Source organism: Schistocerca cancellata, chromosome 8 (assembly GCF_023864275.1).
Source record: "Schistocerca cancellata isolate TAMUIC-IGC-003103 chromosome 8, iqSchCanc2.1, whole genome shotgun sequence".
Taxonomy (NCBI): Eukaryota; Metazoa; Arthropoda; class Insecta; order Orthoptera; family Acrididae; genus Schistocerca; species Schistocerca cancellata.
The window spans coordinates 375793490-376370205 of NC_064633.1; the positions used below are offsets into that span (position 1 = coordinate 375793490).

The following is a 576716-nucleotide window of genomic DNA, read 5'->3' on the forward strand; positions in this document are numbered from 1 at the left end:
CTTAATCACCGGAAACCGCCAGAATACAAATATTTTTTTGCTGTACACTGAATAGTCTTAACAAATGTGTCAAGTTCAGAATCGAAGTAGTCTAAGTCACTTCTTTTATGGAAATTACTTAACTCCATACATGGACATATGATCAGGTTTTCTGATATGTGAAAAAGTGATCCAAATCAAACTTTGATTTTAGATCAACAGATGGCAGCATTATCTGCCTTGCTGAATGAAACCTAGAAATAGTTGACGTTAAAGTGGTCTAAGTCAGACATAGTCTAATGTATTGTAAAAATCCAGTCTCAACAATCATGTCTAAAGAAAGACGTGTATCCCGTGATGAATTATTGTACAAGAAGAAGCAGCAGTACCAGTACCAGTACCAGTGAAGAGTGCTGTGACAGCGACAAATATCGAGAGTATCACTCTCATGAAATCAACTCAGGAGGTAAGCTAATTTAAGCAATAGCATACTAAAGGAGTTTACAGTCTAATAAATTTGTACAAAGTAAACTACTTTCTTCTTATTGATTGAACGTTATTTACTCTTCTGCTTTAGATTTGTGCCTGTGTTAATGTTCTCATGCTTTGCTGTATGTGGCATACACATTTTGGACTGTTATCAAAATTACTTGGACCAGTTAGCTGTCTAGTTTTTTGGCATGGGTGAAATTGAGGGATAATAGAACTGTATACTTTTTTTTACGTTTTTTAGCTGATTTGTATGATGATCGCTTTTATGTTAAATGGATGACTAGTTACAACTTCGCTGTTCACCAAGACCTACAGACATTGTATACTTATTTTTTATTGGTCCTGTGAATCATACACTGTACAGGGGTAAATAATGATATAAGACAAGTCAAATAATTTGCAATAAAGTTTAACAGAAAAACTGTTGTATGGTTTTCAGTATATAGCAATATAACTAACTCTAACATATGAGAATAACATTTCACAAATACACAAATAAATTTTACACGCACACATTTCATACTTTTGGCCTTGATTATACAGATGCACACATATATGTAATAGACCACAGACAAATCTATATGTACACATTTCTTATTTTGGCCTTAATTGTATAAACTATTTAAATTTTTCACATATTTACATTGTAGAGCAATCTTGCTATTTACATCGACGATTTTCCTTATAAACATTATTGTTTCTAGGGTATATAGGCATGGTAATGAAAGAATATGAAGCTTTTTAAATGAGGGTTTGCATGAAGATCGATTGTATTGTATTGTATTCGACACTGCTTTGTGTTTTGTGGCCTTTGAGACATTTTGTGCACAATTATGCAATTTTTTTAAATGAAGAGAGGTGAAAATAATTGAAAACATGTCTAGATACTTCTTTTCAGTATAATAATATATATTTTGCCGCAAAATATATTTTTCTCTAGCTTAAAATAGTTCAGGCTCAAATGGCTCTGAGCACTATGGTTCGTAATGTCTGTGGTCGTCAGTCCCCTAGAACTTAGAACTACTTAAACCTAACTAACCTAAGGCCATCACACAACACCCAGTCATCACGAGGCAGAGAAAATCCCTGACCCCGCCGGGAATCGAACCTGGGCGCGGGAAGCGAGAACACTACTACACGACCACGAGCTGCGGACAAAATAGTTCAGGTCTGAAGGGGTTAAGAAGAGGCTGATTTTTCTTTTGAGTGATAATATTCCCTTTGTGTCTTTCTAATTGTAAATGTTAAACAATGTTGGGAGCTCTCCCTGCAGTACATTCTACATTTTCATTACCCTCCTGGCCTCAAGCTAAGTTACCCAACTAGCCCCTAACTCTGCTTCCATTCCAGCACTACACAGCCCTCTATTTGGCCAGCACACCCTCAGTTTTTTTTACTTCTCTCCTTTTTCACTACGCCCACTCCCCCTCTCTCTTACTCTCCATCTAATTTCCCGACTGCACCTAGCTGGCCAACCCTCTCTCCACCTCATTCCTGTAAACTCTCACAAGCAGCACTTTAGCATCCCCCACCCTTACCCTGTTATCCTTCCCCCTTCCTGCCCCAACCTCCCCCTTTCCCATATGACGTGGTTGCCTCTCCCATCACACACTGCTGCTCGCAGTCTGATTTCAGCAGCCAAAGACTGTGGTCACGTATGTGTGAATCACATTTGCTTTAGTATGCATGTGTATGTAGTTTATTTTCGGTGAAATTCTTGTTGGCCAAAAGCTCACTTTCTGACAGTCTTTTTTTTTGTGCCTATCTGCGACTCAGCATCTCTGCTGTATGGTGATTGGCAACTGTTCTTTTCATAATATTGTTAATTGTAAATGTTTATTCACAGCCTTAGCATCATCATATTTAAAAGTAAATGAGATAAAGCATATTCTGACTTACGTACAAGCACATCACTGTCAACTTTTTGTTACCACTCTTCACAATTTTCATTCTGCAACCACTCTTCATGGAACGAACTTAGATATTGTCTCTTAATTTCACTGTTATTAGTCACTATTCTCAATTATGGAAGCTAGTCTATTCATGCATGATCCAAGCATTCCAACAGTTGCTGTAAACAGATAAGTTACAATGAATGAACAAACACAAAAAATAAACATTGTCAGTTGACATGTTGCTGCGACTTAACAGCATTTCTTTAATATGTTAGTCGAATATTATAGACATAAGAATGAAAAGTTATCAGAATAAGAATAGAAAAGTAGCGTTTTTTACAATAAGAAATTAACATTCAAACAAAATTATTTGTAATTATTAGAGAGTAAAGTCACCTTCAAGCCTGCAGATTTAAGTCATGGTGTATACATGGAGAATTCATTCCAAGCCTGAGCACTTCTGATAGCACCCAAAGATCTGGTAATCCCATCACTTTTAGTGCAAACAGCACATTTGATCCTTGAATTTCAGATGGTGCACCCAGATCCACTTTGTCTTCACTGGTTTCTGAATTGTAAATCCTCTTGAAGTCTGTCTACTTGCACTGAGTCATCATATGCTTCCCATGTTCCACCTATCATTGCCAAGTTGTTACAGTTTGGAGCAGCCAATGGCAACGGTGATAGTACAGGCCCTGCTAACTTTATGTAGTGGTTGTGCAATGTTGTATATCAAGGTGAAGAAGTGTGCAAGTCATACAGTGATTACACTATGATGTAATCTTTTTGACATTGTCTATTTCTAGTTTTATGTAATTATTCTGTTATTACTTTTTCATGTTGATGTATTTTCAGACTGCATTGTATCAATGTGCAAAGCAATAAATTTTGCCTTAAAGTTAAGTTCTCATGAGTCGCATCATTTTTGGTGGCCCCGACATAATCATAGGTGAGAGTCAAAGTCAACTAACATAGTATCCATGTCATGTTGTTCTGAACATCAAGCACAAATTAACCATGTGTCATCCCCATACTGCATCGCTGACATAGTTTGAAAGTCAAGAAGCAATCTACTGCATCAGCCATGCCGTGCACCATCCACGTACTGAGATATAGCAATGTCAGACCTGGCACCATCTGTCAATGTGCCCCTGAATGCTTCAGTTAATCAAGTCACTGTGAAACCCCGTTGAATGGTTTGCACAAATCGAGAGTCAATACATGCTCACCAACCTAAGAGCTGATGAAACTAAGTACTGTTATGTCGTCGCCGCTCTTAATGAAGGCATTGCTAATTAAGTGTACAATATTTTGGCCTTAACACTGATCTCTGACTGATACAGGACTTTGAAGAATGCTATGGTCACGTGTCTGTCCCAGTCTGAGGCAAAACAACTTGAGTAGTTGCTGCTAACACATGAATTAGGAGATTGCATTGCCTCGCAGGAGATTCAAATCTCTCACAGCTACTGCACCTGTTATTAACAATAGCGAGCAATGCTGTCAATGAAGACATTCTAAGGAACATCTAGCTTCCACATCTACAAGTCACACAATAGATCCTTACAGTATGCACCAGAGACCTTGACACATTGGCACAGACTGCTGCCTGTATCATTGAGACAGGCCCATTGGCAACAGTAGCAATTGTTAACCCATCACCTGATTCTGTTAAAGTATCACTACAGATACAGATCGTGGAGGTCACTGTACTAGACTCTGCACTATGAACATGACATTCAAGTAGTCAATCACAGGGTGAACCCAGCTGATCACCTTCATCACAGAAGATCTGCTGGTACCACAGAAGGTTTGGACCTCAAAGACAAGAGAAACATTACGCCATGTGAGACGGGAACATGACAGGAAATCAGTGATGATGGCGACTAGCCATCTGAAGAGCAGCTCCAGTCTCTACACCAATCTCCAGTTCCTGGTGGATACCGGTGCAGAAATGTCTGTTTATGCATCTACTCCTCTGTCTCATCATAAATGTGATGGTTGTCACCTGTTTGCTGCCAATGGATCTACAATAAAATCATATGGGCATGTGACACGTGCACTAAATGTAGGCCTATGTCATAAGTTCGAGTGGCAATTTATAGTAGTGAATGTGACACATCCCATAATAGCAGCAGACTCTCTTGTCATTTTATCACTTGCTACATAACCTCAGACATTGTTGACTGCTAGATACCAGCACTAATCTGGCCACTCAAGTAAGTGTACATTGTCTGGATGGTCCTGCCATTAGGATGATCATGACTGACTCTCCCTACTTGGAACTTCTTAAACAGTTCCCGAAGATCATCAAATAGTGACCAACACTAGCATCAGTATGCCATTTGACAGTGTATTACATCATCACAACACCCAGACTGCCAATCCATGCTTGACTGCACCACCTGACAACCAAGAAGCTGAAAGTAACTAAGTAATAATTCTCTTTCATGCTTGCACAGGACATATTCCGACCATTAAGCAGAAACTGGGCCTCACTGCTACACACAGTGCCTAAGAACAACAATGGATGGTGTCTTGGCAATGAGAATCAACAGCTAATTGCAAGGACAATACCAGACCACTACCCCATACTGCACATTGAGGATTTTACATTTACTATCTATGGTAAGCACGTATTCTCCACCTTAGACTTCATGTGTGCATATTATAAAGTACCAGTAGTGCTAGAAGAGATTGCTAAAACTGCTCGCACCACTCCATTTTGCCTCTTTGAGTTTACAAGAATGCCTTTTGGATCAGACAATGCCTCACAAACATTCCAACATTTCACGGATGAAGGTTCAGAATTCCACTTCCTTGGCTACACAGTCAATGCCCTCACAATTCAACCACCGCAAGACAAGGTAGACCCAATGGTTAATTATCCACGACCATTGACTGTTTGTAAATTGTGGTGATTTCTAGGTGTCATCAATTTCTACCATTATTGTGTGTGGAACCATGCATTGTTAGCTGCTCCTCTGAAGGATCTTCTATGTGTTTTGCTCAGTTAAGCGCCAGACTGCTGTGGAGTAGTGAAGCTGAGACAGCTTTCAGCAATGTAAAGATGGCTATTGCTGAGGCCGCTCTGTTGGTGCACCCTGTTCCGCAAGCACTGTTGGTGTTAACAGTTGATCTGTCAGCAACAGTAATAGATGCTGCACTAAAACAGCAAACAGACATTCAGTGGCAGCCTTTAGCATTCTACAGAAAAAAGCTATCTCCTTCATAGCAGAACTAGTCTACCTATGACCATGAACTGTATGCAGAATATTTTTTCCATCAAGAAATTCAGACACGTGCTGACAGGTAGACAATTCATTCTCATTGCAGATCACAAACCGATGACATACATTTCGTCAGTCACCAGACAAAGCATCACCATGCCAGCTTTGTCAGTTAGACTTCATAGACAGTTTACAACCAAGGGTGCCAACTTTCCAAAATTTTTGTTGGTGCATATCAATGGCTGAATGATTAATATGTTTTCTTGGGAGTATTGGTATTTTTAAATTGATTACCTCACTTCACACATCCCTTCAGTAGACCCTCTTTTTGTACTAGCTATTAATGCGGTAACACCCCTTCACCGTACAATACAAGCTCCTGCATCCTTCAATGCCATTGTCTCAACAAACAAAACGATAACAATCCAGATTACATAAAAGCAATTACACTGAAATCTTATACTACACTGCTGTTACATTTAAAAAGAATAACTAATGAGGGAGTCGGTAACAATTGGCTTCCTTGTATCTCTCATTATTCTTTATTACTGATCAATATTGGCAAGCAGATATTTAGAACCAATTGTTGACAAATGGAGTGGGTGTATTGTAGCATGTCACTTGTAAGAAAACATGGCAGAAGTAAAGCTGTGAGTACCGGGCGTGAGTCGTGCTTCGGTAGCTCAGTTGGTAGAGCACTTGCCCGCGAAAGGCAAAGGTCCCGAGTTCGAATCTCGGTCGGGCACACAGTTTTAATCTGCCAGGATGTTTCATATCAGCGCACACTCCACTGCAGAGTGAAAATCTCATTCTGGAAACATGAAAACAAGCTTGAAAAGTACAACTGCTATTCTGGGGAGTGCCTCTGGCTTGACCAGAGAAAGGCAAGGAATGGGGGGAGTGTCTTGCTTGGTTGCGTTTGCACAAAGACATCTGAAACAAACATGTTTTAGAGGTCAGAAATTTTAACTTCCATCTCAGGTCTCAATAGTATTACGTTTTGATAAAGCCAAGTGAGAAAGTGAGGTATATTTATTTTATTTTGTCTTTATCAAACTAAAAATTCTGTGGATGCGGCACATCCACGAGATTATGTATGATGATGCTCGAGCCCCGGTGCACCCACAGTCAGTGCACATGTTTATGACCAGTGTTGTCCATGTTTTGAGACAACTTAATGTCCCGGCAGACACTCGCTCTCTTGTGTTGAGTGATCTCGAGTGCAATTGATTATGAGGAATTAGCCTTTATACAACAGCCCAATGTTGAACTGCAATGGTGAAGCCACAACCCTTTGTCTCTCATGGTTTCGACAGCAAGCAATCACGTTGCTGTACGACCTGTCGCATCCTGGTGTCCATGTTACAACACAGTTGGTGAAATGAACTTTTGTGTGGCCTAACATTGACAAAGACTGTAAGGCATTTGTCCACCACTGCATGGCATGTCAGTATAACAAAGTAACTCAGCACGTTCATTCGCCATAATCAATGATTTGAACACATCCACACAGACATATGGACTGTTGTTGCTACCAGAGGGATGTACTTACTGTCTTACCCCCACAGACCGTAGGTATTCTCCACGTCCAATATCACTGCTGAGGCCATCGCAACTACATTCTTCCAGGGATGGATTGCCTGGTTCAGTGTATCATTGTGCGTTACCACTGAGAAAGGGAGACAGTTTGAATCATACCTGTTCAAGGCATTTGCCGTCACTTTAGGCACAAATCTCATACAGACAACTACTTATCACCTCGCAGCAAATGGTTTGGTAGAATGCTTACACATTTAGCTCTAAGTCTTCTCCATCCCTTCAGTGTCACAAGTCACAGTGTTGGACTGAGATACTACCAAACTTGCTACTGGGCCTCCACACAGCCATCAAGGGCGATCTGAAAACAAATACAGCTGATTTGGCCTATGGTCAACCAATTAGGCTACTGGGTGAGTTCTTCTGCAGTATGCCAGACATTATTGCCGATGCGTCGGACATTGTCAGCAAGCTACATTCGCAGATATGAAAACTTTGGCCTATTGCAGCAAGGGAACAAGAGACTCAAGAAAACAAGAGTCTCGCCACCCATTAGTCTTTGACAATTTGTCAAAATGAAAACAAGATAACGGTATATAAACCTCTGCAACAACTGTATGATGGGCCATATACGAGGGTAATCCCAAAAGTAAGGTCTCCTATTTTATTATAATTACATAGATCTGTTTATTTCTACAGTGGTTTACATCAGTTTATAGCTTGAACATTTAGATATTTTTCGACATAATCACCATTTCTGTCGATGCATTTCTGTAGACGCTGTGGCAGTTTTTGTATGCCCATGTCATACCAGCTCGCCGCCATGCTGTTCACAAAGTTATGAACCTGTTCTTTCACCTCGTCGTCGGAACTGAATCGCGTTCCGGACAAATGTTCTTTTAACCTGGGGAACAGGTGATAGTCGCTGGGCGCCAAGTCAGGACTATAGGGTGGGTGGGTGGGTGGGTGATTATTTTCTACTGAAACTGTTGCAGGAGAGCAAAGGTTTGGCTAGCGATGTGTGGGCGATCGTGGTCATGGTGAATGTGCACGCCCTTGCTCAACATTCCTCTTCTCCGGTTCTGAATTGCCCGTTTGAGTCTTTTCAGAGTCTCACAGTACCTGTCGGCGTTAATTGTGGTCCCAGTGGTCGTAAAGTCGACTAACAATACCCCTTTCCGATCCCAAAAAACCGTTGTCATGATTTTACCGGCAGACTATTTGTTTGAATTTCCACGGCTTTGGCGAAGAAGGATGCCGCCACTGGCGTGATTGTTGCTTGGTCTCAGTTGTAAAGTGGTATGCCCAGGTTTCGTCATCCGTGACAATTGAGTCCAGAAAGTTGTCCTGTTCAGCTGCAAGGCAGTGAAGAAATGCGCTGGAAGCATCAAGTCGTTGCCGCATGTGGTCCTCAGTCAGCATGCGTGGCACCCATCTTGTCCACACCTTCCGGTAGATCAATGTTTACGTTAAAATTCTGTAAGCGGTGCTTCGGGAAACCTCAGGAACCAACGTGCAGAGATCATCCAATGCGATCCGCCGATCTTCGCGCAAGCTTTCCTCAACCTTCAACACTGTCTCCTCAGAAACCGACTGTCTCCCGCTCCTTTGTTCGTCGTGAATTTCGGTCCGACCAGTTGCAAACTCTCTACACCACTTACGAACATTTTTGACATCTATGCACGACTCACCATACACTTCCGTCAATTGGCGATAGATTTCAATCGGCGCAGTGCCCTTTGCGTTCAAAAACCGAATAACTGCTTGCGCGCAGTTCGCACTTGGCGGTAACATCCAACGTGAGCTCCATTCTCAACGGCTGCCAAGCCAAGTCTGAGCGCCTCAGCACGGTGTTGCATGTTTACACCAGTGTGTGAAGCACTCTTCATAACAGTGTGACCAACTGCCACACAAACAGAGTTCTGTACTTATAAAAAAACAGGAGACCTTACTTTTGGGGTTACCCTCGTACAATGCTTAGCAGAGAAAGTACAGCATTCAGTGTCGATGTTATGGGAATACCAACAACAATATTTATTGACCTCCTATAACCTGCCTTCAGCGCTGCTTCCACTTCGGCACAAAATGGTTCAAATGGCTCTGAGCACTATGGGACTTAACATCTGTGGTCATCAGTCCCCTAGAACTTAGAACTACTTAAACCTTACTAACCTAAGGACATCACAAACATCCATACCCGAGGCAGGATTCGAACCTGCGACCGTAGCAGTCGCTCGGTTCCGGACTGATCGCCTAGAACCGCGAGACCACCGCGGCCGGCTCCAATTCGGCACACAAGACGCCTATCGCACCATCTACCGACACGAGAGAACCATCTGTTACGTCGCCACCCATCATCGATAACCTGCCACAAACATCAGCAGTTACCCCCGATGGTTCCACATCAACAAAACCAGTCGTCACGCAATCTGCATTTCACGACAGGATTAATCGCAAAATCCTTTAATATGATCCCCACAATACACTCTCCAACAAGATCAACAGAGCATACTGATCCAATAATTGATCAAATCTTCATAACTGATACTTGTTACAAATTCACTGGCGAAGTACTGAGCATGGGATACAGTGACCATGATGCTCAGCTCCTGAGCGTTGACATGGAAAATAGTAAAATCAGCCCCAAAAAAGTATTTCAAAGAAGAAACTTTTCAGATGGCAATATTAGGATTTTTAACTTCCTATTAGCTAAGGAAAATTGGGACAGTGTTTACATGCAAACAACTGTTGTAATATGTTCTTAAACTTCCATAACACCTTCCTTTATTACTTTAATACAGCATTTCCTTTTGAAACAAAAACTTCAAGCAATCAAAATAGAAAGTCGTGGGTAACAAAAGGAATCAAAATTTCTAGTGAGAGAAACAGATTTCTCCAATATTGCTCCAAAAAATACATATTCACTGAAGAATTTTCTGACTATTGTAAAGCCTACAAAAAAACTTATCTTAGAGTGATTAGACAGGCAAAACTTTTATGGAATGACAATTTCATAAGAAACTCTTCAAACAAAATGAAAGCTATGTGGAAAGGTATTAAAAAAGAAACTTTTAGTTCAACACCTAAAAAGGAAAACATTTCTCTAACACTTAATGACTCTAAGGTCACAGATCCATACACAGTTGTAAACAAGTTCAATGAATATTTCACCTCACTAGCAGAAGATCTCATTCAGGCAAACTGCAAGGTATCGTTCTTCAATTCCACCAATACGTCAAACAGCACTAATGCTACAATGTTTGTTTATGAAACAAACCCTAATGAAATTATGAACATAATGAAATAGTTACGCAATAAAATCTCTAGTGGCTATGATGAAGTACCTGACCTCATATTAAAGGTGTGTGCTCCCCATATAGTAAAGCCATTATCAACCATCTACAACCAATCATTAAAAACTGGCATTTTTCCAGATGCTCTCAAAATAGCTAAAGTCTCACCATTATTAAATAAAGGTTCCCCTGATTTACTATCCAATTATAGACCATTATCCATATTAAGCATTTTTTCAAAAATCCTGGAAAAACTTTTTTATGACAGGCTTATAAATTTCATAAAAAACCATGCACCAATCAGCATTCAACAACATGGTTTTAGTAAATCTTTATCCACCCAGACAGCAATTTTTGAACTGTTGGACCACATACTGAAATCAATTGACCAACATAATATAGCTGCAGGTATCTTCTTAGATCTCTCTAAAGCCTTTGACGTACTAGATCATAAAATACTGCTTGCTTAATTGGAAAGAAGAGGAATAAGAGGTGTGGCTCACAACTGGCTATGCTCTTACCTACAAAACCGCAGACAGAAGGTATCACTTCAATTCGATATTAATGTACAGAATAAAATAAATAACACAGTTTTCCTCTCGGAGGAAAGAACAATAAGATATGGTGTTCCCCAGGGTTCTGTTCTAGGGTCATTAATTTTCCTCATTTACATAGATGATCTTGTTGAACGTATGAGCCCACAAAAAACTATCCTGTTTGCTGATGATACAAGCATAGTGTTGACTGGATCTAGCCTGAATCCCTTCAGACAATATCTGATAACTCTATGAAAAAACTTTCTGAGTGGTTTAACAAAAATGGCCTAATTGTTAATAGTGGGAAAACTGTATGTATCAACTTCCATCTAATTCCCACATCCAGTCAAAAAACTATCAAAGTAAAGTTAAATAATGATAAAATTGAAAATGTAAATGCAACAAAATTTTTGGGTCTATGGGTCCAACAAAATTTAAAATGGGACACACATATAAACAACTTATCAAAGAAACTCTCATCATTGTGCTATGGACTAAGAATACTAAAATCTATTACAAGTAAATCCACACTAATGCAAGTATACCATACGCAGTTCCACTCATTGCTCCGCTATGGAATCATCTTTTGGGGAAATTCAACTCACAGCACAAATATATTTAAACTACAAAAAAGAGCACTGAGGATAATCTGTGGCCTCAAAAAGCTGGAATACTGTAAATGTGAATTTATAAAACTAAATGTTCTAAGCGTCCCATCCCTATTCATTCAAGAAACAATCCTATTCACCAGGGAATACCTCTCAAGAACAGGCAAATTAATCCAAAACAATGATATACACGCTCATTATACCAGAGGGCAATCTAATATCCATCAATTTTTTTCAAGGACATCATCATACCAAAAATATATAACTCATCTGGGTGTCGTATTACACAATAAAATTCCAGAACAAATAAAAACTGCTCCAGATCCAATATTTAAAAATAAACTAAAGGCATTTCTGACAAAGCACTGTTTCTATTCAGTACAAGAATTCCTGGAAATGAAAAATTATAAAGTTCCTTTGTAAAATACTGTGATTAGAGTAAAACATTCTGTAGGCAAAATGATAACCTAATTTCTACTATACACAACTGTGTTTCAGTTTCACTTCCCAAAATTTTTCAACTCGCTTTTTGAATGTACGAGTACACATTCTATTAGTATTAAAACTTAATTGTCTGTGAAATCTCAATGTTTATTTCATGTGTAATGTAGTTTTTAAATGACATTGTCCTTCTGTTGTGTTTCCAGTTGACATTTTCACTATTCTGTAATCTCAGCGATTATTTGTGTAAATTTAAAGTAGCACTACATTGCCTACATGTTTCTTAGTTCCCCATGTAAATTGTTTGTATTCTCTGTATGTGAAGTTACTATATTCATCAATGAACAATTTTGTGTACATTTTTTTAAATGATATTTGTTAAGAAAAATGACTTGTCCTATATCATGTGTACTTTGTACAATATGTGATCGACAGGATAAATAAATAAATACAAATACAAATACATCATTAGCACTTGAGTGGTTGGGTGGGTGATGCAGAGGTCGTTCAGTGGTTGTGCATTACGGCTATTAGATGATGATTTCACTTCGACGTAGTATCTTTGAAATCGTTTATTCCTTCTTTTATATAATTATTCTATTATTGATTTTTCAAAAATGGTTCAAATGGCTATGAGCACTATGGGACTTAACATCTATGGTCATCAGTCCACCATATTGATTTTTCATATTGATGTATTCTTGGATTATGTTGCATGAAAACGCTATGCAATGAATGTTGCCTTAAGGTTCATTTCGCGCGAAGCGCAACATGTCGATTGGCCGACACCGAAGCAATCAGGCCGGCTGCATCAGTATTTCATTATCGGTAGCTAGATTCCCTCCTCCCCTTTGCTCTCGTAATCAAAACGCTTCTGTAATTTCTCAGTTCGATATCTGAATATGTGTTGCGATTACTAAATCGATTTTCACTGAAAGTTTGGTTCTTTACAAACGAAGATCATTGATCGACTGAATCGAGCAAATGCAGTAGGGCGTCAGGTGGTGTGACAGAAGTCAGGTGTTGTGGTGGAAAGTTTTGTTTCTTGTTCGTAACGTATGTCGTTTGTACAAATACTTAAGAACATGGGATGTTGTTATAGTTGTAAAGAGGATAATTCGGTACAGGTGATGTAAAAGTCATTCGCATTTAGAAATGAGAAATTTATGTGATAAGACGATTGTACCCATGGATTCCTTTGCTTTAATTTGGATTACGAAGTGTGATATGCAATAACACTATGGTTGATGCGTTTCATCATGAAACCTAATTCTCCATGTTTGTTTCCATAGTGCAAAATATATATACTCAACAAAAAATATGCTTTTAGGGCGGGGAAGCAAACGAAAGGACACATCTTCTAGTGGATCCAGTGAGCAATAGTGCTGCAATCCAGAGAGTTCATAGGTCAGTATTTCTTGTATTTTTATTCCGTGTCGTTAGCAAGGCACAGTACGGCAAAGTCTCTTCTCTTCACCAGTCGGGCATTGTTCTGGTATCACTGATAAACATGTTTGCTGCCTTGCGTTTGTTTACAAAGGGAAGAATGTGTAATTGACAGCACTGTTTGCTTTATGCAAGAGGGATAAGGTGTCGAAGATAGGGCCCTAATATCTCCTGCGAAGTATTGAAATACCCCACAATTGGAAGCAAATACAATATCTTAAAATACTTGCACGCAGAAGAAATTACCCATCCAGTGGAATACTTCAAGAACTAGACTTCTGCAGTTAGAATTTTGTAACCAAACGCAAACTGTCGCAATACACAACAAATAATGAACACCTATCGAACGCATTTTTAAGCTGATGCATAACATGCTTGAATAATGTTTATGTTGCTCTTTCAGTGGCTGCTTTTTGGCATGTACATTTTGTTTTAGTTTCGTTGATTTGCAGTTATTTCGGCACTATCTGTGGATCGTTTTATTTGTGTTGCGTAACCTTAGAGGTGTCAGTGTACTCTCAAAGTACAGAATACCGCATTAGGGAACCAAGAGGACATCTTAATCATAATTTTGATGTTTTATTTGTGTTTATTTTATTTCTGAATTTCCACAAAGCAGGAAAAGGTTACTTAATGTGCGAATTGTTTTGGTTTTACTCAGAGTTGCATTACTTTACAAATGAAAACTCATGTGTAGTAATACCATTTGGAGTTTTATTATAACTTGGGGCAGTTACCACAAATGTATTTCGTGAGCTGATATTGGTACATTAAATCCGCTGAGAGTTACCACCATCCTGCTGGAATCGCTGATATTATTTCAGATAACGATTTGTCATAAATACTTTACAAAGGCATTTGTTTGGAGATATAGGGTGGGGAGTTAATGTTATTGGGTTAAAAAGTGTGTATGAGATTTTCAGTGGCAACAGTTGACATTAAACTTCATTTTCTCAAAGTATACTCATCAGTCATACATTGTTCTCTTATCCGGTTTCAGTGACGAATTCTTAACTCGGTACCCTAACTCTTTGCCCAAGAAGACAGATGAACAGTCAGCCCTGAACAGAATACTGCAAGAGACAGCCACGTATGTAAAAGAGCTTTTTTCTCTTTTATTTAATTTATTTTTATTTGCAGTATTTATTATTTTCATAGCAAGTAGCTTTTGATTAGTGCAGAACATTAGAATGAACTCAGTTCTGTTGCAATAGATGCAGCAGAATCTTCTCATATTATAAAAAAAAAGCTTGCAAGCGACTACCTGTATTCAAAGCATAAACTGTTGTTACACCTTTTACATGTATTGGCAGTTTTGTTGTCATTTGTGTCAATAAAGTTTGTGATGCAGGTATTAATCATATCACGATCTTGATTCTTTTTCCCCCTAACATATGATATACCCTATTTACTTTAAAAATGTTTTATTTCTATTGACTAGAATGATGAGCCTGTAAGAAGGCTCATGTGTCACATGAATATTTGCCAGAAACAGATTCCAAATACATTGCCTGTGTTGTGAAATTAATTTTTCAGCATTGAAATTGTATTTTTATTACTAAAAAATTTTGTAGTAACGAAACTATGTAGCTTAAGTGATTAAATTGGTTTTACATTATATTAATCTTATTCCGAGGATCCCACAGAGAAGTGGTCTCTGGGCTAGACATATTGGAACAGGTTTGGTCAACATCCACATATGATCTGAAAGTATAAGAAGAAGTTGTACTTCATATGTATGAGTAAAGTGGATTGATGATATCGTATCTGTGGGTGAAATAAATAATTAACCAAATTAACACAATCTGTTAAAATTGAGTGGTTGGTGATATTTACTTCCAGGAGGCAAAGTAGCTAGTACCAATGATAACACCTGATGTCAAAATAGTAGTCTTATGTTTTAAACTTAATATTCTTTTTTCATGGAGGCAAGGGCTGATTAGGATTTGGGAAGAGGGGGGAGATCAGTCAAACTCTAGGTTGTAGGAGACTCAAGTGTTACAGGGATAAAGGGAGAAGGAGAACACCACCTGTTTCCCTCTCGGCTTACAGTCTGAGTAACCTGATCCCTCTTTCTAAGTCCTAACCATACTGTCATTCCTTGCTGAAGAAGGAACAATATGTTCTCGAAGTTACAATTATATTATGAAGAGGACAGATTGCTGCTCACCACATAGAGAGGCATTGAGCTGCAGACAGGCTTAATGAAAAGACTACTACACGTTTAAGATATCGGCCAAAAGGCCATCTTCAGAAAGTGAAACTGTTGCAGTCTGACTTGTCAGGCTTCCATAAATGCGGTGCAGGTTTCCTACTTCCAAAGCAGGCCTTTTGTTACCCTTAATCATTTCATTGTTTGTATTCCATAAAGGATTTTCCATTAATAAATAACAAGCTATGGATAGATAAAAAGAATGTACTCACCAAGCGGTGGCAGAAGAAATCGCATTTAAGAATTGTGGAAATGTGCTAGCTTTCAGAGCAAGTGGCTCCTCCTTCTGGCAAAAGGTTGAAGGGAAAGGAAAAGCGATGAAGGAAAAGGGACTGGCAAAGTTTAGGAAATGGGGGGGTGATCATGTTTTATAAGTGGCTTAGAACATTCGTGCTACATTTCATTGCCTATAATAATGCTGCTTACTTGACAGATGTGCAGTCTAGGAATATTTTGCTTATTTGTCAAGAAATTTGATACTAAGAACAAAGTTTCCACTCTTTAAAATGCTGTAAATCTATATACTGCAAATCAGTATGATGATTATACTCTCATTAATAAGTGTGATACTGGATCAGACGGCTTTTTAGAAGTCAAGTAGTACTGCACCTACTGACTGCCTTGTTCCATGACTTGTAAGGTGTAATGTGAGAAAAGTGAGAGTTGGGTTTCGCCTGACTGATGTTTTTGTAATCTGCGTTGGTTGATATGGAGGAGATCATTCTGTTAGAGGTATCCCATTATGTTTTAGTTCAGATAATGTTCAAAGATTATACAGCAGATGAATGTTCAAGATATTGGACATTAGTTTTGCATATCACTTTTTGGGTCAACAGAAACATCCGATCTCACGCGTCGGCTTTAACCCGTGACGTAAGGGTGTTGTATGTGACGTCATTACGGCACGGAGTTTGGCTTGTGAGTGTGGCGTGTTTGTAGATGTTGCCTCGTTGACGTTACCTTAGTAGGAGTTTTAGGGCCTGTAATATATAGTTTACCTTTTTACTGTACTTTTTGTTTTAACGTCGTCTATGAGGCTTTTATCAGTTTGCCATTAGATTGTTCAATCTTTATGGTCTATATGTTTTGTCGCTACTCGTTATGTCTAATGAATCAATATTGTTTTTTTCTTTTTTTTTATTTGTTTCTTTTTTTTATCTTTTGATTGACCTACACATTGATCTGTAGCGTAGCCCTGAATACGAGGTTAGGTTGGGAGTTTTTTTTATTTGTGGGGGGGGGTCAGGGGGGGGCGCAGCCCCCCCTCCCTGCCTGGCCTTGAGTACCACTTGTTTATTATTATCTTTGTTTGCTATCAATGTTGGCAGATTGTTCTTGTGAAACCTTTGTGTGTGTTGTTTTTCTATGTGTTTTCGTCTTTGTGATACGTATGCAACGTTTTTATATCCGCCATATTGGAATTGTCGTTTATGGTCGTTTCCGCCATATTTGTGACGTCATGGGTCAAAGCCGACGGGTTGGATCGGACGCTTCCGTATTTCCCACTTTTTCTATACTTCTTGTAGATTGCTGTGACCAATGCTTTGTTCCAACTAATGGCCACAGTTTTCTGCTATGTGGATCTATGGTATATTATGGTTAAGAATAGTAAATGCAGCTGCAAATTCTGTTTAAAATGTGACAGGGTTACCATGGGCCCCAAAGATTTTTTTTTTTTTTTTTCCTCCCTTCAGTTTGAGTGATTTCAGCAGTTTCTTGCTGCCACCACTGACACTAATACCTGTATCACTCATGTCTGCAGTAGTGTGAAAATTCAACTGGGCCAGTATGCCTGGATTTTCCTTTGCAAAGCAACTTTTGAAAGCATAGCCTTACCATCTTCAGTTAGTGTCATCCATGCATGTCTGACACTAATCTTGGTGCCACTGACAACCATTGCATATGACAATTTCTTTGGGTTTTGTGAGATGTCTGTCAATAAGATTCTGCTTCAATAATCATTAAAAGTTTCATGTGTTGCCATTTTGACAGCCATATGTTTTTGTTTGGAATTTATCTATCTACAAAACTTTGTGCTTTGTTTTGTGTTCAGTGTGTAGTATTCACTGGATCTCCTGAAATGACTGTATGCAATGGAGTGTATCTCCTAGCTTGCACTTTTTGCTAGGTGCTGCATATCCAACATTTTCATCACCGCATGATTATGATACAGCTGTGTGGATAGTCCTCTTTAATCTCTGGATATGCATTTTCTAGAAGAACAATGTAAACCAGATAGCATCTCAGCTCTTGTCTCCATTGCATAGCATCTAAGCTCTTGTCTCCATTGCATAGCATCTCAGCTCTTGTCTCCATTGCTTATATAGTCATATATAACAAGGGGGCTTTGGACTGGCCTTCTTTCATATCCTTAACTCTTATGGCACATGAAGGTCAATGTCTGGACATAAATTTGTTAATGCAGTGCAACACAATTCAAAAGAGAGAGAGAGATGAGACAAGACAGGACATAGAAAAAATTGCCTTTGAAAATTAGATGTTCTGAGGGTTGGTAAGTACAAAACATTATGGCTTATTAACGTATTTAAATTAAAATTTTAAAAAAATTGTTACAAGTGAGACCTGAAAAAGCAACTTTATGTTAAAGGCCTGTTATGCAATTGATTTACCTAGTGATGAATACATTGTTGTTGTTGTTGTTGTTGTGGTCGTCAGTCCTGACACTGCCTTGATGCAGATCTCCATATCACTCTATCCTGTGCAAGCTTCATCTCCCAGTACCTACTGCAACCTACATCCTTCTGAATCTGCTTAGTGTATTCATCTCTTGGTCTCCCTCTTCGATTTTTACCTCCACGCTGCTCTCCAATACTAAATGATCCCTTGATTTCTCAGAACATGTCCTACCGACTGATCCCTTCTTCTAGTCAAGTTGTGCCACAAGCTCCTCTTCTCCCCAATTCTGTTCAATACCTCCTCATTAGTTATGTGATCTACCCATCTAATCTTCAGCATTCTTCTGTAGCACCACATTTCAAAAGCGTCTATTCTCTTCTTTTCCAAACTATTTATTGTCCATGTTTCACTTCCATACGTGGCTACACTCCATACAAATACTTTCAGAAACGATTTCCTGACATTTAAATCTATACTCGATGTTAACAAATTTTTCTTCTTCAGAAACGCTTTCCTTGCCATTGCCAGTCTACATTTTATATCCTCTCTACTTCGACCATCATCAGTTATTTTGCCCCCCAATAGCAAAGCTCCTTTACTACTTTAAGTGTCTCATTTCCTAATCTAATCCTTCAGCATCTCCGACTTAATTCGACTACATTCCATTATCCTCGTTTTGCTTTTGTTGATGTTCATCTTATATCCTCCTTTCAAGACACTGTCCATTCCGTTCAACTGCTCTTCCAAGTCCTTTGCTGTCTCTGACAGAATTACAATGTCATTGGCGAACTTCAAAGTTTTTATTTCTTCTCCATGGATTTTAATCCCAACTCCGAATTTTTCTTTTGTTTCCTTTACTGCTTCCTCAATATACAGATTGAATAACATCGGGGATTGGCTAAAACCCTGTCTCACTCCCTTCCCAACCACTGCTTCCCTTTCATACCCCTCAACTCTTATAACTGCCATCTGCTTTCTGTACAAATTGTAAATAGCCTTTCGCTCCTTGTATTTTACCCCTGCCACCTTCAGAATTTGAAAGAGAGTATTCCAATCTACATTGTCAAAAGCTTTCTCTAAGTCTACAAATGCTAGAAACGTAGGTTTGCCTTTCCTTAATCTTTCTTCAAAGATAAGCCGTAGGGTCAGTATTGCCTCACGTGTTCCAACATTTCTACAGAATCCAAACGGATCTTCCCCGAGGTCGGCTTCTATCAGTTTTTCCATTCGTCTGTAAAGAATTCGTGTTAATATTTTGCAGCTGTGACTTATTAAACTGATTGTTCGGTATTTTTCACACCTGTCAACACCTGCTTTCTTTGGGATTGGAATTATAATATTCTTCTTGAAGTCTGAGGGAATTTCACCTGTCTCATACATCTTGCTCACCAGATGGTAGAGTTTTGTCAGGACTGGCTCTCCCAAGGCCGTCAGTAGTTCCAATGGAATGTTGTCTACTCCGAGGGCCTTGTTTTGACTCAGGTCTTTCAGTGCTCTGTCAAACTCTTCACGCAGTAACTTATCTCCCATTTCATTTTCATCTACACCCTCTTCCATTTCCATAATATTGTCCTCAAGTACGTCGCCCTTGTGTAGACCCTCTATATACTCCTTCCACCTTTCTGCTTTCCCTTTTTTGCTTAGAGCTGGGTTTCCATCTGAGCTCTTGATATTCATACAAGTGGTTCTCCTTTCTCCAAAGGTCTCTATAATTTTCCTGTAGGCAGTATCTATCTTACCCCTAGTGAGATAAGCCTCTACATCCTTACATTTGTCCTCTAGCCATCCCTGCTTAGCCGTTTTGCACTTCCTGTCGATCTCATTTTTGAGACAAATTAAAATTTTTACTAACAACAAATGGTCCAGGTTTTTTTTCAAAAAGTAATGCTGTTGTATTTAGTTATGTTATATGAAAATCAACTAAAATTTGACACAGAGATGTGAAATGTCTTTGTTAAATGAAAAGCATTGCTGTTCAGTTCTTGAAAATAATGTTTTTATTTTCTACTTGATGTTTTTGTAACAAATTTTACTTTATTGTTAAATGGCTGCATTTTGATGCCAGTAGTAATTAAAAATAAAGATGTTGCTTTTATATAAAAATTGTGATTTAATATTTGTTAATATAAAGGGGTTCACATGAAAGTAAAAAAGTCTGCTGCTAGAAGGATTCAGATTCATTCTAGCAACTTCACGATTTTAGTTCTTACGCTGTGTATTCATCTACTAGCAAATATGTTTTGTACTTACCAGTGCTTGCTAATCTGCAGAGGCAATTTTTTTGAGTTTTTTGGATTTGTGTGTTACTGATGTACGGTATTAATGTACAGACACTGACCTTAACATTCTGCAAATGCGAGAAAGCTGAAGGAGGCCAGTCCATAAGATCCACTTGTAAATGTGTTCTGAAGTAGATAGTGACTTTTCCGTGTAAAGCCTCTCATTGCAAAAATCTAGATAATCTTCGTAAAACCCGTCTGTGGGACGTGCGTCACCAGTAGCTGGGGCTTGCTGTTTGTCTTTCATTTTCATTGTTAGAATGATCTTTTAATCATTTCTTACTCAGTTGTTGTTCCAAAAAGAAACATGTTGCAGAGGTGCCATTGTGAATAGATTATCACACAATCAATATTAAAATTACAAAGAATGTGAAATTTTATCACACGGTTATATATTTTTATACAAATTTATCAATGAATGTATTTGTGTAGGCATGTGAAAAAGCTGTGAAAGGTTTTCAGTCAGATGTTGAGTCTTAGTCACATGTACACAAGCCCCTCAAATAATGCTAACAGTCAGTGGTACATCTCTTGTCAACATGTCCATATTTTATTAGTCTCTAGCATCCCGTTTGGACTGAAAATGCAACTGGTAACTATAAGTTACATAGAAATTGCGGGTAAAAATGGTTTAATACCTCATTCAAACATTATAGACACAGGGTGTATACGACCTGGGAGATCCGGGAAAAACCCGGGAATTTTTTAGAATTCCGGGAATTTTTCATTATTTTACGTTTCAGTTAAATTTTTGCAATATTGACTGGTAAGAATCGATGCTCTAACAAAGGATATTACTCTATCCCGCTACTGCAGAATAATACTCGTGAACGAGAAAAAAATATGAAAATAAAACATAAATTGCAAAGGAAATGTGCCATATACAACAACAAAACACAGTGCTCATACAAACGTTTGCCAACAACAAAATGTGTCAAAGGTGTTAGGAAGACTATGCAATGCTTTATAATAACAAAATGTCTCCGATGAGAGTGACGTCACAACGGTTTAACTAGATTCGTTATGAGTTACGAGCGGGCTCATGTGCATGCGCAGTTGAGTGGCGGGGCAAACCGATGTATCTGACCCGAATGACAATTACGGGGGTGGAGGGGGGGCCAGATTCATATTCTTGAGAAGAAAAAAATCATGTTTCGCAAAGAGCCTAGCATCCAGCGCACGTTGGTCTACCGATTACTCATGATTTTGAAACGCATCCCTCTTGGTTTTTGAATGCACTCTGTAAGTTGATTTCTGAATGAATCATAAGTTAATTTTTGAATGCGTGCCTAGTGTAGGTGATGTCTGTCAGGGGAATCCTCGTCTCATCTAGAAATAAACTTTCCTGCAAGCAAAAGGGGACCGGGTTATATGAGCTGAGCAGAGTAAAGCCGAACGCGTGAACGCCAACCGCTGTCTGATTATGTGGTTGATTGGGCTTGGAATGATCAGCTGTGCTATAATTACTAGCGAAATCCATAGTCAGACTACCAGAGTGGAAATAAACGACTAACAGGAATAACAGGTAAGAAAGATTACGTATTATCTTCTCGGTGTATCCAAGAAATGAAATTTTGTCAGAAAATTTTTAGCCAGATCGCTCCGCTTGTAAGGGCCAGTTGTACAGCTCCCTTCTAGTAGCCGATTAACTTCTATTCTGGAAGTAGGGCGGAAAGTGTTTTGTACGAACATAACAACGCCTAACCGGGGAATAATCAGGGATAACTAAACCGGTGATTCTGGCAGGGTTAGTGAAGTTAACCAGCGACTAAATTTTGGCAAAGGCAGGAATAGTTCCAGAGTTAGTCATGACAAGATTGTTTGTTAGAACGAGGAACGGGGACATCACACCATTTAGGGAAGAATATGATGATTCCAAATTTAAGTAAAAATCTCGTACTACTACTATTCGATCTCATGCTCGAGAAACTGGGGCGTATGAATGAAATGTGAAACTATTTTCTAACATTAAACTATTTGCTTGTAGTAGGCCTAATAGGCATTTTATGTTGGTCTTCGTGAATTATATTCTGTCGTGTTATAAAAATGACCATTTGTGCAAAAACAGTCTCGTTTATTTGGTATGTGTTACAATTTCTGCAGTGTTAGAAAGACCTATTTTGTTTTATCTAGCAGACAGTGACAAAATAAACGTAATCAGATTTGAGACACCACACCAGTCATGGGTAGTATTTGTATTAACAACTTACGCAGCATTAGACAACGATATTTTGGCCTCTTTTCTTTTATGACATAACGTAAGATCTTTTAATGTTTTACACATACGAACATACGGGCTTCCTGCGTCATCGTAGCTGCCAAAGCGCGGTGGCGCCTCTTACCTGGCGCTCTCTGACGACTGCTAACAGGTCGCGGGAAAATATTGCGAATGGCGGTTTGAAAAACGTTACTTTCAAAGCAAATTTCCTCTTTCGCAAGTGGAACTATGTGTGAGAATGTGCGATGAATTCCTTCAATTACAGAGCGTTTGATGACGAGCGATTAGAAGTATTTAGAGCCCAGATCAGACAATCGTGTCGTTATTATGAGCAAATTGATGTAGTGCTACGGGAAGCTCTCGCTCCTCTGCGGTAGCTAATTTATTTTGTGGAAAACTTTGAGAACAAGTCACTGGACTCAGCTAAAAATTTTACTGGCACATTTGTGTGATGTATCTTAAAGTGTAACACGGGCAAGAAAAATCAACATTATATGTGAAAGCTTAGCGTCTGTTGCAGCTTATTAACCTTAGAGACCAATGTTGTATGTGAAAACTTTGCTTTTCTTGTAGCAACACTATGTATATTAATTTAAAACATTAACTTTTCCTGTTTGTGTATCCACGCTACTTAACAGTGATGTTGCTATTAGCGGACTACATCACGTGTCCTACGCTCTGAATATCCGCTATCATCGGCTGGCGGGATCACGTGACATGAGCAATGACGCTTACAAAAGCGTATCGTAATCTCGATTACATGGTTCGGAAAGTAACATGCGGTGTTGGGTGGGATTCGAATTTATACTTTCGTGATACGAAAATATACAGCGTACTTATTGATAAAAAAAAAAAAGAGAGAAAAAAAAAGAAAAAAAACCTGTCACTTAATAGCATGGAAAAAGTGTGTTTTCATCCAGGAGAAAGTGTATTTTTAACCGGGAAATCCGGGAATTTTTTTCCTTGTCCACGTATACACCCTGTAGACAGTTTTGCTTTGTAGTATGCTATTAAAGCATGCTTAAAATACGCTGCTGTCCAGAATTAGAGCAAGAAGGGCAAATTTTGCAAGGTTGCATTTATTTTGCCACAAAACAGTACAAACAGGTATGGTAGAAACAATGCAAACAATACAGAACATAATCAACTGCAAAATGCATAACGGTATACAAAAATGTTCTTCAGTTTGTTCCAATGTAATGGATTTGCACACACATTTTGACATCTGGTTAGTGTGCTCAGGGTGTGACGAGCTATGGCACCAATACAGGCCTGACAGTGGCGGGGCATATTGTGAATGATGTCATCAGTGTCATGTTGAGACAATAACGTCCATTATTCCTGCAAAGCTGTTCACAAGTCTTGAAGAATGGTTGGTGGATGCTGACGTGATGCAACCCATCTCCCTAGTGCATCTCAGACATGCTCTATGTAATTCAAATTACAATGAGCAGGCCACACCATGCATGAAATATCTTCTGTTTCCAAAAAACCTCAACCACCTGTGCTCTATGAGGTCGAGCATTATCGTCTATCAGTACAAAGTTTGGGCCCACAACACCTCACAACCACCATGCATGAGATCCCAGATCTTCTCACAGTACCTGACAGCAGTTGAATCTTGCTGATTTGCCCGTATAATTTCATGAAGAATGTTAGAGTGGTCAACATAATCCCTGGCCACACCATTAGGAATCCACCTTGATATCGGTCTTTTTCCACAGTGTCTGGGTCCCAAATCATGTTCCATGTGCCCTCCAGATGCGAATACATTGAGAATCACTCTCCAGACCAAATTGGGACTCATCTGTGAAAAGAACATTGGCCCTCCATTTGATCGTCCAGGTGGTATGTTGATGGCTCCACTCTAGACCTTTCCTTCTGTGAAGACATGCCAGAGGCAAACAGACAACAGGTCTCCAACAATAAAGGCCGCTCTGTTGAAGCCTTCCCTGCACTGTTTGCCTCAATATAACACGTCCAGGGGATGCTGCAAGGTCAGATGCCAGTTGCAGTGCAGTAGTAAGCCAGTACCTTCGTGTCCTTACAGTCAAATAATGATCCACTCTTTCTGATGTCACACATGGTCAGTCTTGTTTTGGTCTCCGGGATGCAGTTGTGGTCTCTCTGAACTGTCGCCTCATCTGAGAAGCAACAGAACGATTCACATTAAGCTATCAGGCCAAATCAGTTTGCGATGCTTGTGCTTCCATCCTTCCTATGGCCCTCCACAGCAGAGAGTTGGTAGGCATCTTCTCTGTGCCATACTGCATCTTCTGCGACTGCGTACACAGCAATTGCAGGTGTGGGACTACACTGCTTGATAGGTGCCTTGATGTCTTTGCTGTGGTTGCCCATTGATCGGAATGCCATTTTGCGTGCAGGACACGGTCATAATGACATCTGTTGACACCGAGCAATGTGGCGCTGTGGTTAGCACACTGGACTCATATTTGGTGGGACGATGGTTCAAACTCGCATCTGGCCATCCTGATTTAGATTTCCGTGATTTCCCTATATCGCTTCGGGCAAATGCCGGGATGGTTCCTTTGAAAGGGCATGGCTGACTTCCTTCCCCATCCTTCGCTAACCTGATGGGACCTATGACCTCGCTGTTTGGTCCCCTCCCCCAAATCGACCAACCTACCATCTCTTGACAGTTCTTATGATTATATCATGAATTAAACTCTGGATGGGGAAATAGCAGTTTGTTGCATTAATTTTCGACACCAGTTTATTTTAGCACTTGCAAGTTGACAAATTTCACATTGTACACTATCTTCAGACAATCATCCTAATTTATTTGTATGGTGTTACTTTTCTGAAGTTTTTATGTAAGTGTTACATGTTATCATTTGCTGAGTTATGCACAGTTGTAAGCCACGTTATTTTAATTTTCTAGGAATGTGATTGACGTTTCTGCCCTGGGTCCACATGCTCTTGAACAGCACGAGTTCTTGGAACGTGTCAAACTATATGCCCAACGATTGCAGCAAGTGCAGCTTGGTTCAGCAGGCAGTGGACGGCGAGTGGTGGGTGCTGGGAGTATCCAACAGATAGCACAACCTATCTTAGCAGACGTGCCTGCTCCTGAAAGGTGGCTTGCTGCTCACCCACTTGACGCAAGGGACTTAGCGCTTGTGAGTGGCGTATTAATGTTGTATTATATTCAGTCATTAGAATAACATTTTCTCATTAAATACAGTGAATTACAGTCTAAATATAGTTTTTTGAGAAATGTAAGTGCTCTTCAGAATTTTTAAATTTTCAACAATATGGGATTGTGGGTCTGCCTTGATGCAAAACACTTTCGTTATTTATTTATCCTCCCAGACTAGTTTCTGTGACCAATATCACCGTCTGCAGTGTATTCTTTGATTGTGAAACCTGCAGAAATGTCATACTTATAAAGTGTTGTTAAAGGTTATTAAACGAGTACTGTTTTCATAAAATTATTTGAAAACAGTCTTAATCACAGCCGATGTTAACTTCTGACCAGTTTCGGCCTTTTAATTACGGGCCATCATTAGAGTTTGCACCATCTGGATGACGGCGATGGCCCCTGACCCACTGTAACTTAGGCCTCTGCAGTGGGTCATGCGCCATCGTCATCCAGATGGTGCAACTTTTGATGTTGGCCCATAATTAAAAGGCCGAAACCGGTCAGAAGTTAACATTGGCTGTGATTAAGACTGTTTTCAAATAATTTTATGAAAATAAAGATCACTGTTCTCCGGCAATGTTACATAGAATATGTTTACTGTTTTCTTCTAAATATTATTTCTGTGCATAATTTCATAATACCTTAATTATTATACATCACTGCATGATTTCCACAATTGTTGCTGCTCTTTCCAGCATATTTTCTGAGTTATTTTGTTGCCCCCACCTACCCCGTACATCATGTCATCTGCTAGCGTATGAGTGCCTGTCATTGTGGTGTGGATACAGTTTTCTTGTGTATTAGGTTGTCACATAATTTGTTATGAACTCAAGTTCATTGGGTGGATTGCAGCTACTTTTTGACACACAGAAACATAACTTTCTCACCTTGTTAGTGATGCAAAATATTTCGCCATTTTGCTGTTTGTATGTGTTGTGAGATATGTGTTACATAATTGGGGGAAGGTTATGAAAACTGTAGCGGGATTTTGATGACTTCTGTGTGTGTGTGTGTGTGTGTGTGTGTGTGTGTGTGTGTGTGTGTGTGTGTGTGTGTGTGTGTGTGTGTTAGTCTTAGAGCAGTAAAGTGTGTGTTGCTGCAAAGTGTTATGTTTTTGTCTTAGTCTTAGAGCAGTAAAGTGTGTGTTGCTGCAAAGTGTTATGTTTTCGTTTATTATGGTTTTTTTCTTCCACTGTAGCCCTTTTGTATGTAATAATTTTCTTCTATTCTTAGTTTTCGGGGTAAACTGTTGCTGTGTTTCAGGAGATGATCACTTTTGATATTTGTGGGGCTGTGATTTTTGTTCATTCTGTGAAAATGTAATGTGTACGTTCACTTGTTAGGGCTGTCATATGTTCTGTATACCTTGTTCGGAAATTTCTGCTTGTTTGTCGGAGATATTGGGCCTGACAGGACTTACATATGAGTTCGTATATTCCAACATTGCTGAATCTGTCAGAGGTTCTTTTGTCTGGTGTTAGCCTTTGTTGAACGTGTTGTTTGTTTGGAATGTTATTGGGATCCGTTGTGTTTTCAATATGTTTCCAGTTCTATGTGCTATTTTATTGTTGTATTTTAGTGTGCATCATCTGTTTCTGTTTCCTGAGATGATTTGGTGTGCTGTGTTGTCTTTGTGTTCTGCCTCAGGGTTTTCAGATCCTTTGGTTGTTCTCTTGAATGGGTGGCCGTTATTGTTGTTTCATTTTTACCTTGTTGTTGAACTTGTTTGTGATGTCTGTTTTTTAGTCATTTCCAATAGTAATTTCTTTGATTGCATTTAATCCCTGTGTGTAGTTTTCTGGTTTAAGAGGTGTTCTGTTTAACCTGTGAGCATGTTTGTGAAGCTGACATATTTATGCACCGTTGGAGCTATGGGTAACAGCGCTTGTGTACGTGGAGTTTCTGTAGATGGAAAATTCATGTTGGTTGTTTCTTATAATTGTAAGATCCAGGAAATTTGGTTTCTTGTTTTTTCTTTTCCATTGTGAAGTGGATTTGTGAGTGTACTGTGTTGATGTGAATGTATAGCTCTTATATCCTGTTTTTTGTTTCATCTTCAAGACAGATTATGTCATCCACATACCGGTACCAGTAAATTATTTTGTACCCTTCCTGTTTTACAATGATTTGGGGTGGGGGGGGGGGGGGGCAGAATGTGCAAAAAAGGGTTCTTTCCTAAAAGCTAACAAAATTTTCAGTCTTGTTATGTGCCTGTCACGACTTGACACCTGTACTATTTGGGGAGTTATCTCTACTCCTACCTTATTTGCGTTGTGTCAGAACTTAGCATTACCACAATGATGATTTAAAAAAAAAAAAAGTTAACAAATCTGAATCATTCTGTTGCTTCAGATTGTGAGGCTATGTTTTCAAGGTTGCCATAAGTTCTAGAAATCTGGCAAATATTAGAGAATTTCAAACATATCAGGGAAGTTTAACAAAAAAGACTGGAAAAATCTTGTTTTTGTCTCAGTAGATGAAATAGTTTGTTCACTGAGATGTCATGCATTGTCACTGTCTGGGCACAGCTGAGTACATGCGCTGCTTCCTATACCCTCATTCTTAGTGCTTCTCCCCTTCCTACCACTCCCCTCAATTCACAGTCAGTGCTGCCACCACTTCTTGCCATTAGCCTAGCAGCTGCCGGTGCGAGTGAGTGAGTGAGTGAGTGAGTGAGTGTGTGTGTGTGTGTGTGTGTGTGTGTGTGTGTGTGTTTTATACAGTGAGTTGCTACCTATGCTCATTAGTATTGATTCTCAGAGTATTTGCACAAGTTATCTGTTGCATGGGTTGATCACTGTGGTCTCATTTCATCAACATGGTGTCTGTCACACACAAATAGCTGGCCCCAAGTGGACTTCCACAATGGGCCAAAAGAGTGGGCCATTTCTGCAAGTATCTCTAACGGATTGGGCCTTCCGCTTGAGCGCGCCTGCGTGTGCGCGCACATGGTATCAGAATCGTATGCTATGTTGCCACAATCAGGCATAAGAGTTGTGACTTGGAAGGAACACAGAAATAATTTTACACAGACCATGATTCTGTTTTGTTGTATAAAAATCCGTTATTTTCAGTTTCAGACCTTGATTATATTTTGTCGTATAAAAATTCATTTGCCATCATTGAACCTCCAATGGCATGTTTAAAAATGATTTGCTTCCATTTACAAGTGTCATACTGTGCAACTTTAACAAGAGCTATTTACATATTTTTAAACTAACTGTATCTACCAATATTCTTCATCTGAACAATTGTAATGTTCTTATGAATCAGAAATGCTGTCATTCATGTTGATTCTGACTTCCTTGATATGAGGGACATTTTCAGATAGTTCATCTTTCTCCCAGTACTTTTCTTCAATTTTCCTGGCATGTTTAATACACTTTTTCCATAGTTCTGCTGTTATTGCACTTATATGCAATATGTGTACCCCACTGTCTGCATGTAGTGTCACTCATATGAAAATGATAGAAAGTTTTCCATATGATGGCAAATTGTGTAACTAAGGTGTAACTTGGGTACCAACTCATTATTCACCTTGTGGGATGTGGAGAACAGACTAAAAACCACATCCAGGCTGGCCGGCATGCTGACCTTTGATATTAATCCACTCAGTGGATTTGATCCAGTGCAGGTACACCTGCCTGTCCTGGAAGTAGCATGTAAACATGCATGTCTATCTGGGTGGGTTGAAAACTCACAGAGACAAGAAGCAAAAAGTCAGAAGATAAACCAAATTTGACTGCTCCAGTGGATCCAGCCCCCATCCTCCCAGAGGTCGAGCCTAGGAATACCAATGAAGAGTAACATTCAGATGGAACGCAACTCTGCAGCAAAGTTATTCGTACTTTCGTTTCTCCTTTGCCGCTTTCGCATATTCTAGTCTGACAGGTCCTTCAATGGAACCATAACGGCTACCATTGCCACCTGGCCCAACTCCATCAGTTAAAGGTTACTTACTTGATAGTTTCTTTGTAGCTATGGTTATTTACTTTATAGATGGCATGGCATGGTACTCAGAAACCCAACCCATTAGTCTTAAAAGCTACAAACCCTACTGTAATGGTGAGAGGGCCTCAGAAGTCCGCATGCTCATATTCTCTGATACCTTGGAAGCTGCAGGTATCAGTTAGGGTAACAATATGTAATATCATATCTACCTGCCCCCAGACAGATATATACTATTTCAAGAGCTTATGAAGCTAGTGGAACATCTGCTTCCACCTTCCTCCTACTGAGGGAGGGGGCCAATGCCCACAATCCTCTGTAGCACACTGAAAAAACATATGGCAGGGATTAAGCAGTAGAACAGCTACTTTCAGAACTTGAAGTATGCATTCTTAACACTAAGAGGTCTGTCTAAAAAGTATCCGACCTTTGATTTTCCCTCACAAAATAGATGACAGCGTGGTGCCACTGTACACCGTAAAGGATGAGACCTTTATGTGTATACATGAATTTTGTCCCCTCCTTCCAGCGCATCAGCTGCTACCTGTCTGTTGCTGAGTGAGGTGCTACGCAACATGTTCATGAGATTACCGATTCTCTCAAGATCACTGAACATGTTGAGAAAAGCTGCTGCATCAAATTTTGTCAAAATCTTGGTGATACTCAAAGCAAAACAGTTCATAAGATTCAGCATGTGTTTGGAGAAGATAAGATAGGTGTAACACAAATTAAGGAGTGGCTCAACCGATTCAAAAATGGCCACACGTCAGCGAAGAGTGACCAGCATTCTGGCAGGCCCCAAACTGCTCAGAGTGCAGCTGTTGTTGAGAGGGTGCAAAATTTGGCAATGGCAGATCGTTGTTTGACAATGTGGAAGATTGCTCAAGAGTGCGTAAAGAATCTGCACATGCAATTTTGCGTGATGATTCGAACATGCACCAAGTGGCTGCGAAATTTGTGCCTGAGTTGTTGTCGCCGTAACAAAAAGACCTCCATTTTGACACTTCACAGGAAATTCTGGACACCATCAACACTGATCCTGGGTTTCTGAACACTGTGATAACTGGAGCTGAATCATGGGTGTACGGGTACGATCCAGAAACAAAGACAGTCGTCGCAATGGAAGCATCCCAAGTCTCCAAGGCTGAAGAAAGTGTGGCAGGTGCGAAGCAAAATCAAGATGACGCTGACTACCTTCTTTGATGTCCGTGGAATTGTGCATCACGAATACACACCGGAAGTACAAACAGTGGAAAAGGAATACTATCAAGATATTCTCTGGCGACTCCATGACACAGTTCAGCGAAAAACTGGCAACTGCATCCTGACAATGCCCCTGCACATTCATCCCACTTGATCCAAAATTTCTTGGTCAAACATGGAATTACAGCCATTTGCCAACCTCCCACCTCTCCAGACATGGCACCTTGCGACTTCTGGTTGTTTCCAAAATTGAAGACATCACTGAAAGGATCCCATTTCGAGATTAGAGAAGAGATAATGTGAAACACGCCGATGGAGCTGAACACCATTCCAAAAGAAGACTTCCAAAGGTGTTTCCATTGGTAGAAGGATTGGTGGGCTAAGTGTGTGCAAGCACAAGGGGCCTAGTTTGAAGGGGATTAGGGTCCCAACCCCCATCAGGTATTGGAAATATTTTTTATGGCCAAAGGTTGGATACGTTTTAGACAGGCCTCATAAAGCTGTAACACATTTCAGTATGGGCCATGGAACATACTCAGCCATGTACCCTACTGTCTACAACCCAAGCATCTTGCCCTTGATCCGGTGGTTCATTCATAGCGACCTCTACAACAGTGACCACTTTCCTGTTAGTCTCTCCTTCTCAAACTGCTGACGAATGGAACATTTGTCACTGTCATAACTAAAGCAAAAAAAAAATTGAAACCAGTAAATAGAATGATATCAAAGGAGTGGTACAAGGCACTACTGACGTGATTGTACACATTGTGGGAGCAACAATACCCTATTCTTGGGCCCTTCTAGCTGGTAACCTATGGCGTAGTGGTCTGAAGAAATAGCTGCAGCTATTGGAGGGTTTCAAACGACTCAACAGCAATGTAGACACCATCCTTCTGCTGGCACTTAATAGCTTTCAAGAGACTTCAAGCAAAGGCATGGTTTTTTTATAAAAAGGAGCAAGCACATGTGTTGGAACAGTATGTATCAGTTTCAACATCTGTACTGATTCTTTAGTCATTGCTGAATGTTTCACGGCCCACTTTGCCAAAGTGTCTGCGTGCAATAACTGCGATTCTAATTTCCTGACCTGGAAATGCCTGGCGGAGTAAAAATACTTACCCTTCTCGCACAAGACATTGTGTCATACAGTGTTCCATTTAGTGAATGAGAATTTCACAGCACTTAAGCAGACTGGCACAACACAGCCACTGGATCTGATAAAATCTGTAATCAAATGCTTAACTGCTGTAGCAACAACAGCATAAAAAACATTCTTGGGTTTTTCGGTTGGATTTGGAGGGGATGGCGGAATTATTTCCCAGCCCCTAAGTGGCAGGAAAGTGTTGTTATTGCTATCCTTGACCAGGAAAAGATCCGCAGATTTTGACTAATTTTTGAATAATCTCTTTAACTAATGGGCTGTGTCCATTTTTAAGAAGAATGGTCAACAAACGACTATTGGTGCCTGGAAGTCAGAAGACATTTATCACAATTTCAAAGTACCTTTTGAGTGTTACAGCCCATCACAGACCAACTGATTCATCTGGAATCTGCAGTGTGCAATGCTTTTGCAGAATCACTGTGGACAAGATCCATTGATTACTGGGTATTAGTGTGTGCACTGCCTTCACCATAATGCATCAACACTTGAACTATCGAAAAATCTGTGTGCAGTGGGTTCCCCACCAGTTGACCGCCGAACAGCACAATACTTGAATGGTGCTGTCTTTGAATCATCTGCAACGTTATCATGAGGAGGAATACGGCTTTCTGTCGCATATTGTCACATGTGACGAAACATGGTGTCACCATTTTGAACCAGAAAGAAAGCATCAGAGAAAGCAGTGGAAACGTGCAACTTCACCACTTCCAAAGAAATTAAAGGCTGTGCTCACCAGTTCTGGTAAGGTCACGACGTCATTCTTTTTTGGGCACAAGGGCCCATTGCTTGTCGAGTTCCTGGAGGGGAATGACCATCAATGTCCAGCATTATCAAGCCACTTTACACAAGCTTAGACGAGCCATCAAGTCGAAACGCGAGACATCATGTCCAGTGGCATTATCCTCCTGCATGATAATACCCGCCCACACATGGTCAATGCGATGAAGATGACATTGCAGCAGTTTCGGTGGGAAACGCTGGAAGATCCACCTTACAGTCCCGACCTTTTACCATGTGACTTCCATGTGTTTAGACCTCTAAAGCAAGCTATTCATGGACATCGATTTGCAACGGACGACGAAATGTGTAACTGGGTCCAGGCCTGGATCCGACAGCAGCCTACGTAGCTTCTTCAAGGACAGAATCGACCAGCTAGTTTGACAGTGGGATAAATGTGCTAACAGTTTTGGTGACTATTTTTGAGTATGAGTACTGTATATAACTAAGTTTTTGAGTTCATAAAATCATTACCATCACTTTATGCTAGTGACCTGGTGTCATTTGAATGCCCCTTATACTGCCATAGTGGCCATCTGTCGGATTTATTTAGTATTTAACTCAAATAGACCTGCTTCGCCTGGTCTATATTTTCAAATGTTTTCTGAGATCATGCAATCACTTAAGAACATAGTAAAAATGAACATTTAAAAAAATATAAAAATATAATTTCACTCTCAAAATTACTTTCAAATGCCAAAAAATAAACAGTACTCTTAAATCCACTTCAGTATTCAACAGTATAAAAATTTGAAATAAAGTACTCTGTCCCTCATTTATTCATTTCTTTACAGACCACTGACAACATTCCAAATCATTAATAAATATCTGAGAACACTAAAGAAAACTCTGAAACTTTCTAGAACATTCCTGGTATTTGTCTGCTGAATTTCTTGGCATCACAAAACTGGCACATATGATCCCTGCTTTCTGAGTGAATTTCACACAGTCTAACCTGTCCCTGCCTCCTTTCCCCTCTGGGCCCAGGGATTAGAATAGGCTTGAGGTATTTCTGTCTGTTGTAAGAGGCGACTAAAAGGAGTCACACCTTTCAGCCATTATGTGATGGTCCCCTGTAGGGTTTGACCTCCATTTTTCAAAAATTTCCCAAAGAGCGAGCCTATTGGGGAAGGGCGCCTTACATGGTGCATCACGTCCATCGCTCATTGAGATCCTTAGCCCACTTTCTTGTGGTGGCATTGCAGTCCCACTCACCCTCCATCTCTTGGGTGAGGACACCTTCCTGGATTCGTTTTCCTCCACCCACAATGCAGTGTTGTTTTCTGCGCCAACGATGACCATGAAATTCTTTACATCTCATATCCAGCATGGTAGCCAGTCCGTTGTGGTGGGGCCGCCTGTTGGTTGTAGCCCCCTGGCTGCACAGGGATCGCTCTGTTGGTGCCTGTGCCCTTAACTCCCCATGTATGCCAAGGAGTAGATGCCCATCACCCAGGGGCTAAGTTATGGGGCTACCACTCGGGAAAGACGGTCTTATTGGAGACAGGGCTAAATGTGGGAGACTGTTTTCATTGATGACAGACGCCACTCCTTTCCCACCCATTACCTCAGCCAAACAAGCAGTTGCAGTGGAAGTTCTCACACCAGTTAGGATCACAATTCTTTATGTCTTCCACCTTATGAGCTGTGGATGCAAACACACCGACAGAGCTCTTCTGGTCATTTCCCCCACCTATTCCTCTGCATGGATGAGTTCAGTGTACACAGGGCTTGGCTACCACTTCCTCCAGGGGTCGAACTGTCAAGCACTTCATCCTTTTAGTGTGTATGTGCCTTTGGCACATTTTTTAAAACAAACGTCACACTTTTGTGCAGCTACAGAGTCATCTTCAGCCATTAACCTTGATTTTGCCCCCCGCCCCCCTCCCCCATGCTGTTGCTGATTCAGTTCAATGGAAAGTGACCACAGATTTTTATTCCAGTGTGGATATGCCTGCTGGTGCAAACAGTGGTATAGAGGAGACTATGGAGATGGGTGCTTCAAAGGGCATTGCTTGCTATCCAGGCAGCAGGCCATCTTCAAATAACAGGAATGTACTCAGGAGGTGGTGAACCATCTCACCTGTGTGTCCAACAATCTACTGCTGTTTCCTTTCCCCCGTCTAGTAACCACCTTAGATGACAGCCTGTCCCTTGGTGGAATGAATATTGCTTGGTAGTCAGAGCCAGGTGTACAGCTTTGTGGTGAGTTAAAACACCATCCAACTACAGAAAACCTTCATGTATTCAGGCTGCAGGAGCACAGGCAAGGCAAGTGATAAAAGAACAGAGGAGGAACTTCGGAAGAAATTCATGACTTCTGTTAATCAGTCTACTTCCACTGCAGAAATTTGGGGCATAGTAAGGTGAATTTCAGGAAAATTGTTAACACTGTATTGAATACAAATGTGAGTACTAATAATACAAACACAAGAAAAACACATGGACAGATTGTGTGTAAATCTCTGCACTCTGTTTTACATTGCTAATAATAAAAATGCAAGAAAAGTGTGTGGAAAGATTCTGTGTGATTCTCGGCATTCTGTTCCACACTGCTACTGGAGAAATTTAATCTTAGTCATCCAGTACGCGCAGAAGTAGTGTTCTTCAGGGAAAGGCAGCTTTTCCCATGATGATAATTGCTTGCATTTTAGTTTACAAATGGGCTATATCTCCCCAGCATTTCCTGTTGAGTAGGCAAAGTAATTTCATTGGGCTTGTGTTTATATGGTGGTGGTTTTTTTTTTCAGTTTGTTAGATGAGTACTTATTTGCAGTTGTGCCATCCCCTCACATGCTGTCATCTCATTATCTGAAAGAAGAATCATGTGTCAGTGGGAGACTGATTGGTTGGAGGTGGCAGACTGCAAACTATGTGAAATGTGTTCCAATAAATAAAGGCTGAAAAGTGCTTAATCTGTAAGTGATGATTTCAGTGACCTATGTAATATTGCCGGGAAAGGGACTGGATTGGTAAATATGGTATCTCACTGCTGTCTGTCATTGACAGCATATTGTAAAACTAGCAGCACTCTTGGAGGGGATGTTTCGTTTCCCAGAAGAACACTATAGCTACTGTACTAGATGACAATCAATTTCCCACAAGCATTATGGATTACACAGATTCTGTCCACATGTGTTTTGATGTTGGTATTATTAATAATTTGTATGTGTATCCATGTAGTCTTAATGCACTGGAAAATAAACAACCCCAGGCATGCCTGCATGCTGTGCCACCAGTAATTCATAAGGTGTGCTGTGGAAGGATCAGTCTAACTTTGTGAAACACCCTGTGTTTGATTTTTTGTGACATAGTGCGGAAAAAGAATGGGGAATTCTCTACTCACTCTTTGTTTTGCAGACTTATGAAAGCAGGAAGTACATGACCACAATCTAGTGGCCTAACTTCTCTCACACTTCTAACCTCCACTCCCTCCTTTACAATCTGTTACAACCACACAACAATATGGTTCTGGTGCAATTAGATGTGGTACAAACATTTAAATATTTGTTCTTAATCCAAGTTATTTAACAATATACGCTAGTTTTATACCGTTAAAACACTATTTTTAATAATGTGCAGCTTTTCCATCCCCTACAACAGGGAAATTATTAGTCCTAGACAATAAATGAATAGGGCCTTTTTTTAGGAAATTTAATGATTTTAATTTTGTTCAGGGAAACATTTTCCCTAGAAGCCATGATGTTAGATATATTAAAGAAAAAATTTGAAAAAGACCTGGAAATATCCCCCCCCCATGCTGATGACATTGATGACATCCCATCAGTTAGGATTTTTAATGTTACTTGTGACTAAATGAATTTTTTCCTCTAATTTTCCTTCATTGATTGGACTGTAACAGATCTGTGAACAAACAACTTCAAATTATTGAATATTTCGGAATGCCTCAGCAGAAAGACATAGGTAGCAGACAGGTCCTGCCTTCCCCAGTTTCATGGGGCAGTTGTCACATCATGGTTAGCCGATGGCATCATGGTTTGTAGACGAGCCCGTATATCTTACGTCAAGATGTTAGATGTTGTTAACCATGAGGACATTTGAATATCGACTGGGGTGTTTCAGACCAGCCCAGATCAGTTGACAGTCAGTGCAAAGGCTGGTGAATCACCACTCCAGATTCGGTAGCACCTCCTCCGTGCTTGACAGGCCCTGAAAATGTCAGTGTTGCGTCAGTGAGTGGCATTTGGTATGATGGTCCGCTCCAACTTTGTGCAACTGTTCAGAAATAGTCCCTATGTTACCAAGCCATTTGGAATATATGCTACCAGCTGTATCACAGATCTGTGTACATCAGACCTCCAAATACACAACTAGGGATGGAACAAATCACCTTCTTTGCATCTTCAGAGCCCAAAGCGATTTTAAGGCTGACAAAGTACAAAAAACCTTGTACTCCAGATTACATTTTCCCAACTATGTTTTCTTCAATTTTAAGTATATATCACAATTTTATCATTGTTAAACAGTTGTTCAGCTGTTTTTCTTTGTAGCATTTTCCAAATGCGCCTTCTGCAACAGTTTACAAATTATGGTACGAAATTATACGGCATTATGGCGGCTCTGGAATGGGTTAAGAGGCATCACAGTACAAGGTTTCATATCTGTTCTGACTCACTCAGTACACTACAGGCAGTCCACCAAATGTATCCATCCTGTAGACCAGGTAACCCAGTTCTCCATGGTACCTTACTGCAGCATCAACACTGGGGCCAGGAAACAGTCCTTTGATGAGTAACTGAAACGACTGGGATACTGAGAAATGATGAAGTCGACACGGCTAGCAGAGCAGCCAAAGCAGCGAATGGGATGGTGTTATACCTCGATTTGCCACCCCTGACATGCCGTCATCTCATTATCTGAAAGAATAATCATGTGTCAGTGGGAGACTGAATGGTTGGAGATGGCAGAATGCAAAATGTGTCAGTCAAATCCACTACACAGGCATGGCAACTTCATGCCAGGCACACTGGTGGAAGAAGGTGTTGCTCACCAGACTGCATATAAGACATAGCCCTTTTATAACACAGGGTTTCCGCCTGTGGCAGGGGACCCACCACTCTGTAATTTGTGTTGTACCACTTATAGTTTGGCATGTCTTGACAGTGTGTCTTTTATATACTTACATTTGTCCAGAGATCTGCCTATCATCCTCACCGACACTGACACCAGTCTCTCACTGGTTTTGAAATTTTGTGATCTGTCAGACCTCATCCCTAAAGTGCTGGAGAGGGGAGGTGGACTTTAATCCATTATAAAAAAACTCCGCTTGTTGGGACAGTCTTCGCCTCACACCCATCCCAAGAATGGCATGCTGGCTCTTTTTAAGGCTGCTGATGACCATGCTGTTGAGCAACCTATATCCACAAAAAGCATCATCATTATTAATGTTTTCATACTTAATGTACCATTTCAAAACTGCCTTCTTTTCATCAAATGCCTGTCCTGCACCAGCCATGCTTGCTCTCATAACTGAAAACAAAGCAAAAGAATGCTTATGTGCTGATTGTCAACTAACAAAACAATACTTATGTGGTGACTATCACGTAACAAAACAAAACAGTGCACCTCCTATGTGGCAGCTATAACATACCATAACAGAACAAAACACCATCTACGTATAACAAAACAAAAGAACACCTATATGACAAGAACCAGGTCATTAAATTGTTAAACTACCAAAAATGAGACAATTCTGTCAATTTGGGAATTACGGACACTTAAAAAGTGTGTACATTTTTTGCACCACTCTGTACATACCTCAGTACTGCTTACCATCTTAGAGTCATTGACTTTTCATGTTATGACACCTATTTCTTTCACTTGGGCATTAATTCCACTGACATTCTATTTTGCATTGTCCATGACAGTAGTGACTGCATTTCTGTCACTTTTCACTTCGTTGCCAAAGGGATTGTGAATCATATGTTTTCTTTGATATTTCACACACGTGTTCCACTCTCTTATTTTCAAGTGCACCTGTTTGTGTTGTGATAACTTCTGTAACATGCTAATCCACTCTCACATTGTAATCTTCCAGCTCCTCCTGAAAATCGTTGTGTACATTTTTGGTTTTTGCCTTTTTCCAAGTGGAGAATTTTTCTCTCATTCTCTGTGCCCTTACCTGAATACTGAATCATTCCATTTTCAAGAACAGCCTGTCATTTTTGTTCTGCACATGTCAGATTCATCTCTATTGCAGTTTGTTTTCTTAAATGTTTTATTTACTAAACTTTGTTCAAGCTCCTCATATTTTGATGATAGTATTTCCTCAATTGCTTTTATCTGTATATTCTGTTCTAAAGTGGGTCCTACGTTCACTGACAGTTCATTTTATGACTTCTATAGCTTCTTGGGTTTCACTCATGTTAACTACTTCCATTAGCAATACCTTTCACAGTCCTGCCAAATTTATCACAGTCGTATTGGTTAATGTTCTAATTACCTTACCTATCTGCTCAGCAGTATCCATATTGCATAATGTTATTATTTAATTTTACCAAAAGAAGTAATTTCCTTCACTAGAAAATAATCGAAAAGAATCAGCCTAACCAAATTTTCAACAAACAGTAAATTAGAATCAGTGGCTACAGCAATTCAAGTATCTTTGCTACAGCATAACACAGTTGCTGCTACTAGTGTCTCAAATAGCTCGGCATCCACCCTTATCTGAAATGCATAACCTAACTATGACTTTGCCATTAAGAAACACAACATTTATAAGGGACAGTCAAATGAAAACCAGACAGACTATATAACAACCATGGTGCAGACATAAGTAAAGTAGATAGGCGAGTTTATAGAAGTACCCTCTGTTGGAGATCAGGGTAGAACAGTGTGAACATTCATTGCTGTGCCATTTGTGTGTCAGATGTTTTGACATGATATCAACAAGTCGTGGGTGCGTCAGACTTCATTATGAAGGCTGGGTAAGAGAAATGGCAAGGTGTAATGCAGTTTCTGACTGCATAAGGATTGTCAAGAAGTAAACTTCATGCCTGAATGCCTGCTGTTTGGGGTGAACACAGTGTGTCACACACTGATGTCTTTGCATGGAATAAATTATTTTGAGAAAATCGGGTGTCATTTGAAAACAACATTCACCCAGGACAGGCTCGTGTCATTACCTCTTCTGTTATTTCTGTGCCAGATGGTGCTGTCAGAAATGGACGGCGGAAGACATTCAGCTCATGTTGGGCATCAGTCATGGTACAGCTCACACCATCATGTACAATGTAAAGCACATTATACAGGCATGTGTGATGATATGTCGCAGTTGAATTACAACCCCCCCCCCCCCCCCCCCCCTCTCTGCTCTCTTTCTGCCCCAGGAATCAGAATCGGGATTTGGTTGCTGAGTACGGACTTGGCAACCCCGTGTTCCTGAGCTGGGGAATGGTAAGTGCCATAAGTCCTCTGTTATCGTAAGCTCCAGGCAAGCTTCAGTGGCCACGTTGTGATGCGGCAGTGAAATGTAGTGTGGCTCAGAGAACAGGGGCCTTGGCTTCACCTCCTGGGCCGTGAGGTAGGTACATACCTCTATAAAAAGCCCTCAACCTCAAAGCATGCTACGTGGTGATGAGGTGAAGGCTGTTGAGGTAAAACAGTCTCTAGCCGGTAACCTTTGAGACATCTACTGCCCCTAGTTGTATAAGGTTTGCTGAGGCATACAGGGGTCTGCCTGGGCCAATGGTTGTTTCCATAGTTCACATGGGATCCTTACGGAACAGTCTCATTAAACTACTACTACTGATGGGATGGATGTACGGTCAGGTAGTACCTACTCCCACTCATCAGAGAGAGCTTGGTTGGTCAGTCCCCCTGAAAAGAAGTCTGAGTCATAGTAACAGGGCATTAGTGTGCCATAACACTTTCATTGTAATAAAGAGAACAGGGTTGGGGGGGGGGGGGGGGGGGACCTTTGAGAAAGTCTACCCCCTCTTTATTCACAAGGCACTGGAAGTTATTGCTGGGTCCCTAAAAAGTACCAAATGACTTTCCCAATGGATCACTTCTAGTTGAAACTGCTGATTCAAACCAAGTATCTAGGCTTCTAGGCTTAGGTGACCCAGTCGAGGCAGAGTTGCCTAGCACCCTTAACTTTAGTAAAGGCTTGGATACCTGCTCTGATATAATGGAGATAGGCCTTGTGGAATTACATGAAGAATGGAAAAATGTGGGCATCACAGAAGTACAGAATTATGTGAGGAGAGTCAATGGCAGATTGGAAAAATCTGTAACATTTATTCTAATTAGGGAAGATGAGCTCACAAACCTGGAAATTCTTGTAGAATTCCTCCTGAATTTTCCTTTTCTCATTGTTAACCTCACACTGGGTGAACCCAGTGTGGAGCAGAAAGTGTGAGGTTTACAATGAGAAAAGGAAAATTCAGCAGTTGACATTTAAGAGACGCATATCCTATAGTGAAGCTAAAAAAGCTTTAAAAGCTATGCAGCCTTCGGTTTTTGCTACTTCGTTCGCATCATTCCTTAAGAAGCCAGTTGCCAAGTGTGATGCCTCCACACGAACAGAGGCCACAGATTGAAGTAAGAGTACATGCACTTTTCAGTGTATCTATGGTTTCACACAATGTACTGTGAGGCTCGGCTATCACTTGCTCCAGGGGTCGAATGATCAAGCGACTTGTCCATTCTGAGAATATCTGCCTTCTGAACTCGTGTTAGATGTTACCCCTTTCCAAAGCTACAGGATCTTTTTCAGCCATTGACCTTTGTTTTTGTTCCCCAGCTATTGCAGACTTAGTTCAGTGGGAAGTGGCTACAGATTTACATTCTAGTGACCACTTCCCAGTGTGGATCTGTCTGCCGACTTGGATGGTGGCTGACAGGAGATCATGAAGATGGATGATACAAAGGCCATATTGGTTATAGTACAGTCAACAGGCTTGTATTGAATAAAAGAATTCTGCAAAGGAGACAGTGGCCCATATCACTTGTGAGATTCCGCAGGCTGCCACCAAGTCCATGCCCGGTGTATTGATCACCTCAGACAACAGTCTGTACCTTGATGGAATGACAACTGTCAGTTGGGAATCAGAGCTAGCTCTGTGGACCATCCAACTACAGAAAACCTTCATGTCTTCAGATCTGCGAGAGCACAAGCAAGGTGAGTGATAAAAGAACGGAAGAGGGAAGGAATTCACAACATCCGTTAATCGGTCCATTTCCACTGCACAAGTTTGGGAATCAATAAGGCGGATTTCAGGCAAGAACACTACATGTCCTCTTATGGCATTGTCAAGTAACGGGGTCTGCTTGGACGCACCAGAATATATGTCTCAGATTTAAGCTGAACACTTTTTTACTGTCTCTGCATCATCCAGACAAGTTCCACTTTCAGGTGTTCCATAGGACTGTGGAGATGAGGATGCTCCATTTCTTCTCACATAATGCGGAAGTCTACAACCTTCCATTCTCTGTGTGGGAACTGGTCCACCTCTGTCTGTGGCCAGACACTGCTCCAGGACCTGATGAGATCCCTTGTGCCATGCTTCATCATCTGTGCCCTGAAGTGAAAGGACAGCTCCTCTCTTGTTTCAATCTGATGTGGTTGATGAACAGTACTCCATGACTTGGACGGAGGCAATATTAATTCCATTATGGAAACTGGGCAAGGACCATAATTTCCCTAACAGTTACCAGAGTTTAGCCCTTACCATTGTAGGGTAAGACTCTTGAATGCATGGTCAACTGCCACCTCGTCTGGCTGCTTGAATCCCGAGGTCACTTGAGCTGCTCCCAGTGCAGTGTCAGGTGCTACCGTTCCACCCTTGACAACTTAATTCTGCTGGAGGCAGTGTGACAGGAGTCATCCTTACATTGTTACCATTTGGTTTGTGAGTTGTTTTTTTTTTTACCTCGAAGCAGCGTATGGCACTATTTGGAGGTCAACATCCTTCGCCATCTTCATGAATGGGGACTACGTGTACACCAGCCACTTCTTATCCAATCCTTTCTCAAGGACCGGCATTTTTGATATTGCATTGGCAGGGGGACAGTGTAGTCTGTGTCTCATTGTTTGCCACCACTATCAATAGACTTCCTCCGCGGTCCAGCCAGGAGGCCTGTCCAATGCTCTTTGTTGATGACATCGCAATCTTCTACTCTTATTCCAATCTTATAATGACGATAAGTAGGAGGCTGGAAATGTGGGACAGGACAACTGGTTTTCGGTTCTCACCTGAGAAGACTACATGTGTCAGTTTTAACCAACCAGTGCTCAGAGTGGGGGACAATATTTTACATTTTCAAGAAACTGTGCTCTTTTTGAGTTTATTATTTTGTTCGAAATTAACTTGGTTCCCACACCTCAAAGACCTACAAACAAAGGGCTTCCAGTCATTGAATATTTTGAAATGCCTTAGCGGAAATGTCTGGGGGTCTGACAGGTCCCACCTCATGCAGTTTTATAGGGCATTTGTTCGATCATGTTTATGTTATGGCAGCGTGGTGTGTGGATCAGCCCACATTTCCTACCTCAAGATTTTAGATGCTGTCCACCATGAGCGCATTGGGATATTGACTAGAGCCTTTTGGTCCAGCCCAATTCAGTCTCTGTGTGCAGAGGCTGATGAACCGCCACTGTGGATTTGGTGACAATCCTTGTGGCTCGACAGGCACTGAAAATCTCAGCGTCACCTCAATCATTCACATTTAGTGCAGTCATCCTTCCCAACTTTTAACGGCTGTTCAGGATTCAGCCCCATGCGACCAAGCCATTTGGGACACATGCTACTGACTGTCTCAAGGATCTGCATCTATCAGACCTCCAATACACAGCCAGGGATGGAATGCATTGACGCCTTGGTGTCTTCAGAGGCCCAAAGTGATTTTAAGCTTGATACAATATGTGAAAACTTGTACTCCAGATTAAGTTTTTAAAACTTCGTTTTCATCTATTTTAAGTATGTACTACAGTTTTATTGTTGTTTATACAGATGGATCACAGCAAGAGAGTGTCGTTGTTTGTTCTGCTGTTTTCCATGTTAGAGCTTTCAAAGTGTGTCTTCCGCAACAATTTACAAATTATAATGTGATGTGGTTCTATATGGCATTACATTGGCACTTGAAGAGAATTCACAGACATCACTGTACAATGTTTCTTGTCTGTTCTGACTCGCTTATTGCAGTGCAAGCATGTCACCCAATGTATGCAGTAGACCACTTGATTCAGCTCATCCATGACTCCTGATAGTGGCTCCAACACAGTAGGAAAGAGGTGATCTTCTGCTGGGTATCCACATCGGGATACAAGGAAACGACATGGCTGACAAAGCAGCCGAGGAAACATGTTGGGTTGGTGTTGTCTGTCGCTATCCCATCCCGTTTCACACCATCATCTCCTTTTCTAGTAGACACATCATGCTTCAGTGGGTGACTGGAATGATTGCAGGTGACAGAAAACAAATTGCGGTTGCTCAAATTGACCACACAGAAATGGCAGACTTCATGTCAGCCTCACTACTGGAAGGAGGTTCTGCTTACCAGGCTGCACATCAAACATAGCCCTTTCAACTCGTGGCTTCCTTGCCCGGTGGGAGATCCACCACTCTGTGAAGTTTGTGGTGTACCACTTTCAGTTCAGCATATTTTGGCAATGTGTTTCCTATATACTGATATTAGGGCAGCCTTCAGTCTCGATGGAGAGTTGCCCACCGTCCTCACCAATACTGATTCTAGTGCTACAAGAGTGGTGAAATTTTGTGAAGTGTCAGTCCTCGTCCCTAAATTGGTGGGGAATGGAGGCAGACTTTAGTATATTTTAAACTGCTCCACATGCAGAACAGCCTTGCCCCCACCCATGAATTGGCATGCTGGCTTTTTGTCAGGGCACTGATGACCATGATGTTGAGCGCCCCTCACTTCAAATCATCATCACATCATTAGCAGTCACATTAGATTTTTCACTCTTTCAATAAAAGTTTCTGTTAATAAATCTTGCATATATACATTTGCCTTTCTTGATTGTTTGTGTGGTCTGGCTAATGTGTGAGAACTGCTTCATATGCATTTCATTTTGTGGCAGGGTGGTGTTGTAACAGAGTATTAACTATTCTGATCTGCTAAATGAATTCATCTCTTCCATAAAAGCTCTTTGTATTTTAACTCTTCAACTCAGTACTTCACAAAAAGCTTTATAAATCAACATCAGATTAATATATAAACTGTGCAACTCTCAACTCATACACCATTTCCGTGATTCCATCCTTCATTTGTTCGTAGGTACCCACTGGCATTGTCAGTGGCCCTGTTAATCACAGTTCAGGACACCACCAAGTGTTTGCACCAAAGCACAAATGAACCTGTACAGCAAGTGACTCGTTCTACCTCACGTCACAGTTTGCCACTGCCCTTTGCAGTTACTGCTCATACTCCATCTGCACAAACCACAGACAGGAATGCATACAGTTGATGCTTCCCACTTACTACTCAATAAGTTATTAAACATCACAGTCATCTTTAGCCATCGTGAACACTCATAGTGGAGTGAGTATTCCTAAGAACGCCATGTTACACTACTGATCGCTGCGCTCAAGTTAAAGATGCCATGTACAATTGCTTGCTGTATACATGATTAATTCAGGCATTTGTAAAAGCACATAATTTATATTTGATCATGTTTTAAAAAATATTCCAGGTTTCCCATGTAGAGTCACATTATGATTCATCTATTTGCTTTATTATCATAATGAATAGTACGATTTTCTTGGATTTCTTTTGACTAATAGCTCTTTACACATATTCCAGTATGCTTGGCATAAAATAATAAATATATTTATGTATTATTCTTTCTGGGGAGACACATGCTATTATTTTATCACAGTACAGATCAAATTCTCAAATTTACCCACATCAGTACATATTGAGATGTAAAATTATCCACCCATTGTAGCTTGGTAAATACATCTTAGTTTGGAAACCCCATCCTCAGCGTGACCAGTTGTTACTATAACCATTTTCACCAGGTAAAAATGAACAAAATCTTTATCTTTTTTTGTGTGTAGATACTGTACAACCTTATTTAATAAGATGAATGTGCCTCATATGAATTCCGTACATTTATATGCTACAGGTTACTCCTTTTTCTGAAATCACCTGACCATGGATTGGACACCTTCACTCCCCATTCTGTATACTGTAATACCTTCCCCCAAATTCATATTCACATAAAAATTCAGGTCATTTCTCTCACAAACGTACCTGAACCACGTCATAGATCCGACTCTTAGGGGTCAGTCTGCCTGTCACCATTTCTTACCTTCTTCTAAGGCAGGTGATCTTCACCTTATAATCTAAATTAATCACACAGACCTACTCTCACTTATTTTCTTACATCAATTCGAAGAGATTCCTTTATGTAATGCTTGACTGTACCCAGTACTCCTGAGTTTCTACCCTATACTTTTCTTTTAACTATATCTGATTACCTATAACAAAACAAATCTGCCCAAACTCTTTGTCTTTAAATATGTCTGCTTGTGTCTGTATATGTGTGGATGGAGATATATATGTGTGTGTGCGTGCGTGCGTGCGTGAGTGCGCGCGCGCGCGCGCGCCTGTCCTTTTTTCCCCCTAAGGTAAGTCTTTCCGCTCCTGGGATTGGAATGACTCCTTACCCTCTCCCTTAAAACCCACATCCTTTCATCTTTCCCTCTCCTTCCCTCTTTCCTGACGAAGCAACTGGAGTTGCGAAAGCTCGAAATTTTGTGTGTGTGTTTGTGTGTTTTTTATTGTGCCTATCTACCAGTGCTTTCCCATTTGGTAAGTCATGGAATCTTTGTTTTTAATATATTTTTCCCATGTGGAGTGTTTCTTTCTATTTTATTTATGATATTCTTTATACAAAAAATTCTCGACTCAGTCTACACTGATCTGACTTATGGCTTCGTATAAAAGCTTTAATTTTATTTACAGTAGTTTCATCTTTACATTAACCTGAACATCGTTTTTGCCCACTTATTTTCACAGCGGTTACATAGTGCTCAATGTATCGACAGATTCCACTGAGTATAAATAAGGGAGGATTTTTCTTCTTTTTCACACTTTTACACATCCAGTTAATTATATATTGACTACAGTAACTACTCTAATGGTCGAGATAATATCATTTTGCACCCTTAATTAGGCCTTATTCATTAAAACATTTACAAGATATATTTTATTAATTTTCTGTTATTCCTTTTCTTTCTTACATACTTGCTGTTCTGAATCAATATAACTTAATTTTGATGGTGTTAAGACAGCAACCAGCCACAAATTTATTTTAAGTTCCTTTGTTCAAAAGGTACCATTACTGGTTTCGAATCGTTACAATTCGTCAGACGGCTTTCATGCTTTCATTAGAATGTGTGGTGAATTTTTTTATTGATTAGTTATCATGAAATGTCGGTCTGGAGTATTTGTTTTCATAGTTTTCGTCCAACAAATGATGGTCGTAGTTTTCACCACATTGCTGGTTGCTGTCTCAACACCAACAACATTTGTTTTCAAATAACAGCCATGGTCTCCAACCATGTCATCATATGACAAAATTGCATTAACTTAATTTTAATATATCAGTTTTAATTTTCCACATGTACCACTCTATTGTCAAAGAAAATGATCTTACTTTTATCAATTTTTGCACATCTACTGTTAAACATTTGAGCCATCATTTCACCAGACTCCTTCACTTGTTAGCATGTCACTTTCACTGTAACCGCTATGCTCAGCACTTGGGGACCAACTCCCAAGAATCTTTGACATGCCCAATACAATTAAATGTCAAAAGTAAATAAATAATAAGTAATTTATTCTCCTATCAGCAACTATGTAGTGCTTCTTCATGACCTACAAAATGCCAACAATATTATGCAATGTGCTCATTGAACAGTTAATCATTAACAATTGATAGTGCTGTTATGTTTACCATGTGCTGTACACCGTCCACCCTTTAGTGCAGTGATGTTCATATGGATTCCTGGTCGTATTGGCCTGATGGGAAATGAGGCTGCTGACACTGTTGCCAAGGTTGCAGTCCTCCTACCTCAGTCTGCCAGCTCTTCCATCTCTTCAAATGATCTGTGTTGCTGTCTGTCAGCAGGTGGTGTCAGTTTGGCACCACCACTGGTCTTCTCTTCATGGGAACAAGCCCCAGGGAATCAAACCTCTCCCACGGGCTTGGGCAACCTCGTCTTGGCCCTCTCGCCACGAGATCATTTTAGCTGGGCTGCATATTGGACATTACCATTTTAGCCATTGCCATTTGTCAAGTGGTGATCCCCTGCCAGTTTGTGTGCACTGTCGTCAACCTTTGACGGTTCACCATTTCCTGATTGAATGCCCTTTTTCTTACCTCTTATGTTCTTACATATGTTTGCCATCTGAGTTATCAGCTGTGTTAGCAAATGACATGCGGGCTGTTGATCGCATTTTACTTTTTTTCCATTGCAGCAATATGGTGAAGGACATTTAATCTTTGGTTCGGGACCTCTACTGTCTCAACAGCATATTTTGTGGACCATTATGCAAAAGAAAGTTCCTGTTCTTAGCGTGCTTTCCTTCTGTTGATTGGACTTAACATAGTCATTTTAAGTTCTTTTTTTTCTTGTTGATCCATGGTTATGACGTGTGTTTATGACCTTAATAGTTTTTGTGCCCTGAAACAAATAAACAAACTTTACAAAGTGGTTCATGTACATCTATGAAGTGCTCTCGAAACTCATTACATACTAATTCATTTACCTCAGATGGCATGTTGTCTGTTAGTTCCCTAACTTCATTTTCTAGATCTGCAGTTTTACTATCCTGTGCTGTTACCCTAACCATGAATTCCTCACTAATAGTTTCTTCTAATCTTTTAGTAATGGATTCCTCTAACTTTCGATTATTCTCTTTAGTACGATCCTCTAACTTTTTAATGCTATCAGTGGTGCACGTCCTAAACCACACAGGTACTTCAGATGCAATACCTGTGTCAATAGCCTTTGTCTCCATGGCACATGTGACAGACATAAAAGACCATCTTACTCATAGGAGCTTAGGACATCACCAAGTCTTTGCTCCAAAGCATAAATTGGGTCTATACAGAAAGTGACTCAGACTTCTAATTCACGTATTCGCGTCATTGTTTGCTACTGCCCTTTGCTGTTACTGCTCATGTGCCATCTGCACAAACTGCAGATCAAAGTGCACACAGTGGATGTTTCTCATTTGCGTACTGCATAGTAGGTTATTAGCATCATGATCGTCTTTAGCTGTCCTGAAGGCTCATAGTGGAACAGGGTATTCCTGAGAAAGTAAAACTTAAGTTGCAAAGGAAATGCACCATATACAAGAACAAAACACAGTGCTCATACAAGCGTCTGCCAATAGCAAAATGTGTCAAAGACTTTAGGAAGACTATGCAGTGTTTCATAACAACAGGTTGCCTCCAATGAACGTGACGTCACAACTGTTTACATTAGATTTGTTTGAGCGATGGCGAGCGAGCTTATGCGCATATGCAGTCGAGTCGCGTATGAGTAGTACCTTCTCCCGCTTCTGGCTACAGAAGTGTGGCAGTTAGCTGTATAAGCAATAGCAGCAAGCAGCCAGATTCACGTATGCCCAACAGGCGCGGAACTAGGGGGTCGGGGACAAACCGCTGTATCTGCCCCAGGCAGATACAAAGCACCTAGCATCCAACGCACGTTGGTCTATCGATTACTCATATGATTTTGAACGCGTCCCTGTTGGTTTTTGAACATTTTTGATCAAATTCTATATTGATTTATGAATGAATCGTAAGTTGATTTTTGAATGCATGCATAGTGTACGTGATGTCTCTGCCAGGGGAATCCCGTTGCATCTAGAAATAAACTTTCCTGCAAACAAAATGGGATGGGTCTACGTGACACGCTGTTGACTTCTTTGATGTTGCAGTGCAATTTCATTCACACGTAAGGGTGAATGACAATCGTTGTTTATGTGGTTGACTGGGTTTGCAAATGATCAGCGTTGTTATAATTACTAGCGAATTTCATAGATTCAGACTACCAGAGTGGAAATAAACGACTAACAGGATTAACAGGCAATGAAGATTACGTATTGTCTTCTCAGTAATCCAAGAAAATGAAATTTTGACAGAAAATTTTTGGCCAGACCGCTATACTACTAAGGCCAGTTTTACAGTCTCCGGCTAGCAGCCGCTAAAGTTCTATTCTGGAAGTAGTGCGGAAAATGCGTTGTACGAACACGTAATAATGCCTAACCGGAGAATAAATGCGGGATAACTAAACCGGTGATTGTGGCAGGATTTGTAAAGTTAACCAGAGAGTAAATTTTGACACTGGCAGGTATAGTTACAGAATTAGTGATGACAAGATTGTTTGTTAGAACGAGGTAGGAGAAGAAACGGGGACTCCCACAAATTACGGAAGAATATGACGATTCCAGATTTATATAAAAATTTCGTACTCTTACTTTTCGATCTCGTGCTTCAGAAGCTAGAGAGTATGAATGAAATGTTAAACTATTTCCTGACATAAAACTTTTTGCTTGTAGTAGGCCTAACAGGCATTCGCTATTGGTACTTCGTGAATTATATTCTGCCGTGTTATAAAAATGACCATTTGCACCAAAACAGTCTTGTTTATTTGGTGTGTGTAACAATTGCTGCAATATTAGGCAGGCCTATTTATTTTTATCTAGCAGACAGTGACAAAATACACGTAATCAGATGGAGAAGCCACACCATTCTTGGGTATTATTTGTATTAACAGCTTTTCTAGTATTAGACATCATCATTTAATTTTTTCCTGTAGCAAAACGTTGATGAACTTTGAGGTAATAGATCCTTTCCTAGAAAGGAAAGGGCGCCATGTAAAGTTGTAGCAACACTAGAGAGAGAAAAAAATGCTAGGACTTAAGGATTGAAGAAACGTGTACTGTCATGCTTGTCTCCTGTCTTGACTGGTTTTATGTATCCTATATTTAATTTTATGTCACATAAAACAGCAAGTTACCAGCAAATAGCCAATAAAGAGTGCAGATTTTCTAAAGAATTCTTGTTCTTCCGGTTACAAATAATCCCATCCAATATTAATGGTGAGTTTATTATTTTAAGAGGGCAGGAGGATCTGCAACGAATTGACACATGGTGCAGGGAATGACAATTGAATCGCAGTGTAGACAAGTGAATGTGCTGTGAATACATAAAAAGAAAGATCCTTTGTTATTTAGCGACAGGCCAGCCGGTGTGGTCGAGCAGTTCTAGTCGCTTCAGTCTGGAACCGCGCGACCGCTACGGTTGCAGGTTCAAATCCTGCCTCGGGCATGGATGTCTGTGATGTCCTAAGTTCTAGGGGACTGATAACCTCAGATCTTAACTCCCATAGTGCTCAGAGCCATATTTAGCTACAATATAGCAGGTCAGAAAGACCTAAGTCAAAACGAGGTCCCGGGAGTAGACAACATTCCATTAGAACAACTAACAGCCTTGGGAGAGCCAGTCGTGACAAAACTCTACCATCTGGTGAGCAAGATGTATGAGACAGGTGAAATTCCCTCAGACTTCAAGAAGAATATAATAATTCCAATCCCAAAGAAAGCAGGTGTTGACAGATGCGAAAATTACCGAACAATCAGTTTAATAAGTCACAGCTGCAAAATACTTACGCGAATTCTTTACAGACAAATGGAAAAACTGATAGAAGCCGACCTCGGGGAAGATCAGTTTGGATTCCGTAGAAATGTTGGAACACGTGAGGCAATACTGACCCTACGACTTATCTTACAAGAAAGATTAAGGAAAGGCAAACCTATGTTTGTAGCATTTGTAGATTTAGAGAAAGCTTTTGACAATGCAGATTGGAATACTCTCTCTCAAATTCTGAAGGTGGCAGGGGTAAAATACAAGGAGCGAAAGGCTATTTACAATTTGTACAGAAAGCAGATGGCAGTTATAAGAGTCGAGGGCTATGAAAGGCAAGCAGTCGTTGGGAAGGGAGTGAGACAGGCTTGTAGCCTCTTCCCGATGCTATTAAATATGTATATTGAGCAAGCAGTAAAGGAAACAAACGAAAAGTGCGGAGTAGGTATTAAAATCCATGGAGAAGAAATAAAAAATTTTGAGGTTCGCCGATGACATTGTAATTCTGTCAGAGACAGCAAAGGACTTGGAAGAGCAGTTGAATGGAATGGATAGTGTCTTGAAAGGAGGGTATAAGATGAACATCGACAAAAGCAAAACGAGGATAATGGAATGTAGTCGAATTAAGTCGGGTGATGCTGAGGGAATTAGATTAGGAAATGAGACACTTAAAGTAGTAAAGGAGTTTTGTTATTTGGGGAGCAAAATAACTGATGATGGTCAAAGTGGAGAGGATATAAAATGTGGACTGGCAATGGCAAGGAAAGTGTTTCTGAAGAAGAGACATTTGTTAACATTGAGTATAGATTTAAATGTCAGGAAGTAATTTCTGAAAGTATTTGTATGGAGTGTAGCCATGTATGGAAGTGAAACATGGACGATAAATAGTTTAGACAAGAAGAGAGTAGAAGCTTTCGAAATGTGGTGCTACAGAAGAATGCTTGAGATTAAATGGGTAGATCACATAACTAATGAGGAGGTAGTGAATAGAATTGGGGAGAAGAGGAGCTTGTGGTACAACTTGACTAGAAGAAGGGATCGGTTGGTAGGACATGTTCTGAGACATCGAAGAGGGAGACAGAGAGATGCATACACTAAGCAGATTCAGAAGGATGTAGGTTGCAGTAGGTACTGGGAGATGAAGAAGCTTGCACAGGATAGAGTAGCATGGAGAGCTGCATCAAACCAGTCTCAGGATTGAAGACCACAACAACAATAGCAGGTCAGCAACTGGAAGCAGTTAATTCCACAAATTATCTAGGAGTAGGCATTAGGATTGATTTAAAATGGAATGACCATATAAAATTAATCGTCGGTAAAGCAGATGCCAGACCGATTCATTGGAAGAATTCTAAGGAAATGCAGTCCGAAAACAAAGGAAGTAGGTTACAGTACATTTGTTCACCCCCTGCTTGAATACTACTCACCATTGTGGGATCAATACCAGATAGGGTTGATAGAAGAGATACAGAAGATCCAGCGGAGAGCAGTGTGTTTTGTTACAGGATCAATTAGTAATTGCGAAAGTGTTAAGGAGATGATGGATAAACTCCAGTGGAAGACTCTGCAAGAGAGACGCTCAATAGCTCAGTACGGACTTTTGTTGAAGTTTCGAGAACAGACCTTCACAGAGAAGTCAAGCATTATATTGCTCCCTCCTACATAAATCTCGCGAAGAGGCCACGAGGATAAAATCAGAGAGATTGGAGCCCACACAGAGGCATACCGACAATCTTTCTTTCCACAAACAATACAAGACTGGAATAGAAGGGAGAACCGATAGAGGTACTCAAAGTACCCTCCGCCATACACCGTCAGGTGGTTTGCAGAGTATGGATGTAGATGTAGATGTCAAACCAGCTGACTGGGACAAGAGAGGCACCACAGGACATTTTAATGTCCACTGGCCTGAATGTAGTGTGATGACACCTATTACAACATTACAAAATATTACACGTTTGAATTCCACAGAGCGAAATACAGACGTGCAATGGAAGAATGCTGTGTGAAGAGGCGTGGCACTGCACTTCGGCACACTTAAGACCAAATAACATGTCTTACGTTCCCTCAAACATATATGTTTCATGTATCAGACTCGTCAGAAAGATGTGCGCTACAAAATGAAGATTTTTTGGAAAGTCGATTTTTTAAATTTTTGTCATCCTGCCTCAGACGGTCGAGGGAAGGGGAGCGCCATTAACTAATATTTTCCTGGTTTGGAAATATCGTAGATCGAACATGATGTACAGAGCAGTGTCACACATCACAATTACACTCTGAAATGTAGTGCAAAATTTAGTATGCAGACTTACACGTAGCCCAGCTCATTGCCACCATATTAAAATAGCACTCTTGATATTCAGATGAGGGAAGCACTTTAATTACCACTGATACTGAGTGAGCAAAATATGCAGTTATCACAAGCTCCGACTATACTTTTAAAGTGGTAATAGTGATTTCTCAGTCATACCATCAGAGCAACTTAATAATTTTGGCCTCCACCACTCACAAATACAAAGACAAGTGAAACTAGAAAATTTCAATCACAGTTAACGAAAGTTCACATAACAACTTAGCTGCCCTGTATGATGAGAAACTCAAATTTGATATCATTGGGGATTGTTGCTTTAGAAAGTCCTTGAGTCTTTCGTTGCTGTAGTACTAATTTTTAAATCAAACACCGAGTTTAATACTTTTCTTGTCATATATTGTGATTGATTACCATGTACATAGGCAGAATATACATTGGCTGTCTGGCAGCCTTCAATAGACTGTCACACAGACAGCTTCCAAAAGATGATAATGCAGACAGACCAACCTTGTGGCTCATACATCACTTCCTTTTATATGCAACAAAATAATTGAATACATTAGTGAATTTGAGATTTACAAAATAACAATCAAGTCATGAGATAATTTTGGGTCAGATGTTGCACTAGGAGTCCTGATGCATAATGAGGAAAAGTTTACGTAGTTTCACATGTAATTCCAAAGAATATGAAGTACAATAATATAAATTTTGTTAATTACAACCCAATTAGTTTGAATAAAATATTACTAACATGGTTTGCTCTGAAGTATAGCTATCATTTTAGATGACCATAATGAATAAACATTGTAGCTTTTCTGAAATAGGTAGAGGAGAATTTTCAAGAATATGTGGTGCAACATGACTTCATAGTTCATATGACAAAACTTAAAAATTAGATTATTAACAAAAGGCTTATTCCCATAAGTTGCAAATATAAATCGGGTAGTATAATGTGAAATTTAATCTGAGATGATAAACTCCTCCCCCCATGAACCATGGACCTTGCCATTGGTAAGGAGGCTTGCGTGCTTCAACGATACAGGTAGCCGTATCATAGGTGCAACCACAATGGAGGGGTATCTGTTGAGAGGCCAGACAAACGTGTGGTTTCTGAAGAGGGGCAGCAGCCTTTTCAGTAGTTGCAGGGGCAACAGTCTGGATGATTGACTGATCTGGCCTTGTAACACTAACCAAAATGGCCTTGCTGTTCTGGTACTGCGAACGGCTGAAAGCAAGGGGAAACTACAGCCGTAATTTTTCCCGAGGGCATGCAGCTTTACTGTATGATTAAATGATGATGGCGTCCTCTTGGGTAAAATGTTCCGGAGGTAAAATAGTCCCCCATTCGGATCTCCGGGCGGGGACTACTCATGAGGACGTTGTTATCAGGAGAAAGAAAACTGGCGTTCTACAGATCGGAGCATGGTATGTCAGATCCCTTAATCGGGCGGGTAGGTTAGAAAATTTAAAAAGGGAAATGGATGGGTTAAAGTTAGATATAGTGGGAATTAGTGAAGTTCTGTGGCAGGAGGAACAAGACTTCTGGTCAGGTGAATACAGGGTTATAAATACAAAATCAAGTAGGGGTAATGCAGGAGTAGGTTTAATAATGAATAAAAAATAGGTGTACGGGTAAGCTACTACAAACAGCATAGTGAACGCATTATTGTGGCCAAGATAGATAGGAAGCCCACACCTACTACAGTAGTACAAGTTTATATGCCAACTAGCTCTGCAGATGACGAAGAAATTGATGAAATGTATGATGAGATAAAAGAAATTATTCAGGTAGCGAAGGGAGACGAAAATATAATAGTCATGGGTGACTGGAATTCGTCAGTAGGAAAAGGGAGAGAAGGAAACATAGTAGGTGAATATAGATTGGGGGAGAGAAATGAAAGAGGAAGCCGTCTGGTAGAATTTTGCACATAGCACAACTTAATCATAGCTAACACTTGGTTCAAGAATCATGAAAGAAGGTTGTATACATGGAAGAACCCTGGAGATAATAAACGGTATCAGATAGATTATATAATAGTAAGACAGAGATTTAGGAACCAGGTTTTAAATTGTAAGACATTTCCAGAGGCAGATGTGGAGTCTGACCACAAGCTATTGGTTATGAATTGTAGATTAAAACTGAAGAAACTGCAAAAAGGTGGGAATTTAAGGAGATGGGACCTGGATAAACTGAAAGAGTCAGAGGTTGTAGAGAGTTCCAGGGAGAGCATAAGGGAACAATTGACAGGAATGGGAGAAAGAAATTCAGTAGAAGAAGAATGGGTAGCTTTGAGGGATGAAATAGTGAAGGCAGCAGAGGATCAAATAGGTAAAAAGACGAGGGCTAGTAGAAACCCTTGGGTAACAGAAGAAATATTGAATTTAATTGATGAAAGGAGAAAATATAAAAATGCAGTAAATGAAGCAGGCAAAAAGGAATACAAACGTCTCAAAAATGAGATCGACAGGAAGTGCAAAATGACTAAGCAGGGATGGCTAGAGGACAAATGTAAGGATGTAGAGGCTTATCTCACTAGGAGTAAGATAGATACTGTCTACAGGAAAATTAAAGAGACCTTTGGGGATAAGAGGACCACTTGTATGAATATCAAGAGCTCTGATGGAAACCCAGTTGTAAGCAAAGAAGGGAAAGCAGAAAGGTGGAAGGAGTATATAGAGTGCCTATACAAGGGCGATGTACTTGAGGACAATATTATGGAAATGGAAGAGGATGTAGATGAAAATGAAATGGGAGATATGATACTGCGTGAAGAGTTTGACAGAGCAATGAAAGACCTGAGTTGAAACAAGCTCCCTGGAGTAGACAACATTCCATTAGAACTAGTAACGGCCTTGGGAGAGCCAGTCCTGACAAAACTCTACCATCTGGTGAGCAAGATGTACGAGACAGGCGAAATACCCTCCGACTTCAAGAAGAATATAATAATCCCAATCCCAAAGAAAGCAGGTGTTGACAGATGTGAAAATTACCGAACAATCAGTTTAATAAGCCACAGCTGCAAAATACTAACACGAATTCTTTACAGACGAATGGAAAAACTGGTAGAAGCCGACCTCGGGGAAGATCAGTTTGGATTCCGTAGAAATGTTGGACCACGTGAGGCAATACTGACCCTACGACTTATCTTAGAAGGAAGATTAAGTAATGGCAAACCTACGTTTCTAGCATTTGTAGACTTAGAGAAAGCTTTTGACAATGTAGATTGGAATACTCTCTTTCAAATTCTGAAGGTGGCAGGGGTAAAATACAGAGAGCGAAAGGCTATTTACAATTTGTACAGAAAGCAGATGGCATTTATAAGAGTCAAGGGCTACGAAAGGCAAGCAGTCGTTGGGAAGGGAGTGAGACAGGGTTGTAGCCTATCCCCGATGTTATTCAATCTGTATATTGAACAAGCAATAAAGGAAACAAAAGAAAAGTTTGGAGTAGGTATTAAAATCCATGGAGAAGAAATAAAAACTTTGAGGTTCGCCGATGACATTGTAATTCTGTCAGAGACAGCAAAGGACTTGGAAGAGCAGTTGAACGGAATGGATAGTGTCTTGAAAGGAGGATATAAGATGAACATCAACAAAAGCAAAACGAGGATAATGGAATGTAGTCGAATTAAGTCGGGTGATGTTCAGGGAATTAGATTAGGAAATGAGACACTTAAAGCAGTAAAGGAGTTTTGCTATTTGGGGAGCAAAATAACTGATGATGGTCGAAGCAGAGAGGATATAAAATGTAGACTGGCAATGGCAAGGAAAGCGTTTCTGAAGAAGAAAAATTTGTTAACATCGAGTATAGATTTAAATGTCAGGAAGTCGTTTCTGAAAGTATTTGTATGGATTGTAGCCATGTATGGAAGTGAAACGTGGACAATAAATAGCTTAGAGAAGAAGAGAATAGAAGCTTTTGAAATGTGGTGCTACAGAAGAATGCTGAAGATTAGATGGGTTGATCACATAACTAATGAGGAGGTACTGAATAGGATTGGGGAGAAGAGGAGTTTGTGGCACAACTTGACTAGAAGAAGGGATCGGTTGGTAGGACATGTTCTGGGACGTCAAGGGATCGCCAGTTTAGTATTGGAGGGCAGCGTGGAGGCTAAAAATCGTAGAGGGAGATCAAGAGATGAATACACTAAGCAGATTCAGAAGGATGTAGGCTGCAGTAGGTACTGGGAGATGAAGAAGCTTGCACAGAATAGAGTAGCACGGAGAGCTGCATCAAACCATTCTCAGGACTGAAGACCACAACAACAACAGTTGGCTACTAGAACTGGATATAGACATTACAGTATAAAGACAAGAAAGTTAAAATTAGAGCTAGGGATCTTTTCAGAGCACATTGACTTGAGGAAAGAATTTCAGCTAGGGATGGGAAGTTAGTTGCATTTCATGCTGCATAAGTGTCAGTGGGAGGCCCTTACATGTCATTCATGCAGTCCCGGTCTCTCCCCACTCCATTTTCATAAACTTTGAGTCCTGAAGAATGGCTGTCAATTTTCAGCGGACGTGGGTACAGTCATGGTTCTGTAGGCAAATGCCATAATTTTTCCATTAACATTGACCAGCTTGTCTCACAATGGTATAAATTTATTAAGTTACAGCAATTACTTTCGAAATAATAAAAAGTTTACTTACTTTTTTTCCATCTGTTATGTTTTCATTTGACTGCTCCTTATAGGAAAATGAAACATGTGCTACCATGATTAAATCTGTGACTTACTTGGTGCTAATTTTATAATAGACTAGAAGTGTAATGTGTGTTTTTATCTTGTTGACTGTTGTCTCTTTCCTGTAGGTCACTGCTTCCTTCTCTTTTATTTTGCCTTTGTAATAGACTCCCTGAATGTGCTCTATACGTAGTGATCTCTTCATTTTTTCATTGGTGGGACATTAAACCATTCATTTGTTCTGTGTATACTGATTGCAGTTAGAAATTTTCGCAGTTGATGAATGTAATTGACATAATTGTTGTATGAAGAATAAGTAAATAATCCGAATTTTTGTTATGTTTTTAGGTTGTGGGTGTAGCAGAACGTGCAGGAGCAGCTCTGGCTGACTTAAGAGTGGAACATCGTGAGGACCTTGTAGTGCCTTTTGTAATCCCTTGAAAATAGAGGAAGACTGAAAGAAAGGAAGGACAAAATGGATGATCCAGGATATGGAAGGATCTGATGAAGCCAATGACTGATAAAATTATAATCACATTTTAGCATTGGCTTGTGACTGATGTTATTTCTTTTATAATGTTTATATTAATCTCACCAAAGATATATTTTATTGCAAAAAAAAATCTATTGCCAATGGGAGCAATGACAGTTGGTGGAGTTCCATAATTCACTAAGAACACAGCTGTTATGAAACAGACAAGGATATAGAAACATTGATGTAATACTGTTGCATTTTAGTGCAGATATTCATATATTTTAAAAATGTAATTCTCACTCACTTTAATACCTTGAGATATCTTAACTGGTTTTTAGTAAATGTGCTATGAAATAACAAATCTTCAGGAAGGCAACATATTTTACAATTTGTTGAAACTGGTAAATCTGTATTTTTAATTTTGTAAATAATTAGTTATTTTGATAAAATTAACGTCAAAATTTAAGTAAATATTAGTTATACGTTTTATTTTGGTTGAATATGTGTGCTTGAATTGAAAGTTGAGTGTTCATTTTGTCATAAGTTAAAAGTAAATAAATAGTAAAAATGTATTTTGTAATAGCAGTACTTAAATGTTCTTGATATATCCTAACACAAGAAGGCACAAGAATATGACACATTTGTTTGTTAAATTGGCCTTGAAAGAAAATTTCATTGTAAACATTGTCTCATTTTACTCACCTGAAAAGTTTCATTGTTGGTTTCTGAGTCTTGCCACAACTGCTTTTTTTTTTTTTAATTCAAAGTAATAAGTTCATAATAAAAGTGTCTACTGGCATTCAGCATCCAGTTTTATTGAAATATAATTTTTTAGCAGCATTCTTTAATAACATGACAGCTTTGACCTACCATATTGTTATTCATTAGTTTCATTTATGACAGCAGCTTGTATTTTTCAATGTTAATATGGATTTATGTGTTAATGTTCCATCACAATTCCTTGCATGTGAATAGGTTACAGGAGTATAGCTCTAGTGCAGTCTCAGACTAAGAATCCTTGCAGGTTGTAGTGTGCCCAACCTCATCCTCTCATGGCACTTTGGGAAGTTCAGCTCAGGGAATATGTTTTATGCATAAAAAATAATGGAAAAATGTGGATGCAATACAAATAGTGGAAGGAGTAAGAGCAACAATTCATTGTATCATTGAGTTGTTGAGCATTAAGTTAATATATTCACTAATAGATAACCTTTGCAGTCTTGGAATTGTAGATCACTTTATCACAGTTATTTCTGGGCTGTTTTGCACCCAATGGATATTTAGTTGAGCAGTGAAATGGTATGTCAGCGCAGAATATTGCAAGGCCTCTCACAAGGGGGCAGTATTTAACTAATCACTATATACCATATTTATATACAATTTAACCAGTCACTATATACCGCAGCTATACATGTAGCCATAGGAACAACAATGATGCAGGGGTATCTTTTGAGGGGCCAAACAAACTTGTGGTTCCTGGGCCAAACAAACTTGTGGTTCCTGAAAAGGGACACCAGGCTTTTCAGTATCTGCAGATCAACAATCTGGATGATTGACTGATTTGGACTGGTAACATCAACCTATGCTGGTTCTGTGAACAGCTGAAAGCAAGGGGAAACTGCAGCTGTAACTTTTCCCGAGGGCATGCAGCTCTATAATAAGGGTAGATGATGATGACATCCTCTTGGGTAAAATATCCTGGAGGTAAAGTAGTCCCCCATTCAGATCTCTGGGGGACTACTCAGGAGGATGTCATCACAAAAACAAAACTGGCATTCATAGAATGAAGGCTTTCACAGGAGGTGTTGTCATCACTTAACACTTCCGCACTGAGATACCGTTGTCCATACATAAGACTCTCCCCTAACGTTTTGCCTTCCGCAGTCGAAGGTGAGACGTCTGGGGAGTTTCTTATATGGACCATGGCATCTCAGCCCGGAAGTGTTAAGTGATGAAAACTGGCATTGTAGGGATCGGGATTGAGGTGTGGAATGTTAGATCTCTTAATTGGGCAGTAGATTAGAAAATTTAAAAAGGGAAATGAATAGGATGAAGTTAGATAGTTAGATATACTGAGAATTAGTGAAGTTCGGTGGCAGGAGGAACAGGACTTCTGGTCAGGTGAATACGGGGTTATTAATACAAAATCAAGTAGGGATAATTCAGTTGTAGTTTAATAATGAATAAGAAAATAGGAATGCGGTAAGCTACTGTGAACAATATAGAGAACATATTATTGTAGTCAAGACAGACATAAAGCCCAAATCCACAACAGTTCTAAAAGTTTGTATTCTGACTAGTTCTGCAAATGATGAAGAGTTTGAAGAAATGTATGATGAGATAAAAGAAATTATTCAGATAGTGTAGGGAGATGAAAATTTAGTAGTGTTGGTGGACTGGAATTCGATAGTAGGAAAGGGAAACGAAGGAACGATAGTAGGTGTGTATGGATTAGGGGAAAGGAATGAACAAGAAAGCCATGTGGTAGAATTTTGTATAGAGCCTAATGTAATCACCGCTAACGTGAAAGAAGGTTGTGTATGTGGAAAAGACGCGTGCACACTGGAAAATTTCAGATTGATTATTTAATGGTAAGACAGATTTCAGGACCAGACTTTAAACTGACATTTCCAGGGGCAGATTTGGACTCTGACCAGAATTTATTGGTTGTGAACTGTAGATTAAAACTGAAGAAGTTGCAAAAAGGTAGGATATTAAAGAGAGAGGACCTGGATAAACTGAAAGAACCAAGGGTTTTTGAGAGTTTCGAAGGGAGCAATAGGGAATGATTGACACAAACAGGGGATAGGAATGCAGTAGAAGAAGAATGGGTAGCTTTGACAGATGAAATAGTAAAGGCAGCAGAGGATAAAATAGTTAAAAAGAGCAGGCTTAGTAGAAATCCTTGGATAACATGACAGATATTAAATTTAAATGCAGACAAAAGGGAATACAAACATCTAAAAATGAGATTGATAGGAAGTGCAAAATGGCTAACCAGGAATGTCTAGAGGAAAAATGTAAAGATTTAGAAGCTACTAAGAGACCGATACATAAAGCCTACAGGAAATTAAAGAGGCATTCGGAGAAAAGGAAAGCAGCTGTATGAATACTGAGAATTCAGATAGAAAACCAGTCCTAAGAGGAGAAGGGAAAACTGAACAGTGGAAGGAGTAAGTAGAGGGTCTTCACAAGGGGATGTATTTAAGGGCAAGATTATAGAAATGGAAAAGGATGTGACAAAACTCTTCCATCTGGTGAGCAAGGTGCATGAAACAGGCAAAAAGAAATGTAATAATTCCAATTCCAAAGAAAGCATGTGCTGACAGTGGGAATATTACTGAACTATTAGTTTACCAAGTTATGGCTGGAAACTACTAATATGTATTCTTTAGAAAAGACTGGAAAAACCAGTAGAAGCCAAACTTGGGAAGATCAGCTTGAATTGCGGAGAAATGTAGGAACACACAGCCAATACTGATGCTACAACTTATAGAAGATAGGTTAAGAAGGGCAAACCTATATTAACAAGGTGCGTTCCATAAGTAACGCGACCAAATTCATAAAAAATCATTTATTGAATATATTCGTACAAATAATCAAAAATTTTCAAAATAGCACCCTCTTGCATCGATACACTTCTGGAGGCGGTGTTTCCATGCCTGGAAGGCATCCTGGAATGCCTTTTCTGGAATGTCCTTTAGAGCTGATGTAACATGCACCTGGATGCTTTCAGCCTTGTCTCAATGTTTTCCTTTCATGACTCCTTTTAACCGAGGAAACAAGAAAAAGGTCAGCGGGAGCCAGCTCAGGACTGTAGGGAGAGGCTGGGGAACCAGTGGGGTCTTGGTCCTGGCCAGGAAGTCATTGACAATGAAGGCGCTGTGACTCGGCGCATTGTCGTGGTGAACTTTCCACATGTCCTTGATGTCGCTTTGGCAGCACGAGATCCTCCTTTTCAGTCTTTTGAGCACTTCCAAGTAGAGAGCTGAGTTCACTGTAGTCCCGGTAAGTATGAATTCGTGGTGGACAATGCGTCTGGCATCAAAGAAGACAATGAGCATGGTTTTGATCCTGGACTTGCCCATGCATGCCTTCTAGGGACGGGGCGACGATAGGGTGTGCCACTCTGAACTCTGCCTTTTTGTCTCAGAGTCATACTCAAAAATCCACGACTCATCACCAGTGATAACCGAGTTTAAAAAATGAGGATCATTTTCACACATTTCCAACATTTCTCGACACCGAAGCACTCGCATGTGCTTGTGTTTGTCGGTCAACGCTTTTGGGATGAGTTTGACACACACCTTTCTCACGTTCAAATCTTCGGTTACAATGCGGAAAACGGTTGTTTTTGACATGTTTAGAGTTTGTGCTATCAATTGTAGGCTCAGCCATCTGTCACAGTTAAAACAATCATGCACACACGTCACATTTTCGTCAACTCGTGCGGTTGGTGGCCGTCCACTGCAAGGTTCGTCGGTGATCTCCTCTCGGCCCTCTGTGAATAACTTGTGCCATCAGAAAACTTGTGATTTGGACAAGCAATCAGTCCCAAAGACATGCTGAAGTAATGGAAACGTTTTGGTGCAGACTTACCAAGTTTAACGCAAAATTTGATAGCGTATTATTGCCCTACATAATGATCCATTGTGCCGTGTTACATAAACTCAAAACGGGGTTGACGGAAACACACTTCCTGACTCTCCAGCAGCTGGCAGCCAAATGAGACAAAGAGCGTTTTGAAGCTAACATGCCCCTCCACTTAGCCCAGCCGTTTACAAAACACTGTGGTGTAACATTGCGTCAGAAAAAAAATTGGTCACATTACTTATGTAACGCACTCTGTATAGCATTTGTAGACTTGGAGAAAGTTTTTCACGGTGTTGGCTGGAATACCCTCTGAAATTCTGAAGGTCACAGGGGTAAAATACAGGAAGAAAATGGCTATTTACAACTTGTACAGAAACCAGATGGCAGTTATAAGAGTCGAAGAGCGTGATAGGGAAGCAGTAGTTGAGAAGGGAGTGAGGCAGGGTTATAACATATCCCCTATGTTATTCAGTCTGTACATTGAGCGAGCTGTAAAGGAAACAAAATAATCTGGAGTAGATATTAAAGTTCAGGAGAAGAAATAAAAACTTCGAGGTTTGGCAATGGCATTGTAATTCTGAGACAGCAGAGGACTTGGAAGGGCAATTCAGTGGAATGGCAGGATCTTAAAAGGATGATGTAAGATGAACATCAACAAAAGCAAAAAAAGGGGTAATGGAACATAGTCAAATTTAATCAGGTGATGCTGAGGGAATTAGATTAGTAAATAATGCACGAAAAGTAGTAGATGAGTTTTGCTATTTGGGCAACAAAATAACAGATGAGGGTCAAAGTAGAGAGGATATAAAATGTAGACTGGCAATAGCAAGAAAAACATTGCTGAAGGAGAAAAATTTGTTAATGTCAAGTATAGATTTAAGTGTCAGGATGTCTTTTTGGAAAGTATTTTTATGGCGTGTCACCATATGTGGAAATGAAACATCAAGGATAAACAGTTTAAACAAGAAGAGAATTGGAGCTTTTGAAATGTGGTACCACAGAAGAATGCTGAATGTTAGATGGGTAGATCACGTAACTAATGAGGAAGCACTGAATAGAATTGGGGAGCAAAGAAATTTGTGGCACAATGTGACTAGAAGAAGGGATCACCAGTTTAGTACTATGGGAATGTGTGAAGGGCAAAAACTATAGAGAGAGATGAATATAGGAAGCAGATTCAGAAGGATGTAGGTTGTTGTAGTAGTTAGTCAGAGTTGAAGAGACTTACACAGGATAGAGTAGCATGGGGAGCTGCATCAAACAAGTCTTCGGACTGAAAACAACAACAATATTACATACCATATATTATCCTTGCATCAATGCATCTCTTCCATGAACTGTTACAATATCTTAATAATATTCATGTCTGCTCAATGGCCACAAACTTACACAATATTCTTAATTGTATTTTGCCTTCATAGAATTTCTGTGGATGTTTTTGGAGAATTCACTTTAACTTTTTTAGTTAGTTTTCAGCATGTTCACAGGTGAAAAAATTAAACTCCATAAACATTGACAGAAATTCTGTGAAGGCAAAATGATAAATTACACAACTGCTGAAGATGGGAATGTAACGAAGAAATATTAATTGGCTATTTCAAGAAGGCTATGACTTTCTAAAGTTATGTTCTGAAATGAGGTCTATTCGTCTGACATTTTGCCCACCATACTAGAATAGCTTTTTGCCTCTCCCCCGCAATACCGTGGTCAAACCCTAAGCTCCTTCGGCACCCATTTTCCTACCCTATGGCTTCTGCCCCTGAAACTGTCCCCACTGTAAGACTTGTCCTATGCACCCTCCTACCACCTCATACAGGAGCCTTGTAACTGGCAAAACATACTATCAAAGGAAGAGACATCTGTGAATTGAGGTTTGTTGTGTATCACCCATTACGTTAACACTGTTTGGCCTTCTAGATAGGTATGACTGCCACCAACTTATCATTTAGGATGAATGGGCTCAGAAGATCTGTACTGACATCACACAATATCCTGTTGCGGAGCACATTCTATAATATGAGAATCATGACCTCGATGCCTGTTTCACCAAACATGCCATCTGGATTCTCCCCCTGACACCAGTTCCTCAAAACTATGCAGTTGGGAACTGGCATTGCCACATATACTTAGTTCTTCCCACCCACGCCAACTTAGTTTACATTAAATTCATCAGTCTCAACCTCTCCTTTCTTCACTCCCTTTTAGTTTCCTACATCTTTCATTTTCTGACATCTCTATCCCATCCACCACCTCTCATTATCCTATCTTCCAGCTTTAAGCTCTCAGGTTTTCAGATTTCATCAGGTACAATTCCAATAATCAGTTTTTCTTCTCACCCTGTCTGGGTTAAGTTTCCCCTGACCTTGGGTTCTGGGCAACATTTTTGTAACTCTCCTCATTTCCCGACCTAGCCAGTCATTTTCCTTCACCCCTCTTTTGGAGGGTTGTTGTCTTAAGATAAACCACTTCAGCCGTAAGTATTTATAAGCATGAGCAGTTTCACAGCATTTTTAGCTGCACCATCAGGTGTAATTTTGTTGCACCTGATGATTCAGCTAAAATGCTGTGAAACTGGTCATGCTTATAAATAAAGTACTTACATCTGCTGATTTTTATCTTCAAAATGAAAGTTTTAATCAAATTTGGTACACACACTATTTACTGTCAGGAAAGAGGTACTGAGGGGATACAAACCATGTAGATCTGAAATGTTTCCTATTGTGCTGGGATCAAATGCTTAACTTGAGTTATATGCTTCATAGAGTTCATTTATTGCTGTTGAAAAGAAATAAGTTGCAGTCATGGTTTAACAAAGACTGACCAAGTGTGGGTAGTAATGCCCACATTAATTTGTCAACCAATGGAAATTCCAGGATGGAATGTAACAGTATTACGAGAAGGAATCACCTAGCAGAGTTGCCGAGTTGCAGATAGGCACAACAAAAGGACTGTTAAAAATAAAGCTTTCAGCCAGCAACATGTATGTCAACAATACAACACACACACACACACACACACAAAAACTGCAGTTTCAGGCAACTGAGGCCACACTGCGAGCAGCAGCCCCAGTGCATGATGGGAGTGGCGACTGGGTGGGGGTAAGGAGGGGGCTGGGGAAGGGGTAGTAGGGTAAGTGTGCCAGACAGTGAAGTGCTGCAGGTTAGATGGAGGGCAGGTGATGTTGGGGGGGGGGGGGGGGTAGTGGAAAAGGAGGGAAGTAAAAAGACTAGGTGCAATAGTGGAATGAAGGCTGTGTAGTGCGGAAATGGGAACAGGACAATGACTAATGAAGGGTTAGGCCAGCAGGGTTACGGGAACGTAGGATATATTGCAGGTAAAGTCCCCACCTGTGCAATTCAGAAAAGCTGGTGTTGGTGGGAAGGATCCATATGGCCCTGGCCGTGAAGCAGTCACTGAAATGAAGGATGCCATGTTTTGCAGCATTCTCAGCAACAGGGTGGTCCACTTGTTTCTTGGCCACAGTTTGTCGGTGGCCTTTCATACAGACAGACAGCTTGTTAGTTGTCATGCCCACATGGAATGCAGCACAGCGTTTGCAGCTTAGCTTGTAAGTCACATGACTGGTTTCACAGGTAGCCCTGCCTTTGATGGGATAGGTGATTTGTGACTGGAGTGGAGTAGGTGGTGGTGGGAGGATGCATGGGACAGGTCTTGCATCCAGGTCTATTACAGGGGTATAAGCCATGAGGTAAGGGGCAGGGGTTGTGTAGGGATGGATGAGTATATTGTGTAGGTTCTGTGGACAGCAGGATACCACTGTGGTAGGGATGGGAAGGATAGTGGGCAGGACATTTCTAATTTCAGGGTACAACGAGAGGTAGTTGAAACCCTGGTAGAGAATCTAATTCAGTTGCTCCAGTCTTGGGTACTGAGTTGCAAGGAATGCTTTGTGGATGGAAATTTGGGAGGTGGAGGGAAACTGGAAAGATAAGGCATGGGAGATTTGTTTTTGTACAAGGGTGGGAGGATATTTACAGTCACTGAAGGCTTCAGTGAGATCCTCAGCATATTTCGAGAGGGACTGCTTGTCACTGCAGACGCGATGGCCATGAGTTGCTAGGCTGTATGGAAGGGACTTCTTGGTACGGAATGTGTGGCAGCTGTCTGAAGTAGAGGTATTGCTAGTGGTTAGTAGGTTTGATATGGACAGAGGTACTGATTTAGCCATCTTTGAAGTGGAGCTCAATATCTAGAAAGGTGGCTTGTTGGGTTGAGTAGGACCAGGTGAAGCAAATGAGAGAGAAGTTATTGAGGTTCTGGAGGAATGTGGATAGGGTGTCCTCACCCGCGATTCAGATTGCAAAGATGTCATCAATGAATCTGAATCATGTGAGGGGTTTAGGATTCTGGGTGTTTAGGAAGGATTCCTCTAGATAGACCATGGTTGGCATAGGATAGTGCCATGTGGGTGCCCTTAGCCATACCCAGAATTTGTTTGTACGTAATGCCTTCAAAGGAGAAGTAACTATAGGTGAGGATATACGAAGGGGGACCCAAAAGAAACCGGATTGTTTTCATAAAAAATTTATTGATGAACATTTTTACAAATTTACTTCAGTCACCTTCAAAATACTCTCCATTACATGCGATGCACTTGTCAAGTCTCTTTTCCCACTGTTGGAAGCATGTTTGGAACTCTTCAAGTTTGATATTGTCCAGTGCACTTTGCGAAGCTGTTTTTACCACCTCCACATCGTCATAACGCTCCCCTTTTAGCATTTTTTTCATTTGTGGAAATAGGAAAAAGTCGCTTGGGGCTAGGTCCAGCGAATTCGGAGCGGGGGAACGACAGACCACCTCTGAGATGCCAAATAGTGGGTCACTTGTAAGGCCGTGTGTGCTGGAGCGTTGTCGTGATGCAGAAACCAGTCACCTAATCGCCAAAGTTCTGGGCGTTTCCTCCTCACATCCTCTCGCAGACGCCTTAAAACATCCAAGTAAAAGTGCTAGTTAACTGTCTGGCCAGGGAGTATGAATTCCTGATGCACAATTCTATGAACATCAAAAAAGACAATGATCATCGTCTTCACATTTGACCTCACTTGCCTTGCTTTTTTTGGCCTGGGAGAGTTGGGAGTCCTCCACTGGCTTGACGCTTGCTTGGTTTCTGGGTCATACCAGTAACACCAACTCTCATCCCCTTAATGACTTTCTTCAAGAAGTTTGGATCATGTGCAATCTCTGTTTTCAAGTCCTGACACACGTTCATGCGATTAGTTTTTTGCTCCTGTGTGAGAAGGCGCGGAACAAATTTAGCAGCAACACGTCTCGTGCAAATCCTCACTCAAAATCTGCTAGCATGAGCTCCAACTGATTCCTGTCTCTGCAGAAATTTGGTCGATCATTTGGCGACGATCCTCGTTGATCTTTTGGCGGACCTTTTCAATGTTCTCCTCATTTCGCGATGTTGAAGGGTGTCCAGAACGAGCTTGGTCTTCAACACACATCTCACCACGTTTAAAGTACCCAAACCATGTGAAAACCTGTTTGCGGCTCATAGCGTCCTCCTGGAAAGCTTCCTGAAGCATTTGGTGTGTGTCCGTTGCAGTTTTTTTAAGCAGGAAACAAAATTTCACACACACTCTTTGTTCTTTTAAAGTTGCCATAACGACTTCACAGAGGTAACCCGCCAACAGTCAGAGAAACACAATACCACACTTGCATGTTCAGCTCTACACCGACGCCGTCTGCACAGCTGTTTCATGAAGGTCTCTACTTACACCATCTAGCGTGAGAACCCTGCACTACGTCTACGAGTGGTAGCGCCATCGGAGTATGTTTCTTTTGGGTCCCCCCTCATAGACAGTCATGACGACTAGGAAGGAGGTTGTTGGTTTGGAATCTGTCCAGCATTGAGAAAGGTAGTGTTCAATAGCGGTAAGGCCATGGGCATTAGGGATGTTAGTGTAAAGAGAGGTGGCGTCAATAGTGATTAGCAGGGCTCCATGTGGTAAAGAGACAGGAACTGTGGAGAGCCGGTGGAGGAAATGGTTGGTGTCTTTCATATAGGAGGGTAGATTCTGGGTAACAGGTTGAAGGTGTTGGTCTACAAAGAATTCAAAGTTCGACTGTTCATTTGTTTAACATATTTCATTATACACATGTTTTACTCTCATTTTTATTCTCTCATTTTTCCATTTCAAGTTTTTTACTTTATCAGGTGGCAGGTACAGTAGTCCTACTACAAGTATGTTACTCTTTGTATGTCATCTCGTTGTCTCTGTAGGCTTGTATCAAGAGAGCAAGGATAGGATGATATTTAGTGGCCAGTATCCTCTTTCTATAACACAAACTGCATGCATAGATTAACTGGGTTCTTTATTCCTGAGAATAAGAAATCTACTTAACTTAAGCTAGTTGTTGTGTGGAACAAACTCTCTGTAATAGTTCACATTAGCCTCACTGCTGGTGAAATACAAAGTTTGCTACGTACGCTCCTTTGTTCGCTGTGTGCTGCCTGATTCTGAGCTAGAGGCTGTGACTCTCACTCTGACTCAGTGTCTCGCTGAGTAACAGACTGGAACTCACTCGTGACAGACTGGCCCTCCAGTCCGCAGTGGCAATATAAGTACTGGCGACCAAGAGGGCATTGGTGGCGTCTTTCCTGCAAGTCTATCGTTGGCCTCCATCGATCTTCTCACAACCACTTTGCTACCTGGTGTGTTGGCATCAGCTTATGCCAGTACAATTCTCATCTACATTTTGCCAAGATTCACAGAACAGTGTATGGTAATAGTAATTTTCCATTATCTCAAGTAAGACACAACTTCAAAGATATTTTTTTATTACAATAATCAAGCATCTAGTTAATAAAGTGTCTAAATCATTACATATCTTTCATTTACAAAATATGGAGATTTCAAATTAAATCTTAATATTCCTTATTCAAAAGTATGCTGTTGCATAGTCTATTATATTTAAAATTTGAGCCAACTTTTGCTATCATGGGCAAAATTCAAATCTCTCCCTATTTCTACCATTACAATCATTGTTTTTTTCAATTTGTGTTCCTACACCTTCCTGATGCAATGAGAAATGTAGAAGTGGAATGAAATGTTTTAGTCAAGTTTGTGTTGTGCAATTAAATATCATCAATATTAGACATCAGTGTGTACATATAGTTCAGAGAAGAAATATTAATGTTATGGTGGTCCTACCGGTACTTCCATAAGTAAATGAATCTCTTCCCATGTATCACATCAAATTTCTCAATACAACATTGCAAATCATTTCTTATCAAAGTCCACATGGCTGCATAGTGAATCAATGCATGTGTGTGTATTGGTAATAATCGATCAATCTCTCATGACAATGTAATCATCCCAAGCTATACTGATTGAAGTATTGGCAAATATATATGCATGGCTCCATTTCTCTCGTCACATAATTATCATCATCATCATCATCATCATCATCATAGTGTAACAGAATGAAGTGTGTTGTCAGGGTTAAGTTCAAAGTAAGAACAATATTCTTCTTCTTGTCAAACAAATGTGCCTTAAAACTTACAAAATATATGGCATAGTGTAAGTAAAATCTCCTCACTTTAGGATATATTTGCTCTTAATTTTAGTATTAGGTCAACATAGTGTGTAAGGTATTATATTTCAGTGTATACAGAGTGTTTGGGGAGGAAAGCTCAATATTTTACACAGTGATGTACAAGTAATTCTGAACAAAAAATGTTATATGAACATAGTGCTGCAAATGCTTCATTAGGGAGGTACGGGTATTGAAAGGAACTTTAATTCTGCAAAAGCATTATAGCTAGGATACAGAGATACTGGAGTGGCATGTGGTTAGGCACTGAACTAATTTTAATATTTAAATACATTTATTAAACAACAACTGCTTACATCAGTACTTTAACAATATACAACTTCAACAATTAGTAAGCAACTCTTGCCATTTAAGCCCTTTAGAATGCTGGAAATTAATGCTCAAAGCCCCATTGCAGTTCATTTACTTAATTGACACAGGTGACAACTGTAAGATTATGTAAGACAAGTTACAACTATTAGTCTTTCCTTACATTGAAACTCAAAACAGGAAATGTTATCAATAAATATCAATAGATCTGAATAGTGTGAAAGTAAATGGACCCTAGCCCCCGTGAGGTGTGAAAGAAAATTTAAATGTAGATGTCGGGTGCTAGTCCCTTCAAATATTAAACCAATCCCAATATAGAAAAGATAAAGCAGGTGCTAGCCCTGTTAATGACTAGTGACTAAAAACAACTAATACAGAAAAATCAGCAAATAGAAGCCAGGCACTAAGTCCTTCAAATATTAGCTCTTATTTGATCTGACATGATTTTAAAACAATTAACAAGTCTGTAAACTGTAACTCATAATAAAATGGCCAGATGGCCAGCAAATATTTTCATCAGTTTCACCTTACCAACATGATGCTTGGTGGATTTTACTCAACAAAAACAGTTTGAAACTGCCTCAACTACAGTGCCAGAATTATCAAGCCTGGCATTGGAACAGTAGCTAGTGACCGCAGTAAAATACCACACAAATACAACTTGCTGTATATTTAACAGCCAAAAGCACACTACATAAGCAACCAGTCTGAGTTCTAATACAGACAAAATTTATGAGATTACACATTTCAAAGAAAAGAGGAAGCACAAAGCATGCTTAATGGACAATGATTTAACAAAGGGAAAACAAATATCTATTGACACTGCTTGGCACAGGCAGAAGTGTGAAACAAGAACAGTGCATGACCCAAACAGAATGAGGAGTGTTGGAACACATGGAAGTCCAAGAATAACAACACTCATCAAACAGTATTTGCATTTCTGAACGTAGCTTCAAGAACCATACTGTCACTTATTGTACACTATCACTTAATAGTGATTGAGCAAAGGAGTTTATCACAGGTATAAACTCACCGAATAATATGTTTCTCACTACAATTTCTCCCAGCACAGTCATTGGCAAGTTTCATGTGCCACAACTAATTGTTGTGTGTGGTGTCTTGCCATCTGGTCTCTCAGCCCAGCAGACTCTTCGGCTCCACTCTTGTCCATCCACTGTGATCTCTCTCCCAGACGCACTGTCAACCCAGACCTGCCTCCTCTGCTCTTGGCTTCCTCTAGCAAGCAACATCCTCATCCACAGGTGGACCACTTCCATTCCACTTTGAACTGCTTAAGAAGGGCTCCAACCTGCCTATGCTCCATGCAATTTTTGTTGACAACTGCACTGAATATCTATGCATTGTGCCAGATATGTCAAATAATTGTACAGTTATTCCTTATGAAGTCATTGGTATGGACGTGCCTATTTGCACATATTAACATGCTATGTGAGCAATACAATTTTCTGAGGGTGAGCATTGTTTCCAGACACTTGTTGGTTTGTGTAAGCAACACAATGCTGGCTGCAAGTTCTTCAGTGGAGTGACATGACTAGATTGTGACATCAGAAGTGGACTGAATCATCAGATGGTGGTTGTGCCATCAGATATGGGTTGCATGATTTCACCCATAGAGCCCAGTCTGATTTCCTCAGCGTGTTCGCAGTTCACGCACACAGTGTTGTCTTATTGGTTCTCTCCACAGTGTCTGCTTGCAGTGTGCAGCAGTGCTGAGGCTCTGTGATTCATGAAACACTTGTACTGTGACATCAGTCTTTTGAAAGACTGTGCTACTAGGGTACATACGGAGTTAAAATCCACAGATAAGTACAAATACAATGGATAAAAATTTGGATTCATTTCTTAGCAATAGATAACAACAGTAGCAACGTAAGGTCAGGAATTAGTTACTCATTTTTTCATCAGATTTTTGTCAATTGGAAATACCTAGACATTGTTCTATGCTTAAAAATAATGTAAATTCTGACAAAACTGAGGATTTCTTCTTTGTATGGATAGTAAATTAATTATTTTTGAGGGCCAAAAGCTGTTAAATTCACATGAATATCAACATATCCATAATTTTGTTTACTTGTACGTGCATTAGATTGTATATTTGAACACTCAATAATGTGCACTGCACTGATGTCTCACAATGCTAACATTTTACTTCTGGCATGTTCGTGGCTTAGTTCAGATGTGATAGTTGGATGCACCACATCATTTTTATATGTGATGTGAAGTTTTCTCATTAAGGTTTGGTGTTGGAGACATGTTTTGAATTCCTGTGCAGTGAAATTCGTGGGCACCGCCTTCAGTAACACACACTCTTGGATAAAATGGTTTCAGTTTTCTCATGAGGTAAGTGCACACTTCTTTATCCAGCAGAAATGCTCTTTACTTGTTCTAATGTTCATTTATCACTCCACCAGGGATCTGAATTATGCACAATGTCCTAATTCTCTACCATAACACACAACTGGTCACTACTAGTTTGTTTTTCACTATAGCAGAAGTATATGTACTTTTTTGTGTGTTTTCTTATTGACTATGGGCTTTTATATTTCCTCATTTTTCTGTCCAAGTCGTTTTATCTACTAAAATTTTTTTGCTAACTAGTTGCATGTTTTTACAAACTTCACTAAATTTATTTTCAGCCTTATTTTAAAATATGCTTCAGGATCTGGGTGTAGGACTCATACGTCATAAATTTAATATTTCAGGTACTAATATATGAGGTCTGTTCAAAAAATTCTGGCACTTTGTCCACAAAATTTTTCAACACTTACTTTTACTTATTGTCCATGGTCTCATTTGAAAAACTCTCCTCCGCAATTGATACAACATTCCCAATGTCTTTTCCACTTGTGGAAGCAGGTTTGGTATGGCTCTCGGTGGATTGCTTGACGTGCCATTGCAACTCTTCATCCATTCAATGGGCTTTTCAACGTTGGAAATAAGAAAATGGCTGCTGGGGACAGATCTGGAGAATACGGAGGATGAGGCAGCACAATGATTTCATTTTTTGTGCAGTAGCCACACATGAGGATGAATGTGCGGGTGCATTATCATGGTGCAAGAGTTTTGAAATGTGTCTCCACATTTCAGGCCATTTCCTTCTCACATTCTCTCACAGGCACCACAACACACCCCAATATTAGCATGATTAACAGTTTGTCCCTGTGGCACAAATTCATGTTGAACTAATACATCAGTCAAAGAAAACTATCAGCTTGGTTTTGATGTTTGACCTGACCTGATGAGCTTTTTTTGTTCTTGGAGAACCTTTACTGACCCACTATGAAGACTGAACCTTGGTCTCAACATCATAACCATAGACCCATGTCTTATCACCAGTTATGATTCTCTTAAGGAATGTCTCGTTCTCTTCTGTACAATCCATAAGCTCTTCACAAATGGCAAAGTGGAGGTCTTTCTGATCTTGGCTCATGAGCTGTGGGACAAACTTGGCAGCAACATTATGCCTCCCGAGAAGATGTGTCAGGATTTCATGACATGATCCAACTGAAAGGTTACATTCTTCTGCAGTGTATCAGACAGTCAAGTGAGCATTGCTGGTAGACACGGAAGAGCATCCTGAATGAGAGTCATCTTTAACTTTTGTCCAGCCATTTTTAAACCATGTGAACAATTTATAATACTCATCACCATAGGCTTCCTGCATAATTTGGTGTGTCTCCGTGAAGGTTTTCTTGAGTTTCATGAAAAATTTAATGCAGTTGTGTTGCTCCTTTGACTCTGCCATCTTGAAATTTGAAACTGTGTGACACAAAATTCCACTCAATACAGCACTGAACAATAACTAACAAACATACAACAGTGAAACTTTTGGCAGTTACACATTAAACACAGGTGTGTGCAGGGATGCCAACTGCATTTCGCTCCAACATACCATTGGTGCTTGGTGCAAAATTGTGAATGTTCTGGAATTTTTTGAATGCAGCTCATACATGTAAAAGTCAGGTCAGAGGAATGTCACTCACTCCCTCTTTCATAGTGTGGGCCAGCCTCCAATGGCTCTCTGGGACCAAGATCATTTCCCCAGTTTCCAGCCTGACAGTAGCAGATAATGTCATCGTGGACCCTATTGCTATCTCCAACACCTTGGGCTGCCATTTTGTGGAGATTTCGACCACCTCCCAGTATCACCCTGCCTTCCTCCATCGGAAACGAGCGAAGGAGGCATGGGTGATTCCTTTCTCTTCTCAGAATTGTGAGTGATACAATGCTGCCTTTACTATGAGGGTGCTAGATCATGCTCTCACTTCATGCTGATCCTCTGCCCGGATGTTCAAATTCAGATGTTGCAACACCTTTCTTTTGTGGGCAAGCAGTTTCTGCTTCATATGTGCAACTGCATCTTGGCAGAGGGCACGTTTCCCAGACACTGGTGTGAAGCCGTTATCATATGCATACTAAACCTGGTAAGGACAAGCAGCTTCCTTATAGCTACCACCACATTTCTCTGCCCAGCTGTGTTTTTGAGGTGATGGAATGTTTGATACAAGCCTGGTTGGTATGGTGGCTCGAGTCTCGCAATTTACTAACCACTGCACAGTGGGGATTTCGAGCGCGCTGTTCTGCAGTTGACTATCTTGTCACTTTGTCCAGCCATGTCACGAATGGTTTTCTGTGGAAATCCCAGACTGTGGCCATGTTTTTCTATATGGAGAAAGCCTACAACACCTGCTGGAGGAATTGTATCCTCCATACATTGTACATGTGGGGGCTTCAGTGGTCGCCTGCCCCTTTTCCTTCAACAATTTTTAACGGACCAGATTTTCAAGGTACATGTGGATTCTGCCTTGTCTGACACCTTTATTCAGGAAAACAGTGTGCCTCAGTGTTCCGTCCTCAGCATCATCCTCTTTGCTATCGCTATTAACCCTATAATAGCCTCTCTTCCACCAGGCATCTCCAGCTCCCTTTCCAGTGACGATTTTGCCAACTAATGCAGTTCTCCATGGGCCTGTTGCATTGAGTGGCATCTTCAGAAATTCTCGATCACCTTGACCCATGGAGCATCGACAGTGACTTTCGTTTTTCCAGTGGCAAAACCATTTGTATGAATTTCTGGTGGTGCAATTGGTTTCTTCCACCATCTTAACATCTTGGGCCTGTTGCTCTTCCATTCGTTGAAACTGCAAAATTCCTGGGGCTTGTGCTCATAGGAAACTTTCTTGGTCCTCCCACGTGTCCTATGTGGCAGCCCGCTGAATGCAGCCCCTCAATGTCCTATGTGTCCTCAGTAGTACTTCCAGGGGAGCAGATCGAACCACCCTCCTCTGTTTGTACCAGTCCCTTGTCCATTTGAAACTAGATTACGGGTGTTTCGTTTATGCATCTTCATGTCCTTCCCTCTTACAATATCTGAATACTGTCCACCATCGTGGCAGCCATTTGGCCAATGGCGCCTTTTACCCAAGCCCGGTTGATAGTCTGTATGTTGAAGCCACCGAACTACCACTGTCCTATTGCCGTGACTTTCTCCTCAGCAGATATGCATGCTATTTGTCTCTCAAGTATGGCCACCTGTCCTATACCTCCTCCTTCAATGACTCCTTTGATTGCCAGTATGGGGTGTGTCCCTCTCCTCTCCTCTGTTACCTCTTGGAGTTAACTTTTGGCTCTTGCTCCAGCAGCTTACTTCACACTACCTGCAACTTTTCAGGTAGGTGTAAACCCTTCACCACCTTGACTTCATGCTGTGGCCCTTTTTCACCTCGGCCTTCATTCGCTTCCTAAGGACACTATTACAGCCTCGCTTTATTACCTTCAGTTTCACGAACTTCGCGATAGTACCTTTGTATAACCTGACGGCTCTCCGACCGACCATGGTGTTGAGTGCGCCTTCATCATTGGCTCCAAGGTTTTTCCATACCATCTTCTGGAACACTGCTCAGTATTTACAGCAGAGCTCTTCATCTTGTATCAGGCCACGCAGTACATCTGGTGACAGGCTTTTCATTGCATCATCTGCTCCGACTATCTCAGTGTCCTACAAAGCCTCTGTGTGCTGTACACAGTCCATCCCTTAGTGCAACAGTTCCAGGAAAGCTGTCATTTGCTCACTCTTGATGGAGCCACTTTGATGTTTATGTGGGTTCCCGGTCACATCAGTCTGACACGAAAAGAGGCTGACACTACTGCCACAGCTGCAGTCCTTGTACCTCAACCTGCTAGTTCTTACATTCCCTCCAATGATCTCTGTGTTGCTGTCTGTCAGCAGATGGTGTTAGTTTGGCATCACCACTGGTCCTCACTTAATGGGAACAAGCTGCCTTATTAAGCCTCTCCCAGCGACTTGGACAATCTTCTCTCGCCGTGAGATCATTTTAGCTAGGTTGCATAGCGGGCACTGTCTTTTTAGTCATCGCCATTTGTTAAGTGGTGCTCCCCCATCAATTTGTACTCATTGAGCTCAGCCTTTGATGGTCCACCATTTCCTGATGGAATGCCCTTTTTTTAACCACTTACGTCCTCAATTGTGTTTGCCATTTAAGTTACCATATGATGATGATGATTGGCTCATTGCGAGAAAATCCCCTATGACTGCCAACGTCTCCAATGGCATGCACTTTCCAATGGGGACCGCCCTTCAGAAGGGGCTGCACCTGCCTAGGTGACTGTTCACACCTCAGGTCACACCTCCTGAACACCTGACAGGGGGATCAATCAGCAACTTGGGAAGGTAGCAGCTCTGGCAATCACCCATCCCTGGGCCTGGCCTGTACCAGGGAGTACATGCGAACCCTACCGGTCGATCTGGGGTTGGGAATTACAAGTTACCCAGTCAACTGTTACGCATCAGATGCATGGCAGCCAGCCCTCAGGAGTGCACAGGGAGGAAGAAGAAAAAGAGGAACAAGGATAAGAGACGGTGAAAAAAAAAAGGGAATGAAATTCTGGTATAGACTACCAAAAATGCAGAATACATTTCCAAAAACAGCCTACACATGTTCCCCAAGGGAGGGGAAGAAGAGGATAGACATGGAGCATGGAAGGGAAAAGATGTTGCAAAGGCTGGGGTCCAGCAGTAGCCAAGCACAAACCGGCCAAAGAGCGCCGAGCCCCCCTGGCGATTCCCAGCTGTCAGCACATCTGCGATTACTACCTCATGTCCAATGCAAGTGCAGGAGAATGTCTCCCATTGCATAATACTGCTCCCAGCAGACTGCCTCCGTGGTGCGCTGCACTTTTCGAGCTACCGTTCATCTCAATAATGGCGTTTGTGGAGACAACCACTAACCCAGTGTAGCAAAAATGTGATTCACACTAAGAGCCCAACATGTTTCCATTAAGCAACAGTTAATTCCTGATGGTTCTATGCTCACTGCAATCGTAAGTAACAACACTGTTGGGTCAACTTGTGAACACCTATGGATGATCTGCTGTGGAGCTCCATGCTCAACAATGTATGATGAACAAAGTTCTCCAAAACACTTGTGCGTGCACCAGCATTGTGCTATTTCAGCAGAGTTGTCACAGATCACCAACTACCCTGCTTTACAGAGCAGACAAGCCCACGAAACCCACATTCTGTGATTAGTTGTGGACATCCAACCATTTAGCGCCTGGTGGTAGTTTCACTGTCCTTTATCTCTCTTTCCATAGATGTTCACGACAGTAGTACATGAACATTCAATCAGCTTTGCACGTTTCTAGATACTTGTTCATAGGCTCTGCATAATATTAATCTGCCGTTTGTCAAAGTCGCTTATCTCAACGGATTTGCTCATTTGCAGCCTATATCTTCACTAGGGTGATCCCCCTTCTGTGTCTGCTCTGCTTACATACTTCTGTTACTGCAACTCTTTCCCACGACATCACCAGGTGGCATCCAATGTCGTAGAGGGCAGTGGCCATAATGTTTTGGCTTATCAGTGTGCACATTCTTGACAAAAAACTATCCTGAGTTACATTGTGAGGAAAATTGATTATCTTGTGGTAGTTGCATATAAAAGGTGAAACACAATCTACAGCTGAATTTTATAAACTTTATGTCTCAGCAGACCATCCCAACCCCAACCTATATCTTTCCTTGGCATTGTTAAAATAAGTCTTTATGAAGTCCTCATAGACTAACAGTATTGTGAGACATTCATGGGAATAGCAAATTCTTAAGAATATTCATAATATATTTTATTTTTATTTTTGGCAACTTTATTCACAATATTCAGTGCTTACAAAATAACAAATTTGTAGATCACAAATCTACTTGCTACTTTTCTTGTAATCATTTTCTGACAATGGATAATAAGTCTTCTTCCACTTAGTTTTCTTGTCCTCCTCTGGCCGCAGACTTTTTGGAATGTACTCTGGTACATGTTCATCATACTGACGTCTGAATGGATTGATGCCTAGCTCAAATGGGCGTCTGCGAGCATCCATAGGTCTAGTTTTATGGTCCACCTGCACAAATAGAACATGCTTTTATGTAAATTTAGGCATAGTGAGGTACTGAAGTAACTTACATTTGCAATGGCATATGGAAAAGAAGATATGCCATCTCATATTTGAAAATATTAATTATTAACAGATGTTTACTGTTTAGTAAATCCTATTTAAAAGCTGATGAACAGTGCATAAGAGGAAGCTAACATTTCAAGATTTTATTTATTTAATTTACAAACACAACACAAGAACATGTCCTCCAGAATTTCACAGCTGCATTGGACATGTAATTTCCTGATGACATAAATACTGAATACCACACCAAAAGAAATGCAGAAAAGTAGAACCAGAAATAATTTCATTTTAAAATAGAAATCACATCACATAATCACAGCTGTACTACAATATGCTGTGGGAAATCATAGGAGGCAAATGTGACGATATTTTTAATTGAGAATTTTAGCAACTGTTTGTTGCCAAAAAGAAAAGTCCACAGCAAGTAGATCAAATTTACCACAAAACAGAAATTTCTTACTGAGAATTTTTAATAAAAGTGAAGGAACAATTAATTTGGTAGCAGCTTTGTTTGCAATACAGTTTCTACTATAAAAAATATGTCTGGTAGAGCAAGACAAATTGAGACCTATGATGTATAAAATAATACAGACTTTACATTCTAAACTGTAAGAAGTGTTGAAGTTACTACAGAAAAAGGGAATAAAAGAAAAATGCACACAGAGAATATTTATTGCCATCTCTGCCTCAGTTCTTTGCATCATCTCCCCCACCCCCTGTCATTATGTGCTGAACTATGAATAGGGGGAGCTTAATTTAGTTCTAGCTTTTGTGAAGAGCTCTCTATTTAATATAGCATTTACATTCAACAACAATGATATTAAATTTTTGCAGAAAAAAGACCATCAACAGCTATTGCACACCTTGTATATCTTCTCCCAATGATATAATTCATATGGCAACCTCATTCGTGGTCTACAAGAATACATATGTTTGAACCTAGTTTCAAGCCATTCTCTTCGTTCTGGATCATCAATGAGTGCAACCAAATGTTTCCCCTCTTTCAGATATGGCCGCAGGTTCACTCCCACTCTCTCTTGTGGTGCAGTAGTGTACAACGCAATGATCATCTTCAGCAGCTTGTCATTAAAACCTAAAAACAAAACAAACATGTATGGAAATGAACATAATACACCGAAAAACTAATATAAATTTGCCTCTGCACATATATGAACACGCGAGCACACGCATGCGCACACAGAGTAACATATTGTCATGCAAGAAAATACACTGCAGGACTGAGCTGCACTTTGGTGGTCACTGTGAATAAGCAAGTTGGCCTGGGAGGACAAACAATTCAGTGTAGGAGAGGCTTAGTGTGGTAGACACTGAATTGTCATTTATTAGTCTCGTAATACATATAATCTAAATCATTTGATTAAGGTAAAAAAATCTAACACTATAGTAGTCATTGTTGAATGGCATGTTTCACTGACACGTAATTTAAAATGAGCAACATGATCATTGAAACATAATAACTGAACATATCACAATATACAGCAATTTTATTTTGAATTACAATTACATGATACATTTAAGCATACGAGGGCTATCTGAAAAGTACTCGGCCTCGCCCAGAGATCATAGCACTACTCACATGATGATTTCTTCTCACATTCAAATGTAAAAGAATGTTTAGAGAGAAATTCATTTGCAGATCGTATATGTGTAAGGTGGCTCTTCACCTTCAATTTCCACTGTCAATAAATGGGCAATCGAGTTTAAACATGGCCATGAAAGAATCTATGATGATCCAAGTAAAGGACATCCAAAAAGTGCAAGCACACCAGAAATAATTGACTAAGTACATGATATGATTTTGGGAGATCAACATATTGTGTGTGAAATTACTAAGGCTCTAGGGATATCAAAGGAACATGTTGGTCATATTTTGCACCAGCAATTGAACATAAGACAGCCTTTGCGTAAGTTTAATGGTGCATGTGCTCGCTGCAGACCACAAACGCATTTGCTTGATGCTTTCTGAAAAGTTCTTGGTGTGTTTGAATAAAAACTGACTTTTTGTGTCAATTTGTGACAGTGGATGAAACATGGATTCACCCTACTCATTCAAATCCAAACAGCAGTGTATGCAATGGGACAGAAGCCAGCCTTACAAATTCAAAGAAGGTGAGAACGGTGCCATCGACAGAAAAGATTTTGGCATCAGTGTTTTGGGATGCAAAAGAAATTTTGTTGACTATCTTGACAAATGTAAAACCATAACTAGAGAATACTATTCTCAACTTCTAATGAAACTGGATGCAAGCATTCAGCAAAACAATTAAAAAAGAAAAAAAATCGTATTTCGTCAGGACAATCCACCTGCCCACAAAAGTGTTTTGGCAATGGGGAAATTGAGAGATCTGCACTATGAAGTGCTGGAAAATCCACCTTATTCCCCAGATTTGGCTCCCTTGAATCTCTCAAACTTCCATCTATTCTCCAAACTGAAGAAATTTCTCACTGGTCAGCTCTTTTCAAGAAGCCGCCATGCTTGCTTCCGAAGTATGTGTGTCACACCTACTTGGGAAGTGAGCAAGATGAGTGCACGGCAGAGGATGACCCGAGGATGGTACTGTAACTGGTAGCCACTAGGCAAAATAAAAAATTGCAACTACAGATTAAAACATACATTATTTCTAAAGTGTACTGGTCACTGTTCCAACTGACAATATGTCAAGAATATGAAGAGAGCAGACTTCTTAGAATGGCAGAAAGCATTTTCGCCCAAAGTGGCCAGTAACAGTTAACTAGGCACTCGGTTGTGCCCACTAACACCATACTATTCAAACACTGCAAGTGAACTGACACTTTATTGTAGTGCACTGGCAACAGCAGACAGCTCAACTGTGATGTTAATAACTGTAGCTGTAGGAACTAATTCCAAGTTATTTTAACCAGACATTCATGATGTAGTTTGCCTTAAATGGCTTACGATTGTAAAGCATGACACTGCAGATGTTGTGAAAGTATTTATTTATTTTTAAGGGTTTCACATTGGCTTTACATTTTTGTATTTAGAACTTGTTAGTTAATTATATTATATTTAGTGGTGTAAGCTTGTAGTGTGGCAGAATTTTTGATCACACTGCCATCTTTGCCACCCGAGCGACTTAAGGTAAATATTTGTTTATAAACACACGATGTATATGTGGACAAGGAAAAAAAATTCCCAGGTTTCTCCCGGTTAAAAATACACTTTCTCCTGGGTGACAGTATATTTTCCCTTATCAATCCTTTGAATGGTTATGGTTTTATACACGGCGTACAATTTCCTCACACTTAGAAAATTAAACTCAGGGAAAAAGCCATGTTTTGGAAATATCTTTGATGTGCAGCAACATCTACGCTGTGTATTTTCGTATTACGAATGTATACATTAAAATTCCACCAAACACCACATGTTACTTTCCGAATAATTGAAATCGAGATTTCGATGCACTTTTGTAAGCTATTTGTAGCTCATGTCACATGGTCTCGCCAGCCGATGACAAAGGATATTCAGAGCATAGGTTGGTGTTGTCAACCAACAGCAACACCACTGTTAAGTAGCACGAACACAAAAACAAGGAAAGTTAATAATTTAAATTAATATACATCATGTTGCTACAAGAAAAGAAAAGCTTTCACATATAATACTGGTCTCAAGCTGCAAGAGAAGCTAAGCTTTCACATACACGGTTGATCTCTTCTACGCGTGTTACACTTTAAGATATATCACACAAATGTGCCAGTAAAGTTTTTAATAATGACATAAATGTCTGATCTTCAGGGTTCGAAATTCTTCTAAATGGCTCGTCATCAAAGAGTTGATTTTTAAATGAGAGTCAAATGCTCTGTGATTTAATCAATTAATGGTACATTCTTGCACATAGTTCAACTTATGTAAAAGGATATTTGCTTTGAAAGTAACGCTTTTCAAACCACTATTCGCAATATTTTCCCACGACCTGTTAAAAATAGGTTCGTTTCAGCAGTTGCCAGAGAGCGCAGATAACAGGCAACACAGCACTTGGGTAGCTATCATGACGTAGGAAGCTCATATATACGTACATGTAAAACAATGAAAGGTCATACATTATGTCATAAAAGAAACAAGACATCAGAGGATACTGCAAGAGCATCGGAATTTCGTGAACCATAATAAAATGTGCACATTTAAAGTGCATACTTAAAGGGCACATTCGTATGTCCAGATTCCCAATAAAGTAGACCACTACCTGATATTAAACTTTTCAGTGTGGTTTTTGGGACGTAAATTTTCTTGGAGCACCAAATTGTATTATATCATGTTTGGTTTTTTATTATGGCATAATGCTGTACGTTCTAGAAAATGAAAAGGTGCACTTGAAATGCAGCGAACAGTTGAAACTAGCCAGTACTGTGGAATTAAACATTTCATTTCAAATACATTGACTGTCTTTGTGGAAACGGTTAACAAAAGTAAAATTTATTTAGCAAACACACAAAAATAACTTCATTGTTCCGCAAGGCGATTAATGCTTGACTGTCAGAAAGATGGAAACAAAATAAAATCTGAAACTAGTGACATATTTCAGTCTTCTGTAATTATGTGAATGTGTTTTAATTCACCTGATAGCTCCTGGCCACAGATATCCGTTTTGTCTTCATTTGACATGAGAGTCAACAAAGGGGAAACAGCAAAATCACTAAATGTAAACACGGGCCACGTGGAGACTCCCCACTATAACTCAGACGGCTCTGCGCATCAACCCCGGATCTACGACATTTGCAAACCGGGTCAATACTACAAAAAAACGAAATTTCAAAATATGTTCATCTTGTAGCGCACATCTTTCTGAAAAGTCTGAAACACAAAACATATGTATTCATGTAAGACACATTATTTGGTCTTAAGTATGCCAAAGTGCAGTGCCACGCCTCTTCATAAAGCATTTTTCTACTGCATGTCCAAACTATACTCAGGAGAGTGGAAATTGAAATGTCCTGTGGTGCCTCTCCTGTTCCCGGTTGGCCGGTTTGACAGCATGCCCCTCTTTAAAAAAATCTCGCAATTAATAGCGGATGGGATTATCGAGAGAACAAGAACTCTTCAGAAAATCTGCCTATTGGTTAATAACTTGATGTTTTGTGTGACATAAAATTAAATATAGGATATATAAAACCAATACTGACAAGAGATAAGCAAGAAATCACACATTTCTTCAAACCTTAGGTCCCAGCATTTTTTTTTTCTCTAATCTTGCTACAGCTTTACATGGCGTGCTTTCCTTTCTGTGAAAGAATCTATTACCTCATCAAAGTTCGTCAAACGTTTTGCTACACGAAAAACTGAAATGTCATTATCTAATACTGAAAAAGCTGTTAATACAAATAATGCCCAGGACTGGTGTGGTTTCTCAATCTGATTACCTCTGTTTTGCCACTGTCTGCTAGATAAAACAAAATAGGCATTTCTAATATGGCAGCAGTTTTGTAACACACCAAATAAATGAGACTGTTTTGGCACAAATGGCCATTTTTATAACACGACAGAATATATTCCATGAAGTGCCAATATCAAATGCCTATTAGGCCTATCACAAGCAAAAAGCTTTACGTTAGGAAATAGTTTCACATTTCATTCATATGCACCAGCTTCTCAAGCATGAGATCGAAAAGTAGTATTACGAAATTTTTATATAAATTTGGATTCGTCTTATTCTTCCATAATTTGTGTGATCTCCCCGTTTCTTCTACTTCCTCGTTCCAACAAACAATCTTGTCATCACCAATTCTGTAGCTATTGCTGCCACTGTCAACCTTGCCAGAATCATAGGTTTAGTTATCCTGCGATTATTTTCCGGTTAGGCATTATTACGTTTTTGAACAACACGTTTTCCACATTACTTCCAGAATAGAACTTACATGGCTGCTAGCCGGGGACTGTACTACTGGTCCTTACTAGTGTAGCGATCTGGCCAAAAATTTTCTGTCAAAATTTCATTTTCTTGGACACATAGAGAAGATAATACGTAATCTTTCTCACCTGTTATTCCTGTCAGTCGTTTATTTCCATTCTGATAGTCTGAATCTATGGATTTCGCTAGTAATTATAACAATGCTGATCATTCGCAAACCCAAACAACCACATGATCAGACAGTGATTGGCAGTCATCCATTCCGCTTTACTCCGCTCAGCTCGTATAGCCCCATCCCCTTTTGTCTGCGGAAAGTTTATTTCTAGATGCGACGAGGATTATCCTGACAGAGACATCACATACACTATGCATGCATTCAAAAGTCAACTTATGATTCATTCAGAAATCAACTTAAAATGTGTTCAAAAATATTCAAAAACCAACAGGGAAGCGTTTCAAAATCATATGAATAATCGATAGACAAACATGCGCCAGATGCTAGGCGCTTTGTGAAACATGTTTTTTCCCATCAAGAATATGAATTTGGCAACCCTTTTCCCAGTAGCATCTAGCTGCTTGCACAGCCAACAGCCACATTCCTATAGCCAGAAGCGGGAGAATCTACTATTCAAACATGATTCAACTGCGCATGCGCATGAGCCCGCACGTAACTGCTAAAACAAATCGAATGTAAACAATTGTGACTTCACGCTCATTGGAGGCAATTTGTTGTTATGAAGCGCTGCATAGTCTTCCTAAAGCCTTTGACACATTTTCATTTGGCAGACGCTTGCATGAGCACTGTGTGTCGTCATTGTATATGGTGCATTTCCTTTGCAATTTAAGTTATTTTAATTTTTTTATCTCGTTTATGTTTTATTGTTGAAGTATTATTCCGCAGTAGCGGGATACAGTAATATTCTTTGTTAGAGTATCGGTTCTTACCAGTCAAAATTACAAAAATTTAACTGAAAGCTGAAACAATGAAAAATTCCCGGAATTCTAACAATATCTCGGGTTTTTCCCGGTTTTCTCCTGGAAGAAAAAATTCCCGGGTTTTTCCCGGATCTCCCGGTTGTCCCAAGTCGTATACACCCTGAAAAAAACCACACTTAATAAATATTTTGGAAATAATTACAAAATAGTTATTGTGTCTGCTTCATGTTGAAAAAGTGGAGATTGGAGCAACATAGCTTTGTATACTCTATTGGAAGTGCACCATTTCTGCACCAGCATTTAGCTGATAGCCAGTGACCACAAAAAGGTACTGTCATTTTGTTCTCATTCCCTGTGATCATAATTTAAGCACTGTAATTGTATAACAACAAAAGATTTTGTAAATGACTTATACTAAACGTGATGCAGTAATCAGTTGCTCTTTGAATTTCTTACCAAAAGACTGCCCGCATTTGATTTACTGTGACTCTGTGAAAATAAACTACATTGTCTGAAGAAATTATCTGTTGGATTAGCAAGTTTATTTTGAGATTTTTTTTTTTTTAAATGAACTAACTACGTTAAGAGAAACATTAAAATAAAAACTGTGTGTTGGAATTAGTCATCCTGTGTTATGGAAATATCTGCTACTAGAATACTGACAAGGTTTCAACTACTATAAATTTTAATGAAAAAGCAAAGAGAAGTGACATTCCAGTGCAGAACCAACTAAGGACTACAAAAGACAAATTTAATACATTTCTGAAGTTGAACAATATCTCAAGCACTGAATTTGAAGAACACTGCTATTAGCATTATAGCAAGAGCATAAACAAAAAATCAATACAAGTTGCCCTATGTAGCTGCATCAATTGCACTTTATCTGGATACTAACCAAGAAAATATTTTACATTAAATGAACGTGTACCGAAATTATAAAATACATAGTATGATGTTTGCATGATGCATCATGAAAAGCACTAGGCCTTAAAAAACTGATAAAAATAATGGAAACCAAACATACAAAGAAAATATAAAAAGTATATTACAAGTATCAAGTCTTATTTACCTACAACTTCTGTGTCTTTCACTTCTTCAAACAGTTTTAAGGGGGCTGTACCCCAGCAGAAATTGCATTCCTCATTCCTTAATGCATACTCAGAATGTACCAAGGTTGTGTTCAACTGATAGGTATAAAGTGACCACAGTTGACCATTTGTTACAACAGTTTGAGTGACAAACGGATAAGTCACATCATTGTATGTAGAGAAACCTAAAAGAAGTTAAAGCATTAGAAAAATGTTTTGGGAAACTCATCAGAATTTCCTGACTGCTACTATCACAGATAACAATTACAACCCTGCACTTACACATTTATTCTAAGGTATTTTGTATGTATCAGTGAATAGCACAAATGTGATATCAATCCTAAGCTTCAACAATTAAACTGGAATATAATTAATTGAAGGGGAAAAAGTATAAAAATTAGCACATTCACCAAAGTAAATGCACTAAAATTGAGTTCAACAAAAGTAACAAAATTACTAGGTTTAATAAACAACACAACTCATCACATTCTACAGCAAACAACAAATTAATATTCAACAGAATATTTGATCTGCTCTAACAACATAAACATTACATTTAGAACTGTACCTTTGTAACAGGCTTGTGCCAGAAGCCATGCATAGGAAGCCAAGATTGCTTGACTGTGTAAAGCTTCCTCCTCATCGTAAGTACTACAGAATTCTCGTCTGTGATACAAGTGTCCTCTTGTATGGAAAGACGTTAGACCAAATTCACAATCATCTCCTGGCCAAAAACCTGAAAAACACCTGTACAATGTACATATTACAAAGCAATAAAACTAGAAAAATTGATAGTACAAGGGAAGTTCAATAATTAATGCAACACACTTTTTTCTGAAAGCATGTTGGTTTTATTCAGAATTCCAACATAGAGTATTATTCCCAACTCTTCCAGCTATAAAACCCTACTTTTGTACATCATCTCCACTGAATGCAACAGCCTTACGCTACCTTACTGGGAGGGCCATTATGCCAGCATGGTATCACTCTACTGGTCAACACTGGAGTCAACATCTTGCTGCACCAATACCCTTCCCACTATCCATGTACTGCTTCCTGTGGAGTGAATCCTTCATTGGGCCAAACAGATGGAAGTAGAAAGGTGCATAACCTAGGCTGTAGGGGGGACGAGAAAAACAGTCCAATGAAGTTTTGTGAGCTCTTCTTGGGTGCGCAGATTTGTGTTAGTCCTTGAGTTGTCTTGAAGAAGGAGAAGTTCGTTTGCATTTTTGTGGCTACAAACACACAGATGTCATTCCTTTAATTTCATGAGGGTAGCACATAAACTTAAGAGATGATTGTTGCACAATGAGGGAGGACATCAAACAGAACAATCCATTCAGACTCCCAGAAGACCGTTGCCATGACTTTACCAGTTGAGGGTGCATCTTTTAATATTTTCTTCAGAGAAGAGGTGGTGTGGTGCTACTCCATGAATTACCATTTTGTTTCAGTTTGAAGTTATGAACCCACGTTTCATTACCTGTGACAACGTTTGACAAAAAATTTCATGATCAGCCTCGTAATGTGCAAGCAATTCTGCACAGATGGTTTTTTGGTGCTCTTATATCTTCTGTTGGGCAGCAAGAACCCAGCAGGTACACACCTCTGAGCATCCCAAATGGCAAACAAATGTGTCAGCACTACCAACAGAGGGCCAGTTAAGCAGCGAGGCATCCAATTGTGATCCATCGATCGCCTCTAATGAGTGTGCCTGTGTATCCAACACTGCAGGAGCACAGCTTTGTCGGCCAGTTAGCTTGCAGGAGAGTGGACAGGGTTGTGCAACTTTGTTGCAAGGATGACAGACGCCTCACCCAATGACTCACCATACTTTTGTTCACTGCCAGGTCTCCACAGACATTCTGCAAGCAGCTATAACTGTCTGCGATGCTCTGGTTTTCCGCCAAAAGAAACTCAATAACAGCTCTCTGCTTGGACTGCACCTCCATTACAGACACCATTTTGAAGACTATGTATTGCATCACCACCTATCAGAACTTCATGGAACTATAGGGTCTGAAGCGAGAATATTCCATGCTGTCCTACAGCAAATGCCACACGTTTTCAAGTGAAATTCACAGAGAAAAAAAAGTGTTACATTGCTGACTGGCCCCACATAGTAAATAACAGTCAGAAGCCATCACATCTTTTAAAATAAGTTTCAAAAAGAGGAAAAATCAGAACGACTCTTATGATGAATAATGGAGCAGTGGAATTATGACACAGGAAAACTTAATACTGAGTTGTACACTACCCAGTCACATAAATGTGACCACCTGTCAAAATCCTGAATAACACATTTTGCAGTGTGGACCACTGCAAAATGTGCAGGAAGAGAGTCAATGAGGTTCTGGCAGGTATCAACAGGAATGTAGAGCCATGCCAATTCCAGTGCCATGGCCAGCTACACCAGATTTCTCAGCTGAGGATCCATGGCGTGAACAGCCTGTTCAAGATGGTCCTGCAGATCCTTAATTCGGTTTAGATCCAGGGAGTTGGGTGGCCACACGAGTACAGTAAACTGATTCTGGTGTTCTTCAAACCATGCTTGTACACTGTGAGCTGTATGACATGTTGCATTGTTCTGCTGGTAGATCCAATCATACCAAGGAAAAACAAACAGCATGTGGAGGTGGACATGGTCCCCTATGATAGATGCATACTTGTGCTGATCCAGTGAGCCTTCCAGAATAACGAGATCACCCAGGAAATAGCATCTGGCCAGGACACTTCTGATGACTGTTGCAAAGTGTTTTCTTTCAGACGTCTCATGTTGTCCCCGCCAACCGCCAATGGGCATCTGACTGATGAAGCACTATGTGAGTCATGTGAAAGAGCATTTGTCACCTCTCAGTGAAAGTCCAGCAGCAGTACTGGCATGCACATTCTAGGCTTCACTGCCAATGAACAGCAGTCAGCATGGGTGCATGAATCAAGCACCTGTCACAGAGGCTCATAAGCTTCAATGTTCGCTGAGCGATCATTGAGGAGACACAACTGATAGCCCGTTGGTTCAGCTGTATGGTCAGTTGCTCAACAGTAGCATGTCTGTTCACCTGTACACATATCCGCACCCATCATTCACAAATGTCATCTATGGCCCGCAGTGCACCACAACTGCCTTAAACGTTGATTTTGGGTAGTGCCATTTTGCTATCTGCGACACACTTTAATCACATTGGCATGGAAACAGTTTACATATTTGGCCTCTCAGAAATGCTTCCACCCTTGCCCCAGAAGCCAATGATCATGCCCCTTTGAATGTCAGATAAATCACTCCATTTCTGCATTGTTTTCCATGTCCACCTGACATGCTTTATACACCCGCCACTGCTAGTGCTGCCGCTTGCCTTCTGTGAGTGGTTATTGTGCACTGATTTCAAATATTGGTGGTGGTCACATTAATGTGACTGAGCCATGTACTGCTTCAGGTGGTAAAGAACAGATGCATTCATCAAAGTAGAGTTACATGAAATGTGCACACAATGGGATACAAAGGCAGAGACATCCATTTGGAAAAATGAACTGACTTGTAGAAGAGTCATTCAACTGGGCAACAAGCACTGTGGTTGGTGCAACTGATGTGAATCTAATCAGATACAGGATAGTTGTTAGATACAATTAAATCTATCACAAGGCAATGAAGCAAAAGCAGCTAAATCTATTTTGTCTTTTAATAATAATTTATTATTATTATTATTATTATTATTATTATTATTCTTTCTTTCTTTTCTCAGACGTTATGTCTGGTCAAAAATGGAAAGTGACGTGGACCTTGATCAAGCGTGACTTCCTTTTAACTGTACGGTATATGTTATACTGCATTTAGGAACTTTCGGGTGATTGAACATGTATCAATAATTACGAATTTCTGTAATTGTATATATAAGTTTGGATGTAGCTGTATTGCATTGATGTACTGGTGGATATTGTGTGCTATGACTCCTTTAGTTGACAGTATAATTGGTATAATGTCAACTTTATCCTGATGCCACATGTCCTTGACTTCCTCAGCCAGTTGGATGTATTTTTCAATTTTTTCTCCTGTTTTCTTTTGTATATTTGTTGTATTGGGTATGGATATTTTGATTAGTTGTGTTAATTTCTTCTTTTTATTGGCGAGTATGATGTCAGGTTTGTTATGTGGTGTTGTTTTATCCGTTATAATGGTTCTGTTCCAGTATAATTTGTATTCATCATTCTCCACTACATTTTGTGGTGCATACTTGTATGTGGGAACGTGATGTTTTATAAGTTTATGTTGTAAGGCAAGCTGTTGATGTATTATTTTTGCCACATTGTCATGTCTTCTGGGGTATTCTGTATTTGCTAGTATTGTACATCCGCTTGTGATGTGATCTACTGTTTCTATTTGTTGTTGGCAAAGTCTGCATTTATCTGCTGTGGTATTGGGATCTCTAATAATATGCTTGCTGTAATATCTGGTGTTTATTGTTTGATCCTGTATTGCAATCATGAATCCTTCCGTCTCACTGTATATATTGCCTTTTCTTAGCCATGTGTTGGGTGCGTCTTGATCGATGTGTGGCTGTGTTACATGATACGGGTGCTTGCCATGTAGTGTTTTCTTTTTCCAATTTACTTTCTTCGTATCTGTTGATGTTATGTGATCTAAATGGTTGTAGAAGTGGTTATGAAATTGCAGTGGTGTAGCTCATGTATTTATATGAGTGATTGCTTTGTGTATTTTGCTAGTTTCTGCTCGTTCTAGAAAGAATTTTCTTAAATTGTCTACCTGTCCATAATGTAGGTTTTTTATATCGATGAATCCCCTTCCTCCTTCCTTTCTGCTTAATGTGAATCTTTCTGTTGCTGAATGTATGTGATGTATTCTATATTTGTGGCATTGTGATCGTGTAAGTGTATTGAGTGCTTCTAGGTCTGTGTTACTCCATTTCACTACTCCAAATGAGTAGGTAAATATTGGTATAGCATAAATATTTATAGCTTTTGTCTTGTTTCTTGCTGTAAATTCTGTTTTCAGTATTTTTGTTAGTCTTTGTCTATATTTTTCTTTTAGTTCTTCTTTAATATTTGTATTATCTATTCCTATTTTTTGTCTGTATCCTAGATATTTATAGGCATCTGTTTTTTCCATCACTTCTATGCAGTCGCTGTGGTTATCCAATATGTAATCTTCTCGTTTAGTGTGTTTTCCCTTGACTATGCTATTTTTCTTACATTTGTCTGTTCCTAAAGCCATATTTATATCATTGCTGAATACTTCTCTTATCTTCAGTAATTGGTTGAGTTGTTGATTTGTTGCTGCCAGTAGTTTTAGATCATCTATGTATAGCAAATGTGTGATTTTGTGTTGGTATGTTCCAGTAATATTGTATCCATAATTTGTATTAGTTAGCATGTTGGATAGTGGGTTCAGAGCAAGGCAGAACCAGAAAGGACTTAATGAGTCTCCTTGGTATATTCCACACTTAATCTGTATTGGCTGTGATGTGATATTATTTGAATTTGTTTGTATATTAAGTGTGGTTTTCCAATTTTTCATTACTATGTTTAGGAACTGTATCAATTTAGGACCTACTTTGTATATTTCCAATATTTGTAGTAACCATGAGTGGAGTACACTATCAAAAGCTTTTTGGTAATCAATGTATGCGTAGTGTAGTGACCTTTGTTTAGTTTTAGCTTGATATGTCAACTCTGCATCTATTATCAGTTGCTCTTTACATCCTCGTGCTCCTTTGGAACAGCCTTTTTGTTCTTCATTTATAATTTTGTTCTGTGTTGTACGTGTTATTAATTTCTGTGTAATGACTGAAGTTAATATTTTGTATATTGTTGGTAGGCATGTTATGGGGCGATATATAGCTGGGTTTGCTGTGTCTGCTTGATCTTTAGGTTTCAGATAAGTTATTCCATGTGTAAGTGTATCAGGGAATGTGTATGGGTCTGCAATGTAACTGTTAAATAATTTAGTTAGATGTGAATGTGTTGAGGTGAACTTCTTTAGCCAGAAATTTGCTATTTTATCTTTTCCAGGGGCTTTCCAATTGTGAGTAGAATTAATTGCTTGAGTGACTTCATGTTGCAAAATTATCACTTCAGGCATCTGCGGTATCATCTTGTATGTGTCTGTTTCTGCTTGTATCCACTGTGCATGCCTGTTATGTTGTACCGGGTTTGACCATATGTTGCTCCAGAAATGTTCCATGTCTGTTATGCTTGGTGGATTGTCTACTTTAATGTGAGTGTTATCTATTGTCTGGTAAAATTTCTTTTGGTTTGTGTTGAATGTTTGGTTTTGTTTCCTTCTATTTTCACTTTTTTTGTATCTTCTAAGTCATTTGGCCAATGCTTGTAATTTCTGCTTCTTTTCATCTAATTACTCTATCGCTTCTTGTTGTGAAATTTTACCTAACCTTTTTCATTTTTTTTTTCTGACATTTCATTTCTTATAAATTGTGTTAGCTGTCCGATGTCTTTTCTCAGTTTTCTATTCTGATCTGTAGCCTGTGTTGCCATGCTGGTTTTGTGGGTTTCTTCTGTGTGTTGGTTGGTTCTGATCTCTGCCTAGTATGTATATTTAGTGTAGTGAGTGCTCCTATATAAACCAGTAGTTGTAACTCTTCCATAGTTGTGTTTTCATTTATTTTGTTGTGTATGATTGTGTTGATAGTTTTTATTGTTGTTTCGACTTGTGGGTTATTTGGCGGTCTATGCAAGAATGGTCTAATGTCTGTATTTGTGTCTTTGTATTCTATATATGTCAGCTGAAATTTCTCTTCTATATCTAACATGTGTGTTACTTCGTATTCTATTTGTGCTTGTTCTGGTGGCTGCCTTAAGATTTTGTTTTCCTCCGATTGTTTAATTGACGCGTTTTGTTCTTTGTTTGTTTTCTCTGGGATGATTGAGTCCATTACTGTATTTTCTTCTTCTTCTGATTGCACATTATTTTGTTCCAGTATTTGTTGTACTTGTTGTTTGATGTTTTCTAATTCTGACTGGGGTATCCTGTTATTTTTTATTATTACACGGATCTGATCAGCTAGTCGTTGTTCTGTTAAAAATTTTAATTCTGGGTATCTGGTAATAGCTGTTGTGTATACTTGTGATCTGTATCCAGTTGTGTTGGTTCCTAGGTTTGTTGCTTGGTAATAACAGAACATGAGGTGTCGATTAACTTCATCTGACCATCTCATCCTCTGTCTTTGTTTTCCTTGAGGTGTCGATTAACTTCATCTGACCATCTCATCCTCTGTCTTTGTTTTCCTTCTAGGGTGGTTGCAGGAAGCATATCCTGCAAAACACCTGTATTTGGATTTAAAACATTTTCCAGTTGGCTAGCAGTGACGTTACCATTGTGGGCGGGCATAGGGTTCAAGCGTCGTCCCCGACCATGACGGCGCTTGTCCGAGGCTTCTTTAGTTCTGTCCTGAACCAAGTAATCACACTAAAAGGGGGGTTAGCCCTATTAGTGGTTTGTTCTTTTCGTCGCCTTTTACGACTGGCAGAACATACCGGAGGCCTATTCTTTTCCCGGGCCTCCATGGGGTTTATTATTATTATTATTATTATTATTATTATTATATCATCACCAGCCCTCTGACATCCTCCACACTTTTCCATGAATTAAGGTCTTCAGATACCTTCATCAATGTAACTCCTGCATGTTTCCTAATGACATTTTGGAAAATATCTTGCAAATTAAAAAGGAGGTATCGGACAGAACTGTTTAATAGTTACTCCCTCAAAACTGAAACAGCTCACACGAGTTCTTAATATCTCATATTTTGGACAGATATTGAGTAGTGTTAGGAGTATTTATTTATAATGTTTATACTAATTACTGCAGTCTGTAACTGTATTATAGTGTCTCACAGCAGTATGGAAAAACAGAATTGAGAGAAAAACAGAATGTAGGGTAAGTCTACATTATTAAGTCTGAGGCCCAACACTGTGTCGATAACCAAAAAACCACGATAAGCCTAAGTGCACAAGCTTTATTGGAAATTACTATTTATTATTTTTACAAAACATGGTACATGTTACATCAGAAAGTCCCCTGCATTACTTGCACAACCTTGCCAGAAACTGACAACTTGCCCTAAATTACACTTAAAACACATTGTATTTCATATCACTTGCTTTCAGTTCATTTTTTGGAAATAATAATTCTATTTTTTCTGTTTCTGTTATTCATTCACATCTTTCCTACTGACAGTCATCATTTTTTAAAGAGTGAAAAAATCAGTAGGTCAAACAAATTTTGTCCTAGTTACTCTAATAACAGATCAACACATTTCAGTGCCTTGGTGTGGGTGTGAGAGATAACAGGATCCTCTACTTCAATAGAAATAAGATGCGAAATGAATTGCGCAATTAAGACCAAGGGGAAAAATGTAAAAGGAGACAGGTAGAGCCAGAGAGAGAGAGAGAGAGAGAGAGAGAGAGATAGAGAGAGAGAGAGATATGAAAATAAAAAAGAAGAAATCCAGTAATTAACGAAATTCTATCAAAAATGGCCAAGAGAAATACAGAACATGGGGACTGTTAATGGACATTAAGTCCAGGAGGGTGATGAGATCCAACAGTATGTTAGAGTACAAATTTTCATCTCCGTGAGGCAACAGGCACTCTAGTTTATCAAGCAAACTGTAGGGTATGCTCAGAAAATATTATTAGACATCCCCCCACGTGGGCAATTCTTCTGTACCCATTCATGTGCTTAGCTAGGCTGACAAAGTAAAATGTCAAGGTGTGGTTAGGGAAAATGATTTAACAGTCACAGAGTTTGCTGTGTATTACAGTAAAACTGTTATGCTTATATTTCATTCTCTCATTCATACACCATAATTTGTAGACTCCATAACTAATATCTACCTCCAGAAATGAGAAATAACCCAAGTTATAGATTAAAAAAGAGAAACTGCATTAACTCCTGTTAAAATGCTATAAACTTTTAAACTTACACAGAATAAATTTCAAACACAGGAAATTCCATGTTGGAATATTAACAACTTAGAAAAAGATAGATTGCTGCTTACTGTAAAGATGACAGATTAAGCTGCAGACAAGCACAATTAAAAGTCACTTACACATAAGCTTTCAGCCATGTCCTTTGTCAGAAAAACTTGAAAGAAAGATAAACACACACCATTCATTCACACATGCAAGCACACATCATGCACACGTGACCACCAACTCTAGCAGCTCTGACAATCCTGATTCAGTTATAGAAACAGAAGCCAACTGACAGTGAAACTGCTGCTAAGTTGAGGTAACAGGAATTGCCAATTCTTTAATACCTATATAAACAAATATGTTGTAGATAGAGTAGCTAGTAAGACACGTTTATAAATCAGTAAATGCTCTTCGTACACTTTTCTTGTTAATTCCCTGTGAAAATCTGAGCTTGTGAAAATTTCTGCCACTGTCATAGTCAGGAATGAAACGACCTGTTGAGGAAATAATGTGTTGTTGTTGTTGTTGTGGTCTTCAGTCCTGAGACTGGTTTGATGCAGCTCTCCATGCTACTCTATCCTGTGCAAGCTTCTTCATCTCCCAGTACCTACTGCAGCCTACATCTTTCTGAAGCTGCTTAGTGTATTCATCTCTTGGTCTCCCTATATGATTTTTATCCTCCACGCTGCCCTCCAATACTAAATTGGTGATCCCTCGATGTCTCAGAACATGTCCTACCAACCGATCCCTTCTTCTAGTCAAGTTGTGCTACAAGCTCCTCTTTTCCCCAATTCTATTCAATACCTCCTCATTAGTTATGTGATCTACCCATCTAATCTTCAGCATTCTTCTGTAGCACCACATTTCGAAAACTTCTGTTCTCTTCTTGTCTAAACTATTTATCGTCCACGTTTCACTTCCATACATGGCTACACTCCATACAAATACTTTCAGAAACGACTTCCTGACATTTAAATCTATACTCGATGTTAACAAATTTTTCTTCTTCAGAAACGCTTTCCTTCCCATTGCCAGTCTACATTTTATATCCTCTCTACTTTGACCAACATCAGTTATTTAGCTCCCCAAATAGCAAAACTCCTTTACTACTTTAAGTGTCTCATTTCCTAATCTAATTCCCACAACATCACCCGACTTAATTCGATTACATTCCATTATCCTCGCTTTGCTTTTGTTGATGATCATCTTATACCCTCTTTTCAAGACACTGTCCATTCCATTCAACTGCTCTTCCAAGTCCTTTGCTGTCTCTGACAGAATTACAATGTCATCAGCGAACCTCAAAGTTTTTATTTCTTCTCCATGGATTTTAATACCTACTCCAAACTTTTCTTTTGTTTCCTTTATTGCTTGCTCAATATACAGATTGAATAACATCGGGGATAGGCTACAACCCTGTCTCACTCCCTTCCCAACGACTGCTTGCCTTTCATACCCCTCGACTCTTATAACTGCCATCTGTTTTCTGTACAAATTGTAAATAGCCTTTCGCTCCCTGTATTTTACCCCTGCCACCTTCAGAATTTGAAAGAGAGTATTCCAATCAACGTTGTCAAAAGCTTTCTTTAAGTCGACAAATGCTAGAAGCGTAGGTTTGTCTTTCCTTAATCTTTCTTCTAAGATAAGTCGTAGGTTCAGTATTCCCTCACGTGTTCCAACATTTCTACGGAATCCAAACTGATCTTCCCCGAGGTCGGCTTCTACCAGTTTTTCCATTCGTCTGTAAAGAATTCGCGTTAGTATTTTGCAGCTGTGACTTATTAAACTGATAGTTCAGTAATTTTCACATCTGTCAACACCTGCTTTCTTTGGGATTGGAATTATTATATTCTTCTTGAAGTCTGAGGGTATTTCGCCTGTCTCATACATCTTGCTCACCAGATGGTAGAGTTTTGTCAGGACTGGCTCTCCCACGGCTATCTGTAGTTCACTTTTGAGATGTTTGTATTCCTTTTTGCCTGCTTCATTTATTGCATTTTTATATTTTCTCCTTTCATCAATTAAATTCAATATTTCTTCTGTTACCCAAGGGTTTCTACCAGCCCTCGTCTTTTTACCTATTTGATCCTCCGCTGCCTTCACTATTTCATCCCTCAATGCTACCCATTCCTCTTCTACTGTATTTCTTTCCCCCATTCCTATCAATTGTTCCCTTATGCTCTCCCTGAAACTCTGTACAACCTCTGGTTCTTTCAGTTTATCCAGGTCCCATCTCCTTAAATTCCCACCTTTTTGCAGTTTCTTCAGTTTTAATCTACAGTTCATAACCAATAGATTGTGGTCAGAGTCCACATCTGCCCCTGGAAATGTCTTACAATTTAAAACCTGCTTCCTAAATCTCTGTCTTACCATTATATAATCAATCTGATACCTTTTAGTATCTCCAGGGTTCTTCCATGTATACAACCTTCTTTCATGATTCTTGAACCAAGTGTTAGCTATGATTAAGTTATGCTCTGCGCAAAATTCTACCAGACGGCTTCCTCTTTCATTTCTGTCCCCCAATCCATATTCACCTACTATGTTTCCTTATCTCCCTTTTCCTACTCTCGAATTCCAGTCACCCATGACTATTAAATTTTCGTCTCCCTTCACTACCTGAATAATTTCTTTTATCTCATCATACATTTCATCAATTTCTTCATCATCTGCAGTGCTAGTTGGCATATAAACTTTCACTACTGTAGTAGGCGTGGGCTTCATGTCTATCTTGGCCACAACAATGCGTTCACTATGCTGTTTGTAGTAGCTTACCCGTACTCCTATTTTTTTGTCCATTATTAAACCTACTCCTGCATTACCCCTATTTGATTTTGTATTTATAATCCTGTATTCACCTGACCAAAAGTCTTGTTCCTCCTGCCACCGAACTTCACTAATTCCCACTATATCTAACTTTAACCTAACCACTTCCCTTTTTAAATTTTCTAACCTACCTGCCCGATTAAGGGATCTAACATTCCACACTCCGACCCATAGAACACCAGTTTTCTTTCTCCTGATAACGACGTCCTCTTGAGTAGTCCCCGCCCGGAGATCCGAATGGGGGACTATTTTACCTACGGAATATTTTACCCAAGAGGACACCATCATCATTTAATCATACAGTAAAGCTGCATGCCCTCGGGAAAAATTACGGCTGTAGTTTCCCCTTGCTTTCAGCCATTCGCAGTACCAGAACAGCAAGGCCATTTTGGTTAGTGTTACAAGGGCAGATCAGTCAATCATCCAGACTGTTGCCCCTGCAACTACTGAAAAGGCTGCTGCCCCTCTTCAGGAACCACACATTTGTCTGGTCTCTCAACAGATACCCCTCCGTTGTGGTTGTACCTACAGTACGGCTATCTGTATCGTTGAGGCACGCAAGCCTCCCCACCAACGGCAAGGTCCATGGTTCATGGGGGTAGGAGAGAAAATAATGAAATTTCACATATGTAACTGATTTGTAGTACCCACTGCATCCAGAATGTACACTGGTGCCAATGATGAAATGTCCCTCATACAGCCTTTGTTTCCAGCACAATGTAGCTGTGTGTGTCTATTGGGAAATTTTCAGCTATTTTTGAAAAACTTGGATTATTTGTTGCGCTATGTGTTGGACAGAGAGAAGCAAAGTATTGTTTGTGGGGATTTCAATGTAGGTTTTCTGAAAGAGTATGATAGAAAGTGTAACCTTTAAGTATTACTTGGTTCTTTCAAATTGACATCAGTTATTCATGAACATTACTAGACTTGCTTACACAGATGATGTAGCATTAATAAGTAGTTCAAAAACATAATTAATCAAAATTATGCAAAATTATTACAAAATTGCTGAGAAAGTAGGATTACATGTTAATGAAGAAAAGACAGAATATCTGGTCATAAGTAAGAAAAACCAAAATGATGCACCTTCGGCTGCAGATGGAGGCACTTTCAAAACAGTTGACTGCTTCAAGTACTTAGGGTGTCTGTTTAGTAACAATAATGGAATGGATATAGAAGTAGATGCCTGTCTGTCAACAGTGAACAAAACGCTCTTTAGTTTTATCAAAATCTTACAGAAAAGATCACTTAGTACTAACTTCAAAATCCGCTTGTATTAGTCGACCATTATACTGGTAACATCATATGGATGTGAAAGCATTAAAATTTAGGAAGAAAGATGTAGAAAAACTGTTAATATTTGAAAGACAAATACTAAGGAAAATTTTTGGCCCAGTATATGATGAAGATAACAGAGACTGGAAGGTAAGAAAAAATGAAGAATCAAGAGAGCAATACAAACACCGTAACATTGTAGATGTGCTAAAGAAGAGAAAGGTGAACTGGACAGAAACACTGACAGAAAACAGACTACACAAAATAGCACTTGGAAGGACAATTAATGGAAGAAGAGGAAGAGGAACTCCCAGATGTAGGTGGAGAAGTAACATCCGGGAGGACACAACTAGAATGAACACGAACACTGAATGGACCAACAGTGCACTCAACAGAAGGAAATAGAAGAGGCTTATAGAGCAGGCATTTGGTTGATAAGGCCCTTGCCACTTGTAAGTAAAGAAATAAATAATATTTGATTTTCCTACTCGGGTAGTACAGGAAAGCAGCCCACTGATAGATAATGATTCTATAGACCAAGATAAAGTTAATCAAATAAAAACTTTTCATGTTAAGAATGGTCGGTCTTGATGAACAGATAGTTAGGGTATATGACATATCTCCATACAGTTAATGCAAAAAAGTCCTAAAAATTTTTTTAGAGGAAGCTTGCAACAATTAGGACTAGATGAGGTGTACAGGGATCCTCATGTTAATTTAAAATTTAACCTATTTCATGATACCTTTGTAAGTATATTTGAAAACAGTTTCCCTAAGAAACCAACCCAGATCACAGGAAGCCTGTATTTCTATCAAACTCAATGAAAAGTTTGTTAGCAAAAAGTCAGAAGTAGAAAATATTTTTAATAATAATTTTTCGCATGTTGTAGGGAAAATAGGATCCAGCTGTTCATTATAAAATGCAAGACTGTATGTGGAAGAGACAATACTTATGCAATTTGACAAAATTGAAATTCAATCCACCTCTCCTAATGAAATTAGGAAAAAAGTAAGTTCACTCAAAAGAAGAAACGCACACAGAATTGATGACTTCCAATGAAGTATTAAAGGCTTGTTACCAACAGATAAGTACGATTCTCAGACACATATGTAGTAGCTCACTGAAACAGGGCATTTTTCCAGATAGAATGAAATATGCTATTGTTAAACCATTGCACAAAAGGGGATAGGTCTAACAACTAGTGCCCAGTCTCACTTCTGACAGCTTTACCCAAAATTATTGAAAAGTAATGTATTCAAGGTTAGCTTCACATATTTGTAAAAATGAAGTACTAACAAAATGTCAATTTGGTTTTCAGAAAGACTTTTCAACAGAAAATTCTGTATATGCTTTCACTGATCAAGTATTAAATGCTCTGAATAAATTATCATCACTGGGATGTTTTGTGATCTCTCAAAGGCTTGTGACTGTGTGAATCATGAAATTCTTCTAGATAAGCTTAAGTATTGTAGTGTGAGTGGAGCAGTGCACAAATAGTTCAATTCACATTTAACTGGAAGAATGCAGAAGGTTGCAATTACAGATAGTCTGCAAAAATCAGCAGAGTTCTCCTAACTAGGGAGGTATCAAGAATGGTGTCCCACGGGATCCAGTCTTGGGTTTCTTATTGTCTTACTATATTAATGACTTGGCACTCTATATTCATGACGATGCCAAGCTAGTTCTTTTTGCTGATGATACAAGTATAGTAATCACACCCAACAAACAAGAATTAGCTGAGGATGTTGTAAATAATGTCTTTCAGAAAATTATTTAAGTGGTTACCAGCAAATGGACTCTTACTAAATTTTGAGAAAAAACAGTATATACAACTGTGTACAGTAAATGGCATAACACCATTGATAAATATAGACTTTGAACAGAAGTCTGTTGCTAAGGTTGAATATTCAAAATTTCTGGGTTTGTGCGCTGATGAGAAATTGGATTGGAGGAATCACATTGATGATTTGCTGGAATGGTTAGGTTCATCTACTTAAGCTATTTGGGTTATTGCAAATTTTGGTGATAAACATATCAGTAAATTAGTCTACTGTGCCTATTTTCATTCATTGCCTACATTTGGCATAATATTTTGGGGTAATTCATCATTAAGAGAAAAAATATTTATTGCACAAAAGTATGTAATCAGAACAATAGCTGGAGCCCAAGATCACCTTGCAGACATTTATTTAAGGACCTCGGGATATTCACAGTACCTTTGCAATACATATATTCACTTATGAAATCTTTTATAACAACACATCTCAATTCAAAAATAATAGCAAAGTGCATAGCTACAACACTAGAAGAAAGGATGATCTTCATTATTCTGGGTTAAATCTGACTTTGGCACAAAAAGGGGTGAATTATGCTGCCACAAAAATCTTTGGTAATCTGCCAAATGACATTCAAAGTCAGACAGATAGACAACCAACATTTAAAAACATATTAAAAGAATTTCTGAACGACAATTCCTTCTACTCAATAGACAATTTTTTTAGGTATGAAGTAGTAACTGAAGAAAGGTACAATAATTGTGTAAAGAAAACTTAAGTTAAATTGACACATACCACATCATTATGAAATATTGTACTCATGATCTATAAAACAAGTATTAAAGTAACGTACGGACCATACTCCTACACAGTATTTCAACATCAAATGCCCATTACATCACACTTCCGACTGCCAATTTCATACCTTTATTAAAGTTGTTCATACACTTCCCGATTTTCACAGCCTCTTTCATGATTGAATCTGAGTAGTTTGAAGTATGGGCTAGACTCCGTGTCTGCTTTAAAAGACTATGTGCTTAATTGTCAGGCTGTATTCAGCAACAGCAGATATCTCTTGATGCCTGTACTTCAAGTGATGCTGATCTTCAGTATATTTCTGAGAAATAATTTCAGTAGTCCGAACCACAGTAATTGCCACACTCGTACGGAATATTGTAAACACCTGGGCCTCTGAGGTCATGATGATACTATAAAAGGGCACAATATCTCTCTGATTTCCTTAGGAAAACAAAAATCCAGTTTTGAACCCATGCCTATTTAATTTAAACCCAACTTTACTTCATGTTGCTCCACAGAATGGAAGGAATTTCTTGTTGTGTTGCTTCAGAGGATTTGGATTTGCATTTTTGGGAGAGAGCTGAATTGATTTCGTGTCGCCAATATCCATTTTATCTGGTATGCTTTTAGCTCTGTGTATCAGAGTGTTCAACACAACTCTCTTTTGGGCAGGATGTTAGAAACTGTAGCCATAGAGATAACAGTCTATGTGGGTCAATTTACAGCACACTGATTGGCCAAGGTGGAGATTCTAGTTGAGTGGAAGTTAGATGTTTGTCTTGGCCACTCACTGGTTCATAAACCAACCCACACAGAATCTGAGGCTAGGATGAACAGCAGAGTATGATGATTTTGACTGACGCCATCCCTGCTGCTTTGGCTTCCCTAAGGGAAGAGGAAAGGGATTCATTGGAATAACATGTTCCACCTATATCCTCTTAGGCTGACAAAAGATCTTTGTTCTAACTGAAAAAGTAGTTTAGGTAGCTTACAAATGTTGGGACATACCACTGTGGGAAGCAGTGTCAACACACATACAGATGAAGTGGAAAAGCTGCCAAGTCTGGTCATCAACAAGGCACAACAGCCTTGAATGGGCAAATGGGCAAATCACAGATCAAAACAACGCTCATTTGCTTTTTTTGACAGTTGGAGTGTCGTACATAACGAATTTGATCCTCCAGGACAAACTGTCAACTGCATGTTTTACAAGTATTTCCTTGAATGGCTCGGGAAAAGGATGAATCAAGTGAAACTAGACATCGCAGACAAGTGGATGCTGCAACATGACAATGCCCCATGTCACAGGGCCGTTTCCATCACAGAATTTTTGACTTCAAAAGGCATTCCTGTTGTTCCACAGCACCCAATTCATCTTATCTGAATCCTTGTGACTCTTCTTTTCAGGAAGTTGAAAAATGTCTTAAAATGATGTCATTTTGGGATTCTGGAAAACATTCAAAAGAATATGACAGACAGGTTAAAGGCCCTACCAGTTGAAGCCTTTCAGCACTGCTACAAAGACTGGGAGTATAGCTGACAAAGGAAATTACTTTGAAGGGGACAATAGCATTGTTTGGAAAAGAAATTGGTAGATGAAAGTAATCAGTCTCATTACTTTTCTCACAAACCTCATATGCTGCAGTCTGTCATGAGCTACGAAGTAAGATTGCAATTAAAGTTGTACGAGAAAAACATTGCACATAAAAAACAGAAGAGTTGATGAAAAACTGTTTACATCATTTAGTAGCTTGGACAGATTGGAGCTCTCTTCCAGCACTCGCTGCTAGATGAACAATTCCAATGGGACAGTTCTGTGACACCGCATAGCAGGACCACGAATGCAATTAATGGCAATGAGAAATCATTAACAAGGTAAAGCTGACATACAGGGATCATTGTGACAGATTGTACACAGAGTGTAACCACACAACCAACCATCAACGGTAAGGCTTCAAAACATATTGTCCCAATTTCTCACTGGCCCCGATATTGAGTTTGACCCCCAAGAACAATCTGATTTCCACTCACCCAGCATCTGCAACTAACACTGAACAAGATCCCACTGAAAGTGACTGAGGTAGCCTGTTACCTGGTACTGCGAAAAGTTTTGTGAGTAGTGCAGTTAAAGAGGTCGGAGCAGTTAACAAAACAAACAGACCCAACATTTTACAATTATTTTGCAGTTTAGCACAGGCTAAATGCAATAAAAGGTGTTTTAAAATTAGTCTCAGATGACTGAAATCCGAGTCATTATTCTGCCTCATTCTGGTTTTGCAACCTCCAGTTACTTCAGGCTTCACACTGAGTGATGACATGCTTGAAGGTGTTAGCTTGACAACACATATACTGGCCCAGAATCAATGCCATAAGTGATCATGCATGCCACTCCTGTCATGACTGCTTCCTGAACCAGACGGCCCCACCACAGCATTTCTTTCCATGGCCAAACCCAGACTACCCACATGCAAACATGTGTGTTTATTTTACTAAAAGCTACACGGTTGCTTGCAATGGACGCTCTCTTCAACGTCTCTTAAAATGGCATTGATAATGTCATCAATGAACCATACCTCACACACTGGTGTCTCACAACAGTTCTCTGTCTGTTGCCTTAACAGCATTGAACACCTAACAACTGCTGACGTCCACCTGGCCTCCAGATACGACAGGATGTTCAAATCAGATATGCATAAGGTCTGGTTAATGACATTCACCACTGGTGACAAGAACAGTTTGGCTGAAATATTGTATGGGCACAGGCAATGAACCCTGTTAGACCTCCATCTTGCTTGACCCCCCAAAAGACAAAGACATTCAATACAATTTTGCACAGTCTTAATGAATGAAATACATGAATACAAAACATCAGACAAGTTTTGCTACTGGAATGGAGAGCTCTTAGCAAAGAGAACACAGCATGTCATTCAGAGCAGAGAAGTCTTCCAACATTAAAGTAATTTTGATCATACCCCAAGGGAATTATAGGAGCACTGTTTTTGACAATAAATTTAAATGACTTAGTAGATAATGGCAGAAGATCCACAAAGTAGTTTAAATAGGATGCTGTTGTATATAAAGATGTAACAACACTTGAAAATTGTAGCGTAAAGCAGGAAGATTGACATTTGGTGTAGGGATCAATAGTTGAGCTAAACATAACATAGTATAGTATGCGTAAGTAGGCAGAAAACCCATTATTGTATGATTAGACAATTGCCAAACAATCAATGGAAGCAGTCACACCCATTAAATACCTGGGAATACATGTACGAAGTGATGTATAGTGGAAAAATCACGTAAAATTAATTGCACGTGAGGCTCGTGGAAGACTTGAGATTCATTGGAAGAATTCTCAGGAAGTGTAGACCACTCATGAAGGATGTAGTTTACAGAACCCTTATCTGACCAAAACTTGAAATTGCTTATCAGTTCCGGACCCATAACAGATAGTACTGATAGAGGTTAATACACAAGATACAAAGAAAAACAGCACATTTCATCACAGGCTAATTTAGTAAATGCAAAAGTATTAGGAAGAAGCTCACTGATCTCCAGCCACAGGCACTAAAAGAGGCATTCTGTACATCACGGTGTGGTTTACCACTAACATTTCAAGAGTGTATGCTATCAGAAGAGTCAATCAATGTGTGTTTTGTGAGAAAACCACGGCAATAAAATAAGTCTGTTTTGAGGTCACACAGAGGCTTACCATCAATTGTTCTTCCTGTGGACCATTCATAAATGGTACCTTAGGGAGTTTAGTTGTGTTTGTAGATAACTGCAGATCTTGCATACGTCTCTTTCAGCAATAAATCATCTGATTGTCTCATTTAATGGATTTAAAAGTTCTGTTAGCTACAGGGCATGTAGCAGTGTTCACTGAAACCAACATCACAAGTAGTGCTATATTTTAAACAGGATTCTGTATTTTCAGATGTAGCTAACAATTTTCGCTAAGAAATATTGCTGTAATCAAGTACAAATCAATTTACCAATAAGAAATACACAGTGGCTATTTAATGTGATTAGGGAAGTAGCATCTTTTTTTCAGAGTAGTGATTGTCCATATACTTCAGTATGTTAAATTTAGCTAACATAAGCACAAACACTGTTTAGCACTACAGTGAAAGTATGTTGTTAAGGTAGTGCAGAAATTAAGTTAATATGGTTTGTTTGTTTCATGTTAATGATACCCTGACTTGTTCCACATTCCTTTAGATTCATTTAATTGGAGGGATGTATGCAGCTGTTAATCAACTTTCATTTTACATGTGCTGTAATCTTCTGTAGCAAGAATTACAGTAAGCTTTCACTTCAAAAATAAAAAAAGAAGAAATGATTGTCTTTGATCCTATAAATTTTGGCACAAGAGACTGACATGGTAAATTCTTTGTCATTCTGAACAGACTGTAGTTAGTTTCATGTTCCATGGATCATCCACAAGATAAATCGTATTGATGTGGAATGAGTCATTTTACATCCACAACTTAAGACCACAACTTAATTTTTAAATATGGCTACATGTAGAGCATTTATAAAGAGCTTTTTTCTAACGTATCTACAAATGTGAGTTAGTAATTCCCACTCACCATCTTTTTACACCATTACAGTAATAAAAATTCTTCTACAGAACAGCAGGAGTTGTCAAGGAGAGTTTTTTTTGTTTCTTTTCAAATTTTACTTTGCTAGCTGTCAGATATTTTATATCATTTCATAAATGATCAAAAATTTTTGTTGCAGCATTCTTCATCCCTTTCTATACTTAAGATACCCTTAATATGGATTTTTGCTTCTGATATGGTAATTACATACATCAATGTTCCTTTTGAACTGCAATGGATTATTTACAACAAACTTTGTTAGGGAAAAATTATACTGTGAACAGTAAACAGAATGCCCAACTTCTTCAACAGATTTCTACAACATGGTCATGGGTGTGCACCACATATTTCTCTTACGGTACGTTTTTGAGCAATGAAGACTATTTCTTAAAGATGAGTTACCCCAGAACATTATTCCATATGACATTACTGAATGCAAATATGAAAAATATGTCAACTTACTGACTTGTCTCTCCCCAAGATTTGCAATGATTTTAAGTCCCGACATGGCTGAACTAACTTGTTTTAGGAGTTCCAAAATGTGCTTTTTCCAGTTTAAATTCTCATCTACATGAACACTGAAGGCTTTTGAAGTTTCTGCCCCATTTATTATTTCCTCACCATGTGTTACACTGAATTGAATATGTTGTGTCTTTTTACAACTGAGAGAGTGAGAGTGAGAGTGTGAGAGAGAGAGAGAGAGAGAGAGAGAGAGAGAGAGCGCATTCCCAGGAAACCATTCAATTATACTTTTAAGAACATTGTTTATTGTTTCTTCTGTTTCTGCATGTATGCTTGCATTGATTACAATACTACTGTCATCTGCAAAAATAACTAATTCTGCTTGTTGTATATTATATAGAAGAGGAACAACAGCGGACCAGAAACTGACTCTTGTGGAACACCATGTGTGATTTCTTCCCAATAAGAATAATGTTTACAGACTACACTGATTACTAAGTACAACTTCTGCACTCTCATATCTTTTAAGTTGTGTCTTGAGAGCACTGACTTTGGCACCACACACTCTTTGTGGAGTGGTTTCCACCTTTCATGTAAAGAGCAGTGTTTCACTTACAGTTTGGCGAGTTAGTGATGTATGTCAGCCACCTATGGAAAAGCCACTGCACAAAAAATTTCACATGAATGATAATTTTTGTCTAATTTTCCCATTTCAAATACAGTTTGATTTCTTATGACAATTATTTTAATTGTTACACTTACCATGAGCTGCAAACAATGGCACAAAAAGGTGAGAATTTCCAATGTAGAAGAAACATATGAGTAATCCTACTAAAGCTTATTTTCTCTCCATATGTTTCAGTAATATAAATTCCACCAAAAGTACTGATATGTCACTTACCTGGTATAGTAGTACCATTCCGATGGGTGAAGCCATAACCTAAGACTCTAGGATCAAACTGAAAATGTTCTATAGATGAGACTCCTTCTGGTTGCAGCCTCTCAGTATTGATGACTGGCAGTGGAAGTTCATGCCTCAGTTGTAGCACTGGTGAGCCAAAATACTGTACCGGCCTATCAGCTGGCCTTTCCACATCTTCCTTAGTAAGAAATTTCATGCCTTCTCTTCCTTTACGTTGTCGTCTACTTGGTTCCATTCCTCCAACGAACCAAAATGCTTCTACACGAGGTTCAAAGTCAACCTGAAACATTTGAGTCTCTATAGTAGCCACAGGAAGTTCTGTCTGAAACAAGATTACATTTTCATTTAAAATAAAAGCATTAAACTCAAATAAATTTTTTTCAATTTAACTGTGGTGTAGTATATCATTATGTTACATCTGCAGTTAAGAGTACATATAGCTGGTCTTTAATAGGATTTTTGAGGATGATGGAAATCTTTAAACATATCCCTGATCACTTGCATTTATATGAGAAATGTAACTAATAATTAAAGTCAGTTACAAATGAGCTTTGATATACACATTGTGAAACAATATATGAAAATTATTCCACTCAGGCTTTGGATTCCTGTCAAAAGTTTAGAGTGCATTCCAGTCAGGTAATTAATAAACTGTACACAAACATAAAATAGTAAACTGGGAATTACAAAAAATGTATAATATAAGCCTTTCTCCTCATCCCTTAGCATTTGGCAGTAGGCATCACTTAGCATTGAGCGCTGTCTAGAAGGTACACATACAACCCATCATCCAAGTTGACATTGTAGCATGTCTGCCGGACAACATTTTCAATTTCTTTGTGATATGAAGGTAAAAGAGAGGTAGTGTTTACGTTTCATGACCTTTATTTGCAAACAGTTACAAAAACTGCTCAAAATTACACCCTCATTCTTGAATTCATGCTGTGCACCAGTGCCCAACTGACCGTTGCACCCTTTCGAACACCCCTGATAAAGTGGAGACTGCATCAGAGGCTGCCATAATTCATCCTATCAGTGTCTTTATCCATCTCAATAGGTATTTCGTAAACAACAGATTTCAGGTGCCCCAGGTGAAAAAATCAAGGGGCATCAAGTCAGGGAAATGTGGAAGCCATGCCCTATCCAGTTCTCACCAAAGGTCTCATCCAAATGATTTCGCACCGCATGCGGCAAGTACACAGATGCATAGTCATGTTGATACCACATGCACTATGTTGAGTGGAACACGTTCCAAAAGCTCTGGCAGTGTTTCCCTTACGAAGTTTAAGTACCTGTCCGTGTTCAGTCATCTGGAGAGCATATAAAGACCAATCAGATTATTGCCTACCAAACCTGTCCAAACGCTGATAGCAAAACACTCTTGGTGACCACAAACAAAAGCAGTATGAGGATTTTCCCAAACCCGTGTTTGTTGATTCTGGCTGTTGAACACAACTTCGTTTGTAAAGGATGCCTCATCTGTAAAAAGTACAAAGTATGGGAATTCAGGTTGAATCGCACACTTCTGCAAAAATCACTGTCAGAAGTCAATGCAATGTCGAACATCTTCTGGATTAAGGGTCTGAGCTTTCTGAAGGCAGTAAGAGTGAAACAGACCATGGAATGGCTTACACCCATTTCTCGAGAAACACTCTGTGAGTTTGTCGAGGGCACATTTTGCAGCAGCGCTAATGCATCCTCTTTGAGCTCTGATGCACAGTGTGTGTTAGTGACTGCGTAAAACCGGCCTTTGCACCTGTATCACAAAACAAATGTGTCAAGTTTCAATGTATGGCATAAATGCAACAGCACCATTCCAATAACCTGTCAGTGGACAACTCACCTCAAGTGCACCAGTCTCTCCTGGGGGTCTGTGGATGACAGTGAAATTGCATGGCTCTGGCACCCGAGGATTTAGGAACCACTGAATATATAACCATTGAGCTGTGAGAGCATTCCCACCCGCTGACGCGTAAGCGCAGTGGATGTCACCCTTTCCTCCCAAAGAAAGTGCTCCTTCCAATTTCATCTTTGGTGCTGTCAATTTCATCATTTACTACTGTACTTTAAACGTAAGTTTAAGTATTACAGTACAGCCAGTTTAACCTTTAGAGCTGTTTGCCAACTTTAAATGCAATATTCAATCCCGTCAGCCAACTTTAAACTGTGTATTCTGATGATGCTCTAGTTCATTTGAAGAGCGAAACAGGTAATGAAAAATACAGTGCTACTTGTGGCTGTTTTCTAAAACTTAGTTTTAACAGTCACTCCCTCTGCAGGCAATGTCTGCTCTTACTAAGGTATGTGGCCATGGGTTGCTATGTGAAAGTTGTTTGCTTGACCCAGTCTACCAGCCCTCACATTTTTATTTACACTCATTTTATAAACACCCTGTATAAGTAGTGACAGTTTAAATGTGAAGAGATTTTTTAACTTGGGGAATGTAAAACATTGTCTTTAGGAAAGAGTTAAAGCAACAGTTACCTGTTAGGTTTTGAAATTTATTTTATTATCGTTTACCAGTTTCAGGCTCTTTCATTTCCATTGTCAGAAAATGCACATATTTTCACAAATGATACCAATACCAAATCAAACTATAAAATAATTTGCTGTTGCTTTGTTTACAGTTTTATTTTGTTTCATCATTAACTGTAAAATTGTGCACCTGGTGAATAAAAACATTCAAAACCAATAACAGTGAAATAAAGCAAAAAGCTATTTTGTCAGTAGATAACATTTTGAGGTTATGACCACTGCATGATAACACATGTTTTGAAATTACCAACCACTAATTTGATGACATCTTTTAAAAACATTTAACTGTTTCTTGTCATTACCAATTTTAATCTTTTTTTTTTTTCATTAGATACCTGCAATACATTTACAGGGTGAACTAGTAATCATCTGTTGTTTGTTTTGAGTATTATGATAGCAATGGAAATTTTGTAACTTTTCCAGGTACCTTGTATTTTTTTGTTTAGTGCAAAACAAGGCACCAACACACTTTTCAGTGCATTACTGTTTCAAGCTAAAATATAGAGTGGGTCACCAACTGTACTCATGAAATGCTGAAAACCTTTATCGTGTCAGAGACAGTAAAGGACTTGGAAGAGCAGTTGAATGGAATGGACAGTATCTTGAAAGGAGGATACAAGACGAACATCAACAAAAGCAAAACGAGGATAATGGAATGTAGTCGAATTAAGTCGGTTGATGCTGAGGGAATTAGATTAGGAAACGACACACTTAAAGTAGTAAAGGAGTTTTGCTATTTGGGGAGCAACATAACTGATGATGGTCAAAGTAGAGAGGATATAAAATGTAGACTGGCAATGGGAAGGAAAGCATTTCTGAAGGAGAGAAATTTGTTAACAGCGAGTATAGATTTAAGTGTCTGGAAGCCGTTTCTAAAAGTATTTGTATGGAGTGTAGCCATGTATGGAAGTAAAATATGGATGATAAATAGTTTGGACAAGAAGAGAATTGAAGCTTTTGAAATATGGTGCTACAGAAGAATGCTGAAGATTAGATGGGTAGATCACATAACTAATGAGGAGGTATTGAATAGAATTGGGGAGGAGTTTGTGGCACAACTTGACTAGAAGAAGGGAGTTGGTAGGACATGTTCTGAGGCATCAAGGGAACACCAATTTAGTATTGGAGGGCAGCATGAAGGGTAAAAATCGTAGAGGGAGACCAAGAGATGAATACACTATGCAGATTCAGAAGGATGTAGGTTGCAATAGGTACTGGGAGATGAAGAAGTCTGCACAGGATAGAGTAGCATGGAGAGCTGCATCAAACCAGTCTCAGGACTGAAGACCACAACAACAACATTAACGCATTTTAACATGGGAAGGGGACTATAAGGACAGAAGAGATGCTGGAAGGATCATTCCCATCTACATTGTTCAGAGGACCTTGTGCTGGCAAGAAAGATTTCCCTCCACATTCCCTCCACTACTGCGAAACAATAAGTGTCACTATGGCTGCAGCTGGGTGCATTTAGGTGTGTGTGTGGGGAGAGGGGGGGGGGGGTTGCATGCGCACGCTGCCTTCAGTAGTAATTTGTTTTCGTTGCACCTGTGAGCCTATACTGCTTGAGACTGCTTCAGAGTTCTCTTTAAATCTCATGTAAGAAATTTTATATAGCCAGCACTATTTCACTGATAAGTAATAACATACTGCAATCAATACTGCAATCAGTTAAGTAGTTTACAACTTGTTACTAAATTCACAACAATGTAATGCTTCATTAACAAGTCTATAATATAGGTGGAGGTCTAAGATCACTAGAAACATGTATAAGTATATACCTTTTACTTCTTTTGCATAACAACATTGTTGAAGCCAGCTCATACTGAAGTATCAGCAGATCTAACAGTAGATTACGTAAGTTCAATGTAATGCACATATTTCTCAATTCAGCCATGACCGAAGCTAATCATGCAATGGTGGTTCTGAAGCCTCTTGAATACTAGCAACTGTAATAGCAGTGTTGTGTGGATGTGATGGATATATTTCGTGTAAGCTCTTTCCCCAATTCTGGAAGACTCCAGCCATTTTTTATTCTATTGTTCACTGCTGAATCTCTAGCTCTTCACAGGACATTGGTAGTGGGGATTTTACAATGACTAATTTCTGAATCATGAGTGGTTTACTTAGCCACATCTTAGTGTTGTAATATACCTTCATCCAGCAGCAGAGGCTGACACTGACGATTGTGGAATAAGGTTAGCAATTCCTGCTGTTGTTGTTGAGGTCTACAGTCCAAAGACTGGTTTGATGCAGCTCTCCACATACATCTATACTGTGCAAGCCTCTTCGTACCTGCATAATTGCTTCATCAAATTTGAATCTGTTTCCTGTAGTCAAGCATTGTTCTCTGGCCCCCATGCACATAAGTGCGTACGCCCGCGCGCGCGCGCCCACACACACACACACACACACACACACACACACTGACACACTTTTCTCTCTCTCTCTCTCTCTCTCTCTCTCTCTCTCTCTCCTTCCACTATTACAAAATCGATGACTCCTTGTTGCCTCAGGATTTGTACCATCAACCTATTTGTTGTTTTAGTCAAGTTGGGCAATAAATTCCTTCCTCCACCCCCCTCCCAATTTGATTCAGTACCTCCCTTTAAGAAGAGGCTTTTCTGGCTCTCACACATGTGGATAGCTTATAATGACCATTTTACCCAGCTTTTCTACAGAGGAGTTACAAAATATTTAATTAATATTAAATCCAAGCACAAATTCAAATTGTAGAAGAGATTACATACCAAATAACCATAATCACAGGCTGATTGCACGTATAATTAATGAGCTGGTAATTTTGATATGCAAATTTCCCCCACAAAAGTAGTTTTCCCACAATTCTGAACCAACTGACATGTTACCAAGGAAAAGGGCCTTAGGATGAGAATGTCCACAAACTTAGTAAAATAGTCCCAAGATGATATCTTCACAAAAAGGAAGACAGGAGCTATTGCATTCAAATTTGTTTCGCTGTCACTTTTCCGTGGAAGGAGAACCCGCCCACTCACCCCTTCTTTTTAAGCAAGGGGGTGCTGCACTTCTGTCTACATAGAATGAGCAACCTAAAAGTGAGAGAGTCTTTCCCGCCTCTCCACCTCAAACGCTGCAGGGGGGGATCAGTGCTGCCTCCCTGATGAAGGTGGCTGCATTGAACTAGTTTTTCAGGAAACAAAACAAAACATGCACACGTACACATACATGCACGCATGCACATGAACCCGCGCACGCGTGTGCGCGCACACACACACACACACACACACACACACACACACACACACGCACACGCACACACAAAACATGGGATTGTTGGCGAATGACAAAATAGTTGCCGAGATTCACCTGAGCTGTTAGAAGATGTGGAATAAAAGGTGATAAATTTGCCAGTAAAATTCTGTTTATTTGTTTTATTACAGAGGCTGCAACTGCATTTTCCATTTTACCCTCATCCAGATTATTTCTGCCATCCAGTTCTTCCTTCCTCCTGCAACAGACAATACATTTAGTCTTTCTTAGATTATGGTCCAACAATAATAAACTTTTTCTTTGTTTCCTGAGATCAGATGAGATTCGGAACAAATGAGAATGATAGTTACACAACTTTCTACATTCTTTACAACTCTTAGTTCAACAGCAAGGAGTAATTTTTTTTTACATCCTTTGTGATTCGAACATTTGTCTGAAAACAGCATTAAAGTCTCACCTAGCACTTGGTCAGTGATCGTAGATCACAACCAACACAAAATTCTTGTTGACTTTATCAAATGTCATGTTACATTCCTTGACTAATTATCTAACCACTTGTAATCCATATCTCTATCCATTCATCAAGATTTCATTTGAAATAATTCTTGTATCAAATATACGTAAAAAGTAATAATGACTAATTAATAAAAGGCATAAATCAAGAAGACAAACACCATATATAACTGAGCACTGAAGGGATGTACCAAACACCTGACACACACTACTATCAACTTTGAAACAGTATGGCTAGTCATTCAGAAAAAACACAATTTTTTGTCTTAACAGAGGGCAAATCACTGAGCCACAGCATTCATCTGCTGTCAGAATACAAATCACAATTTCATAATATGGGTGATGCTAATAATATCACAGCACAGACAACTCTTATCACGGGTTATCCCCAGCAAGAGAGAGAGCCCAGAGATATTGGGCAACGTCATATGCAAGACACGGTTAATGCTACTTCCTTGAATCTGCATGACTGAAAATATATTTCCTTTGGTCACTGTGTTTTACTTGACTGGGTTATGTAATTATTTTCCACATACAGACATTCACATTCAAAGCCATAGTTTGATATACATGCATTTTCTGCTGGTGAATTTGCTAAGTCATTTCTGTCATTTTTGTATTGGTACCCAATACGATTTTCCTTCGAATTGCAAGAGATCAAAACAGAATGAAGAATATAATGTAATGCCCCAATGGGGATGAGGTCATCAGCTACCTTGTAGTTGCAAACTGATCTGACCTTATCAACAGTGTCAGTAGAGAAACTGGGATTAGTTATCATGACATCACAGTGATGGTGGTTATTAAAATTCATAAATCAATCAAGAAGGCTAGGACAGTTTTGATGCTGGAAAGAACAGTTACACAGTTGTTAGCATCCTGCTTAGACAACAAATGGACATCATTTATTTCAAATGAATGGGCATAGAGGCCACTCCTTCAGCAGGGTCTGTGCAGGCAAGCACGGACAAGGGATGCTAGTTATTAGAAGCTCCAATATTAAATGCATTATGGAGCCCCTTAGGGAAATAACATCCAGGTCTGGAAAGAAATTCAATGTGTGCTCAGTAAGTCTGCTGGGAGGCATCATCCGAGATGTGGACACGGTCCTGCCTGTGGCTACTGAGGGTGCATCTTGCAGTCGTCTGCAAGTTGTCTCTTATGTTGTCACAAATAATGTCTGTCGTTTGGGTTCTGAGGTCATCCTCATCTCATACAGGTGACTGGCGAAAGAAGGGAAGACTGCTGGTCTTCCACAGGAGGAGCAAGTAGAGTTCACAATTTGCTATATCGTACCCAGAGTTGCTCAGGGCCCTTTAGTTTCAAGCCAAGTGCAGTTTGAGATCCTGTGATGAACACTCACCAGTCGACACACGGAGAGTGAAATCAGACTGTGTACAAAGTTCCTGGCTTTACAGCCCTCCAGGAAAGTTGTTGAGCTGAAATTATTCTAAAAACCGAGAGACGGCTGAAACAGAAATTGGAAAGTTCCAAAATACTTAGCAAGGCATGGACCATATATCACAAAGAGAGGTTAGTTGCAATAGGAGGGGAAGTGTCACTGCTGTCAACAGAAATATTGTGCGTATTGAGGTTGAAACTGAGTCTGACTGTGGGGTTATCTGGATGTATGTAACAGGTCTAAGTGAAGTGATGTTGATTATCAGATGCATTTACCAGCCACCCAATTCTGCCCTGACTGTTTCAGAATCACTCAAAGAAAGTCTACACTCCATAATGTCTAGCAGTTGTCACAGAGATTGGGTCTGCATAAGGCAAATAAACGAAACATGACCCTTTGTTTTCCACTCTTAACCGCTTCCACAAGTGTTGTTGATTTTGACAATGACCAATCAAATCTATCACTGAAGAAAGGTGGAGGGCCCTCTTGTTCAAGTTCCTTCATGAATTTTATATAAGAAAGGTTCTATAAACCTTTCAAGTTTTTTGTTCTACGAGGCCACACCAAAAATTTGATGTGTAAATGTCGATAGAAACACATTGGTTTGAAGCTGATGGACTCTAGTGCACTTGGTTCAAAGTGTTCCATGTAAAGATTTGTCACAACAAGCAATTGCCATGCCATCAGTTTGTTCCTAATACTTTTCAGCAAACAAGAAATACATGACATAAAAAAAGGTCTAAAGAGTGAAACAATCATTGAACTTTTGCAATCAGTTCCAAGGATTCAAAAACTGAGACTCAAGTTTAAGAGGTTACCACATTAAAACTGACCATAATACCCTTTTCCTTGAGCAAAAATTGACCAAGGCAGTGTAAAAAGTAAGTGGCTTTGCACATGTGGTGTTTGCACTTCCCCACATAATTGCTGAGAATATGTATTTTGCATGTAGGTGTGCCAATATTACTAACTACGATGTAAGCGTGTGGACAAAAAATCTACTCACGATGCAGCAGCCAGAGAATACACATACAAAAGGTATTATGTTCACAAACTTCTGGACTCAGAGGCTCTTTCCTTTGGCAGAAGGACTGAAGGGGAAGGAAGGGGTTGAAGAAAATGACTGGTGTTACGTAAACACTGTTCAGCCTTTTACACTGGCATGACTACTACCAAGTTATCAGTTAGGATGAATGGGGATGGGTATAGGGTGTGGCAACATGCAATATCCTGTTACAGAGCATGCACTACATCATGACGGTCGTGACCTTGGTGCCTGTTTCATTACATCCGCCATCTGCATTCTTCCCCCAGATGCAAGTTCGTCAGAGCTCCACAGTTGGTAGGAGCTACAATACGATGTTGGTTCTTGCCACCCATGTATGCTAATTCTTTCTAATTTTTCAGGTCTCGGCATTTCTTCACAGTAATCATTCCTTTCTTCACTCAATTTTACACATGTTTCATTTTCTGACCTCTCTATGTTTCACCATACCCCTCCCACCTCTATCACATATGACGCACTTAGCTTTTAGCTCTTATTAACTCATGCAGAACACTTTAGCAGTAATCTCTGTGGTGCGTATTACCCAATCTTCCACCTTTAAGCTCTCAGGTTTTGAAATATCTTCTGGTGCAGTCTCCAACAATCAGTCTTTCCTTCTCATCCCATTAGGTGAGTCTCCGCTGACCCAGGGTTCTGGTGAGTTTTCTGAACAGTAACACTTTTCCTAAACCTCACCAGTCCTTTTTCTTCACCCCTCTTCCTTCCCTTCAACATTTCTGCTAGAAGAAGAATCCACTGGCTTGAAAGCCTGTATATGTAATACCTTTCTTTGGTGTGTTCTCCATCTGCCACTTGGTGAGCAGATTTTTTATCTATCCAATTACATTATATTTCCAAAAAACTGATTTTTTTTCATTGAAATACTACTAATTATGGATCTTATCAACCAAAATAACCAATCTCTGAAAATATAATGTAACTGGACAGATAAAAAATCTACTCACCAAGCAGCAGCAGGAGAACACACGTATAAAAGATATTAGAATTTGCAAGCTTTCAGTGGCTCCTTCTTCTGGCAAAAGGGTTGAAGAGGAAGGAAGAGGGGTGAAGGACTGGTGAGGTTTAAGAAAATGATAGAGTTCAGAAAAGTTGCCCAGAGTCTTGGGTCAGGGGAGAATTACCTGATGGGATGAGAAGGAAAGACTAATTGTTGGGGTCTGCATCAGACGAGATTTATGCATACCTGTTCTCTTGCTGCCACTTGGTGAGTAGATTTTTTATGTATCCAATTACATTATAACCACGGATCTTGGAGGAATCCCTTCCTTGTGTGTGTTACAAAGATCATGTAGTCATGATCACACATTTACTCTTGTTCTAAGATCCTTAATTGTGTAACATAGGAAGCCTGACTCATTGAGGAGTTATGGTAATATCTTCTTCTCGGTTTTATTCTTAGGACTGACTGCTATGTATATGTAGGCAACATCTTTCAAAAGATAATAAATCTTGTTTTTGTAGACCACATGTGGTATTAGGAACACAGAACTACCCTTGACAGCTGGCACAACTACAGTTTCCCTATCCTCCCACAGTTTTTTATTGTTAATCTCTTTCTTGAAGATGTTGGATCTAAATACGGGTGCCTTTGTAAGTGATATGCAGGTCCACAATGAATGTATTGTGCTGCACTGAGAACACAGTTCCCAGTGCCTAAAAAAGACAGCTGGGTCAGTCATCAATATAATGAGTATAAAATGGAACCACTACTTGGCTAAACACTTGAAAACACAATGATAACCAATCACATTGACCAAACCTGAGAGATCATAGAACTTCACTCCATGTGGAAATGTTCCACAATGTGTACAATTTGAATGAGCTCTCCCAAGAGAAAATCATCCCATCAGTATGCAGACCTTCCTCACGGCAGGCACAAATCCAAAAACATTTCAGTAAAAGCATTTATGCTTTTCCATAGACAAATTTTCAATTTTTTCAACTAACTTTCAAAGAATAAAGTAGTACGAAAACTACAGTTCCAAAACTGGCAAGGAATCATAGAAAATTACATGATATGTTAAACACAGGAGACTTCTCAGTTTTTGGCCTCATGGATGGGCTCATATGCTGACAAACCACGAGGGACATCCAAGCTCATTCGTAGGCAGACTGGATCTGCCATCTATAAAAAATCTGGCACAGTTCAAGTGTCCTCAGGCAGGACCGTCAAACTATAGGAGGTTGAGTAAGTCAAGGCAGAATGGGAAAGGTCCACCTCCCGATGCACTAAGAAAAAATTAAAGAAAGCCTGATGTCCCAGAGACATAGACAGAAATGGTTGTATTCTTTTAAGTTATATTCTCACATAGCTATAGTCTGCAAGCTTGCATTCACAATCACAGTGCTAAGTGTAATACTATCACTGGTGAATGCACCCTCTGATTTTGTAAGTGCTGATGTCAAAGTTGAGCAACTTTGTTATTATTATAGCTCTTCAATCAATTCCATAACACACATACAAATGCTTCTCAAATGCTATATGTCTTTAAACTGCAGTATTTGGAAGTAAAGCGGTGTACTAAATGCTGATTTAAACAAGCTCTTATTATTATTATTATTATTATTATTCTAAGACCCTTGATACATGGCTAGCCTGACTCACTAAAGTAGTCACCTAACACATCATCATCATCATCATCATCATCATCATCATCATATCAATTTTATTCACAGAACCACTTTCTATCTATTACAGGCAATGCCTTCAAAAAGTCAAAAGTCTTAAGGTTAGACTAGCAGCAGGAATCATTCCTAATGCTTGGAAAGCAGTGAAGGTTGTTTTCATTCCAGGAAAAACTGACAATGTCAAGACTACGGATATGAGACCGATCAGTCTGTTGTATCTTTTAGAGATATTAGAAAAACTAGTTAATGTGCATGCTGGGGAAATAAGACTAACTGAGTTTCCTGTATGTGTAAACTAACATGTATATCAACCAGGAAAGTCATGTGAAACAGCACTTCACCAACTTGTTCGGAAGGCAGGAAACGCATATCTTCTTGGCTAATGAGGAGGCTTTTAGCAATATGACTTTTGAATCCATGATTAGAGCTAAAGAAGAGTATGGCACTGAAACCACTATATGTAGTTGAATTAAGACCATATTGAGCAGAAGAAAGGTAGAAGCCACCAGGACAAATAGAAAAATGCTGATCAACGCCGGAGTTTTGGTCCCCGCTACTGTAGAGAACCTAGTGATGAATAACTTTGTTGAAGGGCTATATACTACAGGCTACTCTTCTACATCTACCTATATATTCCACAAGCCACTATATGGTGTGTGGCAGAGGGTACCCTGTACCCCTACTTGTCATTTCCTTTCCTGTTCCATTTGCAAATAGAGCGAGAGAAAAACAACTATCTATATGCCTCCAAAAAATGAGCCCTAATTTCTCATATCTTATCTTTGTGGTCCTTAGGCACAATGTATGTTGGCAGCAGTAGAATCATTTGGCAGTCAGTTTCACATGCCGGTTCTCTAAATTTTCTCAATAGTATTTCTCAAAAAGTATATCACCTTCCCTCCAGGGATTCCTATTTGAGTTCCTGAAACATCTCTGTAACACTTACATGCTGTTCGAACCTCCCAACAACAAATCTCGTAGCCGGCCTCTGAACTGCTTCTATGTTTTCCTTCAATACGACCTGGTACAGATCCCCAACACTCAATCAGTACTCAAGAATAGGTTGCACTATCATCCTATATGTGGTCTCCCTTACAGGTGAACCACTCTTTCCTAAAATTCTCCCAATAAACTGAAGTGGACCATTCACTTTCCCTACAACAGTTATCCATGCTCGTTACACTTCATATCACTTTGCTATGTTACGACCAGATATTTAAATGACTTAACTGTCAAGCAGGGCACTAGTAATACTGTATCTGAACATTAAAGATTTCATATTCCTACTCATTCACATTAACTTATATTTTTCCACATTTAGCACTAGCTGCCATTCGTCATACCAACTGGAAATTTTGTCCAAACTGTCTTGTATCTTCCTACAGTCATTCAACTTTGACACCTTACTGTACACCATGTCGTCACCAGCAAACAACCATAGATTGCTGCCCACCCTGTCCGCCAAATCATTTATCTATACAGATAACAATAGTGATCCTATCACACTTCCATGGCACACTCCTGACGGTACCCTTCTCTCTGACAAACACTCACCGTCAAGGACAACATACTGGGTTCTAATATTTAAGAAGTCTTTGAGTCACTCACATATCTGGGAACTTATTCCATATGCCTGTACCTTCGTTAACAGCCTGCAATGGGACACCGTGTCAAATACTTTCCACAAATCTAGAAATATGGAATCTGCCTGTTGCTCTTCATCCATGCTTCTCAGCATATCGTGTGAGAAAAGGGCAAGCTGAGTTTTGCACAAGTGATGCTTTCTAAAACTACTTATGCTGATTCGTAAACATAAGTTTCTGTCTTGAGAAAGTCTATTATATTTGAACTGAGAATATGTTCAAGGATTCTACAGGATCCCAAAGGTAGGGATATTGGTCTGTAATTTTGTGGGTCTGTTTTTTTTACCCTTCTCATATACAGGAGTCACCCGCACTTTTTTCCAGTTGCTTAGGACTTTGTTCTGGGCGAAAGATTCATAAGAAATGCAAGGTAGGTAAGGCGCCAATTCCATAGAATACTTTTTGTAAAATCGAACTGGAATTCCATCCAGACCTGATGATTTATTTATTTTCGAATCATCCACTGAACCCTGAAAAGGCTCAGCTCAGCAACATTAGTCATTCGGATAATCGCCAAAATTGGAGACATCAATGTCTCAAAAACTGATTACTTTGGCTACTTTCATCCACTTATGTGTTATGGAATAATCTTCTGGGGCAATTCACCACTATCGAAAAAGGTTTTTACAAATCAGAAAAAGGTTGTCCAAATTTTGTGTGAAGTGCCTCCAAGAATCTCATGTCTCAATCTTTTTAAGCAAATAGGGATCCTAACCACTACTTCACAATATATCTTTTCACCCATGACATTCATGCTTCACAATCCTTCTCAATATGAAACAAATGAAATGTACCATCACCATAACACAAGGAGAAAATGTGACACATACTGTGACCTGAAAAATCTGTCCCTGGTGCAAAAAGGTGTGAATACACAAGCACAAAAAACTTCATTACACTTCCAAGTAATATAAACGTGTCTACAAGATAAAAAAGTACTTTTTAAAAATAAGCTAAAGGAGTTCTTGGTTGAAAAAAGCTTCTATTACCTAGAAGAATTCTACAGCAGAGATAGCTAATTCTATTTCCCAAATACTATTCTCTACTCCTGCCTCAATATATCTTGATGTGTTAATCAGAACACTGCTTGTGAGTGTAATTTTACCTTACCGATTGTGTTTCCAACTTGTACTATTAATCTTTGTTTATTGTCCTTATGGAAACTAATGTAATAATGAACTAAATATTTTTGACTCATTCCACATCCATGCTTTAACATGCAGAACTGGATCTATGCAATATATATTGCAATAAATAAGTAAAGAAATTTCAATTGTTTCTCTAAGCCGGGTATGTTTATTACTATGTCATGCATAAGGGAGTCTTTCCGATGGTCAAATAATGGTATGTTTGTACTATTCTCCTGTGTGAATGATTTCTTGATTTTGAAATTTAAAACTTTGGCTCTCATTTTGCTATCTTCAACTGCCACACCAGACTAGTCAACAAGGGACTGAATGGCAGTCTTATGATTTCACTTACAACCAGAATTTTCTCGGGTCCTGTGCCAGATCTTTTTACTATGGTGTGACGGTGGTAGCTGTTGTATGCTTCGCGCAAAGATCTTGTCACAGACACATGAATCTCTACTAACCTTTGCTTGTCATCATTTATGCATTCCCTTTTGAATATAGAATGCAGCAGCCTCTGCCTCCTCAGCATCCGCTGAATTTCATTATTAAACCGTGGTGGGTCTTTTCTATCCTTTATCCACTTACTAGGCATATAACTCTCCAGACCACGATTTACAATCTGCTTAAACTTTGCCCATAATTCCTCGAATCTGTCTTACTGGAACTTAGTGATGTCAATTCACAGTCTACTGCTTATCTGCTGTGTCTAGCAGAAACACGCTCCTCGACTGATTTATTAACTTTTGTAACAATAGTTACTATAATGACATCATGATCACTAATCACCATTTCTATACTGACATTGTCAATAAGGTCTGGACTATTTGTAGCTACAAAGTCTAAGACATTTCCATTGCGTGTGGGCTGCCAATCTAGCTGCTCAAGACAGTTTTCAGGAAAATGTTAAAAAGTATTTTGCATGACTGTCTGCCTGTTCACCCAGCAGTGAATCCATAGGCATCCCAGTCTATACTTGGCAGGTTAAAACCTGCCTCCAACTGGTATTGCGTGATATGGACATTTACACGCACATTTGAATGACTCTAGAACTGTCACAGCAGAATCAGATGGCCAGTAAAAACATCCTACAATTAACTTGTTTTACCTACAACTGTTATATGTGACCTGATGACTTCACTGTCGCACTCAACTTCAACCTCAATAGAAACAAGGGTACACACATGACTTAGTCATAATACTACTTGACAAATTTACTATAGGCCTACTGTAGTAACAAAGGCACAACGTGCACTGAACATAATGAAAAACTGGTGCAGGAAACAGGATCTAAGGGTCAGTCCCAAGAAAACAGTTGTAGTACCATTGGAAAGGAATCCTAGCCAAGAAAGACACATACTGGAACCTTAAGCTTCTCTGCGTTACTATGCTTGTAGAAGAGATAGTGAAGCATCCAGGTGTAATCATGGGTGTAAAGCTTTTATGGACCCCTCACATAAGTAATATGAGTTATAAGGTGAAAGGTATGCTTATGAGCACTAGAAGATCCTGTGAAAAAAACATGGATCTAAACACCAAGAGTACATATTGGATATACAACACTGTAACAAGGCCTATGACAATTTGTAGGGCCACAGTATGGCAGAACAAAGTATTAAGTATGTGCGTAAGCCTGTAACTTTTTTTTCATAAGTTTAATAAATACAACAGATACATATAACAGAGACATTAGATACCAATAATATATTTTTCTTCACAATTTACAAGTCTGCCAACATGGGGTAACTTTTCGATTTCGCGACAGTAGATATCATGTAGTTTTGAGGCAAAGAACTTTTAGAGCCATGTTCGGAGCATATTTTCATCTGGAAAGAAAGTTATTTAAAGGTTGCTCAATTGATAGTGGAAAACATGAAAATCTGAGGGTGCAAGATCACATGAATAAGATGGGTGTGGAATGACTTCCTAACATAACTCTTATATAATGTTTTGTCAGTCCAGCAGAACACAGGTGGGCATTATCATGGAGAAGCATCAGTTCACACAGTTTTCCTGGTCACTGTTCTTCAATTTCGTCTGCAAGGCATCTCGGTTGTTAACAGTAAGCATCAACAGTGATGGTTACACTTCGGGGAAGCAAGCATAATGTCACTGTTCCACCATATGTATAATATTATCTCTTGTTGATGGCTGCAGATCTTTGTATGGGGAGTTGCTGCTTTGGGCTCAACCATTACTTTCTTTTCCTTATGTTAGCATAAAGGCACCATTTCTCATCATTTGTAATGATCCAGGATAGGAACAGTCGGTGTTGTCCACAAATCAATTGATGATGAGCAAGCAGAGATCCACATATGGCCACCCAGCGCTTTTTGTGATTTTGGCTTAGAACATGCACTACCCCTACACATGACTTTTGAGCCTTCCCCATTGCACATAAATGTCACACAGTGGTGGAATGACCACAGTTCATCACAGTTGCAGATCACAAGTATAATGACGAGCATCACTGTGGATTAATTGATTTAAATGACCTTCATCAAACCCCGAAGATCTTCCTGAATGTGAAGTCATGAATGTCAAAATGATCCTCCTTAAAATAAGAAAACCATTTTCTTGCCATGCACTGTCCAGTGGCATTAACCCTACACAGCACAAATGTTTCTAGCTGCCTCCACTGCTGTTTTCCCTCAACTGAACTCACACAGAAGAATATGTCAGAAATGTTTTGATTTCTCAACTTTGCTCTTGCATTTTCTAGTGTCCACAGCTCCTCTCACTATCTCCAAATCACAAAATGATAATATACAAACACAAATGGTAACAGTGAACTATAAATAAAATATGACAATTGATAAATAAACACAGAGCAACAGGAATACCAACATGCAAAATGAAAATGCTATGACCTTCTACATGAACCTAATACAACAGAAGGTGGCTGCTAAGGATCTTGGCAAGGTCCAGAGGCTGGCCTTCTTAGCCATAATGGGGGGATTAGCAGCACACCCACTGCTGGGATGGAGACCATGATGGAAGTGTCCACATTACAACTTTGAGTTACAACTGAGGCAGCAGCAGGGACATATAGGCTGAAAACTGGAAATAACTGGATACCCTTAGGATAACCAGAACCCCACACCAATAGAGGAAATGTGGTAAATATAGGAATGGTCACGGGAATGCTGACTGACAATACAGGAACTTCCAGCAGCTTCAAAAAAGCTTTTAATGTAACAACTAGAAGTGGTGAGCAGTGGAAAAACGAACCATGAGATCGTGTAGGAGATGAAATCGTTGGGGCCAGGGTTTGCAGTGTACAGCCTAGAGTAGAGAGAGCAATCCCTCTAGGGAATCTAGTCACAGTATTCCAGGTAGATATTTCTAGGTAGATAAGTGTGCACACAGAGGAGAATTCGCCTAGGCACTTCAAAGAACATAGCATCTACATGCTATCAGACAGCCAAGTAGTTCTGAAATATCTATTAGCCCTTGCAATGGGATCAAGATCATTGCAGAATGACACAAAGCCATTGTGAGACTAGATGAAAACAACAAGGTTAACTTGATGCAGTCCCTGATCACTCAGGAATTAGTGGTAATGAACAAGTTGATAAGCTGACCAGGACAGGTGTAGTGCCTCGAGAATTTCAGAGTAAATTCTAGACACACTCGTATTTCACCATCTTGAACACACAATATTTTAAGGATGAGTATGTGAGAGTGGAAATGTGTCTACTGCACCACGGTTTATGTATGTGCAGGACGGGCGTGTGTTACGAGAAGACTAAAGTTGTGGTGATCTAACGCCACTGACAAGTGGTTGTTGCGCATGTCTTGGAAGCTGTATGTCTAGTACAAGGAGTAATCAAGCGCTACTCTTTGGCAGTGAAATAGTAGCGACTGTTGGGAACAAACGAAATATGTTTTATATAGAGACTCTTATTCTCTGTCATTTGGCTTGCTAGGAGCAAGAACTGTTTCGACAAGGGTTATTAAAACCAAAAGAGACTGTAATGATATATGTTAAGTAATAAGGCTTTCCAGACGGGGTTGATTTGCGAGAGCGCATGTGAAACTTGAGTCCTAACCAGCATGAAATTTTCGGAGAACAAGCATTGTGAAGATTGACGCAGCCGTCTGTCCTGAGAAGAAGATCGGCTGCACACAATACGTAAATCACCCACAAGAGACGTGTGAGTCTTGCACCTCTGTATCACACAGTCTCCGGTCATCAGGAAAACGTTAGAACATGGTGACCCAAGTGACAGGACCCAAAGGAAGTGGGAATTTTACGACAGAAATCGAGATAAGAAGATACTGAGTTGCCATAGCAACCGAGAGTAACAAGAAAAAGAAACTGGTATGCAGAATTGGATTCTGCCTAAAAGGGAAAAAGGGTGAAAAAGTTAGTAAGCACCAAACAAAGGAAGACGCAGAGAATAGTTCGACTAAGGAGATTTGGTATGGGGAAGTAAGCAGTCCTCACACACACGTCAATCCAGCCGACGCCGCAACCAGCGTTCGACACTGCCAGTGCCCGTGCTGCTCACCGGTGCTGATTCTACACCTGATCACCGACGCAGCCTAGACCTCTACAACAGGTGAGCAAAAACCAATAACTGTTTGGTAAAGTTGAAAGAACTGCAGGACAATAAACCATTGGTGTAGTTATTGCACACAATATTGTATTTTAGGTTAGACAATTACTATGTTGAAAAATAATAGAGAAATGGATAATATTCAGAAAGTTGGAGAAACTTCAGAACCAGCCATGGCCATGACAGTGAACAAGGAAATGTCAAACTTGTCTGAAGTAATAAATTTAATCAAAGCTCAGAGTATAAAATGAAATACTAGATTAGATGAACAGAGAGCAGATTCATCTTCTTTAAGTCAAGAACTAAATGCTCATAATGCTTTGTTGAGAGAGGAACTGAGTGTTTCTTTAAGAAAGAAATCGAATAAAACTTCAAGTGCTCAAAGTCTTAAGTTACAATCAGTAAATACACAATTGAACATCAAATTAGATACTCAGAGTGAGGTATTAAGTAGCCAAACTGAAATCTTGACTAAAACTTCAAGTGCTCCAAGTCTTAAGTTACATTCAGTCAATACACAATTGAACATCAAATTAGATGTTCAGAGTGAGGTATTAAGTAGCCAAACTGAAATCTTAAACAGTCAGGCAACAAATACAAGTTTGCTAAAGACTGAATTTGACATTCTGAATAACAAAGTTGAGAATCTGAAGTTAGATTTGAAGAGTGAACTAACAAGTTCTTTAAATACGTTAAACAACTACAGGGTTATTACAAATGATTGAAGCGATTTCGCAGCTCTACAATAACTTTATTATTTGAGATATTTTCACAATGCTTTGCACACACATACAAAAACTCAAAAAGTTTTTTTAGGCATTCACAAATGTTCGATATGTGCCCCTTTAGTGATTCGGCAGACATCAAGCCGATAATCAAGTTCCTCCCACACTCGGCGCAGCATGTCCCCATCAATGAGTTCGAAAGTATCGTTGATGCGAGCTCGCAGTTCTGGCACGTTTCTTGGTAGAGGAGGTTTAAACACTGAATCTTTCACATAACCCCACAGAAAGAAATCGCATGGGGTTAAGTCGGGAGAGCGTGGAGGCCATGACATGAATTGCTGATCATGATCTCCACCACGACCGATCCATCGGTTTTCCAATCTCCTGTTTAAGAAATGCCGAACATCATGATGGAAGTGCGGTGGATCACAATCCTGTTGAAAGATGAAGTCGGCGCTGTCGGTCTCCAGTTGTGGCATGAGCCAATTTTCCAGCATGTCCAGATACACGTGTCTTGTAACGTTTTTTTCGCAGAAGAAAAAGGGGCGTTAAACTTTAAACCGTGAGATTGCACAAAACACGTTAACTTTTGGTGAATTGCGAATTTGCTGCACGAATGCGTGAGGATTCTCTACCCCCCAGATTCACACATTGTGTCTGTTCAGTACGCGTGAAACTTGCCCACATGTGTTCAACCGTTTCTTCGCTCACTGCAGGCCGACCCGTTGATTTCCCCTTACAGAGGCATCCAGAAGCTTTAAACTGCGCATACCATTACCGAATGGAGTTAGCAGTTGGTGGTTCTTTGTTGAACTTCGTCCTGAAGTGTTGTTGCACTGTTATGACTGACTGATGTGAGTGCATTTCAAGCACGACATACGCTTTCTCGGCTCCTGTCGCCATTTTGTCTCACTGCACTCTCGAGCGCTCTGGCGGCAGAAACCTGAAGTGCGGCTTCAGCCGAACAAAACTTTATGAGTTTTTCTACATATCTCTAATGTGTCGTGACCATATGTCAATGAATGGAGCTACAGTGAATTTATGAAATCACTTCAATCATTTGTAATGACTTTGCATAATATATATATAAAGTACAATAGAATATACATCATGTACAACTAAGAAGGAAGTGTGAGTAATTAAGTAGAGCAAGCCAGAGGAGAATGGATTGTGATAATCATTCAAGGAATGTCGGTTGAACAACTATTCTGAAGAATTGTAGGATAATGGGACAAGTATAGCATAAGTAAGAGTATTATATATTAAAATCTACATATATATGTGTGGTGTCCATTGGAAGTGTAGGAATGGAAATATAATGGAGGACTCTAGGATATGAAGTGAAGTATTAAGAAGCACGAGTGGAGAGTGAGTGGATTTTAATATTTCCAAGTAGTTTTGAGTTATAGTATACAAAAAGACATATACTAGAGCAATGAACCATGAAGCCTACTCAGGAACGAGGAGGACGGTGTACCCAGCTTTTATTGAATGGAAAAGGGCAGGTAGGCAGACCCAAGAAGGGCTGACCTATACTGTGTGGGCAGGGGCAACAAGAAGGGGACTAACCTGTATGATAGTAGATTAAGAAGTTTAAAGGGGCATACCTACCAAAACAGAAGTAGGAAGAGCATTCATAGTATCAACCCATATGTAAGGTATAGGTACTGTGCCTAAAAGGAAAAGGGCAGTATCGTGACAAAGGTCACACATTTTGTAGAGATTATTCTGGCAAGTTTGAATTCTCTATTCCACTAGCATTGTCAGGTTTTATACAGAGGGGTCCACAAAAATGTATCCACTGTTTAAAAGTCCATAACTTGCAAACTAACTGACAGAGTTGTCTCACTTTTGGTGAAAGTGTAGCTTAAAGTCCAACTTAAAGATATCACTGTAGGTGTTTGAAATGGTCAACATTAACACTCGCACACAAATGATGCCGCCGAACTGCAGCACGAACTACTGACTGCAACGTGTTCAGTTGGATATTTGCACATGAATGTACGATGGATTCTAGAAGTTCATCCAATGTTCATGGCTTTTGTTGATTTGTGTGTGGATGTTAATGGTGACCATTTCGAACACCTACAGTGATATCTTTAAGTTGGACTTTAGGCAACACTTTCACCAAAAATGAGACAACTTCGTCAATTAGTTTCCAAGTTATGGACTTTTAAACAGTGGATACATTTTTTTGGACCCCTCTGTATTTATAAGTGTCAGAAAGAACCTTTTCATTTGCCCTGAGTTCATATATAAATATATATATAGTGACTGTTGGGAACAGACAAAATATGTTTTATCTAGAGACTCTTATTCTCTGTCGTTTGGCTTGCTAGGATCAAGAACTGTTTTGACAGGGGTTATTAAAACCAAAAGAGACCGTAATGATATACACTCCTGGAAATGGAAAAAAGAACACATTGACACCGGTGTGTCAGACCCACCATACTTGCTCCGGACACTGCGAGAGGGCTGTACAAGCAATGATCACACGCACGGCACAGCGGACACACCAGGAACCGCGGTGTTGGCCGTCGAATGGCGCTAGCTGCGCAGCATTTGTGCACCGCCGCCGTCAGTGTCAGCCAGTTTGCCGTGGCATACGGAGCTCCATCGCAGTCTTTAACACTGGTAGCATGCCGCGACAGCGTGGATGTGAACCGTATGTGCAGTTGACGGACTTTGAGCGAGGGCGTATAGTGGGCATGCGGGAGACCGGGTGGACGTACCGTCGAATTGCTCAACACGTGGGGTGTGAGGTCTCCACAGTACATCGATGTTGTCGCCAGTGGTCGGCGGAAGGTGCACGTGCCCGTCGACCTGGGACCGGACCGCAGCGACGCACGGATGCACGCCAAGACCGTAGGATCCTACGCAGTGCCGTAGGGGACCGCACCACCACTTCCCAGCAAATTAGGGACACTGTTGCTCCTGGGGTATCGGCGAGGACCATTCACAACCGTCTCCATGAAGCTGGGCTATGGTCCCGCACACCGTTAGGCCGTCTTCCGCTCACGCCCCAACATCGTGCAGCCCGCCTCCAGTGGTGTCACGACAGGCGTGAATGGAGGGACGAATGGAGACGTGTCGTCTTCAGCGATGAGAGTCGCTTCTGCCTTGGTGCCAATGATGGTCGTATGCGTGTTTGGCGCCATGCAGGTGAGCGCCACAATCAGGACTGCATACGACCGAGGCACACAGGGCCAACACCCGGCATCATGGTGTGGGGAGCGATCTCCTACACTGGCCGTACACCACTGGTGATCGTCGAGGGGACACTGAATAGTGCACGGTACATCCAAACCGTCATCGAACCCATCGTTCTACCATTCCTAGACCGGCAAGGGAACTTGCTGTTCCAACAGGACAATGCACGTCCGCATGTATCCCGTGCCACCCAACGTGCTCTAGAAGGTGTAAGTCAACTACCCTGGCCAGCAAGATCTCCGGATCTGTCCCCCACTGAGCATGTTTGGGACTGGATGAAGCGTCGTCTCACGTGGTCTGCACGTCCAGCACGAACGCTGGTCCAACTGAGGCGCCAGGTGGAAATGGCATGGCAAGCCGTTCCACAGGACTACATCCAGCATCTCTACGATCGTCTTCATGGGAGAATAGCAGCCTGCATTGCTGCGAAAGGTGGATATACACTGTACTAGTGCCGACATTGTGCATGCTCTGTTGCCTGTGTCTATGTGCCTGTGGTTCTGTCAGTGTGATCATGTGATGTATCTGACCCCAGGAATGTGTCACTAAAGTTTCCCCTTCCTGGGACAATGAATTCACAGTGTTCTTATTTCAATTTCCAGGAGTGTATGTTAAGTACTAAGGCTTTCCAGACGGGGTTGATTTGCGAGACTTGAAAGCGCATGTGAAACTTGAGTAGTTGTTTTATTGTGAATAAGAAGAAGAAAATACAGCAAAGTTGATATGAAAGTACTCTGAGAGTAAGAAATTATTTCAAAAGTAGAGAAGTAGTTCAGTATCATTTCCCTACCCTGCACAAAATCTCTGGAGAAGAAGCATTGTGAAGATCAACGCAGCCATCTTTCCTGAGAAGAAGATCAGCTGCACACAATACATAAATCACCCATGAGATATGTGTGAGTCTTTCACCCCAGTATCACACAGTCTCTGGTCATCAGGAAAATGTTAGACAGGTTGCGATGACTCCATTTACTGGACTGGAACCCATTCCTACTGTCACTAAGGCAATCATTACATCAAAGCTACAAAGCTGAATTAGAAGGCAGCATGCAGAATATTGGACTATGATTCAAAAACAAAAACATGGCAAGCTAACAACACCAAGATGTTTTAAGAGACGTTCTATAATCTTGGGCTTGAGCAGGAGACAAACTAAACTCATGGCAGGACTAATGAACTTTAAGAATCATCTAACATGATGGATATAAAGCATGAAGAAGCCCCTAAATGTAGGCTGTCTGGTGAGGGTGGTGAAACAGCACCACACCTAATCTTCCAATGGGAAGTGTTAAGAGACCAAATGACGCAGAAAATTGGGTTATCAAGTCCTGTAGAAACTGTATCTAATACAGACCTCCTCCTACTTTTTAAGGGTACTGGGTGGCCTTACTTGGCTCATAGGGAGTGAAACCCCACAATAAACCTAGTTTCAGTGTGGGCAATACTGGGTTGGGACCACTGTTGTTTTTGTCATCTCTGTTCCACTCAAAAAGCAAATTCTTGTTCCAGTGCTTCTACATACTGGTATTCTGTTACTAAAGAAGAAGTAGAAATTAGAATGTACATAAACAACTTCAACCAGGACAGGGGCTATAATTTGGGCAGTGTGTGGTAGTGAGCTCTTGAAGCTGAGAAGAGACAGAGAATTATATTGAACTGTTTACATTTCTTCGACAGCACTGGCACCATCGGTACAGGTGTGGAAAGTGTCTGGCAACACGACACACTGATGACATATGTTGACCAATCACGAGCCACCTATGATCTACAAGCGGTCACCACAACAGTAGCCCTTACAGTCAGTTGTTCCTGACAAAGACAATGAATGATTTTGTTGGAAGCTTGAGATTTTACCTATTACTGACATGGAATGTTAATCAAGAATGTTTGATTTTTTTTAGATGACTGTATTACCTGTTAGTAACTTAATTTATATAATCTCTCCTTTCAATAATTAAACTTAATATTTCATGTGTTATCCAAGGATTCATATTGAACCCCGTATTTTTGCATAATTGTGTTTTTTACGGTCTTCACTATTTCATATTTCAATGCTACCTCTTCATCTCCTACTTTATTTCTTTCACCTATTCACTCAGGTATTGTCTAATGTTCCATTTCAACGTCTCAGCAACCTATCGCTCTTCTCTCGCTCTTTCAACTTATTCATTCTCTATTTCCTTAATTTTGAAAGTTTCTACAATTTCTTCAGCTTTAATCTGGATATCACACTAATAAATGATAGTCAGAGACCACATTTGCTCCTGCAAATGTTCTGCAGTTTAAATCTGTTTTTGGAATGTCTGTTGTATGTTTATACACTGAGGTGACCAAAGTCATGTGATAGCAATATGCACATATACAGAAGGCGGTAGCATTGCACACACAAGGTATAAAAGGGCAGTGCACTGGCACAGTTGTCATTTGTACCCAGGTAATTCATGTGGAAAGGTTTCTGATAAGATTCTGGTTGCATGAGAGGAATTAGCAGACTTTGAATGTGGAATAGTAGTTGGAGCGAGGAGCAATTTGCACGAGACATTCCATTTCAGAAATCCTTATGGACTTCAATATTCTGAGAACCACACTGTCAAAAGTGTGCCGATAATACCAGATTTCAGGCAGTACCTCTCACCACGGACAATGCAGTGGCCAATGGCCTTCACTTAACAATTGAGAACAGCGGCATTCACATAGAGTTGTCAGTGTTTCACTGCACGAAATGAATACAGAGATCAATGTGGGATGTACAATGAACACATCTGTTGGGACAGTGTGCCAAAATTTGGTGATAATGGGCTATGGCAGCAGACAATGTGAAGCCTTTGCTAACAGCACAGTAGCACCTGCTGTGCCTCTCCTGAGCTTGGGACCTTATCGGTCGGAACCTAGATGGTTGGTTGGCTGGTTGGTTTGTGGGATTGAAAGGACCAGACTGCTACGGTCATCGGTCCCTTTTTCCAAAACTTAAAAACACCCACACAGAATAAAAACGACAGTGGAAAAGACAACAGATGACACAGGACAAGAAAGACTTAGACAGAGACCAGAAGACCAGAAAAAAAGGAATTAAAATCACAAAGAGTGTGACAGTGGTTGGCCGACCATAAAAAAAAAAAAAAAAAAAAAAAAAAAAAAAAAAAAAAAAAAAAAAAAAAAGCCAACCAACAAGAAACACAGTAAAAAATCAGACTACACTCGTAGGCCAAAGGCCAGAATCAATACAAAAAGGACAAACACTTAGATTGAGTGATAAAAGCCCCCTGCCCGAATAAAACGCAAAACTAAGCCTGCCATAGCAGTGTCATCTTTTAAAAGGGCAGGGAGCGTATCAGGCAGCACTAACGTCTGCCTGAGCACAGTTAAAAGGGGACAGGCCAACAAAATGTGGACCACTGTCAAAGCCGACCCGCAGCGACATAGAGGCGGGTCCTCATGGCGCAGTAAATGGCTGTGTGTCAAGCGGGTGTGGCCAATGTGGAGCCGACAAAGGAGTACTGAGTCCCTGCGAGTGGCTCGCATGGATGACCGCCACACATCCGTCGTCTCCTTGATAGGACGGAGTTTGTTTGGCGTGGTCAGGTTGCGCCATTCAGTGTCGCAAAGTTTGAAAACTTTGCGGTGTAAGATCACTCGCAAATCAGTCTCTGGGAGGCCAGTGTCCAGAGATGGTTTACTGGTGGCCTGTTTGGCCAGGCTGTCAACATGTTCATTGCCGGGTATCTCAACATGGCCTGGGGTCCACACAAAGGCCACAGAGCGGCCACAACGGGCAAGAGTATGGAGGGACTCCTGGATAGCCATCACCAGATGAGTGCGAGGGAAGCACTGGTCGATAGCTCGTAAACTGCTCAGGGAGCTGCTACAGATAACGAAGGACTCACCTGAGCGGGAGTGGATATATTCTAGGGCACGAAAGATGGCAACCAGCTCAGCAGTGAAAACGCTGCAGCCAGTCGACAATGAATATTGTTTGTAATGGTCCCCCAGAGTCAGAGCATAACTGACATGACCAGCAACCATCGAACCGTCAGTGTAAACAACGCCAGAGCCCTGATACGTGCAAGGATGGAAAGCAAGCGGCGGCGGAAGGCACCGGAGAGAATGAGTCCTTTGGGCCCTGTGCCAATTCGAGCTGAAGGGAAAGGCGGGGCATGCACCATGGGGGTGTACACAGAGGGGCCCGGAAAGGAGTTGGAAGAGGGAAAACCTCAAGCCCTGAGAGAAGCTCTCTGACTCGGACCGCTATCGTACAACCAGACCGGGGCCGATGTTCTGGGAGATGGACGACTGACTGAGGGAACAGGAGACGATAATTAGGATGCCAGGGCAAGCTAAAAACATGGGCAGCATAAGCGGCCAGTAAATGTTGGCACCGTAACTGAAGCGGAGGGACACCTGCCTCCACAAGTAAGCTGTTCACAGGGCTGGTCCGGAAAGCACCAGTGGCAAGGCGTATCCCACTGTGAAGGATTGGGTCCAGTACCCGCAACACAGAAGGGGATGCTGAACCATAAACCAGGCTCCCATAATCTAGACGGGACTGGATTAATGCCTGGTAGAGCCGGAAGAGGGTAGATCGGTCGGCACCCCAGCTGGTGTGGCTCGAGCATCGCAGAGCATTAAGATGCCGCCAACACATCTGTTTAAGCTGACGAATATGTGGGAGCCAAGTCAACCAGGCATCAAAACCCACACCCAAAAACCGATGTGTCTCCACCACAGCAAGATGTTCGCCGTCAAGATAAAGCCGTGGCTCAGGGTGAACAGTGCGTCACTGGCAGAAATGCATAATGCAGGTCTTGGCAGCCGAAAACTGGAAGCCATGCGCTACAGCCCATGACTGTGCCTGGCGGATAGCGCCCTGCAGCTGGCGTTCAGCAGCTGCAATGCCAATGCAGCTATAGTAGAGGCAGAAGTCGTCAGCATACAACGAAGCTGAGACAGACGTTCCCACCGCCACAGCGAGCCCGTTAATTGCAATTAAAAACAGGCAGACACTGAGGACAGACCCCCGTGGTACCCCATTCTCCTGAACTCGTGAGGAACTATGGGAGGCCGCGACTTGCATGTGAGAGGTACGATGCGACAGAAAATTTCGTATGAAAATTGCAGTGGATCCCGAAGACCCCAACCATGAAGCGCGTAGAGAGGATGTGATGGCGCCATGTCATATTGTACGCCTTCCGCATGTCGAAAAAGACGACGACGTGGAGCTGACGGTGGGCAAAGCCCATACGGATGACTGACTCCAGGCTCACCAGATTGTCGGCGGCAGAGCGGCCTTTACAAAACCCACCCTGAGACGGAGCCAGAAGGCCCCGAGACTCGAGAACCCAACTCAACTGCCGGCTCACCATATGTTCGAGCAACTCGCAAAGAACATTGGTGAGGCTCATGGGGCGGTAGCTGTCCACCTCCAATGGGTTCTTGCCAGGTTTCAAAATGGGGATAACAATGCTTTCCCGCCACTGCGACGGAAACTCACCCTCGACCCAAATACGGTTGTAAAGGTCGAGGAGGCGTCGCTGGCAGTCCACTGAAAGGTGTTTCAGCATCTGACAGTGGATGCGATCTGGTCCAGGAGCTGTATCAGGGCAAGTGGCTAGGGCACTGTGAAATTCTCACTCACTGAACGGAACATTGTAGGATTCAGGATGGCAGGTGTGAAATGAAAGGCTCCAACGTTCCACCCGCTCTTTAATGGAGTGGAAGGCCAGTGGGTAATTTGCAGAAGCAGAACTCCGAGCAAAATGCTCTGCCAAGCAGTTTGCAATTACGTCAGAGTCAGTACAAACTGCTTCATTCAGTAAGAGGGCAGGGACGCTGACAGGGGTCCCATAGCCATAGAGGCGCCTAATCTTGGCCCAAACCTGTGATGGAAAGATATCGAGCACAATGGTGGAGACATACTGTTCCCAGCACTCCTGCTTGTGTTGGTGGATAAGGCGGCGGGCCTGCGCACGCAGCCATTTAAAGGCAATGAGGTGTTCTATTGAGGGATGTCGCTTGTGACGCTGGAGCACCCACCAGCGATCTTTAATCGCCTCAGCGATCTCAGGCGACCACCAAGGCACAGTCCTCTGCCGAGGGGACCCAGAAGAATGGAGAATGGCAGATTCTGCGGCAGTAACAATACCGGTGGAGACCGAGTGAACAACCGCATCAATGGCTTCATTAGAAAGAGGCCATTGGGGAGAACAAGTCCCAGTCAGCCTTATTCATAGCCCATTGTAAGGGCGCCCAGAAGAGTGATGCTGTGGCAGTGACAGACAGATCGGAAAGTGGTAACTACCACACAAGTCGTCATGTACACTCCCTTCACTGGACAGATGGTAAGAGGCTAGGGCTGCAGATCGAAAGGTCAATGGCAGAGTACGTGCCATGCACCACACTGAAATGTGTTAAGGCACCATCATTTAAAATGGAAAGGTTGAGATGTGCCAATACATGCTCAACAGTGGTGCCTTGACCTGTTGCCACAGACCCACCCCACAGAGGGTTATGGGCGTTGAAGTCGCCCAGTAACAAGAAAGGTGGCGGCAATTGGGCTATCAGCGCAGCCAGGACATGCTGCGGGACATCACCATCCAGTGGAAGATACAGACAGCAGACAGTAACGGCCTGTGGCGTCCACACCCGAACAGCGACAGCTTCTAAAGGTGTTTGTAGAGGGACAGACTCGCTGTGAAGGGAGTGAAGGACATAGATGCAGACGCCACCAGATACCCTTTCATAAGCTGCCTGGTTCCTATCATAACCCCGATAGCCACGGAGGGCTGGGGTTCGCATTGCCAGAAACCAAGTTTCTTGAAGAGCAATGCAGAGGAAAGGGTGAAGGCTGATAAGTTGTCGGAGCTCAGCAAGATGGTGAAAGAAACCGCTGCAGTTCCACTGGAGGATGATATTCTCCATAGCTGAGAAAGGCGTGAAGGCACTGGGGAGGCAGATTACGCCGTTGGGTCACTTGCTGCCACCGGTTCAATACCCGCGCGAGCAACATCCATTGCGTCCTAGGATCCGGCGAGATCCAGGTCTTCAGCAGACGCCAGAATCTCAACCTTATCCTCAGATGCTGAGCTTGTAGGAAGTGGTGGGACAGGTGCCACTGCCATTTCGGGATTCTTGGGAACCTTTTTCTTCTACTGATTCTCGCATTGTGCCTTCAGTGGTTCAGGCTGGGAGGGCTTCACTGGGTCAGTCTCAGGGACGGATGATGACCATGAGGCCCTACGACCAGCGACTGGTGGTTGTTTCAGCTATTTGCGGGTGTCTGCTTTTCGGCCGGTCTGAACTTGCGAAGGGAGGTCCCCAAGGGACCCCTTCCTGGCGAGAGGAGCCGAAGAAGTCTTACGCTTCTCCAGCTGGGAAGTGGGAACTGATGTCCCCGATGGTTGGGGGGGGGTGTTGCTCCTGAAGTAGATGGAGCAGAAGCAACAGGGAGTGAAGTGCTCCCCACCATCAAGGGGGCAGGTGTGGTCCTTTGACGCTGACAGCTGACTGGAAGTGTTGCAGCTGATGGAACTGTAGTAGGATTGACAGTGGCGGCATAAGAAGACGTCATGCACACGGGATGAAGCCGTTCAAATTTTCGCTTAGCCTCCGTGTATGTCAGTCAGTCCAGGGTCTTGATTTCCATTATTTTCCTTTCCTTCTGCAGAATCGGACAGTCTGGCAAGCAAGGGGGATGGTGCTCTCCGCAGTTGACACAGATGGGAGGTGGGGCACATGGAGTATCAGGGTGGGATGGATGACCACAATCGCGACACATCAGGTTGGAAGCACAGCGTGAAGACATATGGCCGAACTTCCAACACTTGAAGCACCGCATCGCGGGAGGGATATATGGCTTGACATCACAACGGTATACCATCACCTTGACCTTCTCAGGTAATGTGTCACCCTCGAAGGCCAAGATGAAGGCACCAGTGGCAAATTGATGATCCCTTGGACCCCGACGGACGCGCTGGACGAAATGGACACCTCGTCTCTCTAAGTTGGCGCGCTGCTCGTCATCGGACTGTAAAAAGAGATCCCTGTGGAAAATAATACCCTGGACCATATTTAAGCTTTTATGGGGGGTAATAGTAACAAACATCCCCCAGCTTCGTACAAGCGAGCAAAGCTCGTGATTGGGCAGAGGATGCTGTTTTTATCAAGACTGAACTGGACCTCCCCGAACTTGTCCTCTAAATGCTCTACAAAGAACTGAGGCTTCACAGATACAAAGGATTCCCCATCAGCTTTGGTACAGACAAGATACCGGGGCGAATACGTTTCGCTGTTATTCATAGACTTTCGTTCCTCCCATGGTGTGGCGAGGGAGGGGAACAATTTGGGGTCATACACGTTAGCTTTAAAATGAGCCTTCAAATGCTTAGAGACTGCTGGTCGCTGGCCACCAGCAAGAGATGATGTGCCACGCTTCATTGCATGTCATCCACCCTGATGCCACCTACTCCGACGAAGGGCCCTCCCCACAGGCGCCACCCAGCCACAGCAAAGGCCACCTGGCAGGATGGCCATTGCCGGAAGTCCTGATGCCCCAACAGGGTGATGGGCATCTACTCCTTGGCATACGTGGGGAGTTAACGGTGCAAGCATCAGTAGAGCGATCCCTGTGTTGTCAGGGGGCTACAACCAACAGGGTACGTGGCGGCCCCACCACAACAGACTGGCTACCGTGCTGGATATTAGGTGCAATAAAGTCCATGGTAGTCGCCTCCGCAAAAAGCAACACTGCACAGTGCATGGTGGAAAAGGCACCAAGGGACGCATCCTCGCCCAAGAGATGAATAACGAGCGGGATGGCAATGCGACAATGGTAAAGCTGGCTAGAGGTCTCAATGCATGATGGACAAAATGCACCATGTAAGGTGCCCTTCCCCAAGTGGCTCGCTCTTTGGAAGAATTTAGAAAGATGGGTGTCAAACCCAAGAGGGGACCGTCACATAAGGCCGAAACTTTTGAGACCCCTTTTAGTCGTCTCTTATGACAGGCAGGAATACCGCGGGCCTATTCTTACCCCCGAACCCGCAGGGGGGGGAACCTAGATGACGGAAAAGTGTGTCATGTTAGATAAGACCCAATTTCAGTTGGTGAGAGCTCACGGCAGAGTTCGAGAGCACTGCAGACTCCACAAAGCCACAGATCCCAGTTGTCAATAAGGCACTGTACAAGCTGGTGGTAGTACCATAATGGTGTAGACTGTGTGTACAAGGAATGGACTGGGTCGCCTGGTCCAACTGAACTGCTCACCGACCAAAAATGGTTATGTTTGGCTTCTTGGAGATAATTTGCAGCCATTCATGGGCTTCACGTTCCCAAACAATGATGGACTTTTTATGGATGACAGTGCACCACTTCACTAGGTCACAATTCTTCATGACTGGTCTAAAGAACATTCTGGACAATTTGATGAATTATTTGGCCACCCAAATTGTCCAACATAAATCCCATCAAACATTTATGAGACATAATTGAGAGGTCACTACATCAGCAATACACTTGTAATAATGGATGGTTATAGAGGCAGCACAGGTCATTATTTCTGCAGGGGACTTCCATTAACTTGTTGAGTCCATGTCACATCAAGTTGCTGCACTACTCCAGGCAAAAAGACAAGACATCCAACACAATATTATGAGGTACCCATGACTTTTGTCATCTTTCATGATTCTTAAAAAATAGTTGTGATCACTGAACTGTACTCTGAGCTTAGTGGTATCAGGTGGCGTTCCCTTTCATTCCTTTCCCAATCGATGTTCTCCTACTTTTTTCCTTCTCTTCTTTTCCCCACTATTGATTTCCAGGACTCAATCACATTATTGGTCACAAGCCCGTGACCTCATCTTTCAAGTGATGCGGAAGGAAGACTGGGAGGAGAATAAACCTCATAAAAATAAAAAAAAGGATTCATCTAGATCCAGACCCTGTCATAGGGACCCTGCCAGGGTAACGGTAAAGATCTCAGTGGCACCTGTGGTGGAGAATGTGGGACTTCTCTATGGTGTAAGTGGTACATGAGGCAAACATGTAGCATCTGTGTTCCAGAGGAGCAGCTACAAAAGGTGTCCGACTCCATGTTAGGGACAGCCTAATGTAAACACTGAAAGGCAACGGGAAGCCACTATTGACATTTTCCCAAGACAACCCCATAGCTTAACACAGTCTTAAACTAGATTCCAGAGTAAGTCCCCCAGTCAGATCCCGGGGATGACAGGGTTGAGGTGGCCCTTGGAATGCACAGATCACTCTTGCAAATCATTACAAGGATAGCAACATAGAATGCGCGAGGTATTTTGCAGAGAGGAAAGCTTGCTATCTTGGAGAGAAAAATGGATCTTCATGATCTAGATGCACTTGGACTCAACAAGACACACTAGAAAAGATATGGCCATTTTGTGACTCTCAAGCATAAAATACAGAGAATTTTTCTTGATGTGAGTATAAATGGCATTTTTCCAGTGACTCCTAAGAGTCTCAGTACTGATGTAATGGTTTATAAGTCTGTTTGTGAAAGAATAATCTCCTTTGAAATTCAGCTTTACACTCCCACTGCAGCATCATTGGACATAGAAATTAATTTTGTGAGTTGCTAGAAAATATTATCAAGAAGATACCAATAAGGAAACATTAGTCATCCAGGGTGATTTTAATGGGAAGAAAGGCGAGAGTATAGGTGATGGGCACATGAGACCTGTGGTCGCGTTTTACAGCTTGGGAATGAGAACTGAATGTGAGGAGTGGTTATTGGAATTTTGTGTGAATAACAACTTATCTATCTGTAACACCATTTTCCAGCATCATACATGACATTGCCACAAATGAATTTCTCTTGAGGATAGGATTAGAAATCAGATTGATTTTATTTTGGTGAGGCAAAATTGGTGTAGGTCGGTTCTGGATTTCAAGACTTACACTAATGCAAACTGTGACAGTGACCATACTATGCTATCCAAGAAAAAGTGGATAAAACTAAAGTTGATCAAAAAGGCAAGAGTACGTGTCAGACAAAAATAGCCTCAAAGAGTTTGGAGAATGAACAAGACCCACAGCCCTGCAATTAATGGAGCAAGGAGTAACCACACCCTCCCTCCCCTCCTCCCCCCCTCCCCTCCAAAAAAAAGGGGACAAAATAAAGGAAATAATCAGTTTGTCTCTTCCTGAATAAGTTACTAAGATCCATCAAGTGAAGTATCCCTCTTGGGGGCTGATTTCCAACAAAGGAAAGTGTGATATGGAAATAAAATTGATAACCGTCCTAGGCCGAGCATAATGGCTAAACTCAGTAAGATCCAGTAGAACCAGGTAATATCCAAAACAATGAAGATGTATTTGGTGGAATCATGAAACCTAGTGACAAGAGCTGAGCTGATGTCTTAAAGATATGGTGCTGGTGGAAGATATTAAGTGTACCATGGACAGAAAGAAGAACCAATGCTTTCATTATACAACAACTTAGCATTACATGAGGTCTAGTGACAATTTTCTCAGGCTTCCAGCCGCATCAAGAGGTTGAAAATCCATGAGCTTTTCATCAAGTGCTCTTTGGCCATTATCAAACAGTGACTATCAAATGATTGCTGCTGCCATCCTTATATAGCCGCACTGCCTATAGTGAAATCACTGTTGCTTGCTCCAGTGCCATAAATAGTAATGTTTTCATTGCATCATTGACACGTCCACTCTAGCCTTCTGATGACCAGGTTCCAAGCTGTGCTTAGGTGCAAGCTGCTGTCTTTATTGAGGGTGTTGTCAATTTTTTTTTTATCTCAATAGCTTCTTTTATGATGCTGTCCCAGAAACTACTAGTCTATGCAATAACAGATGTAAGCATGTACGCATTCATATACAAGAAATCTACCTTCCTGAGGCAGACATAAATACTTCCAGTTCCTTGAGCACATTGTGAGAAGAGAAAGGGATAATTTAGATAATACCATCTTGCAAGGCAAAATAGGAGACAGAAGACCACAAGGAAGAACAGCAAGTACATGGCTGGATGAAGTGGAGATGTTTACCAGGCTACTTCTTCACATTATGTTAAGAAGAGCTGAAGATCGCCACAGATGGAAATGTCTACCGGAAGATTCAGTTATTTAAGAAATGAGGTCATGACACTGAGCAATGAATTAACTGACAACTGAGAATGATTTCGAAGTTGTTTTGTGTGAAGATAGAATTCTGAAGAAGGTGTGTTATTTTATGTGGCACTTTGGTGAATTCTGAAGTCAAGTAAGTTGTTATTTGTAAAGTGGATTTCAATGTCACCCTACTGCTTGTGCTGATGACACCTTTGATTCTTTGGTTAAATTTAATAGCAGAATGTTTTACAAAGAAGTGTGGAGCAAGTCATCCAAAATTTCTTTAGGCTACTACAAAAGTGTTATGTTTTTAGTGGTTATGTGAGATGCCACAGGTGTGGCAAAAATATGAGGTTAGTCCACATTGCTTCTTTCTGCCCCAGCTATGGCTTTATGTTGTGCAGTAGGGAAGACAATTTGTGAAGATCAATTTGGCTGTGTACCAGGACTGAAAAACTGAAACTTACGATACGTGATTTTTTAAATTTAATTTTATTTTTTCAGTAAATGTACTGTTGTTGATTGGTTTTCATTTTATCGGGAGATTTACTCTGAATTTATTATGTAACAGGGCAGATTGGGGGGGGGGGGGGGGGGGACAACGACTGAGATGATTGTGAAAATAGATGAGCCCTCATTTTGAAAGGTGAACCATGACAAGGGAAAGAAAGCAATGGGCATCTCGGTGTGATGAGCCATTGTTCTTGAGAGTGCATGTTCTGATGTAGTTTTGGCTAAAATAATTGAATGGCGCCTTGCTGGATTACTAGAAGAATATATCGAGGAGCGTTGCAATATTGTTTCTGATTCATTTTCATCATGTAGCTATTTCAACAAGTTGAGAAGTTGAAGAATCTAAAACTTGGACCAAATGACAACCTGGTCAGCTTTGATGTTGTTTCCTTGTTTACCAAAGTACTGCTCAGTGACTCTCTGGAGCACATTGGTTCAATTTTCCTGCAAGACATCACCAAGCTCTTTCACGCAAGTCTCACCATGAGCTATTTCACATGGAATGGCAATGTCTATGAACAGTTGGAAGGTGTTGCCATGGGTAGTCCTCTTAGTCCAGTGGTGGCCAACTTCTTCATTGAACATTTTGAAGCACATCACTGGACTTGGCACCTTGTAAACCTAAGGTGTGGTGTAGATATGTTGATGATACCTACGGCACAGTCCAAATCAATTCAGGCAGGCTAGGAAAAAATCTTACCTTCATAGTCATGGATGTTATTGAATTTAGCATATGTTAAAATGAGGGACTAAGTAAGGAACATATTTTTTCATTTTCTCCAAAAAAATTTCTGCTCCAAGGTACAGCCCTCCAAAGATGACACTGCGTGTATCATTTTGAAGATGCGAATTTTGGAAAAAACTTTAAAATGCTGTATCTCTGGAACAGTTCTAGATATCTTGTTGGTTTTTTGAAAGATAATTGTTTTATGACTGCAAAGAAATCCTCCATTTGGACTTATCTGTCAATCTGAACTTTTTTATAATTTACGAATTTTTTTTTTTTCAGGAATGCCAATCCATAAAATTTTGATTTTTTCTGCTGATTAGTACCACATAGTTTACAATCCCTGAAAAGGAGAGCTTCCACTTTTAGGTTGAACAGGTTTTATAAACAATTGAAATTTTTGGCACACATAAAACCTGTTCCATTATCACATAACAGGCTCATAAAATCAAAACCTAGCCTTATTTAACATAATTTTGGTTTTGAAAGATGTGTATTAGACTCATGTTTCAAGCATTTAAATGGTTCCAAAATGTATGCGAAAGGTCCAGAGATTTAAAGTTTTCAATTTATACAACTTCTGTGCACTCCGTTTTGTACTGAATTAGGCAGTCAATGAACTAAAAATGTGTTCCACTGCTCCAGTATCTTTCTTTCATACAGAGTGATGCCTTCCTGTTGAACCAATAGGAACTGGAGCACTTACAATCTTCAAAACATTGTGAACAGGAAGTGAGTACTGAAGATGATGTTGCTGTCCTTCAGCTGGAAACCTATATCCAGCAGCTGGTCCATGTGATAGCATAAAGTTCACTACAATTTCATTAACGTGTAATTGGTGTCTACACAATCCACCAGTCACAGTCAGTCATACACACACGCCACAAACATCCCCCTTCTGAGGTTGTGAACCTGAATATTCCTGCTGTTTCTGAGGTGTTGGCTGAACAAATGAAATTTCTTCTTCCTTGCCCTTTAAAGTGCAAGCAATATGAGTTCGCCCATCACTTTGAGTCCAAAAATGTGTCTTCTGAATTCCTTTCACAGGCGTAGTTTGTTTGGACCATTCTTCTTTTCTATGCTCACGGAATTCTTTGATTTCCTCTTTGGGCAAAAGAATGATGGCTGTGGATGTGTAAGATTTCATGACTCTCATAAAATCCTCAGCATTCTGAATCACAAGTGTATTTGTTCAGGAAAGTTTATGTTTTGTAGCATGGTGCTTCAGCAGGCCTCCTACACCATCAGAAGGCTCCTTTCCATGACCAGTAGCACTGTATACCCAGCCAATTCTACAAGCAATTTACTCAATTCAAACAGCTGGAAACGATTTTTAAAATGACTAGGAGCACCATCAGAAATAATGATGATCTCCACTGCCCCCTGTTTGCAGTTGAAGAATTTTGCACATTGCTAGCAAAGCAATGTATTGTTGTTGCAATTTCTTCATATGGTGGTGTGTTACTGCTTTCAGTGACTATTTACCAAGTTCATCAATGAAACTGTCAAAGGCAACCGTTTTCTTAATTAGTTGCTCCCATGTCACATATGTAATTTCTGCAGAGTTATCTGCTATGTCTTCCAGGCCAAGAGTTTGTAATGACAGTCCTCCCTTTCCAGGGCAGCCACCATATTCTTGAAACAAACAAGTCTCATGCTTTACGTCACAGATTACTAATGACTTCACACGTCCAACCAAGGTGTCATGTGTCATGTGCTCCAGTAAGTTCTTCAAAGTTACCACACAAAGTTCAAAATTCACACAGTACACACATAAACAGACATCTCCAGGTGGGTGTGGAACTACCCACTTAGGTCGTAGTGCATAAAATTTTGACCTTTCAACATGTGAAGTTGTATAGCTGGTCTTATAAATTGCAAAAGTTTCTTCAATACTGCAAGTTATGTACCTCTTCACTTTCACAACTTTTTTACCTTCAGCTGTTAAAGTTATAGTGTCTTTTTTGTTGGCACTCTGGCACCAACAGTCCCACTTAACTTCCAGATAAAATGACTGCACTATTTGAATTTGAGCTGCTTCTACAGGATGACCATAATAGGGATTTGGTCTTCCAAAGACTCCTTTTACAGACCTCACATTTCTTGATTTATACACCATGTACTTCGATACTGATGGGATGTGGTTCAAAATTGTTTTCTTTGAAAATGTCTGTGGAATAATAGTCAAAACTTGCACCTTTTCACTATGGGATGCACAATATTCAACAACTGAATTGATATTTGTGAAAAATTCCTGGCAAGAGGTGCAAGAGTGCTTTGGTTCATTTTCTTCTGAAGATGGAATTTCTACTTTGAAGAGTGTGATCAGTTTTGCTGTAGTGCATTCATCCATAACTTTAGTAATTTTCCTGCACTTTCTTGATGCATAGAGCTTATTATTCGACTTCACTGACCACGGTTTCTTAACAGGCTTAACATCTACCTCTGTTGTTGACTGATTCAAGGTATTTAATTCTTCCTCTATTGATGCAAAATCTACATCGTCTGCACTATGGGAGGCTTCACCTTGCTCAGATACTATCATTGTTGTTGTTCTGTCAAAACATTTAGAACACAAAAAGTCGTCACTGGAAACATCTTCACTTTGAAACACTCTTCAAATGAGAACACTTATTCCCAACCTGAAAAAAGTCATTTTTTTTTTTTTGTCTTATATACCACTTCACTCTCCCGTGGCCCCAGTCAGAAGACATTTCAAACAGTCCTTTTCTCAAAACACACTGCAACTGTGTCAACTGGCAAATTCCCCATGAAAACACAGAACTCAGATTTCTTAGAAGCTTCCTCAGTAAACAAATTAGCTCTGAACAACTACAATACAGAAACCTGCAATGAACAACTATGACAAAGAAACTGACAAGAAACTACAACAAAGTGTAAGAAATAGCTGCAACAATGAAAGTGAAAAGAAATAACTGCAACAAAGACAATACAAATGAACATATTAACAAAGACAATACAAATGAACATATTAACAAAGACAATACAAATGAACATATTAACAAAGACAATACAAATGAACATATTAACAAAGAAATTAGTACAAAACAATTTCAGTGAAGACATACATTACAATTGAACGTTAAAAAAAATGTTGTTCTAAAATGAAACCTGTCCAATTTAAAAGTGCGAGCTCTCCTTTACAGAGAATATAGTACTACATGGTACTAATCAACAGAAAAAAATCTAACTTTTCTGCATTGGCATTCTTGTAACAAAATTTTTTTTTTCTGTAAATTATAAAAAAAAAATCAAAAGGCGACAGTAAAGAACTTTGACAGATATGTCCAAATGGAGGATACCATTGTTATCATAAAACAGTTCTCTTTCAAACAAAAAAAAACTCTAACAAAATATCTAGAACTGTTACAGAGATAAAGCATTTTTTTTAAATTTCCGAAATTCGCATCTTCAAAGTGATGTTTGCAGTGTCATCTTTGGAGGCCCATATCTCGAGGCAGAAATTTTTTTGGAGAAAACAAAAAAAATGTGTGTTTCTTACTTATTCCTGAATTTTAACATATGCTAAATTCAATAACATCTGAGACTATGAAGGTAACCCCCCCCCCCCCCCCCCCCCCCAACCTGAAATGATACGGATTGTGCCCCTCGCTGTGTGAAGTCATTGTGAGCAACAGCTTGGTGAGTGGTTAAGACACTTGAACGGCCTCCATGCCAACATAAAATTTACCAGGGAAGTAGAAAAGGACAAAGAGTTACCCTTTCTAGTCGTGCTGGTCACAAAAGATGGTGAAAACCTGGGACACAGTGTGTTTCGAAAACTAATGAACACGGACCGATATCTGCACAAAGTGTCGAATCACTGCCCGAGCCAAAAAAAGAGACACGATTAATGTGCTTGTAACACAAGCAAGACTAATATGTAAGCTACAGCATCTCAGACGCAAGATGCAACATCTGGAAAGCATTCCAAAGAACAATGGGTACTCCACCAGTTACATAAGAACAGAGTCAACGACTCGGTGAGGTGACACATTGGAAAAAGAAATGTTGGGTATGGCCTTTCTGCCATAGGTTCCCAGTGTGACAGACAGAATCACCATGTATTGTGCAGACACAGCATAAAGAATATTTATAAACTGACGAAGAAGATCAAAGTGTGCCTCAAATCAGCAAAGCAGGAAAGGAACCCACTTGCAATGTTGGGAATGTACTGCATACCACGCACTTGCGAAAAAGTTTTTGTTTGAATGAATGGATGATCAATCAACACCAGAATCACAGAACATAAGCAGTATTGCAAGCTAGGGCAGTTGAAGAAATTGGCCATGGCAGAGCACACACTGTGTGAGGCTGCCCACTGCCCACACAATAAAATTTGATGACGTGGACTTTCTGGCTGAAGAGAAGATCTATGACACCCACTTGTTCTGAGATGCTATAGAAATACACAAACATGAGAACAGCTTCAACAAGAAAGAAGAAAGCCTCAAGACGAATGGTTCCTGAACTCTTGTGCTGTAGCGAACGTCCGTTGCAGACAGCAAGAGAAGAACGGCACCAGAAATGACCAGCCTTTTGGACGTTGGTGCGCAAGGTACATATAATCTGTGGCCATGAGCTCGACTCCACTCCACCACCAGCGATGGAGGATGAAGCTTTGACAATGCCAGCCACTCATGTTGGCGAAATGTCAGGAACATCATCAAACAAACGTGAGCTGAAGAACCCGAGACAGAAGCCAACAGGCAGTTTGTCATACAATAATGTCTTTTCAAATAATGGAAAATCCAGGATGGAATACTGACAGTATTATGAAAAGGATAGATTACAACTTGCCATATAGAGGATATGCTTGGTCGTAGATAAGCAAAACAAGAAGATGGCTATACATTTTTGAGCTTTCAACCAAAAGGCCATCTAAAATAGAAAGAACATACACAGTCACACAAGCACAACTCACTCACAACAAACCACAATCTCTGGCTACTGAGGCCTGAATGCGAGCAACTGTGCCTGATGGGAGAAGCAATCTATGGGTGGTGGGTGTAAGGAGGTAGCTGAGGCAGGAAAGGGGAGTGATAGCAGGGTAAGTCAGTAGGTTTGAGAGGGGGGGGGGGGGGGAGAGGTGGGAGCAGAAAAGGAGAGAACTAGGAACTAGAGGAGGAGAGAAAGACTAGTGGGTGCATTGGTGGAATAGAAGGCTGTGTAGTGCTGGAGTCTGGGTAGGGAAGGGAATAGGTGGGTGAAGGACAGGGACTAGTGAAGGTTGAGGCCAGAGGGGTGGGAGGATTATGGGAGTGTAGTATATATTGCAGGGAGAGTTCCCACCTGGGCAATTCATAACAGAGTATTGGTGTGTAGGGACCAGATGGCACAGGCTGTGAAGCAGTCACCAACGTGATGCACATTACGTTGGACAGCATGTTTAGCAACTGGTTGGTCCATCTCTCTTTCAGCCACAGTTTGTTGATGGCCATTCATGTGGACCAACAGCTTGCTGGCAGTCTTGCCCACATAATATGCAACACAGTGGTTGTGTCTTAGTTTGTATATTACAAGACTGCTTTCACAGGTAGCCCTGCCTTTGATGGGGTAGGTGATGCCTGTGGCCAGAATGGAGTATGTGGAGGTGGGAGAATGAATGGGATGGGTCTTGCATCTAGGTCTATTGCAGGGATATGTGCCATGACTTAAGGAGTTGGGAGCATAAGTGGAGTAGGGATGAACAAGGATAGTGCACAGGTTTGGTGGGCAGTGGAATACCACTGTGGGAGGAGTGGGAAGGAGAGTGTGTGGGATATTCCTCATTACAGGTCGTGAGGAGAGGTAGTCGAAACCCTGGCACAGAATGTGATTCATTTGCTTCGGTCCTGGGTCGCACTCTGTCAGGAGGGGAGTGCTCCTACGTGGCGAGACAATGGAAATGTGGGAGGTAGTAGATGACTAGAGACACATGAAATGGGAGATAGCTGTCCCACAGCATTACGAAATACATTTGGTGCCATGTATATTGCCAACATATGAAGTTAAGCAAAGTCCTACTTCTCAGAACAGCAATCTTGACATGCATTGCTGACATGTGGCAATCAGTACACAGAGGTATCTGGTTTGAGAATTCTGTAATGGCCATCTGACAGATTGTTTTGGTCACTTATTATGTATTTATTTTTTATTGGTCTTCCATTGATTTGTGCGTGTGCATAAGGCTTGACCGAATGACATTGTGTCTTAGACTGGTGTTCCTTTTTATGAGCAGTATGTTCTGCATTCATTAAGTAGAAGGCGAAGTTAGCAGCAGGGGTTGTAGTGGAAACAGAAAAATCTCAATTTGGTGAAAGGAAGATTATGACAAGCAGATCTCATGTAGGTTTGTGGCTGTGGGGGGCTGTTCTGTCGGGGGATGGGTTTTCAGTTGTTTTTTAGATGGTTGAGAACAGAACTAAATGGGTATCAGTGGGTCTGATTATGATTACATTCAGGAGAATGTGGTTGTAGTTTCCTTAGGGAAATGTAGGTATGAATATTTAGTTGCAAATCACAGTATTCAGTTTAAAGATTATGGAACTGGAGGGGTGTACGAATACAATAAAGGGCTATTGACAGAGCTGCTAAATTCATTATAAGGAGGAGGAAGAGGTGCTGTTCCACCTTGGAGTCTCATTTAGACGAGTACTGCTGGCAGAAGAGTGACCCGGCTAATTACTGCGTATTTTGTTGTTTTCTAGACAGTAGTAAAATGTATAGGCCTGGAATTGCCAGTTGAATAGTTGGAAGGGGGGAGAGGGGGGGGGGGTTGTTGTTATATATGGGGATAGTTTTGGGGATGAGGGGGAGGGGGAGGTGAGAAGTTATTCAAAGCTCTTTTCTAATGACTGGTTCAGTATGTCTGTTTAGGTTTATAGTTGTTTGTGCGGATTTTAGTTGGTAAAGTGAAATTTACAGTTCTGGGCTTTCAAGTTGTGTGTGGATTTCTTGGTCTTGAGGCCTTTGTTTAAAGGTAAAGCAAAATTTATGATTCCTTTGATTTTCTTCTTTGTACCATTGTGTGGAATGTTGAGCATGTTTTGTGCTTGGTTTTATGGCTAATATCTTTTTTGAAATAGTGCTGTTACCAGTATCATAGTATACTTAATTTGTCCCTGCCCTAAGCCTCTACTTACTCTAGTTATCCAGTTAGTTTCATTTTATTGTTGGAGTTAACTATTTTTCATAATTTTTATTTTTATTTGCAGGTATGTTTAGTGATGTTATGGTCTCCATATTATATATGTTTGAAATTGGGGTGTCTGCCCTCTTGATGACATCAATGGTCAAAGCTTGTGGTATGAAATAGGATCTTTCGGTGCAGACCATAAATGCTTCGTATAAATTACTAAATGAAAACAGAAGCTGAGTAGTGTAAGAGGAGAGGCAGAGACTTTTCAAAGTAGGTGCTCTTCTTCTACTGTTGTTGTTGTTGTTGTTGTTCCTTGTTGTGGTCTTCAGTCCAGAGACTGGTTTTTGCAGCTCTCCATGCTACTCTACCTGTGCGAGCTTCTTCATCTCTGAGTAACTACTGGAACCTACATCCTTCTGAATCTGTTTAGTGTATTCAAGCCTTGGTCTCCCTCTACAATTTTTACCCTCTGTGCTTCCCTCCAATACTAAATTGATGATCACTTGATGCCTCAGAACATGTTCTACAAACTGATCCCTTCTTCTAGACGAGTTGTGGCACAAATTTCACTTCTCCCCAATTCTATTCAGTACCTCCTCATTAGTTACGTGATCTACTCATCTTATCTTCAGCATTCTTCTGTAGCACCACATTTCAAAAGCTTCTATTCTCTTCTTGTCTAAACTATTTATCGTCCATGTTTCACTTCCATACATGGCTCCACTCCATACAAATACTTTCAGAAATGACTTCCTGACACTTAAATCAATACTCGATGTTAACAAATTTCTCTTCTTCAGAAACGATTTCCTTGCCATTGCCAGTCTATATTTTATATCCTCTCTACTTCAACCATCATCAGTTATTTTGCTCGCAAATAGCAAAACTACTTTAAGTGTCTCATTTCCTAATCTAATTCCCTCAGCATCACCTGATGACTACATTCCATTATCCTCATTTTGCTTTTGTTGATGTTCATCTTATATCCTCCTTTCAAGACACTGTCCATTCCGTTCAACTGCTCTCCCACATCCTTTGCTGTCTCTGACAGTATTACAATGTCGTCGGCAAACCTCAAAAGTTTTTATTTCTTCTCCATGGATTTTATTTCCTGCCCCAAATTTTTCTTTTGTTTCCTTTACTGGTGCTCAATATATAGACTAAATAACATCGGAGATACGGTACAACCCTGTCTCACTACGTTTTCAACCACTAATTACCTTTCGTGCCCCTCGACTCTTATAACTGACATCTGGTTTCTGTAAAAACTGTAAACAGACTTTCGCTCCCTGTATTTGACCTCTGCCACCTTCAGAATTTGAAGGACAGTTTTCCAGTCAACATTGTCAAAAGCTTTCTGTAAGTCTACAAATGCTAAAAACTTAGGTTTGTCTTTTCTTAATCTAAGATAAGTTGTAGGGTCAGTATTGACTCACATATTCCAACATTTCTATGGAATCCAAACTCTCACTAGTTTTTCCATTTGTATGTAAAGAATTTATGTCAGTATTCTGCAGCCGTGGCTTATTAAGCTGATAGTTTCACACCTGTCAACACCTGCTTTCTTTGGGACTGGTATTATTACATTCTTCTTGAAGTCTGAGGGTCTTTCACCTGTCTCATTTACAACATAGTAGAGTTTTGCCAGGACTGGCTCTCCCAAGGCTATCAGTAGCTCTAATGGAATGTTGTCTACTCCCGGAGCCTTGTTTTGACATAGATCTGTCAGTGTTCTTCACACAATATCATATCTCCCACTTCAATCTTCACCTACGTCCTCTTCCATTTCCATAATATTACTCAGAAGTTCATCACCCTTGTATAGACACTCTATATACTCCTTCCACCTTTCTCCCTACCCTGCTTTGCTTAGAACTGGCTTTCCATCTAAGCTCTTGATACCCATACAAGAGGTTCTCTTTTCTCCAAAGGTCTCTTTAATTTTCCTGTAGGCTGTATCTATTTTACCTCTAGTGATATGTGCCTCTACATACTTAATTTGTCCTCTAGCCATCCCTATTTAGCCATCTTGCACTTCCTGTCAATCTCATTTTTGACATGTTTGTATTCCTTTTTGCCTGCTTCATTTTCTGCATTTTTATGTTTACTCCTTTAAGCAATTATATTTAATACCTCTTCTGCTACCCAAGGATTTCTATTAATCATCTTCTTTTTACCTACTTGATCCTCCGCTGCCTTCACTATTTCATCTCTCAAAGCTACCCATTCTTCATCTACTGTATTTCTTTCCCCCCTTCTTGTCAATCGTTCCCTAATGCTCTCTCTGAAACTCTCTACAGTACCTGATTCTTTCAGTTTATCCAGGTTCCATCTCCTTAAATTCCCAGCTTTTTGCAGTTTCTTCAGTTTTAATCTACAGTTCATAACCAATAGAGTGTGGTCAGAGTCCGCATCTGCCCCTGGAAATGTCTTACAATTTAAAACCTGGTTCCTAAATCTCTGCCTTACCATTACATAATCTACTTGAAACCTTCCATAACTCTTAAACCAAGTGTTAGCTATGATCAACTTATGCTCTGTGCAAAATTCTACCAGACAGCTTCTTCTTTCATTCCTTGCCCCTTTCCATATTCAGCACCTACTTTTCCTACTACTGAATTCCAGTCCCCCCATGACTATTAAATTTTCATCTCCCCTCATTATCTGAATAATCTCTTATTTCATCATACATTTCTTCAATCTCTTGATCATCTGTGGAGCTGGTTGCCATATAAACTTGTACTACTGTGGTATGTGTGAGCTTTGTGTCTATCTTGGCTACATTAATGCATTCACTATGCTGTTCGTAGTAGCTTACCCACACTCCTAATTTTTTATTCATTATTAAACGTACTCCTGCATTACCCCTACTTGATTTTGTATTTATAATGCTGTATTCACCTGATCACAGGCCTACATACATTAAAGTAATCTAGAAGTAATTCTCATTATTAACAGTATGAGTAGATTAACAAGTCACAATTAGTAGAGGAAAACTGAGATATTGTAGTTGAAACCTTGGTCTATTAGTGTTATTGTGCTTTCGATCTCTGTTGCAATTTCAACGAAAATAAATGGGAAGTTTTACTTTTGTAATAACCCTTGTATCTTAATATGTGGAACCAGTAACTACAGACTACTTCTGAACATTAAACAGTAACAATTTCCAACTAGTGCTAATCTACTTACACTGACAATTCTGGGACTTATTTCCCATATTATTTTTTATATATGTACAGCAAGGGAGGAAAAAAATCACAGCACCTTCTCTTATATCACTTAGCTTCTATTGTTATCTAATAGGTTACTTCAAACAAAGACCACTGATTACTTATGACAGATGAATGTAATATGCATCAAACACTTAGTGAAGACTTTTCCACAATTTAATCTATGACCTCTGAATTTGCCTCGAAGCTTTAGTTTTGATGACAAAACGTGCATTATATATGGCAAAGAGTGTTAACTAATGGTGTGAATGCAAACACTAGGCTATGCTACGGAGATTTCAAATTTTGTATCAATGTCCACTAGCGGACATCCTGCCATGCTGATTTAGGTTTCCAAAATCTGCCTAAATTAGTTCAAGCAAATGCTCCAGTAGCCTATTTATGCAAATGGCTGTTATACGAATTGGGTATTTTTGTTACTCTTAAAATGGAATACTATGACATGTCCAACATGCTTGTAAAAGTGATTTATGAATGTATAAAACTGCTATTGCCTACTGGCATATAAACATTCTTGAAGAGGCCTTTGCAAGATGTTTGATTATCAACTGTACACAATATTCATATTGCACACTTCTATCAAATAGATTTAGCACAATGTTTAACATTTGCTGTAGATGAGGAATACTGTAAGAGTTTAAACATCCTGGCAGAGTAAAACTGTGCACCCGACAGAGACTCAAACTCGGGACCTTTGCTTTTCACAGGCAAGTGCTCTATTGACTGAGCTACCCACAAACATGGCCCACGACCTGTTATCATAAATTTACTTCTGCCAGTACCTTGTCTCCTGTAAAACTTGCAAGTCTAGCACTAGTGGCAGTTTTACGTCAGTGCACACTCCACTGGAAAGTGAAAAATTTCAGTCTGGAAACATCTGCCAAGCTGTGTCTAAGCCACGTCTCCACAATATCCTTTCTTCCAGGAGTACTAGTCTTGCAGTTTCGCAGGCGAGCTTCTGTGAAGTTTGCAAGGTAGCCGACGAGGTACTGGCAGAAATAAACCTGTGAGGACGGGTCGTGAGTCGTGCTTGGGTAGCTCATCTCTAGAGCACTGAGGCTTGGTCTGGCACACAGTTCTAATTTGCCAGGAAGTTTAAAATCAGAGTATACTCCGCTGCAGAGTGAAAAATTCCATTATAAGAGTTGCTCTACATCTTTCTAATAAGGACATTGAATACAATAAAAGAAATCCAACACAATTAAGTTACTACCTTCTGCATTTGTACTCGAATACCAGAGCGTCCTGGACATCATTCTTAATTTTGTTGAACAAATCATCTGATAAAGTGCCATTATTTTCAAAACTGAACGGCAGTTCTTCTACAGAAGAAAATTGTGTTCTCGTAATATACCGGAAAAATTTGAACGTATCGTACAGTAAATGACCCTCTGTTAGCAGTAATGACCTCCACCCATAATATCTTGGCAAGTTTAACGCGAAGAGCTTTTCTTCCACGGTTTCCAAAGACCTGATCTTTTCGTGCCACTCTCTTTCCTTACGTTCCCTAATGGCTCGCCGTGATAGGTCTAAAATAGGTGGATATTTTGGTCTTTCCGTATACTCAGCTTCATTTGCACTAACACTGAAATTATGTTTAACACTATTAAGAATTGCTGCAACGCACTGTTGTCTTAACTTTATCAAATGAACGACTTTCTCTCGCAACGCGCACACCACAGCCATCATTTGTCACCAACCTCACTGTTTACAAATACGAAAGTGCGTTATTCATTTAATAGGTTAACTCAGATAGTACTCTAACTGCAGTTTCGGCATTTCACGAAAGAGAAATTTTCCGAGTGACAATTTTCCTAATTTTCAGTCTTTCATTTCTTTATAACTCATAACACCCGTAAGCTCATCCATTACTATACATAAACATTTTTACTGGTGTTGTCTGCAACTAGAGATTAAAACTGCTGTGCAAAAAGGCGGAAGAATGCGCTACAAGTTTCCTACAACATGTTGGTATTGCAGGCATCGTATTTTTTTCAGAGTTATGCAGTTATTATACGGGTTCATATTGCGTGACGAGACAAATATAGGTGTTTTGTTTGGGAGACGTGCTTGTGAGGTGTATCTCGCGTTAGAAACATCGCACGCATTAATAGCGGGTAAATAAAGTAAGTTATATTGGTACTATAAACGCTTGTTTTGGCAGCTAGTCTATTTTAGCACCTGCAGTGTTGTTAACTATGATTCCGCTGCATCGAGACATTAAATTGAATTTAAACCGAAAGAAAGACTTGCAGAATTTTTTCTCGCAATACCACTTTTCAGACGAGCTAATAATTTACCTTTCGCAACGTAGTAATTTACTGGTACTGAACGAAATGACATATCAGTTATTTGAGGACAGTGACCAGTAGGTCCAAGTCACTGCAGTGAACCATACAGCGTGATTCAGCAAAAGTTTATCGAACTTAATCGTGAATTTAGTATGTGTCTTATATAAGGAGCTGATTTTTTTTCAGTCTGTAATAACGTTTTTAATAAGCTTTCTGTAATGAAGTATAAAGTACCCTTTAACAGACACATTAAGGCTTGAAAAACAGTTTCCTTAGTGGAAAGTAATATGTCACTCTGTACTGGTGAAAGATTTAGTAAGTTGCAGCCACAATATTAAGAAAGACGGTTCTGGGTACTGCACTTAACATCCACATAGAAAAATCAAACTAACTTTGAGTGAAATTAAAAACAAAGTGTCAGCATTATGAGTGCAAAAAGAATCGAAGTGTTGGATGCAGAGATGGGAGCAGATGGGAAGAAAGAGCACATTGGGGCCTATCCAGGGGCTGAGGAACTGTCTGCTGACATGATAGAAGAAATAGATGTCAATTTGGAAGACATCTGGGACCCAGTAGTATAGCCAGAGTTCAACAGAACTTTAGAAGACTAGTGATCAAATGAACCAGAAATGATAGACAGCATTCTTTCAAAATTTCTAAATTCATTGTAGATGTAGCAACTGAACAATTGTTCATTGAGTTTGTAGAATCTAGTAAACTGGAGACAAATCATCTGACCTTTGCAAGGTTGTAATTCAAACAGTCCCCAAGATAGCAAAGGCAGATAAATGTGAGAATTATTGTGCAGTGAGATTAATTGCTCATTCATTCAAGTTGCCAAGATTAATATACAGAAGAATAGAAAGTAAAATCGATGATCTGATTGGCTTTAGGATTGGTGGAAGCAACAGAGAGGTAGTTCTGATGTTGCACTTGCTAAGGAAAAAACCTTTCATCATAATCTTCTACATATTCCCAAGTTTCAACGTAAGAGTTTCTTCTTCTTCCTTCTTTTAATATATATATATAAAAAAGAAAGCACAGGTCACACCCGTTTACAAGAAATGTAGCAGAAGTGATCCATAAAACTACCACCCAGTATCTGTGACATAGATGTGTTGCAGAATCTTAGAACATAGTCTGAGGTAAAACATAATGAGGTATCTTGGACAAATGACCCCCTCCATGCCAGTCACTGAATGAGGTGGTGCAGTGGGTAGCACACTGGACTTGCATTTTGGAGGATGGCAGTTCAACCCATGTCTTGCCATATTGATTTGGGTTTTCCAAGATTTACTGAAATCACACCAAGTAAATGCCGGGGTGGTTCCTTTGAAAGAGCACAGCCGATTTCCTTCCCCATGCATGAAACAATTGGAGCTTGTTCTCTGTCTCTAATGACTTTGGTGTTGACAGGCCATTAAACCCTGCTAACCAGTATGGATTACAAAAACACTGATCATGCAAAACCCAACTCACACTTTTCGCCCACGAAATAATGAAAGCCTGTGATCAAGGTAGGTACATGAAGTATTTATTGATTTCAGAAAAGCATTTGACTTGACACCACATCTATGCTTATTGTCAAAAATTCAGTTGTATGGTGTATCAAGAAAAATTTGTGACTGGACTGAGGTTTTTTGGTAGGGAAAATGCAGCAGGTTATTGTGGATGGAGAGCCATCGTCAGATGTAGAAGTAACTTCAGGTGCGCCCCAGGGAAGTGTGTTAGGATCCTTGCTGTTCAGATTGTATATTAATTACCTTGCAGACAATATTAATGGTAACCTCATACTTTTTGCCATTATCTATAACAAAATACTGTCTGAAGTATTGTCTGAAAGAAGCTGCGTAAATATTCACAGATTTTCATTAGACTTCAAAGTGGTGTAAAGATTGACAACTTGCTTTAAATGTTCAGAAATGTGAAACTGTGCACTTAACAAAGCAGAAAAACATAGTATCCTATGTCTATAATATCAGTGAATCAAGGTTAGAATCGCCAAACTCGTACAAATACCTTGGTGTAACACTTTGTAGGGATATGAAATACAATGATATCATAGGTTCACACGTGGTAAAATGGGTGATAGACTTCAGTTTCTTGATTGAGTACTGGGGAAATGCTATCAGTCTACAGAGGAGATTGTTTGCAAATCACTTGTGTGATGGATTCTAGAATATTGCCAAAGTGTGTGGAATCTGTACCAAATAGGACCAGCCTGGGATATTGAACGTGTACAGAGAAATGCAGCACTAATTGTCACAATTTTGTTTGATCCATGGGACAGTGTTGCAGAGATGCTGAAGAAACTGAACTTGCACTCTCTTGAAGATAAGACGTAAACTATCCCAAGAAAGTCAGAAAGCCTATGTACAAAATTTCAGGAACTGGCATTCATTGACGACTGTAGTAATATATTACAACTGCCTATGTATCACTCACATTGGGATTGTGAGGACAAGATTAAATTAATTACAGCATGCACAGAGGCATTTAAACATAATTCTTCCCATGCTACATGTTGTTGTTGTTGTTGTGGTCTTCAGTCCTGAGACTGGTTTGATGCAGCTCTCCATGCTACTCTATCCTGTGCAAGCTTCTTCATCTCCCAATACCTACTGCAACTTACATCCTTCTGAATCTGCTTAGTGTATTCATCTCTTGGTCTCCCCCTACGATTTTTACCCTCCACGCTGCCCTCCAATACTAAATTGGTGATCCCTTGATGCCTCAGAACATGTCCTACCAACCGATCCCTTCTTCTGGTCAAATTGTGCCACAAACTTCTCTTCTCCCCAATCGTATTCAATACTTCCTCATTAGTTATGTGATCTACCCATCTAATCTTCAGCATTCTTCTGTAGCACCACATTTCGAAAGCTTCTATTCTCTTCTTGTCCAAACTATTTACCGTCCATGTTTCACTTCCATACATGGCTACACTCCATGCAATTACTTTCAGAAATGACTTCCTGACACTTAAATCTATACTCGATGTTAACAAATTTCTCTTCTTCAGAAACGCTTTCCTTGCCATTGCCAGTCTACATTTTATATCCTCTCTACTTCGACCATCATCAGTTATTTTGCTCCCCAAATAGCAAAACTCCTTTACTACTTTAAGTGCCTCATTTCCTAATCTAATTCCCTCAGCATCACCAGACTTAATTCGACTACATTCCATTATCCTTGTTTTCCTTTTGTTGATGTTCATCTTATATCCTCCTTTCAAGACACTGTCCATTCCGTTCAACTGCTCTTCCAAGTCCTTTGCTGTCTCTGACAGAATTACAATGTCATCGGCGAACCTCAAAGTTTTTATTTCTTCTCCATGGATTTTAATACCTACTCCAAATTTTTCTTTTGTTTCCTTTACTGCTTGCTCAATATACAGATTGAATAACATTGGGGAGAGGCTACAACCCTGTCTCACTCCCTTCCCAACCGCTGCTTCCCTTTCATGTCCCTCGACTCTTATAACTGCCATCTGGTTTCTGTACAAATTGTAAATAGCCTTTCGCTCCCTGTATTTTACCCCTGCCACCTTTAGAATTTGAAAGAGAGTATTCCAGTCAACATTGTCAAAAGCTTTCTGTAAGTCTACAAATGCTAGAAACGTAGGTTTGCCTTTCCTTAATCTTCCTCCTAAGAGAAGTCGTAAGGTCAGTATTGCCTCACGTGTTCCAGTATTTCTATGGAACCCAAACTGATCTTCCCCGAGGTCGGCTTCTACCAGTTTTTCCATTCGTCTGTAAAGAATTCGTGTTAGTATTTTGCAGCTGTGGCTTATTAAACCGATTGTTCGGTAATTTTCACATCTGTCAACGCCTGCTTTCTTTGGGATTGGAATTATTATATTCTTCTTGAAGTCTGAGGGTATTTCACCTGTTTCATACATCTTGCTCACCAGATGGTAGAGTTTTGTCAGGACTGGCTCTCCCAAGGCCGTCAGTAGTTCCAATGGAATGTTGTCTACTCCGAGGGCCTTGTTTTGACTCAGGTCTTTCAGTGCTCTGTCAAACTCTTCACGCAGTATCGTATCTCCCATTTCATTTTCATCTACATCCTCTTCCATTTCCATAATATTGTCCTCAAGTACATCGCCCTTGTATAGACCCTCTATATACTCCCTCCACCTTTCTGCTTTCCCTTTTTTGCTTAGAACTGGGTTTCCATCTGAGCTCTTGATATTCATACAAGTGGTTCTCTTATCTCCAAAGGTCTCTCTAATTTTCCTGTAGGCAGTATCTATCTTACTCCTAGTGTGATAAGCCTCTACATCCTTACATTTGTCCTGTAGCCATCCCTGCTTAGCCATTTTGCACTTCCTGTCGATCTCATTTTTGAGACGTTTGTATTCCTTTTTGCCTGCTTCATTTACTGCATTTTTATATTTTCTCCTTTCATCAATTAAATTCAATATTTCTTCTGTTACCCAAGGATTTCTACTAGCCCTCGTCTTTTTACCTACTTGATCCTGTGCTGCCTTTACTACTTCATCCCTCAAAGCTACCCATTCTTCTTCTACTGTATTTCTTTCCCCCATTCCTGTTAATTGTTCCCTTATGCTCTCCCTGAAACTCTGTACAACCTCTAGTTTAGTCAGTTTATCCAGGTCCCATCTCCTTAAATTCCCACCTTTTTGCAGTTTCTTCAGTTTTAATCTATAGTTCATAACCAATAGATTGTGGTCAGAGTCCACATCTGCCCCTGGAAATGTCTTACAATTTAAAACCTGGTTCCTAAATCTCTGTTCTACCATTATATAATCTATCTGATACCTTTTAGTATCTCCAGGGTTCTTCCATGTATACAACCTATCATGATTCTTAAACCAAGTGTTAGCTAGGATTAAGTTGTGCTCTGTGCAAAATTCTACCAGACGGCTTCCTCTTTCATTTCTGTCCTCCAATCCATATTCACCTACTATGTTTCCTTCTCTCCCTTTTCCTACTCTCGAATTCCAGTCACCCATGACTATTAAATTTTCATCTCCCTTCACTACCTGAATAATTTCTTTTATCTCATCATACATTTCTTCAATTTCTTCGTCTTCTGCAGAGCTAGTTGGCATATAAACTTGTACTACTGTAGTAGGTGTGGGCTTCATATCTATCTTGGCCACAATAATGCATTCACTATGCTGTTTGTAGTAGCTTACCCGCATTCCTATTTTCCTATTCATTATTAAACCTACTCCTGCATTACCCCTACTTGACTTTGTGTTTATAACCCTGTAGTCACCTGACCAGAAGTCTTGTTCCTCCTTCCACCAAACTTCACAAATTCCCACTATATCTAACTTTAACCCATCCATTTCCCTTTTTAAATTTTCTAACCTACCTGCCCGATTAAGGAATCTGACATTCCACGCTCCGATCCGTAGAACGCCAGTTTTCTTTCTCCTGATAGCAACATCCTCTTGAGTAGTCCCCGCCCGGAGATCCGAATGGGGGACTATTTTACCTCCGGAATATTTTACCCAAGAGGACGCCATCATCATTTAATCATACAGTAAAGCTGCATGCCCTCGGGAAAAATTACAGCTGTAGTTTCCCCTTGCTTTCAGCCGTTCGCAGTACCAGAACAGCAAGGCCGTTTTGGTTATTGTTAAATTACAATGGTTATTGTTACATTACATTGTTACAAGGCCAAATCAGTCAATCATCCAGACTGTTGCCCCTGCAACTACTGAAAAGGCTGCTGCCCCTCTTCAGGAACCACACGTTTGTCTGGCCTCTCAACAGATACCCCTCCGTTGTGGTTGTACCTACGGTACGACTATCTGTATCGCTGAGGCACGCAAGCCTCCCCACCAACGGCAAGGTCCATGGTTCATTGGTGGTGGGGGGGGGGGGGGTTATGCTACATATGTTAATGAAATCGGAATAAACCTCAATAACTGGTACAATGGGGCGTACCTCTGCCATGCACTTCAGAGGTGTGAAAAGTATGGTTGTAGATGTGGTGTAGAAGTGTAAACCTGTCAAGAAATCTACAAAACAGATGACTCGAAGTATAAATACCTTTTCCATGTTCTTAGATAGTTCTTTTCCATTAAAAAATTTCAGGTGGTAGTACACACTAATAAGTACCAGATTTGGCTAACTAATGGCGTTGTAATAACCTGTAGTAGTCAGAGCCCAGTTACAGAATTTCACTGCAGACAATACTATGAAATGCTGAGAAATATCATCAGACTGGCTAAAACAGTGCATTACACCAAGAGAATAAATACCTTTCAGAACAAAATTAAAATGATATGGTCAGTTGTGAAAGAAATATCAGGCAAAATGAGGGTGCTAAACATATTATACAGTCTCTCTTTGAGAATGAAAGTGTTAGTGATTCACCAGAGCTATGCAAAATATTTAATAAACACATTTTTTCTGTAGTCAGCAAGTTAAAATTTTATTGGTACAGGTAAAAATGCAGAGCATGTAAGCTGGTGCTAGGAAACAACTGCATCACATGCAGCTACAACAAGCAAGCAAAGATGAAACTGAGTCAGATATTACATCATTAAAGAATAACGATTTCCATGAAAAAAACAAAAAAAGCAAAGCTCTGCACTGTGGCCCTAATGAGCAAATTGGGAATGACTGACCACTTTGTCACCCCCTGCCAGTGATGTCATTGAATGGAGTATGAGAGGGCATGGGATCAGCACACTTCTCTCCTAGCTGTTATTTAGCATTCTTGTCCTTGGAGCCACTACTTCTCATTCAAATAGCTCCTCAAGTGGTCTCTGTAGGCTGATTGTACCATACCAGTCTCCCCACTGAGGAAAAATCCCTGGTGGTACCTGAAAACGAACCCAGACCATCCACAAAGCAACCAGACTTGCTGACCATTGAACTATGGAGACAGATGAGACTCCTGTGGATATGATGAAATTTCATGCAGGAGTATGATGATCAGTCCACCATACTTCAGTTCTGTACACAGGCATCTGTGTAAGGTGTGTGTCAAGAGTGGTCAGTTTCGTGATGGACCCAGATACTCATTAATGAAAACACTTTATAGAAAGATAGAGAGAGAGAGAGGGCTAAATGATAAATTGAAGGCAGTAGGTACTTTCTTTGATTTAACAAAAGCATTTGACTGTGTGGACCATACAACACTTTCCCATTATTTGAATATTATGGGATTAGGGAGAGAACTGAACAATTATTTACTTCACATCTGGAAAGAACAAAGCAGAAGGTTGTGTTACAGTGTAAGCAAACAGGGAAGAGATATTAATCTGACTCGGGTCAAATAAAGTGGGTGTACCACTAGGTTCTGTTCTGTGTCCGTTGCTTTTCTTGATATATTACTTGCCACTAAATGTGGCAGATTGCTCAAAAACATTAATGTGTGCAGATGACCTAATTATTATTGTGAAAGACATGGAATGAGGTAGAGATGATGTAACTAACAGAGTCGTCGGTGAGCTCAACATGTTACTCTCTGATAACAGGTTAATGCTTAATAGTAACAAAACGCAATGCATACAATTTCTAACATGGAACTCTGTAATAGCGAAAGTTTATTGTCTCAAGCATCTCAAATAGTCAGTAAAGTTGACCATTTTAAATACTTTGGCGTGAGTGTAGTTGGAAGTATCACATTCAAAATATTGTGTGGATACTGAATGCTTCTATTTTCACTTTAAGAATAATATCCACTGGATTATCTCACATGTGTTATATGTTGAGCAACTGTGTGTGCACTCACTAGAAATATTCTTAGGACAGAAAAGGGTTGTTCAACTGATCTGTTCTGTGACTTCATGTAAGCGTTGTTCAGGTGTCTTGCAATTGAAGGGGTCTATGGAAAAAAGTGCTAACCCAATTGAGGGTTTGTTGAGGTATTGCATGTTAGATGTTTGTTTGAATTTAAAGACTATGATATAAATATAATAAGAAAAAACAATTCAGTAGAAACAACTTTATTGCAGTACTGTGTAACTAGTATGTAGTGTATTCGAAAATACACGGATAAAGTGATTATTCTAATTGTAATGAAATGGAGGGTTAGCACTTTCTTCCTCTGGCTTCTTCAGTTCTGACTTGGCCATTGTGGTACATATATCTGTCATGTAATTTGGTGTTTACATTATTGACGCATTCAGAAGAAAATGCGAGATTCATTCAGTGAACAGACAAAAATATGATTTGCACTTGGATGACTCTTTCATAAGCATTTTACAGTAAAATGTGCACTATTCAGTAGGTTCTTTTTCAGTAGGGTTCTAGCATAACTGAAAAAAAGGGGGTGGGAGGGGGGGGGGGGGGGACCCCAAGTATTCAAATCCAAGTTGAAAAGCTTCCTTGTGACTGACTCATGTTCTGTACAGCAACTCATCGCAGTAGTTGAAAACTTTTTTTCTCTAATGTGTTATTTATTTATATTCTCTCCTACAATTTTTTGTATTGTATTAGTTTGTTAGTTTATAAATTTTCTGATCAGTATTCTGTAAACTACCGTATTTACTCGAATCTAAGCCGCACCTGAAAAATGAGACTCGAAATAAAGGAAAAAAAATATTTCCCGAATCTAAGCCGCACCTGAAATTTGAGACTCGAAATTCAAGGGGAGAGAAAAGTTTTAGGCCGCACCTCCAAATCGAAACAAAGTTGGTCCATTGTAATATGAGACACAATTTAGGTCGAATGAAAGACGATACAGCTACAGTAGTTTGGTTCGAGTCGTAAGGTTAGCAGTTAAGCTTTACCAGGTAGGCATTGCTATGCGTCAGGCGCTCCGTCCGTATTTATACGGGTACCCTTCCTTTTTCATGTGCTTCGTCTGGTTTGAATCGATTGCTTATTTTGCTTTGATCTGATAAGTGCCGTTTTTTAAATAGGTGTTTACGTCACTCTAAGCTGAAAATGCCATACTGTACTGTCATGCATTGTTTGTCGCATTCTGATAGCGCGTGTTTACGGCCTGTCGCCGCTTGCGGCATGACTTGTTTTTGTGCGCGCTACCGCCGCTTAAAAAAAAGGATCGTCTCATTAGCGAAACAATGACAAGAGACTGCTATTTGTTGTTACTTACACTGCTGCTTTCTTTGATAATGATCAACAAGAACCAAATAATAGACTGCGGATGATAGAACATGTTCTGAACGAGAGTAAGGCGCAAATTTTTCTCCGTTTGAAAATCTGTGCGGCCGCTTCTTTAGTACATCAAATTCTGCACAGAAATTAGTCATCTTACATTTAAAATCTAGTCAGTTGCCGTGCTTCATTTCTGACTATATCACTATTAGGCATAAGAATAATACGAATATAAGCATGACACGATACGTATATTCTTCCGTGTTTGCTGTTGTCTCACTCTAGTTTCGTAGTTTATTAGGCAGACAGGATTTAAATGAGATAGCAGCAAACACGAAAGAATACATGGCAAAATGTTTATATTCTTATTATTCTTATGGTGAAGGGAATACTGCATGTGATTCACACTTCATCAGGTTCCTATTAGCAACCATCTCTTCTCACAGGTAGGAAAAAACTCGGAACGTAGAGTTGGCCATATTGACAAACATCCCTAACAGTCTTGCCAGTCGGATTTTCGTAGTACATTGAAATTCTGCTACATTCGAAGATGGACAACACGGAATTTGTATTTACTTCGTTGGATAATGTATGAAAATGCAGTGGTCGAAACTCGGGGCGGGGAAAAAAAAGGTTTTGGCACCAGTGTTTATCTTTGTGCCCAAAAAGCATGCTTGTGTAGCGCTACATATATTCGACGGCAGAAGTTAGTTGTGGCGGCACCTATCAACATTTTTCAGAACTTCCACTTGCTTTGCACTCTATTTTAAGCCGCAGGCGGTTTTTTGGATTACAAAAACCGGAAAAAAAGTGCGGCTTAGATTCGAGTAACTACGGTATGTACTGACTCTTTCCATGGCCAGTTAGCTATGGCATGCATGGGCCCACAGAATCCAATGGATAAGCAGTAAAATAGATGGAAGTGATACACTTACAAAATAAAGACACTTTGATAGAAGTGTCAACCTAGAAAAAGTGTTTGACAATATAAAATCATTAAAGACATTCCAGATTCTCAGAAAAATATGCATAAACTTTAGGGAAAGTCCTGTAGTACACAGTATGTGCAAGAATCAATGGCGTGCAAGTGGGATCTGAGACAGAGAGAAGTGCTCAGACGAAAAAGCTAAGAAGTCAGGGATGCAATCTCGTCTCCGTCACTGTTCAACCTGTGGATCAAAAAAAGTAGTAATGGGATGATGGAAATAAATGGAGGGTTCATAGTAAAAGGATATCAATGATAAGATTCACTGATGACATTGCTGTCTTCAGTGAAAGTGAGTAAAGATTACAGGACCTGTTGAATGGAATGGACAGCTTACTGAACACAGATTATGGAAAAACCAAAGAGAGATGAAAGTAAGGAAGAGTAGTAAAATTTGAGATTAGCTTTCAACTTAACGTCATAAATGTAACAATATTATGAAAAAGACTATTGTGCCTTTCTGCGACTCAGTATCTCCACTATATGGTGAGTAGCAACTTTCCTTTCCATAATATTGTTACTTTCCATCCTGTATTTTCCATTGTTTGATTAACATCATAAATGACAGTATTGCGAAAACGATAGATTACTACTCACTGTCTAGCAGAGACATTGAGTCGCAGATAGGCACAGCAAAAAGATTGATTCCTCCCCACTCCAGCCTCCTCCTTACCCCACCACCCAGATTACTCCTCCCGTCGTGCCCAACTGCTCACATCCTGGTCTTGGCAGCCAGAGACATTGAAGACCTTTAGCCAAAATCTACCTGTCTGACAGTCATTATGTTGTCGTATCAGTGACTCAACATCTCTGCTATATGGTGAGTAGCAGTCTATCTTTTTCATAATACTGTCATTATTCCATCCTGGATTTTCCATTGTTTAACATTGTAAGTGGGTCCATATAGTAAACAAAGTGAGTGAATCCACTACCTTGAACAACTATGCATGTTGGAATAAGCAAGGAGGATATATGAAGCAGATTACTGCAGACAGTGAGAAGTTCCTCTAAAAGAAGTATAATAGTATCAAACCTGTAGACTCACCAAGGAAAGGAATATGTGTAAAACACTGACTGGAAGAGTGGACAGGATTCCAGAAAATGTGTAAGGCACAGGAAATAACTTCCATCGTAGAGGAAGTCATGGAGGGCTGGAAGACAGATATTGGAACTTATCCAAGTAGTAATTGAGTATATTAGGTGTGAGTGCTGCTAGGAGAGGATAGGAGCAGAAATGACAGACACTGATTGATGACAGAAACTGTAAGTGGCCCTCATGTTGTTGTTGTTGTTGTTGTTGTTGTTGTATACTAGTCTATCCTGTGCAAGCCTCTTCATCTCCAAATAACTACTGCAAACTACATCCATGTGAACCTGCTTGCTGTATGCATCTTTGCCCACTGTGTACAGTTTTTATCCCCCTGCATTTCCCTCCAATACTAAATTGACAATTCACTGATATTTTGATATGTGCCATACCAACCAATCCCTTCTTTCAGTCATGTTATGCCAAAAATCTCCCCCCCCCCCCCCCACACACACACAGTTCTATTCAGTACTTCCTCATTAGTTACATCAACTACCCAGGTAATATTCAGCATTCTTCTGTAGCACTTCATTTAAAATTGTACTATCTCTTCTCGCCTCAACTGCTTATTGTGTACATATCACTTCCATACAAGGCTACACTTCAGAGATATACCTTCAGGAAAAACTTCCTAACTCTTAAATCTGTGTTCAGTGTTAACAATTTTCTCATCTTCAGAAATGCTTTTCTTGCCATTGTCAGTCCACGTTTTACATCCTTCTTGCTTTGACCATCATTAGTTATTGTAATACTCAAATAGCAAAACTCATCTACTACTTTTAGTGTCTCTCCTCCTAATAAAATTCCCTTAGCAACGCTTGATTTAACTCGATGATATAGTACTATCTATGTTTTACTTTTGTTGATGCTCATCTTGCAATCTCTTTTCAAGACACCCCCCCCCCCCCCCCCCACACACACACACACACACCCAGGGGGCCCCAAGCTCTTTAGTGGGTATGTCTGTGGCGCGCACAGGTCCCCGAGCTATTGCAGTATTTCTTCTTTTCCAGGCTGCCTTACCATCCCCTTCTTTCACCATCCCTGCTGTTATTCATTTCCCTTTGCCCCTTCCTTTTCATCTCTTGGTTTTTTTTTATCCCCACTTGGCTATCCTCCTGACTTCATTTTGTCTTGTGGCTTTTGTTTGTTTGCTTGCTTTTCCTCCCCATTTTTCGCTTTTCTTTTTCTGTCGTCCTTATGCGTTTGACCTCCATCTCTAAATTTGACACATGTAGCATGAGCCAGATGGGGAAGAAGTCCCTCCCTAGTGTGTGGTTCCTCCCCCCTCTCCTCCCCCATAGCCCTTTTGCCTCCTTGCTACATCACCAGCTCAGTAGCCAGTCCATGTGGTGGGGCTGTTATGTATCTATCTAGCTGAGCCTCCTGACACCTCACGGATCACACTGCTGGTACCGGCGCTGTGAATGCCTTGTGAAAGTCTAGTAGTGGTAGCCTATCTTTTCAGGGCATCAGAACTCCCAGCAACGACCATCATGCCATGTGGCTGTGGCTGTGTGGCACCCACACACCCACACACCCACAAGGCAAGAACCTGATGGGAGTGGGTTGTACCAGGGCAGACGTTTGGCACATGAAACATGTTAATCTGTCTGGCCACTCTTTTGCATTCGCATGCCTCTCTAGGAATAGTTCTGTCTCGGTTGCTGTTTCTCTATTTCCAGCCTTCCTCTTCCCCCCCTCCCCCCCCCCCCACCCCTCCCACCTTTCAAGTTATCCGCTGGGAGGAGGGCTAATCCTGTTGGTTTGGGTCAAAACCCTTTCCGCAGTTCCCAGTCTGCACTAGGACTGACAGGGAGATTTTTGCCACCACCTGTTGGGCACAAGTTTGATAGGGTTGAATCTGTAAGTGAGATCTGGCTCCTCCTTTTAAAGACAACTTCTGCTAGCCAGTCGGCCTCCCTCTCCGCCTGCAACCATTTAGGCATTTAGGAGACATCCCAGTGGATATCACTCCTCACAAGTCTCTCAATATGACGTGGGGTGTAATTTTCCGTGGGGAACTTCTCCTCCAGTCTGATGATGAACTTAAGGCAAATCTGGAAAAACATGGCATTCACTTCATCCAGCATGTCCAGAGAGGCCCTAAGGACAATTGTGCAGACACTGACACTTTTGTCCTGTCCTTGGATGGGGATGCCCTGCTCTAGAAAGTTAAGGTGATGGTAAACAGATGTGACGTCAAACCATACATTCCACCTCCTATGCATTGCTTCTGTTGCCTCAAGTTCGGCCACATGTCCTCGTGATGCAATGCCATTCCTACATATACATCTACATGGTTATTCTGCAGCTCACACTCAAGTGCCTGGCAGAGGGTTCATCGAACCATTTTTGTACTACGTCTCTACCATTCCACTCTCGAATGGCACGTGGGAAAAAGGAACACCTAAATCTTTCCGTTCAAGCTCTGATTTCTCTTATTTTATTATGATGATCATTTCTCCTTACGTAGGTGGGTGTCAACAAAATAATTTCACATTTGGAACAGAAATTTGGTGAATGAAATTTTGAAAATAGATCACCCTGCAAAGAAAAACGCATTTGTTTCAGTGATTGCCACCCCAACTCGCATATCATATCAGTGACACCCACACCCCTATTGCACGATAACACAAAACGAGCTGCCCTTCTTTGGACTTTTTCAGTGTCCTCCATCAATCCTACCTGGTAAGGATCCCACACCATGCAACAATATTTCAGCAGAGGAAGGACAAGTGTAATGTAGGCTGTCTCTTTAGTGGGTTTGTTGCATCTTCGAAGTGTTCTGCCAACAAAGTGCAGTCTTTGCTTCGCCTTCCCCACAATATTATCTATGTGGTCTTTCCAATTTAAGTTGCTTGTAATTGTAATTCCTAGGTATTTAGTTGAATTGACAGCCCTTAGATTTGTATGATTGATCATATACCCAACATTTATCAGCTTTCTTTTAGTACGTATGTGAATGGCTTCACACTTTTCTTTGTTTAGTGCAAATTGACACTTTTCACACCATACAGAAATTCTCTCTAGATAATTTTGTAATTGAAATTGATCATCTGATGATTTTACTAGATGGTAAATTACAGAATCATCTGCAAACAGTCTAAAGGGGCTGCTCAGATTATCATCTAGATCGTTTATATAAATCAGGAACAGCAGAGGGCCTATGACGCTACCTTGCGAAATGCCAGATATCACTTCTGTTCTACTTGATGGTTTACCGTCTATCACTACGAACTGTGACCTCTCTGATAGGAAATCACGAATCCAGTCACACAACTGAGATGATACTCCATATGCGTGCAATTTGATTAATAGTCACTTGTGAGGAATGGTATCAAAAACCTTCTGGAAATCAAGGAATATGGAATCGATATGAGATCCCTTTTTGACAGCACTCATTACTTCATTGCACAAGAACGATATTTTCTGAATCCGTGTTGATTATGTATCAATAAGTCATTTTCTTCAAGGTAATTCATAATGTTAGAGCACAGTATATGCTCCAAAATCCTACTGTAAATTGAGGTCAGTGGTATAGGTCTGTAATTCAATGGGTTACTCATATTTCCCTTCTTGAATATTGGTGTGACCTGTGCTACTTTCCAGTCTTTAGGAACAGACCTTTCGTCAAGTGAACGGTTGTATATGATTGCTAAGAAAGGTGCTATTGTGTCTGCATACTCTGAAGGAACCTGATTGGTATACCATCTGGACTGGGAGACTTGCCTTTCTTAAGTTATTTGAACTGTTTTGCAACACCTAAGATATCTACTTTTACGTCACTCATGATAAGAGCTGTTCTGGTTTTGAATTCTGTAATATTTACTTCATCTTCTTTCGTGAAGGAATTATGGAAAACTGCATTTACTAACTCCGCTTTAGTGGCACCATCATCGGTAACATTTCCATCGCTAACACGTAGTGACGGTATTGACTGTTTTTTGCCACTGGTGTACTTTACATACGACTAGAATCTCTTTGGGTGTTCTAGCATATTGTGAGACAATGTTTCATTGTGGAAGCTATTAAAAGCATCTCGCATTTCTGTCTGTGGTGACTGTGGCTGCCCTCTTCATGTGGGGAGCTCTTGTACCCCGCCACATTATTGTGTAAACTCCTTTGGCCTACATTCTCCCTGCTCAGTAGAGTGCCCACTGTATACAAAGAAAAAAGAATCCAGGAAATAATGATATTTGACCGTCTCAGCTACTTTGAGGCCTGAAGAAGTTTGACAGACTTCACCCTGTGAATCTTTCATCTACCTTTGTCTCAGTTATGTCTCCCCCCCCCCCCCTCTTACTTACCCTCCATCCTGCCCTTTTTCTTTTCCTTTCCCCTCCTCTCTCCACCCCAGGCGGCTCCTGTCCCCCCCCCCCCCCCCCCGCCCCTCCCACCCCAAGAACTGCTCCGCCTCCTCCATGGCCAGAGAAGAAATCCTCTAATCCTCTTCTCTGGCTCCTGTTAGGGATGGGACTTTGGGACTTCCTCTCGGAACACTGCTCCCCAGCGTTCTCAAGACGGGAAGCCTGTTACCTTGAATCAGATGAGGGACCCACGCTCTGAGGGCTTTGAAGCCACTTGGTCTCTGTCCAATTTCTCTGCCACCTAATCCCATTCTGATAACACTTCCTCCCTCCTTCCCTCCAAGGGAGAAGAATAAGCAGCACAGGTCTAAGGACGAGGCTTCCCTGGCATCCCGATGGGGTTTGATCCCTCCTCCTCATTGCAAATCAGCCCCAGTTTTATGGATGTCACCCCATTCTTGTCGGTGACGACTACTGACCCAGTGACGTGACATCCCCTCAACTTCTTTATGCCTAGCCTGGACTCTTTCCACATGATAATCCAGTGGAATTGCAACTAATATTACAATCACTTACCAGAAATACAACAATTTGTTTCCTTTTATTCTTCAGTCTGTCTTGTTCTTCAAGAAATGCACTTCCGTGATGACCACACTCCAACATTCTGTCGGAAACTTGCTGGGCACAAGATAGCATCTGGAGGGATCTCCACTTTGATTCACACTGATGTCGTTAGTGACTTGAAACCGCTTCATACCAACCTGGAAGCAATAGTGATAAGAGTGCAAATGACCCGAGCAATCACCATTTGCAATTTCTGCCTCCCTCCAGGTATGTCACTTCCTTATTTTGAACTGTCTACCTTAATACAGCAACTCCTTCCCCCTTATCTCCTCCTCAGAGACCTTAATGCACATCACCCTCTGTGGGTGAGTGCCACTTTGTGATGTTTGTGGAAGTTCAACACTGACTACTGTAAATGATGCAGGCAACAGGTGCACAATTGCGTTTCACAGTTCTTTACTTTCAGTGTTCACAACCCCCCCCTCCCCCTCCAATATTACACAGTTATATGGCCAGTTCACTATTGGTAAATATTGATTGATAAGCCTCATTAATAGTTGCAGGCAACATCAGAATACTGCTACAATAGTTTGCTGTTTAATATCTGTGAGCAGTAAAATCATAACCAGACAGTTCACAGTTCTTGCAGAGTAATACGGTATGTGTGACACTATTCTTCAAATAAACTGAACAGATATTTTCATTAATTGTTCTAACACATGACCTATTTGTGTTACACTTATTCCACTGTTAAGTTGCTGCATTGTTGTTAATCTAACCAATACATGTTTCATGTCTGAAAATCAGCCGCAGACTGTCTTGTGTCGGGACCAAAAATCAGTCCTTCATATATCCCCACAATAATAGGCACTGAAACTATACATTGTTCGATGTTTAAGTTACAGAAATTACAGTTAAATATAACTCATTCAATTAACTGAATACATTGAAAAATTCCTTCTTTTTAACAGTTCCTCCTATCACAAAAGTTAGGCCAAATTATTTGTTAAAATAATGAAATAAACAGATATAGTTATACAGACAATACTTTTGACAAATCTGGTAATTATTTTGGAATTAATTAACGGCTGGTTTTGGTAATATGTTTTCGAGTAAAGCCAAGTAAATACTTTAAGAATCCTAGTAGTTCTTCTTCCAAATGTTTATAATAAGTGCACAATTTATATTTGTTTATAAGTCAACAATAGAATCTGTCACGAAACACCTACTGATTTTATCCCATAATAGACGTATTAACTAGGAATGGTTAAAATAAATTAGGAAATTAATTTCATACAGAAAACTAAACACAAAATTAGACCTGGTGCTATATTCTTTAAGACTGAGGGCCAACCTTTCTCTTTTATGGAAATGCAGATTCTACTCATGCATGTTAATGGTAATTAGGCAAAAATGGAAAAAAAATGAATTTAAGGAGGCAGGTGGCAAAACAAGTGAGGAAGTAAAGCGATCCCAGCTTACTTCATCACAACATCGACGGGTAGGGGCCTTCTAGTTGACCATGTTACTACAGACTTTGATTTGTCTCCCCTCAATAACAGTTCCCCTACCTGCTTCAGTGCCGATCATGGCACCTTTTCTGTTATCGATCTCATGATCGCCTCCCCTGCTCTTGTGACTACATTGATCACCCCATGATGACCTTCATGGCAGTGACCATTTTCTGGTGATTCTGTTGTTCCCTTGCAACTGCCAAGCAGACGGGCACCCAAATTAGACACTCCATAGAGCCAGTTGGTCTTTATATAGGTCTGCTGTGCACTTTGACACTTCTCTCTTGTATTGCATTGATGCTGTCATGCAAGATGTCTGACTCTATTCTTCAGGCCATTGGCTTCCACATGTCCCCTCCATTGTCCAGTACCTTGGTGGACCAAGAATGTAATAATCACTATTCAGGATCACCAACCGGCACTGCAATGATTTAAATGACACCCTTCACAGACCAGCCTTATTGTTTTTAAGCATCTCTGTGCTCGTCTCACTACCTTGTTAGGCAGAGTAAAGGGGATTGCTGGGACTACTATGTTTCCTCCATGGGGACATATGCTTCTTCATTTGCAGGTTTGGTCCAATCTCCATAGCCTTCTTAGCTGCCAGCAATAATCAACTGTCCAGGGTCTTATCCTGCATGGTGCTCTATGTACTGATCTATCAGTACTTGCAGAACAGCTGGCGACACCCTTTGTGACACTATCCTCCTACCTTTCTCCAGCAGAAACAATGAGTTGAAGAAACCCCCCTCTGTTTTAATCCCCCACCAAGCTGAAGCCTATAATGAACCCTTCACTGAATGGAAATCTTCCAGGCTATTACCTCTTCACATGACATGGCCCCAGGCCTGGATTCCATCCACAATCAAATGATCCAACATTTGTATGTTACCCAGAGGTAACACATACACAGGGTCTTCAACCGTACTTGGCTCACGGGTGCCTTCCCCTCGCGTGGTTATCATCATCTTTAAGCCCAATGTGTCTCAAGAGCTGCCGACTGATTAGACTGACCAACATACTTTGTAAACTGTTTGAGAGGGTGATTATCTTCAGATTATGTTGGGTACTCGAATCCCAGAGCCTTTTGTCATTGTATTAGTGTGGCTTCTGGGAAGGACAGTCTATAACTAACCATTTACTCATATTGGAAACAGCAATTTGACAGGCTTTTATGAGTAGTAACCACCACTACCTTGTTGCCATCTTGTTTGACATGCATAAGGCATACGACATGGCTTGGTGCCATCGCATTTTGGTTACCATCCATGACTGGGGCTTTCACAGCCCTCTTCAGATTTTTATCTGCAAGTTTTTATCCAACCGGCTCTTCCGGGCTAGAGTTGTCACTTCACTCAGCATCCCTTGGATCCAGCTGACCGGTGTCCCAAAGGGTTTTGTATTATGTGTCACACCTTTCCTCATGGGCATCAGTGGGCTGTTGGGCCTCCGGTTACCCTGACATTATATGTCAATGATTTTTGCATCTAATGCAGCTCCCACTCAGTAGCATCTGCTGAATGCCAGCTCCAGGGTGCCATCCAACTAGCCTCTGCGTGGGCCCTTTCCCATGTTTTACAGTTTTATGCTTTTTGGCTGTTGAGCCACAGTACACCCTGATCCAGAACTTTACTTATGCAAGCAGCACCTAGATGTTGTAGCACAGTCCTGTTTCTTGGGCCTTCCTTTTGATAAAAAGCTGACACAGCTGCCCCATATTCGCCACCTGAAGACTACCTACATGTGGAAGCTTAATGCTGTCCACCTCCTGGCCCACACATCTTGGGGTGCAGACTGTGTTACTCTTCTCCATATTTACTGGGCTCTAGTTTTTTCTAGATTACATTATGGTTGTCAGGTTTATGGCTCAGCGGCTCCTTCCATTCTGAAACTACTTGACCCTGTTCACCATTATGGGTTGCTTCTGGCTATCAGTGCCTTTTGCACTAGTCCCGTCGACAACCTTCTCTTGGAAACAGGGGTCCCCTCTTTACAAATATGATGGAGCCAACTCATGGTTTCTTATGCAATCAACATTTGATGATTCCCTGACCATCCCGTGTATCCCATCCTCATTGTAAATAAGGGATGTCTCCCTCCTGATACCTGTCCTTGGGTGTGATTGCCAGTTGGAATGTGTCTCACTTCCCTCTGTCAGGATTTACATCTCCATTCATTGGAAAGTGCCCCGTGGATTACCTGACCCCCACCCCCACCTGCCTGCCCATGGATGACGCCTTGACCACAGATTAAGATCGACCTATTCCAGGGTCCTAAAGTCTTTATCGCCCCTATGATATTCTGGCGCCTTGTACGTTCCATCCTTGAAGAGTTCAGGGATGCTGCCATCTTCCACATTGATTGTTCTAAAATGATAGATAAGGAGGGATAGACTTTTATGTCAGCTACAGGCATGGAACACTATTTACTGCCGGGATCATGAAGTGTTTTCACAGCAGAGCTGCTAGCCATTAACAGGGCCCTCCATTTTGTACTGAGGCCTCCCTCCACAGTGTTTCAATATGTACCAACTCAATAAGCAGCCTGCAGGCTATAGACAGATGCTACTCTCATCAATCTGTGGTCTCTGGTATCCATGACCTCTCTGCCCTTGGCTGTGTCGCCTGCTCACTTATCTTTCTCTGGTGGGGTCATCCCAATGAACTGACTGACCATTTGACTAGAGAGACAGATACCCCCCATTTCCCTTTCATGATTCAAGGTGCAGATATGTGGATACACACCAAATCTGTCTTCACCCAAGTGCATAGTGACATCTGGTGTGCTACTGCTTTCAATAATAAACACCACACAATCAAGCAGACTACTTCAGTTTGGCACTCTTCTGTCTGCTCCTCTCAGAAAGAGTCCACTGTCTTACGCCGTCCATGCATCGGTCATACTAGGCTCAGCCATTGTTTTCTCTTGTGTAACAAGCTACCCTCAAAATGTGGTTGTGGAGCCAGACTGACGGCATTCCACGTATTGGTGGAATGTCCCCTTCTTTTGGTCCTTCATAGTAAGTGTAGTCTTACAGATGCCCTGTCTTTAATATTAGCAGAGGATTCATGGATGGTTGAACTGGTCGTCAGTTTCTTTAATGAAATGTTTTTTATTTTCAGTTATAAGGTTTTGCTTTCCTCCTGGAGCAGGGGAACTGTGTGTTTTGGTTGGGCCCTCTCTTCTTATTTTCTGTATCTGAAACCAATGACCACTTCCCTGTGCAAAGACCACCCTTTTGTCCCTCTGTTTTTCCAGTTTTATGATTTGGCCTACCCTTTTAAGCTTTCTGCTGTGTGTGTTTTTAGCTTCCTCACTGATTGGTTCGCCCACTTATAGCAGGTGCCTCTTTATTTTGCATTTAAATTATGAATCATGGGATTGATGGCCTCACCATTTAGTCCCATAACCCCCCTCAATCAGTCATTTCAAAAAACTATCTGCTCTGTTCACCGCTCTTCCAAGACCTTTGTCGTGTCTAACAGAATTACGTTGTCACTGGCAAACTGCGAAGTGTATGTCAAACGCGCACACACACACTCTCTCTCTCTCTCTCTCTCTCTCTCTCTCTCTCTCTCTCTCTCTCTCTCTGCATTCAGCTCTTTATAACAAATAGTGATACTGACAATTGATTTTGCACTACCCAGAGTCAGTAAATATGGTAGAATGCTCCAAATTTTTGGGTGTACATATTGATGAAAACTTGAGCTGGAAGAAGCTTGTCACTGAGCTTTCAAACAACTAACTTAGCTTCTTTTGCTCATTGTATAATTCCTAATTTTACAAACAAATATATCAACCTCCTGACATATTTTTGCATATTTCCATTTAACAATGGCTTATGGAATAATTTTCTGGGATAAGTCGCCACTTAGAAAGAAAGTACTGATTGCACAAAAGTGACCAGTAAGTATAATATATGGTGTTCACTCAAAGATGTTATGTAAGTACCTCTTCAAGGATATATGCATTTTAACCGCGCCATCATGTTACGTATATTTGCTAATGAATTTCGTCATAAATAATCCATCACCATCTGACAATACCAGATTAGGAAAGTTGCTACCCATCATGCTGAGTCGCGATAGGCAAATTAAAAAGATTCACACAATTAATTTTTGGCCATTAAGGCCTTTGTCAGCAGTAGACACACACACACACACACACACACACACACACACACACACACACACACACACACACACACATATACTCTTACACTTACTTTCACAAAAGAAAGCACACCTCGCACACACATGACAGCCATCTCCAGCAGCTCAACAGTATTCCAACCTGGAGTTTCCATTGTTTTATTAAGTGTTCATCAATGTTAACACTAATCATATATATCCTGTAAACTGATAAACTGATTCATTCCCCATCATTTCAATAAAAGAATCATTCAATTGATATCAGGAACACGTATCTAAGTCTCGTCAAGTTTATTTCTGTTGTACAGCCCTTTTGTGTATTCCTTCTGCCTTTCATCTTTCTCTCAGCCTGCTTGCCATCTGAGCTCTTGATATCTAGGCAGTGTCTATCTTTCACCTAATTAAACAAGCTCCTAAGCATAGCATTTGCCCTTAAGCCTTTCCTACTTGCTAAGGAGAACATTTTGCACATTCTGCCAATCTCATTTTTTATGTGTCTGTATTCCCTTTTACCCTCTTTATTTGCTGCATTTTCATATTTTCTCGATTTTTCAGTTAAATTCAGTGTCTCCTGTGTTAGCCAAGTATTTCTATTAGATCTTGTCTTTTTACATATCTGTAATTCCTTCAATACTTTCAGTTGTAGTCTACTGTTAATAACCAATAAATTATGGTCAGAGTCCACTTATGCCACTGGAAACGTCTTGCAGTTTAAAATCTGATATTGAAATCTGTGCCACACCATTGTGTAATCAGTCTGAAATCTTCCAGTGTTTCCAGGTCTCCTCATGTATACAGTCTTCTTTCATGATTTTTAAACCAAGAGATAGGGATGGTTCAATTGTGCTATTTGCAAACTTATACTTTTTGCCTATCCGTATTCCTATAATACTTTTGCTTCTCTTCCTTTCTCTATTACTGAATTCCAGTCCTCCCATCACAACTAAATTTTTCTCTTCCGTAAATATTTGCATATTTTATTTTATGATCTCGTTATACAGTTTTTCAAGCTCTTCATCGTCTGCAGAGCTAGTTGGAATATACACTGTGGTGATAAGTTACGAGATACCTCCTAATATCATAACAGACCTCTCTGCCGTGCGTAGTGCTGCAGCGCAATGTGGCATGGACTCAACATGTCATTGGAAGTCCACTGCAGAAATATTGAGCCATCTATAGTCGTCCATAATCATGAAAATGTTGCCAGTGCAGAATTTTGCGCACAAACTGACCTCTTGATTATGTTCCACAAATGATTGATGGGATTCGTTTCAGGCAATCCGGGTGGCCAAATCATTCACTCGAATTGTTCAGAAAGTTCTTCAGACCAATTGTGGCCCGGTGGCATGGTGCATTGTCATCCATAAAAATTCCATAGTTGTTTGGGAACATAAAGTCCACGAATGGCTGCAAGTGATCTCCAAGTAGGAAACATAACCATTTCCAGTCAATGATCGCTTCAGTTGGACCAGAGGACCCAGTCCATTCTATGTAAACACAATCCACTGCATTATGGAGCCACCAACAGTGTGTCCAGTGCATTTTTGGCAACTTGGGCCCATGGCTTCATAGGTTCTGCACCAGGCTCAAACCCCACCATCAGCTCTTATCAACTGAAACTTGGACTCATCTGACCAAGCCACTGTTTCCAGTAATCTAGGGTCCAGCCAGTATGGTCACAAGCCCAGGAGAGGTGCTGCAGACAGTGCCGTGCTGTTAGTAAACACACTTGCATCGGTCACCTGCTGCCGTAGTCCATTAAGGCCATATTTCACCTCACTGTTGTAATGAATACATTCGTCATATGTCCCACAGTGATTTCTATGGATATTTGACACAGTGTTGCTTGTCTTTTAGAACTGACAACTCTGCAAATGCCGCTACTGTTAGTGATCAAGTGGAGGCCATTGGCCACTGTGTTTCCATTGTGAGGTCCACGGTTCATGCAAGGAGGGCGAAATGCTATACAGAATTCAGTCAAGTGAGTGTTTGGAGAAGAAAAAGAATTTGGCATTTGTTGTTGTTGTTGTTGTTGTTATTATTATTATTACTATTATTTTTTTTTAGTACCAGCACCTCAAAGTAAGAAAAAGGAAAACTGGCAAAGAGAGAGCTCCCCCCCCCCCCCCCCCCCCAGGGTTAACTAAGAGTTGAATACACCAACTCCGATTTTTTCTCTAGTATTTAGTAATGGTCTGACTTAAGTGATAATAAAATAGTAAGCAAAATCATGTACTAAACAAGTTAACCTTATTTCAGAGTATTTGGTGACTGAAATGCAAAATTGTGTTGTTAAATTATATTTGATTACTCCATGGCTTCTCTGAGCATCATGTGATGACTAGAATGGATGTGGTATATCTTATAAGCTGTAGGTTAGCTTCTTACTTCTGAGTGATATGTACTGAGGAATGTTCAAAAGTTATTAGTGGACCTCCTTGCACTTTTCATATGTTATGTACAATGTGGAACATAATATGAATCAAAATACCAGTTGGAGACCCTCTGCAGTGTTGCAGGCTAGAATTTACCCACAGTTATTCCTTGCTTTTGTAAGAGGTGACTAAAAGGAGTCTTACACCTGGTTAATCCTTCATGTTGACAACTCGGCGATTATTAAGACACCTGTCGGCTGTAGCTCATTCCACAACCTTTCCCTCAATATTTTTGCTGTAATTACTTATTGTACCCTTTGGAGTTTCATGTCCACTTTTCTAAATTTCAGTGAAGTGTGGGCCATTGGTGATGGGCACTTTACATGGTGTATAATCTAGCTACCTTGTGCTGCGAGCTTGAGCATCTACTGTTAGAGTGGATTTATGTCTACATCTAAAATCCAGTGAGGTAGCCAATCCATTGTGGAGGAGTTGTCGTGTACCCTCATGGTTGTAGGCACCTGACACTGCAGTGATTGCACTGCTGATGATTCGGCTGGAACCTCACAAAGTATGTCAAGGAGTAGGTGCCAGTTCAATCTGGACTACGAGGACTCCTGGCAACAGCTACGTTGGAGTGGTGCCGATGGAGACTTTCGGGGAGCCTCTGATGGGACTGGTGTCAAGGTGGACAATCTGCAGTGGAACAGATGAGACTCACCCATACCAGTGGCCTTGTCAGCACAGCTATCTATAGCAGATAGAAAACAAGATTTTAATGCAGAGGGTTACAATTCCATGGCATTTCCATCTTTGACCATACTGTGGGGTGAGAATAAAGCAAGACAAAATGGAGATGGACAGTTTGCTCAGTTATTGATATTTTCTACAACTGATAGAGAATATTCAGCAACAACAAAGCCATTGTTTTTCATTGCAAATATTGAAGGTAGATTCAGAGAAGTTGCTGCAATAGAGAAGATAAGAAATGGATCTTTGTCAATCAAAACTTCAGTCCAGTGACAAGCTTGGTGATATACCAGTTACCATTTCTCCTTGTAACAAACTCATTAGGATTCAAGGTGTCTTCTTCCACCAGGACCTGAAATTACAAACAGGTGAAGAACTGCTTGGTAACCTAGAGTGGTGTGGAGTCCAGGTTGATTGCAGTATCAAGAGAGGACCTAAGGATAAAGGGTGGAGACCAGCACTTTCATCGTAGCCTTTGATGAAAATATTTTAAATGAGAAAGTTAAGGTCATGGTTCATAGGTGTGATGTCAAGCCCAATTTTCCTCCTCCTATATGAGAGGTTTGGATATATATCCTTCTATACTAATGAGGCTACTTGTGGGTTGTGTGGAAGGACAATGCATGAGAACAGCTGTTGCAAACAACCCTGTACATTGTAAACTGCCCAGAAAACCACCCTGCTCATTCACTGACTTGTTCAATTTTCAGGAGGGAGAAGAAAATACAGGAATATAAAACATTTGATTATTGTGTTTTATCAGGATGCCAAGAAAAAGTTTTAATAACTCCATCCAATTGATATGAAGTCAAACATTGTCAATATCTACACCTAGCACTATGACAATGTCTCAAACAGCAATTCCTGGCCCTAGCCCCAAGTCAGTGCCTGTGTTTTGGTTGGGGGATGGGACATCAGCTCCCTTGATTCTCCCCTCCCTCCAAACCCACAGCACCTGTGGTAACCACTCCATTGGTGCAGTTGGAAATGCTTTGTCCTCCCCAGTATTATCAGGGAAGAGGACACCTGCCGAGGTGCTCTGGCCCCAACCCCTCCAAAGGTCGAGCCTATGAATACCGGTGAAGAATCGTGCATTGGAACATAAATCAGCAGCAAAGTAATTCATACTCCTGTTTCCCCTTTGCTGCTTTCTCAGATCTTAATCTGACATTCCTTCAATGGAACTGCAATGGCTACAATCTTCACATGGCAGAATACTACAGTTAATGGCTAGTTACTCCGCAGTTGGTTTGGCACTTTGGCAGAGACAGTTCTTAGGAACCAAATTGCCTATTATTAAAAAGAACAAATCCTTTTGCAAAAATTTTGTTGATGCCAAGAGCGTGTCTGGAGGAGTCTGAGGATGTTTGGAAGAGTTTGCATGCTTATATGCTGTGACACTTTCCACAATCCTCTGTGGGGCAGCAGAATCACATCTAGCAGGGCCAAGTAATAGGACAATTAGTTTTAGAATTGAAAATCTGCCTACATAACGCTGGAGCTGCAACACATTTCAATAAGGGCTATGGAACATGGTCAGCCATAGATCCTGCACTCTGCGGCCCAAGCGTCTTGCCCTTGATTCGGTTGTATGTCCATGGAGACCTCTGCAGTTGTAATCACTTTCCTATCAATCCCTGTTTCTCGAGCCACTGATCAATGGAACGGGCACCATGTTGGTCACATCAGAAAGCCAACTGGAAAGCTATCTCCAAAGTATCTTTCGAAATCACGCAAGGGAGGGATATCGAAGGAGTGGCACAAGATACTATTGACACCCTGTGGAAGCAGTGATATCCTATCCTACATCTACATCTACTTGCATACTCCAGAAGCCACTATATAGTGTGTTGCGGAGGGTAATTTGCACCACTACTAGTCGATTTCCTTTCCTCTTCCATTCACAAATAGTGTGTCTGCCTCTGCATGAGTGTTAATTTCTCTAACTTCTCTTCATTGTGCTTACATGAAATGTATGTTGGCAGCAGGAGAATTGTTCTGTGTTTTCTCTACAGTGCTCAATGAAAAGAACATTGTCTTCCATCTAGGGATTCCCACAGTTCATGAAACTTCTCCGTCATACTCGCGTGTTGACCGAACCTGCCGGTAACAAATCTAGCTGCTGGTCTCTGAATTGCTTCAATGCCTTACTTTAATCCAATGTGGTTGGGATCCCAAACACTTGAGCAACCCTCAAGAAGGGGTTCCGCCAGTGTTCTCCTTTACTGGTGAACCACACTTTCCCTAAATTCTCCCAGTAAACTGAAGTCGACCATTCGCCTTCCCTACTACCGTCCTTATGTATATGTTCTATTTCATATGGCTTTGCACATAGATGTACTCTACTAATGCTGTATTTGAACACTGTTGGATTGTTTTCCCCATCTGCATTAACTTGCATTTTTCTACAGTTAGAGCAAGCTTCTATTCATCACCCCAACAGAAATTTTGTTGAAGTCATCTTGTATCCTCCTACAGTCACTCAATGATGACACCTTTCCATACATTACACCAACATCATCAGTTACCATGACCCTCAACAGGCTAAGAACAAACAAGGGGACCACCAAGGAATGGCATATTTCATGCCAGGCCTCTTGGAAAGATGCCATCCTACTGTATTGGCTGCATATCAGCCACTTGAGATTTAACCATAAGTTCCTCTTGTGTATGCACTTGTGGTAGTCATCTCACAGTAGCTCATATTCTCACATAATGTGCCCTGCTTGCTGACGTGAGATGAGACATCAACCTGCCAGCTCCCTACCCTAGAGACTTGCAGATGGTATTATAGCAGCTAACGAAGTCATAAATTTGGTGAGAGAGAGTGGATTTTATAATGAAATTTAATGCATCTCAATGTTTCAGTGTTTGGTGGCAGGTAGATGGGAGAGGGGGTGGAGGAGTGGCAGGGGGCGGGGGAGACTATGGTATGTGCTCTAGAATGGCCTCCAGCTACTTTCTATCTCTGCACTTCATGCATTTTTAAAAATTGGTCTGTGTGTATTTTATCTATCTATCAGTTTAAACTAATTGGCTCACTAGCCTGTACAGTCTAATCCCATTTTAGTAATACTAACTATGATGACCTTCTTGGAGTATCTTTAAGTGACCAGTTACAGTTTTTAGCTGCCTGGGTTTTACCTAAGTTGTAATGATCTGACATAAGCTACTGTCACGTGAACTTTCTTTAACAACAATGAGGTCACAAATCCCGGTGCTGTCATTTATCCTTTTTCTCATTCCACATCATTTTATGTGAATTTCCAGTGCAATAAGAGGTTGATAACCATGATGTTTAGTCCCTTTAAATGCATAATCATCACAAGCAGAGACATGCCTATTATCTGTATAGGTATTCTAAATTTACCTTGCAGTTTTAGTTTTTATGGTGAAAAGTGCCTTAGGGTTCTCCAAAGTAGTTATTAATATTGGTAAGTATATAAAACCAGTTAAGTCGTAGCACACTGGAATAGCTGATAAGTCAGAAATTCATTATTTTTAACAGGCTAGTCAAAGACATTAACTGGAGAAATATTTATAATTTTCATGATGTGAATGACAAATAAGAGTGCCTACATTAATAAATATCTTACTTGTTAGAAAATCAGAAGTAACTCAGATTAAACAGAGAGCTAGTTTAAAACTTTATTATTCTTTGAATAGATAGGATGAAGCACAGGGGACAGAGCAACATGTTTGTAGCTGAGCATTAAACAATGGGTGTCCTTAGTTTGTGTGCAGTGTCACAGAATGTTAAAAGTTATCTGGTGAAAATTATGTATAATTAAGAGAAAATTATACAATAGGAGCCAACAGAATGAGGCAGTTCAGTTATTAAGACACTGGTCTCATATGAAATAGGGTTTGCTGTATTTGGTCATCTTGATTTAGGTTTCCTGTGACTTTCCTAAACCATTTAGGTAAATGTTTGGATAGTTCCTTCAGCGATACTTTGGCTGACCACCTGTCCTATTCTCATAAAACATAGTTATATATTCTGTGTATGTACATTTTGAGCTATTTATTTTCATTGTATTATGGATGATCCCTGGGTGAATGAATAAAGCAAATCAGATAATAAAAAAGGAACTTCATCTATCATCCAGGAACAGCTCTGGTGTTGATGATGTAGTTCATTATCATGAAAAGTGCAGCACTGGAAGGAGTAAATACTCACTGTACAGATGAGACTTTGAACAGTAGACAGGGGTGTAAGAGGGAACTGGCTGTGGAGGTCCAAAAGTGTGAATACTACTGTAAGGGACAGTGATGACTGTGTGTGGAGTTTTAGTGTTGTGTTTTTATTTTTGATACTGACAGAGAAGGGGGGAGAGAGGCAAACCTGGTGTCAACACATAGTCAACTATGAAAGAATGATAAGGAGGCCACTGAGCTTAATGTCCCCTTCCAATAGACAAATAACATCAACAGTGTCGTGTGCCTACACTCTGTCAGATGTTGTGTAGAGGTTTGAAATATAGTCTAGGACACTGAAGCAAAGTTCGGTTATCAGAAACTTCATGTCTTCTCTCCCATCAGTACTGGTGACAAACATTTCTTTCACTACTATGATTTGAATGGCTGCCTCAGCTTGGAGGACCACCAAACAAATGTGCTTTAGCAACTAATTAGGTGGTTACTATTATGGTTGAACCATGTGACCTATTATTGCTCATATATCTCGATTTCATTAATTTTGAATAGAATGTAATTTATTAACATAGTTTTGTTTTATTATCATTGTGTCATAATGTGAATGAGATGGATCTGTGTAGAGTTTGAAATGAATTTGAATGAAGTATTATAAAAGATACCTTTTGTCTTTACTATTAAGTCAGGCGAATGTAATTTAAAACATAGTTAAATTTTATATATAGAGAACCAATGGATGTGGATTCACTGAAAGGGAAAAAAACGCATGTACAACGTAAGCGAATTGTATACCCCTGAAAGGTGATTTGTAATGAATGAAGTGTTCCCTATGTCTGAAATAATGTGTATATGTTCAGATCGTGAACATCATTGCTATCACCACTGCAGCTGTTCTTGTGCCGGAATCTGGAAGTTTTAATCGGTTATCACTTTCTGCTAAATAAGAGAAAGTAATTCTTCTGGCAACAGTTACATTGTCTTGTATTACAATTGATGGTGTAAGAGAACATCTCATTTACAATGAATGTTTTTATGTTTGATCTGACGTTATGCAAACTCAATTTGTTAGACCTAATGACAGTTCTGTATGAATCGTCATATGTCCTCCGTGATGTCAGCACCGTTGTCGAGAAGCCCCCTTTATTTGATGGCTCACCCCACTTCTTCGGGCTGGGATGTTGTAGCACAGAATAACTGCCAAGCAGCAGGTACTGCAGTGCATAGCGAAACTGCCATCGTCATCCCGCCTTGGAGACAAGCGGCGGCCATCCGTCCCAGTGTATAGTCTTAGACACCCATCAGCCATTGCTGTCTAAATCAAGAGTCATCCACATAAAGTTGGTAATAAAACTGGCTGTCCCTCAGAATTCTAAGTGTGAATCTAGCAACACTGTAGGATGCAGAAGTGTATGAAAGTGCTGTCATTCTTCATGAGCTGTTACAGTGTTGTATCTGTTCATGTTTTAGTACCGAAGTTGTGCAATGTAGATATAAAGTCAAAAGTTTGAGTCCACGGGATCCATTATTTTTTAAAATTGTATTTTGGAGGTCTGCTAAACTTATCAGTCCGCTAGAAACTCAAAAGTAATTTGTTTCATTTTCTAACCCACCAGTAATAGCAAAAGCATCCAGAAACAATTCCACTGAACACTTTGTGGCTGCATCAAGATCAGAACAGTTTACATTCTAGAGTTGCATCGCTCTACAGTGGCCACCAGATACCGGCCATATGCCACCCACTGCTTAATATGAAGCACCAGCTGATTGGATGAACATGGTGCAGCTCTGAGTGTTTCTTATTTGAAGTTCTAGTATTTATTTGCAGTTATGCATTGGATTTTGCGTGCTTGAAACATTTGAACATCTTTCAAGAGTTGTAAAATAGCCTCAAGTGAAAAAAGTCTAATATTAGGTAGGTGATGGCAGCTCGGAACCTTTGTTTTGTGTGTGGGGTGAGTGCTTTTTGATAGAACACACCAGCAAAGGATTTTCTTGTTTCAAGGAAGATCGTTCTGCCATGAACAATATTCCACATTCAGGAAGTCCCCATAACAGGCATATGTGATGAACTGCAACGATTTATGCATTGTGCATCATTTGCATTCAATAGGCAATGTTCAGAAGGTGGGAATAGGAGTACCTCAGGCTCTAATTCAAAGCAACAACAGTCAAAGGTTTGACTATTACTGCATTTTTTGCTTAAATGTCATCATTTCACTCACTGAGAATTCTTGTGCAGTACGGTCAATGGTGATGAGTTATGATGTCTTCATGTTAACTTCTTAAGAGAAAATTAATGACTGAGCCATAACAGAAGACATATACAGGGTGTTTCAAAATGAATATATGGGTTTTAAGGCTTTGTAGCACGTATTTACAATTATAAATAATACACCAAATGAAAGAGAAACACAAACAGTTTTTCTTGCAATTATTCAGTGTGAACACCGATCACACATTGAGTTGAAAGGCGAGTTGTTCCGAAACCTTGATCAATGTGTCAGGAGTAACTGTTACATTAACACTGTTTCTAAAGTCTGATAGATCAGCTGGTATCGGAGGCACATACACATGATCGTGTCATATTGTGTGTGAACATAGGGGTCATGCATAAAATGCTGCGTCAACCGACCTCTTGTACTCAATCCACTGGTCGGATACAACGTCGTTGAACCAGTTGCATACTGAGTTATGCCAGTGAAGCGGCGCACCATCTTGCTCTCAAATAAAGATGTGTTGTTCAGGTTCTTCCCATTGAGGCATGGGCCATAGCTGTAGCTCATCAAGATAAGAAACATCAGCTACAGTTGATTCACCAAAAAAGAAAGACCCATAAACTTTCCGCGGGGATATTTCTTGGGGCTAAGCGTGAAAGATTCACACTCGTTCACCATGTTTTTCAGTCACTCGTCATCATTCCATACTCTTCCCATTGTGCACAGGTATACAAACAAAACTGTTTGAGTTGGTCTTTCATTTGGTGTATTATTTACAATTGTAAGTTGAACATAATAAATGCTACAACACCTTAAAACCAGTTTGTTCATTTTGAAACACTCTGTACTTGAGCAAAGAGCAGTCTAAACATATTATTTTGCATCTGGTGACCCAAAAAGGGTGTTGCAAATGACAAACTTCACCCCAAGGGTATCTGTCGCAGCTGGTATTTGTTGCCAACAACTAAGACACCTTTCAGCAGCAGTGTAAGGAAAATAACCTACACAACGGCATCACATGCTGCTACTGCGCAATAATTCATTCTGCTGATTTCAGAAACAAAACTGTTCGGACATGGACTCAATATACTACCTGAGATTGTCGGACTGTTTTAGATACGAGTGAATAAACTGTTGATCACTTTCTTTGATGTTTATTGTTCTATTCAATAAAATAATGGAAAGCGGTGATAAAATATGTGCTGTATTTATACAGAAGAAATACTGTTTAGCACGAAAACCTTACAACCAAAGTCTCTTTTAATAATACATAAGGTAACTTAACACAAATGTGCTTGTATCAGCACAAACTAGGAAGACATTACTCACTTGGGACTTTGAATTGGTTTGTTTTTACTTGCTGTCAGAATACACACCTCAACAAAAGTTTGGAATATCATAGAGTTTATTATAGTGAATTCTTACAGTACATCTATTGTGGCTTGTACAATATCTTATTGATAAAATAAAAATAATTCCTTCTGAAAACAAGGTCAATTTTGGTTCATTACAAAAAATCTTTATAAAACATTGGTTTGTTACAAAAAATCATTACAAAACAAAAGAGGCTCTCTCCTAAGAGTACATCTTGAAAACAAAATCAGTGAAAATCTTAATTTTGTGATGATGATTCTGTCTTTAGCAGTATGTCCTTTCCACATATGGATGAATTCTTCCACTTGGGCACGCTCTGGATGAGATGATCAAATTTATCTTTGGGCATTAGGTCCCACTCCTCATCGGCAGCTTCATTGAGGTCATGAAGATTGTCAGGTGGATTCGGATGCTGTCTAAAGGCCGCTTTCAACAGGTGCTCTGTTGCATTCATACCTGGAGAATGTGCTGGCCAGAGCATTAGTTGATGTTGCATCATTGAAGATACTGAGACACTGCTAGAGTATGGTGCAGTCTTTCATTGTCATTAACTAGGGTGAAGTTGTCACTGACTTCACATCCATACACCCTTACGGTTGTTTGTAGGACCTCTTTGAGGTAACAGAGACCAGTCAAATGGCCATAGATGGTACTCAGAGGGTTGCACCACCCCATCATTATTGTCATCCAGAATATTACACTTCCACCTGCAAATGGATGGTCTTCCTGAATTTATTGCATTCCTGGTGTTGTCTAGCGCTTCTCCAAACCCTAACACGTCTAATATCCAGTCGCAAACCAATCGTGGTCTCTTCAGCAAATCATTCTGCAATGGTCCAATGTTGATGTGCAAGAGCCCAGGTCCTTCGGTTGTATAAGTTCTGTTGGTTTAGTGCAAAACTTCTCATTGGTCTTCCGTAATGAAGCCTACTTTGATGCAATCTTCTATGCTGTATTTGGTCTGAGCTAAGAATCTCTGTTTCCGGAGAGACGTCATTTACAATATTTCTGGCAGTTGATATTGGGTGCCTGCGAGCCAACAGTTGGAGGAAATGATCTTGCATTGGTTTTGTTATATAAGGATGGTTGTCTCTCCATGCTGTCTCCACACCTTAGACACACCATTTAAGTGGTACCGTATAATTGATCAGCAATGTATTGCTGTGTAAGACCTGTTGAAAGTAAAAACACATCCTGACTCTGTCAAAGTGTTATATGCCTCTGCATGGCATTTTACTGCAGTGCTGAACACAAACTGAATCAAGCCATTGTTGGTAGTGGACTGCTCGTGGTGTGCCACTGCGACAGCAATATGCTTACATCACTGGGAAATGGCCATAAAGTGTGCCAGCATGCCAGTAGTAAACTCTGCCCAGTATATGGGCTATAACTGGATAACACATTAAATGCCTATGTCAGTGAGACTCTTAGTATCGTAGACTACATTTTGCAAGAGTATTCCAAACTTTTGTTGTGCAATGTATTCACCATTGTCAGATTTCCCTTATTTTTTCCCCAAAGTAAGTCAAGGTGATGCAAAAATTTATGCAACACACAAATAAGAATTAAGAAACTTTTCTGCACTTGATAGCAGTATAAAGTAAGTAATTTTTCTGAGAAGCATGTGGTTCATTTCCTCCTCTCATATAGCACTTCTTTTAATATGAAGCGAGGAAATGAATATTTTAGGGTTCGATGCATAATATGACACCAGATTCTTATTGAAGTCCTGATCAGAAACGTTGCAAAAAAGCAGGAAGCTCTCCATTCTTTCGTCCAACAGGCTGTTTCCTTCCATGCATTACTACTACCTGCATATTCTTAGTCAAGGACTTTGGACATAAAGTTTTTAAGCAGAATAAGCCTTATATTATGTCACTAGTTACATTATGGGCAATGAGCAGCAAAGGAGAGCACCCCTTACAGCAGTGGAGATCTTTATATTCAGCAGTAGCTGTCAATTGCCACAACTTCCCAGAATTAATGTGTTAGGCAACACAACTGTCGGAACAGTTTGATACGCAAGTCGCCGAAGTGGTGTCACCTAAAAAGACTTGCACCAGGCGACTGGTCTAGCCGACGGGAGGCCCTCACCACACGACATTTCATTTCATTTCAATTCAAATGTCATTCCTTAAGTCATCAGAAGATGGACTGAAAGTTAAATTAATGTCACCTTCCGAGTTGTATTCAACCAAAAATTGAGCAACCTTTCTGATTAAGCTGTACTTAGTCCAACCTGCTCCACAAGCTAGCGTACACTGCACTGAGGTGCGACTAGGAACACGTGCCCTGCTTCCCTCAACAAGCAGAGAACTGAACCAAAAACTCATAACGTGTGAACGGAAACACCCATTGATCTGAAACTTACTGGTAGATTAAATCTGTGTGCTGGACTGAGACTTGAACTCGTGACCTTTGTCTTTCATGGGCAAGTGCTCTGCTGACTGAGCTACCCAAGCATGACTCACAACCTGTCCTCACAGCCTTAATGCCACCAGTACCCCATCCCCTACCTTCCAAACTTCACAGAAGCTCTCCTGCGATGCTATAGAACTAGCACTCCTGGAAGAAAGGATATTGCGAAGACATCGCTTTGCCGTAGCTTTGGGGATGTTTCCAGAATGAAACTTTCACTCTGCAGCAGAATGTGCACTGATATGAAACTTCCTGGCAGATTAAAACTGTGTGCCAGACCAAGACTCGAACTCAGGACCTTTGCCTTTCGCGGGAAAGTCCTCTAGAGAAAAGGTTCCGAGTTTGAGTCTTGGTCCAGCACACGGTTTTAATCTGCCAGGAAGTTTCACGTCAGCGCACACTCCATTGCACAGTGAAAATTTCATTCTGGAAATGCCCCCCCCCCCCCCTCCCCCAACGCTGTGGCAAAGCCATGGCTATGCAGTATCCTTTCTTCCAGTAGTGCTAGTTATGCAGCATTGCAGGAGAGCTTCTGTGATGTTTGGAAGGTAGGAGATGAGGTACTGGCTGTGAGGACGGGTCACGAGTCGTGCTTTGGTAGCTCAGTCGGTAGAGCACTTGCCTGCGGTAGCCAAAGGACCAAAGTTCGAGTCTCGGTGCGGTGCACAGATTTAGCCTTCCAGGAAGTTTCATATCAGCACACACTCTGCTGCAGAGTGAAAATTTCATTCTGGACCCATCAATCTGCTCAATCTAATATATGAAGCACCTGTGTCTTATTAGCACTATGCAGACATAGATTTCATTTTTTTGATAATTACACGTATTCTGCAGATAATTTTGTAACAAATATTTCCACCTGCTAGTCAACTGAAATGACACTCACTACATGATTTGTAAGTTACAGTTAGTTAATTAACAAGCTCATTGCTATCCTGTTTCCACCATTGTGAAATAGGCTAACCATTAGTTGTTTGAATGTGTTGGCACTACATGTGTATTTGAAATGAATTAACACAATCACAAAACAGTGACTATGGAAAGGATGCTGTTGAAGTGTTATTACACCAACAGCAAGGGAAATGTTTGTAAATAACTATATTGTCTCAAAACACAATTATATATAAATTCCATCCAGAAAATGTTTGGTGACTTAGTGATAGTTGAAGGACTTGCAGGGCTGAAGCTGAATTATCCTACTACGTTCGCTAGATATTTGTGTATTTTTGATGAAATATTAGACACAAATTGTTCAGAATAAGTGATGGCTAGTTGGAAAAATTACATTTTCGACTGTAGAGTTATTTTACCAGTGAATTACCTAGTCTTTTATCATTTACGGTGTGGGAAACCTGTTTCTTTCTGTCGTAGCCTCTACTACAGCAACAAGGAAATGTTCACATTCTTGATGGCACATGAACTGTAGCCATAGACTGAAATCCCACTGGAAAAGTATACTTGAAGTCAGATGTTTTTTCTCCTTCTATATTTTAACTGAAAATGATCGCAGCGAAATTCAGTAACTAACAGGATCCTAGAAAACCCTTGAGTGCATACTGCTGCATAGGTCAAAAACGTAGTTTTGCACAATTCCCAGATGACTGGTTTAATTCCCAATGGTGTTTTGAGCCCATATTTAGTGTCATTTTGTGTGGTTTCCCACACAGTTGCAATTCATGATTTGGTACTTCGTATTGTTTGTAGCTTACAAAGTCTCCCTGTGGATAATGAAGTGTTTCAATCGATGCTATGTTGTTGTCTCTTCATTTGTGTGCCTCTCTTTTTGGGGTTGGGCCAATGGCAGTGACATCAAGAAAAATATTTTCTAAGTCTATAGTTTTCCAAAAATGTGCTGACTACTGTTTACAGTGTAACCACTGGAGATACTCCAAAAATGTGAATTGTATCTGATGATGAGCTATTCTGACACTGACATTTCATTGGTGAACGTTCCTTGCTTGGCATGTTGAGCAGCATAATCATACAAAATTCTGTTCCTTTGGGGAAGCAAAGAAAAGAACCTTACCTATGGGAATTGTCCTTGGATGATGTGGTGGTGATATTCTGTGTCTGCTGCGAGAAAATTATTCTTGCATCAAGTCAGGCCAATGTGTTGTTGGCGGGTGGTGTGGTTGGTGGCCTAGGCCACGGATGAGCTGGTTGTGGGATTGTCGCACCTTCTCATAGAAGGATCTTGTGATGATCCTGAATCTGTCCTGCAGGAGCAGGATGCCTGTGTCCTCGTGCTGCAACGAGTGGATTATTCCCTTGGAATACATAAAGTAGTCTTCAGAGCTCAATTCTGGATCCTTTGCTGCATTGCGATGAGTGAATCTGTGACCTTTCCCTACAACACAGCTGCGTATTCCAACACTGGTTAGACCAGAGTCAGGTACAGCTTGATTTCGTGTTGTGACGGCAGGCTCGACTGTGGGTTCAACAACTGGTAGAGAGCGGGAATGTGCCCTATGGCTCTGCTTCTGATGTCTTGGATATTAGGTGCCCAGGAGAGTCATTGGTCTAGGCTAACAACTACACTATGTAATTAAAAGTATCCATACACCCCAAAAACATAAGTTTTTCATATTAGGTGCATTGTGCTGCCACCTACTGCCAGGTACTCCATATCAGCAGCCTCAGTAGTTAGTAGACACCGTGAGAGAGTAGAACAGGGTGCTCCACGGAACTCACGGACTTTGAATGTGGTCATGTGATTGGGTATCACTTGTGTCATACATCTGTACGCGAGATTTCCACACTCCTGAACATCCCTAGGTCCACTGTTTCCGATGTGGTAGTGAAGTAGAAACGTGAAGGGACACATACAGCACAAAAACGTGCAGGCTGACTTCATCTGTTGACTGACAGAGACTGCAGACAGTTGAAGAGGGTTGTAATGTGTAATAGGCAGACATCTATCCAGACCATCATACAGGAATTCCAAACTGCATCAGGATCCACTGGAAGTACTATGACAGTTAGGTGGGAGGTGAGAAAACTTGGATTTCATGGTCGAGCGGCTGCTCATAAGCTCACGTCGTGCCGATAAATGCCAAATGATGCCTCGTGTGGTGTAAGGATCGTAAACATTGGGTGATGGAACGGTGGAAAAACTTTGTGTGGAGCGATGAATCATGGTACACAATGTGGCGATCTGATGGCAGGATGTGGGTATTGAGAATGCCCAGTGAACATCTGTCAGCCTGTATAGTGCCAACAGTAAAATTCAGAAGTGTTGGTGTTAAGGTGTGGTTGTGTTTTTCATGGAGGGGGTTTGCACCACTTGTTGTTTTGAGTGCCACTATCACAGCACAGGTCTGCATTGATGTTTTAAGCACCTTCTTACTTCCCACTGTTGAAGAGCAATTCAGGGATGGCGATTGCATCTTTCAACATGATCAAGCACCTGTTCATAATTCACGGCCTGTGGCGGAGTGGTTACACAGTAATAATATCCCTGTAGTGGACTGGCCTGCACAGAGTCCTGACCTGAATCCTATAGAACACCTTTGGTATTATTGGAACGCCGACTTCGTGCCAGACCTCACCGACTGACATTACCTCTCCTCAGTGCAGCACTCTGTGAAGACTAGGCTGCCATTCCCCAAGAAGCCTTCCAGCACCTGATTGAATATATGCCTGAAGAGTGGAAGCTGTCATCAAGGCTAAGGGTGGTCCAACACCATACTGAATTCCAGCATTACCGATTGAGGGCGCCACGAACTTGTAAGTCATTTTCAGGCAGGTGTCCAGGTACTTTTGATCATATAGTGTAAGTACTTCACTGTCTTACTCCATGCAGTAGGTGCTCCCAGGATTTCAACAGTCGGGAGATCTGAAGGGAGCATTCTTCGGGTGAAGAATATTGCTTGGCTCTTTGTTGCATTAAATTTCGGCTGCCATTTTGTGGCCCCCGAATCCAGACTGCAGCTGGAGACGGCATTGCATCGTGCACATTCATGCTGCGGATTTGCAGTGCTGTTTAATTGGCTTGGAGTGCAGTACAATGTGCACCACCCACAGTATGTTGGCAGTGTACAGTGAGTACAGCAAGGGGCCAAGCACCGACCCTAGTGGCACCATAGCACTTATCTGTCAGTCTGTGGACGTACCATCATCTACCCTGATGTGGAATGATCGCTCCACTAGATAGGATCTGAGGAGGACTGCATGTGAAGTTGGTATTCCAAGTACAAAGAGTTTGTACATGAGGCCGTCACGCCAGATGCAATCAAAGGCTCTGGACATATCGAGGAACATTGCTCCAAGTTATTCTCTTGTTTTTAGTGCCACTCTCAGAAGCTGGTGAGAGGTAAAATGACCGCTATGAAAAGCAAACTGCTCATCTGGAATGACACCCTCCTGGGTCATGTTTTCCATCAGCCTTTATGCGTGCAGCCTCTCAAAAGCTTTAGAGATGGATGGGAGCATGGTGATGGATCAGTAGCTAGTAACCTGGTATGGATCTTTGCCATCTTTGGGGTGTCCACAACTTCAACATGTTTCCACATTGCTGGGTAGCTGCATGTGTGAAGTATTTTGTTGAAGACATCAGGTAAATGCTAGTGTGTACCTGATGGGAGGTTCTTATGGGAGGTTCTTCAGAAGTTGGTTGTTAATTCCATCACCGACTCCTGCTGTTATGGTGTTCGGGAAATGAAGTTGTATGGTGACTTCTTCCTCCTTAATTGGCTCAATTATGTCTTCTTCATTCCTAGCTGCTAGGAAGATCAGAAGCTGCTTGTTGATACGATGGCTGTGTGCCTCGTCCATGACGTCAAGTTTGTGGCAAATGCTTTGGCCAGCATGCTGGCTTTTGCGTCTGGCTCACCGAAGTATACGTTGCTGACTTTTAGTGGTGGTAGATGCTGTCAGCACTGCAGGAGGTTCTTCACTATTTTCCAGGCACTGACATTGTCTGGGTTGAGTGTGGACATGTGGACACTGTCTGCCCATTGTCTGTTCCTGTGTTCTTTAACTACTGCCTTTATCTCCCATCGCATGTGGTTGATACAGCATTTGGTGTTGCATTGGTTAGTGAATTGCCATTCACGGAACAGTTGGTCCTTCTCAGTGGTAGTTGCCAGGGTGTGTGGTGGTAACTGCTGCGAGAAGTCTCTTGGTTGCTGCAGTCGTCTCGTGATGGCTGTGGTTGCTGTTCATAATATCCTTCCATTGAGGAAATTTAGGGATGCATCGGCTCCAACTACCTCGGGATTATCCATGCCTTCTAGAGACTCTGGAATTTCTGCTTGGAAATGCTCGCAGTCCAAGTTTCTGTAACTTAGGTGCTGGTCTGAAAGGGAGGTGCCGATCATGTCCATCTCATACATGTCTGGGACGTGGTCGGATGATAGGACATTTCGCATTTTGGCATACGTGAATTGTCCGATGCCCTTCAGGCAGGGAAATGCATGGGGTCAAATGTAGATGTAGATGTAGAATGGCCCCAGGCAGGCTGCGCTGTTTCAATGAACTCCACGAGAGAGTCAGCGCCCAGCAGTGTTGGTGAGGCGAGAGTTCAGTTCAGGGTTTTTGGAATTGAAATCCCCTGCAATGAAAAGTTGTCCTTCCAGTGAAAGCAGAGAATTGAAATCTGTCTTGTGTATCGGTTCACCGGGCTGCCAATACACTGACACCAAGAGGATCTTCCTGGCGGAGGTGTTGATGGCCACACCCGTGGCCTCCAACATGGCGAGTTCCATCAGGTGGACTCGATGATGTCACAGTGACCCCTTGACGTAGCTAGCAGCTGCCATCCTGGGTTTGAGGAATGTTTCTTGCACCAGACAGATGTCAACATCCTCATCCTATAGGAGTTCTGAAAATTCGCCATGCTGGGGAGACAGTCTGTTCGCATTGAACTTGCATATCGTCAAACCATGGATATGAGTGTTATCCTGATGTCCCTGGACTTTGATGGCATTGGACTGGAGGGCTACTGTTGCTGCTGCTTTGACGAGTGCTGGAATTTGGTGCATAAGCTGGCTCAGTGCCCACAGAACTGTACTTAGTTTGCTGGCATCTCTTCCAGTGTGTGTGACTTTCTTCATTGCTGGGATGCTGTCCACTGGCTGCTGTGTTTGTTCTGCACGCTATGAGGTGGTGCATTGCTCCGTCTGATGTCTACACTCTCCTCTTGTGGCCTGTGGCGCAGTTGACAGTGCAGCCACGTTATTTGCGGGTGGCACTTTCTCCCTGGTGGCATCCGTAAAGCTGCATCCCGGCTGGACGCATCTGATGGCTGTATTGTGGCAGAAGGCATTGCAGCCTCCTTAGCTTACTACATTTGCAACAAGTCAGCAGGTTTTCCTCGTTCTTGCTGCACTCCCTGGTTTGGTGTGGTACGACACATTTTGCACAGTAGGATGGCATGTGACAGTAACACACCATGCCTTGGTAGGGGTAGCACTGCGTACTCCTACCTTTTGCACAAATGGGCTCAACCTCCACCAAAAATTCTGCGAGATTTTCCACCTCAAAAATTTGATGATGTCGACCAGCACAATCAGGAACAGAGAGGCATGTTCATGTGTATGCTAGGTGACTTCATCGGGCTGGCAGAGCGGACTGGGAAGCCCTGAGCTGCGAGCTACTGCTTCAGGAACTGCAGTTCCTTCTTTATTGGAAGGTGGCGGGTGACCACATTCAACTGCTATGCGGCTCATTGTAAGTGAAGTAATGCCATTTTTTCTTCCACAAGCTACATGTGCTAGTGTAATTGCTGGTACTCTCCCGTTGGACCGTGTACAAGTCAAAGCCTACCTTTCAAACACCCCATGGGGTTTGGCATCAGTGTGTATCTTTATCTTCTCGTGGAAAGGCAAGTAGCCTCCTGATAGCTGGATGGTGATCGCTGGTGGGCGAGGTGGTTTCTTTAGCTGTGGCAGCATCGTCCCATCCTCTTCGGCTGCTTTCGGCATATTGACATAATGGTTTGCAGTCTCCACACCACCTGGTAGTACTTATTGGAGCTCAACGGCTCTGGCAGTGTGCTTCTGGTCAGGAACAATGAAGCAGTCTTCATCAGGTTGACGCAGGGATGCGCCACCTCTCCTTTTTGCCTTCTTCTTCTTCTTCTTCTTCTGCTGCTGCTGCTGCTGCTGCTGCTGCTGCTGCTGCTTCAGCTTGCTGGGCTGGTTGGGGGAGGATTCCTCTATGACTGCAGCATTGTGTGTGTGTGTGTGTGTGTGTGTGTGTGTGTGTGTGTGTGTGTGTGTGTGTGTGTGTGTGTGTTAGATTTAGGTCAGTTCCATGTCCTCGATGGGAGCAGGTGGGTTTGTCCCACCTTCCTTCAGTGTGGCTACTCTTGCTGTACTGGTCGCAGTCGTGGCCAGTGTGGCTGTCGCACCTACATTGGGTGCGGCTGCGGCCGGTGTCGCTGCTGTTGTTGCATCGGACGCAGTTGTGGCCCATGTCGCTGCTGCTGTTGCACTAGACATGGTTGCAGCCGTTGCAGCTGGCTCGTTGCCGACCACTCCACAGGCAACTATTTGCGGCCAAGTTGCGATGATAGTCAGCGTGCAGGTGGCACTGCTTGCTGTGTAGCTGGCCTTCACCATGATGAGATCTTCTTCCCCTGTGAAGCGGTACAGGTTACCTCTCATGCTGAGATGGTGCATTGGAACTTCACAACGTTCGGCATTGGCATCCATGGCCGTCCCAGTTGCTCAATTACTCAGAGTGGTCCTTGCCAGCTTGGTGGGATTTGGAAGCTGGGAGAGGGAAGCTGGTGCTGGCAGGAAATTTTGTGTTGTAAAAGCGACTTTCTCCTTCTGGCTTCTCGGCCATGGATTTGGGCCATCTCAGGAACACTACACTTTGCTTTCCATGGAAGCACAACACTTCTCTTTTATGAAAGGGAACAAGAAGTCAATGTCAATCAAACCATTCAGAGTCCTTAATCTTTCTGCTCTGTCTGTACGCAGAGGTGGTAGCCGGATCGAAATGTCTTCTTCCTGTAAAAGAGAGAATGCGGCTGCTGCCTAGACCCTGGGGAGTTTCCATGGAACAGCGACAAGCATTTGTAGTGCATCCAGCAGTTGCCCCTTTCGCAGTACAGCACTATGTGAATCGCAGCTTATTTGTGACTATCGCATTGTGATTATCCTCTGTAAGTTACCCCAATGTGATCGCAGTGCTAATGAGGAATGGAACATGTCTGATGAGCTATTCAGTTTTCAGTATGCTTAAGATAGAAGAATATAATAATTGAGACAGTTATGGTTGTGTAACAGTATTATGAAAAGGAAAGTTGCTACTCACCATATAGTGGAGATGAGTCACAGATAGGCACAACAATTTTGGCGACAAGAGAAACACAGGAAAAAAGAGAAAGGAGGATGGACATTGATTAAAGCGATGCATGTTGGGCCTATCTGCGACTCAGTGTCTGTGCTATATGGTGAGCAGCACCATCCGTTTTCATAGTATTGTTACATTCCATGCTGGATTTTCCATTGTTTAGTTATTGTTGTGTGGTGTCTAGTTTGCAGTCAATCCATCTGAATATTATTAGTAATTATGCTCTAGCCCCCAAACCTAGTTACCAAAATGCAAATAAGACTCATTGGCATGTACTTTGGAACTTTCAGTAATCTGGCTCTCGGGAGCTGCATCTTTGAGTCACAAGCTATAATGACTTCCTACCACGCTCAAGGAACACGTTGGCTAATCTTCTTTGTATTCTTTCTGCTATAAGTATAACTGAACCTTGGCAGCTGTGCAGGATGTGTTTGGCAACTTTATAACTGCCGAGTTACTTCCTGGGTGGCATATCATTATCTTGCTGAATTCATATGAAGATGGTACCTGTTGTTTTGGACATGTCTGAAAGAACAGATACCATTTGTGATCTTACAGATCTTGAAGAATGAAATTACAATGAAATCCAGACCATTAGCTGATTACAGGCATTGATAAATAGCAACGGGGACAGTTGAAAATGTGCGCCCTGACTGGGACTTGAACCCAGGATTTCCTGCTTACATGGCAGAACACTCTGTCCGACTGAGCCATCGAGGACACACAGGATAGTGCAACTGCAGGGACTTCTCTCTAGCACGCTCCCTGTGAGACCCACATTTCCAACTTACTGTCCACACACTACATTTGTAGTGCCCCTGCCCACTATATTCATTACTTGCAGCAGTCAATCTACCGATTCCTGTGAGGATTTGAGCAATGTGAGTGCACTTGCAGAGAAGATCATTGGCTGCTAAGCCTTATCTATATGAAGGTGGTATCTGTTCTTTCAGACATGTCTAAAAAACAGATACCACTGGTGATCTTGCAGCTCTTAAAGAGTGCGGGTGCACTCACATTGCTCAAACTCTTATGAGAATCGGTAGATTGACTCCTGCGAGTAATAAGTATAGTGGGCAGGGACACTACAAATTTAGTGTGTGGACAGTAAGTTGGAAATGTGGGTCTCATGGAGCGAGTGCCCAGAGATAAGTCCCTGCAGTCGCACTATCCTCTGTGTCCTCGATGGCTCAGTCGGATAGAGCGTCTGCCATGTAAGCAGAAGATCCCGGGTTCGAGTCCCAATCGGGGCACACATTTTCAACTGTCCCCGTTGCTATTTATCAATGCCTGTAATCAGCTAATGGTCTGGATTTCATTGTAATTTGCTGCTGAATTCAGTTGATATATTTCCATTGAATAACATGAGTGATTTTCACATAATGTGTGAAGTCTTGCTGAAGGCCAAATTTTTTCATTTGTTTTGTGACAGAGCTACAGGCAACCAGATTGAAAATCAGTAAAGGAATCCTACTTATTTTATCTATGAACTGCCACATTTATGTAGCACTTGAGAGTGATATATGACAGCAAGTAAACGTAGACTATTTCAAAGTCCAAAGTGAGTAATATCTTGCTAATTCATGCAGATATAGGCACCTTCGTGTGACAGATACCTCAAGTTTTTATTGCAAGAGACTTTAGTCTTAAGATTACTGTGGTAAGCAGTATTTCATTTGTATTAGTACAGTGCATATTTGAATAGTGTTTTCCATTATTTTATTGGACTCAACAGTAAACATCTGAAGTAATCAACAGAATATTATCTCTTATAATCTAAAACAGTCTGACAATTTCAGGTAGTTTACTGATTCCAGGCCTAAATAGTTTTGTCTGTGAAATCACCAGAGGGAATTACCGTGAAGTAGCAACACATGATGCAATTTTGTAGGTTGTTTTTCTTATGCTGAGACCAAAAGGTGTCTTATTTTTCATACAATACCTGCCTCAGTTGTTGGCAACAAATGCCAGCTGTGACAGACATGCCCCTGGAGAGAGAGTCATAGTGTAGAACGCCCGTTTTGAGCAACCAGATTATAGTCAGAATTCTCTTAGCTCGAGTATATGTGTTGTTTGGGCTCAGCCATTACCTAAGTTCTTCCTAAGAAGTTAATGTGAAGGCATCATAACTCATCATCAGAAACAAAATTGCATAGGAATTCTCATTGTGTAACTGAGGATGTTCAAGAAATGCTTCGACTTTAGTTGCTTTGACTTCTGAATCTTGTCTATTGAATGCAAATGTTGCACAATGCCTAAATGGTCACATTTAATCACATATGCCTATTATTGAGACTTCGTGAATATGGAATGTTGTTCATGCCAGAACAATCTTTCTTGAAATAAGAAAATCCTTTGCTGATACAATACAAAGGTTCTAGGCAGCCTTCACGCTTCTATTGAATCCAAAGTGAAGTAATGTTGCAAATGTTAGACCTTTTTTTATTTGAGGCTATTTTACAACTCTTGAGCAAAGTTAATAAGTTTTGAGCATGCGAAATGCAATATTAACTTCAAGGTAAATACTAGAACTTAAAATAAGAAAATGACAGTAGATAAAGCACCGCACTGTGTTCTTCCAATCAGATGGCGTCTGGCGTAAGCGGCGAGTGGCATTTGGCCGTTAGCCAGTTGGCCTCTGTAGGGCGAGAAAACTCTAGAGTGTAAACTGTTCAGATTGTGTGTAGCCGTGAGCTGTTTCACAGAATTGTCTTTGGAAGCTTTTGCTATTACTGGTGGATTAGAAAGGGAAGCGAATTGTCCTTGAGATTCTATCAGACCAATAACTTCAGCAGACTCCCGACATATGATTTAAAAAAATAATGGATTGAGTGGACTCCAACTCATGACTTTATATCCACATTGTACCATATTTACCACTGACCACAAACAGATACAGTACTGGAACAGCTCATGAGAAAGACCGCATTTCGTCCTTTGGTGTTGCTAGATCATGCATATGGGTGGGCTTAGAATTCTGAGGATGGCTGGTGTTGTTGATTGCCTTGAGTGAATGACTCTGACTAGCTCTGTGGCAGAAGATCAGCGGCCAGGAATTTTTGTCCAAGACTGCGTGTTCACAAACAGTAACAAACTTCCTAATAGTTTGCGATTCGAAACTAAGTAACTAATAACGAAAGTACCTTCCCTATGGAAACCATCATTTGTCGGAGAATTAGATAGTGGATAACATATCACTTTATTAAAACCGATATGTTACATCACATAGCCCTCCCTTAGATGAATTATGTCATAACAAGCTAGTAAATTAAGAATATTTGTAGTTATGAACACTCTTTAGAATTATATAAAATTACAACATGTCATTTACATTATCAACTTTAATCCAAATGAAATGGAAGCAGTTAATGCATAAGCTCTGTACATAGCACCAGATCATACAATCAAAACTTTAAATACTTTCGTATAAAACAAAAATAATCAATTATTGACAATTTAATGCAAATGAACAGATATAAAAATCACTAGAGGAAACACACACACAAAAAGGTATAACTTGTACAAGCTATCGGAGCCAGTGGCTCATTCTTCTGCCAGAAGAGTTGAAGGGGAAGGAAGAGGGGTGAAGGGAAAGCACTGGACAGGTTTAGGGAAAGGGGTACAGTTTAGAAAAGTCACCTGGAACCCCAGATCAGGGGAGACTTACCGGATGGGATAAGAAGGAAAAACTGATTGTTGGGGACTACACTGCATGAGATTTGAAAACCTGAGAGCTTAAAGGTGGTAGACAGGGTAATACGCAAGACCAACTCTTTTGTGGATATGTGTGTAGTGAGCACGGGACCCCGAGCTAATGTGGCCCTCCTTCCTTTCCGGGCTGCATGCCTTCCTTTTCGGCATCCTTCCCCATCCTCCATCTTCAACCCCCCCCCCCCCCCCCCCACCACCACCGCCTCTTTCCTTCCCTTTCTCCCCCTCTGGGAGTATGTTTTGTGCCTACATCCGGAGACGGACGCTCGAAAAAGTAACACATTCTTCGCTTTCTGTGCTTGTATGTCTTCGTCCTTCATTTGTTCTTCTCTTTTCCTTACCTCTTCTCTTTACCCTTTCTCCGCTGTGGCGTTTGAGGCCTCTCTTCTTTCCTTTCCCTTTCTTTGTTTTTCCCTTTCTCTTTTTTTCCTCCCGGTGCGTGTCTGAAGGCCGACCCACGCATTTCCATGCGTAGCCAGTGACGGGGTAATGCGTAATTCCTCGCCCTGGGTAGATAGGTAGGACACGTATGTACCCCCTGGTAACGGCCAGGCCCAGGGAGGGGTGATTACCCGAGCTGATACCTTTCAAAAGTGCTGATTGGTCCCTCAGTCCGTTTCTCAGGAGGTGTGACCTAAGGTGTGAACAATCACCTAAAGCGGGAGTGCCCTCAGAGAGGGTCCCCACAAGGGAGGAGCGCGCCATCAGAGACGCCGGTAATCATGGGGGATACTTCTGCAATGGTTTCCTCATCTTCTACTATGTCTGCTCACAAGCGTAAGTTCAAAGAGTCCCAGCCACAGGTAGTTCTTCCATCGTTGCCACAGTTCGTTACTGTTTCTCGGGCTGACGAAGGTCACAACTTCCTCCACGGTCAACCCTTTCATTATTCAGAAAGGTGTCAACGCAATTGTAGGTCCTGTAAAGTCTTGTTCCAGATTACAAAATGGCAGCTTGTTCTTAGAAACAGTCAGTGCCCTCCAGGCCCAAAAATTGCTGCGTACTTCACTGCTACAAACCTTCCCTGTCAGGGTGGAAACACACCGCACTTTAAATTCCTCACGTGGGGTCGTTTATACATGCTCCCTCGACGGATTGTCTGACGAGGAAATTCAACACTACCTGTCTGACCAGGGCGTAACGGCTGTTACCTGTCGTGAAAAGGGTTGACACGAACATCGTTCCAACTTGTACTATCTCCTTGACATTTGACAGAGTTCAACTCCCATCGAACATCAAAGCGGGCTATGAGATAATTTCCATTCGCCCTTACATCCCAAACCCTACGCGTTGCTATCAGTGTCAGCGGTTCAATCATACCAGCCAGTCCTGTTCCAATCCGGCCAAATGTGTTACGTGTGACAAGGATGCCCATGAGGGTGCTTGTCCACCTCCATCCCCTCGTTGCATCAACTGTGTGGGTCACCACGCTGCTTCCTCTCAAGATTGCCCCATTTTTAAAGACGAAAAGCTCATTCAGGAAATCAGAGTGAAGGAAAAGGTATCGACCTTTGCTGTTCGAAAATTATTCGCCAGTCAAAAGCCCACTGTGCCTCAGACAGGTAAATACAGCACTGTCCTTGCCTCTCCTCAGCCAACAAAGGAGGCGGCCACGCAGACTTGTGATCTCACCTTTAGTGCCACAGTCGTCAGATCGGCCAGCGCTAAGATCGCCTGTTCAACCTCCCCACTTTCGCCTGCTCACTCTATGGCTCACCCTTCATCGGATTCTGCTAAATCTCGAGCCCAAAAGTCAGACACCCGGACTTCCAAAAAAAGAGCCTACACGTGAAGATTTTTTATGTACCCCGAATTCACACCCATCAGTTCCTCCTTCATATAAACATCCTGTTTCCAAGAAGGCTAATAAGAAACCCAGTTCCTCTCTTTCTCCGCCACGGTGTGTCTCATCTACAGCACCACCTGGCGGTAGCCGCCCTCGGCAGTCTTCTGTGTCACCGAGGCGCACTGCTGGCTGCCGATCAACCGGCCAATCGCTGGTGGCAGGACCTGCTCCTGAACAACCTATGGATCAGGATCTTCTTCCTTCGGCTGACTACCATTCCACACTGTCAGTCACAAGCTCTGAGCTGTCGTTGAGTTGAGGGCAACCTTGGTCACATTCTTCCATTTTCTGTCCATCCTATGTCCATTATAAATAAGGAATATACACAGCATTCGAGCCAATCGGGATGAATTGTCGATCCTCTTATGATCCTACTCGCCGGTCATCTTCTGTCTTCAGGAAACAAAGCTGCGTCCCCATGACCGCTTTGTTTTCCCCCATTTTCAGTCAGTCCAATTTGCAATTTGATCTTCCCTCTGTTGAAGGCGCACCAGCACATGGAGGACTCATGATTCTTCTCCATGATTCTCTCCATTATCACCCAATCCCCTTAAACACTTCCTTCCAAGCTGTCGTTGTCAGTCTTTCCCTTTCTGGATACACCTTCTCTCTTTGTACTGTATACATTCCATCGTCCACACCAATGGCACGAGCTGATCTCCTTCATCTTCTTGGTCAGCTTCCACTCCCCCCCCCCTTATTTGCTGGTTGGGGACTTCAGTGCCCACCACCTGCTTTGGGGATCTCCACATCCTTGTCTGCGTGGTTCACTATTGATAGACGTCTTTCACCAAATGAATCTTGTTTTCCTCAACACTGGGGACCCTACATTTTTGTCTGCCTCCACGACAAATTTCTCTCATTTGGACCTTTCGGTTGGTACTGTTCCGCTAGCTCGGCGCTTCGAATGGCTCGCCCTTGCTGATACACACTTGAGAGACCACTTTCCATGTGTCCTTCGATTACAGCCACACCTGCCATATATGCGCCCGCAACACTGGAAGTTTGCCCAAGCCGATTGGACACTTTTTTCGTCTGTAGCGACATTCAATGACCGTCACTTTTCTACTGTTGACGATGAGGTCACTCATATTACAGACGTTATTCTTTCAGCTGCGGAACATTCAATACCTCGCACCTCCGAATTGCCCCAGTGCCCCCCAGTTCCTTGGTGGAACAAGGCATGCCGTGACGCAATACGTGAGCGGCGGCGTGCTCTTCGCGTTTTCAGACACCATCCTACATTGGCCAACTGTATCTGCTATAAGCAGTTTCGTACGCGATGCTGTCGTGTCATCCGCGAAAGCAAGAAGGCAAGCTGGGACTTCTTTACTAGCTCATTTAACACCTTCACTCCCTCCTTGGAAGTTTGGAGTTGGATTCGACGGTTATCTGGCGTGCCTAGTATCTCCCTGGTCTCTGGGCTCACTGTCGCGCATGATACATCTAACTCATTGGGTCAACACTTTGCTGAGATTTCGAGCTCTTCAAATTACCCGCCAGTGTTTCTCCCGAAAAATTGTGCTGCAGAAATGCAACCTTTTGCCTTCTCCTCTCAAAATCGCGAAAGCTACAACGCTATTTCTTCCATGCAGGAACTCCAACATGCACTCTCTTCTTCTTGCTATTCCGCCCCAGGACCGGATGGTATCCACATCCAAATGTTGCTGCATTTACCATACCATAGTCTGCGTTACCTCCTTTGCCTTTATAATCGAATTTGAACTGACTGTACTTTCCCCAGACGGTGGCGAGAAGCTATCGTTGTTCCTGTTCCGAAACCTGGAAAGGACAAACATCTCCCCTCTAGCTATCGCCCCATTTCTCTCACGATTAGTGTATGTAAGGTTTTGGAGCATATGGTGAATTGCCGTTTAGCTTGGTGGCTGGAGTCCCGCAGTCTTTTAACACCTGCCCAATGCGGTTTCCGAAAGCATCGTTCTGCAGTTGACCATCTTGTTGCCCTCTCCACTTATATCATGAACAATTTTCTCCAGAAACGCCAAACAGTAGCAATATTTTTTGATTTGGAGAGAGCATACGATACCTGTTGAACAAGCATCCTCTGCACACTGTTCTCTTGGGGCTTTCGAGGTCGGTTGCCCCTTTTTCTTCACGAATTTATGGCGGAGCGCACATTTAGAGTGCGGGTGAACACTTCTCTCTCCCGTACTTTCTCCCAAGAAAATGGGGTACCCCAGGGCTCTGTGCTAAGTGTTGTACTGTTTGCCATTGCTATAAATCCCAGTATGGATTGACTCCTTCCTGATGTCTCGGGCTCCCTCTTTGTGGACGATTTTGCTATCTACTACAGCTCTCAACAGACCAGCCTTCTTGAACGGCGTCTTCAAGGATGTCTCGATCGCCTCCACTGTTGGAGCATCGAAACCGGCTTCCGCTTTTCTCCCAGTAAGACCGTTTGTGTTAATTTTTTGCGTCGTACAGTGTTTCTTCCACCTTCCTTACATCTAGGACCTGTCAACCTTCTGTTTTCGGACGTCGCTAAATTCTTGGGTCTTATGTTTGACAGAAAAATGCGCTGGTCCTCCCACGTTTCCTATCTTTCGGCTCGCTGTCTACGGTCCCTCAACACCCTCCGTGTCCTAAATGGTACCTCCTGGGGAGCGGACCGAATGGTCCTTCTCCGCCTCTATCGCGCCTTAGTGCGATCGAAATTGGACTGTGGCAGCATAGTTTACTCCTCTGCTCGGCCGTCTATTCTTCATCGTCTCGACTCTATCCACCACCGTGGATTACCTTTAGTGTCTGGAGCTTTTTACACCAGCCCTGTGGAAAGCCTTTATGCTGAGGCTGCTGAACCTCCGCTGTCCAATTGGCGAGCTGTCCTTCTGAGTCATTATGCTAGCCATCTGTCTTCCATGCCTGCAAATCTGGCCCATGACAGTTTTTTTGACACCTCCTTGGATTTAGGGTATGCAGGCCACCCTTCCTCCCTACTACTACCGTGAGTCCGCTTCCATCAACTGCTCAATTCTCTTCCCTTCCGCTTTCCTAAAACTTTCTTGACAACTTGGAGTACAGCACCGCCTTGGCTCCGTCCCCGGACCTGCCTGCTCCGTGACCTCTGTCAGTTTCCCAAGGATGGTATCCCTACACTTGTTTATCGTCGAGCATTTGCTGCTCTATGCACACAAATGAAGGATGACACATTTATTTACACTGATGGCTCAAAAACATCAGTAGGTGTTGGGAGTGCCTATATTGTTGGCGACACCCCAAATCGATTTCAGATCCCGACCAGTGTTTGGTTTATACTGCGGAACTTTACGCTGTTCTCCAGGCTGTCCAATACATCCGTCGCCATCAGCGGATACAGTATGTTATCTGTTCAGATTCTCTCAGCTCTACTCAGTCTCCAAACTCTCTATCCTGTCCACCCTCTGGTCCATCGGATTCAGGACTGCCTCCACTTGAGGGGCGTCTCTGTGGCGTTCCTCTGGATTCCAGGACACGTTGGTATCTGTGGAAATGAGGCGGCCGATATAGTGGCCAAGCCAGCAGTCTCTCTTCTTCGGCCAGCTATTCGCATGATTCCCTTCGCCGATCTACGGAGTGTTTTATGTCGTCATGTTGCTTTTTTATGGCACGCACATTGGTCGACACTTCCCAATAATAAATTGCAGGATGTGAAAGCTCTTCCCTGTGCTTGGACCTCTTCCTCCCGAACGCGTCATCGGGAGGAGGTAATTTTAACTAGACTCCTGATAGGGCACTGTCTTTTTAGCCATCGACATCTTTTAAGTGGCGATCCTCCCCCACTCTGTCCCCACTGCTCTCAGCGGTGGATGGTAAGACACCTTTTACTTGAGTGCCCCTATTTTACTCCGTTACACGCCTGTCTACAGCTGTCGCCTGATATATCTTCCATTTTAGCAGATGACACGCGCTCAGCCGATCGCGTTCTCGAGTTTATTAGTGCCAGTGAGATGACGTCAGTCATTTGAAGGTCTTTTGGGTACAACCAACCCCCTTCTATAGTGGTTTTTTAAAGCTTTCCTTCTGTTTTTAGTTTCTCCAATTTTTTGAGTTTTGTTGCCATTGCTGCTGGTTTCCAGTTTCGTTTTTTACCTTTTCCTATGTCACAGACCGGGCGCTAATGACCGTAGCAGTTTTGCGCCCTAAAAAAAAAAAAAGTATGCAAGACAGAGATTACTACTGAAACACTCTGCATGAGTTAATAAGAGTGAAAAGCTAAATGCATTGTATGTAACAGAGGTGGGAGGGAGGAGGGCAAAAAATAGATAGGTCAGAAAATGAAAGATGTAGAAAACTAAAATGGAGTGAAGAAAGAAATGGTTACTGTGAAGAAATATTGAAACGGAAGGATATAATGTAAAGTAAGGCCAGGTTGGTGGAAATAACCAAATACATGTTGTAGCGCTAGATCCCATCTGCGGACTTCTGAGAAACTGGTGTATGGAGGAAGAATGGCACATGTGGTGAAACAGGCACCGAGGTCATGACTGTCATGTTGTAGAGTATGCTCTGCAACAGGATGTTATGTGTTGCCAGTATACACCCTCTCTGTGCTCATTCATCCTGACTGATAACTGGGTAGTAGTCATACCGATGTAAGAAAGCTAACAGCATTTAATAATCGCAGTATATGATGTGTCATTTCACAGATGGTCTTCCTTTGATAGTATATGTTTTGCCAGTTACAGGGCTGGAATAGGTGGTTGTAGGAGGGTGTGTAGGGCAAGTCTTGCAGTAGGGACAGTCACAGGAGTAGAACCCATAGGGTAGGGAGATGGGAGCAGAAGGAGCCTAGGGCCTGACAAGGATATTGCAGAGACTGGGAGGGTGGCAAAAAAGCTATTCTAGGTGTGGTGAGCAAAATCTCAGATAGAATGGATCTCATTCAGGGCATGAGTTTAGGAAGTCAAGGCTTTGTCAAAGTAGCCGATTAATATATTAAAGTAGAGGATAACACTGGGTGACAAGTGGTGTGTTTCAAAGTTGTTTTTTGGAGGGGTCAGCAGTACCAGGATTGGATATGATGACCTGGGAAATCTGCTTTTGAACTAGGCTTTTGAGACAATTATATCCTGTGAAAGCTGGCATGAGAGTGGTGGTGTATTGCTGTAAAGAGCCTGCATCTGAACAAATACATTTGCTTCAAATGCCAGGGCTGTATGGGAGGGAATGTTTGACATGGAAAGGATGGCAACTGTCAAAATGTAAGTACTATTGTTTGTTTATTGGTTTAATGTGGATGGAAGTGTGTAGCTGTCCTTTGGTGAAGATTAAATCAACATCAAAGAAAGTGGCATGGGATTTGGAATAGGACCATGTGAATTTCACTGGATGTATTTATCCCAACAGCCTAGTTCAAAAGCAGATTACCTGGGTCATCACATCCAGTCCTGGTACTGCCAATCAATCCAAAAAACAACTTCAGAGCACTCCACTTGACACCCAGTATTATCCTTATCTTGAATGTATTAATCAGCTGCTTCAACAAAGCCACGACTTCCTAAAATCATGCCCTGAAATATGATCCATTCTGTCTGAGATATTGCCTACCACACCTAGCATAGCTTTTCATCACCCTCCTAATCTCTGCAATATCCTTGTCAGACCCTATCTCTTTCTGCACCCATCTCTCTACCCTATGGGTTCTACTGCTACGACCATCCCCACTGCAAGACTTGCCCTGTGCACCCTCCTACAACCACCTATTGCAGACCTATAACTGGCAAAATATGTACTTCTAAGGGAGAGCCCCCTGTGAAATAACACATTTCATATACCATCCGTTATGTAAACACTGTTCGCCCTTTTACATTGTCTTGACTACCATCCAGTTATCAGTTCAGGATGAATGGGCATAGGCAGAGGGTGTATACCGGCAACATACAATATCCTGTTGCAGAGCATATTCTACAACGTGACAGTTATGACCTCGTTGCCTGTTTCACCACCCACACCATCTGGATTCTTCCCCCCAACACCAGTTTCTCAGAACTCCGCAGTTGGTAACTAGTGCTACAACATATCCTTGGTTCTCACCTTAATTTACATTAATTCATTCAGTCTCGGCATTTCTTCACAGTAACAACTCCTTTCTTCACTCCAATTTGGTTTTCTACGTCTTTCATTTTCTGGCCTGTCTATTTAAATATTTTTAGTATCACTTAATTGTAAAAATGTTCTGAACATGAACTACTTGTATATTGTTTCCATTTTTCTGTACATGTGGACTAACCCCAAAGAGGAATAGTAAAAAAGTTGTACCTGTAGTTTATACTCTTCATTTGAGTTAGACGTGGTAGGCAAGTGGTCATCAGCAAGAGGAGTTATAATTTTGAAACAACTAGGAACCTTCTTTTGCTTTACCTCATATTCTCCATTACTCTTTATCAAGTGCAGTATGAGCAGCATACAAAGCTCAGACACTCTTGTCATTATTATTTATTCATTCAGCCAGTATATCGACTAGAACAATAGAGTTCAGGTAGGTTCCTATATTTTTCAATTTTGAAATAAGCCTGTAAAAACTATCAAGTACACCTCCTTCCTCAGAAGGCCACTTCCTAACAACCATCCAATTTTAACAGTGAAGGTATCCCTATAAATATCTCCATTCTTCTGCTTTTATGTGTAGGTCTTGCTTTCTTTCATATAGCTACCCTATTCATTACATGGTTTATATATAAGGCTACAGTATCCTGTTTAATATTATAAACCACTCTTCTATCTGCTTCTGTACTTTTGTGGTAACTTACTCGTACTCTGTTCAGAATCCATACTTAATTACTGAGCTTCCATACCACTGTCTCTTAAATATACTCCTCTGTGTTCCTTTCAATGTGCCTAAGACTTAATTTGCTTATTGTAAAAGTATCGTACTGCTGTTGCTCTTAATTACTCCAGGTGGATTTCACCTTTATGTTAGTTCGGCATTCGATTACTGTATCAGGGTATCTTTCAGCTTTCCTAATCCTTCACTCTTCAGTGTGACAATGCTGATGTCCAGCATTCATGCAGTTAACTTTGAAAGAATATTGTTATTTAGGTAATATATCTTTTTCTTGGTCTTATAGCAACATTAAATGACTGCAAGTTTATTACTCACAAGAACTTAGTAATCCCTAAATATCCTCATCTTATAGTTACATAGGTGTTGTGAAAAATTACACAGTAAATTGTCATCCATCAAATATTACATAATAAACTGTTAGTGTCTGTTATAATCAAATACCCACAAATTATTAATATTTCATACGGTAGCAAGTGTCCCATTATTTGATCATTGTAAATAGGTTAGGAAAAGGAAATATAATTTAACAAAGATAGGATGATAGGAAATAGGATAATGGATAACTGGGGCACCACTCTCCTGAGGTAACTGGCACCTATCATTTCCGTGTTCCTGTGATGTCGAAGAGAGTTCCCAAGACATTATCCTGGATACAGCAATCGACCCACATACCTGAGTTTGCTTAATATATGCAAGAGGCTTTATGCCTTAGATTTCAAAATCTACCTTTGTTTCTTTTAGCTCTCAATGAATATTTAATGTTTCTATTTGTCATATTGCAAACTTTACAAATAAATATATAGTTAAACCTGAAACTATAATTACCTTGTTGAATGTTAACACTAATTCAATTATACTTCGTTGTTTTTTTGTAAATACCACCTGTCACAGGGCAGCTAAATAAACCTTGGGCAAATCTGTTATAATTTATATTTCTTCAATTGAAACTTGTATAAAAATTTTACAGCTTTTCCTAAATAGGCAGATTTACCACTATATCTGCCATGGGAGGTGTGTTAATAATTAATTCAACATCAGGTTCAATCTGTATTTCACATAAATTATAACTGCACTCCTCCAAAGTTGACGAAGTGGAACACAGAAGTCTATTTTATGTTTTGAAATATTTAGACTGACAGTCGTGTCTGAGGCTTGTTTTGATTCAATATTTAACACAACAGAACCTGTAATTAATGGATTTACCTCAAAATTAGATTGCACAATACACCAAAATGTAAAACCTTTGCTAAATTGCACAATCTAGCTTGTAACTGAGATATTCAATTATTAATTTCTAATTTTTCTTTACATGATTTTGTGATGTGCTCTACAAGTCTCAGGGCCTGGATATCTGTTTTGACTTTTAAAATAGCACTAGTGATTTATAGTCTGTTATTAAGTTCATCAATTGTTTGTTACTTTGCTCATCCAAAGCTTTTTCAAATGTAATATCTTGAGCTTCGATGTTCCATTTACTTCAGCCTTATTTGCCTCTAGTTTAACAGCTCACCAGATCGAGAACCCAAACTTTTCATCTTGAGATTTGTTACCTGCATTAGTAACACATAATCTAACATTTACATCTATGTGATTACTCTGCTATTCGCAATAAAGTGCAGAGGTTTCAATGAACCACCTTCAAGCTGTCTCTCTACCATTCCACTCTCAAATGGCATGTGGGAAAAATGAGCACTTAAATCTTTCTCTATGAGCCCTGATTTCTCTTACTTTATCATGATGATCATTTCTACCTATGTAGGTGGGTGTCAACAGAATGTTTTCACAGTGGGAGGAGAAAACTGGTGATTGAAATTTCATGGGAAGATCCCGACACAACAAAAAACGCCTTTGTTTTAATGATTGCCACTCCATTTCCGTATTATGTCTGTGGCACTATTTTGTGATAATACAAAAAGAGCTGCCTTTCTTTGAACTTTATCAATGTCATCTGTCAGTCACACCTGATGACGATCCCACACCACACAGCAGTACTTCAGGATAGGGCGGACAAGCCTGGTGTAATTAGTCTCTTTTGTAGACCTGTTGCACCTTCTAAGTGTTCTGCCAATGAATCACAGTCTTTGGTTGGCTCTACCCACAACATTATCTGTGTGATCGTTCCAATTTAGGTTATTCGTAATTGTAATCCCTAAGTATTTAGTTGAATTTACAGCCTTCAGATTTGTGTGACTTATTGCATAATCGAAATTTAGCAGATTTCTTTTAGTACTCATGTGAATAACTTCACACTTTTCTTTACTCAGGGTCATCTGATGACCTTACAAGATGGTAAATGACAGCATCATCTGCAAACAATCTAAGAGGGCTACTCAGTTTCTTTCCTATGCCATTAGTATAGATTAGGAACAATGGAGGGCCTATAACTCTTCCTTGGGAAATTCCGGATATTATTTCTGTTTTACTCGATGACTTTCCATCTAATACTACAAACTGTGACCTTTCTGACAGGAAATCTCGAATCAAGTTGCACAACTTAGGCAATATTCCATAGGCACGCAGTTTGGTTAGAAGATACATCTACGGTGTCGAAAGCCTTGTGGAAATCTAAAAATGTGGAATCAATTTGACATCCCTTGTCAATAGCACTCATTACTTCACGAGTATAAATAGCTAGTTTAAGTCGGCACTTGGCGTATCTGGTTTAGTGTGTAAGTCAGCAATAGCCTTCAACATCTCTTCCATCTTCATGGTTCTCACTGTCCTACAGTGAAAGTAATAATGAGGTTGCAACTAATATTTTTGCGTTACTAATTGTCATGGTATTTAGATAATATTCCATTGGACACAAACAATAAACCTGTGATTGTAATATCCACTTCTAATTGCCCAATAGCACATGCATCACTACCATCACCACCACAACCAAGCTATAAATCAGCCTGGATTAAATACAGCTCACCACACTTGATTCAATAGCATGGCTTGTAGCGATGCTGACAGAAGTTGGATCACAATTCCGGGAAATTGCTGAAGGTTGACAAGTGGCTGACACAGTTGTTGCTTGATGCCATGGTGTGTTTGGCGAACTGGTGAGACAATCATAGTGCTTTTCTAGTTCCATGTGCAGTTTCGATTCATATACTTTAATAACTTCTTCTGCAGTGTAATTGTTGGCAACTGAATTAATGGTTATTCATTGAAACACCAATTCTTCTGACGCCTGTTAACTCTTCTTACACATAATTACTTAACATCTTCACTGGACTGCTATAGCTGTTGGACTGCTTTCTGCAGACAACAGCACTATTTTTCCATGAAATTTTATGTCACAACTGCTAATTTCTTCTGAATGTTCTATTAATATTTTCTTCTTATTCAAATTATCTTGATTCTCGGCACAGAATTCATCCTGGATCCTGCGGTAGGTTCCAGAATGAATTGTTGTCTATGCCTGAAATAATAAGTACTTGTAAACATTCAGATTGTGAATGTTGTACCTCTCAAATACTGAACAGCTGCTTCTTGAAATACTATTCAAACTGTGTAGTTATTCTTAATATATATCTATTCACCAATGCCGCTGTTCATGTGCTGGACTCTGGAAACTTTAATCAGTTCTTACTTTCTGCCAAATAATAGAAAGTATTTCTTCTGACAACAGTTACATCATGTCTTTTGTTACAATGTTCACACATTCGATTTGATGTTACATAAACTCACTCTGAAATTCTGTATGAATCCGACAGGCTATGCATCATCATATGTCCTCCATTATGTAAATACCACTGTCAAGGAACTCCCTTTATTTGATAGCACATCATGCTTCTGTGAGCCAGGACATCATAGCAAGGAATAACTGCCTAATCGGCAAGTATGCCAACTGATAGCAAAACTGCCATTGTCGTCCCACCTTGGGGACGCATGGCAGCTGTCTGTCCTAGTGTACATGCTCAAATGACAGCAGACTTTACAACCATTTGCAATTCTAAAGTAATTAGGTAATAACAAAAGTAGTCATTCATCAGATAGGTAGGGGTTGAATAACACATCGCTTTACCAAACATGATGTGTTACACCATATGCACAGTTGTACAAATTTATGAAAGAGTTGTTGGAGTTGCATAGTCATTACAATTTTGTGTCCATCTTATTTTCTCATGAGTGAGTGAGAGTTCTGTACTACTTTTTTAGAAAATGCCCCCCAAAACTTTATCTTGGAAGTAATTACACAACCCTATAGTTGAATGAAACTGATAGTCTCATAAAAGCTTTGTGTAACACTTTTAGAACATTTCCTGGTTGAATTAAAGGAAACAGTAAAATGCTTTTTAGTGTTTCTGAAGGGGAAAAAAGTAATGAATAGTGTTTATAAAAATTGTTTTGTTCGGGAATATACAGGGTGAACCAGAACTCCACCAACAAACTTTCAGAAGTTGTTCAGCGGTACCTTCTGAGTATTTTGGAACAAGGGACCCACAGTCTCTGTCAACTTGTTACAGAGTAATAATGTAATTAACGTTTATTCAGTATGTTACCACAGTCATCCTTAATTCTGTGAAAATACCTCCACAATACTGAAGAAGCTTGTAAGTATGAAAAAAGCAAAAACATGCAACACACAACACAGAGTAATGCAACAACCCTCAGACAAAACACTGTACTGCCATGTGGTTGTGATTGCTCAGCATAGTGTCATCAGGCTGGTCTTCCATTGCATTCAGTGAGCTCATACACAAGGCCAATTATTGGCCAACTCCGTGTCAATAAACCTGTCAATGTAGCTGTGTCTCACTATTAACAAGAAGTAGCACTGCCAGAAGGACAAAACCCAAGACAGAACTGAGTAGTACTGAATGCAAGCATAAAAGTGAAGGGTGAAATGGGTACCATTATTAATAGCAACAGGTACCATAAGTGAATGGAAACAAGTTAAGTAATGCTTCTGGTGATTTTGCATGTGGTAACAGCGTAGATTTTCTATAGATTAAAATTTGTATTTGTTACGGCTCTTGATCTTCAACTTTATCTGGACACGGTTATTTTTTTTATGCTTGCATTCTAACAATCATGTTATGTAATATCATAATCCAAATACTAACCAACCAATATATACACGAGGCATGTTCAGAAAGCAAGTGTATTAGATTTTTAATTTTTTTAGAAAAGGTATTTGGGGAAAAAAATCCTCAATATTGTTGATACACAGGTTAACTATTTTTCCACATAATCGCCATACCATTCAGTGTATATGGTGAACTGTAGCACAAGCTTCTTTATGCCCTCCTCGAAGTACTCTCCTGCCAGCTCCTTCAGAACCTCTTCTGCACTGGCTTGTTGGTTGAAACTTTAATTCCACTAATGTTTGCCTTCTGGGAGGTGAAAAGTTGATGAACTGAAGGCGCCAAGTCAGGGGAATGACGGGGGTGGTTTAGAATATCCCATCCAAATAAGTCTAAGAGTGCCTTGGTGGCTAAGAATGTGTGAGGATGGGCGTTGTGGTACAATAAGCACATTCCTCTCACCAGCATTCCCCTCCTTTTGTTTTGAATGCTCCTTTTGAGTGTTTTTTAGGCTCTCACAATATCATTGTGCACTGATGGTCTCCCTCCTCCCCTCAGAGGCAGAAATTTTACAAAATGGTGCCATTTCAGTCCCAAAACACCAAGGCCATGTTTTTTTTTTTTTTGCCCGAAATTGTGGTTTTGAATTTTTTAGCAGATGGGGAATTGGTGTGATGCCACTGTGACGACTGTCTTTTTGTCTCAGGCTTGTAGTGAGCCACCCTTGTTTCATCCCCAGTCACAGTAGAGCTCAGAAAATCCTCACATTTCAATTAAGTCACTCAAGAAGCTCATGGGTGCTGTTGGTCCGATTTTTCTTGTGCTCTCCGTCAGCCGTTTTAGGACATATCTTGTGCACAGTTTCAGTATACTAGTATTTCTGTGAGTGTCTTGTATAAGAGAGTTGCGGAAGAATTGCAGAAATTTCATCCACTGTCAATCAGAGGTTTTCCAGAACAGTGCCCTTGATTTTTTGCAACAACTCATCAGTCAAAATGAAAGGTCTTCTGCTCATCTGTTGATCATGAACATTCATTCTGCCTCCACTGAATTCCCTTTTGATGGGTGCTATTCCTTCTGTGAGCAGGAAGTTGATCACAGTACGTGGCTCACACATGGCTGGATTTCTTACCAACATCTGTCATGCAACTGGACACCACAAAACTGTGTGTTCCTGTGATGTTTCCTCTCTTCAGGGGACCTGCTGCCGCCATTTTTTTCTTCTACAACTCATTGTTGCCAACCCTTAGAAGACCAAAAAGTCCAGCCCATTATTATCACAGTACACTCGCTTTCTGAATATGCCTCTTAGATAACAGACAGCATACTGCATTGTTGCTCCCACAGCTTTTATAAATTAAATGGATTATCTATCTTTCAGGCTTCCTTATATAAATCTGGATGAAATTGGCATTATGTGCTTGTGCTGACTTGGAGAATTTTCAATAACTGCCATAATGACTGATAACTTAAGCCCTTTCGTGTACTGGGCACAAACGGAGAATTGTGTGACACTGAAGGTTGATTTAAAAGATGTAAAGGTATGGATATGTGTACAATTTAACATTTGTTGTAGCATCTTCTCATTTTGCAACACTGTTAACATTTGCTTTGTTACAGGATCCACAAATAAAACTTACACCAAATAAACTACAGTTTTCTGCCCATGGCCAGGGTGCTAAAGGACCACACAGCTACTCATTTTCATTGGATTTCCACTCTCCTATTGATAAAGAGGTAAATGTTAAGCTCTTTAAGCACAGTAATATAAGAGGAAAAATTTTGTTGTTTGGAATTGTGCTAACTACACAGAAACGTATGTAAATCTACTACGAGGTGTTTTAAGTCCAAATAGTCACTGATTTTATTTATTATGTTTTCCCCCCTCTTGAGTCTCTTGTTGTGTATTCATAATGTTAACCCCAACTGAGTGGATATTGTATTTTGATACTAAATATATGAAAGGTTGTAATGTTCCTTTCATCCATCCTCGGAGCTGACTTGCCACATTCCAATTTCAGCCACTCTCAGTATCCACACACACTTACCAATGTGTGATGTGCAAAGCAAATTAATGCTGCATGTTGCTCTGCAGATTTACTCAGAAATGTTTATTGGTAGACCTGGATTAATTCAATGCACTGCTAAACTTATAAACACAGTCTAAATAAGGGTTGACAGCCTCACTTTGTACCATGATGTATTACAATTTCAAATTCAATCCCCCTCAGGAGCTCTTAGCTCTTTCGTGAGTTCGTGTATGGTGCATGTGAAGCTACGAGCTGTTGTGGCACCTATATCCTTCCCAGGCTCTATTCCCTTCCCCATGCCTCACCCTCCCTGTTCTCTTCCTTCCCCCTTGTCCCCTCCTTCCCCTCTCTGTGTCCTTGCTTACGCTGGCCTGACTGTCATCCTGGTTTCTGCTATCTCTTATGGTTTTATTCTGATTTTTTTCCATCACCATTCCTTTTCGGCATTTTTGGTCCCTTTTTGGGGTTTGACCTCCCCTTCTAAATTTTGTCTCCACAGTGTGAGCCAACTGGGGAAGAACACCTTACTTAGTCTTCATTGTGTGCCCTTTTGGTTAAACCCCCTGACAACACAAGGATCACAGTTCTGGTACCTGCACTGCCACTTCTCTGTGTGCGCCTAGGAGTGATTGTTTGTCAATCTGGACCATTAGTACCACTGGCTATGGCCGCCATGCCACGTGGCCCTTGCTACATCTGTGTGGCACTATGGGGAGAGCTCCTGATCGGAGTGAATGGATAAAAACACATGTTTTGCATACAAAATGTAGAATTAAGCTCCAAAAATCTGTCCATTCTTCTGTGTCTTCTCTTTAATTCGAAAAGAATCCTTTAATGCTGTTTCTTATGATCCTGTGGCGTGCCCTTAACTGGCTATCTTCTGGGAGGAGGGCCAGGTTTGCTGGCTTGGTGTGAATCCCTTTCCCCACTACCTGGCCTGCACCAGGACTCACAGGATACACTTCCACCACCACCACCACCACCACCACCAAGCCATTATTTTTTGTGGAAACTATCTAAAACAAGTTTGGTGAAGTGACGTTTGGGAGTAAGAAGTGGTCAGGTTCACTGTTGAACAAAACTACTTCTGCCACCCAATCTGCCTGTGACCATCTTGGTGACATCCTAGTGTCCATTACTCCTCAACAGTCTTTCAATATGGCCAGATAGTCATTTTACCTTCACACTGATGAGGAACCTTGGCCTAATCTGGAATGGCAGGGTGTTCTTTTGTTTGGCATGTTCAGAAAAACTGTAAGGACAATCACATCAATACCAGCGCCTTTATTATTTGAGGCGGGTACCCTCCCAGCCTGATATGCAGTGGACCCTCCCTGTAATGAGTGTGGATACTCACTCCATAAGCCCCCTCTTCCCCCCCCCCCCTTCCCCTCCCCTCCCTACGTTCTGCAACTCGCATATGTTAATTATCGTGACCATCACTCTCCATGCTCACCAGATTACCCAGTTTATAAGAAGGAAAAGAAGATACAGGAATATAAGTTCTTTGATGGTTTATCCTACTCTGAGGGTCATTGAAAATATGATCGTTTCACTCTTTGTGTGTGACATCTAATTTTGCCTCAATTGTGTCCTGTCCCTTTCCTCCCTCTGCCTTATCCCAGTTCCACCCACTTCTCCTCTCCCCCTTCCTTTTCCCTGCGGTTCTCAAGTGGTCTCCTCTGGGTGCCACACTCCCTAACCAGCTGGCGAAGTGTCCCCCTCCTTTGATGTTTGATGCCTACCAGTGATGCCCCCCCCCCCCCCCCCCCCCCCTCTCTCTCTCTCTCTCTCTCTCTCTCTCTCTCTCTCTCTCTCTCTCTCTCTCTCTCTCTCTGTGTGTGTGTGTGTGTGTGTGTGTGTGTGTGTGTGTGTGTGTGTGCTCTTCTCAACCTACAAAAGAGGAAAAAAATTATAAGTTTCCTTTTCCTTCAGTGCCTCCAGAGGTGCCGACTTTCCCCTCATAACCTGAGTCTGACCTCTTCTTTATGGATGTCGCCCTGTACTTATTGGTAACTGATGGTGACCTGATTGTGTGACCAGTTTATTCAATGGAATTGTAAAAGATACTGCTACCACCTTTTGGAGCAGCAATTCCTTGTTTTCTTTTACTCCATAGCTTCTGTAGTTCTCCAGGAATCTCATTATACTGATGCTCACTCACCGACCATTTGTGGGTCCCATGCATTGTGTTGAAACTTGGTTGGCTCTTGGTGGGCTTCCGTTGTTAATTCATGGATCCCCCTACTTTGCACCACTTTGAGAGCGGTTGCCATCCAGGTCCACTAGAATACTGCAATCACAGTTTGCAATCTCTCGCTCACTTCCCCTCCAATGATCCCTTCATTGTACTAGTTGCCAAATGATGACCTCTGTGATAGTGACCACTTCCAATTGATTCTCTCATTTCCTTCCTGTCTCGTGATATGTCCAGGTTATCCTGCTTTCCATCATGTCAATTGGTCTCTGTATTCTTCCCACGTCATGTTTACCACCTCTTTGTCAGGTTGTATTAATGAAATGGTCCGTGATGTGTCTGATATGATTATTTCCACTGCCTGCATTGCTGTTCCACACTTGATGGGCCTCTTTTGCCCCTCGCCAGACTCTTCGTGGAGCACAGCCGTTGCCATCACCATCCCCGATTGCCTTTGAGCATTGCAACGCCTCAGGCAACACCTTTCCTTGGCCACTCTTACTATCTTTAAATGCCTTCATGCCAAACATCTGGCCTCTGTAGGCCTGTTTTTCACCCTTGCTCTATATGTGGATGATTTCTATATCTGGGCTAGTTGCCACTTGGTGGCCTCTGTGGAGCAACAGCTCAAGGATGCCATCCGATGCTCTTCTGCATGGTCTCTCTCACACAGTTTTCATTTCTCCCCACTTAAATCATGGGTGGTGCATTCTACTCTTTTTATGACTTTGGGGTGTTGCCTGCACACTGCCCACCATCTGGTGGGTTTTACCGGTTCTACATCTACATGGATACTCTGCAAATCACATTCAAGTGCCTGGCAGAGGGTTCGTCAAACCACCTCACATCTCTCTGGCATCATTTCAATATTCACTCTTTTTCCTGAAAATTCCTCGGCCCCAGATTCAGATGAATCTCTTTTGTTGGAGTCTGTGAAAGCCACCATTGCTCCAGGGGTTTTCCATTGTTTGTTCTGCCTGCTCTTACGAGAATTTCGGAATGCTATTATTTTTTACAACTGTTGCTCTAAATCTGTGAAATATGCCTTCATGTCTTCTGTTCACATGGAAGTCTTATCTCTTGCCTGCCATGTGCGGGGTGTTTACCACGTAACTGATGGCCATTTACTTGGCACTCTGCTTTATTAAATGGTCCTCCCTCACCATAGTTTGTTATCTATGGAGTCAATGAGTGTCCATCAGGCTATCACCCTGTGTTTTTTCCCTCCACCCTGTTGTCCCTGCCATCCACAACCTTCTCACCAATCTTGAACATGCTGCTGGGGTAATGAGCTTGTGGATCGTCGGGTGGGGGGACAGAGAGCAGGCAGCCACCTGTGCGCCCCCCCCCCCCCCCCCATTTCCATGACCCATCTGGGGGCAGATTTGTGGCTTCAAATTCCTTTTCGCTCAGTCATATGCCTACTCTTGAGGGGGTGGGAGTGGGGAGCAACCTCACTCCCACTGTTTAATAAACTTCGTGTGATTCAGGGGACTCCCGCCATGTGTCATTCTTTCCTCTGCTCCTCTTGGCAAAAAATCTACCATCCTCTGGCATCTTTGTGTCAGCCGTACCAGATTGACCCTTAGTTTTTCATTCCGTAATGAGCTGCCCCCCTCCTCCCCTCCCTTTGTATTTGCAGCCTCCCATCATTGTGATCTATATTTTGCTTGACTGACCCTGCATTTTGGTCCTTTGCACTAAATACATCCTCCCACTGTGCTTGTTCCTGGTATTAGCGGACAACTCTTGCATTGTTAGGCCCGTCCTCAGTTCTCATTGCAAAAGTGGTCCATCCTCCAGAATTGTTGTCCATCGTTTAATGTTGCTGCTCATTTGTGAGGCCTTCAGCCTTGCCTCCACACCAGCCTGGTCCCCCCCCCCCCCCTCTTCCCTAAGTTTTGTCTGTGGTCTTTTGCGCTGTTTAATTTTCCCTGTTCTTGTGACTTCTTCCTGGGGTTTTGTCCCAGTTGTGTCACCACCATGGTATTGTGTGGAGATCAGGATGGATCTTGGTGGTGCTAGTGCCCCATCATGCTGGGACCCTTGCTATCACCACTCCCGACTTGGCTCCCCTGCCCCCTCTACCCCGTATACTCTTATTGCTGCCGCAGTGCTCCTTCTGCATGTTTGTTTGCCAGTTTCCCATCAACTGGAATGTGGTGTTGTTCCTTCCTTAGTTCCTGCCACCTGGTATAATGGGACCAATGACCTCACTATTTGGTCCACCACCACCACCAATCAACCAACCAACCAAAGTCAAAAATTAAAACCCTGTAATTACTTTCTGAAAGCTTCTGAAATATGGGCACTGTACTACATAATGCACACCTCTAACAGTTCATAGCCTGCCTCTAGCTGTCTCGAGCAACTTCTGCAGCTAACATCTACAGCCAACAAAACAGGAATACAGTTGTAGGTCAGGAGGGAGAAATCACTCAAAAACATCAACTCAAATTTCCACTGAAACAAATGGAATTTATTGGCATCAGTTAAAGCTTGTAAAATGTGCTTCTTTCATTGAACATCACCTTCATGTATGTACTTTAAGTGGATACACAACCTGGCAAAAGACATCTGCCCACTTAACATCTACATGCTCACTCACATAGAAAAATCAGAAAATAACTAAACAGAATTGCGCACCTGTGGCCAGGAACTCATTTTCCAATTATCTCAGGTTTTCTGTACTGGAAATGCTCTATGAGTCACTAAATCTCCCAACCAAAATTCAGCAAAACTTCCACGTAAGTGCCTCACTCCAAAAAACTGTCCTTCCAAGACTGACAGGAGGGCTGCAGAGTGACCTGTTTGCAAATACCGAGCTGCTTTGTTAAAGTGACCTGAGGAATCCGCTACTGTATGTGCAGCCTAGTCTGTCTTGTGACTTAGTACATACACCCAGCAAGTGATTATTTGCTTGCTTTTTCAAGAATATTTGAAAACGTGTGCAAACATCTCCTTAAAGATCTGACTGCAAGTAGTATATTGTCCAAGTCACATTTGGGGTTCCCTAAGGGTTCTGATGTAGAGAAAGCTATTTTACATGTACAGTGAGACTGTACTTAATTTGTTAGATAACAAATTAGAAACTATTGGTATTTTCTGTGACCTGTCAAAAGCCTTTGACTGTGTGAATCACAGCATTCTCTTAAGTAAATTAGAATATTATAGTGTCACCAGCAGTGCTGCGAAATGGTTCAAATCTTACCTAACAGGAAACAAAGGGTGTCACTGTGAAATACCTGTGCAGTAAGCAGTCAGTCTCCATCTGATTGGGAATTAATTACATGTGATGTTTCTCAAGGTTTTGTGATTGGCCTATTTCTTTTTTTTTTTTCTTTTCCATATTAATGACTTCTTGTCAGTTATGTAGCCAGATGCTAAGTTTTGTTTTGTTCACAGATGATACAAACATCATAGTAAGTAGACAGTCAAGTACAGATTTAGAAATGACTGTTAATCAAATTTTCACTGACATTAATAAGCCATTAATAAATTGTTTAAAGCTAATTCACTGTCATTAAATTTCTCTGCATGTCATGTAAATAACGTTATTGAAGACATCACAAATTTTGAGAAACAAATAATAATTTTGGAGGAAGAAATTGTAACTGCTGGATAGGATCCCACCTGCTTTGTTACAATACCACACATTCCTGTAAATCTTTCAAAAACACAATCTTATCACCAAATAAACCATGCATTGCTTCAGTTTTAATCCTTTCAATACTCCATCAAACAAACACACACTGAAACGTGGCAGGTGTATTCTTTAAACCAAATGGCATGCACCAATATTAGTGCTAGACTGACGAACTGGTAAATGCTATTTTTGGACAATTTTCTGGATAGTAACCACTCTGCAGATCTATCATTGTAAACTACCTGTATTGCTTGTAGTTATCCAACATTTCTGTAATGTTTTGTATAAGGTACACATCTGTAATTGTTCATTTATTCAAGTACCTTTAATCACAAAAATATGATACTCTTGTTTGGATACATCGCTATTGGTGCACTCCACAGGCTAGTGCTTTCTTCAAAGATCACATCTTGTAGTTGCAGCTGCTAAACTTATCCATCATAGATTGGAGGGGATTGGGTACCCAATAAGACTCCCATATACATGCAGTTAATTTCCAGTTTGTACTGTGTGCTTTGTTACTGGAGTTGCCAATAAAGCCTCTAATGTTTCAGTAAGTGTTCATATTCTACCAGCAATTCTTCCTTGCATTTTCTACCAACTCCTTCTAGAGGAGCTAGTTTTCCTTGCAGTGTGGATGTGGAGAAACTTGTGACTTGCCTCAGTTTAGAGTCTACATATCTTTTGTCCAATTCTTCCTGTAAAGAAACAATGTTAGTACCAGTAACCATTTAGATAACACGCTGTGTATAGTTCCAAAGTTATCTACTCCGATAGGCACTGCCCAATTTCTGTTTAACTCTGGTATGCACTCCACACTCCGTGAAACAGTGAACCTTGTCGAGCTCCTCATTTTCCTCTAGAACCTCTACTACTCATAATGTATGCACAGACAAATGCGCGCCCCCCCCCCCCCCCCCCCCCAAGCAGCTCGCCACTCTTTGAAGGGTTTGTGCTAGGCTACAATGGGGCCCCAGCCTTTTCAGCATCTTTTCCCTTCAGTGCTGCATATCTATACTCTTGCTATTCTGTATCCCTTCCCTTGGGGAACCTGTTTTTGGGAATGTGTTCTGCATTTTCAGTAGCTGATGTCAAAACAGTCTCTCCAATATTTTTCATTCCTTTTTTTCTTACTTCATTCTGCTTCTCCTACTCTTCCTCCACTTTGGTGTTTGAGGTTCCTCATTTTCTTCTTCCTTCCTGTGTGCTCCTGAAGGCCAGACTATGCTTCTGATGCATAACAGGTGACTGGGTAATGCATAATGTCCAGCCTCGGGTCGACAGGTAGGGTTCGCACTTACACTCTGGTACAGGCCACAGGCCAGGCGAGGAGAGGTGACTGTGTGAGATGCTACCTTCCCAAATTGCCAATTGGTCTGTCTGTCAGATATTCGGTGGGTATGACCTGAGGTGCGAACAATCGCCTAAAGTGAGTGTGCCCCCTTCTGAGGGCCCTCCCCCCCCCCCCCCCTCCCAATTGGAAGGAGCATACCATCAGAAATGCTGGCAGTTATGAGGGATTTTCTTGCAATGAGCCAATCGTCTTCTTCACAATCAACATCTACTAAACATAACCAGAATGAAGCTTAAGATTCAAACATCCCCTCAGTTGCGCCACAGTTCCTCATGGTTTCACGTACTGAAAATGGTCAGTCCTTTGTTACGGTAAATCCATTTATTATTCAGAAAGATGCTGATGCAATTGCCAGCCCTGTGAAATCCTGCTCTCATTTATGCAATGGCACTTTGCTTTTGGAGACTACTTCTGATACTCATGCACAACTGCTTGCAGCTTTGCTCCTCCATGGCTATCCTGTTCATGTCGAGGCCCATTGAATGCTGAATTCTTCCTGTGGTGTTGTTTACACTAGGCTGCTTGACGGTCTGACTGAGGTAGAAATACAAACGTACTTCTCTGATCGGGGTGTCATTGCAGTCCATCGGGTGATGAAAAAGGAAAAAGGTGTCCTTAGTGCCTACACGCACTCTTTTTCTCACTTTTAGTGGAGTGGTGCTTCCGTCAGAGATCAGAACAGGTTGTGAAGTTATCACAGTCTGACCATACATTCTGAACCCGATGTACTGCTATCAATGTCATCATTATAACCACACTTGAATATCCTGTCGACACCCGGCCAAATGTGTAACCTGTGGTAGGGATGCTAACAGTGATTATATGCCTTCTTCCGGCTGTATCAATTGCAGTGGTGACCATCCAGCCTCTCCCTGAGATTTTACCATGTGTCTCGATGAGCGGGCCATCCAGGAGATGTGGATGAAGAAAAAGTGCCTTACCTGGTTGCTCGCAAGTTGTTGGCTAGTTGGAAGCCCTGCGTTCTACCATCTGGCACCTGCAGTACTGTTCTTGTTACATCCCACTCCATGAAGGACATTGCCATGCAGACCTGCAACCCCAAATTCAGCACTGTGGTTGTAAAATCGCCCATTGTCACGGTAGCATCCCAGTCTCCTCCTCCAGCTGTGCAACAAGCCACCAAACTTTCGCCTCATGGGGCAAAGTCACCTGCTACACAACCAGCAGGCTGGAAATGACAGAAGGAATACTCCCGCAAATGCTTCTTATTTCCCTCCAGCCAACAAGCATGCAAGTCTTCCTCTGCCAACTGGAAAGGCTCTAAGAAATCAAACAAAAGCAGACAGTCTTCCCCTTTGCCAACTCAGAGATCCTCATCAACAGTTTCGCCATGTGATACTCCCACCCAGCTGATCTTCATATCGCCGGTGTGCACTGCCAACCGTTTTTCTGTCCTGGACTTCATAGACCAACAGAGGGAGAATGCCATTACCTCTGTAGATCTCATGCAGCAGGATCCTCCAGCCTATGCACCCTGTAGCAGTGAGTCTTCAAAGGCTGGCACTCTGCAACGAACAAAGCAACACTCCTTAATTTTTCCCTCCTCCCTTTTCTCCTTCAATGGAAAGTTCTCGGTCTTAGATCCAGCAAAGAGGACTTATGGCTGTCCTTAGAATTGCAGCGTCCACTTGTTCCCTGCATCCAGGAAAAAAAATTGCAACCTCTCCCATTTCTTTCCAGTCTGCTTCCCACCTGAAGACTCTGCTACAATCTGTCGCAGTCTGCATTTTCCTTCCTCACTTCACCTTTTCCCTTTGTACCATTTACACACCTCCGTCATTCGGTGTCATCGGGGCAGACTTCCTCCAGCTTATTAGGCAACTGCCTCACCCCTTTCTGCTGCTCAGTGATTTTAATGCACACTAGCCCCTTTGGGGCTCTCCCAGAACCTGTCACAGAGGTGCCCTCTTGGCTGACCTTCTCAGTCAACTTAGCCTCATTTGCCTTAACCCAGGAGCACCCATGTTGCTTTCAGACTCGAAGCACAGCTATTCCCTCTCTTTCTGCACTACCGAGCTTGCCCATTGTCTCGAGTGGTCCACTCTCTCAGTCACATACTCGAGTGACCACTTCCCATGTGCTGTCCCTTTGCTGACTCCTACCCCAGCTCCGGCACACCCAAATGGCAGCTTTCTGAGGACAGCTGGAGGCTTTACTCCTCTCTGGCGACCTTTGATGAACAACTTTTCCGCAGTTGTGATGACCAGGTAAAATATCTCACAAACATTATCCTTACCACCACAGAATGTTCCATTCCTTGCATTTCCTCTTTAGCTGGACTGAGGCATGACACAGATGCAATTCGCGCATAGAGACATGTTCTCCACATTTTTAACCATCATCCATGACGGCAAACTGCATTCATTGTAAACAGCTGTGTACACAGTATAATCATGTTCTTCAGGATAGCAGAAAACTAGGTGGATTTAATGTACTAGTTCTTTTAACTGTTCCACTCTCTCTTCTGTCTTGTGGGCCAACCTCCGACCTCTCTCTTGACCAATTCCATCCCACAATTTCCACCCTGGCTGTAGCAGATGATGTCATAGTGGATCCTATTGCTTTCTCCAACTCCTTGGAATGATATTTTGTGGAGATTTTGAGATCCACCCTCTGTCACCCTGCCTTCCTCCATCGGAAATGAGTGAAGGAGGCTCAGGTGATACACGTCTCTTCTCAGAAATGTGCCCTTACTATGATAGAGGTAGATCAAGCTCTCACTTCATCTCAATCCTCCATGCTAGAGCCAGATGATATTCACATTCAATAGTTGCAGAATCTTTCTCTTGTGGGCAAGCATTTTTTCCTTTATATGAACAGTTTCATCCGGCCAGAGGGCATGTTTCTGAGACACTGGCGTGAAGCCACTGTCATATTCTCATCTAAGCCCGGTAAGGACAAACATCATCATGGTAGTTATCGCCCAATTTCTCTCACCAGCTCTGTTTGCAAAGTGATGGAACATATGGTTCATGCCTGGCTGATATAGTGGCTCGAGCCTCGCAACTAACTAACCACTGCACAGTGTGTATTTCAAGCATGCCATTCTGCAATTGACCAACTTGCCACTTTGTCAACCCATGTCATGAATGGTTTTCTGCAGAAATATCAGCCAGTGGCTGTGTTTTTCGATTTGGAAAAGGCCTACGACATCTGATGGTGAAGTAGTATCCTCCGTATTCTCTACGCGTGGGGCTTCTGTAGCCACATGCCCCATTTCCTTCAGGAATTTTTAAAAGACTGAGTTTTCAAGGTATGTGTGGGTTCTGCCTTGTCTGATACGTTTATCGAGGAAAACGGCACCTCAAGTCTCTGTTCTTAGCGTCATCCTCTTTGCTATCCTCATTAACCCTATTATGGCCTGTCTTCTGCCGAGCATCTCGGGTTTCCTTTTCATTGATGATTTTGCCATCTGTTGCAGTTCTCCGTGGACTTGTCTTCCTGAGCAGCACTTTCAGTGATGTCTCGATTGTCTTTACTCATGGAGCATCGACAATAGATTTTGCTTTTTGACTGAAAGGACGTTTGTATGAATTTCTGGTGGTGCAATTGATTTCTTCCACCATCTTTACATCTTGGGCCTGTTGCTCTTCCGTCTATTGAAACTACAATATTCCTGGGGCTCATACTTGATAGGAAACTTTCTTGGTCCTCCCATGTGTCTTACCTGGCCACCTGCTGTACATGGTCCATCAATGTCATACGTGTCCTCTACGGTACTTCCTGGAGAGCAGATCAGAATACCCTTCTCCATTTATACCGGCTGTTCAAAACTAGACTACGAATGTTTTGTTTATTCATCTGCATGTCCATCCGTCTTGCGCCGTCTCAGTATTATCCACCATCATGGCATCCGCTTGGCCACTGGCGCCTTTTACACTAGCCCGGTTGAGAGCCTGTATACAGATGCCACCAAACTATCATTGTCATACTGCCATGATACAAAAGCTATTTGTCTGGCACGCCTGGCCACCCATCCTAAGCCACCTTCTTCAATGACTCTTTTGATCACCAGTAAGGGGCGCATTCCTCTTCTGTTACCACCTGGAGTTCACTTTCAGCTATTGCTCCAGCAGCTTAATTTTGCACTACGTGCCACTTTCCCAATGGGCATGAACCCTTCACCACCTTGGCTTCGTGTGACAGCCCATGTTCACCTTGACCTGCATTCACTTCCTAAGGACACTACTCCAGTCTTTTTCTATCACTGTAAGTTTCTCGCTAGCACCTTTGTGCACACTGACCGTGTTGGTGGGTGTGCCTTTGTGATGGCATTGACGTTTTTTGTTATCGGCTTCCAGAACACTGGTCATTATTTACAGCAGAGCTCTTCGCCCTGTATCAGGACACGCAGAACATCTGGTGACATGGGCCTTTCAATTGTGTCATCTGCTCCAACTCTCTAAGTGCCCTGCAAAGCCTCTGTGTGCTGCTGTACACTGTCCATCCTTTAGGGCAACAGTTCCAGGAAAGCTGTCACTTGCTTTTCTTGAGGGACCTACAGGGATGTTTATGTGGGACACTGGTCTTGTCGATCTAATGGTAAATGAGACCACTGACGCTGCTGCTGAGGCTGCAATCCTCATACATCAGTCTGCTAGTTCTTCCATTCCCTCTGATGATATTTGTGTTGCCATCTGTCAGCTGGTGGTGTCACTTTGACATCACCAGTGATTCTCCCTTCGTGGGAACAAGTTCCGGGGAATTAAACCTCTCCCAGTGGCTTGAACAACCTCCTCTCAGCCCTCTTGCCATGAGGAGATCATTTTATCTAGATTGTAGATTGGGCACTGTCTTTTTAGCCACTTCCATTTTTTAAGTGGTGCTCCCCCACCACTTTGGCTCATTGCCCTCAAACTGTGATGGTTTGCCACTTCTTGATGGAATGTCCTCTTTTTAATCACTCATGTTCTTGTTTGTGTTTGCCATCTGAGTTATCGGCCATTTTAGCGAATGACACGCGGGCTGTCAACCGTGTTTTACTTTTTATCCGTGGTAGAAATATGGTGGAGACATTTAATCTGTAGTTCAGGACCTCTCTTTCTCTATGGTGTAATTTATGAATCTTTCTCCAAGTCCCTGTTTTTAGCTGTCTTTCATTCCGTCGATGGGGCTTAACATGTAGTTGTTTTTAACTCCTTTTTCGTCTTCATGTTGTACAGTTCTGACATGTCCCTGTAACATGGTGTAGTCATTGCCTACCTGAGGCAATAGTTCCACAAAGGCCTGGAAGTTCCTCTCTCATACCCAAAAACTCAAAACCGCTGATCCCAGCATATTTAAATTATTCTTGCCTATCCCAATCAACTTGCAATTTGGCAAGTTCAGCTTTGTAGTGATGACAATGGTCACACTTGCCACTCAGAGCTACTTTCTTGTATCCAATAAAAACGTATTTTAATTTTCCCCACTGAGCCACCTAACCAAAATTTCAGTACTGTTGTCACACGTGGTTTAATTGCGCTCACATTATGGGTAGCATCACAGTGGCCATGAAGCCCCTGTTTCTGTTTAATAGTCCAGCGCCCTTACCACCCTGTACCCAACTATTTTTCCCTTTCATAGATAATTCGCAACTCTGCCAACCTTATTTGCCCACTGTTGTTAGACTATAGTTCGCTGCATTCCTGCCATATATTACCCAGTCAACCACACTGATAACAAGGGCTTCCCATGTTGAAAATTCCTTTCTTGTCTACCATTTGGGTTATCACATAAATTTCTACTAACATTTTTGTGGTTGCTGTAGCTTCACATAGTGTCTTTGGAAACACAGTTCTTACTTTCCAAACATCCCAAATGTGTCTCATACCCTTTGCTCTGCCTCATAAAGAGTACCTCATTAGCACTGTCATTGTCCATTAACTTGTAGGTGTTAGCATTGAGCTTCATAATTCTGTGTTGGATAGATGCTACTTACCCCCTTGCCTTTGGTGCCTCATATTCAAATGTCCAACAATGGAAGATACAGGATGGAATGTAACAATATTATGAAAAGGACAATTGCCACTGTGCACATAGCGGAGATGCTGAATCGCAAGTAGATACAATAAAAAGACTGTCAGAAAATGGGCTTTCATCCAACAGGCAATTTGTTGGAGACAGAACACACACACACTCACGCATATGCAACTTGCACACACACTTGACAGCAGCCTCTGACTGCTCAGGACTCTCTGGCACCATTGGTTACAGGGGTAAGGGGGGAGGGGAGGGGAGATTGCAGATAGGAATAATTCTGCAGCTAGTTCCTGTTTTGTAGGTGATGGAAAAGACCAATTCCAGGCATCCTCTGTTCACATTGCCAGCCAGACACGATTGCTGTCTTTGCTACCATACTAGTCCAACACCCTGCTGATAAATGTAATGGTCTGATATTCTGTAGCATTTTCTGGTACTATATCTTGAAAAAATTTCTTATTCCACTGAATCTGCAGGAAGGCAAAAACTTAAAATTAGGATGATATTACAGAGCCCTTTAGAGTTAGGCCCTGTCCATTCTTTCCTGGGGCACCCCAATTCCACATATAGGTTTGTCTTAGCCGTCAAGACTGAGCAATTTGCATGAATTCTAACACATTAATGAATTACCAAAAACAGCTCACTATACCCAAGAAACTATGCAGTCACTCCTTGTTGTTGGGGCTGGAATTCCCAGATAGCATCTGGCTTTTTGCTGTCTGGATGAATGTCCCTCTGTTATTAGTCTATGCCTCGGGAAACTAATCTCATCTAGGAGCCTGCACTTCCTCAGCTTATCAGTTGCCCCTCCCCCATCTAATGGATTTAATAAAATTTCAGCAGCTTGAGGATAAAAAAGAGATGGTTGCAGAAACTTACACCCTCTGCTATGCGGTTCACAGTTGTTTGCATCACGTTAGAAATAAGTTTCATACAGTATTGCACATATTAAGTGTTCTCATTGGTCCCATATAATAAAACATGCACTTTGCTTTATATTTTTCCAAATTTGCGTCCCAATCAGTTTTGCTTTTTGGTGCCACTTCAGCAGTATGATATGTGCCAACATAAATTACTGTACGATACTACCAGTCAGTATGTCAACCATGGCACCCAAGAAAACTAAAAAAAATTCATGTAAATCTGGTGTCCGTTACAAAGAACATTTTTTTCTTCTTGAAATGACTTCTCGATTGTATATGCTTCTGAAGACAAAGGGCCCTATGAAAAACAAAAACCTTTAATTAAAGTAGACATTTTGAAAGTGTCTAAGAGCTGACAAGAATATATGCCACAAGACATTATTTTCCGAAATATTGGAGTCTGGAGCGATGAATCTCTTGACCAATTTTCAAAATAAATTAATTTTTCCATTCGTGACATCACAATAATTGCTCCCAGAAAATGCAGGTATTTCTCCATACATTTATGCTATAATTATCTGGAATTACAGTCACCCAGACAATGTATTTATGATCATTAGAGGAATTTGCTGGCCGGCACTTACCTTCAGAAGATGAAAATGTAGTAATGATAGATAAACTTCCTAGTGTTCGAAGCTAATAATTTCTCCCCAGGGGGAAAGTTAAAAAGGAAGGGCAGTTCACTCAGACTACAGGATGAGAAGAACTCACCTGTATTCAGTTAGTCTATTAGTTCCAAAAGCTAACAAATGTTTTTTTTTTTTTTTTTTTTTTTAGTCTATTAGCAGTATAGCAGTACTAAACATTTCACATGTTGAAGGTAAGTAATGCCCAAATGCTCCGTGCCACAATTTATTACTTAGTTCAATTTACTTTTGTAATTACTGCTGCTATTCTTTACAAAAGCAACAGTAACTCCTCAGGAAGAGGGGCTGAAGGAAGAGAAAAAGTTTCAATTCACAAAATTTAAATTTCTGTTTTCCTTCGATGAGGTACAAGAAACTTCATATGCTACATTACATTTCTAGGGCATAAAATGCTGTTTTGTATTCCCTGGCCATACTATTAGAAGCAGAACTCCCAAAACTAGCAAATGAATGCAGTGATTCAAGGAAAGTCTTCCAGATGACTGCACGATTTCACATCATGAGGAATTGGATGATAAGAGAGTTTTTACTGGTGAACAGTTTCCTATTTCCATCTGCAGAAAGCAGGAACGTGATTGTTGAACAGTGATAATTTTATCTGTGTTTTAGCAAAAGACATAACTCGTGTAAAATTTATGTTTGTAATTTGAAAAAGAAGTTTCATTACTGCAAGATAAGGAGACATTACAACATTAGGAGACATTCTTTAGAAATTTGATCCTTAAGAAAAGCAGAAGCTGTTTTGATACCATACCACCTAGAGGTCAACAAGAACCTCAGCTGAGTTTTAAATTTTGTCTTGTTCTGTTCAAAAAATATCTCATATAAAATTTCATGTACTCTCATTAGGATTACAACAAAAAAGTGAAAGTGCAATTGTTTGAAATGAAATGTTGGCCACCACCATCTAGATCTTCAGGTCAGCAAATAGACTTTTGAGCTATGAAACTTACCACACGAATGACAGGAATGATTATAATGAAAATGTATGTTTCTACTGAGTAATGTCAACCTATTGAAAAACCAAACTAACTTCCTTTTATACAAGACAATAAATGGCCTTCATTGTATGCTAATGTTTCCTGACCTTTTTCTGTTTGTACTGTGTGCAAACAAAGTCTCTGTACATATATTGTGTTACCATTCTCAGCAAAAAAGTCTAGTGAACATAGGCTCTAAAATGCACACATCAAGAGCTACGGGCATTTACAGTACGCTGTTGCAGTGCCTGTGTTGTTCAGAAGTACGGATGCAATGTTCCTCCGGCCATGCTTGCATGTTTGAATGGACAGGCACTGTGGCAACTACAGCCATTATGAAATACATGAATTGTATTCACAGTTGCAAATATGGATAACCATCAGCTGTAGAATGGAATGACAACAAGGAAAAAATTTGTGCTGGACCAGGACCCGAACTCGGATTTCCCACTTATCACAAGTGTAACCGAGTACAGACACAAACTTCCATTTGTCATCAACAATGTTTCTACACCGTGTCCTCACATGTCCATTATGTATATTCCCGCACAGGGAAACATTTTAATTGGAGGTCGCTTGCCTAGTTTTGGCGGATAAATATGATATTGTAATGCCTGTGTTGTTCAGAAGTACAATGCAATGTTCCTTCAGATGTGCTGCTGTAGTTGCCACATTGCCTGTTCCTTCAAACATGCACACTTATCCAAAGAAAAATTGCATTGTACTTCTGAACAACACAGGTGCCGCAGTATCGTATTTGTCAGCACCGGGAAAGCGACTTTCAGTTAAAATGTCTCCCCTGTATTGGACTGTACATAATGGATGTATGACTGTAGGTTGTAAACACATGGTTGACAACATATGGAAGTTCGGGTCTGCCCATAAGGTGTGCTAGGATAGCCTATATGGTAATGCAACAACTCGCGATAAGTGAGAACTCCAGGTTTGAGCACCGGTCCAGCACAAATTTTTATTGTTGTCATTCCATTTTGGAGATGATGGTTATCCATGTTCACAACTTTGAATACTTTTCATCTATGAGAAGCATTTGTAAAGTAGAAGATATGTGTTTTACAGTACCAAAGATGAACAAGTGCTCATAGCTCTTTAAGTTTGACACTTTAGATCCCATGTTTACTAGTCTTCTTTTGCTTCAAATGATCGTTTGTCATATGCCTGAATGTTGACCATTCCTCCTTGCACACCCTCTACGTAGGCTAGGATTCAGATGCGCCAAACTGTCACTGTTCAGGATTTCTTATATGAAATGTATGAAGAAAATAATACCTTAACACTTTTTTGTGTCATTTGCATGATAACATTTGCCCTTCATATCTTAATAACAATCCCTGAGACTTCCTTTCTTTAAGTAATCTTGAGAGGAATTTTTTTTTTTTCATCAAATTCCAAAAGCCTGCTAAAAGTAAAGATCAGCATTTCGTAAGCCCATTGCATGCCCATTGAAGACCTACATCTGGTAGCAGCTAAGGACAAAAATTTTGGAATTTTTTTGTAATGTTTCAATAAAATGGTGCTGATACTGAATATGTAATTAACTTTCACAAATTGTGAATGTAACAAATTGTGTGGTGTAACTAACAATTAAATGTATTCATAAATTATCCATATTATTGTGATCAACCCATAATTCTTCTCTTGTTATATTTCAAAATTAGGATTGTTAAAGCCAATTTCTCCATCATTATTTCATTGACAGTCACAGATGTGCCCTAAGGTCAGTTTAAATGAACACATTCCTTTCCTCATTACTTTACTTTCCGTAGACCCATCTCACTTTATACTTTCTCTTACTGAACAATCCCATTTGACTAAGCTCTTTTTTGTGATATGTCTTTCATAAGATCTTTGTTGGAGAGTCATTTCAAATGTCAGCTTTTCTTATGAATGAGCTTGAGTAATGGGTGTTCTGACTAAAATAACACACATATAATTAAAAACACAACACTTTATTACTTTAACAATACTGGTACAGGAAAAAATTTGCTATGGAGTGGCTGACCTACTAGTTTGAGGAGACACACAGTCTGAAAGTAAACATATGACTGAGAGCGATGCTGAACAGGCCCTACTCTATAAGCTGTCGGCTGGCTGGTAGAATGTACTACGGAGAGGCTGCATAGACATCTAAGAGTAGAGGCCTCAGTCGGTGCTAGTGCCTTGCGACTTCTGTGGCATGCTGTACAGCTGCTTGAGCAGATCATGGGTGTGGAATCTTAAGCGGGTTACTACAACCCTCCCCCCTTGGACATGGAGCATCACTGATTCCCCAGGCAAAGAGTAGACAGCTGTGATCTGGAGATGGTGCGAAAGTCCATGGAGGCCTCAGAGGCAAAATGAGAGAGGAACTCCCGATCAGCGGAGGACTTGGAGTATGGATGAATGTGGCCAGTGTGAAGAGAGCCCTGACACCCCCTGTGGGAGCAAGATATGACAGGACGGGCATGCCAGGCTGAGATCTGTAGCAATGTCCGGCAGTGGCAAGGAAGTCAAATGTGATTCCACCACAGGCTGGAGGCCACACAGGAGACAATGAACCAGTGATGTGTATGTCCACCAACTGGAGGGCCTCTGGAGCCGCTGCTGCCAGATGCTATGGCATTGTAGGCTCATAAAGTAGCAGTAACACAGGCAGAAATTGAGGCTGGAATACAAGCGCATAGGTAGCACACAGTGAGTGGGGCAGCAGTGAAGGCAGGTGGGTGGCTGGGTGCCCACCCGGACTCGGAGCTGATTTTGATGGTGTTGGACCTTCCAGTCTTCCATCTGGAGACTGTAGACATGGCGGCCATTCTGACACACAATGATTGTTGGTAACCAGCGGAGGCACCAACCAAATCCATGTGCACAGACTGCCTTCCCTGACGGAAAGCATGGTGCAGTGGAACATGATGGCAGGTGAGAACCTGGATGGAGGTGGTGGAGCGACAGTGGAGAAGCTCAGTGGAACTAAGGGAATCAATAGGAATCGTCCAGAAAAAACAATAACGCCTCCTCGGCAGGTAAGTCCTGCGGATATTTTTTTGCCTGGGCCTTAAATGTGTGAACCTTGCACTTGGCCTTCGTGTTAGATTGGGGGTAAAAGGGAAGGGAGCGAACATGGTGAATGCCTAACCACACACAGAAATCACAAAATGCCTGGGACAGGAACTGGGAGTCCGAAAATGTGTCATTGACAATCAACCAAAACATATTCAGAAATGGATCTGCAAAATCCACATGGATGCGTTCCCAAGGCTGGTTTGATAGAGGTCTTGGAGAAAACAAAGCATTGGGAGCAGCCAGTCGACTAGCGCACTTGGGACAGCAACAACCAAATGTTCCAACTTCTGATCAATGCCAGGGCAGTACACATGTTTGCGAGCCAAGGCTTTGGTGCAGGAAATATCCCAGTGACCCTCATGCAACAGCTGTAATACCTCCCATCGCAAACCCCCCTGGAATAACCTCCCTGGTGGTTGCGTTGTTTGTGGAGAGGAGGACAATAATCCTGTGTAAGACCTATAGGTATGGTGCAGCACAAATCAGTTACAAAGCGGATTCGAAGCATGGCCCACAGTACGAGTTGACCAATCCTGATGGACGAGTTGGACAACCTGCTTGACAATGAGGTGAGATGCTGTGGCCTTCGTGACTCGGGTACTAGTGATCGGAAAGCCATCTACTGCTTGGCAGCGGGTGACGTCAAAATGAAAACACGTGAGCTCCTCTTTATCAAAATGAAAGTAATGGCTTGTGGTCTGTAATGAGTTGGAATTTGGTGCCATACAAAGACAAGTGAAATTTGATGACCACATACACAATGGCTAGAGCCCCCGTCTTGAACTGAGAGTTTCGAATGCAAATGCCAGTGGTTGTTCCAAGCCACCTGGATTCCAATGGGTGACAACTGCCCCCCTGCTGGACTGTGAGTTGTCTGTAGCAGAAACTAATGGTTTTCTGGATCAAAAGCAGCTAGAGTGGCACCGACCTCAGGCAGTCTTTCAGTGTGGAAAAGGTCTGGCCCTATGCTGAAGACCAGACGAATGAAGCACCCTTGGGAAGGAGAAGGTAGAGAAGTAGTGTGATGGTCAGTGCCCTGGGAATGAACAAGACAACAATGAGGTATGTGGCAAGTCCATAATGGCTTCGATCAGACTCGCCAGGTGTTTGAACCCTACTGTGATACTGTGGGGCCCAGATATTCAAGAGAGGGTTGGGAAAATTTAGACTTCTGTAGACTGTAACGCAGACCCAAGGCCTGAAGTTTTTCAAAAAGGGCATGGAGATTGTGCAGGTGGTCACTCATAGTATGTCATCCAGGTAGCTGAAACAGTGCAGGATAGTGAACATGACCTGTTCCAGATAGTGTCGAAAAATTGCAGGGCTCTTGTTACATCAAACATTAACCATTGATAGTGATATAAGCTGAAATGCATGTTAAGAACCAAGAGATACATTTGGAACCCTGCACCCAAGGGTGTGCTTTGGAAAGATCAAGTTCGGAGAAGAATTAACCCTCTGCTAAGTTGTGAACAGCTCTTCTGGACGTGGCAGTGGGGATGTGTTGATCACAGACTGAAAATTCATGGTCACCTTAAAATCATCACAAAGTCACAGTTTACCAGAGGGTTTCATCTCGATAACAAGGGGTGTGGCCCATTAACTAGAGGAAATGGCAACCACAACCCTGAGAGATGCAAGCCGGTCCAGCTCTGCCTTGACTTGGGAGGAGGGCTATTGGAACCGGTTGAGCATAAAAATATCTAGGACAAGCTGGCTGCTTCAAGGTTAAGTGGGCTTTCAAGTCTGTAGTTCATTCTAGGCCTTCCACAAAAATGTCCTGAAATTTGGAGCACAAAGATCCCAATGATTGATGGAGTTGTCACAGTCCGTGACTGAGAAAGCCAAAAGGCTGAAAGGCATCAAGCCCAAAAATGTTTACTGAACTAGCATCATGAACAACATTAAAGGTAATAGGCCAATTTACTGATCTATAAATCAGCTGTGTATTGACCAAGCAAGGGGATTTGCTGTTAACCATATCTCAGTAGGTGCTTGTTTACTGGCGACAGTGGGGGAGAGCCAAGAACTCAATATGTTTTGGCATTAACACTTTCGCTGTGGCTGACGCTTATAAGCGTCACAACAAGCCATGAGCCAGTGCAGCTGACGCTTATAAGCGTCCGCACTCACTACGGATTACTCAGTCTAGTTGCAGTGTCCAAGCTAGCATCAAAGCATGTAAACTTTTGTTTTGTGTGGTCAGTTATCGAACGTATATTGCTCGTAATGGCGCCTAATGAACCGACACCTGGACCTTCCAATGCGAAAAGGATCAGGAAAAGTGTTAAATTGACAGGGGAACAGTTCGTTAGTGTACTATACAATGGTGACTTTCTGTGTAGTGAAGACGAGGCATACCATGGAGATTGTCATTTAGAGGCTGCAGAAGAATTGCAGAGTGATGATAGGGTGGAAGCACAGCTTTCGAATCTGTTTCGTGACAGTTCCGAATCTGACGATACGGATCACGACGATTGTGTGGAAATCGACGATGAAAAAGAGCCCAACCTGTCACACGGAGATAATCCAGGTGAGTCCTGGCATAAAGAACCACATAATATGCAGTATCACCCATTTATGAAGGAAGAAGTTTTGCAAATTCATCCTGCTGGCAATTCTCCTATGGATTTCTTCAGATTATTGGTACCAGACGAAGTGTTGCAACTTGTAGTTGACGAAACGAACTATAACGCAGTCAACGTATTGCTGAGCAAAAATACAAAAGAGGGATCTAGGATCTGTAAATGGAAACATCTAAGTGTAGGCGAATTACTAGTTTTACTGGGTGTTTTGTTACGTATGGGTAACGTTAAATATCCACGATTACAAGACTACTGGAAGAAAGAGCCGCTGTTTGAGAATAGAGGAATAGCGATGAGTATAAGCAGAGACCGGTATTTGATCATATTCCGCTCTCTGCATTTTGCAAAAAATCCTCTTCCAGGAAACCCGAAACCAGACGACTGTTTATATAAGATACGACCTGTATTGGATTATTTTAACACAAGAATGTCTGAAGTGTATTACCAGGGAAGAGATTTATCAATAGATGAATCAATGATTCTTTGGAGGGGAAGATTGTCATTTAGACAATACATAAAAAGCAAACGTAATAAATATGGCATTAAGAAATACATGGAATCCAAATTTTTCCTGGATGCAGTGGATTTGTTGCTTGTTTGAATTGTATTTTTTGTTGCATTATCAACAAATCACGAACATTTGAATGACGCCTGTGACCCCTATAGGTGTCAGACAGCAAACAGACTTTAAAACATGACCACAATAGAGTCGAAGTTTATTTGAAGTAATGCATCTAAGGTGTCATCATTAAGTCAGTATAGAGCATGATCCTACAGATCTTACAAGGTCTTCACGTCAGCCTGTAGCTCAGGTGTGCTTAGGAGCGTCGGCTACGAGTGGTACCTGCTGTTTCAGAGTGTTACCGGCCCGCACTCGCATGTTGCCGGGCCGCACTGGAAAGTTGCGCGCCTGCACCGATGTCACAGCGAAAGTGTCATGCAAGGAAACTGTTGTACTATTGGCCACTTGCATGTGCAGCTATCACAAGAGAACCAAAAACTCGATAACAAGCTTGTTGAATGTCTGATCAGGAACTGGTTCTGACAATGACACTTCCTGGAGACCCATATCCATGTTTTTACTGTGTTCTGTGCCATTGAGTGGCAGGCAGCCACAATGTGGTCTTTTTTCCAACACTTATGACAGGTGGCCCAATGCTGGGGACACTGGTGTATCATGGTGGGAGTAACAACACGGACACAACGGCAACAGGGACCTGTGGCTGGAGCACTGTTTATATGCTGTGTGGAAGCTGTCAGACTTTCTTATCCAGGACAGAGCAACATCATGAACCATGTCATCTGCATATGACTTTTGACCTGGACATGACAAAATGGTATGTGCAGCTGAAGCCATGGAGAGTTGCAGTCCAGGTATGCTAAGTCTGAAGGGGCTATTTCTTGAATTGGTAGCCTTCAAACCTAGTGGCCACGATGTGTGTGTGGTGGTGATAATAGGAAGACACCAATAATAAATTGGCAAAAGAAAAGGAAGGAGTAATGGGGCCAACTGCCACAGCAACTGATACAAAGTGAGAGAAATCCATGACTAAAACAGTGCACGACCTCCATATCTGTAACATGGAGAGTGTGGAAATGTTGCCGTCGGTGGTGTTGGTATGTTTCCCAATATTCTGCTGCCTTGTAAATGGTGGGCATGGAGGAAGAAACATAGCCAGAGATGAAGGGGGAGGGACCATCACTGGCACAGCTTGCCACATAATAGTAATAAGTTCAGTCTTTAGTTGCACCAATGTTTGAAGCAGAGCTTCCATGTCATAACAAGAAATAGATCATAACCCAATGTGGAAAGCAGCCACATAACAAAACGCATGAAAAACAACCTATTCATTGCCAGAGTGTTCTGACTAAAGAACACACATATAATAACAAACACAACACTGTATTACTTCAAGTATACTGGTACAGGAAAACACTTGCCATGGAATGGCTGCCCTACTAGTTCAAAACACACAAACTGAATGTAAACATATGATTGAGGGCAAGCCTGGCCGAGCCCGACTCTATAAGCCATCAGCCAGTACTATGGAGAGGCTGCGTGCACATCCGAGCCTGGAGGCCTCTGCCGGTGCTAGCTCCTTGTGACTTCTGTGGCGTACCATACAGCTGTGTGCCCAGATCGTGAGTGTCTCCAGCCGGGGTCAAGTACTTAAATAATCCAAGTGTGCAGATTCCAAAGCAGATAGGTGTCTTGTCTCCTTGTTGTATTAGACCTCTGCATTATCTCAAGCACATGATAGTGTCTTTGGTGAAAACTGAAACCAGTATATCTTGTATGGTTGTTCTTTTCACAGTAAGATATGTTTAACAGTAAAATTTCAAGACTCGTAGAGAAATATGATTTTTACTCCAGAAAAAATACAGCTTGGATATTTGTACTTAATTATACACTCCTGGAAATTGAAATAAGAACACCGTGAATTCATTGTCCCAGGAAGGGGAAACTTTATTGACACATTCCTAGGGTCAGATACATCACATGATCACACTGACAGAACCACAGGCACATAGACACAGGCAACAGAGCATGCATAATGTCGGCACTAGTACAGTGTATATCCACCTTTCGCAGCAATGCAGGCTGCTATTCTCCCATGGAGACGATCGTAGAGATGCTGGATGTAGTCCTGTGGAACGGCTTGCCATGCCATTTCCACCTGGCGCCTCAGTTGGACCAGCGTTCGTGCTGGACGTGCAGACCGCGTGAGACGACGCTTCATCCAGTCCCAAACATGCTCAATGGGGGACAGATCCGGAGATCTTGCTGGCCAGGGTAGTTGACTTACACCTTCTAGAGCACGTTGGGTGGCACGGGATACATGCGGACGTGCATTGTCCTGTTGGAACAGCAAGTTCCCTTGCCGGTCTAGGAATGGTAGAACGATGGGTTCGATGACGGTTTGGATGTACCGTGCACTATTCAGTGTCCCCTCGACGATCACCAGTGGTGTACGGCCAGTGTAGGAGATCGCTCCCCACACCATGATGCCGGGTGTTGGCCCTGTGTGCCTTGGTCGTATGCAGTCCTGATTGTGGCGCTCACCTGCACGGCGCCAAACACGCATACGACCATCATTGGCACCAAGGCAGAAGTGACTCTCATCGCTGAAGACGACACGTCTCCATTCGTCCCTCCATTCACGCCTGTCGCGACACCACTGGAGACGGGCTGCACGATGTTGGGGCGTGAGCGGAAGACGGCCTAACGGTGTGCGGGACCGTAGCCCAGCTTCATGGAGATGGTTGCGAATGGTTCTCGCCGATACCCCAGGAGCAACAGTGTCCCTAATTTGCTGGGAAGTGGTGGTGCGGTCCCCTACGGCACTGCGTAGGATCCTACGGTCTTGGCGTGCATCCGTGCGTCGCTGCGGTCCGGTCCCAGGTCGACGGGCACGTGCACTTTCCGCCGACCACTGGCGACAACATCGATGTACTGTGGAGACCTCACGCCCCAAGTGTTGAGCAATTCGGCGGTACGTCCACCCGGCCTCCCGCATGCCCACTATACACCCTCGCTCAAAGTCCGTCAACTGCACATACGGTTCACGTCCACACTGTCGCGGCATGCTACCAGTGTTAAAGACTGCGATGGAGCTCCGTATCCCACGGCAAACTGGCTGACACTGACGGCGGCGGTGCACAAATGCTGCGCAGCTAGCGCCATTCGACGGCCAACACCGCGGTTCCTGGTGTGTCCGCTGTGCCGTGCGTGTGATCATTGCTTGTACAGCCCTCTCGCAGTGTCCGGAGCAAGTATGGTGGGTCTGACACACCGGTGTCAATGTGTTCTTTTTTCCATTTCCAGGAGTGTAATTATTAAAAACTCAGTGGTTAAGTTGAAAGTACAGTTGCTTGCCCTCTTGTAGAGCAGGCCTCTCAGCCTTCAAGATTTGGTCATTCAAGGTGGGTGGGGTTATTGGTATCTGGGATTTGCAGTATTAGGCATGTAATGGGGCCATTTCAGGACATGGCTGTCAAAGTCCACTGTGATCTCATTTCCTACTGGAGGGAGTCATCTCAGACGTGGAATAGGTCCTCCTGCATGCCATGAAGAGGGAAGAGTGCAGCCAGCTGCAAGTGCAGGTGGTGGGTCATATCAGAGACAGTGATGTGTGCCAATTTGGATCAGAAGAGATTCTCTCTGCTTTTGTGCAGCTATTTGAAATGGTAAAGCCTGAAAGTCTCACTTTCAAGATGAAGGCCAAGCTCACCATCTGTAGCATTGTTGACAGGACCAGTGGTGGACCTTAGAAACAGAGCCATAGCCAGTGGAGGGTCTGAATCAGAGGCTCCATGTAGGCTGTGCCATAGTGTGGAGAGGAGTTGCGATCTACTTATTAGGTCAATGGGCTCATTACACATAGGAGGCAGCTGCAAATATAGCGGGGCCTATGTGGAGTGGATTGGCCAGCTTTTTAGATTAGAGGGTGTTGGGAAAGTACAAAAGGGGCCTCAATTTCAAAGGGTGATTGTCAAACACAAGACGAGGGTAAACGTAGGAATCTACAATATTTTAGTTATGAATTGTCATAGTTTTGTGTCTGTCTCGGCAGTTGAGTGGTCAGTGTGATGGATTGCCGTCCTACAGGCCTGGGTTCGATTCCCAGCTGGTTCGGAGATTTTCTCCCCTCAGGGACTGGGTGTTTTGTTATCTTCATCATAATTTCATCCCCATCTGGTGTGCAGGTTGCCCAATGTGGTGTCGAATATAATAAGACCTGCACCAAGGCGGCCGGACCTGCCCTGCAAGGGGCCGCCCGGCTAATGGCGCCAAATGCTCATTTCATTTCCATAGTTGTGTTGGGAAAGAACTAGAGTCCCAAGAATAATAGAAAGCACTAAAGATAAAATCATTATAAGTACTGCAAACTGACTTGCACGAGAGATAAGTTCACTTGCAATTTTTAAAAGGACCTAACATTTTTTAGAGAGGATATATTAAACATAGTTGGTGGTGACATGTTTTTCTGCCGCTAGAAGTAGTATATATTGTAGTGAAATTGAAGTAGTTAGTTCCTGTGAGTTAGTATAGGTAGAGGTTATATTATTCACACCTGAAATAAATTAATAATTAGTTCCTTTTACTAATCACTCAACTCATTTACTATAGTTGCTGTTGGGTTCAAAGAAAACTTTACCTTCATGTCAATAGGTACTCAAATCGTACAGTTGTAGTAGGCGGTCACTTCAATCTACCGTTGATATGTTGGCGAAAATACATGTTTAAAGTTGTTTGTAGTCATAAAACATCATCTGAAACTGTACTAATTTCTTTCTCCAAGAATTATTTTCAGCACTTAGTTCAGGAGTATAAATAATTGCATAACACCTGTATTTTATGTAGCATTATATTTTACAAGTAGTTACAATTAAATTAATACAAAATAAGATCATATGATATTAGAACAAGCAGATAAATTTATGAAGTGCTGTCAAAAAGTAGTAGGAATTTTTGTTTTTCTTAAAGAATCTTTATTTATTAAACATCAACAACTTTGTCCCCTTCAAAGTAGTCCCCATAAGATATAATACACTTGTGCCAGCACTTTTACCAATCTTGGAAGTACTGTCAAACGGGGTGATTTTGGACACGGGGGCGAATTCGGGCAGTATGGCTTATTTGCTCTTTGTTACTGCATAGAAACAAAGAGTTACTTATTTTAACGTCTGTGTGCCAGTTATTTTAAGCGCAAGATTGCATTTATCGCTTTCCACAACTTTTATTTTGCATCATTGTTTCCGTAGGTGAATAATTGACGAACAGTCTCAATGATAAAGATCCATGCATTATCGTAAAATGGAAAATTTCTATTGTTGCGCCAAGTGGGAAGTTATTGTAACCTAAAGCCCATAAAATTTAAAAAAGAAAATTGTCGCTTTTTTGATCACACCTCATATGTCACATGTACAATGTACACTCCTGGAAATTGAAATAAGAACACCGTGAATTCATTGTCCCAGGAAGGGGAAACTTTATTGACACATTCCTGGGGTCAGATACATCACATGATCACACTGACAGAACCACAGGCACATAGACACAGGCAACAGAGCATGCACAATGTCGGCACTAGTACAGTGTATATCCACCTTTCGCAGCAATGCAGGCTGCTATTCTCCCATGGAGACGATCGTAGAGATGCTGGATGTAGTCCTGTGGAACGGCTTGCCATGCCATTTCCACTTGGCGCCTCAGTTGGACCAGCGTTGGTGCTGGACGTGCAGACCGCGTGAGACGACACTTCATCCAGTCCCAAACATGCTCAATGGGGGACAGATCCGGAGATCTTGCTGGCCAGGGTAGTTGACTTACACCTTATAGAGCACGTTGGGTGGCATGGGATACATGCGGACGTGAATTGTCCTGTTGGAACAGCAAGTTCCCTTGCCGGTCTAGGAATGGTAGAACGACGGGTTCGATGACGGTTTGGATGTACAATGCACTATTCAGTGTCCCCTCGACGATCACCAGTGGTGTACGGCCAGTGTAGGAGATCGCTCCCCACACCATGATGCCGGGTGTTGGCCCTGTGTGCCTCGGTCGTATGCAGTCCTGATTGTGGCGCTCACCTGCACGGCGCCAAACACGCATACGACCATCATTGGCACCAAGGCAGAAGAGACTCTCATCGCTGAAGACGACACGTCTCCATTCGTCCCTCCATTCACGCCTGTCGCGACACCACTGGAGGCGGGCTGCACGATGTTGGGGCGTGAGCGGAAGACGGCCTAACGGTGTGCGGGACCGTAGCCCAGCTTCATGGAGACGGTTACGAATGGTCCTCACCGATAGCCCAGGAGCAACAGTGTCCCTAATTTGCTGGGAAGTGGCGGTGCGGTCCCCTACGGCACTGCGTAGGATCCTACGGTCTTGGCGTGCATCCGTGCGTCGCTGAGGTCCGGTCTCAGGTCGACTGGCACGTGCACCTTCTGCCGACCACTGGCGACAACATCGATGTACTGTGGAGACCTCACGCCCCACGTGTTGAGCAATTCGGCGGTACGTCCACCCGGCCTCCCGCATGCCCACTATACACCCTCGCTCAAAGTCCGTCAACTGCACATACGGTTCACGTCCACGCTGTCGCGGCATGCTACCAGTGTTAAAGACTGCGATGGAGCTCCGTATGCCACGGCAAACTGGCTGACACTGACGGCCGCGGTGCACAAATGCTGCGCAGCTAGCGCCATTCGACGGCCAACACCGCGGTTCCTGGTGTGTCCGCTGTGCCGTGCGTGTGATCATTGCTTGTACAGCCCTCTCGCAGTGTCCGGAGCAAGTATGGTGGGTCTGACACACCAGTGTCAATGTGTTCTTTTTTCCATTTCCAGGAGTGTATAATCTGTGTGTGTGTGTGTGTGTGTGTGTGTGTGTGTGTGTGTGTGTTGGTTTGTTTATTTTGTTTTATTTTTTGAAGAATGCTTTGGCCGAAACTTATATGTGTAACAGTCTTTTCACTGTGCATGTCTACAACACAGTGAGTCATTTTTAAGGTGAGTAGCAGTCTATCCTTTCCCCAATATTGTTGATATTCCAACCTGGAGTTTCCATTGTTTTATATGTGAGCATAGGCAATAATGAAACCTGGCGAACTAGTAGCAACTAAAAAAAGTTGAGATATCCATTTTTTCAACAAGTTGGATATCCAAAGACACCAGACAGTTAATTGCTACAGGTGTTGTGTCTACGAAGTCTTCCCAGGCACCTGTGAATTTCCTTATTGGGCAGCGATGCAAAATGTACTCCAGTGTTTGTTCCAATGCTCCTGAGTTGCATTGGTCATCATTGGTAATTCTCCATTTGTGTAGTGTTGCTGATACAGTTGAGGGAGCTCCATATTTTTCTTGGTTGGTTCACTCCTGGGTTTGGATGGTTGGATTTGTTTTACCTAACTTCTTATGACCATGAAAGAATGTCCATTGAATTCTCCATTCATTTCTTAGATTATAACTTTCTGGGTTGTGTTGGCCATTGTTTACCCAAATTGGTTCTCTAGATTTTAGTTGTATGCGTGGTAAGTTGTTCAATGTTTCATAAATTGGCGAGTCTCTTGATCTTTTGAATTTGAGCCATTCATGTGTCACTGCTTGTTGTCACTGGAAATTGGAGGATCAGTATTGGTGTGTACTGACAACCATGGTATTGGTGTGCATGTAAGAGTTCCTGTCACGATCCTCATCCACAATGGCAGCTGATCAATTGAAATTATGGGAGTAAGAATGAGAACTACACAAAACATAATTTACCTCTTAGCAAAAAATAATCCAGAGCAAAGAGATACAGAAACTAGTGATCACCAGGTTGCTGCAGCGAGACTGATTACCGTAACATCCAAATCCACCAAAAATAAATGGAAAATATATCTATTTAAACAAAAATGAGATAAAAATGTTGTAAGCTCAGACCAGATGTGGCTCAAATTCAAAGCAACAAATGCAACAGATTTAGAGATTTCTACCAAATAAATTAGCAAGAGACAGAACAGATCCCCCTCAGTACACAAAACAGGTCAGAACATTGTTACAGAAAAAGCATGCCAAATTTAAAAGAATGAAAAATTTCAAAGACTGGCAATGTTTTACAGAAGCTTGTAATTTAGCATGGACTTCAGTATGATATGCTTTTAATAGTTTCCACAACAAAACTGTCTCGAAATTGGCAGAAAATTCAGATAGATTCTGGTTGAATGTAAATTACACAAATAGCTAGACACAATCAATACTTCCACTGTGCAATATAATGGTAATATTACTGATGACAGTGCCAATAAAACAGAGTTACTAAATGTTTCTGAAATTCTTTCACCAGAGAAGATGAAGTTAATATTCCAGAATTTGGATCAAGAAGACCTGCTGACATGAGTAACTTAGAAGTAGATAACCTCAGTCTCACAAAGCGACATAAATCACTTAATAAAGGCAAGTCTGCTGGTCCAGATTGGATTTCTTTCAGAGTATTCTGATAGAATGGCTCCATCTTTAGCAATTGTATGCAACCGCTTGCTCGATGAAACACCTGTACCTAAGAAATGAGAAGTTACAAAGGTCACGCCAATACACACAAATGAAAATAGAAGCAATCTGTTGAATTACAGACCCGTATCGCTGACAATAATTTGCAGTAGGATTTTGGAAGATATGCAGAGGGATCTCATTAGCATGCTTTCCAGAATAGTACATCCAGTTTTGGATGCCACAGTTCCAATGCATTAATGAATGCTAAAATAACTTTTTTTTATACATTCTCCCTCCCCACTTAGTGCTTTCAAATTTAGCAGTATTAATACTGTTTGACTGCTGCAACTTTTGCCATAAAGAGTTCTGGGAGTGATAGAAGTACAATGTTTATGGCTGTGGGGTGAGGAAATGAGCTATTAAGTGCCTGCAACTTTGCACATCATGCAGATTATTTCCTATGGTACTAATGAGGCATGGAAGTAGTTCATATATGTTGGCAGTACCAGTTGCTCTTTTACTTTTACTGACATGTACTAATCGAAGACAGGAGCAAAATTGTAGTGGCCAAACAATAAACTGAATATTTGTTAGCATGTAGCTCAGTCGCTGCTGTCCTATGTTCATGTTTAACATTTGGCTGAAACTCGGTCCATGATTTTTTGTGTGGGATAATGTACAAATGCATCATAAGACAGTGAGACAGTTAATGAACAAAGAAGAGTGGAATGTTATTCATGTAATGGACAAAAATTCACACATGAAATGTGTGGATATTGCACAAAAACAACATTCCTCCATCATCATTAAATACATTAGTGAGCAAACAAGAAATAATTGAAGCATGTGTTTGGAAGGAGGAAATGCCAAACTAAAATGAGTGTGTGATGTTAAGTTTCCACAACTTCTTGCATTTTTCAACCGAGACACACTATTCTTTCTTGAACTTGTTAAAATGGATAAAACAAGCTCATGCTTCGAACATTTCAGTTAATGGTACTGTGGTTCATACTAAATCACTATATTTGGTGCAAAACATGGTACTCAGATTTCAAAGTCCACTGGTTGGATCAAAAGATTCAAAAACCAACTTGAGAAATGACATAATTTAGTGTGTAAATATGAGGCTGTAAGCATAAACATTGAAGCTGTTCAGTGATGGAAAAGTACTTTTCCATCAATCATAGAAAGGTACAGTTCTAATGATGCACTTCATGCAGTTGAAGCAGGCTTAGTTTTTCACCTTCTGCCTAACAAGACTCTTGCGTATTTTTTATTTATTTTTCTCTGTGAACTCATTATGTTTTCATGTGGATTTTAGTTTGCTTTTGTCTTTCACTATTGGTCCTACTCCCTCAGATTTCATCTTTTCCCCCATACTTAATCTGTTTCATCCCTCTTGTGATTTTTTTTCTTTTCTCTACAACTACTCACTCCTTTCATCTGCACCAATATAGAAAAATGTCACTATCTGTAGCCAGAACACAGCCGCAAATACTGTTCCTGGATTGTTACGTAACTCATGGAATCTCCCAAATAGCCTGATCATAAAATTACCAATCTCCGGCTGCAACCTCTCCTCCACAATGACCTCGACCTGTTCAAACTCTGTCAGCCCATAGCCCTCACTGACATAGTCCTGCAAAACCGTGGAAATCAGGGCCAAACTTTCTTGCATCACATCCTCTGCATCCTTAAAATTCTTGTGCTCTGAAATTGCAAATTCCTGCATCCCATCTACCAGATTGACTCTCTTATCCCCCAAGAACTAGAGCAGCATGTACAAAACCACCTCAAAGAACTCTCCAGCAAATCGATTCTGCATTGGACTACCACTGTCCATCGTCTCTACAAGAGCCTCCATCAAACCTCCCCCGCATCCCCTCATAGCCTGCAAATCCTGTCTCACAGACCTACATTCACCTCACCCTCAGAAACTCTCTCTCCCACTCTACCAGAACCCAGAACCTAGCTCAAACACAACTATGGACCTGTCCTCCAAAAACTTCAGTCCTACAGAAGTTTCAGTCCTTTCCAAAGATCTTATCTTTTACGCCACTGCCAAATTCAGTCATATTAGAATTGTTAAAAACCTTCTGTCTTCCCAGTCCATACAGTGGAAACACTTTTGTGCCACCAACACTACCAATCAGACTCAACCCAAAACCAATGTTGAACTCCTCTATCCAACTGTGATCCACAACCACTGCCCCCAGATCACCTTCCAGTATTTCCTACCATTAAACCTTGCCTTACCATAATTTCTCAAATCTGTAGTGTGGAAACCAACCTTACATCCACATAAAGAACTGCAGTCCACCACCTAAAAAGTGACACCAGTCTTATAATCCTACCTTTTGACAAAGGCTTTAGCACCTCTGTGATTAGGAACTGCAGGTATTGCTTGGCTGAAGGACTCCACCAGCTGTCATATACAGCCATCAACAAACCCTGCCATATTGGCCCTATTCCAGAAATCCAGCAGGATTTCCAGTCCTTCCTCAAATCTTTAAGCCCATCTGACAACCTCTCACCTGAGTCCACCTTCTCCTCACAACTACCATCCCCTGCACTTCTACCTTTTACGTGCTTCCCAAAGCCCATAACACAACCACCACGATGCCCCATTCTGAGCAGTTACTGAGCACTCACAGAGAGATTCTCTGCTGATGTTTACTAACACTTTCAGCCTATTAACTGTAACTGTAACCTACCCTCCTGTATAAAAGCTGCAAACCATTTCCTCCATTGACACACTACAGTTCCTGTTCCTTTACCACCCGGCACCCTGCATCTTACTCGATGTGACTTTCCTCTACTCTTAACATCCCCTATGCCCATGGCCTAGCCACTAAGAACACTACCTCTCTCAATGACCAACTGACTTCAAACCGACAACCTCCTTACTGGTCACCATGACCATCTATATCCTCACTTACAATTACTTCTCCTTTGAAGGCATCACTTAGCAAACAAATCCATGGTGCAGCAATGGGCACCCACATGATTCATCTAGAAGAATCTTTCCTAACAACCAGAATCCTAAATCTCTCACACGGTTCAGATTCATTGACGACATCTTCATAATCTGGACAGAGGGTGAGGGCACCCTAGCCACATTCTTCCAGAACCTCAATGTATTCTCCGCCCTTCATTTTACTTGATTCTCCTCAACTCAACAGATACCTTCCTCAATAATGACCACCTCATGGATGGCTACATCAGTAACTCCATCTACATCAGAACCTCTCTCTCACCAACAATATATCCACTTTGACAGCTGTCACCCCATTACATACCAAGAAGTCCTTCCCGTACATCCTAGTCAGCTATGGTGATTATGTCTGTAGCGATGAACAGTCCCTTTCCAAATGTGCTACAATTCTCACTAAGGCTTTCACAGATCAAAATTACCCTCCCAGCTTTGTACAGAAACTGTGCCTTCTCTCTCTTTTCAACTACCAGCTCCCACATACTCTATGTCCAGCAATGAAGGAATATTCCTACTTGAGCCAGTACCATCCAGGTCTAGAGTAACTGAATTACATTCTCCACCAGGGTTCTGACTACCTCTTGTTGTGCCCTGAAATGAGGAATATCATACCCACTATCCTCCTCACCCCTCCCACAGTAGTATTCCAGGGCCCATTGAATTTAACCAATGCTCTTGTCCATCTATACATCTCTGCAATAGACTTATTGCAAGATGTGTCCCATACATCCTCCCATTACTGTCTACTCTAGTCTTGTTACAAGCATCTCCTACCCCCATCAAAGGCAGGGGTACCCCTGGAAGCAGCCACATGATCAACAAAACTAAGCTGCGCCCACTGTGCTATTTTCTACATGGGCATGACAACTAAAGCTGTGTCCTATGTAAGCATCAGAAGTGACTGACAATGAGTTTCATTTGGATACACTTCAATCCAGCAACAAGCAGCAGCATCGGACAAAAAGCTTGGGTGTCCTGCATGCGAGTGACCGTCTCGCACTACAAGGTGGCTGCTTAGAGCCGACCAGCTGTTTCTATAAAACAGTGCCCCTAAACTGTAGAATACTGTAGATGGAGAGTAAGGCTGCAAAATTAGCTTTACGTAGGAAAATAAAGCGAAAAGGAATTATGTGCATGAAATTTACAAAGGGAGGAATCTCCATGGAGAATTCCATAATTTATATCATCAACCACAAAGATCACCAGACAAATTCTTCGAATACACGTGAACGAGCGGAAGAACATTCGACTATCTCATCGATAAATTAAAGACAAATGTTTTTTACATAATCAAGATCTTTTAACAGTCAATAAATGAGGAAGAATGACTGACTACTATAAATGTAAAGAATGAGCTTAGCGAACAAGAGCTATCTGTGGTGTAACGGTACTGTTCCCGGTTTATGGCGAAAGCTACGGAAAGGTCCTGTGCTTGATCCCAGGTACTGTTTACATGTTAACTGACTCAGCTTCAATTCTTAAGTTTTATTACTGTTTACACTGCATCGCTAAGTATATTTTTAAGGTCTTGCCAAAGTACTTGATCTTTAAGTATACACACCTATCCCAGTATAACACATATAAAATTCTTAATAAATTACAATGAACAACCATGAAATTTTACAGATATTTATGATGTGAATGTAATTCATCAGCGGGCCAAGTGTTTCAGTTAATCTAAGTAGTCTGTAAAAGTACAGCATACAAAATTTTTGAAAGGGAAGTCAAACTTTTTCTGAAATGATTTGTCTAACAGTATGAAATAATAAAATATTAGGGAAACGTTTGATGTACCTCAGTTTTTGTTCGTGATTTGGAGCATCATTCAGAGGCACATAGAATGTTTCTCTGATCTATTTATTTCTTTTACACAAATCATTTTAAAAAATATTTGACTGATTTCTTTTATTTTTTATTCAGAAAGCATGATCTTACTGACTCCTCATTTGCCTTTCTAACGTCTTCTTCTCTTGAAAATCCTAACTTTGATATTTGATTTTGAGGAAGCCTTTTTGTCATTTAAATACTGCACAAATGTATCTTTTTATGTGCCTTGAACAGACAAACTTTTTGACACTTCATTTACATAGCTTGGCAGCAGCTTTTCATAAAATTTTTCAATTTTTCCTCAACTCATTAAGTTTTCCTTAATTACACCGATTACTTTCAAGCAGGTAAATATTTTCATGCAAAACTAGACCTCACACTGGTCACTGTGATATTCTGTTTGCCTGTTTCTCTCTTTGTTTGGCTCTGAAAATTTGGACAAAACTTCATGTGTAATTTATAGGGAGTCTTGTTTTCGAGCTGCTCAAGCATTTACAAAACGGTTTTGAGTGTTAATCATACTATAAAATAGTCTTTTCTGCATGCTGTCATTTCCAAAAAATCATCGTTTTGATATCTTGAACCATTTATGAGATACGACGATTTTTACGACCACTTGATTCCCGAAGCACAGCAAAGGATTTGGACGCACTGCAAGCGACCCATCTGCGCATATAACAACCAATCTCCCAAGAATCAAAAAAGATATCATTCCGGTCTCAACTTTAAATACAATTCAGATATATTTGTTACATTTCATACACAATAGTGTATGGCCTTAAATGAACTATGTGAAAAGTCTACTCAATGTGACTTTACCACTGCAAATTCTTAAAAATTTCATGTAGCCATGTACTCAGTTTCGTGCAAAACAGTAACTACAATGAGTAACGAAAATAAATTCAGACCTTTGTTGAGCAAAGATACCAGGCTATAAGATGCAGAAGAAACAAATTTTTTCACCAAATAGTTTTCTTAAAATCGGATGATAACTCTTTCATAGCTGCCATCGTGTCCACTCCACTGCTTTGCCGAGGAGACACATGGCTCTCGCTCTCGCTGTCATGCGTGCTGCAGTGACAAGATTCAAACACGTTTGAATTCAAACATCACTAGTTGTAGCAGAGAACAAGCAGTGCCACAGACATCTCCCGTGTAGAACACTTCTGTAAACACACCTGCGGTGGTGTTTCATCGTTTGAAGCTGTCGTCCGTTGTTGGTCACTTCTGCCGCTTATGTAGGACATGGCCTAACGAGCTGGTCCTCATGAATGGCCACCAACAAACTGCGTCCAAGAGACAACTGGACCACCCTGTTGCTGAACATGTTGACCAATGTGATATGCTACGTTTCAGTGACTGCTTCATGGCCTGTGCTATTTGGATCATTCCTACCAACACTATCTTTTCTGAATTGCAGAGGTTGTAACTCTCCCTACAACACATCCTTCAATCACATAACATTCCTGGCATCAATCTTTACTATCCACCTACTCATCCCCTTCCTTGTCCCCACTGCCTTCTAGTCTGCCAGTCTGCCAATGAAGCTACAGTCTCTGCTTCTCCACTCTCCCTGTCTTTCCCACTCCACGCCCCTTGCCTCGTCACAGCCTCCTGACCCTGCACCTAGCAGCCCTATCCTGTCCCTCCACCCCGTCCCTGCACACTCTCGTACAGGCTGCGGATCGTCTTCTCCCACTCCCCACCCTTACCCTGCTATCCCTTCCTCTCCATGCCCTTGCCACCTCCTTATACCCACCACACATGACAGATTGCTGCTCACATCAGACACAGTCACACTCCACTGTAGGGCTGTAGTGGCCAAAGACAGTGATTGTTCGTAAGTCAAATATGGCTGATATTCCAAGATCTCCAAATACCATCTGAACAACAGTTGTGCCATGACTGTTGCATGATGTACAACATTTTCATTTAGTGTCAGTGGTCTGTCATGAAAGATACACATAATTTTGCAGTGTGTAGCTATGTACAAACAGTAATGGAAATCATATGGTTCATGCATGCTTTTTTATGTGGTGATCATTGATTGCATCAGTCATTGTCCTGGTGACCATGGCCTGTGATGTACAAAAGCACAAAATTCTATTTGCTGTCTGATCAGATACAAGCCAACTGGTGCACCAAGGAGCCACTGCTGCAGTTCAGTTAGATGATGATGGCAAACCGAGGGTGCTTCAGTATATTCTCATGCAGTTTGCTTTTGTGGGTGTGCTTTATAGTTTGATTATACATTACCACCATAAGAGATAGTGATCTATCGCTGCTGAAAGTACTTCCTTTGACAGCACTTATTATTCAGCCATAGATAGGCAGTCACTATGGGCCTAATTTGCTGATGGGTCCTCTCCCACATGATTTAAGGAACTCGGGGACTTAGAGGGTAGTGGCTGATAAAATCAAGATATTTCCAAAAGGTGGCCATGGAGAGATTGAGAGCTCAAGCTGAGCAACATACCCTGATCAGCCAGAACATTACGACCACTGACATACTATTGATATAAACCTGTCTAGGCGATAGCAGCATCACTTAGCGAGGAATGACTGCTTGTCAGAAAATCGCACGGTGCGTGTAGTATCCGTGAGCGTGCTGTCTGTTTAGATTGGGGTAGGCGTGTTAGCTATCTGAGTGTGACCGAGAGCAGATTTTGATGGGTTAGAGGCTTTGCACGAACATTTAGAAAACTGCACAACTTATCAGGTATTCATGGAGTGCTGTGGTGACTGTCTTGAACACATTGTGGAACCAAAGTGAAACCATGTCCAGATGTCTTGTGGTTCGGGAACCACCACTCATTACAGATTTCAGACATCATAGGCTGGTGGCAGAACTAACATAAGACTTTAATGCTGGGCAGAGTCCAAATGTGTGTGAACACACAGTGCACTGAAGACTCCTAACAGTGGGTCTCTGCAGCCGACAACCCATGCCTGTGTCAATGTTAACACCACAACATCAGCAACGAAGACTGAAATTAGCACGTGACCATTGGCTCTGGACATAGGTACAGTGGCAGAGCATTGTGTGATCTGATGATTCGTGATACGTTCTTTGGTCATCATACTGATGGGATGGCATGAATTCGACATCTTCAAGGGAACAGCTCCTTGACAATTTTACTGCAGGACAGAGGCAAACTGGCAGTGGCTCCATTATGCTCTGGAGAAAATTCACATGGGCATATGTGGGTTCAGTGGAGCTTGTGCAAGGCACCACGATGACCAAGGAGTGTCAGACATTGGTTGCAGACCAAGTACAACTCTTCATGATGATCATGTTTCATGACTGCAGTGGTATTTTTCGACAAGAAAATGCACCGTGTCACAAGGCAGAAGTGTGATAGAATGGGTTGAGGAATACTGTAACAATTTCCAGTTGATGTGCTGCACCCCCCCCCCCCCCTCCCCCCCAACTTACCAGATCTGAACCCGATCAAACATATCTGGTGGGATGTGTTTGAATGTGGCATCAGAGTGATTGATGTGGTGTCAGAGCTAAGAGCTAATTGCCCTCCTCCTCAGAATTTACTGGAATTAGTTGACTTGAGTGTGCAGACGTGGTGCCAACTCCCTCCAGCGACCTACCCAGGCCTCATTGCTCCATGCCACAAGAAGTCACAGCTGTTATCCTTGCCAAAGGTGGACATACTGGCTATTAGGTAGATGGTCATAATGTTTTGGCTGATCAGTGTATCACATGAGATGGATCCTGCTTTTGGTAAACAAACAACCTTTGAATATGTTTTGTTGTTGGCTTACTCCAGGAACTGTCCTTACATGCTCCACATTTGTCACTGTTCAGTCACCAATGCAAATGATTTTAGATTTCTTTTATAATTGACCATGAAAAAGGAATTGCTAGATTCTCCTGGATATTGCATTATCTCCGTTAACAATATGCCATTGTCTCAAAGATCCTGGATACCCTAGAGGTCAAGATTAATAAAAGACTTGGAGGAACAGACTGACCACTTTTATACAGTAAATTGTATTTTTAAGCTTCATCTGTATAGTATTGAATGTGAGAACTGTAATGGTGCAGTTATATTCACACAAGGAAAAGAACTGAAAGGTAGTATGCATGTTCATCTGAGATGCTGAAAATATATTGTCACTTTCGCTGTAAATAATACACTGATGAGCCTAAATGTTATGACCACCTTCTCAAAAGCATGTTGGTCCATCTCTGGAAAGCAATTCAGCAGTGATTCTGTTTGCCACGGATTCAGCAAGTATTTGATAGGTTTTCTGAGGTTTGTGGCACCAGCTGCCTACACACATCACACACTTGCTGTAATTTATGAGTGGCTGGTTTGTGGGCACAGAGCTGGCACCCGATAGTGTCCCAGTTGGCTTTCATCAGATTCAGAAAAGCTGAATTCGATGGCCAAGTCATCGCTATCATGCTCCTCAAACCACTGCAGCACAATTCTGGGCTTGTAACACACAAAGTTATCCTGCTGGGAGATGCCGTCACTGTTGAGGAAGAAATCAACCATGAATGGCTACAGGTGTTGGTCACTAATAATGTTCATGTAAAACTTCCTGACAAACTAAAACTGTCTGCCGGACCAAGACTCGAACTGCAGTTGTTTGCCTTTTACGGGCAAGTGCTCTATTGACTGAGCTACCCAAGCACAACTCACGACCCGTCCTCACAGTTTCACTTCTGCCAATAGCTAAGTGGATGGGTTGTGATTTGTACTTGGGTAGATCAGTCAGTAGAGCACTTTCCTGCGAATGGCAAAGATCCCTAGTTTGAGTGTTGGTCCGGCACACAGGAAGTGCCAGGAAGTTTCATATCAACACACAATCCACTGCAGAGTGAAAATTTCATATTGGAATGTTTGTGTGGTCCGCATCTGTCATGGTGCCTTCAGTTGCTATCACAGGTCCTATGGAAGCTCAGTAGAATGTCCCCCATAACATAATACTGCTCCCACCGGCCTGCACCCTTGGCACGTTGCGTGTTTCGTGCAGCAATTCACCTGGATGACAGTGTGTCTAGACATGACCATTGATCTGGTTTAACACTAAATGGGATTCTATCCAACTAGGCGATGTGATTCCATTGATTCACGGTCCAATCTTGATATCCTGTGCCCACTGCAATCACAGTTGCTAGTGTTGGGTCGGCATGGGAACATGTAGGGGTCCTCTGCTGCAGAACACCATGTCCAACACTTTGTGCTGAGCAGTGTGCTCCAAAATATTTGTGCCTGCACCAACACTGTACTCTGTCATCAGATCTGCCACAGATTGACGCGTACCCTACTTTAGAGAGCGGGCGTGCCTCTGGTCCCTATGTTCTGTGATGTGGTATGGTCATCCAACTTTTTTTTCCTTGTTGCCCGCTCATGGTTTCAGCATTCATCAATCAGTTTTCGTAGATGGTCGTGACAGTAGCATGCTAACGGCTGACCAGCTTTGCCATTTCTGAGGTGCTCGCTCCCAAGCACTGGGCCACAACAATCTGGGTTTTGTCAAAGTCGCTTAAGTTAGTGGGTTTCCACATTTGCGCCACCTATTGTCACTAGAATGATTCCTTATTTGTCTCTGCTCCACTCAATGCTTCTCTTACTGTTTCATGTGCCCTCAGCACCACCAGGCAGCATACTACCTCATGATGAGCAGTGCTCGTAATGTTTTGAATCATCAGTGTGAGTGATGTCTGCCTGCAAATAGAACATACGAGGCAGCACAAGTAATGAAAAAAGAAACAGTAAAACTACAAATTTTATTGCAGTTTTGGCAGTCTGATTGCAACTCGTGTATTGTTCCTAGCAGTTATGTTTGACAGATATTTTCTTTTCAGATATTTGAAAGATTTTCTATCAGCATAAGATGGCAATCAATTCTTGTCAACATCATTTCTGATGTGAAAACATATATAGTATCTGTAAGAACAAATCTGAAATGAATTAGTAATAGACCACAAAATTTCTGTGGAAATTTATAGGGTTGTCCTTCCATATCTTCTGCCGAGCTCTCCATTTTGTTCTGCAGGATAGATAGGAACTAGCTGGCCTAATTTAGTAATCAGCATTCATTCACATAAAGTAATTTTAAGAAAAAACACAGAAGACTTAAATTATGATATCCAAACAGGAATTTCAAATGTTAAATACGTATATAACAGATATATATTCCTGAAACTTACAGATACTATTCTAAATATTTACTTTATGTTCTTGTTTTACAGGGTAGTAACCATAAGATATCTGACAGACAAGTGGATTTCACTTTGAAAAAAGAAAATGATGGCTGGTGGCCGCGACTTACAGCAAAACCTCAGAAACCAGCATGGTTAAAGGTATTGTATCTGTTTTTCTGAACTGTTTAATAGCAAATTTATCTGTGTATAAGAATAATGAAAATTCCTGGATGAAACAATATGTAAAATAAGGGAAAGACAACCACCCACCTATAGCGGACTGATGTGTGGAGCACAGAAAGCAGTATTCACACTAGCTTTTGAGCTGTTGTCCATTTTCTAGTAAAAGCACACACTTTTTTTTTGGTCATCAGTCTACTGACTGGTTTGATGCGGCCCGCCACGAATTCCTTTCCTGTGCTAACCTCTTCATCTCAGAGTAGCACTTGCAACCTACGTCCTCAATTATTTGCTTGACGTATTCCAATCTCTGTCTTCCTCTACAGTTTTTGCCTTCTACAGCTCCCTCTAGTACCATGGAAGTCATTCCCTCATGTCTTAGCAGATGTCCTATCATCCTGTCCCTTCTCCTTATCTGTGTTTTCCACATATTCCTTTCCTCTCCGATTCTGAGTAGAACCTCCTCATTCCTTACCTTATCAGTCCACCTAATTTTCAACATTCATCTATAGCACCACATCTCAAATGCTTCGATTCTCTTCTGTTCCAGTTTTCCCATAGTCCATGTTTCACTACCATACAATGCTGTATTCCAGACGTACATCCTCAGAAATTTCTTCCTCAAATTAAGGCCGGTATTTGATATTAGTAGACTTCTCTTGGCCAGAAATGCCTTTTTTGCCATAGCGAGTCTGCTTTTGATGTCCTCCTTGCTCCGTCCGTCATTGGTTATTTTACTGCCTAGGTATCAGAATTCCTTAGCTTCATTGACTTCGTGACCATCAATCCTGATGTTAAGTTTCTCACTGTTTTCATTTCTATTACTTCTCATTACCTTCGTCTTTCTCCGATTTACTCTCAAACCATACTGTGTACTTATTAGACTGTTCATTCCGTTCAGCAGATCATTTAATTCTTCTTCACTTTCACTCAGGATAGCAATGTCATCAGCGAATCGTATCATTGATATCCTTTCACCTTGTATTTTAATTCCACTCCTGAACCTTTCTTTTATTTCCATCATTGCTTCCTCGATGTACAGATTGAAGAATAGGGGCGAAAGGCTACAGCCTTGTCTTACACCCTTCTTAATATGAGCACTTCGTTCTTGATTGTCCACTCTTATTATTCCCTCTTGGTTGTTGTCCATATTGTATATGACCCGTCTCTCCCTATAGCTTACCCCTACTTTTTTCAGAATCTCGAACAGCTTGCACCATTTTATATTGTCGAACGCTTTTTCCAGGTCGACAAATCCTATGAAAGTGTCTTGATTTTTCTTTAGCCTAGCTTCCATTATTAGCCATAATATCAGAATTGCCTCTCTCGTCCCTTTACTTTTCCTAAAGCCAAACTGATCGTCACCTAGCGCATTCTCAATTTTCTTTTCCATTCTTCTGTATATTATTCTTGTAAGCAGCTTCGATGCATGAGCTGTTAAGCTGATTGTGCGATAATTCTCGCACTTGTCAGCACACATCCACACAGATACCCAATTATACACTGACATGGCTGCTGTGAGACTATTTATTGATCATCGAATATTGAAAGCACTTGCCGAGGTTGATGGAGAGGGGAGACAATAGGGAAGATGCATGTGGTATGGAGGGGTTAGTGGGGTAGAGTGAGGCAGATCTTTTGACAAATGACTTACTGGCTGAGCAAGATAAAAGATGTTCACAGGGTAGAGCATATAAGAGATATAGAGTGAGGGGAAAGGGGGGGAGGGGAGGGAGGAGAAAAAAGAAGATGGAGACACACAGGGGAGAGAGAAAGGGAGACCGGTGCAAAGGGGCGAGAGGGGGGGGGGGACGTTGTGGTAGAAGGCAGTACACAATCGGGACAGGGAAGTAGCAGTGTGGATGAAAAAGAGAAGAAGTAAGGTGAAGCAGTTGGAAGTTAGTGGAGATTTAGGCCAGGGGTTTGTGGAGATATAGTTCCCACTTGTGTAAGTCAGAGAAACTTGTGCTGTAGAGGAGTATCCAAGTGGCCCATGTAGTGACGCAGCTGTTGGAAGTCATGCGTAGTGTGGTGCATAATGTTCAGCAACAGTGTGTCCTAGTATGCGGTTCGTCACAGTTTGGCAGTGATGACTAATGTGCGTACCGTATTTACTCGAATCTAAGCCGCACTTTTTTTCCGGTTTTTGTAATCCAAAAAACCGCCTACGGCTTAGAATCGAGTGCAAAGCAAGCGGAAGTTCTGAAAAATGTTGATAGGTGCCGCCACAACTAACTTCTGCCGTCGCATATATGTAGCGCTACACAGGCATCCTTTGTAGGCACAAAGATAAATACTGGCGCCAAAACCTCTGTGTCAGTAAATAAAATTTAAAAAAAAAATTGGAAGACGAGCTTTTTTTCTCCGCCCGAGTTTCGACCACTGCTTTTTCATACACAATCCAACAAAGTAAATACAAATTCCGTATTGTCCATCTTCGAATTTCAAAGTACTACGAAAATCCGACTGGTAATACTGGGATTTTTGTCAATATGGCCAGCTCTACATTCTGAATTTTTTCCTACCTGTGAGAAGAGATGGTTGCTAATAGGAACCTGATGAAATGTGAATCACATGCAGTATTCTCTTCACCATAAGAATAATACGAATATAAACCTTTTGCCATGTATTCTTTCGTGTTTGCTTCTATCTCATTTAAATCCTGTCTGCCAAATAAACTACGAAACTAGAGTGAGACAACAGCAAACGCGGAAGAATATACGTATCGTGTCATGTTTATATTCGTATTACTCTTATGCCTAATAGTGATACAGTCAGAAATGAAGCACGGCAACTGACTAGATTTTTAAATCTAAGATGACTAATTTCTGTGCAGAATTTGATGTACTAAAGAAGCGGCCGCAAAGATTTTCAAACGGAGGAAAATTGTCGCCAAACTCTCGTTCAGAACATGTTCTATCATACGCAGTCTATTATTTGGTTCTTGTTGATCATTATCAAAGAAAGCAGCAGTCTAAGTAACAACAAATAGCAGTCTCTTGCCATTGTTTCGCTAATGAGACGATTCCTCTCTTTTTTAAATTGTAGGCAGCGGTAGCGCGCACAAAAGCCTGCCATGCCGCGAGCAGCGACAGGCCGTAAACACGCACTATCAGAATGCGACAAACAATGCATGACACAGTATAGTAATGCATTTTCAGCTTCGAGTGACTGACGTTAACACCTATAACATAGAAAACGGCACTTATCAGATCAAAGCAAAATAAGCAATCGATTCAAACCAGACGAAGCACGTGAAAAAGGAAGGGTATCCGTATAAATACGGACGGAGCGCCTGACGCATAGCAATGGCTACCTGGTAAAGCTTAACTGCTAAGCTTTCGACTCGAACCAAACTACTGTAGCTGTATCGTCATTCATTCGACCTAAATTGTGTCTCATATTACAATGGACCAACTTTGTTTCGATTTGGAAGTGCGGCCTAAAACTTTTCTCTCCCCTTGAATTTCGAGTCTCAAATTTCAGGTGCGGCTTAGATTTGGGGATTTTTTTTTTTTTCCTTTATTTCGAGTCTCATTTTTCAGGTGCGGCTTAGATTTGAGTGCGGCTTAGATTTGAGTAAATACGGTAGATAGTTTGTTACTTGTCATGCCTACATAGAATACTATTCAGTATTTGAAGCATAGCTGATATGCAATGTGGCTGCTTTCATATGTGGCCCTGCCTTTTATTCGGTAGCAAATGTTTGTGACTGGATTGCACTGTGAGGTGATGGATGGGTTATGGAACAGATCTTACACCTGGCCAAACAGAAGGGTGCACGATTGGGAGCAGGACTGGAATAGGGATGGCCAAGGATATTCTGCATATTATATGGGTGGTGGAATGCTACCTTGAGTGATGTTGGTAGGATTTAGGATAGGCATGATGAAAAGTGATGTGGTTGAGCATTTCAAGGACGTGCTGATACTGGGTGATCAGAAGAGAGCTGTTTGGTGGCTGGTTAACAGGTCTACTGGTGTCAAAAGAAGAGATTGAAAGGGATATCTGTTTATGGATGAGTTGGGTAAGGTATTGTCTGTCAGTAAAGGCTTTCTGAGGTTACTGGTATATTTCAGAATCTTTTACCTTTCACTACAGGTGCAGCTGTCCTTGCCATGGGTCGAGCTCAAGAGAATAGGGTTATGGAGGAAAGAGAAAAAGGCTGTCATTGCTGTCAGTCCTGATCGTGAAAATGTCAATGAATGTGAACCAGACAAAGGGATTTAGGTATTGACTGGATAGGAAGGATTCCTCCAGATTACTCATAAATAAATTGGTGTAGCCTGGTGCTATGCTGGTACTCATGGCGGTACCACAGATTTGTTTATAGATTTGGTTTTCGAAAGCGAAATAATTGTTGGTCAGGATGCAGCTGACTAGGAAGATTAGAAAAGAGTTGGGGGGGGGGGGGTTGGAATAGGGAGGACATTAGGGGATGTTGGTATACAGGGATATCACATCCACAGTGACCAATAAAGAATCTGATGATAATGGACTAGAACTGTGGAGAGTTAGTGAAGGAAGTGGATAGTGTCTAGAATGTAGGATAGGTCTTGGACAATAGTTTGGAGATGTTAGTCAACAAAGGCAGAGCTTCATTCTGTGGGAGCATTGTTCCCAGTCACAATGGGATGACCGGTAGGAAGACATGTGGTCTTGCATATGTGGATTAGGAAGATGGGAGTGTGATGGGTTGCTGCGAAGAAGGAGATGGCTTCAGGTGTCTGGTTTTTAGACTGAACTACGACCTTGAGGAGCTGCTGGAAATCATGTTGGATTTCTGGGATGGGATCAGTGTCATAATTTTTGTATGCAGAGTAATAGGAAAGTTGATGGAAACTGTCATTATGATTCATGACATCTGTGGTGGAGCCTTTGTCTGCAGGAAGAATGATAACGTCTGGATCGATTTGCAGATTAATAATAGCAGTGTGTCCCATAGGAGTGATGATGTACTCTCTGGGAAGGATATAGGAAAAGAAGGTGAGGCCAAGTCAAAAATGAGGAATTCCTGAAAAATTACAAAGTGATGGCTGGGTGGAAAAGGAGGAGGATCATGGTTAGATGATGGTTGGGATTATTTTAAACATGTCTCTGTGTGTCCATATTTTCAGAGATGGTTGCAGGACTTGGTGTTCGATACAGGATGTCAAATGAAACCCTTTCCAGCTGTCTTGTTTCCATACTTATTTTATTTGGCTACCAGTTTCAGTGATTTACTACGCCATCTTCAGGCCCCTGACCAATGTATAGGAAGATTCCACCTGGGTTCTGGTCAAAACAGGGGCCAGCAATACTGGTAGTAATAGATTTCTACTTTCTATAGCCATCACTTTAACCATCGTCTGCCAACTTTTGCCAGCAGAAATCTTCTAAAACCAGTAATGCTGGGCCATGTTTTGTCCAGAACTGAGGTGGAATCTTCTTACACATCAGTCAGGGCCTGAAGATGGCATAGTAAATCGCTGAAACTGGTAGCCAAATAAAATAAGTTTGGAAACTAAGCGGCTGAAAGATGTTTCATTTGACATCCTATTTTAAACAAGATTCTATGTGGGATTTTGGCTGCCTGCTGTCAGTGGGGCTGTAGTGAAGAAATGTTTCTTCATCAGGGAATGAGTAAAAGAAAGAAAATTGTTTACAGGGCTGGCATGATTAAACTTAGGTTTTGGGCCAAAGGCGAGGCCTTTGAAAATTTCTAAGTATTCTTCAAGGGTCAGAGTTTTGGGAGAACAATTGACAACAGTGTTATTGGACATGTGTTCAGGAGCTGTGCATTTCATGTGGGGTGGTGGGGGTTGAGGAACTTTAGAGGGCTGTGGAAGGCAAAGTAAGTCAGTACGGCACTTTAGGGACCTATGAAGGCTGACAGAAAGGGGGGGGGGGGGTGTTTGGATCAGAGTGGTAGGCTCATTTTTGCTATCGGTAATCCCAAGCAAACATAAAACATAAGTAGCTGGGACAGCTTCCACAGATGGTGCTGCGAATGCTGTTCCAACTACTGAAAGTCAGAAGTTGCTATTGCAATGATAGCATTAAGGAAACTATTTTCAATAATGAAAAATCAGTATTATCGCAGGGTTGTACATTTGAGTGTCTGTGTGGCTGAACAAGTGTACTTTTTCTAGAAAAAGAGCAAAAGCTTGAGAGGTAATGTGAATACTGTTTTCTGTTTGTGTTTCTATGCTCCACACATCATTCTGCTATAAATTTATCCATGTATTATGTTAAAGTCAGTTGAGACATGGTATTGCCTTTATTCTAGGTATTAAATTACAAATTAATGAAAATCAAACCAGAGACTGACAGTCTGAGAACTTAATGCTATCAAAATTCATTAGAGAAAACTGTAAAATTATATGCGAACAGAGTAGATAGTTGATTCCTACTTTCAGGAAACAAATTTCGAAGTACTGCCAACATTTAAAAGAAGAAAAATGTTTTTTCTGTATTTTGGAACTGTTGGTTCTTAGAGATATGGGTCTCTCATAACATGGATTTGAACAACCTGAATCTCCTAGCCAACATTCTGCAACCTATTCCTCTTTCCTTCCTGAAGTAAGGAACTCACAGTTCTGAAAGATAGAAAAAGTTTCCTTCTACTTTTAAATACATTTCTTGTAAATCTCTCTTCCAAATGACCCACACAAATAGTTGCAATAGGCAAAGTATCTAATCATAAACTCTTTTCAAATCTTCTTGTTTATTTCTGTTTTAATAGGCTGCTTATTGTTATTGTCCATTCCAGCCTTTTAATGGTCCATTCATTAAAGTTAAAAAAGGCTAGTATTGCCAGGCTTGTATGTGTAGCATCAAAACTGCAACTAAAGTCATTAAGTTTTGATCATAAGTGTGGATAAAATTTGAATTTAAATAATTCTAGCACCTTTGACCATATAACAAAAATTATCAAGTTCTTAAATTGTTTTCTAGATGTATTCAGTGAATCTGTTGCTTACAAAACTTGGCAAAAGGAAGTAAACAATAACTTGTGAATGGATTACACCAAAAGTAAAACTGTCTAGTGCTAGAGACAGATTCACAAAGAGCGAAAATCTAACAAACACCATAATTTTGTTAAATGCCATAAACCTGTATTCAGGAAAGGTCTACTGGCAGGAAAAAAAAAAAAAAAAAAAAAAAAAATCACAAATAATAAACTCGTACTCCAATACAGAAAGGAGACAAAAGTAGTGAGGTCTGTTTTTCAGTCACAACTAGATCCCAAATTCAAAAGTTAAGAGATTTTGAAGGATTTGGAAATGATATACCTAGTTAATCTTGTTCAGATGTCAGATGGTTTCAGTGAATTCTTCTTAAATGCAATAACATTGGGTGTAGACATGACTGCTGATCGAGACAACATACATTTCATATGTTTGTAAAACAATTAGAACATATCTTTCAACAATTTGAAAAATCATCAAAGAGACATGGAAAAAATTACACTGTCAGATGTGACAATATTGAAAAGGATAGTTGTTACTCCCCATATACCAGAAACGCTGTCACAGATAACAACTCAGCATCTCCATTTTTTGGTGAGTAGCAACTGTCCTTTTCAATATTGTCATTATTTCACCCTAGTTTGTCCATTGTTTGATATTGTCAGATGTATTACCCCTATCTGTAATCAAGGGTGATTCTGATATTGTTTCACAACATCTGTCTATTATTATAAACCAGTTCTTCAGGAAGGTTGTTTTCCAAATGTGCAAAATATGCTGAGATAAAAACCATTATTCAAAAATAGATCAAGAGAAGTAATGGGAAATACCAAGCTCTTTCTCTTCTGATGGACTTCTTGAAAGTGAAAAGATTGCAGCAAAACAAATTAAAGAAATTCACAATGTATGACATGATTTTTTTAACACCAGAAAGTTTTGAAAATATAATAGAAAAGCTTGATCCTGGCCCATCAAAACTGGGTTGCCATAGCAAGACTGAATATTGTAACCCCCAAATCCTCAAAAAATAAGCGAAAAATAAACCTATTCAGAAAAGGAGATGATAATTCACTTGATGCCTCCTGAGAGACGATCTCCAGTCCTTTCAAATTAATAATATAAGTGTAGACCAGATGTGGGACACAAAATGGGTTGGAACATTGTTGCAGGAACAACGAAAAAGTCATGCCAAGTGTAAACGAACACAAAATCTCAAAGATCAAGACTTCAATGCAAGATGGTTATAATAGTTTCCACAATGAAACTTTGCCTCAAAAGAAAATCCAGAGAGATTCTGGTTGCATGTAAAGTATACTAGTGGCAAGACACAATCAATGCCTTCTCTGCACGATAGCAATGGAAATACTGTCAATGACAGCGTTGCCAAAGTAGAGTTACTAAACACAGCATTCCAGAATTCCTTCACAAAAGAAGACAAAGTAAATATCCCAGAATTCAAAACAAGAACAGCTGCCAACATTAGTAACTTCGAAGTAGATATCCTCGGAGTAGTGATGCAACTGAAATCACTTAATAAAAGCAAGTCTCCCGGTCCAGACTGTATACTAATAAGGTTCCTTTCAGATTAAGCTGATGCAGTAGTTCCACACTTAACAATAATATACAACCACTCGCTTGACGAAAGATCCATACCCAAAGACTGAAAAGTTGCACAGATGCACCAATATTCTAGAAAGATATTAGGAGTAAGCCAATCAATCATAGGCCCTTATCATTAATGTTGATATGCAGCAGGATTTTGGAACATATATTGTGTTTGAACATTATTAATTATATCAACGAGAACTGTCTCTAGACACACGGTCAACATGGATTTAGAAAACATTGTTCTTGCAAAACACAACTAGTTCTTTACTAACACAAAGTTTTGAGTGCTATTGACAAGGGATTTCAAATTGATTCTGTAGTTCTGGATTCCCAGAAGGCTTTTGGCACTGAACCACACAAGCAGCTTGTAGTGAAATTGTGTGCTTATGGAATATTGTCTCAGTTATGTGACTGGATGCATGATTTCCTGTCAGAGAGGTCACAATTTGTAGTAACTGCTGGAAAGTCATCGAGTAAAACAAAAGTGATTTCAGGTGTTCACCATGCAGCATGGCGGGCTATAAGTTGCATCGCGTTGCGTTGCGTAAATGTTTGCTCACTGTCTCTCGTCGTAGTTTGTACTTCAAAAGTTCCACCTACCTCAGTACAGCATCTGATCACCAGCATGTTTCTCTGCACACACAGACACTGTCCAGACAATGTTAAAAGCAGCATTGAAGAAAAACACTGTCAATACTTAAGTTTGCAAAGTCCGCATAAACTCTGGTAGCATGCTATCCTGTAGTATCTTACAATTTCAGGTGGAGGGCGATTGCATCTCTTTAGAAAAATGGCAAAATTCTGCAACAAGTTCTTCTATTTCTTTAGGTTCAAAATTAAACACCTGCCACCAGCCCGTATTTAATTAACGAATAATATCGCTGTCCTCAGCTCACAGTTCATACAACCCAGTATATACACAAGGCAGCCAGGAATGTACTTAAGTCCGACCCAAATTATTATGTGATTTACAGTCATTACTCTGCTACAATATAAAAGTTTCACATTCGGTCATTTTTCAGTGGATTTTTAATAAAGAAATTGCTCACCAAATATTCCACAGATGAATATGAAACATGCCACGCGGAATTCTACAAAGGCCGAAAGTTCACACATGTTTATCTTTCCAATAGATCACTTCACAAAGCTCAGATTTTCACAATCCGTCCATAAATGCAAGTGCTTTCACAGCAGTACAATCGAGATGCGAAAAACCAATAACTTCTTCATTTTACTCATAATGTAGACGGACACTTCCAACATGACCTGCACGTCCAATAGCTAGCCAGCGACTGACTGAATGCTGCTCCTTCCAGGGCCTGTAACTACTTGCAGTACATGGGAACTGCTAAACTCTGATTGGTTGATCAGCATGACCAACTATCCTTGGACTTCTTTCTCACGCTAAAACTGTCTTCTGCCAATCAAACTTCACAGATGCATTTATGTCACTTCGTCATGCAAATATTGTATTGTATGTTAACCGGGGACCTATAAATGACGGAGAGGCTCTGTCCCTGCCGCAGCCACAGTGGTCCACAACCTCACGACGACTACCGCAGTCCAGTCCCCCTCCGCTGCCCCGCACCGAACCCAGGGTTATTCTGCGCTTCGGCTCCCGGTGGACCCCCGAGGAAACGTCTCACACCGGACGAGTGTAACTTCTGTGTTTGCTTGGTAGAGTAATGGTGGTGTACGCGTACGTGGACAACTTGTTTGCGCAGCAATCGCTGACATATTGTATCTGAGGCGGAATAAGGCGCTCCTTCCCGCCCGGAAAGCTGTGTCAGACCGCACGGCCAACCGTGCGTGCGGGCATGCAAATATTAATAAAATGTTTAAAACAAAACCAAACAAAAAGAAAACTAATCTGGGAATTTATTTAGAAAACTATTACTTTACAAATGACTATTCTGGCTGCCTTCTTACAAAAGCAAGTATCCTTAGACATACGTGATCAGCAAGGTGGGGAAAACACAGCTTTCCCATGACAGTTAAGTTACGCTGTACATCATATAATATTGAATCTTTACATATGTTCCACATAAACTTTCTCACTCATTCTCATTTACTCATACAGCAACACATTAAACAAATACTGATCTTTTCTGAATTTTATATTATGAAAATGAAAAATAGTTAACATTTTTAATTATGAAAATTCAAACAAATTGACTTAACGTTTTGCAGTAATGATTCGAAATGATACTAAAAGACAAACTGTTATGAATCCTAACTGACTTTAATCTTACAAGTGTCCGTTTGGGGGGGGGGGGTTAGGTAATTTCCTCTAACTCTGGAAGTATGCCAGCTAGAAAGCTGAGATTTTTACACAATCTTCTTTTTAATAACAAAGTGCAGTATATTGACTTTTAACTAAATTGAATAATATTAAGTCTCGGTCGGGCACACAGTTTTAATCTGCCGGGAAGTTTCATATCAGCGCACACTCCGCTGCAGAGTGAAAATCTCATTCTGGAAACATCCCCCAGGCTCTGGCTAAGCCATGTCTCCGCAATATCCTTTCTTTCGGGAGTGCTAGTTCTGCAAGGTTCGCAGGAGAGCTTCTGTAAAGTTTGGAAGGTAGGAGACGAGGTACTGGCAGAAGTAAAGCTGTGAGTACCGGGCGTGAGTCGTGCTTCGGTAGCTCAGTTGGTAGAGCACTTGCCCGCGAAAGGCAAGGGTCCCGAGTTCGAGTCTCGGTCGGGCACACAGTTTTAATCTGCCAGGAAGTTTCATATTAAATACTGTTTATTTAGATTCTTAGAGGTTGAATATTTTGTCGCTCGAATTGACACAGGTACCGCTTCCCATGGCTAGGCTAGCGACTGGTGCGAATGTGTCACACTAAGATACAAGCGGCTGTTTCTATCACCACCAATGGCTCCAAAGCTATGAGCTGTTCTTCAAAGTAGTGCAATAAATGCTGTTGCATATTGACTTGTGACGTTACACCCAAGGTAGTGTTATAGGCCTTCCGCTGCTCCTTATCTATATAAATGATTTCGGAGACAATCTGATCAGCCGTCTAGGTTGTCTGCAGATAATGCTGTCATTTATCATCTAGTAAAGTCATCAAAATATCAAAACAAATTGAAAAACAATGTGGAAAAGATATCTTTATGGTGCAAGAATTGGCAATTGACACTAAATAATGAAAAGTGTGAGGTCATCTAGATGAGTGCTGAAAGGAAACTTGAACTTCAGTTACATGACATATCAGTCAAATCTAAAGGCCATAAATTCAACTAGATACCTAGGAATTACAAACAACTGAAACTGGAAAGAACAAACAGAAAATATTGTGAGGAAGGCCAACCAAAGACTGTGTTTTATTGGCAGAATGCTTAGAAAATGTAACAGATCTACTAAAGAGGCTGCCTACAATATGCTTGTCAATCCTCTTTTGGAGTACTGCGCGGTCTGGGATCCTTACCACATAAAAGTAATGAAGTACATCAAGAAAGTTCAAAGAAGAGCAGCACATTTCATATTATCGCAAAATAGGGGGCAGTGTGTCAGGATTTGGGGTGAACACCATTAAAACAAAGGCATACTTTGCTGCGGTAGAATTTTCTTATGAAATTTCAATCATCAACTTTTGCCTCTGAATGTGAAAATATTTTGTCGATGCCAACCTTCAGAGGGAGAAATTATCATCATAATAAAATAAGGGAAATCAGAAATCGCATGGAAAGATGTAAGTGTTTGTTTTTTCCACACGCTGTTCGAGATTAGAATAATAGAGAATTATTGTGAAGGTGGTTCGATGAATGTTCTGCCAGGCACTAAAGTGTGATTTGCAGAGTATCTGTGTAGATGTCGATTATTGAAGCAAAGGCGTTATTTGTTGTAGTAAGATTTTTTCATGAAATACCAATCACACCTTCCTCCTCTGAATGTGAAAATATTTTGTCATTGCTTACCTACACAGGGGTAAATGATTCATAATAAAATGAGCGAAATCGGAGATCACATGGAAAGAATTCAGTTTTGTTTTTCCGGCTTGCTGTTTGAGAGTGGAATAGTATAGAGATAGTGTGAAAGAGGCTCAATGAACACCATTGGATGACACCATTGGAAAATTTAGCTGCTGGTTTCACTGAAGAATGACCCATGTGGAAAACTCTAAACTGGCTCAGAACTAGGGCTGCACGATCGAAAGACAGTTTGCAGAAATGTGGTTATCCCGTATCAACAACACTTTGTGACTGTGGAGCTCAAGACCAAGTGGGTAACGCAGTGGTTGGCACACCGGACTCTCATTTGGGAGGACAATGCGTCAAACCCATATCCGGCCATCGTGATTTAAGTTTTCCGTGATTTCCCTAAATCACATATAGCAAATGGCAGGATGTTTCCTTCAAAAGGACCGCTTTCCTTCTCTATCATTTCCTAATATGAGCTTGTGCTCTCTCTCTAATAACCTCATTGTCAATGAGACATTAATCTCCTCCTCCTCCTCCTCCTCCTCCTCCCTTCCTGTGGAGTTCAACAAGCTGTGGAGTACTTATACCAATGTAGAATATGTCCTGCACGGTCTATCATTGATGAAGTGATGTTCGCAAGCTCTTGAGTCATTGTGATTGCCAAATATTGGCCTAAGGTTGCTTATATCGTCATCTTCAGCTTTTCCTTTTGCTTAATATTCTTTTAATGTATACCAGTGTCGACTATGATCTGTAAGATGTAGCACTGTCTTCAGTTTTTGAAAATTAGCAATTGGTTTATAAATATTGCTATGTATGTATGTATGTATGTATGTATGTATGTAGGTATGTATGTGTAAATAAATAAATGTAGGTATAGATGTAGAAACTGTGTGCATCTCCTGAGGCAGTGCAACTCACTGTGCAAATACACAGACTATTTCATCCAGTACTTGAGAATAAGGGGACTTAGTGACTGACAGCATACTTCACACATAACTTCAAACCTTCATGCTGGAATTTACAGACTATGATGTCTGAATGAATGAGCGCAATGTGCCATTGTTTATGTGGGAAGCTCTGGGCGTCATAATGACACTATCCACCACATCTGATATTAGTTAGGAAAACACACACACAAATATTTTTTTAAAATTTTGGAACGTATATGAAACAAAAAAGATGTATCAAAAATGAAGAGGTCCTGCATAGATGAGGAGAAACACTGGGTTTCAACAAGAAATTTGTTCAGTCACAGTGTAACAGTCCAGAGTATTTCAATAAGTGTGGCATTTCCAGCAATGAAATTTTACATTTTACAACTAACATAGTACTACATTACTGCATTAATTATAGGTGCATTTGAAGATATTTCTAATAATGCAAATAGATTATTCCTGGAAAAAAATGTTTCACCTTGGATGCCATTGACGCAGATGCAATTACCATATCATGCTGTGAATTACAGGAAGTGAACATGATGTCCCTTGACAGTTCAAATTGGAATTGATATTAATTAGATCAGATTTTTTTCATTGTAGCAAGTAGCTCACTTCTAATCCAATGTCTGCAAAATTTCAGCTCCTTCGCTATACTAACTGTCAAAAAATTAAAACGTATTTGTTTCTAATTTTTCAGATTGATTTTGATCGTTGGAAGTCAGAAGATGATGTCGATGATGACACCCCAAGAGATATCAGAGGAGATTATCCAGATCTTTATGACAAATTGCAAAAAGAAGAAATAGGATACAGAAAAGGTAACCATAAAAATATTCATTTTAATTGTGTTTTCATTTTTTACCTTATCAACCCATAGGGTAAATCAAGATTGAAGGTCAATACCTCTCTTCCTGATTTTACATTTTAGCTTTTAAAGGTGAATATGGAGATGGATTTCTTGTAACCGCTCAGTTCCTTATTGATGCAGCAGCCGTGCATGGTACAGTGAGTGCTAAGGTACGTTATCCAACCACCATTCCAAGAAATTGAAAGAAAACTGCCACTTTGAGGTGCGAAGCTGTTTCTGGAGAGATGAGGAATGTTTCCAGAGATGCAGGAGGGTCACCAACAGTCAGTGACTTAGTAGTTTCCCTGGGGCACTCTTGATGGTGTCTTATCTCTGATGAACACTATATTTGTTACCAACAAAGGTTCAAATATTGTAGCAGTGTTTCAGGTTCTAGCAATATTATCCAAGAAAAATTCTAATTTCAGTGATTCAGTTGACAGAAAAAGGTTGGCAAGATATAATGAGCTCTCTGACAACACCTTCTGTAACCTCAAAGCCATATAAAACACCTACACTGCATCTAAGTATTGTGAAAGATTAAACTGATGTGCTGTTTCGAACAGACTGAAGACAAAATTCTATTGATAATCAATTTAAAATTACAGCATAATCACTTTTGATGAATAAGTGTGAAATAATGACACACAAACTCGCAACATTTTTAAAACCTAAGTACAAAAGCTTAAAATTTCTCAGCATTGCTGAGAAAGATAAAATAATAAATGAAGTTATGAATTGTGTTGCAAGAAAGTGCCCACAGTTCCAAGACAATGAGAAGACCATATCTGAAGTGCAAAAATAAGACTGAAATTTAATGGGTTTTTCGATGAATTTAAGGATTTGTCAGAACATGAATCTGGAAGAGACATCAGCAGCAACAATATGGAAAGGATAGATTGCTAGAGACTACATAGTGGAGGTGAGAGACACACAGACACAGTGAAAAAGAATGCTTAAATCATTTGGCTTTTGGACAAAGTCCTCCTTCAAAAGTAGAAAACTCGCACCCAGTCACACAAGCACAACTCGTACACACATGGCTACTGTCATTTCCAGGTGCTGAGTACCAATCTAGAGCTTGATGACACAGTGGCCAAGTGTGTGTGTGTGTGTGTGTGTGTGTGTGTGTGTGAATTGTGCTTTTGTGAATATGTGTTTTTTCTACTTCTGAAGAGGTCATTGTCTGAAGGCCAAATATTTCTAGCATTCTGTTTCACTATGCCTGACTACAGCTCAACACCACCTCTGTCATGATTTGTAATCTATCCTTTTATACAGCTCTTATTCCATTGTGGACTTCCCATTATCATCTCTGAAGCAACAGACAATTGACTATATTACTTTTCCAGAACAGTATTCTTTTAAACTAATCATGTACCTGTACAATTTCTCATTGGATTGACTTAACCCGAGTTACCAGAACTTTTAATTTTTTCAGTTTTCCATTTCTAACCATTTTTTAGTGTTTGAAGTTGGGTTGAATGGAAGAAGAAAATATGTACTTCAAATTTTTGTTTTCCTGATAATTTGCATATTAAAGACTTCCTTCAATATATTCTAGTAATTTTACCATTTCCCACAAGAATATTTAACTTTGAAATCTGACTAGTCACATTGTTGTTGTTGCAGTCTTCAGTCCTGAGACTGGTTTGATGCAGCTCTCCATGCTACTCTATCCTGCGCAAGCTTCTTCATCTCCCAGTACCTATTGCAGCCTACATCCTTCTGAATCTGCTTAGTGTATTCATCTCTTGGTCTCCCTCTACGATTTTTAACCTCCACGCTGCCCTCCAATGCTAAATTTGTGATGCCTTGATGCCTCAGAACATGTCCTACCAACACGTCCCTTCTTCTTGTCAAGTTGTGCCACAAACTCCTTTTCTCCCCAATTCTATTCAATACCTCCTAATTAGTTATGTGATCTACCCATCTAATCTTCAGCATTCTTCTGTAGCACCACATTTCAAAAGCTTCTATTCTCTTCTTGTCCAAACTATTTATTGTCCATGTTTCACTTCCATACGTGGCTACACTCCATACAAATACTTTCAGAAACGACTTCCTGACGTTTAAATCTATACTCAATGTTAACAAATTTTTCTTCTTCAGAAACGCTTTTCTTGCCATTGCCAGTCTACAATTTATATCCTCACTACTTCGACCATCATCAGTTATTTTGCACCCCAAATAGCAAAACTCCTTTACTACATTGTGTCTCATTTCCTAATCTAATTCCCTCAGCATCACCCAACTTAATTAGACTACATTCCATTATCCTCGTTTTGCTTTTGTTGATGTTCATCTTATATCCTCCTTTCAAGACACTGTCCATTCCATTCAACTGCTCCGACTAGTCACATATGATGAAACTAAATAAGGATTACATATTATGTGCATATGTAGTCTCTAACATTCATGACAGTAATATTATTCTAGAATGTATTACAATTTGTGTAATTTAATAAACTAAATGCTGTAGCTAATTGCTGCTGAAATGGCATCTTAATTATAATTATCAGTATTATTTTAACTCACTTTTATTACTCATTTGGGATAATGCAGCAGTGTGTTGGTATGAATGTGCTGCGTCCTGAAGGGGAGGACAGATATTTTATCATCTGCAAGAGCTACAGACAGTGACATGTTGTCCTCCTGGTTTTCCACACTAGTAAATGTGCACTTTATTTTTGTCCTAGCAGCTGCTGCCTTCCATCAGAGTCATTCCAGTTTCTTCTGCAGTACCAGAGATCAATTGCAGTATTGCTGAAAGCTGCCACAAAGACATACTTAGGCAATGGTTTGCTTTCATTGTGGCTCCAAGTTGTTAATTACTTTCTATTGTGTAGTATTTCGACAACTGACACTTAAGTGTACTTGCTACCTGGACTCAAAATAAACCGTGAAGTATTAGTGGTGTCAAGCCTAGTTTAATTTGAAACCTCCATCTCATTTTATTAGGTTTTCTGACATCTTTGTTTCCATACACTCCTTAATTACACAGTCCCAGAAACTTGGCAGCTGCAGTACAATACTGGTGTCATCATTTTTCACTTCATCAGCAGTGACTGGTGACTGATTGGTTATTTTAGTTGAGTGTGTTGCTGATGTTCCTCACTTTTCTCCTCAACTGTTCTAATAGTCTGCCCTACATAAGAAATACTATATTATCAAGGAATGCAGTACGCAACCAACTTCAAAGACCTAGATCATCTTCATCATTAGGAAGATGCCTTTGCATCTCTGTTAGTAGGAGGGAAATACATTGGATACTATGGCTCCATAGAAGTCTACCAATCTTTCAATGATTGGACCAGTGGAAAGCATACAGCAATTCTTTGTTTTGTTTGTTTCTTTCCCTGTTTCATCTTCAACCTCTTCCTTAGTTGTTGTTGTCAGTTGAAATAGAGGTCAATGTGTGTGGGTTTCCTGTATACATTGTAACCCCCTTTCTTCCATTCACTAATGTAAGCTGTCCTACGAAAAGGCATTTTTTGGAATCTTTGATTCATAATCTAACTCCTTTTTTGGGTACTAAATGCAACATTTAACAGTATGTCACATGTGACAACTAGTACCATGACTTAATTTTCCTTGTCAATGTTGCAGAAATTTTCAGCAGAAAATTTCACAAAATGTGTTTCAGTGAGTATGACATCATTATAATTTATAGGTTGTATTGAAAGTATGACAGGCTACATTGTATTAAAATGTGGTCATGACTGAGCTCTACAACTTTATTCTACAAAACATCAATCATGAAATTCATCATGAAATGTTAACAAAAGGCTGTGAAAATTTCATCCTACCAAAAGGACTTAAACATAAGTAAGGAACAAAAATCTTTTGTGTCATTCTTAGATGCAGAAAGAAGTGAGCTTAAATTTAATATGACTGGAAATGGGTCCATCTGTTACTTTGTAGCAAAGTTTCAAAGCTGACTGCATACTTTGGCAGACAAAAATTCAGGCTAGGCACAAGCCTGTCATCAGAGCTGTAACACACTGAAAGGCTTAAAATGCTTTAAAAAAATTTTAACATCTGTGGAAGTTGTTGTTGGTGTTGTGGTCTTCAGTCCGAAGACTGGTTTGATGCAGCTCTCCATGCTACTGCGTTGTGTGCAAGCCTCTTCATCTCCGAATAACTACTGCAACCTACATCCTTCTGAAACTGCTTACTGTATTCATCTCTGGCATCTCTCTACAATTTTACCCACCACAATTCCCTCCAGTACTAAATTGGTGATCTATTGATGTCTCAGAATGTGCCCAGTCAGCCGATCCCTTCTTCTAGTCAGGTTGTGATACAAATTTCTTTTCTCTCCAGTTCTATTCGATATCTCCTAATTAGTTGTATGAGCTACGCAACTAATCTTCAGCGTTCTTCTGTAGCACCACATTTCAAAAGCTTCTCTTCTCCTCTTGGCTGAACTGTTCATCGTCCATGTTTCACATCCATACATGGCTACACTCCATACAAATGCTTTCAAAAAAGGCTTTATGACACTTAAATCTACAGTTGATGATGAAAAACTTCTCTTCTTCAGAAAAATCTTTCTGGCAATTGCCAGTTTACTTCAACCCAAATAGCAAAACTCGTCTACTTTAAGTTTCTTGTTTCCTATTCTGATTCCCTCAGCATCACCTGTTTTAATTTGAACATATTCCGTTATCCTTTTTCTGCTCTTGGTCATCTTATATCCACCTTTCAAGAGTCTGTCTATTCTGTTCAGCTGCTGTTCCAAGTCTTTTGCTGTCTCTGATAGAATTACAATGTCATTGGCAAACCTCAGAGTTTTTATTTCTTCTCCCTGGACTTTAATTCCTTCTCCAAATTTTTATTTGTTTCCCTTTACTGCTTGCTCAGTGTACAGACTGAATAACATCGGTGATAGGGGCTAGAACTCTGTCTCACTACCTTCTCAACCAATGCCTCCCTTTCATGCCCATTGACTCTTATAACTGCCATATGGTTTCTGTACAAGCTGTAAATATCCTTTTACTCCCTTAATTTTATGCCAACTACCTTCAGAATTTAAAAGAGAGTATTCCAGGGTACATTGTCAAAACTTTTCTACAAATCAACAAATGCTGTAAGCATAGGTTTGCCTTTCCTTAACCTAGCTTCTAAAAGAAGTCGTAGAGTCAGTACTGCCTGGCGTGTTCCTATACTTCTCAAGAACCCAAACTGTTCTTTGCTGAAGTTGGCTTCTACCAGTTTTTTCCATTCTTCTGTAAATAATTCATGTTTGCATTTTGCAACCATGACTTATTCAACTGATAGTTTGGTAGCACTTTTACACCTGTCAGCACCTACCTGCATTTTTTTGGAATTGTGGGTAGGGACGAAATACTTACAGTTGCAAATAAGGGACCTGTGGAGGCAGTGCAGGTAACATTTCTTGTATCCATGTTGTTGAAGCATCAACTGCAGACCACACTTCGCAACCATTCTAGGGGCGTGCAAGTGAGATGCCTACAGATTCCTGCTGCTGGGTGACAAAATAATGCTGGTGTATCATTCTGCAATACAGCAGTCTGCCATAGTGGGTTGGGTTTCCATATGGCATGACCCAACACTCCACTTACTACTAGATATGAAGGAGGCTCCTATCACAACATAGCTGGCCAGAGCAACTATAAATGCTCATCGCTAAGCTAAGGTAAGGTAGCCCTAGTACCTGTCCTTCGACTGGCTCCAGGACTTTCGACTTCAACCAATGCCTTGAAAGTCTTCACCATGCCAGCTGACTGCACAGTTTCAACCTAATCAGACAGCCTCATCAGCTAGTCACTAATCTGTAAGCCACCAGCTAGACCTGATGGTTTTGGATCTCTAGCTGGTGCTGCCAAGTGGAGGTCACATTCAGAGTGTCATCATCCAATACTAAGAGTGTCTTCAAGGGTCCTGGGTTCCATACTGGGCACCTATGGTTGGGAGGTGTCAGCAGTTCAACACAAACTTGAGAACTGCCAGGCTGACGCCTTCCAGACTGCTTAACAGCTGCTGCTCTCCCACTGTGACAGCAAACTACTGTGTAGTGTACACACCTGCTGCTACAGGCCACGCGTACCACCAGTGAGTTATGCTGCGGTAGTACACCACTACCTGGATCACCATACATGCCGTCGGGATGCGGGCATTGATGTATTGTATAGAAGTCATGCTGAATAAAAAATGTTTACTCTGTGCTTTCTTTGGTACTTGTAGAGTGCAATCCACAGTTCCTGCACACACTTTCTGGGGCAGAAGCAGCCTTCCTGACTGCTTTTGGTGTCCACACTGCCAACGCTTGTGACTGTTCAAGCTGCTCTTCTTTGTATACATTAAATTTCCCCTGTTAGTCTAATCTTGTATTGGCTCCACACATTTTATCAGTATTCTAGAGCACAAGAGTGCTTCTTTGTAGGCTGACTCCATATGTGCAGTATCCTACCAATGAACCGAAGCCTGCCTTCTGCTTTACTGAGTGTGAGTAATCATTCTATTTCATATCTCCAAAAACTGTGTTTGACTGATTCCACTCATTACTCATTGATGATGTAGTCCTTGAATGTTAACATTTTAAGTAAGTTACAATCTTTGCACCACTTTGGATATTTGTAATATTTGTATAGTATTTTTTTAATTTTTTTATTTATTTATTTTTTTTTTCGATAGTCCAGACCTACAGAAAGCCTTGATATTATTCGTCATTATTAACAGTGTCTATTGGTCATAAATGTTCAACATGAACAGCAAGGTTCTCAGTACATTTATCTGGGATATGTCTAAAGTTTCGTTGACATCTGTTGGATGATTCTCTGTCCAAGATATCGTGCTGTGTCCTCCTGACCAAGAAATCCTGTGTCAAGTCACAAATTTTGTTTGATGTCCCATGTGATTGTAGTTTCAGTAATAAGCATCAGTTTAATAATAAGTCATTTATACTGTTACATAACTTTTCAGAAAATTTCTTCTGTTAAATCAGTCTTTGTGATAGCATTTGGTGGGTATGTATATTTCTTTAGTAGGTTTTATTTGGTTGGTGGAATACTTGTGCCGTTATCAAGTGTGATGGTAAAGTGCTTAAGTCATTGGGCTGTTACTCAGGAGGATTGGAGTTCACATCTACACCTGGCCATGCAGATGCAGATTTTCTGTGGTTTCCCTAAATTACTTACAGCAAACCTGTGGATAATTCCATTTTTAAATAGGACATGGGCAGTTTCCGTCCAAAATCCAGGCTTATGATGTATCTCTAATGGCATCTTTGTCATCAGTTTGTCACAAGTTGGTTTTCTAAATAACTGCTCAAAGCAATTGTCAGAATATATGTTTAGATCGATCACATACTAATCCCTGTTATTGGCACCTCTTTTAGTCATTTAGTCTTCCATTCTATAACTTTCCTAATTAGCATAGAAAGTTTAAGAATTTGTTTGTCTCTGCCACTGCATCTCCTGGGGCAGGTGGTCTATAAAAGCATCAGGCTACCATATTTGACAAACTTTTAATAATTCTTACCATCACACCCAGAATTAATATTCTCAGCAGACATTATCAAGTTCTTTGCAGCAGTAAATCTACAACAACCATTGGCTTCCAGCCTGCCTTTGCAATATATTTTTCAGTCAGCATTTAAGATTGCACTGTTTTAGCCACCTTTCAGTTCTTGGAAGTATGTGGGCATGGGCATTATTAAAATTAATTAGTGAAACTGATTCTAGGACCTTATGGATCCTCATGCAGTTAACTAAATATGGTATTAACATTTTACCCTCAGAGGACAAATGTTCATTATTCTAATATACTAATACTCTCTTGAGCTATGGTATGTGACTGATTGTTGGCCCTATGAAGTGATTCCTTAAAAAAAAAATCCATTTGCGCACCATATACACCCTGCTACAAAAGTAGCAACTCCACATGTGTTGTGCATGCCTGAATTATTGAGGGGGGGCAGCTCTGTTGATCTCCACCCAAAAGCAGGTTCAAGAAATCCTCCTCCATGATTGTCTGAGCCACTGAGGTCACCACTTGGTTCCAAACCAGTGAACTGCAAATGGTTTTGGGAATGGCATTGGAAATTGTCACCAAAGCTTCCACCCTTCATGTGAGGCTACATGTCTTCACCACTTCAGCCTGCCATCTAAATTAAATGTGAATAAAGGCAGCACACATCATTTATGCCAATATGAGCTGCTTTTATTTGGTGCTTTCAACAATTACTAGGAAAATCCTCATCTTGGATGAGAGTCCGGCATGGGTACTGATTGAATCATGGCCTTCCATCTGACCATCTAGCCATTTCTCTTAAGGTTGCAACCTCCAATGGCTGATCCCCACATCTGTTCTTGTCTGGATATTGAAGGAAGATCAGCCACAGTCCTAACAAGGAGGCATCCAATGTTATGTATTAGACTCATGTGCCCATATCTCTGCCGTTTTAAGTTCTGAAACCAAAATTTAACTCACTTGACAGAGGGCAAAAAGCTGAGATCCATGTAGTTCACAACTTCCAAAGGAGTAGAGGACAAAATACTAGTTTAGCAGGAAGCATTTAATTTTCTGACTATTCCTCAACAATATGTATTAAATTTTTTATTATGTTTTTTGTAAAAAAATGAAGGGTCTTTCTATCCATAATGTCCACTTTTTAAACAAAATAAGTGGATAATATATTTTATGACTTTTGTCTAATCCAGTACAGATACCAAAACAGTATCAAGAAGCATTATATATTAGAAAAGTTGGTTATGGAGAACACTTGAAGTGAGTTGGATATTTACGTTCTGAACACCAATATACTTCCTAACTTTCAACTCATTGAAATATTTTCACAAGGAATTTGAAATCTTGCAATTAGTGTTTCATATTTTTATGAGAAAGATACATAATTGCCCATTCAGTTCATAATGTTTAGGCACAGATAAATACTCTCTCATACAAGAGCAATCACATCTGCTTGGTAATATGTGAATTCCCTGACTTCATCTTGAAAAATATGTTTGCCAACTTCTTTTGTGTTTCTAAACAATTTTGCTTGGGGAAGCCACTTTGTGTTACATACCTTTTGGTACAATCAAATGATGGACAAGATTTCATCATTGTAGTGAAGAATCATTTACTGAAAATCTTGTTATTAAGATAAAGATTAATTGAACTGTATTCCAAAAGTAACTTGCAAGTGGATTCTGCCACCAGTCAGCTGATAAAAGATGTTGGTTTCAGCATAATGAGCCATGTGTGGTCTATACTATCTATAATGTAAGCACCCAGTGTGTGATCTTAAGTCCTCCCAGCAGTGGGCAGCACCAGATATTCCATCTCTGCATTTTCTTCAAGTTATGCTATGGCTAAATCTTTGTGGCAAGATTGGGTTTTCAGGGTGTGTGTATACCCTGAGACAACAGGGAAATCTGGGAAAACATGGGAATTTTTTTATCTGTGAAAAATCCGAAAATCTTTTAGAATTACAGGAGTTTTTCATTGTTTTAGTTTTCATTTAAATTTTTGTGTTTTTGGCTCGTAAGAACTGATACTCTAACAAAGAACTTTACTTCAGCCTACTACTACAGAAAAATACTGCAGCAATAAAACATAAATGAGAGAATAACACCAAAATAAAGCTTTAGTTGCAAATAAAATTTGACATTTACAACAAAACACAGTGCATACACAAGTGTCTTCCAACAACAAAATGTATCAAAGGGTTTAGGACGAAGACTACACAGTGCTGTGTAACAAGAAACTGTTTATGCTCCTAACAGGTCACGGGAAAATATTGTGAATGGCAGTTTGAGAAGTGTTGCTTCCAAAGTAAATTTCCTTTTTCGCAAGATGATTTATGTTATGAGTGAGAACATGCGATGAGCTTAGGGCGAGGGGACCAGCCATATATGCCATTGTTCAAAATTTTCTCGCAAAAAAGACCAAGCTTCAAGGCTAGTTTTTCATATTTATTTTAGTTCTTTCATAGATTACAAATTATGTAATAATGATGGCAGAAAATATAATTATCCTTCAAAAAAAGTATGAAGTTAGTTCTTGAGCAATTTAACACAAAATTGACTATTCTATGAAAAATTCGGAGTGCTTGACGGAATGTATTTTCATCCACAAAATGTTCGGTGCACAGCAGTAAAATTTATAATGGTGGTTGCCAAAAATATTCAGCTGCTGCAATTTACTGTGCTTTTAGGATCCTTCGTAACCACACCCCCAGAAAAAATGGCAAAACATGTTTGACAACCAATATATGTTTAAGTACATTAATTTAAACCATTAACATTTCCTAATTGTGTGTTCATGCTACTTAATAGTGATGTTGCTATTGGCTGACTGCATAATGTGTACTACGCTCCAAATATCTGCTATCATTGGCTAGCGAGATATTGTGATATGAACTTTGATTGGCTGACAAAAACACATTGCAATCTCGATTTCAGTGCCTCTGGAGCTACCCTGCTATTTTTGGTGGTATTCATATTTATACATTCTTAATATGAAAATGCAGAATGTAATTGGTGGAATTCATATTTCTAAATTCTTAAAATGAAAATAAGCAGTGTACACATTGCCACATAGCAAAGATCCTTCCAAAATTCGTTTTTTGTTGAGTTTCATTTCCTAAAGTGCAGAGAAGTTCTACTCCGGTGTATAAAACCTTTACCATTCATAGGATTGATAAGTTTTACAGCTCTGAATGAAAGAGTAGTCTCTTAACAGGGGAAAATGTACTTTTATCTGTGACATAGTGTATTTTCATCCAGGAAAAAGTGTATTTTTAATCGGAAAATCCGGGATTTCTTTCTTTCTTCTCCCCCCCCCCCCTTTTTCCCCTTGTCTGCATATATGCCATGATTTGAAGCCCATTCCACTTGAGCAAGAAGCCAGTGGCTTAAACACTTAAACACTGTAACACAATACTTGGTAACAAATTTCAAATTGTCTACCAATTAAACAAAACTGTCAGGTGTAGTATACCTACCTATCTCAAGTAATTGTAAAGCAATATTGAAAAACACTGAGCAATAGTAGATGAATTAGGGTCTGTTGATGACAGAGTAGTCATTAGAAATGATTGAAAGCCTAGGTTAAGAAAGAAAACTTCCCTTTTAAAGGGAACAATCCCAGCATTGAATTGAATTTTATTTGATCCTGTAGGATTATTTGGTTTACAGTGAACATACATGTAATATAGGACATGTCAAAAAAAAAAAAAAAACCTTCATTACCCCATAGTTCCTACCTATTCCAATATCATTGATTGTAATTAACAATATTTACAAATTTAATGTGAGCAGTACTCATCAACACTGTAAAATTCCTTTTCCACCAGATAGTCTTTTAGATTCTTTGAAAACTTAGTGTCATGTACATTGTCTCACAGTTTTCAAGCCAGACTTCTTAATTTAATACCTGAGTATGGGGGTCCTTTTTCAAGCATTGTCAGTCAGTGGGGTATGCTTCATATGTCATTCTTCCTCGTGTTGTGGGTGTGTACACTAGCACTTGTAGTCCAATCTGCCATATCTTTTGTGACACATAGTATAGTTTTATGTATGAACAAGGAGGAAAAAGTTAAAATGCCTAGTCTTTTGAAGCAGTTTCTGCATGTTTCAGAAGTCTTTCTTCTTAATATGATTCAGACTTTTTTAAAAATGTGAACACCCTTTTTATTTCTTGAATGTTTCAGTTTTCCCACACTACCAGTCCTTACTGCAGGTATGGTTCGAAGAGTCTGTGGTATACTGCGTACAGAAGCTGTTTGTATGCATACTCTGCTAGCTGCCTCATTATAAATATGACAGAGCTGAGTTTCTTACATACAGAATTTATATGTTGTTTCCATTTCAGCTTGTTATCCACAGTAGTGCCTAAGAATATCGTGGATTCTACTCTTTTCCAGTCTTTTTTCAGCCACCTCTAATCACATGTGCACAACTTTCTCTTTATTTCTGAACACTGCCTACATAGTCTTTTTTATGTTTATAACAAGTATAATTTCCAGGCACCACTGAGCAGTGGTGTTTGCAGATGTGTGTGCTCTTCTCAAGCTGTGCCACAGTTTGGTCATTATTCAGCATTGTCATGTCTCTGCATACAATAATGTCTTCTCTTTCTTTTCAACATCTACGAGGTATGACAATAAAGTAATGAGACCGATTCTCTTTGCAAGATGTGGCAACCCTGCTTCTAGTCCAAGCGGCACATCGATGCAACTGCTCAGTCGTGTGTTGTGCTGTAATAAGTTAATACGGAAATGGAACCGCATAATATTGCGCAACGGTATGCCATTTCTTTTTACGTTAAATTGGGTGAAAACGCAACGACAACTTACGGTAAGCTTCAGAAGGCTTTTGGAGAGGAGGTTATGTCGAGCTCAAGTTTTTCATTGGCACAAAATGTTTAGTGAAAGCAGAATGAATGTTGAAGATGAAGACCGCAGTGGACGACCATCAACCTCACGGACAGATGTCAACTTGGCCAGGGTGCATGAACTCGTATGATCTGATTGGAGATTATCCATGAAAATAATTGCAGAATAACTGAAAATCAGTCGAGAAATGGTTCGTCTAATAATAACTGAAGATCTTGGTATGAGAAAGATTTGTGCAAAAATCGTCCCATACTGCTCTGTCAGTAGAGCAATTTTTAACCTCAAAACAAATTTTAGTACTACCACAGCCACCTTATTCACCAGATAACGCTCCGTGCGACTTTCTATCCACTTCACTGCTTGCCCTCGAATACTATAGTTTTCCAATTTTCTTATATGTATTTCATGGTAAATAGTGTTGAATGCTTTGGAGAGATCCCGTAACTTTGCAGATACAACTTGTTCTTCATCTAAGGACTGTATAATATATTCTGTCAGACTGGAAGTTGCTGATTCTGTAGATCTACTCTTTCTGAAACCGTGCTGTGATAGTAGGAGGACATTGTATTTGTCCAGATAATCGACTGATCTATTATACAATAGCATTGGAACACGTGAGGCAATACTGACCTTACGACTTATCTTAGAAGGAAGATTAAGGAAAGGCAAACCTACGTTTCTAGCATTTGTAGACTTAGAGAAAGCTTTTGACAATGTTGACTGGAATACTCTCTTTCAAATTCTAAAGGTGGCAGGTGTAAAATACAGGGAGCGAAAAGCTATTTACAATTTGTACAGAAAGCAGATGGCTGTTATGAGTCGAGGAACATGAAAGGGAAGCAGTGGTTGGGAAGGGAGTGAGACAGGGTTGTAACCTCTCCCCGATGTTATTCAATCTGTATATTGAGCAAGCAGTAAAGGAAACAAAAGAAAAATTCAGAGTAGGTATTAAAATCCATGGAGAAGAAATAAAAACTTTGAGGTTCGCCGATGCCATTGTAATTCTGTCAGAGACAGAGCAAAGGACTTGGAAGAGCAGATGAATGGAATGGACAGTGTCTTGAAAGGAGGATATAAGATGAACATCAACAAAAGCAAAACGAGGATAATGGAATGTAGTCGAATTAAGTCTGGTGATGCTGAGGGAATTAGATTAGGAAATGAGGCACAAAGTAGTAAAGGAGTTTTGCTATTTGGGGAGCAAAATAACTGATGATGGTCGAAGTAGAAAAGATATAAAATGTAGACTGGGAATGGCAAGAAAAGCGTTTCTGAAGAAGAGAAATTTGTTAACATCGAGTATAGATTTAAGTGTCAGGGAGTCGTTTCTGAAAGTATTTGTATGGAGTGTAGCCATGTATGGAAGTGAAACATGGACGGTAAATAGTTTGGACAAGAAGAGAATAGAAGCTTTTGAAATGTGGTGCTACAGAAGAATACTGAAGATTAGATGGGTAGATCACATAACTAATGAGGAGGTATTGAATAGAATTGGGGAGAAGAGGAGTTTGTGGCACAACTTGACAAGAAGAAGGGGCCGGTTGGTAGGACATGTTCTGAGGCATCAAGGGACCACAAATTTAGCATTGGAGGGCAGTGTGGAGGGTAAAAATCATAGAGGGAGCCCAAGAGGTGAATACACTAAGCAGATTCAGAAGGACGTAGGTTGCAGTAAGTACTGGGAGATGAAGAAGCTTGCACAGGATAGAGTAGCATGGAGAGCTGCATCAAACCAGTCTCAGGACTGAGACCACAACAACAACATACACATTTCTAGGATTTTTGAGAAACCTGATATCAGTGAAGCTGGCCTGTACTTGTTGGGGTCATCCTTATCCCCTTTCTTGTACATATCTTCAGTTTTTCTGGAAAAGTTCCTTTTGTAAAAGAGCTGTTTGGGTGAGATCATTTGCTCACTTACTTGTTTAATTACATGATTCAATATTTTGCCATCATCAGTGGATTTCTTGGACTTCAGTTTCTGTATAGTTTTTGTCAGTTCATCTTCTGTGACTGGTTTCAAGAATACGGTTCTGCTTGATTTTTGTGATAACTTAGTAACCTTCTTTTTTTACTATTTCTTTCCAATTTTAAGTTCCCTACCACATTTATACAGTTATTATTGAGTATGTTAGCCCTTTCTCTGCAATCTATAACAACTGTGTTGTTTATTTTCATTTACCTGATATCTGTTTGTTTGTTTGATCCAGCATTTTCCTGTCTTTCACCATTAAATGCATTCCAAGCTGCCTTTATCCTGTTTCTTGAGTTCATTATGGTAAGCATTAATTGCTTTTGATTTTACCTCTCATATTATTTTCCTATACTTATTTTGTAGCATTTTATAATTTTCAGTTTCATCCCTCCGCCTCAGAGCCTGTAGCTTCCTTCCCAGTTCTATTATTTTACTGGTAATCCATTTAATATTTTTCATTTACATTCTGCATCTCTAGGGCTTCATTCCAGATTTCCCTGCTTAATATTGTTCTGGAATGTTAATCAAACAATGGAATATCCAGGAGGGAATGTAACAATATTGTTGCTACTAACTATATAGTGGAGATGCAGAGTCACAGATAGGTACAACGAAAACACTGTCACAAATACAGCTTTCAGCTAGTAAGGCCTTCATCAAAATTAGACAAAAAAAAAAAAAAAAAAAAAAAAAAAAAAAAACACTCACTCACTCACTCACTCACTCACTCACGCAAACGCGACTCGCACACACGTGACTGCATAACATATTATCAAGAACACAGTTCGGATTTCTGAAAGGTTCTGATATCATAGAAGGCTATTTACACCTACAGTGAAAATGTACTTAATTCATTAAATAACAAGTTACAAGCAGCAGGTATTTTCTGTGATTTGTCAAAGGCATTCGATTGTGTGAACCACAACATCTTTTTAAATAAATTAGAATTCTATGGTGTCACGGGCAGTGCTGCAAAATGGTTCAAGTCATAACTCGCTAACAAAGGGTGTCAGTGCAAGGGACAAGTGAATTAAGTCATCAGTCATCATCAAAATGGGAAGAAATTACATGTGGTGTCCCACAAGGATCCATCTTAGGGCCATTGCTTCTTCTTGTGTACATTAATGATCTCTCATCAGTTACACTGCCAGAAGCAGAGTTCATTTTGTTTGCATATGACACAAGTATTGCGATAAATAGTATGTCAAGTGTAGTTCTAGAAAGATCTGCTAATGATATTTTCATGGATATTAATAAATGGTTTAAAGCCTACATCACTGACATTAAACTTCGAAAAGACTCACTATATGCTATTCAGAACCTGTAAGAGGTTCCCACCCAGCATATGCATAAAGTATGAAGAAGAGCAGATAGAAGAGGTTGACAGTTTTAAATTCCTGGGATTACAACTTGATAATAAATTCAGTTGGGAGGAGCACACCACAGAACTGCAGAAACCCCTTAACAAATCTGTACTTGCAATTCGAGTGTTAGCAGAGATGAAAATTAAAAAGCTTGCATACTTTGCCTACTTTCATTCCATAATGTCATATGGTATAATATTTTGAGGTAACTCTTCAAGTCAAACAAAAGTTTTCAGAGTCCAAAAACGTGTAGTACGTATTATTTGTGGAGTAAATTCACGGACGTCCTGTAGAAACCTCTTCAAAGAACTGAGTATACTAACTACTGCCTCTCAGTATATTTACTCGTTAATGAAATTTGCCCGAAATAATACGAGGGCTATCTACAAAGTACATTACGTTTTGGAATTGAAAATAAATAAAGTATTGGAAATTTTTTTTAATTATATACAGATGAAAGCCACACTTAAATACTACTTTTCTACATAGTTGCCATTTAAATTAAGGCATTTATCGTAGCGATGGACGAGCTTGGAAATTCCTTCGTTGTAAAATTCGGCCGCCTGCGCCTTCAACCACGTGGTTACCTCTTCTTGAAGGTGTGCGTTGTCATCAAAACGATGCATAGCCAACCACTACTTCATTGCTGGGAATAAGTGGAAGTTGCTCGGTGCCAGGTCGGGACTGTACGGCGGATGAGGAAACAACTCCCACTTAAAAGATTCGAGAAATTCACGAGTGGCATTTGCCGTGTGGGCCCGGGCGTTGTCGTGAATCAGCAAGAAATTTGAGCCCAACATTCCCCTGGACTTGTTTTGTATTGCTCTTCTGAGGTTGTGCAGAGTTTGGCAATACCTTTGAGAGTTTATTGTAGTGCCTCTTTCCAGGAAATCCACAAAAATCGTATTTCTACCGAGTTACTGATTAACCACGTGGTTGAAGGCGCAGACGGCCGAATTTTACGACGAAGGAATTTCCAGGCTCGTCCATCGCTACGATAAGTGCCTTAATTTAAATGGCAACTATGTAGAAAAGTAGTAGTGTGGCTTTCATCTGTATATAATAAAAAAATTTCCAATACTTTATTTATTTTTAATTCCAAAACATAATGTACTTTTTGGATAGCCCTCGTATATCTCTTTTTTTTTTTTTTTTTTTTCAACAAATAGCTCAGTTCATACATACAATACCAGGAACAAAAATGATCTGCCCAAGGACTTAAAAGCTCTTACTTTAGTTCAAAAAGGGGTCCACTACTCAGGAACACTCATCTTCAATAATTAGCCAGCAAACATAAAAAATTTAGTTACATATAAAGATCAGTTTAAAAGGAGCCTGAAAGACTTACTAGTGGCCAACTCCTCCTACTCCATTGACGAATTTTTTAATAGAAACAAATGATATATTGTATATATTCATACTATTAGTATTGTTATTTCAGCTTTTTTTTTTTTTTAAAAAAATGATGTTCCACATCCACGAGAATCTCCTGACCACGGATCTATGGAACGAAAAACTAATCTAATCTAATCTGCAGTCTCGGGCAACTGAAGCCGCATCTAAAGATGTTAATATTTTTTCACTGATGTTCCTGATTTCTTTGGTTGTTTGTTTTGATCCAGATATTATGTCCTTACTTCTGCAGAAGCAGATCAGCTGTCCATGGTGTCGGATATTTCTGTTTGGACTACATGTGACTCACAATTAGACCTACAAACATTAATAATGATGTTGTGAATAACTGTCTGACTTTGAGAAGTCACTTTTGTTGGTGCAGATATTGTTGCCTCCATATTGTATTGTATTGTATTAACTATTCGCCAGACTCTTGTCATGGGCAGAGGGGAAGTAATATGTTGTCAGACTCTTCCCAGAAAGTGTTCTCTCAAATTTCAATAGTAAATCTTTCCATGATATACCTCTCTTGTAACATCTGCCACTCGAGTTTGTTGAGCATCTCCTTAATGCTGTCATGCCTGCTAAACGATCCAGTGACAATATGTGCCACTCTTTGTTGGATCTTCTTCTCCTCTCTCTCTCTCTCTCTCTCTCTCTCTCTCTCTCTCTCTCTCTCTCTCTCTCTCCTATCTGTCTAACCTGGTGGGGATCCCAAATAGATGAACAGTACTCAAGAATTGGTCGAACAAGTGCCTTATAAGCCACTTCCTTCCTGGATGAGCTACATTTCCTTAAGAGTCTTTCTATGCATCTGAATCTGACACCTTCTTTCCCCACTATTTGTTTTATGTGGTCATTCCACTTGAGGTCGTTCTGGATAGTTACTCCTAGAAATTTTACGGTAGATACTGTTTCCAGCGGTTTGTCATCAGTAGTGCAGCTGCACAGTTGTGGATTTCTTTTCCTATGTATGCACAATATGTTAACATTATTTACATTCAGTGTTGACTGCCAGAGCCTGCACCATTCATCAATTCTCTGTAGGTCATTCTGCAAATCGTTACTATCGTTTGGCATTGCTACTTTGTTATAGACAACTGCATCATCTGCAAACAGCCTTAAAGAGGATCCAAAACTTTCTGCTAGATCCTTTGTATACATTGTAAACAGTAATGGTCCTATCATACTTCTATGGTGTACTCTGGAAATTATCTTTTTATCTGTTGATTTTGTTCCGTTAAGAGCAACGTGTTCAGTTCTGTCTGCAAGAAGTCTTGAATCCAGTCGCAAATCTGCTCCAATACTCGATATTGTCTATGATACTGTGGATCTCATCCACGAACAGAGGGAGCCGAGGTTCACAGAATCTCTGTTTGTGGAATCTCTCTGTTTGCAGAATCCAGAATCTCTCTGTCTGCAGAATCCAGAATCTCTGTGTCTGCAGAATCCAGAATCTCTGTGTCTGCAGAATCCAGAATCTCTGTGTCTGCAGAATCCAGAATCTCTGTGTCTGCAGAATCCAGAATCTCTGTGTCTGCAGAATCCAGAATCTCTGTGTCTGCAGAATCCAGAATCTCTGTGTCTGCAGAATCCAGAAACTCTGTGTCTGCAGAATCCAGAATCTCTGTGTTTTGCAGAATCCAGAATCTCTGTGTTTTGCAGAATCCAGAATCTCTGTGTTTTGCAGAATCAGTGTTGATTTTTGTAGAGCAGATTTTCGCTCTCCAAAAAGTCTTAGTTCTTGAGCATAATATATGTTCCACAATTAAGTAACAGATTGATGTCAACAGTATAGGTCTATAATTGTATGCATCTGCCCTAAGGCTCTTCTTAAAAACTGGAATAACCTGTGCCTTCTTCCAGTTGCTAGGCACCCTTCATTGCTCAAGCAATTTATGATAAATTACTGCTAGAGTGGGAGCAAGTTGTTTCGCATAATCTTTGTAGAATCTTGCCCTGACATCTTTCCACTACTAAGCTATTGTAGTTGTTTTTTTTATTCCGCGATGAGTTACCTCAATATCTGCCATTTCGACATTTGTACAACAGTTGAAAGAAGGGACTATGTTAAGATTTGCATGGTGAAACCATGTCAGAAGACTAAATTCAGTATTTTGGCCATCTCTCTGTTATCTTCCATTTCAGGGCCAGTATGGTCACTGAGTGAATGAATAGATGATTTTGACCCACTTACTGATTTTACATACGACCAAAACCTTTTAGGCTTAATGCTCAGATTGGCTGACAAAGTTTTACTTTGAAAGTCATCAAATTCTTCTCTCATTGCTCCTCTTATGCTCATTCTTGCTTCGTTCAGCTTTTGTTTATCAGCTAGGTTTTTACTTCTCTTGAATCTAAGATGAAGTTCTCTTTGTTTACATAGCAGTTTCCTAACACGGCTGCTGAACCATGGTGGGTCTTTCCCACCCCTTAAGAACTTACTCGGAACTAACTTGTCTAGGGCATATTGCATGATGCCTTTGAAGTTTTTTGATTTGTTCTCCACCTCTTCATCCTTATCATTGAATATTTTATGCTGACTGCTCAGGTACTCTGAAATTTGTATTCTGTCACTCTTGCTAAGTAAAAATATCTTCCAACCTTTCTTAACATTCTTTTTAAGACTCAGTGTCTCAGATACTTCCTATACGTTAACGGATTTGATAAGTTCTGGTCTGTTAGTTGCCAGGAAGTTTAAGACATACCATCACGAGTTGGTTCTCAAACTACTAGACATTCAGAACAGTGTGACGCGGATCCCTGTCTCTGGCACCAGTTTTGGTAGCTTGACACTCCCTGTCTATATCTGGCAAGTTGAAGTCGCCCACTATTACAACTGCATAATTAGGAAAATTGTTAACAATATTCTTTAAGTTCTGTCTGGAGTGCTCTACCACTAGAACTCCTGACCCAGGCAGCTTATAAAGGTGTCCAGTTACCATTTTTGACCAATCTTTGACATTTAACTTCACCCAGATTAATTCACAATCGGAATCCGTGATGATAACGTAGCTAGATTTTATTGAATTCCTTACTGCAATAAACATGCCACCACCACTGGCAACTAACCTATCCTTATGATAAATTTTCCAAGCTGAATTTAGGATTTTGTTGTCATTAACATTCGGTTTCAACTAACTTTCTGTCCCTTGTACTATCTGTGCATTATAACCTTCAGTAAGCAATGTTAATTCTGGGACGTTTCCTTGGATGCTCCTGCAGTTTACTAAGATCGTATTAATCTTTTCTCTCTCTGAGCTGTGTGGACAAACATTCTCTGAGGACATTATGGCTAATTTACAGGCAAATCATCTTTGATCCCAAGTGATGGGTTACCTAAGCTAAAAAAAAGCCCCTTGTGCACACCACATGAACTCCACTATCCTAGCAGTCGCTTCCTGTGTGTACTGCACATGTGACCTATTACAGGGAAACCTACAGTTCTACACCCAATAGTGGAGGTTGAGAAAGTCACATCCAATAACATAACAGAGTCGTCTGAGCCTCTGGTTTAGACCTTCCACTGTGCTCCAACCAGAGGGCTGTGATCAGCCATGGATAAGATGCTACAAATAGACAGCTGAGCCTGCACCACGCATGCAATGCTAGTTACCCTCACCAAATCAGATGTGCCACCGAAAAGGGCAGAATCCAACCATTCGTCTTACATCTTTTATAGTAGATAATGGCGCTGGTACATGAGCAGCTCACCCCAGCAGGCATCATTTGTGCCACCATATGTAGCCAGTTGCACCCGGTGCACTCAAAAGCCACTGGCCTTCTGCATATCACGAATTAGACCCTCTGGCAAACGTACTGAGTGCATACTGGCATTCTTTTCCACATCGCCTGCTATTTCCCTGATGGGCTCCAAAACCCACCTAACATTGGAGCTTCCAATGACAAGCATATCCACCCTGTGCACTTGTCCAGAAAGGCAGGAAAATAAGCCACTGTCCCAATAAGAGAGGCATCTTTTGGTGGCTCAGAGTTATCAACAACACTGGGTAGTACCTCGTACCTGTTGCTAAGGCATAGGGAGCCAGCTGAGCGACCTGCTTCCTCTTTCACCTTCCACCCAGTGAAATGCGAACCCACCACTGTCTGCAACTCATTCTCAAGTGAGGACGGACCAGTCATGTACTGCTTATCAGAAGATGTAGCGACACCCGGGTTGCCAGGGGATTTCGGTGCCACTAAAGGTGTCACAGGTCTTGTCACCAGTGTAAAAAATAGATGTAAAATCTCAAATGGTGCTACCGAATTTGAAATGTATGCAAAATGTAATGAGAAAAAAGAAACATTAAAAACAGCTCTGCAGATTCCTCACTCTGAGATGGCAAGCTCTTGAACAGAATAAATTTCTCTTCTGAAGTGAATGTATCTACAGTTATCTGTTACTAGAAACTCTTCTTACCCTAAAGCTATTGCACAAGGTAAGTATGCAAACTGGAATGCACTGATCTAAGCTATATGCTGTGTACCAGCTCAAGATTTGAACTTATTGGCATCAAGTGGAGCTTCCAGCGGCGGAAAAATTACACTAGGAGGCTACGTTAGACAACAATATGCACCAATATTTACGCAAAAACAAAAACTTAAGAGTAATTTGCTATACCCAGGTATAGTTCACTTCTTTTCAGAAGCACGTGGAAAAAAAATTAATGTGTATCAGATAACCGCTGCTGCTGCTACCATCGTTGCTGTCGCGTCCATTCGGCTCAGCGTCTGCAGATTAATGTATACCTTGACTTGTTACATGTCACTGATGGTTCTCCTCCTTAATGGGCTCTGTGGAACAGAATGAATGAATGAATGAATGAATGAGTGGCAAATACATTAACCTTAAGCTATTTAGGGAAACCATGGAAAATCTGAATCTGGATGGCCAGGCAGGAGAACAGCCGAAAGTGATTACATTGTCTAACCACTGCAGCACACCACTCAATACTTATTAAAGAGAGTAACATCTTGGATCTCCCAGCAACGAGTGGATCTGAAGTTTTTAATTTTGGTAATGTATAGGAGGGAATCAATGACCATGCCACTGTTACAGCATCAATTATGCAAATGTTAAGAAAGGGAGGAAAATATTGCTGTTAGACAAATGTGCTGAGAAGCAGATTATCAGAGCAGTCAACATCAAAGGACAAAATTCAAGAGAACTGTATAATACATTTGAGAAATATATGTGATAAACAAGATTGTGGGGAATGGGAAAGGTGTGCTATGATTCAGTAGTCCTTTGTTTTAACTATTTTTTCTGTTGTTAGAGTGTAACCTTTTTTTTCTGTTGTTAGAGTGTAACACTGACTTTCTGTTGTAATTTTTTTCACATGTGTATGCTATAGGTTAATTTAATTGCCAGTAAAGCTCTGATTCTGTAAAGTCTCAAACTCTCATGAATAAAACAGCTTCAGGCATCTGATTACTTAAAAAAAAAGTTAATGTGTTAAATGTTTGCCTTCAAGCAAATAAGTGAGAAAAGTTCAGGAAAGATTTGAAATTATGCTTGAAGTTTATTGGAAGTAACCGAGTCCTCTTATTCTGAAGTACTGGACGTATGAATTTTTGCTATTTGCATGCCATCAGTTACACTGTGTCATGACAAACACGGAGTTTCTAACTGTAATATTTCTTTTTGTGTTAAACTTTTAACATAATATTATACCTCTTAATGAGTAGGTTATGACAGCATTTTAAATTTTTAAATTCGGTCCATAATTATATGAGATATTGAAAATCAGATATTTTGTTTCCTCTATACTGCATCTGGTACCAGGTTTGGTATAGTGTTTTAGTAATATTTATATTTCCCATATTGCTATAAATTAAACTGTTCACATACTTTCTTTAAAATCAGCATTTCATTTGAATAACCATAAAAATTATTTTCTTTTCAGAAGACATGAAGAAGGTTTATTTGGCCTTATATAACTTGGTTCAATTTGTTGGTTTCACATATATCCTGACAGTGATGGGAATTCGATATTATCGTGATGGACCAAGTGAGTATTTTGTCACATACCAATTATTAGCTCTTGTTGTTTTCTATTAGCAGTAATGTGGCATCAGCATTACCTGGCCTCTCAAGTGCATGAATCAACATCAATTTATGTCCAATTTGTTGTACATGCATTTTGATTTTATAGGTTTTGGTTTTACTGGAATTATTTGTGTGTCTTTGCCTATCCTTCTTCCATCTCTCTGTTTTTTATATTGATTACATTTTTTCTGTGTTATGCCTGTTTGTTTATTTTATGTCATAACATTATATTTCTATTCATGGGGCACTCTGAATTTCATATATAATGTGAAAATAAAGGAAAGCTGAAGGTAAACATCAAAAACAATTTGGAAAACAAAGTATACAAAGAGAAGGAAAAATCCTTGACTAATATGATATAAGTCATTCAAGTTCAACAACCCAATGTCATATCAGCTTGAATTGATATAAGACACATATTGGTTTAATGCCAATACTTTCCTTCCTGTGGCCACACTATGCAAAAAGTAGATTCAAAAGAAATGGTGAGAACACTCCTCTCAGGAACTAGTTTGTATATGAACTAACGAAAAGTATTATTTGACCCAAAACTCATGTTTTTTGTCATACGTAGGTAGAAAATTCGGGGACATAATATAAATTAGCAAAATGGAAAGTGGCTCTGTCATGATAAAAACAGTGATCCCTACTCAATCACAGGCATTTCTGTCCCACGAGAAGCTCGGTGACGTTACCATCACATCACATTTCACAAGAGCGTCACCATGGCCTAGGTGCAATTTTCATTGCAAACTCACATTGCAAACAGCCTAAGAACTGTATGGAGTGTCCATTTTGTCTGCCATATCGAATGAGGGTCAAAAGATGAGTTAATACTGGTGCTTTTACTTTGGCTTTCGAAGGGGATGTATTAACTAAAAAGGTAAAATAATGGTATACTACTGTGAATTTTAAAGCTGTGTTCTCCAACCTCCTCCTCCTCCCCCCCCCCCCCCCCCTCCTCTTGTAATGTTTTAAATGTTTGCAAAGTATTGTGCAACCAAATCCCAGCTTGTATCAGCTGTGAAGAGCACCAGTCCTATCAGCCCTTGAACAGCTCCATTTTAAAGAAGATAGAGGAGTATGAAACATTTGACCATATTTCATATTCTGAAGCAAAGAAAAAATTATGAATATCTACATCAGTTTCAAATGACAACAAACTTGCAATCACTATGACTGAGTCCCCTCTGCAGCAAGGATGAGGACTATCACATCTCCCTCAGTGTCCGGCCCTGGTGACCATCTGAATACATTTGCTTACGAAGAGCACAGGTCCCCATCCCCACAGGTCCCCATCCCCTTCTTTTCGTACTATACAGACTGACACTGCCTTGCTGCTTGATGGTAGCTAAGCCACTGGTTGAGATGGGCTGTAGGCCACAGAACATTTCAGTGATCTTACCTGCCAGATACCCACTTTGATATCCCCCAATGAAAGATAAAACTCTCTAATGGTAATAAAGGTAAGAAATTGAAGGTGAAGGTGGATCTGATAGCTCCAGAAGTACCAGATCGATACCTCCTCCCCCCCTCATACTGGTGTCATTTTCACGACCTCGCTGAACTTTGGCGTCTACCATAAGTCTTATGTATAGTTCTTATAAAAACTCTGTACCCTTTATAATCACCGTGCATATTTAAAAAACTAGAATTGTAACCGAAAGAGCATCTGTTGGTCTCAGTACAGCATTAGAGTCTGTGAACATTGTTGTATGGTCCATTATGTACCTTAGTCTATAATGTTTGTCTCCCTCCTGATAGAGAGCTGACATTTTAAGAGGCAGTCAACCTTAATCTCTCATCTACCTCCATGTTTCCACCTACAGAGTGATTTCCTTGCCCACAACCCGTTACAGGGCAGTGTTATAACATCCCACCATGGCTGTGTAATGAAGCAAGTGATCACATATCTTGAACTATGTTTATTGAATAGCTACAGCCCCGTCTTTTTCATGTGACACATGGAACATCTTCAGCCATTGACCTTCAGTCTGTATCTCTAGTCTCTTCCCTTCAACCTATTGGATGGTAGACAATGACCTGTCTGAGATTAATCATTCCTTGATTGTCCCTGCCACACAGTTACCTGACTGAGCACCTGTCACAAGGGGACCTCAAGAAAGCCCATTGGCATGCTTTCAATGCCATTACACCACCTGATGCTTCCACACAATGCAAAGTCAAGACATACTACAAAATACAACTAATGCAATACTATAAGCAGCTAAATAACTATCCTGCTTTCCTTGGGATCTTCTAATTGCCATGGCTTTCAGAGATCACAGGTAAGCAAACAATGTGTCACACTCAGTACCAAATCTTATTGTCTACAAAAAAACTCCATGTCTACAAAAAACTAGGGGAGTAATGCTAAGAAAGATATGTCCCTAGTTTAGGACCCATGATCAAAGGATAGCATCTTTGATTTTTATTCAAATATTGATTCCCCTGTTGCTCTTCCAACAGCCTTGTAGAGGGCAGAGGAAGAAACAGAATTTCAGGACACTCTCTGTTGCCCATGGGGTGGGAAACAGCACCAGAAATGCAGAATAATTGGCAGTGACCAACGGCATGGGGATGCAGGAGGTGATGCAAAGCACTGCATTAAAGACGCATAATGTATATCCACAGCACATGCAGCCTATAATTGAAGAAGTGTTGTGATATTCTGCATTTTCCCCCTATCTGGATCTCCAGGAGGGGAGTGCCAAGGGGGCAGTGACTATAAGAAAAGAATTGAATAACTAGTTGTACGTCAGAAGTTTAAACATATTAGGAAAGCTAGAACATTTGAAAAGGGAACTGCAAAGCTTCAATTGAGATGTAGTTTGGATCAGTGAAATGAAATGAAATGGAAAAAAGATAAGGCTCTTTCATCAGATGAATATCAGCAGCAGCATAAAATGGTATAACAGAAGCAGGACCCATTTGAATGGGATAGTAGGGCAGTGAGTTCAGTGATTGGGTTGTTTTCATAGATTTGACGGCAAATCGATACTGACAGCGATAGTTGATAGAGAAAGTACATGAAGATATTGAATAGGTATTTCAGTTTGTGAAGGGAGATGAAAGTCTAATAGTCATTGGAGACTGGATTGTGATTGTAGGGGAATGATTAGAAGAAAGCATTATGGGAGAATATGGGCTTGGTAATGGGAATGAGAGAGGAAAAATCAAGATGCATACGACAGTATAAAATGATGCAAGATGTTGAAATTCTGAGAAAAATAGAGGTAAGCCACAGAGAAAGATGGGCAATACAACATAACTCTCACCATCTCTCTGTGTTGATGACTTTCGTATTTGCTAAAGTTCTTCAACCATGAGTGTTGTTGAATTCCAGCTACAGGGTGCCACAAGGAAAGCACAATTGTGGACCTTCACAAATGGCTTCTAACTTCCCACTGCCAAAACATGTTACACGCTTCTGCCAATGTAGAACTTCTCTTTCACATCCAGAACTTTACCTCTGTAATGAACTGCTGTAAGCGGTAGAGTCATATCTGTTTTTTGGACTTGTATTTGTTGCTTGATTGGCAAGACTACCACATATTTGCCAGCTTTAAAAGAATGTCAGTGGAATCTCCACACTCTCTGCTGCCTGTCACAGCTTCTGGGGTGCAGCCACTCCACGTATCAGTTTGTCAGATCTCCTTCTCTTCCTTTTTAACCTGTTTGTCCGGTGTCTTAACAAATCCCCCCCCACCACACACACACACACACACACACACACACACACACACCATTGTGCATTCCTCATCCAACAGTCTGCCTAGATTTATCCTTCAGATCAAGAAATTAGTAAACCCCTGTGCATTTCAGTGTTTCTTTCTCTATACTGATGGCTCAGAGGTGAACAGTCACATTGGCTATGCTCCCACACTTTCTGGGTATCATGAACACTTCATACCATACAGTTGTAGTGTTTTTACAGCAGAATTAGTTGCCATTGCCCATGTTCTCTGTAATACTTGCACCTGAACTCATGAGAATTCCCTAATCTGCAGTGACACTGTGAGCAGTCTACTGGCAGTAAACCAACTCTAGGAATCAATTAATATTGATCATATATGATCTTTCTTCGAACCCCCATGGTATTAGGAGTTTGATTACATTCCTCCCTCTCCCACCCCCCTTTCAATTTTTCTTCTTCATCTTCTTCTTTCTGGAACATCTCTGCTTATGCAGGTTATTTGATTATATGTCAAATTGAGATTTTGGATAATGGGCTTGCTGATCACATTCTAATCCTCCTTTTTCAATGGTCCATAAGCTTCTATAGTGCCCAGACGTCACTGCTTTGCAGTGAATAGTGAGGCTTGACCTACTGCTACAGTATACACCACTAGAAGTCTCCAGCTGTTTTCAACGAGTGCACCTCCCAAACATCACTGGATTTTACTACTTCTTATTACTGTCTGACCATTGCTCTTCTTCTTCTTCCCATGTTTTACACCTCAGATGAAATCACTATAGATCTAGGTGGGTGTATAGTTGTCCAATGTGAATGTATAGTTGTCCATAACAGAAGAGTGGCCTGACTCTATATTTTTATATGCATCCTGTTTTCCATAATTTGTTTGGGAAAACATAAAATAACATTTTGTGACGGTAATATTCTGTCTGTATTGTACAGTAATTGTTATACTGCTAATCAGGTATGGAAACTGCCAACCGCAGAACTAGCCTCAAGAGTCCTTCGCTTCTTCTGACCAGCACACCTCCCTATGTTGTGCTACATTTCTACAGCTATTTCATCTTTGTTTAACCTCTTATTTTGTGCTGCATCTCGTATGAAACCACTAAAGATAGAACTGCCTGCCAGAGCAGCAGACTAGCCTTTTATATTCCTCCTTGCTTTCGTAGTTGTTTATTACCTACCTTTTTCAGTACTTCTGTGACTTGAGCTTTCAGCTTGTCTTCCACAGTAATGGGCAGCAGCCTGTCTGAATCCATTAGGTTTTCATTACAAAAAAGGAAAGGAATCTGGTCAAGTCCATATCCAGTGAATGACAAAGGAAGGCAGCTCTCCCTCTCTCAGAGAATTTTTGTTTTTAGCAAACTAAACTCACATCCTGCACATCAACTTACTATCATTTTAAAGGAAACTAGAATGTATAACAGATATTGATTAGTAGAAAGTGTAGGCATAGGTATTTCTCATGAAACCTCAAAAGCTATCTCGTCATTCTCCATGAAACTGACATGAGTTGCATCCACCCCTAGCTCAAATTTTGAGCATGTGCTTGCATTTTAAAACCATTTATCAGTCAATCATCCCCAAGTATCAGAGTTTATATTTTAAAAAATCATCTTCTTGTCTTTAATTCCACTCCTTCACAGTTCCTTTTCTAATCTTTTTGAGCTTCATCTCAACAAGGGTTAGCGATAAGCAGCAACATTTACATAGGCCTTTGGATATTCTCATTGTTGTAAACAACTGATCTTCCAGTTTCATCCTTGATATAAATTTCTTACTGCTTATATATATTTTCTATTCAGTCTATATTTTCCTAACTTCCTAAGCAAGTTTATTACCGAGACTTATCACATACATTCTCCAAATTAGTAAAAACTAGATACATTTCTTTATTCCACATTTTCTGTTTTTATGTCACATGTTTTATTCTGAAAAGGTTGCCAGTACATGGAGCAACAGTGTCCCTAATTTGCCGTGAAGTCACAGTGAGGTGTGATATGGCACTTCATAAAATGTGATGGTTGTGGTAAGCATGTATGTGTTGCCATTGTCCGGACCCAGGTTGGTGGGCATGTGCCCTTCTGCTGACCACAGATAACAACACAGATGCACTGTGGAAAGCTCTTTCTCCATGAGTAGTGCAATTCTGCAGTATGGCCACCCAGCCTCACACAGACCTGCTATATGCCCTTGCTTTAACACTGTCGTGGAATGCTAACCACATCGCAGACACAGACAGTGTTCCGTAGGCCATGGCAAACTGGCTTTGGAGGTGAACAACTGCTGCGAATATTGCAACACTCCACGGTTAACATGGTTCCTGGTTTGTCTCCAGCCCGGCATGTTTGACAATGACATTAATTGCCCTCCTGTACTGTCCTGTGTAAGTCTGTCACTTGCACTGATGCACTTTTTTTGCCAGTGGTATGTGTATTATACATCTTAAGACTTACTTTACATTTTGTAACAATTTGCGTGTGAAAAATGCAAAGTTGTCACATTTTATAGTCCATGTTAAACTGTAGGTCCCCTTATAACTGGCGGGACAAGTCCATTCATAGGTTAGACAATAGGAGAAAACCTATGGTCTTCAAACTAACAGTTACCTTGAACTCGTGCTTTCCAGTAGCTGAAGTTACACTAATACCCCAATAATTATTATATCTCTTCTTAGAACCTTTTAGGTATTTGTGTTAAATGGGCTAGTTTCCATTCATCCAGTACTCAAAATTCTATCAAACACATGTGAGCCCCTATCACTTCTACTGCCATTAAGTTTTTCTCGTATCAGGTGCCAAAGCCACAAATTTAAATAAAGACAATTCCATGATTGTATTACAATCGGTCGTTTACTTCACACAGTCAGCTGATTAAGGCGATGTGTAGTTTTCAGTTGCTTATTCATAACATGTACATTCACCAATTAAATATCAAACTGCTGTCATCATTCTCACATGAGTCTACTCCGACAGCAGTTACATGTGTAAATGACAAACATACATGTTACGAGTAAGCACTTGGAAATGGCACATTGCTGGAATCGGCTGACCATGGAAAGTAAATGAATATGATCGTAATACAGCCAAGATGGCAAAGAGTCTTTTAACCTCTCTTGCCCTGCATAATTAAAGTATCTGCATATATGACTCTTGTTTTTCTCATAGTAAGTTTACTAGTTCATATCTATATCAATATGATAAAGGCTAGCTTTTGGACGGATTATTAAGTGGTGCAGGCACATAAGCGCGCGCGCGCGCGCGCGCACACACACACACACACACACACACACACACACATTGTTCAGCTAGATTGTGCCAGCAGCTGAAAACACAGTGCCGGGACTGCAGTTTGGCAAGGACAGGTGGACTGGAATTAAATATTGTGTCAGATAGGAGTAGAGGGAGAAAAGAGACTGCAAGTGGGAGAGTGGGATTGGGGAAGGGTCACTGATGGCTTAGAGGGAGGCAGCAAGGTTGCAAGATAGGAATGCGGGAGGAAAGGCAGCAAGTTCACAGGGTAGGAATGCGACACAGGGCTATTGGAGCTGTTGAGTTTATGCTGTGCAGGACGACAATGACCTAGAGGAGTGGATTAAAAGGGGATGCAGGACAGAGAAAAGAGTCTGTTGGGTAGTGTATGTGGATTAACGGAGATCCAAGCCATGAAGATTACAGGGATGAAGGATGTGTTGTAGGCATGACTCCAATCTTTGTAATTTACAAAAGCTGGTGCTAGTGGGAAGAATCCATGTGGCACGAGTAGTGAAATGGCCATTGAACTTGAGCATGTTGTGCTCAGTAGTGTGTTCCACTACTGGGTGGTCAACTCTGCTCTCGTCCACAGTTTGGCTTTGATGTCTTCCTTTGTTGTTCTTTGGTTCAACTAATCAAATCATTGATAAAAGTGACACCATACGAAATACATATCCACCATCCTGCCTTTAGTCAAACTCATGTTTTGCAGGCGTCATATCACGGATGCAGACTGCTATGCTGTAATGCATAGAAAGAAGACCTTTCCTGGAGTAAGTAAAATGTAAAGACCTTGTGTGTAATGTATACACTTTTCTAAACAAGGAAATCGTGAACATTCTGTTGTATTATAGGACCAAAATAAAGTGAAATTTATAGAAGAAATCGTAGCTGTCATCTTTCGATGAGCTCAGGTGTGAAACTACTTCTGCCAAAATAAAGCGGTTATCAAAAAATGTGGCTGGTTGCAGTTTTTTTTTCCTCCCTTCATTCAGTGGTCTTCTTTCAATTTGACCTGGTATGGTACTCAAGGATTAACCACACAAGTGCTCTGTATATAGGGTCTCCTTCATAGCTATGCTATGGCCTCATAGAATTCTCCCAATAACTAAGCCATTCATCTTCTCTACAAATTATCTTATGAGCTCATTCCATTCCATCTCACCGTGAAACATTGTGCTTAGGTATTTAATCATGCTGACTGTGTCGAGCATTATTACTGTGAATATTACAGGAGTGTTTTTTCCACCCTTTCGTATTAATGTGTATTTAAAGCAAGCTGACATTAATTGCGTAAAATTGAAATTTAACCAACTCATTCTGAGCTCCCCTGCAGTCCCCCCAGTGAAGACATTTTTCCATGCATAACCACAGCATCAGCAAGTAATCTAATTCCTGTTCACCTTATCTGACACTGTATGGATATGGTGAATGGAAGTAGGCTTATCACAGTTCCTTGGGATGTTCCTGAAATTACCATCGTCCCTAATTAACAGTCCCCTTTCAGGACAGTGTACTGAGTTTTACCACTCAAAATGCTTTTAGTTACTCGTGTATTTCAGAAACTATTCCATATGCTAAAGACCTCAGTTCACAGTCTGCAATTTGGTTGTGTCTAACACTTGCCAGAAATCCAGGAAATTGAATCTGGTTGACGACTGTATCCAAAGGTGAAATAAAAATACATGTTGCTTGGAAGAATGTAACTCAGTATTTGAAAAGAACCACTGATTTTTGTTAATGAAAACAGTGAGGAAAGGTGTAAGGACAAGAGGGGGAGGAAGTGGAATGGGATAGCAGCACAACTGAATTAGAAAGGAAGCATATTGAATCACAAACTAAAATCTGGCTTCTACAGTATATTCGTTTTCTTTCACTTTGTAATTTTGTCGTGTATCAAATCTCTCAAAATTTGTTCATCTTTCTGTGGATCCTGAAAGATTTCACTATTTTCCCAAAACCAGTGATAACTTCTGCACATACAGATCAGATTAATGATTCCGTAAAGTTATGAATAATGTCACAGTTTTGTTTTAAACCCTTATCCCTGCTGTCCTACTATCAGCATTATGAATAAAATACAGCACAATGAAAAGCACATTGTAAATTTGCTATAAAACTATGTGTTCTTTGTGGCAGATTCCATGGAAGGAACTTACCAAGCTGTTGGAAGTGCAATGAAATTCTGTCAGCTTATGCAGTTTATGGAAATTATGCATCCACTATTTGGTTACACCAAAGGAGGAATATTAGCACCAATGCTGCAGGTATACATTTCACCTAACTTCTAAGCTTTATAAAAAAAAATTGAGATGTCAGCAACATTAGATAAAAAATCTGTTCTTGCAAATAGGGATCTTGGTATCACCCATATCGAAATAAAACTGAGAGAAGGCATTTGGTTCATGTAATTTCAACTTGTGTGTGGTGGTGGTCAGTTGACTGCATTTGACATGTCTGAAATAGTAGGAGCTACAGAGTGTGCTCAAGAGAATGGCAGATTGTTTGTCCAGTACTCATTAAAAACAGAAAAGCAATGTAGGCAGTGCTACTGTGGTTGTTGTTAGCAGCACACTCAGGTGAAGTAATGCTTATCCAGTGCTCTGTCTGGTCACTGTTACTGTGGATGAACTGCCAAGGTGTCCGTTGCACAGTTGCTGTGGACAAAGTGTTGCGGCAATTGAATCTACTGCATAGTAGGACACAGCATTGTCGACTGCAAAACAGCAGGAAAAGATTCTGGTCCACAGATTGAACACCTTTCTTTAAAGGTACTTGTTTCTTTCCATTAAACAGTCTAGCATGTAAGCATGTGTTTTCTTGCTCTGGCCCTTCATCTCTCCCCCCCCCTCTCTCCCTCTCTCTCTCTCTCTCTCTCCCCCTCCCCCTCCAGCTTGAACTTCTCCCATTAAGAAGCAATGTCTTGCTGCTTTCCCGTGAATGTTTCAATTTACTTTTTCTTGTTATGTTCCCAACTCTATTTGTCTCTCTTCTTTCAATTAATTGTGTTGTATATCTCCTTACGAAAAATAAAATCAACACATTTCCTTTTTTTGCCCTGTTCTGTGATGCAGTATTAATTTCTAGAGAAATATAACAGGAATTTTTTTACCATGAAGATTCACCAACTAAGAGATGCTAGCACACAGTTGTTAATCGCCAAATTCTTCACAAATATTGTTCATTAACTTCCAGTCCGAAACACTCTTCATCTGTTAGAAGCGGGGAATGTTTGGCGTCTCTGCTAGCGCTTGCTGTGAAGAATAGGCTGTGCTGATACAGTGTTTAACTTTCCCCCAATTTGTATCTTCATGACCATCACAGAGACATGCCACTGCACAGGCTCTCTTTACTGTGAGCTACTAATAGCATTGACATAGTAGTCAATCAAACAGTGTACGGCTGAAACGGTTAAATTTGCCTGTGACCAATATTAAGGTAACTTAACACCTAGAATACATGATATATATTTTGCAACTCATAAGCATTGTGTGTGTGTCCTAATTATGTGTTGTGGTTCATCTTTGTGTACTAACTCTCAAACATTCACGCTTTCAGAGCAGAAGTACTGGACAAAAATGACAGAATGTCCATTTGTAACTTTTGGTGCTGCAACTCCTTACCTCAATATTTATTCACCATTTTAAAATTAGAGATCATCATAGAGATATAAACTGTGAAAATAGATAATTCTGTATGTATCTTAATTGTACATTGTAGAAGAGTTGGTAACAGTGTTAATTAAAGAGAAGTGAATCATTCAGACACCACACTACCATAAAGTGACTCTTTTTCTTGTTAAAATTTTGTCTTTAGTTTACTGGCTGCAGTGCGGCTCCAATGGTGGTTTGTTCAACCATTTTGACCATCTGTAGCTAAGCTTCATACACTACATACTATGAAGGTCCCCCATCTTTAGTGTCGGTTGTTTCTGCCTTTCTGTACTAATATTGGTACATGTGTTTCAATGTTACTAGGTTTCAGGAAGAGGATTTGTGTTGTTTGCCTTGATTGATGCTGAAGAACGAATGCAAGAGAAACCAGTTATTTTTTACTTATTCTTTATCTGGAGTGCCATAGAAGTTGTAAGGTAAATTTTTTATTGATTTATTTAAAATTAGAGAGATTTTCCTCTTATTTGCAAACCTACATATTCACTTTCTCTATACCTCATATTTCTAAATCATATCGGTGTACTTACTTTGAGTTATGACTTTTCCTTCTAGATATCCATATTACATATCTCAAGTGTACAAAACAAACTTACCAGTTTTAACATGGCTGCGGTACACAATGTGGATCCCGCTGTATCCACTAGGATTCCTTTGTGAAGGAATAATTATGTTAAGGTAAGTTACAAATCATTTATCTGCAATTGGGACTGATGACCATAGATGTTAAGTCCCATAGTGCTCAGAGCCATTTGATTTATCTGCAATTGTTGCTGCCAAGCTATACTTTGAACAATATTTTGCTAATGCATTCTTGGTATGATAAGATGCTTTAGAGAGGTAATTATTATGGGTGTTCAGTCTGTGATGGTGTCAGAGTCTCATCTTCTTCTTTCTATGTTAAAACCCATAGATCATGGTCCATTCCATGCATTGTGCCTTCCACTTTGTCAGTCTGTAATTTTAGCTGAACACACATCACGAATGTCTTGGAATAGTCCTGTTGGTTGTGGTCGTATGCCCTTGCCTTTCACCAATCCGAAAACCAACTCAGCAAGTTATAAGGGGGCAAGTACTGCAAGTGCAATCTGAACCATTGTAGTGTTCCATTTGTGTTAGACATGTATTAATTAAAGAAGATTTAATGTGATTCTTTTTAACCTCCCAATTTGTTCACCATCGCATTGGATACAGTGATGAAAGGCTTCATCCACTCATTGATTGCTTCTTGCTGGAAGGAAATTCAACACTGCAACTTCTAATTTTCTTGAGTAATTCTACAGACACATTTTGATTATTTTGTACAAAGACGTATCCAGTACCCTTTGTGCAACATCAAACCAGTGTGTCCAACATGAAATCTCTACATGCAAGTTTTTTCCAAACAATTAAAGGATGAGGATTTAACTTGTTTGAGCCCAATCAAAACCCTTGTCAGAGTTATATCACCTTTAAGGACTTCATGCTTCTCCAGAGTAAGGAATTGGTGGGGGGGGGGGGGGGGGGGCGGCGGCAGGCAGCTGCTACCCACATGGGACTTGCTACTCCATCAAAGACTGTAGGCAACTAGAAAAGCAGGCAACAGCCTGAGACAAGTCCAACCTCCACACTGGACAACTGCAACTATGTAGATCTGCCACCAGGGTAGGAGTAATATTTATACAGGTCTGGCCAGTGTGCTATGCTAATGTGAGGCAACAATGACATTACTTGATCTGCTTTTCTTGTCTGATCAGCTCATCTGGTCGCTGTTGAAAGATGTCTTAACATCGCCTTTCAGGAGCGGTGGTGGACATATTCTGTGGAGTCAGTGTGCCGAGTAGTTATTCTTATGTCCAGCTAATGGTTTCTTACTCCACTCTGCATGGGCATCATAATCGTGGCATCCTGTTCTCTCTGTTGTTCTGCTGTGTAGCAATTAACTCTGTTTTGTGTCCATATTACATACAACATCAGTGGTTGTCTGTTGTTGGCATGCAGCCTGGCTGCTGCACACTGATCTGCTTTGCTTCACCTCTTGACTTACCAAAGTAAGACTTCAAAATTTTACTCAACTTTGCAAAGCCATTTATTCTGTTGCACTTCACTATTAAACAACCAAGGCCTTTTTACCAAAGAGATGAAATAGAATACTCAGAACTATGCAAGTGAATAAGGAAGAAAATAAAAAGCAGATTAAAAAGATTCAATAAAATTAGCACTGGAGAATAAAAGGAGCTGTATGAAAGTTAAAATCTTAATGACTGCTAAAAAAGAAATAGCAATCAAAAGTGATAAAACATGCAGATAAGGAAGAAATTCTAGAGCCATATAAGGAATTTCTGCAGCAAACTGTCAAAAAATGCATGAGCCACTAAGACCACCTTCGTCATTTTCATTTGCACAAGTCCCAAAAGAAATAAGGTAAGCTGTAAATGAAATTTAAGCAAGCAGATAATTGGCTTGGCATTAATCGATAGGAGTTGTTGGTGCCCTCCTGAAGGATACCGTCCCAAATTCTGTCCATTTGGCGCATTATATCACCAAAATCCTGATCTTGTTGGAGGACCCTGCCCACAATGTTTGAAACATTCTTAATTGCAGAGAGATTCGGCGACCTTTGTGGCCAAGGTAGAATTTGACAAACAGTAGAAACTCTTGCCACTTGTGGGCAGGCACTACCTTGCTGAAAGGTAAGCCCTGGATGGCCTGTCATGAAGTGCAACAAAACAGGGCATATAGAACATTGCCAACGTGCCGCTGTGCTGTAAGAGTATTGCGGATGACTACCAAAGCAGTCCTAATATTGAAAGAAAAGATAACCCAGATAATCACTTTTTGTTCTCAAGCAGTAAAACTGTACGGCAAGCAAAAGTCAGGTAGATATCCTACCACTGTCCAGAATATCTCCAGACACGTTTCCACTCATTATCGGGGCTCGATTTGAAATGGGACTCATCACTGAAGAAAATTTTACTCCAGTCAATAGGATTCCAGACCAAAAACAACAAAGCAGTATGGTGACAGTATTCTATGTCCTGTTCTTTTTGCCCTTCATCTCAGGCCATCCTAGGCTTACATTTCAGGAAGATAATGGTCGCCCCCCCCCCCCTCCCCCCCATTGCAAGAGTTTCTACTGCTTGTATTCGTGCTTGCCAAACTCTACTTTAGCCTGCAAGGTCGCTTGATCTTTCCCCATTTGAGAACGTTCGGAGCATTATGGGCAGGGCCCTCCAACCAGCTCAGGATTTTGAAGATCTAATGTGCCAGTTGGACAGAATTTGGCATGATATCCAACAACTCTATCAATCAATGTCAAGGAAAAAAAGGTGAATAACTGCTTGCATAAGTGCCAGAGGTGAATAAATACATTACTAACTTGCTCAGTTTGTGAATCGTCCAATTTTCTGAAATGGTAATCACTCCTGTTTGACCATACATGTACATCACATCTAGAGATTTCAGTCCCATTTGAATAACTCCTTCTTTTTTTCTCCTTAGAGCGTACTTAAGCTTATTGGTGAAGAAACAGAAAAATATCCGACTAAGATCTTTATTGCTTATATACAAATGGACATCATCCCTGCCTCCTGGAACAAAGAGAAATCCTTCTACACAAAAAAGGAAGTATTCTCAATTTGAAGAATTATTGTCCCTTTAGTTTACTCCCTGTTATATATAATGTTTTGACTAAATTCTTGACAAGTATCATCACTGTTATTGTGGAAGAAGCTGGATTCCACATTGTTTATGGCAGAATTGGCCATAAACACATCCTGCATGAAATAATTAGGTGAACCAATGAATATGAAATGCATCTATGCATAGCTTTTATAGACTTTGAAGAGTGTGTCAGCCACACTGCTGTTGCACAAGCACTGACCGAACAAGGTCTGGAAACAAAGCACACAAACTTGTGAGGTACAAGGACCAAAAACACACCGCCACTGGATCCATATGGAGGCAAATATCAGAAACTAGTGAGGCAGCTTTTTACAAACATTCTTTTATACAATGTTTATCTCCAGCACTGATTAATCTGGCTCACCATAGGATCAGCAGATGTCAGGAGAATGCATACGTGCTACAATCACAAAATCATTGTTGGTGGGCTATAGGCCCTAATGGTTCATAGCACCTCGTATGTAATATCTGTGACACCTCGATGACTTCTGCCAGCCTAAGAAAACACAAAAAGTAATTTTCCATTGAAAGATGAGTAAAGCAGGGTGACACTATACCCCCCAAAACTATTTATAACCATCCTCAAGATGGCTATGTTCAAAATCACTTGGAAAGAAAAAGTATTAGAATAAGTGGGAAAAGACTCACCAACTGAGATTTAATATAGTAGTCCTATTCAGCAATATGACAGAACTGTAATCCTCTATAAAGGATTTATCAGATAGTTTCAAAAAGAGTGGGCCTTAAGATACATCTGTCCAAAACAAATATTATGCACAAGTGTGTAACTTCATGACAAATAACATTGACATAACATTGACCAACAGCTGTCCAAAAATATGTTAATGAGTATATATTTATCTGGAATCAAGCTAGGTTGGAGTGCTCATAGAAGAAATGCAACTATTTTAAAATGTAATAAGCCAACAAACTGAACGAAAAGTTGTTTTCTAACAGTGTTCGTCTCATACCAATTTATGGTAGTGCAACTTTGATTTTTAACAAGCTTTTCAAAAGAAAACTATGAACAGCTCAGAGAGCTATGGAAAATTTACTCCGAAGTCTCACTAAGAAAGATCTGCATAGAAGTGAAGGCACAAGAGCAGTATAACTGGAGTTGAGGATGTTTGGAAAGGGTAAAGGCTCTAAAATGGAAACACCTTATAAAGGTTGAATTTGCTGAAAAATAGGTAAATATATCTATAAAATCAAGATTACAATAACAAATATTCATATGTTGGTTTGCAGTACTTCAATATATAATAATGTCACATTGACTTGTCATTTTAAACCAAAGCCAGTTGACACTGACAAAAGCTTTGTATTTTCCAGGAACATTCCATACTTTGAAGAGACTCAGAAGTTTACAGTTTCTCTTCCAAATTCATTAAATTTCGCATTCCATTTCCCTACTATGATACGTGTTTATTTACTGGTCCTGTTTTTCCCAGGTATGTTATAAATATAAACACACGTAGTTAAATACTTGTTTCATAATTATTTTAATGTGTAGTACTTTTCTGTGTGATTTGTTCTCAGTACAGTGGGTGAAAACTTTAAGTGTTAAGTGAAGTTGCCTATTGTTTTAAAAAATGAAATATGAATTGTATTATGAAAAAATCCATTAAAGGCTGATACTGTGTAATATTTTTTTTTTGCGTGTCAGTCACAAGTAGCTCTTATCTTTTCAGATATATCAGATGGCTCTTCGTATAATCAGTCAGAAAGCCAACACAAATTAATTCTTTGAGATTTGTTTTAAAATTACCTCCAAAATAAACAGGATAAGAGTTAGTGATATTTAGTTTTTTCTTTCAGTTTGGAGGAGCGGAGATGGGTGGTGAATTATTTCACATAGTGCAAGACCTGTGTTATAGGGTTAGGTGTCATGAGCAGATTTTCTTCAATAAAATCATCACTTTCTAAGGATCTACATATTTCTTTCCCTTTTTCTATTCAGGGTCACAACACAAACTGCCCAGTGTGGTAATAGTTTACATCATGGATATACAATTTATAACCGTTGCAAACATGAAATCCATTCACCATCAAGCATTCACTTTTTACATGTTCAAATGGTGTGATCTCTTCTCAGTGACATTTATAACATTTCATAAGTATTTGATAAAAATGTTGTACATGATTCCATCTGTAATAGTGATCTTGCTACAAATGATGGTGGCAGCTCCTTTCACTCTTTGCAGTTTCTAGGTCTCTCACCCTTTAATCTACAACTGCATCTCAGTGTACCATGAGGCATTATAAAGCTGCTGTAACCCCTATAAAGACCTTCATGTGTTTCTGGTGCCATAAACGTTAGATGTGTCTCCAGCTGTTCCATAACATAACTTATGCTCTTTCAAAACATTTGTGTACACACAACAATATTTCTATAAATTGTTAACCTAGTATCTGCTCTTTACATTTTAACACCCTTAATGAATGTTACAATTGCAAAATAGTTGTCACCATACATGTGCTAATACCTAAAATGAATGCAAAATGGTCAACACAAATGGAATAGACAAAATGGGAGAATAGTACTGTTGGCCAAGGCATGTGTCGCATGATTTTGCGACCCAACATCTGAAGTCAAAGGCACTTTATGATTTAATACCCCCTTTTTTTATTTTTAGTGCAAAACTGAAGAGGTCGTACACAGATCAGCCAAAACATTATGACCACTGCCCACCATATTGGATGCCTCCTGGTGGCGTTGCAGTAACAAAAGTATGTAAGCAGAGAAGACACAAGTGGTGTATCACCCTAGCGAAGATATGGGCTGCAAATTAGGAAATCCACTGAGATAAGTGACTTTGACAAAGGGGAGATTATTATTATGTGGAGCCTGTGAATGAGTATCTCAAAAACTGCCAAGCTGGTCACACATTTACGTGCTACTGTTGTGAGCATATGTGGAAAGAGGTAGGAGGACACTGAACAACAGCTAGGTACTAAATGGTTGTATGTCCACGACTCTTAACAGAACGTGGGGTTCGGAGGCTTGTCTGCTCTGTAAAGTAGGACAGAGAGTGACTTATGGTATCTGTGCCAAAAGAGCACAATGCTGGGCATGCACAAGTGTTTCAGAGCACACCGTTCATTGTTGAACATGGAGTTGTGCAGCAGACCACTCATACATGTTCACATATTGACCCAACGACTCATCACTTATGATTGTAGTCGGGCCCGGAACCATTGGGATTCGATGGTCAGTCAATGGAAACATGTCAGCTACAGGGTGAGGCAGTGAAACGGCACGATTTCGATAGTGGTTGTCGGGCGCGGAGGGGGGTTGCGAGAGTGGGGGAAGTGACCTTGGGCGTCTAGAGTGGTGGAAGTTTCAGTAGCCATGGAGCGTTGGTCGAGTGCGCAACGTGCATATGCCGTAAAGGCATATTACAAAAACGCGGATAGTGTGGTTGGTGCTCAACGCGCCTTTCGTCGTGAATTCAACCTGCCGCCACGGGCTCCCGTGCCATCAAGGAAAGCCATTCTCCTTTGGGTTAAAACCTTTGAAGCTACTGCTAGCACAACAAAGAAAAGAGGCGGCAGCACAAAAACAATCCGGACACCCGAGAACATTAATCGTGTGCGCGAAGCGTTGGGACGAAGTCCGCGAAAATCCGCGAGACGGCACAGCGCAGAACTTGGTCTCAGCAATCGATCAGTAAGACGGATTTTGAAGAGTGACCTTCACTATCATCCATACAAAATTCAGGTAGTGCAAGCCCTTAAACGTAATGACTACAATAACCGTATACGCTTTTGCCAGTCAATGCTTAACGTTATTGAACGAAATGAAGAAAGAGTGCATAACTTATGGATGAGTGATGAAGCCCACTTTCATCTTAGTGGGTACGTAAATAAGCAAAACTTCAGATATTGGTCCTCGGATAACCCGCACGAACTTCATGAAAAACCTCTCCATTCTGAAAAAGTAACAGTCTGGTGCGCAATGTCATCTCGTGGAATCGTGGGGCCCTATTTTTTTGAAGATGAAGATGGCAACACAGTGACTTTACCGTTATGCTGACATGTTGACCATTTTTCGTCTGCCTGGAATTGATCGACATGATCCGGATGCTGAAACACTCTTCCAGCAAGATGGTGCAACAAGCCATACTGCTAATGTCTCAATGGAATTGCTCAGACTTGCATTTCCACGACGTCTAATCAGCAGGAATGGCGATTTCCCCTGGCCTGCCCATTCACCAGATCTGACGGCACCAGACTTTTTTCTTTGGGGCTACCTCAAGTGCAAAGTCTTCCAGGAAAATCCACCAAGAACAAAAGAAGACCTGAAGGAGCGAATTCGACAGGAAATTAACAACATTCCAGTACAGATGCTACGAAACGTCATGGGACAATTTCATCTCAGGCTTAGACAATGTGTGCAAAACCAAGGACGACACCTCACTGACACCATATTTAAAAAATGATTGTTTTTAAGTTAAATCTTTAATTTCCACTCTTGTACTTGAGATCCATGTTCAACTATTATGATTTTACTTGTAAATAAATCTTTGGTGGTTTTACAAAATCGTGCCGTTTCACTGCCTCACCCTGTATTTGTGTGAATCGCATTTTTGCTGCACTAAGTTGAGGGTCGTTTCCACAAATGCCATCATTGAGGTGAATGGTGACTGCAAATGTGTAGCATCCCATGGATGCAGTATTATGCTATGGGAGACATCCTCCTGCATTTGCATGGGGCCTTTGGCAGTAATAGAAGACACACTGACAGCAGCAAACGGCCTGCATCCCTTCATGCTTGATGTATTCCCAGACAGTGATACCATCTTTCAGCAGCATAATTGTCCATGTTTCGGAGCCAGAACCATGTCACAGTGGTTTGAGGAGCATTACAGTGAACTCACCAAATTCACCTGATGTAAATCGTATGGAACCCCTCTGCATACGCAAATCAGAGGCCCATTATTTACGCAAATTACACAACCTGTGGGGAGTGTAGAGTAGAATATGTTCCATAGTCTGTGCTTTATATGCTAAAACCTCCAATAACTCGTGTGACAAACAGATATTAAAACATAAGGTTTTAAAAAACTGCCACTGTTTTAGAAATGGGTGCTGGTTAGCACTCTCACTTCTCAGGAATGTAGCAAGTAATGCAAGATGAAGCATCATAAAAAAGAAAGAAAGAAAACAAACTCCTGGAACCAACAAAGAAACAGAACTTGCCTCTTACAGGCGGTCAGGGCAGTTACAGAAAAAGAAGCAATAGTTTCTTGTTGAGCATTACTGTAGTCCAAGAATTTCATGGTTGCAGTATGCAGAAGACCATTGAGGCATAGGTGTAAGACAGTCCTTTCATTGCCAGAAACACATGCAATCAGTTTTTTAGTGGAAAAAAGGAGAAGTTGTCATCTGTGCTCCATGTGCAGATACAGTTGAGACAGTGCTAAAGTCATCACTCAAGTAAACAGGTCCACAGAGATGTCTGGTGTGAGTCAGTTGATAATGGGGTTAATTGCTATAGCGAATAAATTTATGCTCAGCAAGGTGCCCAAAGTACACAGTTTACAAATAGAGCCAAAGACACGTATACATTAAAAATCATTTTTTAAAAAGGTTGCCAAATTTGGGCAGATGGGTTTGAAAGCCCCCTTCTGTGCATTGGGTTTGAAAGCCCCCTTCTGTGCATTGTACGGAGGATGCCCGTCGTCTAGCATGTGTCATGGACCTTCTCTAACTAAAAAAAAAAAAAAATACAGCTACAATTTGGCACATCCACAGATCGATGCCTATGAAAGGCACATTGGAATCGACAACAATGTAGGAAGAGACAGATTGCTACTTACCAAAAAGAAGACACATCAACTTGCAGACAGGCACAATTAAAACACACACACACACACACACACACACACACACATATAGCTTTCGGCACAGCCTTCGTCAGGTCAGAAAATAACCACGCGCGCACACACACACACCACCAACTACAGCATCTCAGACTGGAATGTAACATCCAATTGGGATGCAAGCAGCAATCTGGAGGGAGTGGGGAGAGAGACAAATGCTGTATGGTGGCATGTGCAGAGATCAGACTGCCAATAGGTGCAGCATCAGGAGGTTGTAGTGCAGCAGAATTAGCATTACTATTTAGAATAATATAAATTATGAGTCTTTATTCACCTTTGATAAAATACATGGCAGATTTTACGTTGTTTTGCTTCTTTTACATATGTTGGTTGAACTATTTTACATCAGTACATTGACATTAACACATTGATAATTGACATTAAGACCTTAATAATTGATTGTTGACATTTCATAATTCACACTTGTTTTGCTTGGATACATTTATTTCAGTTGTTTTTATCTTAACATCTGTTTCTGAATGATACTGACTCATCTTGGTTCTTTGCATTATTTCATAAATCACTACGTCTTCAGTCTCTGCAGTAAGCTGTCTCCGAGCCAATACTGGTTCACAATAGTGTTCGTTACGCAAATCTTTCCACAACAGTCAGTGCCCCCAAAATATCCCTTACAACATGTTACTGTAACTAGGATGCTTAATGTCACTATTACATATGTAGTGATTGAATAATATGTAACATATGTGGAGTATTTCAAACCATCCTCCTGTATGTTGGCCATTTGCTAGACCTCGTCCAGTTGTTTGCCTGTGATTTTAAATTGTCCAATTGTGTTACTAATGTTGTAAAGGTAAATCTAACTTTAACACTGACCTTTTTTTTCTTTTCTTCATTGACAACACAATTAAATTCTAAATTTAATTCTGGCGTGGTATCCTTTTTTGTTATGTCATTGTGGATCACTATCTGTTTGTATGAATACTCTTGTTCTGCACCCTTTGCATTTGTTATAAAAGCTTATTTTACCTACGCCTTTTGGACTCACCTATCAGCAACAATTCTTTTTCTGGCTGTATAAACACATACTACCCTTTCATTTCCAGGATCCCTTTAGTGGAAGTACTCTATACAAGTTAAAATTGTTGTTATCTATCAGTGGGATGTTGAAACATATACTAATACACTACCAGAAATGAAAACATCAGAGTCAATTATTCTTAACCTGAGGATTCAGCTAAAGGAACAAGAAACTTTACATCTTTTAGCTCACCATGTATTAAACTTAAATATTTTACAATTTGGACAGAGTTGATAATGTGAGGCTGTAGTATGCCCTTTTGTGCATTCATAATGGCGTTGATCATCTGCTTGAATTCTTCCTCAATTGGGGAAAATACTGCTGACTACTGTAATAACTGTAATGTTATTGTTACAAAGGAAACTACTAGTGTGTCTCTGCAACTTTGTACCACTGATTTACCTTATCTTTCTGCCTTTTGAAATCTTTGTTATAGAATCCAGGTAACAAATATCCAAGGAATGGTGTATATATCTACTTGTAGTTCGTTATCATTCATAGTAAAACCCTGAAGAAGTTAGAAACTGTGTCACTTTAAAGTCATTTGGTGCATATTCTGACACAGATTTGTTATGTTGCTATCACTATGAGGAGCTGAACAATTTTCTGCTCGAGTGCCGTAGCAGAAATTTAAAAGAATTGTTTCAGTGTGTTTGCTTGTACCTTTGTTTCTTTTAATCTTTATGACTATGTTCCGAGTATCAACCTGTACTACTTCATATAGCTCTCGCCATGGTGAATCTAGTTTTCCAGATTAACCGCGTCTTACCAATTCATCGTGGTGTAACACTTTATCCTCTACCTTGAATTTTGTTACTATTTGTTTCCTATCACACTGTTCCTTGCTAGCTTTCTTATGTTTCGCTGTTGATTCTCTTGCTATTCTGTGGACCTCCTGAATTCTCACTTGTATCCTATTACATATGATTCATAATCTTAACTTACCTGCATTGATTCCTGTAGCTGTATTCCCAGTATATTTAATCTCTATAATTTTCATTGCGATAGGGTCCGCAGCTGTTATGAATTTTTTGAATAATTGCTTGAAGCCTTCAGCTGCCATTCTCTTTATTTCCTGTACATTTGTAAAATTTCGGCCGTAGGCCATTTTCAAGTATTTTATGTATGATTTTTCAGTAACAGACCACCTAGTTAGAGGTGTTCACGCTATTTTAGGAGCATGTCATGCTCCTAAAACGCACCCTGCCTTTTCTCCAGGCGTGCCAGGTCCCTTAGTAACAGTCCTTAGCATAATGACTCTGGCACTTACGCCTGAAGCACGCTACGTCTTTTACTCTAATGCATGGGATGCCACAATTGCCCGGTAGGTTGCATTGTGGACATCTCCATTCCTGTAAACCTCCATCGGTTTCTCTCTGCTTTGGTGTGACCCTGTTTGTCACATCTGTAACAAAAGTTAGTGAACTCTTTACCAGTCATTACCTGTACTCTGCGCTCTGGCTTATTCTTTCGAGCCCTTTACCATCTCCCTTCTGCGGTTAAACTTTACCCTTGGGGCCAGCCCCTGCTCTTTCATTGATAATATTGCAGCACTTTGCTCTTGCAGTGCTAACTGCATGCTGCTGCCAAATCGATTTCATCTCTGGGACTTCACACTATTGTTTGAATTCTATCATTACTTAGGCCCTGAATGAAACAAGCTCTTGTCAATGAATCTACTATCTCTGACACCTTCACATTCGCTCGACTTGTAATCTGACTTATGGCTTCCCTGAAATCTCTTTGGATTTTATCAATTCTGCTTGCCCACAAGATCGGCTCACTTTGTCCTTGTGTTGCCTGAAATATTTTGCACACATAGTAGTCTATAGTGCATTTACTCGCATAATTCTCCTCTTGAACACACTTTACTTCTTCCCATGTACCCATTCTTTCATGGACTTGCAGTCTTGACGTGCCTCACCGATTATCTTAGCTTTCACAAATTTCAGTAACATTTCATGTTCCTCTGGCTTAACCAGTTCGAAGGCTGCATCCACATTCTCGATTAACTCCCCTAGAACACTTTTGAAATGATACACAAAACTGACATTCTACCACTACCAGAGGACGAAGAAGCTTCATTAGTTCAGGACATTTTAACAATGTTAGCACTCTAAAGATACAAATATAATTTTGGTGTGTTATTTGGTGCTTGCACGCTGCCCATGTTTCTGGTGGTGGTGGTGGTGGTGGTGAGTGATTGAGAGAGAACTTAGTCCAATGGCTAATAATAGTTAGGTCCTCTCTCCCCCCCCCCCCCCCCCCCCCAATGTGCCAGTCTGCCTATCAACACCACCTCTATGTAGAGGGTAGCTTTTGAAATGTGCTACTTTAACACTTAGTGATGTTTTAATTAGACATTACAAGTCTTTATGGTCATATCTGGCAACTGCCAGATGACGTTGTGGATGAAGACTATTTCTCGAACAACACCAAGGGATCCTCACTCCTCAACCCCCCCCCCCCTCCCTCACACACACACACACACACACACACACACACACACACACACACACACACAGATATGTATATATATCTCCTTACTGCGATACACAGGATGTTTGCAGAATAAACAGCATGGTCTCCTATACAGTTATTGCAAAGGGGTGATGGAGGAGTGGTTCTTTGCTGTCTCCCTCATGTGCAACTCTGTCGTAAGTTACACAGTTGTATGGATGACACATTTCACTGGAACATTGACACCAATAGCAACATGTTGATGTTTTGGATTCAGTATCTAGGGTCTTAGCTCATGACCTCATGGCCCACCTTGCTCTTCAATGAGAGCTCCGCATGATTGATTGTAAGAAACCGGATAAGGGTAGGCAGTATTTATTTTGTTATCTGCCTCCTTCGCAACTGCATGGACTAGTTTTACCCCTTGATCAGAAAGATAACATTGGATGCCCTCTCAGTCACACCATGGAGGAGCTAGGGAGTAGTATCAACATGTGAGTAATTTAATGTGTGATGTAGCTCTACACACGATTAGGGTATCCATGAAAGACTGTAGCATTTAACAGTTTTTGGACCTGAAAGGCAAGAATATGACTTCACTGGGCCAGCAATGGTGATCATTCCTTTCGGAATGGCAAACAAACTTATTGTAACAAAACTCTGACTTCTTTCTATCTCTAACATTACTAGCATGGAGAATTTGTTGGACAGAGGTTGAGTTTACAGGTTCGAACCACCATGACTGCCAGCATCTTCAGTGGTACTCACCTGCGTATCTTCTAAGGGTTCCCCTCACAGGGATACTAACCGGTCACACCTAATGGCAAGGGTAAAGACAGAAAATCGGGCGTGGGGCATAGGGAAGGGGGAGCAATGCCAGTACTAGCTGGACACCCAGCAGGTGCACTTTCTCACTAGATGTGAGCCGTAGGGGGAGGTGGTGGCAATAGTAGGAAGAGAAAAGTGGCAAATTAATCACACTTCTAGTACTTTCAAAAATAATCTCACAGCGTTTATTGTACTATACTAAAAGTGCAGTTATGGGTAATTCGACAAAAATATGACATTTCTTAGCAATGACAAACACTATCAGAGCTGCTTAGTGCAGGCCAGCAATGGCTCCACAGCATGTCAGCCTGATAAACAGTCACTATTTGCTTTCTTCAATATAGAGGGCCACAATTTGTGCAGAGTTGTTCTCTCCCAAATTCAAATACATATGAAGTGATTGTGTACATACAACAGTGGCTGGAGCAAAGAAATGCTGTAGAAAGAGGAAACACTTGTGCGATACAACCAGCCTGCCTTTTATGACTGTTTCTATTTCTATGAAATGATTGCTATTCACCACTTAGAGGAGGCACCGAGTTCGAGAAAGCCACTATGAAGGGGAAAAAAAAAATAAATAAAAAAGCTAAACATTTAATGTTTCAGACAAAACACTCTCCTTCCAAAAGCTTAGATGTTTAGCAGTCTTTCTTGTTGTGACTGACTGTGACTCAACACTCTTCAGCAGTCTCTCCTTTTCATTTTGATGTTATTCTGTACCGAACTTTCCAATACTTGATTTAATTTCAGTGTTAAGTTATGGCTATTTTGCTTATCGGGAAACATAGGGTTCACTAGGTATGGCAGAAGAGAAACATGCACACAGACAAACAATAGTTTTTCATATATATGCAACTGCTTCAAGAGACTTCATGCAAGAAATTGAATATGCAAGGGAGCAGTGAAATAATTGTGCACACCACTGTGATTAAACAATAATCACTAAATTCTGTTTCTTCAATTGACTGTCAATTACACTTCCTTGTTGGCAAATTGCATGTTGGCGTATGTCTCGGGTTCTTTGGCTGAAGTTTGATGATTTTGCTGATGTTTCACCTGCTTGATTGAGGTGTGTGCCAACATACAAGAGGATTTTCCGTGGTCATTACCACTGCAGTTCTATCCTTGCTAGCTGCAAGTCAATTGCTGCAGGGTGGGAACCCAGAATCTGTTCATTTTGAGGCTTTCTTCTTTCTTGTTGAAGCTGTTGTCATGTTTGTGTATTCATATAGCTTCCACGAACAGTTGGGTGTGATAGCTCTTTTCTACAGCAAGAACTTCTGTCTCGGGGGAATTTTACTATGTGGTCAAGTCTCACAGCATGTGCTCTGTCGTGGCTGATTCCTCCACCTGCCCCAACCAGCAGTGGCACTTATGTTTGGTGATCCTGGTGTTGATCATCCAGTCATTCCAACATAGACTTTTCCACATGTGCACGCTATTCTCGATATTACAAGTGGACCTATTTTTTCCTTTACCAATCTGAGACATTTGGTGCTCTGCTTTGTAGGTTTATAAATAGTCCTTATGTCATATTTGCATAATACACAGCAGATTCTGTCTGTCATTCTGGGAATGTAAGGTAGAAAGACCGTAACCAACATTTCTTTTTCTGATGTATCACTCCGCTGAGTGTTTGAGTCTGTGACACTTCTTATGTTACTGGGAGAGTGCCCATTGTTCCCAGAACACTTTCTAGGTGTTACATCTTGTGTCTGAGGTGCTGCAGCTCACATATACATGTTGCTTGCATTAAGATAGTATTAATCATGCCTCTTTTCTGGCTCAACTGGTGGTTTGACAATTTCTGCAAGTATCAGTCCGTGTCTCGGTTTTTAATACATGTTGTGTCCCAGGTTTTCACCAGCCCTCATGACCAGCGTATCTAGAAGTGTAGCCATTGGTCCTTTTCTACCTCCATGGTAAATTTGATGTAGGCATGGAAATTGTTCCAGTGTCTTAGGAAGTCATCAAGCTGTTCCTCACCATGGCTCCACAAAACGAAGGTATTATTGCTGCATCTGTAACACACCTTATGTTTACAAGGTGCCTTGTCTGACAACTGTTTTCCGAAATGTTCCATGAACAAGTTGGCCACCACTGAGCCAAGTGGCACTGCCCATGGCAATCCTTTCCAGTTGATCGTAGATGTTTCCATTCCACATGAAATAGCTTGTGGTGAGACACTCGTGAAAGAGCTTGGTGATGTCTTGCTGGAAAATGGAACTGGTATATTCCAGAGAATCATTGAGTGGCACTTTGGTAAACAAAGGAACAACAACAAAAAAGCTAACCAGGATGTCATTTGTTTCAAGTTTTAGCTTCTCAGTGAAATGTCCCGACTCCTTTATGCATGTGGCATGATCAATTTGCTTATAACACAAACAAAATATGTGAGCCACAGCAACTCGGACATGAGATGCAACACCTATAAAGCATTCTCAGGAGCAGTGTCAAAGAACCAAACAATCGGTGAAGTGCAACATCAGAAAAAGAAATGCTGCATAGAGTTTTTCTGCCATACATTCCCAGAGTGACAGGCAGAATCAGTCGTATATTGTCCAGATACAATGTAAAGACTATTTATAAACCAACAAGAAGATCAAAGAGTAGTTAAGATTGGCAAAGGCAGTAAAGGACCCACTTGCAACATCGGAAAAATCCCACATACCCTGCACATGTGCTAAAGTCTATGTTGGAGTGAGTGGACAGCCAGCCAACACCAGGATCACCAAACATAAGTGCCATTGCTGTGAGAGACCGACTACATAGTAAAATTTGCTGACACAGAAGTTCTTACTGTAGAAGAGAACTCTCACACCCACACGTTCAGGGAAGCTATATAAATATGTAAACTTGACAATAGCTTCAAAAATAAAGGAAGGGGGGAAAAAAGCTTTGAGGCGAATAGATCATGGATTCCTATGCTGCAGTGAATGACTGTTGCAGCTAGCAAGGAGAGAACTGCAGTGGTAGTGACCATGGAAAAGCCCTTGGATTATTGGCACAACAAGTAAATATAATATGTGGTTGCAAGCTCAACTCAAGTTCCCCCACCAGCAATAGAGGGTGAAGCTTTGACAATCCCAGTCGTTCATGCTGGGGAAACACCAGAAAAATCATCAAACATATGTTGGACAAATAATTCAAGACAGAAGCCACCAGACAATTTGTCAACAAGTAGCCACAAAAGCCTTAATAAATTGGTACAGTTTTTGTTGCCACTTTACAGTTAAAGGACACAGAAAACCTTGCAAGTCTTGATCTTGTTTGTTTAAATACTCTGTCAAAAACATGTTTTCTTTGAATATGGATTATTATACATAATATTTGTATGAATTCAACAAATGGTTTTGCTGTAACTGTAATGAGCCCAGGATGTTCGTAATGCAGAGTTTTCGTTGGTCTCAAGGAAACGACTGTTTTTATGTTGGGGGAGGGGGGGGGGGGGGGGGGAGAAAGATAAGATTTCTTTATTTCTACTACCATATATGGGCTTACTTGCTGTCAGGGGTAATGGTTGGAGATTTTGTGCACATTTCTATATAGGTTACAAAATGTGCAGAAAGTCTACCAAAGCATCCTGTATTTGTTGACATATCCCAGACCTGTGTTTCCCTTGACCATGGCACACAAGGATACCCAGTGATTGAATTGACTTTTTGCGACCACCCTGGTATATTGTGGTATCGGTTATGGTCCCAGGTATCTGATCATGCAATCAGTCGTGCTGCTTGGCCCTCATTTCCTCATTTACTGTAGTCTAGTGGTTAGTGTAAAAGATTGTTATGCTGGAGGTGATAGGTTCCAATCCTTTTAGATGTTTAGCAAAATTCCATCCATCATTATTTTTATTGATTTACTTGATTCAAATGCTATTTCTTCTCTTTCCATCATCTTATATTTTTATCCATGTTGTTGCAGTCGTTGTCTGATCCTCATTTTGCTTGACTTTTCTTTTATTTATAATCCCTTGTTTTCTTTCAATCTTATTCTGCATTATTAAAACTATAATTATTCTAAAATTACCCTTGGGAATTTGAGTCTATGTTTAACCACTCCAATGGGTTCAAGATCATTGATCGATTGTTACTCAGCTCTTTTTTTTTTTTCCCTCTTTTATGTGTTTTCCTCTTGCATTTGCGGCTTTTAAAATGTGCTACAATGCAAATTTATCAGCCAGCAAAAGCAATGATGAAAGATTGGAGGAATTTGATAATGAAATGAGAATAACTATTGTGAATGTCTTACACTTTGTTGTTTATTTACGAGGAGATTAACAAAAGTAAAAGCAGTTGCCTTTGCCAAAGCCCATCCCAATTACTCACTGAAAAGTATCCAACAATACGTTTACTCCCATTTATGCAGAAAAGAAAACAAGACGTAAAACGAGGAGGTACTAAATTCAACAAGCTATCTCAAATTGAAACAAAAAATTTAAGGGTTCCTGGATGTGCCAAGAACAAGTGACAGTATGTACACTAACTGCAACAATGTGTGATTACTATTGCCATTTCGTATTTATCTGAAAACTTTTCATTCTTTGCAAGTGGGAAGTGGACTAAGAATTTTAAAATGAAACATAGAATGTTTCAGAGAAAGTGATTAAATTCATTAGTGCAAATGATGTCATAACACTAGAAGCAGTGAAATGGTTCAGAAAAGAAATAGTATTGATAATGGGCAATTGCAGTCCAAAATTTGTTATTAATACCAATCAGATGAGTTGTAACTATGCATCAACATAGACCAGTCTCATGCGAAAGAGAAATTTGGCGAAAACTACACATTCGTGTACAGCACAATATACTGAGACATTCTGCAATGAGTTCCTGCCGTACATGTTCTCATGTATGCGGGAAGTTGGAAACAAATTTGGATTGAGGGCTGCTAAAGAAATTGAATGTTAGGAATTGGAACACAGAAATATGGTTGCCCCCCTGCTCAAAGTAAGAAAAATCAGTGAAAGACCTGTACTGACAGTATTTGCAGTCTGTAATGAAACTGTACATCAAAGAACATGATTTTTTGTTACTTACTGATTCATGGAGTAGTCACATGGGCAACAAAATATGTGAGGTACATGCCAGACAAGCTATGTATGGTGAAAATTATTCCTCAGCAACTGTGCTTCAAAGAGACCTATCCAAAGTTCCTTGGCATGATGTAACTGTAAATATGAAAGTTTTTACCAGAACCTGTAATGAGGGCATTGCTGATCATGTGAAGACAAAACTGACAGGAAGATGCAATGAACTGGATTTTTACCTATTGTTTTTTGATGACCCAAGTTTTGAAAATGATTGTCACCAAGAGTAGTTGTTGTTTTTTTTTTTTTTTTTTTTTTTACCTACTCAAGAAATAAATCTCTGCAAAGTATGCATGGATAAAAATACAAGAAGGGTTTTACTAAATGGATTAAAGTCTGGCCATTTTAAAAATAAAACTGGGCTATGACAAGGAGATGATTGCCCCCCCCCCCCCCCTTTTCTCTTCGATATAGCTTTAAAAAAAGTTGTGAGGAAACTCACACTGATACCTGCTGGGATCCTCCAGAAAAGCAAAATTAATATGTTAGCATACGCCGATGACATAGTGCTCATTGGAATCAGTAAAATAGAGATTAGGCACTTATTTGTGGAGCTTGCAACAGAACCATCAAGACTTGGCCTGAAAGTAAGTGATGAGAAAACGAAATGCATGATAGTTTAAAGATGTAGAGATCAATGGGATAACCAATCACATCTAATAGTTGGTCAGCACAAATTCGAGCCTGTTGAACAGCTCAAATTTCTGGGATCAATGATATATGAACACAATCAGAGGCAGGTAGGAGTAAAAGCGAGACTGCAAAATGCTAACCAAGCCTATTATGCAATATAAAATCTCTTAGGGTCCAAACTGTTGACTAGTAAAACTAAAATAAAGTTATGTAATACAATCATCAGACCAGTTCTAATATGTGGAGCAGAAACATGGGAGCCTAACGAAAACACACCACCACCATTTACAAGTGTCTGAGAATAAAGTTTACAGAAAAATCTTTGGTCCATATTATGACAATGAATCACAATGCTGGAAAAAAGGCACAACATAGAAATCCATGAGCTGTCACAAACGGTAGTAAACCATTATGTTTACTACCAACGGCAGTAAACATTATAAATGCTAGGAGACTGCAATGGGCTGGACATTTGATGAGGATTAAAGAAGACCAAATTGTGTTAAGAATATTCAGGGAGAAGACCAAGGGGGAGACCCAGGAATACTTGGCGCAATGAAATCGATTGCATATGTGAACGATTGGGAATAAATAATTGGCAACAGATAGCACAAGACAGGAGCAGCATGGGAGCTTAGAGTCCCTTACAAGACGACGACTACTACTACTACTACTACTACTACTACTACTACTCCAGAAATATTGGTCAAAGAATATACTTTGCAAAAATGAAGTAAGTAAAGCTTTTGAGTATCCAATATTTTTCGGACATTTCTATACAAACAACAGCAAACAGTATAAAAATTTCACCATTAGCTGATCTGTCGATCAGCAAATTTCAGGGTGGGTATTGTCCTGGTTAGAAAATGTGCATTGATGAAACTATGGTGTCATTTAGGGGAAGGCTGGGGTTTCACCAGTATATTCTGGGGATACATCATAAATACGGTCTCAAGCTACTCAAACTGTGTGTTCATGGAGGCTGTACCTGGCATGTGAAGTATACTGAAAAGGAGATTCCCCTGCAGGTCATGACATGTCCTCCAGTGTAGTGATAGAGTTGATGGATCCATTGTTCAATGCTGTACACACTGTACATTGACAATTACTATACAATTGTCACCTTAGCCCGTATGTTGAACAAAAACACATTCAGCCCACCTTGTTGGTATATTGAGGAATAACACAGACAGTACAGTCCAATGACTATAGTTAAAGGGAAGGTAAAGAAAAATGAAATATTATGCATGCAGAGTAACACAAATGTAGTCATAGGCAAATGGAAGGGCAAGAGAGATGTCATGTCTGACCACAAAAGATGTTCCAGAAGTGCTAGCAACCATCTCAAGAAAAGGAGCAACCACAATTTTAGAATATAATTGTATAAAATCCTTCATAGACATGTTGTATCAGATACTATCGTATGTCTCTTCTTTACAAAGCAAAGTGAACTGGCACTGCAAGATTGCATTTGAGCTGCTTACAAATACAGCAATTGTCAATGCTCATGCTACCTAAAAGCAAGTAATTGACAAAAATGTACCCTTAACTTAACTGAAAGATAAAGTTGCACGTACACTGATAAACATTGGAAACCGAAAGATGCACCAAGAGCAACAGGTGCACAACATGGAAGGGTTGACCAAATGGAAAGGTCACGTGCTTGGACTGTTCACACATATAAGGTAAAGCAAACAACCTATTAATCAATTCAAATATGTTGTTAAATCCACTGTGAATTTCTTCCAAAAAATAAATGTCATTCTTCTGAAAGGGGTCTTAATTTGTTATTAAAGGTTGTGCATAATTCCATAACACGTGCCCTTGAAGAAATTAACTTCACAGGCCATGTGGCTAACAATTATAACACACAGAAAATGGCTTTGGTCTGGTATATAACCTTAGGTAATTCAGATCCTGTAGCGAAAGTGTTAAATAATAACTGAATATAATATACTTTCTTTGATGCAGAAGAAAAAGTTACTTTTATTTAGCTTTGTGTTAATAACTAGAATTTCATATTATAACTTTTCTATGTTTCTGTGTGTATATACAAAAACAGTGCTAACTTTCTTTTCTGTCATAGGGCTGTACACAGTTATGTCTCACATGTATCGGTCTCGATTGCGCAAGCTTGGGCCAAAAAAGTGGAGATCGAAACTACAGTGAATACGAAGCATCAAACACGAGAATGGTGATGGTGGCAAACGGTTATATGAAAGTTGGAAGGGATACTGTGGTGGTGTAATATTGGACCTGTGATCATTTTCAGTGCTAGTCATTTTGTACATCAAACTATTGTAAGCAACCAATGATTAAAAATAAAACTGTCATTTCACATTGTAGAAATTACACAAGTGTAACTTCCCTGAATTCATAAATTTCTCAATTTGTTGTATAAGGCAGCTAACAGGTAAGTATCACACTCATTGAACTAGCTGGAAAGGCAGACTGAGTATAGAGTGCTGTTGACAACAGGATACCAGATTACATGCAACTGCAGAATGGACAGTAGTGGGAATGTAAATTAGTCTTGTCCCTTTCTGAGTAACTACGAGGTCTATTCAGAAAGTAGGAAACAGTTTTTTTTTTTAATGCCAAAATAAGTAAAAGAAACACATCTGAAAGAGCGACTGAGATACTACTTTCCCATGTAGTTACCAAACACATTGAGGCACTTATCCTAGTGGTGGACAAGCTTTGAAAGACCTTCGTCATAAAATTCTGCGGCCTCAGATTTCAGCCACTTAGTCACGCCCGACTGGAGTTCCATGTCGTCATCAAAGCACTGCGTTCCAAACCAGTTCTTGGAGAAACAAGTGGAAGTTGCTTGGTGCAAGATCGGGGCTGTAGGGCAGATGAGGGGAAAATTTCCCATTTGAATAGATTAAGGAGTTCCTTAGTGCGGTCGGACATTGTCACGCAAAAGCAAAATTTTGAACTGCTCTTCTAAGGCTGTGCAAAGTTTGAGAGAATTTATGGTTGCTCCACATTCAAGAAAATCAATAAGAAGTACACCTTGCCTATCCTAAAACAGTGTCGCCATCAATTTCCTTGCTGACAAGGTTTGCAAACATTTTCTTGTTATTTGGGGGAACCTTGTATGCCCCCACTTCATAGACTGTAATTTTGTCTCGCAATTGACGTGTTTCACCCAAGTCTCATTGCCGGTTACAATTCGATCCAGTAATGAATCACCATGTTTGTGGTAGGCCTCCAGAAATGTCTACATTGCCCCCATTCGCTGTTCCTTATGGTGCTCTGTAAACATTTTGGGCACCCATTGAACACAAAATTTTTTGGTAGCCTAGCTTTTGAGTGACAATTTCAAACAAAAAAAGTCAGTGAAACTTGGGGAACAGATTGCAAAAGTTCCATTATTGTGGAGCAACAGTTTTCACGAATTGTTTTGTAGTGCCCCCAGAATTTTACAAAAGTCTGAAGTCACTTGTGTTCCAGCCGCTTTGAACACACGTTATTTTGTAGTGGGTTGTAGCATAAATAGATACACAGTGCAACAGAACGTTATTTGTGCAGGCTAACCGAGAAAGAAGAGCAAAATCGGGCCAACAAGGGACGCGCTCGGTTGCAGCAAAGAGAAAAGAATAACTTCCGGCCCAGAATTCCGTGGACGAATTTCATGCATGAAAAACATTGGTGATTGTTGTATGTTGTGGAGAGACAACGGAAGAAAAAAAAAATGGTTATTATTAATAGTGACTTGGTCTCGAGCAGACTGACATATATATTAGTATTGTATCATTGAGAAAAAATGTTATTTAATTTGGTTGAATTCAGTCATGTGCGAATGCCCTAAGAAAGTGTGGGCTTACTGTTTAATGTGGCAGTGAAATGGTGTATTGAATTTTGAGTCTTTATTTGGACTAGATAATAGGATTTTGGAATAGTAGATGAATTTTCACCTTCTTCAAAATATAGAATCTTTGGAGAAGAGTTTGATGCAAGCAGAAGACGCCAGAACTGCGGGGAAGCTGAGCCTGTATCTGGCATTCAAGTAAGTACACACTGATAGTCCAAGGAGTGCGGCTCTAAGTTTTAGAGTAGATACAATGGGGCACTGCAGTTTCGTCAACTTTAGCGACAAGATCGTCTGTCACAATGCGCGGGCGTCCACTCTTCTCTTCATCACCCATTTTTAAACCGAATGCACCATTTCTGGACAGAACATTCACTCATTACGTTGTTTCCATACACTTCGCACAGTTCACAATAAATTTCTATGGGTTTTAAGTTTTTTGCCAAGAAAAGCAGTATCACAGACTGCACCTCACAAATGGCAGGATTTTTGATTGCAGTGCACATTTAAAATTCGATTATTGAAAAAAACCAGATGCGCAGAGATGTCCCCGCTGTCACAGATGGATGCTGACTGAGCTGCTGAGCATGCACATACCAAAATATATGCGATCGGTGCGCGCCTAGTGGCATCAGGCGGAAACGTTCCCTACTTTCTGAATAGTCCTCATACTTTTCATATTCAGCTAAGGTTGTTGAGAAGAACCACAGAAAATCTACATGTTTATGGTTTCATTTCTGGGCATTAAGGTGTTACTTAAACATTTTCTTCATTCCATAACTAGTTCTGGTTTTTTAAGCCATTATCTAGTGTATAGTTGTACGAAAAAAACACGAAAGTGTGAATGCACATTAGCAGAAAGATAACTAGAAAATGGTGCTACGTCTACAAAAATGGCAGCACATTAATACCGTGTGCCTCTGTTCATTCTTGTTTAACCACCACCACCACCACCACCACCACCACAAAAAGGAACTAATAAAAATAAACAAGAACAATTATGAACCCCTTAACATAATAATTTTTCTATCTACATCTACACTTATTCTCCACAAGCCACCCAACGGTGTGTGGCGGGGGGCACTTTACGTGCCACTGTCATTACCTCCCTTTCCTGTTCCAGTCGCGTATGGTTTGTGGGAAGAACAACTGTCGGAAAGCCTCCATGCACGCTCGAATCTCTTTAATTTTACATTCGTGACCTCCTCTGGAGGTATAAGTAGGGGGAAGCAATATATTCGATACCTCATCCCGAAACACGCCCTCTCGAAACTTGGACAGCAAGCTACACCGCGATGCAGAGCGCCTCTCTTGCAGAGTCTTCCACTTGAGTTTGCTAAACATCTCCGTAATGCTGTCACACTTACCAATTAACCCTGTGACGAAACGCGCCGCTCTTCCTTGGATCTTCTCTATCTCCTCCGTCAACCCGATCTGGTACCGATTCGACACTGATTAGCAATACTCAAGTATAGGTCGAACAAGTGTTTTGTAAGCCACCTCCTTTGTTGATGGACTACATTTTCTAAGTACTCTCCCAATAAGTCTCAACCTGGCACCTGCCTTACCAACAATTAATTTTATATGATCATTCCACTTCAAATCGTTCCGTACGCATACTCCCAGATATTTTACATAACTTCTACCAGTGTTTGTTCCACTATCGTATAATCATACAATAAAGGATCTTTCTTTCTATGTATTCGCGATACATTACATTTGTTCATGTTAAGGGTCAGTTGCCACTCCCTGCACCAAGTGCCTATCCGCTGCAGATCTTCCTGCATTTCGCTGCAATTTTCTAATGCTGCAACTTCTCTGTATACTACAGAACTTCTGACACTATCTACTAGGTCAATTATATATATTGTGAAAAGCAATAATCCCATAACACTCCCCTGTGGCACGCCAGAGTTTACTTTAACATCTGTGAACGTCTCTCCATTGAGAACAACATGCTGTGTTCTGTTTGCTAAAAACTCTTCAATCCAGCCACACAGCTGGTCTGATATTCCATAGGCTCTTACTTTGTTTACCAGGCGACAGTGCGGAACTGTATCGAACGTCTTCCGGAAGTCAAGGAAAATGACATCTACCTGGGAGCCTGTATCTGATATTTTCTGGGTCTCATGAACAAATAAAGTGAGTTGGGTATCACACGATCGCTGTTTCCAGAAAAAATTTCGAAATTATGTTCCAAAAATATTTTTTTTTTTTATTAATGAAAAAATCCTATCATGAATGACATTACAGACACTGAAGTGCAAAGAAAATTATTTAGACATATGCATTCAAATACAAAGATATGTAAACACTGTTAGAACTTCAAGTTTAACACCTATATTTCGGAACGACACAACACCACATATAAGTCGCAGAGTAAATTGACATGTGTATTCGTTAGCATTCGAATAAGCACTAAGTCCCAGTCTAGCGGCCGCTGCTCGGCTGGCCGCTTAGGTGGCGCAAATGCTGCATGGCTGGCAGACAGCGCCGCACGTAGAGGACGCGCGTAATTGCGCGGCGGCACTTTGAATGATCGGCGAGTCACAACACTTTTCCCCCCTTTGCAATTGTTGCACTGGTCTTGATGGAGGTGTCCTGGAGATGGCTAACGTCCATAGGCATTGTTTGACTCGCCGTAAAGTATCGAGGAGGCGGCTTCCCGTACGGACGGAAGTGTCCCCGATGATAACGGGTCGAGATGACAGGAGACGTAGGGGTCGAATCTGCTGGGGCCCCATGCACCAATCTGCCCATTGTGGCAAGTCCAGTTGATATGACAGGAGACCTGGGCGATGTGTCTGCGTCCATTGGAGGAGGAGGCGAGTAGATTTGCTCAGACAGAGGATGGTCCTCCGGTTCCTGCATGGGCACGTCTCCCGGTGGTGTCCGTTCTGGTGCTGGCATCGCAATGACGGTGAGAGGGCTGCGTTGTGAGTATTGAGAGATGCCAAGATCCCGAGTGTCAGGTAGAGCCAAAGGTGGTGTGGCGGCATTCGGAACAGGCGTTGCTGGCACCCGAGGCCGAAGCTGGTCCGAATGACGCACTGCAACACCCGTGTCCGTCTGGATTTCATACAGGCGTCTGCCACGGTGTCTTAAAGATGCGGCCCGGGCTCCATTTTGGCCACCTGCCATATCCCCGTACCCAGACGAGGTCGTCGGGGGTGAACCGGCCAAGTGAAGGCACCCGCGGCCGTTAGGTGGGAGGCCGCAGAAGATGAAGTAGCGTGCGGGGCTGTCGGCCATGTAAGAACTCAGCCGGGCTGTGGTCGCCCATGGGGGTGAAACGGTAAGACGCCAGAAACTGGAGAAGCGCCTCAACAACAGCAGAAGAAGTCAGAAGTTTCCGCATCTGAGCCTTAAATGTGCGGACCAGTCGTTCAGCCTCACCGTTGGATTGTGGATGGAATGGCGGGGCTGTGATGTGCGTAACGCCATGACGAGCACAAAAATCCGCAAATTCGGAAGAGGCAAATTGCGGACCATTATCAGTAACACGAATAGAGGGAAGGCCTTCCAAAGAAAAAATGCAGGCGAGAGCACTGGTGGTTGCCGCGGTGGTAGGTGACGTGCAACGGACAATGAAAGGAAAGTTAGAGTAGGCGTCAATTACGAGGAGCCAATAAGTACCTAAAAAGGGTCCCGCAAAGTCAGCATGAATGCGCACCCAGGGCTTCTCAGGCGAAGGCCACGGTGACAAAGATGACTTCGCGGCAGCGGCCTGTGACGCACAAGGGCCGCAGGTAGCGACCATGTGTGCTATTTCAGAGTCGATGCCAGGCCAGTACACATGACGACGCGCCAGAGATTTTGTGCGAGACACACCCCAGTGCCCTTGGTGAAGGAGGCGCAAGACCGAAGCACGCAGAGACGCAGGTACCACAACACGCGGTGAAGCATTGTCAGTGGAGAGGAGGATAACACCATCCCTAGCCGTGAGGCGGTAGCGCAAAGTGTAGTAGTTCCGCAACAGATCAGAAGTCTTAGCGGACAGGCGATCTGGCCAACCCTTCTGAATACAACGTAAAACCCAGGAGAGGGTAGGGTGAGAACCCGTAGCAGCCGCCAGCCTGTCCCCAGTGATGGGGAACCCGTCCACAACCCGCTGCTCGGCAACATCCAGGTGGAAACACAAAAGTTTGTCCCTATCGAATGCCTGATCAGGACCCATGGGAAGGCTAGACAGAGCATCAGCATTCGCATGTTGAGCCGTTGGCCGGAAATGAATCTCATAATTGAAACGGGACAAGTAAAGAGCCCAACGCTGGAGGCGGTGTGCAGCCTTACCGGGAAGTGACGTTGATGGATGAAACAAGGAAACAAGTGGTTTGTGATCCGTAACAAGATGAAATTTTGAGCCATAGAGAAAAACACCAAACTTATGAAGAGCATAAATGATGGCCAAAGCTTCTTTCTCAATTTGAGAATACTTTTGTTGGGCATCCGTGAGCGTTTTGAACCGTCAGAAAAACGGTGCGCAAGGACTGCACCGATCCCGTATTGAGAGGAGTCTGTGGCAAGAACAAGATGTTGGCCAGGTCGATAAGTAGCCAGGCAGGGGGCCTGTTTCAGCATAGTCTTTAATTTCTGGAAAGCCGCTTCACATGACGCGGACCAGTGAAAAGGCACGTTTTTATGCAACAGGCGATGCAACGGCTGAGCCACCGAAGCCGCAGATGGTAAAAACTTGTGATAGTATGCTATTTTCCCCAAGAAGGCCTGCAGTTCCTTAACAGATGTAGGGCGAGGAAGGGCATCGATTGCCGCGACAGTTTGCTGAAGCGGACGAATACCCTCCCGAGAGAGTTGAAACCCAAAGTATGTGATAGATGCCTGAAAAAATTGTGATTTCTGAAGATTACACTTAAGACCGGCAGCCTGGAAGACATGAAAAAGGGTGCGGAGATTTTGAAGATGTTCTTCAGTGGTGGAGCCAGTGACAACAATGTCGTCCATGTAATTGATACACCCAGGGACAGGGAGCAATAATTGTTCCAAGAATCGCTGAAAGAGAGCAGGGGCGCTAGCAACCCCGAATGGCAAGCGTTGGTATTGATAGAGGCCGAAAGGCGTGTTAAGGACCAGAAACTGCCGGGAAGCAGTGTCGAGAGGAAGTTGATAAGCTTCTGACAGGTCAATTTTAGAAAAATACTGGCCTCCAGCAAGTTTAGTGAACAGTTCTTCAGGACGGGGCATAGGGTAAGTGTCGATGAGGCATTGAGCATTTACAGTGGCTTTGAAATCGCCACAGAGACGAATATCACCATTTGGCTTAGCAACTACAACGACAGGAGAGGACCACTCACTGGAAGTGACAGGAAGCAAGACCCCTGACGCAGTGAGACGATCCAACTCCCGTTTTACCCGATCACGAAGGGCCACAGGAATGGGCCGAGCCCAAAAAAACTTAGGCCGAGCAGAGGGTTTGAGCGTGATATGAGCTTCAAAGTCGTTTGCACGGCCTAACCCAGGAGAAAAAAGGGACAAAAATGTCGTCGACAAGGAATCCAGTTGAGCATAAGGAATAGCGCCAGAGACAATATTGACAGAGTCATCTATGGAGAACCCAAAAACGCGAAAGGCATCAAAACCAAAAAGATTTTCTGCGGTGCTCTGGTCGACCACAAATACGGGAACAGTGCGAACAACGGATTTGTAAGATACCTCAGCATTAAACTGTCCCAAGAGAGAAATCTTCTGTTTATTGTACGTCCGTAATTGCCGAGTGACAGAGGACAGGATTGGTCAACCCAGCTGAAGATACGTCTGAGAATTAATTATAGTGGCAGCAGAACCGGTATCCACTTGCATGCGAACATCTCGACCAAGGATTTGGACAGTGAGGAATAACTTCCCTGAAAGGGAAGAAGTGCAATTGACAGACAACACAGAATCAGAATCAGCGTCATGTTCATGAACATCATGTATGCGGTCGGATTTACAAACGAAAGACACATGACCTTTCTTTTTGCAATTGTGACACACAGCCCAACGTTGGGGACAATCCTCGCGTGTATGTTTCATAAAACACCGCGGACATGAAGGAAGTTACCGGGGGTTTTGCTGCAGTTTCTTAGCGGGTTGTTTACGGCTAGGCCGAGGCTGCGCGTGGGAGCGCACTGCGGCCACGTCACCCCACGCTTCTATTTGCGCCCCAGCGGCGCGAGAAATTTCAAAAGACTGCGCAATGGAGAGAACTTCATCTAGAGTCGGATTCGCCAACTGAAGGGCACGTTGCCGAACTTCTTTGTTGGGCGCCGACCGGATAACAGCATCCCGTACCATGGAATCGGCATAGGATTCTTTGTGAACGTCAGTAACAAATTGACACTTTCGACTGAGGCCATGAAGTTCAGCAGCCCAAGTGCGATAGGATTGATTTGGTTGTTTTTGACAACGATAAAAAGCAACACGAGAGGCTACCACATGCGTTTGCTTTTGAAAATAGACAGACAGGAGTGAGCACATTTCAGCGAAGGACAAAGACGCAGGATCCTTCAAAGGAGCTAATTGCGACAACAACCGATACATTTGAGGTGAAATCCAGGAAAGGAACAGAGACTTACATGGTTGTTCGTCTGTGACATGAAATGCCAAGAAGTGCTGTCGAAGACGTTTTTCATAATCAGACCAGTCTTCCGCCGCCTCGTCGTAAAGAGGAAAAGGAGGTATAGCCAACGACGAGAAACTCCCCGCATTTGACGCCGCGACGAAATCGCGAATCGCCGCTGTTAGAAGCGTTTGCTGTTCAAGGAGATTTTGCAAGAGTTTCTCGACAGTAGCCATGGAACCCTGTGAGTCAACGGTGAAAAGGAAAAATCCACTACCTCGTTGCCAATTGTTAGAACTTCCAAGTTTAACATATATATTTCTGAACAACACAACAACATATATAAGTCACAGAGTAAGTTGACATGTGTATTTGTTAGCACTCGAATAAGCACTGAGTCCCAGTCTAGCGGCCGCTGCTCAGCTGGTCGCTTAGGTGGCGCAGCTGCTGCATGGCTGGCAGACAGCGCCGCATGTAGAGGACGCGCGTAATTGCGCGGCGGCACTTTGAATGATTGGCGAGTCACAACAAACACGCAGAATACAGCGCTGCAGTCGACAACACTTATGTAAGACAAGTGTCTGGCACAGTTGTTAGATCAGTTAATGCTACTACAATGGTGGGTTATCAAGATTTGAGTGAATTTGAATGTGGTGTTATAGTCGCTGCATCTCCAAGGTAGCGATGAACTGGGGATTTTCCCATACAACCTTTTTACAAGAGTACCGTGAATATCAGGAATCCAGTGAAACATCAAGTCTCTGACATCGCTGCGGCCAAAAAAAGATCCTGCAAGAACGGGACCAACGACGACTGAAGAATATCGTTCAATGTGATAAAAGTGCGCCGGCCGGGGTGGCCGAGCAGTTCTAGGTGCTACAGCCTGGAGCCGCGTGACAGCTACGGTCGCAGGTTCGAATCCTACCTCGGGCATGGGGGTGTGTGCTGTCCTTAGGTTAGTTAGGTTTAAGTAGTTCGAAGTTCTAGGGGACTGATGACCTCAGAAGTTAAGTCCCATAGAGCTCAGAGCCATTTGAACCATTTGATAAAATTGCAACCCTTCCACAAATTGCTGCAGATTTCAGTGCTGGGCATCAACAAGTGTCAGTGTGTGAAGCAATCAACGAAACATTGATATTGGCTTTCAGAGCCAAAGGCCCACTCTCGTACCAGTGATGACTGCACATCACAAAGCTTTACACCTCGCCTGGGCCCATCAACACCAACTGTTGATGACTGGAAACATGTTGCCTAGACCAATAAGTTTCGTTTCAAATTGCAGTGAGAGGAGGGATGTGTATGGGTATGGAGACAACCACATGAATCCAAGAACCCTGCATGTCAACAGGGGACTATTCAATATGTTGGAGGTCCCGTAATGGTTTGGGCCTGTGCCATTTGAGTGATATGGGAACCCTGATACATCTAGATATAAGTCTGACACGTGACAAGTTTGTAAGCATCCTGTCTGATCACGTGCATCCATTCACGTCCATTATGCATTCTGACAGATTTGGACAATTTCAACAGTACAATGCGGCACCTCACACGCTCAGAATTGTTACACAGTGGCTCCAGGAATGCTCTTCTGATTTTAAACACTTCCATTGGCCATCAAACTCCCCAGACATGAACATTATTGAGTATATCTGAGGTGCCTCGCAATGTGCTGTTCAGAAGAGATCTCCAACATCCTCATACTCTTCATGATTGTTGGACAGCCCTGCAGGATTCATGGTGTCAGTTCCCTCCAGCACTGCTTCAGGCATTAGAAGAGTCCATGCCATGTCCTGTTGCGGAACTTCTGCACGCTCATGGGGGCCCCTACACGATATTAGGCAGGTGGACCAGTTTCTTTGGCTCTTCAGTGTATAAAGACACCTTTTAAAGCTCAGAATAATTAGTTACAAAGTTTTCATGATCACCAATAATAAAATGAGTATATTCTTGCACTGGACTTTGACTAATATATCTAGAAACTTCAAGTCGTCGTCTTTTTTTTAGTTTCTGTGTAACTATGACGTCTAACCACACATTCCACCACAGTTACATATGAACATAAATCTTGGAGGAAATGGCTGGAGCACACAGCGCTGTCATAACTTTTAATGTCTAATGAAGTAACATCACATTCTCCTTCACTCTCTGAGCTGTTAAATTCAGTGTCAAACTCAGGATCACTCCAGCCATCCTTTTTTTGAAAGCACTGCCTAAACAACACAGGAGAGAGAGAGACTGAAAGAGTGTGTTTTGTTGTCCAGTATCCAAAAATGCACACAGTAAAGACGATAGCTAATGGCAACAACATCAACCGAATTAAGACAGTCAGGCTACAAATGTAGGGCCACATGCTCTCTAGTGACCAAACATTGAACTATCAGTGCTGAAACAGACAGAAGTAAGAGTTTTATTTCTCTGTAGGTCTGTCCTTAAGTTTCCCGAGTATACTCGGGATTTTAAGTTTCTGTCAAAATACTAAAAATGTGATGACTCAGGGTTTTATGTTAAGGGGTTAAAAAGGGATGGTATACCAAAGTGGGAAATTTAAAAATGTCACTTAATATACTGTCAATATATACTAATCAGCCAAAACATTAAGACCACCTGCGTAATAGCTGGTATGTCCACCTTTGGCACAGATAACAGCAGCATCGCATCATGACTTGGAAGCAATGAGGCCTAGGTAGGTTGCTGGAGGGAGTTGGCGCCACATCTGCACACACAAGTCATCTAATTCCCATAAATTCCAGGGAGGGGACCAATGAGCTCTGACGCCACATTTAATCACATACCAGATGTGTTCGATTGGGCAGATCTGGCAAGTTGTGGGGCCAGCACAGCAGTTGTAACTCACCACTGTGTTCCTTGAATCACTCCATCGCACTCCTGGCCTTGCGAGATGGTCGTTATCTTGTTGAAAAATGCCACTGCTGTCGGGAAACACAATTGTTCATGAAGGGGTGTATGTGGTTTGCAACCAGTGCATGATACTCCTTGGTTGCCTATGTGAATGTTCCCCAGAGCATGATGGAGCCACCGCCACCGCCACCACCTTGTCTCTGTCACACAGTACAGGTGGCAAGGAGCTGTTCTCCTGGAAGAAAACGGATTTGCACCCTCCCACCAGTGTGATGAAGAAGGTATTGGGCTCCATCAGACCACGCAATGCTCTGCGCTGCACCAACGTCCAGTGCCTATGGTCATGTGCCCATTTCAGTCATAGCTGCCATGTTGTGGTGTTACCAATGGCACATGCATGGTTCGCTCGCTGCCAAGGTCCATCGTGAGGAGTGTTCAGTGCCCTGTGTGTTGACAAACGTGTAATGGTACTTTGACTTCCGCGCCTCCGCCAATACAAAGATATAATTTACGATTGCGCACGCAGAAGAGCACTGCGCCAGCGACCGATTTTTATAAATAATTTTGTTCGTGTTTTTACTTTTGTGTAGGTTTTTTGTTTTTAACAACTAATTGATGAGATACTCTCTCTCTCTCTCTTCTTCATACGAAAGACGTGTATTTTTTCGGCGATGTGTTGAATGTGCTTTTGGGTGGAAATTAAAATTACATTACAAAGCGAGGTTGTTTCAATAGTGATTCGAGGTGGTTATTGCCAAATTTGTAAATTGATCATGACAGTGACAACTTGAAGAAGTTTTCAACAGACGGAGAAAAGTGAAAGACGGGTCGTCCTGCAAGAGAAATTAGGAGGACAGCCATGAAGACTATATTGTAATTAATACTGCATATCTAACAAGATTATAAGGTAAATTTCAGTTAGTTTTCTGATGCTATTTCCGTACAGTCGCTTTTTGTAGTGTTGCCGACCCGGTCTGCTATGCACGGTCAAATTACAGCACGATCTCAATCAACAATAATAAGTCCGCCTTATCCGTAACTGAAACCACCAAAATTGAAGACATCAATCAGATTTTCTATTTTATATTTTTCACGGCAGAACCCCGAGGATAAGGTAACACTACACTACAAACGCTTGCATTCTGCCTAGCATTAAAGTCTGATGTTAGTTCTGCCAGTTCACTGCCTGTCCTGTTTTATCAATCTGCTCAGCCTATGACATCAGCCATCTGTAATGAGGAGTGTCTGCCCAACTCCATAATGCCTGGATGTGGTTTCGCCTTAGTTTCATCAAATGTTAATGACACTCACCACAGCACTCCTCAAACACTGGACAAGTCATGCAGTTTCCAAAATGCTCATGCCAGGCCTCCAGGCCATCACAATCTGCCCTCAATCAAATTCAGATAGATCGTGTGCCTTCTTCATTCTACGCTCACTAATACTTCATGCACCATGCATGTGTCTGGCTTTTAGACATTCCTCACCAGGTGATGCTGCTGTCACCTGCACAGGTTTATATCGATAGCAGGTTGATGGTCGTAATGTTCTGGCTGATCAGTGTTCCTGTCAGTGCGGAAACTACAAATAGAATTTTTACTTTGCTTTTGATTTGCCATAAGCAGAATACCAGCAAAATTATCTTGATACCTTCTGTCTGTCTGTAAGTGTACCCGACTGATTTTTACAATGATAAAATTTCAATTTCTTCTAGAACATGAATTGTTATATGCTGTTTTTCATGTGTGTATATGTCTTGTCTGCTAAAAAATAAATTATAGTGCTAAAATAATGGTGGAAGTATTATGCACATTTTATAAGAGAGAGTGAAGAAATTACAGTCCCACAGACATGAACTAATACAAGGGCAGTTCGAAAAGTTCTCAGAATGGAATCAAAAGAAAGCAGTAACCTCAATGGACCTATTATAGTTTTCAAAGTAGTCCCCCTGTAGACAATGTACTTGGTCCAGCAGTGTTCCAGACCCTTGATCCTATCACAAAAATTGGATTCCTCCAGGGCTGCAAAATACCTGTCAACTTTGGTTTTCAGTTCTTCATTTAAAGATAATCGCCATCCACCAAGGAAAATTTTGAGCTTGAGGAAGAGATAGTAGTCTGATTAGCCACATCAGATCAAGAAGGTGGGTGTAGCAACAATTCCTATCTGAGTTTATGTATTTTTGCCACAGCGATGGGGTGCACTGTCTTGATGAGAGATGACTTCCTTTCTTGCCAAACCTGGCCTTTTTTCACATATATTTTACTGTAGTTGGTCCAGGAGGTTAGTGTAGTTCTGTCCCGTAACTGTTTGGCCAATGGCAGTAGAATCCTTTTCTCGTCCCAGAAAATTGATGCCATGACCTTTCCAGCCAACCATAGTGCTTTGCTTCTTTGATCTCTATGGTATATTAGTGGACCCAAGTTTCATCTGTGGTCACAAACTGAATCAAAAACTGTTGCGGGTTGTTCTGAAAGTGGATCAAACATCGTTTGGACATTTCCATTATGAAATGTTTCTAATCCAGCATTAAGTCGCGGCATCCATCAAGCAGATAAATTTTTAATATCCAATTCCACTGTTAAAATGTGATATTCCCATTCAGATGACATCCTTACAGCTTCAGTAATTCCTCCCACTTTAAGTCAGAGATTCTCCATGACTATTTTATGCACTTTTGCAATAGTTTCTGGGTTAATGGCACATCTTTGTTGACAACCATGTGGCTCATCATTTACACTGTCCCTATCAAATTTAAAACTCATTTGTCCACTTGTCAACAGTTGAATATGCAGGAGCAGAGTCCCCCCGGTATGTTCTGAAAACTGGTATGAATTCCCTTCACTTTCATACTTTTCTTTATGAAGTACTTAATTAGTGCTCAAATCTCGAATTTCCTGTCTTCACAAATCATCACATTGGAAAAACAACGACAACAAACAACAGTGATGTCTGCCCCACAGATCTGTATGCAGAGAACTGGCATGTCACATGATTATTCGTAAAGGATGACCTATTATTATGTGGGAATCTCATAGCACTAGTGCTGAAATGTGGTGAGGATTCTGCGAACTTTACAAACTATCCTCGTATTATAAAATTTCTGTGACACTATTCTACATTTACTGTTATATCAAGCGGAGTAACTTTTTATTTAAGAAGCCAGTAACCAAATCAGATTAGAGATTATCTATTATTCCTGAATAAAGAAGGCAGATTGTATTATTTCCATACCACAGAACAACTACACATCCACTAAAGAATTTGGAGAATTATTTAAGACAATACTGTCACCAACTAAGTTATACTTTTTGAGATTCCTAGCTGTGTATTTCAAGAAACACAAAATGCTGTGGGAAACTGTTTAGGAGCAGGGAAAGAAAACTAGATTCAAGTTCTGATTTGTGTGTTCAAACTGACACTGCATTTAAATATAAAGAAGTTTTTTTATATCACGGTTCACTACTGGGTTTGTGACTGCTCTTCATAAATTTACTTTGAATATGTTGTAAATTAACAAAAAGCAAACAATGGGAGACATCACATTCAAATTTACTCCCGTAAGTAACTAAGTTAGAGATGTCTGCTGTTATGGAGGTAGTTCTTATGTCATAACATTGAATAGAATGTTTGGTATGTCACATGACTGGGACGTCTCTTCAAGTACTGACCATCGGTGTAACAGTTGAGTGCAAGATGAGCAAGAGCTGTGACACCAGAGCATTTGATTGCAGCGAGATTTAAATGGTGAAAAAAATTCATAACCACCAACCAGTAGTGTACCTCAACTCACCACTTGCCCAGGCTACAGACATTAGCATGGACACAGGAACACTATATGCCATTATACTAATCATTCATTACAAATGGTCACAATGACTGACAAATCACAGTACATATTTCGAAAACTGCAAAAGGCTATGCATAATTTAGGTTATGTTTTTATGGTATGAAAATGGCTCCTGCTCTCATGGCCATCATCAGTCACTAATGAACAGTACAGGCAGGAACCTTACTGTCTTATGAGATGCATCCAGTGGCTCACCTACAGTCAACCTGTACCTTTAAGAAGACATCCCAACCCCTAATTGTTTCCAGACTGTGTCACAATGATTCAAGGGACATTCGCTGAACATGATAGTGCTCATTAGGTTTGCAGATAACCTTAGCTCTATCCTACTGAATACATTTAGAGGCCTTGGACCAGTTCCCAACAAATCACAATGAGTTGATTTTGGTAAATGGGTGCCCACATATCAGGGTGGCTTCCAGGCACTCTGATGTTTCATGGAGTGTGTGTGGTATACCACTACTGGCTTTATGTGTGTTTGAGTGTATTGTCCCAGATGTACAACACTAGTTTATATTATATTTTCTCTTGTCATGACTCCCTTTATTTTTGTCTTTTGTTTTTCAGGCATTTTTTTTATCTTTTAATGGCCATCTCTCGCATTAGATCATTCCTCAAAACTATACTTCTGTTTTCACTTTCATGCAATAATGTCTGTTGCTTTCTTATTTCAATACAAATTAATGTGCTTCAGCTATTCTTATTCACCCTTTGTCAGGAGTTATGGAGTCATCTGTAAGTTGGCAAAATAGGGTAATAGAATTGAATAATCTACTGAGTACTTATATTTCAAAAAACAATTTTGATTAGAACACTTACATCGTCTGTCAAATGAAACAATGGTATGAAGTGGATAGCTGCTACTCATAATAGAAGTGGTGGCGAGTGGCAGACAGGTACATTGCAAAAACTGCTAAACACACACACACACACACACACACACACACACACACACAGGGGGAGGAAAGGGGGGAAGGGAGAGGGGGGGGAGAGAGAGAGAGAGGGGGGGGGAGAGGGGGGGGAGAGAGAGAGAGAGGGGGGGGGGAGAGAGAGAGAGAGAGAGAGAGAGAGAGAGAGAGAGAGAGAGAGAGGGAGAGGGAGAGGGAGAGGGAGAGAGACTGTCATCTCCTGGCACTAAGACTTGACAATGACTATGACTGTGTATGTCCTGAGTAATGATCTCAGCTGGGGTGAGTAGTGAGGCCACAGAAGAGGTGCAGACCAGGGAGGGATAGCAAGATAGAAGTGGAGGAAGATGCTAGTGCTGCCTGTGGGAGTATGTCAGGCTGTGGCAGGGACAGAACAGTGTGGTGGTGGGTAAAATATCAAAAGGCAAAGGGGGCAGGAGAGAAGAAGAAATTATTATGTAGTGTGCTGACAGGCTGGAAGGCATGTGTAGTGCTGGTGTGAGCAGGGAAGGAGACAGAAGCAGATCGCACACGGGGATTGGCAGAGGTTGAGGGCAGGTGGTTACAGTAACAATGGATATGTCACAGGGAGAATTCCCACAATCACAATTCAGATAAGCTGGTGGCGAAGAAAAGAATCCAGATGGCACAAGCTGTGAATCAGTCATTGAAGTCAAGCATGCCCAGCAACTAGATGATCCAGCTGTCTCTTGACCACAGTTTGCTAGAGGTCATACCAGCTTAGAGTGCTGCACACTGGTTGCAGCTAAGTTGGTGGATCCCATGGCCCTGACTTTGGTGGGGTAGGAGGCCCCTATGACATGACTGGAGTAGGTGGTGGTGCGGTAGTGGGAGGATGTGTGTGACAGATCTTCAATCTAGGTTTATTGCAGGGGTATGAGCTTGGGATAGACAAGGCTACTGTGCATGGACGAGCAGCAGAATACCACTGCAGAAGCAATGGGAAGGATATTTCCCATTTCATTATGATGAAAGGTAGTCAGAACCTGGATGGAGAACGTGATCCAGTGGCTCCATCCCTGGGTTGTACCGAGTCACGAGATCAGTGCTCTTTGTGGCCACACAGTGGTTATGTGGGGGATGGTAAGTGACTGGGGAGACAGGGAATGGGAGATCTGTTTCTAGGCAGGGTAGGACATTTTCCATCTGTAAGGCCCTTAGTGAGAGCCTTGGCATATTTGGAGAGGGACTGCTAGTCACTGCAGATGCAATGACAACAGGTGGTTAGGCTGTATGGAAGGGACTTCTTGTTGTGGGAATGGGTGGCAGCTGTCAAAGTGGCATTATTGTTGGTGGTTAGGAGGTCTGATGTGCACAGAGGCACTGATTTAGCCATCCTTCAAATGGAAGTCAACATGGAGGGTAGGTGAGGTAATGGGCTGAGGAGGGACCAAGTGAAGCGAATGGGGGAGAACATTTTGAGATATAGAAGAATGTGGATAGGGGGGTCTTCACCCATGGTGATTTCATCAATGAATCCAAACCAGGTGAGGGAAAGGGGATTCAGGATAGCTAGTATGGATTACTCTAGATGACCATGAATAAAATGGTGCCATGCAGATGCCTGCAGCATCAACAGTGATGAGCAGGGCACCGATAGGTAAAGGAAGAGAAGGTAAGGAAAGTCAGTAGAGGACATTATTAGTGTCTTTTACACAGGAGGGTAGGTTACAGTCAAGAGGCTGACATATGACAAAGAATTTTGTCCAATAGCTGAAACTATGTGGCAGTATTTTAAATGTGCCTGTCAGCCACTCAGTGCCTCCTTCATAAGGTGAGTAGCAGTCAATCCATTTCAGATTGGTTTTACCTAAGTTAAACAGAGTCTTTTAACTAGCCTATCCTATACAAATATTCATGTTGCGTTAGTGTGGGTTTTTACTCTGGCTAGTCTTTCTTTGTTTTCTTTAAACAAAGACATACTCTGAAACCACAGAACTTTTCTAAATGTTTACAACACATATACATTGCAATACAGCTATAATACAGATGAATTCTTCAGGATTTTTTTTCCATAAATCACACTGAATTAATTGAAAAGATTCAATTGTTGGTGACTAATAATTACCAAATGTACCTTTTAATTTATTTCAAGTATTGTAAACATGGTCTCTCTCTCTCTCTCTCTCTCTCTCTCTCTCTCTCACACACACACACACACACACACACAAACACACTCTCTCTTAACTGTTCGACATTTGATTCAGTGTCCATGCCTGTTCTTTCAGCTTTCTCAACACATCAATATACTGATGAAGAATGGCATCATATTCTGTACCCTTTAGCATATTGTATTGGGTTGTTGTTGACTGTAGTTTCTGAAGTTCAGTTCTGAGTTCACTCAACTTCTCCTTCAAAAGAACTTCTAACAGTTCAAGAGCCTCTATTTGTTGTGGTTCTTCAGAATAAAATGCCAGCGAAATCCTGCATTCAAGAATTCTGCAAAGAAAAGAGAACGAGGAGCATAATACCACTGCACGTATCTGGTGTGATCACAACAAACTTATTTGTATTTAAGTTGAAATATGATTTTTAATCTCAGATTGAGTAACTGACTTTCACGGAACGTGGAAACTTCAACCTTAGAATAGAAGGAAAGAAGATAAAGTTGAGGTCATTGCAGGGAGGGTAGAGATTAGTGTTTAACATCCCATCGACAATGAGGTCACTAGAGACCGAGCACAAGCTCAGATTAGGGAAGGAAATTGTCCATGCCCTTTCAAAGGAACCATCCCGGCATTTGCCTGAAGGGATTTAGGGAAATCATGGAAAACCTAAATCAGGATGGCTGAACACAGGTTTGAACTGTCATCCTCCCTAATGCGAGTACAGTATGCGAACCACTGCGCCACCTCGAACGGTGAGGTCATTACAGACAGATATGAAACAGATGTATAATCACTAACTCATTCCACATTACTTTCCTGATCAGCTAATGATACACAGTATCACTCTAACATATTACCAATAGCATATCATGTTATGAAATATTATTTCGATATGAAAGACCATAATCTATTATAGAGTAATTATTAGCGAGCAATCATGTATCTAGCAAAGGAGAAGTGTTCCTTTTGTTTCAGAACCAGCTCATAAGTTCTAAGTCCATATGTCTGCCTGTGGCTGTATATGTACGGATGGATGTGTGTGTGTGTGTGGGGGGGGGGGGGGGGGGCCGCAAGCACGCATATATCTTTCCTTTTTCCCCCTAAGGGAAGTCTTTACGCTCCCAGGATTGGAATGACTCCTTACCCTCTCCCTTAAAACCCACATCCTTTCGTCTTTCCTCTCCTTCCCTCTTTCCAGATGAAGCAACCTTTGGTTACGAAAGCTGAAATTTTTGTGCGTGTTTTTGGATGGCTCGCTTTCATATGACCAAAAATATTCCCTACTTCCCAAAAATATTTTACTGGGTGCTAATACATATCCTTCGTCATTGCATCCATCACTCAAAACACCAATATACACTATGCGGAAGAAATTGTAGTTATTTTGAAGCCAATATTTTCACTGAAGTTGAGCAAAATATTTGTTAGAAAGGTTTTGTGAAACCCAAGATTTATCTAAATTTGCTGTAAGTTTATTATTCTCAGCATGCAGTATGTGCTTGGTACACAAAAACCTCGTTCTTACTACTGCAATGTTCCTGTCTTGTGTTACAAATTTCGTCCACCATTACAGTTTCTGAATTAAAAACCAAGTGGGTGGAGAAGACAGTGCATTGAAGTGACTGGCCAGAACAATCAATTTTATCACGGACATTACCCTGTATTTCTCTATCCATCGGATACTATCCTCTGTCATACTAAAGTAATACAATATATCTAGATATATTTTTCCCACATGGAATGTTTCCCTCTATTATATTCATAAAGTAATACAATTCTACGTTCTACCTTTTGTAAAAGTCATCAAATATCATAGATTTCTATGCTCTTCTTGGAGAATCAGAATAGTTGCTGGGACTGTTCTGATGTTACTGCACTGATTATACACACAGTTGATACAGAAGCACCACAACGTTTTGTCGTTTTATGAACTGCGTTACCCTTACTACAAAACAGCCAGTAAATCCTTCTATGAAACAAAGGAGTTAAATTTCGAATGTACAAGTAAACCGAATGCAATAAGATTATATCCGAATGTAAAGACATTCGATACAGGTTTTTAGGAAAAACCTTTGTTAACTAATGCGGAATTGACAATCTTATTTTAATTGATAGATACTGTCAAGTAAACTGATCGCCACCACTTGTGATAAATTTATCATACGTCTACTGTAAGGGAAAAACATTCGCAGTATGTTCTCTATAACTGAAATGAATAGACAAACATTTAAATCAAGTCAGCTTTTTACATAGATGGCACTTACCTAAACTGAAGGATCTTCTGGCTCAGTGTCTTCAGATTCACTGTCGCTTGTTTCAGCCAGGTGTATCATCACAGAATCCACTATGGTCTCTCTTAAACCCTGGTTCCAGGAATCAGTTTCTTGCAATGCTACTGCGTGTTTTACGCACCTCTCCCAGTCCCGCTGAGTAACATTGTCAGGAGCTTCGTGTGTTAGCTTCTCGACATCAGCAAGTTTGAAAGTAGTATTTCTTTTTGCTACTTCTCGTTTTACTTGGGCCCATATCAATTCAATGGGATTATACTGGCAGCGATACGGTGGTAGATGTACCACTTGGTGTCCCATTTCGTTTGAAGTTGATCTAATTAGCAAGTCTTTTTGACACCTACGATATCTTCCGGGAGTTCAGCCTTCGTTTCATCGACTGAAAATGAAACATTATTTCTCTTTAACCACTCCATAATATCTGCCATGCAACAATTTGAACATGGCAGCTTTTCTATCTGAATGGAGTGGTAGCTGACATTATCCATCACCATAATTGACCTCCTCCCAGTGCAGACAACAGTCGAATAAATCAAATCTTAAAAACTTCTCCATTCATTTCTGAATGGTAATCAGATTGGCAAGAACTTTTCCCACCACGAAAAACAAGTTTGGCCTCTGGTATGAAGGTTTGGTTTGGGTTGGGTTGGGTTGTTTGGAGGAAGAGACCAAACAGTGAGGTCATCGGTCTCATCGGATTAGGGAAGGAAGTCGGCTGTGCTCTTTCAAAGGAACCACCCCAGCATTTGCCTGGAGCGATTTAGGGAAATCATGGAAAACCTAAATCAGGATGGCCGGACACGGGTTTGAACCTTCGTCCTTCCGAATGCGAGTCCAATGTGCTAACCATTGCGCCACCTCGCTCGGTCTGGTATGAAGCCTGTGGTTAATGAAACAGCGTGTGCGATGATTAATCTGTCACCTCTACCAGTAGGCACTTTCAAACTGCTGTTTCCCTTGGAGTCGTGCCATATATACTTATTGCTGTGGTTCTGTGAAACCTAAGTTTCATCCAAGTACACTACAGACCTGGTGTCTTCAGCACACAAGAAGTGCATTGTATGCAAAAACTTCGCTCTTGCCGTTGCAATGTCTCTGCATTCCATTAAGAATTTCCGTCTGTCATTACACTTCTTGAATCGGAAACCATGGGAGCGGAGAAGATAAAGAACCGAGGTCTCTGAGCCCGAGTAATTAATATTTTCATGGAGGTCAGCCTGTATTTTTTAACCTTTGGATACTCTCCTGTGTTGTAATATCGAAGTACAGTTTTACACGAGCTCTTTGTTAAAATTGTCAAAGTCTGTTGTTTTCCATTCACGTTCATATCCCTTTCTTGGAGAATTGAAACATAAGTTATTCCTCGCTTCTTCATTGTCGGTCAGATCAGTAAAAAACTTGAGTACATTTGATATGATAATTTTCAATTGTTTATGAATGACTCTCCGCCCTTTAAGCACACCGACTGGAGAAGTACTACAAGTAGGCCATTGCTCCTGCATTGTTGTTCACCACCAAACACACATCAAAGCACCTTTCTAAAGACAATAAGACGCTGAGATCAGACGTGAACACTCGATATAGCACGGTAACACTGAGCTTTCAGCTGCTCTGACCCACCGCACTGCTATCAGTAACTACATGGCAACAAAGCCGAGAGGCGGGCAAATCACAGCCCATACGCAGCCCCTGCTGGCAGGCAGTGGCCGTGACCTTGAGGTCTCTACTTTCATGCCGGCCACTATAGTAGCCCTTGACAATGAATTTATAGAATGACCTGAGTTATTCTTTCTAAGGTGGTCAAAAATAATGACCTGTTGGGCAGTAAAATAATAAACAGAGAAGATATTTTGAAAAAAGTTTCACAAAACTAAGTTCCCAATGTGTTTCAAAAGAAAGTTTTATAATCACTGTGTATTACCAGTTTTACTTATGGCAATGAAATATACAGAAATCATCATCAAATTGAGGCTGTCTAATCGAGGAGTAGAAAGAGGTATGTTGAGAATTATTTTGAAGGGAGGGATGTGGATGAAAACAAACTGGAAAGGGAAACTTAATTATGACAAATGAAATGAAAGGGGGCAGGATACACAGCCAAGAAGTTTTCCCCAGAATTCAAGAGATGAGAATGTGTCTCCCCCCCCCCCCCCCCCCCCCCTCTTTCAGGTTGGCAGCAAGCTACAATATGTCCTCAAAACAAGCCTAAAAGGATAGTGTCGCCAGCTGGTGGTGAAGATCATCTGTTAGAATTCCCATGGTGTGTACTATTGGTAAAAAAATTTTATATTTGAGACAATAACAGCACTTGGGGTTAGAGTAGTTGCACGAGATATAAAGTGAATGTAAGGCTTGGTCAGCTTATATACCAACAAGCAGACAAGCTCATCTGTGATAAGAGGCAGCCCCTAAGTTGACCCCCAGCTGACTTGATACAGAGTATTGTATTTTATTATTTAACATTACTACTACACATTGATCTTGCCAAAAGCCGAGAAGCGATTCTTCTTGGTGTTTTAGCTCTCTGGGGCACTCTGGGATGCTCTCTGGGGCATTCTGGGATGCCCTCTGGGCAGCTCTCTAGTCTGGAGGAGGGTAAGTCCAGACAAGTAAAAGGGGAAGCAACTAAAACTGTAAGATCAGAAAGACACAGGTGGTATAAAACAAGATCATAGAAAAAAGAAGAAGCTGGCAGAAGGATATACGTAGATTAGCCCCCACACCTCCAAGAAAGTAGCTTTGGAAAATTAACAATTTGGCATAATGACTACAAAAGCTGTGGTACAATGCACTTTTGCTCACTTTAGTCATGTCAGTGACCCACTGTCCATATCACTGGAGTCACTGCATTCTGCTTCTTAACAAATAGTTAAGAAAATGTAGAATCATACCTTATATTTCTTCTACTCATATTCCACACTTTCATCTATTTAAGGTAGGGAAGAAATTCTGGCAGTTTTATTCCAGACTTCCATTAAGCATGATACTGTTTATTTATTACTTTCTTTGCCCTATCCCCTTCCTCTGTGACAGTATATCTTCATCTATAATCATAATCTATAGTCTCTTCTTCTCACTGCTGTACACTTTCCACTGTCATTATAAAATTCTAGAAACAAACACAATATTGAACTCACCCCATGGAATCAGAGTGTGATATACAGAGTGTTCAGAAACAGTCTGAAAAGCTTGTAAGGGTGTTGCAAGATTGGTTGTGCTGAGAAATAACTGCCAAGAAAAAAGTTTGATATGTTATGCCATTTCAGAGTTAATTAGCACTGAAATTAGTCAACTAGGCCATTGTCTGCAAAAATTTTGAAGGTCTACCAGAGACAGTGTCACCAAAAAAGTTCTTTGTTTGGTTTAATAAAACCAAGCAAGGGAGCGATACACAAACTGGATGTGAGATGGTAGTAAGGATCAAACCCTGGCCAAAGCCTGAACAGTCTCTTGTGCTATCACTTATGCTATGAAAAAGAACCGGCACTAATTGTATTTGACGGGCCACTTGAATCTACGCGCTCAACAGCCTGCTTGGCTAACTTCAATGCAAATTAACTCTGAAACAATGCAACATACTGAATTTTTTCTTAACAATTACTTCTCAGCACAACCTACCCTGCAGTACCCCTTTACAAGCTTTTCAGACTGTTTCTGACCATCCTGGATATTCTTAAGATCAAGCTAAACTCATAAAAAGAAAGCAGCATCTACATCTACATTACATCTGTTCTCTGCAAACTGCTGAAGTGTAGGAGGCAGAGGGCGAGATTTCTTCCACTTCTATTTTTGTATGGAGCACGGCTGCTCAAATGTCTCAGCAAGCGAAGTAGTTTATGTGATCAATGTAGAAAAAGATACTTACTGTAAAGAAGACATGTTAAGTTGTAGACAGGCACAATGAAAAGACATTTACACAGAGCTTTCAGCCACAGCCTTCATCAGCAAAATAGAAACACACACCACACACACACACACACACACACACACACACACACAAGCAAGCACACCTCACGCACATCACATGACCATCAACTCCTGCAGCTTCGGCCCTACACAAATCCTAGCACATATACTGTGTTGGCTACAGTAAAAAATTCTCGTATGCTGCATCAGCAAATGATCAAATTATAAGCCAGGAGGAAAAGGGTGCAAAAATTACAAAAACTGTGAGCCCATGTCAGCTGGATTCTTCACTAAAAAATAAAATCAATATGATTCCAATGCTGAAAAAGACAGAAAATGTAACAAACAAAACAAATGCCGCAGAAAGAAACAATGTATTTTTACTGGGCGATAGTCACCTTAGAGTTGTTGCCCATGTAATAATAAATGCTAATAACAAGGTAGCTGCCTTAGGTTATATCAGACCACATGTTCACATTGACCAAGTACAGTAACTGATATTTCTCAAAAGATAATGAAGGAAGACTAAATTGTGATGTGTGATGGATCAAATGGCATTGCATACAACAAAAGTTTGTATCCTGCTAATGTCTTAATAACAGTGCTATATGACCTGAGACTTTCTAACATAACTGTACTTGATATTCCACACAGGCATGATTTAATACAATCCTCATGAGTAAACAGGACAGTAATAGCTACAGACAGACATTATGCAGAAATCTGCTACAGTTCTGAAAATATTCATAGGACCGAAGTACACAAGTTTGATAGAGAACTTTACACAACTCATGGCCTTCATCTCAACTGGCATGGGAAAAATCATCTAGCGATTGTAATATATGACAGCACTGCACATGCAGGGAACAATGTGAACTTAGGACAATCAGATTTGAACAAAGACTGCACCAAAACACAACAAAATTGTAGGAATGGGCGTAGACAGATTACACTGGACAACTGGCTGGCGAAAAAACAAGATAAAACAGTTTCTTCCCTATCTTTAAGTGTGTGTAGAAACAGACCAGCTCGGAAAAATGTGTAGTGAAAAATACCTTGCCCAGACCTTCACTGAAACTTCTTTTTTAGGGAAAACTTTGTAACTGCTTCTGCAAAATGAAACTAGTAATTTACAAACAAAACAGTAGAGGCTTCTGCAGTAAGATCAATGAACTTATAACCAATGTCCAAGAGCCACGAGGAAGAGACTATGCTCATGTTCTGTCCTTCAGTGAGCACCATATTAATTTTGGTATAGAAAAACTTGTGATAAGTAATTATTATTAGCAACATCATTCTACAGAAAATATAAAACAAAATATGGTGTTGCCACCTATGTTAAATACAATGTCACATGTAGAGCAACTGATGTGAAGAATTATTGTTTAAAACATCATTTAGATGTGTGTGCCATGCAAAATGTCTGTAAATAATTCTCATATATCAGTAGTAATAGTGTATGGAGCAGCTTAGGAAACTTAAGTCTCTTTTTGAAGCAGTCAGATGCTCTCCTAATATACATATGTTCAAAGACAGAAGAAATGTGATAGTGCTTGGGGATTTCAAGGTAAACTTTCTAACAAATTCCAGAGACAGATCAGACTCGGAACATTTAAGGTCCACATATAATCTTGCTTCTGTAGTTAGTTTCCATGGTAGAATAACTTCATGCACAAACATGCTAGATGATAATATACACACCAGACTAAAACAGTTAATACAACTACCAGTCCTAAATGGCCTACCTACATCCATATTTTGCAAACCATCATAAAGCACACTGTGGAGGGAGTATTCCACTGAACCAGTTATCAGGGTTTCTTCCCATTTCATTCACATATGGAATGCGGAAAGAATGATAGTTTGAATGCTCTGTGTGTGCTGTAATTATTCTAATCTTGTCCTCACAATCCCTGTACGGTACGTAGGGGGTTGTAGTATGTTCCTAGAGTAATCATTTAAAGCCGATTCTTGAAACTTCGTTAGTACTCTTTCTTGAGATAGCTATCTAGTCTGCCAGTTCAGTTCCTTCAGCATCACTGTAACACTCTCCCATGGGTCAAACAAACCAGTGGCCATTCGTGCTGCCCTTCCCTGTATAGATTCAATACCACTGTTAGTCCTACTCGGTACAGATCCCACACACTTGAGCAATATTCTAGAAGCAGTCACACTAATGATTTGTAAGCAATCTCCTTCATAGACTGATTACACTTCCCTAGCGTCCTACCAATAAACCAAAGTCTACCATCTGCTTCACCCACAGCTGAGCCTATGCGATCACTTCATTTCATATCCCAACATATTGTTACACCTAGGTATTTGTATGAGTTGACCTATTCCAACTGTGACTCATTGTGAAGTGCACAATTTTACATTTTGGAAAATTTAAAGCAAGTTGCCAATCTTTGCACCAGTTTGAAATCTTATCAAGATCTGACTGGATATTTATGCAGCTTCTTTCAGACAGTACTTCATTAAATATAATTGCATTGTCTGCAAAAAGGCTGAGTTTACTATTAATACTGTCTGCAAGGTGATTATTAATCAACATTATCATCAACATTCCCAACACACTTTCCAGGGCCACACCCAAAGTTACTTCTACATCTGACAATGACTCTCCATTCAAGACAACATATTGTGTCCTCCCTACCAAAAGATCCTCAATCCAATCACGAATTTCACTTGATACACCATATGATCGGACATTGGGCAATGAGTATAAGTGTGGTACTGACCCAAATGCTTTTCAGAAATCAAGAAATACTGTATCTACCTGACTGCCTTGATCCAAAGCTTTGAGTATGAAATGTGTGAGTTGGGTTTCACATGATAGATGTTTTTGAAATCCATGCTGGTTGGCACTGAGGAGGTCATTCTGTTCAAGATTATATATTTTAGCTCAGAATATGTTCTAAGATTCTAAAACAAATTAATGTCAAGGATATTGGATGGGTAGTTTTGTGGATCACTTCTACTACCCTTCTTGTAGATGGGTGTGACCTGAGCCTTTTTCCAAGAACCAGGCACTGTTTTTTGTTCAAGGGATCTACAACAGATTAAGGATTTCACTGGGTCCAGGAGCTTTGTGCAATTTTAACGATTTCAGCTGTTTCTCAACACCACTGACACCAATACCTATTTCATTCAATTCTTCTGGGTTTCCTCTGTGAAGGAACGTTTGAAAACAGAGTTAAACATTTCAATTTTTGCTTTGCTATCCTCAATTTCAGTACCCATTTCATTCGCTGGGGAATGTACATTAACTTTGGTGCCCCTAACAGCCTTTAAATATGACCAGAATTTCTTTAGCTTTTGTGAAAGATCATTTGACAATATTCTGCTACGGCAGTCACTGAAGGCTTCACGCACTGCTCTCTTTGCCAAATGCGTTTCCTTCAGAATCTCTCTCTCTATAGCCCTACACTTTGGTTTACATACATTATGCATTAATCTCTGTTTCTTTACAGTAACTGTATACCATTATGAATTATTCTACTGGGTACATGTCTATCCCGCACATGGCCAACTTTTCTTTTAAAATTGAGCCATAGTTCCTCTACATGCTCCTGCCCTTTCCTGAAAGTTTCAAGTTTCTCACTGAGATATGACATTACTGATTTTTATTATGTTGTTTCCTGCACATATGTATTTTGTGCTTGTTTTAATTGTCTTTTGCACTTTGGTAATCATTGTTGCCACAACTGCATCAAGGTCACTGATACCAGTTTCAATCTGGACATCCTCAAAGAGGTCATGTCTATTTGTTGCCATTAGATCCAACATATTTCTATCATGAATGGGATTCCTAACTATCTGTTCTAGGACGTTTTCCGAGAAAGCATTTAGTAATTTTTTATCATGCCCACCAGCAACAAAACTGTAATTGTCCCAATTAACTGTTGGGTGATTAAAGTCTCCACCGATGATTACAATATGATTGGAGAACTTATGTACAAGCACACTGAGGTTTTCTTTAAAGTTTTCGGTTACATCAGGGGATGAATCTGGTGCGATAGAAGGATCCAATCATCTGCTGAGTCTTTTCCAAGCAATCTCGCATGCAACTACAATTTCTATCTGAGTAGATTTGAGTTTCTTGTCTTCTGCAACAAATATACCATCTCCACTTCTCATCTCCCTATCCTTTCAAATTTCCCCCAAAAACCTCGGCTTCCGTTTCCAGTTTCAACCAACTTTCTGTACCCAGTATTATGTGACCTTCACTGCTTTTCCAGGACCACTTCATACTCTGGCACTTTGCTGTGAATGCTTTGGTAGTTAACCACTAGCATTTTAATAATCTCTCCTGTGAAAGGCACCTCTTTTTCATCTTACATGATACTTCTGAGTTTCCTACTACTATCATTATTTGGATTGGATGAAGAGTTGCCTAATCTACCTTTTGTGCTCTTCACACACGTTCAGCTACCTGGGTAGCCGCCTCTGATGTGTAGTGCACACCTGACCCATTTAGAGGCACCCTACAGTTCTGAACCCTATAACACAAGTTCAGGAAGTCGCAGCCTAGCTTATCACAGAACTCATTATTAACAGTGCAAGTAGCTATAAGAATGAGACGGGCCTTCCACTGGAAAATAGCTAGGATAATTAATTATGAAACTATCCGAACTTTTAAATCACAGACTGGAGATCTGTGTATATTTTAGATAATGTCAATTCCAAGTAAATTTTCAGTAATTAAGTGGCACTGATATCTGAAAGTACCCATCGCTGACCTAGAGTTAAATGCCAATCAACTACTTGTAGATGTTTCTGAACTGGTTCACTACAAGTTCTCTATCAATAAACCTCAGCAAAACAAATTATATTCATTTCTAATTCTGATCACAAAAGCCCACGGGAGATAAACATTGCACAGGAGAGCCAACAGATACAGAGGGTATTAAAAAAAAAGGAATCCAATATCTCTTTCTCAGTCATGCTTCACAATCCTTCTCAATACGAAATTAATGAGCCACACCATCATCATAACACAAGAAAGAAATGTGGCATACAATGTGACCTGAGAAATCCATGACTGGTGCAAAAAGATGTAAAATACACAAGTAAAAAACTCTTCAATGCACTTTCAAGTAATATTACACATCTACAAGGTAATAACATACTATTTAAAAGTAAGCCAAAGCAACTCTTGCTTGAAAAAAAGTTTTTATTCTCTAGATGAATTCCTTAGCAGTCTACAATGAAGGAAAATACTTACGGTAAAGAAGACATGTCAAGTTGCAGACAGGTACAATTAAAAGACACATGCAGATAACTTTCAGCCACAGCCTTCATCAGAGAGAGAGAGAGAGAGAGAGAGCTCTCACGAGCACACGACCGCCAACTCTGGCATCTCATCTCAGAATCTACATCTATATCCATACTCCGCAAGCCATCTGATGGTGTGTGGCGGAGGGTACCTTCAGTACTTCTATCGGTTATCCCTTCTATTCCAGTCTCGTATTGTTTGTGGAAAGAAAGATTGTCGGTATGCCTGTGTGTGGGCTCTAATCTCTCTGATTGTATCCTCAAGGTCTCTTCGCGAGATATACGTAGGAGGGAGCAATATACTGCTTGACTCCTCGGTGAAGGTATATTCTCGAAACTTCAAAAAAAGCCCATACCAAGCTACTGAGCGTCTCTCTTGCAGAATCTTCCACTGGAGTTTATCTATCATCTCCGTAGTGCTTTCACGATTACTAAATGATCTTGTAATGAAGGGTGCTGCTCTCCATTGGATCTTCTCTATCTCTTCTATCAACTCTACCTTGTACGGATGCCACACCGGTGAGCAGTATGCAAGCAGTGGGCGAACAAATGTACTGTAACCTACTTCCTTTGTTTTAGGACTGCTTTTCCTTGGGATTCTTCCAATGAATCTCAGTCTGGCATCTGCTTTACCGACGATTAATTTTATATGGTCATTCCATTTTAAATCACTCCTAATGCCTACTCCCAGATAATTTATGGAATTAACGGCTTCCAGTTGCTTACCTGCTATAATGTAGCTAAATGATAATGGATCTTTCTTTCTATGTATTCACAGCACATTACACTTGTCTACATTGAGATTCAATTGCCATTCCCTGCACCATGTGTCAATTCATTGCAAACCCTCCTGCATTTCAGTACAATTTTCCATTGTTACAACCTCTCGATAAACTACAGCATATCCGCCCGAAATAAGCGTCAAATGAAGAAACTATAAAGAATGAAACTTGGCTAGCTTGAACGGGGAAACCAGATGGCGGCTATGGTTGGCCTGCTAGATGGCGCTGCCATAGGTCAAACGGATATCAACTTCGTTTTTTTAAATAGGAACCCCCATTTTTTTATTACATATTCATGTAGTACATAAAGAAATATGAATGTTTTAGTTGGACCATTTTTTTTTGCATTGTGATAGATGGTTCTGTAATAGTCACAAACATATGGCTCACAATTTTATACAAACAGTTGGTAACATGTAGCTTATTTAAATTAAAATACAGAATGTAGGTACGTTTGAACATTTTATTTTGGTTCTTCCAATGTGATAAATGTACCTTTGTGAACTTATCATTTCTGAGAACGCATGCTGTTACAGCGTGATTACCTGTAAATACCATATTAATGCAATAAATGCTCAAAATGATGTCCGTCAACCTCAATGCATTTGGGGCAATACATGTAACGACATTCCTCTCAACAGCGAGTAGTTCGTCTTCCGTAATGTTCGCACATGCACTTGATATTCATATAAGCGCTTCTCTTTTCTCCAAAGGTCTCTAATTTTCCTGTAGGCAGTATGTATCTTACCCCTAGTGAGATAAGCCTTTACATCCTTACATTTACATTTGTCTTCTAGCTGTCCCTGCTTAGCCATTTTGCACTTCCTGTCAATACCATTTTTGAGACGTTTGTATTTCTTTTTGCCTGATTCATTTACTGCATTTTTGTATTTTCTCCTTTCATCAATTAAATTCAATATTTCTTCTGTTACCCAAAGATTTCTACTAGCCCTCATCTTTTTACCTATTTGATCCTCTGCTGCCTTCACTACTTCATCCCTCAAAGCTACCCATTCTTCTTCTACTGTATTTCTTTCCACCATTCCTGTCAATTGTTACCTTATGCTCTGCCTGAAACTCTGTACAACCTCTGGTTCTTTTAGTTTATGCAGGTCCCATCTCATTAAATTCCCACCTTTTTGCAGTTTCTTCAGTTTTAATCTACAGTTCATAACCAATAGATTGTGGTCTGAGTCCAAATCTGCCCCTGGAAATGTCTTACAATTTAAAACCTGGTTCCTAAATCTCTGTCTTACCATTATATAATCTACCTGAAACCTGTCAGTATCTCCAGGCTTCTTCCATGTATACAACCTTCTTTTATGATTCTTGAACCAAGCATTTTGTTCACAATAGCCATACATCAACACGATATCGACCTTTTCCGCAGTTGGTAAACGGTCCATTTTAACATGGGTAATGTATCACGAAGCAAATACCGTCTGCACTGGCGAAATGTTACCTGATACCACGTACTTATACGTTTGTGACTATTACAACGCCATCTATCACAAAGTGAAAAAAGTGGTCCAACTAAAACATTCATATTTCTTTATGTACTACACGAATATGTAATAAAAATGGGGGTTCCTATTTAAAAAAACGCAGTTGATATCCGTTTGACCTATGGCAGCGTCATCTAGCGGGCCAACCATAGCGCCATCTGGTTTCCCCCTTCAATCTAGATGAGTTTCATCCTTTGTAGTTTTTTCGTATGATGCTTATTTCCTGAGATATTTGGCCCGGTCACTATCAATGGACCACCCTGTATATATTGTGAATAGCGATGGTCCTACGACACTCCCCTGTGGCACACCTGGAATCACTCTTACTTCGGAAGACTACTCTCCATTGAGAATGACATACTGCGTTCTGTTATCTAGGGACTCTTCAACCCAATCACAGAATTGCTCTTACTTTGTTCATTAAATAACTGTGGGGAACTGTATCAAGCGCCTTGCGGAAGTCAAGAAACACGGCATCTACCTGGCAACCCGTGTCTATGGCCCTCTGAGTCCTGTGAACGAATAGCACAAGCTGGGTTTCACACGACCGTCTTTTTCGAAACCCATGCTGATTCCTACAGAGTAGATTTCTAGTCTCCAGAAAAGTCATTATACTCGAACGTAATACGTGTTCCAAAATTTTACAGCTGATCAACATTACAGATATAGGTCTATAGTTCTGCACATCTGTTTGATGTCCCTTCTTGAAAACGGAGATGACCTATATCCTTTTCCAATCTTTTGAAACGCTATGCTCTTCTAGAGACCTACGGTACACCGCTGCAAGAAGGGGGGCAAGTTCCTTCACGTACTCTGTGTAAAATGAATTTGTATCCCATCAGGTCCAGTGGCCTTTCCTCTTTTGAGCGAATTTAATTGTTTTTCTATCCCTCTGTCATCTATTTCGATATCTACCATTTCGTCATCTGTGCGACAATCTAGAGAAGGAACTACAGTGCAGTCTTCCTCTGTGAAACAGCTTTGGAAAAAGACATTTAGTATTTCAGCCTTTAGTCTGTCATCCTCTGTTTCAGTACCATTTTGGTCACAGAGTGTCTGGATATTTTGTTTTGATCCACCTACTGCTTTGACATAAGACCAAAATTTCATAGGATTTTCTGCCAAGTCAGTACATAGAACTTTACTTTCGAATTCGTTGAATGCCTCTCGCATAGCCCTCCTCACACTACATTTTGCTTCGTGTAATTTTTGTTTGTCTGTAAGATTTGGCTATGTTTTTGTTTGCTGTGAAGTTCCCTTTGCTTCCGTAGCAGTTTTCTAACTCGGTTGTTGTACCACGGTGGCTCTTTTCCATCTCTTACGATCTTGCTTGGCACATACTCATCTAATGTATATTGTACGATGGTTTTGAACTTTGTCCACTGATCCTCAACACTAACTGTACTTGAGATAAAACTTTTGTGTTGGGCAGTCAAGTACTCTGAAATCTGCTTTTTTGTAACTTTTGCTAAACAGAAAAATCTTCCTACCTTTTTTAATATTTCTATTTACGGCTGAAATCACCGATGCTGTAACCATTTTATGATCGCTGATTCCCTGTTCTGCGTTAACTGTTTCAAATAGTTCGGGTCTGTTTGTCACCAGAAGGTTTAATATGTTTTCACCACGAGTCAGTTCGCTGTTAACTGCTCAAGGTAGTTTTCAGATAATGCACTTAAAAAAATGTCACTGGATTCTTTGTCCCTGCCATCTGTTATAAAAGTTTGAGTCTCCCAGTCTATATCTGGTAAATTAAAATCTCCACCCAAAACTATAACATGGTCGGGAAATCTACTTGAAATATTTTCCAAATTTTCCTTCAGGTGTTCTGCCGCAACAGCTGCTGAGCCAGGGAGCCTATAGAGACATCCAATTACCATGTTTGAGCCTGCTTTAACCATGCTTTTTTACTGAGGCGCAAACCGTGTTCAGAAAGGATAGATTAAATAAAGTAGGTGGTGGTGTGTTTGTGTCTGTTGGGAGTAGTGTGGTGTCACCGCCAGACACCACACTTGCTAGGTGGTAGCTTTAAATCGGCCGCGGTCCATTAGTACATGTCGGACCCGCGTGTCGCCACTGTCAGTAATTGCAGACCTAGCGCCACTACATGGCAGGTCTAGAAAGACGTACTAGCACTCGCCCCAGTTGTACGATGACTTTGCTAGCGACTACACTGACGAAGCCTTTCTCTCATTTGCCGAGAGACAGTTAGAATAGCCTTCAGCTAAGTCCATGACTACGACCTAGCAAGGCGCCATTAGCCTTACAGTGCTTGTAATTAAAGTCTCATTTGTATAGTCAAGAGCGATGTACCACAATGATGGAATTAAAAGTTGAGTATTAACTTAGATACGTACTTTTCTTTAGTGCATTCATACATATCCTGTTCCAGACTTCACGCCAGTCGGCATGTGTGTACGCGTGCCCTTTCGGTAACCTCACCTTGTGTCTAGACTGTCTTGTCTAGACACAACAAGTAGTGTACCTTGTAGTGAAGTTGAAATAGATAGTTCCTGCGAATTACTATGGGTAGAAGTTGTACTCAACAGCAGTACAAAATAGTAATTGGCCCTTCTACCGATCCCCGACTCAGATGATATATTAGCTGAATGCTTCAAAGAAGACTTGAATCTCATTACAAATAAATACCCCACTCATACAGTTATAATTGGTGGAGACTTCAATCTACCTCGATTTGTTAGCAAAAATACATGTTCAAAGCCGGTGGTAGACAGAAAACATCTTCAGAAATTGTACTAAATGCTCTCTCTGAGAATTGCGTTTAACAATTAGTTCATGAACCCACACAAATTGTAAATGGTTGTGGAAACACACTTGACCTCCTAGCCACAAATAATAGTGATATAATAGAGAGCGTCATGACGGATACAGGGATTCGTGATCACCAGGTCATTGTAGCGAGGCTCAAAACCATATCAACCAAAACCACTAAAAATAAACGCAAAATATATCTATATAAAACAGCAGATAAAAATTCTGCTTGATGCCTTCCTAAGAGAGTGTCTCCATTCCTTCCACACTAATTATGTAAGTGTACACCAGATATGGCTCAAATTCAAAGATACAGTATCGACAGCGAAAGATAGATTCATATCGCATAAGTTAATAAGAGACGGGACTGATCCACCATGGTACACAAAACACGTCAGAACACTGTCGCAGAAGCAACAAAAAAAGCATGCCAAATTCAGAAGAACGCAAAATCCCCAAGACTGGCTAAGTACCACGGAAGCTTGAAATTTAGTGCGGACGTCAATGCGAGATGCTTTTAATAGTTTCCACAATGAAATATTGTCTCAAAATATGGTAGAAAACCCAAAGAGATTTTGGTCATATATGAAGTACACCAGTGGCAAAAAACAGTCAATACCGGCACTGCGCGATAGCGATGGAAATGTTACCAATGATGGTGCCACTAAAACAGAGTTACTAAATACAGTTTTCCGTAATTCATTCACGAAAAAAGATGAAGTATTCCAGAATTCAAAACCAGAACAGCTGTTGCGAGGTCATCCACATGGGTACTAAAAGGAATCCAATAAATTTTGGACATGCGATAAATCGCACAAATCTAAGGGCTGTCAATTCGACTAAATACCTGGGAATTACAATTATGAGCAACTTAAATTGGAAAGACCACATAGATAATATTGTGGGGAAGGCGAAACAAAGACTGCACTTTGTTGGCAGAACACTTCGAAGATGCGACAAACCCACTAAAGAGACAGCCTAAATTACACTTGTCCGTCCTCTGCTGGAATATTGCTGCACAGTATAGGATCCTTACCAGGTAGGATTGACGGAGGACATTGAAAAAGTGCAAAGAAGGACAGCTCAGTTCATGTTATCGCGCAATAGGGGTGGAGAGTATCTCTGATATGTCACGTGAGTTGGGGTGGCAGTCACTGAAACAATGGCGGTTTTCTTTGCGGCGAGATCCATTTACGAAATTTCAATCACCAACTTTCTCTTTCGAATGTGTAAATATTTTGTTGACACCCACCTATGTAGGGAGAAATGATCATCATAATAAAATAAGAGAAATCGGAGCTCGAACAGAAAGATTTAGGTGTACCTTTTTCCCATGCGCCATTCGAGAGTGAAATGGTAGAGTAGTATGAAAATGGTTCGGTGAACCCTCTGCCAGGCACTTAAGTGTGAATTGCAGAGTAATCATGTAGATGTAGATGACCTTCACCCAAATTATTTCACATTTCGGATCTCCGTCAATTTCCTTCAATACTAGTGCACTTTTTATCGCTATAAACATGCCTCCCTTCACTGTCCAGCCTGTCTCTGTGGTATACATTCCAATCTGAGTTTAGAATTTGATTACTGTTTACCTCTGGTTTCAGCGAACTTTCCGTCCCTAGTCTATGTGGGCATTGTGATTGTTTATTAATGAGAGCAGTTCTGTGACCTTTCTATAGACGCTCCTGCAGTTTACTATTACCACATTAATATTGTCATTCCCTGTTGCGTTTTGCCTACTGCTACCTTATCACGTCTCAGGAGGCGTCTTGTCGGGCCTAGGGAGGGAATTCTCTAACCTAAAAATCCCACAAGTGCACTCCACACGTACTCCGCTACCCTTGTAGCTGCTTCCTGCGTAGCTGCTTCCTGCGTGTAGTGAATGCCTCACCTATTCAGGGGGACCCTACATTTTTCTACCCGATAGCAGATGGTCGAGAAATTTGCACCTCAGATCTCCGCACAATCGTCTGAGCCTCTGGTTTAAGCCTTCCACTCGGCTCCAAACCAGAGGACCGTGATCGGTTCTGGGAACGACACTACAAATAGTTAGCTCAGATTCCACCCCACGAGCGAGGCTTTCCGCCTTCACCAACTCCGCAAACCGCCTGTATGAACTGAGGATGACCTCTGAACCCAGACGGCACGAGTCATTGGTGCCAACATGAGCAACAATTTGAGTCGGGTGCACCCAGTGCTCTCTATCACCACCGGCAGAGCCTCCTCCACATCTCGGATGAGACCCCCCGGCAAGCAGAAAGAGTGAACACTGGCCTTCTTCTCTGACCTTTCCACTATTTCCCTAAGGGGCTCCATCACCCACCTAACATTGGAGCTCCCAATCACTAATAACCCCCCCCCCCCCTCCCGTGTGCCTGCTCAGACTTTGCTGAAAGAGCAGCCACAGGTTGACTCACAGGCAGAGCGGGCGACGCCACACGGCCAGCCTCCACATTGACCCTCCGCCTCGTGCACCGCGAACACCGTAGAACCCGCCACTCCTATTGAGGAGAGGGTGGCCCAACCACACCTGGTACCAGCAAAGATGTCTCAACAGCAGGGGCCGTGGGTAAAGCATGTAACACCTGGGATGTACCATGCAACACACCAGATTCCACACTGCCACTACACTCCGGGGCAGCAGCCTGAACACAGCTGACTATGGCCATCAGCATGCTCAGCTGTTCGCAAACAGTGGCCAGCTCGTCCTGCACCTGTACACAGCAGTCACACATCCTATCCATCCTAATAAATCAACAATTTACTGTAGAGACTTAAGTAATCAACTTTTAACTAGACTGCTAATTCTCTAAAGGCGGCTGATAGCCGACTAAACTGTGGTTACTAGACACTTCTTGTTGTAAACAATGAAAATAAGCACTAACTTCCTCTGGACTGTATTCAAAAGAAACACGAAATCTATGGAACACTATTACTAGTATTCGAAAATTAAAGCTTCCTAAAAGCAAAAACACACGGAACAAGAAGTGATGAGTACGAAAACACAGCTAATACTTAAATTTACGCTCAAGTTGGTGGTCGCGTGTGCATGAGGTGTGCTTTCTTGTGTGAGTGAACAGCGTGTGTGTGTGTGTGTGTGTGTGTGTGTGTGTGTGTGTGTGTGTTTTATAGTGACAAAGGCTTTGGCCAAAAGCTATATGTGAGAGTTTTAATTGTCTCTTTCTGCAACTTGACATGCCTTCTTTACAGTAATTAGCAATCTGTCTGCTCCTACACTGCTGATATTCCTACCTGGAGTTTCCATTGTTTAATTGGTGTTCTGAAAGTCAAGATCATCGTCTATTTAGATACTATCTAAAAATATAGCTTAACTCGTTTGTGACTAATTATAACCATCACTTCAGTAACACACTCCTATGGGTCAGTAAACCTGATCTGTTGATTTACTTATTATTAGGAGCCTCAATCGTATGTGGTTAGAACACTCACAAATGGTACAATGCTAATTACCCTCTGGCATGCACTTCATTGTGGTTTGCAGTGTAAGTGTGTAGAGTTATCTTCTACCTTTGTTGTAAATGGAAGTGACCTGTGCTTTCTTCCTAGTACTGGGAGCAGGGATGATTTTTTGTTTAGGTGAGCTAACTCAGCAGAAAATTCTGTGTGTTTGTACAATTAACTCAACATCACAGATATTGAATCAAACCTGAGCTCTATCAAAAAGAGGCGATAACAGGAAACTAGGGATTAGTGGAAATGAAAGGTCCAATACACAAACAAGAAATGTTGAAGAGTACAAATTTCAACAGCATTTATATGACAATGTTTTTAGTAGAGTGCAGCAGAAATGGATTATCAATAAGACAAAGAGCATACAAACACACTGGTTAAAGAAAAATGCTGCAAGAACAGTATGCACTGGAAGATAATTTGCTCCAAAATCAAAATAATTTCTATACTGGCATCAGTTTTCATGAAGTAATGGTTTTTGTAAATGTTTACACCAGCATATATGTATATATACACTTTTCTATATGAGAAATATTCTGTTGGAACTGTTCTCCGCATTCATAACTAATGGCCCCAAAATTATCTGGGAAGCGGTCCAAATATCATTCAGAAATTTAGTTCAAGTGACATAATCTCAGTATTCTTATATTATATCACATCAGTTCTCTGCCCTATGGTTGCCAAGGAAGCTCTTGCAGACACTTGTGAAAGACAGCCATGTTGTTCTTTCAATACCAACACATCAAGGAAATGTTCCTCAGACATTAATTCCCTAAATTACAAAACTAAAAGCTCAGCCTATTGTTTCAATAATTTTAAATCATGAATAAGATTGTCAAGATACCCTCACGACAAAACATGTAACTCATTTGATTTAGCGATCTTGAAATGTTTGTTCAGCATGGATATGTCCTTTTCTGCATGTTTGTCACTGTAAATGTCTTCACTTGCTGTCACATTTTCAAGAGGCACTGGTACTGGCAATTCTTCACAGTGACATACAGTAGACATAAGTTAAGATACTGAACAGTGTTGTGTTGTGCTTTTTTTTGTGGTTTCATATATTTCTGCCTGACAATGATTACAAAAAGTTGTGTGGTCTGTTGGTTCCCAAGAAATCATGGCAACAGCAAACAGCAGAGTACATTTGACATTATCCTTTTAACCAGCCTATTGGAAGGGCAGTTCATGCAAACAAGAAATGTAGAGTGCCCAATTCTTGTCCTGGTCATCAACTTTACACCCAAAATAAAGTTCTAAGCACTTCTTTACAAGAGGATTAAGTTACCATTCTTGCATTTCAGATTATACTTTTCCCTCATGTAGCAGAATGAATTTGTGATATTCAGACAGATTCAAGGTATTTGTTCTTCTGAATTAACACAAAGTTCCTCAAACTTTTAACAACAGGCAGTCACTTCTAACAATCATCAGAACTCTTGTTGACAAGATGTAAGTGGCAAAACACAAGGTGCTTCTGTGTTCAAGCACAGTTTCCCAACTACCTACTTTCCTAGAGGAAGATTCACGAACAGTCATGTATCATAATTCCTTGTATATATTTATTATTTTTAAATTTAAATTTTCAGAATATTTAAGTTAAGCCACAGAAGAACAAGAAGCACTTCGTGGATTATGACAGATAGAGGGCAACATGTTGTGCAAAAACTGAACCAACAGCCAAAAACTGATTTAATTTTTTGAATTCAGCCCACACAACTTAGCAAAGCCCACCACACACATTCATTTTAACAAAATGTCTGTTAATCAGTGACAGTAATCTAACCCAACTGATGTAAAAACAATAAGTATAAGACCATGTCAAAAGCCTTGTCTAAAAAGTTTATTCATACATGATGAAAATAACTAAAATACAGACTAAATATATGCCAATATTGTTCTATACAGTCAAAGTTGCTTATAGCACTTTTACAATTAATTCATGTGCAAGGATGACCACATTCTAACAGGAATCTACAGTTTTTTGTCCTCACCGTATGGAAAAGCAAAGCAATGGCAGATGCTTGTTAGCCACAAGAATACGCTATGAAAGTAAATTTTGAAGCTGACTGTGTTACACTTTTGTTTCCATCAATGCATGGCATTCTGGACCCTGGGACAAGGTATTGGGTCCTCATTCCTAAACAGCCTCAATACCTCCTCTCCTGTCCAACTCATCTTCCCAACCCAGCAATCCTGGACGTTCACATCCACATCTCTGATGGTTCCTTCCAAACCTCTGTCCATATTAAGTCCACTACCACCAACAGTACCTGCATTTTGGCAGCTGCCATCCCTTCCACACCAAATGGTCACTCCCACATAGTCTGGTCTCTCAAGGATGGCACATCAGCAGCTACGAGCTGAAGCTCTTACTAAGGCAGGCAGCATTCCTCAAACATAGTCCACAGACACGTTTCCATGCCATATTCACACACATCGCTGATACTCTGACCATGCCCAAGAACCAACTGCATAAGAAACACCTACCCCCCCCCCCTCCCGTTATCCTCTATCATCCTGCACTGGAATATAACCCTATCTTTCGTCAGAACTTCGATTGTTTATCATTATGCCCCACGAATGAGGAACATACTACATCATTATGTCCAGGAACAAGGACCATACTACTTACAAACCTTCCAACTTCTCCTAAAGTGGTATTCCATCAGTAACCCAATCTCCTTGAAGCACAACTACTCCCAACCCCATGCTAGATGGGTCACAATCTTGTGGAAGATTCATGTGCAAGACCTGTCCAATGCACCCTTCCAGTTGTACTCTAGTCTCCTGGCAGGCTTATTCTTTCGCATCAAAGGGAGGGTCATTCATGAAAGCAGTCATGCCATATATCAGCTCTGCAGGAATTTCTGCACAGCATTTTATTTGGGAACAAGCATCAAACAGCCATCCATTCAAATAGATAGCCATTGTCAAATTGTAACCAGGAGTGGATTAACCACCCAGTGGCAAAAATTGCCGCTGAGTACATGTTCGATTCTAATGCTTGCTTCACAACCCACGTCATCTGGATCCTTCGCCCCCCCCCCACACACACTCTCCTCCCCACATACCACTTTCTTGGTTTTATATAGATAGACTTTGTCCAAGTAACACGTCCTTCAATCCCCTTATCCTTGTCTGAAAGCTAGCAAAGTCCTCAGTCTTGTTTACAAGACTTTTGCTGAGTCAGTGCTTTTACTATTGAGTTGTTTCTTTTAATCCTTAAATTATTGGCATTGCACCAGAACTTTTCATTACACAACTGAACAGATGTGTTTCATTGCAAATGTTATCCAATGCCTCAGACACTGATGCACAAGAAAATTGCATATTGTTGTTATTTTGGCTGTGTCATTAATTATGGCTTTGTTACTGTACCATATACTTAAAAATTATCATCCTTTTTTCTTTTTTCACATCTGACTGAAATTATACTGCGATTCGTACAGCCTGACTGACAAGTTACTGCTAAGATCCCATAGCATGGCAAGGTGAGGTTTGCAATAAATTACGTGGCTTAAGTGGCAGATATGCTAAACAGGCAGTTGGGTCTGCTAAGAAAGAATTCTGCAGGGGGAAAAAAAAGCTTCAGGTCCAGAAGAATTTGATACTTCTGCACTTTAAACATGGTTCAATTTCATATTTTTAAAACCTACTAATTTCTGACATTAAACTGTACCTACAGCCAGATGCCACTCTCAAAATCCAAACATTTCCCTTACAAAACTCACTAATCATGCTGAGCAACATAATTAAAGGACCATTTTTTCAAAACCTCATAATTGTCTCCTATCGTGATGGAGAAGTTTGAAATTTGGCTCCAAGGTGCCTACAAACTTCCTCTGTAATGGTGCAAAAGCATAGCACACTATGGTGTTACCCTACATTCAATGATGCTTCAAACAGCAAGGTGTAAACACATGCGAAAAAAAGACCAAAACTCAGAAGTTAATGTTTCTTGTAAAGCATATTAATGAAGTCACATCAGCAGCAAATTTCTGCCTAATGCCACCGTGGATGTGTCACATGATGGGAATGTCTTCACACACCCTCTCACTCACATTTCACCCCTTCTTTTGACACCTCTGTGATGGAGGTCAAAACCACAAGGCCCAGCATTGAAATCAAGAGTTTTCTTGCGGGTGGCTGAGGAAAACCTTTCAAACACACCACTGTTCAGAATAGAAATGAAAAACTCTCAGGGGTGGCATAATGGGCATCAATGAAACCACACCTTTACATGGGGTGTTGATTCCTAAGCAGCTCACAGTTGAAAACCACAGTTCGCAGTGAGTAAAGCAACAGGACAACATTCTTGAAAACCTTGATACTGCTGACACCCCTGGACGTGTCACTCCATCTCTAAGGACATGGCGTGGCAACATGCACATTGAACATGACCACAGTCCTCTCAAGGGCTGTGCGACAGCAATTTTTTCTCTTGTGTACAGGCTGGAACAACTAGCCATTCAATGTATGGCTCCATGCTCATTGAACATGATCACACTCCTTTCAAGTGCAGTGCAACAGCAATTTTTGCTTTTGTGTACATCCTGGAACAACTAGGGGCCATTCAATGAAATTTGAGTGTGATCCAAAGCATCAAAGGGTGCTTATGCATTTTCAGCCCTCCCACTTCATGAATAAAGTGGGGGCGGGTGCCACCAAGGGTGTTGCTGAACTAGGTGGGATAAGGGTGTTGCTGAACTAGGTGGGATTTGGTGGGAGGGGAAGTGTTTTAGAGGGACCCTTTGCTGTTTTATTCCTGCATGTATCTAATGTCAGCAAGCAACCCCTCCCCCTCCCACCCCTCCAGTGATCATGCAACAGGAGGCTGAAAATGCATAATCATATTTTGCTGTTTTGTACCACGTTAAAATTTCAACAAATGGCTGTGAATGGTCCCTAGGGGTTCCTACTCGTGTATGAGAGCAAAAGCTGCAGTCACACTACACTCCAAAAGTGTGTGATCATGTTCAATGGGGATGCATCCCCATAGTGTCCTTAGAGAAGGGTTGAAACATCCAGGGATGTCAGCAGTGTCACAGGTTGTCAAGAATGTTGTCCTGCTGCTCATGGCACTGCAAACTGTTGTTTTCTGCCATGAAATGTGTGGCAATCAGTGCCCCAAGAGAAGGGGTGGTTTCATCAATGCCCTTTATGCCCCCCCCCCCCCCCCAGAGGCCTTTTGTGTCAGCTGAGCAGTGGTGCATCTGAAATGGATGTCACATTTCTGACCTCCATCACAGAGGCATCACAAGAAGGTGCGAAGTGTGGATGAGAGGGATTATGACGACCTTCCCATCATGTGACACATTCATAGTTGCATTGGGTAGAATTGTGGTGAAATTTGGTGCCAATGTGGCATCATTAACCCAACTTACACTACACATGAACTTCTGAGGTCTGGCCTTTTCCCCTCATGTGTCGACACTTTGCTGTTTGTAGCATCGTCAAGCTTGGGAGTGACATCACAGAGTGCTGTAGTTTTGCATTCGAACTTCTGTAACACAACAGGAGACAATTACAGAGTTTTGAAAATGTGATTCTTTTATTCTGTTGTGCAATTATATCGTCCTGTCCCACAAGTCCCAAATTAAATAGTACCTGTAGGTCCATTTAACTGATTAATTGGATTATTTGTAGTCTGGATGTTCTTTCAGTTAATTTAACATGTACTCTATATGTCAATGACACTATTTAGAAATGGAGACCATAAGACAAATAAATCACAGTTAGTCTGTCACATGTAGTTCAGTCTAATTGTGGAATGTTTACAATGATTAATAAGTCATATATTTCATCTTAATTTCCAACAGAGTTAAATAAGAAATTAGAGTTTTACCTTAGTTTGAGATGATGAAGTGAACATCTTTTCTCAAGCCAATTCAAGTTACTAAGATATGCATTATAACTTTTGTCGCATGTATGCCATAATGTCAGAGTTTTATCCAAATATAAATGTGCTGCTGTATAGTATGCTTTAAAATCTTCACTCAAGATCTTCTTTGCTTTAGTGACTATTTTTTCACCCTCAGAAAGTGGAAGCCATTCAGCAACTTGCAGTCCTGTAACATGAGACTTAAGGTACCATAGAAAATATAAATGTTTCATTTCACTTTGAATTATACATTGGTAACCCAGAGCATTTTAATCACCTATCTATTACAGTACTGAAGCAGTTAAGGTGACGTGGAAGTTATATAACAGCAAGAAAAGTGTACAACACATGCTAGGGATACCGAGAAATTATTTGGTTGATTCCACTGGGGGCCGAACCGCACAATAACGCTGGGTTTAGTGTGGGGAGCAGTGGGATGAGTGGACTGCTGTAGCCTATTGTGGGGTTGTGAACCACTGAGGGCTACGGTGAGGACGAAACTGTATCCCAAAAACCATGGTAGAGTTGACCATTTGTGATATCAGAAAGAGAGGACTGTTATTTGCCTGTAAGAGCACGAAGATATCGCCTTATTACTGCATGGCAACTGGCATCTGACCCCACAGCATCCAGTGTACTTTTTTTATCGAGGCAAATGGTGTACAGAAGTCTTCAGCAAAGTGGCTTTTATTGCTGGAGACCTGCTGTATGTGTACCTCTGATGTAACTTCACAGAAGGGAATGTCTAGACTGAAGTTGTCAGCATGCCACTTGTCAAACAGTGGGCAAGTGTTCTTTTCACAGATGAGCCCCGACATTGTCTGGAGAGTGATTTTCAACAGCTTCGCATCTGGAGGGAATGTGCAACTCGACTTCAGGACCCAAATACTGTGAGAAGAGACCGATATCGAGAAGAATCCCTAATGATGTGGGCAGGGATTATGTTATCCACATAAACAGCTCTTCATGGAATTATACGGATGAATAGGCAAGGCTTAACTGTTGTCAGGTATTGTGACGAGACCTTAGGATTTCATGTGTGGTTTTTGCAAAGTGCTGTGGGCCAGACTTTGTACTGATCGAAAATAATGCTTGACTTCATAGAGTACGGATGGTTGCTGTTTTCTTGGAAATGGAAGATACTGCACCCATGGCAGGGCCTGCTCACTCTCCCGATGGTATCCCATAGAGCACGCCTGGAATGCATGGGGGACAGGTTGCATCAGGTAAGCTTTCACCAATCACCCTTCAAGACTTGCGAGCAGCTCTGCAGGAGGAATGGGCATTATTGCCCCAACATGAGATTGATGACATCATTCACAGTATGCTCTGTCATTGTCATACCTGTATTGCTCACACCCCGTACTAAGCACATTAACCAGTAGTCAGAAAGTGTGTGCAAGTCCATTAAGCTGGAAAAAATTAAGAACATTTTTATCTAGCACTGAGCATGTTTTAGTTTTTTACATTCTGTATTCTGTACACTGTTTCTGCTTTACTATCACCTGTGTATATTGTTTTGTGACAAAATAAACACAACCTTGCAAAATTTATGTTTGTTGCTTTAATTTTGGACACCAGTGTATACGCAAACATCACAAGCAGAAAATGAAGAGAGGGAGAAAGTATATAACGATACTGAATGGGTAATTCAGAATGTAAAGGGAGCTACTGTGGTCTACAGTCCGAAAACTGGTTTGATGTAGCTCTCCATGTTACTCTATTCTATGCAAGACTCTTCATCTCCAAATAAATTCTAAAATGTACATCCTTCTGAATCTGCTTACTGTATTCATCTCTTGTTCTACCTCTATGATTTTTATCATGGACACTTCCCTCCAATACTAAATTGGGGATGCCTTGATGTCTTAGATGTGCCTTACCAATGATCCCTTGCTCTAGTCAGGCTGGCCACAAATTTCTTTTCTCCCCAATTATATTCAGTACCTCCTAATTAGTTCCACAATTTACCCATCTAACCTTCAGCATTCTTCTGCAGCACCACATTTCAACAGCTTCTATTCTCTTTTTGTATAAAATGTTTATTGACTATGTTTCACTTCCATACAAGGCTATACTCCAGACAAATACTTTCAGGAAAACTTCCTAACACTACATCTGATGTTGACAAATTTGTCTTTGTCAGAAATGCTTTTCTTGCCATTTTATATCTGCTCTACTTTGGCCATCATCAGTTATTTTGCTGCCCAACTAACAAAACTCATCTATTACTTTACATGTCTCGTTTTCTAACCTAATTCTCTCACAATCACCTGATTTTATGTGACTACATTTCATTATCTTTGTTTTGCTTTTGTTGATGTTCATCTTATATCCTCTTTTCAAGAAACTGTCCATTCCATTCAGTTAATCTTCTAAGTCCTTTGCTGTCTCTGAGGTTTCCCAGTGACATTGTAATTCTTCAAAGATTTTTTCCTCTCCCTTCCTTTAATTCCTACTCCAAATTTACCTTTGCCTTTACAGCTTGCTCAATGCATGTACTGAATAACATTGGCAATAGGCTACAACCCTGTCTCACTCTCTTCTCCTTCACAGCTTCACTTTCATGCCCCTCAACTCTTATAACTGCAATTTGGTTTCTGTATAAGTTTAAATAGTCTCTTGCTCCCTGTATTTTACCCCTGGTACCTTCAGGGTTTCAAAGAGAGCACTCCAGACAACATTGTAAAACATTTTCTCTAAGTCTACAAATGCTATAAATGTAGGTTTGCCTTTCCTTAACGTATCTTCTAAGATAAGTCGTAGGGTCAGTATTGTCTCTAAACAGATCTTCCCCGAGATTGGCTCCTACCAGGTTTTCCATTCTTCTGTCCAGAATTTGTGTTAGTATTTTGCAGCCATAACTTATCAGACTGATAGATCAGTAACATTCACATCTATCACCACCTGCTTTCTTTGGAATTGGAATTAACGTAAAGGAGATGACAATTTATAGTCATGGAGGACTGGAATGCATTTGTAGGGGAAGGAGTAGAAGAAATGTTTACAAGAGAATATGTGCTTGGTAGAAGGAATGAGAAAGGAGAAAGACTAATTGAGTTCTGCAATGAATTTCAGTTAGTAATAGTTAATAGTCTGCTCAAGATTCACAAGAGGAGGAGGCATATTTGGAAAATGCCACAAGAACAAGAAGGATTCCAATTAGATTGCATCATGGTCGGGCAGAGATTCCGAAATCAGATATAGGATTGTAAGGTGTATCCAGGAGCAGATATACACTCAGATTATAATTAAGTAATGATGACAAATAGGTTGAAGTTTGTGCATTGGTTTTTCCTGACTAATCTCTCAAAGAGGTGGGATACGGAAATATTAAGGAATCACGAGATATGCTTAAAGTTCTCTTCGGAGGCTATGGGTACTGTGATAACGTATAGCTCAGTAGACAATTCAGAGGAAAGGACATCTCTAAAGAGAGCAGTCATAGAAGTTGGAAAGGAAAACATACGTACAAGGAAGGTAATTGTAACCAAACCATAGGTAACAGAAGATATACTTCAGTTGAGCAACAAAAGGAGGACATACAAAAAACTCAGGAATAGTGAAGTACAAATCACTAAGGAATGAAATAAATAGGACGTTTAGGGAAGCTATGACGAAATGGCTGCATGAAAAATGCAAAGAAATCTAAAGAGAACTGATTATTGGAAGGACTGATTCAACATACAGAAAAGTCGAAACAACCTTCAGTGAAACTAAAAAGCAAGGGCTGTAACATTAAGAGTGCAATGGGAATCCCACTGTTAAATGCAGAGAAGAGAGCGGATAGGTGGAAAGAGTACACTGAAGACCTCTGAGAGGGGAGGTCTTCTCTGGTGAAGACATACAGGAGTCAATGTTAGAATCAGAATTTAAAAAAGCTTTGGAAGACTTAAGGTCAAATAAGGCAGAAGGAATGGACAACATTCCATTGGAATCTCTAAAATCATTGGGGAAGGTGGCAACAAAAACAACTATTCAAACTGGTGTGTAGAAAGTATGAGACTGGCAATATACTCGTCAGACTTTCGGAAGAAGATCATTCACACAATTCTGAAGATTGCAAGAGTCAACAAGTTCAAAAATTATTGCACAATCTGCGTAACAATTCATGCATCCAAGTTGCTGACAACAATAACACGCAGAAGAATGGAAACAAAAATCAGACGAAAAGGTAAAGGCACCGGAGAGGAAGTTTTAACGTAGTGGTTGATAATGAAAGCAAGACAGAAGTAAATTTAAAACACGTTCATAGGATCTGCTGACATGCAAAAAGTATTTGATGCTGTAAAATGGTGCAAGACTTTCGAAATCATGAGAAAAGTAGGGGTAAGCTGTAGGGACAGACAGGTAACATATACAAGAAACAAAAAGGAACAATAAGTCTGGAAGACTAAGAATGAAGTGCTCATATTAAAAATGATGTAAGATAGGGATGTAATCTTTCACCCCTACTGTTCAATCTATACATCGAAGCAATGACATAAATAAAAGAAAAGCTCAAGAGTGGGGTTAAAATTAGGGTGAAGGGATATCAATGATAAGATTTGCTGATGACATTGCTATCCTCAATGAAACTGAAAAAGAACTGCAAGATGTACTGAATGGAATGAACAGTCTAGTGAGTACAGAACAGGGGCTGCAAGTAAATCAGAATTGTTGATTATGAAGTAGATGAAGTTAAGGAAATCTGCTCCCTTGGGAGCAAAAGAATCCATGATGGTTGGTGCAAGGAGCACACAAAAAAGGCATTCCTGGATGAGAGTAGTCTGCTAGGATCAAACATAGGCATTAATTTGAGGAAGAACTTCCTGAGAATGTATTTTTGGAGCACAGCATTGTACAATAGTGAAACATGAACTGTGGGAGAAATGGAAAATAAGAGACTCAAAGCTGGTTGGTTGGTAGGGGAAGGGGACTAAACTGCGAGATCGTTGGACCTACAATCTACGATGGCCAAAACCAACGGAGGAATAACACAAACAGCAGAGTCCAGTCAAGTGGAAGACAAAACAGGCAAACAGAGAGATTAAAGGAACACTGGGGAAGCAGGAAGCCTAAAGAACAGGAGTGGGGCAATTGGAGGGGGGGGGGGGGGGGGGGCAGAGGTGCCCCATAAATGCTACGTGCGTTGGGGCAACAGCACAGTCACCAACCCTCCTGATCTCCACACCGTACCACAATTACACCACAATGGGGAAAGCACCAGAGGAAGGAGAAAACAGAAAAGAGGAAACAAAATGGCACAAAAGACCAGACAAAATGTAAGGAATGGGGATGGGGAGAACCCAGCCAGTGTGCAGCCAAGGCCAAGGCCTCCACAACCAACACCTAGGCTAACTGAGGGACGCCAATTCCAGAAGGAAATTCAAGTACCTAAACCTAGGAAGAAAAAATCACTTTTGTGAAGAAAAATGAGGACAGACCTAACCATGCGAGGGTGGTCCACTAACACCCGGGACAAGGAAGGTGGGAGGGCATATTTAGTATGAAGGGTCAAAAGGTTGGGCAGTCCAGCAAAATATGGACCACCTAAAGGGGGACTCTCAGCTATGGGAGGAGGGGACCTCACTGTGGAGCAAAAAAAAAAAAAAATCATGGGTCAACCTAATACGGCCGATAGGAAGAGTGCAGAGGAGGGTAGATTCCTGCTAGAGGTAGAGGGAAGAACATCACATGGAGGGCATCTCCTTGATTGTATGAAGTTTACTAAACAGGAAGATAGCCCCCCCCCCAAGAGTCGGTCCATGATCGAGCAAAATGAGATTTGACAAAGTCGAAAATCTGCCCCTGGAGGGGTCATGGAGAATGGGAGGTAGGTGGTCGCCATCCCAGTCAGACAACTGGAAAGTTCATTATCCAGGATACCCACGTGGCCGGGAACCCAACAGAAATCAACTGAACAAGACCATAGCCAAGATCTGCAAGAGGTGGCAGGAAAAACAGTGAGCGAGACCCTGAATGCCACTCATTGAATCTCTACATAACAAAAAAACAATGGTATCCTGAAACTCCCATAAGAGCAGTCACAACAAACAGCGGAACACCATTGGAGCAATGGCGGCTTTCGGAACCCAGAAGAGATCCATCCAAATCAGGAGCGGAGGAGCTAACCAAGAGGGGGCAGGCGGGTGGAGTTGGGAGAGAACATGGGGAAGAGGACAAGGAGGGGAGATGGAAATTTCGGTGGAGAGAAGCAGGGTGGAGCCCAACCAGTGAACCCACCCAAGAGCGGGCGGCAGGTGGGAGATCACCAGAAGAATAGTAAAAGATGGTTGAGCAGGGGACAGCAGATAGTGATGGCACAGGAAGCATAGTGATGGCACAGGAAGCATAGTGATGGCACAGGAAGCCAGGTGGTGGGGTTGCCAAACCGAAATGGGGAGGGATCCTAGTGTCAACCAGACGACTATCAACAGGAATAGTGCGAAAGGCACTGGTGGCCGAACAAATACCATGATTTTGGACCCAGGTCCAAGAAAAGCAGTGTGGAAGGGGCAGCCGAACCACAAAATTGACAACGATAGTCCAGATGAGTTAGAACTAGAGCCCCATAAAGGTGGAGAAGGGTCGAACGATTTGCAGCTCAAGAGATGTGGGTAAGGAAGCAAAGGACAATGAGTTTACGAAAAAAACCAACCTTCAGAAGGCTTATCTGGGACAACCAAGTGAGCTTGTTATCAAAAAGAAGACCCAAGAAATAGAACTGGGGGACTATGGTCAGGTATTGGGCATTGAGGTAGAGCCTCTGATCACGATGGACCATAGCACAGCAACAGAAATGTACCACTCTTGACTTAATGGGGGAGAACTGAGAACTGTGTGAGAACGTCGATGCGGAAGTGCACCGGATGGCACCCTGGAGTTGCCATTCTGTGGAGGCCACTGAGTGGGAGAAATCATCCACTGGGATGACCAACAGCCCAAAGGAGGTCACAAGTCCATTTATAGCAATAAGGAAAAGGAGGAAACTTAATAAGGAGCCCTGTAGAATGCCATTCTCCAAGGTCTGTGGAGAGCTGAGAACAGTACCAACCTGAACTCTGAATGACTGGTTGGACAGGAACTGGTGAATAAAAATCGGGAGGGGGGGGGGGGGGGGGGCGGCGGCGGCATAAGACCCCGTTCATGGAGTATAAGTAGGATGTGATGACACCAAGCTGTGTTGTAGGCCTTACAAAAATCAAAGAAAACTGCAACAAGATGGAGGCACTGAGAAAATGCCAGCGGTGTAACCTGGCCATCGGGAAGTGGGAAGGGAACAAGATAATCAATGGGAAGTGATCACTATCACAGAAGTCATCATCCTGCGACTAGTGTAAAGGAGAAAGAAGGGGAGGGGAAGTGAGCAAAAGATAATTGGCAGAGAAATTGCTGTATGCAGCACTAATATGAGTAAGGAAAATCAACACTATGGAGACGCAGTTCGTGGTTCACAAGAAACTGATCAATGAGGAGCCCCTGGCTGGATGAAGAAGCACTGCCCCAGAAATTGATTGGAATTAAAACTCCCACAAAGGAGGAAGGGAGAGGGGAGTTGTTGGAGGAGGGCAGTTAGGGCAGCAGGTGTAGGTGGCCTGTCAAGAGGGAGACTGAGACTGCAAACTGTGACCTCAAAGTCCTAGTGGACCCAAATGGCAACTGCCAGAAAACAGGTATTACTGCGCATGCACAGCTATGATGACATAGAAAGCCTGTATGTTCGTATGTACAAAGCATTAAGCGATCTTACATTACATCATAAGAGAAACAGGAGTTCAGAGGATACTACAAGAACATCGGAATTTTGTAAGCCACACTAAAAACCATAATTTGGCTTAAAGTGCACATTCATATGTCCTGATTTACAATTAAGTATGTCCCAACCTGATATGAAGCTTTTCAATGTGGTTTTCAATGTAAATTTTCGTGGAGTACCAGTACTGTATTATCTCATGTTTGGTTCTTTATTATGACGTAATGCCAAACATGTCAGAAGATGAAAACATGCACTTGAAATTCAGTGAACAGTTGAAACCAGCCAATAGTGTGGTGACAGCCTCAGCAGAAAAAGATTAATGAAAGGCAAATTTCTTTAGCAAACCGACAAAAATGCAAGATGATTAATGCTTGACTGCCAAAAACATGAAAATAAAATCAGAAAACTGAAACTAGTAGCCTAGCCTTTTATAATTATGCAGACTGTATTTTAATTCACTTGGTAGCTCCCGGTCACAGAAATCCGTCTTGTTTTCATTTGACTTGAGAGCTGTAAATGAAGAGGAAACAGCAAAATCACTAAGTGTAAACATGGAGTAAGTGGAGACTGCCCTCCTCACCACTACAACTCAGACTAATCTGCACATGTGGGAATCTGGCAGCTTGGGCGTGCCAGAAAATTTTTTCCCGTTAGCCTCTGCGTTTCTCAGAAATGGGCACAGATAGAAAAGTGCAGTTTGCGGCATAATGTTTTTCTACATCTAGGTTTCTAGTAGCCACTGAACTGAGTTCAGAGTGTCAAGGTAACCATATTTTCTAGAACCAAATTCGGGACAGGTTGAAAAATTTCAGTATTACAAAAAAATTCTGAAGCAATAGTGATAAATGCAAACTATGACTTTAATTTTTAACAAAAAGTACATTAATTTGTATTTTGTTAGTACTTTCTAAGATGAAGGATTGCAAGCAGGCATAAATTATTTATCAGTGCCGTAAATTTTCTTCAGCATGTCTGTATTCTTCAACATGCCTGGAGTTTCATACTAATTCACTCTAGTCACTAACATTGCCTCTGTAGTTTCTACAACAAACTGTTATTTTGTCACTGCTCCATACTGTACTCATTTGGGAAGATACCCTTTCATTCCGATTCAGGTGAAAAGAACATCCAATTCGGGATAAATCATTTCATAATTGTTAAATCGCAAACAAACAGGTGTCTAGAATTACTTTCGGAAAAAAAAAAAAAAATTATATATATATATATATATATATATATATATATATATATATATATATATATATATATATATATATATATATATATATATATATATATATATATATGGTTATAATAGAAGGAAACTTCCATCTTTGTTTTTAGGTATATATATAGGACAGAGCTTGAAAAATCGAGACCGTTACGAAAAAGGGGGGATAGGGGGGGATGGCTGGTCACCTTAAATGGATGCACCATCTGTAGCCCACAGGTTATCTAACCAGTATTCCAGTTCCATGTCCAGTCTAGGATGTCCTCATTAAAGTGTCGTATCGCTGCTCTGATGCGAGCTCACAGTTTGTGCAAGTCCTGGCCAAAGGAAAAAATGTAATGGGGTTCTATAGGACATGGGTATCAGATCTGGTCTGTACAAAGCATTCCACACACTGTGCCAACTGCTGGAGGGTGTTAAGTCAATCACTAACATGGGAAAATAAGAAAAAACAGCTTTAGGTGTGTGTGTGTGTGTGTGTGTGTGTGTGTGTGTGTGTGTGTGTGTGTGTGTGTGAACATTATGCCACAAACTGGATCTTTCTACCTATTCCCATTGCTAAAATATACATGATCAAAGTTGTAAAGACAATTTTGGAACACATGCTATGTGCTGAAGAATCTATCTATAGTTAGGTTCTCTTTTAAAACTTTTAACTAAGGTTTATTATCATCCATTTTCCAATCAATAGTTTTCCACAGGCATGAAGAAAGGTCCAGGTTTACCCCAGACAGTTGTGTAAAAATCCCTCCAGCACACCTATGTACGCTCTCAAAATTGGGACCAATCCGGGGAAAATTCTGCAACAACAATCTTCCAATTTATTTTGATCAATCCAACCACGAGGATCTAAAATGTGACATTTTCAGCTTCAAGAATCAGACCCCTAGACAAGAAGAACTGGCACTAACTCCACATGACGAGCTAAGTAAACTATGAAGTTTATTGTAATCTTCGCTCCTCTCAGATCTTCATAAAAGAGTAATGTGGACAATAGATGGAATTAGGAAGGAGGGGGTACATTACAACACGGGCTGCCTGATCTTCTTTATCTGTGTTGTTCCTTTGTGTTCACGGCCAATCAACAGTACTCTAATATGTGGTTCCTACTGGACAAGACGGGTTGGTGACTCAACTGCTTGGATCTAAAGATGATCCAGAGCGAATGAAACTCCTAATCTAATTAGAAATGTGCATCCGAGACAAAACATTAAATAAGAGTTATCTTAAAGTAAAAAATAAGTTGCATGATATTACAGATAACTTTGCAATCTACACGATGTATGGTACTGTATACAAGGTGTTACAGAAGGACAGTTTAAAAATTTCGGAAATTGTAGATGATGAAATTCAGAACATTTTGCAGTAAAAACCCCATAGACAGAAATGTGTGATATAAAGTTTCTACAGCACTGTGCACTTTCCATGTACTCAGCAGGCACAATAAACACCAGAATACTGTATTTTGGAAAAAGTTTATTGGCAGCAGAGTACAATCAATAATGGTAAACCGAATTTGTGATTTCACTACTGTACAGTAAATGTTCAATGTGACGACTACCAACTTAATTACATAATGAGCAGCGACAAACTATGTTATCTCTGATTCTCTGCAAGATACTGTGTTGCCCTCTGATGGTATCAAACACAGTAAAGATGTGCTCAATAAGCTCAGAGTGTTCACAATGGTACTGAATAAACAAGAGGCTTTACATAACCCCAGAGGAAAAAGTCAACAGGGGTGAGGTCAAGGGAGTGCACAAGTGTAGAGACTGGGCATCCTCTTCCAATTACTCTCAGCCTGAAGCCATGTGTGAGTAATGCCCTGCCTCAACGACCCAGGTGCGCTGGAGCACTACCATTCTGAAACAACAAAATGGTGCACAGCTGTAATGGAACGTCCTATAGAAATTAAGGCACGACACTGTCCAGAAAGTTCAAAAACCATGCACTATTCAAAAGACCTGATAAGATGCGAGATCCAGATGAGTTATCTCCAAGAATTCCCACCCAAATATTCACTGAGAATCTCACCTGGTAACTTCTAGTAGAAATAGTGTATTACTATAGAAACTTTATTTTGCATTTCCGGCTACATATATGTCGCAGAGATCTGGCAAACTATATTTCACATGGCACTAAGGTGGTCGGTGGCTGTGCATCACAACAAGAAGACTGAAGCTACACCACATCTACAATAGAAATTATGGTCTTATAATGAAATAATGAATGTCGTGTATATCTTTAACAGTGTAGTCCCCTCTTGGCCATCCTCACTTTTAAAGAATAAGTTAAAACATTTTATTACATGGCCAATCTCCTTATATCACTGGCACCCATAAACCAAGTTAAAGTGTTTTTTTGGAGAAGAACAAATAATCATTAACTGATGCCTACAGTCTTATTTAACAAAGAGGAAGACAATTTCAATTGTTTTTGTTATGGAATTCTACTTAACTTGTTAATGTACAAAGAAATTATTCAGGTTTTAGAAGTGCTAAATCAGTTGTGTATCATGGTCTTTTCATACTTTGACGACATAAATTTACAACAGAATGTTTTGGTATTCCAAGGACAGAGAAGAGCTATAAACTATTTGTTGAAAAAATCAGCAACCAGTTGTGCAAAAGAAATTTTATTTCTTAACTGGTTCCAGGCACCTACTGCATTTTTTCCATAGACACCATACATAAGTACAAGATATACGAGGGCGGTTCAGAAAGTAACCTCCGATAGGTCACAGTGCGGGTTGTGGGGGGAGTAGCGACGCCATCTGTGCGTTCACGCACTCAACAGGTCAGTCGGCATCAAGCCGTGGTCGAGTGAACGTCGTACCTGCGCTAGTTTAGTTTTTGTGGCAGTTTGAAATGTGTGCTGCAATAGAAAACCCCGCCAAATGTGAAGTGCGTGCTGTCATAAGGTTTTTTACAGCCAAAGGATATTCTGCAGCAGCTATTCATCGTGAGCTTTGTGCCGTGTACGGACCAAGAGTTATGAGTGAAGGAGTTGTCCGTGAATGGGTACGTTTATTTAAAAGTGGACGAGAAAACGTTCATGATGAAGAGAGGAGTGGTAGACCATCATTGGTGACTGACGAACTCGTTCAGACAGTTGATGCAAAAGTTCGTGAAAATCGACGTTTCTCAATGTCGGAGTTGTCTACTGGTTTTCCACAGATTTCTAAGACTCTCTTGTACGAGATAGTGACAGCAAGATTGGGTTACCGTAAGTTCTGTGCACGATGGGTGCCCAAAATTCTTACCGAGCACCACAAAACTCAAAGAATGGCCTCTGCATTAGACTTTCTGTCACGTTATGAGGACGAAGGAGAACCATTGTTAAACAGAATCGTGACCGGTGACGAAACCTGGATTAAGTACGTGAACCCTGAGACAAAAGAACAATCAAAGATGTGGGCACATTCAAATTCGCCTACCAAACCAAGAAAAGCCTCGCAAGATTTTTCTGCCAGAAAACTGATGGCAACGGTGTTTTGGGATGCCAAAGGGGTGTTGTTGGTTGAATTCATGGAACGTGGTACGACCATTAATCAAGACGTGTACTGTGAAACAATAAAAAAGTTACGATGGGCTATACAGAACAAACGCCGTGGTATGCTGACTTCCGGTATCGTTTTTTTGCACGATAACGCCCGTCCTCACTCTGCTCGCAGAACAACGGCCCTTCTTGAGTCCTTCAAGTGGGACGTTATCAACCATCCACCTTACAGCCCAGACCTGGCGCCAAGTGATTATCACCTCTTCATGCATTTGAAGAAATGGCTCGGGTCACAGCGGTTTGATGACGACGAAGAGCTCAAAGATGCGGTCACAGGCTGGCTCCAGGCACAAGCGGGTGATTTTTATGCAGAAGGAATTTCAAAGCTTGTGAGGAGATACGATAAGTGCCTCAATCGCTATGGAGACTATGTAGAAAAATAGTGCAAAGATGTAGTTGTAAGATGTATATATTAAAATATTTTTATTTAACTTGGTGTATTTTTTTAAATCAACCGGAGGTTACTTTCTGAACGGCCCTCGTATAAGAATATTTAAAAAAAATGAAGAAAAATTTAAAAGTTTAAAGGTAAAGAGATGGAGGTCAGTAGCATACTAGCAGGGAACCTGTTGGGAAAAACAAAGTGCGAAGCATATCTTGCTGTCGGAGACGGTAACAGGAGTAAGTTGAAATCTACTCTCAATCAGTACCTAATTTGAAGGGCCATAAAATGACTACAGGGGAAAAGAAGTATGGGCACAATTGTACACTGCTATTATAGTGAAACAATAAGTATCAGAACATTGCAAATACGAATCGTGAAACAATTTTAACTAGCAACAGTCACACAAAATGCACGATGGGTTTTTCCAACACATTGCCAAGCTAGTTTGGATGTCATTAGTTTGAATTATTTCATGAGTTTTATTTGAAATTTAGTATGTGTTTGGATACTAATTGTTCCACTATAAGAAGTATACAAGTGTAACATTGCTTACTTTCTCCTGTAGTCATTTTCTGACCCTTCATATTAGCTACTGATTGATAATTGTTTCTCCACTTATTCCTGTTACAGTCTCCAGCCCCATGATATGCTTCACACTTTGTTTTTGCCGATATGTTTCGTGCTAGCACACTACTGACCCCACTACACCTGTTTTGGCAACTACTTCCTAAACTTCCCAGCCATAGTGCCACATGTTTGTATAAACTTATTTTATTTCTTAATATGTAGGATTTTATTTGTTAGTTGACATGCTAGTTAATCGCTCTTATACACTGATCAGTCAGAACATTATGACCACCTACCTAATCACGTACATTCACGTTTGCCATGGATAAATGGGGCGGCACGTCGTGGCATGGAAGTAATGACGTCTTGGTAGGTTGCTGGAGGGAGTTGGCACTATATCTGTACACATAAGTCACTTAATTCCCATAAATTCCAGGAAAAGGGGAGGGAGGGGGGAGGCAATGAATTCTGACGCCACATTCAATCACATACAAGATGTGTTCAATCGGGTTCAGATCTGGTGAGTTGGGCAGCCAGCACATCAACTGGAACCTGCCACTGTGTTCCTCTAACCACTCCATCACACTCCTGGCATTATCTTGTTGAAAAATACCACTCCATCAGCAAACATGATTGTCATGAAGAAGTGTACATGGTCTGCAACCAGTGTACGATACTCCTTGGCCAACATGATGCCTTGCACAAGCTCCATTGGAACCATGGATGCCCCCTTGAATGTTCCCTAGAGCATAATGGAGCTGTCGCCAGATTGTCTCCATGCTGCAGTACAGGTGTCAAGGAGCTGTTCCTCCTGGAAGACGACAGATTCGCCTACTCCCACTGGTATGATGATGAAGGTATCGGCATTCAAATGACCATTCAATGCTCTGCCACTGCGCCAACATCCAGTGCCAATGGTCATGTGCCCATTTCAGTTGTAGTTGCTGATGCCGTGCTGTTGACATTGGCACATGCATGGGTCGTCAGCTGTGGAGGCCCACCATTAGGAGTGTTCAATGCACTGTGTTTTCAGACACAATTGTACTCTGCCTAGCATTTAAGTCCAATGTTAGTCTCACCACAGTTCACTGCCTGCCCTGTTTTACCACTCTGCCCATCCTACGACATATGACATCTATAATGAGGGATGGCTGCCCAATCCCATGACATCTGGATATGGTTTCACCTTGGCTTCAACACAATTTGAAAACAATCACCACAGCATTCCTAAAACACCAGACACGTCATGCAGCTTCCGAAATGCCCATGCCAAGCCTCTGGGCCATCAAAATCTGCCGTCGGTCAAAATCAGATAGATTGCATGCCTTCCTCATTCTACACAAGAACAGCGCACACACCGATACACTTGTACATGCACCGTGCAAGTGTCAGACTAACAATCATTCCTCATCAGGTAATGCTGCTATTGCCTAGACAGGTTTATATCTATGGTAGGTCAGTGGTCATAATGTTCTGACTGATCAGTGTATATTCACTGTTTTACAGCGACCATAGTTGCATATGTTTTTGTTTTATTACTTTATCTGACTTTCACCTTCACTCTGAGACCAACATGAGATATGTTGGTCATCAGTTGATTAGCTCCAGTTCTTACCTGATGTCTGTACTTGTTGTTTGGTGATCTTATACCAACTTGTACACGTACTACTATCCATATGTAAGCACTCAAGATTTCTTTCTCTATTGGCTTCAACACAATTTGAAAACACTCACCACAGCATTCCTCAAACACCCAACACGTCATGCATAAAAGATTTTTTCATCGTCATTTATTATGTTTTACTTTTATAGGACTAAAGTACTATGCTGCATACACCTGCTTATTTTTGACTCTTTGCTAATAATGCGATAATTCATATGTTCCACTTCTTTGCATATTAATTTTTCAGCTTACCCTTCTTAAAAAAATTTGATATTCTTATAATTTCTTATGTACTTATTTGTGGCATATCTATCTGTAGTGTCTTCTGAACAAGGGCGCTAGGTGCCTGAGACCGGTAAAGAAATAAAATATCCTTTGTGCAACTGGTTGCTGATCTTGTCAACAAATATGTCTAGAATTGTAGAAGATTAATAAAACACTAAAGCTATGAACAATATCTTAATTAAAAGTATGCAGTCTAATTATCTGGGAATTAATCCTATGTAACATTAATATTGAAAAATATTAGTTTCAAATGTCACTGCTAGTACTGAAGGCACTGATTCACCAGTTTTACTGACTGTCTGTTTAAACAGCAGTGCTGTTTGGGTAACTAAGAGAACCAGAAACTGGATTTTACAACAATTTCAGAAAGTGACAGTAGAAAAGAATCTTTCTTTATTTCTTTGCCTTATTGTTCCTCAGATGAGTCAAACCTACAGCTACACGAGAAATTAATAACAAGAAATTACCAACCAGTCAAAGGAATTAATAAGTGAAAAATGTCTGGTACATTTAAGATCAGACGCAGTAAAGGATATAATAATCAGTAACAAATAACATTTACTGCATATCTAGATTTCATTCACTCATGTGGCCATCTTCAGTGCTGTAAATATTAAGTTTAATCATTAAAAACACCTGTATGTGCACATACTGACTGGACTACTAATGTCAGAGAAAGAGTTCACACAGTGACCCATATCTACATATAGACACCATTTGCGACTGATTGTTGTACCCTTTACTACTTGAATACAGTCACCGGTCACAACTCTTTTTCCTATGGAATCAAACCTGGTTTAGGATTACGATGTAGGCTCTGACATGAAAGTTCCACCGATGTCAAAGTTATTAAATTTAAACCTTAAAAGCACAGTGAATCACACTAACAATATGGTATCAAGCATCAGACACAGTTGTGGTGTTCACAGGACAGCACATTGTTGGGAAATAATGAACTATACAGTGCCTGCCAAAAATTGAAAAACCGGAGACTGTCATACGTCAATATAACTTTGTCTACATACAAACTAATGAGGAAGTATTGAATAGGATTGGGGAGAAGAGAAGTTTGTGGCACAACTTGACCAGAAGAAGGGATCGGTTGGTAGGACATGTTCTGAGGCATCAAGGGATCACCAATTTAGTATTGGAGGGCAGCGTGGAGGGTAAAAATCGTAGGGGGAGACCAAGAGATGAATACACTAAGCAGATTCAGAAAGATGTAGGTTGCAGTAGGTACTGGGAGATGAAGAAGCTTGCACAGGATAGATTAGCATGGAGAGCTGCATCAAATCAGTCTCAGGACTGAAGACCACAACAACAACAACATACAAACCATCAGCACGTATGCAAATCATTAGTGCTGACTTTCTCTGTCACTGGTAGAACAGCCACAAGGGAACATCAGTGAGTTACCAAGCCTGTTAGGGTATATTGTGGTATAACATATCACTTTGGTATTGTGATGTGTTGCACAATGTTTATAGTACCAATGAGTGATGATTGGTACAATGAAAATATTTTTTTAGTTTGAATAGTGAATTCAGATTTTTATACAGTTTGAGAGTTATATCTTGTTTGTGCACGAATTCTGATGTGGATGGATGCAGCACTTCTGCATGGGAGGACAACGATACCTGCTTTATCACGCTTCGTGGTACCTGCTGGTTTGGCAGTTTATTCCACACAGTCTTGTCCCAGCTTGGGGATGCAACATTTGCCACACAGCAATGAATACCATAACAATCAGTATTTTGTCATGGGAATGAGAGAGGAAGTTAAACAGGTGTTCTAAAGAAAACTGTCATTCAAGTTGTACTGAATGTGTGTATTATCCTAATTCATATTGTATATGAACTCTGTTTGGGGTGTTTAAGTACTGTAATCAATAGGCCTGAGTTTTAATTACAAGTTATATTTTTTTCCAGAACTTCAGAGTGAATTTCACAACAATTTCTGTACAAATCTAGGTATTGTAGAGTGAAAAAAATTTTTATTGTGCATGTAAAGTCATATTTATGCCTTTTTAATAATAGGTCACATTTCAGCCAAATACGCACATATTTGTCACATATTTAAGAACACAAGAATAAAAACATGAAAATGTTGCTCATATGACAATGTTTCAGGCTATATTGTCACAAATAAACATGGCAAAGCTTTATTCATCAGGACTATGGTAGAGAAGCAGTGTAACACATAAGTTGGTTCACTAACATAAGACACTGTTGCACAGAGTTGACACAACACTCTCTAAGCCAACAAAGGCAGCTTCTGATGTAATAAACACCATATATGTGGACACACTATTCAGTATGGATACAAACTTGGTCTGGTTCAACATGCAGAAAGTAAAGTGCTCCAACAACATAGAGTTCTGAGGTTCTGTTCATGATTTTAGAGAGAGATTCTTTGACAATGATAGGGAAATATTATTTTGTAAACTATGCGCAGTTAAAGCTTATGCAGAAAAGCAAGAGCACTGTAATACTGCCTAACACAACAGCTGTATGAGTAGAGATACTGAAAATAACATCAGACAAACAACGCTATTTCAGCATCTTCAACTGTGCAATCTTTCTTCAAGAACTTGTACCAAATGATGGTGTCTTGCAACAAGCCAATTGAGAAGCTGAAGAATCCATGCTGCAGACAGTTCTTGGAGAAGTCCAGTTCAAGATGAAGGGGAGGGGGGGGGGGGGGGAGAGCAGAGAAGTCAGTGCTGCCTGGTGGAGTCTGCATGGATCTGACAGTGGCAGGATAAGGCTGGTAGGTGCAGTGTCACGAGGATTGGGGTGATGAGAGCAAAAAAGGAGAGAAAGGGAAAAGAGTGACAGGTGCACTGGCAGATAGCAGTGCACGAAGAGAGTGAGGGTACACGAATTGAGAGGATGTGATAGGACAGATGGTCTGGGTTGTGAAGCAGCTATCGAAATCAAGTATGTAATTTTCTGCTCCATGTTGTGCCACAGGATCGTCTACTTTGCTTTTGGCCACAGTTTGGCGGTAGCCATTCATGCCGGTGGACAGCTAGTTGGTTACCAAGATAAAAAGCTGTGTAATAATGATATACAACATGGCTGCTTTCACCGGTGGCCTGAGCTCTGATGGGGTAGAATAAGCACATGACAGGACTGGGTGGATAGGTTGGGCAGGTCTTGCAACTTGGTCTGGGGTTGGGATTTGGAGCGGCGTAGTGATGGATTATGATGTGGAGGTTGGGTGGGCAACGGATAATCACTTTAGGAAGGCTCTTGAGTAGGATGTCCCTCATCTCAGGGAATGATGATAAGACAATCAAAGCCCTGACTAAGGATGTGGTTCAACTGCTCCACTCTGGAGTGGTACTGGGTGACAAGCAGGGCTCCCCTTGCAGCTGGTTTTTGGGAGTGATGGGATGAGTGGATGTGCATGCAGATACGGCAAGGGATATCTGTTTGTGGAATAGGTCTGCAGAATAATGCCTGTCTGTGAAGGCTTTTGTGAGACCTTCAGCATACTGGGAAAGGAAGTTCTCGTCACTGCAGATACTCTGTCCCCGTGTGACCAGGCTGTATGGGAGGGATGGCAGCTGTTGCAATGCAGGTACTGTTTGTGGTTTGTGGGTTTAGTGTGGCAGAGCTGTGGATGGAACCATCACAAAGGAGAAGGTCCAAGGAAGTGGCACGCTGCGTTGAGGAGGACCAGGTGAAATGGATCGGGTAGGTATTAAGGTTGTGAAGGAATGAGGATAGGGTGTCTTGGCCCCGAGTCCAGATCATGAATATATCATCAATAAACCTTAATCACACTTGGGGTTTGGAGCTTTGGGAGGCTATGAAGGTTTCTTCTAGATGGCCCATTAACAGGCTGGCACAGACGGCTGCAATGCAGGTGCCCATACCTGTGCCACAGGTGTGTTTGTATACCTTCCCTTCAAAACAGAAGTAGTTGTGTGTTAGGATGTAGTTAGTAATGTGAAGTGCAATGAGATAGTGGGTTTGGAATCTGAGGGACACTGGGAAAGGTAGTGTTTGAGAGTGGCGTGATGGTGGACATGGGGGATGTAGTTTTATAGGGAAGTGGCTTCAACAGTAATGAGTAATGATCAAAGAGGTAAAGGGGTGGGGATCGTGGAGAGTCGGTGAGGGAAGTGGATCATATATTTTTTGTGGAAGTCTAGATTTTAGGCAATTAGTTGGAAATGTTGGTCAATAAGGGCTGAAATGTTTTCAGTGGGAGCACAATAAGCAGCTACAATGGGGCAGCCAGGATTGTTCAGTTTTTGGATTTTGGAGAGCAAATACACTCCTGGAAATGGAAAAAAGAACACATTGACACCGGTGTGTCAGACCCACCATACTTGCTCCGGACACTGCGAGAGGGCTGTACAAGCAATGATCACACGCACGGCACAGCGGACAAACCAGGAACCGCGGTGTTGGCCGTCGAATGGCGCTAGCTGCGCAGCATTTGTGCACCGCCGCCGTCAGTGTCAGCCAGTTTGCCGTGGCATACGGAGCTCCATCGCAGTCTTTAACACTGGTAGCATGCCGCGACAGCGTAGACGTGAACCGTATGTGCAGTTGACGGACTTTGAGCGAGGGCGTATAGTGAGCATGCGGGAGGCCGGGTGGACGTACCGCCGAATTGCTCAACACGTCGGGCGTGAGCTCTCCACAGTACATCGATGTTGTCGCCAGTGGTCGGCGGAAGGTGCATGTGCCCGTCGACCTGGGACCGGACCACAGCGACGCACGGATGCACGCCAAGACCGTAGGATCCTACGCAGTGCCGTAGGGGACCGCACCGCCACTTCCCAGCAAATTAGGGACACTGTTGCTCCTGGGGTATCAGCGAGGACCATTCGCAACCGTCTCCATGAAGCTGGGCTACGGTCCCGCACACCGTTAGGCCGTCTTCCGCTCACGCCCCAACATCGTGCAGCCCACCTCCAGTGGCGTCGCGACAGGCGTGAATGGAGGGACGAATGGAGACGTGTCGTCTTCAGTGATGAGAGTCTCTTCTGCCTTGGTGCCAATGATGGTCGTATGCGTGTTTGGCGCCGTGCAGGTGAGCGCCACAATCAGGACTGCATACGACCGAGGCACACAGGGCCAACACCCGGCATCATGGTGTGGGGAGCGATCTCCTACACTGGCCGTACACCACTGGTGATCGTCGAGGGGACACTGAATAGTGCATGGTACATCCAAACCGTCATCGAACCCGTCGTTCTACCATTCCTAGACCGGCAAGGGAACTTGCTGTTCCAACAGGACAATGCACGTCCGCATGTATCCCGTGCCACCCAACGTGCTCTAGAAGGTGTAAGTCAACTACCCTGGCCAGCAAGATCTCCGGATCTGTCCCCCATTGAGCATGTTTGGGACTGGATGAAGCGTCGTCTCACGTGGTCTGAACGTCCAGCACGAACGCTGGTCCAACTGAGGCGCCAGGTGGAAATGGCATGGCAAGCCGTTCCACAGGACTACATCCAGCATCTCTACGATCGTCTCCATGGGAGAATAGCAGCCTGCATTGCTGCGAAAGGTGGATATACACTGTACTAGTGCAGACATTGTGCATGCTCTGTTGCCTGTGTCTATGTGCCTGTGGTTCTGTCAGTGTGATCATGTGATGTATCTGACCCCAGGAATGTGTCAATAAAGTTTCCCCTTCCTGGGACAATGAATTCACGGTGTTCTTATTTCAATTTCCAGGAGTGTAGAAAGTGGGTCTGCAGGATGTTCAGAGAGTCAAGAGTGAAACAGATTCAGGGAAGAGTTTGTGGGTGGGGCCTAAGTCTTTAAGAATGGATTGATGGTTATGTTAGACTACTGGGATGGGATCACTCTGGCAGAGCTTATAGGTGGAGGAGTCAACAACTGGTAGAGGCATTCTGCCAGAGAATCATTGTGATTCATAATTACAGTGGTGGAACCTTTGCCTGCAGGTAGGATAATTAGGTCAGGATCTATTTTGAGGCTGTGTTCTTAGGAAGGGAACTCTGGAAGGATGGCGAGGCCAAGTTGGAGGTAAGGAATTCCTGGAAGGTGCAAAGGCAGTGATTTTGTGGGAGCACAGAAGGATATCATGGCTGGATGGTGGTATGGAACTGGGGGAGAGATGCTTCAATGTAGGGATTAGGTTGGCTTCAGCTGGAGGGATTGATGGCAAAGAAATGTTTCCACTGCAGTGAACAGGAGGATATGAGTAAGTCTCTGAAAAGCCCAACATGGTTAAATTTGGCTACAGGACTGACAGTGAGGCCTTTGGATAGACCTGAAATGTCTATGGGGCTGAAGATTTTGGTGCAAAGGTTAACAACAGCGTTCTGGGACTGTTTCGAGCATTTGTAGGGAGCTTTGGGGGATGTGGCAGTGTGTAGGTGCCATAAGTAGTTGACGAGGAGGAGCACTGTGGGTAGGACATGCATTGCACAGTGGATCTCCAAGAGGCCATTAGATGTCAGCAGCCTGTATAACTTATGGAGGTGGTGTCTGGAATTCTCTTCAGGTGTTGGAGTCCAAGGGATTCAGTTGCAGAGATGTGATGTTATGTATTAAGGATTACAAAGTAGCAGTCCCTTACAGAAGGAACAGCAGTTGTTCTGGATGCCTGTGCCATGGAGATGTGTTTTTGCAGTACTAGGTTTGTGAGGAACAGGGATTGGCATAATCCAAAAGGGGAAGTCATTGAAAGGAGGGGTGGGACCAGCGATAGGAATTCTTTCAGCTAGGCAATCAGAGGGGGGGATTCCATGGTTTAGGTAGCATTTAATCAACTGCATATGGGACTGGATTTTAGCCAGGGAAAGGGATAATTTTCTGAGTTGGTGCAGGAAAATTGAGCAGGGGTTCATTCTGGCAGATATGGCATTGAGGAAATAGAAAATGACATACGAAATGGGCAAATGAAGGTATTAGGTGGTTGAGAGGGAAGCTGGACAGCAGAAAAATAAGTGAAAAATACACATTATTACATACAAAAACATGGATGACACTTGCATTCTGGCCATAGCTGCTGCAGATAGCCTTCATGTGTGTATGTGAGTGTGTGTTTCCTTTCTGAAGAAGGGTTTGGTCGAAAGTTCATATGTATGATGGTCTTTTCGTAATGCCTGTTTGTAACTTAATGTATCATCTTTATGGAGAGTAGAAATCTATCCTTTTCACACACTGAGGAAGGACTATTTATTCAAGTGCTACAAGGAGGTGCTCAACAAAATACAAATTAGTGTTGCTGACCAAAAGATCTGGGTGTCCACAGCTGAAACCACCAACATGGGTGGACCTTATGTTGCAAATGGTGGTGTTCTTAAAGTTGACAGGCCTGGAGAAATGTTTTTCCTAACCTGTGAAGCTCTCAAGAGAGAGTAAACAACTCGACAACTGCAATTTTGTTTGACAATTCCATGACACTACTGTGGATGGATGGTGTGAACAAAGGTAACATCTAGCCACTAGTAACAGATGGTGCTTCATAAACTGATAAAGCAGCCAAGTGACTTCAGATTCTCAACTTAGTATAGTGTATGTCACTTGCCTTCAATATGCATTACACAAACCTGCAGAAGAGGTGCGACCAAATTACTCTGGTAGAGAAAAATTAATCTGCTCTGGCAAGAAAATCTACATCAAAGCTCCACTATAGGTGCCGAAATTAAGAAACAAGCACCTTCACTGCCCCTCCACACAAACTACAACAAAATAAAGACAATCTTTTATGAGCTTGATAGCAATGAATCAAGTGCTATCAAAACTATTAAAGGATCTTCACAAATGGCATGTCTGGAAACTTGGCATACATCAACACAAACACCAACTGTGGTATCAAAAGCCATCACATGACTGAGAGCTGCTAGTACTCAATTCTGTGAAGCCTTGTGTTACATGTGCAGAGTGGATTGAGTCAAGCTCATGACCATAGTCATGTGGCTAATAATGTGAACAACAAATTTCAAAGTGTTCTCCAGCGGAATCCTGGACATCCTATAACGAATAAAATTAGTGACAGTCTTTCTGGGAATGCCACAACATTTGCAGACAATGAACCAAAGCTGGCCTTCTGTGACCTTGCTGCCTTCAAATACACTCCAGTGATGTCCTGTGATGCAGAGAGGAGCTTTTCCATGTACAAAGCTACCCTCAGTGACAAACATTTATCTTTGAAAATGGAAAGCTGAAAACGCACTCTGTGGACCAGTGCAACTCTGCAGAAACTAAAGAGTGACAGGATGTGTTGCCTAACTTGGTATACTGACCATACTATTAAAAGGACAGACTGCTACTCAACATATAGAGGAGACAATGAGTCACAGGTAGGCACAACAAAAAGGAGTGGTATACGTTTGAGCTTTCATCCAAAAGACCTTCTTCTCGAATTGGCCTCCTCCTAATTTGGAATACTTTTAAACAAACGGTGTGCAGTAAGAACAACATGATTTCATTGTTTGTTAGTTTCAAATGTTGCAATAAGTAAGTACTGTACTCACAATTTATTCAAATGTCAACTTTGTATTGTATGGTGTACATTGAAAAAAATTAACAAGAATGTTTCTAACTAAACTTATATACAGTAATATTTTATTTTTTAAGGTCATGTTTGTATAAATTTTAAGTCAAACACTTGCTTATTTTGCTGTTTTTTAGGTCATTAAAATCTATGCCCTAGTAATCAGTGAATCAATATGAGAAGAAGTGCTTTCCATTAATTTAATAGCACATCAAATATTAGATTAACACATTCAGATTTTCAGCACAGATATAGTTGCAGTGGAGATGAAGTCGTCCTGAGAAGAACTGCTCGGCTTAGTTCAGTGATAATTCAACAGAGCTTAGTTCAGAATGTATGAGTAACAGAAATGGTAACCAGAAATCTTACACCATTTCCATATACAAAATCACTGACCTCATTTGAAAGGGGCCTTATTGTGTGTCTCCTTTTGGCTGGCTGCTGGAATAGCTGCCCATTTGGATCCGACAGTGAGCTGATGACGAACTGCATGGGACCATGAAGGCAGGTATACTTGTCAAGTTTCTAGTCAACCACAACTGACCACCATAATGGAGGACCACCTTATTGTGCATCAGGCACACTGTAAAGCCTTCAGGTATATGCTTGCCATCTGAGAACAAGCAATGGTCCTCTTACAACATTGTTTCATCTTACATCTTTTGTCAGAGATTACTGGCAAACGGACTAGGGAATTACCATTCCATAATACATAGGCCACCATTCACACCAACCCTGACCAGGAAGTGTGGACTGCTGATGGTGTTGCATTGTGGTTAGGGATGTCAAAGCTCACCACCATCCCAGATGACCATTGTCAGCAAGTATGATGACAACCTAGGGAGAGGTGCTATTCTTCCACTGTTTTGGAAAAGTTATAATGCTGCTAACCTGATTATGTCACTGTAAATCATCAGTAGCATATGCATTACTGAAGTATCATATCCTGATATTGTTTTAGTTGGTGGTCTCACAGTTCAACGACAGATGCAACACCACTGATTTCAGTTTGATACACTTCCAGATTCATTCAGATTAAATTACATTCTAGCAATGACCAGGTCTAACTATATTTTTTCATGCAATCAGCAGTTTGTTAACATGAATTTTGCCAGTAATACTAATTTGAGCAGTTCGATTTGTTGCTAGATATTATCATCAGTAAATCAAGTTAGTGACTGAATATAATGGGTTTTAGACAGTGGCAATATTTTTACAGCACACTTCCACAAGCAATTTCTGATTGTTGAGTTTGGTGACTGTGTGTTTAGAATCTGATACATGATGACAATAATGAAATGTTCATGTTTCCAATGTATAATAGTTAATTAAATAAATAAGCCAGGCTTTCAAACAATGGAAACTTGGAATATCAACAATATTAGAAAAAGGATTCTGGTCAGAGCTTCCGGTGGTAGTGGTCATGTGTGTATGAGGTGTGCATGCTTGTACGAATGCGTGTGTGTTTTCTTTGCACAAGAAGGTTTCGGCCAAAAGCACACTATTGTTGTGCCTGTCTGCAACTCAACGGGTCATCTTTAGGGTGAGTAGCAATCTATTCCTTCCCTAATATTATTGTTAAGCCACACTTCGTTACCGATATGTTGTCAAAATAATTAGTGATTTTGGATGAAATTATATTGACCGTGATTACGTGATCTGGCACAGAGATTATAGTCGGATAGTAGACTTTGTTACGTAGATGTTATCATATTGAAAGCTAGCTGTGGACTAATTTTCTTCGAAACGTCCACAAAGGGACAACACAATGAAAGATTCTTAACATGCAGACGTTTCTGTGTTCGTGGTTAATCCAGGACTGCTGTGGCACTATCCAGTGGTCCTATAAATAATAAATCAGTAATTATATTTTACTTTATAACAATCTAAGGGCCAGATTTATTAGTCCTGTCACTCTATTGATTAAAGTACTATTATAGTCTAACTGTATGCTAGATATTTATAAAACTAATAAAGTTCAAGGTCTATTTGACTGATACATTCTATACCTATGTAGTTGTTTACCAAATTTCATGTAAAAATTCCCAGGTTTTTAATTTCTCTAATTTATTCAATTTCTTAATTAGTAGGTTCAATTTAGAAATACAAGAGCAACACAAATTACAATGTCGAATGTGGGAAATAAAAAGCTTGAAAGTTCAAATATCAAAAGTTATTTCAGATGTGCCAAAACTAGGTACAAATAACTTCTTAGTGAGTTTTTGGCAAAGTTAAACTGGTTTCTGGGAAGATATTAACGCTATCCCAACAGTTTAAAGCTCGTCATATGTTCACTATCGTAGGGCATGATAACAACTTCAATTACAGACTTATCTGTAAAAGAAAATGTTTTCTAAAAAGCTAACCATGCCACTGGGATTAGCAGCACTAAAATAATCTAGTGAGCTATGAATATTAATAAAGTACTGCCCAGTTGGAATTTTGATATTTTAGGTAAACGAGGTATTTTTGCTATCTGGCTAATAATTAAAAGAAAAATTTGTTATCCAAAGGATTAGAATGGTGGAAAACAGACTAATTCTATCTTACTACATTCCAAGACAAAGCAGTGTTACTCATGGCATCATGATGTGGAGAGCTATCAGGTATCACTGAACTCTGACAGCACAATGGTAAGTCACTGACATCTCACATCCTCGTGTGCTACCTCCCATAGAACAGCATCGTGACTCCATTCTCCCGCATGACAATGCTCATGTGCATATAATATGTGTGGTGTCACCGCCAGACACCACGCTTGCTAGGTGGTAGCTTTAAATCGGCCGCGGTCCATTAGTACATGTCAGACCCGCGTGTCGCCACTGTCAGTAATTGCAGACCGAGCGCCACCACACAGCAGGTCTAGATAGACGGACTAGGACTCGTCCCAGTTGTACGACGAATTTGCTAGCGACTACACTGACGAAGCCTTTCTCTCATTTGCCAAGAGATAGTTAGAATAGCCTTCAGCTAAGTCCATGGCTACGACCTAGCAAGGCGCCATTAACCATATCTAGAGAGTCTCACTTGTATCATCAAGAATGCTGTATACAAATGATGGATTAAAGTTAAGTATTCCAGCAGCTACGTACTTTTCTTTATAGCTTTCATTACGTATCCTGTTTCAGACCTAAAGCAAGCCTGTGTGTGTAACACGTGTCTTTCGGTTACCCGTCACTGTGGACTGGCTGTCTTGTTAGTCCACAACAATATGCTTTTCTAAAAACCATTTGTGTGATATTGAGGTACTCCTGTGGTCGCCAAGGCCCCCAGATCTGTCCGTGATAGAAGTGTATGAGTGGCTTGGATGGCAACTCTATTCCAGTGGCAGTGTCCATGATATAAAGGACCACTAGCCTCAGGAGAGGATAAATTGCTTTATGATCTCCTTCCCAAAAGTCAGTGCATTCATCCAGGCCAGAGGGGTGTAACGTCATACTGATTAAGTGGGTTCATACTGCTAAGTTCTATGTAAATTTAACTCAATTTTGCAATCATGCAGTAACATCACATACCCTCTCAACTTGTGAGGTTTCATTCATATCCTCCTCCCCTACTGAGTCCTTCACGCATTGTGTCCTTCATCAGCTTTTCATGTTCAGCAGATACCCATTACACTACACCATTCAGCTACTACAACAGCAGACATCAATTGAAAAGCAAAGTATGGCCCAAACTTCAATATTAATTCTGTTCAGAAAGAATGCAGACACCTTGCTTACATGAAATGAACACCTTTTCATCAAAATGAAAATAAAATACTGTATAAGTTGACAGAATTAATGAAGTGACACTTTCACGCACCGCACAGTATTCTATCACAGCAAATCAGAAAATTGTTGCTAATGGGATTTCCACATTAGTCTTTCCTAAGTTCATCAAGGATGTTATTGTAATGTGTTCCACATTTAGAAAGCTGTCATCCATATTTTACTAGGATTATTTGGGACATATTCTGAAGCCTCAAAATTAGTAAATAATTTTTTTCCAGTAATGGGTTCACTGACATGACACTATTCATTACTAATGCGTTTCCAGGTGTTCTGCCAAGTTGTTTCCATTTTAAGCACAATATTTCGATGACCGACCCAGCCATCCTCTTTAGGTACTGAGATATTTACTGTTATGTGTACTCACTACCTAGACTCCAACCAGACTGTTAGTTATTGTTGGTTTCACACCGCTGTTTATAGCCGAGTTTGATTCCCAATCACAACTACTACACCCTTTGATACTCATCTGCTTTCCACAGCTCGTACTGATATTTTGTGAAATGCAAATTCCCTCAGTGTTTGCAACTCAGGTGGATGTGACGTCCAGCGAGATATTTAACTGCCGTCCCTGTTTATTAAGTTTCTGACACTACGATAAGACTCCTTAAATATGCTGCTCCCAGAAACTTGGCATTTGCACCATGATACTTGTCTCATCACATTTCATTTCATCATTACATCTGAGGCAGTGCTCAGCAACAGCTGATTTGCCTGGTTGTTTTGTTGGGTACATTGCCAATGTTCTTTGCATTGCTCTACAGCTGTTATGATACCCTGGCCCCATAAAAGGCATGCCGAGTTCACATGGAATGCATTACACACCTGGCTTTTGGAGACCTGACATTACAAAGAATATTTTTACCTTAGTTGAATGGAATGAAATACACTGGATGCCATGTTTCCGTAGGAGCCTACTGATCTTTCCTGGCACTGGGGCAGCATAAGGTAGATAAGCAATTTTTTGGCTTGCTTCCTCCGTCTCGGTCTCAACGTCTTTCTTAGGTGTTATCGATTTTAACTGTATCACACATTCAATTTGATGATTTGAATATCCATTTCTTCAGCACACTTTCTGTTGGAGTTTTAATTCTTGGACCAGAGTCTTTAGCACTGAATTTCTTTTGGGTAGATGATGATGGCTCAAGGTCTGGAGGCAAAAGTCAGTGTGTGTGGGATTTCTATATACATGGTAACCCAGGGATCCACCCATTCTTCTCTTAAGTAACAGTCAAGAGAATTTGTGTTTCATGGGATATCAGTGCAAGTTCTGAAAAACAAAAGGACCTCAAAGGGGACAGTGTGCCTGGGAACTGAACTTCGCTATAGATAGCAGCATGAACCCAATACTTGTTCACAGTCTGATTGGAGTCCAAGCAGTAAATACACACAACAGTAAAACTCGCAGCACTTGACAAAGACAGCTGGGTCGGTCATCAAAATATTGTGTACAAAATCGAAACAAACTGGCAGAACACCCAGAAAGAGGCTATTTATTAATAACACACAGAAAATCTGAGATATCATTATGATAACATCAATTGGCTGACAGTATCAATCAATTCGAACCATGGTATTTATAACACTTAACTGAACAACAGGAACATATACTTTCTTCATCACATTTAAAGAAGTTAAGTAACACAAAATTCAAATGAACATAAAATCCAAACATGTAACTACATCAAGGGGCCGACTGTTAGTAACCGCATCAATGCTGATAAGTTATCCACAGAAACAAAACTTGATAACCAAAAGGTGGGTATTAAATAATGTCAACTGGGACTTTTTGCACACAGCATTGCAGAAGAACTATTGATGTGAGTCAGTGTTGGTCATCTGCTGCACTCAGAGCAACAGAGCCGTGCTTTTCTGCAAAGATCCACCTGAAGTCTTGCAAATAGCACAACATATAATTTGAACTAGGTTAATATTATATAATAATGCAGTGATTTTGTGCTTTAGGAGAGGGCGTAGTACCTTATCCCAATTCTGAGAAACGGCAGCAATGGAGGTTATTTGCCTCTCAGTTTCAATTGAACCAAGTCGCTACTGTATCAGCTTCGAATAGGCTGATGAGATGCTAACGGAACACAGCAAGATGAAGAGAATTTTGAAATTAAAATATTCTGCTGAATGGATAGCAATCAACTTGGCAGTCTGTTGTTAAATTGTAACTAACCTATTCACTACCACAGAACACCAAGAATAAGAAATGATGACCATTTAAAAAAGCTAAACACTACCCAAGTTTTGAAGTCAGAAATATGTAAGTAAACAGAAATGAAAATGAATGGTTGGTTGATTATGGGCTAAGAGACTAAACAATAAGATCATCAGCCCCTCAATCCAACAACAGTTCATCTGGAATTAGCGATGGCCACAAAGTATGTATTCTGATGATGAAAGTACATAGGTACGGGAAGACCAAGGCATAGAAGGCAATATTGATGCCAGAGCTGATAAAGAATTTATGGAAAAGTATCAGGCTGATACGTAGGCCAGAGAAGATAAGGTGTCACCCAGGGTTCAAAAGGTGTTAAAGAGCAACCACTATTCAGCAGATTGCTGTCTCTAATATAGAAAATAGGGTGCAGCAGAAAAGGAGACAAACTGCATCTAAAAGTAATTAAAACATACTAAGAGAGGGATGAATGAGTAAGCTGGACAAGGAGATACAGTCAGTAGTCCCCCAGTCCCAGCATGTGGCAGCAAATGCTCCAACCCAACCAACCTCACTCCTGATCCAAAGATAGCTTGAAACCTTAAGCCTGAAAATAAAAGCTGCTTCTACACATCATCTTTCAACGTTTGATTCAAAGAATATGGAAAGCTATGCTTAGCATGGAGGGCCAAAAGAAGTGGGCATTGCACCAGGATGTGAGCGACTGCCTATATGGCTCCAAAACTACACTGTGAGGATGACTCGTTACATGAAATAAAATTATGGGTTAGCCTGGTACGACCAACACAGAGACGAAAAGACAGTGAATTCCTTCTGGGAGGAACAGAAGGAATACCGCCATGCAGCACTAGTCTTCTTGACAGTGTGGAGTTTATTAGAGGAGGCAGTAGACAACCAGATGTCATTCCAGAGTTAGTAGAAGTCTTATTTGCATCCACAAATCTGCAACTGCAATCAGCAAAGCAAATGGGGGGGGGGGGGGGGGCGAGTAATCACTCCGCTAACAAAATGGTCAGCCAGTTCATTCTCAGAATACCCACATGACTTGGGATGCTAAGAGAAAGGCAACCAAGCAGTCAGTATGTTTAAGTTTAGTGGGAAGGTCACGTATAACAGAGACCACAAAGTGACAAAAGTAGCATGAAGACTGTTCATTGAGTCACTATATGTTAAAACATGGTCAAAACAGGGCTCTGTTAATGGCTATCAGCTCTGGTGTAAAAACACCTCGTATTCCTGGCAACAAATGGTGTTCCTAACTGGCAGGGGATGTAAAAACACATCTTTTCAATGATTTTATAGCCTACAGTGTAAAAAATGGAGCACCCTGAAGCTCCTGACGAAGTGAACATAACAGACACCAATGGTGGCAACATAGTTTAGGAACTCAAAATAGTTCGATCCTAATTCATGCCCTTGGCACCAACCAAGCATGGCGTGAATAAAAAATGGGGAGCAAAGATCTGGGAAGAGGGCTGAGAGGTGCATTCCAACTGGTAAACCACCTGATGGATCAGAAGGTCAGTATCTCTAACACGCAAAAAGATTGGTACATGCTGGATGATCAGCAACTGTCAAATGGTAACTGCATAGTAGCCCAAGAGTTGATGCAGCCAGAATTGAAGAGGTAAGATTTCCTTTTCAGGGAGGAGACTGTATACAGGAGAAGTCTGGAAGGCCCCAGATGCCAAATGACTCCCTTGAGCTGGCATTCAGCTGTGGATATTTAGTGGGAGCTGTACCAAATGCAAAAGTTGTCACCATACAGAGGGGTGACCAGTGGCTCAACAGAGATCACTCACCCATTGATGGCAATGAGGAGGAATGTCACACTTTGCATCGAGCCCTGTGGAATACTGTTCTTCTGGATCTGTGAATGGCTGAGAGAAGTACGAACTCCAACCCAAAATAACTGATGGGATAAAAACTGATGAATAAAAATCGGTAGGGAGCCTCGAAAGCCTCAATTTTGGATGGTAAGTAAAAGTGATGGCACCAAGTGGTGTCTTACGGCCTATGTAGTTAAAACAAATTTTGGTGAGGTGCTGGCAATTAGAAAAAGCCTGTTGGATTGTTGTTTCCAACTACACCAAATGGTAGGTTGTGGAGCATTCTTCCTGGAAACCACACTAATAGGAAACAAAAGGCCCCAAGACTCCAGAATCCACCATTATCTGTGGGCAATCACCATTTTAAGCAGTTTGCAGTGCATTTTGGTGAGGCTAATCATTTGGTAGATGTCAAGAAACATTGGGTTTTTGCCTTGCTTTGGGATTAGAATGACAATACTATTTCGCATTCTGAATGTAAGACACTGTCAAGCCAAATATGGTTGAAGACCCTGAGAAGATGCAGCTTTTGAGTAACATTCAGTTGTTGGATCATCCGATTATGAATTATTGAATCAGGGTCAGGGGCTGCACTAAGAGAAGACATAGGATCCTGCAGCAAATCCCTGTCAGTGAGAGGTTCATTATATGAACTTTGCTAGGCAGGGACAGGAGGATAGTGGGGGAAGGGGGGGGGGGGGGGGGTGAGAAACAGAGGATGGCTGCAATTTGCCATTTCTGCAGTAGAAATGTAGCCAGATAAGATGAGGGCTCAAATGCTGTCACAAAATGGATCACACAATGTTCAGCAAGAACCAACACACTGAAAAATACCAACCTGAAAGACATGACCTGGAAAGTTGTTGATTGTTGGCAGCCCAGAAGACATTGGGTGTTTAACCCACACCTGGCATGAAAAGGCATACATCCCAAGCGGATGTAGCACTCCCAGCCTTCCTTCTTACTATATTTAGCAAGAAGCTACTTACAACTGTTAAGGTTGGTCTTTGAAGGATGTCACTTTAAACATTGCAGGGCTCTTTGGCAATCTTGAATAGCCTATTACTATGTCTTCAGTCCACCGTGGAAGTGGCTGGTGGTAGAGGAGGACCTATAGAAAGCTGAACAGCAATTCCAGCAGTGTAAGTGACGACATTGCAGATGTCTTGCACAACCTCGTCAATGTAATCTGACAGAGAGGGGGAAAAAGTAATAGCACAGGCTTACAATTGCCAGCTGGCTTTTCTGAGGACCCAGTATGGTAATCAGTCGATCTGATGGTGGCAAGAAAGCTACAGAATCACTGGGAAGTGGCCACTGTCACAAAGCTAGCCAGGTAGTGAGCAATGGAGTAAAGCAATGAGGCTGAATGAGGAGATCTTTAGCTAAATAGCTGAAAAGCATTGAAGTGGGTAGGAGTGCTATCATTGAGGAGAGAGAGATCATAGTCAGTATGACGTAATCAAATAGAAGGCTCCTACCAGATGAAGGAGTACAGTGATACTGTATCCCACAGGGTGTGGTGCCCACTGAAATCGTCAAGCAGGAGAAAAAGGGGGGGGGGGGGGGGGGGAAGTAACTGAATTAAGGCTGTCAACTCAAGATAACTGGTCTACCTGAAGGTATATAAACATTGCAAATGTTGACTACTGTGGTGATCTGCACTCTCACCACTATAGCTTGCACCATAGTACGAAGGAGAATCCACTCACTGATCACATCTGTGTGAAACAATGTATTGACCCTTATAACTATTCACATTGTAGTATCTATACCAGTCTGATGAGATGGCCAGATCAGAAAGGATAGTGTTTTAACAGGTCATTTTATGTAATCTCACAGGGGATGATAAGGTGACCATTTCAGAATTTAGTCATATTTGCTACAGGGATACCTACGTGTCTTAACAGTAAAACTGCCAAACAGCTCCGTCCTAACTCTAATTGGTTTTGAAAAATTTCAGTTTGACGGCTCATCAAGGGACTGTACCCAGTCATTAGCCAGGCACCAATTTCCTATTTTCAGAGATCTACTACTTAGTAATCAGTTGGCCTACAAACCTCAATTCTTTAGGCATCTAGTATGTAGGCCAGTAAGTTGATATAATGTATAAGAAGTAGGATACATCATTCACACTTTTTATAAAAATGTTGAAAAACATACATTTTCCATGGTGTGCTTTAAATTCATGATTTCTTAAAAAAAGTATAACTCTGTACAGGAAAACAGTACAGACCTCAGCTTGAGCACTGTAACACTTCTTCCTAGAACTAATCGTAAATAACAATGAAAAGCATTTGGCATTGCAATTAATAGTTCTTACCCTTGCTTAAAGACAACTCCATAGGAAAAAAAATCAAATTTGATGAACTTTAAAGTCCAAGAGGTGTACATAGACACTGAATCTCAACTTGATATTTTGCTGAAATGTTTATGTATCTGGCAGGTGCATAGAAGAATATCTTATCTCACTTTATTCATGAAAATGCCACTTTTAATGTATCATCCACATTCAACACTACAGGGAATTGGTAAATAAAAACCATGTGGGTCCTTGAAAAACTGTACCTAAAATAAATGTGGTTCACCTGTAAGTCAGAACTGTAAACAGGAGGGAGCTGAAAACAGTTACCAATCATTTCTCTTAAAGTAGTTCACAGTTAAATGTCTTTTCAGTGTAAGGAATTACTAGAGGTAGCTGGGGGGCAACAAACATGGTGATATATCCTAATTCTGTTACTGTAAACTAAAAAGACAACTTCATTGACATAAAAGAAAAGATGTAAGCAATAATAACATATTATTAATTTTTTACACATGTACTGGAGTATACAGACAAAAAAAAAATTCTACAAAGAACAGTGTCACAAAAAAAAAAAAAATCAAATACAAAGAAGGAAACTGTATTTTTTAAAACTCTTCTATCTTGCATGTAACATTTTTTTCATTGACATCTTGTTCCAGAAATTAAATAAGTTGACTTAAATGTAAGAAATACTATCTTTTCATAGAGCTTATTGTGAAGTTTATACAACTATGCACTGTAATGTGTAATGATGGGACATCCACCTTGCATATAACACTGGAAAAGGGAACCCAGATAACATCTTTCCTATTGGGTCATGAAAGGAATTGTGGTTTAGCAGAATATATGCTGTTAATCTCTAATCTCAAAATTCATGTGATAACAGGGAAATTTGTTCTATGTAGAGTTTTCATTGTATTTGAAAGCCACATACTGCCCCAGTTGCAGCTGTTCCAACAAAGCATTTTCACGAGCTGCTATAGCAACATTGGTCCCATTTGCATCTGTTGAAAGTCCCTTCATTCAAGGTGTTTTACAATGACTAGAAATGCCTGGTGCAATCTTTTTCCTCTGTTCCAAGAAACCTTCATATAATTTGATCTTCTACAAAGAAACAGTGAATGTCTTATTTTGTGGCGTATCTTCTGCACAACTTTTTCAGACTAACTAAAATAAGTCTTTCTCTGCATTTGATCCTTACTGTTATCTACCATGATGGAGACAGTCTTTCCTTCCATCACAAAGCATTGAAAAACTGTCATTTTCATAAAACATCACTACATCTTGATTCAGAGTTTCAGATTAACATCTTTTGGCCATACCTGCATTCTGGAGAAGGAATTACACCACTAGTGTCTTTAACTTTTTTAGCTTCATGTATCATTTGCTCTGTGACGCCAAAAGTAGCTGTTACCCTGACAATGCACCACAAAGGTGGAGAAAGTGTTAAAACTTGCATCTGTTCATTACTTCAGCCTACATCATTCTCACAGATAAAGGTGAGACTGAATATGTCTCAGGAACATCAACTGCATATGATGACGTATCACCTATGCCTGAGGTACAGGCAGGTTGGTTGAATAGTTTGAATGAAGGGACCAAACAGCGAGGTCATCGATCACATTGGTCAGGGAAGGATGGCGAGGAAGTGAGCTGTGCCCTTTCAAAGGAATCATCCTGGCATTTGCCTGAAGCTATTTAGGGAAATCGCAGAAAACGTAAATCAGGATGGCTGGGTGCGGATCTGAAGCATCATCCTCCCAAATGCGAGTCCAGTGTGCTAACCACTATGCCACCTCGCTTGGTGGTACAGGCAGAATTAATCTCATTTCATTCATTGTTAAGGTGCTATTCCAGTATACTTAATGGCAGTACTGATGCCAGTTTATAAGGGGAATAACATTGGGCTGAGGCATGAATTGGAATTTGTTTCAGGGAGGGAAACGTACTAGGGTAGTCCATACAGCTGTGCTAGCCAGAGTGCCAGTGTGGTGCAACGGACAGCACAACTGCCTAGTACGCAGGAGACCTGAGTTCAAATCTCAGGGCTGGTACAAATTTTAATTCATTGCTTCAGTCTACATTGTAGAAAAACTAGGTGTTCAGTCCAATATTTGAAGATGGGGAATATAAGAGACCTGTCAATTTAAAATACTACTTCATGATATGGTTATAATAGAAGGAAACATTCCACGAAGGAAAAATATATTTAAAAACAAAGATGATGTGACTTACCAAATGAAAGTGCTGGCAGGTCGACAGACACACAAACAAACACAAACATACACACAAAAAATTCAAGCTTTCGCAACCAACGGTTGCCTCGTCAGGAAAGAGGGAAGGAGAAGGAAAGACAAAAGGATATGGGTTTTAAGGGAGAGGGTAAGGAGTCATTCCAATCCCGGGAGCGGAAAGACTTACCTTAGGGGGAAAAAAGGACAGGTATACACTCGCACACACACACACATATCCATCCACACATACACAGACACAAGCAGACATTTGTAAAGGCCAAATTTTACAAATTTTACATTTTACAAATGTCTGCTTGTGTCTGTGTATGTGTGGATGGATATGTGTGTGTGTGCGAGTGTATACCTGTCCTTTTTTCCCCCTAAGGTAAGTCTTTCCGCTCCCGGGATTGGAATGACTCCTTACCCTCTCCCTTAAAACCCATATCCTTTTGTCTTTCCTTCTCCTTCCCTCTTTCCTGACGAGGCAACCGTTGGTTGCGAAAGCTTGAATTTTTTGTGTGTATGTTTGTGTTTGTTTGTGTGTCTGTCGACCTGCCAGCACTTTCATTTGGTAAGTCACATCATCTTTGTTTTTAAATATAAAATACTACTTCCACACAGAAGATTCAGATTGTGTTAGGAAGAAGATATATCATATGCCTCCATCTCTCACAACAACATACATTTGTGCAAAATTTCCTCTTTTATTAGAGTGCACCCATCTTGCTACAGAGCAGCGATCAGTAGTGTCAAATTGACTTTTTAATCTTTTCTCAGGGATCATAAAAAGGCTAGTGATCCTTGCTAAAATCTGAATACTGAGGAATAGAAGAGAGCTGATCCTGATCAGTCAGTTAATAGTTTTCTTGCCAGTACTTGCACTATTTTGTAGCATAGTCTGTTTGTACACATCAAAAACATCTGTAGCTGTGCTTTCGTGCCTTCAAACATATAAGAAGAGAAGGTGGTTATTACAAAAGTTTTTATGCAAAAAGTACGTGTAAATCAGTCCATTCTCTGTCCTACTTCCAATGGATAGTTTTGATGTCTTATTGTCATCAAATGAAACTAATTAAAACTAATCTGCAAAGTCATACAACTATAGAAATCATCAATCCCTCCAGCCATAAACGCTAGTAGATGAATCCTGATAGTGCAGCTGCATCTTTATTCCAGTAGCTCCTTATTTGGCCTCAGTACGCTGAGTGGACACATTCTGTCATCTCCCTACCACATAACAAATCTGAGAATGAACTGGGAATCAAACTGGGGACCTTCCACACCAAAGACAGTGACCCTAATCATTCAGATACAGGAGGGGATTTGACATACAATTTGGGCAACAATTTTGAAAAGGGAAGTTGGAAGGAATAAATCACCTACAGCAACATTAGGAGAGGGGATTGAGAGTGGGAAGGAGATGACACAGAAACCAATAAAAAAAATGACAGATTCACATAAAATGCCTTCAGGGACCTTGGCTGATAGCAGACAGTTTCAATGACATTTCAGCCCTACTGCTGGAAATGGGAGTGACAAAAATAACTAACAAGGTAACACTGTCTGATTACATACTGATACAATAAAAAGTACTCCGACCCATACACTTTATAGTGTGATAGATGCCATACAAATTTACTGGAGGGATCTCTAGGATGTGTAATTTGTCCACACATGATGTTACTTTCAAAATCGCCAATCCAAAGAAAGTTAAGAAATACTTTATACTTCATCACACGTCTTGAATAAAGTAAAATAAGGAATGTATCGGTTTACACAGACATGTACCACCAGCAAATCTATTCATGCACCACTGTAGGGATAGCTGAATGGGAAACGAGAAAAATGACACGGTTATACTACATAATCTACCACTTTACACCTTGCTTTTACTGGTAAATGTGTAGATATAGAAGTATTGATAAAAAGGAACCAAAAATGGTCCTGGTGACATCTGATATTTATACCACAAACCAACAGAAAAAGATTGTGTATAAGGTATGAAACTTTGTTTACTAACCTGACTCATACATTAGATTTTTCACATGTGCACTTCTCACTATAATTCTCTCAGCTGCTATGTATCTCAATTCCTGCACTTCTTCAGGTGTTAATGGAGAAAGTTTTCGTATTCTGATATGTGAAGGCAGTTCTTCTGTTGCAATAATTGCACCAGTTTTGTCAAGCAAAGGTTTCCCAGAATTATCTCCAGCACAGTACACTTTCATTGTATCATACAAAAATTGATTTTTTAAAAAAATGTGCTGATGTTTCTTCAGTGTTTTCAGTTGCTGAATGATAGTTTCTTCTTTTTCTTTTGATAGGCCTGAGACAGATATACGACTCATCAAATTCTTCATTATGGCAGCAAAATCTGGTGATTTTTCAACATCTGGATTTGGTGGCAAGAGACCTGTTAAAGAAGAAGACAAGTTTTGAAAACAGCATGAATATTTTTTTTTCCATGAAGAATTACTGCAGTTGCTGTCAGTTGTCTAATACTATGGTAATTAACCTGGTCCCTATCAACCACTAGTGGACATTCCAGCTTTCAGGGTAGACAGTAGATTTTTCAAAGCATTTTCAATATGTTTTCACAAATAATCATCATCATCATCATCATCATCATCATCATCATCATCATTCTTTCTTTCTTTCTTTCTTTTCTCAGACGTTATGTCTGGTCAAAAATGGAAAGTGACGTGGACCTTGATCAAGCGTGACTTCCTTTTAACTGTACGGTATATGTTATACTGCATTTAGGAACTTTCGGGTAATTGAACATGTATCAATAATTCCGGATTTCTGTAGTTGTATATATAAGTTTGGATGTAGCTGTATTGCATTGATGTACTGGTGGATATTGTGTGGTATGACTCCTGTAGTTGATAGTATAATTGGTATAATGTCAACTTCATCCTGATGCCATATGTCCTTGACTTCCTCAGCCAGTTGGATGTATTTTTCAATTTTTTCTCCTGTTTTCTTTTGTATATTTGTTGTATTGGGTATGGATATTTCGATTAGTTGTGTTAATTTCTTCTTTTTATTGGTGAGTATGATGTCAGGTTTGTTATGTGGTGTTGTTTTATCTGTTATAATGGTTCTGTTCCAGTATAATTTGTATTCATCATTCTCCAGTACATTTTGTGTTGCATACTTGTATGTGGGAACGTGTTGTTTTATAAGTTTATGTTGTAAGGCAAGCTGCTGATGTATTATTTTTGCTACATTGTCATGTCTTCTGGGGTATTCTGTATTTGCTAGTATTGTACATCCACTTGTGATGTGATCTACTGTTTCTATTTGTTGTTTGCAAAGTCTGCATTTATCTGTTGTGGTGTTGGGATCTTTAATAATATGCTTGCTGTAATATCTGGTGTTTATTGTTTGATCCTGTATTGCAATCATGAATCCTTCCGTCTCACTGTATATATTGCCTTTTCTTAGCCATGTGTTGGGTGCGTCTTGATCGATGTGTGGCTGTGTTACATGATACGGGTGCTTGCCATGTAGTGTTTTCTTTTTCCAATTTACTTTCTTCGTATCTGTTGATGTTATGTGATCTAAATGGTTGTAGAAGTGGTTATGAAATTGCAGTGGTGTAGCTCATGTATTTATATGAGTGATTGCATTGTGTATTTTGCTAGTTTCTGCTCGTTCTAGAAAGAATTTTCTTAAATTGTCTACCTGTTCATAATGTAGGTTTTTCTATCGATAAATCCCCTTCCTCCTTCCTTTCTGCTTAATGTGAATCTTTCTGTTGCTGAATGTATGTGATGTATTCTATATTTGTGGCATTGTGATCGTGTAAGTGTATTGAGTGCTTCTAGGTCTGTGTTACTCCATTTCACTATTCCAAATGAGTAGGTCAATATTGGTATAGCATAAGTATTTATAGCTTTTGTCTTGTTTCTTGCTGTCAATTCTGTTTTCAGTATTTTTGTTAGTCTTTGTCTATATTATTCTTTTAGTTCTTCTTTAATATTTGTATTATCTATTCCTATTTTTTGTCTGTATCCTAGATATTTATAGGCATCTGTTTTTTCCATCACTTCTATGCAGTCACTGTGGTTATCCAATATGTAATCTCCTTGTTTAGTGTGTTTTCCCTTGACTATGCTATTTTTCTTACATTTGTCTGTTCCAAAAGCCATATTTATATCATTGCTGAATACTTCTGTTCTTTAGTAATTGGTTGAGTTGTTGCTGCCAGTAGTTTTAGATCATCCATGTATAGCAAATGTGTGATTTTGTGTGGATATGTTCCAGTAATATTGTATCCATAATTTGTATTATTTAGCATGTTGGATAGTGGGTTCAGAGTAAGGCAGAACCAGAAAGGACTTAATGAGTCTCCTTGGTATATTCCACGCTTAATCTGTATTGGCTGTGATGTGATATTATTTGAATTTGTTTGTATATTAAGTGTGGTTTTCCAATTTTTCATTACTATGTTTAGGAACTGTATCAATTTAGGATCTACTTTGTATATTTCCAATATTTGTAGTAACCATGAGTGGGGTACACTATCAAAAGCTTTTTGGTAATCAATGTATGCGTAGTGTAGCGACCTTTGTTTAGTTTTAGCTTGATATGTCACCTCTGCATCTATTTTCAGTTGCTCTTTACATCCTCGTGCTCCTTTGCAACAGCCTTTTTGTTCTTCATTTACAATTTTGTTCTGTGTTGTATGTGTTATTAATTTCTGTGTAACGACTGAAGTTAATATTTTGTATATTGTTGGTAGGCATGTTATGGGGCGATATTTAGCTGGGTTTGCTGTGTCTGCTTGATCTTTAGGTTTCAGATAAGTTATTCCATGTGTAAGTGTATCAGGGAATGTGTATGGGTCTGCAATGTAACTGTTAAATAATTTGTCTTTAAATATGTCTGCTTGTGTCTGTATATGTGTGGATGGATATGTGTGTGTGTGTGTGTGTGTGTGTGTGTGTGTGTGTGTGTGTGTGTGTGTGTGTGTGTGTGTGTGTGTATACCCGTCCTTTTTTCCCCCTAAGGTAAGTCTTTCCGCTCCCGGGACTGGAATGACTCCTTACCCTCTCCCTTAAAACCCACATCCTTTCGTCTTTCCCTCTCCTTCCCTCTTTCCTGATGAGGCAACAGTTTGTTGCGAAAGCTTGAACTTTGTGTGTATGTTTGTGTTCGTTTGTGTGTCTGTCGACCTGCCAGCACTTTCATTTGGTAAGTCACACATCTTTGTTTTTAGGTATGTTAAATAATTTAGTTAGATGTGAATGTGTTGAGGTGAACTTCTTTAGTCAGCAATTTGCTATTTTATCTTTTCCAGGGGCTTTCTAATTATGAGTAGAATTAATTGCTTGGGTGACTTCATGTTGCAAAATTATCACTTCAGGCATCCGCGGTATCATCTTGTATGTGTCTGTTTCTGCTTGTATCCACCGTGCATGCCTGTTATGTTGTACCGGGTTTGACCATATGTTGCTCCAGAATTGTTCCATGTCTGTTATGTTTGGTGGATTGTCTATTTTAATGTGTGTGTTATCTATTGTCTGGTAAAATTTCTTTTGGTTTGTGTTGAATGTTTGGTTTTGTTTCCTTCTATTTTCACTTTTTTTGTATCTTCTAAGTCGTTTGGCCAATGCTTGTAATTTCTGATTCTTTTCATCTAATTGCTCTATCACTTCTTGTTGTGAGATTTTACCTAACCTTTTTCGTTTTTTTTTTTCTGACATTTTATTTCTTATAAATTGTGTTAGCTGTCCGATGTCTTTTCTCAGTTTTTCTATTCTGATCTGTAGCCTGTGTTGCCATGCTGGTTTTGTGGGTTTCTTCTGTGTGTTGGTTGGTTCTGATCTCTGCCTAGTATGTGTATTTAGTGTAGTGAGTGCTCCTATATAAACCAGTAGTTGTAACTCTTCCATTGTTGTGTTTTCATTTATTTTGTTGTGTATGATTGTGTTGATAGTTTTTATTGTTGTTTCGTCTTGTGGGTTATTTGGCGGTCTATGCAAGAATAGTCTAATGTCTGTATTTGTGTCTTTGTATTCTATACATGTCAGCTGAAATTTCTCTTCAATATCTAACATGTGTGTCACTTCGTGTTCTATTTGTGCTTGTTCTGGTGGCTGTCTTAAGATTTTGTTTTCCTCTGATTGTTTAATTGATGCGTGTTGGTCTTTGTTTGTTTGCTCTGGGATGTTTGAGTCCATTACTGTATTTTCTTCTTCTTCTGATTGCACATTATTTTTTTCTAGTATTTGTTGTACTTGTTGTTTGATGTTTTCTAATTCTGACTGGGGTATCCTGTTATTTTTTATTATTACACGGATCTGATCAGCTAGTCGCTGTTCTGTTAAAAATTTTAATTTTGGGTGTCTGGTAATAAATGTTGTGTATACTTGTGATCTGTATCCAATTGTGTTGGTTCCTAGGTTTGTTGCTTGGTAATAACAGAACATGAGGTGTCGATTAACTTCATCTGACCATCTCATCCTCTGTCTTTGTTTTCCTTCTAGGGTGGTTGCAGGAAGCATATCCTGCAAAACACCTCTATTTGGATTTAAATCATTTTCCAGTTGGCTAGCAGTGTCGTTACCATTGCGGGCGGGCATAGGGTTCAAGCGTCGTCCCCGACCATGATGGCGCTTGTCCGAGGCTTCTTTAGTTCTGTCCTGAACCAAGTAATCACACTAAAAGGAGGGTTAGCCCTATTAGTGGTTTGTTCTTTTCGTCGCCTTTTACGGCTGGCAGAACATACCGGAGGCCTATCCTTTTCCCGGGCCTCCACGTGGTTCATTATTTTTATTATTATTTATTTTTATTATTATTATTATCATCATCATCATCTTTAACTTGTTGTAACTTTGCTTTATAAATTTTATAAAGTAAAGTCGTTTATCTCCTTTATAAATCACCATTGCTGTGGAGCTGGTGTGCATTCAGAAAATTTTGTTACTAACAAAGAACAAACATGGGTGGGTAGGCAAAAAAGTTTGATTACCCTGGTGTAAAGGCTAGGTCGGAATGGTGCCATACTAGTAATATAGGGAACATGCACCTATGCATTCTTACAGTGATTTCAAAAAGAGGACACAACGAGATTTTAAACATAATCTGTACAGTATGTCAATATATAAGGGGTGCTCAAAAAGAAATGAGCCGGTGTCTGGAATGGACAAACCGGTGACGGTAGGGAAATATCATGGTGTGTGTAACGAGGTGTGGTTCCAACCAGGGCGTGGAAGTTCACAGCCTGTCGCTAGAGAGCACGCATGCATGTCACGTGACTATACAGAGCTAGCAGCAGCATGCATCAATTGCCCAATGCTGCTAGTTGCATTGCAAACAGTGACATGGAGGCGTCAAAAGAAGAAAAAAAGAGGTGTTGTTCGTTTTCTGACAATGGAAGGAGTAGGAAGAACAGACATTCATCGACGAATGTCACAAGTGTACGGTAAACACTGCATGTCCATTGCAAGGGTCAAGGCGTGTCACAAGGGCTTCATGGAAGAACGGGTGTCGTTAGCTGATGATGCACGGTCTGGACACCACACTGCTTTGCCGATGACTTCGTCCAGTTGGTGGATGCGCTCATTACCCAGGACCATTGAGTGAAAGTGATCGGATTGAGCATTGGAAGTGTTCACACCATCATGAAGGAATAACTGCACTTGCACAAAGTTTGTGTCCAATGGGTGCCCCACAGTCTTCAACCACACCAGGAAGCATGTCGAATGGCCCACTGTCTTGCTCATCTTCAGCACTATGCTTAGGAAGGGAATGTGTTCCTGCCACGAATGGTGGCTGGAGATGAGTCATGGTGTCATCACTGCGAACCAGATTCAAAACAACAAAGTCTCCAGTGGAAGCAACCAGGATCACCACCACCAAAAGAAGCCAAGGCAATCCACACGGGCACAGGAAAGGTTATGCTGACATTCTTCTTGGCCCAAGAGGACCCCCTTCCGATTCACTTCCTGCAGCACGGGACAATAATGAATGCCATTGTTACTCACAAACCTTGACCACTTTTCGCCAAGCGATCAAATTAAAACGACAAGGCAATCTCACCCGTGGGATCGTTCTGCTTCGCGGCAATGTAAAGCATCATACAGCCAACATAGTCGTGGCACTCCTGCAGAAATTCAAATGGGCGGTTCACGGCCACCCTCCATATGGTCTGGACCTCTCCCCTTGCAATTATGCCATTTTTGGTCACCTTACAAAGGCACTGAGGGGCAAATGATTCACCTCTGATGACGACGTCCAGCTGTACGTGCAGAACTGGTTAACATCGCAGCCCCGGGAATTTTATGAGACAGCCATTAACTGCATTGTGCCACAGTGGGACAAGTGTCTCAACAGCCAGGGTCAATACTTCTAACATACAGGTACTGGTTTCTGTAATTATGCCTCCGGCTCAATTCTTTTTGAATGCCCCTTACACACTTGATGAAAATGTGACAATGAGACATTGGTGATAAAAGTTATTGTGATACTTTCAGACTTGCTTTCCAATCTTCATTTGATTTCTACAGTAGTATCACAGCAAAAAGTTCCTGCAATAGAAAAGAAGATGTTTTTGGGGGTGGCAAGTTGGGATGCATGACATTCTTGTGCTAACATGTTTACTATTACTTTTGCTGGGCCCCATACCCAACAAATGGTTACCATAGCTGCCAACCTTGAGAAGTGGCTGTCAGTAATCACATGGCAATATGGAAGTGGGTTCACGGGCTCTCTCCCTCAGAAAATTTTAGGGTTCGGGGGGTGGGCGGACAGGGGTGCATTAGAGTTTAGCGTCCCATTGACATTGAGCTCATTTAAACGCAGAACCGAAGCTCAGATTGTGTCAAGAATGGGGAAGGAAATCGGCCGTGTTCTCACACTTGCCTGAAGCAATTTAGTTGGAAAATTTTAAAAATTAGAATTGTCTCTTAGGCCTTTAAACACTGTATTTCAGACACTTTCTGGCCTTAAATATTTTTCCAGCAATTAAAACAACTGAAAACGTAAAAATCATGTTAAGTGGAAAATGCTAAAAATCAATTTAGTAAATGTAAAACTACTTTAAAAATATTTCTGTAATTTACAAATACTGAAAAATACACATATATCTCTCACATTATTAATTAAAAGGAAAGGAACGCCATCCACTTACATCACGAAATGAGAGACCTGTCTACAGTGTTTTATACAAAAATATTTACAAGTCTTTCTCATCCACTGCCTCTTCTTCCTGGCTCTGCCTCTACTTGTATAAAATAGAATCTTCATTAATGACTGACAATTTTCTCTTGAATGACAATCTTGTTGCACTTTTCACAGCCTGAAACTGATCCTTTGAAAAATTATTTTGGTAATGCGCTCTTCTTGAAGATAAATGTTTCATTTTACTCATGGTTACTCAAGATTCCTGTATTCATACTAGATCAAAATTCAGTTCTGTTTTTCTTAACAATACTAAAAACTGTCTCACAGGCAGTTTTACTACGAGGAATGAGCAGTAAATACAAGCATAAACTTGCTCAGTGATGGATTACTTTTTAATGCCTGATGTTTCACACATAGAAGATATTTTATACCAAGCAGTATTGGCTGTCTGTTCTTCAAACATTCCAAAGTCATCAAACTGGAATATTGAAAACAGCTTATTCACCTTTACAACTGACAATGATTTTCTTTTGCTGGATACAATATCAATAACTTCTAAGTTTTTTTAAGGGGTCATCATTTAGTGGAAATTTTTGTTTGACATAACTACATGAGTTGATGAAAAATCTATGACATCTTCATCTTCATAAAATCTTGTAACTACAGAGTTTTCAAGCTTGGTACAATGAATGTAGCTTCTAGTGTCTACACTCTTCGAGACAATTATTTTTTTGAAATTTCAATTCCGGCAGACTACCAGAAGTAGGTGCTGTTGAATGATTAATAAATCTCACAATCAAATCTGTGAATAAGTTATTTATGATGCTATGAAGTCTGTGAATTACTGGCTCCTCTTTCCTGAGGAATACATTGGCTTTGGTAAACAACGAAAGGGTATTACGCAATAAAAGCAGATATGGCTTAGTTACTGCATTATTTAGAATAGGGCACACTCTGAATAAATGAGAGTTTTTTTTACATTTTCTGAACCTTTCTCACTGAAAAATTTTTCAAGAGGTTCCCACTGTTCATTTACTCTTTTTATTGATTGGAGCAGATACTTCAGCAATACTTCAGTATTTGATGGGGTTTAGTGCCATATGTATTTTGACAAAGTTTAAAAGTAGACTGCCTTTTTGAACTCTTTTGAAGCAAGTAGAAAATATCCATTACAAATTCTTCAGCATCAAAATATTGTATGCTTTTTGTAGCTTTTTGTGCAGCTAAACGAAGCATGTGGCAGGAACAAGATTGAATTCTTATGTATGGTTGAACTTTCTTCAAAAAACAGCAACTCCCTTTATATGTCCTGCCACTGTATTTGCATTATCACATGCAAATGAAATGCAATTTCGCCAGGGGATTCCTTTTCTTAGTAGTTCGCCACTGAAGAGATAAAAAATTCCTTCACTACTATTCAAACCTGATCCCAGCATGGATAGTATCCCAGTACACATCTTTCACTATTTAACAACAAAGTAATGACAACTGGATATAGTTTCACATTGTTAATGTCTGTGCTACCATCAGTTGCAAGAGAAAATAGGTTTTCTTTTAAGTATTCTACTACAATATCCTGTGTTCCAGATGACAAAGAATGTATAGCTGCAATTGTTTTTGTTCTTCCACAATTGTATTTTTCAGCAATCTGAGAATCGTGAAATATTTTTTTCAACAGCTGTGAAGATCTGCACAAGAAATTGGCAGGCTGTGTTCAACAATAAATGAACTAAAAAGCATTTCAGCATTTGTGACAGAGTCTTCCTCATCAGGTTTTATTCCAAATTATGACAATGGTGCATTTGAAGACTTAAGGTTTGTTAGGTCTACATGTACTTTAGACTGAACATGACGGCTATTGTCATGACCAGCATGCTTTATAGAAATGTCTCATGGAAACACTGCGCAAAACGTGTGTTGGTCTGATTTATTTGATTGTACAAAAAACGGCCAATCTTTACTGTTGGTTTCCAAAATTTCTGTTCAATTCTACATTTTTTCGTTACACTGCCATCCACTATACTAACACTTTGGTGTTCCACAATATTACTGTCTGAATTTGGTACAGTATTTTTCTCACTTTCACTCAGAGTATCTTTCACACTGTTTAATTTTGTATTACCAATTTTGTCAGGCTTTTCTTTACCAACACTATTAACAGTTGCTGAAGACACACAAAAAAATCTTTAAATTTCGCATTTAAGAAATCCTTTATGCACGTGGATAGTACAAAAGTATTGTGATTTGACTATCATACAGACTCCCATATGGGGAACATAGTAATAGGGATCCCTGACAGAGAGCAGCAACTTAAAGAGTTGAAAACAAGTCGTCAGGTCCAGATGGAATCCCAATTCGCATCTACAAAGAGTACTATGCAGCACTGGTCCCTTACTTAGCTTGTAGTTATCATGAATCCTTTACCAAGAGCAAAGTACCAAGTGACCGGAAAAATGTGCAAGTGACTCCTGTATGTATGAAGAGTGACTGGAAAATTCTCGGGCCACCCACAAAATACTTGCTTTAGCCAAATCTCAGCTTAGCAACTAATAGTACATTTCTTTACAAGGTTATATACCGTAGTTTTCATTATATCTTTTTCGCCTTGTTTCAGATATCAGAGTTTGAAGCGTCCAAGGCGAACACATTTTGAAAAATGGATAAATAGATCAAGTGTGCAGTCATCCAATACCTGGTAAAAGAAGGCACAGGTGCAAAGGGGATCCATAATGACATGGTGGAAACATAAAGGGAGAATTCCCCTTTCTATTCTACTGTGAAAAGCTGGTGGGAGAATTCCAATATGCACCTCGCAGTGGAAGACCGGTAATGACCATTACAGAGGAAAATGTCACTATAATCCAGAATATCGTCATGGCAGACCAGGATGTGACACAATTTACCTTGCTGAGAGAGTGTTGTACTTGACACGCACAATGTCTCATGTCAATGATTCCAAGAATGTTGACAGCAGAATGCAAACATCAAAGACACATGCCACATCTGCAGAAAACTTGACCCTTTTTGAAGCAGATTCTGACATTTCTGACATCTTGTGACAATAGATGAAGCATCAGCTCACCACTTTTAACCCTAATCCAAAGTTCAATTAAAACAGTGGGAACACCACTCCTCACTTACCCACAAAAAGTTCAAATCAGTCACACCAGCTGGCGAGGTGTTGGTCTCTGTTTTTTGGGATTTGAGTGGTGTTATCCTAGCTGAATACATAAAAAATGTGAAACTATGAATGGAACATATTATGTTGATCAACTAATGTGTTTGAGGAAGGCCATCAAAGTGAAACACATCAGGATTTCACAAATGGAGTGTTCTTTTATTAGGACTTATGGCTGCCCACACATCTGTCATTGTGATGGCTGCCATTGAGACACGTGGCTTTCAACACCGTCAACATGCACCTTCTCCATCTTCTTTGGCCTGCTCTGACTTTCGTCTCTTACCCAGCTCAAAGAATATATAGCTGAACCCATTTTCAATCAGATGACGACATCACGGCTGTGGTGGATGCATTTTTCTTTGCCATGCAGGAGGGTATAATGGGCCTGCAGCACTGGTGACAAAAGTGTGTGGCACTAAAAGGGAGTTATGTTGAAAAGTAGCCATAAATATGTGGATTACTGACAACTTTATTGGGTGGCCTGAGAACTTTTCAGTAAGAATGGAAAAAGAACAGACCCACAAAACTACAGACCAATATCCTTAACATCAGTTTACTGGAGAATTTTTGAACAATTTCTCAATTCGAATATAATAAATTTCCACTGCTGGAGATGGAAAAGTTTGTGTCCACAAATAAGTACAGTGTTAGAAAGTATCACTCATGCAAAACTCAGCTTGGCCTTCTCGCACGTGATATCCTGTAAACCATGGATAACAGGCAACAGGCAGATTCCATATGCCTAGGTTTCTGAAAAATATTTGACACTGTGCCCCAGTGCTGACTGTTAATGAAGGTATGAGCATTCAGACTGCTTCCCAGATATCCAAGTGGCTTGAAGACTTCTTAAGTAATAAAACACAGTATGTTGTCATAAGCAGTAAGTGTTCAACAGTAACAAGGATGTCGTCAGGAATGCGACAGAGAAATGTGATAGAACCATTATTAGTCTTAATATATGATCAAAAAGTAATGGGAATTTTTGTTTTTCCTTAAGGAATCTTCATAAACTCCGTGCCATTTCTGTTTTTATCTAATCAATGGTGGCAAAACAACCTCATTTCATTGCTCTCTTCAGCTTCGAGAATAGAAGTAAGTCACAAGGGGACTATGACCGGCATATATAGTGGCTGAGGCAATATAACAATATTGTTTTTTGCCAAAAAATTATGAATTAGCAATGAGGTGTGAGTGGGAACACTAATGTGATGCAACTTACACTAGCAGTTTTGTCACAATTCTGGTCGCTTTCTTAAGCTGTGTAAACATTGCATAAGTACCTGGTAGTATTTCTTATTGACCCTATAAATATAAGGCAGGAACTTATGATGCACTATCCCACTGTAATCAAAGAAGACAGTGAGAAAACCCTTCACATATGATAAGTCTTGTCTAATTTTTTTCGGTCTTGGTTCTTTAGGCAGTTTCCATTAGGACCAACGGGCCTTTGTTTCGATGTCATACCCTTATACCTATGTTTCATCATCTGTTATAACCTTCTTTAGAAGTTCTGGATCGTTGTCAACTTCATTCAGTAATTCCCGAGCGATGTCGACTTGATGCAGTTTTTGGTTGAAATTCAGCAATTTCAGAACAAATCTCGCTGATGCATGTTTTGTGCCCAAAACATCCAAAAAAATTGTTTGGCATGAACCAGAGGATATGCTGACATCGTCAGAAACCTCTCTGATGAGGATTCATTGATTTTCTAGAATCATTTTCTTTACTTTTTCCATATTGTTGTCACTAAATTATGTGTAGGGCTTTCATGGCTGTTGTCTTCAACATCTTCTTGACACTCTTTGAAACATTTATACCACTCATAAACTCTTGTTTTACTCATAGTAGATTCGCCAAAACCCACATTCAACATTTTTAATGTGGTGCTGCACTTTATTCCATTTTTCTAGCAAAATTTAATGCAAATTCTTTGCTTCATCTTTTTCAAATCCTCCAAGCACTCAAAAACACATCTAACCTTTTTGACTGTTAACAGTAAACTCAATATTCAAGCTGAAAGTGCAAACACACATCAGGAACATGTATACCAACAAGATAAAAAGTTTTGAAATTGGATGCTTAAAGCCCACAAAATTAAAAATTTCCTTTTACTTTTTGATCAAATGTTGTAAATTATCTGCCTGACACAGTGAGCAGCAATCTGTGGTGTTTGCTGACAATGCTATGGTGCAGAGAAAAGTGCCTTGAGTGACTGTAGGATACAAGATGACTTGTACAAAATTTCTGGTTGGTGTGATGAATGGCAACTAGCTCTAAATGTAGAAAAATATAAGTTAATACAGGTGAGTAGGAAAAACAACTCCATGATGTTCAAATACAGTGTTATTAGAGTGCTGCTCCACACAGTCACATTGATTAAATAACTAGACATAACTCTGAAAAGTCATATGAAATGCAACAAGCACACAAGGATTACAGTTGGGAAAGCGAATGGTCTACTTCAGTTTGTTGGGAGAATTTTAGGAAAGTGTCACCTGTAAAGAAGATTGTGCATGGAACATTAGTGCATTCATTCTTGAGTTCTGCTAGAGTGTTTGGGATCCCCGTCAGGTTGGATTGAAGGACGACATCAAAGCAATTCAGAGTTGGTCTGCTAGATTCATTACCAGTAGGTTCAATCAACACCAAAGCATTGCACAAATGCTTCAGGAACTCAAATGGAAGGTAAGGTGACATCATTTTTCACGAACACATTGAGGAAATTTAGAGATCTGGCATTTGAAACTGGCTGCAGTACAATTCTGCTGGTGCCAACGTACATTTCGTGTAAGGACCACCAAGATAAGAGAAATTGGGCTTGTAACGAGGCATATCGACAGTCTTTTCTCCTCATTCTGTTTGCGAGGGGAACAGGAAAGGAAATGACTAGAAGTGATACAAGGTGCCTTCTGCCATGCACCATACAATGGCTTGCACAATATGTATGTAGATGTATTTCTTACTATGGAAAAACTCACCAACTTAGCAATAAAACAAATTACTGTAGAGGAGAGTGCAACTGTTGTGCAGATTCACTGTCATCAAGATGGGATGGCGATCGCAGTAACTTTGCAAGAGGCAGTACAAAGGAAGTACCTGTGCAAGTGTGATATAGAAGGCACGTGATCACCAACATTCATTGGAGAAGCGTGTCATCCTCAGAATAAATGCAGGAGAATATTACAATGGCTGCACTAAAACAAAAAACAAAGGAATTATGAACTGATCTGTCATTCTGAACTGCCACTATTAATCCTTTATGTTATGTATAAGGAACTATTACATAGTGTTTCCAATTTGGAGATTACGATTGAAGTCTTGGACACTTTAAATGTTTTCGGACAATATTTGGAGTATATATACAAGAGGTGTCTGTAAATTACTGAAGTAGAAGTCATTATGTCACATTTCCTTCCAGCATAAGTTGTGCAGTCAAGAGAAGCAGCCTTAGATTGCTGCACCTAAGGCAACAGTCAAATACGAAAAAGAATAAAATCAATATAACATTAACTCTCCACTGACTCCGAATCCAAAAACTCTAACTTTATATAACACTGTGTTCTGGCATCCTAGTGCAACACAGAGATACATACTGCCTGAAGAAGAAGAAGATGATGATGATGATGATGATATGATAAGGAGAGTACAAACACCCAGTCCCCGGGATTGCCTGAAGAGAGTCACAAATTAAATTCCACATATTGACCCAAGGCTTAACCACTTTCACTTTATTATCTATTACATTCATTTGGTCACAAAAAACTATGCTAACTCAAAATATTAATAATTCTAGACTTCATTATAGTTGTTGATACGTAAACATTTACCCAATTACTAACTTCCTGATAAAGTTGATAGCAAAGATATATACATAAGCAAAGTAATCTTACAACCAATGACAAATACATGTTGGCAACATTTGCATTCATTTAATTCTGGAATAATTCTTTAGCAACAGAATCCCTCATTTAGGCAAACTAACCAGGGTAATTCAATAGAAATTATTGTTGTATCTATAAGTCCTTTTCAAAATTAATTTCCCTCTACTACTCAATTACTCAGAAACATAAATCTTCAATTACAATTTATGAAAATTCAGTGAACAGCGAGAGCTAAATTCAGTTCTAATTATTCTAAACTTATAGAAGAGGTATGTTGAAAGCCATTTTAAGTCAGTCTGCAGCAAGTTTAAACAGAGCAACACCTGTGTCTGAAAAATACAGGATAATGTACCAAAGAAGATGTAGCACCAGTTACAAGTCAGAAAACCTTTTATCTACATTTCGTGTGCATGAGTATGTTCAATAATTCAGAGACTGTTTCAAATTGTTAATTGGACAGTGCATGTAGAATTAGTACCATGGACTGTGCCAAACTTCAATGATGATCCTCACCTACTGTGACAATAGGGTCTGGTTGTGAACTGTGTTGTTTCCAATAGTTAGTTACTGTGCACAATATTTCCATATTAGTATGACTTTAGACTTCACCGACAGTGATTTACAAACTTATCAGCTAATTTTTTTGTTCACCATACATGAACTTTTAAGAATACTTACGTCAGGATTAGGTTACTGCACTCTAACAATCATATTGTTAGGATGTCAACCGAGTATAGTATGTGGTTTCTCATCACAATTGAAGTGTCTGAATTGTGATCTTGATGCAGACTAAATCATTGACAATAGCATACTTCCGACAAACACTTTTCAGTTAGATTCAAGCACAGTTACTGAAGGCATATTTGTACAGCTAACAGACAGGCTACAGGTTGCCAAAGTAGAGTGCATCACAGTACATACACTACAAACCAATATTAAGGAGAGCATATTGCCAAAGAACTACAACTAAAAGTGACGGCATTATATATGGTGAAGAAGAGTATTAACACAGAGTCTGAAGACAGGTGGCCAGCAGCTGGTATGGACAACTGTTTTCAATGAATGTTTGACACCTCCACAACAGCTAGCGGTACAACTTCATGGCGTCACCGAGTCATGGCGGTGCAGAGTATTCTGCATTACAACACCACAGGCCATGCGACAGTTTGGTAGGCTGTATTTATGCCAAAACTTCTTTTTTTTGTTGACATTGTGAATCAAGTGAAGACGGAGTTAGGCTTTTAGTAAATTTTTTCTAAAAGGTGTCCGTGACTGTTGTTACTAGGGATGAGTTGTTATAAACTTATTATTGTCTTAACTATACACTAGTATTAACTTAAAAAATAGTACAAATCTTAAAAGCTATTTGTGACTTTCAAGGAGAAATAGCACAATACAATGTTGATATAAAACAGTGAAGTGTTGATCTGATAGCTGAGATATCACAAAACAATAGAGTGTTAAAGCAGTTTAACACCGATCTGAATAGTAAGTTATATAAAACTAATGATAATACTGATCACAGCAATATTAAGTTAGATGCTCAAGAAGCTAAATTTCAGTAAGTTCTCGCTGACACATATGTCAAGTTAGGCAAACACGCCACCAAATCAGGACATATTATTAACTCTCACCAGGAAAAAATAGAAATTAATAAAAAACTAAATTGTAATCCATTGTATGATGTTTACAAGGTGAATCACATTCTGAAATTATTATGTAGTGCGGCTTAATGACAAATGAAGTAAATGAAACATCTAAAGATGTGAACAAAGGTACAGATTAAAGATTTCACTGAGCAAAGATTTAACAAAGTACATAAATTTCAGACACTACAGTGAGACTTAACATTTAGAGCAAAGTAAAGATTCAGATGAAGCCGTAATCTCAGGTACCAATTTCACAACATTGGAGAATTGTTTCAGAGATTTAACTGAACGAAAAGTTCAGTCACCTGTCAGTACAACTCATTCATTAGCAGATGCAGAGAAAACAGGGGCAGGATTCCAAAGACTTTGGGAAAATTTGTGATAAGGACTTATGGGACCAAACTGCTGAGGTCATCTGTCCCTAAGCTTACACACTATTTAATCTAACTTAAACTAACTTCCACTAAGGACAACACACACACCCATGCCCAAGGGAGGACTCGAACCTCCGATGGCGGCAGCCGCACAGACTGGGACAAGACGCCTGAGACCACGCCGTGCAGCAAGACTTTGGGAACAGCTAGCAAAAGGTTGGTTGGCTGGTTGGTTTGGGGTATAAAGGGACCAAACTACAGGGTCATCAGTCCCTTTTTCCTGAGACAAGCAAGGCTCAAGGTACAAAAACACCCAACACCACACCTAAAAAGAAAACGAATGGAATGAACAAAAAAACAGGGAAAACATACACCACAAGGAAAAGTAGAAGAAGGTATTAAAACCATAGAGCGGATGGTCTGGGCTGGCTGATCACAATAATAAAAGAGGATGAGCCAGCCACTCTGCAACACATTAAAATGTCCATCTCAAAAAGACAAGGCAAGATGAACACATGTAGGGAAAAGACGACCACCAAGACAAACAAATGCAAAGAAAGTGGGACAGAGTTAAAATGGAGGGAGGGTGGCGACCTCAGAGAGAAGGCTAAATGCCCACCCTTATATGGTATGACAACCCCCCCCCCCAATGAATGAAACGTAAAACTAAATCTGCTGTTGAGGCACTGTTCCCCAATACTGAAGGTAGGGTGCTGAGAAGGTTAAAAGTCCGCTGCAGAGCAGTGGAAAGTGCGCAGTCCAGCAAGATGTGCACAACAGTCGTATGTGAGCCACAGTGACACCAAGGTGGGTCATCGCAACAGAGGAAGTAGCCATGTGTTAGCCACGTACAGCCAATGCGGAATCGGCAGAGAACCACAGAGTCCCTGCGAGAGGCCCGCATGGAGGTCTTCCACACATTCATAGTTTCCTTAAAGGCACGCAGTTTGTTGTGCATACTGAGATTATGCCATTCCATGTTGCAGAGCTGAAAACCCTTGCGGAGTAATAATGATTGCAGGTCAGTTACAGGTATGCCGATCTCCAGAAGCAGTTTCTGTGCAGCCTGTTTGGTCAGCCTGTCGGCAAGTTCATTTCCTGGGATTCCAACTTGGCCAGGAGTCCACACAAACACCACAGAACAACTGGACCATTCCAGGGCATAGATGGACTCCTGGATGGTCGCTATCAAAGGAAGGCAGGGTAGCACTGGTCGATAGCTTGGTGGCTGTTCAAGGAGTCAGTACATCGAAGAAATGACTTGCCCGAGCATGAGCGGATGCGCTCAAGAACATGAGAAATGGCTGCCAGTTCTGCAGTGAAAACAGTGCAGCCATCTGGCAAGGAGTGCTGTTCAATATGTCCTCCATGAACGTATGCAAAGCCAATGTGACCATCAGCCACCGAGCCGTCAGTGTAAACCACTTCATGGTCCCGGTACATGTCAAGAATCGAGAGGAGTGACAACAGAGAGCCGCGGTGTTAACTGAGTCCTTAGGACCATGTGAAAGGTCCAGGTGAGCCTTTGGCCTAGGTGTACACCCATGAAGGTGTACGTGTGCGGATCTCGAGTACAGGTGGTGAAGGCAAGTACTCCACTTTAGGCAGAAGAGATCGGATGGGAACTGCAATCGTACGCCCTGACCAGGGCCCCCGATGCGGGAGATGAACTGCTGTGGATGGAAAAAGGAGACAGTAATTCAGATGCCCAGGAGAATTACGAATGTGTGCAACATAACTAGTGAGCAATTGTGCACGCCTAACCTACAATGGAAGGACTCCAGCCTCCACCAGGACACTGGTCACCAGACTTGTCCTAAAAGCTCCTGCTGCCAGTCGAATGCCACAGTGATGCACCGGGCCGCATAAACACATCGCTGAGGGTGCCGCCGAACCATAAATCAGACTCCCTTAGTCAAGGTGGGATTGAACAAGACTCTGTAGAGCTGCAGCAGCGTAGAGCGATCTTCACCCCAGCTGGTGTTGCACAGGCAGCGGAGGGCATGAGGTGCTGCCAGAAACTTCCACTTCAGCTGACGAAGGTGAGGAAGCCATGTCAATCGGGTGTCGAAAACCAATCCTAAGAATCCGTATGTCTCCACTACAGTGAGTACATTGCCATTAAGGTAAAGTACTGGTTCTGGATGAGCGGTACAATGCCAACAGAAGTGCATGACAGACGACTTTGCGGCTAAAAACTGGAAGTCGTGGGCTAGAGCCCATGACTGCGTCTTGTGCCCTGTAGGCACCGCTCGGCAATACCAGTACTGGAGGAGCAGTATGAAATGCAGAAGTCGTCTGCATACAGAGGTGAGACAGACAGCCCTACAGCTCCTGCCAGACCATTAATGGCCACTAAAAATAGAGATACAATCAATACAGAGCCCTGCGGGACCTCATTGTCCTGGACATGGGGGGACTATGGGAGGCACCAACTTGGTCATGGAAAGTACGGAGCGACAGGAAATTTTGGATAAAAATCTGGAGTGGGCCCCGGAGACCCCACTCATATAATGTGGCAAGGATATGAAGTCGCCAGGTCGTGTTGTAAGCTTCTCGTAAATAAAAAAAAGATGGCAACCAGGTGTCGGCACGTTGAAAAGGCTGTTTGGATGGCAGACTCGAGGGAAACTAGATTATCAATGGTAGAGCGACCCTGGTGGAAATCGCCCAGGCATGGAGTCAGTAAGCCACGTGACTCCAGGAGCCAACAAAACTGTCAACTTACCATACATTCTAACAGCTTACAAAGAACATTGGTGAGGCTGATGGGCTGGTAGCTATCCACATCAAGTGGGTTTTTACCGGGTTTGAGCACTGGAATCATGGTGCTCTCCCGCCACTGCGATGGAAAGATGCCATCACTCCAAATCCGGCTGAAGATGATGAGAAGATGTCGCTTGTAGTCGGATGAGAAATGTTTAATCATCTGACTGTGAATCCAGTCTGGCCCAGGAGCTGTGTCTCGGCAACATGCAAGGACACTGAGGAGCTCCCACTCTGTAAATGGAGCATTATAGTGCTAACTGTGACGTTCAGTGAACGAGAGGGCTTTCCTTTCTATTGAGGGACAATTCTCTGACATGGAGGCTCAAGTATAGTGCTCAGCAAAGTGCTCGGCAACTGCATTTGCGTTGGTAGATAACACACCACTGATGTTAATGCCAGTAACACCTGACAGGGTTTGGTAACCACAAACACATCTGATCTTCGTCCAGACTTGGGAAGGTGATGTATGGCACCCAATGGTCGAGACGTACCTCTCCCAGCACTCCTGTTTCCGTCTTTTTATAAGTTGGCAAATGCTGGCACGGAGCCATTTAAAAGCTATTAGGTGCTCTAGGGAAGGGTGCCACTTATGTTGCTGTAGAGCCCGTTGACCCTCTCAGCGATTTCCGGCGACCACCAAAGTACTGACTTTCGCCGGGGGGACCCTAAAGAACAAGGGATTGTGTTTTCTGTCACAGAAATGATCGTTCTAGTGACTTGCTCAACTACCACATCAACATTGACAGCAGAGGTAAAAGCTTCCCAGTTTGCCTTGTTTAAAGCCCATCTTGGTAGATGTCTGGGGGAATGGTACTGGGGGAGTGACAGGAAGATGGGAAACTGGTCACTACCACATAAGTCATCATGGGCTCTCCAGCAGACAGATGGGAGAAGTTCTGGGCTGCAGAGGGATAAATCAATGGCCGTTTAAGTGCCACGAACCACACTGAAATGTGTGGGGCCCCAGTATTTAAGAGGCAGAGGTCGAGTTGAGACAGTAAAGTTTACACATCTCTACCTTGGCCAGTAAGCACAGTGCCACCCCACAAGGGGTTATGGGCGTTAAAATCTCCCAAAAGTAGGAAAGGTTTATGGAGTTGATGAATCAGTGCAGCCAATGCATTCAGGGTTCTGCACCACCTGGACAAAGATATACGTTGCAGACAGTTATTTTCTGTGTCGACCTTATCCTGACAGCCACAGCTACAAGAGGGGTTTGAAGGGGCACAGGTTCACTGCATACTGAGTTCAGGACATACACACAATCTCCACCTGACACTCTAATATAGTCGCTACGGTTCTTGCAATATCCCCTGTAGCCTGTGAAAGGCAGGGGTTCGCATTGCCGGGAACCAGGTTTCCTGGAGGGCAATGCAGAAAGCAGGTGTAAAGCTTAACAGCTGCCATAGCTCAGCCAGGTGGTGGAAAAAACCGAAGCAATTCCACTGGATGATGATGTTACCGTGAGGCCGGTAAGGCATGAAGCATGCAAGGAGGCAGGTTATGCCTCAGGGTCACTTGCTGCCACCGACTGAGTATTTGTATATATTCCTATTGTGGACGAGGCATCAGTGAGATCCAGGTCCTCAGGGAACACTGAGATCTCCACTTCATCCACAGGTGCAGAACTAGTAGGGGAGAGGTGGTGTTGGTGCCACTGGACGGTCCTCTTTCTTAGCAGACTTCTTTGTTTGCTTGCCCTCTCGCTTCTCTTTAGGAGCTTGCTGGGAGGACTTCTATGAAGTAGCTTCAGACATGGAGGAAGACCATGAAGCTCTTTGTCCAGCAGCTTTTGGCTTCTTTAGACACTGGCGAGTGTCTGATGTGGCATTAGTGCAGACCTTGGGAGAAGGGGTGCCAAGGGACCCCTCCCACACAAGAGGAGCTGGAGGAGCCTGTTGCTTCTCTGGCTGGGGTGAGGGGACCGATGTCCCCTGCATTTGGGGGAGGGGGGCGCTTGCTACCAAAGTAAATACTTCGGGAGCAACAGAAGGAGATTTTCCCGCTACCACCAAACGGGCGGATGCATTCTGGAGGCCCAGAGGGCCCACTGTTCATGGCATAGAATTTGGTACGACTGGTACTGTAGCTGCAGCGTATGTGGAAGTCAACTGAACAGGGTGTAATAGTTCAAATTTACATTTAGCCTCTTGGTAAGTGAACTGGTTCAGGGTCTTGTACGCCATGATTTTCCCCTCCTTCTGGAGTACCGTGCAGTCTGGCGAGCAGGGGGAGTGCTGCTCTCCACTGTTGATATAAGAGGGAGGAGGCTCACAGGGAGTATCTGGATGCAGTGGACATCCACAGTCTTGACATGTGGTGTTGGAAGTGCAGTGGGAAGACATGTGCCTGAATTTCTGCATAGGGGGAGGGGCATACGGTTTAATGTTACAGCAGTGATCCATCACCTTGACCTTTTCAGGCAATGAATCACCCTCAAATGCCAAGATGAAGGCACCGGTAGTAACCCTGTTGTCTTTGGGTACCCTGTAAACGTGCCAGATGAAATGAACACCCCGCCATTCTAGATTGGCGCGGAGCTCGTCGTCAGGCTGCAAGAGGAGGTCACAATGGAAAATAATCCCCTGGACCCTGTTGAGGCTTTTATTGGGAGTGGCGAAAACAGGAATATCACCCAGTCCAAGTGAGCAACCCTTGGGATTGGCTGTTGAGGCTTTTATGGGGAGTGACGAAAACAGGAATATCACCCAGTCCAAGTGAGCAACCCCTGAGATTGGGCTGGGGATGCTATCTGAATCAAGACTGCACCGCTTCTCATCTTGGAAAGCGCTGTCACTTCCAAAAACTGATCCTCAAGATGTTCAATAAAAAATTGAGGCTTCATAGGTAGAAACGAGAACCCGTCCATTCTGCAACAGACTAAATACCGAGGCAAATATGGCTCTCTTCCTTCTGTAGCCCTACATTCCTCCCATGGTGTAGCGAGGGAGGGAAACGGTTTAGGGTTTTATATGTCAGCATTGTACTCGATCTTGCCCTTCTTAGAGACTGCTGGTGCCTTACTGTCACCAGCAAGAGATGACTTAGTCCACTTCATTGTGGGTCATCCGCCCTGATGCCACCCACTCCGATCAGGGGCTCGCACCACCCAGCCACAGCAACGGCCACCTGGCATGATGGCCGTTGCCGGGAGTCCTGATGTCCCAGGAAGACAGGCATCTACTCCTTGGCATACATGGGAAGTTTACAGCTCAAGCATCAGCAGTGCGATCCCTGTGTTGTCAGGGGGCTACGGCCAAATGGGTACATGACGGCCCCACCACAATGGACTGGCTACCATGCTGGATATTTGGCGCAGAGAAATCCAGTACTGTCATGGGGGCGAAAGAGGACAGGAGACAACAGACATAGACGACATATACCGGAAAGTGTCCTTGCTCAAATAATTGAATTGTAGATGTAGATGCAAAGCCATGACAAGAGGTTCAGGAGATCGAATCTAAGGGCACTATGGATAACTCGTGCGCCACATAAGGCGTCCTTCCCCATATGGCCCGCACTTCTGTAGAATTTGGAAAGTGGCAGGTCAAACCATAAAATGGTACCTGAACTTATAGGGTTGAAAAGTGTGAGACTCCTCCTAGCCACCTCTTACAACAAGCAGGGATACCTCAGGCCTATTCTAACCCCAGGACCCACAGGGGGAGGCTAGCAAAAGCTCAAGAAGAATTTAAGAGAAGGAAACTTAAGAAAATTGCGCATTTCCAACAGAATTATTATAATAATAATTTTGTTTGGAAAATGGAGCAAGTTTCAATAAGCAACTTCCAAAATTTAAACTTGTAGAGGATGTACATCCAACATATTTCTTAATATGTATTTGCTAAGTCATTGCTAATGGTGGGTTGACACTAAGTAGACATTTAGAAAATGTTTGCTCACTTTTGCATAGATACCATTACAGGCAGAAAGTTTCGTTGCACAAATTCCACCCCGGAACATTGAAAGAGTGGCAACAGGAAGGGCATCCAGCCAATCTGCAAGATTACCAATGGCAGATCCAATAATAAGCATGCCAACATTGTGAAGGGATGGGATAAAGGTGGGCACAGGGGGGGGGGGGGGGCGGCAGAGGAGGAGGAGGAGGAGGAGAAGAAGAAGAAGAAGCAGGAGGAGGAGGAGGAGGAGGAGAAGGAGAAGAAGAAGAAGAAGAAGAAGAAAAGCTATTGAGCTATGACTGGCTAACAGATAACGAGGCATTATTAATTAGATTTCAAAAGAAAAACAGTCATATGGAAAATAGATAATAAGGAATGTACTTCACCTTTCCGAAACAATTTATCAATGCTCAAAGAAGAAAAGTTAGAGCCTGCCTTTACAAGTTTCTATTGATATCATTGTAGTAGATTAACTAGGTTTAGTTTAACAAGAATTATTGGGAAGTATTATACCAAAATCTTAAAACTCATGTTGCGGGGTGTCGATGGTCGAACCCGAGACTCCAGATGGCCGAGCCAAAGCCGGGACCCAACGCGTCATATTTAGTCAGGAGACCGAGCAAGTTCAATAGTGTTAAGGGGCAGTGCAGAATGATACAGCGGTATTCGGAAGTATTCCTTTATTCACATAATTTATAGTACTACGAGGGGTGCAACATAGTGTCGACGTGCCGCCCGCAGCACTGTTCCGCAAGTCCAGCTGGCTCAGCAACTCCTAGTATGCCAACACCACTTCTCTGTGATCAAGGCTGCTTAGCTGGGAGTCAACCGCGCTCCCACTGGTTGCCGCCCGCCAATGCTTCACGTCTTGCGTCGCGCACATAGCTGCCCGCGATTCCGGAGACTGTTACAGTCCCTGGGCCCCACTGCCCTCAACCCCATTTGGCCTGCTCTGTCCCACAGTGGGACAAAGGTGGTTGTACTGGTCACCCATGGCCCTCGGCCACTGCTGCTCCTAGGACAGGACTGGACTCAAACCCATGCCCTCCTGGATGCGGTGCCACAACTTGCCGCTAGTGGTGCTTGCCAGATGGCAATACCCACCGCCATCTCTGGCGCCACTGCAGCACTGCCACACCTCCCACAGCATACGCCTTGCCCGGATGCCGGTAAGCCAGGTGGGAAGCAATCGTAGCCTGTCCCGGACCCACTGCAGTCTGCTGTCACTGCCCTCGTTCAGGCAGACCGTGCAATCTCCAAGTACCAGGCTGCCGTTCCCTCCTGCCCTGGTGTTGTGTCGCCAGAGGCGGAATACAGCCCAAACAAGTACATAGAGACAAAGTACAGGTTTACACAGAATATTTACAACATCACTGCCAGACTGGCCCCTAGACCAGCACAGGTCCAACCCGACTCTCGACTGACCTGGCACCACGCCTGACTATTTATACTGCTTTTCCCCTCACTTCTGGCATAGTGTCAGAGAGAGGTAGAAACTTTGGCACGGTTAAATTCCCATACGTTAGCCACTTACACACCGCCACTCCCGGCTCTGGTCTACTGCCTCGTCTCATACATCGCAATAACTTTAAGCAACGCTGCAGTTCCCTGCCTCGCTGTTGCTTCATTCCAAACAAACTGTATGTGCAACATGGCACTGCAGCTCCGCGCCATGTTTACCCTGCCTGGCCAACTGGCTGCTGACTATTACCACACACTGCCAGCAGCCTCAGATAATTGCCCAACCATGCCTTTACTGAATTTTTAACAAAATTCCCCTTCCTACGACTAAGACTAATACTAGCGCAGAACACCGCCTTCCTTTCAACAAGATTCGTCCCAAATCGAAATATAACAGCCATGGCCTGTGGCTGTGTAAACATACCTTGTTCACAAAACTTATATGCTACAGACTAAAACTAACGAGAACATAAAAACATTATTGCTACCCCAATACACTGTTTACACTGGTTACCCATGCCATAGGCACCTGATGTGTTGGCACCTCCTCTACTGGTGCACGTTTCCACACTCTCCACAAAGGTATACTCAAGAAAAACAGAAAAACAGCACACCCTGTGGCTGAAATGCTCACTGTCAATATTCTGTTGGTGCCACGACGCTGTAATGTTCAAACGTGTTCCAATACTTTATTAACTGTGATAGATCCTTCCTGTGTATTGATAAAGGAATGCAATGTTCCCAAAAACTCTGGATTTAATGTGGAGTTTAAATACGTCAGAGTCTGCATTGGTAATATCTCCAGAACCCCTTCCAGATAAATCAACATTCCCAGTGACAAAGTTAAAGCTGTTTCACCCGTACGTGATGCTGCAAGATGGAAATCCTTCCCCACAATTTCACAAACCATACCATTTATAATTATTCCACTCTCTCGCAGTTGCAACCTCCTTATTTTATCCCTCTCTGATTGGTATAACAAGTGACTACCACCCATATCGGCATAAATACTGAATATAACCAATGCCTGCCTACCCTCTGGATGTACGAATGTGTCGATAACACCCCTTTCTCACAATCTGAGCCATTCGTAATCCCCAGGAACAATCCAACTCTGCATGTACTACTATCCAAAAATACTGGTCGATTAGGGCAAATCATCACTCATCACTGCGAAGAAAAGGAACGACCATGCTTGCACCACCTCTCTTCCACTACAAGTTACTACAACATCGTATGACAGCCTCAAAAATTCCCGATAGCTCACTCCGCCCCTATCGAACTCTTTGAAAATAGTCTCCCCCATACAATGACAAAACTAAAACAACAAACAAGAAAACGCAACTATTATCTGACCCACCTTTTTTAAAAAAAACGCAAATCATCCCTTGATCCAAAAACACAAAATGTAAACATGCCATACAATATTACACATACAATAATTTACTGCCTCCGTGACCGTAACACATACATAACGTTATGCGACCGCTGTTGTCCCTCCGCCGCAACCTCCTTCTTCCGTTTGCTTTGCCTAGCCTCTGCAATCGGGTCAGTTCCTTGTAATTGAGGTGATCCCTACACCGTTTCTTTAAAAGGCTTTACTATACTTATGTGGATAACGGAATTTTTTGTTGGCAGCTGCACTTTAACATTTACAGGCCAAATCATCTCCACAGCCTGGTATGGTCCGTGGTACTTCGTCAAGAATTTCTTCGTCTTTCCCTTAGGTGTACATGGATTCGTGATCAGTACCCATTGACCTACCCTGTACTGTGGTAAAGGTCCCAACCACAGCTAGAAACCGCGAAAAGTGATCAATTACAGTTAAAACGTAATGATTCCCTGCCGGTTTTTTGTTATATGGCCCGCAGATATGTAGCCCGATAAACTCGAAAAGTTTTGAAGCCTCTGGTAACCGTTGCTGCGGAATTCTTGCACGCGTCAAATCTGCTCGCTGGGCACACGGTACACAGTTTGCTACATATTGTTCCACATCCCTTCTCCGAATGCGCCGTCAAAATCTTTCTGCTACTCGTCTTTCCGTTGCTCGACGACCCCCATGCCCTGAAAGCACATGATCATGGGCCTGCTTTAAGACTTCCTCTTGCAAACTCTATGGTACCACTACCCATGGTCCACACCTGGTAACTCTACATAACAAAGTTCCCTCCACATTGAAATGTGGTTGAGATCTGAAACCCTGGCACTCCTCATCCTCTGCTTGTTCACTTTGCCATTCTGCGACACTCTTACCTATTACTTCTAATGCGTCTAACTTGTGACTTAATGCATCTGCATTCCTGTGTTTCTTCCCTGGCTTATGAATTATTTCAAAGTCAAACTCACTTAATTTTAGAGCCCACCATGTTAACCGACTATAAGGATCCTTGAGTCCCAGTAACTGTCTCAACGCTGCATGATCTGTCATGGCCTTAAACTTCCTACCATAAATGTAACAACCAAAATATGTTACTCCATATATTACAGCCAACATCTTTTCTGTTATGGAATAATTCCGCTCTGCCCTATTTAACTGTCTGGAAGCATATGCCACCAGATGCTCCTGTCCCTTTACCATTTGCCCCAGAACACATCCTACCGCGCCATTTGAAGCGTCACATGATAAGATGAATTCTTCTTCAAAATTCGAAAACACCAAAACCAGACCAGAAACTAATCTCATTTTTAATCCATCGAAAGCCTGCCGACATCCCTCCGTCCACTGAAATTTAACCCCTTTCTTTAAAAGCTATGTTAACGGCTTGGCTATTTTAGCAAAATCCTTTACAAATTTACGATAATATGAACATAACCCAATATACGATTGTAATTGCTTCGTTGTACATGGTGTCGGAAACCTTGCAGAACTAGCACGCCTGAAAGAAAGTATATTGCGGAGACATGGCTTAGCCACAGCCTGGGGGATGTTTCCAGAATGAGATTTTCACTCTGCAGCGGAGTGTGCGCTGATATGGCTGTGGCTAAGCCATGTCTCCGCAATATCCTTTCTTTCAGGAGTGCTAGTTCTGCAAGGTTCGCAGGAGAGCTTCTGTAAAGTTTGGAAGGTAGGAGACGAGGTACTGGCATAAGTAAAGCTGTGAGTACCGGGCGTGAGTCATACTACGGTAGCTCAGTTGGTAGAGCACTTGCTCGCAAAAGGCAAAGGTCCCGAGTTCGAGTCTCGGTTGGGCACACAGTTTTAATCTGCCAGGAAGTTTCATATCAGCGCACACTCCGCTGCAGAGTGAAAATCTCATTCTAGTCCCGTCCTCGTTTAACGGCTGATGTCGCCGAGGCCCGAGCCCCCCCCCCCCCCCCCCCCCCCCCCCCCCCCCGAACTTTTACTCCTGCAGTTCACTGCCCGGTGACCCATTTTCCCACATGAGCAATACCACAACTGTAACTGACAATGCCTCCTAATATGCCCTACCTGGCCACAACCAAAACACTTAATTTCCGCTGCCTGAACTTTGTGCTCGACCCTTTGCTTCGTTGCATAATCTACCTCCTCTAAGTATGTGGCAATCCTTAGAGCCACCGCAAGATCACTGGGATTCTCCATTCTCACCCAACGTGACATCTCTGGCGGTACTCCCCACAAAAACACATATAACACCCTGCTCTCTGCTTCCTGTAACAGCACTCTATTTACCTCCCCATTCAGTGACAGTACGAACATTTGTGCATTCAGCTTTCGAATCCTGTCTGAGAAAACTTCCACAGTCTCATTTCTTCTCATAACTAACGCACTTAATTTTTCCTGAAAAAACCTGGTACTACTCTGTTTTTGGTACTTCGGGCGTAACCCAGCCTCAAGCTATGTAAACGTCCCCACATTGTTCAACGTTTCATGGAACAGTACATACGACTTGGCATCCCCTATCAGGTGTAACTTCGCCATCTCAACATTACAACATCCAGCCACCCACTGGCCTCAGCCATTATGATAATGTCATTAAGGAATACCGACACATCCTCCATTGTTTTACCTGAAAAGGGGTTAATCAATGCCACGATAGCCAAGTCAAACAGTCTATGACACCCCCCGACCTGCAATTTACTTTCACCCAACGTCTCTTCCCCTACTTGCAATGCCTCAAATCTCCCCGTTAATTCTTCATATTTTTCTTTGTCCCTCATCCTTGCCTTCGACAATACCTCAATTTGCTCAGTTAGAGCAGTTACAGCTTCCGCTCTAGTCACTGCCGCAGCCTCCGCTGCTTGCCGCGTTTCCACCATTCTTGCTTACACCTCTACTGTTCGTATTAATTCCACTCTGCTACTCCTAAAACTTAGTTCTTGCAGCAAATCATCGTCCATCTACATTCTGAACAATTGCGTGCCAAATGTCCAAATCTGTTACAAATAAAACAACTCTTTGGCACCCACTTTGTGGTGGTGGTGGTTAGTGTTTAACATCCCGTCGACAACGAGGTCATTAGAGACGGAGCGCAAGCTCGGGTTAGGGAAGGATTGGGAACAAAATCGGCCGTGCCCTTTCAAAGGAACCATCCCGGCATTTGCCTGAAACGATGTAGGGAAATCACGGAAAACCTAAATCAGGATAGCTGGAGACAGGATTGAACCGTCGTCCTCCCGAATGTGAGTCCAGCGTGCTAACCACTGCGCCACCTCGCTCGGTACCCACTTTGTGCATGGTAATCCGTGGCATGATAAATTACAAAAATTACATCGCTTAGGTGCTATATCATTATGTCCCCCATTTCCCCTGAATTTAGATAAATCTACAGGCGCCTCCGGCCGTACAAAAGACACCTTCAAAAAGTCCATCATAATTGACACTTAACTCCTTAAAACACAAAAGAATGACACATAAAACAATAAATCAAATGTCACTCACCCATCCCCATCGTGCTCGTGCGCAGGTGACAGTCCTACTTTCCTCCCTATACTGGTATGTACGAACACTTCCCGAATGACAAGACGTAACAAGAAGTGTACGACCATCCGTCACAAATGCAAACACCTCAACTACCCCTCTGCACAGGCACACCTCAACACCACTTGCTCAAAATAAGATGTGGGAGTGGAAATCTGGCGTCAGCGTTGTAACCGGCACCACTTCTGACACCACTGATGCGGTGTGTCGATGGTCAAACCCGAGAATCCAGATCGCCGAGCTGAAGCTGGGACCCACCTTGCCATATTTTGCCAGGAGACCAAGCAAGTTCAATAGCGTCAAGGGGCAGTGCAGAGTGATACACCGGTATTCGCAAGTATTCCTTTATTCACATAATTTATAGTACTACAATGGGTGCAATGTAGTGTCGGGGTGCCGCCCGCAGTATTGTTCCGCGAGTCCAGCCTGCTCAGCAACTGCTGGTATGCCGACCCCGCTGCTCCGTCGTCGAGGCCGCTCAGCTGGGAATCGGCCATTCCCATACGTCAGCCACTTGCACACTGCCACTCCCGGCTCTGGCGTACTACCTCGCCTCTTACATCGCAATAACTGAAGGCAATGCTGCAGTTCCCTGCCTCGCTGTTGCTTCATTCCATACAAATCATATGTGCAATACGCTCCGTGCCATGTTTACCCTTTCTGGCCTACTGGCTGCCAACTATTACCACACACTGCCAGCGGCCCCAGACTTCATCACCCAACTGTGCTTTTACTGAATTTTTAACAAAATTGCCCTTTCCTACGACTAATACGAGCGCAGCACTCAGGTGTATTGATAAAAGCACGTAGTCAAATAGCTAATATTTTATTAGGACACACAATCATATTTTCTGGTAAAAAGGTATAATTAAACAGTACGCCTGTAATTTAAAATAAAGGAATATATAACTTTCGTCTGTAAACTATATCCTATACCTATGAACCTTCAAATTGCTGATAGAGAAGAAATCCAATACTATGGTTGATAATGATATTAAAGAACATAGGCTTAGTGTATATAATAATCCATTGCTAGTAGTGAAGAAACCTGCAAATGTTGTTTTCCTGGTTTTGGATGCCCAAACACTGAACAGACATCTAGAAACTGAAAGAGATGGACCTATAGCTATAGAAGAATTGTCAATTTAAGGACGCAGAATTCTTAAGCTCAATGGACCTAAAATTGGTTAATGGCAAGTAGCATTAGCCTAAGAATGAAGATCATATAACAAGGTTCTTACCAATTTAAAATATTATCATTTCGCTTGAACATCTCAGCAGCAGTTTTTATTTGAACTCTGGACAAACCCTGGGAAATGTATTGGTACAAGATTTAACAACGTACGTACATGATTGACTTCTAGTTTTTAAGTCTTGGGAAGATCATTTTAAGTTGTTAATATGAACACTGAGACAATCAGAAGACAAGTAACAACAATAAAACTTTCCAAATCAGATTTTGGGAGACAAAAGTATAAATTTTTAGACCATGTAACCTGGTCCAGAAAGATAAGAGCTATGACTGTTGTGAACCAAACAATATGGAATGATTATGATTGTTTTTAGATTTGGCTGGTTTTTTTACACAAGACTTTTAATTGGACAAGCCATGAATGATTCACGATTATTAAACCTCTTGCAACAAAAGGCTAAGTGGGAGACACACACACACACACACACACACACACACACACACACACACACACACGCGCGCGCGCGCACATGCGCGCGCCTGCAGGACCGCTATCATCAGCCACTCCAACCAGTCAATAACTGTGTCATGTCAAACGAAGTAGAAATCCAGAGTGGAACGGGGAAGGAGAGCAGGATACAGCTGGTGACATGAAGTCAGTGCTGCCTGGCAGAGTGTGCAGGGATTAAATTGAGGCAAGACAAGCCTTCCAGGTGCAGCATTGGGAGGATCTGGGGGAGGGAGCGGGGAGGGGGTTTGGGACGTGGAGCCAAAAAGGAGAGAAGCAGAGAAGGGAGAAGACCAACGGATGAATTGGCAAAGAACAGCAGCAATGAGAGTGAGGGGATGTGAATTGGGAGGATATGATAGGACGGTGGAGGCAGAAAGTGTATGGTAGAGATGATGTGACTGTAGGTTACATAGGTTGAGGCCAGGATGATTTTGGGGCAAAGAATTTGCTGTAAGGATAGCTCCCATCCACACAGGCAAGAAAAGCTGGTGGTGGAGTGGAGGAGCCACAGGATGGTCCACTTTGCTCTTGTCCACAGTTTGGCGGTGACCATTCATCCAGATGGATAGCTTGTTGGTATGATGTGCACATCACATAAAGAATTCTGGTGATTTTATCAGTTGACTTCGGTCACTACAACTGCAAAGTAGTGATTTATTGGTCAGTTTGGATGTGGTTTCACTGTTTACAAAGGTGCGTCTGGTGGACTCACTACACCTCATTGGCAATATGTTTGGTGCAGACATTACAGCGTTGTTTGAGCACACTCTCTCCTCTACATATTTTATATTTAACAACGAATTTTACGAACAATCTGATGGTGTCGCCATGGGGAGTCCTTTGTCTCCCCTGGTGGCCAATCTTTTTATGGAGGACTTTGAGGAGAGAGCACTCGACTCTGCCACTTTTAAACCGACAGTATTTTGGCGGTACGTTGACGACACTTTTATAGTGTGGTCTCATGGTCTAGACCGTCTCCAAGAATTTTTACGTCACATGAACTCCGTACATGAAAACATAAAATTTACCATGGAGATAGAGAGAGATGGTTGTCTGCCATTTTTAGACGTCTTGGTACGACGGAAGAGTGATGGCACACTTGGTCACTCGGTGTACAGAAAGCCCACTCATACAGACCTGTATCTACAAGCTACTAGTTGCCACCATCCAGCACAAACAATGGGCGTTCTAAAAACCTTGGTCCACCTTGCCCATACTATCTCTGACGCCGACAGTCTTCAAGAGGAACTGGAACACCTGCAAAAAGTATTTTTGAAAAATGGCTTTTAACCTAGGCAAGTGAACAGAGTGATGAAGACCTACAAACAACGGAACAAGGAAGAGGAAGAGGCCTTCAGGTCGACTGTTTATCTACCATTTATTGGGAATATTTCTTCACAGATAGGCAGAATATTGAGAAAGTATCAAGTGAGAGTCATCTTTCGCCCTCCTTCCAAAATTTCATCACTGGTGGGATCCGTTAAAGACGACCTGGGCCTGCGTAAACCAGGTGTTTACAAAATTCCGTGTGAATGCGGCAAATCATATATAGGGCAAACAACACGAACTGTGCAGGAACGCATTGTGGAACACCAATGGCATACTCGCCTTCTCCAACCCACCAAGTCCGCAATCGCCAAACATTGTATTTCCACAGACCATTCCATGAATTACGACGACACAAAAATTTTGGCCCATACATCAAACTTTTGGAGCTCGATTATCAATGAATCTGTGGAAATAAGATTGTCTGACAACGAGACTCTCATCAATCGAGATAGCGGTTATCAGCTGAACTCTGCTTGGAATCCTGTTATAGAGAAACTTCGTAGTCGATGTAGTTATCTGCGTAAAGATGGAAATCGACCTGACACCGATACGCCAGGCTTTCGCAGTGGAGGGCGCGAGGCGCAGCGCACGGAGCCGTTATGAACACGCACGCTGAGCAGCGCATACGCAATGTCACCTCAGAAGGCTTTAAATAGCGGAGCTCAGCGCGTACTCGCCAGTACTACTACAGTGGCATTCACCTGAAGATGGCCAGAAGACTCTGCGCCGAAATATCGTGGCAGGAAGTTACTGATATCCGGCAGTTCTCCCGTGTTTTTATGGAACAGCTTGTTGGTAGTCACACCAATATGAAAAGCTGTGTGATGATTGCAGTAGAGCTGATATATGACATGGCTGCTTTCACAAGTGGCTTGGCCTCTGATGGCGTAGGATAAACCTGTGACAGGACTGGAATAGCAAGTGCTGGGTAGGGGGGATTTGACAAGTTTTACACCTACATCTTCCACAGTGATACGATTCCTGTTGCAAGGGGTTGGGATTAGGAGTGGCACAGGACTGGGACACTGCAGAGGTTAAGTGGGACATGGAACACCACTTTAGGAAGGGTGGGAAGGATCTTGGGTAGGATGTCCCTCATTTCAGGGCATAATGATTGATAAAACCTTGGCAGCCTTAACTTGCTGCTACGTAGTCCCTGCACGCTCTGCCAGGCAGTACTCACTTCTCCTCTACCCCCATCTGCACACTGCTAACCCTCCCCCTTCCTGCCCCACTCCAGATTGTTGCTTCCATTAAATGCGACACAGCTGCATTCTGGCCAGAGTGGCTACAGATAGCAGACGCACACGCCTGCCATATTTATCGTGTGTGTGTGTGTGTGTGTGTGTGTGTGTGTGTGTGTGTGTGTGGTCCTTTCGGAAGAAGGCTTCTTCCAAAAGCTCAATGAGTAACCGTGGTTTTGTTGTGCCTGTCTGCAACTCAATGTGTCATCTTCACAGTGACTAGCAAACTATCTATTTCATAATATCGTAAAGGTCCATTTAATGTAGTTTCTGATGCACTTTTATGAATACAATTCGGTATGAATAATGAGGGTAGAACTGGAGGTCCTTTGCCACATTTATCATTAATTTTATGTCAAGAAGTTATTGTAATAACAGAGTAAGTGTGTTAGCTCTAAAAACAAAAGAATGTTTAAGATGTGAATGAATACTTTGATCCTATAATTACATCTTGGAACCAAGGGATATTTGTCTCAAAAGATAAAGTTAAGGGGTTGTTACTGGATGAGACTTTATTTTGGAGAGTAGATCACAGTTCAAAGCACTATTTGTATTTCTAATACAGCAGTTAATGATCTCATGTGGTATTTACATCAAGGCTTTGGACATTTCGGATTGTGGAAGTGCATTAGATACACAGTTAAGTTTAACTATTTTAAAAATTTAAGTACAAAACTGAAAGAAATTTTACAAAGATATTATTTGTGTCAGAGAGTCAAGGAAGGCAGCAACACTTTAAATTTCAAGTTGTACCCTATAATACAAAAAGCACTGGATGGTTTGACAGTCGTTCCTCCCCCCCCACCCCCCCCCCCCCCACCCCCCCACCAAAATGTAAAGTGATAAGACATTTTTTGTAGCAAACTGATTGACAACAGCATTACCGAATTGGCAACACCTGTTCTAACCCAATCACCAAAGTTAAGAATGCCGGACTCAGAAAGTACTTGGATGGGTGCCGTTAGCTCAGGGTCACGCATGTCACTGAAGCAGTGTCCAATTGAAAGACTTGCACAACAACCATCACCACCACTAATTGGTCAAAACACATCAAATTATATCCAGCCACAGAACTGAATCATTTAAAAGCTTCTTTTATGGGTGTTGGCAAATCTAGAAGGTTACTTGTAAGTGGATAATGGTACACAGTTTATAAGCAATAACTAATGGATTTTTATTTTGGGAAGGATAATGTCACATTAGAATTTCTAAATACCATCTGCAATCGAATCTATCTAAAGAGTAATAACTGAAATTGGACAACTATATCATACCTATTGTTGCTGTTGACATTCTACCTGGGCACAGCTGATATCTGAAACCTAAGTTACTTGAAAGTAATTACCTTATTTATCTACTGGACTTTCACAAGTGGATCTATTATACAACAGATGGCCAATTGCAGTATCCTCAGCTTTTATATGCTAAGCCAAAACACACAGTGTTATATGGATGTTTCAGATTGTTCCAAAGACTTTGATGATTTCAAAGGTTCTATGTATAGCCAATTCAGAACAAGAACAACATATAACTAGTTCACCTTTGTTTAATTTATCATTTTTTTCTATCAAATTGGTCCAAGAGTTTACAAATAATTGAAAGTGATTGCAAAATGTCATTGTCGTCTTCTGACCAAACACTGGTTTGATGCATCTCTTTGCACTAATCAAACCTGTGCAGGTCTCTTCAACTCTGCATAATTACTGCAACATCTATCCACTTTAATATCCTTATTGTAGTCAAGCCTTGGTTTACCTCTACATATTTTATACCCCCCACCACATGATATGCGGTGTTACCTTTCTTAAATCAATTCACAAAGATGCTGCCTATTATTTCTGCAGAAACCAAATTCATCTTCCTTCAGTTCAACTTCTACCTGTCATTCCATTTGTCTGTAGACAATCTGTGTTAGTATTTTATGGAACTGATGATTTGGTAATACTCATACCTGTCAGCACCTGCTTTCTTTGGTATTCACATTACTGCATTCTTCCTCAAGTCGGAGGGTATTCTGTCCATCTCTTATATCCATAAACCAGGTGGAACAGTTAAGTTATGGTTGATTCTCCAGAATTTTAACTTGGGATTTGGATTGAGACCTTAAGATTTTCCTGCTACTAGACAAGTGACACATCAGAGAAGCCAAACAAATCTGACTAGTTTTTGTATGTTCACAGAGAAACTGTATTCATGAATAAAGTGGCAACTGCATTCCCCTGTTTAGTTTCAATCAAGACTAGAATTTGTAATGGTGGTGTTAATAAATAGTTTATGTGCAAGTCTGAACTGCTTTTTTTCTACAAATTTTTCTGAACAAATGATGGTATAGTGTTAACTTTCTATCTACAATGCTCACAACAAGCTTTTCTAAGCATATTTTTCCTGAGATTATGTAGTGACATATGATTGTGTTGATGAACATAAAGAGATATTTTATATGTTGTGAGAAAAAGGAATAATAGATGACTAAAAACCTATTAAACAACGCAAGTTATAAAATGGAGTAAAAAATTGGTTGAAACTTGTAAAAAAAGATTTACCTACACATTAATTGTGTTCTGTTTTGGCTATTTTACAGTATTCTGAAAGCAAAGTAAGTTATAACTTATCTAAAAATGACAATGTTCGCCAAAATCATAAAAGTAAAGAAAAAAAGATACCCCTTGTCTCAGTTAAAACCATTAAACCTTTACACGAGTAAAGGATTTTCTTGCTTAGATTTTCATTCAAAAGCTAACAACAAGAAACTACGAAATCATTTATTTAACAGTTATTTTCAGAAGCGGAATGAGAACAATCTGCGATGTGGGATGGAAAATGAAATGGTCACTGAAATTTATTATTATTTATTGTACATACAAACACTTGCATTAGAAAATTAACAATGACAGAATGCAAAGAGGATGGTGGTCATGATGAAGAAGAAGAAAACGTAACCCAAACTGTTAGCAGTAAGTTTATGGGATAAGAAGACAAAACAAGATTTCGGCTCATAAATGACCTATGACAGCGAAAAATAAATTTCATCAGATTCACAAGATCAATGTAAATTTTCTGTAATTTTGTAACATTGATGATGCCTCTCATTCACTGGCAGTGAAGGATATCCAGTTAAAAGGGTGATTGTGACTTCGAGGAAACAACATTTCTAACAGGTTGTTTTTTGTACAAGTTTGCTTGAAGGTCTGGCCAGGCTTTCTATTTAGGGGAGAAGGGTACTAAATTGTGGGTTGTTCTGGGAGGGGGGAGCTTTAAAAAGAATTGAGAAAGTGCAGCAGAGAACCACAAATTGCTGCCTCAATGAAAAAGAAACTAGAAAAATCTCTCCAAGAATATTTTCTTTTTAATGACAAGGAGAGCTGGCTGTGATAATACTGATAACAACTAGCTATTCTAGTATGTGGCAGAAGACAATTCAGGCACAAAACAAGAACCTTACAATGCTGGAAATGTGAAAGAATTTTAAGGAAAAACCAAAGGCATTACAAAAGAGCTGTGAAGTCATTGCTGTAAAGAAGTAACTAAAGTTACAGCAATTTCAGGTTTCAGGAACTCCAGTAACAAAGAACCAGGTAACTGAAACAACACATCTGTGGCTTGGAGTCCAAGCAGAAAGTGTTTCAGTTGTGGTGTCAGCACCCTTATCTTTCACACGTCTCTCATTCTCTCTCCTCGAGTTATTTTTCTCTGTTCAGTCCATTTAGTTCATGATCTTTTGGAACTTTATTCTCTGGCTGTATTACACAGTAGTTTCCTGTATAGTAGGAGAATGTGGACTGGCAGAAAATGAAAAGGAATTCAACAACATAAATTATACTATATGTCCATGATACAAAAATCTGGAGAATAAATCAACTCTCTACTTAGAGTCACATACAAGATATTGCCAGTATGTATACTTTAAAGAACACAAGCACAGCTTGAACAATAAATCAGTTAATATCAAGTTGGGCTTCGGCCTGGGTGGTCATGTTCAGAACAGATCTTAAACCTAATAACACTACCACACGCGCCATCACCAACTAAAGCATCTCAGGCCGGAATGCACCATCATGTGGGATGCAAGCAGCAATCTGGGGAAGGGAAAGGGGAAGTAGTTTATGGGCTAGGAGAGAGACGATTGCTGTCTGGTGGAGTGTGCAGGGACTAGACTCCAACATGTGCAGTGCCAGGAAGTTGTGGGGCAGGGAGGTGGGGAAAAAAAGGAACACAAAACATGAGGGGGGGGGAGACAGTTGGATGCATTAGCAGAGAGCTGCAAATAAATAGGATGGGAGACGAGAATGAGGAGCAGATGATAGGACATAGGGGGTGGAAACTGTTGGGTGGAGAGTGTGGGGACAGTATGTTATGGTAGGTTGAAGCCAGGATAATTACGAGAGTGAAGAATGTGTTTTAAGGGTAGCTCCTATCTGTGCAGTTCAGGAAAGCTGGTGGTGAAGGGAAGAATCCAGATGGCTCAGGTAGTGAAGCAGCCATTGAAATCAAGTATGTTATGTTCAGCTCCATGTTGTGCCACAGGTTGGTCCACTTCGCTCTTGGCCACATTTTGGCGGTGGCTGTTCATCCCTGTGGACACATAGTTGGCCGACATACCAGCTGGTTTGTACAAGAGAATGGCAGCATGATTGGTCACAGGTTTGTTTAATCCATGGGAATGTGTCACAGAGATACTGAAGGAACTGAACTGGCAGACTCTTGAAGACAGATGCAAATTATCCCGAGAAAGTCTGTTAGCGAAGTTTCAAGAACTGGCTTTAAATGATGACTGTAGGCATATACTCAACAATCTATGTATCGGTCACATATGGATAGTGAGGATAAGATTAGAATAATTACTGCATGCAGAGGCATTCAAACAATCATACTTCCTGTGGCCCATGTATGAATGGAACAAGAATAAAGTCTAATAACTGGTACAGTGTGATGTACCCTCTGCCATGCACCTCATGTTGGTTTGCAGAGTATACATGTAGATGTAGATTTTGTTCATCCAAGTTGAGAAGGCTTCCAGACAATTCGGTTTTAACCATTTCCTATCAACGCTTCAATGATGTCACAAAAAAAAAGGTTGTCAGTCAACCGAGTAATAGGACTTCTTGAAGTCAGTGAAAATGCATATGACTGGGCTGGTTTGATTGCCTTATATTTCAGTAGTGTTTTTAGGTTGAAGATCTGTTTTGAATGAGTGCCCTGGTCAAAAGCCCATCAGATATTCACCAATCTATTGTTCAAGCTGTGCTCGTCTTCTCTAAAGCAAACGCACTGACAATATCTTGCATGTGACTTGAAGGACGAAGTATTAATTATTCTCTAGATTTGTTATGTATTACAGACATATAGTACAATTTATGTATCTTTTGGAGTGAGAGCACAAGATACTGTTGTTGATGATCCATCTATCACATGGGGACATTAAGCTTTTTAGCTCCCAAGGTGCTATTTGGGAGGAGGAGGCTATGAGTCTCCACTGAGTTTCAACCTATGTCTTTCAATCAACAACAAACAACATAAACACAATATCACAGTAAGCACAGACACAAATTACAGCCGCTTTACACTCAACAGATACACTTAAAGGCCCCTGTAAATGATCAAACATTTTGTCAAACTTAACTACGCTTGCCAAATATTTGACTGTGTAAGATTCCGTTTGATGTGTTTGTCAAGCATACATCGTTTGCTTGTTTTGTTTTGGTTTAGAGCGCAAAAACAACTAGGGTCATACAGGCCCAATTCAGATCTGTAAAACACGAAGACAAAGAGAGGAGTTAAAAACAACTACATGTTAATCCCAACTGATGGAAGAGAACACAGCTAAAATAAGGGACATGTAGAAAATGTCTGCAAAATACATCATAAGGAAACGGAGGACTTGAACTAAAAATTAAATGTCCTTTGATATATTGCTATGATGGATAAAAAGTACACCATGATCAACAGCCCACATATCATTCACTAAAACAGCCGATTACTCAGACGACAAACACAAACGAGAACATAAGTAATTTTATATATATATATATATATATATGGTTATAATAGAAGGAAACATTCCACGAAGGAAAAATATACCTAAAAACAAAGACGATGTGACTTACCAAATGAAAGTGCTGGCAGGTCGACAGACACACAAACGAACACAAACATACACACAAAATTCTGGCTTTCGCAACCAACGGTTGCCTCGTCAGGAAAGAGGGAAGGAGAAGGAAAGACAAAAGGATTGGGTTTTAAGGGAGAGGGTAAGGAGTCATTCCAATCCCGGGAGCGGATAGACTTACCTTAGGGGGAAAAAAGGACAGGTTTACACTCGCACACACACACATATCCATCCATGGTCTGTGTATGTGTGGATGGATATGTGTGTGTGTGCGAGTGTAAACCTGTCCTTTTTTCCCCCTAAGGTAAGTCTTTCCGCTCCCGGGATTGGAATGACTCCTTACCCTCTCCCTTAAAACCCAATCCTTTTGTCTTTCCTTCTCCTTCCCTCTTTCCTGACGAGGCAACCGTTGGTTGCGAAAGCCAGAATTTTGTGTGTATGTTTGTGTTCGTTTGTGTGTCTGTCGACCTGCCAGCACTTTCATTTGGTAAGTCACATCGTCTTTGGTTTTAGGTATATATATATATATATATATATATATATATATATATATATATATATATATATATATATATATATATATATATATATATATATATAAAAGGGGGGGGGGGGGCATTCCGTCAGGAAATGGTGGGTCTTCAAAGGTTGAATGCAGTGAGCACAAAGAGGAGGGAGAGCAACACCTGGCAAACAGCAATGGGTTAAAAGACAATACCCGATACACAACCTAGCTAACATGATCTCATGACAAGAGGGCCGAGAGGAGGTCGTCCAAGCTGCTGCGAGAGGCTTAATAACCCAGTGCTTGTTCCCATGAAGGGAGGACCAGTGGTGATGCCAAAGTGATATCAACTGCTGACAGATGGCAACACAGAGATCAAAGGGATTGTAAGAACTAGCAGGCCGAAGTACAAGGACTGCAGCCTTGGCAGCAGCGTCAGCAGCCTCATTTCCTGTCAGACCAGGAACCTACATACACAGCACAGTGGCTCCAACACGAGTGAGCAAGTAACAGCTTTGGACAATGTACAGCACACAGAGGCTCTGAAGGGCACTGAGTCGGAGCAGATAACACAATTGAAAAGCCTATGATGCCGGATGTACTGTGTAGCCGGATACAGGGTGAAGAGCTCTGCCATAAATACTGTGCACTGTTTTGGAAGCTGATACCGAAAAACTTTGGTGCCAATGATAAAGGCACACCCAACACCACGGTCAGTCCGAGAACCATTAGAGTACACAAAGGTACTATCGCGAAGTTCTGTGAGAAAGTCATGAAACTGAAGGTGATAAGAGCGAGGCTGGAGTGGTGTTCTTAGAAAGTGAATGAAGGGTCTAACAGGACACCCTTTTCTAACATAAACTCTTTTTTGTTCCCCAGAAGTAGCCGATACCAGGATTGATTCAGAATCTGGTATAGGTGAACGTTCTCGTATGTTCAGTGAAAGAATTTCATTTGATTATGTATATGATGTACTATATTTCAGGCTAAAATGTATAAAAAGAAATGAAGTTGTTACAATTGATACAACTAAAATTACTCTACTAGTAGAAATATTTGAAATTACAAAATATCTGGCATACTTAAAATTCATATTACTAATTGCACATCTAATGCTAATTATTAAATTTATTCTGGATTCATTTATAAAATAATGTTACAATTTTGTGTTGATTCTTCTTTTGTCCAGAAAGCTTGTAAACTCTTTTCCTTTGTAAACTGTTTGGAATATTGTGAGTACCGCACAATGTGAGTAGTAATGGGCATGCAGCTGATGTAAACGTGTGTATTTTTCTAATCTTTTCAACAAAAATGTAATTTGTGTTTTGAAGTGAAAATTGTGAAGTTGGTGTGATACAGAAGAATGGCATAAAATAAAAGAAAATCATAGCAACAGATAGTACTTCATCAGTTATTTTGTCATCTGGAACTCAGTAAGTAAAAACTTCAGCCGCTAGAATGTACCTCTAGACTCGAGAACTGCAGCCGACAAGAGAAAATGAAGATAAGTAAGAAGGGCATCAGCCTTGATCTGTTGACTTAGAATAAAGTTTTGTCTGTTGCAGAAGATGAACTGATTTTGGATTTGTGTCATTTACAGTTTGTATATAAATGAAATTACAATCACGCAATGAAAGAAGACCTGAGAGCTACCCAACAAAGTCGTATCAACAGTGACAAGATAATATCAACAATGACGGACCGGATGAATTGAAAGAGGACTTTACGACAACTATGAGGGACATCAATAAGAAGAAAGATACGTGCAAACTCTTTGTGAAATTAATTTTTCTTGGTGGATTTGTGTGATTGCTATGAGAATGAATAAAGATAAGGGTAGCGGTGATTAAGTGAAAGCTGTAGGACATAGCCTAGACATGTTTGAACCAAGTGGAAGTGTAGTCAGCAAAGAAACAGCTAAAATTGACGTTACGCTGCTGATTTTGGCGAAATTGAGTGCAGTTAATGATCAGTTAACAGAAATAAAAGCAGATAACAATAGCAAATTTACTGTAGTCAATGGTAGTTAACAGAAATATGAACTGGAAACAGTGATACAATGGACTGGGTACAATATCAAGTAGGCCAACTTAGTAATCAGGTTTCGGAGCTAAAAAATGGTTTGCCAGATGGATTAAAAAGTGAGAATGAAAAAGTCGATGCATTAGAAAATAAATTTATTGTTTTGGAAAATAAGTTCTTGCACAATCCGCAAATTAGGATAAGAACGTTAATGACGTCTTAGTTCAACAGAAGGCTCTAGAGGGAAAAATGGAACAGAACTTTAGTAGTTCAGATAAAAAAAATTTTTTAAATGATGAAAACAGTATGCTAACTAATGTATAAGTTTTAGATCAAAAAATTTCAGTAGTTCAGGAAAATTGCATTCACAACAATCTGTATTCAAATAATGGTATTGTGTGGTCCAAAATTCCAATCAAAAGTTTTCCATCAGACAATTTACATCCAGTGGATTTTCTACACCACTGCCGAGATAGTTCTGTGCCAGGCATGAGTGACAATCAGAAAATTACATTTGTTAAAAGATGTCTTGAAGGCGAAGCTCTGTCTTGGGTAAATCCAAATTTAAGCCAGTGGGAGACATATCAAAGTTTCAAAAAAAGTTTTTTTTAAATAAATTTGGGTCAGAAGTTGAACAGGGGAGAATTAAAAGTGAATTTCTGAATGTTACAAATTATAGTAATAGGGACAGTACCCTGAAAGAGTTTTGTAAGAATCACCTTAAGAAATTAGCACACCTTGATAAACCATTTGACAAAATGACATTGATTGATGCACTCAAAAGAAGATTACCAGAGAGGCTGCAGGGGCATTTAGAACAAGGACCTGACGATTTCTTGAACAATTTTTACGATATGTTGACAGGCTGGATAGAGCAGTAGAAAGAAGCATGTACTATAAGAATCGAAATGATGGAGATCGTAATGATAATAACTACAGAAACAGAGATAATGGTAATTTCTATCAGGGTCCAAATGGTAATAGAGGGTCAAAATGGTAACAGAGGTAGAAATTTTGAACATCATCAAAATAGGAATAATGGGGATAATCATGGGCAGTTTAATAGGAGAAACAATCATAGAGGCAGCTATTCGGGAAACAGCAGCCTGCATCGACGAAGGTCCACTGTTTTGGGGCAAGGAAACAGAACAATCACAGGATCCCCAATTTACACTCGCAATTAGACAATAATAACAGTGTTAATAATGTAGCACAGATATCTGAAATTGAACAGAAAGAACATCAGATTTCTCATTTATGTTTTTATCAAAAGTTTTGAAATACTATGTTTAATTATAATGATGTAGATACTAATCACAAACCAGAATGTGAGAGTAATGAGAATTTTGATGTAGTGTGTACTAATGATTTCTTCTCTCAGAAAACTGTATTGGATCTGAATTAGTTGTTATTTTTTATATAGATGTGAATGAGAGCTGTGAAACGACTGAGGTTGGTAAGTCTGAGACTGGTGCTTATTGATAATGAATGTAGGTGAGGTGTGCGACTTCGATAGTAGTGAGAATTGTGTCATTAATGATGTTTCTTAAATTGTCTACCTGTCCATAATGTAGGTTTTTTATGTCGATGAATCCCCTTCCTCCTTCCTTTCTGCTTAATGTGAATCTTTCTGTTGCTGAATGTATGTGATGTATTCTATATTTGTGGCATTGTGATCGTGTAAGTGTATTGAGTGCTTCTAGGTCTGTGTTACTCCATTTCACTACTCCAAATGAGTAGGTCAATATTGGTATAGCATAAGTATTTATAGCTTTTGTTTGTTTCTTGCTGTCAATTCTGTTTTCAGTATTTTTGTTAGTCTTTGTCTATATTTTTCTTTTAGTTCTTCTTTAATATTTGTATTATCTATTCCTATTTTTTGTCTGTATCCTAGATATTTATAGGCATCTGTTTTTTCCATCGCTTCTATGGAGTCACTGTGGTTATTCAATATGTAATCTTCTTGTTTAGTGTGTTTTCCCTTGACTATGCTATTTTTCTTACATTTGTCTGTTCCAAAAGCCATATTTATATCATTGCTGAATACTTCTGTTATCTTTAGTAATTGGTTGAGTTGTTGATTTGTTGCTGCCAGTAGTTTTAGATCATCCATGTATAGCAAATGTGTGATTTTGTGTGGATATGTTCCAGTAATATTATATCCGTAATTTGTATTATTTAGCATGTTGAATAGTGGATTCAGAGCAAGACAGAACCAGAAAGGACTTAATGAGTCTCCTTGGTATATTCCACGCTTAATCTGTATTGGTTGTGATGTGATATTATTAGAGTTTGTTTGGATATTAAGTGTGGTTTTCCAGTTTTTCATAACTATGTTCAGGAACTGTATCAATTTAGGATCTACTTTGTATATTTCCAATATCTGTAGTAACCATGAGTGGGGTACACTATCAAAAGCTTTTTGGTAATCAATGTATGCGTAGTGTAGTGACCTTTGTTTAGTTTTAGCTTGATATGTCACCTCTGTATCTATTATCAGTTGCTCTTTACATCCTCGTGCTCCTTTGCAGCAGCCTTTTTGTTCTTCATTTATAATTTTGTTCTGTGTTGTATGTGTTATTAATTTCTGTGTAATGACTGAAGTTAATATTTTGTAGATTGTTGGTAGGCATGTTATGGGGCGATATTTAGCTGGGTTTGCTGTGTCTGCTTGATCTTTAGGTTTCAGATAAGTTATTCCATGTGTAAGTGTGTCAGGGAATGTGTATGGGTCTGCAATGTAACTGTTAAATAATTTAATGATATGGTTATAATAGAAGGAAACATTCCACGTAGGAAAAATATACCTAAAAACAAAGATGATGTGACTTACCAAAAGAAAGTGCTGGCAGGTCGACAGACACACAAACGAACACACACATACACACAAAATTCAAGCTTTCGCAACAAACTGTTGCCTCATCAGGAAAGAGGGAAGGAGAGGGAAAGACGAAAGGATGTGGGTTTTAAGGGAGAGGGTAAGGAGTCATTCCAGTCCCGGGAGCGGAAAGACTTACCTTAGGGGGAAAAAAGGACGGGTATACACACACACACACACACACACACACACACACACACACACACACACACACAAGTGCAGAGACAAAGATGTTGTTGAATGACAGGTGAGGTATGAGTGGCGGCAACTTGAAATTAGCGGAGATTGAGGCCTAGTGGATAACGGGAAGAGAGGATATATTGAAGAGCAAGTTCCCATCTCCGGAGTTCGGATAGGTTGGTGTTAGTGGGAAGTATCCAGATAACCCGGACGGTGTAACACTGCGCCAAGATGTGCTGGCCGTGCACCAAGGCATGTTTAGCCACAGGGTGATCCTCATTACCAACAAACACTGTCTGCCTGTGTCCATTCATGCGAATGGACAGTTTGTTGCTGGTCATTCCCACATAGAATGCATCACAGTGTAGGCAGGTCAGTTGGTTGATCACGTGGGTGCTTTCACACGTGGCTCTGCCTTTGATTGTGTACATCTTCCGGGTTACAGGACTGGAGTAGGTGGTGGTGGGAGAGTGCATGGGACAGGTTTTACACCGGGGGCAGTTACAAGGGTAGGAGCCAGAGGGTAGGGAAGGTGGTTTGGGGATTTCATAGGGATGGACTAAGAGGTTACGAAGGTTAGGTGGACGGCGGAAAGACACTCTTGGTGGAGTGGGGAGGATTTCATGAAGGATGAATCTCATTTCAGGGCAGGATTTGAGGAAGTCGTATCCCTGCTGGAGAGCCACATTCAGAATCTGATCCAGTCCCGGAAAGTATCCTGTCACAAGTGGGGCACTTTTGTGGTTCTTCTGTGGGAGGTTCTGGGTTTGAGAGGATGAGGAAGTGGCTCTGGTTATTTGCTTCTGTACCAGGTCGGGAGGGTAGTTGCGGGATGCGAAAGCTGTTGCCTTTCCGGAGGTGGGAAACCAGGAGATTGGATAGTTTTTTGAGGTGAAGGGTGGCATGCTGTTCTACCCTTCACCTCAAAAAACTATCCAATCTCCTGGTTTCCCACCTCCGGAAAGGCAACTCACTCACCCTTCACAACCTTTCCAGCAAACCTCAACCACCTCTCATTGCACACAAACTCAGTCTCTCCCATCTACTCAATCTCCCACTTCCAGCTCCATTCCCTCCAAAACCTCAAAATTCCAATCAACACAATCTGGTACCACAACACCCTAATTCAGTAGTTAACCTTTCCTCCAAACCTCTCTCCCAATCCGAAACCTCTGTCCAATCCAAAGGCCTCACCTTCAGCCCCACTCCCAGATTCAACCAAACAGCCCTCGTCAAAGATTTACTGTCCTACACTCGTACTCTCTGCTGGAAGTATCACTTTGCCACGAAGAAAAATGATCCTAATCCTACCCCTAATGATCCAACTCCCCAAGACACTATCCAAATTGAACCCTGCCTGGAACAGTTCCGTCCTCCGTCACAGCGGGACCCACCTCCTCTTCCTCAAAATCACCCTCTCCAAACCTTCCAGGAATTTCTGACTTCCAGCCTTGCCTCTCAATCCTTCTTAAAAAACCTTAATCCTACTCCCAACATCACCACTGCTGAAGCCCAGGCTATCCGTGATCTGAAGGCTGACCGGTCCATCGTCATTCTTCCGGCGGACAAGGGTTCCACGACCGTGGTACTTGATCGTCGGGAGTATGTGGCTGAGGGACTGCGTGTCCAGGCAGAGCTTCAAGGAATCCTCAGAACCTTAGGCCCCCTACAAAACCTTTCACCTGACTCCATCAACCTCCTGACCCCACAGACACCCCGCACCCCTACCTTCTACCTTCCTCCTAAAATTCACAAACCCAATCATCCCGGCCGCCCCATTGTAGCTGGTTACCAAGCCCCACAGAACGTATCTCTGCCTACGTAGATCAACACCTTCAACCCATTACATGCAGTCTCCCATCCTTCATCAAAGACACCAACCACTTTCTCGAACGCCTGGAATCCTTACCCAATCCGTTACCCCCAGAAACCATCCTTGTAACCATTGATGCCACTTCCTTATACACAAATATCCCACACGTCCAGGGCCTCGCTGCGATGGAGCACTTCCTTTCACGCCGATCACCTGCCACCCTACCTAAAACCTCTTTTCTCATTACCTTAGCCAGCTTCATCCTGACCCACAACTTCTTCACTTTTGAAGACCAGACATACCAACAATTAAAGGGAACAGCCATGGGTACCAGGATGGCCCCCTCGTACGCCAACCTATTCATGGGTCGCTTAGAGGAAGCCTTCTTGGTTACCCAGGCCTGCCAACCCAAAGTTTGGTACAGATTTATTGATGACATCTTCATGATCTGGACTCACAGTGAAGAAGAACTCCAGAATTTCCTCTCCAACCTCAACTCCTTTGGTTCCATCAGATTCACCTGGTCCTACTCTAAATCCCATGCCACTTTCCTTGATGTTGACCTTCACCTGTCCAATGGCCAGCTTCACACGTCCGTCCACATCAAACCCACCAACAAGCAACAGTACCTCCATTACGACAGCTGCCACCCATTCCACATCAAACGGTCCCTTCCCTACAGCCTAGGTCTTCGTGGCAAACGAATCTGCTCCAGTCCGGAATCCCTGAAGCATTACACCAACAACCTGACATCAGCTTTCGCGTCCCGCAACTACCCTCCCGACCTGGTACAGAAGCAAATAACCAGAGCCACTTCCTCATCCTCTCAAACCCAGAACCTCCCACAGAAGAACCACAAAAGTGCCCCACTTGTGACAGGATACTTTCCGGGACTGGATCAGATTCTGAATGTGGCTCTCCAGCAGGGATACGACTTCCTCAAATCCTGCCCTGAAATGAGATCCATCCTTCATGAAATCCTCCCCACTCCACCAAGAGTGTCTTTCCGCCGTCCACCTAACCTTCGTAATCTCTTAGTTCATCCCTATGAAATCCCCAAACCACCTTCCCTACCCTCTGGCTCCTACCCTTGTAACCGCCCCCGGTGTAAAACCTGTCCCATGCACCCTCCCAATACCACCTACTCCAGTCCTATAACCCGGAAGGTGTACACAGTCAAAGGCAGAGCCACGTGTGAAAGCACCCACGTGATCTACCAACTGACCTGCCTACACTGTGATGCATTCTATGTGGGAATGACCAGCAACAAACTGTCCATTCGCATGAATGGACACAGGCAGACAGTGTTTGTTGGTAATGAGGATCACCCTGTGGCTAAACATGCCTTGGTGCACGGCCAGCACATCTTGGCGCAGTGTTACACCGTCCGGGTTATCTGGATACTTCCCACTAACACCAACCTATCCGAACTCCGGAGATGGGAACTTGCTCTTCAATATATCCTCTCTTCCCGTTATCCACCAGGCCTCAATCTCCACTAATTTCAAGTTGCCGCCACTCATACCTCACCTGTCATTCAACAACATCTTTGCCTCTGCACTTCTGCCTCGACTGACATCTCTGCCCAAACTCTTTGTCTTTAAATATGTCTGCTTGTGTCTGTATATATGTGTGTGTGTGTGTGTGTGTGTGTGTGTGTGTGTGTGTGTGTGTGTGTGTGTGTGTGTGTGTGCGCGTGCGCGTGCGCGTGCGCGTGCGCGGGCGCGGGCGCGCGCGCGGGCGCGGGCGCGCGCGCGCGAGTGTATACCCGTCCTTTTTTCCCCCTAAGGTAAGTCTTTCCGCTCCCGGGACTGGAATGACTCCTTACCCTCTCCCTTAAAACCCACATCCTTTCGTCTTTCCCTCTCCTTCCCTCTTTCCTGATGAGGCAACAGTCTGTTGCGAAAGCTTGAATTTTGTGTGTATGTGTGTGTTCGTTTGTGTGTCTGTCGACCTGCCAGCACTTTCATTTGGTAAGTCACATCATCTTTGTTTTTAGATATGTTAAATAATTTAGTTAGATGTGAATGTGTTAGGTGAACTTCTTTAGCCAGAAATTTGCTATTTTATCATTTCCAGGGGCTTTCCAATTGTGCGTAGAATTAATTGCTCGGGTGACTTCATGTTGCAAAATTATCACTTCAGGCATTTGTGGTATCATCTTGTATGAGTCTGTTTCTGCTTGTATCCACCGTGCATGCCTGTTATGTTGTACCGGGTTTGACCATATGTTGCTCCAGAAGTGTTCCATGTCTGTTATGTTTGGTGGATTGTCTATTTTAATGTGTGTGTTATCTATTGTTTGGTAAAATCTCTCTTGGTTTGTGTTGAATGTTTGGTTTTGTTTCCTTCTATTTTCACTTTTTTTGTATCTTCTAAGTCGTTTGGCCAATGCTTGTAATTTCTGCTTCTTTTCATCTAATTGCTCTATTGCTTCTTGTTGTGAGATTTTGCCTAACCTTTTTCGTTTTTTGTATGATATTTCATTTCTTGAAAATTGTGTTAGCTGTCCGATGTCTTTTCTCAGTTTTTCAATTCTGATCTGTAGCCTGTGTTGCCATGCTGGTTTTGTGGGTTTCTTCTGTGTGTTAGTTGGTTCTGATCTCTGCCTAGTGTGTATATTTAGTGTAGTGAGTGCTCCTACATAAACCAGTATTTGTAACTCTTCCATAGTTGTGTTTTCATTTATTTTGTTGTGTATGATTGTGTTGATAGTTGTCATTGTTGTTTCGACTTGTGGGTTATTTGGTGGTCTATGCAAGAATGGTCTAATGTCTGTATTTGTGTCTTTGTATTCTATATGTCAGCTGAAATTTTTCTTCTATATCTAACATGTGTGTCACTTCGTGTTCTATTTGTGCTTGTTCTGGTGGCTGCCTTAAGATTTTGTTTTCCTCTGATTGTTTAATTGACGCGTTTTGTTCTTTGTTTGTTTTCTCTGGGATGATTGAGTCCATTACTGTATTTTCTTCTTCTTCTGATTGCACATTATTTTGTTCTAGTATTTGTTGTACTTGTTGTTTGATGTTTTCTAATTCTGACTGGGGTATCCTGTTATTTTTGATTATTACACGGATCTGATCAGCTAGTCGTTGTTCTGTTAAAAATTTTAATTCCGGGTATCTGGTAATAAATGTTGTGTATACTTGTGATCTGTATCCAGTTGTATTGGTTCCTAGGTTTGTTGCTTGGTAGTAACAGAACATGAGGTGTCTATTAACTTCATCTGACCATCTCATCCTCTGTCTTTGTTTTCCTTCTAGGGTGGTTGCAGGAAGCATATCCTGCAAAACACCTCTATTTGGATTTAAATCATTTTCCAGTTGGCTAGCAGTGTCGTTACCATTGCGGGCGGGCATAGAGTTCAAGCGTCGTCCCCGACCATGACGGCGCTTGTCCGAGGCTTCTTTAGTTCTGTCCTGAACCAAGTAATCACACTAAAAGGAGGGTTAGCCCTATTAGTGGTTTGTTCTTTTCGTCGCCTTTTACGACTGGCAGAACATACATATTATTATTATTATTATTATTATTATTATCAAGTTTTTGTGGAGTTTAAGAGTAAGAGTTATTTATGAATACAGATAAGTGATGTTTGTGATGAAGTAATTGAGAGTCATTGAATACCAGTCCAGTCAAAGCAGTTTTTCATTAATGTCATGCAGAGTAATGATCCAAGCAGTAAAGGTGAGTTACCTGTAAGCATAGAGAATGAAGGTGAAAACTTTTTGAAATTGGTTTGGGACCAGATTGACGATGACATAGATAAATGTGCATTCTGGAATAAGTTAGCTGTGTTTAGTCAAAATTTGTATCCAAATTGGTGGAATAAAGTGAAAGAAGATCTAAGTAGGAAATGTAATTTTGACAGTAATATATTTTGTGTTCCTTGTGTAATAAGTGATGTTAGTTGTGCTATGAAATCCATTCAGTGTGTTCAGTCTTTACCTGACAGCATGTGTAAACAAGGTAATGTTGCAATACCAGTAAAGTTGATAAAACCCTTTAATAACAGTGTAGATGTAGCATTCGATGAAACTGAAAGTTATCTTTTGCATGAATTGTTTGACAACAGAGAGGATGATTCAGATTTTGGGTGTCCTTAAATTAAAATTAAGACTGATCAGTGGGAGCGTGTTTGAATTTGATACATAAATGCCATGAGGCTAAATGAGTAGACTCTTTTACAATTTTGAAATGGGACAATTTTCATTATTAGTGGTGCAAAAATTAGGAACAGTATCTGAACATATCTGTGTGTATTCCCTTATTAGTCCATTATTTTTATTAAATTTAACTCTATTATTGTTTCATATGTGAACACCTTTTAATCTCAACTGACATAAATCCCATATAACTGACTTTAAAAAGTTACTAAGGAGAACATATCTCATGTGATATGAAGATGGTATTGAACAGCATATTTAGTACACAAAACAAAGTTTCAGGTTTTGGTGTGAATGCTAGACAGGAAGTTATCTATCCGTCGGAGAATGTGATGAGAACTTAAGGGATGTAGCTGAAAGATGTGGGTGGATCCACTCCCCACACTGCTGTATGGCTGTACACTGCGGAACCAGTCAACTTGCAAGAGATTGTGGGTGCTCGGTAACGTACTCTAGCATCTGTCGAATGGATTTGTGTTGTGACTGATATTTGTTAGCCAAGACTGCTACATGCATAGTTTTTTTAAGTAGGGGGATCGGCTTTCCAATACATTGTGAGACTCCAAATCAGTATGTATTTTTTTTATCAATTGTAAATGAATCTTCTAGGTCTTTGTGTACAAAGGTTAGTTTGTATGGACAATTACCAAATAGTGTGGAAGACATCTACTAGTATAAACAATAAACAAGATGTATACATGTCTGCTTTCATACTCCAATTTTGGTTCTCAAGCTATTGGACTGTGTCATTATTCAAAGCTAATTATGACTCTGTTTACCTGTATTTATCATGAGTATTGCAATATTGTATCTGATCAGAACATGAGTTGTGGACAGACACATACTTAGCTCTGTTTTGGGTACCCCTGGTCATCCCGACTGTGTGTGCGTACTTTAGGAGAGCATACAACCTTTGATTGAGGCTAAATGCTTCTTACAATTACTCTTTGCACATAATTTAACTTATTGATACGATTATGAGTTTTATTCATTGTGTTGTGTCGAAATTTATTTATTTTTTTGCTGGTCTGTACCTGGTGTGGTTTGGATTCATGGGTCAGTTCCCACATTGTAAGCTAGAACCCTAATATTTTTGCATTATTTTGTTCTCTCATGAGTCAACATATCCTTGAATGTTCTGGTTTATGTGGCTTATTTATTCCTACTCATGACTGAGTATATTACAGATGGCGCAGGTTGAAGTTGTAAGTGAGAACGATCGTGAGAAAAATGAATTTAATACTGGTAACAAGTGTAAACTGTGCATAAAAAGAGTAGTGAAAGGCATTCGGTGCTCAATGTGTAACTTTTGGTTCCATGAGAAGTGCTCAAAGGTATCTGTAAAATTTGTAACAAATGATTTCGTATGGACATGTCAGGAGTGCATTACGGAAACGCACCAACGAGATATTAATAAAGTTTTACGGGACAAAGAGGCGTTAATAAAAGGACTCCAAAATGAACTAGACACTTTAAAAACGAAATATAACGCGTTGAGTGAAAAATGTGCGCATCTAGAGACGCAAATGTGTCCGAAAACTAGCAGCCTTGTGAGCATTTCGGATGTAAACAAAGACACATGGCGCCAACCTACAAACAGTGTTCCATGGAATGTTGTGCGAAACAAAATTAAAAGTGCGAACATATTAAGTGTTACAAACAAATTCGGTGCTCTCGGGTGTCAGGAAAAACGCAGGGCAATGAACAATGAAAAAAATGCTTTCCGACCCCTTGATGTGAACACACAACAAACTCACGATACCGTTACTACAGTTCTCGTTACGAAAAATCAGCCAAAAAGACCGATAATAAGTACAAACAATGCCGTTAGTATAACTCTATCTACGAAAAATTACCCAAAAAGACCCTTAAAAAGTGTAAACAAAAATGAACTACGCACTGTGAAAAAGTGCGAATCAAAAATCGATGTATATGGGGACAGCCACACCAAGGGACTCTCTCAAGAGCTTAAAAGCATCAGTAAGTCATTGGCAGTAACAGGTATGATCAAGCCAGGCGCCGATTTCAAGGAAGCGACGAAAAACATCGTGAAAAATAACTATACTGGACAAGACAGTGTAATTATCTGTGCTGGAGCTAATGACATATACAAAAACAGAGCTATGTACGTGTTTAAACAGCTTGTGAGACTTCTATTACTCCTAACAAAGACGAATATCATACTCGTGAACTTCAGCCACAGATACAACCTGCCTGAATACTCATCCATAAACAAAGAAATTCATAGAATAAATGATAAACTTAAGAGCACGTGTAAGATGTTCAGCAAAGTGGAACTAATAGATGTCAGCTCACTTGACAGAACATCAATCAAAAACAAAATAGATGAAATTGATGTGTTCCTAAGTTCAAACCCATGTCATGTTTTCTGTGTAAATGAACACTGGCTCACACCAGCTGAAATTGCCCTGTATACCCCAGAAGGATTTGAATTAGCAAGCTCATATTGTAGAACCAAAAGTAGTCATGGAGGAGTCGCTATTTTTATAAAGAGAAACTCTAACATTGAATATGTAGCACAAAAAGTCGATCATTTTTGCAAAGAGCGACTTTTTGAAATTGCTGCATTATTGCTTCCCAAACTTAAATTAGTGATCATCTCTATTTATCGCACTCCTAGTTCTGATATTCATCAGTTTATTGACCAAATGGATACTTTAAATAAGTACCTGCTGGTAAAATACAGACACCACAAGATAGCATACATTGGCGACATTAATATAGACATACGACTAAAAACACCAACTGTCACCCACTTTCAAAACATGTTAAGGTCTAACAACTTGTACTGTATGAATAACAAGCCAACCAGATTAGATGCCTGCCTAGATAACATAATCTCCAATTTGACAAAAGATGAGTGTCAGTACGGAGTGATAAATCCAGTTCTATCTGACCATGACAGCCTATGGCTAATGGTCAACTGTGAAAACTATCCTACTCAGCAACCTGAACACATTAAGAGAATCAGATTATTGTATCCTGACAACATTACAAAGTTAAGGCAAAAATTATCAGAAGTTGTGTGGGACAGAGTATATAATTGTAATAACAACGATTATGCTTTTAACTTATTCATGAACATACTAGCAAGCTTAGTTCAAAACTGTTGCCCACAAATAATCAAAAAGATGAAAATAGATAGTGCACCAAATAGAAAAAAGCACAACTGGTTCACTCCTGAACTGCATGACCTGAGAAACACACTTATTGCCCTACATAAAAAGGCTAAAACTGGTAACCTAGAATCAAAGCAGAGGTATAAAGAAGCCAGGAAGAATTATAGAACTGAAATACAGACAGCAAAGCAGAGAGCCAATGATGCTTTCATTGAAAACTCCAGAAACAAATGCAAAGCAGCCTGGCAAGTAATAAACAAAATAGCAGGGAAGCATAAAAACAGACAAGAAATTCCAATAGTGCCAGAAAAATTAAATGAATATTTTGTCAACAGTACTAAGTTCGAAGCTACTGCTACCTCTGCACCAGATGATGCAACTTCTGAAAGTTTTACCTACAACATTCCTGACCTAAATAACTTATACTTTAAATGGAAACAGGTGACCTGCCAAACTGTATACAAAGTCGCTCGTCACAAATCTACATGGCTCATACAGTGAAGATCTCTATGGCATCTCCAACACCATCTTGAAACAAATAATTGACATTATTGTTGCCCCTCTTACCTTTCTGATCAATAGTACTTATACAGCTGGAAAATTTCCTGAGGTTCTGAAGGCTACTATTGCTATCCCAATCTATAAAAAAGGAGAAAAAAAACAAACCTGAAAGTTACCGTCCAATATCCCTCATACCTATATTATCCAAGATAATAGAATGCTGCATTAAAACACAACTTTGCAACTACTTTGCTAAACAAAATCTTTTTTCCTCCTTGCTCTTTGGTTTTAGGCCAGGATTGTCTACAATAAATGCAGTAGAAACTCTTGTGACAGACATACTTGATGGCTTCGAGAACAATTCCATCACTTGTGCTGTACTACTAGATCTGAGTAAAGCATTTGATACTGTATCCCATGAAATACTAATAAATAAACTAGAGTGCTATGGTGTCAAAAATAACGAACTGGCATTAATCAGATCATACCTGACAAACAGCACTCAGGTAGTTATAGTAAACAGCCAGCAATCAAATGCCCTACCAGTTGTAAGAGGCGTGCCACAAGGCTCAGTGCTTGGACCTTTTCTCTTCCTGGTATACATGAATGACTTGCCTACTTTCATGCTTCACAAGTCAATAATATATGCTGACGACACAACCCTAATTACCTCAGATAACGAATTGGAGGAAGTGAAGAAACAAACAAAAGTAATGCTTGAAAAGTGTGCCATATGGCTCCACAGTAACAAGCTGATACTCAACAGTAGCAAAACTGAAACTATGTATTTCTTCTTGCACAATCTACAAGAAAAATTAAATGAGTCTGACTCTGTAAGACTTCTAGGAATCCACCTGGACCCGAAATTAACATGGAACACCCACACGGAACTGTTATGTACCAGACTATCTAGAGTAGTCTTTTTGTTAAGGAAACTAAAAATATTAGTTAGCAGAAAACAACTTTTATCTTCTTATTATGCCTTCTTTGAATCTCACTTACAGTACGGAATAAAATTATGGGGCAACTCAACTGGTGCTCGGACAGTGTTCATGTGGCAGAAGAAAGCAATTAGGGCAATTACAGGTATTAAAAGCCAAGAATCATGTCGAAAGCACTTTAAGGAACTTAACATCTTAACATTACCTTCTCTGTATATAAAAACGTGTCTTCTTTCCATAAAAAAACAAATACATACCTTACCTTCCAGAACAAATGTTCATTCACATGATACCAGATATAAAAACCATCTTGATGTAGACTTTACTAGGCTATCTAAGGTCCAAAGTAGCTTTAACCGAACAGGATTAAAATTATATAACAAGTTACCACAAGCACTGAAAGACCTACAAGGTGATGCCTTCAAGAAGCAGCTGCACAAATTGTTAGCTGATGAGTGTATCTATGATGTAAAGGAATTAGAATGTAGTAGAGAGTGAGAGTAACTATGATGTTAAGGAAATTGGAATGTAGTAAAGAGTTAACTATGATGTTAAGGAATTATAATGTAGAGAATAACTCTTTATCCTCATGTAATGTAATCTGAATGCACATAGTTTCCCAATTTTAGATTCACTATCAAATGTAATGTCAAAACTGTCTATTTCAACAAATGTTGGCTAATGACAAGTAATAAATAAAAATAAATAAATAAATAAATATTCTTCTGGTCTGTATTCACCATTGTGAATTTTTTGAGTCAGCTCACTTGTCGTACACTTAAGGCTATGAAATTGTTCTCCTCCTTTTGAAGATTTTGAAGGTTTGATTGTACGGATGTAAACTTACATTACCTCTGTATTTATTTCTATAGTTTAGTGGTGTAATGTTGTAGTTTTGGCCTTGTATTAGTTGTCTTGTGACAGTATGTTCCACAGAACTGAAAAATCTGAATGCCATATCCTGATATATGTATAGATTATGACTTGTGTAGTAGACATTTTTCTTAAGTTTTCTATAATATGTTATGTATCAGATACTTCTATACATCTATAAGCCATTCTGTGCATCATTATGTATACCATTTGGCAAACCCTGTAATCTGTCACAAAATGTTGTCAACACCCTGTTTCCAAGCTTCGTGAGTGGGATATTGTAATAGGACACCCTTTCCTAACATAACTTTCTTTTAATAGAAGTAGTCGATACCAGCATTAATCCCAAATCTGGTATAGATGAACATTCTCGGATGTTTCACTGAAAGAATTTCATTTGATTGTGCATATGATTTAATTTATTTCAGGCTAAAATGTATAAAAAGAAATTAAGTTGTTACAATCGATACAACTAAAATTATTCTTCTAGCAGAAATATTTGAAATTACGAAATATCTGGCATACTTAAAATTCATATTATTAATTGTACAACCTAATGCTAATTAATAAAAGTTATTTTTGGATTCATTTATAAAATAATGTTATAACTTGGTGGTCAAAAAAGTTTGTACGCTCTTTGGAATATTGTGAGTACCGCAGAATGTGAGTAGTAGTGGTCATGCCTCTTATGGAAACGCATGTATTTTTCTAATCTTGTCAACAACAATGTAATTTGTTTTTCAAACTGAAAATTGTAAAGTCGGTGTGATGTAGAAGTATGGGATTAAATAAAAGAAAATCATAACAACAGATACACTATGTGATCAAAAGTATCCGGGCACCTGGCTGAAAATGACTTACAAGTTCGTGGCACCCTCCATCAGTAATTCTAGAATTCAATATGTCGGCCCACCCTTAGCCTTGATGACAGCTTCCATTCTGACAGACATATCTTCAATCAGGTGCTGGAAGGTTTCTTGGGGAATGGCAGCCCATTCTTCACGGAGTGCTGCGCTGAGGAGAGGTATTGAAGTCAGCATTCCAAAACATCCCAAAGGTGTAGTATAGGATTCGGGTTAGGACTCTGTGCAGGACAGTCCATTGCAGGGATGTTACTGTTGTGTAACCACTCCATCCTGTGCATTATGAACAGGTGCTCGATCGTGTCAAAAGATGCAATTGCCATTCCCGAATTGCTCTTCAACAGTGGGAAGCAAGAAGGTGCTTAAAACATCAATGTAGGCCTGTGTTGTGATAGTGCCTCACAAAACAACAAGGGATGCAAGCCCCCTTCAAGAAAAACACGACCTCACCATAACACCACCACCTCCGAATTTTACTTCTGGCAATACACGCGCTGGCAGATGACATTCACCAGGCCTTCGCCGTAACCACATCCTGCCATCTGATCGCCACATTTTGTACCGTGATTCGTCACTCCACATGTTCTTCCATTGTTCACATGTAGAGAGTATGGAGGATACCAGTCCTCCAACAGGTGTCTTAGGCTTTCTCCAAATCGAATAACTCGGCCACAGTCTGTGATTTCCGCAGAAAACCATTCATGATATGGATGGACGAAGTAACGAGATGGTCAACTGCAGTTCAGTGCGCTCGAAATCCACACTGTGCAGTGGTTAGTAAACTGTGAGACTCAAGCCACTATGCCAGCCGAGCATGTATCATACATTCCATCACCCTGCAATCACAGCTGATGAGAGAAATGGGGCTGTAGTTCAAAGGAAGCTGCTTGTTCTTACTGGGCTTACATGTGGGTATGACTGCGGCTTCACGCCAGTGTTTGTGAAACATGCTCTCTGCCCAGGTGGGGATGTACATATGAAGCAGAAAGTGAAGAGAAAGGTACTGCAACATCGGAATGTGAACATTGTCTGGCCTGGGGCAGAGGATCAGGATGAAGTGAGAGCATGATCCAGCTCCCTCACAGTAAAGGTAACATTGTTGCACTCACAATTCTGAGAAGAGAAGGGTATCACCCGAGCCTCCTCCATTCGTTTCCAATGGAGGAAGGCACAGCGACAGTGGGAGGAGCTCGAAATGTCCACAAAATGGCAGCCCAATGTGTTGGAGATAGCAACAGAGTTTACTATGACATTGTCTGCTACTGTCAGGCCAGAAATTGGGGAATGGATATTGGTCCCACAGAGCCACCAGAGGTTGACTCACATGACGGAAGAGGGAATGGAACTGTTAAAAGAACTAGAGAATGAAATCCACCTAGTTTTTTGCTATTCTGGAGAATGTAATGACACTGAGCGCGCAACTGTTCATAATGAATGCAGTTTGCATCGTAGGATGACAGTTAATAATGCAAAGAGCACGTCTCCGCGTGCAAATTGCGTTGCGGCACGCCTCAGTCCACCAAGGGACTGGGACATGGCATGGTAAAGAGGAAATGCAAGGAATGGAACATTCAGCAGCAGTAAGGATAATGTTTGTAAGATATTCTACCTGGTCATCTCAACAGGGAAAATGTTGTTCGTCGAAGGTTGCCAGAGAGGAGTAAAGCCTCCAGTCGGCATTAGAAAGCTGCCAATTGGATGTGCACATAGGTGGGATATGAATCAGCAATCAGACAGCACACAGGAAATGGTCGCTCGTCTACACGTCAGAGAGAACGGACCACTCAAGATGGTGGGCAAGCTGAGCAGTGCAGGAGGATAGGTCCAAATGGGAATAGGTGTGCGTGGAGTCTGAAAGGAATGTGGGTGCTCTTGTGTTAAGGCAGAGGATGTTAAGTTGATTAAGAAGGTCAGCCAAGAGGGCACCTCTCAAAGAGGTCAGCCAAGAGGGCACCTCTCAGAGAGGTTCTAGTCGAGCACATTAAAGTCACCGAGACACAGAAAGGGGTGACATAGCTGCCCAGTAAGCTGGAGGAAGTCTACCCTGGTGACATTGAATGCTGGAAGGATGTAAAAGGAAAGGTCAAGAGAGGAAGGAAATGGTGAACTGCAATAGCTTGAAGGCTGGTAGTCAGGGAGATGGGTTGACTATGAACGTCATTCTGTATGACCAGCACGACTCTCCCACGAGGTGGAATGCTGTCCTCGGGGAGAAGGGGGCGGGGGTTGCAGTGTTGGGTGAGGTCATAGGGCGGGGGGAGGGGGACCAAAACAGACCGGGAATAAATTTTGTTTCCTGGAGGCATAAAACAGGTGGATGCTGCGATTCTAAGAGCAGCTGTAAATCCTCTTTGTTTGATTGAGAGCCACAAACATACCATTGAAGGCGAGTCATAACAAGAAAGGGGAGAAGGCAAAACTGAGGGGTGTCACCTTGGTGGCTGCCAGGTATCAGTCTTCAAGACTCACTGCTACAGAGTGCAGAGGCTGGAGGATCCTGCTCTAGGAGATCTACAGAGGTGTTGGCATTCTTTTTCTGTCAATCTGCAGAGTCCAGGGCAGAAAAATTGTTGGTAGTGCACACCGGCGACACGGAGGTCGGCCGGGAGAGGGTATTACGTGGTGACAGCGTCGAAGAGGATCTCTGAGTCTGCAAAGGAGAAAATTGTTTGCCTTTGTTTAACTACTTGGAGCCTTTCCGGCTGGCAGAGAAAGACTCAGATGTTTGTTGGCTGGAGGAATGTAGCAAGTCTTCACAGGAGTAGTCTCTCTGTCCTTTCCAGCCCATTGGTGACTTTGCCCCATGAGCAGAAAGTCTGGTGGCTTGTTGCATAGCTTAAGGAGGAGACGGTGATGATACCATGACACTGGGAGATTTCACAATGGCAGTGCTGAATTTAAGCAACTGCATCAACACCTTTCTGAATGAGAAACAGATTTATTATTGAAAAGCACTGACCGTCTTCAGTACGTGAAACAAAAAACAGCGGTGCAGCTGGGAGGGTCTTTGAATCAAGAGCTTCATTCCATTTACGTTTGGTGGAAGTTGACAGCGAACATGATGACTGGCTTGTTGCAAGAAAATTCCCCGCGATTGCCATCTCCTATGGCATGCTCCTTCCAACTGCCCCCTGTCATCCCTCAGAGGCGGGCTTATGCACGTTAGGTGACTTTCACACCTCAGGTTACACCTCCCGAATGTGACAGAAGGACCAATCGGCAATTTGGGAAGATAGCAGCTCAGGCAATCACCCCTCTCTGGGCCTGGGCCTGGCCTGTACCGGGAGTACGTGTGAATCCTACCTGTCGACCCAGGGCAAGAAAAAGAGGAACCTGAAACACCGAAATGGAGAAAAGATAGGAGAAGGTGAACGAAGAAAGAAAAAAAGGAACAAAAAACAATGGTGAGACTCTTAGGTCAGCTACAGAAAATGTGGAAGACATTTCTGAAAACACCCCACACATGTTCCCAGAGGAGGAGAAAAGGAATAGCATGAGGATAGACATGCAGCACGGAAGGGAAAAGATACTGCAAAGGCCGGGGCCCCGTGCAGCCAAGCACAAACCCGCCAAAGAGTGGCGAGCCCCCGGGAGGAAGCGTAGATCATGTTTGATATGTTTGCAAGAAATTTTGTTTGACAAAGTTTGACAAGATGGCAGACGTTGTTTGTGTTGATGTTTCACCACATACATTTAGTGAAAAATTGTTTTATTACGGTTTATCTCACTGTACCGTTTCCACTACTATGAAAATACGATCAAATGTAAAAACAAAATGGCACTTACAGTTACCATGATGGTAGAGGTACCACATGTTTCGCAGCCATATATCACCATGAAGAAGTTATGAACAAAATATTTTATGCATACAGTGACATACAACTGGAATGGAATGAAATTTAAAAAAATCAAAGTTCGTCAGTTCTTCCATGGCTGATGTGGGTATTGTTCCCAGGTTGCAGTATTTTAATTACCTGTCATTAGATGATGATGATGATTATTATTGGTTTGAGGGGCACTCAACTATGTGGTCATCAGCGCCCATACACATTCCCAATCTAGCCATTTCCATGAATGACGATGGAATGGCGATGACAACACAAACACCCGGTTCCCGGGCAGAGAAAAACCCCAACCTGGCCGGGAATTGAACCCGGGACCCAGAGGTAGCCTGTCAGAGGATCAAGTAGAAGAAAATAAATTTTCTCATACTTGTGTCTTCTCTTTCAGTGTAAGGGTGAAGTAACACTAAACAAATTATTAAACATTTCACTGTCCACCTACAGAATGTTGATGTAATCATCAGAGACCGAGTGAAACATTTCTGTTAACAGGTTTCCAATTGTATATTTCTCATTTTAAACCATTTCCAGGACCAGTGTCTCATTTTGTTTTTCTTTACACAAAGTGCCAGAGGCAATGTTAGAGATGGTTTATGTGCATTTGTGGCCATTCCCAATAGTGCCAAAATACAGCATACACAGAAAGTGTCTGCTTCAAAAGTAAGGTTAAATTGACATGCTATCTTGGCAGGCAAGTTTGCTCATTTAGGAGAGACTTGACAAGTTTTAAATAGCTTCATTGCACATTTGAAGAAAATTGGAGTTATCAGGTTCTGAGAGCAATATTTCCTGTAGTATATTTTCTTTTTTCTTTCTTCTTCTTCTTTAAACAGTGTTCCAGTCAATGGCAGGACTGCTTTGTTTGCATTTGTGGCCATACTCACTACTCTCAAAATACACACAAACACAAAAAGTGTCTGCTTCAAAGTGAGGTTAAACTGAAAAACATTGTTTGCATGTGTACAGGATTGCTTGCCAAAGCTGTGGCTAGATAAGAGCGATGTGCACAAAAGATAAAGTTCAGTTCACACTGGGCTTCAAGGAACATAGCATCACACAATCCACAATGCTTTTCATATGGAGATATTCATAAAGGAACATCAACAGAATGGTATGACACCATCAAGAATTTTTGGGAAGAAAGTTTTGATAATGATGTCAGTTAAAATCAGAAGTCAGTCTATTTTCACCACACTCATTCATGTTATAGTAGTGGATTGTGTGTTCTCATAATCTTTATGTTATTGTTTGCTTACTTCAGTTTTCATTACACATTGAGAACACTGTACAAGAACTTTGATTTTTTTGTAAGAATGGACACTTAGGCCTATCTTAAATAAAAAAATGATTTAGGTTTTACAAGAACTGGACAAACAAAATGGCTACATTAATAGATGAAATAGTTTTCACTAAAAAGTTACTTAACAGTGAAAGAGTCACCTCATATCACACTGGTCATGTCTGTTTAAAATGAAAGAACAGACAGTAAAATACTAGGAAACTAAATCATAAATAAAATTATTTTTTTCCTTCATGTATGAGGAAAACAGAAAGTAAACAGACAATACATATTGCCTTCTGAATATGGTTTGACATGTTTGTATGTATATATAATAATGTTAATTTTTTAATATTTATAACAACACTTTTCTCCTTCTTTCAATTTCAGTAGTGAGGAAAAGCATAAAACCTATGTCACTAACATCTATTATACATTTTGCTTTGGTCATTAATAAACTCTATCACTTGATTGATGAAGTCGTCCATTTTTAATGTAGGGCCCATGTGACCATCCAGATTTGGCATGTAGTAATTCCATGGAAATGTCTTGCTCACTAAATACTCTATTTATGACGTGTTTTGAGTAACCATAAGATAAAATATTCTTAGGATAGCTCATACAAGTGAGTAATCAAGAAAAAATACAATCTCACGTGCAACTGCCATAGACATATTTGCAAAAGCTAACTTGTGCTTAAACTGGTTGCACAATAAATAAATATATTTTAAGAACAGATAAAGAAAATGTCATTTCTCTATTACATAGGCCTAAAATGTGTCTTGTGAAACCAACAACAGAAAATAATATCCCAATGATAGGTTGCAGCACTTCACCATAAATCAATTCCATGGTAAAAGCGACATAGTGGGCCCCTCCTTGCAGTTATCGTAGTTTATCGACAAAATATGTACACGATAGGACTAAAAATACTGGCCGGGGACTTCTATATTATTTAATGTAGGCTAAGTTTTTTTGAATGTACCTCGCGGTTTTAGTTTTTATGACGAAAATCACGGAAAGAATTTTAATACTACTGGTCAGTCTTAATTTGAAATTCACATTCAATGGCTTCGCCAACTCTCAACCAAATATTCACCTTCCAACCTAGGCTCGGTCTAAGTTATGGATCAGTCTATCACCACAATCGAAACTACAGTGAGGGAGGGCAACAGTCCAATATCACACTCCCGCCGAAATCACCAAGCAGAATGTGGTATAGTATCAATGAAGTTATGCCTGAAGAGACTGGTTCATTGGAAAACTGAACACACTGAACGAACGTAAAGACGAAATCTTAGTTGTGACGAAGTACCGTTCTTTAGCGTAGCCTCAAGTTCTACATTGGAAGAAGATGATGACAGTTTATGCTTACATAATGAATGAGAAGTACTAATTGGCACTAACAGTAGTTTACCGTAACTTAACATCAGAAGGCATACAAAAAGCTATTAACAATAGAGCACAGTAGTGTGGTAAGTGTGCATCGTTATTTGGGACGTCGTATATCTTGCATTGCTCTGGACTTCGAAAAATTCTTCTACACACTTAGCATTGTACACAGTGTAAACCACTAACCTCGCTCCATGTTAGTAATATACACCAACAAAATTCAGTTTTCTCTACGTATAATCACAACCATCAATAAACACCTTCGCGCGTTACTTTAAAATCTGAACAAAGAATCATGAAAAGTCGAAGATATGATGTTTTTTTTAATCACCAACAACCCAAAGACAAAACTATCAGAGAAAACTCAGCCGAAGGTAGAAACGCGGAAAAAGAACTTTCTTCGAAATGGTTCATAAATTCAAATTGTACAGAAACCACCACGACTACAAGATACGAAACAATTGTATTTCTTACGTACTGAAATCTTTCTGCAGTGCCTACTAAGCGCAAAGCAAGCTTTTGTATACCTCTAGGAATGTAATTACTTAAGTTTTCAATGAGTCTTTATAGAATAATTTACGACAAAATTTATACAAATCCATTTCGATAACACGAATTTGCTAATATATATCTTTGGAAGAACTATTGATAAATAGTGTACTGTACTCAGTAATGTGTTGTTGCAGGTGCAAACAGTCATGGCGGAGCTAGTGTTAGATTCGAATATAAGATTTTGGGTATTTCTGCCGATCGTTGTTATCACGTTTTTGTTTGGTGTATTAAGGCACTATGTTTCTATTCTTTTGGCGTCTCAAAAGAAACCGGAGCTCCAGCAAGTTCAGGACAGTCAAGTTATGATACGAGCACGACTTTTGAGAGAAAACGGAAAATATTTGCCGAAACAGTCGTTCCTCATGCGACGGCACTTTTTCAACAACGAAGAAACTGGTTACTTCAAAACTCAAAAGCGAGCTCCTGTGTCACAAAATCCGATGACTGATCCCAGCATGATGACAGACATGCTTAAGGGCAACATAACCAATGTAATTCCTATGATAATGATTGGCGGTTGGATAAATTTAATGTTCTCAGGATTTGTCACTACCAAAGTACCATTTCCACTGACACTGCGTTTCAAGCCAATGTTGCAGAGAGGTATAGAGCTTGTGAGTTTAGACGCATCATGGGTTTCATCAGCTTCGTGGTATTTTCTAAATGTTTTTGGACTGCGGAGCATTTACACTTTAGTACTCGGCGAAAACAACGCAGCCGATCAAGCACGCCACCTTCAAGATCAGATGTCGGGTGCTGCAATGGCAATGCCGCCAGATCCGAAAGGAGCCTTCAAAGCCGAATGGGAAGCACTGGAAATTTGTGAACATCACTGGGCTTTAAGCAACATAGAGAATGATCTTGTAGAGAGTGTTACGTACGGAGAAAGTGATTCGTGACCTACGCGTTGGCGACAACGGAGGTGCAGAATAATGATGTTAGTTAAAGACAAGTTTTCATAGCACCGCGGATGTACATGAACACTGCAGTATTTGTTAATTTTATTTTCCAAAAAGTTTTATGAAAATATATCAGTGTGTAGTAAATTATTGTTGTTAGTGTTGTACAGACATTCCTTTGAAATACACATTGATGTTAATGAATTTGTAAATCGTTGCTTTTGTTTCCTTGACAGCTTAAATTGTCCACAACCTCAAGTAAATTAGACTACAGCAAAGAAACAGCTCGTTTGTGGCAAAATAATGTAACAATTTGGTTGGAGCTTTTTCTCCTTCAAAATTAAAGAAAGCAAAAAGTGCTTCTCAGATACAAGTGTATAAAGTCATTTGATTTGTAAGGTTTTCAAAATCATTAATATGTTTTATTCCTGCCACTCAGTTGACCTCATGAGGGTGAATTCATAACTGAAATAGCCTGCATTCTCATGTACTGTACTCCATTTTCAGTGTTCTGTCACACTCGTGCACCATTAGCTCAAGAACTTCTACAACACTAATTGTTGTAAGTAAGAGACAGAAACCTTCATACGAATCTTTTGTACTCATTTATTCAGTTTTTTGACGATGTTCAGAGTTAACGTAATTCTGTCAGAGAAAGTAGTAGTATTATCAGAGCAATTGACATGAATGTTACTGATGCACAAAATGTGATAGTAATAATTACAAAGAACATCACAAACAAAAAAGAGTAATTCCCAGTATCAAGTAAGTACACCATAAATTGATTAGTGAAGTTGCTTTTATTTTTTATATGAAAATGGAGATCACAGATTTGTATACATATACAATGAGATAAGTCATTCTGGGGTGGGGTAGGGGCGGCGGGTTAAGAGCCCAACTCTCTTATTGTTTCTCAGTTCTGCTCTCTTAAAGGATTCTCTACACTGGAAGCCATATTCCTGGCAGAGCTAAGAAACAATCTAGTTGGCATAATCTGTGATCTTACTAATGGGCCACAAAATTCTATTTGGCAAACTAAAATGTGACGTCACTCTTGCATGGGTGGAATCGTATCTTTATCAAAGGGAGTAGTGGGCCACATTAACAACCTGCACCAGTGGAATAAGGTTTAAACAGTATAGTAAAAGAAAGTATGAAGGCCTATAATGTTCAATAAGGGGTCTGCTCTTATTCCTAACCTACAGAAAGACTTTGAAATATGGTTTAAAAGTGTGGCCGAGCGGATCTAGGTTCTTCAGTCCGGAACCAAGCGACTGCTACGGTTGCAGGTTCGAATCCTGCCTCGGGCATGGATGTGTGTGATGTCCTTAGGTTAGTTAGGTTTAAGTAGTTATAAGTTCTGGGTGACTGATGACCTCAGATGTTAAGTCACATAGTGCTCAGAGCAATTTGAACAATTTTTTTAAAAGTGTGATATTGGCTGTTTGCACTAACATGTTAATCAAGAGAACAAACTTAGCCATACCACACACAGCACAAATAGCTGAACATCCAAAATCTGATGCTTTCTAATATTGTATGCTGTTTTCACCCTCCTACATTTTTCGGACACTTTAATAATATTAATCTGGTGCAACATTGAGCTCAAGATCATGTACTGACAGTGACAGCAGAACATGAAGATTGGTCAGTGTTTCCTGCAGTGCACAAGTAAGGCTGTTGTATGATGGACTTGTGAACAAGATGCCACTCGTGTTAGGTCTGTACGACTGAAACTACATATTTGTAACAATCTGGAGAATGCTGTCTTCTCTCTCCACATCAGATACAGCAATTCAATTAAAAAAAAAAGGCAGCGTGGAGCTCATCTCCTTTAAGACACAATGCTTTAAATAGTGGCCAATCATCATCACTGATTAGTTGGATTAGCACTGAGTGTATCCAGTTGACATAAGTGAAAAGTTCTGCATGAATTGCTAGTGTATGCCTACCATGTGCCGAGTCCACTCTTTGAGTCCAGCGCACTTTGGATCTGAAATTACATTTTGTCAATGTATTTTCCACTGGCTAAGCCTGGTTATTTAAAATGAGATATTTATCAATTAAAATAGGTACAGTCCAGTGTAGGTCCCAGCACCACAATCATGAATGGATATTAACAAATATTTGCAGAAGATCCAAGCCATGGTCACCCAATGCAGGAAAGTGATTTTCCTCAAGACACCTTGACAAATTGCTATGAAACTTTCCAACATATTCCAATTATCTGGAAGCTATCATTATTGTAACAGGCAAGGACATGTGAATAATTTACATTAGGTTTACATCACATTGCAGAATGCAGGGTTGATATGTAACATTGGGAAATGTCAGTTTCCCTAGAAGCCTATTGAATACTTAGGTTTGCCACCACTGAAAAGGGAACCTCACCAACACAGCAGCACATTTGCATTAAGGTGATTCAATGAATGCCCGCAAACAGTCTAGATGAGTTTCAATTAAAAGTAAAATATTACAACATTTGTGGAGAAAATTTTGCACCACCTTAATATTCTCAGCAAAAAAGATGCCAAGTTCATTAGGTCTTCAGTAAGTGCCCAAGCTTTTTATGTATTCCAGAAAGCTTTTCCATCTGCACCTTGTTTAGCCCCTCTACACCCCCCGATAATGACGGGATGCTTTTCAGTATGGTATAGACACAGTCCTTGCACATTGGAAGAGTGGCAGACCCTAATATCCCGTTGTATGTATTGCTAAAACATTGAATTCTACCCGACAGAAACTATGCACCGTTTGAGAAGGTAGCATCGGCCATCATGTGTGGAGTGTTTAAGTTTCACACTTGTCTGTATGGAGTTCAATTTTCTCTTGTGAAGATCACAAGACTGTATTGGCTATTCGGTCCAGTGTTTAGTTTACCTGTCAAAACAGCCCAACTTCTCCAGCAGAGGGGCCTATTCCTGCTATCTTACGATTGCTGCACTCTTCACAAACCTACGAGCCGTCACACTAATGCTGATGCCCCATCTCAGCATCCAGCAGTGCCAGAACAGGAAGTTGTCAATTTTATGATAGAGACGGTGGTATGTCATTCTTGAAGAAACTCCCCTCTACGCATCATAGTCTCCCAATCCCACCACATTACTTAAGAGTATTCAATGTAAGCAAAAGGCTTTACTTCACATTTTGGTGTCATGTCTCATATAACATGCTGACTGCCACAAGACTGCCGGCAGTGACAGCAGAAGGCTCTGCTGTGGCCAGTGGCAGCGTTCAGACGGTCAAGATGTTGAAGATGGGATACTTATATTAGCCACAAATTCCACAGAGTAGTCTTCATGTTCAGCCTCACTGCTAAAGACCATTCCCTGCAGCACATTAGGCACTGGAGAGCCACATAAATGGAACCTTGAACAGACAATGTGTATTGCCCAGTGGCTGAATCTGTGATCAATCATATGGCATGTTTCTGTACAAACTGTGCCGTTCATCAAGCAGCACCTACAAAACAAACACAATGGTCAAAGCATTCGCTACAGTCTTTGCGTAGAAGACTTACCATGAACTGTTGTTCCAGATAATGGCTTTCCATTCACTTTGATTATTTTTGTAGTCAGGAAAACATTTGCAATCTACTTACAGCACCACTCCATCTACAGGTAAACTATGAAACAGAGCAAATTTTTGGGATGTTTAAAGACAAAATGGCGATGGCACTTCAGCCAGCATCCATGAGAAGGATGCACTCAGTCTGCAAGACGACCACTGCCGATAATGCTCCATTGTCATTCTGACTGATCGGAACAGCACTACCACCACAGTCATCTAATGTTAAGAGGCTGTGGGCATACTCAATGGTACGTTCAAAGTTGCCCCCCCCCCCCCCCCAACCCCTCCCCCCATGACAGCAGTTCAAGAGTATCCATCAGATGTCAAATTGAAGATTCTGCATCATTGGCCTGTCATCAGATCCCAGCCCAACACGGTGTTACAAGATCGACCGCTCTTGCCCCTAAATGTCGTTTCAGAGGAAAGAAAGATGCTGAATCCGACACGGAAAGTGAAGAAAGCATTTCCCATGTTGCAACACAGGTGGTGCTTTGTTTACATAACCCTACCACAAGCAACGTGTAGTACAGAAGACGTCCAACCTCTTCATGAGAACTTATGACTTAGGTATGGTTTAATGGCCAACTGGCACAAGCTGTGCCTGGGTTACTCCTAGCCTTCACAAGTGGTTCAGCTACATGCTCCCATCTGATACTGGGATCACAACATTTGTTCTTGGTTTTATTCTGTGTTCATATTGATGTTGTATGTCTGTAATTTTTTGGCATTACATGGATTCTGAATTTTTGTGCTTCCTGTTCTGTATTCTTCCCAGTAAGAAAATAGCGCACTGACGGTGAACAATGGCTTGCTCCGCATGACTGCTATGTAAATACTGCCTTTGGGGTAACCACTTTCTTTATTACTACTTCATTTAGTGTGTTCACAAACAAATATTAAATCACCAAATGGCTTTGTATTATATTTCATTTCCTGTACCGTTAGACTGTTAAGACCACAGGACCAGTTAATAGACTGTATATCACACCTCACCAAACATCAATCGAGAAGCATAGCTGAAACCGTCTCTCTATAACAGAATATGATTTTTGCTTGCATCTGCCAATCTGAGTTTTCAGTGTTGTTACCAATTAGTAATTAACCATCAACAAAATTCCAACTATTGGGCTTCATCAGTCACTTGGTGTTTCATCCACTGCAGGTGAAAAAGGGACAAATATTGACACAACATTCACCAAGTTTGTCATTTGCATATTCAGAAGGAAAGTGTGTACTAAGAACTGTTCAGGTCTGTCAAAGTTTGTTAAAACACAAGTAAACATTATTGAATGCAGCACTTTATAATTAGCAAATACCTAAAGGATGAACCTGAACTGTGACAAAATTTCGGAGGTTGTTCAGACATAATTTCTGAATATTTTGGTACAAGGGACACCAGTCTCCCATGGATCATTGCAATGTAAAAGCATTTTATTTGACTTCTTATCATTTATCTATTTATGTGCATGGTACACAAAATATTTGCACAACTGTCATGGCATGCACTATGTGTTGTGTTTGGAAACAAACTCATTCCATTCAATCACAGTACTTGTCGCTGCCTACAATAACACCCAGTTTACTCTTCAGTACTGCTGTTTCTGTCTCAGGTTTGTTTTCTGGCAGTTGTACGTTAACAATTATACACAGTAGTATGGCTATATTTACTGATGAAGAGTTGGCCAATATACATTTCGTGTACGGGTTTACGTAATGTGATGGAAAAGTGGATGATGATGCTGTTGCTGAGCTGTTCCTGCAGCTGTGGCAACCACATCACAGTACTTTTGCATCTGTAAGTAGTGTGAGAGTTATTGCATTATTCTGCATTTTGTGTTGTACATTTTGATGACTGCATATAACAGGTTTTTCACGTTTTTGGGGGTGATTTCACTGAAACGAAGGTAATTGGGACAACAAACAGAGTAAAACATTCTTGCTCTATAATGAGCCACTAGAGACAGTGGGGACCTATACCAAAATACTCAGAAAATATCTCTAAACAACCTCTGAAATTCTATTAATAGAATAATAAACTATTATTCAAGAGAAAGAGCACTTCCATTGGAGAATTTGTAAAGCCTCTGCTACCTTGCAGAACTTGCTAGGTTGGAAATGTACAGGGCTATTACAAATGATTGAAGCGATTTCATAAATTCACTGTAGCTCCATTCATTGAGATATGGTCACGACACACTACAGATACGTAGAAAAACTCATAAAGTTTTGTTCGGCTGAAGCCGCACTTCAGGTTTCTGCCGTCAGAGCGCTCGAGAGCGCAGTGAGACAAAATGGCGACAGGAGCCGAGAAAGCGTATGTCATGCTTGAAATGTACTCACATCAGTCAGTCATAACAGTGCAACGACACTTCAGGACGAAGTTCAACATAGATCCACCAACTGCTAACTCCATTCGGCGATGGTATGCGCAGTTTAAAGCTTCTGGATGCCTCTGTAAGGGGAAATCAACGGGTCGGCCTGCAGTGAGCGAAGAAACGGTTGAACGCGTGCGGCCAAGTTTCACGCGTAGCCCGCGGAAAATTGGCTCATGCCACAACTGGAGACCGACAGCGCCGACTTCATCTTTCAACAGGATGGTGCTCCACCGCACTTCCATCATGATGTTTGGCATTTCTTAAACAGGAGATTGGAAAACCGATGGATCGGTCGTGGTGGAGATCATGATCAGCAATTCATGTCATGGCCTCCACGCTCTCCCGACTTAACCCCATGCGATTTCTTTCTGTGGGGTTATGTGAAAGATTCAGTGTCTAAACCTCCTCTACCAAGGAACGTGCCAGAACTGCGAGCTCGCATCAACGATGCTTTCGAACTCATTGATGGGGACATGCTGCGCCGAGTGTGGCAGGAACTTGATTATCGGCTTGATGTCTGCCGAATCACTAAAGGGGCACATATTGAACATTTGTGAATGCCTAAAAAAACTTTTTGAGTTTTTGTATGTGTGTGCAAAGCATTTTGAAAATATCTCAAATAATAAAGTTATTGTAGAGCTGTGAAATCGCTTCAATCATTTGTAATAACCCTGTACTTCCCTGTAATCTCATAGAAGGTCTTTACCAGTGGGAAGCTGTTTCCCATTATTCACACAATGGTTAAATACTTGAAATACTACATTTAATCAGCAGGAATAGATGGTCCTGTTCAAATATCACAGTCTCATATGTTAGCCATCTTTCAGAATTATGCGCGAAATGATCTGTATATCCCATAGACATGACAGTACATAAATAGCAACTCTATAGTAGACCAAGAGAAACAGTGGCTGCTATTCTTAAATAGTACTGTGCATTTTAGAACTTTATGGAAACAACTATGCATATAATCAACTTAATACCAATATATAGATTTTCATTAAGTCTATCTCCTTCACGTATCCAACATCCATTCTAAAAAACACTTACAGGAACTCCGTGTTTCAGCCCTATCCAGTGCTGACCTGTTGCTGTGTAATCCTCTGTCAGTTGCATTACTTGTATTTATTTAATAAAATTGCAGCCAAATAGCCATATACATACTTGAATGTGATGTAGTTAGGCTCAAAATCTACAGCAAGATGTTTGCCAGTACATGTCAAATTGAAAATAATGAGAGAAACCAATAAGTAGTCATGGAAATGATAAACATGTGGGGCAATAAAAAAGGCAAAGCCAAACCATTATTTGGAAACAAATTTAGAAGTTGGAGTGCATATATTAGGCATTGCACTAAAAATCACCTAAACATACATGCTCTAAACAGCAGCTCCCAAAGACATTAACTAGAAATCTTTGTCAGAATGTGCAAATATTAGAGAGTTTCTTTTCATCTAAATGGGCACTTGTTTAACAACGACACAAAATCTTAAACAAAACCAAAAATTTCAAACAGCGAACAGCTTCTGAACCAGACGTAAACAGTAATGAAATCCTAAACTCAGATTGGAATGTATACCGCAGAGACAGGCTGGACAGTGAAGGGGGAGGCGTGTTTATAGTGATAAGAAGTGCAATAGTCTCGAAGGAAATTGACGGAGATCCGAAATGTGAAACAATTTGGGTGAAGGTCATGGTTAAAGCAGGCTCAGACATGGTAACTGGATGTCTCTATAGGCCCCCTGGCTCAGCAACTGTTGTGGCTGAGCACCTGAAGGATAATTTGGAAAATATTTCGAGTAGATATCCCCACCATGTTATAGTTCTGGGTGGAGATTTTAATTTGCCGGATATAGACTGGGAGACTCAAACATTCATAACGGGTGGCAGGGACAAAGAATCCAGCGAAATTTTTTTAAGTGCTTTATCTGAAAACTACCTTGAGCAGTTAAACAGAGAACCGACTCGTGGCGATAACATATTAGACCTTCTGGTGACAAACAGACCTGAACTGTTTGAAACAGTTAACGCAGAACAGGGAATCAGCGATCATAAAGCGGTTACTGCAGCGATAATTTCAGCCATAAATAGAAATATTAAAAAAGGTAGGAAGATTTTTCTGTTTAGCAAAAGTGACAAAATGCAGATTTCAGAGTACTTGACGGCCCAACACAAAAGTTTTATCTCAAGTACAGTTAGTGTTGAGGATCAGTGGGCAAAGTTCAAAACCATCGTACAATATACATCAGATGAGTATGTGCCAAGCAAGATCGTAAGAGATGGAAAAGAGCCACCGTGGTACAACAACCGAGTTAGAAAACTGCTGCGGAAGCAAAGGGAACTTCACAGCAAACATAAACATAGCCAAAGCCTTGCAGACAAACAAAAATTACGTGAAGCGAAATGTAGTGTGAGGAGGGCTATGCGAGAAGCATTCAATGAATTCGAAAGTAAAGTTCTATGTACTGACTTGGCAGAAAATCCTAAGAAATTTTGGTCTTATGTCAAATCGGTAGGTGGATCAAAACAAAATGTCCAGACACTCTGTGACCAAAATGGTACTGAAACAGAGGATGACAGACTAAAGGCCGAAATACTAAATGTCTTTTTCCAAAGCTGTTTCACAGAGGAAGACTGCACTGTAGTTCCTTCTCTAGATTGTCGCACAGATGACAAAATTGTAGATATCGAAATAGATGACAGAGGGACAGAGAAACAATTAAAATCGCTCAAAAGAAGAAAGGCCACTGGACCTGATGGGATACCAGTTCGATTTTACACAGAGTACACAAAGGAACTTCCCCCCCCCTTCTTGCAGCGGTGTACCGTAGGTGTCTAGAAGAGCATAGCGTTCAAAAGGATTGGAAAAGGGCACAGGTCATCCCCGTTTTCAAGAAGGGGCATCGAAGAGATGTGCAGAACTATAAATCTATATCTCTAACGTCGATCAGTTGTAGAATTTTGGAACACGTATTATGTTCGAGTATAATGACTTTTCTGGAGACTAGAAATCTACTCTGTAGGAATCAGCATGGGTTTCGAAAAAGACGGTCATGTGAAACCCAGCTCGCGCTATTCATCCACGAGACTCAGAGGGCCATAGACACGGGTTCCCAGGTAGATGTCGTGTTTCTTGACTTCCACAAGGCGTTCGATACAGTTCCCCACAGTCGTTTAATGAACAAAGTAAGATCGTATGGACTATCAGACCAATAGTGTGATTGGATTGGAGAGTTCCTAGATAACAGAATGCAGCATGTCATTCTCAATGGAGAGAAGTCTTCCGAAGTAAGAGTGATTTCAGGTGTGCCGCAGGGGAGTGTCGTAGAACCGTTGCTATTCACAATATACATAAATGACCTTGTGGATGACATCGGAAGTTCACTGAGGCTTTTTGCGGATGATGCTGTGATATATCGAGAGGTTGTAACAATGGAAAATTGTACTGAAATGCAGGAGGATCTGCAGCGAATTGACACATGGTGCAGGGAATGGCAACTGAATCTTAATGTAGACAAGTGTAATGTGCTACGAATACATAGAAAGAAAGATCCCTTATCATTTAGCTACAAAATAGCCGGTCAGCAACTGGTAGCAATTAATTTCATAAATTATCTGGGAGTACGCATTAGGAGTGATTTAAAATGGAATGATCATATAAAGTTGATCGTTGGTAAAGCAGATGCCAGACTGAGATTCATTGGAAGAATCCTAAGGAAATGCAATCCGAAAACAGAGGAAGTAGGTTACAGTATGCTTGTTCGCCCATTGCTTGAATACTGCTCAGCAGTGTGGGATCCATACCAGATAGGATTGATAGAAGAGTTAGAGAAGATCCAACGGAGAGCAGCGTGCTTTGTTACAGGATCATTTAGTAATCGCGAAAGCGTTACGGAGATGATAGATAAACTCCAGTGGAAGACTCTGCAGGAGAGACGCTCAGTTGCTCAGTACGGGCTTTTGTTGAAGTTTTGAGAACATACCTTCATCGAAGAGTCAAGCAGTATATTGCTCCCTCCTACGAATATCTCGCGAAGAGACCATGAAGATAAAATCAGAGAGATTAGAGCCCACACAGAAGCATACCGACAATCCTTCTTTCCATGAACAATACGAGACTGGAATAGAAGGGAGAACCGATAGAGGTACTCAAGGTACCCTCCGCCACACATCGTCAGGTGGCTTGTGGAGTATGGATGTAGATATAGAACAAGAAACAGGTCATTTGGAAATTCATGTACACTTCTCTGCAGTAATACAAATTAGGAAGGGGGAAAAAAATTAACAAAGCATGTGTATTTGAGAGCTACTGTGGAAGAAATGGCAGTACAAGTAAATGTAACACTAATTTCAACACACCGGCCCCTACACTAGTATGACAGAAGAAGTGGACAGTGTTAAATTCTTGGGATAACAGCTTGATAATAAATTCAACTGGGAGGAGCACACCACAGAACTGCTGAAGCATCTTAACAAATCTCTTTTTGCAATACGAATTGTGTCAAACATAGGGGATATAAAAATGAAAAAGCTGGGATACTATGCTTACTTTCATTCCATAATGTCATATGGGATTATTTTTTGGGGTAATTCATCAAGCCAAGCTAAAGTTTTCGAGGCACAAAAACGTGCAATAAGAGTTATATGTGGTGTGAACTCAAGAACATCCGGCAGAAGCCTGTTTAGGGAACTAGGGATACTAACTACTGCTTCCCAATATATTTATTCCTTAATGAAATTTTTCATTAAAATTATGTCACTTTTTCAAATCAACAGCTCAATTCATGGAATCAATACTAGAAATAAGAATAATCTTCACAAAGATTTAAAGTCACTTACCCTTGTACACAAAAAGGTGTGCATTATTCAGGAACACACACTTTCAATAACTTGCCAGCAGCCATAAAAAGCTTATGTAAGTACAATCTAACTTCTGCACCATTTCAGTGCAGTAATGTGTTCATTGCAAATAAGTATTGTAGTAGTTATATTATATGTTTAGTACCTTTAAAAAAATTGTTTTTAAATTCAGTGCATTAATGCAATCTTAGTAAATGAATGTTTGTAAAATGATTCTTTCATACAGTGTTCAAAAAGAGACGATAATTCCACTTGGGACCTGTGGAAGGTATATTAGCTTATTTGTTTCAGTTGTAAATATTTGTCATGTATTATTGTTTTTCTGACATGTTCTACATCCTGGAGGACCTCCTCACTACAGATCGATTGGAATTAAAGTAAATCTAATCTAATCTCTTGGGGAAGTCTACTGAGAGTGTCGTTGGAATTGACTTCCAATGTTTTGGAGGTTGTATTTGCTTCTTTAAACTAGAATAATGAGGTTTTGTGATGAAAAAGCCACATAATGTTTTAGTCCGTTATTTGATGTGACCATAAAATAATTCTTGTAATTGCACCCATTCTTCTCCACCTCTCCAAGGAGTTATTTAATGCCACTTAGGAACAGGGTTTGGGCTGCATGCAAAAATACTGGTTTCAGAGCAGTTATAAAATGATTTATTCTGATGTTCTGGAAGACACATAGGCTAGCTGAAGTTTGCAATTTCTTTCTGTTATGTTTCTTCATTTAAAACTTTTCCACGAGAGTCTCCCCTAGGTACTTAACTTTTTCTGCTTTGCTGATGTGTCTGTAATTTGTCTCTAACTTTAACAGGGCAACTTTGGTGACAGTTATTATTCCACTTCTCAAAGGACACCTGTAAGCGAATTTGTCTGGCAGTTTCCATTAGCAGGTTGTTTAGTTTATAGCAGTTTCTATGTTGTTTGACACAAGGCAATGATGGAAAACGCCAGGCAATCTAACACAATCCTTTTAAATTTCGTTCCTATTCTCAGAGGGTTATAGCTGTTCTTTTGTTAGTTCTGTTTGCAAGATTCAGGTAATATTTTCGAGAATGCGGTTGAAAAACAACAGAGTCAGAATCATCACCTTGTTGCGCTATTCTTATGACCTCAAACGATTAAAAGATATATCCTAGGAACATCGCCTTGTATTTTGTGTAAGTCATCGTGGCTCTAATTATGGGCAGCAGTAACTAGTCAACCATGAATTCAGTAAGGTTGTTCAACAACACCTCACAGCCTATCGAGATGGACTTTCTCATCAAAGTCTACAAATTGGTATGTACCTACCTGACGCTCAGACTAGGCTCCTGATCATTCCAGTATGGGCAAGTAACAGAATTTTGCATGTCCTCTGATAGCAAGGAAATTCCTCTGTAAGTGTTGACTTTTGTGTGCTGCTTGTGTGTGTGTGTGTGTGTGTGTGTGTGTGTGTGTGTGTGTGTGTATATGCGCGCGCGCACCCAATCTCAGGATAAGGTTTCTGTACTACATGTTTCTTCTGCCTGCTATGACATCAAGTGATTCTTTGTAAACATGTTCCACACATACAAGCATACTCTGCAAATGGCTGTACAGTGAAAGGCAGAGATTATTTTGTACCATTCACAGTCATTCCCTTTACTATCACACTCACAAATGGAGAAACGAAAAAGGATTACCAGTACACATTTTTATAAGCTCCAATCTCCCTTATTTTGTACTTTTTCAATATGAACGTTGGGGCAGCAGAATCATCTGCAAACAGTTACAAATGCTAGTTCCCTTAACACCAATAATATTCTTTTTTGTTTCTTTCTGATAAAACTCTTCTCAGAGAGTGATAGCGCTATGATGTGATAAAACTGCCAGCTCTTGTGGTTTGTGGCTACTGTCTTCATATATTATCTGAAAAATAGCTGGGTTTACTGGCATACCATGCTTATCTGCAATTGCGGACTGGTCTTTATTAGTGAAATGGGATACCCTGTTAAGAGAAAAATTGCAGACAATGAGAAATATATATATGCTGAATTCACAACATTATGGCTCTGGTAGAAGATGAAGATAAGGCTGGCAGATACATACAATTCAATTAGTCTTAGGCAGACACATACCACTATGTGAAGAATCAGAGAGCTTCTTGAGGTAACAAAGCAGCTGTCCAACATGAACTATGCGGAAGACTACAGGCTCTCACAGTCTCAGTTGTCAGTTATTGCAGGCTGGCCATGTGATTATGCCTGTGCAGCTGCTCCATCATGTGCCATGAATACTGCACTAGAAGTACTGATATGTCTCAAGCACCATCAGCAAATACATAAATGTGGCACTATGTCACGATGACAGCCTTCACCAGATTTGTAAAGGGGTACCAATAACAATTAACATTAAAATATTCCAAGCAATAAGCATATCATACCCTCCCCCCTCAGTCCTATCACCCACTTGAAGCATAGGACACCCAGATGCTCACCCATTTTCAAATTATATGTATAAAACAGTAACCACAAAAAACAAATAGCTGCCTTGATGAAGGCCGCCTGAAATAGCAACCGAAACATCAGTATCTTTGTTACATCATGACGCAGTCTCACACCTAGGAGAATTTTATTAAAGCGGACTCTTGCAGAAAAATTCATGCTATTATGTTCCTCAATAACACTTCACAAAAATACCATCTTATTCCCACTAAGGAATCCCATCTGGTAACAATCTAGCAGCATACCCCTATCATCTTCCTTTAATCCAATTGGTGGAGATTCCAAACACAAGAGCAATACTTAAAAAAAGGTTCACATGTGTTTGTATGTAGTTTCCTTTGTGGATGTGCTACACTTGACCAGAACTCTCGCAATAAACCCTATTCAGGTACTCATCTTTCCTAAAACTGACTTTACATGCTCATTTGATTTCAAGTTGTTTTGCTATGTTGCCCTTAGATATTTAATTAACCAGACAGATTAAATAAGTTTGCCGTTAACACTGTATTTTAACATCATAGGGATGTGTCTCCTAGACATGTGCATTAATTTATATTTATTCACATTTGAAGCAAACTGCCATTCACCACATTAAATAGAAAATCTACCCAAGTCATCCTGAAACTACCTACAGTCACTTAATCACAACACTTTTCCTTACACAATAGTACCATCACCAAACAGTTTCAGATTTCTGCCCATTCTATTTAATGGATCATTTATGTACATGAAGCACAGGAGTGGCCCTATTACTTTATTAGCCATTTTTTTCTTTCCCCCATGGACACCTGCCATCCAGGAAAATGTAATGGGCTCCACTACTAACTAGTAAAAATATAGTTGCTCTATTCATGAGTCTGGTAACCTATTCTGTGTTCTTGCATCTGCCGTAAGTCTGCTGTGTGGTAGTATCAAATAATTTCCATTAATATAAGATTATACACACATCAAAAAAAGTTTTGCACACCTCGGTTCTGAGAGTTCCAGAACCTGTACAGAAAGTTTAATTGCGATCGACATAAACATCATTTCTGCCCTTTTTATTGCTCGTGATAACCACACATTGCATGTTGTACAACCACACAGCGAGACCTCCAGAGGTGATGGTCCAGATTCCTATACACACCGGTACCTCTAATACCCAGTAGCACGTCCTCTTGCGCTGATGCATGCCTGTATTCGTCATGGCATACTATCCACAAGTTCATCAAGGCATTTCCAGTCTAGATTGTCCCACTCCTCAACAGCAATTTGGTGTAGATCCTTCAGAGTGGTTGGTGGATCACCATCCATAAACAGCCCTTTTCAATCTATCACAGGCGTGTTTGATAGGGTTCATGTCTGGAGAACATGCTGGCCACTCTAGACGAGCGGTGTCATTATTCTGAAGGAAGTCATTCACAAGATGTGCACGATGGAGGCGCAAACTGTGGTCCATGAAGACAAGTGCCTCGCCAATATGCTGCCGATATGGTTGCACTATCAGTTGGATGAGTTATGAGACGAGTTGCGTTAGCGTAATTGTTAAGGTGTTCTGCTGCTAAGCGAAAGGTTACTAGTTCAAACCTTGTTCGGTGCTTAATATCCCCCCTCCATGAACCATAGACCTTGCCGTTGGTGGGGAGGCTTGCGTGCCTCAACGATACAGATAGCCGTGCCGTAGGTGCAACCACAATGGAGGGGTATCTGTTGAGAGGCCAGACAAACGTGTCGTTCCTGAAGAGCGGCAGCAGCCTTTTCAGTAGTTGCAGGGGCAACAGTCTGGATGATTGACTGATCTGGCCTTGTAATACTAACCAAAATGGCCTTGCTCTGCTGGTACTGCGAACGGCTGAAAGCAAGGGGAAACTACAGCCATAATTTTTCCCGAAGGCATGAAGCTTTACTGTATGATTAAAAGATGATGGCGTCCTCTTGGGTAAAATATTCCGGAGGTAAAATAGTCCCCCATTCGGATCTCCGGGCGGGGACTACTCAAGAGGACGTCGTTATCAGGAGAAAGAATACTAGCGTTCTACGGATCGGAGCGTGGAATGCCAGATCCCTTAATCGGGCAGGTAGGTTAGAAAATTTAAAAAGGGAAATGGATAGGTTAAAGTTAGATATAGTGGGAATTAGTGAAGTTCAGTGGTAGGAGGAACAAGACTTTTGGTCAGGCGAATACAGGGTTATAAATACAAAATCAAATAGGGGTAATGCAGGAGTAGGTTTAATAATGAATAAAAAATAGGAGTGTGGGTAAGATACTACAAACAGCATAGTGAACGCATTATTGTGGCCACGATAGACACAAAGCCCACATCTACTACAGTAGTACAAGTTTATATGCCAACTAGCTCTGCAGATGACGAAGAAATTGATGAAATGCATCATGAGATAAAAAAAAATTATTCAGGTAGTGAAGGGAGACGAAAATTTAATATTCATGGGTGACTGGAATTCGAGAATAGGAAAAGGGAGAGAAGGAAACATAGTAGGTCAATATGGATTGGGGCTAAGAAATGAAAGAGGAAGCTGCCGGGTAGAATTTTGCGCAGAGCATAACTTAATCGTAGCTAACACTTGGTTCAAGAATCATGAAAGAAGGTTGTATACATGGAAGAACCCTGGAGATACTAAACGGTATCAGATAGATTATATAATGGTAAGACAGAGATTTAGGAACCAGGTTTTAAATTGTAAGACATTTCCAGAGGCAGATGTGGACTCTGACCACAATCTATTGGTTATGAACTGTAGATTAAAACTGAAGAAACTGCAAAAAGGTGGGAATTTAAGGAGATGGGACCTGGATAAACTGAAAGAATCAGAGGTTGTACAGAGTTTCAGGGAGAGCATAAGGGAACAATTGACAGGAATGGGGGAAAGAAATTCAGTAGAAGAAGAATGGGTAGCTTTGAGGGATGAAGTAGTGAAGGCAGCAAGTAGGTAAAAAGACGAGGGCTAGTAGAAATCCTTAGGTAACGGAGGAAATACTGAATTTAATTGATGAAAGGAGAAAACATAAAAATGCAGTAAATGAAGCAGGCAAAAAGGAATACAAACGTCTCAAAAATGGTATTGACAGGAAGTGAAAATGGCTAAGCAGGGATGGCTAGAGGACAAATGTAAGGATGTAGAGGCTTATCTCACTAGGGGTAAGATAGATACTGCCTACAGGAAAATTAAAGAGACCTTTGGAGAAAGGAGAACCACTTGCATGAATATCAAGAGCTCAGATGGAAACCCAGTTCTAAGCAAAGAAAGGAAAACAGAAAGGTGGAAGGAGTATACAGAGGGTCTATACAAGGGCGATGTACTTGAGGACAATATTATGGAAATGGAAGAGGATGTAGATGAAGATGAAATGGGAGATACGATACTGCGTGAAGAGTTTGACAGAGCACTGAAAGACCTGAGTCAAAACAAGGCCCCCGGAGTAGACAACATTGACGGCCTTGGGAGAGCCAGTACTGACAAAACTCTACCATCTGGTGAGCAAGATGTATGAGACAGGGGAAATACCCTCAGACTTATAGAAGAATATAATAATTCCAATCCCAAAGAAAGCAGGTGTTGACAGATGTGAAAATTACCAAACTATCAGTTTAATAAGTCACAGCTACAAAATACTAACGCGAATTCTTTACAGACGAATGGAAAAACTGATAGAAGCCGACCTCGGGGAAGATCAGTTTGGATTCCGTAGAAATGTTGGAGCACGTGAGGCAATACTGACCCTACGACGTATCTTAGAAGAAAGATTAAGGAAAGGCAAACCAACGTTTCTAGCATTTGTAGACTTAGAGAAAGCTTTTGACAATGTTGATTGGAATACTCTCTTTCAAATTATAAAGGTGGCAGGGGTAAAATACAGGGAGCGAAAGGCTATTTACAATTTGTACAGAAAGCAGATGGCAGTTTTAAGAGTCGAGGGACATGAAAGGGAAGCAGTGGTTGGGAAGGGAGTGAGACAGGGTTGTAGCCTCTCCCCGATGTTATTCAATCTGTATATTGAGCAAGCAATAAAGGAAACAAAAGAAAAGTTCGGAGTAGGTATTAAAATCCATGGAGAAGAAATAAAAACTTTGAGGTTCGCTGATGACATTGTAACATGTCAGAGACAGCAAAGAACTTGGAAGAGCAGCTGAACAGAATTGACAGTGACTTGAAAGGAGGGTATAAGATGAACATCAACAAAAGCAAAACAAGGATAATGGAATGTAGTCGAATTAAGTCAGGTGATCCGGAGGGAATTAGATTAGGAAATGAGACACTTGAAGTAGTAAAGGAGTTTTGCTATTTGGGGAGCAAAATAACTGATGATGGTCGAAGTAGAGAAGATATAAAATGTAGACTGACAATGGCAAGGAAAGCGTTTCTGAAGAAGAAAAATTTGATAACATCGAGTATAGTTATAAGTGTCAGGAAGGCGTATTTGAAAGTATTTGTATGGAGTGTATCCATGTATGGAAGTGAAACGTGGACGATAAATAGTTTGGACAAGAAGAGAACAGAAGCTTTCGAAATGTGGTGCTACAGAAGAATGCTGAAGATTACATGGGTAGATCACATAACTAATGAGGAGGTATTGAATAGAATTCGGGAGAAGAGGAGCTTGTGGCACAACTTGACTAGAAGAAGGGTCGGTTGGTAGGACATGTTCTGAGACATCAAGGGATCACCAATTTAGTATTGGAGGGCAGCGTGGAGGTTAAAAATCGTAGAGGGAGACCAAGAGATGAATACACTAAGCAGATTCAGAAGGATGTAGGCTGCTGTAGGTACTGGGAGATGAAGAAGCTTGCACACTTCCATGACCACCAGTGGCGTACGTCGGTCCCACATAATGCCACCCCTAAACAGCAGGGAACCTCCACCTCGTTGCACTCACTGGACAGTGTGTCTAAGGCGTTCAGCCTGACCGGGGTCCCTCCAAATATGTTTCTGACGATTGTCTGGTTGAATGCATATGCGATACACACCAGTGAAGAGAACATGATGCCAATCCTGAGCGGTCCATCCGGCATGTTGTTGGGCCCATTTGTACCATGCGGCATGGTGTTGTGGTTGCAGAGATGGACATCACCATGGACATCAAGAGTGAAGTTGCGCGTCATGCAGCCTATTGCACACAGTTTGAGTCGTAACAGAACATCCTGTGGCTGCACGAAAAGCATTATTCAACATGGTGGCATTGCTGTCAGAGTTTTTCCGAGCCACAATCCATAGGTAACGGTCATCCACTGAAGTAGTAGCCCTTGGGCAACAGAGTGAGGCATGTCATCGACAGTTCCTGTCTCTGTGTCTCCTCCATGTCCGAACAACATCGCTTTGGTTCACTCCGAGATAAGGGATACTTCCCTTGTTGAGAGTCCTTCCTGGCACAAAGTAACAATGCGGATGTGATCAAACTGCAGTATTGACCATCTAGGCATCGTTGAACTACGGACAACATGAACTGGTACCTCCTTCCTGGTGGAATGACTGGAACTGATCGGCTGTTGGACCCCCTCTGTATAATAGGTGCTGCTCATGCATGGTTATTTACACGTCTGGGCGGGTTTAGTGACATCTCTGAACAGTCAAAGGGACCGTGTCTGTGATACAATATCCACAGTCAATGTCTGTCTTCAGGGATTCTGGGAACTGGGGTGATGCAAAACTTTTTTTGATGTGTGTAGAATCTGACTGTTGGCCTGTATCCACGATCCATTGGATATCATGTGTGAAAAAGGGGAGGGCGGGAGTAAACATTTCACTTAAGTGATGCTTTCTAAATCTGAATAAATAGACAGAAGCTTTTCTTTCTTTAGGAAACTCACTGAATTCAAGCTCACAATATCCTAAACAATTTGCAAAACACTGATGTTGATGATATTGGGCTATAATTTTGTGCATCAATTCTTTTTCCCTTTTCCCTGCACTTTTTTTCAGTTGGTTGGCGCTATCCATTGTGCAAGAGATCACATCAAATGTGTGCTAAGAAAGAAGCCAATCGTGAAGTACTCTCTGCGAAACCAAACTGGAATTCCATCAGGGCCTGACAACGTATTTTCAAGTGGTTCAGTTGCTTTACAACACCAGGGGTGCTTATTTCTGTGTCACTCATTTGAGTGTTTGTGCATGGTCAAATGACAATAATTTTGTAGGAGCTTCCTGCATGAATCAATTTTTAAATGTCAGATTTAAAACTATGGCTTTCCTTTCTGCACTAGACTGTTACACAAGTGACTTTATACCCACTTAGTGATTTCACATAGGATCAGAATTTTTGGAAAGAACTGTCACTGATGTATAGTAGTGGAAATAGTTGCATGCACCAAGCATAGCTCTCCTTGTACACAAACAAATTTCTACTAACTTTCGCCTCTCAGGATTTCTGTGTCCCTTTCTCTTTTTATTGAGAGTGCCAATTATTACAGACTTATGTAGAGGCAAAGCATGTTAGTTTTAAACTTTGCCCACAATTCCTCTACATCCATCACATTTGATTTAAATGATGTCCTCGTTTTTTTTGTAAGTAAGATGCTAACAGCTGCTATTATGCTCTGGGGGCGGGGGCGTGGGCGGGGGCAGGGGCAGGGGGGGGGGGGGGAGAAAAGAAAAAACCACCACCACCATACTTTTCTTGATATATTTATTGACTCTGTTATCCATTGTGGCTGTAATGATATCTAGTTGCAAATCCCTGACACCGTTAAGGTCAGATCGGTTTCAGCCACGAGTTATACCAAATTACTTTTTTGTGCAACTAATTGCTCAAGACAGTTTTTGGAGAAAGCTGCCAGTCCACTTCAATAGCAGTGAATGCACAGGCATCCTAATCACTCAACAGGTTAAAGTCGCTCTGTTCCACTATTGCATGATTAGAATACTCTCCATGAAAGACTTTAGACTTCCTTTGAATGATTCCCCAACAACTGTTGCAGAATCAGGGCTGACCAATAAAAGCATCTGATGACATATCTGAGTGCACCTAAGTCACTATTTACAGAGTTCTGTGGCAGTCTTCTCATGGAATGTTGTTTTATCTTGGAGACTGTGATATGATCCCTTCTTTGTCATATGACCTGGATTCTGTGCGTTCAGTCTGAAAGGGATTCTGGGTTTTCCACAGCTTAAAAGGTACTTGAATTAGTCTGCAAGAATCTTATAGTTTCCCTTCATTTGAGGTTGCCAGATTACCACCATTTCAATGCAAGCACAATGATATACTTCCTGGCAGATTAAAAATGTGCAAGACCGGGACCTTTGACTCTCAGAGGCAGGTGCTCTAACATTGAGTTGTCCAGGCATAACTCACAACCCACACACACAACTTTACTTCTGCCAATACTTCTCTCTCCTACCTTCCAAACTTCGCAGAAGTCGTCCTGCATATCTTTGGGTCAGTTTTCTTCGATTCAGGAGCTAACAACACAGCAAACACTGTGAATTATATTGTATTACACAATTATTTGTTTGGTTATGACAACCTCAATTTTATTTTCAAAAATCACTGCTACTCTGCACCAGATGGTTTCAAAGTAACAGATGCAAACTAGACTCTGGACTGAAGGAATATAGTGTCCCAAAATTGTGTGGAGCTGACCTGTATTTTTCATGGGTTTATTTGGGTCTACATGAGACCACAGTGTGTCAAAACTCTGGCAGTTACAGCAACACATCAGATTCAGTAATTTGACACAGATACACTATCTACCTATATCCGAATCCCGCTCCAGCTACTGCCAGGTCTGGGTGCTGACAAGTCCTCTCCATTTGGCTCGGTCCTCCCACCACTTTTCTTCCTCCACTTGCTGCCAGGTCACACCTCTCCTTTCAACAGATATTCTCACTCCCATTTTCCACTGTGTTCTTGGGCGCCCTCTAGGTCTTTTCCCATCCATCTTTAGTTCTTCCATAATTTTGGAGAATCTCTGCCCATGCATCCTCTTAATATGCCCATACCATCTTAATCTCTTTCTTTCAATTTCTTCTCTCATAGTTTCTTGTTTGAGGTCCTTTCTAATGTCTACATTCCTTACTCTGTCCATTCTTGTTTTTCCCTTAACTGCTCTGAGGAATTTCATTTCCCCTGCTTGCAGTCTGTTCCAGTCCCTTTCTGTCATTGTCCATGTTTCTCCACCATAGGTGACAATAAGGATGTAATAATTCTTATACATAAGGAGTTTTGCTCTTTCTGAAACTTCATTATTCCAAATCAGATGTTTTATTGTTTGGTAGAAATTGCCTCCTTTCTGTAACCTCCTATTAATTTCGTTAGTTATTCTTCCATCCCTAGACATTTCACTCCCTAAATAAGTGAAACTTTCTATCACTTTGAGGGGTTCTCCATTCAAGGTACTATTTCCGTTGATTCCTTTCTCTCTTCCAAATACCATTACTTCACTCTTATCTTTATTCATTTTTAATCCATACCTTTTCATTATTTCCTTCCATGCATCAAGCTGTAACTGTACAGATACACTAGGTGATCAAAAGTATCTGAACACCCCGAAAAACATACGTTTTTCATATTAGGTGCATTGTGCTGACACCTACTGCCAGGTACTCCATATCAGTGACTTTAGTAATCATTAGATATCATGAGAGAGCAGAATGGGGCACTCTGCAGAACTCACATACTTCGAACGTGGTCAGGTGAATGGGTGTCACCTGTGTCATAAGTCTGTAGTCGAGATTTCCACACTCCTAAACATACCTAGGTCCATTGTTTCCAATGTGATATTGAAGCGGAAACGTGAAGGGACGCATACAGCACAAAAGCATACAAGTCAACCTCATCTGTTGACTGACAGAGACTGCCGACAGTTGAAGAGGGTTGTAATGTTTAATAGGCAGACATCTATCCAGACCATCACACAGGAATTCCAAACTGCATCAGGATCCCCTGCAAGTATTATGACAGATAAGCAGGAGGTGAGAAAACTTGGATTTCGTGGTCCAACGGCTGCTCATAAATCGCACATCACACTGGGAACTCTCTCGCTTGGTGTAAGGAGCTTAACATTGGACGATGAATGGTGGAAAAATGTGTGGAGTGACGAATCACTTACACAATGTGGCGATCAGATGACAGGGTGTGGGTATGGCAAATGCCCGGTGAACGTCATCTGCCAGAATGTGTAGTTCCAACTGTAAAATTTGGAGGCGGTGGTGTTTTCATGGAGGGGGCTTCCATCCCTTGTTGTTTTGCGTGGCACTATCACAGCATAGGCCTATATTGATATTTTAAGCACTTTCTTGCTTCCCACTGTTGAAGAGCCACTCGGGGATGACAATTGCAGCTTTCAACACGATCGAGCATCTGTTCATAATGCATGGCCTGTGGCAGTGTGGTTACACAACAATAACATCCCTGTAATGGACTGGCCTGCACAGTCCTGACCTGAATCCCATAGTACACCTTTGGGATGTTTTGGAACACCGACTTCCTGCCAGGCCTCACTGACTGACATTGATACCTCTCCTCAGTGCACTCTGTGAAGAATGGGCTGCCATTCCCCCAAGAAACCTCCCAGCACCTGACTGCACATATGACTGCAAGAGTGGAAGCTATGACTGGTACAAAGGCAAAGGGTGGACCAACGCCATACTGAATTCCAGCATTACTGACGGAGGGCGCCACGAACCTGTAAGTCATTTTAAGCCAGTTGTCTGGATACTTTTGATCACATAGTGTAGATCCTACTTTAATGTATTCAGTTAATGTCATAGCACAAAGGTATATAAGAATGAAAGTTGCTGTTTCTACCCTAGCTATCTGTTTACTATCTTCATGATGATGTCTGTGACAGCTCCTTTCCACACCCCTTTCATCCTGATATTGACATGATCATTGGATGCTTCAACACACCTCCCAAAATTAAAAGTGTTCTGCAGTGCTGCTACATAGGATAGTCCATGATACATTTTAATAAATAGCATTATTAAATATATTTAATACATAGGGGTGAGAATGATATAGTCCAAAGCCACACTTTCCTCAAAATGTCGTTTTTTGTGTTAGTTCAACTTCTATTCAACAAGGGAAGCTACAGCAAAAATATTTTAACTTTTGCTCGCTAGATGACAGAGCAGTCCACACTTGTTGTTCTCATACAGTGAGGAACTAGTCTTTTTCCCAAAGCCATAGTAAAATGGCCCTTGCAAAGAAGAGTTTATTTCCAAGTGTGGCTGGAAGAGAAGATTCTGACAAAGAAATGGCTAGTTCTGATGAAGCTTATTCATCCAGTGGAAGCAGTTATTGTCCCTCTAATGAATATTTATCCAAAAATGACATGGTCAAAAATACAAATACTTTTAAACAACAAAAACGAGGCTTAGATTTATATCATACTACAACGTTATTGTGTAATTCTATTATTCACATGCTAATTAAAATACATATTTGCATATAACAGACAAATTATACTTCTACTAAGAACTGTATTACTGGCAATGATTTTAATATTGTAAGGCTCTAGGTATAATATATTAATGTGTGTTATATATATTAAGGTGGCTTTGGTCTCTCTTATTCTGAAAATTTTGTCTGATGTGCGATGCAGAAGAATGCAAAAGGTTTTCAGCAGTATCACCTGCTAAAGCACCTAAAGGCAGAAAAAAAAGGAAGGCATATGAACAATAGGAAAAGGGTAAAATGTAAACATTGGTCAGTCAGGCAGAAATACAGCATCTACGCTGGCTGAACTTGGACACAGCTGAAGGTTGCAGAATTCTGACTCCGCATTTGCAGAGCATGTACTGAGTGAGGGTCACAACCACCAGCCAGTGTCCCATGTACTTCACTTAGCAAATAAAGGCCATAACCTCAACCTGCTGGAAATTAACAAACATATAGCTCACAGTCCAGATCTAAACCTAAATGACCAGACACAGCTCAACACTTCCCCTCTCCTAAATGTCATATAATCATCTGTTGTTCATTACTTCCCACACTGACTGTTCCTACGTATTCCCATTTTCCTGTATTCATTAAGTTCTTTTGTTTTATTGAAGTTGTCTATGTATTCCATATATAATGTAGTTTCAATTGTTAAGGCTTTCTTTTTACATGTACTTGTATTACTGTCTATGTTTAACACCTCTTGTAGTTGTCTCATCAAATATTGTTTGTCTTTTACATGGTTCATTTATTTAATGCAAACTATTACATAGCCACAGTTTTGAATATAATGTTAATGTTAATAGGCAGTACCACCACACTCTCAAAGATTGCATTATGTTCCCTCAAACTCCTCCATTTTCCTGCATTTATTTATTTACTTCTGTTTATCTCATTGATACTGTTTAAGTTCATTATGTATTCTGTAGTTACATTGATAGGTGTTTCTTCTTTTTATTGGGTTTGCGTATCACTCTCCATGTTTTATACTTCCTGATGTAGCCTTGTCAAGTACTAATTTTATTTTATTTTATTAGTTTAGTTTATTAATAGAAACTTATGTAGACATGTTGTTCCTATTTTGTGTTAAAGTTTTTCCTGTCTACTCCTTTTTTATTTATTTACTGTTCAATTCTTTACTTTTTCATTGCATTACCACCAAACTGTCAACGGTGTTACTGTACATTTCTGCTTCAGTCTAGACATATTATTTCTCTTCCAATGTTGTTTACAAACATTGCAACTTCTCTGATGATAATACTCAGTAAATGTCTGAAGATGGCCTTGTAAGCCAAAAACCGGTTAACACAATAAAAATTAATATTGTAGAACAAAAGCAAACTGGTGCTTTTCATTTATTATAATATTGTTCTACCAAGAACTAACGGAAGATTCTGTTAACATGATAAAATGTAAATGTTGCAGAAATTCTGGCAGAGAGTACATATCTGATAAAACAGGACAAAATTATTGGTGCTAAAATTATTGGCACTGGAATTACATGTAAAAACATGTGTCGAAGCAAAATTAATGAATGCATGGAGCAGATATTCCATTCTTCCTGGGATATGGGAGACTTCATTGTCAAAATAAATACTTTCTGAGTAATATTAAGATGGAATAATTGCAAACAATGTAATTATGAGTAATGAAAATCAGGAATTAGATTTTCATATGATGTACTGTTTATACTTCAAATTATTATTTTGAATGATCCACATAATTTATTCTGGTACACAAAGAAAATGAAATGCACTGTTTCGTGGCAAAAGGTTACTTTTCTGTAACAGGTTAAGGTTAATGGCTGTAATATTTTGATATGCAGCGAGGCATTTTTAAATGTGCATGGGCTCCAGAACAATTGAAGACATCTTAGGAACTTACAAAAATGCTTGTGTGATGGTCACTGCACTTCTCGCAAAGACGGAAGAGGTACCTAAAGATTAAACTGACATTGCTTCCCAGAAAATCCATAATTATGTTGTATTAAGTATCATATTAAATCAAATATTCACTAAACTTCTCTGATCTGGGCATTTAACTTTAAAATGAACTTTTCTTCTTTTCTAGAAGAAATGGGGAACCTGAAGCAGTTCAGACATTTAAAAACTTCATAAATAATATAACTAAGTTTGCAGTCATTACAGCTGCTCACAGAATTCTAATAAAGTGTACTTAGATCATGACATGTCAATCTCTTCATTATATCAAGAACATTATTTGAAATATTGTGAAGGAAATAATGCACCATATGCAAAAATCAAAATTCTGAGATTTTTCAATAACAATTTTAACAGTGGTTTTAAACTGCCTCATTCGGACACATCACGTATGTGATGTATTTCAGATTCGAACCGAAAATTCACAGTTGACCAACTCTGAAAATATGATTACAAGGAGGTTGAAAACTGAAAGGGACCCACATCGCATCAATGCATCTGCAGTATTTTTACTATTATACAGGTTACCAAGTTAGCCAGAGAAAATCCTGATAAACACATTACAATGGCCTCTGATCTACAACAAACCTTCCCAACACTGTGACTAATGTCCATGCCTGCATTCTATAAGAGGAAATTATGGATGTATAATTTAGGTATTCATGATTGTGGGCCTGGAAAGGGACATATTTTTGTGTGGCGGAAGATGATGCAAAGAGTCGATCTGATGAGACAGGAAACTGTCTGATAAAATATCTAGAAATAGATCTGTCTTAAGCTACCATTCTTCACATCCTTAGTGATAACTGCAGAGACCAAGGCACAAACTGGGCAATTGTGGCTCTAGAGAGATCACTAGTGTAACCAGGAAAATTTAAGACCATTGAACATTGGTTTCCACATGTTGGGCACACATGACTGCCCTATGACCGAGTTTTCGATCAAATTGAGAGGCGTGTTAAGAACAGAAACCCACAGAGTACACCCGTGGTGGTTGGATTACAGTCGTTAAAGATTACTGCAAAAAGAAGCCATTTTCAGTAGTTAAAATAAAGCAAGCAGGCTTTATAGATCTTACACATTTGCAGATAAATATTGAAAAGAAGGAATGACATCATGGTGTATCTCAGTTCCAATTTTCAGAAACAACAGCTTTTCATTTTGGTGAAGGAATGCCATGACGTTTAAAAGTGAAGTATCAATGCAATGAATTTGAAGAATTCAGAACTGTAAATATCACTAAAAATGATGAGCACATCAGGAGCTTAACCTATTCCAGCTATCAAGGAAATACTTAAAATCCTTTCCAATTTGCAAGAAAGAACAAAGATGTTTCAAAGGGAGACTTCAACAAACAAAGGAAGAAAATGACACAGAAGTAACAGATACTGGTTATATTGTTTGAAAAATGTTGCTGTCACTTTTATTCTACGTAATGTTATATGTTGGTGGTCACGGTTTTGTAAACCTTCTCTTCTTGTAGTGCGAGACAGATCAAAGCCCAATGTTGTCACCCAGCAATAACATTTTTTTTTTATTAATATGTAATTTTTTTCACAAAATAACAGTGCACACAGGTATATTAAGACACTGGAGAAATAAACAACTTGTGTTGGGTACCCAGAAAAACTGGCATGTGATTTATTGATACCAACTTTCAAAATGCTCTCCTGACAAATTTATATTCTGTGGCTTTAGATTATATCATTTTCACCCCTTCAATTGTTTTAATTAAAGGGTTCTATGTTGCAGTGTATGCTGGATTTTTGATCCACAGAAAGGCCCTCTAAACCTTTTGGAAGGCAGAGTAAGGACACTTTTTGAAAGGATCTAGCACATTTCTCGGTGATCCTGACATCTTGAAGCACTAATGCTAATATTAGCTTAAACATTTGAACGAAACTGTTCTGGAGGGCAACTATCTTCTAATAAGTTGTATGTTAGTCCTCACAAGTGGACCACAATCTACATAAGTAATTTTCTTTCTGTTTATATATGTACTTATATTGATTAGTAAGTTCAAGGTGTTTTCCAAGCACCAGTGGAAATTACATCAAATGAGATGTGCGTACCTGAGCAAGCTTAATACAACGAGGATGCAGCACATATACCACAATCAACCATTTTTGCCATGCCAAATACTCACCTTACTGACACACAGCTCAGCTTTAATAATATTTCTACCATGCTTGTGATCTAGATAGTCAAGATAACGACTCTATACAACTAACAGTGGCCACACTGCTAGACACAAAGTGAAGAATTATAGGACCATCGGGCAACTTCAATTTGCGTGCCCCAACCTAGAGCCGCGTCACCCCACACCTGGGTGCCATGTCTGAAGATCATTACAGTTTTCCAGTCACAGTCTTCATTTGATAAAGTAAAAAATGTACATGGCAAAGAATATGTAAATTCAATATGTTCTTCATGTGGACAGTCACAGCTGAACGATATCAAATATTGGAGAAACAGGTTCACAAACACCTCCGCCCCCTCCCCCCTTCCACAACTCCTTCCTTCACGTTTCAAAAAGCAAAAAGCCTCCTCCTCCTCCTTCCTGCTCCACTGAAAAAAACCACAAAACATTAATATTTTGCCACTCCATTTACTGTCTTCTGTCCCCATACTATTCAAAGTAGTACAATAAATGCTTTCACAACTTAACAACTGGATGCCCATGTCTTGGAAGCACTACCATTATATTCCAGGCAAGTATCTTTCCAAGGACACAGGTAATTGTCAACACCACAATGTTCACACTTAAGGGTCTGCAGATTTTGCTTTCAGTGTAACTTACAATTGATGAGCATGTGTTTCTAAGCATGAAAAATGGCACACTGAGTCAAGCTATCATGGCCACAAATAAAAGTAGTGATTGTTAAACTCAAACAATGGAAAATCTGGGATGGACTAACAATATTATGAAAAGGGCAATTTGCTACCCACCATATAGAGGAGATGTTGGGTTGTGGACAGGAACAAGAAAAAGACTGTTAAACATTTGAGCTTTCAGCCTAAAGGCTTTCTTCTAAAGTGAAACAAACACACACACACACACACACACACACACACACACACACACACACACACACGACTGCTGACTGGTCAATGAGGGCAGACTGCAAACAACTGTGCCTGATGGGAGATGCAATCTGTGAGGGGTGGGGGTAAGGATGGGGCTGGGGGGGGGGGGGGGGGATGGATAGCTGGGTATGAGTGGGTGAAGGTGTAGTGCTGCTTGCGGGAGCATAGAAGTACATCTACATCCTGCAGGTCACTATGAAGTTCAAGGCAGTAGGGTATGTTCCATTGTACCAGTTATAAGGGTTTCTTCCAATCCATTCATGTAGGGAGCGAGGGAAGAATGACTGTTTGAATGCCTCTGTGTATCCTGTAATTACTCTAATCTTATCCTCACGATCCCTATGGGAGCGATACATAGGGGGATGTTGTATATTCCTAACGTCATCTTCAAATCCAGTTCTTGAAACTTTGTTAGTAGACTTTCTCGGGATAGTTCATATCTATCTTCAACGGTCTGCCAGTTCAGTTTCTTTGGTAACTCTGTGACACTTTCTAATGGAGCAAACAAACCTGTGACCATTCATACTGCCCTTCTCTGTACATGTTCCTTGCACTTCTCCAGTATTCTCCCAATAAACCACAGTTTAACACCTGCTTTCCCACAACTGAACCTATGTGATCATTCCATTTTATATCCATGCAAAGTGTTACGACGAGGTATTTATATGAACTGGCTGATTCCAACTGACTCATTGATATTACAGTCGTATGACATTACAGTTTTTCATTTTGTGAAGTGCACAATTTTACATTTCTGAACATTTAAAGCAAGTTCCCAATCTCTACATCACTTTGAAATCTTATCAAGAACTGACTGAATATTTATGCAGCTTTGTTCAGACACCATTTGTTGTAGATAACAGCATCATCTGCAAAATGTATGACGTTACTTTTAATTTGTCTGCAAGGCATTAAATACAACATGAAAAGCAAAGGTCCCAACATGGTGTGGACAGGGTAGGGCTGTAAGGTGCAGTCGGGAGATTTTAGGGGGTTTGGCGGCGTGGAGGTAGGAAAGACACAGAGTAGAGGGGAAAAAAAATGACTAGTGGGTCTGTTGGTGGAAAAGAAGGTTGTGAAGTGCTGGAGTGGGAGCACAGAATGGGATAGGTGAGTGAAGGTCAGGGACTAGCCAGTACCCATGGGGCTAGTGAAGGCTGAGACCAGGGGGCTTATGGGAAGGAAGGATCCCGATGGTGCAGACTGTGAAGCAATTGTTGAAGTGAAGCACACTGTGTACGACATTCAGCAACTGGGTGAAGCGTGTTTTTTGGCCACAGTTTGTTGGTGGCCACTCATACAGACAGACATCTTGGCTGTCATGCCTATGTAAAGCGCAGCACTCTATTCCACCAACGCATCCACTAGTCTTTTTCCCCTTCTCTATATCTCCTCTAAGCACCCGCCCCCTCCCTTCCTTCCCTTCAAATCTCCCAACTACACAAAGCAATCCTACCATATCCCCACCAAGTCCCTGCATGCTCCCACAAACAGCACTACACCCTCCCTCTTTCTGCCCCAGCAGTGAATGTGATTTCTAATTTAGAAGAAGGCCTTTTTGCAGAAAGCTCAAATGTATAGCACTCTTTTCATTGATGCTGTCTGTGACTCAACTTCTCCTCCTTGAAGATAATGATGAAGAATGAAGAAGATGAAGATACTCGCATCCACAGCACACCATAAGCTCCCATGTATCCCCTGGGTGGTGCTAGAGTATCAGAGCTGGCAGCCAGACTTATCTACTACAGATCTCCAGGCTTAAACATGAACACGAAAGTTGCCATATGCTAAATAAAATAATCCTCCATATGGTGAGGAGCAATCTTGCCTTTTCATAATAGTGATTGTTGCTTATTCTTTAATGTTAGAAGCCATGGCTCCCATGAAAACTATAATCACTGTACAAACTCACTGGTTCTATCACCCATCAGTCTTAGGATTTTTATTAATCACTTTTAACTTTTTCCACCTCTGACAATGTTTGATGTGAAAAATAATGACTTACACCATTGTTCAAAATCCACATTGAATTGTAGGTCTCCCAGTAACTGGCTGGACAAGTCAGTTCAAAGGTCAGAAGAAGGCAGCAATAAACTACCTTACAATAGGACCATCCCTAGTAAAACACAGTGGTATTCAAATCAACTGTCATACTGGTGCCAGCTTTTCCCTCATATATGGATCAGTTTTTAAAGGGTAATCATATTACATGGACTGGTACCATTCATGTCGCAATGTTCATATCATGCAAATCATAACATAGTGTTTTTTATGGGAAAAATCTTTAAGTGAAGACCCTTCCCTGTTTACAAAGAAGTTAAAGCATGAAATAGTCTTGAACTTGGCCATTTTCACTGACAATGTTGCACAATAATATGAAGCTGTGACAATCATGCTACAAACAAATAAGCCCTTAGCTGCTGTGCCCCCAGAGCATATATGGCTACCTCTTTTGAAAAATGTGCTCAATACATGTGACAGAATTGCTTCTCTTTAGTTCATTTTTGTTAATGAGACTGTCATTGCAATATGACCCATACCCCACCAGATATCTCAATAAGTCAAGAAAAAATTTGGTCTTACTGTATGACAAAAAAATGTACTGGGGGAATTCAATGGTAGTCTAAATTACAGATGCAAGACATGTCACTTTTGTGTTGGATATCATCACTGCAGTACGCAAGTGTTTGTTCACCTGAAAAGCAAAATCTTGCCATGTTAATTTTTGTTTTATGTTAAAAGAAAATAATGTATGGAATTACTTGGTATTTTGTTGGTACCATAGTATTATTTAATGTTAAATAATTTTTCTTGATTAGCCTTTACGTGTTAAATGCTTTCCGCTGTTATGGTCAGTTAATTATGCTTTTACATTTCTTGCCTTATGAAAAGGTGCACCACTGTTAATGTTCTACCATTTTGAATTTACATGGTAGAGTGATAAAAGCTTTCACATAGACATTAATAGAAGTCATACCCTCTGTAGGGGAGTGGAAAGTCAGTGAGCGAATCTGTGGCACTATAATGCACCTAACCTGCATACAGAACTCTGATCATCCTGGATGTTGTCTCGATGAAAACTATAATCTGCTTCCAGGGATTTTACAACTTTATCAACTGGTCCATACCATGAAACAACTGTGACTCATCCATCTAAATCTAGTCATCTGTAGACCAACTAGTAACCTGGCAACTAATAAGTAGTTATTTGTCCTGCTGGATACATCTTCAGCAGCTCATACATTCAACTGTCAGTTGCTTCAGGCAGTTTTTAACATTTATTACTGTCAATTATGACAGTGCAAACATTTATCCAGAAGCATCATGCATGTTTTACACTTACAAAACTTACTTTTACAGAATCATGAGTTGCAACTGTTTGAGAAGCATAAGACAATGAACAGTCCAACTACATGTTACTTAATCACCACTTTAAGGTCCTTGAGAAATGGAAAAACTGACAAAAAAGTGAAAACTTTATTATAGGGATTTGAAGCTTTCGTGTGAGACAATTGATTGCAGAAGGAAAACTCACTCAAGAAAACTTCCTCCTCATAAGTGAGTAGCTTTCATTCTGGACTCTGCGTGACCTACCCTTGTTTTTTAACCTTCCCCAATCTGCTCCTCTCTTCTCCCAGAGAAAGGACTATTAATTCTGAAACTTGGGATAGTGTATGTACTTTTGTGTGTGTCTATTGGCAAAACTGAAATTTCACCTCCTGCACCAAGTATTGGCCATTATTTTATAGCATTCAGATAAGATGCAGATCAATCCAGAAATCATAAAAGACTGAAAAATACCCCAGAAATATATGTGAGAACACCTACATACGAATTTTTCAAATAGTGATAACTGATGCACTAGGCTTTAACAATAAAACTCCTATACAGTACCTTTTAGGTGTCTGATAACCTCCTAAACTTGCACTTTAAAAAATCATGTACAGATAAAACTGTAAATACTCATTACATAATGCCATATACACTTAAGTCTTTACAATCAGCTTAATCAAAAATCAATGGCTTGTTGTGCAGTAGGCATATACACTTACTGTAAACATGCATAGTAAGAGTACAATTTCCCAGATGACAAGGCATTGATAACCTAAGCTGCTGACTGTACATGGCAGAATGTGTGAACACAACTTTTTTTGTTTTATATTACTGTCTTGCTTGTGGGTCTAACTATCACCATCTTTTGTTTTCAAATACCCAACAGTTAGATAAAATCAACATGTTAATGTAACTGAAACACTTGGCCTTTTTCTTTTCTACTGTCAAAAGTAAAAACTCATTTTGAAAGAATAATTCACACACCAGCAAGAAAAGTGATAAGTCAAAAAATCGTATTATTAGCTTAGGTCACTGAAAAATATGTGTGAAGTGCATAACGCGCATGAAAAGTATAACACAATGTACTGCCAACAGTACTTACTTGAAATTTAAAGGAGGCTTATAATATTTCAATATAGGTCTTACATAATTATTTCTTTGAGTTTTCTGAAGAGTTGCATTTTTGAGATTAGTCACTGTTCTTGCCACAGTTCGATATGTCATGAACCAAACTATCATTTGCTAGTTAAGTATTCCAATTAAAGAAGTTACACATTTATTATATATTTACACTGCCACAACATGTACATGTACAGTACTAATTTAAAATGTATCTTCTTAATACATTTATGACCAATTCTTCAGATTGTAACGTCGAACTGCATCTCCATATGAGGAATGAGCATAATATTCTTGGTACATTGGGTCCACTAAAGTGTCTTTTGGAAGAGTTTTATATACCGGCTCTCCATAGTATGTACCAACTTCCCAGCCTTCTACTTTAGACATGAGACTAGCTTCTTCATCTCTGTTACGTCGGAGTTGTTTCAAGTATCTGAAATGTAAAAGCTTAATTGTTGACGAGTCTTAGAAAACAACAAAACACCATTTACTACCAACTAAATAAGCATAATTTCTTAATGCATAAATTTTAATTCTGTCTTCCTCACATGTTTTTCAATGTTGCACAGAGTTTATTTCCAGTGCACAAATTTTAAAAGCTGTTGGGATCAAATAAATAGCAGTTATGAGAGAAAAGTAGTAGGCTGCAGAGGGTGGAATTTTCTTACACGGATCTGCAGCCAGGAAAGCTCACTCCTGTACTCACCCAACCAGAAATTCTATTGTGCCACTGTCCTGACCAATACCCCCTATATTTAACTTCAAGCCACTCTTATCTTTCCTAATTCCTAACCCTACCAGCATTATTGATATGCATTTTCCTGATCACAACTTGCTTCTAAGTAGTCAGACATTAGTCTGGCCTCTCCACAGATACCCTTCTGATACAACTGCACCTATGGCTCAGAAATCTACAACTGATACAGAGAACCCCCCCCCCCCTCTCAGCAAGTTTGTTTGTGTGTGTGTGTGTGTGTGTGTGTGTGTGTGTGTGTGTGTGTGTGTGTGTGTGTGTTTTAATTATTTACAAATCTTACATAATGAGACTACAAAATCACTCTTTCTAGTACAATGTAAGTGTCAACAGAACTCTCTGTAAGAAACTGAATACATTTCATTTTATTTCAGTTGAGAATTGGCCTATTAGAAGTGAACTAAAGCTTGATTTTCTTGCAAGGTGTTACATTATTCAATTTATGGCTTGAAAATGGAGCAGTTAAGATTCTATCTGTGGGCATATCCAGTGGGGGAGGGAAGAGAAGCTCCCTCTCCCCTGAAAAAAAGTCAAACTGAAGTCGCATCCTGCTACACCCCGAATACAAACTTATCAATTCAACACCTGTTTGAAGAGAGGTAGGACATGTAGTGAACGCTGATTAGTAGCATGTGTACCCAGAAACAGTTGTCATGAAATTTCTGAACTATTTCACCCCCTCCAAGTTCAGATCCTGGGCGCACTCTTGATTTTATCAATATAAAAGGCATCTGGTACAGTTAACAAATGGCTCTGAGCACTATGGGACTCAACATCTTAGGTCATAAGTCCCCAATAGTTAACAAGTCCATCTGTATCAAGATACATGGCATCAATCTTGGTCTCACTATCAGTAACATTAGCGTCTCACAAATAAAGGATATTCACCACAGTCTGGGATGTGCGTTCACTCTTAAACTCATGTTGTTCCCTTCCCTAATAAAAGCCATCATACATACACTCAACACATTCCATAATTCTGCAACTTCCATTGTCTTTAAGATTTTGTTATGTATCGCTAACTGATATGTTTGATGTTGATAGTGGTATCAGTCTGCACTGCACACACTGACATCACATGAGAGGACAAGGAAGGTAATAGTGCTATCAGAAGTAAGGTGGCTTGCAGAGTATAGATGTAGATTACACCCATAAGAAAGGATGAAGTGTGGCAGGCAAGTACAAATATTTGATGGTTTGAACATCACTCAGTTTCACTTTAGCACTGACAGTGCTGCTAAATAGATACGTAATAGGACTAAATTCAGTAAGTTAATATTCTACATCACACAGAGTGGCAAAACGAAACTGCAACATCCTGGCGAGAGATGATGTTCATTTAAATAAAGCAAGGAGCTAGGGAAGAAGAATAGAGTACATTTTCTTCAGTACAAGTGAACACACCTCATCAATCACATTTGCAAATTGTACAGTAGTAACTTCAGATTGGAAAATTGGTGCATATCCACCTCAACATCATGTCAGAAACAAACCTGCAGGTTGGAAACAGTAACAAGGATGTTATACTGCTGCAATAGTCACTCCCAAAACACTATAAATCTTGCTGCCACATCACAACAAACCAGTTGCTGTCAACCTTTTATAAATAAATAGACTTCCACATTAATAGTATATTAACCCTACTTTACAATGGATTTTTGTTAAACAGTGATTCACAATGGCTTTTGTTATCCAAACCATTTTTGTAAGATAGTTCAGTCACAAACAAAGTCCTACACGTCACTGCAGCTGGTTGGTTAGCAGATGGTTAGGGCACTAAACAGCAAAGTCAACAGTCCCTCAGTCCAGGGGTATGTCATCTGGAGTTAGTGATGTCCACCAGGAGCATGAAGGAGCAATAAAATCAAGGCAGTCAAGATACTACTGATGCCTGGACTGAGAAATAATTAATGGAAAAATATATGGGTTGGGCCAGTACTTACATGACAGCAGACGAGGAGTGCCCCAGAGCTCATCTGTGGCAAGAGAAACCCCACCCGCATCTCAGCCCCAAGGGTGAAGACAACAATAGAGTAAAGAATACCTCCTAGTTGGGAGATTCACAACAACAAAAGTGAGAAGGCTGAAATGTAATGGACATCAGTTGGACCCATCAATTTAAAAAGTGACATAAATAAGTAACACAGCAGGAAGGTATCCCAACAACTCCGCATGTGACAGGAGCCATCCCACCCACAGCTCTCTGACCCCTGAGTCTTTCACCATGCAGCACTAATCTCCTTGATAGGCCAGAGTTTATTAGAGGGGCAGTAGCCCACCATATGCTGTTCCATATCTGAGTGAGTGTCCCAGGACTAATCTGTGGCAAGAGAAACCCCAAATCTACGCCAGGGATTCTCAAAGCTAATTTGGGATGAGAAATTGCTTCTCTAGACAAATGGTCTGCTTGTTGATTCCCTGAGGTACCCAAGTGACATAGGACACACAGAAAAACAACCAAACACGCAGTCCACCTAAGGTACGTGAGACAAATTTATGAAAAGGACAGTTGCTACTAACGATACAGTGGACATGCCAAGTCACAGATATGCAAAACAAAAAGACTGTCACACATGAGTGTGGCTTCAGCTGTGTGTGTGTGTGTGTGTGTGTTTTTTCAACAAAGGCCCTGTTGCCCAGAAGCTCATTTTGTGACAGTCGTTTTGTTGCACCTATCTGCAACTCGAAATCTCCACGTTATGGTGAAACGCAACTATCCTTTACATAATATGGTTACATTCAATCCTGGATTTTCCACTGTTTGATAACATCAGAGAGAAAGTGATGAATGGCAGATATCACAGGGCAACAATTGTAACAGTGATTAAGGCCTGGAAATTGCTCACTGAGTCCCTGCAAATTAAAATGCAATCCAGGGAAGTTTGTTTAGTTAAATGTAGATCTATGTTAATGGCTACAAGCTCCGCTGTGAAAACACTACATGCTCCCGGCAATGAATGTTGTTCCTGACTGGCAGGAGATTTAAGAGCATGCTCCTCCCATTCAGGTTTTAGAGCCATTAGTGTAAATGATGGCAGCACTCTTATACTCTCTGAGAACTGAAAGGAAAAAATACTGACAGGTCTTGGGAGCAACTGAAACTTTAGGACCTTGGAATAGACCAGTCTTAACGCACAGCCTGGGTACCAATCAAAGTGATGTGTGCAGGAAAGCATTCTCAGAAGGTTATGCAGACATCCTGACAGAGGGTTGTGAGATGCATATGCATTCCAAGTGGTAAGGAGGCGAACACGTAGGTGAGTTTAATCGGTCATTGGGTTTCTGCATGGCTTTAGGATTGGAAAGTAACGCAAATTAAATCAGGGCCTGGAGCCTTACAGTGAGATGAGGCAAGAGCCTGAAGCAGTTCCCAGTCAGTGAAAGGTTCATTATATAATTCAGCTTGGCAATGGTGAAATTTAGGGGAGGATACTTTCAACTTATAATTTCTGTGTTAGAAATGTAACTAGGTAAGAACAGGCTATCAATGCTGCCACAAAGTGTGCAGCAAGGTGTTAAGCAAGAACTGACGTACCGGTATGGAGACCACACTGAAGTATGAAACCTAGAACAGTTGTTGATCTTTGGCAGCCAGGAAGAGTACAGAACTTCTCTCACACCTGGGAGGAAGATGCATACGTTCTCAAGGACGACTCCCAGCCTTGCTTCTTGTCACATTTAATTAGATAGCAAGCCTTAGCAAGGAGTCACTTAAAAGTGAGGAGGGTGGGCTGTGAAGAATGCTGCTCGAGACATTACAGGACCCTACAATGACCCATATATCCATTGCAATGTCTTTGTTCCATCGTGGGACTGACTGGCGACAAAGTGCGCCTGTACAAAATGGAACAATTCCAGCAGTGTGGCTGATTACATTGGTCACATCTCCCAAAACCTCGTCATTGCACTCTAACAGAATGGGATGAAGGTGACAGCAAAGGTACACATCTGCCAGTTGCCTGCTCGAGGAGCCCACTGTGGTTACTTGTCCATTAGGTGGTGACAAGAAAGTGAGAAGATCACCACAAAATGGTCACTGTCACTAAGATCACTGTGGAGCGACAAAAGTAGCAAAGCCATGAGACTGGGAGAAGAGATCATATGGTCAATAGCTGAAAAGGTGCCATGAGAAGCATGGAAGTGGGTAGATGTACCTTCATTAAGAAGGTACAGATTGGTCAATAAGAAGGTTCCTAGCATATGAAGTGTAACTTCCTGACTGAGGGTGGAGTGCACTGAAATCTCCAAGTAGAAGAAAAGGGGTTGGGGTGGGGATTCAGAAGAGCCATTGGATTAAAGTGGTCATCTCAAGGGAAGTAAGTGCCCTGCCTGGACGTAAATAAAATGTTATAAAGGGTGGTCTACTTTGCACTTTTATCTCTATTGCTTCCAACATGGTACAGAGAGGAATCCACTCGCAGACTTCTGTGCAAACCAACATGAAGACCCCCCCCCCCCCCTTGCTCTCCCAGGGCCAGTACAAGAAAACAAAGGGAGTGCACTCTAATGAGGATAGGCGGAGCTCCTGGCAGAGAGTTATGAGATGCATTCCAACTGGTAATCCTACGAGAAGGCAGGTCTTAGGGAGTTGGTGCCCCTCATGTACAAAAAGAGTAGGGTATGTTTGATGATCACAAAACTGTCAAATAGCAAAGCATAGTTGAGCGAGAGTTCATAGCATGAGAACTGAAGATGTAACATTCTCGCTTCAGCAAGGAGACTTGTCAATGGGACTAGTCTGGTAGACGACAGCTGCCAGTCGAACTCCACAATGATAGAACGGGTCTACCAATTTCAGAGCTGAAGGCACCACCAAACCATAGACTTGGCAAGTGGGACTGGACCAGAACCCGGTAGATATGAAGGAGAATAGCGCAATCTGCAACCTGAGCTGTGGACACAGAAGCACAGAGTTAAGCCTTCACATGCAGTTAGTCTTTAGTTGACTAATATGGAGCAGCCAAGTCACATTCTTGTCAAACAGGAGTCGAAAAATGTTGGGACTGTGCAACAATATTGAAGAACTGTGTACCCAAGTTCTAGGTCAGGATGGATTGTGGTACAGCAACAGAAATGCATGACTCACGTCTTTGAGGGAGATATTTGGAAGTCATGGGAAATGGTGAAAGAGAAGCTTTCAGATGGCACCTTGGAGCTGATGTTCGCCCAAGGCTACACATTAGGAGCTATACCACCTACATCTATACACATACTTTGCAAGCCACCATACAGTGCACCTCCGAGTGTACCTTGTAACACTACTAGTTGTTTCCTTCATTGTTCTACCTGCAAATACAGCGAGTGAAAAGTAACTGTGTGTTTGCCTCTGTACAACTCCTAATTTATTTTGTCTTTGTGATCCTTATTCAAAATGTACGTTGGCAGTAGCAGAATAGTTCTGCAGTCAGCTTCAAATGCTGGTTCTCTACACTTTCTCAACATACAGCACGGAGGGGGGGGGGGGGGGGGGGTTCGACAGAGGTCACTGATGACGATGAGAAAGAGTGTAAAATCCAACACAAAGCTCTGAAGAAGCTATTCTCTTAAGACCCATGGGGATCTCAATGATGTACCAACTCTAACTCATAACAATCAGTGGTACAAAAAGTGACGAACAAAAGACAGTAGGGAACCTTAAAAGCCCCAGTAATAGAGAGTACGTAAAATGCGACGGTGCCTAGCTGTGTCACATGCTTTATGTGTGCACAAAAAAACCACTGCAATGACATGTTGGCGTTGAAGGACTGGGACAATGATACATCTTGCCACTGTGGAGGATAAGCATCTTCTAGCCAAAAACAATTGAAGACCCTGTGAGTAAATGGTGAATTACTGATTATGAACTGAAATTGAACCTAGGGGCATACTGTGTGATGAGTCAAGAGCCTGAAGCAGTTTGCCTCAGGGAAAAGTTCATTACATAATCCGGCATAATGAGGGTAAAGGATAAAGAGAGGTTTTTTACTTGTCTTTTGTGTGTTCAAAAGGTAGCCTGCTGAGAATAGGATGCTGTCACTGTCACAAAGTGCGTCCTGTGTTTAATTAGATAGTGAGCCTTAGCACAAAGTGCTTAAAAGTGATAAGGGTGGCCCGTGAAGATATTGCGGGGTACTTTGACGATTCTAAATGGCTGTTGAATATATTTGGCCCGCCAAGGCTACAGCCAATAGTGTCGTGTAGAAAGGGAAACAACAGTTTCAGTTGCACAGTTGATCACATTAGAGATGTCTCCCACAACCTCACCGATGCAGTTTGACATACAGAAGATGAAGTTGATAGCAGAGATATACAACTGCCAGTCAGCTCACTGAAGTGCCCATTGTCGTTACTGGTCTGTCGGGCAATGATGAAAAAGTGACAAAGTCAACCGGAAAGTGGTCACTATCACAAAGATTATTATGTAGTGGCCGATGTAGCTATATCACATGACTGGAGAAAGAAACTATATGGTAAATGGCTGAAAAGGTGACACGGAGGACACTGAAGTGGGTAGAAGTACCATCATTGAGGAGACAAAGATCACAATCTGAAAGAAGCTGGCCAATCAGAAGGTCCTTAACATATAAAATTGCACTTCCCCACAGTGGGTGGTGCACACCATAATCCTCACGTAGGAGACAGGAGATGGAGGGTTGTGTGTGTGGGTGGGGTTGGGGGGAGGAGATGCTCGATCATCCCAAGGTATGTAAGAGTCCCGCTTGAGGGTAAATAAATGTTACAAATGGTGATTGCTGCACACTTGCATTGTTGTTGTTTCAAATGTGGTAGAGACAAGAATTCACTCACTGTCGACATGTGTGTGAACCGGCATAAAGACCCCTCCAGGTTCTCTCTCTGAATGAATAAGTTTCTGACAGAATGCACAGTAGCCTTCAAGAGTTGGAGGAAGCTCGTCAATGAAATCTTGGAGATCAACAGATCGCAGACCAGAAGCAAATTAGTTGTAGTTTTGCGGGTGACATTAATATCCACTGCAGTTCTGGAGGGTGACAGTAATAGCCATTGTAGTTCCATTGTACTATCACATTAATGGTGTTCTGATTATGTGTGAGGGGCCAGGAGGACAGGTCATGCACCAACACCACTCGTCAATGGTGTGGTGGAACAACATTAACAAACATCGATTCAGAGCATTCTGATGTGGGGCAATATAGCACCTCTAGGGTCACTACAATTGGCAGTCGATCATATTGTGAAGCCTTATCCACAAGTGCATAGGAACTGCAGAGGAGCAGGCAGTCTGGGATCCAAAGTCTGTGGCTCCCTCTGCCACAGGCTATTTCTGGGTCACTGGCCTGGAGACTTCTGGGGAGATGGTTCCTGAAAGGTAGCCTTGTCACTGTCCAGGTGCGGGGAGTCGAGGTTCCCACAGATCCACAGGTCATGCTGCAGGAACTGAGTGAGGGAAGCCACCAGTTCCTGGATTTTACATTCTTTAATTAGGGTACAACACTGCAAGAATCATGGAAGGAGGTCATTTCTACAAGGCAGTACACATGATGAGTTTCTGCAAAGTGGCCAACCACAGCCTTCAGAAAATGGGTCATATATATACACCTTGAAGACATATGTCCAAAGCATTTCTTTTTAAAGCACCAAATAGAGGGTAGAAAATGGCTCTGAGCACTATGGGACTTAACATCTGAGGACATCAGTCCCCTAGAACTTAGAACTACTTAAACAAGATTAACCTAAGCACATCGCACACATCCATGCCCGAGGCAGGATTTGAACCTGCTACCGTAGCAGTCGCACGGTTCCGGACTGAAGCACCTAGAACCGCTTGGCCACAGTGGCCGGCTCAAGGGTAGAAATACAGCTTCACATCACAGCAGCAAACCTTGATTTTGACCTCTTCTGGAAGCAAATTCCCCTCAAAAATGAGGGTGAATACCTCAAGTGTCAATCTAGCTGCCTGGCAGGCTTCGGCGTATGAACTGGATCCCACATTTCTTCAAGTATTTGCATAGTTCCTTATCTGCCTGCAGTGTTAGGTCCTGCTGAAAAAATATATCTTGTACTATGTTTAGACTCTTACCGAGTGTTACAGGAGAGTAATGCTGAGTACTGGATAGGATACACTGTTTCAACTGAGATGGAACCACTTTCTAATTTTCTAAGGAAAGAGATTTCTCAAAATATGTTGTCAATATTCTCCACCAAGAAAACTGACTTCATAGAGAAAGGACCCTCTGACTGCAAACCAGGAACTGGGGGAAGTGTTTCTGTAAACCACTTGGTTTTGCTTTTCTCCCATGACATGGCCAAGGGAAAGAAGTTCCTACATTCATAAAGATCTGCACTGAAGAACTCTGTTCTGTCTGATGAGGGGCATTGTGACCACTGGCTGATTTACACGACCTACATATGGACATATCACATACAATCTCTGCTGTACTGCATTGCAAAGGTGAACCAATTTGCTACTAACCACATGGGCATAATATTCTGGCTCATCTGTGCATGTAACTGTGTCTGCTGCAAAAGTTTGAGTTTACCATTAATACTGTCCACAAGGTCATTAATATACAACATAAACAGAAAGGATCTCAACACACTTCAAGGAGGCATGCCCAAAGCCTCTCCATCCAAATCAAAACCTTTAGTTTTCATCACCAACAATACCTATTAGGATGCATAATCATTTAATTGCTTTATCCATAACACACTCCAATATTTCTCTCTGCCAGATGTTTTCTTCTAAATGTGTGTACATAAAAGGTCACAAATGTACTAGTTCTACTATGAAAATGTTCAAATGTGGAAAAATAATTGAGCTTGGCTCCAGTTATACTATAACAACACAACGAGTGAGACACTGTACATAACAGTGCAAACTAAGGTAATAGGGTCGGGCTTTTGGTGAGGTGCTATCTGTGTGAAGTCCAGGTTGAAGTGTGGCACTGCAAAGATTTTGGTCTGTGGGGTGCTCAACTGCAGGGTCATCAGTGCCTTACAAAGTCCCAAGTATTACGCAACCCAATTTTTGCACACAGTCCAGTCTAGCCACAGTCACAAATGATAACGACTAAATGATGAGGACAACACAAATACTCAGTCCCCGGGCAGAATGGTACTGTAATGAGTATCTGACTGTTAATTCCACTAATGTGGTCTTCACTCATTGTCAGCATATAGTCGATTAACTGCTAGTTATCACCAAATTAGTAGTGTTGAAATGAAGATGACAGAGTTAACTACTGAAAAGCATATGTTCTTGCAAACACCTTACACATTTTCTGGTCGTCATATACTGGGTATCATTGTGTTAATAGGGAACTATGATAACTTTGCCAATGGGTCTCAAAAACGCATCTCTGAGACTTCTAAAAAATTCCATTAAACAATAGACATTCACATTCAAAAAATTACACTCTCACACTCTCTCCTGACATATGAGTAAACAAAACCATAGTATGCCAAGTGTGCTTACCACAATAATACAACATAAAACTATATACTTATCGTTTACGATACAATACTAACTCTCTGTCCCTTTCGGCAAGCAACATTGGAAAAACTGCAAGTCGTCCACTTCTCATCTCGATCTCCTCACGACGAATAAGACGATAGTTCAAGTAGTATGCATACAATCCAGCGGCGGTTATTCCGAAGTATCCTAGTATCATAGTCGAACCTGGAAGTGTTTACGATATAAGTAACTGACTAATTATGCGAGGCCCACTGGCACACGATGAGCAGAGTTATGTACAGTGTCTCCAAATGTATATTATATAAACAGGAATGTCATAGCCAAGGAAACAACATGTCACATGCCTACAAGCTGATTTTATGGTACACTTAAGTAATTTCACAATACAAAATACATGACTTGGTCTCTTTATTACTACAATGTTTTTTCCCTTTTTTACAAATAAATGCACTATAATAGTTACCGCTAAAATATGTCTTGGCAGGTATCCTTGCGAACTTTATTGACTGATAGCCTCCTGGGGGAGGCATATCTTGTACTTTTGCAGTTGACATTTTGATTCACAATAAATACTGTTTTTTTCTATGCAATAGCGGTTACCTACACCACAAAACCTATCACCTCCACCTCCCGCAGCAGACGGCTTAACAAACTTAAAGATAGAGCATTTCCAAAGATAACATTTTTTTGTATCTCCGGTGCCCCTTCACACAAATGCGGCCGATTGAATCTATCTCCAGATACAAAAACAAATTAGATTGTAATCCAACTTAATGATTCATAGAGATGCAGTGTATTGCTAGAGGAAAATGTTTTACGTTGGGAACAAGTCAGGGAATACATCAAACATCTCAAACAACTATGCAGTAAATATTTGCACAAATTGTGTCTGTTAACGGCGAGCGACGATACGAAGGATCTGATACATACATTCCACGTGTAAAAGATACTGAACTTGCTACATGTCTGATTAATGTTTTACGTGCAATAATTTTATTCATCCGAACTGAAACGTTTTTACATTATGTGTTTTCTGTTATTTATCCATCGGTTTAGACTCTAGAACTGTGTTACACCAAGTACAACCGTCCATCTTATTACATGTAATATTTTATGTACTAGCATGTTTTTCGTAGGGAGCCTAATGGAGAAATTCTGTAATATAACTCACTTCATTATTAATTAATTATTTGTGTATTTCATCACTTATGTTCGTGGTGTCTCCCTGTTGTGTCAAATATGTACTACTCCACAACTGCAACACATTATATCCACATAGATGTGAAAACAATTTTTAAAACAAACACAAAACAACTGAATTAATGATAGGGAACAGTATGATCGATATTATGGGAAATGTAGTATTAAATGCTGTTGTTATTTTAAAATTCTAGGTGTAACTATACATGCGAATTGAAAGAGGGCAGATTACATTAAAAATTAGACTGGACAAGAGGCAAGTATTTAAGTTGAGTTACACTTGATGGGGCGGAACAGAACATGAAGTTTAAGATTTCTTGAGAAGAAATTTTAATTTTGAAGATGTGTGTGTGGGGGGGGGGGGAGGGAGAGGAGGGGGGCGGCGGACGGGGACATCGTCTGCTAACATCTGAAATTAGTTTATCTTTACCGCCTCCACTCACGCCATGTAAGTGAATTTCGTGCTTTTTCCTCCTCTTAGTCTCTATTTCACTATTTTCACTGTTTTCATGTCACGTTGCGAATGTTCCATGAGAATTGGGATTTTTCTTCTGTTGCGTGTGCTCCTACAAGGGGAAACATTTTCTGAAACCGAAAAATAAATTAGGTTTTAAAATATCTGAGTAGAGAAAAAGCCTGTGGTGTATATAAATAAGAACATAAATTGATGAAGAATATCAATTATTGGTTAATGGTGTGCTTGCAGGTCTTCAGCAAACCAGCAATCAATCACATCCAGAAAACCCGAGAAATCACATCCATTATCAAGTTTGCTTTGCCCATCATTAAACTTTATCATTGCTAGTTCCTAAATTTTGGTGTCAAATTCCGCCTTTCTGTACCACTTTCACCGTTTGGTATTGCACTATGCGAAATGATGTCATGCTGAAATTCTACACCTGCATCTACATCTACATAGTTACTCTGCAATTCACACTTAAGTGCCTGGCAGAGGGTTCATCGAACCATTTTCATACTACTTCTCTACCATTCCACTCTCAAATGGCGCGTGGGAAAAAGGAACGCCTAAATCTTTCCGTTCGAGCTATGATTTCTCTTATTTTATTATGACTGTCATATCTCCCTGCGTAGGTTGGAGTCAATAAAATATTACGCATTCGGAAGAGAAAAGTTGGTGATTGAAATTTCGTGAATAGATCTCGCCACAAAGAAAACCGCCTTTGTTTCAGTGACTGCCACCGCAACTCGCGTATCACATTAGCGACACTCTCACACTATTGGGCGATAACACGAACCGAGCTGCCCTTCTTTGCACTCTTTCGATGTCCTCCGTCAATTCTACCTGGTAAGGATCCAATACCACGCAGCATGATTGCAGCAGAGGATGGACAAGTGTAATGTAGGCTGTCTCTTTAGTGGGTTTGTGGCATCTTGTAAGTGTTCGCCTCCACCACAATATTATCTATGTGGTCTTTACAATTTAAGTTGCTAGTAATTGTAATTCCTAGTCATTTAGTCGAATTGACAGCCCTTAGATTTGTGCGATTTATCGTATACCCAAAATTTATCAGATTTCTTTTAGTGCCCATGTGGATGAACTCGCACTTTTCTTTGTTTAGTACTAATTGTCACTTTTCGCACCATACAGAAATTCTCTCTAGATCATTTTGTAATTGGAATTGATCGTATGATGATTTTACTAGACGGTAAATTACAGAATCATCTGCAAACACCTAAGGGGGCTGCTTAGATTATCACCTAGATCATTTATATCAATCAGGAACAGCAGAGGGTCTATTACACTACCTTGCGGAACGTCAGATATCACTTCTGATCTACTCGATGATTTTCTATCTATCACTATGAACTGTGACCTCTCTGAGAGGAAATCACGAATCCAGTCACACAACTGAGACAATATTCCATATGCACGCAATCTGATTAATAGTCGCTTGTGAGGAACGGTATCAAAATCCTTCTGCAAATCCAGGAATATGGAATCGATCTTAGATCCCTTGTCGACAACACTCATTACTTAATGGGAATGTTGCACAAGAACGATATTTTCAGAATCCATGTTGGTTATGTAACAATAAGTCATTTTCTTCAAGGTTATTCATAATGTTCGAGTACAGTATATGCTCCAAAATCCTAATGCAAATTGAAGTCGGTGATATGGGTCTGTTATTCAAAGGGTTACTCTTATTTCCTTTCTTGAATATTGATGTGACCTGTGCTACTTTCCAGTCTTTAGGAACAGACCTTTTGTCAAGTGAGTGGCTGTATATAATTGCTAAGAAAGGCAGAATTGTGTCTGCATACTCTGAGAGTAACCTGACTGGTATACCATCTGGACCAAAAGGCTTGCCTTTCTTAAGTGGTTTGAGTTGTTTCGCAACACCTAAGATATCTATTTTTATGTCACTCATGCTAACAGCTGTTCTGGTTTCGAATTCTGGAATATTTACTTCGTCTTCTTTTGTGAAGGAATTACGGAAAACTGTATTCAGTAACTCCACTATAGTGGCATCATCATTGGTAACATTTCCATCGTGCAGTGACGGTATTAACTGTTTTTTGCCACTGGTGTACTTAACATATGATCAGAATCTCTTTCGGTTTTCTACCATATTTTGAGACAATATTTCATTGTGAAAACTATTAAAAGCATCTCGCATTGACGTCCACACTAAATTTCGAGCTTTCGTGAAACTTGGCCAGTCTTGGGGATTTTGCATTCTTCTGAATTTGGCATGCTTTTTTCGTTGCTTTTGCAACAGTATTCTGACGTGTTTTGTGCACCATGGTGGATCAGTCCTGTCTCTTATTAATTTATGTTGTATCAATCTATCTATTGCTGTCGATACCGTATCTTTGAATATGAGCCATATCTGGTGTAAACTTACATAATTAGTTTGGAAGGAGTGGAGACTGTCTCTTAGGAAGGTATCTAGCGAATTTTTATCTGCTGTTTAAATAGATATATTTTGCGTTTATTTTTAGTGGTTTTGGTTGATCTTGTTTTGAGCCTCGCTACAACGACCTGTATCCGTCATGACGCTCTCTACTAGATCAGGATTATTTGAGTCTAAGAGGTCAACTGTGTTTTTGCAACCACTTACAATTCGTGTGGGCTCGGTAGAAGGAGCCAATGATTATTTTGGTATGGCTGTTGAGTATATCCTCTACCCATAGTAATTCGCAGGAACTATCTATTTGAACTTCAACAAGGTAAACTACTACTAACAGACACAAACACACCACCACCTTTTTTATTTAATCTATCCTTTCTGAACATGGTTTGCGCCTCTGTAAAATTTTCGGCAGAATTTATCTCCAGCTTTAGCCAGCTTTCTGTTCCTATGCCTAGTGTGAACACACCACCAGCTGATGATGTTACATTACTGATATGTAGAAATCACAATGATGGAAATCAGAACAGAATATTTAAGGTTTATGAAGTTGGCAAGACCAAAAACCAACAAAAGACAATCAAAACAAAAGCACATAACAGTGTGTGGTTAGTGATATTTATTGGAAACTGTCAATAAAAAATGTTAAGCAATATTTTTTCGAGCTCCAGTAAATATGTTACACAATTATAAATTAAACATAATCTCGTACACTACATCAGAACTGAATGCCCGACTGTGTTTTCTAGGATAAGATAGTTGCACCAAAGTGTATGGGAGGGGTGAAACAAGACTTTAAATTCGTGCTGGGCAATGGCACCATTAGGCCATCTAGCCCTTGTGCTAGTCTTCTTCATGTGGTACCCAAGAAGGATGGCTTGATACATCCCTGTCGAAATTACAAATGGTTAAATGAAAGAATAATTCACAGCTCTTATCCTGTACCTCAAATAGAAGATTTCTTCTGTCTTCTGCAAGGCAAAAACATATTTTCTAAAAGTGATCTGTTTAAGGCTTATCATTAAACCCCATTGCTGAAGAAGATAAGCACAAGACTCCTATAATCACATAATTTGGATTGTATGAATTCCATGTAATGACTTCAATATTCCAGCGGTTCAGTAATGAGATTATGTTTGGACTGAATTTTGTGTTTCCTTACCTGAACGACATTTTAATCGCCTCATCCAGTATTGCAGAAAACTGGGCACACCTCAAACTGGGCCTCATGCGATTGTCTAGTTACAGACTTCCAACCAATCTCTCAAAATCAATCTTGGGAGTAAATGAAAAAGAATTCGAGGGTACTAGATAAAACCAGAGAGATCCTGTCCTCTACCTTAGAAAGTGCAAGCAATTTTGGAGCACACGTTACCTGAACAGTTCCATACCTCCATAAATTTCTTGGTATTATCAACTGCTTTCATTGCTACCTTAAAGATGTGATGCAAACTCAAGCTGTCTTCCATGACTGTTTTAAGGGAGCAAAAATGGAAGATAACAGACGAATTCAGTGGACTGAAGAAGGGAGAAGAATATTCGAGAAATGTAAACCTGCTACTGCAAATGCTGCACTACTGGCTTTTCCAAACCTGGAGTTACCTCTAGCACTATGCACAGAAGCATCAGATATTGCTGTTGGTCCTATGCTCTAACTACTGGAGACTGGAAATTGGAAACCGATCACATTCTTTTCATAGATATGGGGTCAACTCCAGAACATTTACAGCACCTGTGACGGAGGATTTCTGGGAATTTACCTTTCTGTAACAAAGTTTAAGCATTTACTGGAAGGAAGAGACTTCATATTGTAACGTTATGTTTATTCAGGCGAGTTAATCGGCAGCACAGTATTGCTATGATTTACAATGCATTTGATGTACAGCTGAACGCGAGTGGGCCCAGGTCTCAGGGTGCGCCACAGCAGTTCCACCTTCCAGTTAGGTGACCAGTATGAGCGAGTCCAGGTACAAGGACTAGCAGTGTTGTCAGAAATGGGGAAATTCCAAAAGCTGAGAATTTTGATGGTTGTTACTCGCATGGCCACTGTGCAGGGGATGCTTCAAGAAATGGTGTAGTGTCAGAGAATCTTAAAGATGGCTTCGTACAGTCCTTTGAGAGTCTATAATAGCTCACAGTGAAATATTAACGCAAATCTGAATACATCTGTGATCTCAGATAAGTGAGGCACATCCACTGACACAACAATATTTCAATACCTTTGAAACTACAGAAGTTAATATTTCCTAGTGAACAAATATGAATCTCTGAATTAAAGACTTTTAAACACTTTATGCAATTTCAACATTCGATATCTCTAATATTAGCGTCCCTGAGAGCCACTCATCTGTGCCAATTTTACATATTGACTTCTGACGACTTTTGTAACTTTTCTGTTTCACAAATGTATGTCAGAACATTGTATTCTCCATATTTACACAGTTAGTGAGTACAGCTCGAATACCTCACATTTTGTCATACTTGTGTAGTTATTTCATCAACAGTTTAACATTTTGCCAATAACCTTATTTAAATGTTGATTACAAGGGCTAATAAAAAAACTGTGCTAATTTAAAAGCGATAATTCGCATGTGTTAACAGACACCACGATTGAAAAGAAAACCAAAAGATGCTTTTGTCAAGAAAGCATCAATAATTGTTTAAACAATATTTAGTGACAATTCGTTGTCTTTTAATGTGAGAATACTGGCTTATTTATTTGTGGACTAATTATATTTACATTTATTTTGAATCTTATCAATGTGACGAAATGTTTATTACATTTCTTTGTTTAAGTATTTTCGTAATATATTAGTTTAATCCAGGAAGTGATCAAGGTGAGTCAAATCATGCCAGTAGTACATAAGAATGATATATTTTTGCCAGGGATGACCTTCAGTCAATGCAAAAGCAAACAGTAGCGGAACACTATGGGAGTCAAGTGGAGACGGACTTTTCGATTGAAGCGATCAAGGGAGGGATTAAGGGCACTTTTATGTGAGTTCTGAAAGAAGGCAGCCTATCTAAAGTAGCAGGTGCGATTCCATCACCTGAGTGATTGATTCAGAATGGTTAACGGCCGCTACCATACTTTAACTTTAGAAGCAACTTTATATTTCGAGAGGTCTGGTTGTGTTCCAGGACAGGACCTTAACTATTTCACCCTATGTTATAGAGTGTAGAATAGACCGAGTGTGAGTTACTATTCTGTGTGTTGTGTGTCTTAACTTGTGAATCTGCTTTGAGCTGGGAATATTGCCTGTATTGTGGTTACGAAATGGACTTAATTTTCGCGTATCTTTGATGACTATTGAGTTTGGAGATTTTGCTACCATTCTCTTAAAGCTCTCTATGTAATTTTGCTGCAGTTGATAAGGATATTTTTTGTATGTATTTTAACTGAATATCGTCGGACCATTTATTTGAGATGTCCTTTCTTGAGTAAACATTATTCATTATAATTCTCTATCACCTACATCAGTTACAGACATTAGAATAGAACCCTTGTTATTAATCCTTTGGCTGCTGCAGATGTGTGTCCAGCTGTCCATGTCGAGCGCGCCCTTGAGGTCGGCTGCTCCGTTTACCTGTGCTAATAGCTATCTACACCGACTGTTGTCCGTGCCTGAGCTCCTCGCTCAGGCGCCCTCGCCCTGATCTAAGTGTTTCTTGAGCCAGGGAGGTCACTACTGTCTGGCAGTCTGAGTGGTGCTCACCAATATTACAGATAAACACAGTGTACCTGGATAATTATTCCACAGCTTTGAATCTGGACATGAATTGCTGTAAGACATAATGTATATTGAAACTGCTTATGCTGCTAACATGTAGCTCCTCATCAAAGGCTTTCTCTCAAATGCAATTAGTTCTTGCGAATCATCTTAAGGCCTCTGTAATACATCTGAGTTTTATTTGACATACTGATACATAATTATCGGCTTTTTGTACGTAACTTACTATGTAAACGCTGGAGAATCCGTAACGATCAAACATTTACGTTTGTCTGTACTAGCGCAATAATTCGACCACAAATAACTTTCGAGGAAAGCGTCTAGATGCTGAGACACACTTTTGAAGCTAATCACTATATTTTGAGCTCATTAACCCAATAAATTATCCCCATGTAAACATCAAAACCAAAAAGACAACATTTCAGAATTCTTTTTTACACAGGACGCAATTGTTATCATACAGAATAAATAAACGGTGATGTATAACTTTTGTTTAACAATTTGATGAGGAAATAGTAGATAAGTTCTAGCTCACTCCTGGTTTCCTGAGCTAGCTCACTAGAACTTACCTAAAATCTGCTAAAACATTCTACGAGGGTGAGTCAAATGAAAACCTTAAATTTGTAATAACAAATAGAAATTTCGCGCCGTTATCCTGTAAGTTGGTAAGCGTTCTAGAAACAGCGTGCAGAATGGCCTGTAGGTGGCAGCATAGTGCATATGCACACATATCACGCAATATCAGTATAAAGATAGCCGCCCCACTTGCGACTTGCACCAGGGAAGAACAGCGTTCTGTTATTCGGTTTTTGCGTAGTGAAGGTGTGAAACATTCTGAAAATTATCGACGAATAAAGGTTCAGTACTGTGATGCATGTTTGTCACAGCAGCAAGACTACGAATGGCGTAGGAAGTTCGCAAATGGTGTGACTTCAGTGGAAGACGCTCAGGTCAGGCACAACGAGTGACATTGCAGCCATTGAAGCCATAGTGAAGGAAACCACTGAGTGACACCAAATGACATTGCAGCATGTTTACAGATTTGTCATGGGTCAGCACACCACATTGTGCATGATGTGCTCCACTTTCACGAAGTGTCTGCAAGATTGGTGCTGCCTCGGAGCTGACTCCTGAAATGAGATAACGACGTGTTGATGCTTGTGAAGAACTTGTTCAGCTCTTTGAACGAGAAGGTGATGGCTTCCTTGTAAGAATCTTTACTGGGGACGAAACCTGTATTCACTTACACCAACCAGAAACGAAGAGTGCGTCAAGGAATGGCGCCAATCCTCATCAACAAAACCAAAGAAGGTTTGAACAGAACCACCAGCAGGGAAGGTTATGCTGAATCACTTTTGGGACGAAAAAGGCGTCATTTTGGTGCATTACATGCCTAGAGGGACCAGTGTCACTAGTGCATCATACACAGATCTCCTAAAAAATCATCTGCAGCATGCAATCAAATAAAAGTGACGTGGATTGCTGTCAGCAGGTGTCCTTTTGCAATATCACAATGCAAGGCCCCACACTGCGCGTACAATAGTTGCAACAATCACAGATCTGCATTTTGAGTGTCTTTCTCATCCGCCATACTCACCAAACCTTGCCCCAAGTGATTTCCATATGTTTGGACCACTCAAAGACGCAATGGAAGGAAAGAAGTTCCATTCTGATGAAGAGGTACGCCACGTGGTGCATGAGTGGTTGCACGGAATACCAAAAGAATTTGTTTCTAAAGGAATGAATGCACTTTGTAAGTGCTGTAGGACTTGCGTTGAGTTTGGGGAAGATTATGTTGAAAAGTGGGTAAGATTATGTTGAAAAGTGATACAGCTTTGTACCACTTTTGCACAATAAATAATATTTAGAAAAATATTTAAAAAAATATTTGTTTTCATTTCACTCACCCTTGTACTATAATCGTTTTTTCAGGTCTAACTCAGTTTCATTTTAAAAAAAGTATTTTTATATTAAATTAATTAGAAAATTAATAAAAATAAATTTTTTTGTATCACATTCACCAGTTTTCAAAAATTATTTTTTCCATACAAAATGTGAATGCAAGAAAGTAAATTTAATATTTTTTATAAAAGGTGAAGATAAGAAAACGAATAAAATGAATTATGGTGAACATAAAAAAGTATCTATTATTCTTTGAATTTCCAAGCTGGATGCTCATACACCCTGGAATAACATTAATAACAATCACAGTTTTTAGTAAATAACAAAATTTTTGATACAACTTAAAACTGTTTTTAAATAGGTGCATTATGAAGGAAAATTCTGTATATTCTTCTGTAAATTTCTAGGGTTCTGATTCGAGAAACCTGGAATAATAAATTCATTATCAAAATTCCCAAATTTTCACATTGTGAATTCAATATCATGAAATTCATTATTTCTATTTTAAAGTTTCTTCATTGCTTAATATTGCATTTTCAACCAACTCCAAACCCCAATCAGGAATTAATTTAGAATATATATTCGCTAAAATAATCTTAGGCCCTTATTAAGCCCCATATAAATTTTGCCTCCATTTCTGGTATGTAAATATTCACATCCAGTAACATTAATTTACAACATTTATCTCTAACTCAGTTAGTTCTTTAATCTCTTTCGAGACGTTTCTGTTGTTGATCTTGATTACAGTCTTCATCTATACAGAAAAATTTTATCAGATTTTTTTTATAATTTTTAAAGAAACCGCTTAAGCAGTCTCAGATTGCGTAATGTCCATATGATAATTTATCTGTTACAATTTCCAAAACATATCTTTTGTCATCGTAAGGACTCAACACTTTCTTGTTTATATCAACTGTGTATATTTGGTGTTTTTCACTTCAAATCTTATTAATTCTTCTGTACTGTGCTGTGCTCTGTTGTTAAACAAATAATCTTTATAATCTTCCAAGCTTATTTTATTTTTAACAATACATTTCTTAACACCTACAGAGCTTTTCTCTATTTTATCAAATATATTATTAGCATACATTTTTGGTTTCAAATCACAAAAATTTTCCGTTATTTTCTATTGTATCCATATTTCATTTTTCCTACAAGTTTCTTGTTAAATTGTGGAATACCATAAATATTATTTTCGGTATAATCACTAGCATCAAATTCATCAGTCATCGATTTCATACCTACATAAAAATTTTCAGTTTATACATAAAACATATAACTATCCATAAGTTGTTAACACAGCTCAGTATATTCTTCAAATTTCGGTTCATTTTTCTGTAGTAAGAGTCATACATATGTTCTTTACATAAATCACGTATACTCATACCAACACAGATGGGTGTATTAAATGTAATTTTTGTCTTATTCATATCAATAGCAGCAAGATTTTCATTAAATTTAGTTCTACTTTAAAGTTGGCTTTGCTATTAATTTATCACATATTTCACTATCTCACCCTATTTTTATATCCACTTTATTTGTAATAGTTTCAATTGTCATGCCAAGCACCAAATTATTCATCCATTTATAGAAATCTTTTTCAAAATAAATTTTTGCTTTAGTCCTCATTTTTGTATTTGAATCTATCTACATCCTAAATCAGCCTGATTGTTTAATTTTTAAATCGCTATATACTTTTGTAAATTTCATTCCTAATGATAAATACTGCTTAAGATTTCTATATTGAATTAAATATTTGCTTTTATCATTCTGAGTAGCCAAGAACTTACTTTTCTTAATTCCTGAAACAATTTTATTTTCAGGTGAGAGCAATAAATCTTTATGTAAATCATGCAATTCTTTTGGACACTTTACATCTACTTTAAAAATATATCCAATTGTAACAGGATCTGATATTTCCCTTATTTTTGTACTATCAAAGAGACTCGATTATCCCATTTAAATTCGCCATATGGTAACTACTGACTCATAGCATAACCATATAAATTATTTGCATCTGAATACATTAGATAATTTGATAACTTTTCACGACCGAAATAATTCATATATTTATTGCTTAGTGTATCGTTACAACACTGTAATATTGCTCCTTTCATTTCCTTTTCAACCATTAAAATCATGTCATAATCATGTAATAAATCACGTGGTTCCTTAGACGTTTTCAGCACTGCATTCCAAGATAATCTTGGTGCAGTAAAATACCAAGATCATTCAAGATAACATATTTTTACACAAATTTTTCTAAAATTTTGAAATACGTAAGACAATATCAATACATCAGTTTTAAGAGTTAGATCATGATGCTCACCTAGATTTGTAATATTAAATTTTGTCCAAACTATTTTTACATGTTTATAATCTTTCTCACTAATGTCACAGTCATTCAGTTTACTGAAAAATTCTTCGTTTTCTGGTAATTCTGTCTCTTCAAATTTTTTTCCAAACACCCATGCAATCATATGGACATAAATACTTTCTGACCAGTACATTGAATAACTTTTCTGGGAAACATTTTCTAATGTTTTGCATTTGATCTCTCTTCAGATTTGATTAAAGTTTATCAAGTGAAGAAGCCACAATTTTAAATGTCTCAAAAGTTCTCATTTTTAAACTTTCTGTTCTCTTACAAAAAACAAATATGTTGTTTGGTTTTAAATCTATTTCTTTTTCATCATAACCATGTTCTTTCACAAACAGACGAGAATTATACCCTCATAAATCATGTAAATAAATTGGTACATAATTCAGATGTTTTAACTGTAAATCACATTTGTTACATAATGGATTTATATATTTTCCAGTAAAATGGTCATTATGATGAACCTTTATACTTTTCAGCGAATGATGACAGTTACACAATGTACGTTTTTTCGATCTTGCATATCTTGTTGGTTTTCAGGAGTTAATGGTTTCATTTCATCAACTTCATAATAAAATCTTCTATTTCCTTCAATATATTTTTTAGTCATTCAATAAATTTATGACAGTTTGGTGCTCTATATACAACAGAATCTTCATAGTGTATATTTACATATTTAATATAATAACTGGATCAACTTGGTGCATGTTTTTGATTTTTCATTGTATGTGAATTTCCTGGATTTGGTTGACAGTTGTCCAACTTAAATAGTAAACTTTCAGAACCATTGTAAATATTGAATGGAACTTTCCATGTACGTTGATAAATTCTAAAACTTACATAGGAACCTTTCTCTGGCATTTTAATGGTTCGTTACCTAAACAGCTTGATGAGTGATTATCTAATTTTCTTTACTAGTGAAATGGAGTAAACGCGTATGACAAATTAATTTTACTTCATGTTTATTAATTTACTTGGAACAAGCTTAAATAAATTTCATATACAACAATAGCATGAATTATTTCCTTCCTTTATGTAAAGGGGATTTACATGTTTCTCGTTATTACATATCGTAATTTTTAATAGATACACTAGATATTTTTCGTCAAATGAAAACAAAACTAATACATATTTTAATTTAAGTTTTTAGAATATGATCAGCCATTACAGCAAACTAAAATTTTTGGAAGTTTCTGATCAAGATCAAGACCAACATTTTTATATTTTTAACTCTTTTTGAATTTTTATTTACAGGAAATATTACAAGATTTGTAGCCCACAAAAATATTTTTGATCTTCACTTTTTACATTAGTACGTGTATTTTTAGTTTTGAATTTATCTGGTAATTCGATTAAGATTATCCTCTCAATGGAATAATCTGTTAATCTCTAGTTGTAAACCAAAGATTCTATTTAATGTCTATTCTGATTCATGTTCTAGAAAATCACCCATTCTTGATAAACTATTTTGTTTACCAATCTTAAATTTTTTTATTATCTCTCCTTCATTTGTGATCCTATAGTTTTCTGTCTGGACCTGAAATTCCATAATATTTCTGTTTGTCTACATTTGGTACTCACAAAAAAGTTTTAAAGTTATTGTCAATCCACGATGTATTCTTAGATTGGCTTTTACAATTTTTATAATTTTCATTTTTACCATACTTAAGACATGATTAGATTTAATTGAGTTTATATTATTTTCAAAATTTATAGTTTATAACCCGTTTTCAAATGCAGTATCAAATGTATAACTCCAGCTGTTTGTCTGTCTCTTGGTTTCTCTAAAAAATTCATATAAAAAAGAAATATTGTTTCCTTATTAGTTCTAGTTTTGTGTTTCTCAAAGATCCCATTAGAAAATGGAAATTTTTTGCATTGTCTTCTGTAGTTATGTAAACATCATCAACTTTTTTAATTTTACTATAAGGTAATTCTATCCAAATACCCTCTCTTTACAGATTTAAATTTGTAACTTGATGCCTTTTAATAAATCTATTTAGATTTGCTTTATTTAATTTATTATATGCTCCTAAATGATTTCTATTACAATAACAACGAATTCGAATAAAAATGAATAGGTCCATTTGGTCCTCCTAGTTATAAAAAATAAAATTCAATAAGTTTATAAAAAATAATTATTAAAAATTTGACCAGTGAGAATTCTTATTTAATAGATACTAAGGATAAAGAGTTTTTACTGTCTTATTTTTCATTTATGCTAAAGTACATTTTTAACATTTATTATTATGTTTATCTTTATGTGACGGATCAACATAGATATAATCTATATTTTTCATCTCTTGACAAACTTTACATTTCTTTTCCACTGCATCGGTTTGTTGTTTTTCTTGATTTTCCGCTGACAATAACATTTTCGAATAATCTTCACTAGGAATTCGTTGCAAATGATTTTTATAATAATATTTAGAAATGTATTTTCCACTTATACAAGGCTTTCGGTTATTATTGTAATTTTTTTACATTATATTCATTTACACATTTTTACACATCATTCTGTATCCGTTTTTTGTGTATTTCTGTGAAATAAAATTATGAATTGGGTGGTTCAAAATGGTTCAATTGGCTCTGAGCACTATGGGACTTAACATCTGAGATCATCAGCCCCCAGACTTAGAACTACTGAAACCTAACTAACCTAAGGACATCACACACATCCATGCCCGAGCGAGGATTCAAACCTGCTACCAAAGCAGCAGTGCGGTTCTGAAGTGAAGCATCTAGACTCAAGTTTACCAGCTATAACTACTTTTATTGTAAGTTCATCATATTCATAAAAAGAATCGTCTTTGAAAAAATACAACAATCCAGTAATGTATCTGAATGTAGAATTCATTCTGGTAGGTAACCCAGGAAACTCTCTAGCCATAACTCCTCGTGATTTAAATGTAAAATTACATTCATCTAATTACACATAGAAAAGTTCATTGAAGAATTAATATGTTCTACCTAAATAAATGTTGTCTACTCCATGTAATAAAAAGTTTTTATGTAATCCAGTACCAGATATTAACTTTGGATATCCCTGAATTAATTGTAGTGTTTGTAAATTTGTTATATATATATATATATATATATATATATATATGTATGTATGTATGTATATCAGATTGTCAACAAATAACACAACTTCACCGTTAGGTCTTTGATATATTCCATCAATTTTTTGTAAATCTTGAAGTAAAAATATTAACCAATTGGTTATTAATTGTGAATGAACACTATCACCCATCCACACCCACTTCTGACAACAATATATAGAACTCTGTTCATAATTAACAAAATCATTAATGTCATGTAGTTCTTTAACTGATTCATTTAAATTAACTGTTTTTACAACTGGGTTGGATTTTAGTATAGTCATTTGTGTTGATATTTTTTACAATATAAACGTTGAATACCATCAATATCATCTTTAAATAATTCTAAATCTGCACCATTACATAATGGATACATTATGAATCCATAAACATCTGAATGATATGAAACTTTTGAATACGAATTAAGTGAACTAAAACTCCAAATAAATTTGTTTGATATTTCGGTGTATTTTTATCAATTTTCATATACCAAATCTCATCTTCATCCATATGTATCTCTACAGGATAAGTATTCACATTTGGAGAAAATGCATGCATAACACAGTGCCTATAGTGTTTGATCAGTGATGACCAGGAATTTCATGGTACTCGTCTTTTACTTGTAATTAAAATATCTGGATTATTAATATGATGAGCAAATCGAATATCAATATATTTTTTCCATAAACGAAGTACCACCTCTGTTCCTTCTAACAAATTTTTTACTGGGATTGTTTATAAATCCTTTTTATGTTTTTCTTATTCCACTTATACATACTAGTTCTATACTACTGAATGAATCTTTTTCACCATATCTAGGCCTGTTTGTAAAACTAACACACCAGTTATCTCAATAATGTGCATTAGTTAAAACATTAATGGTTCTTTTAATAAAACATAATTTACTTGAGTAAGTATTGTATCATTCTGGCAACATTCTTTGTCTAAGTAACCAAAATCATTCAAATATTTAATTGCTTTATTCTTATTATCTGTTTACAGACCCACAGCTGAGGCTGACACTGGCACTGAAACTACTGTTTCCACAAACAGCAATAGCAAAACTATCTTTAGTTGTGTAGAGTTAATATATTATAAGATCATCATTATCAATGCCATAAGCATCATCATGATCAATTAATAAACCATTATCAATTTAATTTGTAATAAACATTCCATTATATCTTCTAATAAGACTTCTACACATTGGACATTTAATTAGTTCTTTTAGCCATTTATCAATACACTATTTGTGAAAAATATGATTACAGCACCTTCCCAGTTTAATTTATTCCAAAACTCCCACATAAAATCTTCAGGTAATTGTTTTTCACCTGATATTCGATCCCAATCTAATTTATCTTTAAATTCTATCATACAATCTTCCATCAGTGTTTGATTACATGATATTCCTCACCAATTTAATTTATCTTGAATTTCTTTCATGAAATCTTCAGTCAGTTTTGGATTATAGGATATTTCTTTCCAATTTAATTTATAATGAATTTCTGTAATAAAATTTTCAGTTAGTTTTTGATTACATGTCATTTCTTTCCAGTTTAATTTATCCTGAAATTCTCTAATGAATTACAAATAACTTCGATGTAGTAATACATGATTTCAATCCAATTTATCTTGAAATTCACTCATAACTTTTTCGGGTGTATTATAAAAAATCGGTATTAAATCTTTCCACTGAAATTAAGAAAATGGATTTTTCTTTTTAATATATTTGAGAAGTATTACAGGATATGTTTATTTTGGTAAATACAATTTGTGTAATTTGTTGAAAATTTAGTTTTTTACACAGAAGAAGTTGTTCTTCTCTTGCTTTTAGTTCAGTCAACTCAGTGCAGCAGGAACAGATCATGCTTGGTTTGTTAATATCATTATTAGTAAGTCCAATACATTATTGTTTTCTTAGTTCTGAATAACCTCTAAGTCTTAATTAATTTGTTCTATTCTTCAATTAGTTTACTTACAGACTATTTAGACTACCATTTAATAGAAATAATTTTCAATAGATCTGCAAAAAATGAAAATTCAAAAATGTAATTTTCCTTTTAAATGATCATTCCATTCTTTGAACAAAGAAATGCATTATTTACAAATGATATTTCAACTTCTCTCTATAGATTTCCAGGCACAGAAAATTTCCCACCTATGGATCTTACAGAAAAGTAGATTAATTTGTTCATTATCAGGGAAGATTTAGACTGTAAATAGATTACTATAAATATTTTTTATTTTTTATTGAGTACAAGGGGAAAAGAACATGCTCACTGAAAATCATGGTAATGGTTCAGGCATCAGAGATTTGATGCCTGAAATTCCACAATGAATAAGAATGAGAAAAACCTTAATTTTTACATAAAAAATAAAAACTATTTGTCATAATTGATGTCTATTGCAGTGACGTCTAGTTGCAGACTTAAATCTGCTTTAGCTGGGGTAATTCAGTATCTTCTATGCTGAATATATTTGAATTTATTAAAAAGAAAGGCTGTCAATTAAATTTAGGAAGTTGGTTTAAAAGTATTTGGTTTCCTGTATTTTACCCCACCACCTTAAGAATTGAAAACAGAGTATTCGAGTCAACATTGTCAAAAGCTTTCTCTAAGTCTACAAATGCTAGAAACAAAGGTTAGCTTTTCCTTAATCTATCTTCTGAGATAAGTCGTAGGGTCAGTATTGCCTCACGTGTTCCAATATTTTTATGGGATCCAAACTGATCTTCCCCGAGGTCGGCTTCTATCAGTTTTTCCATTCGTCTGTAAAGAATTCGCGTTAATATTTTGCAGCTGTCACTTACTAAACTGATAGTTCGCTAATTTTCACTTCTGTCAACACCTGCCTTCTTTGGGATTGGAATTATTATATTCTTCTTGAAGTCTGAGGGTATTTCGCCTGTCTCATACATCTTGCTCACCAGATGGTACAGTTTTGTCAGGACTGTCTCCCTTAAGGGTTTCAGTAGTTCTAATGGAACGTTGTCTACTCCCGGGGCCTTGTTTTGACTTAGGTCTTTCAGTGGTCTGTCAAACTCTTCATGCAGTATCATATCTCTCATTCTATCTTCATCTACATCCTCTTCCATTTCAATAATATTGTCCTCAAGTACTTCGCCCTTGTATAGACCCTCTGTATACTCCTTCCACCTTTCTGCTTTCCCATCTTTGCCTAGGACTGATTTTCATCTGAGCTTGTGATATGCATACAGGTGGTTCTTTTTCCTCCAAAAGTCTTCTCAATTTTCTTGTAGGCAGTATCTATCTTACCCCAAGTGAGAGATGTCTCTACATCCTTGCATTTGTCCTCTAGCCATCGCTGCTTAGCCATTTTGCATTTCCTGTCGATCTCATTTTTGGGACATTTATATTCCTTTTTGCCTGCATCATTTACTGCATTTTTGTATTTTTTCCTTTCATCAATTAAATTCAATACTTCTTCTGTTACCCAAGGATTTCTATTAGCCCTCGAATTTTTAACTTCTTGATCCTCTGCTACCTTCACTACTTCATCCCTCAAAGCTACCCATTCTTCTTCTACTGTATTTCTTTCCCCCATTCCTGTCAATCGTTCCTTTATGCTGTCCCTGAAGCACTGTACAACCTTCGGTTAATCAGTTTATCTAGGTCCCATCTCCTTAAATTCCCACCTTTTTCATGTTTCTTCAGTTTTAATCTACAGTTCATAACCAATAGATTGCGGTCAGACTCCACATCTGCCCCTGGAAATGTCTTACAATTTAAATCCTGGTTCCTAAATCTCTGTCTTATCATTATGTAATCTATGTGAAAGCTGTCAGTATCTCCAGCCTTCTTCCATGTATACAACCTTCTTTTATGATTCTTGAACCAAGTGTTAGCTATGATTAAGTTAAGCTCTGTGCAAAATTCTACCATTCGGCTTCCTCTTTCATTTCTTAGCCCCAGTCCATATTGACCTACTATGTTTCCTTCTCTCCCTTTTCCTGCTACCGAATTCTAGTCACCCATGACTATTAAATTTTCGTCTCCCTTCACTATCTGAATAATTTCTTTGATTTCATCATACATTTCTTCAATTTCTTCGTCATCTGCAGAGCTATTTGGCATATAAACTTGTACTACTGTAGTAGATGTGGGCTTCGTGTCTATCTTGGCCACAATAATGCGTTCAGTATGCTGTTTGTAGTATCTTACCCACACTCCTATTTTTTTATTCATTATTAAACCTACTCCTGCATTACCCCTATTTGATTTTGTATTTATTACCCTGTATTCACCTGACCAAAAGTCTTGTTCCTCCTACCACCGAACTTCGCTAATTCCCACTATATCTAACTTTAACCTATCCATTTCCCTTTTTAAATTTTCTAACCTACCTTCCCGATTCCTTTAGTCATTGCAATCCAGAAGCGACGCATTGGTTGGAGTGTTGTGCGGCAGTCACATTATTGGGACGGAAAACGCCGAAAATTCGAAGAATTGCGCGTTTGATGTCTGAAGAGGCATTACCAAGGTGGGCAGATCATAGTACTAGGCAGTATTTACGACTACCAAAAAAATGAATGCGCAGATATATCTACATAAACTCTATTAGCCATCATAAATGTATGCAACTGTCTCGCACCAAGACTATGATTGCACTACTCTGCATCTGCACAGTCTGAAAGATCGTTCTCTTATCATGATGGAAGGTTTCTGGAGACTGCTTCGAGGTCAATACTCTCACATTTGCATGAATGTATCGAAAATTAAAAGATCTTTTCACCATGATTTTTTATTATAGCTCTGTTATAATGTTCCACGAAGGTACCACTATGATTTTCATTATTATCTCTATTTTTCCGTTCTGAAAAACATGATTTGTTGTTCCTATACAAATGTGTGGCGAAGATTAAATAAAAATGCGAGACTTGGGCCAGTAGGCCTGCATACTGACTTCTAGTTAGCCGTTTTGACCGGTTGCTCTCATGCTAGGTAGAAATATAAAGGTAGCGTTAATAATGCTGTTTGGCAGATGTACTCTTTTCTGAGAAAAAAACAATTATTTTTTAAAAACAAGTAATACAAGGATTATACGTTGTACTTTATTAGATATGTCGCTTTCCTGTCTTTAATTCGTTGCACGCAAACTTATATCATTATAGTAGATACAGCCAACGGAGAGCGACGAAACAAAAGTTTAACTACTTAGTTAAACCAGATGAGGGGATGTGAAACAGTGTGTGAGAAGCGATTTTTCAACAATGTGCAGCGTGTGCAGCTGGTACCAAAGATGCTCAGTCGGATTCGTGCCAGCTGACACCACAGGAAATTCGATACAGTTGATTTCTGGCTGCTGAAAAATGGCGTTAGTTAGTTTCATGTTCCATGCATCATTTGTAAAATTAATCATCATTTTCCATTCAGTTACACATTAATATGTAAATATGGCTACATGCTGACCATTTACAAGTTTTTTATAAGAGTTTCAAATTCCTAACCATCATCTTTTAAACACTACAAAAATAGAAATTGCCAAATAGAAGCTGTCAAGGAAAAACTTTTCCAGTTCGTTCCCAAATTTGTATTCCTTGTCTCTCTGGCATTTTATATTATTGTGTTGGTGATCCAGCATTTTGGTGGCAGAATTGTACAAATCTCTTTGTGCTACCGACAACCTTAACCATTCAGATTTGAATTTTTTTATGGAGGATGGAAAATTTTTCTTCATGTGGTAATGCTCTTAGGTTATTTTTAATGATTTTAGATGCAAGATTTATACAAAAAATATTTACCCAACATTTTTTTCTGTTTTCCTTCTTTCCCTTAGTTGCTTTAAATTCGTGGAGGTATGTACTGTCTATGCGCCTAATTGAAGGCAGTTTGTTTATTGCGATACGTGTTTCACTTCTTTTGTTTGGGAAGCATCACCAGTGGCATGTAATACATATTCCCTTTTATACATACAATAAACGTATTGTGTGGTAAATATAATATGATGCAATATTACATTTGTCGTGTTTTTTTGTTAAGAATCAACTTTTGAAGCACAAATTTTGTAATGTGAACTTATCAAATGGCTCTGAGCACTATGGGACTCAACTTCTGAGGTCATCAGTCTCCTAGAACTTAGAACTACTTAAACCTAACTAACCTAAGGACATCACACACATCCATGCCCGAGGCAGGATTCGAACCTGCGACCGTAGCGGTCGCGCGGTTCCAGACTGTAGCGCCTAGAACCGCTCGGCCACTGCTGCCGGCTGTGAACTTATCGTTCAGCGTTACTTACGATTTGCAGCGCTGTTAACTCATGTATGTGGTCCTGGACTCAAGCTGGTATATACCTGCTCTTTGGAATTTATCTGGTTTGTCTCTTGTTAGGAAATGTGATTGGAGTGTGTTTCTTGTTCTGTAAGTTATGTGTAATCCCTGTTTCTTTAGTATATTTGCTATTGTATTTGTTGCTTTGTGGTTGTATATAAAAGTGTAACTTTTTTTCTGGTATTCATGTCATGAGTGTTATTGTTTTGTGTTTCCGTGTGTCCTGTAGTGTCTGTGGGATTCTTTGGTGTTTGTGTTCTTGGTTTGTTTTGATTTTTCTTTAGTTGTGTTTAAAGTTTTTGGTTGAGTTTTTGTACTATATAGGTGTTGTAACCATTGTTTGTGGCTATGAGTTGCATTGTTTGTAATTCTTTTTCATAGTTATCTTTGCTGAGTGGGATGTTATTTAATCTGTGAAACCTAAGTCATAGGGACGCTAATTTTTGATTTTGCAGGTGGTTGGTTGAAGCATGTATAATTATGCCTGTCGCTGTTGGCTTTCTGAAGATGTCAAATGTGTGTTTATTGTTATCTCTCTTTACTGCTATATGTAGGAAACGTATTTGATTTTGTGTTTCTTTTTCCTTGGTGAAATGAATATTTATATGTATGTTGTTTGTATTTGTAAGAAGTTTATTAATTTTCTCTGTTGGTTCATCTACCATACAGATTATATCATCCACATATCTGCACCAGTAAACAATTTTGAATATTTCTTTGAGATGAATGTATCAATGATTGTTTTTCTATGTGGTTGATGATTATGTTTGCCAGTGTTCCTAAAATTGGGAATCCCACTGGGAGCCCATCTTCTTGTACGTAAAATTCCTGTCCAAATTGGAAGTAATTTTGGGATGTGATTGCTTTGAGTGTTTTAGTTACTTCATTAATATTGTCTGCAGGTATTTTGTTGTATGTCGGTAATTTTTCTTCATATAGTTTTATTGTGTCTGCAGTGGGTACTCAGGTGTACATGTTCTGTACGTCAAAAGAGATAGTGATGCTGTTTTTGCCACATTATATGATGATGCATTCAAGAAATTAATAATAGGCCTCAATGGAATGTGGGGTTTGTGGACCTTGGGTCAGCTTCTGAGTGTTGGTGGTTTTGGGTTCTTCAGTGTGATGTGTAGTTTTTGTTTATCTGTGAGTATGTGTGTGATGTTTTTGAGGTTGTTTTTCATGTATGTCTCGAAGCATGCTGTTGGATCAGATTACAGTTTTGTGATGTTGTTACAGGGACAAAATTATTTTCCAAAAAGACTTGGTTAAAAATGAAATATAATCGCTTTATACTAAGAAATTCATACTTAATAGGATGTTATATGATGTAAGGATGTTATATGATGTACTTCTTGAGTTATTAGCATTTGTTGACAACCTGAAATCTGATCCAACAGTGCACTTCCAGACATACATAAATAACAACCTCAAAAACATCATAAACATACTCACAGATAAACAAGAGCAAAACGTCACACAGAAGAACTCAAAAGCGTTCTATTCACCTTGGAAAAAGAAACACAAAGGCGAATACATTTCTTGGACATAACAGTAAAGAGAGACAACAATAAACATACATTTGACTTCTTCAGAAAGCCAACAGCAGCATACATAATTATACGTGCTTCACCCAACCACCTGCAAAATCAAAAAATACTGGTTGGTGAAGAGAACTCGACCGATTGATCAAGGTTCGCTTCCAGGTGCTCCCTTGTCTACCAACTTCGCTCACCATGGTGCCGCATTAGTACTGTTGTTCGTAATGGATGTGTTGAGGACAAATTGATTGTAGGGTGACTTTTGTGTATTACATGAGTCGGCACAGCCCCTCCCTCTCTCCTAATTCCCTCCAAAACCATTATGCACATTAATGATTTGTACTGGTTATCAGCTGATGGTGTTGACGAGAGGCAAACACTACCGGGCATGTGTTTGATGTATTTTATATTACAACAGCAGCTGAATGTCCGAATGATATCGTTGTGGAATAGGCCAATGCGACAACAACCTCACACACACTGACCATTCCCCTTGCCTAAAATGACAATGTACCCATGGTCTAAGCTCGAAATGACATTTTGAGGAGACTGACATGTTCACAGCCAGATAGTAGAACGTTCTACTGAAATGTCTAAGCAACCAGGTTTATTTTTACCTGTATTACACATATGACTCTACGAAGCGATTTCCTGTGCTCGAAACATAATTAAAAAAGAGGTTTTGCTATTTCAAAGAAAGAAATACAAAATATGTACTTCACAAGCGTGGTGTGAATCTTTTCTTCGAGCAGCTCATATTAATGTAAAAGATTTATTAGTTATAGGTTGAAAGCTGTAGAAAAAGAATTCCAGCCAACACAATCGAATACACTGATGTGCAAAAACATTACGACCACCTGTTTAATAGCATGCCGGACCATCTTCGGAATGCAGTACAACAGCAGTTCTGCGTGGCATGGATTGTACAACTCCTCGGTGAGTGTCCGGAGATATTATTCAAAGCAGGATGGGTCAGGACTTAGGAGTGGTCATCCAAAGAGGTATTTTTAAAATAGAAGAGGAAGAGGTTTTCAGAAATTACTGCAACCAGTCGCCTTTTATGTAGATGTATTTTATTTAACCATGACCGGTTTCGAGCTGCCTAGCAACTCATCATCAGATGGTATATACATTTAGTGCTTTTTTGTACCCATTGTGTGGGTGGTTGAGTATCTGTGGCTAAACAGAAACGAGAACAAATAATCGATACATGTGGTACAGTAACACGAAATATTTACAGAATAATTTATGTTTAACGTATAAGAGCAAATAATCACTACATGTGGTACAGTTACATGAAATATTTACAGTTTAATTTACGTTTTGAGGTGTTACTTACAGATAAATCTTTCTGCAGGTATATATATCTCTTTTAGGACGTATTTTTGAAACCATTGTGTCTTGTTTTTCACAATTACACAAGTTAAAACTTTCACTAGATGTATATTGTTTTATGAGGCACTGTTGGAAACATATATCTTGTTTTTCGTAAACATCGCTGAACACACTTAGCCACAGATACGAATACAGGATTTACACATTATAAACAAGCCAAAGATTGCAATATAACTACAGTATCAAAGATTTCAAGTTGACCAGAGGCATTATTAGTCATCGCACACACTGACAAGAGATTTGTCTTTATTACATAGAAAATAAATGTAAATTAGCTTAAACTATTAAAATATTTATTTATAAATTAACTGTGCAATTTTAACAGGTATATTAAAATTGCACAGTTAATTTATAAATAAATATTTTAATAGTTTAAGCAATTTTAACAGGTATATTAAAATTGCACAGTTAATTTATAAATAAATATTTTAATAGTTTAAGCTAATTTACATTTATTTTCTATGTAATAAAGACAAATCTCTTGTCAGTGTGTGCGATGACTAATAATGCCTCTGGTCAACTTGAAATCTTTGATACTGTAGTTATATTGCAATCTTTGGCTTGTTTATAATGTGTAAATCCTGTATTCGTATCTGTGGCTAAGTGTGTTCAGCGATGTTTACGAAAAACAAGATATATGTTTCCAACAGTGCCTCATAAAACAATATACATCTAGTGAAAGTTTTAACTTGTGTAATTGTGAAAAACAAGACACAATGGTTTCAAAAATACGTCCTAAAAGAGATATATATACCTGCAGAAAGATTTATCTGTAAGTAACACCTCAAAACGTAAATTAAACTGTAAATATTTCATGTAACTGTACCACATGTAGTGATTATTTGCTCTTATACGTTAAACATAAATTATTCTGTAAATATTTCGTGTTACTGTACCACATGTATCGATTATTTGTTCTCGTTTCTGTTTAGCCACAGATACTCAACCACCCACACAATGGGTACAAAAAAGCACTAAATGTATATACCATCTGATGATGAGTTGCTAGGCAGCTCGAAACCGGTCATGGTTAAATAAAATACATCTACATAAAAGGCGACTGGTTGCAGTAATTTCTGAAAACCTTTTCACACCACAGTCGCAGTGTTCCACATCCACAATGGATAAAAGTCTTAGAAGAGGAAGATTTGTTAAATAGAGAACATAAATTCATGGTATGGAATCCAAAGGGCATGCCTAGGGAAGGTGGTCAAACAGCCAGTGGCTTTGAATTCTAAATAAGTTATGGAGGAGTGGGGAGGGAACGCATGTTATCATGTCGGATGTGGCAAGCAGAGATCGAGCCAATTCTGGAATCCAGCTCTGCTCGCAGCTTCCTATGTTTCACGTGTTGTTCTTCGACGTTTCCTACCGTAGGCGATATACGCTGGTGTGGTTCACTAGCATTATCCAACTGTGGGGCCTGTGCTTATCCCAGTAAACAGGCCTGTAGTGAGTGCAAGCTGTGGGTTGCCACCTGCATAGTATGTGGCACCATTTGTCTACCCAAAGCTGCGTGAACCTCCTAAAATACAGGTCAGTAGTTAGTGAGCACGCAGCTGACGCCCAATAACATCCCGAATGTGTTCCATCAGGTTCATATCAGGCGAATATGATGGCCAAGATATCAATTTGAGTTCATTATCATGCTCTTAAAACCACTGTAACTCGATTCTGGCATTGTGAAAGAAACATTTATCCTGCTAGAAGATGTAATCACAGTCGGGGAAGGCTTCGGGTATGAAAGGATGCAGGTGGTCCGCAATAATGGTCACGCTATCCACAGCTGTTATGCCGCCTTCGATTACTCCCTCAGGCCTCATACAATCCTATGTGAGCGTCTCATGTTGCATAATACTACCCCAACCGACCTGCGTCCGTGGGACGATCCACGTGTCGAGCAACCTTTGACTCAGATGACTGGGTATTTGGACAAAACCATCGATCTGTACATGAAAACTGGTTCATCTGACCAGGCGACACATTTCCACTGATCCACGGTCCGATCTCGATGATACCATGCTCATTGCAGTCGTAGTTTTCTATATCGTTTGGTCAGTGTGAGAAAGTGTAGAGGTCGTCTGCTGTGGAGCCATATGTTCAACAATTGTGCGGAACGGAACACATGGATCTGTGTCAACATTGTAATCTGTCGTCAGATCTGAGACAGATCGCCGCCTATCCTGCTTTACAGAACGGGTGAGTCTCTCACCCCCACCTTGTCGCCTATTCTTGATTTAACCGTCCGTCAACTACTTTCCATAAGACCCAGGTCTGTGACATGTGCCAGGTGATCATGTTCGCCTTTTCTGAGATGCTAGTCCCTGGGCACTGAGCTATGGCGGAAGTTGCTCAAAACTAAGAACGTTCTCCGATTTCAGTTTCTCGCAAGTGAAGAAAATTCTCGGTTTTTTGAAGTGGGCTCTGTAGCATACTGCGAGGTGAGTAAGTTCCATGGAGTTAAGATTTTCAGACGTTTTGGTAGTAATGGCAGAATTTATGTTGCATGGAAAGCAAAAAAAAAAAATGTTATACATAGCCTGAAGAAATACTGAAGGGAGAAACTGTAGACGTTCATATGGGTTTAACAGTAAAAACATTATCTGTCTGGCGAACTTACTTCCAGAAAATCTTGAAAAAGGAAGGGACAACTTTTCGAATGATGTGAAAATTAAAACTTTTTTTGCTATTTAGCAGACCCAAAATTTTCAGACTGATATGCGAGAAGACCAAACAACTGTGTCACTGACATTTCCAGATGTTCATCATCATGACTTTTCACAGTGTAAATCTTATTTTTTGTTATGTTAGAACAAAGTAGGCGGACCAGAAAATTTAGTAACTGGTTTATTACAAACCTGTTTCTCTTAAAGAACCGCACGGGCGACCACTTACGTACTTGACACGCGAGCAGAACACCATGCATCGTACTTAAACAAAATTATATCGTATTAGAAAACTCTAACAGAGTTCCGGTTTGGAGTAGATGAAAATGTGATGTAATCTTTAGAGATTTCTTTCGCATGATATGTTCACTTAACTTCAATAACGAAAAAGTTTTCCACATGTCGAAAATTCGGTAACATCGCAAGAAAATGTATTTTTGTAAATCGTCCGTAATCTTCTTAATAATTTGTTGCAGAACATAAACGTAAACCCGAAACTTAGTGCAACTCGTCTCGAAGACATTGATGTCAGTTCCATATTTGTACACTGAATAGTTCGTCTTTTGAGCGAGTTGATGGAAATGCAACATTACGAGTGCATTCTGTGCCGGACATTGCAGATGACACACACAGAGAACCTTTTCAAGTAGGAGGAGAGGTAGTGAGAAGACACTTCCTTGTCAGAGACTATGCTTCGAATTTTTTGTTCATAGGAAATTGAGAACTTTCTCAGAGAACGTTCTTTTGTTCTGAGGATCATCTCTGGAGAATGTTCCCTTTCTTACTCATACAACCCACTGTAAACAGTGCAGTAGGCCAGAGTCAGGTGAACGTTCAGTATTTCTGTGCGAAATCACATGTTCACGGTGCAGTTTCAGTTTCTGTGGAACGCGGCATTGACGTGCTTAGTAGTGAGCGAAATGTAAGAGCAAGGGGGCCTCCATGTACTGCTGCTCCAATCGGTGGGCATAAAGGGCGAAAAGCTTTTAGAAAACAATCTAAAATTGACGTATCGAATGAAACTGAAGCTTTTTTACTGACGCAGACAACAGTGAAGGAGCCAGGAATAACATAAATTTTACAGAAGCTTATTAAATGACAACAAGACCGTATGGCAGGGCTTCACAACATACGTGCTCGCGGAGCAAGCTGTGAGCAGCAAGGCGCGAGCACAGAGCAGCGCGAGCACGCTACCCCCACTACCAAACCAGAGCGGAGAGTGGGGAGAGTGACGTGGGGCACACAACAGCTGCCGCCAGTCAATGTAAATCCGCGGCCACCTGCGGGGATATCACTCACGAATTATTACTGTGACAACAAATAAAGGAGAATGTACACGTGCCACATAATTTTATTAGCTTAGTGTATGCCTCTACATTCGTATTAATTTGTGAACTGTTAAACAATAAAAGGTGTCACTGAAGTGTGGTATTCTCTGTTATCTTGTACTTTTTGCCCTTTACAATTGCGTCTATGTTGGGAGTAATTGTTCTTGTGCATCGTAGGCGCAGCGTGCAGTTTAAATTTCGATCAGACAATGCGTTTCTCAGGCGCGTCTTGTTACATTTCATTGCAGAGAACAGTTATTCACGAACATACATGGAACCGAACATTGATATTATTGTAGCCGCCAGTTAGTGCAAATGAGGAAATCTATCCTGAGGGAAGTGTCTGTAAAATTCCAAAATGTTTTTCTTGTTCTGAAATTTGTCTCTGTATTCTCTGTCACACTGCAGGTCAATAATTTCTAGTTGCAGCTCAGGACGAATCTCTTCAATATTCGCTGAATATGGAGAGGAGAACAGATCAGAATCACTGTCTAGTGCTGTCAGATCTTGAAAGCGTTCGTCAAGTTCTTCCTTAAGGGCAACTAAACTATGTGAATAACGTTCACAGTCTTTGTGAACATCTTGCATGGATGATAATTTAGGAAAATGAGCTAGATTTCCTGTTTCCAGCTGACTCACCCAAAGTGTCAATTTCATTTTAAAAGCTCGTATTCGATCTATGAAATGAGTAATTAGCAGATCTTTACCTTGTAGTGAAATGTTCAAAGCATTCAGATGGCTAGTTAAATCTGCTAAGAATTCACATTTCCATGAAGGCTCTTTCAATTCAGGAACACACATGTTATTTATTTCCATGAACATATTTATCTCATCTAATGGGCAAAAATTCGATTTAATAATTCGCCACGACTAAGCCAGCGGACCTCGCTGTAATAAGGCAGGCTACCATAGTTGCGACTACATCCTCAAGAAAGCTTTTAAATTGTCTCTGTTGTAGCCCATGCTTCCTTATATAATTGGTTGTACGAACAACAACACTCATCACATTTTTTAGAGTGATACTCTTTGCACATAAGTTTTCCTGGTGGATCACACAGTGAACGCCCCTTATTTCATTCGGCACGGTCAGTTTTTGCATTTTCTCCTTCAACAGCGCAACGAAACCTAATTTTTTCCCTGACATCGCTGGTGCACCGTCTGTAGACACTGAAACTAAAGAATTCCACGACAATCCTATATTTTCAACACTTTCTTCAACACTACTTAAAATATCACCTCCGGTTGTAGTGTTCTTCATGGCTACTACATCGAGGAGCTCCTTCCTCACCCGAAGATCTCTATTAACACCTCTAATAAATATGGAAACCTGCGCTGTTCCAGTGATATCAACACTTTCGTCCAGAGCTAGAGAATACGCCATAAAATCTTTATAGATATTTGCAAGCTGGCTCTGGACGTCGTCTGCCATGTCCTGTATGTGACGCATATTGGTCATTTCAGATAATGGCACAATCCGAAACTGTTCAACTTGAGATGGACAAAAATGTTCTGCTGCAACTACCAAACAGCTTTTATTAAATCGCCATCAGTGAAGGGGGCCAGGGATTTTGCTAAAAACAAAGTAATTTTGTAGCTCACTCTGAGAGCTGTCGTGTGAAGTTAGCACCACTTTTTCGAGAAATATACATTTTTTTCACAGTTCTTGATAGATGTAGCATAGTTCTAGAGTTCTTTGTACAAAATTTCAATAGTTCTGCAGAATTTAGCGACGAAAACAAAAATACTCGAAAAAATTTTCGTATCGAAAACGTTCTTTGGCAATTTCCGCAAAATGTAAATAAGTACAAGAGTTCTGAACACAGTTCTGAACAGAGCTCCAAGAGTTCTTTCGAAAATCCCAGTAACATTTTTTTGTGCAGCTAATAGTTTACGAGATAATTGCATTTTAATGAGAAAATCTTTCCACTTACTGTGAAGTTGGCACCCTTTTTTTCAGAAATATATATTTCTTTCACAGTTCTTGACAGGTATGCCATAGTTCTAGAGTTCTTTGTACAAAATTTCAATAGTTCTGCAGAATTTAGCGAAGAAAACAACAATATTCGAAAAATTTTCGTATCGAAAACATTTTTTGACAATTTTCGCAAAAATTAAACTTGTACAACAGTTCTGAGGACAGTTCTGAACAGAACCCCAAGAGCTCTATCGAAAATCCCAACAACATTTTTCTATGGCGATAATGGTTTGAGATAAATTGATTTAATATGGGACACACTTTCTTTACGGAAAATATAAATATATTCGTACAACAGTTCTGATGACAGTTCTGGACACCACGTGAAGAGTTCTATCGAAAATCCAAGTGAAATTTTTTTGTGCCGGTAATAGTTTAAGAGGTAATAGCAACTTAATTAAGAATTCCGTAAGAGCTCCTACTGTGAAGCTGGCACCCATTTTTTCAGAAATATATATATTTTTCAGTGCTCTTGATAGATAAGTCATAGTTATAGAGTTCTCTGTACAAAATTTCAATAGTTCTGCAGAATTTAGCGAAGAAAACTACAATACTCGAAAAATTTTCGTATCGAAAACATTCTTTGGCAATTTCCACAAAATGTAAATAAGTACAAGAGTTCTGGGCACAGTTCTGAACAGAGCTTCAAGAGTTCTTTCGAAAATCCCAGTAACATTTTTTACTGCAGCTAATATTTTACGAGATAATTTCATTTTAATGAGAAAATCTTTTCACTTACTGTGAAGTTGGCTTCATTTTTTTCAGAAATATATATTTTTTTCAGAGTTCTTGATAGATATGGCATAGTTCTAGAGTTCTTTGTACAAAATTTGAATAGTTCTGCAGAATTTAACGAAGAAAACAACAATACTCGAAAAAAATTTCGTATAGCAAACACTCGTTATTAATTTTCGCAAAAAGTAAATTCGGACAACAGTTCTGAGGGCAGTTCTGAACAGAACCCCAATAGTTCTATCGAATATCCTAATTACAATTTTTTGTGCAGCTAACACGTTACGAGATAATTGCAATTTAAGGAGGGAACCTCTTCACTTACTGTGAAGTTGGAATCCTTTTCTTCAGAAATATATATTTTTTCAGAGTTCTTGATAGAAATGTCATAGTTCTAGAGTTATTTGTACAAAATTTGAATAGTCCTGCAGAATTTAGCGAAAAAAACAACAATACTCGAAAAATTTTTCGTATCGAATACATTCTTTGTCAATTTTCGCAAAAAGTAAATTCGTACAACAGTTCTGAACAGAACACAAAGAGCTCTATCGAAAATCTTAATAATATCTTTTTGTGGCGATGATAGTTTATACGGTAACTGCTTTGATGTTAGACCCACTTTCTCCACAGAAAAAGTAAATTCGTTCAACAGTTTTGATGAACAGTTCCGGTTAACACCTCAAGACTTCTATCGATATTCATAATAACATTTTTTGTGGTTATAATAGTTTGTATGGTAATTGATTAATTGTGGGACACACTTACTCAAAAAAAAAATTATGTCTGTTCCTATGCTCTGATGCCAGCTCTAGATAGCATTGTAAGAGTTCTATCGAAAATACTAGTAACATATTCTGTGCAGGTAATTGTTTACGTAGTAACTGCCTTTATTAAGGAATGCTTATGAGCATTTCCCGTGCAGTTTGAACCCCTTTTACGATAAATATAAATTTTTTTCACAGTTCTTGATATATATGCAATAGTTCTAGATTTCCCTGCTCAAAACACGAATGGTTCTACAGAATTTCGGGAAGAAAACAATAACTCGGCAAAATTTTGGTATGGTAAAAAATTATTTGTCAGTTTGGAAAAAATAAATTTGTATAACAGTTCTGTTGGCAGTTCTGGAGAGCACCGGAAGAGTTGCATTGAAAATGGTAAGAACATTTTTGTGGCGATAATAGTTTATACAATAATTGTTTTAATCTGATACTCACTTTATCTAATATAGCAAAATTCGTAGAATAGTTCTGATGACAGCTCTGAATATCACCCACAGAGTTCTACCAAAAACTATAACAACATTATTTGTGACGAAGACATTATATGAGATAATTAATGTGGGACTCACTTTTGTCATGTAAAAGTAATAAATTCGTACAAAAGATCTGATGGCATTTCTTAATATGACCCTAAGATTTCCACCGACAACTGTAATAACATTTTTTGTGGGGATAACAGTTAATGAGATAATAGCATTTTCGAGAGACCCACTTGGTCTACATTGTAATAAATTGGCACAACCCTTTTGCTGACAGTTCTCGATAGCACCGAAAGAGTTCTTTTAAAAACCCTCATAACATTTTTATGGTGCCAGTAGATTATGAAATAGATTGTGTGTTCACTCTGCAGTGGGTGTGCGCCGATGTGAAACTTACTGGCAGATAAAAACTGTGTGCCGGACCGGGTCTCTAACCCCAGGCTGTGACGAAAGAATATCTTCACAATATCCTTTCGTCCAGGAGTGCTTCTTCTGCAATTTTTGTAGGACAACTTCTACGAAATTGGGAACGCAGGAGATGAAGTACTGCTGGGAGTACAGCTATGAGTACGATCGTAAATTGTCACTTTTATTTTGGAAAACCGAAAATCGAAAACCCAGATGTATATTCTACTAAATACAAAAAGTCTAAATGTTCAGCACTATACAAATGCCAGTACACCTTCTTAAGACTGACTGTAGTAACTGTAGGTGGAAGCGTGGGATGTGCACGCTTAGATGATTCAAGGAGAGAAGGCTCGTCAGTGCAAAACAAACAGATGGCTGAGAGAGCAGATACATTCACATGCGCCACTAACCAGATGGTGTCACACCTGTCGAGAATCGCACCAGAGGTACAATGAGCTGTGGTGGAGTGCTGTTGGCGTGGTTACTATGCAACTTACTTGATGGGCATCAATACACCGTTATATTAATGTACAATACTTGAGAAACAATGTCATTCACACACTCCGAGTTCCTTATCACTCAGTATTAGACTAAATTACCGGCCTAGTGATAAGCAGCCTATGTACCTCACCGACTACACATCTTCGTGTTATAAGAAAAAAAGAGAAAAATACCAAGGGACACAAAATATGAATCCGGATAAACCGGAAATCCGGGTTACTGAGGACCAAATAAACGAGGTTCTTATTTACAAATTTCGAACTTCTTATTAACTTTAATACTTTATCCCCTCAACATTATAACACCTCTATCAGTCATGTATTGAATTAGGATTTAAACATACTACTTAGTTCGTTTGTACGATATATTCAGTAAATATACTTACATTTCTATACATTGTAAAGACTTTTAACTCTCGCTGTAGTGTAACTCATCAAACTTCCACACTTCCTTTCTAACTAGAACAAATGTTTGCAACAATATTAACGACAGCAATTTCAAATTTATTCGTTACACACAGCACATGTTTTTATGTATCCTAGCGGCTGGTGATGATGCCACATAACTTTCATCCGTGAGGGTCTTGGGCATATTTTTAGCTGTTAGTGGGTCCTGGATGTCATGAGAGCTCAAAACAATTACTGTTTTACGTAATAAAATTCATCTGGTTCTTCCTGATTCTAATAATATACACTTCATGTGTGCCTTTCATTGTTGTATGATTCAGTATCGACGCTAATGCTCTCTTGATGAGATATGAGCCGATTGCTCGTTTTTATCCACTGTGCCCTTTCGTATTTCATTTCAGCGATTAATTTATTTGTTTATCAACGTAGTAAGTAGTACAAAGCTAATCCATAATGTAAACTGCACTTAAATTCTGTTTGAACTGTTTAATAGTCAGTGTCCGCTGTCTGAACGTCAAATTTCAGATTAATACACTGCGCTTTGTTGCGTTGTTTTATAGGAATTTTATTATTGTAAGTGGGAAGTACTAGATAATGTTGAAGAAATCCAAAGCATATTGTTCGAAGAGCATAATATTATTCGAAATTTACCTGTACCAATAGGTGCAGCCAAAGCAGCATTTGTGATGCTGTAATTACCTCATAGATAACGATATTTGTCTATTGTAGTTTTGTATTCCAATCAGAATTTTGAGACCATCAAAGCCTCATTTCAGCGTGAGAGAGGGGTAAAATCAGTAGATGATATTGAATTGAAAGCCTTCATCAGTGTCTTGTTTTTAATTGTTGTTAACAAAAGTAACAGACAAAGCCTGGAAGATCTGTGTGGAACTGATGGTGATGGCATTGAAAAATTTCACCTCGCAAATGAACATAAAACGTTTCAAATTTATTCTGGAGAGCCTTAGATTTTACAGTCGCGCTATTCGTGATGAAAGGAGACAATTAGACAAGCTAACAGCTATTCGGGAAATATTTACTGTGTTTGTACGCAACTACCACAAATCTTACAACCTTGGAGAAAATGTTACAGTAGACAAGAAGCTGGAAGGATTCTGTGGAAGGTACAGTTTTCGCCAATATGTATCAATCAAAACAAACAAGTGTGGATTCTTATGTGTGGATTCTTAAGTATTTTACCTGTAAAATTTGGAAATATACGCTGTGTTGCAACCAGAAGGATTTACCAACTGAGCAATAAACATTTTGATGTTGTTCTGTGACTGTGTAAACCTATATATCAGTCAGGTCGAAATGTGAAAGCGGACAACTGGTTTACTAGTACTGGAATGATAATAGAGCTATGAAGGGAGAATTTTTCTTTTGTTGGCATGATGAAGAAAAACAAGCGTGGAGATTTCTCTAGAGTTTGCTATCAGTAAAAGAACGGTTGCCCACATTTCCTTTTTTGGCATTCATAAGACTGAACTCTAGTTTCCTCCGTACCTAAAAAGGGGAAGTGAGCGATCCAGGCATCACGTTTGCATGAAGATAATTCGATAGATGCTGACATTGTAGATAAATGGAAGCCATCCACCGTAAATTTTAAAATAGCGTTAAGTGTGGTATTTTCACAGCGGATAGGCCGAATGCTTTGTACAACGCTGCAAGAAATGTGCGCCGCTGGTCAATGGTTGTATTTTTGTAATGATCAGTACAGTTGGATCTATGCACAAGTGATTTATTGTGGCAACAGTAAGAATTGTATCAGAAGGAAAGGGTTCCTGAATCAGCTATGTTATACAATGTTGTTTTCTTCGCTAAATTCTGCATAACTACTGAAATTTTGTACAGAGAACTCTATAACTATGACTTATCTATCAAGAACGCTGAAAACAATATATATTTCTGAAAAAAGGGTGCCAGCTTCACAGTAGGAGCACTTATGAGGTTCTTAATTAAGTTGCAATTACCTCTTAAACTATTACCTGCACTAAAAAATTCTACTAGGAATTTCGATAGAACTCTTCACGTGGTGTTCAGAACTGTTGTACAAATATATTTATATTTTCTGTAGAGAAAGTGTGTCCCACATTAAATCAATTTATCACAAACTATTAGCGCCATAGAAAAATGTTGTTGGGATTTTCGATAGAGCTCTTGGGGTTCTGTTCAGAACTGTCCTCAGAACTGTTGTACAAATATATTTATATTTTCTGTAGAGAAAGTGTGTCCCACATTAAATCAATTTATCACAAACTATTAGCGCCATAGAAAAATGTTGTTGGGATTTTCGATAGAGCTCTTGGGGTTCTGTTCAGAACTGTCCTCAGAACTGCTGTACAAGTTTAATTTTTGCGAAAATTGACAAAAAATGTTTTCGATAGAAAAATTTTTCGAGTATTGTTGTTTTCTTCGCTAAATTCTGCAGAACTATTGAAATTTTGTACAAAGAACTCTAGAACTATGGCATACCTGTCAAGAACTGTGAAAGAAATATATATTTCTGAAAAAAAGGGTGCCAACTTCACAGTAAGTGAAAAGATTTTCTCCATAAATTGCAATTATCTCGTGAACTATTAGCTGCACAAAAAAATGTTACTTGGGTTTTCGATAGAACTCTTGGAGTTCTGTTCAGAACTGTGCTCAGAACTGTTGTACTTATTTACAATTTGCGAAAACTGACGAAGAATGTTTTCGATACGAAAATTTTTTCGAATAATGTTTTCGTCGCTAAATTCTGCAGAACTATTCAAATTTTGTACAAAGAACTCTAGAACTATGGCATATCTATCAAGGAATCTGAAAAAAGTATACATTTCTGAAAAAAAGGGTGCCAACTTCACAGTAAGTGAAAAGATTTTCTCCTTAAATTGCAATTATCTCGTAAGCTATTAGCTGCACAAAAAAATGTTACTTGGATTTTCGAAAGAACTCTTGGAGCTCTGTTCAGAATTGTGCTCAGAACTCTTGTACTTATTTACATTTTGCGGAAATTGTCAGAGAATGTTTTCGATACGAAAATTTTTTCGAGTATTGTTGTTTTCTTCGACACATTTTGCAGAACTATTGAAATTTTGTGCAAAGAACTCTAGAACTATGGCACATCTAACAAGAACTGTGAAAAAAATGTATATTTCTCGAAAAAGGGGTGCTAACTTCACACGACTCACCGGTTCCCCTCAGATCACCAAAGTTAAGCACTGGAAATGACCGCGGAGAAGCCCTCGGACGTTGGCGCGACAGGTACAGGGCCGGCCTTAGCCATCCAGGTGCCCCGGGCGAGTCGTCCAGTTGGCGCCCTTTATTGTATAAATAGCGAACCTGGCAGTGCTTTGCAACACGGTATTTGACTGTTTTCTAGAAATCGTCTTAAGTGGTTAATGGCGTCATCTTATAATCATAACATGGTTTTTTCCATCGTAAATTTGAGTATTTTATTTTTTTAAATGGAAATGAAATCCAAATAATCTGAAAGCCCGCTAAGACGCTCCATGTGAGTCTTGTGTAGCCTGTGACGTCAGTCCAGCATTCTGCTGTCGCTGCCGTAACAGTCAGTATAGCAGTGATATATTGTTTGGGCATTCACGTTTTGGGAAATTGTCTAAAAATATTGCGTAGTACTGCACTGTACATCTACAAAAACTCCAGAAAATTGTTTTTGCGTGTTCCAAACAAAGAAAAGATGCGTAAAATGTGGTTGAAACAGGCTCGTATATCCCAAATATTTCTTTTCTTTTCTGAAGCACCCCTGTACTAAAGCGAGCAAAACAAAAATTATTCAAATTGGTCAAGCCATTTCTTTGTTTTGATGAGACTAACACACAACAATTGATTTTTATATATAGGAGGTAATATGTATAACGAAAAAACACTAATTTTGAATTGGGTACCATATTTTTATTGAATTTAATATAACTGTAAACCATAAACCTATATTTTCAGTCAGTCATCTGAACACAAAACATATTACGCCTAATGAAAAACAATTATAAACAACTAAAATTTTACTTTCCTCGCTTTTCTGTCGGCAAAGTCTCTGATCAGATTAGCAAAGTCCAGGTTTTCTGCAACTTCATTTTCAATGGACAGTGAGGCCAAACTGGTTAGTCTTGTTTGAGACATTGTAGACCGCAAGTACGTTTTTATCAACTTCAGTTTGGAAAAACTGCGTTCGCCGCTTGCGACAGTCACTGGTATTGTTAGCAAAATACGTAACGTTATCCAGATGTTGGGATATAATTCTTGAAGATTATGCTTTTTTATGAAGTTTAAGACTTCAATAGGCGTTGCCTGGCTGTCTTCGAGATAGTGTTGCAGGCCTAAAATTTCGTCGCACAGCAAATTTCCATCAATATCTGACTTCATGTTGACAGTTAACTTTTCTTGTAATTTAGAACAGCATTGTATTAGTTCTTCTTTATTTTGTTTTTTTTTTAATGTCAAACAAGAAACTCCACGTCGCAGAAAATTCTTGCATCTGTTCAAATCTTTCTTTCATGGATATGTGCATGGTGTCCAACAGTGCATTGAAAAACTCTACTTTAAACTTCTTTTTTGGGTCAGTTATTAGATCATTATATATTCGTTATAAATACATTCATATTAATTAAATCATAATGTAATGTATATTTCACAGTCTGTATTTTCTTTTATTTGGATCGACCGGTAGTTTCTGTTGTGAACGAGAGATGGTGCGGCTGCATGGGCTCTTCCTTGTTGCAGTTCTTGAAACAAATAAGAGAGGCGCTTTGGTAGAACCCGTGCTAGCCCGCGTCAAACATGGATGGTTGCAGACAATACGAAGATTGCATTCAGCATGATTTCTCTTCTGCTACCCCGAATTCATCGCGCATTCGTGAGATTAGCGACGTATGTTGAATGAGACTGAATAATATTTCAGTTTCGCGAAATGGGTGATTGTAAATTGTAATTTTTTTTTTACATGCGTTTAGTATATGGCGCCCCTTTGGCCCCAGCGCCCTGGGCGACCGCCCGGGTCGCCCCACCCTAAAGCCGGCGCTGGACAGGTACATATAGTCTGCAGCCGGGAGCTCGGCTCCAGTTCATACCGGCAATGGAGGGTGAAGCTTGGACAATGCCAGCCACTCGTGCTGGCGAAACGTCATTAAAATCGTCAGACGAACGTCGGCCGAAGAACCTGAGACAGAAGCAAACAGGCAGTTTGTGTTAATGTCAGTTTAGAATCTGACCACAATGTCGTGGTGTAAAAACAAAATGTATAGCAGTGTACAAAGCGTGTTACAGTAGAAAAAAAATCGATGTTTCAAACAATCACACAGGGTCAAAGGAAGCGTTTCTTGCGACTCACAGTAGAGTCTATGGGATACGGTCATCCTCCTACAGTACAGGTGATGAAACTTTAAACTGGTCTGTGCAGTGGATCAATACCTGTATATTTAATAGGATTACTATTTGTTTCGATATATGGGAGGACAGAGGTAAACATCTTATCCGGTTCTCTATCAGACGAAGTTAGTGGAGCTCTTATAGTTCGTAACACAGGTATGTGGTTGAATGGAAAGACTTGATTCCAAATCACAGACAGCATTTCTAGAGGATAGCGTATTACTAGAGATCTGAAAAGCCTGAATGCATTTCTTACGACCTCAATCAGCACACCATCAACTGTTTGTGATCCTTCTCAAGCAAACATTGCCTATAACCCAGTGGATATATTGCAGAACCTCTGACATTGCATCGAGACAGAATGCGTTACTAATACTGGAGAAATTTCTAGCGGGGCGTGAGGGAGTTACAAATACTGGTTTCATACCACATTCACCCATCGCTGATTTTCTGTAAGTTTTGCTTTGCTCGCAAGAAACACTTATGAGACATGTCCACCCATCGCTGATTTTCAGTCAGTATTATTTCTTATCGCTAGCAGTCAGCTATTGGCGGAGTATCATACTTAGTAGTAGGGGATGCGTGATAGGTTTGCCTTGAGCATCAGGCTTATAAAGTATGTGTGTGTGTTCCTACTTGTGCAAAGGAAATGACTATGTCCAGTCGTAAGGAAGGTGTAGATTTGATGTGGAATACTGTGATAGCAAAGGGGAAAGTATGTCATGTTATAAGAATGGTACAGTTATTTCTATTTCCAGAGACACAGCCATCAGCAGAGTGTATTTCCGATACTTCGCTCATTGTCGAATGTCGTCCAATTGAGAATGCGATCGTAATATTTAAGTACAGTGATACATTATGGATCCTAGGATGATTCTATCTGCACTGGTGGCCTGTGGCAGGAATGATTCACGTTTCCGACTAACAGTACGAGCTGTCCGAATGGAGCGGCCTGTTGATATGCAGGAATGTAGCTGACTTAACCATGACATCCTTTAGACGGCCGAATAGCAGACCAATAATTAGTCTCTGTTGGATAGCATTCATGAACGCGTTGAAATTTGTGAAGATTCAACATGGACGTGTGTTTACGCTGGACCATTATTCCCTCCCACGTAAATTGTCCATTTGACTGCTTCTATACATTTCGCGCCTTTATTTGGTTGAGGGGACGTCGATTGTAGTGTGTGCATCTAGCAGGTGAAAGACAGGTGTAAGACACATTTGCTGGTTCTCTAGACATAAGAAACACCTATGTTGACTTTGTAAGTTATAAGAATGATTTGGGAATCTGTTGCATCACCAATATCACGAGTGAAAATATCAGTTTCCTCTTTTTTTTTTTTTCGAGTCCTCAGGTAAAGGTCTCCGCAGTGGTTTACAGCACTCTACACCTCGCTGAAGTTCTAGATTTCTACAGAAATAATTGCCAGTCTATATCTTCGGAATCCCCCCCCCCCATGAACCATGGACCTTGCCGTTGGTGGGGAGGCTTGCATGCCTCAGTGATAAAGATAGCCGTACCGTAGGTGCAACCACAACGCAGGGGTGTCTGTTGAAAGGCCAGACAAACGTGTGGTTCCTGAAGAGGGGCAGCAGCCTTTTCAGTAGTTGCAGGGGCAACAATCTCGATGATTGACTGATCTGGCCTTGTAATACTAACCAAAATGGCCTTACTGTGCTGGTACTGCGAATGGCTGAAAGCAAGGGGAAACTACAGCTGTCATTTTTCCCGAGGGCATGCAGCTTTACTGTATGGTTAAATGATGATGGCGTCCTCTTGGTCAAAATATTCCGGAGGTAAAATAGTCCCCCATTCAGATCTCTGGGCGGGGACTACTCAGGAGGACGTTGTCATCAGGAGAAAGAAAACTGGCATTCTACGGATCGGAGCGTGGAATGTCAGATCCCTTAATCGGGCAGGTAGGTTAGAAAATTGATAGGTTAAAGTTAGATATAGTGGGAATTAGTGAAGTTCGATGGCAGGAGGGACAAGACTTCTGGTCAGGTGAACACGGGGTTGTAAATACAAAATCAAATAGGGGTAATGCAGGAGTAGGTTTAATAATGAATAAAAAAATTGGAGTGCAGGTAAGCTACTACAAACAGCATAGTGAACTTATTATTGTGGCCAAGATAGATACGAAGCCCACGCCTACTACAATAGTACAAGTTTATATGCCAACTAGCTCTGCAGATGACGAAGAGATTGATGAAATGTATGATGACATAAAAGAAATTATTCAGATAGTGAAGGGAGAGCAAAATTTAATAGTGATGGGTGACTGGAATTCGATAGTAGGAAAAGGGAGAGAAGGAAACGTTGTAGGTGAATATGGATTGGAAGGGAAGAAATGAAAGAGGAAGCCACCTGGTAGAATTTTGCACAGGGCATAACTTAATCATAGCTAACACTTGGTTCAAGAGTCATGAAAGAAGGCTGTATACATGGAAGAAGCCTGGAGACACTAGAGGGTATCAGATAGATTATATAATGGTAACACAGAGATTTAGGAACCAAGTTTTAAATTGTAAGACATTTCCAGGGGCAGATGTGGACTCTTGCTACAATCTATTGGTTATGAACTGTAGATTAAAAATGAAGAAACTGCAAAAAGGTGGGAATTTGAGAAGATGGGACCTGGATAAACTGAAAGAACCAGAGGTTGTAGAGAGCTTCAGGGAGAGCATTAGGGAACGATTGGCAAGAATGGGGGAAAGAAATACAGTAGAAGAAGAAAGGGTAGCTTTGACACACGAAATTGGAAGGTAGCAGTGGATCAAGTAGGTAAAAAGACGAGGGCTAATAGAAATCCTTGGGTAACAGAAGAGATATTGAATTTAATTGATGAAAGGAGAAAATATAAAAATGCAGCAAATGAATCAGGCAAAAAGGAATACAAACGTCTCAAAAATGAGTTCGACAGGAAGCGCAAAATGGATAAGCAGGGATGGCTAGAGAACAAATGTAAGGATGTAGAGGTGCATATCACTAGGGGTTAGATGGATACTGCCTGCAGAAAAATTAAAGAGACCTTTGGAGAAAAGAGAATCACTTGCATGAATATCAAGAGCTCAGATGGAAACCCAGTTCTAATAAAGAAGGGAAAGTAGAAAGGTGGGACGAGTATATAGAGGGTCTATACAAGGGCGATGTTCTTGAGGACAATATTATGGAAATGGAAGAGGATGTAGATGAGGGTGAAATGGGAGATATGATATTGCGTGAAGAGTTTGACAGAGCACTGAAAGACTTGAGTCGAAACAATGCCCCGGGAGTAGACAACAAGCCATTAAAACTACTGACAGCCTTGGGAGAGGCAGTCCCGACAAAACTCTACCATCTGGTGAGCAAGATGTATGAGACAGGCGAAATACCATCAGACTGCAAGAAGAAAAAAATGGCTCTGAGCACTATGGGACTCAACTGCTGTGGTCATAAGTCCCCTAGAACTTAGAACTACTTAAACCTAACTAACCTAAGGACAGCACACAACACCCAGCCATCATGAGGCAGAGAAAATCCCTGACCCCGTCGGGAATCGAACCCGGGAACCTGGGCGTGGGAAGCGAGAACGCTACCGCACGAACACGAGATGCGGACACTGCAAGAAGAATATAATAATTGCAATCCCAAAAAAGTAGGTGTTGACAGATGTGAAAATTACCGAACTATCAGTTTAATAAGTTACAGCTGCAAAATACTAACGCGAATTCTTTACAGACGAATGGAAAAACTGGTAGAATCGGACCTCGGGGAAGATCAGTTCGGATTCTGTAGAAATATTGGAACACGTGAGGCAATACTGACCTTTCGACTCACCTTAGAAGAATGATTAAGGAAATGCAAACCCACGTTCCTAGCATTTGTAGACTTAGAGAAAGTTTTTGACAATGTTGACTGGAATACTCTCTTTCAAATTCTAAAGGTGGCAGGGGTAATATGCAGGGAGTGAAAGGCTATTTACAATTTGTACAGAAACCAGATGGCAGTTATAAGAGTCGAAGGACATGAAAGGGAAGCAGAGGTTGGGAAGGGAGTGAGACAGGGTTGTATCCTCTCCCTGATGTTATTCAATCTGTATATTGAGTAAGCAGTAAAGGAAACAAAAGAAAAATACGGAGTAGGAATTAAAATCCACGGAGAAGAAATAAAAACTTTGAGGTCCGCCGATGACATTGTAATTCTGTCAGAGACAGCAAAGGACCTGGAAGAGCAGCTGAACGGAATGGACAGTGTCTTGAAAGGATGATATAAGATGAACATCAACAAAATCAAAACGAGGATAATGGAATGCAGTCGAATTAAATCGGGTGATGCTGAGGGAATTAAATTAGGAAATGAGATGCTTAAAGTAGTAAAGGAGTTTTGCTATTTGGGGAGCAAAATAACTGATGATGGTCGAAGTAGAGAGGATATAAAATGTAGACTGGCAATGGCAAGGATAGCGTTTCTGAAGAAGAGAAATTTGTTAATATCGAATATAGATTTAAGTGTCAGGGAGTCATTTCTGAAAGTATTTTTATGGAGTGTAGCCATTTTAATGAAATTGCATGAAATTTTTCATTAAAAAATAATAATAATCAGTTACCTTTTTTTTTAAATTTTTGCTTTTAGTTAAATAATTTGCCTTTCTTTAACTTTCTTCTGTAAGTACGAACTTTGTTGTAGAACCTTTCTCTTATTTACGTGTGGTAATAAAAATTCATTTTCAAAAGAATTACGTACATTTAAAAATTACGTGAACTCATATTAACTGATTAAGAATATTTAGTTGAGAATTAAATCCTTTACATAAATGCAGTGGTTTTTTTTTTTGTTTATTTACTGAATTCTTTCCCGGCATTAGCTATGGAATACAAGACTGTCTCTATTAGCAGAAAATGGTTAAATATTGCCAAGCCGACATTTAATTACCACTGATAAAACATACTTTGCTATACATTTAAGTTATTTGAAAGCACCAAAACTGTTAAATTTCAACATTAACTATCCGCCTATGAATGCACAAATGTGTAACTAGTTAAAATTCATCAGTCTCAGGATCACTGTAAAAGAAGAACATTTTCTTAATTCACTGCTAATTTTTATCTGTTCCCGATTTACGGGTTTGGTTAATTTTCCTTTAGCGGAACAATTTTTTAAATGTGCCGCCGCTGCAAATCGATCGGTCGCGGCACAGCCCAGCAACACCGCTAAAAATGCTGAAAATTCTTTAAAGAAATTTTATAGATGACATGGGCAAGCTAATTTACATTAATAATACACACTTTTGATAAATTATGATATATTTAGACCCAACAATAATTCAACTCACATTAGTTTGTAATTTCTCCTCTAATGGCGGCTAACTCTAGATACAGACAAAAGAAGTCTACCCATTCATAAAACGCTTCGTCACAGCTTCCTCTCGCATTCAGCTCTACACGGAGATGACCAAAGAATACACAGTACGTGGTACTTTTATACTACTGCTGACTATTAACATTTCTTTGTAATCTCATAACATTATTTTCCTCTGGCTAAATTTCACATCTCTGTTATCGCAGATATTGACACATTTCGCAATCACATAATGAATATAGAAATATTACCATCCTAAATACAGAGAGAATATTACTACAAAAAATATCACAATAATAACAAATGTCTTTTACACAAAATTCAATAATATTTTTTGTTAAATAATTACAGTATATACAAATTGCTCAGAGCGGCGTATATGGTACAAATAAATTTTAGTTTATTAATAGTGTGAGTTTGCCAGGGAACGTTACACCATGTATGGATGTGAAACATGGACGATAAATAGTTTAGACAAGAAGAGAATAGAAGCTCCGAAATGTGATGCTACAGAAGAATGCTGAAGATTAGATGGGTAGATCACATAACTAATAAGGAGGTATTGAACAGAATTGGAGAGAAGAGAAATTTGTGGCACAACTTGACTAGAACAAGGGATCGGTTGGTAGGGCATATTCTGAGGCATCAAGGGATCACCAACTTAGTATTGGAGGGCAGTGTGGAGTGTAAAAATCGTAGAGGGAGACCAAGAGATGAATACACTAAACATATTCAGAAGGATGTAGGTTTCAGTAGGTACTGGGAGATGAAGGAACTTGCACAGGATGGAGCAGCATGGAGAGCTGCATCAAACCAGTCTCTGGACTGAAGACCACAACAACAACAACATCTTCGGAATTATACTGTGCGAGTGATACTACTGCTATGCAAGCAAAAATTGCTGTGTGCTTGATATCGATAAGTCTTGCGTAAATGATACGATATTTTGGCAAACCATGTGAAATTACATATGTTGTTGTAATCCCAGCGTATGGAGATGTGTCTAGAAAGCAAGCAAGCATGCATGTCTGGCCCAGAATCAGTAACGCGTCGGGAGCAGATGACTTGTGACCATCGCCTTCGATGGATGACTGCCCAACCTGGTGGGAAAATATCTAGTGCTCCGAGGAGTATAGCTATGGTGCATGTGCTTATGGTGTCTGTCTTCGCAGTATACATACAAATGTCTGGCAGTCGATAACTAAATGAATTATGCAAGAGGGATGGTTTTGTATGATGCAGGATATGAATTGTATGTTTACACGTCGACTCAGTATGCGGTGATATATTGTCAGGTTGGATCAGTTTCACACTCCAATATTCAATCATCCATCCTCAGTGGCAGAGCAGTGTAATTGAGTAAGAGTCTTTCCATATTTGACGATCTGTAGGCCACTTTTGCAGGGCTTAACTCTCAGTCCAATATTGTGATCTGTACAAAATAGTTTTGCCACTGAAAGTCTCGTCTGCAGAAAGAAAAAGGTGGACAGTGCTACCATACCAGCAGAATCAGTAATTTGGTGGGTAAATACAGTAACATTCATTCACAAGACATCCTTTGTGCCAGGACAAAGGAGCCTCTATATAGTGGTGAGAACGTTTGTGTGTCAGAGATGTTTGTTGAAAGCAGGGACTTAACGATTTCTAGGAGCATGTGATGGACAGAGTGTCACGTTAGGACCAGGAGGAATGAATCTGGCGTTATTCTCGGCTATTTTCGTAAACAGGTTTTGTTAGGACAAGAATTTCCATGCGGACAAGCTGAGGCATCACGAAAGCTCCTACAAAAGCGACCGTTACCTATTTCTGCGACACTTTACAATTTCTGAGTGGTCGATTTGGCTCTTATTTGCATAGCCATGTGACGTCAGTATAACACTGAGTACCATTTAGATGTGCTTGCGATGCTGAGTCGCTACGCTAACATTTAGTGGTGATGTGTCAGGCATGGTGGGCAGGTAAACAGATGCATGGCTAGACGCAGTTCGTATGTCCCGTTAGGATCGCTAGGAACAATGCACCCTGTGCTATTCTGGAAAGCATTGGAACAGATTTCTATAGCGCGACCTGTGTCGTCGGTATAACAATGAGAACCTTTTAGCTGTGTCTAAGAGAGTGAGTTGGTTGGCAATTTGGTCTTCAAAATGGTTCAAATGGCTCTGAGCATTATGGGACTTAACATCTGAGGTCATCAGTTCCCTAGAGCTTAGAACTACTTAAACCTAACTAACCTAACGACATCACACACATCCATGCCCAAGGCAGGTTGCAAACCTGCGACTGTAGCGATCACGCGGTTCCAGACTGAAGCACCTAGAACTGCAAGGCCACTGCGGCTGGCAATTAGGTCTTCACTGGACCGCACATAGTGAGGCATTGCGCCAGCAACGGTAAACAAGTGCACGTCCGGAGAAAATGGTTCAAATGGCTCTGAGCACTATGGGACTTAACTACTGAGGTCATCAGTCCCCTAGAACTTAGAACTACTTAAACCTAACTAACCTAAGGACATCACACACATCCATGCCCGAGGCAGGATTCGAACCTGCGACCGTAGCGGTCACGCGGTTCCAAACTGAAGCGCTTAGAACCGCACGGCCACACCGGACGGCGTCCGGAGGATGACTTGGCTCTTATATACATAGACATCTGACGTCAGTATAACACACGAGTGCACATTGTAGCCTCTGGTACATTGCGGTTGACGGTAGTTCGAAAGCATTTTCTACGTGCAATGAGTGTTTGTGCACTACATTATTTTCTGCTGTCTAAGCGTTGTAATCATGTTGGCAGAGCGTTACATATGCATTATTATGGCATTTTCACGTGTAGTAGACGTGTCTGTTGCATTATTTTGTGAACTGGTCTGTAGGCTCTGCTATTCATTATTTGGACACTTTAGAATTAGTGAGCATTTCTGCAGAGCGTTTTACATGCATTATTTTGACAATTTACGAGTTGTTGTCGTGCCTGCACATCAATGTACTGCATTATTTCGCCAATTTATGAGTAGTTTGCAGGACTGTAAGCTGTGTATTGTGACCCCAAGCACATCAGAGTGAGTGTGTTGTATCAGTGTAATAAATATACTATGTCAAGTTTGTCCCTAAATAAATTGTTCCAAAATAAATAAAGTACACTCCTTTCTATCCAGCAGCCCAGAACAGGCCTAGCCCATTCCACATTTTTTCCCAAAGACCGCCATCTTGTATTACGTCACGGAAGGGATGACAGCGCCCTCTGATGGTGGTACTGTGCACTAGGTCAGTTGAACTCCAAACCTCATGGTCTTGAATCCACCATCTTGAATAAATTTGGAAACAATGCAGAGGGAGGCATACGAACTCTGTCCTACTACTGACAATGTGTGGAATATTGTTTATTTAAACAATCTACGTGATACAAGACGGTGTTTGTAATATACTTTATTCATTTGGTTAAAGAATTTGTCGGGAAATTGACTGCAGTGTACGAAATACCGTTCATTTAAAGAATTTTCAGGATACAAGACGGTGTTTGGATTATAGATCATTTAAAGAATTTGTCAGAAAATGGATCACAGTATGGAACATTTAAACATTTTTATTTTGATTGCACTTGGAAGTGCTGACTAGGCTTAGTTTACATTTACCGCCAGAGTCAGGATGTTATAATTTACGTTCTTCACTTTATGACACATGCTGGTGTCTAAGTACAAATGGGAAAATCAGAACAAATACATTTCTAAAAGTTCATGTCACACTTCGAAACCCTCCGTCGCTTTCTGCAGATGGTCAAATTATTAGAATCTCAGTGGCAAGCTATTTTGTACAGATCGAGAAACATACAGGAGCCATATTGCACTGACAGTTAAACCCTGCAAAAGTGCTCTACAGACCACCATTTGGGGTTCCCACGCGTGTATGTAATCGTCAGGGCACCGCAACGAAGGTCAAAACCGGCCAATGACACAATTACATTACTAAATTCCACTGACCTCGGAACACATATCGGTTTCCTTTGATCTCGCGGTCCACAAACAAAGCGTCAAGTGGCGGCATTCTGTTGATCGAGAAATTCCAGACTCGCTTCAAGTCTCTCTCTCTATCTCTCTCTCTCTGTGCGTGCGTGTGTGTGTGTGTGTGTGTGTGTGTGTGTGTGTGTGTGTGTGTGAATTCCTAAGGGACCAACCTGCGGAGGTTATTGGTCCCTAATCTTACACACTACATAAACTAACTTATACTAAGAACAACACGCACATCCATGCCCGAGGGAGGACTCGAACCTCCGGCGGGTAGGGCCACGCATCCGTAATATGACGCCTCAAAACGATGGCCACTCCGCGCGGCTCTCTGTATCTCTCTAGAGGCCACTCCCTGATTGTCTGTGAGAACCAACGTCTCCAAACACGAAGATTGAAGTTTTCATCTCTCCTCGGAATATTTTATTCCTGTTACCTAATGCTGGAGACAAAGGGAGAGCTGACGCAATTGCGATATCAAAAACAGAGTGAAATAATCCATTTGCACTACTCTGTAAAATTATTTGATTAACAATCTACAGAAGTCAAATAGATCTCTTAAAACACTCCCTTCCACCTTACGATGGTCTTTCTTCATAATAAAACATATCTTCCACGTTTGAGTATCACGCTCAAACATTATGAAAATCAAGTAATGAAATTTCCATCAGAAATAGATCGGACCGCTAAATATATCCGAGGTCTTGTACACACCGACGTTTGAGAACACAAACATCCTCCTTCACCACAACGCTTCCACTAAACATATGTAGTGAAAAACAATTCTGCCGATCATACAAACTTTCGAATACGAAGCGCGCCGCCGTACGCACCGGCCGGGAGAGAGAAAAAATGTTCAAATGCGTCTGAAATCTTATGGGACTTAACTGCTAAGGTCATCAGTCCCTAAGCTTACACACTACTTAACCTAAATTATTCTAAGGACAAACACACACAGCCATGCCCGAGAGAGGACTCGAACCTCCGCCGTGACCAGCCGCACAGTCAAAGACTGCAGCGCCTAAGACGGCTCGGCTAATCCCGCGCGGCGGAGAGAGAGACACACACACCCGAACGCATGCGGCCACGCAATAAAACAATCGGAAACAATAAACTGATTAATCGGGAATCTGACTTCGCGAGTGGGTTGTTAGAAGTACTATAGAATACCTAAATTGCTTCTCTCCGCTACATTCGGAAGGAGATAGGTCTACTGCATGATAGGATAGGGACAACAGCAAATATCACCGAAAGACAGAGTCCACTGCAATATATTAGGAAGCAGTAAACAGACACACTTAAACCACGATCCAGTCCATAGCAGTAGTTGTCATACTAGACGTCTGAGGTCGCTGAAATCAATGGCATACCGCGTGCGCTCGTGTCCCAAGGTCCACACGCAGCGCGGCCACCTCTATGTGCGAGTAGTACACCGCCAGTGCCGCGTAAAGACGTCTGTGAAAATTTTCGCCGCGGCCGCAGTCGTGGATGCGCTTGTATGCCAGAGTGTGCCAACCACGGCCACGGAGGGCATCCGGGGATGATTGGAGTGGATGGAATTCAGATGTTATCATTACGTTCAGCGCAAACGTCCATCGTTTCGAATCTTCTCTCATGTAAGGTACACACGTCCGCTTCTGTCGCGCTCACCCAGCTCAATGGTCACTTCGCCAGCCCTCGCTGCCGCGGGCAAGATCAGACGGGTAATCGCATTCTTTATACACGTCAAAGGCTGACCTAATCCGATGCTTCCGGTTGCCGACTCCTCGTGGCCGCCCTTGCAGGCAGCCACGGTGCACTGCGAAACGAGGAGCTGCAGCTTGGACCTATACAGTAGTTCTAAACAATTCCATCCCGGTATAGAACCACCAGTTCAAAAGACGTACTTTACCCAATCCGAGGTAACGTTGTTGTTGCGCATACACCTCGAACTTCTCACTCGAAATGTAGATTCCTCCCGTTTGAACGAGTTATTTTCGAAGATAGACGAAATCGGACAATACACGCGTTTTCAACTCTCTAAAGTATAGTTACTTGTTGTGAAAGTCCTGTAAGGACTATGACATAGGCTGTATTCCCTCTATGTATTCTTTGATCAGGTAGTAAAATACATTTCCTTTCTGTCACGTCCTGCATCACAGGACAAGAATATTAAACTCATTTGTGGCTCCTGGCGTAGTGCTTAGGTCTACCACTGTCACAGGACGCCTCCTCACTTTTCGAACAAAATGTCTCGCCGCATACGAAGTCTCTTAAGGTAACAGCACAGAGAAGCAGTAAATATAAGTTTTGTACTACGAAACACTTTATAAATTCGATAGCACATCTGATTTTATTACGTTGGTTGTCTCACCCTGTATAGATGGACTATTGAAATATCGTTAAAAGATACCGCCTCAACGAAAAAAAAAAAAACAACATGTGAAGAATAATATCTGCAGTGCCCTAGCCATTGTCTACACCCGTCAGGCGGCATGTCACTAATATAAAATTGATAGGCTAATTAATTTCTTTTTCAGCAGTCGGATTACGCTCACCAGGTAGTTTAAATGGGAATCTCTGGAGGGAAGACGATATTATTTTCGAGGAACGTTATTGGGAACCGAAATTTGAAGCTGACCACAGAAGGACGTTACGCATAAGGGCCGAGGTATTAAAAACGCGATCACAACTACGTTACCGGTCTTTGTTCTACAACCATACACAAGAGTCGCTGATAGTATTATCCTTTCTGGTAGAAATGTTGTATGCGATTTGGAATCAAGTCTCTCCGTTGAATCACATACTTGCGTTGGATCCTATGGAGACGTCTTTTAATGATTACAGCCACTGGTTAGTAATATTCGTGCCATTTTCATATCTCGAAACGAGTCACATTTTTCGAACCTACACTATGTGATCAAAAGTATGTGGACACGCCCAAAAACATACGTTTTTCATATTAAGTGCATTGTACTGCCAGGTACTCCATATGAGCGACCTCAGTAATCAATAGACATCGTGAGAGAGTAGAACTGAACGCTCCGCGGAACTCACGGACTTCGAACGTGGTCAGGTGATTGGGAGTCACTTGTGACATACGTCTGTACGCGAGATTTCCATACTTCTTAACATCCCTAGGTCCACTGTTTCCGATGTGATAGTGAATTGGAAGCGTGAAGGGACACGTGCAGCACAAAAGCGTACAGGCCGACCTCGTCCACTGACTGACAGAGACTGCCGACAGCTGAAGAGGGTCGTAATGTGTAATAGCCAGACATCTATCCAGACCATCACACAGGAATTCCAAACGGCATCAGGATCCACTGCAAGTACTACGACAGTTAGGCGTGAGGTGAGAAAACTTGGATTTCATGGTCGAGCGGCTGCTCATAAGCCACGCATCACGCTGGTAAATGCCAAACGACGCCTCGCTTGGTGTGAGGAGCGTAAACATTGGACGATTGAACAGAGGAAAAACGTTGTGTGGAGTGACGAATCACCGTACATAATGTGGCGATCCGATGACAGGGTGTGAGCATGGCGAATGCCAGGTTAACATCATTTGCCAGCATGTGTAGTGCCAACAGTAAAATTCGGAGGCAGTTGTATTATGGTGTGGTGGTGTTTTTCATGGAGGGGGCTTCCATCCCATGTTGTTTTGCGTGGCACTATCACAGCACAGGCCTACATTGATGTTTTAAGCACTTTCTTGCTTCCCACTGTTGAAGAGCAATTTCGGGATGGCGACTGTATCTTTCAACACGATCGAGCACCTGTGGCGGAGTGGTTACACGACAATAATATCCCTGTAATGGACTGGCCTGCACAGAGTCTTGACCTGAATCCTGTAGAACACCTTTTGGATGTTTTGAATAGCCAACTTCGTGCCACGTCTCATCGACCGACATCGATACCTCTCCTCAGTGCAAGACTCCGTGAAGAATGGGCTGCCATTCCCCAAGAGACCTTCCAGCACCTGATTGAAAGTATGCCTTCGAGTGTGGAAGCTGTCATCAAGGCCAAGGGTGGGCCAACACCACACTGAATTCTGGCATTACCGATGGAGGGTGCCACAAACTTGTAAGTCATTTTCAGCCAGGTGTCCAGATACTTTTATCATATAGTGTACCTGCTACAGCAAAACTCCAGCGCTGTTTTAGACAATTCCTCTACATCTTATAACTGTTCCTCAGTCTCTTCCCCGGCTTCCCTGCAGCTTCGTCCGTGTGATCGTCCCAATTTAAGTTGGAACTGAACGTTAGTCAGAGAGCTCTATAGCCACCACCTCCTGCAGCCCGTGTAGAAACAGGTTCAGCTGACTTAATGCAACAGGACTGTCTTCCGACCGTATGTTGTCGTAGCTGGGCCAATGAAGCTGACCATGGAAGGATTCTACCGCCGGCAACATGCATTACGCGTAAGGGCTGCTCTATTAAAACCACGATCACAACGACTATGTTGCAGTCATCGTGCATAAAAATCAGTCTTGGTTTTACACGTACATACAAGACCTGCCCATAGTGTTACGATATCTGGTAGAAATTCTGCATGCGATTTGGAATCAAATCTTTCCATTCAATCACATACCTGCGTTGGATCCTATAGAGATGTCTTTCAGTGACTGCAGCCAATAGTCGGTCATATTCGTGGCATTCTCATATCTCGAAGCGATTCACCTTTTACGAACCTATCTGTTACAATAAAACTCCAATGTGGTTTTAGACAATCCCTATGCATCTTGTAACCGATTCTCAGTCTCTCCCCGCCACCCCTGAGGCTTTCCGCATGTGATAGTTCTAACTGAAGTCGGAACTGAGCAGAAGTCAGAGAATGCTATATCTGCCACCCTCTGCAATCTGCGTAAAATCAGGGTAAGCTGAGTTAACGCTACAGTCTGGAACCGCGCGACCGTTACGGTCGCAGGTTAGAATCCTGCCTCTGGCACGGATGTGTGTGATGTCCTTAGGTTGAAACGCCCCCTTAGAAAAATTTATGAATTACTGTGCTGATAAACCTCTTACATTATTTGCTTTTCAAACAGCTGAGCAAAACTGAACGTACTCAGACATTACTCTCTTTACTTATTCTGATCAACACTAAACTGACACACAATATTTTTAGCGCAATGCAATCTGACTTTTAATAATCCCTCCAAAAGAATGGC

At 40.5% G+C, this 576716-nt stretch overlaps 6 protein-coding genes and 2 non-coding genes across 12 annotated transcripts; 5 read left to right on the forward strand and 3 right to left on the reverse strand.

Annotated features, from left to right (window-relative positions):
* The first annotated feature begins 6267 nt into the window (after positions 1 to 6267).
* Trnas-cga (transfer RNA serine (anticodon CGA)) lies at positions 6268 to 6342 on the forward strand. The gene has a single exon. It is a non-coding gene; the product is annotated as a tRNA-Ser (tRNA).
* A 6631-nt stretch (positions 6343 to 12973) lies between these two features.
* Positions 12974 to 59398, forward strand: LOC126095152 (ragulator complex protein LAMTOR1). The gene is made up of 5 exons (XM_049909877.1): positions 12974 to 13137; positions 13341 to 13417; positions 14457 to 14546; positions 25705 to 25942; positions 59046 to 59398. Exons 1-5 carry the CDS (start codon positions 13069 to 13071, stop codon positions 59136 to 59138), a joined length of 567 nt encoding a protein of 188 aa, XP_049765834.1. The 5' UTR covers positions 12974 to 13068; the 3' UTR covers positions 59139 to 59398.
* A 20418-nt stretch (positions 59399 to 79816) lies between these two features.
* LOC126094449 (28S ribosomal protein S30, mitochondrial) lies at positions 79817 to 157748 on the reverse strand. Its single transcript, XM_049908820.1, has 7 exons — positions 157240 to 157748; positions 115547 to 115688; positions 109646 to 109946; positions 88623 to 88790; positions 88036 to 88239; positions 81009 to 81238; positions 79817 to 80088 (listed from the first exon to the last, which is right to left on the reverse strand). Exons 1-7 carry the CDS (start codon positions 157713 to 157715, stop codon positions 79891 to 79893), a joined length of 1719 nt encoding a protein of 572 aa, XP_049764777.1. The 5' UTR covers positions 157716 to 157748; the 3' UTR covers positions 79817 to 79890.
* A 251-nt stretch (positions 157749 to 157999) lies between these two features.
* LOC126094450 (very-long-chain (3R)-3-hydroxyacyl-CoA dehydratase) lies at positions 158000 to 332465 on the forward strand. Of its 4 annotated transcripts, none has more exons than XM_049908821.1 (11): positions 158000 to 158152; positions 220314 to 220473; positions 220553 to 220669; positions 262352 to 262462; positions 276609 to 276729; positions 299763 to 299867; positions 308999 to 309126; positions 310837 to 310949; positions 311086 to 311208; positions 315526 to 315644; positions 332214 to 332465. In XM_049908821.1, the coding sequence occupies exons 2-11, from the start codon at positions 220390 to 220392 to the stop codon at positions 332294 to 332296; spliced, it is 1104 nt and encodes a 367-aa protein (XP_049764778.1). In that variant the 5' UTR covers positions 158000 to 158152; positions 220314 to 220389; the 3' UTR covers positions 332297 to 332465. The 4 variants fall into 4 exon arrangements, with proteins under 4 accessions (XP_049764778.1, XP_049764782.1, XP_049764779.1 ...); XM_049908825.1 differs by having other exon boundaries at positions 299766 to 299867; XM_049908822.1 differs by having other exon boundaries at positions 158011 to 158143.
* A 15820-nt stretch (positions 332466 to 348285) lies between these two features.
* On the reverse strand, positions 348286 to 478728 carry LOC126094779 (uncharacterized). 2 transcript variants are annotated; one of them, XM_049909336.1, is made up of 5 exons: positions 478587 to 478676; positions 446467 to 446586; positions 414398 to 414790; positions 376096 to 376318; positions 348286 to 350577 (listed from the first exon to the last, which is right to left on the reverse strand). In XM_049909336.1, exons 3-5 carry the CDS (start codon positions 414735 to 414737, stop codon positions 350322 to 350324), a joined length of 819 nt encoding a protein of 272 aa, XP_049765293.1. In that variant the 5' UTR covers positions 414738 to 414790; positions 446467 to 446586; positions 478587 to 478676; the 3' UTR covers positions 348286 to 350321. The 2 variants fall into 2 exon arrangements, with proteins under 2 accessions (XP_049765293.1, XP_049765292.1); XM_049909335.1 differs by lacking the exon at positions 446467 to 446586 and having other exon boundaries at positions 478587 to 478728.
* On the forward strand, positions 412126 to 412197 carry Trnat-agu (transfer RNA threonine (anticodon AGU)). Its single transcript has one exon. It is a non-coding gene; the product is annotated as a tRNA-Thr (tRNA).
* A 308-nt stretch (positions 478729 to 479036) lies between the features above and the next one.
* Positions 479037 to 480063, forward strand: LOC126094781 (ER membrane protein complex subunit 3). Its single transcript, XM_049909337.1, has one exon. It carries the CDS (start codon positions 479099 to 479101, stop codon positions 479849 to 479851), a length of 753 nt encoding a protein of 250 aa, XP_049765294.1. The 5' UTR covers positions 479037 to 479098; the 3' UTR covers positions 479852 to 480063.
* Positions 480064 to 513112: 33049 nt separating this feature from the next.
* LOC126095100 (NADH dehydrogenase [ubiquinone] 1 alpha subcomplex subunit 13) lies at positions 513113 to 523817 on the reverse strand. Its single transcript, XM_049909804.1, has 3 exons — positions 523626 to 523817; positions 523216 to 523366; positions 513113 to 513408 (listed from the first exon to the last, which is right to left on the reverse strand). The coding sequence occupies exons 1-3, from the start codon at positions 523714 to 523716 to the stop codon at positions 513201 to 513203; spliced, it is 450 nt and encodes a 149-aa protein (XP_049765761.1). The 5' UTR covers positions 523717 to 523817; the 3' UTR covers positions 513113 to 513200.
* Positions 523818 to 576716: the final 52899 nt, after the last annotated feature.

Coding starts and splice junctions, on each gene's coding strand:
- LOC126095152 (XM_049909877.1), top strand. CDS start 13,069: ATGTCGTTTGTACAAATACTTAAGAACATGGGATGTTGTTATAGTTGT. Junction 13,138..13,340: donor AAGAGGATAATTCGGTACAG/GTGATGTAAAAG, acceptor ATATGCTTTTAG/GGCGGGGAAGCAAACGAAAG. Junction 13,418..14,456: donor GCAATCCAGAGAGTTCATAG/GTCAGTATTTCT, acceptor ATCCGGTTTCAG/TGACGAATTCTTAACTCGGT.
- LOC126095100 (XM_049909804.1), bottom strand. CDS start 523,716: ATGTCAACTGCAAAAGTACAAGATATGCCTCCCCCAGGAGGCTATCAG. Junction 523,367..523,625: donor TGCCAAGACATATTTTAGCG/GTAACTATTATA, acceptor AAACACTTCCAG/GTTCGACTATGATACTAGGA. Junction 513,409..523,215: donor CTTGCCGAAAGGGACAGAGA/GTTAGTATTGTA, acceptor TTTACATTTCAG/ATACTTGAAACAACTCCGAC.
- LOC126094449 (XM_049908820.1), bottom strand. CDS start 157,715: ATGATGGCTGTGGTGTGCGCGTTGCGAGAGAAAGTCGTTCATTTGATA. Junction 115,689..157,239: donor TTCGAGTACAAATGCAGAAG/GTAGTAACTTAA, acceptor TGTCTGTTGCAG/GAGGAAGGAAGAACTGGATG. Junction 81,239..88,035: donor GAAAGACACAGAAGTTGTAG/GTAAATAAGACT, acceptor TTTTGTTTTTAG/GTTTTAATGACAAGCTGCTG.
- LOC126094781 (XM_049909337.1), top strand. CDS start 479,099: ATGGCGGAGCTAGTGTTAGATTCGAATATAAGATTTTGGGTATTTCTG.
- LOC126094450 (XM_049908821.1), top strand. CDS start 220,390: ATGACTGATAACTTAAGCCCTTTCGTGTACTGGGCACAAACGGAGAAT. Junction 220,474..220,552: donor TTGATTTAAAAGATGTAAAG/GTATGGATATGT, acceptor GCTTTGTTACAG/GATCCACAAATAAAACTTAC. Junction 315,645..332,213: donor ACTGGTCCTGTTTTTCCCAG/GTATGTTATAAA, acceptor TTTCTGTCATAG/GGCTGTACACAGTTATGTCT.
- LOC126094779 (XM_049909335.1), bottom strand. Junction 376,319..414,397: donor AAATCTAATGTATGAGTCAG/GTTAGTAAACAA, acceptor CTCATGTTACAG/GACTGCAAGTTGCTGAATGG. Junction 350,578..376,095: donor CTTCATCATCTCAAACTAAG/GTAAAACTCTAA, acceptor TTTTCTTTGCAG/AATTCTTGAATGCAGGATTT.